General features: G+C 56.6%; 171 protein-coding genes and 2 non-coding genes across 173 annotated transcripts; 80 read left to right on the top strand and 93 right to left on the bottom strand.

Moving 5' to 3' along the window:
* Window positions 1–3,291: 3,291 nt before the first annotated feature.
* SPSK_10336 (protein kinase) lies at window positions 3,292–6,002 on the bottom strand (the record flags this gene model as incomplete). Its single annotated transcript, XM_016736795.1, has 2 exons — window positions 3,292–5,863; window positions 5,956–6,002. 2 exons carry the CDS (start codon window positions 6,000–6,002, stop codon window positions 3,292–3,294), a joined length of 2,619 nt encoding a protein of 872 aa, XP_016584553.1.
* A 696-nt stretch (window positions 6,003–6,698) lies between these two features.
* SPSK_00855 (ribonuclease HI) lies at window positions 6,699–7,704 on the bottom strand (the record flags this gene model as incomplete). The annotated part of the gene is made up of 2 exons (XM_016727801.1): window positions 6,699–7,245; window positions 7,307–7,704. 2 exons carry the CDS (start codon window positions 7,702–7,704, stop codon window positions 6,699–6,701), a joined length of 945 nt encoding a protein of 314 aa, XP_016584552.1.
* Window positions 7,705–8,100: 396 nt separating this feature from the next.
* Window positions 8,101–9,315, bottom strand: SPSK_00819 (inositol phospholipid biosynthesis protein Scs3; the record flags this gene model as incomplete). Its single annotated transcript, XM_016727766.1, has 1 exon — window positions 8,101–9,315. The coding sequence occupies one exon, from the start codon at window positions 9,313–9,315 to the stop codon at window positions 8,101–8,103; it is 1,215 nt and encodes a 404-aa protein (XP_016584551.1).
* An 893-nt stretch (window positions 9,316–10,208) lies between these two features.
* On the bottom strand, window positions 10,209–12,575 carry SPSK_00711 (uncharacterized protein; the record flags this gene model as incomplete). Its single annotated transcript, XM_016727660.1, has 1 exon — window positions 10,209–12,575. One exon carries the CDS (start codon window positions 12,573–12,575, stop codon window positions 10,209–10,211), a length of 2,367 nt encoding a protein of 788 aa, XP_016584550.1.
* A 5,608-nt stretch (window positions 12,576–18,183) lies between these two features.
* Window positions 18,184–20,730, bottom strand: SPSK_00700 (F-box and WD-40 domain protein 1/11; the record flags this gene model as incomplete). Its single annotated transcript, XM_016727649.1, has 2 exons — window positions 18,184–19,279; window positions 19,349–20,730. 2 exons carry the CDS (start codon window positions 20,728–20,730, stop codon window positions 18,184–18,186), a joined length of 2,478 nt encoding a protein of 825 aa, XP_016584549.1.
* Window positions 20,731–22,270: 1,540 nt separating this feature from the next.
* Window positions 22,271–22,723, bottom strand: SPSK_00923 (uncharacterized protein; the record flags this gene model as incomplete). Its single annotated transcript, XM_016727865.1, has 1 exon — window positions 22,271–22,723. One exon carries the CDS (start codon window positions 22,721–22,723, stop codon window positions 22,271–22,273), a length of 453 nt encoding a protein of 150 aa, XP_016584548.1.
* Window positions 22,724–25,795: 3,072 nt separating this feature from the next.
* SPSK_00712 (uncharacterized protein) lies at window positions 25,796–28,128 on the top strand (the record flags this gene model as incomplete). Its single annotated transcript, XM_016727661.1, has 2 exons — window positions 25,796–25,866; window positions 25,926–28,128. 2 exons carry the CDS (start codon window positions 25,796–25,798, stop codon window positions 28,126–28,128), a joined length of 2,274 nt encoding a protein of 757 aa, XP_016584547.1.
* A 517-nt stretch (window positions 28,129–28,645) lies between these two features.
* SPSK_00936 (uncharacterized protein) lies at window positions 28,646–29,017 on the bottom strand (the record flags this gene model as incomplete). Its single annotated transcript, XM_016727878.1, has 2 exons — window positions 28,646–28,917; window positions 28,990–29,017. The coding sequence occupies 2 exons, from the start codon at window positions 29,015–29,017 to the stop codon at window positions 28,646–28,648; spliced, it is 300 nt and encodes a 99-aa protein (XP_016584546.1).
* A 2,087-nt stretch (window positions 29,018–31,104) lies between these two features.
* Window positions 31,105–31,632, top strand: SPSK_00916 (uncharacterized protein; the record flags this gene model as incomplete). The annotated part of the gene is made up of 1 exon (XM_016727858.1): window positions 31,105–31,632. One exon carries the CDS (start codon window positions 31,105–31,107, stop codon window positions 31,630–31,632), a length of 528 nt encoding a protein of 175 aa, XP_016584545.1.
* Window positions 31,633–32,452: 820 nt separating this feature from the next.
* Window positions 32,453–33,678, top strand: SPSK_00817 (cation-dependent mannose-6-phosphate receptor; the record flags this gene model as incomplete). Its single annotated transcript, XM_016727764.1, has 2 exons — window positions 32,453–32,856; window positions 32,985–33,678. The coding sequence occupies 2 exons, from the start codon at window positions 32,453–32,455 to the stop codon at window positions 33,676–33,678; spliced, it is 1,098 nt and encodes a 365-aa protein (XP_016584544.1).
* Window positions 33,679–34,776: 1,098 nt separating this feature from the next.
* SPSK_00927 (uncharacterized protein) lies at window positions 34,777–35,194 on the bottom strand (the record flags this gene model as incomplete). The annotated part of the gene is made up of 3 exons (XM_016727869.1): window positions 34,777–34,908; window positions 34,943–35,083; window positions 35,150–35,194. The coding sequence occupies 3 exons, from the start codon at window positions 35,192–35,194 to the stop codon at window positions 34,777–34,779; spliced, it is 318 nt and encodes a 105-aa protein (XP_016584543.1).
* A 2,141-nt stretch (window positions 35,195–37,335) lies between these two features.
* Window positions 37,336–37,746, bottom strand: SPSK_00930 (uncharacterized protein; the record flags this gene model as incomplete). Its single annotated transcript, XM_016727872.1, has 2 exons — window positions 37,336–37,538; window positions 37,578–37,746. The coding sequence occupies 2 exons, from the start codon at window positions 37,744–37,746 to the stop codon at window positions 37,336–37,338; spliced, it is 372 nt and encodes a 123-aa protein (XP_016584542.1).
* A 6,396-nt stretch (window positions 37,747–44,142) lies between these two features.
* On the top strand, window positions 44,143–45,248 carry SPSK_00836 (uncharacterized protein; the record flags this gene model as incomplete). Its single annotated transcript, XM_016727783.1, has 2 exons — window positions 44,143–44,924; window positions 44,996–45,248. The coding sequence occupies 2 exons, from the start codon at window positions 44,143–44,145 to the stop codon at window positions 45,246–45,248; spliced, it is 1,035 nt and encodes a 344-aa protein (XP_016584541.1).
* Window positions 45,249–46,468: 1,220 nt separating this feature from the next.
* SPSK_00730 (uncharacterized protein) lies at window positions 46,469–48,538 on the bottom strand (the record flags this gene model as incomplete). The annotated part of the gene is made up of 1 exon (XM_016727678.1): window positions 46,469–48,538. The coding sequence occupies one exon, from the start codon at window positions 48,536–48,538 to the stop codon at window positions 46,469–46,471; it is 2,070 nt and encodes a 689-aa protein (XP_016584540.1).
* A 944-nt stretch (window positions 48,539–49,482) lies between these two features.
* Window positions 49,483–52,862, bottom strand: SPSK_00675 (oxysterol binding protein (Osh3); the record flags this gene model as incomplete). The annotated part of the gene is made up of 3 exons (XM_016727625.1): window positions 49,483–52,600; window positions 52,688–52,764; window positions 52,827–52,862. The coding sequence occupies 3 exons, from the start codon at window positions 52,860–52,862 to the stop codon at window positions 49,483–49,485; spliced, it is 3,231 nt and encodes a 1,076-aa protein (XP_016584539.1).
* Window positions 52,863–53,150: 288 nt separating this feature from the next.
* Window positions 53,151–53,381, bottom strand: SPSK_00961 (uncharacterized protein; the record flags this gene model as incomplete). The annotated part of the gene is made up of 1 exon (XM_016727900.1): window positions 53,151–53,381. One exon carries the CDS (start codon window positions 53,379–53,381, stop codon window positions 53,151–53,153), a length of 231 nt encoding a protein of 76 aa, XP_016584538.1.
* A 1,102-nt stretch (window positions 53,382–54,483) lies between these two features.
* SPSK_10334 (DNA polymerase epsilon subunit 2) lies at window positions 54,484–57,406 on the bottom strand (the record flags this gene model as incomplete). The annotated part of the gene is made up of 2 exons (XM_016736793.1): window positions 54,484–56,299; window positions 56,376–57,406. The coding sequence occupies 2 exons, from the start codon at window positions 57,404–57,406 to the stop codon at window positions 54,484–54,486; spliced, it is 2,847 nt and encodes a 948-aa protein (XP_016584537.1).
* A 485-nt stretch (window positions 57,407–57,891) lies between these two features.
* On the top strand, window positions 57,892–58,767 carry SPSK_00868 (uncharacterized protein; the record flags this gene model as incomplete). Its single annotated transcript, XM_016727814.1, has 4 exons — window positions 57,892–57,990; window positions 58,068–58,403; window positions 58,473–58,609; window positions 58,671–58,767. The coding sequence occupies 4 exons, from the start codon at window positions 57,892–57,894 to the stop codon at window positions 58,765–58,767; spliced, it is 669 nt and encodes a 222-aa protein (XP_016584536.1).
* Window positions 58,768–76,804: 18,037 nt separating this feature from the next.
* SPSK_00677 (uncharacterized protein) lies at window positions 76,805–80,163 on the top strand (the record flags this gene model as incomplete). Its single annotated transcript, XM_016727627.1, has 2 exons — window positions 76,805–78,718; window positions 78,781–80,163. 2 exons carry the CDS (start codon window positions 76,805–76,807, stop codon window positions 80,161–80,163), a joined length of 3,297 nt encoding a protein of 1,098 aa, XP_016584535.1.
* A 3,708-nt stretch (window positions 80,164–83,871) lies between these two features.
* On the top strand, window positions 83,872–84,744 carry SPSK_00871 (3-oxoacyl-[acyl-carrier protein] reductase; the record flags this gene model as incomplete). Its single annotated transcript, XM_016727817.1, has 2 exons — window positions 83,872–84,640; window positions 84,707–84,744. 2 exons carry the CDS (start codon window positions 83,872–83,874, stop codon window positions 84,742–84,744), a joined length of 807 nt encoding a protein of 268 aa, XP_016584534.1.
* Window positions 84,745–86,335: 1,591 nt separating this feature from the next.
* Window positions 86,336–88,006, bottom strand: SPSK_00766 (transcription factor; the record flags this gene model as incomplete). The annotated part of the gene is made up of 1 exon (XM_016727714.1): window positions 86,336–88,006. The coding sequence occupies one exon, from the start codon at window positions 88,004–88,006 to the stop codon at window positions 86,336–86,338; it is 1,671 nt and encodes a 556-aa protein (XP_016584533.1).
* Window positions 88,007–91,779: 3,773 nt separating this feature from the next.
* On the bottom strand, window positions 91,780–98,618 carry SPSK_00653 (uncharacterized protein; the record flags this gene model as incomplete). The annotated part of the gene is made up of 5 exons (XM_016727603.1): window positions 91,780–91,824; window positions 91,892–92,804; window positions 92,857–97,901; window positions 97,977–98,268; window positions 98,326–98,618. The coding sequence occupies 5 exons, from the start codon at window positions 98,616–98,618 to the stop codon at window positions 91,780–91,782; spliced, it is 6,588 nt and encodes a 2,195-aa protein (XP_016584532.1).
* An 11,041-nt stretch (window positions 98,619–109,659) lies between these two features.
* Window positions 109,660–111,107, bottom strand: SPSK_00789 (uncharacterized protein; the record flags this gene model as incomplete). The annotated part of the gene is made up of 3 exons (XM_016727737.1): window positions 109,660–109,753; window positions 109,794–110,939; window positions 111,001–111,107. The coding sequence occupies 3 exons, from the start codon at window positions 111,105–111,107 to the stop codon at window positions 109,660–109,662; spliced, it is 1,347 nt and encodes a 448-aa protein (XP_016584531.1).
* Window positions 111,108–111,251: 144 nt separating this feature from the next.
* SPSK_00932 (uncharacterized protein) lies at window positions 111,252–111,653 on the bottom strand (the record flags this gene model as incomplete). Its single annotated transcript, XM_016727874.1, has 1 exon — window positions 111,252–111,653. The coding sequence occupies one exon, from the start codon at window positions 111,651–111,653 to the stop codon at window positions 111,252–111,254; it is 402 nt and encodes a 133-aa protein (XP_016584530.1).
* Window positions 111,654–117,138: 5,485 nt separating this feature from the next.
* Window positions 117,139–121,150, bottom strand: SPSK_00665 (60S ribosomal protein l19; the record flags this gene model as incomplete). The annotated part of the gene is made up of 2 exons (XM_016727615.1): window positions 117,139–120,861; window positions 121,073–121,150. The coding sequence occupies 2 exons, from the start codon at window positions 121,148–121,150 to the stop codon at window positions 117,139–117,141; spliced, it is 3,801 nt and encodes a 1,266-aa protein (XP_016584529.1).
* Window positions 121,151–122,027: 877 nt separating this feature from the next.
* Window positions 122,028–122,973, top strand: SPSK_10344 (uncharacterized protein; the record flags this gene model as incomplete). Its single annotated transcript, XM_016736800.1, has 2 exons — window positions 122,028–122,171; window positions 122,281–122,973. 2 exons carry the CDS (start codon window positions 122,028–122,030, stop codon window positions 122,971–122,973), a joined length of 837 nt encoding a protein of 278 aa, XP_016584528.1.
* A 559-nt stretch (window positions 122,974–123,532) lies between these two features.
* Window positions 123,533–125,580, bottom strand: SPSK_00731 (mitogen-activated protein kinase kinase; the record flags this gene model as incomplete). The annotated part of the gene is made up of 3 exons (XM_016727679.1): window positions 123,533–124,345; window positions 124,517–125,206; window positions 125,311–125,580. The coding sequence occupies 3 exons, from the start codon at window positions 125,578–125,580 to the stop codon at window positions 123,533–123,535; spliced, it is 1,773 nt and encodes a 590-aa protein (XP_016584527.1).
* A 474-nt stretch (window positions 125,581–126,054) lies between these two features.
* Window positions 126,055–126,309, bottom strand: SPSK_00954 (uncharacterized protein; the record flags this gene model as incomplete). Its single annotated transcript, XM_016727895.1, has 1 exon — window positions 126,055–126,309. One exon carries the CDS (start codon window positions 126,307–126,309, stop codon window positions 126,055–126,057), a length of 255 nt encoding a protein of 84 aa, XP_016584526.1.
* A 418-nt stretch (window positions 126,310–126,727) lies between these two features.
* SPSK_00903 (uncharacterized protein) lies at window positions 126,728–127,344 on the bottom strand (the record flags this gene model as incomplete). Its single annotated transcript, XM_016727846.1, has 3 exons — window positions 126,728–126,844; window positions 126,866–127,128; window positions 127,275–127,344. 3 exons carry the CDS (start codon window positions 127,342–127,344, stop codon window positions 126,728–126,730), a joined length of 450 nt encoding a protein of 149 aa, XP_016584525.1.
* A 262-nt stretch (window positions 127,345–127,606) lies between these two features.
* On the bottom strand, window positions 127,607–128,908 carry SPSK_00811 (acetyl-CoA C-acetyltransferase; the record flags this gene model as incomplete). The annotated part of the gene is made up of 1 exon (XM_016727758.1): window positions 127,607–128,908. One exon carries the CDS (start codon window positions 128,906–128,908, stop codon window positions 127,607–127,609), a length of 1,302 nt encoding a protein of 433 aa, XP_016584524.1.
* A 769-nt stretch (window positions 128,909–129,677) lies between these two features.
* SPSK_00941 (uncharacterized protein) lies at window positions 129,678–130,004 on the bottom strand (the record flags this gene model as incomplete). The annotated part of the gene is made up of 1 exon (XM_016727882.1): window positions 129,678–130,004. The coding sequence occupies one exon, from the start codon at window positions 130,002–130,004 to the stop codon at window positions 129,678–129,680; it is 327 nt and encodes a 108-aa protein (XP_016584523.1).
* Window positions 130,005–130,072: 68 nt separating this feature from the next.
* SPSK_00906 (ubiquitin-conjugating enzyme E2 A) lies at window positions 130,073–130,680 on the top strand (the record flags this gene model as incomplete). Its single annotated transcript, XM_016727849.1, has 2 exons — window positions 130,073–130,114; window positions 130,204–130,680. 2 exons carry the CDS (start codon window positions 130,073–130,075, stop codon window positions 130,678–130,680), a joined length of 519 nt encoding a protein of 172 aa, XP_016584522.1.
* A 1,564-nt stretch (window positions 130,681–132,244) lies between these two features.
* On the top strand, window positions 132,245–135,189 carry SPSK_00689 (kinesin heavy chain; the record flags this gene model as incomplete). Its single annotated transcript, XM_016727639.1, has 2 exons — window positions 132,245–134,895; window positions 134,961–135,189. The coding sequence occupies 2 exons, from the start codon at window positions 132,245–132,247 to the stop codon at window positions 135,187–135,189; spliced, it is 2,880 nt and encodes a 959-aa protein (XP_016584521.1).
* A 518-nt stretch (window positions 135,190–135,707) lies between these two features.
* SPSK_00797 (uncharacterized protein) lies at window positions 135,708–137,110 on the bottom strand (the record flags this gene model as incomplete). The annotated part of the gene is made up of 3 exons (XM_016727745.1): window positions 135,708–136,534; window positions 136,616–136,997; window positions 137,042–137,110. The coding sequence occupies 3 exons, from the start codon at window positions 137,108–137,110 to the stop codon at window positions 135,708–135,710; spliced, it is 1,278 nt and encodes a 425-aa protein (XP_016584520.1).
* A 673-nt stretch (window positions 137,111–137,783) lies between these two features.
* Window positions 137,784–138,383, top strand: SPSK_00908 (RNA polymerase II transcriptional coactivator; the record flags this gene model as incomplete). Its single annotated transcript, XM_016727850.1, has 2 exons — window positions 137,784–137,951; window positions 138,036–138,383. 2 exons carry the CDS (start codon window positions 137,784–137,786, stop codon window positions 138,381–138,383), a joined length of 516 nt encoding a protein of 171 aa, XP_016584519.1.
* A 904-nt stretch (window positions 138,384–139,287) lies between these two features.
* SPSK_00856 (caffeoyl-CoA O-methyltransferase) lies at window positions 139,288–140,289 on the top strand (the record flags this gene model as incomplete). Its single annotated transcript, XM_016727802.1, has 4 exons — window positions 139,288–139,495; window positions 139,578–139,620; window positions 139,696–139,830; window positions 139,920–140,289. 4 exons carry the CDS (start codon window positions 139,288–139,290, stop codon window positions 140,287–140,289), a joined length of 756 nt encoding a protein of 251 aa, XP_016584518.1.
* Window positions 140,290–143,340: 3,051 nt separating this feature from the next.
* SPSK_00931 (uncharacterized protein) lies at window positions 143,341–143,747 on the bottom strand (the record flags this gene model as incomplete). Its single annotated transcript, XM_016727873.1, has 2 exons — window positions 143,341–143,480; window positions 143,510–143,747. The coding sequence occupies 2 exons, from the start codon at window positions 143,745–143,747 to the stop codon at window positions 143,341–143,343; spliced, it is 378 nt and encodes a 125-aa protein (XP_016584517.1).
* A 4,906-nt stretch (window positions 143,748–148,653) lies between these two features.
* SPSK_00660 (uncharacterized protein) lies at window positions 148,654–153,208 on the top strand (the record flags this gene model as incomplete). Its single annotated transcript, XM_016727610.1, has 2 exons — window positions 148,654–151,638; window positions 151,706–153,208. 2 exons carry the CDS (start codon window positions 148,654–148,656, stop codon window positions 153,206–153,208), a joined length of 4,488 nt encoding a protein of 1,495 aa, XP_016584516.1.
* Window positions 153,209–154,116: 908 nt separating this feature from the next.
* On the bottom strand, window positions 154,117–154,854 carry SPSK_10348 (uncharacterized protein; the record flags this gene model as incomplete). Its single annotated transcript, XM_016736801.1, has 2 exons — window positions 154,117–154,512; window positions 154,660–154,854. 2 exons carry the CDS (start codon window positions 154,852–154,854, stop codon window positions 154,117–154,119), a joined length of 591 nt encoding a protein of 196 aa, XP_016584515.1.
* Window positions 154,855–155,121: 267 nt separating this feature from the next.
* SPSK_00877 (short chain dehydrogenase/reductase family oxidoreductase) lies at window positions 155,122–155,950 on the bottom strand (the record flags this gene model as incomplete). The annotated part of the gene is made up of 2 exons (XM_016727823.1): window positions 155,122–155,314; window positions 155,400–155,950. 2 exons carry the CDS (start codon window positions 155,948–155,950, stop codon window positions 155,122–155,124), a joined length of 744 nt encoding a protein of 247 aa, XP_016584514.1.
* Window positions 155,951–156,363: 413 nt separating this feature from the next.
* SPSK_00899 (uncharacterized protein) lies at window positions 156,364–157,019 on the bottom strand (the record flags this gene model as incomplete). Its single annotated transcript, XM_016727842.1, has 2 exons — window positions 156,364–156,858; window positions 156,930–157,019. The coding sequence occupies 2 exons, from the start codon at window positions 157,017–157,019 to the stop codon at window positions 156,364–156,366; spliced, it is 585 nt and encodes a 194-aa protein (XP_016584513.1).
* Window positions 157,020–158,090: 1,071 nt separating this feature from the next.
* SPSK_00858 (uncharacterized protein) lies at window positions 158,091–159,080 on the bottom strand (the record flags this gene model as incomplete). The annotated part of the gene is made up of 3 exons (XM_016727804.1): window positions 158,091–158,739; window positions 158,823–158,895; window positions 158,999–159,080. 3 exons carry the CDS (start codon window positions 159,078–159,080, stop codon window positions 158,091–158,093), a joined length of 804 nt encoding a protein of 267 aa, XP_016584512.1.
* Window positions 159,081–160,424: 1,344 nt separating this feature from the next.
* Window positions 160,425–161,013, top strand: SPSK_00910 (uncharacterized protein; the record flags this gene model as incomplete). Its single annotated transcript, XM_016727852.1, has 2 exons — window positions 160,425–160,469; window positions 160,549–161,013. 2 exons carry the CDS (start codon window positions 160,425–160,427, stop codon window positions 161,011–161,013), a joined length of 510 nt encoding a protein of 169 aa, XP_016584511.1.
* Window positions 161,014–163,940: 2,927 nt separating this feature from the next.
* Window positions 163,941–164,982, top strand: SPSK_00848 (uncharacterized protein; the record flags this gene model as incomplete). The annotated part of the gene is made up of 2 exons (XM_016727794.1): window positions 163,941–164,698; window positions 164,823–164,982. The coding sequence occupies 2 exons, from the start codon at window positions 163,941–163,943 to the stop codon at window positions 164,980–164,982; spliced, it is 918 nt and encodes a 305-aa protein (XP_016584510.1).
* Window positions 164,983–165,590: 608 nt separating this feature from the next.
* On the top strand, window positions 165,591–166,725 carry SPSK_00829 (uncharacterized protein; the record flags this gene model as incomplete). The annotated part of the gene is made up of 2 exons (XM_016727776.1): window positions 165,591–166,443; window positions 166,535–166,725. 2 exons carry the CDS (start codon window positions 165,591–165,593, stop codon window positions 166,723–166,725), a joined length of 1,044 nt encoding a protein of 347 aa, XP_016584509.1.
* Window positions 166,726–167,448: 723 nt separating this feature from the next.
* SPSK_00654 (uncharacterized protein) lies at window positions 167,449–173,079 on the bottom strand (the record flags this gene model as incomplete). Its single annotated transcript, XM_016727604.1, has 1 exon — window positions 167,449–173,079. The coding sequence occupies one exon, from the start codon at window positions 173,077–173,079 to the stop codon at window positions 167,449–167,451; it is 5,631 nt and encodes a 1,876-aa protein (XP_016584508.1).
* Window positions 173,080–173,896: 817 nt separating this feature from the next.
* On the top strand, window positions 173,897–174,517 carry SPSK_00902 (uncharacterized protein; the record flags this gene model as incomplete). The annotated part of the gene is made up of 2 exons (XM_016727845.1): window positions 173,897–173,956; window positions 173,993–174,517. The coding sequence occupies 2 exons, from the start codon at window positions 173,897–173,899 to the stop codon at window positions 174,515–174,517; spliced, it is 585 nt and encodes a 194-aa protein (XP_016584507.1).
* Window positions 174,518–178,108: 3,591 nt separating this feature from the next.
* SPSK_00918 (uncharacterized protein) lies at window positions 178,109–178,630 on the bottom strand (the record flags this gene model as incomplete). Its single annotated transcript, XM_016727860.1, has 1 exon — window positions 178,109–178,630. One exon carries the CDS (start codon window positions 178,628–178,630, stop codon window positions 178,109–178,111), a length of 522 nt encoding a protein of 173 aa, XP_016584506.1.
* A 3,792-nt stretch (window positions 178,631–182,422) lies between these two features.
* SPSK_00896 (uncharacterized protein) lies at window positions 182,423–183,097 on the top strand (the record flags this gene model as incomplete). The annotated part of the gene is made up of 1 exon (XM_016727839.1): window positions 182,423–183,097. The coding sequence occupies one exon, from the start codon at window positions 182,423–182,425 to the stop codon at window positions 183,095–183,097; it is 675 nt and encodes a 224-aa protein (XP_016584505.1).
* Window positions 183,098–183,165: 68 nt separating this feature from the next.
* Window positions 183,166–183,393, top strand: SPSK_00963 (uncharacterized protein; the record flags this gene model as incomplete). Its single annotated transcript, XM_016727902.1, has 1 exon — window positions 183,166–183,393. One exon carries the CDS (start codon window positions 183,166–183,168, stop codon window positions 183,391–183,393), a length of 228 nt encoding a protein of 75 aa, XP_016584504.1.
* Window positions 183,394–183,914: 521 nt separating this feature from the next.
* On the bottom strand, window positions 183,915–184,752 carry SPSK_00876 (uncharacterized protein; the record flags this gene model as incomplete). The annotated part of the gene is made up of 2 exons (XM_016727822.1): window positions 183,915–184,474; window positions 184,566–184,752. 2 exons carry the CDS (start codon window positions 184,750–184,752, stop codon window positions 183,915–183,917), a joined length of 747 nt encoding a protein of 248 aa, XP_016584503.1.
* A 438-nt stretch (window positions 184,753–185,190) lies between these two features.
* On the top strand, window positions 185,191–187,093 carry SPSK_00744 (DNA excision repair protein ERCC-8; the record flags this gene model as incomplete). Its single annotated transcript, XM_016727692.1, has 3 exons — window positions 185,191–185,441; window positions 185,501–186,943; window positions 187,003–187,093. 3 exons carry the CDS (start codon window positions 185,191–185,193, stop codon window positions 187,091–187,093), a joined length of 1,785 nt encoding a protein of 594 aa, XP_016584502.1.
* Window positions 187,094–187,633: 540 nt separating this feature from the next.
* On the top strand, window positions 187,634–187,705 carry SPSK_11294. The gene has a single exon. It is a non-coding gene; the product is annotated as a tRNA-Glu (tRNA).
* A 1,248-nt stretch (window positions 187,706–188,953) lies between these two features.
* Window positions 188,954–191,221, top strand: SPSK_00716 (uncharacterized protein; the record flags this gene model as incomplete). Its single annotated transcript, XM_016727664.1, has 1 exon — window positions 188,954–191,221. One exon carries the CDS (start codon window positions 188,954–188,956, stop codon window positions 191,219–191,221), a length of 2,268 nt encoding a protein of 755 aa, XP_016584501.1.
* Window positions 191,222–194,792: 3,571 nt separating this feature from the next.
* SPSK_00667 (mitosis inhibitor protein kinase SWE1) lies at window positions 194,793–198,623 on the top strand (the record flags this gene model as incomplete). Its single annotated transcript, XM_016727617.1, has 2 exons — window positions 194,793–197,759; window positions 197,835–198,623. 2 exons carry the CDS (start codon window positions 194,793–194,795, stop codon window positions 198,621–198,623), a joined length of 3,756 nt encoding a protein of 1,251 aa, XP_016584500.1.
* A 972-nt stretch (window positions 198,624–199,595) lies between these two features.
* On the bottom strand, window positions 199,596–202,684 carry SPSK_00683 (uncharacterized protein; the record flags this gene model as incomplete). Its single annotated transcript, XM_016727633.1, has 2 exons — window positions 199,596–202,407; window positions 202,485–202,684. 2 exons carry the CDS (start codon window positions 202,682–202,684, stop codon window positions 199,596–199,598), a joined length of 3,012 nt encoding a protein of 1,003 aa, XP_016584499.1.
* Window positions 202,685–203,188: 504 nt separating this feature from the next.
* On the bottom strand, window positions 203,189–203,458 carry SPSK_00951 (uncharacterized protein; the record flags this gene model as incomplete). Its single annotated transcript, XM_016727892.1, has 1 exon — window positions 203,189–203,458. One exon carries the CDS (start codon window positions 203,456–203,458, stop codon window positions 203,189–203,191), a length of 270 nt encoding a protein of 89 aa, XP_016584498.1.
* A 97-nt stretch (window positions 203,459–203,555) lies between these two features.
* Window positions 203,556–205,249, top strand: SPSK_00763 (transcriptional coactivator HFI1/ADA1; the record flags this gene model as incomplete). The annotated part of the gene is made up of 3 exons (XM_016727711.1): window positions 203,556–203,781; window positions 203,863–204,152; window positions 204,227–205,249. 3 exons carry the CDS (start codon window positions 203,556–203,558, stop codon window positions 205,247–205,249), a joined length of 1,539 nt encoding a protein of 512 aa, XP_016584497.1.
* A 98-nt stretch (window positions 205,250–205,347) lies between these two features.
* Window positions 205,348–205,581, top strand: SPSK_00960 (uncharacterized protein; the record flags this gene model as incomplete). Its single annotated transcript, XM_016727899.1, has 1 exon — window positions 205,348–205,581. The coding sequence occupies one exon, from the start codon at window positions 205,348–205,350 to the stop codon at window positions 205,579–205,581; it is 234 nt and encodes a 77-aa protein (XP_016584496.1).
* A 976-nt stretch (window positions 205,582–206,557) lies between these two features.
* SPSK_00656 (mediator of replication checkpoint protein 1) lies at window positions 206,558–211,467 on the top strand (the record flags this gene model as incomplete). The annotated part of the gene is made up of 2 exons (XM_016727606.1): window positions 206,558–210,192; window positions 210,267–211,467. The coding sequence occupies 2 exons, from the start codon at window positions 206,558–206,560 to the stop codon at window positions 211,465–211,467; spliced, it is 4,836 nt and encodes a 1,611-aa protein (XP_016584495.1).
* A 4,387-nt stretch (window positions 211,468–215,854) lies between these two features.
* SPSK_00783 (uncharacterized protein) lies at window positions 215,855–217,378 on the top strand (the record flags this gene model as incomplete). Its single annotated transcript, XM_016727731.1, has 1 exon — window positions 215,855–217,378. One exon carries the CDS (start codon window positions 215,855–215,857, stop codon window positions 217,376–217,378), a length of 1,524 nt encoding a protein of 507 aa, XP_016584494.1.
* A 952-nt stretch (window positions 217,379–218,330) lies between these two features.
* Window positions 218,331–219,455, top strand: SPSK_00831 (pyridoxamine 5'-phosphate oxidase; the record flags this gene model as incomplete). Its single annotated transcript, XM_016727778.1, has 2 exons — window positions 218,331–218,508; window positions 218,578–219,455. 2 exons carry the CDS (start codon window positions 218,331–218,333, stop codon window positions 219,453–219,455), a joined length of 1,056 nt encoding a protein of 351 aa, XP_016584493.1.
* A 581-nt stretch (window positions 219,456–220,036) lies between these two features.
* Window positions 220,037–227,553, bottom strand: SPSK_00652 (carbamoyl-phosphate synthase; the record flags this gene model as incomplete). Its single annotated transcript, XM_016727602.1, has 3 exons — window positions 220,037–220,093; window positions 220,165–223,908; window positions 224,269–227,553. The coding sequence occupies 3 exons, from the start codon at window positions 227,551–227,553 to the stop codon at window positions 220,037–220,039; spliced, it is 7,086 nt and encodes a 2,361-aa protein (XP_016584492.1).
* Window positions 227,554–231,156: 3,603 nt separating this feature from the next.
* Window positions 231,157–235,926, top strand: SPSK_00657 (integral membrane channel protein; the record flags this gene model as incomplete). Its single annotated transcript, XM_016727607.1, has 1 exon — window positions 231,157–235,926. The coding sequence occupies one exon, from the start codon at window positions 231,157–231,159 to the stop codon at window positions 235,924–235,926; it is 4,770 nt and encodes a 1,589-aa protein (XP_016584491.1).
* A 1,150-nt stretch (window positions 235,927–237,076) lies between these two features.
* SPSK_00939 (uncharacterized protein) lies at window positions 237,077–237,413 on the bottom strand (the record flags this gene model as incomplete). Its single annotated transcript, XM_016727880.1, has 2 exons — window positions 237,077–237,272; window positions 237,394–237,413. The coding sequence occupies 2 exons, from the start codon at window positions 237,411–237,413 to the stop codon at window positions 237,077–237,079; spliced, it is 216 nt and encodes a 71-aa protein (XP_016584490.1).
* Window positions 237,414–237,943: 530 nt separating this feature from the next.
* SPSK_10356 (uncharacterized protein) lies at window positions 237,944–238,201 on the bottom strand (the record flags this gene model as incomplete). The annotated part of the gene is made up of 1 exon (XM_016736809.1): window positions 237,944–238,201. One exon carries the CDS (start codon window positions 238,199–238,201, stop codon window positions 237,944–237,946), a length of 258 nt encoding a protein of 85 aa, XP_016584489.1.
* A 1,546-nt stretch (window positions 238,202–239,747) lies between these two features.
* On the top strand, window positions 239,748–242,966 carry SPSK_00679 (uncharacterized protein; the record flags this gene model as incomplete). The annotated part of the gene is made up of 1 exon (XM_016727629.1): window positions 239,748–242,966. One exon carries the CDS (start codon window positions 239,748–239,750, stop codon window positions 242,964–242,966), a length of 3,219 nt encoding a protein of 1,072 aa, XP_016584488.1.
* Window positions 242,967–244,596: 1,630 nt separating this feature from the next.
* SPSK_00915 (uncharacterized protein) lies at window positions 244,597–245,126 on the bottom strand (the record flags this gene model as incomplete). The annotated part of the gene is made up of 2 exons (XM_016727857.1): window positions 244,597–244,616; window positions 244,682–245,126. 2 exons carry the CDS (start codon window positions 245,124–245,126, stop codon window positions 244,597–244,599), a joined length of 465 nt encoding a protein of 154 aa, XP_016584487.1.
* Window positions 245,127–249,388: 4,262 nt separating this feature from the next.
* SPSK_00842 (uncharacterized protein) lies at window positions 249,389–250,459 on the bottom strand (the record flags this gene model as incomplete). The annotated part of the gene is made up of 1 exon (XM_016727788.1): window positions 249,389–250,459. The coding sequence occupies one exon, from the start codon at window positions 250,457–250,459 to the stop codon at window positions 249,389–249,391; it is 1,071 nt and encodes a 356-aa protein (XP_016584486.1).
* Window positions 250,460–252,753: 2,294 nt separating this feature from the next.
* On the bottom strand, window positions 252,754–253,311 carry SPSK_00912 (uncharacterized protein; the record flags this gene model as incomplete). Its single annotated transcript, XM_016727854.1, has 1 exon — window positions 252,754–253,311. The coding sequence occupies one exon, from the start codon at window positions 253,309–253,311 to the stop codon at window positions 252,754–252,756; it is 558 nt and encodes a 185-aa protein (XP_016584485.1).
* Window positions 253,312–253,492: 181 nt separating this feature from the next.
* On the top strand, window positions 253,493–255,348 carry SPSK_00746 (protein phosphatase; the record flags this gene model as incomplete). The annotated part of the gene is made up of 2 exons (XM_016727694.1): window positions 253,493–253,710; window positions 253,785–255,348. 2 exons carry the CDS (start codon window positions 253,493–253,495, stop codon window positions 255,346–255,348), a joined length of 1,782 nt encoding a protein of 593 aa, XP_016584484.1.
* A 587-nt stretch (window positions 255,349–255,935) lies between these two features.
* Window positions 255,936–257,120, bottom strand: SPSK_00823 (uncharacterized protein; the record flags this gene model as incomplete). Its single annotated transcript, XM_016727770.1, has 2 exons — window positions 255,936–257,012; window positions 257,106–257,120. The coding sequence occupies 2 exons, from the start codon at window positions 257,118–257,120 to the stop codon at window positions 255,936–255,938; spliced, it is 1,092 nt and encodes a 363-aa protein (XP_016584483.1).
* A 3,168-nt stretch (window positions 257,121–260,288) lies between these two features.
* Window positions 260,289–260,687, bottom strand: SPSK_10353 (uncharacterized protein; the record flags this gene model as incomplete). Its single annotated transcript, XM_016736806.1, has 2 exons — window positions 260,289–260,576; window positions 260,604–260,687. The coding sequence occupies 2 exons, from the start codon at window positions 260,685–260,687 to the stop codon at window positions 260,289–260,291; spliced, it is 372 nt and encodes a 123-aa protein (XP_016584482.1).
* A 1,998-nt stretch (window positions 260,688–262,685) lies between these two features.
* SPSK_00911 (uncharacterized protein) lies at window positions 262,686–263,245 on the bottom strand (the record flags this gene model as incomplete). Its single annotated transcript, XM_016727853.1, has 4 exons — window positions 262,686–262,758; window positions 262,820–263,002; window positions 263,151–263,170; window positions 263,243–263,245. The coding sequence occupies 4 exons, from the start codon at window positions 263,243–263,245 to the stop codon at window positions 262,686–262,688; spliced, it is 279 nt and encodes a 92-aa protein (XP_016584481.1).
* A 273-nt stretch (window positions 263,246–263,518) lies between these two features.
* Window positions 263,519–265,157, top strand: SPSK_00769 (mitochondrial 54S ribosomal protein YmL3; the record flags this gene model as incomplete). The annotated part of the gene is made up of 2 exons (XM_016727717.1): window positions 263,519–263,582; window positions 263,677–265,157. 2 exons carry the CDS (start codon window positions 263,519–263,521, stop codon window positions 265,155–265,157), a joined length of 1,545 nt encoding a protein of 514 aa, XP_016584480.1.
* A 189-nt stretch (window positions 265,158–265,346) lies between these two features.
* Window positions 265,347–267,971, bottom strand: SPSK_00697 (phospholipase A2; the record flags this gene model as incomplete). The annotated part of the gene is made up of 1 exon (XM_016727646.1): window positions 265,347–267,971. The coding sequence occupies one exon, from the start codon at window positions 267,969–267,971 to the stop codon at window positions 265,347–265,349; it is 2,625 nt and encodes an 874-aa protein (XP_016584479.1).
* Window positions 267,972–268,685: 714 nt separating this feature from the next.
* Window positions 268,686–269,686, bottom strand: SPSK_00857 (3-hydroxyacid dehydrogenase/reductase; the record flags this gene model as incomplete). Its single annotated transcript, XM_016727803.1, has 2 exons — window positions 268,686–269,612; window positions 269,642–269,686. 2 exons carry the CDS (start codon window positions 269,684–269,686, stop codon window positions 268,686–268,688), a joined length of 972 nt encoding a protein of 323 aa, XP_016584478.1.
* Window positions 269,687–270,773: 1,087 nt separating this feature from the next.
* On the top strand, window positions 270,774–273,171 carry SPSK_00710 (amino-acid N-acetyltransferase; the record flags this gene model as incomplete). Its single annotated transcript, XM_016727659.1, has 3 exons — window positions 270,774–270,839; window positions 270,917–271,126; window positions 271,204–273,171. The coding sequence occupies 3 exons, from the start codon at window positions 270,774–270,776 to the stop codon at window positions 273,169–273,171; spliced, it is 2,244 nt and encodes a 747-aa protein (XP_016584477.1).
* A 2,885-nt stretch (window positions 273,172–276,056) lies between these two features.
* On the top strand, window positions 276,057–276,959 carry SPSK_00864 (transcription initiation factor TFIID subunit 9B; the record flags this gene model as incomplete). Its single annotated transcript, XM_016727810.1, has 1 exon — window positions 276,057–276,959. The coding sequence occupies one exon, from the start codon at window positions 276,057–276,059 to the stop codon at window positions 276,957–276,959; it is 903 nt and encodes a 300-aa protein (XP_016584476.1).
* Window positions 276,960–277,317: 358 nt separating this feature from the next.
* On the bottom strand, window positions 277,318–277,557 carry SPSK_00959 (uncharacterized protein; the record flags this gene model as incomplete). The annotated part of the gene is made up of 1 exon (XM_016727898.1): window positions 277,318–277,557. One exon carries the CDS (start codon window positions 277,555–277,557, stop codon window positions 277,318–277,320), a length of 240 nt encoding a protein of 79 aa, XP_016584475.1.
* Window positions 277,558–278,078: 521 nt separating this feature from the next.
* SPSK_00786 (uncharacterized protein) lies at window positions 278,079–279,582 on the bottom strand (the record flags this gene model as incomplete). The annotated part of the gene is made up of 3 exons (XM_016727734.1): window positions 278,079–279,121; window positions 279,218–279,351; window positions 279,482–279,582. The coding sequence occupies 3 exons, from the start codon at window positions 279,580–279,582 to the stop codon at window positions 278,079–278,081; spliced, it is 1,278 nt and encodes a 425-aa protein (XP_016584474.1).
* A 3,158-nt stretch (window positions 279,583–282,740) lies between these two features.
* On the top strand, window positions 282,741–284,576 carry SPSK_00747 (uncharacterized protein; the record flags this gene model as incomplete). The annotated part of the gene is made up of 4 exons (XM_016727695.1): window positions 282,741–282,794; window positions 282,854–283,476; window positions 283,565–284,300; window positions 284,385–284,576. The coding sequence occupies 4 exons, from the start codon at window positions 282,741–282,743 to the stop codon at window positions 284,574–284,576; spliced, it is 1,605 nt and encodes a 534-aa protein (XP_016584473.1).
* Window positions 284,577–285,242: 666 nt separating this feature from the next.
* Window positions 285,243–286,873, bottom strand: SPSK_00770 (Xaa-Pro aminopeptidase; the record flags this gene model as incomplete). Its single annotated transcript, XM_016727718.1, has 2 exons — window positions 285,243–286,558; window positions 286,627–286,873. 2 exons carry the CDS (start codon window positions 286,871–286,873, stop codon window positions 285,243–285,245), a joined length of 1,563 nt encoding a protein of 520 aa, XP_016584472.1.
* A 1,218-nt stretch (window positions 286,874–288,091) lies between these two features.
* On the top strand, window positions 288,092–290,598 carry SPSK_00704 (regulatory subunit for Cdc7p protein kinase; the record flags this gene model as incomplete). Its single annotated transcript, XM_016727653.1, has 3 exons — window positions 288,092–288,679; window positions 288,763–290,436; window positions 290,497–290,598. The coding sequence occupies 3 exons, from the start codon at window positions 288,092–288,094 to the stop codon at window positions 290,596–290,598; spliced, it is 2,364 nt and encodes a 787-aa protein (XP_016584471.1).
* A 3,399-nt stretch (window positions 290,599–293,997) lies between these two features.
* SPSK_00727 (NAD-dependent histone deacetylase SIR2) lies at window positions 293,998–296,091 on the top strand (the record flags this gene model as incomplete). Its single annotated transcript, XM_016727675.1, has 1 exon — window positions 293,998–296,091. The coding sequence occupies one exon, from the start codon at window positions 293,998–294,000 to the stop codon at window positions 296,089–296,091; it is 2,094 nt and encodes a 697-aa protein (XP_016584470.1).
* A 736-nt stretch (window positions 296,092–296,827) lies between these two features.
* On the bottom strand, window positions 296,828–299,590 carry SPSK_10335 (3-amino-3-carboxypropyl transferase; the record flags this gene model as incomplete). Its single annotated transcript, XM_016736794.1, has 1 exon — window positions 296,828–299,590. The coding sequence occupies one exon, from the start codon at window positions 299,588–299,590 to the stop codon at window positions 296,828–296,830; it is 2,763 nt and encodes a 920-aa protein (XP_016584469.1).
* An 80-nt stretch (window positions 299,591–299,670) lies between these two features.
* Window positions 299,671–299,973, top strand: SPSK_00947 (uncharacterized protein; the record flags this gene model as incomplete). The annotated part of the gene is made up of 1 exon (XM_016727888.1): window positions 299,671–299,973. The coding sequence occupies one exon, from the start codon at window positions 299,671–299,673 to the stop codon at window positions 299,971–299,973; it is 303 nt and encodes a 100-aa protein (XP_016584468.1).
* A 1,137-nt stretch (window positions 299,974–301,110) lies between these two features.
* SPSK_10354 (uncharacterized protein) lies at window positions 301,111–301,437 on the bottom strand (the record flags this gene model as incomplete). Its single annotated transcript, XM_016736807.1, has 1 exon — window positions 301,111–301,437. One exon carries the CDS (start codon window positions 301,435–301,437, stop codon window positions 301,111–301,113), a length of 327 nt encoding a protein of 108 aa, XP_016584467.1.
* Window positions 301,438–301,940: 503 nt separating this feature from the next.
* Window positions 301,941–302,153, bottom strand: SPSK_10357 (uncharacterized protein; the record flags this gene model as incomplete). Its single annotated transcript, XM_016736810.1, has 1 exon — window positions 301,941–302,153. The coding sequence occupies one exon, from the start codon at window positions 302,151–302,153 to the stop codon at window positions 301,941–301,943; it is 213 nt and encodes a 70-aa protein (XP_016584466.1).
* Window positions 302,154–302,704: 551 nt separating this feature from the next.
* Window positions 302,705–304,909, top strand: SPSK_00720 (transcriptional adapter 3; the record flags this gene model as incomplete). The annotated part of the gene is made up of 1 exon (XM_016727668.1): window positions 302,705–304,909. One exon carries the CDS (start codon window positions 302,705–302,707, stop codon window positions 304,907–304,909), a length of 2,205 nt encoding a protein of 734 aa, XP_016584465.1.
* Window positions 304,910–305,784: 875 nt separating this feature from the next.
* SPSK_00753 (RING finger domain protein) lies at window positions 305,785–307,601 on the bottom strand (the record flags this gene model as incomplete). The annotated part of the gene is made up of 2 exons (XM_016727701.1): window positions 305,785–307,537; window positions 307,597–307,601. The coding sequence occupies 2 exons, from the start codon at window positions 307,599–307,601 to the stop codon at window positions 305,785–305,787; spliced, it is 1,758 nt and encodes a 585-aa protein (XP_016584464.1).
* Window positions 307,602–310,169: 2,568 nt separating this feature from the next.
* Window positions 310,170–310,490, top strand: SPSK_00942 (uncharacterized protein; the record flags this gene model as incomplete). Its single annotated transcript, XM_016727883.1, has 1 exon — window positions 310,170–310,490. One exon carries the CDS (start codon window positions 310,170–310,172, stop codon window positions 310,488–310,490), a length of 321 nt encoding a protein of 106 aa, XP_016584463.1.
* A 1,698-nt stretch (window positions 310,491–312,188) lies between these two features.
* SPSK_00893 (uncharacterized protein) lies at window positions 312,189–312,887 on the bottom strand (the record flags this gene model as incomplete). Its single annotated transcript, XM_016727837.1, has 1 exon — window positions 312,189–312,887. One exon carries the CDS (start codon window positions 312,885–312,887, stop codon window positions 312,189–312,191), a length of 699 nt encoding a protein of 232 aa, XP_016584462.1.
* Window positions 312,888–314,690: 1,803 nt separating this feature from the next.
* Window positions 314,691–317,512, bottom strand: SPSK_00693 (uncharacterized protein; the record flags this gene model as incomplete). The annotated part of the gene is made up of 2 exons (XM_016727643.1): window positions 314,691–317,314; window positions 317,389–317,512. 2 exons carry the CDS (start codon window positions 317,510–317,512, stop codon window positions 314,691–314,693), a joined length of 2,748 nt encoding a protein of 915 aa, XP_016584461.1.
* Window positions 317,513–317,814: 302 nt separating this feature from the next.
* SPSK_10351 (uncharacterized protein) lies at window positions 317,815–318,366 on the bottom strand (the record flags this gene model as incomplete). The annotated part of the gene is made up of 1 exon (XM_016736804.1): window positions 317,815–318,366. The coding sequence occupies one exon, from the start codon at window positions 318,364–318,366 to the stop codon at window positions 317,815–317,817; it is 552 nt and encodes a 183-aa protein (XP_016584460.1).
* Window positions 318,367–320,311: 1,945 nt separating this feature from the next.
* Window positions 320,312–320,524, top strand: SPSK_00966 (uncharacterized protein; the record flags this gene model as incomplete). The annotated part of the gene is made up of 1 exon (XM_016727905.1): window positions 320,312–320,524. One exon carries the CDS (start codon window positions 320,312–320,314, stop codon window positions 320,522–320,524), a length of 213 nt encoding a protein of 70 aa, XP_016584459.1.
* A 2,502-nt stretch (window positions 320,525–323,026) lies between these two features.
* On the top strand, window positions 323,027–324,704 carry SPSK_00765 (high mobility group protein; the record flags this gene model as incomplete). Its single annotated transcript, XM_016727713.1, has 3 exons — window positions 323,027–323,122; window positions 323,871–324,257; window positions 324,342–324,704. 3 exons carry the CDS (start codon window positions 323,027–323,029, stop codon window positions 324,702–324,704), a joined length of 846 nt encoding a protein of 281 aa, XP_016584458.1.
* Window positions 324,705–326,805: 2,101 nt separating this feature from the next.
* Window positions 326,806–329,539, bottom strand: SPSK_00695 (urease; the record flags this gene model as incomplete). The annotated part of the gene is made up of 2 exons (XM_016727644.1): window positions 326,806–329,310; window positions 329,519–329,539. 2 exons carry the CDS (start codon window positions 329,537–329,539, stop codon window positions 326,806–326,808), a joined length of 2,526 nt encoding a protein of 841 aa, XP_016584457.1.
* Window positions 329,540–330,584: 1,045 nt separating this feature from the next.
* SPSK_00722 (uncharacterized protein) lies at window positions 330,585–332,756 on the bottom strand (the record flags this gene model as incomplete). Its single annotated transcript, XM_016727670.1, has 1 exon — window positions 330,585–332,756. One exon carries the CDS (start codon window positions 332,754–332,756, stop codon window positions 330,585–330,587), a length of 2,172 nt encoding a protein of 723 aa, XP_016584456.1.
* An 851-nt stretch (window positions 332,757–333,607) lies between these two features.
* On the top strand, window positions 333,608–335,299 carry SPSK_00764 (threonyl-tRNA synthetase; the record flags this gene model as incomplete). The annotated part of the gene is made up of 1 exon (XM_016727712.1): window positions 333,608–335,299. One exon carries the CDS (start codon window positions 333,608–333,610, stop codon window positions 335,297–335,299), a length of 1,692 nt encoding a protein of 563 aa, XP_016584455.1.
* Window positions 335,300–335,741: 442 nt separating this feature from the next.
* Window positions 335,742–336,139, bottom strand: SPSK_00933 (helix-loop-helix DNA-binding protein domain protein; the record flags this gene model as incomplete). Its single annotated transcript, XM_016727875.1, has 2 exons — window positions 335,742–335,944; window positions 336,013–336,139. The coding sequence occupies 2 exons, from the start codon at window positions 336,137–336,139 to the stop codon at window positions 335,742–335,744; spliced, it is 330 nt and encodes a 109-aa protein (XP_016584454.1).
* An 836-nt stretch (window positions 336,140–336,975) lies between these two features.
* On the top strand, window positions 336,976–337,902 carry SPSK_00862 (septum formation protein; the record flags this gene model as incomplete). The annotated part of the gene is made up of 1 exon (XM_016727808.1): window positions 336,976–337,902. The coding sequence occupies one exon, from the start codon at window positions 336,976–336,978 to the stop codon at window positions 337,900–337,902; it is 927 nt and encodes a 308-aa protein (XP_016584453.1).
* Window positions 337,903–340,085: 2,183 nt separating this feature from the next.
* Window positions 340,086–342,401, top strand: SPSK_00713 (acetylserotonin methytransferase-like protein; the record flags this gene model as incomplete). The annotated part of the gene is made up of 1 exon (XM_016727662.1): window positions 340,086–342,401. One exon carries the CDS (start codon window positions 340,086–340,088, stop codon window positions 342,399–342,401), a length of 2,316 nt encoding a protein of 771 aa, XP_016584452.1.
* A 452-nt stretch (window positions 342,402–342,853) lies between these two features.
* On the bottom strand, window positions 342,854–343,726 carry SPSK_00870 (U3 small nucleolar RNA-associated protein 11; the record flags this gene model as incomplete). The annotated part of the gene is made up of 1 exon (XM_016727816.1): window positions 342,854–343,726. The coding sequence occupies one exon, from the start codon at window positions 343,724–343,726 to the stop codon at window positions 342,854–342,856; it is 873 nt and encodes a 290-aa protein (XP_016584451.1).
* Window positions 343,727–343,841: 115 nt separating this feature from the next.
* On the bottom strand, window positions 343,842–344,341 carry SPSK_10352 (uncharacterized protein; the record flags this gene model as incomplete). The annotated part of the gene is made up of 2 exons (XM_016736805.1): window positions 343,842–343,898; window positions 344,069–344,341. The coding sequence occupies 2 exons, from the start codon at window positions 344,339–344,341 to the stop codon at window positions 343,842–343,844; spliced, it is 330 nt and encodes a 109-aa protein (XP_016584450.1).
* A 567-nt stretch (window positions 344,342–344,908) lies between these two features.
* On the top strand, window positions 344,909–346,879 carry SPSK_00737 (mannosyl-oligosaccharide alpha-1,2-mannosidase; the record flags this gene model as incomplete). The annotated part of the gene is made up of 1 exon (XM_016727685.1): window positions 344,909–346,879. The coding sequence occupies one exon, from the start codon at window positions 344,909–344,911 to the stop codon at window positions 346,877–346,879; it is 1,971 nt and encodes a 656-aa protein (XP_016584449.1).
* Window positions 346,880–347,114: 235 nt separating this feature from the next.
* Window positions 347,115–347,342, top strand: SPSK_00962 (uncharacterized protein; the record flags this gene model as incomplete). Its single annotated transcript, XM_016727901.1, has 1 exon — window positions 347,115–347,342. One exon carries the CDS (start codon window positions 347,115–347,117, stop codon window positions 347,340–347,342), a length of 228 nt encoding a protein of 75 aa, XP_016584448.1.
* A 1,053-nt stretch (window positions 347,343–348,395) lies between these two features.
* Window positions 348,396–349,698, top strand: SPSK_00810 (D-amino-acid oxidase; the record flags this gene model as incomplete). Its single annotated transcript, XM_016727757.1, has 2 exons — window positions 348,396–348,421; window positions 348,483–349,698. 2 exons carry the CDS (start codon window positions 348,396–348,398, stop codon window positions 349,696–349,698), a joined length of 1,242 nt encoding a protein of 413 aa, XP_016584447.1.
* Window positions 349,699–350,156: 458 nt separating this feature from the next.
* Window positions 350,157–350,835, bottom strand: SPSK_10349 (Cytochrome c oxidase biogenesis protein Cmc1; the record flags this gene model as incomplete). Its single annotated transcript, XM_016736802.1, has 2 exons — window positions 350,157–350,542; window positions 350,619–350,835. 2 exons carry the CDS (start codon window positions 350,833–350,835, stop codon window positions 350,157–350,159), a joined length of 603 nt encoding a protein of 200 aa, XP_016584446.1.
* A 727-nt stretch (window positions 350,836–351,562) lies between these two features.
* On the bottom strand, window positions 351,563–355,906 carry SPSK_00663 (fibronectin type 3 domain containing protein; the record flags this gene model as incomplete). The annotated part of the gene is made up of 3 exons (XM_016727613.1): window positions 351,563–355,173; window positions 355,252–355,445; window positions 355,629–355,906. The coding sequence occupies 3 exons, from the start codon at window positions 355,904–355,906 to the stop codon at window positions 351,563–351,565; spliced, it is 4,083 nt and encodes a 1,360-aa protein (XP_016584445.1).
* Window positions 355,907–362,210: 6,304 nt separating this feature from the next.
* Window positions 362,211–364,749, top strand: SPSK_00701 (phosphatidate phosphatase LPIN; the record flags this gene model as incomplete). The annotated part of the gene is made up of 2 exons (XM_016727650.1): window positions 362,211–363,346; window positions 363,372–364,749. The coding sequence occupies 2 exons, from the start codon at window positions 362,211–362,213 to the stop codon at window positions 364,747–364,749; spliced, it is 2,514 nt and encodes an 837-aa protein (XP_016584444.1).
* Window positions 364,750–365,356: 607 nt separating this feature from the next.
* Window positions 365,357–366,415, top strand: SPSK_00845 (uncharacterized protein; the record flags this gene model as incomplete). Its single annotated transcript, XM_016727791.1, has 1 exon — window positions 365,357–366,415. One exon carries the CDS (start codon window positions 365,357–365,359, stop codon window positions 366,413–366,415), a length of 1,059 nt encoding a protein of 352 aa, XP_016584443.1.
* A 618-nt stretch (window positions 366,416–367,033) lies between these two features.
* SPSK_00881 (DOPA 4,5-dioxygenase) lies at window positions 367,034–367,842 on the top strand (the record flags this gene model as incomplete). The annotated part of the gene is made up of 3 exons (XM_016727827.1): window positions 367,034–367,224; window positions 367,298–367,378; window positions 367,455–367,842. 3 exons carry the CDS (start codon window positions 367,034–367,036, stop codon window positions 367,840–367,842), a joined length of 660 nt encoding a protein of 219 aa, XP_016584442.1.
* Window positions 367,843–369,113: 1,271 nt separating this feature from the next.
* On the bottom strand, window positions 369,114–369,425 carry SPSK_00944 (uncharacterized protein; the record flags this gene model as incomplete). Its single annotated transcript, XM_016727885.1, has 1 exon — window positions 369,114–369,425. The coding sequence occupies one exon, from the start codon at window positions 369,423–369,425 to the stop codon at window positions 369,114–369,116; it is 312 nt and encodes a 103-aa protein (XP_016584441.1).
* Window positions 369,426–369,567: 142 nt separating this feature from the next.
* On the top strand, window positions 369,568–371,556 carry SPSK_00736 (uncharacterized protein; the record flags this gene model as incomplete). Its single annotated transcript, XM_016727684.1, has 1 exon — window positions 369,568–371,556. One exon carries the CDS (start codon window positions 369,568–369,570, stop codon window positions 371,554–371,556), a length of 1,989 nt encoding a protein of 662 aa, XP_016584440.1.
* Window positions 371,557–371,904: 348 nt separating this feature from the next.
* On the bottom strand, window positions 371,905–372,621 carry SPSK_00891 (dynactin 6; the record flags this gene model as incomplete). The annotated part of the gene is made up of 2 exons (XM_016727836.1): window positions 371,905–372,099; window positions 372,184–372,621. The coding sequence occupies 2 exons, from the start codon at window positions 372,619–372,621 to the stop codon at window positions 371,905–371,907; spliced, it is 633 nt and encodes a 210-aa protein (XP_016584439.1).
* Window positions 372,622–373,411: 790 nt separating this feature from the next.
* SPSK_00756 (NADH dehydrogenase (ubiquinone) flavoprotein 1) lies at window positions 373,412–375,169 on the top strand (the record flags this gene model as incomplete). Its single annotated transcript, XM_016727704.1, has 3 exons — window positions 373,412–373,831; window positions 373,911–374,898; window positions 375,000–375,169. The coding sequence occupies 3 exons, from the start codon at window positions 373,412–373,414 to the stop codon at window positions 375,167–375,169; spliced, it is 1,578 nt and encodes a 525-aa protein (XP_016584438.1).
* A 646-nt stretch (window positions 375,170–375,815) lies between these two features.
* Window positions 375,816–376,951, top strand: SPSK_00828 (uncharacterized protein; the record flags this gene model as incomplete). Its single annotated transcript, XM_016727775.1, has 2 exons — window positions 375,816–375,855; window positions 375,918–376,951. 2 exons carry the CDS (start codon window positions 375,816–375,818, stop codon window positions 376,949–376,951), a joined length of 1,074 nt encoding a protein of 357 aa, XP_016584437.1.
* Window positions 376,952–377,159: 208 nt separating this feature from the next.
* SPSK_00749 (c3hc zinc finger protein) lies at window positions 377,160–378,989 on the bottom strand (the record flags this gene model as incomplete). The annotated part of the gene is made up of 1 exon (XM_016727697.1): window positions 377,160–378,989. One exon carries the CDS (start codon window positions 378,987–378,989, stop codon window positions 377,160–377,162), a length of 1,830 nt encoding a protein of 609 aa, XP_016584436.1.
* Window positions 378,990–379,877: 888 nt separating this feature from the next.
* On the top strand, window positions 379,878–381,242 carry SPSK_00802 (3'(2'), 5'-bisphosphate nucleotidase; the record flags this gene model as incomplete). The annotated part of the gene is made up of 1 exon (XM_016727749.1): window positions 379,878–381,242. The coding sequence occupies one exon, from the start codon at window positions 379,878–379,880 to the stop codon at window positions 381,240–381,242; it is 1,365 nt and encodes a 454-aa protein (XP_016584435.1).
* Window positions 381,243–381,541: 299 nt separating this feature from the next.
* On the bottom strand, window positions 381,542–382,406 carry SPSK_00873 (60S ribosomal protein L6; the record flags this gene model as incomplete). The annotated part of the gene is made up of 2 exons (XM_016727819.1): window positions 381,542–381,909; window positions 381,989–382,406. The coding sequence occupies 2 exons, from the start codon at window positions 382,404–382,406 to the stop codon at window positions 381,542–381,544; spliced, it is 786 nt and encodes a 261-aa protein (XP_016584434.1).
* Window positions 382,407–383,151: 745 nt separating this feature from the next.
* On the top strand, window positions 383,152–384,890 carry SPSK_00757 (uncharacterized protein; the record flags this gene model as incomplete). The annotated part of the gene is made up of 5 exons (XM_016727705.1): window positions 383,152–383,251; window positions 383,307–383,798; window positions 383,871–384,310; window positions 384,368–384,424; window positions 384,495–384,890. 5 exons carry the CDS (start codon window positions 383,152–383,154, stop codon window positions 384,888–384,890), a joined length of 1,485 nt encoding a protein of 494 aa, XP_016584433.1.
* A 640-nt stretch (window positions 384,891–385,530) lies between these two features.
* Window positions 385,531–388,614, top strand: SPSK_00685 (uncharacterized protein; the record flags this gene model as incomplete). The annotated part of the gene is made up of 1 exon (XM_016727635.1): window positions 385,531–388,614. The coding sequence occupies one exon, from the start codon at window positions 385,531–385,533 to the stop codon at window positions 388,612–388,614; it is 3,084 nt and encodes a 1,027-aa protein (XP_016584432.1).
* Window positions 388,615–389,783: 1,169 nt separating this feature from the next.
* SPSK_00940 (uncharacterized protein) lies at window positions 389,784–390,116 on the bottom strand (the record flags this gene model as incomplete). Its single annotated transcript, XM_016727881.1, has 1 exon — window positions 389,784–390,116. The coding sequence occupies one exon, from the start codon at window positions 390,114–390,116 to the stop codon at window positions 389,784–389,786; it is 333 nt and encodes a 110-aa protein (XP_016584431.1).
* Window positions 390,117–390,941: 825 nt separating this feature from the next.
* Window positions 390,942–394,699, top strand: SPSK_00669 (uncharacterized protein; the record flags this gene model as incomplete). Its single annotated transcript, XM_016727619.1, has 4 exons — window positions 390,942–394,238; window positions 394,303–394,449; window positions 394,518–394,588; window positions 394,654–394,699. The coding sequence occupies 4 exons, from the start codon at window positions 390,942–390,944 to the stop codon at window positions 394,697–394,699; spliced, it is 3,561 nt and encodes a 1,186-aa protein (XP_016584430.1).
* Window positions 394,700–395,934: 1,235 nt separating this feature from the next.
* SPSK_00728 (peroxin-5) lies at window positions 395,935–398,024 on the top strand (the record flags this gene model as incomplete). Its single annotated transcript, XM_016727676.1, has 2 exons — window positions 395,935–396,102; window positions 396,204–398,024. The coding sequence occupies 2 exons, from the start codon at window positions 395,935–395,937 to the stop codon at window positions 398,022–398,024; spliced, it is 1,989 nt and encodes a 662-aa protein (XP_016584429.1).
* A 472-nt stretch (window positions 398,025–398,496) lies between these two features.
* Window positions 398,497–400,920, bottom strand: SPSK_00707 (RNA exonuclease 1; the record flags this gene model as incomplete). The annotated part of the gene is made up of 1 exon (XM_016727656.1): window positions 398,497–400,920. One exon carries the CDS (start codon window positions 400,918–400,920, stop codon window positions 398,497–398,499), a length of 2,424 nt encoding a protein of 807 aa, XP_016584428.1.
* A 554-nt stretch (window positions 400,921–401,474) lies between these two features.
* Window positions 401,475–403,298, bottom strand: SPSK_00752 (SET and MYND domain-containing protein; the record flags this gene model as incomplete). The annotated part of the gene is made up of 1 exon (XM_016727700.1): window positions 401,475–403,298. The coding sequence occupies one exon, from the start codon at window positions 403,296–403,298 to the stop codon at window positions 401,475–401,477; it is 1,824 nt and encodes a 607-aa protein (XP_016584427.1).
* Window positions 403,299–404,010: 712 nt separating this feature from the next.
* On the bottom strand, window positions 404,011–405,414 carry SPSK_00796 (nucleotide exchange factor SIL1; the record flags this gene model as incomplete). The annotated part of the gene is made up of 1 exon (XM_016727744.1): window positions 404,011–405,414. The coding sequence occupies one exon, from the start codon at window positions 405,412–405,414 to the stop codon at window positions 404,011–404,013; it is 1,404 nt and encodes a 467-aa protein (XP_016584426.1).
* Window positions 405,415–406,083: 669 nt separating this feature from the next.
* SPSK_00897 (NADH:ubiquinone oxidoreductase 17.8kD subunit) lies at window positions 406,084–406,756 on the top strand (the record flags this gene model as incomplete). The annotated part of the gene is made up of 3 exons (XM_016727840.1): window positions 406,084–406,245; window positions 406,321–406,562; window positions 406,615–406,756. The coding sequence occupies 3 exons, from the start codon at window positions 406,084–406,086 to the stop codon at window positions 406,754–406,756; spliced, it is 546 nt and encodes a 181-aa protein (XP_016584425.1).
* Window positions 406,757–407,633: 877 nt separating this feature from the next.
* Window positions 407,634–408,644, top strand: SPSK_00853 (uncharacterized protein; the record flags this gene model as incomplete). Its single annotated transcript, XM_016727799.1, has 1 exon — window positions 407,634–408,644. The coding sequence occupies one exon, from the start codon at window positions 407,634–407,636 to the stop codon at window positions 408,642–408,644; it is 1,011 nt and encodes a 336-aa protein (XP_016584424.1).
* Window positions 408,645–409,482: 838 nt separating this feature from the next.
* On the bottom strand, window positions 409,483–410,200 carry SPSK_00890 (small subunit ribosomal protein S15e; the record flags this gene model as incomplete). Its single annotated transcript, XM_016727835.1, has 2 exons — window positions 409,483–409,926; window positions 410,183–410,200. 2 exons carry the CDS (start codon window positions 410,198–410,200, stop codon window positions 409,483–409,485), a joined length of 462 nt encoding a protein of 153 aa, XP_016584423.1.
* Window positions 410,201–410,694: 494 nt separating this feature from the next.
* On the bottom strand, window positions 410,695–411,804 carry SPSK_00834 (arabinogalactan endo-1,4-beta-galactosidase; the record flags this gene model as incomplete). Its single annotated transcript, XM_016727781.1, has 1 exon — window positions 410,695–411,804. The coding sequence occupies one exon, from the start codon at window positions 411,802–411,804 to the stop codon at window positions 410,695–410,697; it is 1,110 nt and encodes a 369-aa protein (XP_016584422.1).
* Window positions 411,805–412,867: 1,063 nt separating this feature from the next.
* SPSK_00943 (uncharacterized protein) lies at window positions 412,868–413,182 on the bottom strand (the record flags this gene model as incomplete). The annotated part of the gene is made up of 1 exon (XM_016727884.1): window positions 412,868–413,182. One exon carries the CDS (start codon window positions 413,180–413,182, stop codon window positions 412,868–412,870), a length of 315 nt encoding a protein of 104 aa, XP_016584421.1.
* A 5,223-nt stretch (window positions 413,183–418,405) lies between these two features.
* Window positions 418,406–419,287, bottom strand: SPSK_00866 (glutaredoxin domain containing protein; the record flags this gene model as incomplete). Its single annotated transcript, XM_016727812.1, has 1 exon — window positions 418,406–419,287. One exon carries the CDS (start codon window positions 419,285–419,287, stop codon window positions 418,406–418,408), a length of 882 nt encoding a protein of 293 aa, XP_016584420.1.
* Window positions 419,288–423,978: 4,691 nt separating this feature from the next.
* SPSK_10350 (uncharacterized protein) lies at window positions 423,979–424,544 on the bottom strand (the record flags this gene model as incomplete). Its single annotated transcript, XM_016736803.1, has 2 exons — window positions 423,979–424,339; window positions 424,471–424,544. The coding sequence occupies 2 exons, from the start codon at window positions 424,542–424,544 to the stop codon at window positions 423,979–423,981; spliced, it is 435 nt and encodes a 144-aa protein (XP_016584419.1).
* Window positions 424,545–427,478: 2,934 nt separating this feature from the next.
* On the bottom strand, window positions 427,479–427,746 carry SPSK_10355 (uncharacterized protein; the record flags this gene model as incomplete). The annotated part of the gene is made up of 2 exons (XM_016736808.1): window positions 427,479–427,668; window positions 427,712–427,746. 2 exons carry the CDS (start codon window positions 427,744–427,746, stop codon window positions 427,479–427,481), a joined length of 225 nt encoding a protein of 74 aa, XP_016584418.1.
* A 131-nt stretch (window positions 427,747–427,877) lies between these two features.
* Window positions 427,878–433,079, top strand: SPSK_00655 (uncharacterized protein; the record flags this gene model as incomplete). The annotated part of the gene is made up of 1 exon (XM_016727605.1): window positions 427,878–433,079. The coding sequence occupies one exon, from the start codon at window positions 427,878–427,880 to the stop codon at window positions 433,077–433,079; it is 5,202 nt and encodes a 1,733-aa protein (XP_016584417.1).
* An 808-nt stretch (window positions 433,080–433,887) lies between these two features.
* On the bottom strand, window positions 433,888–435,300 carry SPSK_00793 (cystathionine gamma-lyase; the record flags this gene model as incomplete). Its single annotated transcript, XM_016727741.1, has 1 exon — window positions 433,888–435,300. The coding sequence occupies one exon, from the start codon at window positions 435,298–435,300 to the stop codon at window positions 433,888–433,890; it is 1,413 nt and encodes a 470-aa protein (XP_016584416.1).
* A 3,028-nt stretch (window positions 435,301–438,328) lies between these two features.
* SPSK_00734 (c6 zinc finger domain containing protein) lies at window positions 438,329–440,329 on the top strand (the record flags this gene model as incomplete). Its single annotated transcript, XM_016727682.1, has 2 exons — window positions 438,329–438,397; window positions 438,470–440,329. The coding sequence occupies 2 exons, from the start codon at window positions 438,329–438,331 to the stop codon at window positions 440,327–440,329; spliced, it is 1,929 nt and encodes a 642-aa protein (XP_016584415.1).
* A 661-nt stretch (window positions 440,330–440,990) lies between these two features.
* On the bottom strand, window positions 440,991–442,160 carry SPSK_00825 (ribosome production factor 2; the record flags this gene model as incomplete). The annotated part of the gene is made up of 1 exon (XM_016727772.1): window positions 440,991–442,160. The coding sequence occupies one exon, from the start codon at window positions 442,158–442,160 to the stop codon at window positions 440,991–440,993; it is 1,170 nt and encodes a 389-aa protein (XP_016584414.1).
* A 648-nt stretch (window positions 442,161–442,808) lies between these two features.
* Window positions 442,809–444,329, bottom strand: SPSK_00784 (mitochondrial chaperone BCS1; the record flags this gene model as incomplete). Its single annotated transcript, XM_016727732.1, has 1 exon — window positions 442,809–444,329. One exon carries the CDS (start codon window positions 444,327–444,329, stop codon window positions 442,809–442,811), a length of 1,521 nt encoding a protein of 506 aa, XP_016584413.1.
* A 352-nt stretch (window positions 444,330–444,681) lies between these two features.
* On the bottom strand, window positions 444,682–445,500 carry SPSK_00880 (37S ribosomal protein S11; the record flags this gene model as incomplete). The annotated part of the gene is made up of 1 exon (XM_016727826.1): window positions 444,682–445,500. One exon carries the CDS (start codon window positions 445,498–445,500, stop codon window positions 444,682–444,684), a length of 819 nt encoding a protein of 272 aa, XP_016584412.1.
* A 669-nt stretch (window positions 445,501–446,169) lies between these two features.
* SPSK_00768 (Tim44-like domain containing protein) lies at window positions 446,170–447,810 on the top strand (the record flags this gene model as incomplete). Its single annotated transcript, XM_016727716.1, has 1 exon — window positions 446,170–447,810. One exon carries the CDS (start codon window positions 446,170–446,172, stop codon window positions 447,808–447,810), a length of 1,641 nt encoding a protein of 546 aa, XP_016584411.1.
* Window positions 447,811–448,664: 854 nt separating this feature from the next.
* Window positions 448,665–448,736, bottom strand: SPSK_11293. The gene has a single exon. It is a non-coding gene; the product is annotated as a tRNA-Ala (tRNA).
* A 314-nt stretch (window positions 448,737–449,050) lies between these two features.
* SPSK_00850 (uncharacterized protein) lies at window positions 449,051–450,088 on the top strand (the record flags this gene model as incomplete). The annotated part of the gene is made up of 1 exon (XM_016727796.1): window positions 449,051–450,088. One exon carries the CDS (start codon window positions 449,051–449,053, stop codon window positions 450,086–450,088), a length of 1,038 nt encoding a protein of 345 aa, XP_016584410.1.
* A 424-nt stretch (window positions 450,089–450,512) lies between these two features.
* SPSK_00905 (uncharacterized protein) lies at window positions 450,513–451,127 on the top strand (the record flags this gene model as incomplete). The annotated part of the gene is made up of 1 exon (XM_016727848.1): window positions 450,513–451,127. One exon carries the CDS (start codon window positions 450,513–450,515, stop codon window positions 451,125–451,127), a length of 615 nt encoding a protein of 204 aa, XP_016584409.1.
* Window positions 451,128–451,982: 855 nt separating this feature from the next.
* On the top strand, window positions 451,983–455,429 carry SPSK_00674 (cell cycle checkpoint protein; the record flags this gene model as incomplete). Its single annotated transcript, XM_016727624.1, has 1 exon — window positions 451,983–455,429. The coding sequence occupies one exon, from the start codon at window positions 451,983–451,985 to the stop codon at window positions 455,427–455,429; it is 3,447 nt and encodes a 1,148-aa protein (XP_016584408.1).
* Window positions 455,430–456,676: 1,247 nt separating this feature from the next.
* SPSK_00816 (uncharacterized protein) lies at window positions 456,677–457,911 on the top strand (the record flags this gene model as incomplete). Its single annotated transcript, XM_016727763.1, has 2 exons — window positions 456,677–456,775; window positions 456,856–457,911. The coding sequence occupies 2 exons, from the start codon at window positions 456,677–456,679 to the stop codon at window positions 457,909–457,911; spliced, it is 1,155 nt and encodes a 384-aa protein (XP_016584407.1).
* An 800-nt stretch (window positions 457,912–458,711) lies between these two features.
* On the bottom strand, window positions 458,712–461,285 carry SPSK_00698 (uncharacterized protein; the record flags this gene model as incomplete). Its single annotated transcript, XM_016727647.1, has 1 exon — window positions 458,712–461,285. One exon carries the CDS (start codon window positions 461,283–461,285, stop codon window positions 458,712–458,714), a length of 2,574 nt encoding a protein of 857 aa, XP_016584406.1.
* A 2,658-nt stretch (window positions 461,286–463,943) lies between these two features.
* On the bottom strand, window positions 463,944–464,312 carry SPSK_00937 (uncharacterized protein; the record flags this gene model as incomplete). Its single annotated transcript, XM_016727879.1, has 1 exon — window positions 463,944–464,312. One exon carries the CDS (start codon window positions 464,310–464,312, stop codon window positions 463,944–463,946), a length of 369 nt encoding a protein of 122 aa, XP_016584405.1.
* Window positions 464,313–467,408: 3,096 nt separating this feature from the next.
* Window positions 467,409–467,834, bottom strand: SPSK_00926 (uncharacterized protein; the record flags this gene model as incomplete). The annotated part of the gene is made up of 1 exon (XM_016727868.1): window positions 467,409–467,834. The coding sequence occupies one exon, from the start codon at window positions 467,832–467,834 to the stop codon at window positions 467,409–467,411; it is 426 nt and encodes a 141-aa protein (XP_016584404.1).
* A 1,321-nt stretch (window positions 467,835–469,155) lies between these two features.
* On the top strand, window positions 469,156–472,158 carry SPSK_00688 (receptor-activated Ca2+-permeable cation channel; the record flags this gene model as incomplete). The annotated part of the gene is made up of 1 exon (XM_016727638.1): window positions 469,156–472,158. One exon carries the CDS (start codon window positions 469,156–469,158, stop codon window positions 472,156–472,158), a length of 3,003 nt encoding a protein of 1,000 aa, XP_016584403.1.
* Window positions 472,159–472,444: 286 nt separating this feature from the next.
* SPSK_00934 (uncharacterized protein) lies at window positions 472,445–472,834 on the top strand (the record flags this gene model as incomplete). The annotated part of the gene is made up of 1 exon (XM_016727876.1): window positions 472,445–472,834. One exon carries the CDS (start codon window positions 472,445–472,447, stop codon window positions 472,832–472,834), a length of 390 nt encoding a protein of 129 aa, XP_016584402.1.
* Window positions 472,835–473,295: 461 nt separating this feature from the next.
* SPSK_00886 (methyltransferase) lies at window positions 473,296–474,057 on the top strand (the record flags this gene model as incomplete). The annotated part of the gene is made up of 1 exon (XM_016727832.1): window positions 473,296–474,057. The coding sequence occupies one exon, from the start codon at window positions 473,296–473,298 to the stop codon at window positions 474,055–474,057; it is 762 nt and encodes a 253-aa protein (XP_016584401.1).
* Window positions 474,058–474,562: 505 nt separating this feature from the next.
* Window positions 474,563–475,042, bottom strand: SPSK_00921 (small nuclear ribonucleoprotein D1; the record flags this gene model as incomplete). The annotated part of the gene is made up of 2 exons (XM_016727863.1): window positions 474,563–474,959; window positions 475,029–475,042. The coding sequence occupies 2 exons, from the start codon at window positions 475,040–475,042 to the stop codon at window positions 474,563–474,565; spliced, it is 411 nt and encodes a 136-aa protein (XP_016584400.1).
* A 713-nt stretch (window positions 475,043–475,755) lies between these two features.
* Window positions 475,756–476,379, bottom strand: SPSK_00901 (uncharacterized protein; the record flags this gene model as incomplete). The annotated part of the gene is made up of 1 exon (XM_016727844.1): window positions 475,756–476,379. One exon carries the CDS (start codon window positions 476,377–476,379, stop codon window positions 475,756–475,758), a length of 624 nt encoding a protein of 207 aa, XP_016584399.1.
* A 2,105-nt stretch (window positions 476,380–478,484) lies between these two features.
* On the top strand, window positions 478,485–481,994 carry SPSK_00673 (F-box domain protein; the record flags this gene model as incomplete). Its single annotated transcript, XM_016727623.1, has 2 exons — window positions 478,485–479,240; window positions 479,301–481,994. 2 exons carry the CDS (start codon window positions 478,485–478,487, stop codon window positions 481,992–481,994), a joined length of 3,450 nt encoding a protein of 1,149 aa, XP_016584398.1.
* A 3,714-nt stretch (window positions 481,995–485,708) lies between these two features.
* SPSK_00798 (uncharacterized protein) lies at window positions 485,709–487,103 on the top strand (the record flags this gene model as incomplete). Its single annotated transcript, XM_016727746.1, has 1 exon — window positions 485,709–487,103. One exon carries the CDS (start codon window positions 485,709–485,711, stop codon window positions 487,101–487,103), a length of 1,395 nt encoding a protein of 464 aa, XP_016584397.1.
* An 816-nt stretch (window positions 487,104–487,919) lies between these two features.
* On the top strand, window positions 487,920–489,045 carry SPSK_00830 (DNA repair protein RAD51; the record flags this gene model as incomplete). Its single annotated transcript, XM_016727777.1, has 2 exons — window positions 487,920–488,009; window positions 488,074–489,045. The coding sequence occupies 2 exons, from the start codon at window positions 487,920–487,922 to the stop codon at window positions 489,043–489,045; spliced, it is 1,062 nt and encodes a 353-aa protein (XP_016584396.1).
* Window positions 489,046–489,756: 711 nt separating this feature from the next.
* On the top strand, window positions 489,757–494,190 carry SPSK_00662 (nuclear pore complex protein Nup160; the record flags this gene model as incomplete). Its single annotated transcript, XM_016727612.1, has 1 exon — window positions 489,757–494,190. The coding sequence occupies one exon, from the start codon at window positions 489,757–489,759 to the stop codon at window positions 494,188–494,190; it is 4,434 nt and encodes a 1,477-aa protein (XP_016584395.1).
* Window positions 494,191–494,720: 530 nt separating this feature from the next.
* On the bottom strand, window positions 494,721–495,843 carry SPSK_00832 (vacuolar protein sorting 26; the record flags this gene model as incomplete). The annotated part of the gene is made up of 3 exons (XM_016727779.1): window positions 494,721–495,008; window positions 495,078–495,550; window positions 495,627–495,843. The coding sequence occupies 3 exons, from the start codon at window positions 495,841–495,843 to the stop codon at window positions 494,721–494,723; spliced, it is 978 nt and encodes a 325-aa protein (XP_016584394.1).
* A 1,323-nt stretch (window positions 495,844–497,166) lies between these two features.
* Window positions 497,167–497,973, top strand: SPSK_10343 (60S ribosomal protein L9; the record flags this gene model as incomplete). Its single annotated transcript, XM_016736799.1, has 1 exon — window positions 497,167–497,973. The coding sequence occupies one exon, from the start codon at window positions 497,167–497,169 to the stop codon at window positions 497,971–497,973; it is 807 nt and encodes a 268-aa protein (XP_016584393.1).
* An 891-nt stretch (window positions 497,974–498,864) lies between these two features.
* Window positions 498,865–500,034, bottom strand: SPSK_00824 (uncharacterized protein; the record flags this gene model as incomplete). Its single annotated transcript, XM_016727771.1, has 1 exon — window positions 498,865–500,034. The coding sequence occupies one exon, from the start codon at window positions 500,032–500,034 to the stop codon at window positions 498,865–498,867; it is 1,170 nt and encodes a 389-aa protein (XP_016584392.1).
* Window positions 500,035–502,264: 2,230 nt separating this feature from the next.
* On the top strand, window positions 502,265–503,889 carry SPSK_00772 (V-type H+-transporting ATPase 54 kD subunit; the record flags this gene model as incomplete). Its single annotated transcript, XM_016727720.1, has 2 exons — window positions 502,265–503,196; window positions 503,274–503,889. The coding sequence occupies 2 exons, from the start codon at window positions 502,265–502,267 to the stop codon at window positions 503,887–503,889; spliced, it is 1,548 nt and encodes a 515-aa protein (XP_016584391.1).
* A 361-nt stretch (window positions 503,890–504,250) lies between these two features.
* SPSK_00741 (uncharacterized protein) lies at window positions 504,251–506,164 on the bottom strand (the record flags this gene model as incomplete). The annotated part of the gene is made up of 1 exon (XM_016727689.1): window positions 504,251–506,164. The coding sequence occupies one exon, from the start codon at window positions 506,162–506,164 to the stop codon at window positions 504,251–504,253; it is 1,914 nt and encodes a 637-aa protein (XP_016584390.1).
* A 1,126-nt stretch (window positions 506,165–507,290) lies between these two features.
* On the bottom strand, window positions 507,291–508,311 carry SPSK_00851 (uncharacterized protein; the record flags this gene model as incomplete). Its single annotated transcript, XM_016727797.1, has 2 exons — window positions 507,291–508,042; window positions 508,110–508,311. 2 exons carry the CDS (start codon window positions 508,309–508,311, stop codon window positions 507,291–507,293), a joined length of 954 nt encoding a protein of 317 aa, XP_016584389.1.
* Window positions 508,312–510,134: 1,823 nt separating this feature from the next.
* On the top strand, window positions 510,135–512,242 carry SPSK_10978 (oxidoreductase; the record flags this gene model as incomplete). Its single annotated transcript, XM_016737199.1, has 2 exons — window positions 510,135–510,204; window positions 510,273–512,242. 2 exons carry the CDS (start codon window positions 510,135–510,137, stop codon window positions 512,240–512,242), a joined length of 2,040 nt encoding a protein of 679 aa, XP_016584388.1.
* A 370-nt stretch (window positions 512,243–512,612) lies between these two features.
* SPSK_00803 (aminomethyltransferase) lies at window positions 512,613–513,971 on the bottom strand (the record flags this gene model as incomplete). The annotated part of the gene is made up of 1 exon (XM_016727750.1): window positions 512,613–513,971. The coding sequence occupies one exon, from the start codon at window positions 513,969–513,971 to the stop codon at window positions 512,613–512,615; it is 1,359 nt and encodes a 452-aa protein (XP_016584387.1).
* An 832-nt stretch (window positions 513,972–514,803) lies between these two features.
* SPSK_00874 (uncharacterized protein) lies at window positions 514,804–515,664 on the bottom strand (the record flags this gene model as incomplete). Its single annotated transcript, XM_016727820.1, has 1 exon — window positions 514,804–515,664. One exon carries the CDS (start codon window positions 515,662–515,664, stop codon window positions 514,804–514,806), a length of 861 nt encoding a protein of 286 aa, XP_016584386.1.
* A 1,004-nt stretch (window positions 515,665–516,668) lies between these two features.
* SPSK_00729 (gamma-glutamyltranspeptidase) lies at window positions 516,669–518,750 on the top strand (the record flags this gene model as incomplete). The annotated part of the gene is made up of 1 exon (XM_016727677.1): window positions 516,669–518,750. One exon carries the CDS (start codon window positions 516,669–516,671, stop codon window positions 518,748–518,750), a length of 2,082 nt encoding a protein of 693 aa, XP_016584385.1.
* An 8,248-nt stretch (window positions 518,751–526,998) lies between these two features.
* On the bottom strand, window positions 526,999–527,289 carry SPSK_00949 (uncharacterized protein; the record flags this gene model as incomplete). The annotated part of the gene is made up of 1 exon (XM_016727890.1): window positions 526,999–527,289. One exon carries the CDS (start codon window positions 527,287–527,289, stop codon window positions 526,999–527,001), a length of 291 nt encoding a protein of 96 aa, XP_016584384.1.
* A 5,291-nt stretch (window positions 527,290–532,580) lies between these two features.
* SPSK_00965 (uncharacterized protein) lies at window positions 532,581–532,793 on the top strand (the record flags this gene model as incomplete). The annotated part of the gene is made up of 1 exon (XM_016727904.1): window positions 532,581–532,793. One exon carries the CDS (start codon window positions 532,581–532,583, stop codon window positions 532,791–532,793), a length of 213 nt encoding a protein of 70 aa, XP_016584383.1.
* Between the last annotated feature and the right edge of the window lie 1,575 nt (window positions 532,794–534,368).

The raw sequence follows: 534,368 nt of genomic DNA, 5'->3' as shown, positions 1-534,368 counted from the left end.
ATCTCAACACTGACCTACGAAATGGCGATGTAGATTTATCGTTAAGGTTAAAGTATCCTGTTATTTTTTATAAGGATGAAATCACTTGTGAATGGAGGGACTCGATGCTGTCGGTAAGATTTCCGGACGGAAACTCTTATTAATCTACTGGTTCTTTTCTTTATATGAAAGTTTTTGAACTTTGTCTTTTTATTTGGTTTTTGTTTTGTTATTTTATACAGTTTATGTTTGTAAGGGCCGTATTTTAAGAAAAAAATGCGGTTAAATTTAAGTATCGTGTTATAATAGATTATATTACATTTATGTAAGTTTTTAAGGAAGTTTTGTTTTACGTGATTTAGGTAATCCTTAGTTATTTATATATATGCTTTAAGCTTTTCATGCTTTGTAGGGATATGTTCTCGGTTCATAGTATTGTAGGCCGTGATTTCGTGTTTTTCTTGGTAGTAATTCATCGCTCGATGCTTAGAGTAATATACCGGAGAAGGGTACGTTGAAGTAAAGAGAGTAGGTTGTATCTTGTTGGTGTTTGTTTTAGAAGTGCCCGTAAAACATGCAGGATGGAGTGACGCAAGTGTACTTGTTAGTGACAACGGCCAGATCGTATACCGATTTGCACTCAACGTTGTCACAGATTTCTAGGAGTTCTGTAATAGGATGACCACACCGGTGATGAATAAAAATCTTGCGGGTGCACATTGTGGTGGTTTGGTCGATGTGTGCGTAGTGGGATTTGAGGACCCAGAGGAATCAAAGTATGAATGTGGAAGAGACGTGAGATTATTTGAGGTGCCGTGTACTTGCGTGTGAAATGGACTCCTGTAATTCGAATATCTGAGAATATGTAGTAAGGGTTTAAAGAGTGTCCTAGATGTCTCTTACCTTCCTAAGGGTGCCTTTATATTTATATCCCGGGACATTTGCGAGCTCAAAGAAGAGGACGGGATTTCGTATCCTGTTGTCAATCTAGTGTATGCTTTCAAGTCAAGTTGGACCTTACAGATTTATTATATTCGGCTCCTTAATAGAGGTAGTACGATTTCAGGATATGATGGTGAGCCGGCCATGCTTGCACAGGTGCAGTATTTTGGAACCACACTATTATAATAGTGAAAGGGTGCTTGCCCCCCATCTACCCCGTGAACATTTGAAAGAAGAGGTAATGTGACCAAAAAAGAGGGTGAGAGTGGGAAAGTCGGGCGCATAGCTATTATAGGAGGTTGACCTTTACAACTCATTCAGATATGACATATCCACTCGAACTCTGTTCATCAATATGCAATAAATGAGGTACCCAGATGGCCTCAATACTGTGTGGTAGTAAGGGACTTAGCAACACGCAACACGCGAATGGACATAATATCATGAAGGAAATTAATGGATCGTAGGTATCGATAAGGCAGAGGGGAAGACAGATCGGAATCAGAGGGTGGACATCAATTCTAACCGACCTCATAAGTAACACAACAGGCCAAAGCCCACATGTAAGACTATGCCATTATTGTCTCATCGTTATGGGTATCTTCGTATCGACCTCTGTCTTACCCTCCCTAACCGAGATTCAAATAATGTTTTAGTCTTCAGTAAGCCGTTTATTCGTCTCGATTAAACCCTATCTTTACTAATAAAAACTAGGTCCTTTTCCTATTTCACTATTGTCAAGTCACTTTTACATTCCAGATTCGCCGCTTTCGACTACTCTTTAGACACTATCCAATATGTGGCATTTATTCACTACTCCAGTGATTTTACATCATAGAGATAAACTCGCATTGCAGCCAGACACTGTTGCAAACATGCGAAGCACCATTCGGAATACTCGTAGGGAAGGTATCGTAGCTTCCATTTTGAATTACTCGCCGCCTTTATCCTTATCTAAGTTCTGGACTTATTGGCAAGCCTCCACAGTTGGTTATAGCTAGCAAACGCATGACCAGTGCGTATAAGGGTCACCGTTGATACGTCGCCGTCTTATGGTCTGTTATATGTACGGCCTATTCTTGCTGTATTGGTTTTTCAACTGAGAATAAAACGGTTCATGCGATAAAGAAGAATCAAGCAAATAAGAACAAATGGATGACAAGGTCTGCGATGTATATATTTGCAGAGCTATAAAGACCTGAGTTAAAGAGGGGTGGAGGTCGCGTTGTCTCTAGGTTCCAATAGCATTTATTTGTATTATCCTTCTAGTCCTGAGCGTCATGAACGGCGCCTGGAAGTTGACGTCAAATGTGAAGATCGACAAGAAAGGCAAAGAGAAACACCGGTGTATTGTAACAGTGGACTGATGGGATGAGCCGAATGTAACTTGTATCCGCAACGTAGACCATCTTTTTTAATGGTTGGGAACTTGTCGTGGCACGTGTGAAGGCAGACGCAACCACCCGAGCCGCTTCCTGCCTCGGGATATCCTCTTTTGGGTGTCCGCCAGAGATCATCGAGCAAGCATCAAAGGACAACGGATGATGAAGGGACGAAATATGAAAACGATACCAAAGCGAATACTAATGCAGAAAATGGAATCTAATTTAAGAACAGGAGCGAGGACAGACAAAAACCGGCCGACGAACCACGGCACGCTTGAGTTGTAAGAACGAGAGGGGGACGGCACAGAAAAGCTCTCTTGAAACGGGACATAATAATACGACCGCATGTATATGTGGCATGTCCTTTCAAAGGGCTTCTTCGTCCCCTCCTTACTTTTTGAGGGCATGTCATTTTCAGTTTGTCGTCAATATGATACACAACCCCGGCCGCAGAGATGTGCATGCCGCTTCTCCCGCGTCTATATGAGCTTCTCTCCTTATTCCTTCTTTGTATTATCCCACGTTGACGCCATGAGACGAACCAGTGCAATTGGTCACATGGCGAGATGCCACAGATAAGAGAATGCATTAATTTACTGCATTGGCATTTTTCATCAAACGCTCGTAAACGAAATCAAGATGATCTGACTGCGAGATAATTGCGCGATAATACAAAATGCCTAGGTATATGCGATTACAACAAACAGCCCCTCTTCATCATTGCATCATAATTATTTTTGTTTGCGACCTGGACCTCCACATACCATATTCATTATTAGGTCTTTATGGGCACCTCTCTCCTTTCCCCTCTTTCAGTCATTGTTCTTTCATACTGAGGCACACACTTGTCTACGGTATTCAAAAGTGCCTTCACCATATTGTATTATTCTTTTTAGTCAAGGTTCGCCTAAAGAACAAAAAGAGACAAGGAGGCCTCCGTGCGTGGTTGGATATGGTTACAAGAGCGGTGTTGTGGACGTTTCATTTAACGGTCGCCCTCCCACGTGTCCCACACCTCTTGGCTACCGCCACTGACTGCACTGCATAGCACCTCGGCGTGGGAAGCAAGCGCAAGCACGACAAAGTGTAGCACGAACAACAAGGCACTGACGCGCCAGTCCCAGCGCCACTGGGGTTGGGGACGTGTGTGGGTTGGGTAGCTAATAAATGTTCGGGTACTGTTGGTGCTGTCGGCGCGGGGGACGCCGAGGTCGAGGGCGGCTAGAAGCAACAGCGATGCGCCGACACCAAAACGGGTAGTATAGGGCCAGCATGGTCTGGTGAGGCTGGCCATCTTGACGAGAAATAGGACGGTACGAAGCGCAAAGTCGACGGTGGCGGCGTGACGTTGCAGGAAGAATGCGGTGCGGTGGCGCGCCTCCACAAAGGGAGACTGAGGCGGTGGCATCAAGAGATACGGGGGCACCGCGGCGCTGTCAGATTGCCGTCCCAGTAGAGGCGTGGCCATGTGTGGCCGTGGATCTCGGTCGCTTTCATTGGCTCTCTCGTCAAAATCGTCGCCGTCTGGATGGAGTTGCCGCTGTGGCCGCCGCCGAGGCGAGAGTGCTACGGGAGTTGTTTGTGCGGACGCGCGTTGTTGGCCTACGTCGGCACTCCTGGTGATCATCGGGTGGCCGCCTCGATCGGGCGACCGACCGGCATGACTACCGTGGCTACCATGGCTGCGTGTAAGTGTGAGTGATGTTGAGGAACTGTGGCTGTTCGAATGTGCCAAACCGTTGCGCGCCGAAGACTGTACGAATGGCGAGGGCAGGTCGTCCGAGTCATCAATAACAGCCTCGTCCAAGTCCTTGACACGCTGAGTCGTCTCTCCCTCGAGAGGGTTAGTTGTTTTGGAGGGATCAGGTACGGGCGTGGATGAGAGGGGTGAATCAAGATTCTGTATGCGACGGCCACTGATCCCGACGGTTGGTGATATGGTGGCCGACGAGGATGAGCCGCTCCGGGGAATCCCAAAGCCGACCCCGTCGAGGCCGTTTGAATCAGTGCGCATCGCCAAGAGCACCTCGTTGGCGCTGGGTCGCTCGGCAGGGTTGACAGACAGCATCCGCATCAGCAGCTGGTACAGCTTGGACGGCAGGTCAGGCCGCTCACGACGCTCGTAATGAAAGCCCTTCCAGCCCGATATCTCGGCACGCAGCTCATCGACGTCCTCGAGCTCTTCGTTGACGGCATTGGCGCTGCGATACGGCAGGCGGCCAAAGCACATAAAGTACAAGATCATGCCGAGCGAGAAGACGTCCGACTTGGTCGTGAAGTTGCCGTAGAGCCCAGTGACAGTATCCTGCCGCAACACTTCGGGTGCACAGTACGATATAGTGCCCGTCGTGCCCGTCGATTTGCGTGCAACATTTTCAGCCTGCACCTCGCCAAAGTCACTGATCAGACAGGTGATGATGCGGCCTTCGCGGTGCAATAGGCAGTTGCTAGGCTTGAGGTCGCGGTGGATGTAGTTGGCGGCATGCAGATAGGCCAGGCCGGATGTGATGTCTTTGAAAAGTGAGTAGATCTCGTCAAAGGCCAGGTGTCGGTACGATCCAAAAAGATCCCGCGGCCGCTCAGCCTGGCCTTTAGATACACGGCGCATACGGGCCTTGAGCTCCTCTTTGGTGGCTTCTTTAGGCTGGTCTCCAATGATGTAACGGTGCAGGTCGCCGCCGTTGCAGTACTGCTGCAATATGAACGCGCAGGCCACGCTGGGGCCGAAGCGGTTGAGCGTGACGTTCTCGAGCCATACATGGCGATACGACACGAGATTCGGGTGCGACAGCTTGGCCAGCAGCTCGACCTCGACAAGGACCTTCTCAAGCCAGGCATGGTCGTCGCCAACAGGCACACGTTTGCATGCAAAGTAGCCCAGCTGGCAGCCGTCGATTTCGTGCCGAACCAGCAACACAACACCCTTGCCGCCGCGTCCGAGCTCGCGTTCCTCGACGAAAAAAGTCTGGAAGTAGTTGGGACTGAACGCCTCCTTGTTAATGGGATTCGCCGCGTCGTTGGGCACGTAAGGAGTGCTGGAGACGAACTCGGCGTCGTTGGGCATGTCGCGGGGTACGGAGGAAGATGCAGAGGCGGCTGCAGGTGCTGCACTGCCGCCGTCGGGGTCGAACGCGTCACCGTTGCCGTCGACCGAGGAGACACTGTCCGCATCGGTGTCGGTGTCGGCCTCCGCACGTCCGACGAGAGGTTGGAACAGCCGTCGAAGCGGACTACTTCGTCCTGCGCGAGGTGTTGTGCCCGACGATCGGACTCCCGAGACCGAAGGCGGCGACGAGAGCGACGGCGCGGCGCGCAGCTGCCCGACATGGTGGCCGGCGCGTAGCATGCGGAAGTAGTTTGGATCGACGTAGCCCTCGTGCCGACCGTAGCCATGGTGGCCCGTTGAGGAGCTGTTGCGGAGACTGTCGTCACCATAGTGAGGCCGCTCGGGCGAAGCCGATCGTAGTGGACGGTGACATGTCGGGCACTCGGCAACGCCGCGGATCTCGAGTCGTTGCGATGTCGGATCGTGCACAACAATCGCGTTGCGGTGGCGCCTAGGAGGTCAATTCAATTGTCCTTGTCCTCTAGCAGAGGTGAAGCTCAATCCCTAAAGCGGAGCTCCACATGACGTAGTCGGGGTTCTTACAGCATGATTTCTCGCCCTTCCTGCGGGTGGTAGGGAATCAGGGACATGGTTGGTCGTTCGCTGTTCTCGAGTGAGCGAGACGACAGGGAGTGAATGCATTTCTGGCTGTGTGCGGAAGAGAGTTGTCGATAGATTCTTCTCTCCGTTTTGGCAAAAGCCAAACGAGAGTCGACAAAACAAGTTCTTTGTGTGGTTCGTTGTTTCCGTAAATGGACAGGGCCAGGTCGTACCCATTGGTACGACAAAGGGAAAGAGCGTCGTAATTGTAAACCGCAGGAAAACTGCAAGTGTGGCTGGCACGAGCACTGCTAGCGCGACGACCTTCTGCGGGGAACGCACTTGCCCTGGCCACACGACCCGCAATTTAGCGCGCCAGAGCCAACCTGGAGGTTTAGCTTCAGCTACCAAAGAACGTCTTCCAATAATCGCCAAAAAAAAAAAAAAAAAAAAAAATCATGAATTATATGTGTATGGACTAATCCCCAATTGAGTGGAGTGATACACGTCGTGCCACTTCGACTTCTCGGTATCCCTGGTGAATGTTTTTCTTCTCTTTTTTTCATTTTCATATCGACTTTCAGAAAGAACAATAGGTATAAACTATATGATCCCGCGGCTACCCTAACCGGTCTTTGCAATCTTGTATCTTAGAGCAGTCCGACTCGTTACAGCATATCGAGTGAACGATTATTTTGTTGTCGACCCCAACCAATTTTGCCCTCGCGCCTTCAAGCTATATCCCATCAAAAATTCAGGCCGTAGACGTCACCCCATTCTTCAGGTGCATCTGGCTCCCCTGCACCGCTCTTTGCAGCTGCATCAGCAACCATATTCGCCTCTCTTGGAATTCTCCAGAACTTAACAGCCATCCCGTTGTGGTCGAAACGCTCAACCTCCCCCAGTAGAGCCTCCCACATATCCTTATTCTTGACGGGCCCCAACCGCGTCCTCCAGCCGTTCCGGATCCATGTCCGAGCCCAGGTGGTGCATCCCTCGACCGCATATTCAGAATCTGTGGCAATGACGAGCGTGTGGAAACCCTCTCCGGGCCAATACCGAAAGCGCAAGGCTGCAATGACGGCACGGAGTTCTGCCCGGTTGCTGGTCTGTTCATGGGGATCGCCGAAGGGGCCTTGTTTCTCTAAACGGAACGATACAGTGTGCTGGTCACCCGACGGACCAAGTCCGTCCCAGAAACCGCAGCCGGCGGTTGGGTTTCGTTGGCCGTTGTTCAGGCAAGCACCGTCTGTGCGGATCAGGCCGGTACCAGTGTCATTTCGGAGAGTGATTCTGGGGAAGACATATGAGCAAAATGCCATCTCTCGTTACTTGTGCGTGTACATATACCTACCTTGTCACAGCCATATTGGCTTTGCGGCCAGAGAACAGCTCCAGAGGAGCAAGTGGAGCTGCTGGGGTGAATTTGGTAGGAAAGACTTGCCCGGTTCCTCGAATCAGTTCTAGGCCAACGGTCGGGGGTGCCAAAGGAATGTTGTCGTTTGTGAAGTCATCCTCATCTTCATCCTCATCTTCATCCTCATCTTCCGCGTCGGTATCCTCAACATCGGAGCTTCCACTAAGAACATCATCCATGAAGCTGTAATCCGAGCAGCACCGGGGGCAGACAACCAGACCATGAGGGCCACAGACCACGCGACCATTAGGGAGCTCACAGGGCCCCTCCTCGTCGTCGCTACTGCTTTCACCGAGTGGGATCAGCCCTTGGGCTAGGTACCAGCCGCGAGGCATAGCTGTAGGTTAAGATGGTGGACGCCGACTAAGCTTGGAGACAATTGTACATGATGTTTGAAAACACATTAGGGTTACTGGGTTAACGTTGCACGGCATTCTAAAGGAATGGCTGGCGAGGCCTCTCTGGGACAGGACAACCATCTAGGGGCCTGCACGTGACCTTCAGGGCCGGTGGGTCCGACAAGTAAGGTCACGAAGACGAAGCACGTAATCTACGTCATCATGCCGTAGTATCTGTTCCCAAATCGACAAATACGAAGTCTAAATGAGCTCGTTTACATGAATGTCCTAGCTAACTATGTGTTAAAGAAAACAGTCCAAGCCGTGCACAGGGTGCAACAATGAGCTCTTCGAACAAAGCTTCTCGGCCTGCCTGCTACCGTTTCATATCGATTACAACCCGGGCAACCCGACGACGCGCCGCAGGGCCGGTACCCACCGCGGCAGCACGTACACACTGTAAAAGGCCACCAGCGCAACGAGAAGACCAGTAAGCTTTTCGAACCACGTGTGGAAGTAGATTGCTGTCATCAACAGCATCCACAAACTGAGGCCAATCGCGGCTGCAGTCACGCGCAGGGCAACGCGCGACAATAGGGCCGCGTTGGCACTGCGGGTATCAGGCTGCATGAGACCGGCACGGGCTGCACTGCTGTTCTGCTCGCCGGTTCTGCCGGTGGCTAGGCCGGCCTCGACTTCGGCCGACTTGACAGCGCCGTCGTCCATGACCAGCAATCGTGTGTCGACGACACGCGCTGCGCTGCTGCTGTGGCTCGTGCTGCCAGACACGCCACCCGAGATGGCCGCTCGCCGCTGCGCCTGGCGCCACAGCACCCAGCCAACCTCCTGCGCCAAAAACGTCGTGCCCAGCACCAAGAGGAAAACGTGCCCGCTAATGTCGTGACCGCCGCGCCACTGGCCGCCGGCGTGCTTGCAGGCCGAAGCCGTGGCGGCCTCTAGAAACTGGTATGTCGCTTCGGCGTGCTTGCCACCCTCGCCCGACGAAGCAGCCGCACCCGCCTCGTCGGTCAAAGCCTGCAGGGCCTGGCAGCCGCCGCCCGTGAGGCGGTAGTTGCGGTCGATGAGGGCGGGACCAAAGAACCACTGCGTGACGAGGAACCACCAGCCGGTGACAAGGCCCCATCGGAGGACAGCGGCAGAACGACGGCCCAGAACGTGTTTTCGGGGTGCGCTGGGCTCAGCATAGTACGGGTGGGTGCCGACAAAAAATGCAAACGTGACCGTGATCCAGAACCAGCCGCGCTTGACGAAGAAGACGTTGAGTAGGTTGTCCTTGCGCGCAAAGTAGCTCGGCGCGAGGCTCGGTGTCTGCGGGTAGTGCGCTGTTCCTGAGCCAGGCCCGCTGCCTGTCGAAGCTGCTCCGGCGGCGGCGGCCGCGCGCGTCTGCGGGGACAGCAGGCTAAAGAGGGTGCCGAAGAGGAGGAGAACCGGGAAGACGGCGAGAAGGAGGGACTCGCGCGAGGTCGGCAGGAATGGCGAGCCACGGCGCGCTGCAGGAGCGGGGGTAGAGGATGCAGACGCAGGCGTATCGGCCATCTTGGGCTTCTGTCGCAGCTGAGGTTCGGCCGGTCGAGGCGATGAGGCCATAACGGAAGTCGAGGTTGAAGGGGAGGAAGGGGAATCAAAGAATCAAAGCTGTCGGCCAAATTGTATGTAACTGCTACCTTGCGAGGAAGCAAATTGATAGATCAGAAAGAAAGAAAGCCAATGGGCCGTGGAGAAGCGAGGAAGAGGCCACGGTGCCGTAGGCCGTCGCTGGCATTCGAGGCAGCAATGGGACATCAATGAATCGAGGCGCTGGGAACTTGGGGCCAAAATAGCGTCGTTTGGCTTTTGCTACCAGAGCTTGTTCAGCAACCGAGCAAAAACCGATGACGTCTGGATATCGATCACGTGCCAGACGCGAAACCAGACCCACTTCAGGTCTCCATCAAGCCAACGATACAACACACTTACACCTGGTCGTATCATACATTGACAAACTTTTCGCAGCAGATGACTTCTCGTTTGCATTGTATCACAATACAATTTTAACTTATTATTTTTGAAATTTTGTTTTATTACGGTCAAGGTTTCTACCCGACAACTTTTCAAAAAGAGGCCGTGCTCTCTTTGAACTTTTAATCTTCGACAATGAAAATGAAATGGTCTGTCCACCGACGCCAATGCACATGCATTTTCCAGCTGCCCGAAGACAGCCAGACATGATGAAAAACGAATAGAAGGGGTGAAATGGAGGGTTATGAAACGGGGCAGTGAAGCGAGTGTGACGAATCGAAAGGAGGTTGGTTTGTGGTTTATGAGTGAGGGATGGTGGTGATGAAAGGAAAAAGAAAAAAAGAAGAAAAAAGAAAAAAAAAAAGAAACGAGAAGAAAAAAATGTTCAAGTGAAGATCCCAAATGGCAAGATGGCAGACGTCCTGACCCGTTGATCGTAATCGTATCATGGTCATGGGTTCATGTTCATTGAGGTAGTGACACTACGCCTTCACCGAGACGAGCGCCAGCGTCGCGCAGAAGTTGTTGCGGTTGTTGGCGTCCTTAGCCACCGACACTCCGTTAACGTTGACCATGTTGACCGAGGCCTTCGTGCTGAGGCCGTAAAGGAACGCCTGGGACGACTCCACGCTGACAATGTTGTCTTGGCAACTTTCCGTGTCCAGGCACGTCTGGTCGTAGTTGTCAAAGAAGGAGTAGAGACCAGCACCATACACGAACACGTCAGTCGAGTTGATGATGCGCAGACCCCAGGCACGAGCGCAGGTCGCGTCAGTGCACGATTCAAAGCTGGGGTCCGACAGTGCAGTTTGGCTGGCATACGGCGTCCGCGCGTCGGGGTTGCCCTGGTAGTAGGGGGTCTCCGTCTGGATCAGGCCCATGTACACATTGCTGGCCGAGGTGAGCTGGTAGTTGTACAGGACGCTGTGCTCCGAGGCGGTGCCGACCATCCAAACGGGGCCCCGAGACTCGATCAGAACACCGCGACCGTTGAAGACGTTGATCTGCTGCGATTTGGCCGACGGCTCGAGGTCGTGATCAGCAGTCCAGAACCAGGCGTTCTCCACGTAGAGCGACGAGGCACCCGAAGTGACGTGCAGCATGAGGCCAGCACCCAGACAGTTGGGGTCGGCAGGCGCAGTGACGGTCGGGTTCTTTGCGCACTGGGCCAGCTGCAGGTTCGTGCCGGCAGCACCACCGATACGGACGTGCGCGTCCCATATGCCAGCAGCGCCAGCAGACGAGCCCTTGAGGTTCCACTCGACCATGACGGCACCGGGCTGGGGGCCGACCGTGGCAAACAGAATGTCAGAGATCTCGACAGCACCCGAGTCGCCGGTCTGGCCTACCTGGAAGACTGGCTTCGTGTTACCAGCGTCCGAGAAATAGCCGTTGCCACCGGCCATGATGACGGGCCAGATCTCGCCAGTGATACGGACGTTGGGGGGGACCTTGATGGTACTGGTGACGAGGTAGTTGCCGTGGTCAAAGTACACAATCTGGCCCGAGGTGATGCTGTTGAAGACAGCCTGGATGGTGGTCGTGTCATCGGTCACGCCATCGCCCTTGGCACCAGCAGCCTTGACAGAGACAAAGCTACTGGCGGGGACAGTCTCGTACTGGGGACGGCTGCGCGCAAAGATCTTGCCAGTGGAGTCGAGGAGGACCGATGGCTTGTTGACGGCCGTCTGCGAGCCCTGAACCGCGCTGCTAGCGCCGCCAGAGCTGGGAACATTGCCCTGAATCCACGAAGTGATCTTGGTGTTGCCGGGCAGGATGGTGGACGAGCTAGTCGAGTCGGAAACGGCAACGGGCACGTTGTTGGTCATGTCAACATTGTCAATGACGAGCGTGCCGTTGGTGGACGACGACACTGGGTGGTAGGCGGTCTTCACACCAATAGGCGTGTTAGTGACGGTGCTGTCGAGGAAGAGGACCGAGCCAACGGTCTGGACGGAGCCGCCGTTGCTCATATCAACGCCGACACCGCAGTTGTTGATGGTGACGTCCTGCAGCGTCCAGGCCCAGTTCCAGTTCATGAAGATGGCAGTCTGGCAGTTGTTGAAGGTGAGGTTGCGGGTGGTAAACTGCTGGTTGCCAAAGAAAGCGCCGTACTCGCCGCCGTTGAAGACCAGGTCAGCCATGAAGCCACCAGAGCCGTTGTCCATGAAAATGCCGAGCTGCTTGTTGGCAGTGCCGCCGTCGGTGCGCATGTTGAAGACGATGTTCTGCAGGCTGGTTGCCTGGGCGACCTGCCAATGAATACCGGCGCCTGCAGTGAAGGGCATCTGCGTGAGGTCGATGACGAAGTTGCGGACCTGGCGGAAGAAGTTGTTCTGGTTGGTCCACCAGTTGTTGCCGGTGTTGTCATAGGGATCCGAGTCAACCACGGCTATGCCGGTAAAGCTAGCACTGGCAAGCAGGGTGGGCGGGTTGATGGCGTCACCGACGAGCTGGGTGTAGTAGTACTGGATGATGGGCGCGCTGACGAGGTACTTGCCGGGCGGGAAATACACAAGAGCAGGCGACGTCGTGCTCGAGTCACAGCCTTGGCCACAGCGGCCGCCAGAGGAGATGGCGTTGTTGATGGCAGCGGTGTCGTCGGTCACACCGTCACCCTTGGCACCGAAGTCCATGACATTGCGAAAGACCTGGTAGTCAGAGGCACCGAACGGCACAGTGCCTCTGCGTTCAATGTTGGCAACCCAGTAGCTCGAAGCAGCCGCGGCAGAGGCGGTAGCCCCGTCGCGCTCGGCGATGGGGTACTCGACGGCAGGTGCCGCGACAATGGGAGTAATGAGGCTTGCAGCCAGCGCGAGCGCGGCTGTAAGGCGAGTAGAAAAGCCCATCTTGCGAGATTAGAGCCAGCTAATGCTTGATGTCTTGTTCTAGTGCGAGGAGGAAATTCCTGTTCTTGCTTTTGATATTAGTTTTTGAACCGAAACGGAAGGTAACCCCAAGGGCAAAAAAGGTTTGCTAAAAACGAATTAAAAAAAGTGTGGCAGAAGGGCAAGAGGAAACAAGAATGGAAATGGAAAGTGTCTTTTGGTTATGTACGGAAGCATGGCAAGCTGTCCAAGTGAACGGCCATCGTGTTCATCCCCCTGAACAGTGAAGTGGCATGTCTGACGGCTCATGTTATATGTGAGGTAGTAGGGATCTGGCATCAAAGGAAAGATCTTGCGCGCAGGTCTTTGTTCTTTGAATGGCCACGAGGTTAAAGAGCAGTGCAGCAAGGGGCCAAAGCAGACTCGCAGGCAACAGAGAATCGACAAGGGAAGCAAGTCCAAAACAAAGGCTCCGTTATTTTGGTGCGGGATATGACGAGGTGACAAGGCGACAAAGCGACAACGACAAAAAGGAACAGCATCGTATTTTGTTGGAAAGGCAAGGAGAATAGTGGCCAACTTACACGAGAGGGCAACGTCGTCCGATGGCGAGTCCACAGTGACAAAGAGGGAAGTGTTGACAGATGAACGAAAGGTTCCCGCTCGAAGAGTAGGATCGTCGACTTTATATATGCAAAAAGAAGAAAGCGAAACTGGGGACGAAGAAGACAAACAAAGGATAGAGGGCGACTTGCGCAGTTGGGGTCGTCGAGACCAAGACTTGGAAATTGGTATTTTTTTTCAGAGACGTAGGAAACGAGCAGAGAAAAGAATGCAGAGGAAAGGTGGGAAAAGGACAATAGCTATAGCCAAGCGACGGTAGGGCTCTGAAGGACCGAGATGCTTCCGGATCGGTTTGTGGAAGGTAAGGAAGGAGACAAAAGAGGAAGGAGCGACCGGCGTCGTGATAGCTGGTTGTGGTGCGACAGAGGGGAAGAACGATGGGTGCAGCCGATGAAGAGGGAGAGAATCAGGCCGCGGTGGTGATCAACGAGAGTAAGGGTAAAAGAAAGCTAAAATAAAAGACCCGGAAAGAAAAGAAAGAAAAGGAGGTAAAGATAGTCTGGGGGACGACGATGGATGTAGGTCAGAAGGAGGTCGACGAAAATGGAAAGCAGCGAAGATGCGGATATGCACGTCAAGTTATATAATACAATGGGAAGGGGCTCTGCAGACGCAACGCGCCGAGAGGAAGGTGCGTACAGTGAGGGAAAACCTTGACAAGAAAAATACTCAAGGGAGACGCCCAATGAGAAAAATTAAAAAGGAAAGTGAGATGGAAGAGTGAATAAGAGGGCAAGGCGCAGGGGGCCACCAAAGGAACAACGACAGGGGAAAGGGGACGGCGAGTGTGAAGTTTATTGTGCAAACGTGGGACCGTGTGAACCGGTACGAAATAGAGATGAAGACAAGGAGACGATGAAGAGAACGACCAGGGAAGGGAAAACACAGTCAGTGCACTCCCGGTCGCATCGTTTTTATCCTCCGGCCCATGTTGCATGGTCGTGTTAATTCGTACTCCTGTCCTCGATATTCGCCAGGCAGGGTCCGTGGCCACAGCTCCCGGCCGCGCCTTTTTTGCTTGCTCTCGTACATCGTATGCTACGGACATGGCCAGCCTCTTGTCGTCGCGTAGCTGGGCTTTTCATCCACCTCCTGCGCGCGGCTTCACGGTCGCATGCTGGACCAAATGCCACAAGATGGCTTCGGGCGATCCTTGGCCGTGGGCCTTGGATTGGTTACAGGACGTACAAATGGGGCCAAGAGCTACAGGAGAGGTCGGCGGCAAGAACGACGGTCTCGCCAAGTGAGAAAAGCGACTGGGTCGCGGCCTGGGTGGAAGACAAGAGAGCCATTCGAGACATTGCGAAGCCGAAGAACCAGAAACGCATGGCAAAGGGACGCTGATGAGCTGGCCGAGCCCGGTTTGCACATCACTCACCACCGTCTGGGACGGACCTTTGGGCGATCAATTAGTAGTGGTGGCGCTGGTCACACACCGTGACATGATATACGCCTGGTAAGTACCTGACAACGACCCCAATAGTTTTTTTTTTTTGAGCGGGCAGGATGGACATTCTTTCCTCTGATTCTTCGTATAGAGGAATTTTAGACACGTTTTTGCCGTCGTTGGGCAACAGTTGCACGATTGGGCAAAAGCCCTGGGATGCATGAAACGGTGCTTTTCTTTTGGCAGGCGGTTGTGGCGAGTATTAATCACGGGTGGAATGCAGAGCCTGAGCCTCTCCGTACTTACACCTCGATGGCCGTCATAACAGGGTGGTTGCCGTCCAAGGGATTCGCTGTCGTGCGTCCAGGAGATTGGGGAGGGCCAGAAGTGGTGGGCGCATCGGCAGATCCCTGAGTGGGGCGTTGCTGCAAAGTCACGCAGCGCGTAAATTGGGTGCTGGGATACATGGAAGGGAATGATGAGGATCGCCCACTCTTGCCTAAATAGGACAACGGGGCGACGATCGGAGTCCTTTTTTGGAGGGAAAGAGCGCGGAGTGGCATGCACTGTCGCGCTTTCCCAGCTTGCACTGCTTTGCGGAGGCAAGAACGGAGGAGGCAAGAGGCCAGCCAGTTAAAGGAGCAGTGACGATGTTGAATTCCGATTACAAGCCATTGTTGTCTCTTTGGAAGCTTGTGATGCCTCGCCAAGCGCACCCTATTACAGTTACCATTGAGGCCTGAATCGCACGTCAGGTCATTTCCAGGCACAGCTCTTGGCCGCAGCCCATGTGGCTGGGCCACCTCCAACCACCAATCAGGTATTCTGCCGTTTGCCTCCATTGCCTCCATTCCGCATTCCCCTTGTTTTGGAAAAAAAGCAAACGGCCACGGCCCCCAACGACTGGTAGTCACCTTCTTTCAGAGCATTCTACCCATTAACAGACGCACAGATCACAAAGTAGACGTGTTTCAAAACGGCCCCGTTGCCACCAGTTGATTGGCAGCACACCATCTGATCTGTTGTCCCATGTTTCGACCATGTTCTTTTTTTGTGGCCTTCAGCTATTGGGCCTTTCTGACGTATGAATTCTTCTGTTTTTAGGAGTCTTCGCACGTTTTGTTGGCCATCGTGAGCCTTTACCCCTTGCTGTGAATCCACGACAACTGTCTCATCACAGCGGAAAAGCGGCAAGCAGGACTTTCCTCTCGTCACGCTTCTCAGCGAAATACCAAGAAACGAGACAGAAGTGTGGTCATCTGCTCCGAAAATGTGGCCGGACGATGGCAGCCATCATGTGCCTCTCGTCGATCTCGGGGCATCACACCCTGGAAAATGGCGAAGAAAAGAGAATCAGTAGAATCAGAAAGGGACAAAATGAAGCTGCGATTGCCTGCAAGGTTAAGGCGAACACAGCCAATCCAGAGAAGAGACATCCGACAAGTCCCAAAACAGACTTGACGATGCACAACGTTGCATCTTGCACCGTTGTTGCACTGCTACGTCTGTGTGCGTTTTCCTGCATCGACCGCTGCCAGCGGCATGCAATCCAATCCTCCTTGCACAACCTCAAGATCTTGGGCTCCATGTCCCGAGATGCGCATTTGTTTGGCTGCGCACAAGTCAAGTTGTTTCTGCGCCACATCCGATCAGATTCCCGGCATCGAGCCCCTGTCCGTCAACAAAAGAGTAAGCCTCCGTGCGACGTAATTACAGCCTCCGGAAATCGCCAGGCCCCCCAGGCCACTAACGACGAATATTGCCGGACCATGCCCTCTAGCTCTGCGTTCGTGAAACATCGTGCGGCGGCTGCCCATGACCTATTGTTCGGCGCCTTCCAGGGCATTCCCCTCCCTGGCGTGTTTACGCTCTCCTCATTTGATGATCTGTGTCGTAGATTGCCTGTGTATCTCGACAATGCGCTCCTTGCAATCCCCGTCACTTATCCTTGTGCCGGTCCCCTATGCTTGTCCCATCTCTTCTCCTCTCCCATGATTTCTCGGCGAGATCCCATCGCAGCTTGTGCTTGGATTGGCTGGCTGTGGCTGTGACTACGAAGCATGGCCGTTGCGGTTCTTTCCTAGGGCCTCGATTGGTAAATTATCGTCGGTTGTCCTTGTTTCGAAACCATACTGCGTCCCCTTGATTTTGGTCAATAAAGTATGTCGTACAATAATAGTACATTGGATGGCAATGCAGATTGTCTCCCCACTGTGCTCATGCATAGGCTCTCCAGGCCCCTACGCTTGTCTAAGTGAAAACGTGTGACATCGAGGGCCTTCGCATCGACGGCAACTTCATTCATCATGCATCCGCTTCGAATTTGGTTTCTCTTCCATAGACGCCTTTCAACTATATGTCACAAGCCCAGTGTAATTCCTCCTATTTCCACTCCGTAATTGAACAATACGCCACCGTAAGGCCGCACGTCTGCGCGTCACTGCCCTTTTCTCCAGCATCATGGCCATCCGATATCCGTTCAGATCCACGCGTTAGGAGAGATGAGGCCCTACGAGGTAGACTAAGATATGCAGCCCCCTTTGAGCCTCCTCTTGTCCTGTGGAGAAGACCGGACCAGGTGTGGCTTTACGGTTAGCCAGGCGGCGATCGTCCGACTGCAACTCTGGTAATAACGCCGCATCGCGCCGGGGAGTATCGCCAACTCACCATTGATCTCCGGGGTATTCAAAATTGTCTGCATGTGTTCTCCACTTTCTGCTCTTCCCAAGATCTTCGCATGGCATCTGCCACCGGCTTCCCCAGGCTTCCTGCTGGATGAGTATCGTCATATCCACAGTCCACCCGGCGCGTCGTGCGGAGAAATAGGTTATTTGCACCCTTCTTCCCATTTCGTGGTCCCCATCCCGCTCCGAGATAGGCCCGGACAAGTGCTACACGATGCCTGTCATCGATCTGCCATGAACAGGAGGGTGCCATGAACAGGAGGGCAACGTTTCGTCACCATGGCCCAATGTACGGTGGGACATCATGCCTCCTTTATTCACATGTTCTCTGACGAGGGTGATTGGCATTTTCAAGTCGACCGGAAATCCGCGGTGTAGTATCGCGGACTAAAGGACCGGTCGAGTGCGACTATAGGTTTTTTTAAACTCATATGGCTGATCTCGAAAAGTGAAGATCAGATCTAGTGTGAGTTAGGAGATTTGCCCAAAAGTGTAATGCAAAACAGGTCAATTATTCTATCGTTGGGTGCCAAGAAGTAAGAAGCCAAGATGAAGACGCAAAAAAGACAAACACCAGCCCGTCTAGTTTTATGAACGCCGTTGGCAATGCTTGCAGGGGAAATAACTCAACAAAAAAAACGTCAGTAAGAAAATGACAGGAAAGCAGCCGACAGTAAACCCAAGAGTTCCATCAGAGCAATCCAGCACTATGTGATCGATCCAAGGGTGCAAAAGTGTGGACGACTGGTACGTAGACCAAACGGTCGCCCAACTTCTATGTGTAAACGCAAAAAAAAAAACCCCCCAAAAAAACCAAGTTCTAACACCACCTCAAAATGTATGCCATGTAATGTCCTATATGTATCCAAAACGAGAAATTATAAAGAGTCAGAGGAAAAGAAGTAAACAGCGCAGTCGTCACAAAGGAAATTCGTTAAAAGGCAGTCGCAGCTTCGTGTGCTGCCTGTGGAGGAGGGGCATCCAGCACGGTCGGCATCCAGTTCATGTGTTCGTTAGTTGCGACTGTCGTGTCACCCGTCGCGCAAGTGGAAGCGCATATGGCCGCGTTCGCATCGGCCGTCTCCAGCATGTCAATGCCGTCAATGCCAGCGCCAAAGTCCATCACCAGAATCTTGGGATCCTGACCCGTGCTGATGATGCGGCGGTAGTCGCTCTTGGCGCTCAGCACCCAGCTCTGGTGCCACTGCGGGAAGTCCAGAAGCTGCTGGCCAGTTTCCATGTCAAAAACCTTGATGTCGCGGTCGTAGCTGGCGCTGACGAGACGGCCCGACACCGAGTCGATGTGCAGGCTGCGGACGAGGCTTTCGTGCGCCTTCATCTCGCGCACACACTCGCCGGTGTTCGCGTCCCAGATGCGGATGACGCGGTCGTTACCCGCCGACGCCACAAAACGCCCGTCCTCGGAGAATTGGCTGCATGCCAGGCCCTTGGTGTGGCCCGTGAACTCGCGAATGGCCTTGCCAGTCTCGATGTTCCACAGCTTGACGCGGAAATCACCCGAGCACGACACGATTGTGTTGCCACGCATCTGGACTGCGTTGACGGGACCGGAGTGGCCTCGCAGCTGCTTGAGCATGGCACCGGTCTCCCGATCCCAGACGCAAATGGTGACGTCCTTGCTGCAGGTGATGATGTAGCGGTCGTCGAAGCAAAGGTCGAGAACAGCCGCCGTGTGGTGGAGGAGGCGACGAATCGGGCGATAGCCCGACTTGACCGAATAGACGATGCACGACGAGTCCGAGCTGCCAGTCACGAGGATACGGTCATCGTACTGCAGGCAGAGAATGGAGGCCGAGTGGTGCATAGGGAAGCTGACCGCTGCGGGCATACTGTTCGAGCTACGGGTATGATAAGCCGTTGTGATATAGTGAGCGGGCTGGCCGTCGTCGTCGTAGAGGAGCTTGGGGTCGCGCACGACCTCGGGAGGGCCAATGACAAGACGGCATGCGAGGGTGTTCATGTCCCAGATACGGATAGTCTTGTCACGAGAGCCCGTAATAATTTTTTGTCTAGAGGTAATTGGTTAGCATGACGGCGCTTGTATTTTCGTTGGAGAAAACATAGGGCTGTGGACGTACTCGTCGAATTGCAAACAGTAGATGCTATCAGAATGGCCGTTGAGGTAGACAGGGCGTGTCTTCCCCTCCTGCCAGCGACGGTCGAGTTCCTGCTTCACGCGATAGATCTGACGCCAATCGCACGAAGGGCGAATGGGCGGCACACCAAGGCCGACACCCGGCTGGACAGGTCCGCTGGTAGCGTAGGTGGTGGTCTTCTCGCGAAGAAAAGACTCGCGCCAGATGTGTTGATTCCGGACAGCATCGAACCACGCACGCGACACGCGCGATGCGGCAGAAAGGCCCGCCGCATCCAGTTCCGACAGAATCATGATGGCCAGCTCCATTGGCAGGTTACCAACAAAGTCAACCTTGGCCACATCAAGCTGAGGTGCCACCCCAGAAGCGCAACTCAAGGCGCTGTACGACTCCTGTCCATTGGCCTCGTCGGCGCTGTCCGATTCTGTGGATGTAATGGCAATACCAATGCCGGATTCACGGTCGTTGCCGACTTCGTCCTGCTGAAGCCACTTGGGCTGCAACACCTGGAGGATGTCCGTCTGAATGGCGGCAGCAGCAGCCGCGCGAGCGGCACCCCCTGTATTAGGCGGGATGATAGGCGGGCGTGACCGGAAAACAGGCGGGCCATGCATCGACGACAGCCCGCCAGGCAGGGGCGCTGACGAAGACAACGTCGGTGCGAGGCGGTGGTAGTCGCCATCCAAGTCGCAAGACTCGCGAATGGCATAGTCCATGGATTCGGGGGCCATGGTCTCGCCATAGGCATTTGCCGAGCCAGACTCTGAGACGCCCGCAGCCGAGGACGACTCGCTGTCAAAGACACGCGAGTGCCGGAAGCTGGCAGCCTGGCGAACACGACGCCAACTGGAGAAGTTGTGTGACGTCGTCGGCCGAGCGTCTGTGTTGGCAGGCTGCAAACGAACAGGCAGCTTGCCCTGCGCGTGGGACTGGGACTGCGAGTGGGCATGAGAGGAGCGAAGGATGCGGTTGGGAAGGAAGTGGGAGCCGGGATTGGCGGCGTCGTCGGCAGTCGAAGCGGTCTTGCCGCCAGCGAAGGAGGCGCGACGCTGGATGAAGTCGTGCAGAGAGACCGAAGCACGGCGGATCATGCCCTTGATGGCCTTCTTTCCTGGTGCCGACGAGGAGCCGGAGGCATGATGGCCCGCCTCAGCCTCAGCATCGTCGTCGTGGTCGTCATCGCCATCCTCGACCGCGCAGCCGCCCATGTGCATTGCCAGACTCTGAGACCGATTGAAGCGCTCGGAACTCGCGCCGGCCTCGCCAACGCCAACGCCACGAACGCCATGAGCCGGGTGGTGGAAATCATCCATGCTCAGCCGGGCAAACTTCCGCGTCCTGTTGCCAGAACCAAGGCCAGCCATACCGAGTGTCGTTGGAATGGTGAAATGGATCGAAGATTCGGTCGGGGGGGAGGGCGGGATTTAAAGGGCCGAAACAGAGGCGAAAGCGGAAAACATGCAAGGCGTTGTCGCGATGTCGAAGAACGAAAGAACAGCGAGTCGCGACGGTCGCGGGATGGGAGGACAACGAGCGTGTTGGGCACGGGACGGGCTTTTGTTTTGGTCGTTCCCTTTTGGTTGTCGTGGTGTTTTGGTGTTTTGGGTTTGGGCGAAATTAGCAGGGGTCGGGTTTGGTCCAGTGCGACTTGCGCTGAGCAGTGGCCAATTTGGACGAGGAGAGTAATGCCGCAACGACGGCCAAAAATTATAAAATACGTCGAAAGGAAAAGACAGAAACGAGAGAAAAGAATCAATTGCGCGGGCGTGCAAAAGTTCGTGATACTAAAAAGAAAAGAAAAGGAGGCAAAGACGGAGAAAAACAGCGTCAAGAACGCGGGTGAAGCGAAAAGTCTGGAGAAACAGAAGGGGCTCCACGAACCAGGTGGGTTCCACGGAAGTGGACACGGGTTTTTGGTCTTGGAAAGAGGGCCCCCTTGATTTGCCGCACCTTAAATTCGGAAAGAGCCACCGGGGTTCCCTCTCCCCTATTCTCCTTGTGCTCCTGCTGTCTTTGTCTATTCGCCCTTGCAAGCAGACTTTTTCGCACTAAAATAGGAGTCGCGACCAACCAGCGCCGCCACGCCGCCATGAAATGCAACGGCCGCGCCTTCTATTGCTGGATTGGCAATTGGGGGCGCTAGAAAAACTAGAACTTCTCACAGTTTTTCTTTTCTTTGAGCGAGAGGCGAAATTTTTCTGTCTAGGCGAATGGGAACCCCCAGTTCCGGTTCAGTCGGGCACAGGCAAGAATCGTGCGAGCGTGTCGATCAACCGAGAACCAGCCACTATATGAAGTTGGCCGTGGAAGAAAAAAGGAAACTGCGCCAGGCCGAGGCCAGCAGCCGGTCAGCGGACTCGGCCACGCCGTCTACAGAAGCAGAAGGAGCGAAGAGGCGGGCATGTCAACACGAGCGAATAGCAGATCTGAGTAAGAAAGGACGAGAATGCGGTGGACTTTGAAGGTACATGCGAGGCAGTCTCTCAACCGATGCATGTGTGCTGCACCTTCCCGTCATGAGCCAATCAGCACCTGCCACGGCCAAAGTCAAGCAGGACTGGCGAGATGGCAGGAACGACTGCCCATGACTGGCAAATCTGACAACACAGAAAAGGGGGCGAACGTGGATATCTGAAAAGGGCGAGGGCAGAGCGAGGACCGTCAAACTAAAATTGAGAACATATGAAAACATGGCAACGAAAGAATCAGAACGCACCCATATGCACCAGCCGTGAAGCCAACAATGCGTCGTTCGTTGGTCTGAATCATTGTAGTGGAGGTTGACAGCCGTGTCTGTCTTCAGCTCATCCAAACCTGCAACGAGGCCATTGGCGATGCATCTGCCTCGTCTTTTTGTCTTCTTCTGTTTTGCTTGATACTCCTGGCTCTTTCTTCAACTTCCCCTCATTTTCCCGTCTTGCAGAACGCACTGAACATTCCATCCTTCTCGCTGTTGCATCGCATGGACTTGCCTGCATGTGCGAACAGACCCAGACTGTCAACGCATTGGCACGAATCGCCACAGACGGCCACAAAGAACATCTTCAACGTGGCCAGGCCGCCGACAACGGGGTGTTGGTGAAGGAGGCCAGAGCTCGACGAACCAACATCTGCGTGTATCATTGGGGTCGCGAAGCAGGACGACGAGTTGCCCCTCGCATACAACATGCATCTTGTGGCTTTTTGAGAGAATGCACGGAACTCTGCAGCGGGGGCTGTTTCATACGCAAGGCCGGCAACCAGGTGACTTGAGCGGCTTGTGCTCGCCATGCGACGCCGCGGTGATCGATGTCCCAACCTTTTCCAGCCAGCAACCGGGCGTGCAGTCTTGTGCAAGGAGAGACCATGAGCAGCCATGCCTTGGTAAGGACAGCGTCGATGTCGGCGACGACAAAATCGTTCCCTCTTTTATGGTTAACCGCGCCAACCACACAAATTGACACCACGGTCGAGCGCCGGCCGACAGATGATGACATGTGGTGGATTGCATCGCAGCTCACAACACATGTCAATACATGTGTACAGCCACATGGAGCATCGTTTCCCCACCGCATCATTGTTTGTCTCGACGAGTCCTTCAAGTCGGACAATCTGTGAACGGACATGAACGACATCAACGGCTTTGGGAGGTGCGTCTGGAGCAACCGCTTCTGTACTTACCACTGCACTCTGCTGTCTCTATTGATTGTCTCTATCGATGTCTTGTCTCGGGCCGGGTTGTGACCTTACTCCATTTCGACTTCTTCGCACGCCGATTGCACGCCCCTCCAAGCTCACTTAGATGCTCCACGTCAGCGTGGGCAGTAACACTAGAGGGCCCTAAGGACTGGGCCCATGTCTTGCTTCTATTTTTTGCCTTGCGCTTGTCTCAACTTGCATGTCTCACGCTGGTCGTGGCGGATGTCTTGCTTTGATTTGGACCTTCAAAAGCCATCTCCCTTAACCTTAGTTAAAAGCAGGGTCTGCATGTCCTGACTATCATCTCAGGAAATAAGGGCAACCTTGTGATTGAGAACTAAAACTCGACACAGTTGAGACGAAAGCTACAAGGACATATTTCAAAGATGGAGAGTGCAGCAAACGAATGAACCGAGCTTGTTTGGCGATCGATATGCGTGGCCAACACTCTTTTTGCTGTGCCTTATTTGACGAGTTATGACGCGGCGTTTCGGCTCCGATGTCACTTACACGCTCAATGCAAGCCCAAGACGGAGACGGCGACACGAGCGCGATCTGACCGCAAAACCCTTTCTCGCCCACTCCCGCCTCCTTGCGCCAAACTGCTTTGGCGAGGGAAAATAAAGAGAAACCGAGAGGGAAGACGGGGTATCGCTCCAGTATCGGAGAAGGGCACATTGTTGAGGACGAGAAAATGCACTCAGAATGCACACCAGCCAGAAAAGGGAGGCCTTGATGTGATGCACCTTGCATACTGCATGTTGGGGTCAGAGCCAAAGGAGGCCCAAGCAAACAGAAGGGACACCAACACAGGCAGCAGAAAAGGCTGGTACACACATGAACAACACTTGTCATCGCCTTTTTGTTCACCTTGGTTTTCTCTGCATGTTCCTTCTTCCCCCCCTTTTGGCTGTCTCCTTGTCTTTCCCCCTGTTCTCACCTGTGCACGTCACCATTCTGTTTGTTTTTTGCGACCAGCTGTCGCCCTTTCGCCGCCACCAAAATTCCCGAATTCAACAAAACTCAACCTCTCCGCCAAACGCACCCCTGTCTGATGATCCATGTTTCCCGCCTCCTTGCTGAGTTTGTTCTAGCTTTTTGCTTGTGTTCTCGCTCCCTTCCAATACTATCTATTTTCATATTGTCATTTTTTTTGTTTTTCTCGCCCACGATTTCCTGCCTTCCGGGCATGTCACCAACAATTGTCAGCCTATTTCGTTTGTAATTTCCAAACAATTCTTTCTTTCCTCATTTTGCGTCTAGTCCTTTCCGCCTTTCGTGCAAGTGCGTAACGCAATAGCCTCCGGTTTTGCCCATTCGCTGATCTCTTGCATTTCGTGAGGTTTCCCAGGCAGGCTCCTCTCCCTTGCAGCCTTGCTCCATCCGCCGTTTTTTTGTGCTCACACATGCACGATTGCCCACAAAACTTGCTGCCCTGTGCTCATACCTTGTATGGAGTGCACTCTGCTCGCCGTTCTCGCTGCTGTCTGTTCGCCCCACAGCCCACTTGTCTTTTTCGAGCCACCGCGCAGGGTCCGTCTGCCTTTTTTGCGTGATGTTTGCTGCTTGGTCCACCACCCGACCACGAGCTTGGCCCGTCATGCAAGGTGTGAACATCCCCCCTCCTGGTCCCCTCGCAGGGTCGACATGTGAGGGAGGATCGCACGAGAAAACGCACAATGGAATTCATGACATGGGTGTCCAATGAAGCGGGCAGCAATGCGCGAACATAAAAGGATGTGCGAAGCGGGCACGAACAAAATATACCGACCAGCGAAAGCCAAAAAGTCGGGAGCCGCTCTCACAAAAGGGAGAGGCGGGGCCACATGAGGGTATCGACGACAGGGGCCAAGGGAGGGCATTGGGTAAAGCCGCATGTAAATCTCATGTAAGTCCCAGGATAGCTTGGAAGCTAGGACGCATCTGTCACATTCGAAAGTTGTTTGCAGCCAGCACCCTGCATGCACAGAGCATATAAAACGACAAAAACGTGTACTCCGTACTCCGTACGCAGCCGCTCATCCAAGAAGAGATGGCGTGAACAGAAAATAGAAAATAAAAGAAAACCGACAGACGCAGGGAGACTTTCTCAAGCGCATCATTTCCCCCTTCTTTCTTTCCTTTTTTGGTTTGTTTTTTCCGCCAATGCTAAGAGGGTGTAAGACACGCGTCGGAGGTTTAATTCGGTCTCCATCAGCTATTTTCTGTTGCCCTGCTTTTTCACTCTGCTTTCTTTTCATATTTCTTTTGTTTCGTTCTCGTCATTGTGTAGGTACGTTCCATCTCACCTAGCTCCTTGCTTGGGCCAACGCGCGACTCTCAATCAGCAAGCATCCCGGGCAAAACAAATCAACCAAAAGGGCGGCAAGTTCACATTCAGACCCAGGCAAGCGGACGAAGAAAGCAAACCGCCACCACAGCGAAGAAGAACAGACACGCAAATGCAAACGGGGCCGACGTGGAGGACTCACCAAACGACAGATGGCAAACGGCATCCAAACGGGGGACGACAAATAGCTACAACAACATATGATACAGCCTCAGTAAAGGGAGACGGCGCTTACGACTGCTGAAGGGGCCCTTTTTACGCCCATTGAGCATATATTAAAGCTCAAGGGTGTCGTCGAGACCAGCATCGCCGCGGGGAGTTGTTGCCTTGGTTGTACCATCTACATCTCATCTGTTGTCAATTTCACCACGAAGGCACCGGCAGCACGCAAGACTTCCGCCATTTTTTTCACAGATCTTGCCATGGCGTGTTGCGACTCCAGCCCCAATGTGGCCTATTGGTCACTGTTCAGCCACCGCGATGATGGCAAGAGGTGAGTTTGTTTCTCATTCTTCGCGATCGATTTTCGAGTAGCCTCTCTAACGCTGTAAGAAAACTGTCTGTGCGGCCGGTCTTCCCGCGGTGGAAACGGCCTGGAAAGAGACGCGAAATCCTTGACACAGACGGCCTCTTGGATGGCCGTCAAAGTGTTGCGGAAACTGCCCGGTCCGTATCCCGGAGTACGTGCTACGCAGAATCGTCGCAGGAAGCCGCCTACTCTGTCAACTCCTCGTACCCTGTGAGCATCTCCAAGAAGATCTCGCAACCAGTCCTCCGGGCCATCCGCAGTATCCGTCACATTGAGCTGCTGCACAGCACCTCGGACATGGATTTGCGCAGCAGCTCATCTCTGTCCAACCGCTTCAATCGTGGAAACAGTCGTGGTTATAAGTATGATCATGAATATGAGGACAAATATGAGAGCAAATATGAGAACAGATACGAGAATGGGACCGCGCGCGGTAGTCCGACCATGGTTGACGTCGGCCAGTCCTATCCCAACAGCCGCCACCCACAGCACCAATCCATGGTCACAACACATCCCAAGCCAACACGCGCCTTTGGCCAGTGCCAGACAAGTCGCCTCTTGACTCTGCCCCAGGAAATTCGCGACGAGATTTACGCCTATGTCTTTTACTCGACACGCCTCACCATGGGCCGACGCGTCACATGTGCACCGCCTACGGACTCCCCGTGCTCGGGATCTGCGTCGTCGTCCAGGACATTGTCGCCGGAGCCTGACGAGGCCGACGAAGTCCAGCACAGCCAGTGCCGGATGACGCCTGGTCGAGTCACTACCCACGTCAAGCCCGCGCGCCACTCGATGGCGCTCTTTCTCGTCTGTCGCCAGATCACGCGCGAGCTCATCAGCGACAACGCTTGGATCGGCCAGGTCCTGTTCAACTTTGAAGACGCCGCGACGATGCTGGACGTTTTGGGTGGCGTCTTTGCAACGCCAGCCCAGCGCAGCCTGGTGCGCGAGGTGCGTGTGCGCGAGGGCGGCCTGTTTGTCCACCAGAGACTGCCATCTCTGCTGCCCCTACCAACCGTCCCGGAAGACAACTCGACGCCTTTGTCGTCTGCCAGCTCCTCCACACAACAGCAGCAGCAGCAGCAGCAGCCGCAGCAACAGTTTCGACAGCGATTTCTACTTCTCGGTGGTCTTATGCGCTTGCTTCCGGGCCTCTGCCTCGACCGCCTCACCGTCCTGCCCGCACTGCCGTGCCGCGTTCACAAGTCTACGCGCTGCCACAACCTCCCGAGCGTCAACATGTACAACATGAGTGTCACCAGTCACCCTCCGCCGCCCGTTAGCCTGGCCGCTCCACACGAGATGCTCACCGAGCTGCTGCATGCAGGAAGTGGCTGGAAGGAGCTGTGCTACGTGCACCACGACACGAACATGCTCGCCGCAGACAAGCACCGCCCCAGCTCGGTCGAGGCGATGATGGTCAACATGGGTTTCTGGGATGCCGACATGGATACGTACGACGACGTGTTTGCGGCCGCCGAGCGTGCTGAGCGGTTGGCACAGGCGGAGCGGGCCGACCTCGAGGAAGCAGAGGCCGCACGGCTCCTGTTCTTGGAGGAGGACGAGGAGCTTCAAGAAGGCGAGGGGACGCTGTTTATGCCGCAGCACCGTCGCCACCGCCGTCTCGGCAGCCTGTTTGCGTCCTACTCGGCCCGCAAAGAGTACCGCCTTCCGCGCTGGCGGCACCTGCTGACCGAGCGCGACGGCCTCATCCCGGCCAACAACAACAACAACGACACGACCAGAGACGCAGTCAACTCGTCCGTTGCCGCTGGTTGGAGCGTCAGTATCGACGCAGTGATTGACGAAGGCTTCTACGAGGGCGACACGCCGCGCAGCACCATTTCCGTGTATGGTGTGCGCGGCGGCCAGGCCCTGTGGCCCATGGAGACGCTGGAGGATGTGCACGACAGCCGGATCCGGGGCGAGGACTTTATGGTCATCGTGAGACGGGGCGACGGCGAGGAGAGTGGGGAGGCGGGCGGCCCCAAGACCGTCCAGAAAAAGAAGGCCGATCCTAGCAAAGCCGTCTGGGCTGAGTCCGTTGGTAACCCGTACCCCTTCAAGGAGGGCGACCCACGCGCGCTGGGCTACGGTACACGCTGGGAGACATTACGGCCCGTCCTGTTTCCTTGGGACCACCTGGCGGCCACCCGCATCCGGCACGACCGGTACCGTCACAGAGATGAGTACGTGGTGCGGTCGCAACGACGACGGTCTTGACGAAGAATGGCCGCTCGCTTTACGAGCGCGGTAAACGTCTTTTTGTTATTTGTTTGATGATACCCGGCGAGTTGGTATGCTTTACGCAAGCTACCATTTAGGAAAACACGAGAAAAATGAAAAGGGCAAACGTCTTTGGCGCACGATGCTCATGATGGACGGCGGCCAGGATTGGGCTTTCTTATCGTTTTTTTGTATCTTGGCGCAACATCCGTTTTCTGTTGTTTTTTTCATTCATAATGGCTTTATCTTTCCCGGCTGCTGTTTTGCGGTTTGCTTCCTTAGCTATGCAAGAGCCAGCTCTCTTTTATGGTCTTATGTTTACGAGCATCCGACAAATGGGTCGACACCTTCTTGGTTATCGTTTTATTGATTTTCGTTCTTTTTTTCTCTAATCTCGTCATGAGAGCAATGCTATCGTTGGCCGTACTCCCGACGGTCCAAAGTGCCAAAACTAAACCCAAACGCCGCCTTACGAAACCTTAACCTTTCCAAGTTGTTGCGTCTCTGAAACACCTTAGAAGCCCTGCTTAGCCACCTGCGCCTTGGCGGCAGCAATCGTCGCGGTTGCGTTGGGGTCGGCAAACCCGCAGCCCTGCTTGCCATTCTGCAGCGCGGCGGCCTCGGCCGAGCACACGCCGGCACCCTGGCCGTTGTTGGCGCAGCAGGCAGAGCCGCAGTCGGCGTTGTTGACGCAGCCGCCGGTGATGAACTGGGCACCGTTGCCGGCACCGACGTTCTTGGCGCCCGCATTGTTGGGGGTGACGAGGGCGAGGGCCGAGACGGCGACTGGAAGACGAGGGTTAGCAGAGAAAATAAAAGAAGTATTGCAGGAGGGGCTAGGTAGATATGGATGCGTACAGGAAAGGACGACAGCGATGCGAACCATGTTGGCGGTTTGAAGAAAAGTACACAGTACTGTAGTAGACGAGATTAAATAGTGTAATAAAACTGACGACACCGGGTCGTGTAAAAGTGAATGAATGCAAGAGAAGAAGAGAAAAGAATTTTGGACGTTGAGTTGCTGGATGAGGATCAAAACAGGATGGGAATGACGCTTGATGGACGAGTCTGTTCTATTTGTACCTCTCGCGGTCTGTCATGGACAGGCCGCAAGGAGTAAACAATCGCACGGGCGGTAACCTGCGCTTCTTTTTTTCGGATCTCCTTACACATCACCATTCATCCTCTAACGACCGCCATGTGTCGTCTTGCCATCTTTCTATCCCCTGACGAGGATCACGACTACACAGGCGGAGTGGACACGAGGCACAAAAAAAGCCTGGACGAGGTATATGACGAAGCGAGTTATGCTGGTCTACGCGGTTGAATCGTCATCCAGAAACACGCAGGCAGCAAAGCCTGGGCATGGCCAAGAGGTCGTCGCATGTCAGAGTCATGTACCAGACAGGTGCACAGAGTGAGCAGGGGGTGAGTTTGTCGCGTCAACTTGCATTTACGCCCTGTCAATCCGGCCAAGGAAAGTTACGACGAGTTTGAGACGATGTCTGAAATTGACGAGCTTGACGAGTCATGCTCAGAGGGCAGGCGGTTACGAGAGCGGTTGCGGTTTTCTTGTTTTCCCTAGGGAAGAGCCTGTTCTGACACGGTTTGATCGGCGCAAAACCGCATTTTGCCGTGTCCAGGTTGCGCACAAGGCAAACAGGTGGCGCAACTCGGCAAAGATGCAAGCAAAAGACAGCGTGAGAAATCGACACGCCCTAGAATACGAATAATATACATAAATGAAAATGAAAATGGTATCTTGTTACAATGAACATGATTGTGCCTTGGCCACAGATTTTCTACACTGCTACGTACACAGTCCGTTTTCGTATCCTAGACTTTACAAGCACATTTAAAATATCAAATCAGTTCAATTGGATCCGCTACAAAGATTGAATACGGGGCATGTGGTCGTCATCGTACACATCGGACTTGCAGCACGGATCGATCGGAGTGAAATCAGACGTTAGGTTTGTTTGTCCTCAAAAGTGAAGGTCTGCACGTCGTCAGGGGATTCCCGGAAACAGGAAAGAAAATGATTGGCAAAAAGATGAGGACACCCTCAAAAGCCCATGCTTCTCAGGCTGGGGGCTTGAGTGGCTGTACACGGTCATGTTGAAACGGTGCTCGGCGCTTTGATCGTTGTTGTCGTCGCCGCCCATCGCGGGCCCAAAGCATCCGAATGCTCTCTGTATACACTTTGAGATTGCTTCTGTCTACGATGTACACTTTGTCTTCTTATTAGTTATAGAATTTTTTGGGGTCCTTTTTTCATCCCGTTATTCTGAGAAGATCAACTTCCCTTATAATTTCATTTCATATATTTAATTATTATTGTTCGCCTTTCTTAGCCACTCCTCTAGTTTATATCTCACTCTAAAACAAACATGCTCTCGTTCATGATGATCAGAGAGTGACCGCAACGAAACAACGATCGATGGTGATTTAAAACCTCAGTCTTGGCGTCGTATTTTTCTACTGACTTTCATTTTCTTGACTTCCTGTAACCATCCTATTATTTGGCTGCTCATCAGACCAGTTTCAGCAGGGTAGATATTTGATATGGAACACAGACGAGTCATGGCGAAGTGCATGAGAGCAGGGACAGTCTAAAAAGCGGTTTGGCGAGTGCCAATGTTTTCAAATACGATCTGGGCGACCATTCATCTCTGTTCGGACTATGTTGTACGTGGTACACAGATTTTACATTTACAAACTGCTTACGTATGACGCTCTGACGAGGATATGTTGCATGCGTGTCTCATCCGTGGATACGATTTGTAGTGCATGTTGGGATTTTAGGGTGGTTCGCAGCGGGCCTGACTTAGCTCAGTGCGTCACCGCATTTTAGTTCCGCCTCCAGTTTTCTTGCACATCTCACCTTTCACCTCAATCGCAAATTCCGACACTCTCGCCAGCCTCGACCCTACCACCTCTCTAGCGACGCCTCCTGCCCACAGCTGCACCGCCATGTCCGACGCAAAGAAGCCCGAAGCCAAGAAAAGGCCGACGCCGGTCACGGCCTCCGTCCCGCTGCCGGCCCTCTACCGGCTCTTTTTTCTCACGATCGAGCCCATTGCGGCCCTCGCCGGCGCTTTTTATGCGCACTTTCGCCAACACGATTACCTGGCCATGACGCATGCGGCGTCAACCACGACTGACGCCGCCGGCAACGTCCCCATTGTGACGTCTGTCGTGCTCTCGCAGCTGGCCAACCTGTACCTGCTTTTCACGCTCAACGAGGCCCTCGTCCTGCGCACCACCGCCGACCGCCGCGTGTGGCGCACGTTGCTGTTTGGCCTGCTGGTGGCCGACCTGGGCCACCTGTACTCGCTGCGGCCGCTCGGAGGTGACATTTACTGGCGCGCAGACCAGTGGAACGCCATGGGTTGGGGCAACGTGCCGTTTGTGTACGTCGGCGCGTCGATGCGGCTCGCGTTTCTGCTGGGTGTTGGCCTGAATGGGCCGCAGCTGGTGACCAAAGGCAAGCGGATATGATGAAGAGCAGTCTTTGGAGATGGACAGATGAGATATAGGAAGATGGAGAAGACAAGCAACTCTTTGCACAAAACTCATGAATTGCCCTGCGTGTCTGTTGTCCTGTTTCACAACTTCACATGTCTCGAGCTGTGTGAGCAGTGTCGGTTAGTCACTGCCGGGTGGCTTCCTGCCGCTCGCAGCCAAGTAGAGGGACGATCTCTTCGCCAAACACGCTAAATGTAGAAAGTGCGAACGAATCACAGCGAAAGAGAATTTTACGTAATCACATAATTATGTCTTCTTACGCTGATTGGCCAAAAGGAGGCTGCGTGCCGCCAGTGAGCCAATGAGGTGTCTTTGGCGACGTTGCGCGGCCTCGCTTCTCCTATTTCGAAGATTCGTCAACACTCCCACTTTCATCAGCTGCCATCTCGTCTTTATCTCATCACCCTACTCGTCGACTATCGCCGACCACTGCCGCTCTTCACGATATCCTCAGTTTGCTGTTCCTCTGGAAAGGAAGCATCCGTCTCCCGACTCTTCACACTGCATTGTTACCCAACCTGCGTCAGCCCTACGCCTTGCTGACACGACCCGCCGCCGAGTCTAATTTATCCCGGCCGACAGGTGGTTGCTTGCACGGGCGTGTATTCTACGCTCCAGAGCCCTTTGCATCCGATAACCCCTTCGCACCCAAGAGCGACAACGACCGACGTCCAGCGTGCGAGCGCTGTTGTTCAATTTCTCTCTCTCTCTCTCTCTCTCTCTCTCTCTCTCTCTCTCTCTCTCTCTCCATACCCTCGTCGACTCTCGTCATCATCCTCCGCCTTCTCGCACAATGCAGCTCCCTCGGTCACCATTAATATTCTCGGCCCTGGCCGCAGTGGTCTCGCTGCCGTCCGCCGCCAACGCCGCCGCCACACCTATCGCTGCGCCCACTGACACGACCTCGCCTGCCAAGACAACAAGCACCATTCCCTGCACTGCTTCCTCGACCAGTGGTGCTTTCTACGACCTGCGCCATGACATTGCGCTGCCGCCCGCCGAGAGCGGAAAGAAGCCCAAGGCCGGCGTGCTGACGACGGATTATGTCGCCCGCGGCCACGACTACGGTGCCAACTTTACGCTCAACATATGTGCCGCCGTCGTGAAGCCTGTCAAGGACGTCAAGGGCGTCGACCGCGACCTGTGGGCCAACGTGAGCGCCTACTACAAACTGGATGGCGACACGTTCTCGTTGGGGTATGACCGGAGGCACAGACTGGACCTCTTCCTTTTCCTTCTGTTTTCCTTTGTTTTCCATTTCCTCCCCGTTACCCTCCTATTTCCCTGCCTTCCTCCTCCGCATCGTCACAAGCTAACAAAGCCAGCCAAGAATCGTCCGTGCTCGTGTCCCGCGGCCGCGAGCTTGTCCTGCAGTACACCGGCGGCTCACCGTGTCCAGACCTCAGCAACAAGTCCGGCAGCAGCCGTTCGAACAAGTACAACGACAAAGTGAAGCGCGAGATTGACAGTGAGCCCATGTTCTCGACACAGTCATCGCCGTCCTCTACGCTGTCGACGACCCGCCGGAAGTCCGCCACGTTCGCCTTCCTCTGTGATCGCGACCCCGTCGATACGACTGCCCATGTCTCGTTTGTTGGCACGCCCGACCAGTGCGCCTACTTCTTCAAGATCCGCTCCCCCCACGCCTGCGCCGGCGTCGAGCCCCACAAGCCGGGCAGTGTCGGCCCCGGTGGCGTCTTCGCCATCATCCTGGGCGTCGCCCTGCTCGTCTACTTTATCGGCGGTGTCGCCTACAACCGCACCGTCGCCCACGCGCGTGGCTGGCGGCAGCTGCCGAACCACACCATCTGGCTGGGCATCTGGAGTTTTGTCAGGGTGCGTATCCTCTGCGGACGCCGTTTTGGCAGTGGCGGCGGTAGAGGCGCTTTCGGGACGGGCAGCAGTGACGACGACGACGAGCAAGACCGCATGCTGCCTGGCTCCGGTGGTGACGACCTGTTCTGGGGTTCTGCCGCCGCCAAGCTGGCCCAACCCCAACAACACGGACGCTACGACTAACTTTGTTTCTCTGTGCTTTTTTTTCGCTCTTCTGGTGTTCCCCTGGATACAGGACTTTGTCATCATCTTGACGTCAACGTGCACGCGGTACCTGCCCCAGCGGGACGGCTACCGAACCCTGTCTACCTCGCCAAACGGCCGCAACCGCGAAGACGAAAACCGTCTGATCGACCAGCTCGATGAGGAATGGGAGGATTAGACAAACGCCGCAACGTCGGGCGAACGCACCAACGCGCGAACGCGACCAACGCGACCAACGCAGCAGACGTCGACACCACGACGAGCGGACAGAGGCGAAAAAAAATGAATATATCCTTTCCCGATAGGATTGTATTGAGTATTGTTTGGGTTATGTTTATTACTTTTTCACCGATATTTGGTTTCGGGGCGTCTTTTGTCTATTTTAGTCCATTTCTTTTCTTCTTTTCTTCCTTCTTCGCCTTGCTTTCTCAACTGGCTGTGCTTCTTTTTGTTGGTTAATGGGCATGAGTTGAAAGTCGACGGTTTTCTGCTCCCTCACCGAGTTGACAGAGCCCCCCCCCCCCCTTTTTTTTTTTTTTTTGTTCCCTTCACACCTTGGGTTAGCCCTTCGGCTTGTTGTATTTTGTTTCGTTTGTTATTTATGTTTCTACCCGGCGTTCAAGGTTGCGGCATTGTGTGCTCCTGCGCTAGAGCATCAACAAAGATAAGAATTTTTGGATATATCATATCCCTAGAGAGGCTGAGCTGCTTTGGAGCAGTATAATTATTGTCATTTCATCCCATCTTACACACCTGACGCGCCGTCCCTGCAACACAAGCTCGGCAGCACAAACCCGCCATCTGACCGCACCTGTCGACGACGATTCACATCGTCCTCCCGTTCATGTTTGCCGAATTGGTTGTCCATGCCCTTTCTCATTCTCTGGACTTATTCGACTTTGCTCGGGCTTGGACCGGAAGAAACCTGCTTTCCGAACCTGGGCCATTTTAGCAAGCGGTGCAAACCCCATGAGTTACTTTGAACTGGTTATTGGCATAGTCTACGGTAGTCGCCTAGTATGCCTAGCTTACACATACACACCGTCGACACCGAAACAGGGAAATGCCGCCGGCCTGCTAATCCTTACGTTGCACCTGGGTTATCTTTTTCGGCTTCATGACCCAGTTTAGCTCGTGCTCTGCCCAGTATGCCTTCGTAACGGTAAGGTGTGCGAACCCCTGCTGTGTAAAAACGGCCAATCGCCTGAACTGCCAGAGTTTCCAGGGTTGAAACCAGACTTACAGTGCCAACAACTCCCGTTAGCTTGGAGAGATCCTGCACAAATATTCGGTGTGGAGCCCCCGACTCATGGTCCAGAGGCCCCAGGACGTCAGATGCAAGGGAGCAAAGCACAGGGGGGTTTAGTATCAGGGCCTTCTTCCCCTGGAAAGAGCAGTAAGAATGAGTCGAGTGAAAGGGATCGTCTCCTGCCTGGAGACAAAAACGTACAATATTAATGAAAGGAGACAAGCTGTTGGAGAGAAAAGGATTCATTCTGCGCAGGTACGACGAGCGTCGAACTATTTGACCCTGGCTTTGTTGGACACCACACTCCGTCTTTCAACATAATGCTACGTTCAAATCTATGAATGGCACCTTTTTCAACCGGTGAGACAAAGTGAGAACAGCAAAAATCTCCTGTGAGAGTGGTCCGTGGTGAGCGGAAGATTGGCAAAAGGGGTAACCGGACGGGTGGAGAGGATGCGACGGGAGAGCGACAAAACAAGTGTAAGTGAACAGATTGGTTACCATCCTTGTGCAGATTTCAGCTAAAATGAGGAGGAGGAATGGCCCACTGTGTGAATCAAGCCACGAGAAGGTCAAATTTCATTAGGTGATCTTCGGGTTCGGAGTACTCGCATACATTTTTATCGCTGCCCAGCAGAAGCTTTGCACGATTGTTTGTCAAATGATGCTCGAAGAACTGGAGGGCCTCTAATTATTCCTATGGTTCGCAGCCCACGATCGCCAGTCACTCTTCTCTTACCTTTCGTGTGCCTCGTCTCTTCCCATCTCGCCGGTTGTCTCCCTCGTCCGAACCAGCAGAGAACCGATAATGCAGATCGTGTGGCAACACAACACGAGGGCCAGAGCATGCAACACTGGCTGCTTTCAGGCTCTTTGCTTCAGTGGTTATTCTATCACAATGTGTGTATTCTGTCTTGTTCACTCCTTCCTTTCTTACAGCATCCGCCTGAAAACGGGCTCTTGCCGCATCGGGACACAACTAGAGCTCTAGACCCCACTTTTGCGCTCCGCCCCAGGCCGTCCGAGCTAACCGGAGCACTAAAAACAACGTCCTCAGGGTCCACTTTGGAGGTGGTGACTCGCCACCCTGTCTATCATCTGGCCCTCTATTGATTCCGGTCGAGAGCGCTAAAGGAAAAGGAGGAACAGATGGGTCGCAAAAACATGAAAAGAAAAGGTGCGAGTGGATCGATGCAGACACAATGCGCTCTTTGATGCCCTTTCGCCTTTGCAAAGTTGTCCAGTGTGACTCGGTCGATGGAGGGCCTCCCAGACATCCAAACGCATACGAATACGCGGCAATTGACTTTCCTTGGGGAGGCCGGTGACGAGGGTGGTTCGTATGTCAGAAGTTTTTATGGGGAGATGCATGGTCCGTTGTAGAAAACGGATGTGTTGTTGAGATATGACAGATCACAGCGACAGAAAAGGGTGCAGCTCGACCCGTTCAACGCCCATCTCAATGGTGTCGTACGGTGAATGCCGACCTCAGTCACAAAAGAAAATATGGAATGAGGTGGATGGAAGTGGGCACGTATTGGGGGCCGTGATCACCTTTCGCTCGCCCATCCCTCCTCTCCGCCCACTACGGAATACGCTCCGGCCCGTGTAGCAGTAAAATAGGAAGATAAGATCGAAAAGTGGACAGGGTCCAGGGCTTTTCGAATGGGGGCGAGCATTCACGACTTGAAAATAATCTTACCAACAAAGCAGACCAACTGGGCTGTTTCGTCATTTTTTGTGCCAGTTGGTCCCAGATTTCGGGGTGTTGGGGGCCTGATATGGCCATCCCCTTTTCTTGTTTTCACGGCGTATTTCTCATCCATTTGAACCCACCCCGGCTGGCCGTTGTTTGTTTTGGTCAATAGCAGCTGTTTGCCAACGTGCCTTACACAGTTTGCTTGTTTTCGGCGCTGTTGGTTCTTTAAGCCTTCCTAATCAACTCCGAGCAAAATCCACTTCCCTTCTCCACCAGCAGTTCCTTTCCATTTTTGCTATCCTGTTGTGATCCTCTGGTCGAGCGTCTAACTGAACAGCGTAATTGTCCGCCGTGATGGCACCCCTCCCTTGGGCACACCCGCGTAGTCTATTTCCCGTTTGTCAACATTCTTTCGCAATATATTCTTTCTGGACAACGTCGAGTACCGGCTCCTTTTCGGAGAGGTTGTACTCCGTCTGGCTCCAAATGCAACTTTGCTCCGTATCGGAATCTCTCTGTTCACTTCTGCCAATCGCCATCCTCCCCCGTCCCTGTCTTGGTAGGTTATAAGGGCGACGCGGCATACCCATGCGCGGGGGGGCTGGCTTGCCATGAAAAACGTACATGCTCCCGTGTTGATTTTGATTCGTTCTTCGCCTCGTCTATGTGTGAAAGAGAGGCAGACGGATCACTTCACACCACCTTTGCTGTTCTTAATATTGCCCCGCTGGACCGTCGCTGCAGTCATATTGTATTGTATGTACTGTATGATTTTCCTCATATGCAGCGCGGCATGTCGTGGTTGAATTTTCTTTCCTTTGCCACTTTTCTCTTCGGTCCTGGTTTTCTTTCTTGTTATGATGTATCCAACGTTCCGTCGCGTCATGTGTCCTGCGCATGTAGAGGACTGTTATTGGGAACCGTACTTACCTGTTGCCAATGTGAGGGAGGCGAAGAGGCGTAAGATTATCTTGGCAAAATATTGCCTTAAAAAAGAAAGGCCGCTTTGCGTCTCGCTCCATTTGATACGACGTGCTGTGACAAGCGACGTCGTATTGCGTGGTATCCTGCCATTGACGTAGTCTCTTTTCTGCTTCATTTTGCGCCAATTAGTTTTCTTTTTCTCTCTGTACAAAGTACAACGAAAGCGTCTGTAGCTCTGTCAGCTTTGGTCAGCTTTGCTTTTTTAAGGCATTGTGCTTGGTCGGTCAAGAGATCGAATTGATTGAAAATGACCCGAGCGAAGGAGAGTTTTCCAAAAGTTGCGTTCGTTTTTTATCCCTCACGGTCCCTTTTCTTGCTCCCGTTTCCCTATTTGGCCGGATAGGATATACATGTGTTGCCAGACAAATGGCGATTGGGTGTCGCAGACTTGAAGGAACAGAGACAGAGGGTGCTTAGAATCTTGTTTGAAAGAGTCAAAGTTATAAGAAAGTAGAATAAATATGCGACACTGTCATAACGCATGTTACTTGTACCAAACAGACCATGTAACTCCGGACAATGGAGCGTGACGAACCCAAAATTATGCAGAGCACACGTACTTCATACTTTGCACATGTTCTCTCACAGAAATCCCACTCAACATGTTTTGTCGAATGACAATGAATCGTAAAAGAACGGTAACACGGCTGGGAATGACCGACAAGGAACAAAAGCAACAAATATACGGAGTACACTGGACGAGCGCCACTAATGTCAACCAGAGCAGAGTGAACGGAGACATAGTCAAGTTTTATCGAAGCTTAGACAAGCGGCACTCTTAGCAATCCGCCATGCATCTCCAAAGCCAAAACATAGGCGAGCAGCAAGTACATGTTAAAGCCCGTAAGTCGTACAACACTGTTGACGACCTGTTTGCGCAAGGGCCATTGTCAGGGTTGATTCGATCGCTCGGACCCGGATGAGCGCACAAACATAAATAACGTGTCGGATCTTTGCGGGCGGAGGGCGCCACAGCGGCGGTTCAGTTTTAATATGGGTAAATGAGGAACAAGTGCAAAAGATTGCTTGGACGTTCCGTGCGCTAATCCGTCGAAAAAAGTTTGGCGTGATGTGTGATTGTGTGCTGTGTGTGTGATGAAATTGGAAACATTACCCGCTGTCGCGTGGCAGGCGGGCTGTTGGTGGTTGGATGGGGGATGGGGGCAGAAAAGAAAAACAAAAAGAAGCACGTAAAACAATATCCATTTAGGAGTGTGGGCCTCATTTGGTTATGTTTTATGCTCATGGTGGTCATGGCTCAGTGTTTGCCACTGACGTTTCTTTTGTGCCCCTTTCGAGCGTATGTTGGTCCGAACAGGAAGTCTCAACGAGTGATGGTGTGGAAGATGCCTGGACACATTTGCTCTGCAGAGGCTGGAGGAAAAGCCGACAGCAAGATCTTGCACTGTAATTACGGCATAGATTGTGCCACAGGTTAACTTTGTCGGTGTATACCACTGGCACAGAGTCGCATTGGCGCAAAGATCAAGCTGTGCACAACAACATTCAATATTTTGTACTACTCTCTATTTTGCTCTCCCTACGGAGTATTTATCCGCTCATCCTGGAGTTTGTCTCCTCTTCTGCTCGCCCCCGGCATCCCGTCCTGGGTAACGCGATGGGGAAACGACGCGGGAACCTCTTCCAGCACAAGGGTGGCACTGACACTGGCCCTGCTGCTTTCTCTCGTCTTTTCTGACTGCATGCATCATCTCCTTGTCTGCTGGATTCGAACTGGCGCTACTGCAGTCCCCTGTAATTTCGTTTTCCTGTTGTTCCTTTTTTTCTCATGCACGGAGTTTTCCGTCGTTTTTTTATTTGCTCCGTATGTCCACTCTGTATTTTTACCTTCTGTCAGCTGAGAGAAAGCACCCTGTAACAAAGGAGTTTTGTTGTGAGTGGAGGATTGCGTACGGGGCACAGAGTATTATTCTCTATACATCTCGCGATATTTATTTTCGCATCGTTCACGAGTCCCTCACAACGTTTTGCTTTTTCCTATTTTCTCACTTATTGCTTTCTTTCGGCCTCACTCCGGATGAGCTCGAACCGCACTCTCGACTTTGCCTTCTTTCGACTCTGGCGGTGTAGAATACTCGTCGCGAAATATATAGGCAGTAGGCCAAATGTGAAACCCGCGACCGTAATCCTTTCGCTCGAGGGCTCCCACCTGAATGATTTTAATACGCCCCTGCGAAAGCGTAAAAAGGAGGATTGCCTATCCCAGATATGATTTACTCTTTTACCTTCTTTTTGTTTTCGCCACAGTGGAACCGTGCTTCCTTTTTTTCTGACCGTCGTTGTTTGATACTGTGTATCCGTCCCGACAGCTTGGGCGAAGGAATGACGAGCCTCGCAAGTGAGCTCTTGTGTTGGTCAAAGGGGCGAGCTGAATGATCCGCGTATTTTCTCACTGAAAAAAGAGAGGCTGGGAAGTGAGAGTAATCCCAGGGCACTGGGTCGGGCGTTGCCTAAAAGCTTTCCCCCCAGGCAGCTCTTACCAGCTGCACGGGAACACCAAACACTCCAGCAGAGTACAGTGCATAATAAACAGAAGAATACAGTGCAAGCAGCGCGCTCTCATTTGATGTCCAGAAATTGTTGCCCGGTAGGAGATCAATTAAACTGGCGAATCAGATCCAAAGGTTGGATGCAGTTCTCTGCTCGCCTGAACAGTGGTTTATAATCCAGTTGCAATTACGGCGTAGGAAATAAGTGAGCTGGAGACAGTCGGTATACGTTTCAGAGGAGATATAAGGCAGAGGACCTGGGCGGGCTCATCACACCAGGCCAACCTCTATTCACAGCGCCAGTTTTAATGTTGTTTTGACGCGGCCGTTGCGTCTGTCCCTTTTTCGTCTACTTCCTAACTTTCTGGCTGCCCTCCTTCACTCATTTCTGCAACGGTTTTTAGAGCGGGACCAGCATGCCTCCGCCAAAACGCGTGGACAAAATTGACCTGTCATGTTGAGAGTCGACAGGTGGAATGCGGTGGTGCGGAGACCACCAGGTGCATACCCGGCATTGTGAGCTGTTATTCTTTTCTCTGCGTCGTAATACTTGTCGTTTCTGTCTCTCATCTTTTGCATTTTGACACGTATTCCAACGAGAATGTCTCAGTCCCTTCCCGGTACTCTTGGGTCCTTGGGGCTTCTGGACTGGATGATGGGCCCCTTCGTCCCACCAATGTCCTAGTTTCCCGCCTTCCCTGCCAGCGTCACATTGTGCTGCCCAGAACGGACAAAATGCCGTCCTCTCAGAAACGTTGAGGACTAGGGGTGAGATATGAGAAGGCCAGGGCCACGCCTGAACGGCTAGAGCGGCTGTAAATAACTAAAAGGACGACAGGCATTAGTATGTATGCAATATTGGGGCACGCTGCGGCGTGACGAGTAATTTCCAACTGGCAGCGCGCAATGGTTCTCATAGGATTGATTCTTATTTTGGCGCATCGTCTTAGGCTTAGGAGTCCAGATAGAAAGCTACTACCAACACGAGTCCCACTCGGTGTTAATACCAAAGGAGACAAGGCGATCCGCCTCTTGCTGGGGCTGCGCCCCTGTGGTCATTAGCCCTCTGGCCCTCAAGCCGCTGACCCCCAGCAACGAAGCGAGGAAAGGAGCTTGGCTCCCAGGCTCCGTAGTCAAGGATGGCTTGTCCTTGTCCGGCTTGTGTCCGCACAATGGATTGGCTGTCTTCCCACTCTTACCGTGGTGCGGTCGCTTCCTTCACTTCCCGAGTCCCTCTTTTTCTGGGGCAGAGAAACAAATCGCTGGGCTCACTGGCGCGTCCTGGGTGCAGATATGTCTCTCTTCGCTTCCATCATTGTCCCATTTCATCGTCTAAAAAGAGCTTAGGCAGATGACGATCTCGGCCATCTCCCCTGATTCGCGTCTTGTATTAGAATTGCCTTTGTAACATCGAACATCTCCCTTTCAGCTGAAAAGCACGAAAGCATCACGACGCTGTCGTGCGGGCATTCTATTTTTCTGTTTCGTTGCGGAAGATGTTTTCTTTTGTGTGTTTTCGCCCATCTTGGTTGAGCCTAGACAACCTATCGTCTGTCGCCAGCTATGTAAACAGCATTCTGCTTATTGGTTGGCATTGAGACCCTGAGTCGAAATCATTGGAGCGTCCTGTATGCAGTATGCGTTAGCCCGTTGTTTGCACAGCTGTTGTCAACGGTTGTCAACGAAAGTCGCGAAACAGCTCACTAAACTAGCTCGCCAAACTGGCAGTTCAAGTCCTAATTTGGGCTGCACAGTGTTCTTTCCAAGGAGGATCTTTGCAGCGGTCTGCTCCCGATCCCGTCCCACGGATTCGGTGCAAAGTAGTGGGAGAGAACAGAGAGAAACGACAGAAAACAAAAAGAAAAGAGAAAAAGTCAACAAATTAAAACAAAGCAGAGAGCGACGGGGGCCGGGATTTTCCCTTTTTGGCTAGTGCGGTCTGCAGCACCTAGACAAGTCGCACCCAGACGAGTAAGGAACGACCTGCAGCGCACGCTAGTGTTCAGGCAGCATGCAGTCTTGCGGTAGCGGTCACTCATTCTTGCCGAACTGGGAAGAATACCTGCTGACCTGGTCTCTGATCCCACTATTCCTGCTCGGTGGTCGGGCCACCGCATTGAGCTCTAGACCCGTAGGTTGGGCTGCTGAACTACAAGCCTGCAAGCCAGCAAGTCACCAAGCGAGCTGTCGCGCATTGCCCTCACAATCAAGGACATTCTGCGATGCAGGTCTCTTCCAACGACTCACATCGGAGCCTGATGGCTGAACAAGGTCGCTCCTTCCTCTCGCGGATTAAACATTCACACCAAAAATACGCTCACAAGGCTGTCATGGGCAAAACAAGCAGGTGCGCATCGCAGCACCGTGTGCACCCACTCACGCACGGAGTACTTGGCGGGCCGGTCGTTCCTTCTCCTCACTACCCTTCAGTGCCCAGCCCAGGACCCCAAAAGCCACTTCTCTCTTTTACGTATTACCCCATCTGGACTAGCCCTCTGCAGTTTCCTCTTTTCCTACTTTCCGCTCTCGTTGTCAGGTGCTGGGACAGTCCTGGCTGCAACCCCTGTTTTGTTCCTTCTTTTTCTGCACGTCTTGGCTTGAGCCTTTGGGACGCTCCTGCACCTTTTCTCGCCTGGTCGCGGCGTATCGTACGCATGGCGGCGCGAGCATGCCATCGCTCTTTCCTCGGTTCCCTTCCCCGGTCGCCTCGCCTCGTCCTCACTCCACCCAACACCGCAGCCAATCCACACCCCTCCTCCGCTGCTCCTGCCTTCTTTTCCCTCCCACACTAGGCCCACCAAACCCGGACTAACGTCCTTTCCTGCATTCTTTGGACTTGTTCGCGCCCGCCCTTTCTTCTCCTCTTCTATGTCGTCGTCCCCAGATCAACTTCTTCCCTGTTTTTCTCGCTCACTTTTCTTGCATCTTGTCCTAAGGATCGCTCCGTCGACAACAAAAAGACCGACATCTGCCAGCTCCGGGCGTGTCGACGACGACGACGACGACGACGACGACAACAACAACAACAACTGGCTCGTTTTTGCATATACATGTGCATCGGATTTGGACAACTCAATTTACTACGAGAGCAATCTACCCAACCGATAAATACAAAAAGAACACGCCTAGACTCTAGTAGATGTCGAACTGATACCGAAATTGGAGCTGCGGATCTTCGACTGACGACTGCAAATTTGCTTGGACATTGACCAACTCCGGCACATCGCATCAGTCACTCGGCTTTTGTCGCACCTGGGGAGCTTTGCGGACGGATAGACAGTACAGACGAACTGCTGGCTGGGAAGGACACCACGCATACTTCATTGACTCGTCTCACCAAGTCAACACAATTGACCTGACCCGTTGATCCACATCGACGTGGTCTTCTGTCGACGCTTCTACCTCGCTTCTGTTCGCCTTCGAATTACACCTCCACCACTTTAAATATTAATATCGTGCCGCCTCGTCTCCTTTCTCCTCGAACCCGACAACCACAGTCGCTTGCTTACGAAACAGGATTGTCGTCCCCAAACCCCAAACCCAAAACCCAAAACCCAGTTTTGGCTGTCCCCGAGACCGAAACACCAAGACAATATCTTTCTTATTTTACCTGTCGTCCGCTGGTACACTCTGCTTTCTCGTCATTGAGCTTTTACTTTTATCCTTTCCCCCCACACCCCCCTTCCTCCTTGTCGTCCTTTCGGCTCAATTATCCAACACGTTGGACCGGCTTTATTCGTCTCGTGTCTTTCCCAGGAAACATAACTTCGGGTCCATAAATACCGGTTGGTTCCTTATTTTGGTCTTGAGCGCACCCGTCCGAGATCGTTTCGCAACCAGACTGGACGGATCCCATGTCGACCTGAGTCTTTCTGAATATCCTCAACCTGGCCTGAGCATCTTTTGAATCCCAGTCCGAATCACTCGGAGCAAAAGTACTGGAGAAACACACACAATATAGCCACCACCAAGAAAACACATCAACAACTCACCGACTCGCCATGAGCTCTCCAGCGCAGGGTGGCCCGTCGGCCGCCCCCAAGGAGAAGAAAAGCGGCGTGAGCAGCCGTGTGTTGACTCGCATGAAGACGATCATGAAGAAGGCTGAAAAGCGCATGTCCATTTCGGGCCCCAGCAAGCCCGGCCCTTCTGTCGCCAAGCCTGCAGCCGAGCCGGTTCCCGTTGTTGCCCTGGCCCCTGCCGCTGCACACGATGCGGCACCGGCGGACAAAGGAAAGAAGCCGGCTGCTGAATACCCCGACGCCGTCAAGGTCCCCCGCATGCAACTGCACGAGGAGCGCGCCCGTCGCCTCGGCGAGCGTTTCGGCCTCGAGATCAAGCCCAGCGAGTGGCACTCGACCGAGGGCGATGCCTTGCGTGTTAACAAGCCCATCCGCATGCGTGTGCACCGCACCTGCCACCAATGCAACACCGACTTCGGCGCTGCCAAGGAATGCACCAGCTGCAAGCACGTCCGCTGCAAGAAGTGCACACGGTACCCGACCAAGCGCACCGACGCCGAGAAGCAGGCCGCCCGCGAGCGCCGTGCGGCTGTCCTGAAGGAGCAGAAGGAGAACGCGCCTATCATTGCCGACTGGGACACGGCCCCAAAGTCGATGCAGCTCACCAAGCCGTCCAAGACAGGCGGACAAGACCTCGTCTACAAGAAGCCTCGCCAGCGCCTGCGCCGCAACTGCTGCCAATGCACCGCGCTCTTTGTTTCAGGCAGCAAGACCTGCCCAGGATGCAGTCACCTCCGTTGCACCGACTGTCCGAGAGACCCGTACGTTGCTGACATTTTTTTCTTGTTACCATGCCTTGGCTTTTGTATATCTGCATACTAACAACCTGTAGACCCAAAAAGGACAAGTACCCATACGGCTACCCCGGCGACGAGTTCGGCACACGCTCCACCCCGCGCTTCCGCTGCCACCAGTGCAAGACACGATACCCCGCCGACGCCGTCGAGGGGACGGAGTGCACCAAGTGTGCCCACCCCCGTTGTGCCGATTGTCCTCGTCTGAAACCACAGCGTGTCGAACCCGAACCCGATCCGGAGATATTGAAGGCCATAGAAGCCCGACTGTCGAAACTGAAAGTGGGCTGATCTGGGCGGAAACCGCCTACTTTTGTTCCACCAACGCACCTTACGCAACTCACGACCAGCGCACCATTTTTTTTTATTGTCATTTTCTCCGAACGTCTCTTTGGATCCTTCCACGTACTTCTTTTCTTTCGCTCAATCCCCCAAACCGCCTATTACGTCCTCGATATGACCTTTCAAAGAGATGCAACACGACATTATAACCACTAGCAACTGCATGCCGTTGTAGTTTTCCGGATACAAACATGGAAGTGGGCTTGGGCTTGATGTGTTTATTCCAACACTTTCCCGTTTTCCTACTTGGGCCCTGGGAACAACGGAGAAAGGCATCGCGTATTTGACGATGCCTGTTGCCCATGTTTCGGATACCATTGGACGTGAACGTTTTTGCAGCATATATATTGAGGATATTTCTAGCATTACCTATACCTATTTCCTTGAGTCGCACTTTCAATATCATCTCATAATTCTATGCTCCGTCCTCGTATGTCTGGTTTCATGTTCGAGCTCGCTCGCTGGCTCGTTCATGGCGGCGTTTGAATTGTAAAAAGCATTGTGACATTGGGTAACTGTGGAGCAGAGTAAACTACATGTGTGAAGGGTTCGCTCCAAATTCGCACTCGCAACCAATTCCCTTTCTTGACTGCCAAGTTTACCTTGTCAAGGGCTATGTTCTTCATGCGACCTGCCCGCCACGTCCTTCACTACATCGCGAAAGAACTTGTGTTGTCGTTTGTCGGCACACACATTCGAAAGGGGATTTGACCGAACCAGACGGACGGGAATACTGGTTTTGCTGGATCTTATAGTTTCATTTGGGTGCCAAAGATGACGAAGAAACGCGAGTGGACCATGTCAAGCGCGTACCATGGGACAGGGCCGACGGTACTTCATCTGAGAGGCAGAAAGGGTCGCGACTGGGATCTAACATGAAACAGCCGGGTCCGAACCAATCCCAGCGCCATGCAAAGACAAATGACGATACCGCGGAAGGCCGCGTTCGTTACCAGGAACGGAAGACATCCAAAGACAAGAAACAAGAGTCGGGACAGAAGATTTGAAATTCTTATATTGGTTAGTTGGTTGGTATTTGGAGAAACAGACGAGACTCGAAACAAATGCAAACTGTACGAACCGCCGACGCCGAGTCGTCCTCTTGGTAGTGAAAACACAAAAGCACTTGCTGTTTTAAAAATCCCTGCCCCCTGTCCTGATCGGTCCGCTTAGTACTGTTCCGTCACACCGGCGACCGGCGGCAGCGTCACACTGATCGCCTGCCCAATCGTGGCCGCCCGGTTGGTCCGCTCGCCCTGATACATAAACCCGCCGACCTGCTGCCGCCGGTTCAGTGCCGACGCCATCATGCTAGAATCGTCGCCGGCCACCGGACCCGTGGGCTGCTGCTGTGCGACGCGCTGCAGGAATTCGCTGTTTTGCAGGTTGGCCGCCAGGCGCGTCGACGCGTAGAAGCGGCCGTGCACCTCGTTCTCATTGCGGCGGCTCTGGCGCTCGCGGAGTTGCCAGTACCACGTCAGGCCCGTGTTGGACGCGTGGGCCGTGCGGTTGTGGTTGTGGTTGTTGCGCTCGGCCAGTTCTTCGGCGAACACGGGCTCCGTAGGAAGGATTTGGCCCGTGGGGCTGTAGACCGGCGGCGGCGGCGGCGGCAGGCCGGGTCCGGTCACGGCCAGGCGGTAGACGTCGCCGATGAAATGCACGTCGCCGTTGTTCTGAACAATCGCGTTCACGCGCATAATCTCCACGGACACCTTGCCGCTGTCCGCGGGTGCACCGGCCAAGGGCTTCACGCTGACGCGCAGCGCATCGCCAATGACGATTTGCTCCGCGCCCAGAAACATGCCGCCAAAGGGCTGCTCCGTCGGCGAGACACTGGACAGGGGATTGAACAGGGAGAAGCACGCGTTGATCTGGTTGGCCGCGGACTTGGAGGCTTCCAGTGCGAGAATCGCCGTGTCGTAGTGGCCGTGCTGTGGCGGCGGCTGCTGCTGCTGCTGCTGCTGAGCTTCCCAGGCCAGCTTCTGCCAATCAATCTGGTCGTAGGACAGACCCTGCAGCCCCTCCCGCATGCCCGGCACGCTGAAAGACAAAAAGGGGCGCAGCACGCTCGTTTCCAGGGTCAGCTCCGGCGGGTGGAGGCCGCGAATGCCGAGCGGCGCCACGCGCACCTTGCCCGCAGGGCCGGGCATGGTCGACGGCGGGGGGTCTGTGCCATCGCCTGCCGGGAAGAGCTGCAGTACTATGCCCAGACGCCAGGCGCCGCGAGACTGCTGCGTAAAGTGCTGGTACCACACCAGCTCCCAGGGGCGGAAGAGGCCGGAGCCGCCACCCACTGGACCGGGCAAGCGGGCAGGCTGTGCAGGCGCAGGTGCAGTTGCAGGTGCAGTTGCGAGTGCCGCTGCGGGTGCGATGGTCGGTGGCGGAACGGGTGTGACGGGCGTTGTCGAGGCTTGCGTGGCGGGCGCTGTTGTTGCTGGGCCCGTAGCAACAGCTGGCGACGCTGTCGGGATGACGGGGACGGGGACGGGGGTTTCGATGGGCGGCCGTGGTGACGGTTTAGCGGGTTGGGGTGCTGCGGCACCAGGAGCCGCTGCAGAAGCAGCCGTTGAGGCAGCCGTCGATGCAGCCGTCGAGGCAGCCGTCGAGGCCGCGGCTTCGCTCACCATTCGCACACACAGCCGACACGAGCAGTCGGCGCGCTCGTTGGAATCACTGAGCAGCCACAGCAAGTGCAGAGCCAACTCGGCCGGACTGCGAAACGCGGCCAGGGGGCCGAGTGGATGGCCAAACACAAAAGGCCCGTCGCGGTCTTTGGTCTTGCCGGGCCGCACGTGCAGCGAGTAGCCCGAGGGGAAGCGTACGAGGTAGTTGTTGGGGTCTGCGCCGGACGACGACGACGAGGCGCCTCCTAGGTTGTACTTGATGGCCTTGCCCAGCTTCACAGTCCACGATCGCATAAATTCGTGGCTGTCGTCGAGGGCGTCACTGACGGGCTGTGCCGAGCGGCTGGCGTCGTTGATCTGCTGCGTCGAGTAGCCCACGCCGTCTGAGCGGGCGAGTAGAATTTCGCGATACGGCTGGAGCGGGTGGCTGCTGCCGTTGCTCGTGCCGTGGGTGGATGATGACGCTGTCGATGCGGACGTGGCAGCTGCTGCTTTTGATTTGGCTCCCGAAGCGGATGAAGAGGAGGCTGACTTGGCCATGGGAGTTGAGCCCAGTGTCGTGCCTTTTGTCGCAGGCCGGCCGACCCCCACTTTGGTTGCGGGTTTTGATGACATTGTGGGCGTAGGTATGCTGAAGCGATGATGAGGTGAGGTGAAAGTGACGTGGAGGTGATGTACAGGTGACGAGAATATGAGGATGCCCAGTTGGCTCTGTGACCTAGACGGCCCACGCCACAACTCAACAGCGCCTGCACGTCACACTTCTGTTCAAAATTGAGCTAATATTGGGCTGGCTTGAGAGTCACGTCCGTTCGCGATGAATTGTCGCGACAAACAGCCACGATGAAGTCGACGCGATGAGCTGCTCTGAGCTAATGGCAGGCGGCGAGGCGCGCTGTGGCCAGCAGGGCTGCACGCTGTGGCGTTTGGTACAAGTGCAGGCGTAGGTGCATGAGACCCAACGTAAACTCGTCCTGTCTTTTGTGGCTTGTGGCGTCGTCTGTTGTGAGGTCTGTACGTCGTAGGTGCCTTCATTTAAGAAGTGTTGGTCCAAAATTGACTAGATCTTTAATGGAACGATCGCGATGATTAGTCATCCATCCAAGTGCAGCATTACCCAAAATCAGCTCAAACCCCGTACCTTTCACAGTGCTTTCAATACTAGGCGACAAAGGACAAAACAGAAAATCCCCACGAGTGCATAGCCATGTAAAATTTAACATGTAGTTCATTTCTCCGTAGTACTCTCAACTGTACTTCATTCCGCGTTTCGTCAACTGCTAAAAGCTAAGGTATCTATTCGTTGTAGGGGGAAGGCATAATTAGTTGATATCGTTGTGGGCTCAAAGCAGGCTCCATCGGTCAGAGAACGTAAATGAAAACATCAAAATGAAAACAAAATAATGGGACGACAGACGTCGGCGTTCGTCTAGGCATTGTGGCTCCCTCTTCCCAGACGCCCAAGGAAACGTAAATTGGAATCGAAGAAAAACGGGGACAAACGAGAACAACGACAAAAAGCAAGTGCCAAAGAGGCAAACGCGCCGCGCAGGACGCGCTCACGGCTCCTCGCCCACGTCACCCGAGAAGATGTCCTCCACGCCCGTCCACGTGCCCTTGGCCCGCTCCTCCCAGTAACCGTCCTTGCCGCCCTTGAGCCGCCACACCTCGTCGCCGTCGGGTCCCGTGGCCACCTTGACGAACCACCGCGGCTTGTGCTGCTCCCCGCGTTCCTCCAGCTGCCGCCGCCGCGTCCGCTGCGCCTCCTCTAGCTTCGTCTTCCACGCTTCGGCGTCGTCCAGCTTGCCCTCCTCGGCCAGCCGCTGGTCCGGCCGCAGCCGGCAGTCGGTCGGCGCCAGCTTGCCCTTCTCTAGTGACGTGACCTCGTTGAGCGACGCAGCAAACTGCGTCAGACCATAGACGCGCGCAGCGTCGTCCACCAAGGCACCCGCACGCCAGATCTCGAGCCCGCCCGCTTTGTTGCGCGGGTCCACGACCCGCAGGCCCGACGTCCACGTACCCGTGAGCGCCAGCCCCGTGTGCGCGCCCGCCGGGTCGTACGTCTCGATCTGGACGTCTTCGCTGCGCCCGCCAAACATGCCCTTGGAGCGGAACTCCACGGCGGCGCGCGCGCCGGTCGTATCGTTGACGACGTTCATGGTGCCCACAGGCTCGACGTACTTTTCGCCCATGACGACGTTGCGCAAGAACACCGTGGCCAGCGCCCACGAGTAGTGTTCTTCGCCGCCGCCGTCCGGCAGCCGCAGCACGACACGGACGCGGCCTTCTGTAATGATCTCGGCGCTCTTGCCCCAGAACTTTTGCGAGGGCGCGGCGGCCTGCGAAAAGGACCAGGCCGGGGCGTCCGCTTGCATCGCGAGGCGCACGGGCCGGTGGCTGACCTTTTCGACCAGGACGCGCATGCCGCCGCCGGGCAGCTCGCGTTCGGTGCGCAGCAGCTCAAAGGTCTCGCCGAGCAGCGGGTTGAACGGTTTGCGGATGGCGCGCTCCTTTGCGCGGCCGCCCGAGAACTGCGACACGGCAAAGGCAGCCACGTACAGCAGGCGCTCTTCGGGCCGCGACTTGGCGGCCGCCTCATTGAGCAGCTGCGCGTACTCGACCTGCTCGGCAATGCGCTGCAGCAGGGACGTCGGTTCGTTAGCAGACGCTGGCATCGAAATGGTCGACAAGTCTTTGCCGACGTTCTTGCGCACAAAGGCGATCAGACTCGGCGGCAACACGGTCGACGGCGGTATCGTTTTGCGGCGTTGCACCGCTTCGGTCAGGGGCAGTGGTGCGAGCGACTTGGGCTTGGGCGGGAACAGGTTCTTGCCGTCGCTGCCGGTGCCGTTACCCTCGCCCAGCCCGGTGTACTCTTCCTCGTCCTCGACCGAGGAAACCGACGACTCGTCGCCGTCGCCGTGGGCCGACGCGTGCTCCTCGTCCATCTCAGAGCCGGGCGTGTCCTCGGCCTCGCTGTGGTTGTCGATGCGCAGCAACTGCGAGCGGTCTGCAGAGGTCGCGGCCTCGGCGGCATCAAAGAACTCGTCCGTGGTCGAGGTGGAGTCAAGGCTATTGCGCGGTGCAGCAATGTTGGCCGCAACAGCCGATGTGGTGCGGCGGTGCTTGCTGTTGGCGAGCAGCTTCGTGAACTCGGACACGACCGAGTCCAGATCACCCAACAGCGCCTGGCAGTGGTCTTCCATGTTGTGGCCCTCGTGCTTGGCGCCGTGCTTGGCGTTGTGGTGTGCTGGGGCGTTCGAGGTGGCGGACGGTGCCGGCACGGCCAGCGAGGACGCGACGGAAGAGCGGAAGTTTTGCGGGGCGAGCGGCGAGGCTGAGGACCGTCGCCGCCAGAACGGCCTACGCTCTGCGGCCCCTCCGGCGGGCGTGGACTGCTGAGACGACAGATAGTCGTCGGGCTCTTCGGAGACGGGCGGCGTACTGGGCGAAAGGAAATGCGACTTTTGCGCGGCGTGTACGGGTGGCTGGTGGCCCGCGGCGGCCATGTCCTTGACAAGTCGCCGGAGAGCGTCCCGCGTACCAACAACGCGGCTAACAAGCGCCTCGACCTGCTGCCACTCGCGCGTTTCCTCCTGGTACATGACCTTGGGGGCAACGTCGGCTGGCGGTTCGGAGCGGAGGTTGTGCGACGACACGGAGGCACCAGGAAGGCCCTGGACCTTCTCGAGGCCGCGGGCGATGCGACTCGAGCGCTCCAATGCGCGTGCCCACTCGGTAAACTCCTTATCGTTGGAAGCCTTGAGATGCCACACCTCGGCGCCCGAGTCGATTGTAATCTCGCGTCGGCGCTCGTCGGCAGCAATGGCCGCCAGGCTCAGAGGAATAGCGCCACGCAGGGCCGAGGAGTTGCGGTTGTGGTAGTAGGAGAACGTGCAGGTGGCGTAGTCGAGTGAGAAGAAGCGGCGCGCATAGCCTTGGCCCTTTTTCCGGCGGCGCTTCAACAGGGTGCCGACGTGGTAGTTGGCGGAGGAGCCAGACGAGGCGGTCGACAGGCCTGGACGCGCACTGTTGGTGCCACTCCCACTCTTACTGCCGCCGCCGCCGCCGCCGCCGCCACCACCACCACCACCACCGCTTCCGCGGCTGCCATTCGCAGCTTCGCCGCCTGAGCCTGGCGTCGATACCGCCGACGCAGCACCTGCTGCACTCCCGGTTGTAGCGGCCGAACCGTTGATCGCGTGATGGCTGCCAATGCTGTCCATGGACGGGGTCGGAATGGCGCCGAGGCGCGGACTGTTGTTCTTGCCGAGACTCGACCGGCTGATGCTGGCAGCGGACCCGGCCTGGAGGTTGGGAAGATTGCGGGCACCCTGAGGCGGGGCGCCGACGGGGTAGGTCAGGAGGACAAACGTCGCGTTCTTGGAGGTCTGGCGCGAGAAGGTGTTGTCAAAGACGAGGCCAAACATGCCCCCGTTGCCGGCCTCGACGTCGTAGGTGCCCATGGAGACCTTGTCGGCGTCGCACTTGCCGTGCCAGTTGATGAGTTTGAAGCCCTTTTTGCGCAGCTGCTCGGGCGCGGTGCCGGCGTCCTTTCTGTTAAAAAGGCCTTGCTTCGCATCGGAGGTGCCATCGGGCAGGCTGTCGTCGAGGTCGGACTGGAAGGTGGTGAGGTTGGTGCCGCCAGTACCGGGATGCTTGACAATGCCAAAGTTTCTGCAAGAAGACAAAGGGACGGTCAGCAGTTGCACAAGTGGACAAACATGCTTTGCCCGGGCAGGGACGTATGACAGTATGACGTACATGGACTTCTTGTGCGGCTGTACACTCCAGGAGATGGTGTGACCTTCGTCGACCTTCACCCATCGCACAATGTAAGACTGCAGAGACACATGTGTTAGCAGCTGCCAAGAGGGGTCGCACCGCTATGGTTGCGCCGTACCTTGCTGTGGATTTCGAGCTGCTCAATGCCGGCCATGGTGTAGAAGTTGGGCGAGAGCAGAGGCTCTCAGGAAGGCCGTGGATGTTACCGACAGAAAACAGGCTCAAAAAAAAGGACAAAAAAAAGAAGAAAGTTTGGGAGACGAGAAACACGTCGCGCTCCGTCGTGATGTCGGCAAGGCGGGCAGGCGGGAAGAACGGGTAGAAAACGAAACGCAAAGCTTTCTCTAGCTGCGGTCCATCACGAACAGTCGCCAATCCAGTGGAACCTTGTGTCTGTGTTTGACGTTGCTGTTGGCGTCTTTTGTCGGAAGAGGTCGGCGACTCAGTGGCGTTCGATGCCAAGCCTCGGCGGAACGTGGCCGGAAGGCGCGGAGTCGGGTGCCACAGGGTGAGACGCTGCCCGCAGATTGACGTTTGGCGTCGGCCTGTCGTCGTCGGTCGTGAGCGGAGGGAGGAGGAGCTTTGAGGGGACGTCTGGTGGTGCCGGCGATGTTGGTGATGTTGGAGAGTTTGGATGTTTAAGTGGAATCGAGTTAGGGGGCTCCCTTCCCATGGTGGACACAGCCGGACTGGACAAGTGGACTAGAAAGGCAACAGCGAATACAGACACGTCTTGGCTGCGCGTGTTTGCGACAAGGAAGGAGGCAGGGGGACTGACTGCCGGGCGAGTTTAGCGGCGAGTGGTTGATTCGGGCTTCGACGGGCAAGTCCTTTTAGGGGTTTTGGGTTCGTCTGTAGGGGCTGGGAGAAGCTTGGTGGCCGTTAGTGCGGGGCTATCAGCGGCAGAATGCGCTACCGTAAGCCTAGAAATACGAACGGACGAGGGGCACGGAGACCACTTGCCAGCGCTGGACCAATGACAGGGCGCTGCTGGTCTTGTGTCTCTCTGCTGACGTTGTGCCTGACAAGGGCTTTCGCCCAGCCACAGCGTATTTTGGGCAGCGCTAGGCATCCAGGGTTCACTCCATCAGGAGCCATCGCAAAACTTTGTTTGGCGTTCAGGAGAAAGTCGAGAAGACAAAGGACAACAAAAGTGCCTTTCGGCCCCGGCAGTTTCGGGAGGGAGGCATGTGGTCTCGTGGCCAAATGCCATTCCGGGACGTCATATGTCGCGGTCCTGTAGGATTTGGTCGGTTACACTGAGTGGCCCCAAAAATAGAAATGAAAAAGGACAAAAGAGAAGAAGAAAAGAAAGATCCGGCCACAAGGCTGCAGATTCTCTGTGGCGAATGGAAATACGAGCCGTACGACATACGGCCTCGGCATCATCGGTCGAACCAAATCAAGGGATATAGAACGGAATAGAAGGTTGTGGAGTGAAGGCTCACGGCATCACCATAAACAGGGCACTTTGCTCCCTTACCGACGGTATTGGGCCTTCCAACAGGTAACATCGGATCTGTAACATTTTGGTCTACGGCGAGAGACAAAGTTCAATGGTGTAGCACCAAGCGGCATATTTGGGTGTGTCGTTATTCATGGCCGGCATGGCACAGTACATCTCGGCATCGGGAGGAATCTTCATGTGCGACAATTCAGTTCAGTACTTCGACCTCGTGCATTTCCCATCTTAGCTAACAAAACATGTCGTGGTCGTAACTTCGTACAAAATACAGCGTCGTCTTCCCGTCATCCCCGCTCGCCTGCTACCGCCCTTAAAACGTGCATTCCCGCAACTTGCCCGTCCGCCCGATCTCGTACTCGATCCACCGCGCCGCCCCCCGCCGGCCAGCCACCAGCAGGCTGCTCGGGTTCATGACATGGCAGCCCTCGTATGTTACGCAAAACGGCGGCGCCGTGGTGTCGACCAGCACGAGCGCCGTGGGCAGCGGGTAGAGGTGCAGTGCGCTCGCAAAGTCCCAGTGCACGGGGCGCAGTGACTGCTTGAACGGCGCAAGGTAGCCCTGGTCGAGAATGGTCTTGACGAGCTTCCGTGCCGTCTGGACGTCGTAGGGGATACCAGAGGCGGAGACGGGCTTGCTTTGCGCCTGGGCCTGCGCCTCTGCTGTGCCATCCACATCCATGTCGTCCTGGCTAGCCACTGCGGGCGCTGCTTCTGGTGCCTCTGGGACCTCAGGAGCAGCTGGCTTGGCCAACCGCACGGCCGTGCGCCGCAGCCGACTTGACGTGTCGTCGCGGAACAGCACAATCTCGTGGTTGGGCCCAAACAGCGACAGCCGACTTGGGTTGGTGGTCCACACGGCCTCGCCGCTGACCCGGTTGCTGCTCGCACCGACCACCTCAGCATTGGCCGTCGCAAACGCACGCCGGACGCGCGACGTGAACAGCTCCGGCACGGGCTTGCGCGGCAACGGCACGGCGGCACCGCCGCTAAAGGCCGACACCCAGCCGTCGTTGTCGCCGGGCACAAACACAAAGGATGACGACTGCAGGAGCGTTGGGTAGTCGGAGAGAGCAGACGCCAGCGCGTCAAAGTACTCCTTGTACTCGATGCTGCCGCCGCTGCCGCCGCCGGCCATGACCGCGTGCTCCACGAAATTGCCCGTCAGCACAAACGCCACCGGCGTAGCGCCCTCGGGTTCGGCGGCATACAAGCCCAGCACCTTACGCAAGGCCTGCAGCGTGCGCGGCTGATCGAGGTTGAGCTCGCCCAGGAGGACGACGCGTTGGCGACTGGGTGGACGGGGACCGAGGTCTTCGTCGTCGCTGTCAAGTCCTGCTTCTTCGTCGTGGTTCGTCTGAGTTGCTTCGGGCTCGTCAGCCTCACCGTCTTGCGAATCAGTTAATAAGCGCTGTTGTCGCAGTTGCAGTTGATTTTGCTGCTGCTGTTGCTGCTGCTGACGCCGAAGACGAAGCTTCTGCTGCCGGTGTTGCTGGAGCTGGCGCTGCAAAAACCGCTGCTCGAGTTTGCGCATACGCGCCCCGACCGCACGGTGGCTGCCAACACCCATAAAGTCGATCCAGCCAAACCCGCCGCCGATGGTGTGGTCCGTGCCGTTGGCACCGTCGACGCCATCGGGGCCACTGATGCCCAGGGCATCTCGCCGCGTCTCGCTGGGAGGCTGGCCAATGAGGAATGCCTGGAAGCGCCCGCCTATCGTACCGCCCACGCCCGTGGCACCATTAAGACCACGGCCCGCAGCCTCCTCCTCTTCTTCGTAAACACCGTCCACGAGCACAATCATGCCGGGCGTGAACCACGCCGAGTCCTCGGGAATGGCCACTGCGCTGGAGACGTCGAGTGTTATGGACGCCGTCAAATCACAGATGGACAGGTTGCCCGTCGGCAGAACGACAAGCATGCCGAGAAGCATGTGGTGCGTGCCGTGGCGACCCAAAAGGTTGGCCACGGGCGTAATTTTATGCGTAGCTCCAGAAACAGAGGAGCCTGACAGCTGCAGTGTAGACACCGCGCGGGCCTCGGCAACCGCCGAGCTCTGGAACATCTCGTTGCGGAGAAGGCGCTGGTGGATGACGTTGAAGCGGTTGCGGAATAGGCCGGTCTTGTGGCTGGTACTTGGAAGGAGGGACGGCTTTGATGTTTCTCTGCAGCATGGTTAGAAGCTGTTGCCTGCTCGTCGTGTACAAAGGAATGGTCACCTGCCTTTCAAAGTGCTTCTTTGCAACGTTGTAGACCATTCGTGGTTGGTCATAGGCGCCCACAACCTTGAGCCACCGCCGTGGGTCGAGCAGGCCGTCGTCGTCGGCGTCCTCTTCATCGTCCTCCACATCGAGCCTGCTCATGCCCAGGCTGGCTTGGCTGTCTTCTCTCGTCAAGAGCGGTTTGCCACCGCCGCCGACACCGCCTACTGACGACACAGTGGGCCTAAGACCGAGTCGTGTGTTGGTAATGTCGGACTCGCGGGTTGAGTCGAGCAGGAGGCTGTTCTGCCGCGGAATACCGCCACGCTGCGGACCATTGTTGCCGCCCTCCCGCACGCGGCTCATCGCGCTGCCGTTTCTCCCGGCAGCATCGACTGCACCTGCCCTGGCACCGGCCCCGCCTCCTGGGCCCCCAACCATAATCCGCCCGCCGCTCATGTTACCTTCCAGCGTCTTCAGGATGTCCTTCAGCTCTGCACTGGCGCCGTCGACAATGAATCCACAGTTTCGGTTCTTCCAGCTCTTGGCCGTCTCTTCCAGAACACGCTCGGCCAGCCCTTCCTCGCGCCAGCCGGAGCCGCAATGCCGCCCGATAAAGTTGGCCAGCTCTTGCAGCGCCGATGAGGTGAGTGTAAGGCTGTGCTTCTTGGTAAATGTCCGGAACGCCAGGGGCCGCAGGGTTGTCGGCGGCAAGAGGATAGGCAAGATGGTTGGACGGGCAGAGGCAGCCGGAACGCTCGTGGCCAACACGGCCGCCGCGGTCGACCGTGCCTCGCCGGGCACAAAGGGTCGCATGGGATGCAGGGGCGTGGCGAAGGCGGGGGATGACGAGAACGGGGCTTGTGACGAAGACAGCATGGCGGGCGCCGACGGCGTGCTGGTCACGTCGCCCGAGCCACTGCCGGCACCTCCCCGGCCGGCAAAGAAGGTGTCAGCCAGAGGCTTGGACTGTCGCTGCTTGCGAGGGCTCAGCTTGGCGGCGGTCGCCTCGGAGGACACGGCGTCGGCCGTCATACCGGGCGCTGCGTGTGAGTACCTGTACTGAAGAGGGTGGGGATTTCGGTTGGGTAGAGAGGGTGTATTGTGTATGTCGTATGTATCGTGCGTGTCATTTGATTGTTGTGAACGCAAGTAGACGACAATGGAGTCGAAGTGGGTTCATCGGCGTCAAAATACCATCGTGGTGACCAGCCGTTGTCTTTTGCTCCTTCCTTGCCCTTCGCCAGTGTGCCTCCTGCTCCTGCCACTTAACGGTAGTTTTGGTGGGACGCGTCAAAACACGCGTTTTTGGTGGGCAGAATGGCGCGTCGCTCTTTCCCTTGTCCGCTGCTTCAACGCAAACAGCTACTGTGGGGCTTCACCGCCTGGCAGCCCCACCAATCAACAGAAGCCTCTCTTTCCACGCCAGTGATTTTCATGACGACATAAACTCGTTTTGGGTGGACAGGTGCAGTTCGACGACAGCATTTTGTGAGTTTCTGAGCACGGCAACACGTACAATGTTTGCACAAAGGATAATGCAGAGGCAACAGCCTGCGGCCATTGGCCGGCTTTTCCGGCGCTCGTTCGGCAGCACCTTGTCGATCAATCCTCACATTGTAAGCGATACCAACGACTACAGAGCAAGGATCGATCAATTGATACACGACGCAAGCTAAAGCCAACACCTCACCAGAAAGCCTTCCGGCTGGCCACTCTGCCGCCGTCGTATCTCCTCACCTACCTGGACACTCCTAGGCCGTCAGCGGCCACGGCCGTCGGCACGACCAGTGTGCTGCCTCCGACGCCGCGTTCATTTGTCGCCAGTGACCGGTTCATGGACATTCTCAACGACGTGCTCCGCGAGAATGCAGCCCAGGACGATGGGCTCAGAGCACAGGCCGTTGCATTTGCAGCCCCAGGCGGCACCATTTTCAGCAATGCCGGCGCGAGCCACACCGGATCCAGCACCACCGTGCAGCAGGGCGGATCTGGCGGCGGCGGCGTTGGTGGCTGGGTGCACCTCAGCGATGTATGTTGTCTGAGATCTGTCCTCTAATAGGTGCCATTTGCTATCTTGTCTGACCACAGCTGCTTCTAGCTCCGTAATCCGCCAGACTTTGGCCGGATTGCATGGCCCGAAGACATATTTGGCAGCATCGAGGTGGACAGCACGGGTACACTGCTCGACAACTTCCAGCCGTCGGGCAGCTACCGTATTCTCACGAACGAGGGCATGTAAGTCATCCTTATTGACCTATTGCTTAGTGACCGTGCGCGCCGCTAAAACCAGTGACAGGCTCGGCCTCAGTGACTTCTTGAGGGAAAAGCTTGTCCAGCGCCTCAAGGAGGAAGACGAGAACGACACCAGCGACCGCCCGCAGATCTTAGACTGAGAATAAAACTAAATGAAATGGCCGACCGGCCAAGGCCCATTCCGCTCACAGCCTCGCTGCGTCATATCTGCAGGGTGATGTACATTAATAAAGTGCATGCGTGGTATTTGTCAAGAGCTATCCGAAATACGCCGTCGTCGCCCTTTACCCCTCCTCCGCCGCGACTTCTCGCTTCAATTCTCTGTTTTGGGCAATAGTCCGCTTGCCTATTCTCTCCCCACTCTATCCTTGTTTGTCCTGTTCATATTTTCTGTCTCGTATGCTGGGAATGCTGGGACCGGGTTAACCGTGCTGGGGCGACTGCGTTGATAGGCTTTTGCGCACATCTCCCCACCACTCCAAGGCCTTTCTCGCTCCGATAGCCGTCTACGGAGGGCGTGTTCTGCAGATGACTTGCATGAGCGACGAATGGTATGCGAGAGACGGGGAGGGTGTGCTGCGCTGTAACAAAACAGCAGTGGGCACGATGACACAATGCACGCAATTCGGATACGCTCGGACAACGATGCAAATGCATACGATAGCATGCTCGCCGACCAGATGCCTGGGTAAATACAATACGACAGCCCCTGAGGAGAAAATCGTATAGAGCGTCTCGGAGACGATACAAAGCGAATACAAGACGGCTCGCGTTAGAAGGGGCTGTTGCTATTTTGGCGAAAGAGAGCAGGAACAGATGAAAGTTCCCATGGAGCACACTTTCGTGGACTTTTGGTAGATGGAATATTATGATATCCGAGATAACTGCCGGACGATAAAAATGTGCAAATAAAGATGAGCGACCACAAATGTCAAGACTCTCTTGGCATCTTCATATCCTGTCGAAGCTGTATGGAGCCAGAGAACAGGGAGATGCAGTGGGAAGATGCATATCAGCCGACGGGAAGGCTCCCAATAGCCATGCTTCGTCGTGGTATCATGTTAAAACAAATCAAGCATATCCTCTGTCTCGTCATTCGAAGTTGGAGGGGAGTGTGCATGGAGATGGAATGTAGGCGAGTCGAAAATGTTTATTTTTGTTTCAATAAACATGTATTGCAAGCCTATTGCTTCACTCTGTCGTTTTCTTATTAGAATTTGATTAGCTCCACACCCTTAGAACGTCTTTTGTCTCCCTCCGGTACAGATATCTTTCTCTTTCTGCCTCGCTATTTCCCCAATATTCCAAACACTCTATTCCTCCAACCCCTTGGCTCCCTTGTCTTTGCTGTTTGCACATATCGTGAGCGGATAGAGTGCCGGGATATTTCCTTTTAGTTTCCCATTCTGCTTCCTTCCCGTGTTTACGACTGCTCTGGTAATAAACGTGCGTCATCCTTCAATCTCTCGTAGATGAAAACACATATTCCACTCTGTACTATTTCAAATTCAGATGAACATCCAACTAGACCAACCAACCACCTCCACACTTTTTTTATCCCGATACTAAGACTCTACCAGACCGGGTAACAAGAAATCCGAGTCTCGATTGTAAGTACATGCGCGTGCATACGTGTTTGCGTACGCCGATACTTTCTGGATCGAGCACGTATTGTGAAACTGACGATGAACTATCCCCTCCCGCGGAAAAGTAGATTTCGAATAATTATTGCGAGCAGTGTTATTTCTCTATTTTATTACTTTATTTTGAATCCCCTGCCTTTTCTTCTCTTTTTTTTTTTTTGTACGAGCCCGTATTGTAAATTGTTTGTTCATAGCTAGAGGTAAGTACAGAGCCCCATACCTGTTTATGTACGCCCACTTATCTCTACGTATTGTATATGGTTCTTGCCTTCAAAACGCCAACGCGACAAAGCATGAGAACTTGAGAGTAGTTAAAATCTCTGAGAAACAAAACTAAGTGAAATAAAAATAAAACGAGGGTGTCGTATCTGCTCACGGCGACTGATTTCCTTTTGTCTAAATTTATTTTGTGCCCACTCTATTTGCTTTAGCCGGAAGCAATATGGCCAAGGTTCGATCTCTTCCGTTTCCATCCTCATCTTGCTCTCTTACTCCTCATACTATGGTATATTTCGGGATTTTGTTTCCTCAACAAGCGAGGAATCGGCAAGAAATGAAAGAGAAAGGTGAAATACCATGATTAAATCTCGTTGTTCCGGGAACACGGGGCAACAGGGACTCCGAACTTGGGATACACAAGTCGACGAAGTACGGAACGCAATAAAAACAAATGGAAATACTACTATTTTGAAGTTTAGCCAAACTTCGTTTCGAGGTCCCGCTACGTTCAAGGAGACTTGTATAGATCAACAGTAGTCTAGATCGAAGCCTGGCTAACAAAGAGTCGGTCGTCGTATATACACGAAATGAAAAAGAGAATAATAGAGTTCTTAGACCGATTTAATACGTCGTCGTAGAAGGGGCTGCGAAAAATAGCCTGCCGTGATTTCGCTGGTTTGGGCAAGCTGTGCTTCGCTTACCAGGGCCGCCGGCCTCGGATAGACTTAAGTTGCCTGCGTATATTTTCGAGCAGGACGGCTCAACTTGGTTGCGTTGTCTATTGTCTGCCAAGACAATTCCAAATAACTATTCACCAAAAATGAACTCTTGAATTGTCTGATTTTCACTGTTGTAACGGTTCATTTGAACAAGCTTCACAGTGATAAACGACATGAAGACATGAGATGAAATGAAGGAACAGGGGAAACGCGAGACAGGAAGATGCAGGTGGAGGTCCAGGGAAATGATGAGTTTATTGTATGTCCAAGAAACGACGATGACTCACAAATTACTTGTAGCCTCGTGGGTATCAATATATGTCTGACAACTCATTGGCAAGCAGTGATAGTTTTCTCTTGCTTCGCTTTGAATTCAGTAGGAGTCTCTTAAAAGGAAAAATCCTCCTTATAAAGAAGCGGCGGCAAAGATCAGTAAGGTCACGACCATTGAGTTTACTCAAACTCTAAATCGTAAGAACCAAGATCTAACAAAGACTGGACGAGATCTTGGTGTCGGGTGGAAGCGTGGATGGCCTACACCTTCCCCTCGAAAGATCGTGTCGATCTTCAATCAACAGTCTTGCTATTGAGGGTTGAAGATAACATTGCGCTTGCATCGGCCCGAAAAAGTATTCAGTCGGCACCTTTTTCGTGAGGCTTTATTGAATCCAGACACTTCTCGGAGAACATCTTCTCATAGTTCCTGTTGGTTTAGACTTCTAAAATACGGAACCATGGAGTTTCCTGTCCCCCATATTTCCCAGGAAGTGAATTGTGGGAGGAAAACATCATCGTATGGGTGGCAGTGTTTTGATTTTATCCGGCCAGCCGTTATCTTGTTTTCGCGCAGAAGATCCTCAGCGCGGGAGACTGTAGTTGAATGGTGTATCGACTGCCGGCAGTGAAGGGCATCAACTGTGATTACTTCGGCGTCGGCAATTGAAACTCTCACGATAGGGATGTGTGCTGGAATGAAAGCCCACTTCGGCAAAGGTTAATAGGCTTTCTTGTGTTTGGAGTTGGAGGCTATTGATCGTATGAGTTGTGGCTGTGTGGCGGTGCCGTATCCACTTCTTTCTAGTTTTGGTATATCGTGGTCGTAACATCGGTCGTTTATACGCTGTTTGCTCCAGCCATGAGCTTCTGACGATATACCGAAGTAATGCGATAGACGTTGGTAATAGCTGGCCGTTGTTCTCTCTTGCTTCGATGTGGAGCTCATGTCACAGCTCTCTTGCGGTCGTCTTGGCATACGACCCCCCTTATTTGATCCTCCTTTCCTTCCTTTTATCACTGGTCGTAGGCTGATGCTGGGCTGACATGTTGACAGTTGCCGGGAAGACGCTTCGGTGAGCTACAGGTGGTGACGTTGTGTCGTGGTGGTGTGTGTCGTTGGGTGTTGCTCTTGTAAAATTATACATGACCAACTAGTCGTTGTATGAGTGCTCATTGTTCATTCCTTGTTCTTTAGTGGAGTGATGGTGTGATATTGGCCGAGGGAAGTCGTTGATCAATTGAACAATTTGGAAAGGAAGGACAGGCACCAGATTCTTATATCTTGCTGCTGGAATGTCGCTTCGGACTCGACGGAGAGTATCTTTGTGGACGTTATTTATTGCGGTCGCGAACGAATACTTGTTCTCGGAGGTCGGGATTATGGAGACTTGGCAGGCACACTCTTTTCGATATGTCTCCGTTGTCGAGGAGGAGCATTTGCGGTTAAGGTGCACGTTGCAGGCTCACAACAGACCCATATAGAAACAACAAAGCAGAAAAAAAAGAACAAAGAATTTTGTGCCTCTGAAATAGCCGTCGAAAGACGGACGAAGGCCCTTGTTTAAATGTTTTCTGTTGTCCTCACAAGTCGACGGACTGCGGACATCGTTTCCAAACATATTTGAGCAAAAAAGAAGCAAATTGAAGTCCGCCATCGTTCGGATCTAGTGGTACGGTGCAACCAACAAACAAAGAAGCGATAGCTATAGGTTGATACCGTCTCTATAACCATGTCAACTCAGCATTTACCGCGAATGTTCGGGGCCAGGAGCGATTTCTTCGGTGCCGAACAATACTGTGGACGGTTTGGAGGCTGCAACAAGGACCGGGTCCAGGCCATTCTATACCAACGGGTTCCGAGCGTCATAATAAAGTGGACGAAGAAGGACTGACGTGGTTGGTGAAGACTTTTACAAAATTTAGTGTTAGATATGGACTGCTGAAGACATCGGTTGGCGATATTGTTCCACGGATGTTGGCTTCTTGCTTAACGAGTCTATGTGTACGATGTGTATCGAGCAGTGCATCTTATATTGTGACGACTCCGTTGCGTGTGTCGGCCTTTGTTAACCGCACTTACCCTAGATTTATCTATTCATGTTTCGATGCAGAGAACGAATGACAGGAGCAGTGATGACCTAGACGAAGTGTGAAAGAATTTATTGCTTTGGATTTCGGTGCCGAAAGAAAGAAGGTGATGGAGAAGTGCGGTGTCGTAGTCCGGATGTGCAACCAACAACCTGGCACCGAGTCGAAGGGGCAACAATTATCTGAAGAGAGTATAAGAAGACCTGATGTAGTTCACTTCAATTTTACGCCCAGCTGTACCTGTTGTTAGAAAGCGTCCGTATTATGGGTTATTAAGCCATTCTAGTCGATTTCGAGATGCTTTGCATCTTTCCTATCAAGATCATTGTGCCGTCAGTCGGCCATGGTCCATTTGTGCCCGTCCGATGTTGACATTGGCATGCAACTGAATGTCCGGTAACGGTTGCCATTTCTCGGCTGTAACGTGGCAGAGGTCTTGGCAAGTGCCATTTGAATAACGTGGTGCCATCGACAAGTGACAAAATGAGAGAGAACAGGGAAAGCGAAATAAACAGTTTCGTATCTGAAGAATAGACTCGGCCATAAACTCATCCCCGTGCAGTTGTCCACAGCTTGGAGCAGCGGTGTGTAAATTAAGTCCTTATAAAGACGGAGAAAGCCCACCAATCGTATTCTTATGCCCGAGATGGAATGGAATCTCAAGGATGTCAGAATATCATTGATGGTATAAGTTCAAAGAATATTCTGCTCATGCCGTCGGCCAACTCTAGTTTTCTCGAGTTTCATTTCAAACATGGAATAAAAAATACGAGTGGAACTAAGCGACTTTATACAGGGAATAAAACCTGTCGAAATCAAAGCATGGGAAAGTACATCTGGAATTGACAAAAAAATGCAAAGAACACTTATTTCATAATGTGCCACGTAAAAGAAATAGCTGTCGGAGTAATGTCAAACGCTGCGACCGTGACAGAGATGTCTGATGTAAAGAGACAATCCGACAACTGCATGTCAGGTGGCCGTTTAATGGCTAGTCTCGGCTGCCACGCGACCATGATGCAACGCATAAATTCCAATGGGTGGATTGTTGACTTGATAATTGCATGAGTAGCTTTGCCATTGCCTTCGTTCATAATTTAGGCACGAATATTAGCCTAAATTGCAAGCATTGTGATAGTTTTAGCCAATATCTTCTGCGGCAATGGTCAAATTCACTGACGATACGAGAATCTGCCAAATGTCGAACGACGCGAGAATGAGAGACACTCGTTAAAAAGCGGCCACAAGGTAAACTGGACAAAACTATTCGCTCTTCAAACGGGCTGCAGGGTCATTGATTTTAAAAGACGAAGGTCGGTTCGAGGAGGGCGATCATATCAGAAGCTGCTAACGCATTAGTGGGCTCATTCGCCTGATGAACGAGGACGATTGAGGCATAATATTTCGGCCGCCGAAGATTTCACATAAATTGATTACCAGACCACGCTTTGTGCCGTCCATGAGCGATTCTTCCCAGCCGGTCGACGGTTGTCCTGAAAAGAACGGTACGCCCGTGACAAGTACTACTTTAAATTGTCCTCGATAATGTTAGTAACGACTTGACTGGAATTCTGATAAGTTGGAATTATGTACTGCTACCAGATTAAAGCGTGTAGGAAAACATTGGCCTTTAAGACGTAGAAAATCCAAAATCCAAATATGTCTCATACGAAGCGCTGCTTTTATAACACGTTTTATGTAAGCAGCATATAACGTGTCAACTGTGTCTACTTTGAATACGAGAGCTTTTCTATTTGATAAAAAAGTACGGCAAGTTCCGTAACGGACAAGACACATCTCACTACAGGTATTTGAAAACAAATTATTTCGAGTCGTCTTGACCTTTGAATTTGGCCCCGCTTCAGTCATTTTCAGCACTTCCACTGTCTTTCGAACTCGGCAGGATCCGTTGTCCCAAAACATTGATGTGCGTGGGTACGATTACCGTTGCAGTCGGCAGAGCAAGCACCATGTGTCAAAGGGTTGCAGTCCGAGAAACTTGGATTTGAATCCCAGACCTTGACCAGGACCCAACCAAGATCCAGCAGCACTTGCCGGGCTGTCAGTCTCGGTTTGCTGCCGAACCAGATGCGACAGATCGCCGGGTCTCCCCGGCAGTTACTCTACAGAGGATGGATAGATGCAGTAAGACAAAAACTAATGATGTGATACAAATAAAGGGACCAGTATGGGTGAAAAGAGATAGCTGATCCCCGTGGGCCATTCTTTGCGGATTTTTGGTTTCAAGATTATCAACAAAAGAACAGGCAGACTATTAAGGGTGATCTTGCAGAATATCACTACTGCTGCCACTTTACAGTGCAAGCCCTCACGAGTTGCATTATACAGAACCTACGAAAATAATCCCAGCAAGACTCGGGTTGAGTTTGGTCGTGTGGTGTGAAGATCCTGGTGAAAATGGCGTCTCTGTTAAACGTAGAGCTTCTGTGAAGCGAGATGAAACTTGGTTCACAGTAGAATCAGACGTTCAAGATCCAATAGGATGCCCTCCATGCACACGCAGAGAAGGGGGGACCTTTGGCTGTAGCGCCACGGCGCCACTGCACTACAAGGAGAACCATCGGCCTGCACGTCTCGGCCACCTGCACCTTGGGGGAACTAGTAGCACGAAGAGAAGGAGAGAGAGGAGATGGACAAGCGTTTGTGGATGTTGTTTCTACCACTTTTGCTTTTCTGTCGACGTTTTATTGGCGGCTGTAGACCAGGGGTATTGTTTTAAGGGCTTCGAGTCTGATGCTTGTCTTTTGATCTTGAAATTTCGTGCCTGTGGTCTTTTTTTTTTTTTTTTTTTTTGGATATCTGCAACGTAGCCAAGCACCTGCTGGGTATGACTTTGAAAGAAAAATCAAAATTGCCTGGCTAAACGCCCGCCATCGAACACTTTAGTAGGAGTGTGGTGGCACAAATTTAGTATTGAATGTGGGTTGTGTCTTGTATTGTCTGCTCTCGTCCAATATAGCATTGTTTTCTAGGAACGACAGCAGAATTTCGAGATCCATTGCTACATATGGCACTATGTATTGTGCCTCTTCCTTTCCAGTACGCATAGTTTCTTTACCGTGCTTTAGGACCTGGGAGACTTGGTACTTTTTTAAACTACAAATATGGCACGAACCCGGAATTCATCAGCAAGTACGCGGTAGCTATAAAAGGAAAAAAAATAATACTGGGTAAGGACTGTAGGAGTCGAATCAAGACACCGCCACGCAGCAAGTGCACGACATTCTATGTTCTGACGAAAATAGTGGCTTCCTTTCTCGGGATGTTTATTTTCTGCTCCATTGTTTTCGACCTGTGCCCAACTGAGATACGGTTCGACCATTCACCTTGGCCCAATACGACATCTCACGCAATACAAGCAGGACACAGGGGTCGTATTCCATCTTCAATCATCTATGTACTTGTGCTGAGAGAAGCAAAGACCCAAAATATGGACGCAGTGCGACCACATCCTCGCCTCCGCACACCTTTTATTCTCTTCCTTGATGCTGGTGGTGTCAACAAGGACAATGGGACCAACAAGGAGACCGACCGTCTATAAGTTCTTCTAAGACAGGAAGCAACACCACAAGTACGGCAGGATGACGATTGCTGGTTATCAGACGGGGCTTAACCGCCATGTCCTGGGCTGGATGCCTTGTGCAACCACTTCCCTGGGAAAATGTTCTACTGTCCTTTCGTTGCATCTTCCATATTACAATCTACCAGGCTGTCTCTTTCACCGTTTTTTGTCTTTTCTTTTTTGTTTTCCCTCGTCTTCTTTGCCTGCCCTTTATTGTTCTCCTCAACTCAAGCATACCCTGCATGGGTTGGGGCGGCAAGGCGTTCTGGCGTGGATCGTATCCGTGCTTGAATAAGACCTTTGTAAGCCAGGAGCTGGGCGTGCGATTCGAAAAGGCGTTTTTGGGTATTCTGACAAAGTGATTCTGCTCGTTCACGGTCCACGGAATTCGCAGATGTCAGCCCAGGCACTGTGACGGGCGAGAATCAACGGTCGAGGCGAGAACGGGAGACACAAGTTCCCGAGATCGATAAGCTGACCGCAGCTTCAGCCGTTGCGTTTGAAATGGTCAAATGATTTTGCTACTTTTAGTACACACGGGCTATGCATCGCTCTTCATGTCTTCCTTCTTGGCACTTCATTGTCGTGATACTTTGTCGGACAAGCAAAGGCATTGGACAAAAAATAGACAAGACCGGAATCAGAAAACACGACATTTTGGACGCAGTTGCCCGTCAAAGCTTCAATACGCTGTCGTATCCGAGAGAGCGTCCGTGCGTGGATTCGCCATATCATGTACGACGCACTCAAAGGTCCTCTGGGATCTTGCGCACGGAACTCTCGGGCGTTGTCTGCACTGACGTGCTTTGCTGTTCCCTCGACGAGAACAACAAAGTGTCGCCAAATTGACGTTTTTTTTTTTTTTTTTCTTTAATGTTTTTATTAATCGACAACTCCTACGACATACATCTTTGTGCTTTCGCCGTATATGTGTTCTGTTGCACAGCATAGGCTACAAGAGAAATATCGCGAGGCGGGACCTGTGCTGCGTGCCACGTGCGAGAGCAAAGGAGTGTAGAGTATGGAGAAGGGACAAAGGAAAGGAGTAATTGTATGAGAACGCTGTTGGTGGGTGGGATTTGTTGTCTTATTATTTCAGTGGCGACATATTGGACAGGCCTCTGGCGAACCAAGAGTGGAGATGGCGACTGAACGGAAAAGGAAAACAAAACTGTCGGTCATGAGTAGATGGCTTTGTAGGCGAGGTGAGAATATGAAACTTGGCTGTGGATGGCATTTGTTTTAGGCGCCGACTTCCCAATCTCGATTGTGCTGGGCGTGAGGTTTTGGGAAGACTAGGATGCATTGTCGCAGAGACCCATTCTTTTCTATTCTATTCTTTTCTTTTTCGTTTATTTTTAATTTTATTTTATTTTTCACCGCTACTGTTCTCGTGTGTTGCCGGGCCATATGTTTGGTGAGATATGCGAAAGACCAATCTCGCAGGCTGAGACGAGTTCCTGATGGCCAATTTTTTCTTCTGTGCACCGTTTCCCTTCAATTGCACAGAGCCTCTGGAACCATGTGCCCTTGTCTTATATATCTTTTGGTGACTTGCCATTCGTTGGTCAACTGCGTGCCTTCTACTCCGGAGTTTCCACAGACCCGACTCCTCACCTGTATCCTTTGTTTCGTCCCCGACTCAGCCAATGGGAACGAACAAGACCGATTCGACGAGAATTCGAAGTGTGCATTTGGAAACCATTCGCCGTGGGCTTGCAGCATGTTGCGGCACACACAGCAGCTTGCAGAGCAACTGCTGTTATCACATTTTGTATGGTTGGGAGTAGATCGGCTTCCGATAAAACGCCAGGAGAGGCCCGGCCGGGTAAGCCAAGAAAGCGACCTCACTCTCAGACGTGCAGTCCCTTTCGGAAAAGCACAAGGAAACGGCTTTGTATGGTATTAAGGAAAGCTACAGCAGCAGCCCTGAGTAGAAAGAGGCGATTTCCATGAAAGCTTACGCTTGTGACGTGTGCGATGAGAAAAAGTTGACCTTTTATTTTTATTTTTATCTTTATCCTTCTTTTTATTTTTAGTATTATTAAACTCTCGCCGTAATTGACGATACCCATAGGTCGTCCATTTTCGTTTGTGGCCCAAACAGGAGAGCCACTTCGCCGTTCGATACACCTTTGTTGTCTTGTGTGCATCTCACACACGATGACTCGCAGAAAATACGGCTGTCCTACTGGCATCCTGCATCCTTTTTCGTGTTTCCTTCTTCCTCAACGTTTTCTCCACCCACATCCGTTTCATGACATCCTCCTGTCCCTCTGCCTCACCGTCTTATCAATCCACGTACCGGAATTTCCTTGCTTTTGGAATTGTATACCACGCAGATGCAGTTCTTTCCTGCACAATGTCGTGATCTGCGTGTTGGTCGGCACTCATTTTGGATACCAATTTTTCTAATTTTTCTTATTTTTCTACTTGTCGGCCCCAATTGCCGCGCCCTTGTCAGCACTGAGCCACGTTGCTTCCCGACGAACATAGCCACACACAATTATCCAGTCGAGCCAGGCATTGTTTTAGTGTCGAGGGAATGGTTTGGTGCACAAAATGGCCGACAATACGACCAAGAGTAGCATCGCTAAAAAAAGCTTGTTTTCACCTCAGTCGAATGTTGACGTTTGCTTCATTTAACGTTGACCCTTTCCAATTTCCAATTCTCTAATCTACACTCTTTCGTCAGATACAGTACCGTCGTCTGAAGCGGACTGTTCCTAATGTCCGCTCCTCCATTTTGCCGACGTTGCCGATCGCTGTTGGAAAAGGTGCCGTTTCGGCCAACGGCTATACCTTGTTCGCCTGAACTATGACTGCCAGAAATCAGAACAGGCACAAGGGTGACGGGAGGCAGAGAGATGCTTCGCGCAGTGTCCCGAGGGCCAACGGCGACGCATGCACAATAGCAAATGACATCGAAGCTGTCTTTAGACAGCAGGCAAAGTGCTTGCGCACAGCTGTCGTCATCGGGTTTGATAGTTGCCGACAGGTTAGTAATGTAAGCGCAAAAAAGGAGCAGGGGTGCATTTTTCGAGGCAAGAAACAAAGTGAGCTTGCGCGTTGTCTTCGTCCTAATTGTATTGGGTCCCCTACTGATAGCTCGGCTCTGCTCAGCTCGTTTATTTCGCGTGCTTTGAATGACAGTTTTCGCGATAAAAATGGTTTTGCAATTTGGACTCGCGCGGTTCCAAAGGGGACATGTCGTCATAGGATGCAAAATGTAGCGGAACACACCTGTGCGTATATCCATTATAAGTGATGACTTGACTATATGCACTGTACTGCCATATTCACTGCACACTTCGCAGCGAGTGACGGACGGCAGGATCGGAGTATTTTCCCGTTTCGTGGTCGTTTTATTGTATCCACGGGGACTTGGATGGACCCTGGGTCTCCGGCTTTCTTCAGTGGCCAATCTTGGCTCCCCAAACGAATACTCTAGTTTGTTGTCTCTACCCCTTCCAATCAAAAAGTCCGCGCGGCCTACCCAGCTGCCCATATCGCAAGGTAGTTTATCACGAACAAATACAAATATCGACGACTGTATGCGGGGTAGGAAACGGTGCGTTAGCGGGAGCGGGCCCGGCTACGGCTTCGGCCACGGCCAAGAGGAGAATGGAAAGTCAGATGAGAGACGAACTGCACCCAACAAACTCGTGAAAAGGGAGACACGGCAGAGAATTAGCATCACTCTCTTCCCACAGGCCAGTATGGCGTATCAAGACGTGGTGACTTTATGGATATTTGGTTCTGGTTTTCTTATCATTCTGCAAAAACTGCTCCTCGACGATATTCGGCAATCCTGGGCAGTGCAAGACCCTTCATTTGCATTCGCTACTCGCACATTCTCGCTCTCGGGCAGTAATGGATTTTCCTCTCCAGAGACGTATGTTCTCTTCGCTTCTATTCATTGCCGACAACGCACTGCTCAACACAGTGTATTTTCTTATTTTACCACTCCTACCGCGTCTATATTAAGCACACGAACGAATATGTCTAGTGACGCAATGCCATGGTCAGGCACGTCTGTTGGCAATATGCCAGTATACGATAACCGATCGGGAAACCGTCCCTCGTACATTTCGAGTCTCTTTTTTTAGTTGCCGACACGGCCGGTCGAGAAAAAGTCAGTGTTCGATGTCGGGTGGCGGCCGTATGCGTCTGTTGGTCTCTTGTGTGCTGTCTTGTCATGCCCAACGGAGGACTGAAACATCTGGCACTCACCCATTTCATTGTAATATACATTTTTGCTTCTGGCGCCCCCAAAAGTAGGCTGGCCGGGGTCTTGGGTCGGCGACCATATGCGGGTACTGCTGGCATACTTTGGGTTTGTACATTGTGTCTGTGCCGTCGTGCGTCGTGGTGCTTCGTCACTCAAGACATACAAATGTACACAACTGGCTGCGGTCGTCGTCTCCAGTGCGTCTTAATAGGTTTCCATTATCTGCTCTTATTGGGCTGTATACCACGAAAACGTACAACACAAATGCGGAGTGGCGTTAATGCAGAAAACGCGAGAAAAAAAATGGAGCTTGGATAAAGGGAACTTGACTTCGGAACGAAAAACCAAAAGTGACCGTTTTCCTACATTCCCAACAAAACAAGAAAAGAAAAGAACAGAGCAGAAAAGAAAACCACTGCATAGCACTGCAACAAAGCAATCAGACTCTTTTCCCCAGTCGCGGCGTGCTGTCGCCCGTATCGTTTGTGTTGCCTTGAACGATCTGTGCCGTTGTTACAGGCGTCTTCGTGAGACGTAAGGCCCCCCATGCTTAAGAAGACCAACAGTGCAACACGGAGCCTTCTTGAAGGACTTCCTATCTGGGACTCATTTTCTTGTCTCGGGCTAGATTTCGCGTGCTCCATGCTGCAGAGCTAAAAGAATATGGAGGGTATATGTGATCTCGTATACACAGTATGACGCTTTTGGTTGGCTCTTTTCCGTTGTTGTTCCTGCTTGTTTGTCTGAGTCGTTGTCCATCTTCATGGGCAGCATAATAAACACGGACTCTAGCCGTAATATGGAACAGTCATAAAAAGGCACACATATGGATATTCAGGTCGTTTTCCTTATTCGGCGTTTTATTAGCAAATAACACATATGCTGAAAATGGGATCATAGCAAAGTGCCAAGTCAACGCACGCTTCACGTCGCCGGCAAGCGCAGCACGAAAAACACTTGTTGATGGATGAAAGACAAGAAATACTGGAGCAAGGCGCAGGGATGACAGCCTTATCATTGGGTTGCAGAGGGGACAAAGAACGACGTTGGCTAGAAGTTTGGTTGTGGAAGGACAGAAGAACTTGAACGAACACGAAATAGTGGGTAAGCCGCGAGAAGGAGCGAGGAGTGTGCTGCCATGTTCAGCGGCGCAGCGTTTGCGTGGGGCAGGAATCCACGGAACGGCTAAAGAGGTTCCCGCTGCGAGAGAAGGAGCCAACGACGCACCGCAGCAGTTGCTCAAATGCTAAAAAAAGGTGCGATGCTCTCTTGGGCAGGTGCGAACTTGGCATTTGCGGTTGCATTTGCAAGAACGAACGACTTCGTGGAAGGTCTAACTGAGAAATACAGCAACGAAGAAGAGAAAGGGGGCAGGAGGCAGCTGTTAATGCGGCACGACGGCGCCTGCTATTGGGGTGTGGCTGCAAAACTGGAAGGAGGGGCGGGTGCGATTGCATTGTCGTTAGTGGCCTTGGAAAGAGCGATGCACGCAAACGACGGCCAACCTACCGGCGGGACGAAGCAAGAAGCCGCTGGCGCGGGATTGGTTCGTGCGTGGCATGTCCTTTTCTTCTCGATCTGTTTTATTTTATTACATTTTTATTGCTCCCCCTCTTGTTGTAAGAAAGACACACGGCCGAGCATCTCTTTGTCTATGTTATCCCGAAACGTGCGTCAACTTAGTTGCGTCGTTGCCATCTTTCTCGCTCTTGTCAGACCAATGAGGGGCAGGAGCGACTGGGATTCGTGTGTGTGGGTGTCACCTGCTCTTCTCCTCCATTTCCGTTTTGGGCAGTGTTATTTGGCTGCTCCTTCCTATTCGTCCCTGCCCGCCCTGCTAGATTCTTCAGCACTTGTATCTTCATTCCTTGCCTGCCTCGGCCACCCACCCCTTCTCCCTTCTCCCTTCTCTCATCTCCCATCTCCCATTCTGTCGCCGCGTTGCACCTCTTTGCCACCAGCACGCAAATAACGGTCTCAGTCGGTGAGCTTTCCTGCAACGGTGGTTCCAGCCTCGCCCACGCCGTGCCCACGCCGCGCTTCCCCGTCCCTCCTTCACCCACTCTTTTCCGTGCCTCGCATTGTCTTTGCAGATCTGTGCCTGGCTATAGGCTTGCATGTTATTGGCAACGTTGGATCCCGTCGACAGCGGAGCATCAGCAGTGAGACTGGAGCGGGCCTCGATCTGTCGAATGAAGCCATTCCAAGTATCCAAGCATCCAAGAGTCGAGGTAAGCAAATAATGGGCATCCTCTCACGGTCGCGCCGAGGAGGTCCCGGAGGTCATGGCCCCAAAATATCCCCCTGCTTTACATGTGGTTACCAGTGGCTCGTTGCCTATAAGGCTATTTTCTTGGCCCACTCTCCATGTGGCAGGCGGGTCGCCCGTTGCTGGGGACTCACGCGGCTCTCCGTTTATGTCTTGCCGTATTGTCTCATTGTCGCGCTTTCTGAAAGGAGTCATAGTCTGTCTTCCGCTGTTGTTGTTTCCCAAGGTTATGAATCGCCGCTTGCATAATCACTCTATTTCCTTCGCTTGCCAGTTCATGCCATCATGCTCTATGTTTTTCTCGTTCCCTTTTCTTCCCTATGATCTCCCTGTGGCGGCCGTCGTCGCGGCCTCGTCGCTCGCCCGTTCACGTTGACCCGCCATCAATTTAATTCCGACGCCCTTGCATCGCCCATTGCGTAGTCGACGGCCGCATGCTCCAACCTGTCTCTTTTTCGTCGCCCTGCTTTCCCACAGTGCATGCGCTTCGCCTTGAGCCAATTCGTATACATCTCGTATACGATAACCACTGCAGGTTTTCGCACGACAGTCAAGAGACGGAAAGGTCAAACGAGCTACATATTGCGACACAATCGACAGGGAGACTTAGAATTCACGCCCAGCAGACGAGTTGGTCGCCCCGATCGCCCCGTGTGGCTTGCGTCGTGCATGGAAATTGAGCAAGTACAGGACAGAACGGCCTGCCTGAGTGGCCCGAGGCTTTGGACGTGCTTTTGCATTATGCCCTCACCTTTTGGCTTTTAGTCTTTCTCTTTTTACGTGTTTTTCCCATCGTCCTTTTATTTTAATTTCGTTCTCTTTTCCGCTCTTGCTTCCTCCTCACACTTTATCCGCTCGTTACGACGAACCTGCTCCAGCTTAACCATTTTCTTTCGTGCTCACTCTTCCGTCGTGTCTGCTTATCTTCGCCTCGACGCCTTGGCACTTTCCATTCTATTTTGCGTACCCGATTAATTTATTATTGTCGGTGTCGTCGTCGTCTGGCTCTCAGGCCGTCTGGATTGATTGCCGTCCTGGGCCATCTAGAATTTTGTCCAGCATTGTCCAGCAAGTCCTGTCGAGGTCAAACAACCCGGGTCTGGTAGCCGATGATTTCGACTCGTCCATGCCTTTCCAGGACGGAAACGAAACTGGCTGCCAAGAGAGCCCTTTGTGTTTACTGTCCTATGCACACGAACAAGATGAGTTGCAAAAACGCGATGGACTACGAATAGAAAGTTGGTGAAAGATGAGGCCCTTGCAGCGCAACAAACAATTCTGCCACAATGCAGCAGACACGGCCTAGCCAATAATAGTGTTCGCCTATTTTCAGAGAACAACATCTCGATCAACAGCAGACGCATCTTTGGGATACACAGTCTCTGCACTTCCATCAGCACTTGCTCTCCGCCGCCCTCTTCTTCGCCTTCCAAGTGTGTCTCATCGTCATGCTTCCGTTACAGCGGGCCTGTACACCATTTCTTCACAGGTATGTACAACAGAGCGCCTCTGACCTACCTGTGGTCTTGACGAGCTATCTTTGGACCAAGATGGGTCTTACACGCTGATTCATTCTCCAACTTGTCCTATTTCTTCTGCTCCCCGCCGCCATATAACCATCTTTAATAATTACAACGAGAAGCCAGAGGGCCACGAGCAAGCCAAGAGTGGTACTCTTCCCTTTGGATACAAAGCCAGTGGCGGCTGAACATTGACAACAACCTGGTCGGGAACATTTTCCTCTTTTCCATGCCTTGGATACAGCCGCTACCTAAGCCGTCCATCTACCCCTGTCCTTGTCTTACTGGCCCGCCTCTTGTCCTCGCCTTGTCTCTGTGCACTCGTCTTATTCTCTTTCATTCCTTTGCCCTGTTTGTCATTTGTGCACTTTGCTTTGTCTTTCTTTCCATTTTTGTCTTGCATGGAGCTCAAACTCATGAGCTTAGCTGATGTACCTTGTCAATATCCCAGCACGCCCAGCACTCCCAGCACTCCCAATACACCCAGTACAACCAGCACACCCCTCTCTCCATACACCAGCGCCTCACAACACCCGCACGTTATTACCTGGCTCCAATGTGGTCCTCGTCACTGTGTCGTAAAGTAGGCTGCGTTACCATGATCAATTATCTCTATGCAAACACTAAGCTGAAACTGCCTGCATCCGGTGTACTTCGTTCTATTTATTTTCTTTCGTTCTTGTTGATTTTGTTTCCAGCCTTCGTACCTCTCTATTCTCTCGTCTTCCCTTTTCTATTCTTATTTATCTTGGCCCTTCCTTTACGTATATAATATTTCCCGACCGTCATATGAAGCGAAAAACCGACCCTTCGTTTCCATACACCGTATGCCGGGACACTGTTAATCGTGTTCGTTATTGCTGCCCCTGCACCCTGGGAAAGCTTTGTCCTTGTCCCGAACAGTTCCTTTTTGCGGGTATCTAACGTCAATAGCTAGGAGCCCTCGCTTTTTTCCTTGCCTTATTTTTGTTTAAAACTATTTTACCTTCTTTTCATCTCTCCATCTTTCCATTTCGAACAAACACATGTCATACTTGTTGCTTACCTTGTCATCACTTTTGTCTTTATCAACCTTTCCTTACCCCAGCCTCCATTCTTCCAGCATCTTTGTCATCGTCCGGTTTGTTGACATTCAAAGTTTTGCTCTTTTCTCGAGCATCGTACCTCCCAAGCGCCTGCACCGCACGCCAGCACCATACACGACTCCATAACGTACCATCGCCCTCTCGCTTACATTCGGTACGCAATAGTGCCAGCAATAAGTCAAGCTGGCGTCACAATCGAAACCGCAGCTTTCGGGCACAACGGCCAAAGCTCCCGCCATGGTCTTCTGCGCGTACTGTGGGAAGAGCTTCACCCGCAAGGAGCATCTGGAGAGACATATTCCCAGTCGTACGTCTTCCATTCGGCCCCAAATACTCCACTCTATTTGCGCGAGCTAACAGATACGCAACCTACAGATACAAATGTCAAGCCTCATCGTTGCAGCGCGTGCCAATTGTCTTTTGCTAGAAGGTAAAGACCTTTACGAACGAGCTGAACAAGTTCTCGGTCTGAGAAAACCACTAACTCTGTCGCAGGGACTTGCTACAAAGGCACCACTCGACCTATCATGAGGCCAGAGATCCTATGGAACCACTGCCTGGAGGTGTTCCTACGGTTGCGGGCCGTACGCCCATTGCTTGCCAAAATTGCGCCAACGCCAAAACCGGTTGTGATAAACGGGTGCCCTGCTCGCGCTGCGCAGAGAAGAACCTACCTTGCGCTGCCCGTTTTGCCCGCCGCTCGTCCAAAGCTGCCGTACGCGCGGCCCAAGCCAGTGCTGCTGCCGCCGCTGCCGCTGCAGCATTCACAGCGCAGATGGCGACATCGCCAACGCACTCTGTCGGGCCCCAACCTTTGACACCGGCAGCATTTATTGACTTGGAACACCAACAACAGCAGCAGCATCATTCTTCAATGGTTGTGGCCGGAACAAGCGGTATGAAGCTTGACTCGCCTCCGTTGCGGACGCCGTTGGGATTAGAGCAAATGGTTGTTGGTGACGCAACAGGTCTAAATATGTGTCTTTCCGATCCGAGTGTGGGACTCGCACCTTCTCAGCTTCACCATCAACACCGCCACCATTCGCACCAGCAGCAGCAGCAGCAGCAGCAGCAGCAGCAACCGCACCATCTGCATCAGCACGCCCACATGCAACATGTCCAGCTCCAGGATGCGGCACACCCATTTGGCCAATCCAAAAAGTCTCCGCTGCAAATGAACAACCACTTGAGCCCCGACAACTTCAACTCCCCGCAAGGCGTCCGTGGCGTGGACGGCCTAGATGAGTTTATGGGCTTTGGGGGCAGTGACGATTTCGTGGGACCGGAAACGAGCTACCAGGATCTCATCTGGGCCGATTACCCCATGGATATGGACATTTACGCCAATCCACTGCAGCTGGGCCGGCCATCGGACATGGCTGCTGCCGCCGCTGCTGGTCTGATCCCGCCATTCACGGCGACGACAGAGCTGAGCGACATTTCTTCGAGCTCGGAGCCGATGACCGTGTCTTCATCGCAGGGCTCGGTACACACACGTGGCACCAGCATCCTGTCTTCGACCGGCACGGGCGAGTATGAAGGGCGTAAAAACAGCACGGCCAGCACCGGCCATGGTTTGAACAGCATGAGCGATCTTGGCCGCGTTGCTAGCAGCATCCACGTAAACGGGAAAAGCTTTGTCCAGCAGCAGCAGCAGCAGCAGTACTTGCAGCAGCCGTTGACCATGTTCGATATGGCGGCCATGGCGCCATGCAGTGAAGGCAGCATCCCCGAGTTTGAGGTCGTGGTCGCATCCGAGGCAGCCTGGCCGTTGGCCCGCTGTACGCCGCCCATCTACTCGGGCGCTTGTCCTCGGACAGCCATCGTGCACCTGGAGTGTCTGGAGCAGAAGTCCAAACAGGATGGAACGTGGACAGCGCTCGAGCAATTCCTCGACAGTCACCAGGCGGAAACAATAAACGCGCCCCAAGTTGTGCCGTTGACATCCCGGTCCCGCGACAAAATGCTCGCCATCACACAGAGCTTCCTTCACAAGGCTCTGGATATTCATCGGTCTGGTATGTATCCAAAGAACGGGGCTACGAGCCCTGGGTCAGCAGACTTCAACTTCAACTTCATCGTTCTGCCCCCATCGCGTATTCTGGAGTATTTCCTCAAGAGCTACGTGCACAGCCTGGCTATTTACTACCCCCTGATTGTGGGCGGCGTTGTGGATCCGAACGAGATGCTCGACAACAGCCAAGCGTCGACGCTTCTGGTGCTGCTCATGATTGCACAAGGTGCCGCAACAGTGCCTATGGCAGAGGCACGCTACCTGTCTGCCGGCCTCTCTGAGACGTGCCGCATCTCTTTGTTCGACATTATTGAGAAGAATGTCGAGCTGTCTGCCGACCCGACAGCACTGCGGTGCGCGCTTCTGTTCACGCTCCTGGGTGCATGGAGTGGTGACAAGTGGCAGATGGATATTGCAATGGGCCAGCGCAGCATGTATCTTTCGGTAAGGTTTTTATCTTCACAGAATTGGGGCCTAGTTCCAATTGTTTACTAACCAAGTGGTAGATGCTAAAACATGCCGGTATGCTCGAGCCACAGCCATCGATGGTCCCCAGCCTGGGCAGCCCTATGAACGCAGAGCTTCGATGGCGCTCGTGGCTGCACCGGGAGTCGCAGAACCGGCTCGTTTATAACTGGGTCATGGTCGACCAGGAATTGAGTCTGTTCCACGACACTGCGCCTGTTCTGTCCATCAGCGATCTTCAGTGCCCTCTGCCGAGCTCGGAGGCACTGTGGCTTGCCCCCACGGCCGAACGTTGGGCCGCCATCGCCCAGAGCACCTACAGCACAAGCTCCAATGCGAGTAGCAGCAACAGCGCCTCGGCATCGTCAGTCACCCCATCGCTTTGCGAGCTCTTCCAGGATTTCTTGCACGACAACCTCGCTCGCCGCAAGACCACGCTGTCGCCACAGCAGCTGCGCCTTCTTCTGCACCCGCTTCAGGGCCTTCTCTGCCATTTGCGCCAGATGCTGTCTTGCCTGCCCGAGGTGCCCCCGGTACGCCGCACCACAAACCGCACAGTCACCAAGGCTTCGACTATGCAGCGTCTCGAAGAGGTTCAGGCACAGCTGCAGCACTGGTACGAGCTGTCCATGGCTTATTACAAGGCAAATCCGGGCTGCGCCGTCACAAAGTGCAATTTGGTACTTTACCATCTAATCTCGCTCAATGCCGTCACCAATTTCCCAGAGATCGAGCGCCTTGCCCGCCGCGATGGATTCTCCAACTCCACCGAGCCCTCCGTGCGGCACAAGCGCTGCATCTTTCTACGCGAAGAGGCTATTTTCCATTGTGGCCAGGTTCTACGTGTCCTGCGGCAGATGCCCTCTGACCGTCGCCCCAGTTGGTGGAGCGCTGCGCTGTATCGGGCCGTCTTGATTCTCTGGGCCGAGAGCGTCTGTCACTTGGACAGCAACGCGGCGGAGCAGCAGCAGACGGGCAATGAGCCGAGTAATATCGCTGCTTCTGCTGCCGGGTCGCGGTCAGCGGTTGCAGGTACTGCATCACCGACATTGATAGGATCGCCTCTAAAGACGGGCCCGACACTGTCCCCAGGCCTGAGCCCCCGGAGCCAGGGTGGTCACCCGAGCGGGAATGGCGTGAGCGATGGTGCCAATGCGCCATCCTCGAGTGCCACGTCCCTCGTCGCCATTGACAGCGTGACCCCGGAGGACCAAGCAGTCATTGCCTACCTCTGGGGAGGCGACGGTGTCACAGCCGTTCTGACCCACAGCGATGGCAGGCACTTTACGCTCGACACGCCCTCGGAGATTCTGGCGTACGGCGTCAAGCGCATTGACGAGGCTTCCAGCACGCGCATCAGCGACGGCATCCGCCGCAAGCTTCTTTCACTGGCAAGCAACTGGGCTGGTCAAGTACTAGTTTGAAATGTTCCCCAGTTCTGTTCTTTTTAATCGTAGTGTTTTGTACATGATTTGGTTTCATCCTGCTTTACTTTTTGGGTTGGCATTGCATTTGATGGGAATTTTATTGAACTGGCAAACACAAGAAAAGGAATTTACGGAGATGGGACACAAACTTGGGAGGGGTTTTTGTTTTTTGTCACCTAGGCACACCTGGCTTCCGGGAATTTGGTTTTCTCCTTTTGCTTTCTTTCTTTTCTAATGTTTGTTGTCCTGTTTGGTGAACTTTGTTGAGTTTTTTACGTTTTTCAAGTTATATCAATTTTCTTGGAAATTGATCGCAAGTTTTTATTTGTTGTCGAATATAAATGTTAATACTGACAATAGTTTTACACTGAATTCAAGATGTACTCTCTAATGAAACACTGTTTTTTATCTACCACTTTCAATGAATCCCGTTTATGGTCTCCTGTTCATGAGCCTAATGACCTCTCGAAGAAGTGACTACGATGCTAGCGCCCAGTTACGTATTCCAAAATTCAAAAAAATAAAATGAAAAAGCTTACAGCACAATCCCAGCAGTGACAAGTCCACATGGCGAGACTGAATTAAGTTTGCCAGAAGCGGCCCGGATGTATATTAGACTGGCTTGTAGAGGTATCAACAATATACAAAATAAGCGTACGGAACCGTCTTGGCTCGTTCTAAGCTGCGGAAAAGACTGCCAAAATCCCAGATTCCTGGTGGCGTATTTGCCACACCATTTGAGTGTGCTTAAATTAATTAGAATGGTGCTGCTATTATTGTCGCTAGGCCGGGATTTTATGTGTATATTGCTTCCAATCAGTGATGCACCAGAAAAGTCAGCGTATGGCAAAGTAGGCTTTACGACGCGGCTGATGTATCCAAGACCAAATATAAAAAGAAAAACCTCCGCGACAGGGGGGTGAGATACGACTTGGTGAAGGATTTTGGGTTCTGATCAATTGGAAAAGCTAGATGATTGGCTCGTTAGATTGTACTCAGCAAACGTTTATTGCGGAAAGCGTGAGATTGATATCCGTGCCACTCCAAATCACCTCTGCCCATCATTCCGAGGTGTAAATAGAGCAGACAACGTCAGATTTTCTTTTTCCATCTTGTTAGAACAGAACGGTTGACTTTGTTTCCACTTTATAATTTGGAAATGAGGTTGCCTGCCTACAGCCATTGTCCTTTGATATGATGAGGTGCTGGTTTGACCAGGTCATCTATATCACGTTGCATTATTATACTATACCCTTTGATATTACCCCTCCCTTTTCTAAACGGAACGAATATATTGAGGGGCGTACGAATAGCACCATATCATGCCGCGCCGTAGCAGACACATTTTGATATGCTGGCTCTATACTTGCAATTTTGTATGCCACAAACGGGCCATTCATGGCCCCCATCTAGCCCTCCAGGATCAGCCTCCTCATGAACAGAACGGCCTACGCTGCGGCAGAGTACGTGTTGTTCCTGGATGCCGACGCCTGCCAGCCGCAGCATGGATTTTGTGTGGTTTTTGCTACCTGCTTCCCCGCGTTCCGCCTTTTCCGTCCAGCGGGAGAAAGAACTGTTGAAGTGCACAGATGTATGTAGCGACGAAGAAGTAGGCAGGCCCGGGAGAAAGAGACCCTGGCCCTTGTTCCATTTGAAATAATAAAGAACACTTGGCCAAGGCGGCGCGAGAGGCAAGACGTTCCGCTGTCATCCAAAGCCGGTCGTTTTCCCGATTTGGTACAGTAGTCGGATGTTAGCTGTGCTCGATTGTATGTATATACGGGCAGAAAGAATAGGATTGTGTTCTCAGTCAGACTTGGTGGACAGCAGGAACCGCTACGCTGTCGGTCCGTCAGCCAATTTTGCGTGACATCTGAAGTACAGGGTGATTACACCGTCGAGGGTCTGAATTGCGATTTCAGAGGGCCGCATCAGTTTATGGAGGCGTAAAGAATCGGTATTTACCGTGGGGACGATACTAATCACAAGAGTTGGAAGGAAGCCGATCACGGCTCCGAAGGCGAAGGTACAGTGAGAAATCGTACGTCAAGTGTATATATACTGTAAGGATGGGGTCAACTGAGAGCCCATTGAGATATACAATTGAAATTCCAGCGACAGAGCAACCCAATATGCCGCGAACCCGCGTGTCAGGAGTATATAGCAGGACTGCGATGCGTTTCAGGCTAAAGGAAAAACAAAAAAAATCAAGCGATGGTCTGCCCTGATAATGACAGACCTATTATCTTTGGCAAAACAAAATAACTATCAGACACCTGTGGCGCCTCTAGCTGTTCCTCTACAGACGCTGCCTCCGAGGCCGTTCTTTTGTCGATATTTTGTGTCGTCCTTTCATGCTGTCATTCGTCCACTTCTCCGCGGGTTAGAGGTTGCACCGCACCGGCTCGTTGCGGCCCACTGGCACATACTTTGCATCCGGCGGTGCAATATAAATCAAACTACTGCTTTGAAAGCCTGTTTCTCTACTTGGGCCTCACTTTGGCGATAGAAGTGCAAGGCAAGTCGTGCATTTTCACACGTATTCTTGCGATGTCGTCGATATGGAGCATCCGTATTAGGCTTAGCGCCTCTGAGTCGTGTAAGTGCGGCCAATCAAATACGACAGCGCACCATGCTCCACTTTTTTTTCTTGCGTGTTGAATGGACATGTTGACCGCATCTCACGATCTTGGTGAAGAGCTGCAGTTGTTCGAAAATATCTCCAGGCCTAGCAAAACATCGGCCTGGCATTCGAGGCACGCATTTTCTGATGCTGGTGAGAATCTTGTGTATTGGTGATGGGTCGTGTTCCTCCCGCTTTCGTCCGCATTTTGATGGCACGGACATCCGTTGGGGAAACAATCAACACGCGGCGAGGCAGATGAGACACGAAATGGTCAGGAGACGACTGCAAACTCAGCGCTCAATTTACGCCGTCTACGCATCCGGAACTCCTCCACAATGTCCTTGTCCCTGCGACAGTCCTTCAGGACAGTCTTTGCTATATGTTGTCCAAAAACGGCGGGGCAGATGAACGAAGAGAAGAGATGTAGCATGCCCATTTCCTTTGAGAGGCAAGAGAGTTGGCCTATACAGACTGTTGCGGCGACAAAGGCAACTGCGGTTCGGACCTCTGTCCAGACAGTCGTTTATTCAAAGCGGACAGAATATTCTATTGAGGCCAACTTGAGCCTTATACGCCACTACGGTACTCATTTCTGCTATACCGGAGTGCCAAATACAGACGCTTCAGTGTCGGGTGTTCCCTCTTAGTTAAATGCTAGGCAGGCATCTCGCTGTTCAGAAGAGGCCCCTGTATGCCGGAATTTGCTGTCGGCTTCTGCATTAGCCTATCAGCCTTCCTTGTCAATAGCTGGGCTGTCAAAGCTTCGCTGCCCCCTTGCCAACTTGCCAACTTCCCCAACTATGTGTCGGCCTCCAGGACGGATGTTCCTTTCGGACTTCAAGCGTCGAGGCCGCTGTTGGGGAAGTGCTCGTTCTCAGATTCGGTTTGCCAATCGTTGCTACGTATAAGAGACGCGGTGTGCTGGGTGTGCAATAGGGCAGATGCACCTTTTGTTGTCCAGAAACCCAACGACGACGATCCCCCATTCCAATCCAGCAAGCCCAGACTCCATCTGCCCAGTATTCCCTTTTCTCCGGACTGCCCCCACTTTGACACCACACCCACCACAAAGCATCAACATGACTCACACTGTTGCCGATGCCGCCCGCCCCTTTGTCGGCAAGGTGGCCGTGATTACTGGCGCCGGCCGCGGTATTGGCCGGGGCATTGCCATTGAGCTCGGCCGCCGCGGCGCCAGCGTTGTCGTCAACTACGGCAGCAGCAGCGCGGCCGCCGAGGAGGTTGTCGCGGAGCTGCAGTCGCTCGGCACCGAGGCCGTGGCGCTGCAGGCAGACATTAGCAAGCCGGCTGAGGTCGTGTCGCTGTTTGACCGCGCCGTGGCGCACTTTGGCGGCATCGACATTGTCGTGTCCAACTCGGGCATGGAGGTGTGGTCGTCGGAGCTGGACGTGACCCAGGAGCTCTTTGACAAGGTGTTCAACCTCAACTGCCGCGGCCAGTTCTTTGTGGCGCAGCAGGGGCTCAAGCATTGCCGCCCCGGCGGCAGCATCATCCTGACGTCGTCGGTGGCGGCGTCGCTGACGGGCATCCCGAACCACGCGCTGTACGCCGGGTCCAAGGCCGCTGTCGAGGGCTTCACGCGCGCCTTTTCGGTCGACTGCGGCGAGAAGGGCGTCACCGTCAACGCGATTGCCCCCGGCGGCGTCAAGACGGACATGTACGACGAGAACTCGTGGCACTACGTGCCGGGCGGCTACAAGGGCATGTCGCAGGACATTATCGACGCGGGCATCACCAAGGCCTGTCCGCTGAAGCGCGTGGGCACGCCGGCCGACATTGGCAAGGCTGTGGCGCTTCTGGTCAGCCCGGAGGGCGAGTGGATCAACGGTAAGTTGCCTGTCTCTGCGTCAGCTGTACGTATTGCTCAAAAACTAATCTGCCCAATCAATGTAGGCCAAGTCATTAAGCTGTCGGGTGGTTCTGCTGTGTAGACCGGAACAAGCACACAGCATGCCTGCAGGTAACCGAGCACTTGGACAGAGGTCTGGGAAAAGGTGGGAAAAGGTGGGAAACGGTATGGCTGAAAGTAGGTAGTGATTCCGTAGATCAAAATGGGAATTCGAAATAGGAATAAATTACTTTTTCTGCCACCTCTCACACGCAGGCAGGAAATGACATTCCTAGACGATGAGTGCTGTAGGGAGTACATTTATCAGGTGTGCAGAGCAAACCAAGTCCGTCACATAAGTACACTTTTACTTGCCACTTCCATCCGTCCATCCGTCCATGGTAAATTGAAAGACCTCGTATTTGTTTGGATGTTATGGCGTGCATCCGTCTTGCTTCCGTGGACAGAAGGCACGCTCTCAATAGCATTTCCAGCATCCCGTTTTCCGTTGACCCAAGGACTGCAACGGCAGCCCGACATCTGCATTGGCCGCCATGTCCTCATTATCTGTACAGAGACGGTGGAATATATTGGGTACAAATTAAGCACAATATCGCAGCGCATCGATGGGTGCAGACAGATCAGTGCGCAGATAACAAAATAAAGCCAAAACTGCATACTGTGGGGGAGACAATGAAGTCGACTTTTTCCGGTAACCTGGATCATTGTTTTGTTCTGGCTGTTCGCGTCTGTTCCTCTCGCAGCTGTCGCATGTCATAAATGCAGCAAAGGAGCACGGTCCCAGCGGCTTGATATGAGCTATCTACTTTATTCGCAAGAAAGGCGTCCGGGCTCACGCCAAGCACATATATCTGGACATGCCAAAAGCAGCCCCCAGCACGGAACCTCCAAACGGGCACTTGAACGCTTAGGTTCTCGTGGGGAAGCAGTGGTGGGCAACGTAAAGCTCAGGCCCGGCCCTGTATATCCTGGCGACCCTCCCTAATGTGCTTCTGTTATATGTTGTGAACGGCAAGTGGGTACGATGGGAGAGGCCAGGCTCTAAAGGAATCGGGCTTTTTCTTCATTTTATTTTATTTTATTTTATTTTCAGTACACCATTCTACCTTGGCGTAGCCGCATCCTCTGCAACGGTATATCTGCAACCATTACAACTTATGTCTGTGATTCCAACGAACAGCACGTTTCCGGACATCTCCACCCACGGTTGTGTTGAACAGCAGCAGGACTGTGTTCCCACGATGCTTGGTGTAGCACTTTCAATGTCTGATGTTGGCTTGTTGGCTTACGTATCGTCACCCGCTTGTCCGAGGTGACGGACTGTGGAAATGCACATCATATCCATGTAAGGGTAGAGTACGGTAAGTAGTAGGAAAGTATAGAGGCCATTTGCAATGAAATGTACAGCTAATGTGCAATGCTATTAGAATTTGCTGGTTGTGTAATGAAGAGAAGGTACCAGGTAAACCGTACTCAACGCCGAGCCATATGCTATGATGATAAATGTATGACCAAATGAAACAAAACAGATGGAAGAAATTCCAAACTGAGACAATGTCCCGTAAATAAGAGAAGAATTAGGTCTTAGAATCGAGTAAAAGAAAAGAACAAGAAAAAAACGTAGAGAACAACGTCATAGTGAGTGTGGGATATGACTATTGCCTGTTCCACGTCTACGCAAACGGCAGGCTGTCTTTGCGGTGGTTCACCAGCTCCAGGGCCGCGCCCAGGTTTTGGCCCAGGTAACCGAACATGGCCTTGGACACGGCCACGTCTTCAAAGAGCAAGTCGCCGCACACCTCGTGGAACCGCGTGTAGACTTCTTCGAGCTTCTTAAGCTCGCGGTTGAGTATCTCGAGCTCCAGCCAGCGACCGTCTTCGCCCTGGAGCTGGTATGCTCCTAGACTGACGCCGAGGCCAAGGCCATGACTATGACCATAACCGGCAGCAGGAAACGGAATACCGGCGGTGTTGCTCGTGGGCGAAGAGTGGTCGGCGTGGACAGGCAGTGCAGACACCGACGACGCTGTGGTATCGTCCACAGCGCCCGCGGCCAAAGAATCGACGGCGTCAACGCTGTGATTTTGATTGTTTTGATGTCTGTCGCCCATGCCTGCGGCGGCTACTGTTGCTGCTGCTGTCGCTGATGCTGCTGCTGCTGCTTCTGTTGAATGTGGCCGAAAGTGCGACGGCGACGCCGTCTTGTAAAACGACGTAATCTTCCCCAGCAGCGTCGCCAGCAGCATGGCGGCCGTGTGCGTGCCGGACCGGCGCATGCAGTGGGCACAGGCCAGCAGGGCGGCACAGCCCTCGACGGCGTTGCGGTTGAGCGCCAAGACGACATCAAAGGGCGGTGCTGTGGGCGTCGAGGCGTTGTGCAAGGCCTGGAGGGCGTACAGGCAGGCCGTAAAGCAGACACAGGGGGGAGAGGCGGCAGAGGCGGGCGAGTTGCCGAGGTAGCCGACGCCACTGATCCCACTGCCGCTACCGCTGCCAGGGAGAGACACAGACCTGTGGCCGGCCGCTGGACTCTGGTGTAGGCTGGGTGTCGTGGACGGGCTCGGAAAGTAGTTGTTGGCCGACGACGAGGCGATGCTGCCCGGTGTAGGCACCTGCTGTTGCTGCTGTTGCTGCTGTTGCAGGTGAGAGTGCGATGGCGGCAGCGGCTGTGGTCGTGCATGCTGTACATGCTGTACATGTTGTGAGTATGGTTGGGGCGGGCCCTGAAACATGTCCATCACGGCCGGGTCCATCCACGACATGCCACTGGCCGCCGCGGACGGGGCCACGGCCATGTCGGCATGGACGGCCGCGTGCATCGGCACGCCGCTGATGGGCGAGCCAGAAAACTGTGCGAACTGGAAGTCTGTCGGCGGCGTGGACCAAGGCACCGCCCCGCCCGCTGCTGCGGCCATGGCAGTAGCAGACGCATTCTCGTCCATGGCGAGCAAGGCCAGCTCGGACGAGATGGAAGGATGACGCGCGATGCCATGTCCTGCGGCGATGTCCATCCCGGCCGTTGGCGGCCAGCCCGTATTGAGTCGGTAGGACGGTGAGAAGCCGGCAGCGACGGCCAACATGTCGTGCGGGATCGGCGCGGTGTGGTGGTGGTGATTGCTGCTGTTGGGATTCCTGATATTGCTGCTGCTGTTGCTGCTGTGGTTGTTGGAGTGGTCCGCCTTGGGTTTGCCGGCCCGGCTCGACGGCGAGTAGCGGCACTCGATGCCGCAGGCAAGACAGCGCGAGCAGATCGGCCGTGCCTTGGAGCATTTGACCTTGGCGAGGAAGCAGCCATCGCACGATGCCCGCAGCCGGGGCTGGCGATGTTTGGATACGGCGGACATGAGAATGGTAGCGTGGTAATGGGAACAATGCCAATAATACAAGATGAGAGGCTACTCGGAACAAGCTTTTCATTTGCCAATTTATTCATTCGCCGCTCGTTGCGTGGGTACTGACAGGGGGCAGAAGGGAAGGAATGAACTTTTAAAGGGAAAGAGAGATAAAACGAGCGAGAGGAGGGCCAGGGGGCCAACGACGAAGCATACGATAGCACGGACAGGGGATATATGGAGTTTGAAAGTGGGGGAAACGAGCGGACTGCAGGGTAAAGATCATATGGGTAAACGGTGAAGGACGAATTCAAAATCTGGTGTGCCTGGTACTGGGGACGGCTATGAGGCTCGGTGTTTGATGGCAACAACTGTCGTGGGGCAAGATAGAGCCTTGGGGACGGAAAGACGTAGGGCCAGAAGGCGTACATACGAGCTTCTATCAGTCGTTGCCACACATGGACGATAACAGCAAGAAACGAAGTAGAAAGGAGGCTTGTGGATGGATGCATTTCATGGTCGAGAAACGTGGCACATAATTTTCTTGGTCGGAGGGGATCAGCAAAGAGACAGAGAGGCGCAGAATTAAGGCGCAAAGCAAAAGCATGCGTAACGCGCAAAACTTGGCCATTAAACAGGATACAGGAGCGTAGGCAGCCTACGTTGTCTTCTGTTCTCGCACTCTCCATCCATCCCTGAGAAGCAGTTCTGTTTCGTCATGGCCTCTTTGTATGCAACTCACATCCGACATCCGAAACGGCTCGTCATGGCTGATCCCGAGAGCAATGGTCATTTCGCCGCCTACGACAGCAGCAGGGATAACAGGATTCTGCAGTTATCGATGCATGCGCGAGGCGTGCTTGTGCTTACTTGTGCGCAGCTTTTGGACAGCTGTGCTGCTATTTTTTTTTTTTTTTTTTTCAGTTTCAAAGAATCTTGGAGTGGTCTGCTGGGATGCCCCCAAGCTTCTGCTCGTACTTTGCGTCGTGACACGCTTTTCCGCCAAAACTGGAAATCGTCGTAAGCCAGCGCATTTCGTTTAGCAATCCACTGCTTGGATGTGTACGTGTGCATCTTTGGTAGGAGTCTGCTTTGCATGCGTGGCGGTAGGCTTTGGCTTACACAATTATCGTTTGCATTTCTCGTGGCGTTCATTATCAAGACTTTCTCAATCTTGACGAAGAGGTACATGAGTACATCATACTGTGGAGAGAATATGATGTGTTGCCGTATGACGACCATCAATACCAGAGTCTTTCCTGGTACGGCACTGCAGATCTCCCCTGTGTAACCATGGTACGGTGCTTGGGCTATTTGGCCTCTGGTCAGCCTCACCCGCCTTCTTTTCCTCCGAGTGTCGTAGTCGATTCGGAGGCTTCCGTAGTAGTGACAGTCCTTGTGAGGACACAGAGATAAGGTGAGCGTTCTTGACGAATGAGATAGCTTCCGTCATACCACAGTAATGCTACAAGTATGCCATGAACTGGTTCAACCGAGCCTGGATAGTCAAGCCAGGATTTAAAAAAATTCTTCAATAATTTTGGAGCATAGTCTGTCTATTTCCTAGGCGTTTGATTTAACACGACACTAAACGGCCATATTCCTTCATCTCAAGTACATATTTCTTTTCTGCTGCGCTGTACAAACAAAGTGAACGAAGAGTCTAGAAAGTGGGCAGAACAAGTAAAACACGTGGGGTCGGTGAGAAATATGGATGCAAATCCTTACCGAAATGAGCAAAATAGGCAAACTGGGTCATGCTGCGGCAGTATGTTTTGTTTGGCAATAACTTGCGCACAACCCGTACTCGAATTACGACCAGTCACATGGCACAATGATAGCCTGGTCTATGGTGAATATAAAACAGTTCCGTCGAGTCGGGCAAGATGGCTTGTGAGTAGGGACGGGAAACAAAGATTGTACATGGGACGCGTATGCGCCGACATTTTGCATATACAAGGCGCCATGATGTTTGTGAAGAGAGGCACATCCAGGCTGGTCGGGAGGTGGGACGGGGAGAATGGCAAGTGGGCGGGTGGCCACGCGAGAGACAGGGCAGCAGTTCTTTGACAGTCAAGTACATCTTCTATTTCAATGTTCATTTTCCGTTTCCATTGATAGTCGACAGTGCTCTGCTGCCGTTGGCCATATTGTGCAAGCAGATTGTGTCGGACTTTCCCCAGAGTTTCAATGCTGGTGCCCTCGGGAGGCCGCAGATGACGCCGGTAGACAGGGGTGACCTCACACTGTCGAGCATCGACGAGGGCAACTTTGACAGTTGGACACGATTAAAAGGGACGATGTGGTGGCGTGCGGTGATGACCAGTCCCGCTATAATTACACCACGATGACAAAGATATGACATGCGAGAGCTCGATTCTTCCAAATAAGGGCATCCAAACTTGGGGGCTTTCTGGGAATTGCTTTTTTTTAGATGAATAAAGACTTGCTAAAAGGCGCCACTTGACGCGTGCTTTTATTTTGCCCACTTTATATTTCCTTGCGAAATCTCCCGATACAGCCGTCTCCCAACCATTGGCCGAGAAAAAACTGGACAGCGCCAACTGAACAAATGGAAGGGAATAAAGGTGAGACGAGAACAGTGGGTGGGCGAGTTTGAAACTAGTATTAAGGTTCATGGGAAATATGTCTGGTAAAAACGACGAAGATGACTGGGCTCGATTGTTTGGTTAAAGTGGTTGACCGTCTCGGCAGCGAGTCGGCGAAATCGTAAAGGCTGAAAAGCTGGGCGTTGACAACCGTGACAAAACCATAGACGAAACTCACAAATCGAGGAGTGGTCTCAGTATACTGTAATTGGTCAATGATGAGAATGCGTGAGGTAGTTTTTTTTTTTTTTTCGCCCTCCGACTTGCACTCCTGCTCGAGCCGCATTTACTCTGGACACTGCAGGCTACAATACGGGCGGTTGTATCCAGAATATGCACATGCAGCGGATTCTCGCAAAAGATAAGGTCGATGAAAGCACGGACTTCCGTTGTTTCTTCTTCTTTCTGTTGTCCTTGCATGAGGGAGGAAATGTGTTAAAGAGAATGTCCGTCAAATCTACTATTTTCATGTTTCGGCCCCATAACACGTCTTCACTCCATCGTAGGATGTACGTTTCTGCTTTCGTCACGTAGAAACGCGGACAAAAAGTATGTAGCTCAGATGACAGTGTAGGGTGTATGTGCTTCCACCCTCTTTGTAAAGAATAAAATAAAATAAAATAATAAAATAAAATAAAATAAAGAAAGAAACGAACCCATGTACAGTTTTGCAACGACCGCGGTCCAGGTTTACAGCCTTACTTATCTCCTCTCAGTAACGTTATTTTAAAGCTTTTTATTCATGTTTCTGCATTCTGTGTATCAATCTTTGAGCTCTACTAAACAAACAAAAATTTGAATGATGGTAACGAAGACGTGAAACGTAGACAAAACGAAATATTAGAAAAATATAATGAATGTAACAAAGGTGCTGTCAGAGGCGACGGCTTGACGATGAGCCAAATGCAAATACAAAAAAAAGCAGAAGACAAAACGAAATACAAGTCTGTATGCGGAAATGAAGATCAAAACGGGAGAAAATCAATGAACAAGCGAAACTCCAAATCCAGATGAAAGAGAGAACAGTTCCTCCACGATTGTACCAATACGAAAAATAAAAGAAAACAAAACCAAAAAAAAAAAAAGAACAGTAAACAGTAAAACAATCAAAAAACGAGGGACTAAACATACGAGATACCATGCTTTCTCTCCAAGTGTCGCAATGTATGCCCATTCTTACACACCAAGGCCCTCGCGCATAAATGCACCCAGCTGCTTTGCCTGTGATGGTTGGTTAGTGACGGGGAATCAAGACCACGAGGGGACAGAACAAGGACACTGCACTTACTTGGTCGCCGTGGATAATGGAAAAGTGGTGGCCCGGCATGTGGCGGATGAGCATCTTGCGCGGATCCAGGTAGGCATCCCAGAGGTTGGGGCCAAAGTCCGTGCGGTTCTCCAGCAGGAACAGGGCGTGGCCCGAGGGGTACGGCTGCGGGCGCGGGTCCGTCGGCAGGTGGCACACGCCGTCCTCGCACCAGATGATGGTGACCTTGGGGCAGTGGGCTGCGGGCAGCGGCTCGGCCGTGTAGTTGGACAGCGCCGTGACGGTCGCGGCAAAGTGCGGGAGCAGCCACGCGGGGACCGAGCTCGGGTCGCCGTCGCCCAGCAGCCCGATGGACGCGAACCACGCGTGCAGGCCCTTGGGCAGCGGCTCAATGGTGTCGGGGGACGGCGAGTCGATGAGGACTAGGTTGTCGACGGCCTCGCCCGCCTTGATCAGCTGGTTGGCCATCTCAAAGGCAATGATGCCGCCGGCCGACCAGCCGGCCAGGTTGTAGGGCCCGGCCGGCTGGCGGCGCTTCATCTCCGTGATGAACTTGGTCGCCACGCCGTAGACGCCGCACTTATACTCCTCGGGCGTCTTCAAAAACGGCGAGAAGAGGCCCCAGACGGCCCAGTCGGGGCCAATGTCCGAGATCTCCGTGTAGGACGTGGCGCTGCCGCTGCCGTCGGGGATCATGAACATGTTGTGCGTCGCCGTGCGGTGGCTGCCCTGGAGCAGGACGGACGTGGCTTTGCGGTGCGGGTAGTGGTCGACAATCGTGGCGGGCCGCGGCAGCTTCTCAATGGGATCGGCCGGCTCCAAGCGGACCTCTTGGCCAGTGGCAACGGGAACAGGCGCGGGCGCGGCAGGGAGCGGAGCACGCGCCGCCACGACGGGCTTGGACGCCCGTGGCGGCGGCGGCGGGCGGGGGGGCCTTGATGCCCAGGGAGCGCTCAATGGACTTGAGCGACGGGTTCGACACAAACAGGTCGGAGGGGATGTTTAGCCCCGTCCTCTCGCGCAGCGTGCCCAGGATCTGGAGGCTCATCAGCGAGTCCATGCCCAAGTTGGCCAGGTCCGGCGCGGCAATGATTTCGTCGACGTCGACCTGCATCTCCTCGGCAATGGTCTCGCGCACGGCCTTTTGCAGCGCCGAGACGTCGCTTCCTGCCGCCGCACACTCGCCGGCGTCCTTGACGGAGCCGCTCTCGCTCTCCTCCATGGGCGTCGTGACCTCCGAGTCCGACTTCATGCCGTCCGTCTCGGAGTCGGAGCTCGAAATGCCCGAGTCCTCGAGCGAGGAGGCGCCGGGCGTGGTGGCGTTCGTGTGGGCCGTCTCAAACTGCGCCAGATACGTCTTGAAGGCGCCAATGGTCGGGTAGTCGACAAAGGCGTTGGAGTGCAGGTCGACGTCCAGCTCCTCGCGGATGCGGCCGCTGACGGTCAGAGACATGAGCGAGTCGACGCCCAGGTCGCCAAAGGCCACGTTGTCGACCAGCTCGTCGTGGGACACGCCAATCTCCTTGGCCAGAATGTCAAACACCTTGGTGACGACCGACGTGAGCTTCTGGTTGACCTTGCCAATGTTGGCGTGCGTGACCACCTTGGTGTTCTTGGCCTTGGCCGGAGCGGTGGCGGTAGCAGCGGCAGTCGGTGCCGTAGCCGGTGCCGCAGCCAGGGCCTTGCGAGCAGGAGCAGCAGCAGCAGCACCAGCACCGGCACCAGCAACACCCCGCGGCGGCAGCACCAGGTTGAGCACCTTGCGCGGAATCGCCGCAAAGCGCACGTCGCCGCAGACGCCAATGATGCGGTCGCCGTCAAAGACGTAGGCGTCGCCCGAGAACATGGTGGTGCCCTTGACGGGCTGCATGCGGATGTAGCTGCGGTACGTCTTGGCCGCGTCGGGCGTCTCCACGAAGCGCAGCGAGCCCCAGCCGTGCGAGATGTAGACCTGCTCACGCGAGTCCACGGCGTCGGTGGCATTGACAATGAAGCCCGAGATGTGGCACATGCTGTCGATCCAGAAGGGGTTGAAAAAGTAGCGGCCGTCCGCCTCGGACGTCTGGAAGCGCACCGTCGCCGTGGCCTCGCATGTGGCGCTGTCCAGGATCACCTCGTCCATGCCGCGGTAGCGCGGCGCGTAGTCGACGAGCGCCGTGAACAGCTTGTAGGCGATGCCGCGGCCGATCTTGCTGGCCGTGCCCGCCTCCTCGGCGCGCTGGAGCGCGTCGATGCGCCCGCGGATCAGGTAGTTGACCCGCTCAAACTCGTTGGACCATTGCGTCGCGTCGCCGTAGAGCACCTTGCACGTGGCGTGCTCTGTCGTCTTGGCGCCCTCGCCCGTGTGGAAGCGGAGCGTCGCATAGCCCTTGTCGACGTGCGCCGTCGCCGACACGCGCAGGATGTGGCTGCCGGTGCTGTCGTCAAAGATGAGCGTCTTGCTCACCTCCATGTCGGCAATGTTGGTCGGCACGCGGTCCTTGGCGTCGCGCTCCGGCTTGGCCAGCCGGTACATGTAGTCGCCAATGGTCATGGCCATATCGGCGTACAGCGTCGACGGGCACAGCGGCGTGTTGTTGACCAGATGGCCCTCGAGCGCCAGGCGCATGTCGGCGCGGCACATGTCCGACTCCGTCTCGAGCGTCACCGTGCTGCCGTCGACCTCTTCGCGCACCACCTTGTGCACGCTGGACGTTGACAGCGTGGGCTTGGGCGGCTCGACGGCCGCGGTGGACGTCCCCGGCAGCATCGTCGCAAAGCGGTTCTTGATGAGCGACCAGTCACCCTCGTACTGCAGCCAGTAGTTCTTGTTGTCAAAGGCGTACGAGGGCAGGTCCAGCAGCCGCGTCGACGCGCGGAAGTCGCCGTGCATCTCGTTCCAGTCGAGGTTGAGGCCTGCCGAGTGCAGCGTGCACAGGCTCGCGCTCAGCGTCTTGTACGTCGCCTCGTTGCGGCGCAGCGTCGGCACCGCAATCGTGGTCGCGCCAAACGCCGCCTTGACCATGTTGGCGCACACCGGGTGCGGGCCCACCTCGAGCCACACAGTCTTCTCGTCAATAGCGCCAGACTGCTGCGCCGACACAAGGCCGCCCAGGAAGTTGACGGCCTCGCGGGCATGGTTGCGAAGGTAGGCCGCGTCCACCGGCGGCACGCCGTCGCGGTCGCCCGCCGCGATCAGGCGGCCGAGCAGCGGCGACACGATGGGCACCGTGGGCCGCTGGAAGGTGACGGCGCGCGCCAGCGTCTCAAAGTCGTCCAGGATCGGGTCGACCTGCGCCGAGTGGAACGCAAAGGGCACCTTCAGCTGCGTGCACTTGAACCCGCCCGTCGCGCCCAGGTGCTGCGCGCACTCGGCCATCTCGGCGGCGTCGCCGCTCAGCACCGTCTCGCGGGGGCCGTTGATGCAGGCCACGTTCACCGCAGCCGCACGCGCTTCGCCGAGCGCGTCCATCACCGTCGACAGAGAGCCCTGCACCGCCAGCATCGTATGCGTGCCGGCCGTGCACTTGTCCACGAGCAGGCGCGCGCGCGCGCCGACCAGGTAGATAGTGTCGCTGGCCGAGAGCACGCCGGCCACGTTGAGCGCGGCGTACTCGCCGAGGCTGTGGCCCAGAACGGCCGCGGGCTGGATGCCCCACGAGATCCAGAGACGCGCCAGGGCCATTTCGAAGCACGCCAGGCCCAGCTGCACCACAACGGGGCTCAGCGTCGTGACGTCCGACGCGCTGCCGTCGATGAGCGGCAAGAACGAGGGGAAGCCGTGGATCTTGGCAATCTGGTCGAACTCGTCGATGCTGTCGCGGAACACGGCGGCGTGCGCATACAGCTCCTGGCCGAGGCCGGCGTAGTGCGAGCCCTGCCCGGTGAACATGAAGGCCACCTTGGGCGGCTCGGGCAGCACGGGCACGAAGCTGCCCTGCAGGCGCGCCTGGAGCGCCTGCTTGGCCTCGGGCAGGTCGGCCGCCGTCACGTTCATGCGCCAGTAGTGCTGGATGCGGCGCGCCGTCGTGGTGTAGGCGACGTCGGCCACCGGCGTGTCCGGGTGCGCATCGATCCAGGCGACAAGACGCTCTGCGTTGTGGATCATGGCCGACTTGGACTTGCCCGTCACGGTGATGACGTGCATGCTGCGCGGGTCGGCCGTTGCTGGTGCGCGGCGCGGCGCGTCTTCGAGCAGAAGGCCCGTGTTGCCCCCGGCGGCGCTGAAGTTGTTGATGAACACGCGGCGGGGCTTGCCGTCGGTGCGGCGGAAGGGCGTCATGTGGAAGGCAATGTTAACGTTGCGCTCGGACAGGTCCTTGGGGAAGCCCTTGTTGATTTCCTGCTTGATGCCGACGTGCGGCGGAATCTGGTTCTTCTGCAGCATCAGCAGCACCTTGACCAGCGCCGTCACGCCCGAGGCCGCCTCGCCGTGGCCCACGTTGGCCTTGACGGCGCCCAAGTAGAGCGGCCGGTCGGCCGGTCGCTTGCGGTGCGCCGGGGCAAAGACGTTGGTGACCGACAGCATCTCGGTACCGTCGCCGGCCTGCGTGCCCGTGCCGTGCATCTCGACGTAGTCCACGTCGAGCGGGTCGACGCCGGCCTCGTCGAGGATCGCCGACGACAGAATCGACTGCGTGGGGCCGTGCGGGTGCGTGATGGAAATGGCGTCGGCCGAGTGGTTGGTCGCCGTGCCCAGGATGACGGCCAGGATGTTGTCGCCGTCGGCCTCGGCGTCCTCGAGGCGCTTGACAATGACCGACGCGCAGCCGTCACCGCGGCAGTAGCCGTCGGCGCCGTCGTCAAAGGTGGCGCAAGGGCCCTTCTTGGACAGGAACTGGCCCCGGCTCAGCCCGGCAAAAATGTCCGAGTTGGTCATGCACGACAGCCCGCCGACAATGGCCGTGTCGCAGTCGCGCGACCACAGCGCCGTGCACGCCACATTCATCGCGGCGGCACTGGACGAGCACGCCGTGTCAATGTTGAGGCTGGGGCCGCTGAACCCGAAGTGGTAGTTGATGCGGCCCGGCCCGAAAGCCCGCACGCCGCCCGTGATAAAGTACGTGTCGACCTCCTGCGCCGCATTGATTTCGCGCCAGTCGTCCGATGTCTGGCCGTAAAAGGTGCCGATGCGGTCGAGGCGCGTGGAGGGCGTGCGGTTGGGCACGTAGCCCGACATTTCCAGCGCTTCAAACGCCGTGGCGATGGCCATGCGCTGCATGGGGTCTGTCTGCAGAGCCTCGCGGGGCGACATGTTGAAGAAGCGCGGGTCGAAGAAGCCCGGGTTCTCGATCCAGCAGCCGTACGGCGTATGGCTCGTGTTGATGGCTTTGCCGGTGGGGTCCACATGCGTGGCCGCGGGGAAGCGGTCGGCGGGCACGACGCGGTGCACGTCGAGGCCCTTGGCCAGCAGCTCCCACAGCTTCTCGTGACTGGCGGCGTCGGGGAAGCGGCCGGCCATGCCCACAATGGCCAGCTTGCCTCGGCCGGAGGGGCCGTGGTTGCCGATCTGGGACGGCTGGGTCGTGATGCCGTTGGCACTGGATGAAAACTCGGGCGACGGACGGAGCGTCACCGTGAGCTCTGTCTTGGCGCGCAGCAGGCTGGCAAGCGTTTTCGCGCTCTGCGTGGGGCCGAAGGGAATCACGACACAGTCGCCGCGGGGGTAGTCGCGGGCCAGGTCGAGACAGCCATCCAGGACACGGTGGAACCGCAGCGGCTCGTTCAGGATCTCGTACACGACGGACTCGAACAGCGCCTCTGTGGTAGTTTCGCGGAGCCATGTGCCCGTCGCACACGACATGACGGCGGACCGCGGCTTCGTCTTGAAAAGCGCGTCCGCCACGCTGGCGTCGTCCAGACGGAGGATCTTCCGGGCGTCTGCGTCCGCGTGAAGATGTGACGCGTGATACGGCCCGTGCACGGGGATGGGCGCCGAGCGGCCCAGCTGTCCGGAGGCAGTCAGTGCCTTCAGCGTCGTCGGTGGCCCTGACACGGCCACGTTGCCGGAGGAAACGGCGCTAATGTAGCCAGTGGCTGCCGGGGGAATGGACTGGAAGAGCTTAGTACAATGGCATTTTTCACAATCGTGCATTCCATGCAGACGAGGAGGCACCGGTATACTCACGTTCGAACGGCAAAACTCGGAGAGAACACGGCGAATGTCTTCTTCTTGCTGGTTCGGGTAGACGTACGTCCAGCTCTCGGACTTCTCCGAGGGCGGGCAGAGCCGGTCCGCAAGGGTGGCGACGTACAAACCTGTGCGGAACGACATCAGGACGGCCTGCACGGCGACGGGGACCAGGGCAGAGAGTGATGGCGTAGAGGCGATGGCGGCCGCCGCAAAAAGGCCGGAGCACAGGCCGACTAGGTAGGTGTGCTCGTGCTGGGTGACATCTTCCCAATGTTTCTCGGCATGGCTGTTTTGTTAGTCGACGACCGGACGTAGACAAAATCATGAACGTGGCAGGACATACTCAATGTAGTGCACCAGCTGTGTAATGCACAGCAGGGCGCCGTCCACGGCCGGGTGCTTCAGGTCTTGGGCATGGTATCGCTCGTTCAGCTGCTGTAGTGTCCTAAACAGCGGCAGCTTGGCACGCTCGAGCCGGCCGAGACCCTCGATTTCACGCCAGAGAGCCTCGCCGGCTTGGTTGAGAAAGGCAGTGGCAAGAATGCCTTGATGGCCCTCGCGGTAGAAGCCCGAGAGAAAGTCGTAGGTGTCGAGGGACTGGTCTCCAAAGAGGAGAAATGCCAGCCTGTCAGCCATGGTTGTTTGTGGAAAGCTCTCAGCGCGTCGACATGTGCTTCTGGTCCTGCAAGATGTGTGTGCAGTGAAGGTCGAGCTCGTTGCTGGAAATCGATTGAAGTTCGCACAAATGACAGACTGGAGTGAAGACGCAAAGGGAAGCAACGAAAGACTGCAAACGAATGCACACGCTCTCTCTCTCTCTCTCGTACTCTTGGCCAACAACAAAAAGAGTCAAGACAAGTCTAGGCTGTACGGAAGAAAAGAAGGGAAGGGTTGAGGTCTAGATAAAGGAAAAAGAAAATAAGAGTTCATAACAATCTTTATGAGAGACGGCGAGCCATCCTGGCGGTCTTATATATGAAATTGCTCGAGCGCAGGGAAGGCGATATTGGGAAGCCGAATGTAAAGCGGTTCCCTCCTGGTGGAGAACGCACGAAATACCAGGCCAGCCACCCTCGACAAGGATGGCCATAGTTGCTTGCTGTATTTTTGCTATTTTCCCTTCTTTCCCTTTGTTATTTTTATTTCGTCTCTCCTGTCGCTTCCTGAATTCACTCAAGTTGTCTCTCGGGTCAGTAAGCAAGGCGCCTCGGCCGCCTGTCTGGGATACCTCTCTCTCCTCTTTCGTTTTCTAGCTTTTTGCGGTCTATGGATGCGTCTTTCCTGTGCTCGGCTCGTATTTTCAACTATACCCCCCCTCCGTATGTGCGAGTAAATAATCTCAATAACACGGAATCTGGGATCCATCCCTGCTCGTCTGCCCGCATAGTACACTGCACCAGTGCGGGTGGGTGAGGGCAAGGGGTGTGAATAAAGGTGAATGGGGGCGTGTTTACAAAGACACAAGGCGTTCAGAAAACACTGATCCTCCTCAGACAGACATCACACATCCCACAAAACCATTTTGCCGGTTGATCGCAGTCCGGGCCAGGTGTTTTTTTTTTCTTCGGTGACCGAAGCTCATGAATGATGTCCTCATGCTTGCCGCATTAGGCGAGGGCCTGTGTTAGCGAAGCATGGAGACAGGCGCAACATCAAATACATAAAATGGCACTGAAATAAAACTGGTGCAGCAAACGACCAAATAGAGATACAGCCGCCACTTGGGATTTTCGTTGAAGAAGTGGCAATTTAACCAGGTAAATGTAGACTGTTTCCTTTTTCCTGACGGATTGTATCCTTGGGCCCGTGGTACACCAGGAGGACATGGCATTTCTTCCCTTGAAAGCGTTTGCCTTTTGCATTCGGGGCGTGTAGCTTGCAAATGGTACGGTTTGTCCTGAATAAAACGAGATAAATTTCTTTAGGATCTAGAAAAATCTTCAGACACAAAAGGATGAAAGCAAAGGGTGTCTGTGTCTCCAATGTCAACGGCTGTACCATACAACCCATGATGTGACCCGTGATGTGAACCATGCTGTATGGCATGTATGCTCTGCAGTTATTTTTGCGGTCATCCCGGCTTTCAATTCCACGGGAATGATCGATGTTTCGCAACAAAATCGACGATAAGTCGATACACAGTGCCCTTTGCTGTATCTTCCCATCTTTCACTCACTTCCTTTACGAGCACGTAACACTTGTTGCCATCTTTGGCGACAATTATTGGAACTGTGCTCAGAAGGGCCGAGGAAGTCTGCAAGCCAAGACTGGCTTAGAATTGCAGCCACCAGAGAGACGGAAACGAAGAGAAAGGGTATAAAAAGAAACAGCACCTAAAAAGGACAACGAAAATAAATAGAAAGGCAAAGAGTGGGTGGCATACGAGATCACGGAGTCTGTGTTCCGCAGGCTTCAACGCGTGGAATTGCCTCGCAACTATGCACTAGCACGGAGGACAAACGACCAGTGTAAACCATACACCTGAAGACGAGCAGTCGATGGGGTATTGAAGATTGAAGTCAGAGTTTTTTGTCCTGGCATATAAGCGACGGTGTAAGAGGTCCGCTCAAACGATCGAAAACCACTTACAGAAGTGTCAGCATCAGCAGGATCTCGACAACAATGTGGGACTTGCAGAGAACGTAAAATTGTGGACCAGTACCCAAACTTGTGATGAGCGAGATATCGGGAACGAGTTCGAAAACAGATACGACACAGGGAAGGAAGACAAGTGCAAAAGTGGAAAGAATTGCAGGGATACGCTTTTGTGCCTTCGTGTCATACAACATGTACGGAATAGGAAAACAAAGATTGGTAATAAAAAGACAGCAAACGGAGAAGACGTGAACAAAGGGGTACGAAGTACGACGTGCGGCAGAACAAAACTCAAAAGAGTGAACATAAAAAAAACACCCATATCCGACAAGCCGATACAGGCAGGAGAGGGAACTGCTCCGCGTGCGGATGGGGGGAGGGGTGCGGGAGATCTCTTTGTCCGTAGGCACCGGAGTTCCCCATATGTAGCGAAATGAGCTCCCACAGCGCAAGACAATGGCTTCAGAGTAGACAAGATGAGGCGACCACCATAATAGCCAATGGCAGCACTTTAGCCGCCGATATGCCAGGCTTTCTGATTCCACGGCCTGTTCCTGCGCACGTTTTGGTGTGAGTGTTCTTTTATCTGTCTTTTCTTGCTGAGGTCTTATTGACTCTTCTTTATGCTCTCTGGCGCTCTTGTCTTGGATGCGAGCCACATGGCCTGCCGCGGCCGGTATTTCTTGCAACGAAAACGGTCCCAAATGGGTGATTCGCCTGCCGCCGGACTCCAAACGAAAATTTCCAAATAAAGGGTCGCCGGCGACGCATTCAGCGAACTGATGATGCCTCACACGACGCGGCCGGGAGAGAAGCGAATCCGTCACCACAAGTGACTGTGACATGATAGGTCGATTAATCACGCCTTTGCTGACAAGGAGGAACTGTTCTGCCGTTCCTCCCTGTCACTTGTCGCCTTGTATGTGTGAGCAATTGGCCGTCGAGTTGAGGCGTCCTTTCAACCGAAAGTCGAGCCCTCCATTCTGGGACAGGTGAGCGTTTGCTCCACTTTTCGGTACATTTACCATCATCTGTTTTTTTCTTCATATGGAGGAAAGATATGTCGACTTTTCACATTGAAACGTTGGCCTGTTGATAAGCTCGGTTGAGCTTTCCTTTGAAATCGGAATGTAAATGGACTGGGCAGGTCGTGGGCTTCTGGTCGGTTTGTCTGAGCCGTGGAATTTTGCCCCCCGTATCGTAGATCTCCGTCGTCTTTGCGCGCTGAATCACTTCGACAGGTGAGCACGTACATTCCAAAATCTATATTCGAATGTCGTACGCAAACGAAAACACAGAACATGCACTTACCAAAGCAAAGGGCGTGCATCAAAGTGAAGATTATGGAGCAAGAAAAAAAAACATAACATGTAAAAGAAAAAGAGTTCAAAGAACCCGAAGCTTATGTCCTCACTTACATATGCCGTCAGCAAAGGCAATGCCTGCCGAGATGCATGCGGGAAACCATTACCGCACCCAAGACAGCGACGGTTTTGGTGACCAGGGGAAATAATTCTCGGGGCAAAGGGATCGGCAAGCGGTCTACAATTGCGACCGTGTTCTGAGGCATCGTTTTCTTTCCTCGAGTGGTGTGAAGCTCGAAGAATGGACGGGAGCCAAACCTGGGTGTATGGTCCAGGCCACAGGATGTAAAAGAGCAAAGTGCAACGACGGATGGAACAAGGGGCGCAGCCATCAGCCCATCGATTGTCCGCTTCTTGTGTTATGGACTGTCGAACAGGCACAGCCTCGAGGACGGACTCGGGCAGCCGGTTGGGCTTAGCATCTTGCGTGAAGCGCGCAGAAGTGACAAGAATAGCAGCTGGTGCCGTGCAGTCAAAAAACGGTGTGCATCTCCAAGATGTTCTCGTTCTCTCGTCGTTAGATATCGCGGCACTCTCACACCGTCTATCTAGCTCGCGTCAGCTTCTAGCCAGTCCTGTGGCTTGTGCCTTGGTGTCGTTCTTGAGCTTCTACCTATGGCTGCACTTCTTACTCGGAATGTGGGTTCCCGAGGTGTGTGAGAAGAGACCGCCACCGAAACCGCTTTAGACGTCTGGCCCCTCTATGTTTTGGGTCTTCCTAGCCCATTATTCCAATCTTTCTCCATATGTCATTTTTCTTTGTCGTTTTTAAGTTGCCTTATAGCGACATCTGTGTGTCCACCTGTCGTCATAGAGAACTCTCCTCAACTGTCAAGTACACTCTGTTGCGTCGACTATCCGTGTCCCAAAGAGTGGCAAGCGTATGGGTGGGCGTGCAGCGCATAGCATCGGTAACCTACCGCTGTCACGGAGGATTGTTGATGTGCAGAAGTGCAGCACGCCAGATGATAACGCTTGTAAGCGAATGCACAATCACAACCGCAGGATTCTTTCAAGCTGTCGGTCCCGTATAGCGTAGCTGAGTAAATATGATACCGTTATCTCGTAATGCTTCGTCGATATTTTGCTCTTTTGCTTCCTTCGTTTGGCGTTTGCGGGGCTTATTTCATCGGGACTCCGTGAGCTGAGAAACGCCCATTTTTTGATGTTCGTCTGTGCAGCAGTTGTATATTGAAGCCCAGGACAATAATTCGTACACTTCGCCGATTACCCAGTAACTGAGGACGAACACGTTGCACTGCTTCATCTCACAAATTTGTGGGCCGGCCACCTCCCAAGAGTCCGGGCATCCCGAATGGGAGACGAAAGGCAGGCCAGAAAATGCCGTTTTTCATGTCTTGTCGTGGTCTGCTCCGTATATTGGACCCTTGGTGGGCGGTGTCGGTGCTGGCGATGGTCGTTGACGCTCTCTCTGTCGTCCTGTCTTCTCTGCTTACCGTCGATCAGGGTAGGCATTTGCGCCAGGGTTCGCCCCGTTTTTTAGTTTGCACGGTTTCTCCACGCCAGGTGGTGCAGTGTTGATCGACCGGCCCATGGTGGACGCGCGGGAACATTGGCTCTTGGTTAAAGCGCGTAAATGCGCAGTGGTGTTGGCGGCAGCAGCCGGAGCTTATGCCAAAGCACCCGTTGGTGGCCCTAGAGCCGTTTAGCCCTGATTGTCCCCAAAGGTCCCCATGTGCATGTCACATGCTTCGCCGAAAAGCATATGGGATAGAACTGACCTTTTGTCACCGTCTTTGTTGCTTCCCACAACTGTACGTGGCTGCTGCTCCTTACCCAGTGTGTGAGCAAGCGCACTGCCGAGGACGAGACATGCTCAAAAGCGACGAGAGATAGATGACCGAACCGATGAGCCAGCAAGCACAACCTCCGTGCTCCACGGCCTTCCTTTGTTTGCTTGCCAAGCCGCACGGACTTATCGTAATAGAGTTTTCGTTCGCATGGTGGGCAAGTCTTCGTTTTCGGCCAAATTGTACGACGTATTATGTTGTATCCCACCCGACGATCGCAAGCAAGGAGAACTCCATGGGCTTACGCAGTATGGACTCTGCCTTGGCGCCATTCTGTGGGCTAAGCGGCCGACGGCTCACCCCAGTCCAGTGCAGAGCGTAGTGATCGACGGTAGCGATTCGCGCCGGTGTGGTCGACATGTCGACGATGGACGGGTTGGGTTGACTGTTGTTGCTTGCACTCGTATATTGCTTCGGATCGAGTAGAAAGAAAAGCTGAGGCCGCAGCGGGGCGATTAAGGGGGCGATTAAGGGGGCCGTGAGAAAAGGTCAGAAAGTGACAGAAAGTGACAGCAGAGAAACCTGCATACGTCATCTCGGATAGAGCAATGGGTATTCGGCTTGGATTGGGAAAGCGCAACCGTGCTTTGCCATCACGCTTCAGGAAAGCGGCAAGAGCGATGGTACGAGAACTCGCCAATAAGGAAGTCACCAACGGTTGAATGCAACAGAGGAATGAACGACCGGTCATGGTAGGGAAGGAGAGAACCAGCGCCGCTCACACACCACAAAATGGGGGAAGGCACGGGAGAGCTACTGTAAGGTACGGCTACCAAAGGACCAGAGCAGGGCAAGGACATGCGGTCCAATAACGCAGCATTCTCTTTGGATGCTACGGCTTCGGGAGACATTAATAAGACGGGATAATAATAAAACAGGATAGCGCCCTACGTATTACCCCGGACGCCTACAATAGCACGTCGTATTCAGGTGTCCATTCCGAGCTTGTTCTTTCCTGCGTTGCGGATGAGAGACACGCTAACGCAATTAGGCAATTACGGAGGAAGGCAGGCACGATTGAGAAGGACACCACAAGAACCAATTGGCTTGCACAGTCAACGTCTGTTGTACTTGACCGCCAGAATTGTCCTTCTTGTTCGCTTTTACAATTGTTTAAATTTCTACGTCTCTTACTTTTATCTACTTTTTTCTAGCATTTTACTTTATGTCCCATTGTCTCTGTCGTAGCTACTTCTCCATGGTATGTTTGGTGACTCGCGCCGCAGTATTTACGTGAGACAAAAGCACATCAAGGAGGGCAAATAAAATATTATATTGCAAACGTGCTATTCACTATAACACAATACTATTTGCGCCTGCATTTCCCACGAGTCCGGTAAACTCGCCATGGACTTGCGTCATTTCGTAAAGGTAAAGCAGAGCGTCGTGGACCTCCGGTCACGCGGTGCGGAGGCAATATAGGCCATATTTGCGTTTCTGGCCTGTGCCGTCGAAGTGACAGTTTGTGAAAAGCAGAGGCCACAACAAACCAAACTAGCCGTGGAGTTTATCGTAGAGTGTGCAGAAGCAGTCGAACTCCAAGTCGTGCAAAATACATAGAGCCAGAATATCGATTTTGTTGCGGTGAGGCCTCTAGGCCACAGTTCAGATCTCTGTTGCAAAGCTGACAATTACGAAATCATTATTCCATTCTTTTCTTTTCTTTTTTTGTGAAAAACTTGATCGAAAAGTATAATCAAGAGTACCAAAATCTGAAACACTCCAACATCTTGAACTGATTGGAAATCCCATTGGTCGTCGAAGCCGCGGATGCTTACCCATCCGACATCGCTGCATGTACAAAGGGAGGCAAAAGCACATCGGTGCCGATGGGAAGCACGGATCATCGGACAGCTGCGGCCAGCCTTATGCTCCGTATCTCGGTCTAGACCGCTGATGTCTGACTACTACATCCCGCTGTGCTTTCCAATCCATCGTACTTTGACCTGCCGGGACCCGAAATACGTCATTGGAAAAGAGACGGGCAATGGGTGATTGGAACGACAAGACACACACATCAGACATCTGAGAGTCAGCATAACTAAGAAAAATAAATAAAAATAAACAAACATAGGTGATGAGTGATGGGACCGGTCTGCACATCTGCGGCCGCCTGCAAAAGATAAAGGAGCACGGAGTAAGCGGTGGCGCGATGGGCGCAATCCTTTTGTCACAAAGTGCACTGCAACATACGGCGCCACGGCGCTCTCTCTGCTCCTGAACTTCTTTCTTAGATTACCGCATCGTTATTTTTCAGAATATCATTCGGGGTGGCTGAATTGCATGCTCGTGTTCCGGTTCCGGCGTCCTTCTATCCGCTCTGCACAGCCTGGGAACCCGTTTTGTGGCTGTCCTTGTGTTTTTTTTTTTTTGCTGCTGTCTCCCATCCACCGGCAGACGGCTCTTCCGGGTGCCAGCTCCTGAGGCGGCTGGCATCCTCACGCTGTCTTACGTCCTTCTCAGATCGTCCACGGTGGGCAAAAATTAATTTTCTTTTTATTGCCTAACATCCACTTCCCACTTCTCTTACTTCCCAAATTTTTGCATTCCTCGCCATCTTGGGGGGGTGTTCTTGTACAAAAGACCGGCCGTTCCAGTTCGTGGCTGATGGTGTTTGCAGGAGCGTCTAGAAGGACAAAAGGAAGGCTCGCAGGCGTGAGCCATGCCCCTCCCTCCCCCCGGACCTCCGGCTCTGACACACCTACATCGTCTCAGATGCATGCTGCATGCAGATTCACAAGGCACAGAGAAATCGAAGACAGGTTTAACGTGCGAGGGCAGCAAAGACCAGCGAGGGCTGAGAAGGGGCGAAAAAGACATGCATGAGACTCACTGCTCGAGCAAGCCAGCGACGATGCACACGCCCACCCATTTCCTTGTTTACCCGGTACCAGCGCGATCACCAAGTACAGTAGTTACCCGCACGTCTGGTTTCAGCTCTGGACAGTGGGGGGCTTGGTGGTTGTTTTATTTTACTTAAACAACTTCATCTCGGAGATCTAAAGACACACGAAAGACACAGAGACACAAGAGACACGGCCGTTTATCTGCGTACGGCCTGCATGTGGCACTCATAATGTGGTCTTGGGGCCATGCTGTGTGCGTGGATTCTGACTGAACGCAGAGTTGACTGCCAGTACATTGATGGGCCTTCTCTGGAACGGCCTCTATGCAGCGTTTGTCTGACGCTGGCGGCGTCGTGATCGACGCTGCAAGCCACTACGAAAACGCCTCCTGATGAAGACGGTGACTGACACATAGTACGCAGTGGATGACCGAAACATATGGAGCTTATCTACTTCTCACCGTGCAGATGCTGGACTTGTCTCGGTGTGCAGACGCTCTCAGAGTCTCTCCTGCGTATCTAGCAGCAGTGTTGAGGATGAATAGAGGAGAGAGGATAGGCTAGAGACACGACTGGCTGCAGATTAGTGGGAATAAACGAATGCACGGAATAAGCCACCCTGTACATTGGAGTGCAATACGAGCAAAACGTCGCAAACGTATGACTAGATGGAATCCGAGAGAGCAACGTGCACACAAGCATCTGCGCCTGAGAGCTTGTTTTGCACTGGCATACCAGGACGCTGATCCAGTCTTCAGTCGTCTTTGGCCTCTCTGCTTCTTGTCGTCGTGCCTGTTTGTGTCTGTTTCTGCAACCGGTTGGTTTCCCCGGAAATTACACAAACTATCGCAGTGTCTCTGTGCTGGCCGAGTTTGTGCCGGTCCCAGCAAGTCTATTGGCTCTCCCGGGAAGCTGGTTGAAGGGCAGTGGCCCTCTTTCCGATCGTGTGCTGTTGCATGTTTTCTAAGTTTGCTGCTGTTGTTATTTTGGCCTTCTTTTGCTACAAAAGTCGATGCTGTTGTGCAACAGTGCGTGTTGGACAATACAATACTTCTTACATTCGTATGGCTGGAGCCACTTACATGTGGACATTGGCTGTGTGCCAGCTTCTTGTCGTCTTTATCGTCTAGAATAATGGCTTGCAGTTTGCGTGTAACGGCAGACGGTGGTCGTTCTAGCCGCCAACGTGCAATGCGACAGGTCCAATACGAGAACGCGGCCTGCACCTGACCTGACCTGACTTGTGCAACCACCCACGGTGAAAAGGGGAGGGAGTGTCGAGCCTTTCCTGCCCCTGGCCTTGCTGGAAACCTCCGGCGATGTAACGTAGAAGCTGTCAAACGAGGTACGGAGCACACGGTAAGACAACACGACAGCAAAACAGCAAGACAGCAAGACAGCAAGCGTAGCAAGCGTGCACAATCTGGATGGGCAGCCTGCCCTGGTCGGACGTGGAGATGTGGCCGGCGTTTTGTGTCTTTGTAGACATGGGGGAGGGAAATCAATAATAATAGAAAAGTAGACGAATAAATCAGAAGCAGCACGGCAAGGCCGTTTCAGCCAGCCTCGTGTTCCGCCACTGTCTCTGCGTCTTATCTGCTTGTGCGTCTGCGTCTACTTGTGTCTGTGGGCATCGCCATCGTGTCGATGTCTGCAGTTGCTCCGCAAGGATAGCATGACTGGCTCGGAGGACCTTGACCTGCAGAGTCGGGGCCAAGTCGGTGCAACTTGTGTCTGCAAATGTGCTACTCGGGGCTTGACAGAGGTGTGGCGAGACAGCAGGCGAACTGTGAACGGTTGGCTCTTTCTCGGATGGTTTGGACCAAGTTTGTTGTCGATTTTGGCTGTTGTCGTGCCGCTCGTACACCGCAAAGGATGCTCGCAAAACACACAATCCACGTATGCGGCGACAGTTTGCCTCGAAATGGTGCCTGTGCGCCGTCGCCAGCTGGCCATTTATGCGCCTGGACTGCATCTGTTATTCTCCTCGTGCCCATCCCGAATCCTTTCTCTTCGACCAGCCGCCACGATATCGTGTCAAAAAAAAAAAAGAAAAGAAAAGAAAAGAAAAGAAAAAAAAGAGAGAAAGACAAAACAGGATCGCGATGCCAGAATGCCACGTTGTCGACAATGCACGCAGCGGCAGGAGCTGCACGTACAGATGGCGCCCACGGGTCGTTCTTCTTTGGGAATCTGCGCTCGTGTTGTGGTCACATACGTCTGCGTGTTTCCTCGCCATGCTACTCTCTGCCCGAAATAAGTCCCGGACACCAGTCGCATCTCCGAGGATTTATACACGAGAACTCTGTCTGTGTCCGGCCATTGAGGCTCTTTACTCCGAACGTGGATGTGGATGAGACTCCGGTGGTCCGGAGGCCGCCTTTGTGATAGTTCAAGGCCCTTTGTCTAACTTGCGAGTAGTCCGGTCGCTTGTCCGACGCCCCTGCGTAGTTACGACGACGCTGTGCTATCACTCATCATTAAGTACCTTCAGTGATCCGTGGTTGTCCACGTATCACCGTCCCCGTGTCATCCGCTTGATTGGAGGCCGTTGCAACTTGGGAGGTCTTGTGGTTTAGAGGGGAGCCCATGACAGCAATGCTCGATATATCAGCGCAACGCGGAGTGCCGCATATTACTGGGATACAAAGAACAACGAGACACACCCTTTGCATGGTTGCTCCAAGACTTGGGCGTCGTCGACCAGGTGAGCATTAAATTGTAGTAATAAAGAAGAACAAATGTAGAGAAGAATAAAACAAAACCCAAAACATCCAAGAAATTCACAAATTCACAAATCCATAAATCCCCAAATCCACACATACACAAATACACGAAAACAAATCTTTGTAAAACTCCTTGTAGCGAAACTCCCCAAACATATAATTATAGCCAGCAGCCTCGGTTTTCCCCGTGGTCGTAAAAGTATCGTTTTTCGGTCAAACACAAGGCAGGACGGGATCCCTGGAGCATGGCTTTGAAAAGAATCGAATGGCAATATGCCAAAATGGGCCAAAAATTAGAAGACGACGTGGAAGCACATCAAAGCCCATCTGTCCACCTCAGTCCAGACGGCGTCTCACGCGACGTGCGCGGAGAGGAGCCGGACAGTCCGTGGGAGCCGAATACAAAGCACTGGCGGTGTTAGCGGGAAGTCTGGCGAACAAAAAAAAGAAAAGAAAAGATACAGACATACCCAGTGTACGTCGTTGGTGGCACGGTCACAAAGTCGCTCGTGTCGAGCACGTCCTGCGTGTTGCCGGCGGCGTTGCCCTGGTACGGGATGCCCTGCTTGATGCAGTTGTCAATGTGGTCCTGCGGAAACGAGGCGTTGCGCAGCAGCTCGGGGCTCTGGATCAGGGTCGCCGTCAGGCCCATCTCGACGTGCCACTCAATGTGGCAGTGGAACAAGAAGACGCCCGGGTTCGTGATCTGGATGCGCAGCACGGCGTACGAGTTGGGGTTGATGGAGATGGTGTCGCGGCGCATGGGGCTGGCCGGGAACGTGCGGTTGTGGCCGCCCCAGACGCCCGCGTTGCTGGCGGGGCGGTCGAGCACCTGGAACTGGTGGCCGTGCATGTGGAACGGGTGGATGGCCGTGTCCAGGTTGTTGACGACGACAGTGACAACGGAGCCCGTCGCCAGGATGAACGGGTTGACGTCGCCGTAGACGGCCGGGTTCGTGTTGTTGGCGCCCGTCGTGGCCACCGAGTAGAGCGTGGGCACCTTTTGCGCAATGTACGGCTGGCCGTTGAAGCAGGCGCGCGGCAGGCCGTTGGCGTCAATGCAAAAGTCAAAGTTGAGCGTAATGGTCTGCGCCACCGGGCCGTACGCCGCCGCGCCGTCGAGCGCCCGCAAGGACAGGTCGTCGAGCGGCTGCCAGAGGCTGACGACGTCCTGCGGGAACGCGCCGCTGGGGTCCATGACCAGGTAGCCGGTGGCGTTGTGCGGCCAGACGACGGCCTGGGGCGGGTCGTTGGCAAAGTCGCGGTTGATGTCGAGGGATAGCAGGAAGGGGTAGTTGCGGTGGTCGCGCGCGATGCCGGAAATCAGAACGTCGTAGCGCTGGGCGGGCGCGATGCGCAGCTGGTACGCCTGGGCCTGCGTGACGTACGAGGCGTCGGCCATGATGACCTGCATGGTGTGCGAGTCAAAGTGCAGCAGGGTGGACGCAAACGCGGCGAAGCTGATGATGCGGACGCGGTACGTCTTGTTGCCGGCAAAGGAAATGTTGGCGCCGCGACCCTCGTTAACGACGATGCCGTCGGGGAACGGCGGCAGGAACTGCGTGTTGCTGGACTCGAGCATGTTCCGGACGAGCGTGAGGGACTGGTCATGGTACCTAGGCGGTCAGCCAGGAAGGAAGAATGGCCGTAGAAAATCAGACATCGGCCGTGACGTACCAGTCCGAGACGGTCAGGACGATCTCCTCGTCATACTTGCCGGCATACGGGTCGTTGGGATCGTGCACGATGAAGGGGCCGCGCAGGCCGTCGGGGTACTGCCCCATGTTGTGGGAGTGGTCTGCAGGCGAGTCAGCATTTCCTCTGCATTTGATCACATCGTCCCATCGTCACATCGTCACATTAATCGTCCTCAGGCTGCGGGCCAGTACGTACACCAATACGTTCCCGGGGCATTGGCCTACAGCAGGTTAGAAAATGTCGTGCTCCGCGAAACCGCCGTCACCGGATAGAAAGGGGCAGAGACCGACCACAAACGTATACGTAATCGACGAGCCGGGCGGGACGGGGCATTGCGTTACGCCGCTGGGGCCGTCCATCCACGGCGTCTGCACCTGGTCGATGCCGTGGAAGTGGAGGCCCGTCGTCTCGTTGCCCAGCTGGTTGTTGATGGTGAGCTGAATGATGTCGCCGGCGGTGGCCTCGAGCGTGGGGCACGGCCAGGCGCCGTTGATGCCGATGACGGGCCGGGAAAAGCCGTCGGGCGCGGCATTGACCCACGTGATGTCCCAGTTGACCGTCACGGTAGCTGCCAGCGTCCGCGAGGCCAGAAGCACGGAGGCCAGGGCTGGCAGGAGGCTGAATCGCGCCATTTTCACACGGCAGAGATGGGAATGGTTAGTACACGTTGTAATGATGTAAATAATCGATGTTGGTGAGTGATGTGTCGAGTAGGATCCAAATGAAACACGACAACAAAAGAATAATAACGCCAAGAACGAATAGAAGCAGCAAAGAAAGACGGGGGGCGTTGAATCAAGACAAGATGAAGGCGTAAAGTGAACGGACAGGCCCAAAGACGAGTTCCGCCAGCGAGAGAAGACGGCGTCGACCACGGAAAACACAACACGGAACGAAAGATGAAAGAGAAAGAAGGACAAGAAAGGGAATGGAGCGAGGAAACAAACGGGACGAGCGTGGACGATGGTGGGATTATAAAAAGAAAACCAAACAAAGAGAGTAGGAAGATGATGAGTAGGCAGACCAGGGAAAAGCGTCAGATCAGAGGGACAAAACAATACAAAACAAAAAACAAAAACAAGAAAAATTAGAAAAGAATAAAGAGACTTAAGAAAGGAGACAAGGGAGTGAACAAGGATCGACCAGCCGCCCCAGAAGCAGAAGCAGAAGCGTCTGCGTTCATCACGGGCACCCGAGGGAGACTGCAAAACAAAACGAATAAAGTGGGACGTGCGCAGCCTGGTATTCTTCATTAACTCTCGGAAGGTAGACCAGAAAAGAGGACAAGGAAGGGGACATCTGAGGACAAGGAAGGGGATATTAGAGGACAAGTAAGGGACATCAACAGGGGCCATGGTGGCGTGGTCCTGTGCAAATGTGCAAGCTGCAGGAGCGTCGAGAGAACGCTGGATGCGGGCTCGGCCTGCAGTTGAGTCTGGAGGCGTTGGCTGTCTGGGAGGGTTTGGTTATGTCTATTTATTTTATTTCTATTCTTTTCTTTCATGCAGCTTCCTCCCTACGTCAGATCCAGGCCATGAGAAAACACACAATCGGGAGAGTGCATCTCAAGGAATGATGTTGGCACAAACAGGGCTCGGCCACTTGGCTGAGCCACTCATCGGGGCCATCAGAGTGTTCCTCGTCCATGTCAATCAGCTGCATCCCAGAAAGACATAAGAAGCCAGGATGCGGTTCAGCCTTGACGCCCGGACGCAGAGACACCTGAACGCCATAGTACCGAGAGCTGAACGACGCAGGAATCAGGAAATCAGGAGGGGGAGCTGCGTGTAGACACGACACTTGGAGGAGCAGAATAAGAGCAGAAGAGAACAGCAGCCGACCTCTCCAGCGCACAGCCCGATCGATCGAAATGGCACGTTCCCTCTCCTCGTCACCGCCTTTGAGGCGTCTTTCATATTTGTTGATAGTCGCATCCCTCGGTGCTGCGTGGGCAAGACCGGCTCTGCGGAGTGCAAGCCATCGAGCCCTAGCAGCCGCTGTGCAACGCGGTAGTGTGTGGAGAGAAGAGAGGGAATTGTTGGAAAGCGAGAGGAAGTGCCAGGTATGGAGTCATGACGAGAGAAGAACGGTTTGCAGAACGCGAGTCACATAATTTTGCGCCAAAGTGCTCCAAATGTCGTTTTCCATGAAAACAGGTTGTTGAAAACAGATTGTTGAAAACAGGTTGTCGAAAACATCTGCTGTCAGCCTCGGGGCGAAAGTCCGTCGACGTCAAAGAGCGTGAGGCCCGCTCTGGACAGCACCCGACACGCTGGACAGTGCTGCCGGCTTATACGTACCTTAGACACTGTTTTTCCGCGCCTTTGACACTACGTAGACATTTCAGACAAAACTCGGAGCCCCGGTGCTCGTGTCCTCGACGCAAGCCGTCACTGTCCTAATGGAATTGCTAGCAAGCCCCGTGTTGTTCGTTTTCAGAGCTTGCACAGAGTACTGCTACGTTTTGCTTCTTCTGCTTCCCGTCTGCTTGCCTCGATGTCTTGTGTCGCCTCAATCATCAAGGTTGAACAAGGCTTTGTCAAGTGCTCATAATGTGACCTCCTTCTCATATTCATAGATATGACCTTAGAAGCAGGAAAGCGGGCTTTTGCTTACCCCCGGCTGTCCGTATTTCGATTGCATCTGTGGGTGGTAGGAAAGGCTCGCCATTCGTTTTTGTTGGACGCCACGCTGCTTACTTCGGTCAGCCTTGGACGTGATGCAGCACAGACACGACAGAAAGCTGCAGACGAGAAAATAAAAGGCGTTCGCTGTATCATCGGAACGGTTTGGATGTAGAAGATGGAGAATTGTTTGTTTTACTCGTTTCGTTTCTTCAAAGAGTCCGCATGTCAACGTTGACAGAGATATCAAGTTGGCATTTGTTTTCTTAACGTGGCATCCTCCTTTGCTCCTGGGGACTCGTTTGTTTCCATTCATATCGCAGCATCAAAGCAACCCGAGGATCGAAGGGTGTCTCGGCCCAGACCACCCACTCTTCAGGCTGGCAAATCATGAGACTGCGCGTGTTGAAATTGCGCGTGTGACAGGGAGAGAGAGAGAGAGAGAGAAACAGATAAGAGACTGCTTGTGTCCGTGCGCCTTGATCGTTTTCATGGCTCGGGGAGGACAAGACGCATGCAGGTGGGCATTGGCAATGTACGACCTTGGTGTGACTTGTGACTGTCCTTTCTTTCTTTCTTTCTTTTTTTTTTCAAATTTTACAAAAATAAATTAAAAAATAAAAACGAAAGTAAACTCTGCGCGGGCTACTAAAGCAAGTAAACGTATATGATTAAGAGGCGTGGTGACAAAAGATGCCAAATGATGAAATCAAGTGGATGTACCATCATTGTCAAGTTTTGTAAATAAGAGCAAGACGGACGATAATTTAGACATGGTAACTACATTCAACCACAGTCACATAGGCCTCATGAAACTACCGACCGCCACGTCGGAAATTTCATCATCTACCTACGGTGATCTGCCTGGCTGATTACACGTCCAGCTGCAAGGCGAGTTATCTTGACGGTGGGCTGCGCCCATGAAAAGTAATAAAAAGTATGTCAGCTGTGGTTGGTGGCTTATCACCCTTACTTCCCTTGACTGCCAAATCTGTAACGATGCTATATATATCTGTTTGCCAATACAATGTCCATGAATAGATGGAGAGACGGCCAAGCCAAATGCCAAAAGCAAAATAAACTCCCATGTTGGAGTAGAAAGCCGAGACTGTTGTTTGAGATACGACGTTCTGAAATATTGACAGGCGGATCAAGATGTTGAGGAGAAAACCCTTGGGGGAAAAAGCAAAGAAAACGTAAGAACGAAGGGGGAAGGACCTACAAGAATCCAGTTCGGAAGAAGTAAGAAGTTGTAGATCAAGCGAATTCTCATCCAGCAATTCGTCGCAAGTCTACATTCCGTATTCCGTAGTCGTCCGTATTCTGTATCTGCTTCCGTACTCTATCTTTGTGTATTCTCTTCTCCACGATGTTCGCGGCTGCACTTACGCCGATCCTTGAAAAAGCCTACATTGGCTGTTTTCTACACTCTCGATCCGGGCCATTTGTGATGCAATGTTTCCGCCCATTGAGCTGCGGATCGGAAGAGGAGCAAGAGCATAAACGACACTCATCGCTGGCCAATGAGGCCAAAAGACAAAAGACCAAAAGAGGCCGTCTGTCACCAGTCGCCACACACGGTGCAGGTACCCATTGCCTTTCTGTCCTCGTCGTATTCGGTCCCGCGTCCGTGACAAGGCAAACGGCAATCATGAGATGATAGGAGAGAAAGAAAAGAGACAAGGTGGCAGACCGGGGGATTGGCTCCGGACTATGGATAGGAATAGAAAGAAGACAGCAGAAGCGAAGTAGCCGACAGCAAAATGCGAATCATCGTCGAGAAACAGGGACTGAGCATAAGGAGTGCATGGATCCGTGGATTCGACGGTGGCAGCGCAGTTGGTCCAAAATAAGCACGAAAAGGGACGAAAAGGAACACAAAGGGGAGAGTGTAGGAGCACAATGGAACAAGCGGTCGATGTGTGCAGCCAGACCAAGACATGGGCATGCGGTCAGACCACATGTTCACACTCTCCTGCTCGGGGGGGCGTCTCGGGAAGAAAATGAAAACAAAAAAGTTTACGAGAAACGAGACAAGGTTCAGATGCAAGGCTAACGACGGAATCGGAATCGGGAGCAGTGCAGGGAAATGACCCGGCAGGAGGCCGAGTGCAGCAACCACAGCCGTTGATTGCATTCGGCGCAGTCGATAAATCTACAGAAGACAAGATCGGGTGCCTGGGTTAGAGTGTGCACCCGGCAAGTTCCTCGAGTTGCGTCTTGATGGAAGCATAAGCTCTTTTCTGCTTCTTCTTTTTTTTTTTAATGCTCAGGCCGTACTTACAATGTTTTGACTCAGCAGGCAATCTCGCTAATAAAATTGGCGTAATTGCCGTAGTTTATGAGAGACAATATTCTGTACAGAGTGTCAGCTCATCCGACAGAATGTGATAAGCCATGTTGGGTGGCCGGAACAAGAACCCGTCTTACTTTGTAGTTTGTTGCTTTTGTCCGTATCCAATTGTTTGAAACATTTCACGTCATGCTTATTCGCAAGACTCTGCCATGTCTGGCAACTTCAAGAATCAAGAACCGCCTCCGGACGAAAACACCCTCATGGGCGTTTTCTCACGCAGCCGCCACATCTTTTCTGTAGTGGTGGCCAGGTACCAGGTCGGGCTGAAGGCGAAAATAATCAATAACCCCGCACGTCTCATAACAACGGCAACCCAAAAATAAAAGATGCAAACGAAAGCAAAAATAAAAATAAAAATGAAGACAGAAACAAAACAAATGAGACCAAGGGCGAGAACGAGTGGGGAGAGCAACTGCAACCAGACAGACAGAGAATGAATGCCCGGAATGCATCTCGTGCGCAAACAGACGTGGGAGAACGTGTTCGGCTGGAAGGATCATCTGGGCGGAAGCATCCTACAGGAAAGGAAAAGGCCGTACGGAGCGCACAAAAGGCAAAAGAAGGGAAGCGATGTGGCGTGTTGTACCCTAGTAGGCGGACCGGGCGGACCTGGTCACACAAGCTTCCTCGAGTGGTATGTTCCCGCGCAGCTGAAGGAGTCTGTGACACCCACCAAAATAGAAACCAGGCCATTTGGGCATGGAAGACGGACGAGCAACGGGGCAGCCAGCAAAACACGAGAACCAAAACACAGCTGCCCGCATCGGGAACCCGCCAAGGGAAACGACGTAAAAAAACGGCATATGCCGTGCATCGTGTCCACGAGTCGAAAGAAGGCGAAGCAAACGAGCAAACGACGGAGAGCCTGTTGGCAAAGTGATGTATTAAAAATGAAAGTGCGAGGCACGACCCGTACCGAAAACAAGCCCAGCAGACGGCGATGCAAAGCGGTATAGGAAATAGAAGAAAACAGAAAAAGGGCCAAAACAAACCCAAAAAGAACCTAAAAAGGAAACCCAAGACGATAGTACGTAGTACCATGCAATAGAAACCCCTGATGCAAGGACACGAGAAACAAGAATCCAAAGAAGAAGAAAAAAACGTCCAAGCGCCCGTCGACAGAGAACCACCAGCGCCTTACTGAAGCAGCGTCGACTCTTCGTCGAGGACGCCAAAGAGGCCCTCAATCTCCTTTTCAATGTTGCGCAGCTCCTCGGCCACCTGGCCCGTCACCAGTGCATAGGCGTACAGCAGCGCATAGTCGCGCTCCTCGACGTTGACAATCGCAGCCGCATCGGGTGGTGGCGGTGCCGCTGCTGCGCCCGCGATGCCGATGCCGATGCCGCGACCACGGCGGCTACCATGCTGCGCAATGTCTGCCTCCTCGTTGTTGTTGTCTATGTCGTTGTTCTCGTTGTCGCTACCGTCTTCGTCCTCTTCGAGGAGGCTGTTCAGCTGCTCCTGCTGCTGCTGCTGCTTCACGGCCGCGGCGTGCTCTTTGCGGAACTGGAAGATCTTGGCCAGCAGCCGGTCGCGCACAATGGCGACACCCGGCAGCGCATCCGTCAGCGGGTACTCGAGCATAAACGAGCTCGCGAGCACCTGGAAGACATGGCAGACGCGGTCGCAGAGCATGGCCCGCTCCGCCGCCGTGTAGTACAGCAGCGCGCGCTCGCCCTCGGTGAGGCGGCCGCGGCGCTGTGTCACGAGGCTCATGGCGTAGAAGCCGTCGAGGGCGCGGTTGGTGGCGGCCATCATGCGGCCGGCCGCCGCAAAGGGAAACGGCCCGCGCAGCTCAAACTCGGACGCGGCGCCCTGCCGCAGCGTTTCGAGGCGGCCCGCGTACCGCTGCAGCGCCGCCTGCTCGCCCGACTTGAGGTACGACCGCGTGCAGTCGCTGCGCAGCAGCATGGCCAGCGGGCCGCGCTTCCAGATGAGGCCCATCTGCAGGTACAGGACCGAGACGCCCTCCTTGAAGCGGCGGCGCGCCGAGATGGGCCACACGACACGACAGACGACCAGGCCCCACAGAATGCCCGCCGTCACGGCCAGGAACCGGTGCTTGGCAATTTCCATGATAAACGGGTGGATGCCGCCCTCGTCGTCGTCGTCGTCGTCGACCCGCTGCGAGAGCGAGTACGCGTACAGCGAAATGACGTTGTAGGCCAGCAGCGTCGTGCGGCCCAGCGGCGCCTTGCCGCGGTCGATCATGACAAAGAAGCTCGAAAAGGCCACGACCCCGCCCAGGACCAGGAGCGGCAACGCGTAGCCCCGGCTGATGTTCCAGTTGATGACGGCACAGGCAGAGCCGGCCAGCGTGGCCAGGAACCGCGCCAGGCCGGTCGTGTTGGAGGCGCCCACGGTCATGGAACAGACAATCATAAACGACAGCAGGCCCCACTCGCCGCGCCAGTGCACGTACATGTCCCGGGTCTGCGGGATGAAGGCCATGGACGCCCACAGCATGGCGCCGATGCCGACCTTGATGCCAAAGCGAATGTCGTCGCGCATGAGCACGCGGAAGAAGCGCAGCACGTTCTGGGCCATCTGCCGGACGACCTTGTTCGAGTGCGGTGCCGCCTGCCAGCTGAACGTGTCGCGTTGCTTGATCATCTCGTCGGGGATGCCGCGGGGGAGCTGCGACTTGCGGATCGGGCGGACCCCGCTGCTGTTGCTGTTGCTGTTGCTGTTGCTGCCGCTGCCGGACGCGACACCGCGCGCGTTGCCGTTGGAGGCCGCAGTGTTGTTGGCGAGGCTGTCGTACGTGCCGTCGGTGTCGCCGACACGGTCGGGCACGGCTGCTTCAAAGGGCAGCACGGAGGGATAGCGCAACTGCGGGGCCTTCCAGAAGAGCAGCCAGCGCCAGCTGCGGCGGTTGTGGTCGTGAATCAGCTTGAGGTCGTCGAGGACGTCCAGGTACTTTGTCATCTCCTCGCCAAACGCCTGCAGGCTGAAACTGAAGTGGCCACAGGCAGCGGCGACTTCTTCGTAGTCGGCCTTGATTTTTTCGGAGCGCGGGCGGCCCAGCTCGATCGTCTTGTACAGTTCCTCGAGCGCGTCGGCACGGGCCGTGTTGAACAGAGCAAGCGCATCCGTGAGGCTCTGCCGGTAGTGGTCGTTGATGAAGATCTCGAACCGGGGCGGGCCGCCAAACGGCGAGTCGCGCAGCACAGTGGCCAGGGTGAAGGCCAGCGACTTCATCGAGGGGCCAAGCATGCCGATGAACAGCTCAAAAATCTCCGAGGACGTGCGCAGCGTAGCCGTGCTGTCGCGGCGCGACTTGCCGCTGCGGATGGACGGCGCGCGATCGCCAATGTCGATCAACGGCATGTGGTCGGCGACCGGGCGCGAGCTCAAAGGCGTGTTCATCAAGCCACCCGTGTCGTTGTCGCTGTACTGGGTGATGAGCGGCGCATCCGGCCGGTCCTCGCTGCTCTCGTCCGAGGCCTCGTCGATGGCAGACAGAACGGCCAGGCGGCCGCTGCGCTGGAAACTCGAACTGGCGCGGGACAACTGGGGTCTGGCAGAAGAGGAGGCAGAGGAAGCCGCGGAGGGGCCAGAGGAGGACGAGGCTGCGGCGCCAAGTGCAAGAGAGGGCGACGAAGAGGGCGAGAAAGTGGCGGAGAGGGGCGATCCGAGAAGCTGGTCGAGAGACATCGCTGGCGCTGCCGAGCCCGTGGGCATGCCTGTGCCTGGCGTAGCAGTTGCAGAGCCGGCGGTTGGCGCGCCTGCGGCGGCGGCTGCCGTTGCAGCGGCGGACTCGCGCATCAGTTCGAACTGTGTGTTGGCCGCGCTGCGCAGCCCGCCAATGGACAGTGCCAGCGTCTCCATGGACTTGTACACAAGCTTCTCAAACTGGTAGAGGCTCGCATGGCCGACCGCAAAATGTTCGTACTTGGCCTCCTTCAGGTTCTTGGTCATCTGTGCGTGGGCGGTCGTCCAGTTGCTGACCGCCGTGCGATACTCGGCGGATACGGTCAGCTCGTCCTCGGCGCCGCTCAAGAAGCCGTGCGTAATCATCGCAAGCATGTCGCCGAGCGACTTGGACGCCTCCGTAAAGGACTCACGCAGCAACGCGCGCGCCGACACACGCCACAGGAGGAGACTGACGGCGGCCGTGGTGCTGATGCCAAAGACCAGCGTCTTGAGCACCTGCGCGACCTTGTCATTGGAGAAGACGCTGCTGTAGGTGGCGTTCTCCTTGGTGACGACGGTAATGATGGCCAGCGAGGCCAGCGTGCAGCCGACGTTGACGGACGGGTTGTTGAGGCGCTGCTTGACCCAGCCGATGAAGCCAAAGGCGACGCAGATGAAGAAGACCAGCACGACCAGGTAGGCAAACGTGACCCAGCCGAGAACCGACCCGAACAGCACCGACGTGGCCATGGACAGGATGGAGATGATCTCGGCATACGCAACGGCCACGACGCCAATGGCCGTGGCCTCGATCATCGAGCCCGCGGTGCGCGCGGGGTGGAAATAGACGGTGATGGTGGCCACGAGGTGTTTGCCGTCGAGCCGGCCGAGCAGGTTCGAGAGCGGCGGCCAGAATGTCCACAGGCTGGCGATCATGTAGGCGACCGTGCACTTGATGACGCCGCGGCCTTTGGGCGAGTCCATCCAGGACCGGAAGCGGCCGAGGCCATCGCGCGCGGCGCGACCGGCGGCCTCGAAGCGAGCAATGAAACCGGGCGCGGAAAAGAAGGAGAGGTCGTTCTCGTCGTCGCTAAGCAGGGAGCCGGGAGAGGACATGTTTCCGGGTCGAGGAGAGGAGGAGGAGGCGATGCCGTTTCGGAGCGTAAACTGACGTCGAGAGCGTTCGCCGGTGGAGGGAATGATGAACGTGCCATTGCGGAGTTTCTGGAAGGCAGAAGAGAGAGAGAATTAGACAAGACACAGGATGACGGAGTGACAAGCAAGCGGGTGATGATGAGACGGGGTGAAATGGGGATGCACCGTCGACTGTCCCGCGTTGTCCTTCATTTGCAGCTGCAGGAGCCAGGAAACAGGGAACGAAGGACGTAGTAAGCCGTAGGCAGTAAGCAGGGCGGGCAGAAAGACCAAAACTCACACTTCGCCTGGCTCCCCGAGGCGGCGGCCATTGGCCGTTGGCGGCCGGGCCGCCTGTGTTCGTGACGTTGTCGCCCATCGCCGGGCGTCGATGGTCGTCGTCAATGTGGTTGAGGAGAGAAGTGAGAAAAGAGCAACTGCGACGCGAGGCTTTGGACTCAAGAGCTTGGCCGATAAGAAAGGCAACTGCGCAGGCCGCTAAAGCGTATCGCCCGTCGTGGAGACACTAACTGCGGGTACCTCTGCAATGTCCATCCAATCAGGCACGTTTATTTCATGTATTTCACTTGACGTCGACCACTATTGGAAAGTGCTCGTTGTTGCTGCTGGTCAGGCTGACAACTGGCAGGAACGAACATAACCAAAGAAAGATGGAAGTTGATGCCGTGAATGGGAGTGGCGTGCCAGAGACGTTCCTTCCCTTTTGGAAGAGCTCCTCGCCGCGCTATCGTCACATGACGCGGCTGGACAGGCCGAGCCTTGCGGCAGGCACCATGAATTGCTGTTTTGGGACAGGACAAAGCTAGCGAAACGACGAGCGGCCGGCCTTCCCCCCGCGGCCCTAAAGCCGCCGGCCAGGCCAAGTCCACTAGCCCCGCTGTCTCCTGTTCGGTAGCGCTGTAGCAGGTACACTTCCGGGAATCGTGCAGTGGACAACCGAAGAGTCACAGACGCAACCCCCCACGACGAAGCAATACGTCCTGTACATCTCCTCATAAACCGTCAACCTTGCAGACAGAGCTGCACCTGGGCTCCAGTCCCATGCGTACGGTGCAGACCCTCTCTGCATCCGCCTCCCGGACCCTTCTACCGCCTGCCCGGGCCGTGTGTCCTCGACGAACACCGAATTCGCTTCACAGCTGCGTCGCGACATCTTTACACCGGCTCCTCTTGTGCTGCGTCTTTTTACTCCTTCCACGTACACGACCTCGTCCGCTCTCGCCTTCGCCACCGCTATGGCTCCACCGGCTCCCACACAGGCGGCGTCTCCGCATCGGAGACAGTTCGCACCGCTCGCCGGCCGTACCCCTGAAAGCTCCATACCATCGACACCATCCGCCGCGGGACAGCCAAAAGTGCTGCGGGGTGTTGTCTTTGACGTCGATGGGACACTCTGGTGAGTTGCCGAGTTTCTCCCGGACTGTGCTCACCATCACCGTGTGCACGCCCAACTGACTCTACCGTCTCCGCCGACCCAGCGTCCCGCAGACCTACATGTTCGGCCAGATGCGTGCCGCCCTCGGCATCACAAAGGGCATCGACATCCTCGACCACATCTACGCCCTGCCCACGCCCGAGGCACGGCACGAGGCCATGGAGAGCATCCGCAACATTGAACGTGCCGCCATGGCCTCGCAAGAAGCCCAGCCCGGCCTGGCCCCGCTCATGGACTATCTCGCCGCCCGCGGCGTGCCCAAGGCCATTTGCACCCGCAACTTTGAGCAGCCGGTGCTGCACCTGCTGGGCAAGTTCCTCGACGGCCACGTGTTCGCGCCCATTGTGACGCGCGACTTCCGCCCGCCCAAGCCCGACCCGGCCGGCATCCTGCACATTGCGCGAAGCTGGGGCTTCCTGCGGTCGGCGACAGGCCCGAGTGCCGACGACGAAGACACTGCCGACCGTGCCGCGGTCGCTGCCGAGCAAAAAGAAGAGGAGGCGGAGGCTGAGACGGTCGCCGCGGTGCCCGAAGCCGACGCGTCGGGGTTGATCATGGTGGGCGACTCCATTGACGACATGACCGCCGGCCGCAAAGCGGGCGCAGCGACTGTCCTGCTCGTCAACGACGTCAACGCGCACTTGGCTGAGCACGAGCACACGGACCTTGTCATCTCACGACTGGATGAGCTAATTGATGTCCTGGAGAAGGGCTTTGTCGGACGGGAGATTACGCAAGTATTGTGACTGAGCGCAAAACATTAAGCGAGAACGAGTTTAGATGATAATATAAACAGACACGTCATAAATAAATATAAAGGCACATACATAGAATAAAACAACGTGGCATTTGAGACACAGATAAGGAGAATGCATGAACAATGCCAGTTTTACGTCAAGTTGCGCGCAGTATAAATGAGGTAACAGTAAAAGAAATTGTTTGGCATGATGTAACCAAAAAAATAAGATACATACGCAGTGAAATGATAAGATGAGATGGGACATTCAGAAATGAGAATGGTGACAAATGAAATACAAATGAAAAAGAAAATAAAGTATAGTAAGGGAGCATGTGAAGGAAGACGAACGAGTGGAAGAACAGCTGGCCATCGCTAAATCACTTGTATACAGATATATTTTCGTGTCCCTTCACATCGTCTGCCTTTCCATAAGAAACACAACACCCGAAACGAAAAAAAAAAAAAAAAAAAAAAGAAAGAAAGAAAGGAAAAGAAAAAAGAAATCCCAAACATCGCAGGCATGCTCGTCATCTTCGTCTTTTTTTGTTGTCATCTCTTCCATGGTCTCATTTCGTTGGGTATCCGAGGGGGTACGTGTCGCTTGTCGAAGTATAAACAGTTTGCGGCTGGTATGGCGGCTGCTGGCTCTGGTGCTGTTGTTGTTGGTAATGGTACTGCTGCGCGTGCTGGTGCTGGTGCTGGTGCGAGTGATGCGAATGCGAATTCGAGTGCTGCTGCTGGTGGGGTGGCTGCTGCTGCAGCTGTCGGCGCCGCAGCTCATCGGGCGTCTCTTTCTTCGGAGGCGGGGGCGGTGGTGGCCCACTCGGCTGTGGTGCCAGACGGACAGGGAGGGAGAACGTCGCTGGGCTCGTACCGGCGCTGGTGGGGCCGCCGGAGAGGCCGTTGCCGAGGCCCGTTGCGATCGGCACAGGCACGCGGGGGATCGATTCGGCGGTGGCTACTCGTGCTCCCAGTCCCGGATGTACAGCCTGTCCACTTGCGCGGCCAAGGCTGCCGAGTCCGGCACTGCTGCTACCCCCAGCGCCGCCGCCGATCCCGGCACTGCCGAGGCCGTTGCCAGATCCAACGGCAGCCCGCGTTGGGGACCGATTCGGAAGGCTGATGCCATGTTGGTCATGTGGTGACAAAATATCGCCCACAATGGGGATCTCACCTGAAGTTGGTGTCTGTAGCGTACGGTCACGGTCATCACCGTGGTACGTCGTCGGGGAATCGGTGCCGCGGAGGAGCTCCTGCGTGGCAGGCGACAGCTGGGGGGCGAGGTGGGACTTGCGGTTGTCGCGCTCCATCATGCCGACAGCCCACTCGCGCAGGTCGACAGGCGTTCTCTTGGCGGCTTGCACGAACGGATCCCGGTCCTGCATGTGTTAGCAAGGCGCACAGCAAAATAGCAGACAGCGTATAGAAGAAGGGGAAAGAATCAAAAGAGTAACAAAAGGAAAAAAAAAAGGAAAGAACAAAAGGAAGATAGCATGGGCACGCGGCTGTGCTGCGAATACAGCCGCTGTTGCTCCCATCCGTGGACTCACAAACAGCTCCTGCGGCGTGGGCCGCTCGTCGGGGTTTTTGAAGAGACACTTTTGAATCATGTCTTCGAGAATGCTTGGGAAGGCGTCGCTCTTGGGCAGGCGTGGTGCGGGCTCGTGGACGATTTGCTGGAGGAGGTCGAGAATACCGGCCGGGGCGCTCTCCGCATCCGACAGCTGCTCGCTGGCGGCAAAGGGGAACTTGCCAATGGCCAACTCCATGATGGACAGGCCGAAGCTCCACACGTCCGACTTGACCGTGTACCGTTCGCCCTGGATGCGCTCGGGCGCCATGTACGTGGAGGTGCCCACAAAGGTGTCGGCGATGGAGTTGATGAGCTCGCCGGAGACGCCAAAGTCGCACAATTTGATGTTGCCGCGGGAGTTGAGCAGGATGTTGGAGGGCTTGATGTCGCGGTGCATAATGTGGTGCTTCACATAGAGGTACGTCAGGCCGCCGAGGGTGGCTTCGGCGATCTTGCCGAGGACGTCGACGCGGACGGGGCCGAAGACGCGCGACACGCGGTCGAGGGAGCCGACGTCCATGTACTCCATGCACATAATCACGTCGTTGTTGTCGTTGAGGAACGAGCCGTAAAAGGTCACAATGTACTCGGAGTGGCAGCCGCGCATGATCTGCAGCTCGCGCACGATCCGCTTGCGCATTTCCCGCTTCGCCTCGACATGGATGACCTGTGCAAAAGTTAGTCTGCGAACGGCGCGGGCGCGGCACAAGAGATGCGTAAACAGGGAACACAAGGAACACAGCATCGAAAGCCAAATCAGAGGCAACGCACCTTGCGGGCAATCGTTGTGTTGGTCGGGATGTGCCGGACTTTGCTGACGGTGCCGCCGTTGCCGGAGCCCAGCTCCTTGATGAACTCAATGTCTTCGGGCCGCAGATCCAGGTTGTATTCGATGCCGATCTCAAGATGGGCAGACTCGTCGTTGGGGTCGCCACCGTTGTTGGCGGTCTCGGCGGTCGGCGGCGGCTTGGGCGCGGCCGGCGTCAGGGCGAGGCCCTTGACGTTCTTCCGCTTCATCGACCGGGGCGCAAAGTCGGCCATGCTGGGCGAATGTGGGCGGAGAGAGGAGGGCGAGATAGGAGGGGGAGATAGGAGGAAATCAAGATGAGCCCGTGATTGCTGCTGCTGTTTGAACAACGATCGACGCCGGGCAGGCGGTTGTTGGTGGGCGGTGAGCGAGGCAGGAGCGGTCGACAAGGGGTCGAGGGGGGGCCGAGAGGACGGAGCGGCTGCCAGGAAAGGAGACGGACGGGTGGCGAGGACGGAGACAAACAGGAGGAAAGAGCAAACAAGGGGAGAGGGCACGAGGATGCAGATACCCAAAAGGAAGCTCGAGGGAAAATGTCGTGAAAGGAGGAAAGAGCAACGCAGCTCACGGGTCGGGCGGGTGGGCGTTGTTTCTGTCTGGCGGCAAGCGGGACAGAGACAGAGAGGGTTGTCACATTCTAGGAAGGAGGGGCCGTTGAGTGAGTTGACTGGCGGGAAGGAGAGACCGTCTCCAGTGGCTGCGAGGCTTTAGGGGCCTGGGCCGCCCTGGGCGTTAGAGCCGTTTGGCGCTGGCGAATCTGGAAGCAGAACAGGCAGGGTTCCCCTCGTGGCCCCCACTTTTCGTCTCTTGTCGCCAGGAACAGCACTGCGTCGCTGTGTGTTGGTCCGCCCGTATTGTATTCGTAGGCGGAAGGGGGGCGGCAGCGGCAGGATGGCTCGAGAAAGGAACTGGGAAATGCGCCGAGTGCTTCTGCTCGGGCCGTTGCTCGTAGTGAAAGTCATCTTATCAATCTACAGCTTCTCATCTGGCTCCCCAAGGGCGACACATTCGGGGCAACGCATCTCTGAGCTGATGTCTCACCAGCGCCGTCTACGGAGCACGTATGCAGACAAAACTGCCCGTCCCTTGCTTCTGCTGCTGTGCATCTCGGGTACCTGTCGCGGTGCTGGCATCCGACCGGCATGTGCGGTAGCACCACCGAGACGTTGTGTTGCTGGAGGGGCCACGACGCCTAGATGAAGCAGACAGGCGCGGCCCTTTTTACTACGTATACGTGAACGTGAACACGGTAGGGGCTGGCAGAGCTCGCAGAAACAGCTTTACTGTCCGTTGTGTTCTGGGTCTGCTGCCCCTGCGCGTTCCTCCCGCCAGGCCAGACCTGACGATCACATCCCTTGCCTGAGCCCGTCAAGGGCCGGCCTAGTCGCCGTTGGCGTGTAAGAGAGGCGCTTCGTCAGGGACCGCAGTGTCTCCCCTGAGCTCCCTTGCTTTCCGGCCAACTAGCGCTCCTTCGCAGGTCTTTTGTACGACAGAACTCTGTCAGATACGAATATGTACCTCTGCCTCGCACGGCACAGTGACAGGCCTGGGGCCAACCAGGTCTTGCCTCGTGCCAAGCCTTTTGCACCCCTGTTCAAATACCCCGTCGTCAGCCATTGGAGCCTCTCGGCCAGGCCCATGGCACTTCATAACGCATCTTTCCAGCGGTTTCGACATGTGTGATGAGAGGTGAGTGCACAGGTCAGCGAGCAGCATTAGCGACTGCTGTTGGTGGGACGCTGATGGAAGGTCCTCGTTCCGCGTTTCAGAGGCCGACGAACCTGGACTGGTAAAACGGCAAAACAGGGTTCAAACAAGAACGACGACTTTGTCAGGGCCTATGCAGAGAAAGAAACGAAATGAAAACAAAAAGGCAGGGCGACCACGGCGATGTCCGAAAAGTATAGCAAACGTCTGCAATTCGCACGCGTAGGCCAGCTCGCCACGAGGTATGGGCCGTACGTAAGCGCCTCGTCCAGTTCGACTACATCGGACATGTTTCGTGGATATACGCTTTTGATGGCGTATACGATGCAGCAGAAGACCACCGGTTACCGTGTGTCGATGTTTTCTCTGTTTTATATTTATATTTTTATATATTATTGTACATTCGCCTGATTGACTGCCCCTGCCCAGCCAGTGTCTAATTTATGTTTGGATGGGCCGCCATTTTGGTGTTTGTTCTTTGCTCGTTTTGCCCTAGGCAATTGCTCGTTTCGTTCGTGTCCGTCGTCTTCTCGGAGCGGGTATTCATCTCTTCTACACAGACTCGACACGCTGCACTACCATGGCCGTGGCCGCGCCGCCGCCGTTGCAGATGGCCGCCACGCCGTACTCGCCTGGCTTGAGCTGGTGCAGCAGCGTCACCAGGATGCGCGAGCCGGAGCTGCCCAGCGCGTGGCCCAGCGCGATGGCGCCGCCCAGCGCATTGACGCGGGCGCCCGCGTCCAGGCCCAGGATCTTCTCGTTGGCCTTGATGACGGCCGCAAACGCCTCGTTGAACTCCCACACGGCCACGTCCTTCTGGGTGATGCCGGCGCGCTGCAGCGCAATGGGCACGGCCTTGGCCGGCGCCACGGGAAAGTCGATGGGCTCGACGGCCGCGTCCGCGTAGCTGCAGATCCTGGCCAGCACGCGCGACGTGCCGCCGTTGGCATACGCGCGGGCGACGGCGGCGCTGCCGAGCACGAGCGCGGAGGCGCCGTCGTTGAGGCTCGACGCATTGGCGGCCGTGACGGTGCCGGAGCCGTCGCGCAGAAACGCGGGCTTGAGCTTGGGCACCTTGGCCACGTCGACGTCCAGGAAGCCCTCGTCGGTGTCGACGACCGTCTCCGTCTTCTTGCGCTTGTCCGTCACGGTGACGGGTGCAATCTCGTCGGCAAACGCCCCGGCGTCCCAGGCGGCCTTGGCGCGCTCGTACGAGCGGATGGCGTAGCCGTCCTGGTCCTCGCGCGTGATGCCGTGCTTCTTGGCCGTCGTCTCGGCGCAGATGCCCATGTGGTGGTGGTCGTAGGCGTCGGTCAGGCCGTCCTTGATCAGGCTGTCCTCGAGCGTGACGTTGCCAAAGGCCGGCAGGCCGCTCGCGCGCGGGATGTAGTACGGCGCCTGCGACATGCTCTCCATGCCGCCGGCCACCTGCACCTCGCTGTGGCCCAGCTCAATGTCCTGCGCCGCGAGGGCCACCGCCTTGAGGCCGGACGCACACACCTTGTTCACCGTCGTCGCCTCGGTCGACGTCGGCAGCCCGGCAAAGATGGCCGCCTGGCGGGCGGGCGACTGCCCGACGTTGCCCTGCAGGACGTTGCCAAAGTACACGTTCTCAATCTTGTCGACGGGGATGCCGGACTTTTCGACGGCCGACTTGATGGCGACGGCGCCCAGCCGCGGCGCCGGCACGCTGACGAACGCGCCGTTGAACTTGGCCGTCGGTGTCCGCGACGCACTCAGAATGTAGGCATCCTGGGTCGCGCGGCGCAGGACCGACTGGGCGGAGAACGGCCGGGCAGCCGCCGCAGTCCGAAGGTGGCGGACAACCGACGGGCGGATGCTCTGTAACGTCATTGTGGTGTATTTGTGTGGGGTGTCGTGGGGGTGGAGCAGGATGGCACGGTTGCGACAGAAAGAGGAGGGACGAGGAAAGAAAACGCGAGTCGGGGAAAAGCCAAAGTCGTGAGAAAAATGAACAGCGAGACCTTTGTCTTTTATTTGAAGAGACCGCGGCCTCTCGACGTATGGTAGTGGGCGTCTATCCGAAGAGAAGAGGAATGTGGGTGTAGCTGCCGACCTCCAAGCACATGCTTGGCCGCTAGTAGCCGAGAAATGCCAGGTGTATTAGTGCACGTCACTGATTGGTACCGGGAATTGCCCCCCATTACAGTGTACGAAGTAGTTGCGGTTGACACGAACTAAATGTGCCTTGGTGCCCTGTCCTATTGCTCTATTCTCGCGCTCAAAGACCGAACGAGTCCTCACATATGCCGAGCATACATCGAATCATGTTTCTATTCCGTAAGAGTGCGGTAGAGCTTTATTTTCCTTTGCGCGTGGAATACGAATCTTTGCGAGTCGCTGATGGGCAGCGTTCAGGCGGGGCGTTCCAGCGCATCCAGGGCAGCCCCAGCGCATTTGCTTTGCCGAGCTCCAACACAGAATGGACTCCACAGCACGGTGTGGGCTGTGGCAGTGGTGGCGACCTGTGTACCGTGGGCCGGCCATAGCGGACCCCACTGTCATGAGAGGGCGATAGCGCGATAGCGATGGCAGTCACGCCTAGAGTGGATAAGAGTCACGTGCTCTGGCGGCGACGATGTGCTGCAAAGTGCATTGCAAATCATCCAGCGGATGCGAAGACGGACTCTAGCGCCGCTCTATGCAAGACGCCACCGCCAACCAATCCCATTCTCGCCGCCTCGCCGCGTTTGCCTTTGCCTTTGTGCCCATCCACGATCAAGTCATTGCCAACCCATGTCGTCGGCAAAGTGCCTCGTTTGTGGTCTCTCTTGTCTCCTCTGCTCAACCTGACATTATAAATTGCATCCCATCGCATCACATCGGAACTCTGACGACATCCGACGCTTCCTCCCGTCTGCTTGTTCATCTTCTGATCCTCGCCGACGCCGCCGAGCGTGCTTCGATTGCCCAGACCACTACGACGCATCACGACGACCTCGTGACTACGACCAGACGGCCATCAACTCCGTACACCGTCCCGTGCCGACCGTCACCATGTCGACCGCTGCTCGCCGCCGCTTAATGCGCGATTTCAAGGTACGTTCTCACTCGCCTCGGCTGTCGTTCTGCCTCGCCGATACGCCGGCATACAGGGCACTCCAGAGCCGGGCTAACAACCATCGCAGCGCATGCAGACAGATCCGCCCGCCGGCGTCTCCGCCTCGCCCATCCCCGACAATGTCATGACGTGGAACGCCGTCATCATCGGCCCAGCCGACACGCCGTTCGAGGACGGCACGTTCCGGCTCGTCATGACGTTTGACGAGCAATACCCCAACAAGCCGCCGTCGGTCAAGTTTCTGAGCACCATGTTCCACCCCAACGTGTACGGGACGGGCGAGCTGTGTCTCGACATCCTGCAGAACCGGTGGAGCCCGACCTACGACGTGGCCGCCGTCCTGACAAGCATCCAGAGGTGGGCAGCACGAAAACAATGGCACCACCTGCCAAGGCGGGGATATTTTACTAACGTCGCCAGTCTCTTGAACGATCCCAACACCAGCTCGCCGGCCAATGTCGAAGCGTCGAACCTGTACAAGGACAGCCGCAAGGAGTACCACAAGCGAGTCCGAGAGACGGTGGAGAAGAGCTGGGAGGACTGAAGGACTGAAGGACTGAGCCGACCGTCCGAAGAGAAGACGGTGCGGAGGAGGGCGAACGGAGCGGCTGCAGCAACGCATGCATCGATACCACATGGCGCATTACAGGACGGGGCGGCTACGCCCTACATTGTTCTTTATGCTTTTTCGTCTTGGTTTTGTTTTCTTTCTCTGTTTTTTTTTTGTGGTTTGGCTTCTGCTTTTGTTTTCTACATGTACATTTGTTTTCTGCAGTTGCATCTGTGCCGCCTGGTCTCCGACGTCAACTTCGCCTGCACAACCATCCCGTCGATTCTTTGATCTTTGACGATAGCGATGCTCTCGACTGCCGACAGACTCGCCGATGCCATTCCGGGCGGACCAAGTCAGGCTTCGCATTCTGCTCTTGGGCTTCGGACGACGGACACACACAAAAACGCGGACCATGGCCGCGTTGTCTCCCCTGTTTCACGGACCATCTCTCGGGCTACGGGTGTGCGCGGGCGATGAAATACGAAGCAGCCAGATTAATGAGATTTGTATTCACTTTATATTGGACGTAGGTCGGCCAGTTGTTTGCTGTCTGCGACATATACGCCATTATGCCGGGAAATATATGGCAGCGCCCTCCCGGAAAGCTTGCACCACTTTGCCCATGTAGGCCGCTGTCCCTCTGTCTGTAGCCCTCTGAAGCCACTGGGAATCCCTTCTTTACCAGCACGCTGGCACTAGTGCGCTAGCGCGGTTTTGCCAGGGGGAACACGCTGGTTGGACCCTGGCACAACATGCGCTAAAAAGTAAATAAATAAGCAGCCAGTGAGGCCAGGCCCGTCTCCAGCGTCTCTCGCCAGTAAGATGTGTTGCACACCGCCTGAGCGCCCGCCCAGACGCGACACCTTCAGGAACCCCCCCCCTCCACTAATGTTGTTATTATCTTCATCCCACAATCGCGACGTCTCGTCTCCCCTTTCCGACCGACCTCCACGCCGCCAATCCCCCCCCTCCCTCTCCGCCACCCCATGCCAGTCGCTTTTTATTTGTTGTTGCGTCAATAGAGCCACATAGCCTTTCTAGCTTGCGTCACGCCTTGCTGCTTGTTTCTCTTTGTCGATTCGCAGACGCCGCAAAGCGACTTGGGCCTCGACACCGCTTTTCGCCTTTCCGACGACCTTGTGCCTTGTTTTGCCATTTTCCCAACCCATTCTCCCTCCCCCCTTGTTTCTATTTTGCCTGGTTGGCCGTCCTCACCACTCTCGTTTCAGAAACGGCACCAACCCCGTTTTCCACCGCGATCCTCGTGCCCCAGCACACCCCTCGCGTGCGACACTTTCTTTTCTTTGGACACTGTTGTTCACGTGAATTTCGAATCGATCGAGAGGTACCTACGACGTCAACGGGAACGCCTCTCGATCCCTGCCCTCTGGGATATTCTCTCCTTTCGTGTCCGGATCGGCATCTCGTCTACGACAACGAGCGGCCTGGGCCCCGCGACGCTCCCCCCTGTGGATGACCGGTGCGGCATCTACCATCACGACACTCTCCTCCACAACCCGACGGTGACAAGACGACCGCCTCTTCCTCCGTCACCATGTCGTCCAACAGCATCAAGGTCGTCGCCCGCTTCCGGCCGCAAAACAAGTCCGAGCTCGCGGCGGGCGGTCAGCCGATCGTGCGGTTCGATGGCGACGACACCCTCACCGTCGACTCGCGGGAAGCCCAGGGCTCCTTCACGTTTGACCGCGTCTTCGACATGAACAGCGCGCAGTCCGACATCTTCGACTACTCCATCAAGTCCACCGTCGACGACATCCTCAACGGCTACAACGGCACCGTCTTCGCCTACGGCCAGACCGGCGCCGGCAAGTCCTACACCATGATGGGCACCAGCATCGACGACAGCGAGGGCCGCGGCGTCATTCCCCGCATCGTCGAGCAGATCTTTGCCAGCATCCTCGCCAGTCCCGCCACCATCGAGTACACCGTGCGCGTCAGCTACATGGAGATCTACATGGAACGCATCCGCGACCTCATGGCCCCGCAGAACGACAACCTGCCCGTCCACGAGGAGAAGAACCGCGGCGTCTACGTCAAGGGCCTGCTCGAAATCTACGTCTCCAGCGTCCAGGAGGTCTACGAGGTCATGCGCCGGGGCGGCAACGCCCGCGCCGTCGCCGCCACCAACATGAACCAGGAGTCGTCGCGCTCGCACTCCATCTTTGTTGTCACCGTCACCCAGAAGAACGTCGAGACCGGCTCGGCCAAGAGCGGCCAGCTGTTCCTCGTCGATCTGGCCGGCTCCGAGAAGGTCGGCAAGACGGGTGCCAGCGGCCAGACGCTCGAGGAGGCCAAGAAGATCAACAAGAGCCTGAGCGCCCTCGGCATGGTCATCAACTCGCTCACCGACGGCAAGTCGTCCCACATCCCCTACCGCGACTCCAAACTCACCCGCATCCTGCAAGAATCCCTCGGCGGCAACAGCCGCACGACGCTCATCATCAACTGCTCGCCCAGCTCCTACAACGACGCCGAGACCCTGAGCACCCTGCGCTTCGGCATGCGCGCCAAGTCCATCAAGAACAAGGCCAAAGTCAACGCCGAGCTCAGCCCGGCCGAGCTCAAGCTGCTGCTCGGCAAGGCCAAGACCCAGATCACCACCTTTGAGTCGTACATGGGCAGCCTCGAGGGCGAGATCCAGCTGTGGCGGGCCGGCGAGACCGTGCCCAAGGACAAGTGGGTGGCGTTCCTTTCGCGCGACGGCAGTGGCGGCCCTGCCGCCTCCTCGTCCTCGTCCTCGTCCGCCCCGGCTGCTGCCGCCGCCCGCAGCGCCGCCGCCACCCCGGCGCGGCCGTCCACACCGTCGCGCCTTGTGCCCGAGAGTCGGTCAGAGACGCCGGCGATCTCGGAGCGCGCCGGCACGCCCTCGCTGCCCATGGACAAGGACGAGCGCGAAGAGTTTCTGCGGCGCGAGAACGAGCTGCAGGACCAGATTGCCGACAAGGAGAACCAGGCGGCGCTGAGCGAGAAGCAGCTCGCCGAGGCCAAGGAAGAGCTGCAGCTGGTCAAGGAGCACGACAGCAAGCTGGGCAAGGACAACGAGCGCCTGACGAGCGACGTCAACGAGTTCAAGATGCAGCTGGAGCGCCTGATGTTCGAGGGCAAGGAGGCGCAGATCACCATGGACGGGCTCAAGGAGGCCAACGCGGAGCTGACCACGGAGCTCGACGAGCTGAAGCAGCAGCTGCTCGACGTCAAGATGAGCGCCAAGGAGACGACGGCCGTGCTGGACGAGAAGGAGAAGAAGAAGGCCGAGAAGATGGCCAAGATGATGGCGGGCTTCGACCTGGGCGCCGACGTGTTCAGCGACCAGGAAAAGACCGTTGCCGACGCCATTGCCAGCGTCGACGCCCTGCACGCGCTCAGCAGCACGGGCGACCCGGTGCCGCCCGACGACCTCCAGGCGCTGCGCGCGAAGCTGGTCGAGACGCAGGGCGTCGTGCGCCAGGCCGAGCTGTCGGCGTACAGCGCCCAGTCGAGCGAGGCCGAGTCGCGGCGGCGCGCCGAGCTAGAGGCCCGCCTGGTGGCGCTGCAGCAGGAGTACGACGACCTGCTGACGCGCCACCTGGGCCCCGAGGACGCCGACGAGCTGCGCGCGCGGCTCGAGGCGTCGCTGTCCGACCGCCAAGAGGTGCAGCAGAACCTGCTCGAGGACCTGCGGGTCGACGTCAACCGCAAGGCGAGCGAGAACGAGCGCATGCGCGTCGTCATCGAGGACCTGCAGCGGCAGCTGAAGGCGGGCGGCAGCGGCAGCGCGGCGAACGGTGCCGGCGGCGCCAACGGCGGCAGCAGCACGAATTCGACGGCCGCAACCATGGCCAACGGCAAGACGGTGGCGCAGCAGATGGCCGAGTTCGACACGATGAAAAAGAGCCTGATGCGCGACCTGCAGAACCGGTGCGAGCGCGTGGTGGAGCTCGAGATCTCGCTCGACGAGACGCGCGAGCAGTACAACAACGTGCTGCGGTCGAGCAACAGCCGCGCGCAGCAGAAGAAGATGGCCTTCCTCGAGCGCAACCTCGAGCAGCTGACGCACGTGCAGCGCCAGCTCGTCGAGCAAAACTCGGCGCTCAAGAAGGAGGTGGCTATTGCGGAGCGCAAGCTGATTGCCCGCAACGAGCGCATCCAGAGCCTCGAGAGCCTGCTGCAGGACAGCCAAGAGAACATGGCCCAGGCCAACCACAAGTACGTCGTCTGTCCCAATGTACACACCTTGTACCCCCTCCACATGCTAACCCCCTCCCTCGCAGATTCGAGGTCCAACTGGCCGCCGTCAAGGAGCGCCTCGAGGCCGCCAAGGCCGGCAGCACACGCGGCCTGGGCTCGCCGACCAATGCCGTCGGCGGCTTCAGCTTCTCCGGCAGCCGCATTGCCAAGCCGCTGCGTGGCGGCGGAGGCGACAGCGCACCGGGCAACCCGACCGTGGCGAACCTGCAGGCCAGCGAGAATAAGAGATCGAGCTGGTTCTTCCAGAAGTAGTCGACGTGCGCCGGTGTGCTGCGTGTCTCTTTTTGTACTTGAATACCCTCCGCTTCTCCGCTCGCCTCCCCTCTCTCCGCTTGCTTTACCTTTGACGTGTCGTTTCTACTGGAGTTTTATTTCGTTATGTCGCCGTCCCTTCCACGACCATGTAATAGTCGCTTCCCTCCCCGGCCTGGATGCATTCACTTCTTGTTGCTGCTTTTTCTGTTTTCTTCTTCTTTTCTTGTCAGTATATAACGAGAGACGGGGTAAAATTTTGTGGGTTTCGGCATGGTGCTTTCTTTCGTTTACATAGAGGGTATTTTTCTATACCATGGCCACGAATGCACTTCCAAATAGTACAACAAAAAAATACATCAAAGATTGATAATTCTGTTTGCGTATGCGAAATAAACGGTTATATGTTTTTGTATTTTATTATTTTAAAATCTCAACGCGCCACCGGTGAAAGTACCTCCCAATAGTCTAAATTAAAAAAGTTGCGCATCGTCCTGTCCTTCGCCAGCGTGGAGCGCTTACGGCTGGATGATGCTGCTCAGCGGCACGCCCCAGTACCAGCCGGCCACTGCCATGGCGCTGACGCTCATGATGACGGCCATCAAAAAGTTCACGTCGTTGTTGTCCAGCAGGTCCCAGCCGTTCTCGACCACACGGCTCGGCTGCCGCGGCTTGTCCGCATCCGTCTTGCTGTGTCCATGTTGCGGGCCGGCGTCCTCGGAGACCAGCACGCGGATGCCGCCCTCACCCTCCAAAATCTTGCCGGTCCGCGTGTCCCGCACGGACCGCTGCAGCAGGCCGCCCAGCACCGAGTCCACGACGCTGCCCAGCAGGCCCCACAGCACCAGGAAGCCCATGAGCGCGCGGCGGTCGGCGCCCGACCAGGCCGCCGACGCCGACGCGGCCGCCGTGCCAAACAGCAGCGGGTCGCGCGTGGTGTCGCTCGTGCAGAGCGGCAAGAAGAGCATGGCGGCCGTGACAATGACGACGGAGCCGAGCAGGCCCGCGGCCAGGCCGCCGAGGGTGACGCCGCCATTGGTGCCGCGGGGGACCTTGCGCAGCGTGGGGGACGTGATGAGGCGCGGGGTGGCGCGCGACAGAATGCCGAGCTCGCTCGAGAAGGTGTCGGCGGCGACGGCGGCGTAGTTGGCCACGATGCCGATGACGAGCAGGTCGCCCCGCCAGGCATAGCAGAGGCTGCCGAGGGTCGCGAGGTCGGTGTGGGCGGCCGCGGCGGCCGCGGCATCGCCGCCCGCGTGGAGGTCCAGCAGGACCTGCTTACGCTGGTGCAGCTGGTAGGCGTGCAGCAGGGTAAGCACCGATGCGACGAGCGAGTTGGCGAAAACTGACAAAAGGTTAACGAATGTGCAATTGAAGACATGGAAGCACATCAGAAGCATGCATCTATCTATTTCTCAAAACGCACCCTGGACATGCGTCCGCGGCCCCTCGCCGCCCCCGACGTTGGGCCCTCCTCTCGCCGGCAGGGTCAGCGTGGCCTTGACATTCTCCTTGACATGGGTCACGCGCGAGCCGGCGAGGAAGAAGACGGCCAGCAGGACAAAAGGCAGGTTCCACGGATGGACAGCATGGGCAATGGCGGTCAGCGTGGCGGCGAAGATGCCGGAGGGGGTGAGGCTCTTCTTGCTGTAGGCGCGGTAGACGAGCGCCAGCGTCGCGGGGATGGCGATGACCGGCTTCATGGCGGCGATGACGACAAGGCTGTCGATGGAAGAAGTGGTGATGGATGTGGGAGTAGTAGATATAACGCGAGGGTGGGATGCCGTGGAATGGGACGTGGGCTTGGGCTGGTGGCTGTCAGGGAAGAGAAAAAGAAAGAGAAAAAAATGACATGGTCCTTCTCGTTTGCGGTGAAGGAAGACGCCTGCTGTTGTAACCTCTGCTGATGCTGCGTCAGCATTTATTTGCTTAGGTGAGGTTGGGAACGGGTAATACAGTAGTACTTTATGTGGATGCCACTATATATCCAATGACGCTGGTTCGGCATGCGCTAAAAGTGAGCTCCCTTACAGCGATTGCAGCTCCTTATAGTGGGGAGGCAGAGCTCGAAACGCCCCACCATGTACTGCTTGTAGCACCATTTGGGGGACGAATTAGGGCGAATTAGGGCGCTGAACAAGTCTTGGCAAGCACTGTAATTACTCCGTACACAGGTGCCTCCTCATCGCGTGTTGAGACGCGCGCGAGCTCTCCACGCGGCACACGGGGTGCTCGACATTTGTTGTATTCTGATCGCTTGTCTTCCTATCGTCGATTGTCGTTCCCTAGGCTCGGATTCCGCTGTCTCTGTTTCGCTCACATTCAGCTGCGATCTTTCGTGTCCCAGTCGTGCTAATCGCTCCTTCCCTTTGCATTTCCCGTAAAACCAGCAAGGCACAAGCCGCTCCTTCCTTAACTGCCACGCAGGTCACGTTGGACGAATCCGCGCATTCACAGTCACATATTCACGATCTCCGATCCAATCCAATCTCCTCCACGCCTCCTATCATACGAACAAGGCACGTCCGCGCGGTCGACCGCAGCACTTGCATCCAACACGCGAATACAACTCGTTCCAGACAGCATCCACTACAATGGCCGACCGGAAGCGGGCGTATCCCGACGCAGACGAGGGCGCCGGCAAGCTGGCCAAGAAGACCAGCGGCAGCGACGTGGCGGCATCCAAGGCAAAGAAGAAGAGCAGCAGTGCAGGCGGCGTGCCGCCCAAGGGCCAGGACCAGGAGGGCAATGTGTACTGGGAGGTGTGTCCAACGGGCTGAGGAAAATGCTTGGGGGAATACGTTGTGCGTGGACGACAACACAACGGGGCACTAACACGCACACAGCTCTCCAAGATGCGACGCATTGGCATCGCGCACTTCCGGAGCGCGACGCTGATTAACATTCGCGAGTACTACGAGAGCGGCGGCCAGATGCGGCCGGGCAAGAAGGGCATCTCGCTCTCGCTCGACCAGTACAAGGCCCTGATCCGGGCGATCCCCGACATTAACGCCGAGCTGCAGAGGGACGGCGTGGCGGTCAGCGACGTGGAAAACGACGACGACGCGGCCGGCGGGGCGGGCAAGGGCGAGGGCGCGTCTGTGTCGCTGTCGGTGGCGGCACCGAGGAAGGACAAGGCCAAGGCGCCCAAGAAGGCAAACATCGAGGCGACCTCGGACGAAGACTCCAGCTGAACGGACTGCTTTGCGAGGGCGCAAAAGGCCACGCAGAAATGCCTCAATGTTGTGATGGGCGGGAGGTTGGTTGGGCGTCAGGGCAGGCCTCGGTGGTCGGAGCTGGCATCCGCCATGAGGTCGGTCCTATGCGAGCAGCGCGCGTTTTGCCAGGTCGCGGCGAGGTGGTTGCACTGATGCAGCCAACTGAGCACATTATTTGCTTTGTGTGTTTTTTTGCGTTCATTTGCACTGGTGTATTCTACTCAAGGCAGGCAGGCAACGGCAGCCTACACAGCGGGCATTGTCTACCATGCTCAGCATCGTGGTGTCAATCGAGTCCATGTATACGTCTACTGGTGGGAACCACACAGCAAGTCCACGCGTCCTAGACACTTATGCAGATGCACGATGCAACTCCCAAGAGCGGAAATACGAGCATAGGGTCGGTCATGTGTTGGTTTGGAGCATTAGCAACGACTAGCGGAAATGGCACAAACAGCTCGAGGGCGTCGGAACGCCGACGGCGGAGATCATCGGCGGAATGACGACAGACAACGCTGCAACCAGCAAGCGAACGGGCATTCGGTATTCACGAGCATCGTAATCCAGCTCGTGCCTTGGAATTGGGTCTGCTTCTCAAACCTCATCAATATACTGCGTGTGTATTGACTTTGTGCTCTGGCTCCCCTCGTCTTCATATGCATCCCACCTTGCCAGCGCAACATTACACAAGCCACCTCGGCCAGCTATAAAAGACTCACCACAAGCCGAATCCAGCAGGGGACTCGCGCGACTTTGTCTGGCCAAAATAAACTACTAGAGCCATCGCGGCGCACAAAATTACAGTCTTCCAGATTCAGAGCGCTCAGTACCCTTTCGCATCGCCAAACAATCACCAAATTCGACATTCGACGATTTCATTATGAAGGCCAACGCCCCCACGCTTTTCTCCAACGTCAAGGTGGCCACGCGCGTCATCGAGTACGCTGCCGCCAAGTCCAGCGTGCTGCCCGAGCCGCTGCTCGAGTACCATGCGCAGATCCTCCAGCTCGAGCGCGCCAACTTGACCATCTCGACCTACCAGGCCCAAGCCCTGAGCTTCCTGGCCCAGTTGGCCGGTGCACGCCGCGGTCTGTTCTGAAAGAATGAAAGACCGTTTTGGGACTATTTGTTTTTTGCCCATCGCGCCAGTCTGCTAACATGTTCTTGTAGTCCTCGAGATTGGCGTGTTCCGCGGCTTTTCGTCCATGGTCTGGTGAGTCATCCCCATCCGCCAAACAGTGAGAAATTCCTGTATTGTATTCTGTGGCCGTCTGCTAACCCGGACGAGGTCGCATGCCGTCGGACCGAGTGGCAAGGTGACGGGTCTGGAGTTCGTCCCGGAGTACGCCGAGGCCGCTCTCAAGGGCTTTGCCCAGGTCGGCATCGAGAATGCCGAAGTCATTGTCGGCGATGCCATTGAGACGTGAGTAGACCGCTGCGTATCCACCGTCCTGGTCTTGCAAGGCGATTGTCTGTCGGTCGGTCGCGGTCCTCCTAACATACGCCGCGCAGACTCGACGCCCTCGACCCCGAGGAACCGTACGACCTCATATTCATCGATGCCCAGAAGTCAGGCTACCCAACCTACCTGCAGACGATCCTCAAAAAGTCGGCCCCGGGTGCGGCCCGCCGTCTCCTTCGGCCCGGCGGCCTGATTGTCGCCGACAACGTCCTGCGCCGCGGCCTGGTGGCCGACGAAAGCGACGACAACCCCGAGGTCGCCGTGGAGGCGGAGCTGATGAAAGAAGCCGGCGGCTACCGGTCCACCAAGGACCTGGACGCCCTGCGCGAGTTCAACACGGCGCTGGCCGAGGACAGGCGCATTGACACCTGGCTGGTGCCACTGTACGATGGTGTCGGCTTGGGCCGTCTGCTGGACTAGGGTGAGCAGTTACATGGCCTATTGAAGAAAGGAGTCGGACAGGGAGGAGTTCCAAGGAAACCAAACGTCACGAGTATGTCGTCTATCCCAAAGGCCCAATTACCTATGCCTCTACGAGGCTCTGTGATGTTGTTATTGTTTTACAACATTTAACGTCTTGCCAGGCCTTGTTTAAATCCTTCGTGTTGTGTAGACGTTTCCTCATAAATGGCGCAGCTCGGCGTATTACGGCCTGCCAACAACCGTTTGCTTCTGTGAAATCCATGCAAGAGCAGGAGCAGAGAGCACTGCTTCCACGCTGTGTTGATGCAGCCCTTTGCGTCTGCTTGTTTGTAAACAATGGCTGCACATAGCCACCTTCTGACAATCTGACGGTCAAGGCCCGAAGCAACGACACGCGAGAACCTGCACCTGGACCGGTATATCCAGGTCGGCTCCGTCCTCCAGTCGTCCTCGCCGCGTGCACCATGTGGTAGACAAAAGCAACATTGCCCCGCGTACAGCCGTTGCATACTTGTGTACCCAGCAACAAGGTTGGGCGGGGAGTCCTCAAGCCAGGACCACAGTCGATGGTCATCGAGGCATTGGCTCCCCAGGACTCCCGTGGATGAAACGCTGTCTTTTGTCTACATCGCTGCTTTCCCGTCTGCTGTTTGTTCGTTTGGGTTGCAGGCAACATATCCGTGACGCCCAACGGACAGGAGACAAAAGACAAGAGAACGCATCTATGCACTGAAGAACGCCTTGTTTGGTGTCTTTGCGGTCTTGCTTCCTTCTCGGTTTTCTTTCTCTCGCTGTGCCAGGCGGTAAAGTATGCAAGTATGCAGGACGCTGCAAGTCGTAAAGTCACAGTACAACGGCAGACTACTGCTCATTCCACTGCGTCTCGCGACCTGGAATCAGAACGCGGTAGGGGGCAGGAGGACAAGACGGAGAAGAAAACAACGAGAAAAGAAAAGACAAAGCCAGTCACAACAAGACTCGGGTATGTGCAGAGGGGTCATGCGTTGTCAATATGTCGCCGGGGACAAACAAGGAGCACAGCCGTAGGGTCCTCTCACGTCGTACGACGTATAATTAGCCATGTTGCAATGCATGGCGTTTTTCTTATATTTGTTGTCCGTTTTTTTTTTTTTTTTTTTTTGAACCTAAAAAAACCATCTTCCCAAATACATAGTAAATTTTAAAATATAAGTAAATACCAACGGTAAATCTTGTATTCTTCTAATATCTCTGTTGCACTGCGTAATCAAATGACTAGACGAAGCTTACGTCGAGACTTCCGAAAAAGGCAAATGAAAGCAAAGAGGAGCTGACATGATAGGACAAGATTGCGATGTGCGTTCCACCCAAGGCCCAAAGACGTTCAGCTACCCGGCTGCCACCTTCATCGATAGCTGGGACAATTACAAATTGCTGGGAATGCCTACGTGCCCAGCGTATGTGTAGACACAAAAGAGCACAAAAAAAAAAGACAATCACAACATCAAGACGTCCCGAACCACAACGGACCAACATCGAGCACGGGCCCTGTCTCCGCAGCCCACTAGGAAAAGAGAACCTAGACGCTTTTCCGCCAATACGGTTACAAGCATTGGGGGACGGTTCACGCCAAGGACGGCTCGAACCAGTCTGTGCCCAATGGTGTTGTTTTTCGGACTCTGGTCAGAAGTGCGCAGTTGTACAGAGTAAGATACATCCGTACGTCGTAATGCATCATGGGCCGGGCGATAATATGGCTTCTGTTCCCAGGTCAAAAGGTGGACCCGTATGTGTATATTGTAGAGTTAGGATCGTCCCTACGGCGCTGTTGGACGTAAAGCCTTAACAATACGACATACATGGTACCTACGTTGTACGTGGACGACACTTCCTTGCAGGATTTTCTGCTACACTCGGGGGACATGTCCGTTTTCCCTTGCAAACACATGGAGCGCCCTTTCCTATGGCTGCTTTTTTATGGAGAAACGGGGCCGACAAGGACATATTTCATTCCTCACCATATCCTTATCCTTTCTTTACTTTTTTCGTTTTTTTTCTTTTTTTTTTAAAAAAAAAATGCAGAAAAGAGTGAGAAAGGGACGAATGGTACTTCGTACATGGGGGTTACATTTCATATGGGGACATTGTGTGTTTGCTCCATCCTCACGTTTTCTGTGTGTCTCTCCTTGGTCTCTCTCTATTTGAACTTTCAGTTTTGCCGGACGCGCGATGCTACACTGGCTAGTCGCCCCATCTTGTCCCTGCAGGACAGGGGAAAGGAAGGGTAAAACCGTGGGCGCTGAAGAGAGGAGACGTACGCGGGTGGCGATGCTGTTTAGGAATGGCCCTGAAGTTGAAGTAGAGAATCCTCTGAACGTCCGCCGGCACTGGCATCTCGAAGCCGAGAAGGATGTGAAACAATGGTCTCTCAAGGCGAAAAGGGAGTGCGTTTGAGAACGAGGATTGGGGTTTGGCCAAGAATAGAAGGCACAATGCTTTCAAAAAAAAAAAAAAAAAGAAACAAATCTCATAATAGAAAGAAACAAATCAGTTCAATATGCTGCAGGTGGAAGAGCTGCGAGTGTATCTTACGATGTCGCGCGCTCTGGTGAAGCAGATTTGGCGATCAATCAATAACCTCGTGGCTAAATCGCGACGGTTTGACGACAGCACGCACCGTTTCCTGTATCTAAATCTCTCTGGCCACCCGTCATTTCATCCGAACTGCCTCGTTTCATATTGATAGCCGTTGCCTCAACGTCCTTTGTCCTTCTAGATTGTGCTTTTTCGCTGCATGTCTGACACTTTCTTTTGGTCGTTTGTGGAATTGTATTCTACAAAGACAGCATGCTGATCATGTCTGTCTCACCTCTTCTATCTCTCTCTCATCTTGTCATTTTGTCACTCTCACCCATGATTGCGGGATGGAGGGCCGGGTAAGCTGCATGCTGCGAAGGATTGGATGCCCGAGTGGCGACGGCGCGAATTGGTGCCCTTTCCTAACAATTTGAAAGTGAGACCTGCAGGAGACGGACCCTTTTCTGCATCCTCATTTTCATTCTTTTCCTTCTATTCCTTCCACACAATCGTTTTGGCATATCCATTGACAAGCCGATCTTGGCATGCAGCTTCTTTCTGCGGAGTGTGTCGTCTGTCGCATGCCGTGCTTGAAATTTTGAATGCGTTTTCCAGCTGCACAAAAGAATGCCCTAATTACTGCGTAAAGACGTCCACATACAAGGTTGACGAGGCTGGACCATGAGCTCCGGCACCACCAGCTGATCGTCGTGACCGAGGCTGCTTTTATTGTGACTGGACGTGGCTCGAGCAGTTTTGGACTGGACGAGGGCTGATGTGGTGGCCTGGCCGTCACGCTTGGGCCCTGACACGGTCCTCATTGGAGGCGACATATTCCTTCTTTGTATCTTACCTCCGCACTCGGTCAGATACGTTTTCTGGTCAAAACCCTCCCCCATTTTGTTTTTGATCGTCGCTGCCCGCATGCCCACTGACCCTTCAGCGGCACGCTTCCCAATACAGGAAAACACGCACAGCAGCTTGCACTGCACCTCGACGTGAGATGGTCGGTTGGTTTGGCACCAACGGTCTGAGCGGACGGCATGTGCAGCAAGTACTGCGTCTGTGCAGAAGTCAACGCAACGTGATACCCAACACAGCACGGGGCGCTACGTTCGGAGCGACTATGAGTAAAGGCATGATATCGTGCAGAGTGATACAGAGAGATACATCGCCGGTCACACGACCAAGAGTCGGTTGCCTTTCTTTCTCTTTTTTTTTTTTTTTTTTTTTTTTTTCTATTTTCTTTCCAGGCCACGAGCACCAGAGACAGGGCCACAAAGCTATTGGAAAAGATTGGTATAATGAAGAATAAAAAAGCGAACAAAAAGGTAAACTCCAAGAATTAAGGGCGTATGGACAGAACAGACATATTGGGCCACGGCCCGTCTGCAAAGAGGACCCCGTGCTACGACGACGACAGGGAACACCCTTCCAGAAGCAGAAGCAAAAGGTCCAAAGCGCGCGACGAATGTGACTGGTCCCGTCAGACAGACAAGCCATGGCGGCTTGGCCCAAATGGAAGAGGTTCCCAGGTTCCAGCGCCACGAACGCCTTGCCCGGCCCGCACGGCGACCATCCAGCCGTCTTATTTCGGTGTGAATTTGTTTGATGTATTTTGTCTGCGGGACTTGACATCCACCGCGATCAACAGATAACAGCGTCACAACATGTTGCTGGAGAACGAGCGAGAGACGTGCTGCTGTCAAATCGACGAGACTCGCGATGCTATTCTAGATTTGATAGCAAGATTTGATAGCATGACCTTACACCCCTGATCTTGGGACCGTGGGCCTTGCTTTGTGCGACGTACGCCGTAATTACCCAGTATACCGAGACAAGGCCTGCTGGGACGTCAACATCGAACCCTCGTTCTGTCTTTGCTCGTCCTTGCTCACTGTCTGTGCTGTCACGATGCCATGTTGGGCTGCCCCCCAGATTGTTGACACCAGCACCCAGCTTATTTAGCAAGGTGAGCACATTACCTCTGTACGACACACTCCAATGAGCCGTGTGCCGAGTACAAATTCGTGTCGCCCAGAACACGGCCGCGGCTGAATTACCTTTTTCGAGAAAGATTGTCTAGCATGTCCCGCTGGATCCGCTGGCAGAATTGCCCAAATCGGTCGCCATGGGGAGCTGAGTCCACCCAGCCGCAGACATATCTTACATTCTACGAATTATCTTACACAGTACTCCGTACGAAAAAGCAACAATTGCCTCGCCGTCTTCGATCGAGGGTTGACGTGCTTCACACAGCTGAACCGGTCCGGCCTTCTCATGGCTGACCCCTGGACGACGGCGTGTCGTGCCAAAAGAAGGAAAGTCGACAGGCAATCGTCTGGTCCACCCGGCGCTGGGACGTTGGGAAATCCCAGAATGCGCATAGCGCGTGCGCCATCTTCTTTTTTTTTTTGTCGTCGTCGTCCCACGTCTCTTCGATGTCGGCCATTTATCGCCCATGTGCGCCTTCCATACCCACTGCCCCTGTTTTTAGTCCGATTCTAGCACGTCTGTTGCCTCTAGCTATTTGAGTTAGTGCTGTCCCTTAGCGGCCCTGCGCCCGCTAGCCCTGCTAGCCTTAGCTGGAACCCTTGCCATCGCGGCCGTCCATTCGGTGGACATATCCACGTCCCCTGCATCCGTTGCTTTCTGTTCGACTTCGCGCAGGACTGAGTACATCGAAGTCGTTTTTCTAAGTGGCCTTCTTCCAAGTGGCCTTCTTCAAGCCCCGTCTATGGCCATGGCCGGCACGCGCTGGTGTTCTTTCCATCTTTGTAAAACCTGCCTTCAGGCCTCACCATTCGTACTTGCCGCATCAGGCCCGTCCTTGGTGCCACAACACGCCGGAGCCCTTTCCTTCCCCGGTCGAGTACTGTGTAGACTCCCTTCTCCAGGCCCTCTTATCGCGGGTCGCGCTTCCCGCTTATGGAGGACAGAAGCACATCCGGACCGTTTCTGGGCAGGTGCCGAGCGTGTGATTTGTGTTTCCCGTCACGACGAAGTCGATCGCACCTGTGTTTTCAGTTCGAGTTCACTTTCACCCGAGTCTCTCCTCAGCTTCCATCCTCGTGTCTGTCTCTCAGCCCCCGTGGCTTCGGGCCCCCCTTTTCAGTCGCTCTTTCCATTTTGGTATCCAAGTGTCTAAGGTGGCTGTTTCCTAGTCCATCCTTTTGCGACTAGTGCCCTGAACGCTGGGCCCCACTTGGCACTCCATCTCCTTTTTCCCCGAGCCATCTTGACCATTGACCCAACCTTTTTCCCTTCCCCTATTCTTCGCTCCCCATTTTTCTTGGCCTCACGTTGCATGCTAGCCCAGGTCCCCCTTTCCCATGCCACCTCTCGAAACAGCCGTGTTGATACGTCGTAGAGGAGAGGGGAAGCACTGTCGCATTTTGTTTCCTGTCTTGTTATCCTCTTCACCGTTGAGGCAGCGCTAGATTTCGGTCGTTTTGTCCCTGTGGACTGTCTGTTGACGTTTCTTGAATTTTGTTGATTCGTTATTTTCTCGACTTTCTTCTCGTCTTGTTTCTCCTCTACCTATCCCCGTCTTCCTCTTCTGATCATCTTTTCCCATATTGTCCTCTCTCCTTTCTCTTTCTGGCGAACGGGAGGCAAGCGTGCTGTCTCACCTGCGCCTGTTGTCTCACTTTTTCTCTTTCTCCGCCTCGACCATTCTTCACACTGCACGCTGTCTGTCCGTTGCTCTCCTTTTTCGACCTTTTTACGTCTTCTTCGACCGTTCTTGTCTCGCCGTATCTTCGCCGCCCTCCTTTTTCACGTTCGCCTACGATAGGCTCGCCCGCTTATTCTCTTCGTCGAATCGCCGCTTTCGTCTGCCATCTCGTTTGTCGGCCGAGTCCCTTCTCTGTCTGTCCCCAGTTCATCATCCACACAAACAAGAGGCCCTAGCTCGCGCCCACCTACCGAACGCAGCAACGATCGCCCAGTCCCCTTCAACTCCCCCCAGTCGCAAAATCGGTCCATCTACATACACAAACGGAAAAGGGAAAATTAAACGGGAAGACGACATCAAAACTTCCTTCCTTCCCGCCACCCCCGTCTATCGAGATCGATATTTTCCTTGTTCTTTGGTTTTCTCCCATTTCCATTTCCTCTCCACGACGTGTCCTCGCGCTTCCCTGGAGACTCACATTCGCATTTTCGACATCGTCACTCCTTGCTTCGATTGTTTGCTGGTCAACAATGCGCCTGGCGTCACGATAGCCCCAGACCAATCCGGTACGTAACGCAGCCTCTTTTCTTTGCTATTGTATTTGCTATTGTATTTGCTATTATCCTTTGCTATTGTTGTTTGCTTTCCATTTGCGGTTGCGATTCAATGCGTTGTTGTTCTTTGTTCTGCTCTGGCACCGGCTCCGCCAATATACACACGCCCACTACATACGTACGCGTACCCGCGTGCATCCTTTCGACTGCCGTTTGTCAAAACGATCTGGACGCCCTGTGCGCCGTTTGCCGCTCTGTTGGTTTGCTGCCGACGCCCTCCTGCCCTGCCCCGTCGGCATTCTTCGTTGGACGCGGCTGATGTTGGCACGACACACACGGATCCTGGGCGCTGGACAATGCTGTGAACCCTCAAAGGCAAAACACGTACACTCTTTTTCTGAGCCGGGGAGCATCGAAACAAGGCAGGACGGCACCGGAAGAAAGTGCTTTGGAGGCACAAACAGCCATTTCCAACCGCTTTCGGTGACTTGCTACCTTCCAATACCATTCAAACCCTGTTCATGACGACACGACACTGGGTTGGGACAATCCTAGCCTAGCCCACGTCTCGTAAGAAGCAACCTGCACACGACCAGACCGATTTCGTTCTGAATTTGTCGACGCACACGCCTTTTGTGCTTTATCGTTTTGCCATTTGATCGCCTTCTCTTTGCTGCGCGACCCATGGGACCAAGCTTTTCCAGGTCGATTTTACCTGGCGATCATAAAGTCTCCGCGTCAATGTCCCCTGGATAGGCTCTTTCTCCCCTCGCCCTCCCCGCATAAACATTGTCTTGCAAGTGCTGTCCGTTCCTGGCGGATCAGACAGGACGGCTTATTTTGCCTTACTTTGCTTTCTAGAACATGCCGTTTCAGCATTTCAATTTTTTTTCTTTTCTTTCTGGTGTTCCTTGTCCCTGACGGCCGACCTTGTCCATTTTAATTTTATATTGCAGCTACTAATTGTGTGTGAGAGTGTGCAGCCTGCAGCCTGCCGATTGCCTTGTTCGCCTTTCAGTTCAGCCAGAACGAACAGAGCAGGAACAGACATTCGAAAACAGGCACACGACTATTCTAATTGACACTTGATTGCTGTCCTAATTTCGTACCGCCATTCTCTCCTTTTTTCGGATTTCTTTTTATTAGCTTTGCTTTCGTGCGACCAACACTTCCCCTCTTTTTCTCGCTCTCTCGTTTTCTACACCAATCTCTCCTATCCGAGCCGCAAGCCATCGCCCACCATAGACACCACCCTCACTACCTGTTGTCCTACCATCTGCCACTGTCTTGCACGCAGCGGAGCTGACTGGTCCAAGGCAGCGAAAAAAGGAACACGAACACAGTCCACCCTGCCTCGCACGAGAAACGAACACAAACGAAAGCGGAAAGCGGAAAGTGGCTAAGGAGGGCCTGCAGTCTAATCGAGGAGACGACAGCACGCGCGCGGAGCTGAAAGGGCCACGAAGTAATACTGCATTTCTGGTTGTGTTCACTCCTTGCTTCGTTGAATATTGCCTTCTCCTCACACCTCCTACCCTTACTTTCGGGACGGGTGCTTTTTCATAAAACGACACAATGGCCTACCCGCCTTCTGAGTCCGGGAGTGCCTCCCGACCTGCGTCTGGCACTACGTCCACCTCGCAGAGACCAAGATCGCGAGCACCGAGCATTTCGAGCGACCGCCCGTCCACGACCACCGTCGGCCTCGGCCTGATGTCGCCGCCCTTGTCCATCTCGCCCGACGCGGCTTTTATTGCTGCATCTGCCGCTTCACAAATTGTCACCAGCGACCATGACAATCACGCCAACACGTGGTATGACCAGCACGGCATCGAGCCGTCGGGTGAGACGGCCCTCGTGTCCAACGCCGCCCTGCTGCTCGTCAACAACTTCTTGGACCAGCTGCTTTTCAACTTCTTGTCGATCGCCCGCTCGACATCGCTTACGGCGCTTCGCCCAGCTGTGACCGAGGTTCTGAAGCCCAAGCTTGCCAAGGATGCCATCAACCAGGCCGACGAAGAGCTCAGGGAGTACCTTGGCGGCGGTGACGACGAAGATATGCTCCAGTCACAGACCCCCGACTCACCAAAGGATTGGGATCTGGAACTGGTATGGAAGCGCACACGCCTTCGCTGCATGGTGTACTCGTCGCTTGGCGACATGGAAGAGGAAGACGAAGACTTTTACATGGAGCAGGAGCACCTCGACGGGGGCGACGAATCCCTCGGCGAGACCGTGTCGCCGGCCGTTGCTATTTTCCTCACGTCCATCCTCGAGTTCATGGGCGAGCAGGCTCTGACCTCGGCTGGTCAGGCCGCGTACCACCGCATGCGCTTCATCTTTGAGAAGGAACAAAAGACTGCCGGTGCCGCCAGCGGCCGTGCCCCTGTCGCCGAACGCATAACAGTCGAAGAGGTTGACATGGACCGCGTGGCCTTTGACCGCACGATTGGCCGGCTCTGGAGAGCTTGGAAGAAGCGGATACGGTCCCCCTTCACTGATGTCCATACCTTCCAGCAGCGATCCATTCAGCATGAGCTGGGTCGCCCGAGCACCCATGCTCGCCAACCCAGCCAAGATGGTTCTGTCGTTGCAGGTGCGATCTCCGAGGCGGGCGAACACGGCGACGATGCCTCTGTGCAGAATGATCGGAGCGAGAGCACAGAAGAGACTGCCGAGAAATCTGCCCAGGAGGAGGAGGAGGAGGAGCAGGACGACAGTGACAAGCCAGAGGGTGAGCCCGGCGTCGAGCGGGACGAACAGGAGTGGCTCAGCCTGGCTCTTTCTGTCCCTCTTCCTCTCAACGAGAGAGATGTTACTGAGATCCTACTTCCCGGCCTGGGCTACTACAGTGACGACGAAGAGCTTGACGACGCTGACGAGCACGATGCGTTTGGCCGGAGGCAGAAGAAGGCGATTGATGATCCGAGCCGGCCGAAGAGTCTGATGGTCTTTTCCCATGCCGTCATGGCTGGCCTCCCTACTCCAACACTGTCAGAACCTCGCACACCTGAAATGCCCTACTCTCGCAAGCGAGCCAACTCTCTCCCCACGCCTTCCACATCGCCATTTGCCTCGCCCTCTGCCAAACGTGTCAAGCCGTCAGAGGCTGATGAGGAAGTCCAGCCTGAAGGGGAAGGAGAGACCGAGGAGGAATATACTTCCGCTCCCGAAGCCGCTGACCATGAGGCCGAGTCTGATGATTCACTGGTTGAGACTGTCGATGGTGAGGAGACCAATACCGCGGTCGCGCCCAAGGCAGTTGTTGCCAAGCAAAAGAAGAGACCCTCCTTCCCTCCCCCTCTCCAGACGACAATCATTGGTGCAGCCATTACCACATCCACTGCGCGCGCTGTCCCCGTGTCGTCGATGGCCACCGAGAATGGCTCCGGCCGCGACGATGGCGAGGAGGAGTTTGACGAGTTCACTGAAGAGCCGGAGATTCTGACCTCGTCTCGCGTTTCCATTTCCGGCCGCAGCAACTCACCGTCGACTTCGGAGCATGGCCGCCCCGTGTCCATGAGCCCGAGCCTGCCCGCCCGCTCCCCGAGCGTGCACTCGCCCCGTGTTATCGATGTTGCTGGCCCTCGCAGCCCTGTTACGCGGTCGCGCAACGGATCGATTGACATTGTTAATGACACTGTCGCTCCGTCTCGCGCCAGCAACACGTCTCGGACCAGCAGCATTTCGGTGCGCGCTATTGCCGAGGAGGGCAACGTGCGCTCCGTTGAGCAGGCAACGTCGCACCCCAGAGTATCTTTGACGAGCGCAAAGATGGCCCGAACCCACACGAGCGAGTCCATCTCTGAGGCAGAGGAAATGGTGGCAACGAATGGCCAAAGCACTTCCCGTCCAAGTGAGCCCAAGCCCGTACCGACGAAGGCGTCGGTCCCCTCCCCTCAGTCTTCCGCTCGCCTCACCGCGTCCACATCTCCTTCCCAGCAATCGATGCGCCCGCCCCCGCCGCCGACAACGACTGCGCCTACCAAGGTCACCATACTCAGCTCCACTGCCTCGCCCGGGACTTTCTACGTGGACGACAAGCCGGAGGTGCCTGCTAAGACGCAGCCAGCCGAGCTTGCGCTTCCTGAACGTAGCGCAAAGCGTCAGGGCATGTCCAACATTTCGGCAATGGCCGGCGCGGCTGCGGCCGCTGTTGCTGCCGGTGCTGTTACGGGTGCTGCTGCCTCTTCCAGCCACGCTCGCAGCCCTCTGCGGGAACAGCCTCCTTCGCCATCCCGTGGCGTCAACCAGTCTTCGCCCAGCACCAGTCGTGAGCAACAGGCGCAGTCCCAAACCCAGGGTCAAGCGCAGGCTCAAGCACAGGCACCTACTCGTGCGGACGCCCAACTGCGTGCAGAGGCAGAGGCCGCTGGCCGGAAGCAGAGTGTCGCGTCGTCCATCTCATCATCGACGAGCAAGTTTAAGCAGCCGAAGAGATCATCGGAGGAGAGCACCGTCATGCGCCCCGAGGATGTTGCGCGCAACTTTGAGCAACTTATCCAGAGCGACCAGACGATCCAGTACACCCTGACACCCGAGAACATGCGTGACATGGATGTAGGTTTTAGATACCAGGAGCCATGCAGTAAAGCCAATTTCATGCTAATTGTTTCAATCTCCATAGTCTACTCGGTCAATCCACGACGGCAGCTCCATCGTGGTGAAGAGCCGGAAGAGCGAAGATGCTCGCCAGACAAGCGACCGCTCGCGCTCGTCATCACTCAACAACCGGGGCGAGGACAAGCGTTCAGCATCCATTTCTCGCGCCAGCACCTTTGATACGACTCGATCTATCGACACCACCGCAACAGTCAAGCTGTCTGGCCCCGTTCCGCGGTCCCCGCGTAGCATCGCACCTTCGGGCGGCTCGATGCCATTTAAGGCCCGTGGCCCTGGTCCGCAAGCCCGCGAGGCACGCGTTCCCCGAGAATCGCTTGCTGATTTCGCCGAGTTCATTCGTGGCACTGGCCCTGCTGGCGGATCGGTTGTCACTCCTCCGTCGCGCAGCAGCACTATGAATGGCTCCGTGTCCAATGCCACGCGAGCCCTCCACAGTACTGCAGGCATGTCCAAGACGAGCATCGAGTCCGGTAGGGCCTCCACGGTTAGCAACCGCCCACGGTATCAGGCACGCGAGGCAGTTGTCGACAAGGATGATAACTCCGACCTAATCGACTTTATCCGGCGCGGCCCGCCCAGTGCAATGGGAGGAAGCAACAACCCGCGCATCCCTAGAACGGTGGCGCCCTTCCGCACCACCATGGACTCCGACCAAATGTCCGGTGCTGTTGGTGGCCGCGCGATCGACGCGAACCTTCCCAACCTTCGTTACAGTGCGGCATCGACGAGTGTGACGGAGAGCTCGATGGGTTCGTCTGCTGGCCTGCTGAAGAAGGACAAGCAGCCGTCGCCGAGAATCGGCGCAAGCCAGAGCGCCAACAACATCTTTGATGGGCCTGACGCCATGCCCATGCCGAAGCGCAAGACGCGCCGTGTCAAGGACCCTTACGCAATCGACCTCAGCGACGAGGACGACGAATTCGACGCGGTGCTCCCGGCATCCGGTAGCGGCCGGCGGCCGGCCCCTGCCGCCAAGGAGGAAAGCCTTTTGGACTTTTTGAACAGCGTTCCGCCTCCGGCTGATGCAGAACCTGTTTTGTTTGACATTCCGCAGACGCGAAGCCGGCAGCCGCCGCCTGTCCCGAAAAAGAAGGCGAGCGCGCCGAGCTTGATGTCGCGGTTCGTACGCAACAACAGCGTCAGCGGCAATTCGAGCTCTCGTGGCCCGGGGAGCAGCAGCGGGTCCTACAGCGGATTTGGCGGCTTTGATTCTCGGTCGCTCATCAGCCGTGCTGGCTCCACCATGACCGGCCGCAGTCGCAACCATATCCCGATCCAGGTCAACATCCCCCCTGGCCTCGACAAGTACGGTACGACGTCGTCGGCGGCGGCGCCGCAGTCGGGCATGAACGGCGGCAGTCACCCGGCTGCTGCTTCGAGTGGCAGCGGCCGTGTGCCCATGAAGAAGTTTGAGCCTCGAGAAGCCCAACCGACTGCCTCGCGGGCCACCCAGGACCTGGCTGACTTTTTCCGCAACTCGGGGCCGCCGCAGTCGTTCCGGGGGTAAGGTCCCGATGACGAGAGAACGAGAGAACGGCTGAGACCCAAGGTGGATTTGGGTTGTTGATTGATGATATGATAATTCTACGATTAATTTGCTGTTTTTATGTCTTGCTTTGTTTCTGTACCTCTCTCAGTTGGCAGAGAGGGTGCTGCTTCTTGGTTCTTTGTTTTGTTCTCTGGATTTTTTGCAAGATACCAAACACGGAAAGAGTTGGACCGAAAAGAGATGTTTTCTTGATGTTTGTTTTTTCCATCTGTCGTTACTACGCTTTTCAGTTTCTTTTTCGCCTAACAGAGGCCTGCTTTCTTTTCGTTTTTACATTTTTGACGTTTTCTACGCTTCGTGTTTCCTACAATATACCTTTGTAGTATACGGCTTATTTGACGTATATATAATTTTTGGCCATTCCTATTTTCATTTGCGACCAGGAAGCTGGATGCCACCACGCTCTATTGCCACGTGCGCCTCTCATCCGTAAATGGCATCGTCGTATCGGACATGGGATCCTTGTTGCTTGCTGCAAGTCACTGACATGCCAATATTTCCATATTTGGCCTAACCCAGCTTGACCGACTCATACCGCTGCGCTGTGACTCGCTAGACTTTGCCATGTCGAGGGGATGCGGTGCAATACTACAATATTGATACCAAAAGAGAAAATCGTGTTGCAGGGGGCCATGTCCCTTTTCCTAACCGGCCGCGCGCAGGATGGAGTACGCCGTACGTCAATTTCCTTGCTCCCAATACGCTTATATAGATGGGTGTTTTGGCGCGGCCGTCGTTGGCTTTTTTCTGTCGTTTGTGCGACTGTGTACCTTCAACACAGCCCTTTCTTGGGAGTGGCATCGAGAACGACAGAACCTTGCTGGGCAACGCACATCATCCCGGTCCCTCAACACGATTTCTCTTTTTTATACCATGCGGTTCTCCTTTATTGTCGGCTTGAGCAGCCTCCTCGGCGCAGGTGCCGCCACAGCGGCGCGTTGCAGGCCGTCCCGCGTGTCCGTGTCGTCTTCTACGCCGTCCTCGTCAGCATCCTCGTCAGTGTCCTCGTCGGTGTCTTCGTCGGCGCCTTCTTCGGTGTCCTCGTTGTCCTCGTCATCATTGTCGTCATTGTCCTCGTCGGTTTCGTCGCTGACATCCTCCATTTCGTCCTCCATTTCGTCCTCGGCTTCCGCTTCGTCGTCCGCCGCCCCATCGCATCTGCCCTGCGGCACCAACCTTCTCCCCGACGGCGCCCACTTCAACCCGGGCACGTCCGCTGTCGTCGAGACCACTGGTGCGATGACGGCCGCATACCCGCCTACCTGCTACGGCCAGCTTCTTCCCAACACGTGTGTCCGGTTTGCCGCCGTAAACGGCGGAAGCGGCACCTTCGCCGTCAGCGTCACGGTGCCGACGGTCGCTGGTCGCTTTTACCTCTTTCAGATAACAGCGGAAGCCGACCACCTAACCCCCGAGCTGGTGAGGTGCTTGGCCAACAACTCCCTGTTTTGGGTCTTTGGGGTGGACATCTTGACCGTCGATGGTACCTGGAGTGTGCTGTCGGCGGAGTTCGCGGGCGGCTCGGGCGTCACCACCACGACCATCACGTGTTCGAGCACCCTCAGCCAGCCCAACTTTGATTTTTCGATGGGCGGATTTTCCATTACAGAACTGTGTTAATAATTTAAATAACGTGAAGAGCGTGAAGAAAAGGCTCGAGGTAGGACGTGAAAAGGGGAAAACATGGCGTGGCAACTATACGTTCCGGCTCTCTTTTGTTTATCAGCGTTACTGTTTGCGTCATTATTCTTATCCAACATTCTTAGCCACTCCCGGCGATTGGTGACTCGCTGTACGGAGATTCTCCCATAACGTTTCCTGTGTTCCGTTTATGAACAGCTCCATCTTCGATTGACGCGCCGTTCTCGACATTAACACACCCAGCCGCCATCAATGTTCTGGACAGTGCCGGTGATAAATGACGAGCCGTCCGACAGCAGCCACTCCACCAGGTTTGCGACCTCGCTGGGCTGGCCCTTGCGGCCCAGCGCAATGTGGCTGAGGTCCATCTCGCTACCGCGGATGCCAGCCGACTGGCGGAACATGGGGGTATCGATAGGGCCACTGGTCGGTGCATGTCAATGTCGGTACGAAGGCCATGTCATTGGAATTACAGACAAAGGGATGACAACGAGGGAGGGGGGCTCACGGGCAGAAACAGTTGCAACGAATCTGGCGCTTGCCGAGCTCCTTGGCGGCGACACGCGTCAGTCCGACGACGGCGTGCTTGGACGCCACATACGACGCGTTGCGGGGAAAGCCAATGATGCCGGCGACGCTGGCGGCGTTGACAATCGAGCCGCCGTCGTTGAAGTGCGGGATCTGGGCGCGCAGGCAGTTGAGTAGGCCCTTTTGGTTAACGCCCACCACAAAGTCCCAGTCGTCGTCATCAATGTCTTGCAGCGGCGTGATGTTGATGTGCTTACCAATGACGCCCGCCAGATTGGCCGCGCCATCCAGCTTGCCAAACGCCTCGACCGTCGCCTTGATCCAGTCCTCCACGTGCTGCCTGTTGCGCACGTCCACCACGCGGCCCAGGGCCAGGCCGCCAGCAGCTGTAATGTCCTTGACGGCCTGATCGAGGGCCGCCTCCTGCACGTCTGCCAGCGAGACCTTGGCGCCCTTGGACGCAAGCAGCTTGGCCGTCTCGAGGCCCATGCCGGACGCGGCGCCAGTGATAGCAATGACTTTGCCTTCCATGGTAGATTTCTTGCGTGTGTTGTAGGATGTGAGAAAGATGGACAGGAACGGAAACGAGAGCTAAGGTGGGGAGGAACGTGTTGAGAGACAGAGAAAGAGATGGGGAGAGGTAGATACTTCGTCCATTGTATTTGTATCTTTGCCTTCCCCAAGGGAAAACGTCAGACGTCAGTCCTCCAAATGAACACCCGCGAAATGACGCCAGCCACCACAGGGTCTCCCGGTCCATTTGGCTCTTCCTCTGTTTTTTCTTGCTTTGGTGTCTTTTGCCTTTGCCGTCGTTCTTCCCATCACTTCCATCGTGCGTCCCCCGCCATGTCCCCGCCATGGCCGGATGCGGAGTGAAGGGGAGGTGGAGGTTGAGGGCATGAGCGGTTCATACCAAAACTAGGATAGTTTAAAGCCGGCCGACGTTAGGTCCGGGGTGTCGGATGCTCGCAACACGTAAATCGGAGCAAAAGCGTGTTCCACAGGGCTAGCAAAACGGGGGATGTTGAACATCCGGGGGTGGTGCAGGCGAGTGGATCGGCCAAACTCTCCCTGCTGGAGATAGCGTAGATGCGTGTTGGTGGCCACGCTAACCCTTGCCAGAGACATGCACCGTACAGTGCGAGCAAACTGGCACCGCGGCATCCCAGCTCCTGTACGAGATCCAGGGCCCTCTGTACGACGGTTCGGACGTCACGGCGTGCCTCGAGAGCGTGGTGATGACGTAGGTCGGGCCAGTCCGCGTGCAAGCCACCGGTGTCAGGGGGCGGTCTCGTTGCCCAACGGCCGATAAGATCAAGTACATTGCTGACGAGGAGCACAAGGGCGGCGTGGTTGAGCGGTTTGAGAGTTTCGGAATCCGTGCAGGCATCGTATCGAAACATACATATGGCCAAAGGTTGTGCATTTTCAATTTTCAACTACCAGTTTGCCATTCGATGTCAGGTGACATGTCCAACGTAAACCAGATGTATACATACGTAGAACACACGAACCAGGAAGGGACGACACAGTGTAGAGCGCCTTCCGTATCCAGGTCTGCCAATCCATGGCCCAGTACTTCCATGCATCGTGGCTCCATGGTTCTTTCCTCATTCGCCGCGGCAGCACGTGTCAACTGCAACGACAACGAGAGCCGCTTTGATGCCAAAGACGGCCGACAAGAGTAGGTTCTTGGCTCTTCCTTTGCGCCTTCCCGATCCAACGATACTACACTTGAACCCCTTTTCCCCTTTTCCCTTGTCTTATCCCTTTCCGCCTTCCTGTGTAGTATCTCGTTCTAAACACCTACACCCAACCGTCTCCAGCTCAAGGGCCACTCAAACAACATAGACGCGTCGGCTAACGCAGTCACCGAGTCCCCCACGAAGCGTGTTCGCCAGCCGGAGGAGCCCACCGGCCGACCACAGCCGAGACAACTGACAACTGCATTGGTGGCCTAGGATCGACCGGCGATGCACTCTCTACACCAGACAGTCGGAACAGCGCCTGGGTATCTGTGCTCATGGTCATGTCCCGGCCTTTACCTTGCTGCAGTTGAAGGACCTGATCAGAACCACTGTGCGATCGCTCGACGCTGGCCAGACCATCACGGATTACGGAGCTCAGTGCTCGACGACATCAACCTCAACGGCCAGCTACAAGGAGACCTTTACTACCAGGTAAGCCAACACGGCTGCAATAGTGATTATATTGCGCTGAAGAGCTCATAGAGACAGCAACTGCAGCAACAACAATAGCGGACCGTGTTGTCTTTTCGGAAATAGCAGGGTATGCTGACGACGGTTTCGAGTGGAACCTGGCAGGTATGAATTCGATCTGATCTGAATGAGATACGGACGACGATCAATCATTAATACCCCTTTTGGTCTTGTTTTCGCTAGCACACAGGCCACGACAATATTTGACATGTGCAAAAAATGCAGCCCCCCTTCCATACGTCACGAAACGAACCAGGAAACGAACCAGTGAGACGCTCCAAGAAATTGGACGGCAAAAGTGGCATATCCGATTTTCCCGTTCTTCAGTCTTACTTCCCACTGTTGACGTGTGCGCTACAACGTGGACTTGATGCTTCGCATCGAGGAATCCATCTTGGTCGCCTCCATCTTCTGTTTTGCATTCTAGGAATCCCGCAAGCTCCGATTCTTCCCTACGGCGTCACCGTCACGGTCTCTGTCAGCGTACCGCCCGTCACCGTCTGTACATCCACGGTCGCTGTGGTGGTCGTGTCCGTAAACGTCGTGAACGTCCTGCCCGGCGCGATCGAAATGCGGCCGACCAGCTGGGTCGCTGTCTCGGTCGTCGTGACCGTGAGCCCTGTGGTCGTGTCGGTTGCAGACACGTGCACCGTCTCCGTCACGGTGGGTGTCACGGTGGTCGTGACCGTTGTGGTCGTTGTGGCGGCCAGAGACGGTGAGCATGTTGTCGAGCCGACCGTGGCACCGGCACAGAGACAGGCACACTTGTACGCGGCGGCATTGGGACACTCGGCGGCGTAAGCAGGGACGGTGGTCGGCCACACAGACGGCACAGTTGTCGTGGGAGCCACGCGCCGCGTCTTGTCGCCGCCAGAGAGGCGCGTGACGGTCACGAGCGTTGTCGTCTGGTACGCGAAATCCGTGGCGTCGACTGTCGTCGTCGCCGTCGCAACAGCCTCTATGTAGGGCGTCGTGATGATGGTTGTCGTCTCGGTCTCTGTCGTCCGGACCACGTCCGTTGCGGCAGCAGAAAGGTAGGAGGTGTCGGTCACCGTGCGCGACACCGTCGTGGGGCTTGCCGTCCAAGTGACAGTCTGAGTGCTGCCAATGTGTTGTTCTCAGCACCCTTTCATTTTCTTCTTCTCTTACAACTTTTGCACGGCAGGATCAGGAAATCGACGTACGCGGTTGGCTCAGGATAGGCCACCTCCAAATACGCCTCGCAGTCGGCGATGCCTGTGGCCTCCGCAACGATGCCTAAGGCTCGCAGAATAGAACGCCCCGGTCAGTCCGGAATCGAGAAAATCGAGGAGAGGGGCACCACCACAGTGTCATGGCGCAATTAAGGGCGAAGACGTACCTTGGTAACAGCCATCGTGCGAACACGATGCCGATACAATGCCAACGAGGCTTGCCAGAAGGACTGTGGATTTCCAAATCATCGTGAAGATATTTGGAGGCAGGGTGAAGATGTCGAAGCGACGAGCTCGTCCCTCTTGGATTCACTCGTATCCTGAGGTCAACGGAAATGAACACATTATGCACGTTTTCGTCTCGGCGGCCGGGATGCCAAGAACAACAGGACTTATATACGACGACACCCAGACGGATAGCAAACTAACAAACTGACTCTTGGCCTTCACTCGGGCTCGGAGCTGTCTCGAATTATGCTTCTTCCTTGTACTCGCTCGCTTATCCTCGCCAGTCAGCTGGCGTTACCATACGCTTCTTGCGGCCGTACTTTTGCGTACACCTTGTGTTTTCTATTTAAAAGTCCGCTTGGACTTGGTATTCAACAAATCATCTCAACACGTTTGGCCGGAATCCCTCGATTTCAGTCCGGAGTGAGATTTAAACAGCGATCGACGCTGCTGACGACCGAATTATACGAGACGGCGCCATGGTTACGGGGCGCCCTATCGGACTCGGACCAGAGAAAATGCGTCCGAATCTCCGTATCGGCCAAGCCACACAGCCTTGGCCTCCAACATGGCGTCTTCCAAGTGTGGTGTTATTCTGCGGTCCGTTGCCAAGCCCGAAAACAATGGGAGTTCACGCAGGCCAGAAGGCCAGCTGCCAGCAATTGGCCGTTAGTACTCGACGGGCTGGCGGAACGGCGCGCATTCCTTCTCCACCGTCCAAACTAAAAGCAAACGGCGCATCCACGTCATAAGTATGTGATAAACGTCTACTCAAAGTCGCAGTCTTCGGCTTGACGATTCACTGCAAGAAATACGACCTGTGTCGCAAAAGTCTGCGGGGCCAACCTCGCACATTCCCTATTGGCACAGGGTGACATCGCTGGCGACGCGAAAACAGTGGTGACGTCATTTGTGCTTCTCTGGAGCATAAGGAGCAAGCTACAAGGCCAGAACATCCTCAGGACAACAAGACGTGAATCATGTGCGCCAACGTCGAATGGACGTCAGGCGGCACAAAATCCTGCTTTTTTTCTGTCAACCGGAGGCGTCGCCATGTTACCATTGGTGACTCCTCGCGACTGGCAAACCGTTGTTTCCTTGAATTTGTACATTGTTTTCTATGACGCTTATCGTCGGTGCACACAATGACGCGATCACGATGTGCAACCACCTTGTGCCATTGGGAGGAACTATAAGTACATGTTCTCATCCACGTTCTCATCGTCGAGCCTGCCGACTGTCTTTTTCTTTCACTTCACGACCACAAGAAGAGAACCTACAGCCATCTGCACCGCTATTCGAAACACATCCTCGCGTCAAACTTTGCGTTTCCCTTTTAGAAAACGGTCGCAACAATAAGCCACGATGTTGCTTGTTGACCTCTTTAGCATGATTCTGCGCCTTGCAGAGGTACGTCACTGGCATTCGAGACGGCATGTAAGAACACGAGATAATCCAGCAGGACATACGTACTAACATGGCCACCCAGCTTGCTTTCGCCGCCATCGTCGCCGGCCTCACGGGCGTCTATCTTCACGCCGTCCGCGGCTCGTCGACGTGGGACCAGTCCCGGTTTATCTACACAGAGGTCGTTGCCGGCCTCGCGATCCTGCTGGCCATCGTCTGGCTGTTCCCCTTCTCCGGCAGCTTCATCCACTGGCCGACGGATCTGCTCATTTCAATTCTCTGGTTTGTCGCCTTCGGCCTGATTGTGAACTGGCTGCACGGCTCGTGCGGCAACATCTTCAACTGGACCGGCATCACCATCAACTCGGGCAACTCGTGCCCGGAGTGGAAGGCAAACATTGCCTTTAGCTTCTTGTCGGCCATCTGCTGGCTCGTCTCGGCACTGCTGGGCATTTACTGGGTGCACCGTCATCGCACCGTGCCCGCAACGGCGGCACCGCCGGCGACAGGGTACCGTCGTCGCCGCTGGTACCGGTCGCGGGTTTAAAGATACGCGGCTCATAGGAGGAGGAGGGTGTGGAGGGTGCTGGGTAGAGGGACAATGTAACATATTCGCCTTCTTCTCACAACGCTCTGATTTGCATGTCCTGGTTCCCTTGTTTTGTCCATTTCGGCTTTTCCTTTTTCTGTCCGGTTTCTTCCTTTGTTCAGCGTCTTAACGAACCATTATGAGAATGAATAATATGCACGCCTTATACTCTTATTTTCGTTTTCCGCCGTCCTGCTGTGTTTCCCCCATACTGCAGACTTTGTTATCCGCTCTGCTTATAAGTACCTCATAGCCTCTCGACTATACTCTTACATCGTCTTCGCTACTACGATTCCGACATCCGACCGCTTACCTAACTTGGTCCATGGCAAGAGGAGGTCCTCAGCTTCTGCTTTGTATGTTGTACGATGCAGTCGTTGACTAGGTCCAGTCACGTGCTCTCTAGGACTGTGTAATATGCAATGAAACTTTACGTGGTTCACCTGTCATCCTGTATCTCGTGCTCTTGCATTACCTTTTTTGTCATCTGTCACCATCCGTCGACTCACTTGTTACATGTGCGTCGTCCTCTTGACTACTCGACAAGAAAAGATGTCACTTTGTTGCATACACTAAAAAATACAGCGGAGTGAGTCTCGGCTTAGTAAGGTGGGGCTGCCTGTACAAACCGCGACCTGCACTGTAATACGACTTACATTCAGCCCTAACATGGAATAACATGCCGCTAAAACAGGCCAGGCACCCCCCCCGAGCCGACAACAGAGTGACACAGTCAGGACAGGGACAGCGGTGATATGTTGCGTATAGACACAACTAACATCTCAACACAACCATATGGCTACGTTTCGTTCATTACGAGCCACTTTATGGCTTTCATTTGTACAGCAGTGTCAAGAAGCGCGTAGGGGCGGCCCTTTCTGATTTTCATTCTTTTGTCTTTGCTGTTAAGGACCTATCTGTTTATGGCAGCGCCATTGTATGGGTTTAGTTTATAACATGGACGGCGTGTCAAGTCAGTCAGACAAAGCCTTGGAAAGGGATAGTATAAAACGCAAACACGGTGCAACTGGTCTCTTTGTCTCGTGGACGGACTTCTGACAGGTCAATGGGCCCAACCAATAGCCATCATCTAGGACTGTTCCTCTCCGGAAGGTCGAAATGGTCGAGAAAGTTACAAGACGTTACAAGACGTATTCTTGTCGAGCTCGAACAAATGTAAATTACGGCATCCAAGCGATCGACGACATGTCCACCGCATCGATGATTGGCGCGATTTCGTGCTTTGCCTTTGATGCACGTCTCCACATGACATCATCGATCGATTGTTCCGCGATTGTTCTGCGATGGTTTGCGCTGGTCTGCCACGGCCTGGGCGCTCACTGTGCGACAGCCAGGGATGCAATGTTGGCGGCGCTTGCTTGTTCGACTCTATGAAACTCATGGACGAGCTTCGAGAGCGACAACTACAGGTACAGAACTATGTGCCAAGGTCCGCTTGCACGTGAAGTTGCGTATTTGCCACTTGTCTCCCTTTCTTCAGTTGATAGCTTTGGTCGACAGCTTCGGTCGACAGCTAGCTTGGCTGTAAGTATTAACACGGATCCATTGGCACCGTCAACATCGAAAACCAAGCGAGCAAGCTCAGCATGGAGGAATGTTGCGGGTTGCCTCACTTCAATCGAAGAAGCTGACATCATTCGGCGTGCGTCTGGCAAATGTCGATTCAAAAGCTCCACAAGTTGACTTGTAGATGACGTGCATGCTTGCAGCTCGAAGCTTGAGCTCTGAAGCTTCGAAGCTCCACTCCACTGGGTCCAGATACGACGACAACGACGACGAAGACGACGACAGCCGACAGACGAAAGAAAAGTATCCCCAGGTATCTAGAAATTCAACATGCCCAGTACGACAGACAAGCCAGGAGCTACAAAGTACGTCAGTAAGAGACAATAATACTATTACCAAGACATGTACAATCACCCGTAGTCCTGGTTTGTCGTCTTTCCGTCTTTCCGTCTTGTCGTCTTGTCACTACTTCGTACAGCTACGAGCCCATATGTCCATTGACGCAGTGGGTATCCCTGTCGCGGTCGTGCTTCTCGCCTTCTGCCCAGCTTACCTGCTGAACTGCCTACTTTTCTTTCTTTTTGCATTCCTCCCCACTTTTCTCTCCCAATGTATCTCACTAAAAATAGAGAAACAATCTACCGGCCTCGTCGGTTCGACCTGTTTTCCAACGGAGTCGAGAGCGTACGTACTCCTTCTGTCTTCTGTCTCAGGCTCGTTTGGGGTTGGTTCTGGAGGTGAAAAGAGGGGGGGCGGAGGTGGCGCTTATTGCATCCAGCTCTCACCGGAGGGGCAACAACGCTTGTTCTGTTCCCGATCGATGACGACGGATGAGATCAGAACGCGTCGCTAAGGATACTAACGAATGCTCGCCAATCAAGAGGTTGGATGGCGCCATGTCCATGTCCTCGTCCTTTGACGTCCATCGACATCCATTGACATCCATTGACATCCTTTGCTATACGTTGACCGTCACAGACGGCCCTTTGTCGCTCTTTGTCACCCCGGGGGGCGTGTGCAACCGGCATCGCTCCGGTGTTCATCGAGCCATCAACCCATCGAGCGAGCCAGCGGCTTCCAACAGTCAGAGCTAGGATGGCGTGTGCGCAAGAAAACGATGTGCCATCGATCTGCATTCTCCGCTTGACATGACGACATGCGAGCAGCTCCCTCCCCTCGTCATGGCCCTTGGTTCTCGTCGTTCTTGTCTCTTGTCATTCTTGTCATCCCTTGTCGTCCATAAATATAGGACGTTCCCGCATTGTTTGAAGTGATTCTTTCCGTCTTCTTTATTTCACACCATACATCATAAAACACATACACATTTCATACACATTTTTTAAACACTACATTTCACCATGTCTTCCATCGTCAACAAGATCAAGGACGCTGTCCAGGACAAGACCCACAGCGGCAGCAGCAACGAGACCGGCAGCGGCAACAACTACGGCGGCAACAACACGGGCGACAACACCTACGACTCCTCCAACCCGCGCTCCCAGCAGGCTGGTACCGGCCGCACGACCCGCAGCTCCGGCGCTGCCGGCGGCTACGGCGATGATTCGTACGGCGCCGGTGCCGGTGCCGCTGGTGCCGGTGCTGGCGTTGCTGGTGTTGGCGCCGGCGCCGTCGGTGGCCGCACTGCAGGCGGCAACGACCTGAGCAGCTCTGGCGTCGGCGGCAGCGACCCCACCTACGGCTCTACCGGCGCTGGCGGCGCTGGCCGCACGGCCGGCGGCGTCTCCGGCGGTGATCCCACCTACGGCTCGACTGGTTCTGGCGGCGCTGGCCGCACGGCCGGTGGTGTCTCTGGCGGTGATCCCACCTACGGCTCGACTGGCACGGCCGGCCGCACGGCCGGCGGTGATGAGTTCGGCACCATTGGCGGCCAGAGCGGCGGCGCTGCGGGCGCCACCCGCAACCTCGAGGGCACCGGCCGCGGCGGCTACACCGGCGGCGACACGGGCCTCTACGAGGGCAGCAACACGAGCGGCCTCGGCAGCGGTGCGGGCCAGAACCTGCGGCAGCAGGGCGGCGCCGCCGCCCAGAACCTGCAGGGCGCCGGCCGTGGCGGCTACACCGGCGGCGATACCGGCTTCTCCGGCGGCAACTTCTCGTAAGTGTGGTGAGTTTCTTTTCTTCCCTTGGCCCAAGAGCCACGTTGCTGTTTTCAATGTGACGTAATACAATTGTATTATTTACCATATTATTTACCTTAACGCCCACTAACCCCATTGCAGTGCGGGTGCAACACGCGACCCTACAGATGCAGCCCAAGTGCCGCCATCTGTGCTCGCCAAGCGCCTCGGCGACCCGGTCGCGCACCACGGTGACGAGGGCCACGACCGCGTGCGCCGAAACAGCGCAGCAACGCACCAGGAGTCGTTCCGGGGAATTTAAACGTCTAGGGAAGGACGTGGCGTTAATTGATTTTTCATTTTTCACTCAGATATCACCATATATCAAATGAAATAAATTCAAAGTGAAGCTCATACGACGTCGATAATGACGATATCCAAGTACGATCATGACGCGTGAACATGGTGCCGTTGACATCGTAACCGTCGACGTGCCTTTGATTATGACGTCATTTTCAATTGATAGAGATGATGTCATAGGCCATAATGTGCCTCACGTGATATATCATGTCAATAGATGACTAATATATCGAAAAGTGAATCACGTGATAGTCTGCCAATGTCGACAATCCTTATCTTATCAGCCCCGCGGGCCGCCAAATGCACCTGCCTCCCTCACAGGCAGCATGGCACCATTAAGGTGCATCCATTGAACGATTCACGAGAGTTTACGACCGAACACTCATCGACCGGGGCCTCGACCGTGTTGCCATCATGTTTTCTGCCGCCCGTGGCGCTGCACACACCTGAGCCCACGACAACGAAACAGTACGAGCCATCCATCGACAGACAAACGTGAGACGGGGGACAAGGAGGCAGGACAGAAGGGAAAGGGGACAAGGGGACGGCATCGCACAATCGCAAAGGGATATGGCTGCGCAGTCCATACGCGGGCTTGGGCGCAGCGGCTCATCGGGCACGCGCCCCACAGACTCGTCGGCAGCGCCGTCGACGCTGCTCGCCCGTGCTCTGTGGCAGCGGCGGGTGCCATTGATCATCACCCACGCCGCGTTGGGCAGCCCTGACGATGACGTTGACGGGGCGGCCGCAGCGACAGGCGTGTTTAGCGGCGACGGCGGCGACGGGGGCGCCGGTGGTGCTCAGAAGCTGCCACCGTTCTATGCCACGTCCGTGCCCCGGTTCGGATACCTGGCCCAGCTGCTGCCGCGACTGTCGGCCTTCTTCGGCCGGCCTTGTTCTAGCTTCCACTACGAGGACGTGCCGCTGCGCAACCTGCCCGTCGGCTTGCTGCTGGACCTGTATCGACCGGTCGCGCTGCCGCCTGGAGCCGGTGGTGGCGGTACCGGTGGTGCCGCTGCACAGGACGGGCGGCCTGACGCGGGACACATGACACCCTGGCGCCTCGTCGTGGCCGATGGCGAGGCCTGGCACCTGGGCGACACGTTTCTGAACGGCGCCAAGGAGGCCGACTACGTGCGCTACGGCAGCGCGAAGCAGATCATGAGCCTGTCCAAGGCCAACACCGAAGCCCTGTGGCACGCCGTGCAGGACAACGACTATGCCGCCTTTGCCCGCGTCAACAACCTGCTGCTCAACGCACCGACGCCGCTGCGCCACATCCCGCTGCGCCTCTACATCCCGACCACGGCACCGCCCGCCCAGACGACCGACAATGCCGCCGCCGCCACCTCGGCCTCGCCAGCCACCACCCCGGGCACCTACAAAGTCATGCAGGCGCTCGTGCAGCCACGGACCAGCAATCGTGAGTTTTGTTTCCACCACCACCACCTCACCAACGCTCTGCATAAAAAGCATCGGCCACGCCCGTCTCTAACCTGTCTGCACACACCTAGGTCAGCAACAGACTCTCGGCCCGGCGCTGCGCAGTCTTCTGCCGCTGCTGTTTCCGAGCAGCCGCGATCCCGTGCTGGCCAACGTCATTCTGCACGGCGCCCCGGTGCCATTCCACGCGCCACTGGAGGACCTCATGCGTGAGGCCGCATACCCAGATGGATGGCTGTGCCTTATTGTTGTCCTTTTGTAGCTGGACTCTCCGTCCTCGAGCCTTCTCATTGAGCTTTCATACCCAAATTCACAGCGTTTCCGTTTTGGTTATTTGTAGTCCAGAGCACGTCGTTTAATGCAAAGAGGGATCAAAAGTGCAGCAGACGTGGTAAGTAATGCTTTGAAGCGAGCGAGGCCGCTGTGCCTCGCTGATGTGATGACATTTGGACTAAGAACTTAGATAAGCCATTTCCAGTCAACTGTGGTATTTCTTCCGTGAGGTGTACAAAACATGTGATGCAACGGGGAGTATAAAACGAGACAGACAAATGCAGCCAAAGGGCAAAAAAAGAGAATCGACTAGAAATATTAGAAATGACCCAACAGAGCAGAGGCAGAAAAAAAAAGAAGCGGTCCACGCTCGCTCAGTCCGCCGAGGACAAGTTTTGTTGTGCTGCTTGCTAAATGCAAATGGTACTTGGCACGGCTGTTCAGGCCGGCGGAGAATCAATAAAACCAAATAAGCCAAATAAACCAAATAAACCAAATAAAACCAGAAAAAAAAATATTAAAGTAAACCAAAAAGAAGAAGGTGATGATACTGAAACAGAAAAAGTCATAAGACAAGTGAAATCCAGGCAAGAATGATATAGTCAAAATTGACGAGGTAGGAAGAAAATGCATAGAACAACAGAAACGACACAAATTACTCCCCACAAAACTATTAAAACAAATGCACAAACATCGGCTCGCCCCTGTGCTCTCACTCATACGGCCGTCGCTCGTACGGCGGCAGGTGGTGCGGGAAGCCCGGTTCGTTTGGCGTTGTCGGTGCCTTGACGGCCGGCGGCGGGCCAAATTGCATTCCGGGCAGGCGAGCTTGCGTGGGGCTGGGTATGTTGCTGCTGCTGGCACCACCACCACCACCACCACCACGACCAACACCGCCGCTGAAACCATCAGCCAAGGCTGCGGCCGGCGGCGACACGTAGGTCTGCGTGTGCCGCTGGAGCGACCCTGGCGGCGATGTGTACTGCGCGGGCGACCCGCCCATGGGGGATATCTGCATGGGCGAGCCGTCGGGGTACTTGCTGGGGTACTGCGGCGGACCCGTCGTCGGTACTGCCGCTGCCGCTGCCGTTGGTGCAGCTGTGGTAGCAGCGGCTGGAATCGGCGGGGGTGGCGGGCCGAGCGGCGACACGCGGGGCGGCGGATAGCTCGACGAGGGTTGGGATGACACTGTCGGCATCGTTGCCTCTGTCGCCGGGGGCACCTCTGCAACAGACGGGTAGAGCTCCTGCATCTGGTTCATGTTGTCGCCGAGCATCGTCAAGTGCGGATCGCTGGACATGTAGGCCTTGGCGTCTTGCAAGGGCAAGCCGTAGGCCACAGGCAGGCTCGGGGCCTGCTCAATGTAGACGGGGTTGGCCATGCGCATAGCGTACAGGCCCTTGAGGATGCGCAGGTCGTAGCCCAGCGAGCTCGACGGCTGTGCGACGACCTCGAAGAAGGCAATCGTCTTGCGGAACAGGTCGTTGACGAGGTCTTCCGTGATGTACTGGCCGAGCACGGGGTCGCGCTGGATCGAGTCGAGGATGAGCAGGTTGCCCCACTGCGCGTGCGCCGTGCCAAACACATTCGTGATAATAAAGCGACGGTCCGGCAGGCCGTGGAACGCCCGTGTGCTCTCGACAAGCGCCTGGATGCCGCGCCGCGCCAGCGCCATGCTCTTGGGCGAGAAGGGGCTGTCGACGCCCCCAGGGTGGGTGGTCGACGTCTGCGCGGGCGTGTCGCCCCCAGCCGTCGCCTCGTTCGCGTCCCGATGAGCCGATGGCGATGTCTCGTCGGCAGCATACGACGCAGGCCCGGCGGCCGTCTTCGTGTCATTGTCATCGTCGCCATAAAGCAGCTCGTCCTTCTCGACGTCGCCGTTCACGTTCAAGCGCCGGTGCTTGCCCGCCTTCTCCTCGCGCTTGATCCGCTTCGCGTAGTTGATCTCGAGGATGCGGCGTATGTAAAACCGGTGCACGATCACCTGCGCGCCCCAGTACTTGGCCCGCAGGCGCGCGTGCAGAATCTCATTCGGCGGCGGGTCGGTGTCGTCGAACGCGTAGCACTTGGGCACCCACGTGTGCGTCGCCAGCAGGCCCGAGTACATCTCGATGGACTTGAAGTTGGGCTCGCCGTTGAAGTCGCCGTGGTACAGAGTCTTGTGGATGTCATTGAGCTGGTTGCGTAGGTAGAGCTGGGCGGTGTAGCTTTCCAAGACGCGCTGCTCGACGCCGTGCTTGGCGAGGAAGGAGATGCGCGGATAGGGGAAGTGCTTCTCGTACTGGAGAATACCTGACGGCGGCAGGTGCAGCTCGGCCAGAATATCGCTCTCCAGCTGTAGACACGACCAGAACGCGAGGAGAAATGGATTGTCGCGGTGCTGCACATTCTTCTCGTCAGGGGGCTGGAGGGGTTTGCCAAACTCATCCATCTTGCCGGCGTATTCCTCGAGTTTTGTGAGAATCGACTTGAAGCGATGCATGCTCGGCCGCACAATGCCCAGCAAAAGGCGACCGGCCGTGGCCACCGCCTCGAGGCTCTCAATGGGCCGGCCCAGCTGGCCATAGTACAAGCAGGCCACGATGTACACCCATACGTGCTTGAGCTCGCGGCCGGCGCCATGGCAGCCGATGATTTCCATGGCCGCCGCGAAGTAGTCCAACCCTGGGATTTCGTCCACGTTGCGCCGCATCGACGCGGCGCTCGGCAGGCCGCCGCTGTTGCCGCTGTTGCCGCCCTTGGCCGATCCGGTGCCGCTCGAGCTGGGGGGCAAAAAGTTGCCGCTCCCTGCTGACGCACCGCCGCCAGAGACGGGGGCCCACGGCACCGTCCCACTGCTGCCAAACGACTGACTGCCGCCACCACCCTGCACAGACGTGCGACGGCTCGGCGTGTGACCCGGACCCACGGCAGGCGACGCGGATGGCGAGTCATGCACAGACGGCGCGGGTGAGTAGCCGTTGTTGGGTTGGGCATTGTACGTGTGGATATGCGCTTCGGCAAACACAGGCGACGCCTGCGACGACTGCGCGCCGGTAGGCAGCGGCGACTCGGGATCAAGGTTCTCCGGCACGACATCGGGAAGATGGCCCTGTTTGTGCAGGCAGATCTTGCCGAGGGCCAAAATGGCAAGCACCAGGGCACTTTCCGCGTTGCGGAACGGCACACCCGGACGCAGCGGCAGTCTGGGCGCGACGGGGGCGCCGCCTGTGCCCGTGCCTGTGCCGGTGCCTATGCCGCTACCACTCGGTCCAGAGTAGCCCTCGGGGAACGGCGACCGCTTCCGTTTGAGACTGCCCTCGGCGGTGGGCGATTGTGCCTGGGGTTCGTCGGGGGTGCCCGCAAACGCGGCGACGGGCGCGCGCGGCACGGCGCCCCACGCGGACCTGCCTGCCTGGGACGACGAGGACGATGAACGGGGAAGCGTTTCGAGGAAGAGAGTGACCATGGCATACAGCGGCTTGGGGTTGATGATGGGATGCATGTTCTGAATGTTCGCCTCGTAGCTCTTGACATATGCCCACACCGTCTTGGGGTCGAGGTCGAGCTCAATGTTGCTGGAGGCACCGTACGGCCCGACCTGGCCCCAGCCGCCAAGCTGGCCCCACATCTCGCCGGGGAAGCGCACGGATTCCTTGCCGTCCTCGTAACTGCCGCCGCTGCTGTTGTTGCTGACGGTGCTGGGGCCGCGTTCCATCGCAACGCTTGTCTCTGGGAGGGAGCTGCCGGCTTCGTTCTCGCTAACACGGATGGTCATCTTCTGGTCAAACCCTTCGCCGCGGCCCATGAAGCGGATGGTGCCGCGCTGCTCTTCTTGGCGGATGGGGTATTCTGGCAAGTGTTGGATGCCCTGCTCGACCAGGAGGTGGTGGACGCGCTCGCGAATGGAGGGCCACGTGAGCAGCAGGCCAGCGAGCGTGGTGTGGTTGGAGGGGATGGCCGACTCGTTTGGTTTGACGACGGGACCCGTGAAATCGCTCACGGCGTTCAGCTCGCCTTGTGTCTCGCGCGTGATGCGCTCGGCCTCGTTGGATGACAGGGGCGCCGGCGCCGCCGGCGCCGCGGCCATGGCATTGGCATTGGCCGGGTCAATGGGCAGGATGCTGGCGCCAGCAGCAGCGGCCTGCATGGCATCAGCCGAGGAAGCAATGCCTGCACCGCGCAGGTTGACGCCGACACCAGCCGCTTCCAGAGCAGACGCGGTAGCAGCCGCTGCAGCAGCCGCCGCCGCGGTCGCTTGAGCATTGTCAGCAGCTGACTTGGCCAACTGCTGGACAGCGGCCATGATATCTTGGATGTCGTTGCGCATGACGCCGATGCTGTCGATGAGGTCCGCCGTGGCCTTGTCCTGCTGTTTGGGGATGGGATCGCGGTACTTGCACTCGATGTTTTTCTCACGGCAATTTTTGCAGGGCTTGGTCTCGTCACACTTGGCTTTGAGCGAGCGGCAACTGTCACACGCCTGCGATGCGCGCTGGGCCTTCTTTTTGCCGGCGGCGGCATAGGCCAGCGGGTACAGGATGTCGGCGGAAGGCGGAGGGCCGGACGCGTGGCTAAACATGGGGGTCTGTTGCTGTGCTGGTGGTGGTGGCTGTTGCTCATAATGCGGCTGCAGTTGGGGCGGCTGCTGCTGCTGTGCTGCTGGTGGTGCTGATGGTGGTGCTGGTGGTGCTGGATGGGACATTTGCTGTTGCTGTTGTGGCGATTGCCGGGGATGCTGTAAAGGGTGCGGTTGCGGTGGCGGCGGTTGTTGTGTCGGTGATGGCTGTTGCGGCTGCAGCGGTGGTGGGCCGTGCGGGTGGTGTTGCAACGGCATCAGCGGCTGTTGCTGTATCGGTGGAGGAGGTGGTTGCGCATGGCTCATGGATGCCGGTGTCGTCGCCGGCGGGTAGCTGGACGGTCGGTACTGAGGGCTGTGGTCTTGCTGCGAGCCCTGTGGTGGTCCAGACGGCGATTGCTGCTGTGACGGCGCGGCTGATTGCATGTGGCCAGGCGGGTGGTGAGCAGGCAGCGGAGGAGGCGCTGGTTGTTGTGAATACGGCTGATAATGTGCATGCTGTGGTGGCGGGTGTTGCTGGTGCTGTGGAGGGAGGTGGTGCACCTGCGGTTGTGTTGGTGGCGGCGGTTGTTGTTGTTGTTGTTGCTGGGCCGGGTAGGGAGGAGGATACGACTGCGGAGGCTGCCCGGGGCCACCCATATTGGGGTGGGAGAGGTTATCGAAGCTCATTGAGCGAGCGCCGTCGTCCGACTGTCGCATGGGGGGCATTGGAGGTTGCTGTTGTTGCTGTTGCTGTTGCAGTCTGCCTGTGCCGGTAGTAGACGCGGCCGAACCGGGTCGGTTGCGAGCCGGGTCGTCGTCTACCAACTGCGGGTGCTGCAGGTGCTGTGGCTTGTCGGCGCGGTCGTAGGACGGCGCGTTGTGCGGAGGCGGCGGTAGACCGGGAGCAGCGCTCGCGGGCGAGCGGGAAGGAAACCGGTAGTCGGGCGGCTGCTGTAGGTACTGCTGCTGATGCTGCTGCTGCTGTTGCTGCTGAGGATAAAAGTCTTGCGGGCGATGATCCTGTCCAAGCGCGTACGTGTCCTGCTCATTGTGCCGGCGGTCGTCCAGGTGGGGCGAGTAGGTGCGCGGCTGGGAGAGCGAGTGTGAATGCGACGGCTTGTGTTGCAGCAGCCGGCCGTTGGTGTTTGTGCCGTTGTGTTGGTTGTGTGGCGCCGGGAGCGGCGGCGGCAAGGTCGTCGAGTTCGTGAAGGAGTGCGCTGACACGGGTGTCGCGGGTGCCGGCGACGATGCGATGGAAGGGCGCTGGTCGAGGGCAGCGGAGGCGGAGGCGGAGGCAGGAGCAGAGGCAGAAGCAGACGCAGAGGTAGAGGCAGAGGCGACGGAACCGTTGGTGTGAAAGGGACCAGGACCTGGACCAGGACCAGCGGGAGCGCTCGAGGCGGAGGGATAGGCGGACTGATATGGGCTGGCAGAGGAGTGGACGGGATGGAGCTGCGAAGGAGGTTGTGGCGGCGGCTGCGGATGCTGCAAGGTATAGCGCGGCGAGTGGCGAGGGGAGGGCAAGCGCGGTGAGAGCGTGCGTGGCGAGGGGAGCCGCGGAGGATGTGGTTGGTGGTATGGGTGATGAGGAGGAGGAGCAGCAGCCGCCGCGTAGGCGTTGGGATGGGAGCTGTGCGCCGCGGCGCCGGGTGGGTAGGGATGCTGGTGATGCTGGTAGAGGTGGGAGGAGGGAGAGGAGGAGGACGGCGGAAGGGCGTTCAAGGAGGACGGTCCGGAGGAAGAAGCCCAGGAGGAACCTGCGGTCGAGAGACGTACCTTCTTGGTCTCGGGGCCGTGGTCCATAGCTCAGATATGCAGGCCGGTGGAGGAAGACGAGAAGAGGGAAGGGGAAGGGGAAGAGGAAGAGAGAGAGGGAGAGGGAGAGCAGGGAGGCAGCGGCCGAGGAGGACGGGGCAGGCGGGCAAGGGGAGGAGGACACGGCTGCGACGGCGAAGGCCGAGAAGGAGGAGCGCAACACAGAGCGTGAAGCAGAGGCAGAGGCAGAGGCAGAGGCAGAGAGAGGAGCACAAGGCGACCTCCACGGCCACAAGCAGCAACAAAGGGGACAGAGACAGAACAGGCGCGCCCATTAGGCACGAGGGGGGGTGGACGGACGGCGGAGAGACGGTCGAGAAAGGTCGGTGGCACGTTGAAGCGTGTCTCTCAGTTTAGCTTCCTTTTGGCTATTTTCTTCTTTTGTTTTGCGTCCGTTGCTTTCCGTTGCTTGCAGTTGCTTGCAGTACCGTTCCTGCTGGCGAGATCCTGGGGCTGCCACAGACAGGAACAACGGTCTGGGCAGGGGGGTAGAGGTGTGACGGAGAGGGGGGTGTGGACAAGGAGAGCAGAAAAGAGCCAGGCCACGATGGGTGAGAAGAGGAGACCAGACGGCGTGCGACCAAGTTGGACGAGGAAAAGCAGACGGTGTGGTGAGAGGGTGGAATCGCAACGGGCCAGGGCCAAAAAATAAATAATATACACAGTTTAATAAATAAAATAAACTAGAGAAAAACCAAACGAATCGAAAAGGTTCTGCTAGGGCCGGCTGGGGACAGCCGACAAGGCGTGCGTGCGAGCAGAACGTGGTATGAACGATGTAAGCTTAGCAGGTGCAGGACTCAGTATGGGGCGCTCTGTAGGAGCCGAGACGAAGGGCCAGACGCCAGGCCAGGGTGGTACCGGGGTGTGAGAGCGACGGCAGGGCGGTAATACAGCTCAGAATACAGCTCAGAAGCTCGGATGGACACAGACGACACCGCGGTGGACGAGAGATGGCAGCGCGGAATTGGACAAGCAAAAGTCGTGGGAAACTGAGGAAAGGAAATCGTCGAGGAGGAGACGGAGGGGGGGGACGAGGCGAGCGACCGGCGGAGATGAGAGGGAGGTGGGCTGGGGCAGCGAGCCAGGCACAGAAAACGGAAGAGATGCGACAGTCGGTGCGCGTGGTCGAGAGAAGTGCGCGCGAGTGCGAGAGTGCGAAACTGAGGCTCGGCGAAAGGAGAGAGAGAACGGGGAGACAAGAAAAAAGGTTGGGACGTGGATAACGGTGGACAGGACAGGGAAACAGGGGGCAGGGGGCAGGGGGGCAGGGTGGAGAAGAGAGAAGGTGCGGAGCAAGGTGTGCGCTGGTGCCCAAGTGCAAGGAAGGAGCAAAGGGCGACGGGAGAGGGCAAGAACGGGCGCAAACGGGCAGGCAAGAACGACGAACAGAAAGGAAAGAGTTGGGCAGGAGCGACCGCCGTAATTACTGGCAGACGGTCATTGGAATACGGCTGTTGGTCATACGAAATACTACGTCGTGCTACACCGTATCTTACCACGCCATCCGATTCATAGAGATCGACCAGACGGAGCACGTTCGAGATACAGTAGTCACAGGTCATAGTGCACTTCCAACCGGCGCCGTCGTCAGGGGTTGACGGGTCGTTTGAGCAAACGTTGCGACACCAGTCAAGAGCACCAAAAAGAGCACCAAGGACGGAACGGAGCGGTGTCGCCCTTTCCTTAACGAGAGAATTAGCGACGCGGCCAGCCACCATCAAAAGCGATGGAGGCGCTAGTCCAGTAGCTCTTTCCTGTTGCGCGCGGTGCCCGGTACTATGTTACGGGACGGAAGGCGCACCAGCGCGCAGTGTGATTAGGAAACTGAGAGTGGGGCAGCTTCAGAACTGAGCAAAGAAGGTAAAATACATGTATCTTACTGCGGACGATCTACGACGGTGCAAAGTAATACTTTGTACTCTGCAAAATCGAGGGAGGTCCATTGGCTCGTGAGGCTGCAGCAAGGATGCCAGAGTTGCACTGGAGGGGACTGTTGCACTTTTGGGCTATGATTGTCGGGTTGTGGGAGGAAGAGAATAAGATTTCTCAACTTTCTTTTCTTTTTTTACAAAGTATGTTGTATTTCAGTCTGACACCGTTCTGCCTCTCTTTGTTTCATTGCTTCATAAAAAGCCCCAGACCAAGAACCGCCACAACCAGGGTTCAGGGCTGCTGTGGGGTGATGGTTAGCCCAGTACGAAATACATTACAGACCGTCTCACAATACCTGACATAGCGACGCCTTGGTCCAAAACGAGGCGGCCGCGTGAGACTGGCAAAGAGGGCCGAAAGAGGGGAAGCTCAGGGAGCTCAGGGAGCTCAAGGAGCTCAAGGAGCTGTCTAGAATTGGTGTGTGGGCGGCGGCTGCTGCAGGCCAGCAAACCTTGTGTGCGAACGCGACCGTGGGAATACAAACAGACTCCATTTGGTTCCAGGCCAGCTTCTCAGGACACACATTCAGCGTACAAGGAAAGTGCCTTGCCTTTTATTGCCTCCTTGGCCCGACCGCCACGCGGACAACCATGCCCATCACGGTAGAGCCAAGCACCCGTTATGTGCTTCCGTCGTACAGGCACACAAAGGGTGACGGGGCATCTCATTGTCGTGACAAATGACATGTGCATTTAGGGGCAGGTGACACGGCAGGCGGCAGGCAGGAGGTAATAAGACACGGCCAAAGTGCGTTCCGTTGGACGAGATGACCCAAAATGTAAGCTGCAAAGGGAAGACGCGAGCTGTAACAGTAATGCTGGCTTCCCGGACTCGCAAGCATGGGAGCTAGCAAGACCCGCCAGACCGCTGGAACCGACAGCGTGGGTATTTGGTGCTAGGTACATTCGTAAAGTGTGGGTGGATTCTGCTTGTCGGCACGACGCGGCCACGAACATACAGAGAAGTCAAAAAGCTCAAACGACATCCTACCAAAGAGAAGAAGCGGAAAGGAACAAAAAAAGAAATTGTGACAGTGACAAACGAGCGATCAGAGAACACATCCGGGCCAATCTTTAAAGACAATACGACATACGAACATGCAGTATCCCGACTATTTAAGGAAATACATCCGAAGGGATGGAGGTGACAAAGGTCTAGATGTGCAAATGGAGACGTCGACCGTTATCCGCGGCAGTGCCGATCCGTCAATGCCAGCAACAAAAAGAAAACGTGATGAGCGGGAAGCGAAACATGGAGAGGTTTATCTGTCGTAGTGAACTCTTCACGTCTTACAGGTACTACGTGGTGCATCCTTACTCAATACGGAGTGCGTCAGGCCCCATCTGGCTCTGTATCGCCAAAACTCATCAGTAACAGCCTTAAGGAGAAGTGGTGATACGGCTCTTTAAAACGAGGTAAGAATTTAAATCGTTGAGGAATTCGTCTTGGGCTTGCTTTGCTATTCCAATCGTTTAAGAAAATAAAAGGGACCAGTCTATACTTCGGACCTGATTTTGCGCCAGTCTCGGACTGGCACTGTGGCCTGAAACGGTTCTGTTTACATATCCCAACGGCGTAGTGGGAACGTTCTGGCTTGGCTTTTCTTCTTTTGTCAAATAGGTCGTACTATAATTCGTACCCTGCCCGCCTTCATTGGACAGCGTTCACCAATGCAAGACAGAGAAAGACAAGACAGCGAGACAAGGAATGTGACTGTGATCAGTGTCACCAGTCCTGAAAAACAAATGAGAAATATGAGGCAATCCTTTGCATCCTTTGGGCATCAGACGAGACCAAAAGGGTTGAGGGGAAGCATAATGTCCATTCTCGCTGAGAAGTACGGGGAAGAGAGCCCACTTTGTCCGTAACACCCGAATAAAAGGCCAAAAAAGGAGACGTGAAGAGGAAGAGCCTCACAGAGCTACAAGCACATGTTGGGCGCGGGAAGCACAGCATGCAGGAGCAGATATCCCGCTGTGTAACCGCATGGTTTTCGTTTTTTATCCGTTCAGTCGTTTGTCATCGGAAATGCAAGCACAATTGGCCTTCAGATGCAGGACATCCCAAGTGTCTGTGCCATGTGTAAACAAAGTGCCTGCATTTGTTTGCAAGCGACCAAGAAAAAAAAACTGGAAGAAAACAAAAAGAGATCATGTGGGAAACAACAGAAACAGGTCATCCTGTGAGAAATTAGCGTACCGTCACATCGCCTGTTGGCTCGGGCCCTGTTATGAAAAGAAGGGAAAAAAGAAACGGCAAAAGGGAACGAACCAGCCGTCCGTCGATAACCCAGATCTGCCATGGATCTTCATTTCTCCTCGGCCCAGCATGGACACGGCCAGACCAAAGTTTGGGCAACGTCCTGCTTCTGCTACCCGGTACCAATCCCTACGGGGTATCCAGATACAGAATATTTCGTATAGCACGGCTCATATTTCGTATGCATAGGCGGTGGTCATGTGGCTATGCCTTTGAAGATTTGTCGAGGCCTTTTGGTGACGTTTGCTTCATTCAAAAAAAAAAAAAAAAAAAAAAAAAAGAAAACCGTCACCGCCATTTCATATGGTTGTGAAGCTGCTCTTTCGTCCCATGCACGTCACAATCATAACAGGTGTATGAAGTCGCACGTCGGAGCGGCTGACAAGACACGCGGGCGTGTGACGCACATTAAAAAATGCCCGTTTGTTCATCTCGTTTGTTCGATTCATGCATCGTGCGTCAAATGGGTAAAAAGTGGCTCTCACCGCCTCCATGGTAAGATACCAGCGATGGGCCCTTCATGCAGCCCAGACAAAGACAATGCAGACTTGCCGTGCCTTTCTTGTCGTCCTCTCTTCTTCTCGCAACTTATGCACCTCTCGCACCGCTTTGCATCGCTTTGCATCGCTTCCCTTGCATGCTGGTGAGACACGCAGGCTTCCAGAAAACATCGACCAGTGCATACGGTGTGCGTGCCATGGCCTCTCACCGTTCTTTCATGGGACTGTCCATTTGTCCATTTGTCGCTGTGTTCTTTTGGCAAGTTCTCCGTATATATCACAGCTTAGGCACACATGAAATAGGGTCTTTGTACTTTGTACCTTCAATGCCCAAACGTGGTGCTGAAAACGATGGCTCCAGGGAAGTCACGCCGTCTTTGACTCCGTTTTTCATCCCAATTCGTCGTAGGGCTGTTTGCATGCGTCGGGATAGGGAGGCTGAGGAGGGCGTAATACTTTGTATCTTTCAAGATTCCAAGAGGCTGGCCCTTGTCTCGCATGCCAAGGATGCTGGAGGCCACATGTAGTCCACTTGCCACTTGGTCGACCACAGGGGCCGTTTTAAAAAGTGGCCGAGCGGCGAAGGATAAAAACGAAGCGAAGAAGAAGGAGCGGAAACGCGAGAGGCCGTGGGAGACCGTCAGGTAAAAAAAGCGTGCTCTACCCCTCCCCAACATCCCGGCGGCCACCCACCCAACGCTCGTTAGGGTAGCTTTGCGCGCACCAGGAGCGTGGATTTGGGAGTCCAAAATATGACACGTCTGTTTTCGTGTCCCTTCTGGAACGGACTTGATCTCTCCTGCCTTCTTCCCACATTCCAAGTCCATTCCTGTAGTTTCTTCCATTGTCTCGCCTCGTTTTCCCACTTCAAATCCGGAGCATGAAAAGCAGGCTCGGCAGGTACCTACTCGCGTACTATGCAAAGCGTTCCAAAAGGGATACAACACTAAAGCCTTGTCCTGTCTCGCCGCCGTGCGTTGTAGGTCGTAATTACTTTAGAGGCACAGATCAGAGGCACAGTGACCTACCCCTGCCAGTCGGTTCTCATCTCCTTCCAACCTATGCTTTATTGTCACTGGCCACCGAGTGGCAGATCACCGCAGTTTGAGGTCAAGATACGGGGTCTTTGTAGAAAGGTACATGTTACCAGTGAGGGTCATGATGCCCAAGATACACGACAAAGTGTCTATTTTCTTCAAATTCCGCAGTTCCATCGGATACGAGCAGGTGCACGCTGTAATATGTAAAGCTGCGTAGAAACCCAGGACGTGCGGCAGGCAATGTCCGGAACGCCCTTGCACCAAGAATTGTCCAAAGACTCCAATAAGGAAGCAGACACGTGTGATTGCCACCCGATCTTAGAAACTGGCGCAGACGCCTGTCTCTGCCCTTGTATGTCGTGCCTTGAAAGCGGCATGGCCGGTGTATGTTTCTTCGTCTGCGCATGCTTTTGTGCGTAAACTACAGTGGCAGGAGTGTACGACTTATACCGCAGTCCAACGAACGTCTTGTGGGCCAGGCAAAGGTAAGACCATCCTTTTTGAGAACGGAGTACGGGGTAATACGGGCACAAAGCAGAATCGTGGCCAAGGGGGGACAGGTGCAAGGCAAGTCGATCTTGAAGGAATGAGAAGCGGAGTACGATTTATGGAGGAAGCAAAACGCAGACCGGAGTAATTACGGCGGTATGTGTACGATGTCGGAGTAGCCTGGAACTGGAATCGTGTGTGCACCCGTACCCATGTCAACTCTTGCAGGGATTCAAAACAGGTTGGGACAAAAAGACACCAAAAATGAGTCTCACCGCTCACCGAGGGTCACAGGCCAACCAGTGCGAGGTGTCTCGAGGTCAGAGACCGATGGTCGACGACTACTGGACAGGGTTTCTCGGTCTGAGTCGGCCCCTCGGGCGAGAAAAGAGAAGAGGGCGAAGGGGGAGGGGGGTGGAGGAACGCACGCAGCCTCTGAGGCGAGACCTTTGCTTGGACGGTGAGGCGAGGTCAAGGATGAAACTGTCGTGCGTGTGTTTGTGCGTCGGATCCCACTCGCAAGTACGAACTATTCCGTGGTGAGTTTTTATGGTGACTGACGGTAGATGTGGGAAAACGTAGAGAACACGGACATACAAAGTACTCCTTACATGATGTACACATTGCTCCTTGGCACAAACACATTACCTCGTGTACATCGACGCGCCGCGTCTTACTTTTGGTTCATGTTGAATCTTGTTTAATGGCCTGCCAACGGCTGCCAGGCTTTGTCGGAAAGATTTAGCATCCAGCCTTTGTCTAGCATCGATGATACCAGGGATCGAGGGTCTTGCCAAGTCAAGCCCGAGCCAAACCTTAGTAGCTGCTTGTCCCGGTGAATATTATCCCGATGGATATCGGGGGTTGTGAAAGGCAGATTGGCGAGTTTGGAAAACGAGATGGAAGCAGGGGAGAACATGACAATTATTTGATACAGTCCTAGTTGCTGGCTGCCTCTGGGACGACAACACATCATTGGTTGATCGTGCGCCTCCAGCATATGTATGTCGCAGCTAGTCTTTCGTGCGGAGGAGGCTCGTTGCAATGACAGCTGAAAACAACACGACGCTTTGGCTTCTGTGCGTCCGGTGCATCTGCATCAAGAGTACCGGTATTCTGGAAGCGAGAGGGACGACAGGAGAAAAGGTAGAAAAAGAAAAAAGGGACTTGCAAAGAGAGCTAAAAAGGGCCTTGTTGCAGTAGCGGACAACCGCATGGCGAATCAGCATCTGGTCCGAGGGACCAACTCCCCCTTGGAGGCAATTCCTCTGCTTTCAACTCCACAGCCCCCCGTCAGAATAGTCAACCTGCGAGAAGAGGCTCGAAAACTTGCATCGTCGCAAGCCGGCGCCGGCGCGGGCCAGCCCATTAGAGTGTTCATAGCCAAATCAGGGGTCAAAGGCATTCCAGACGATGTTTGTACACGCAGAGTACAGAGTAGAAGTTGAAAATACGTAGAGAGGAGCCAGAGAAGAGCACTCTACGTACCACCATTCACCTCCCGAGTCTATTCACACAGCAACGCAGATGCAGACCCTGTCGTGCATATGGAAAAAGTCACTCCGACGATGGCTCGCCTGCAAGTTTCAGCTGGTGTCCTCGCTTAGGAGGACGCTGTCGTTCTTACTATTCCTCTTTTCCTCTTTTCCTCTTTCTTCATTTCTCTCAACTCAATCTTCCCGCCTGCCCGGACCCAGTCACAGTTGCAATCGATGTTGCCGCCCGCTCCCTTGGGCCCGACGGCCCCAAAATCCCTCCCTCTGCGAAAGCCAACGTAGCTGCAGGAACAGGGATCGATCTTGGCAAAAGAAAGAGGCGAGGGACGGTGGAGACGGCGAAAACGACGAAACAAAACAAGCGGCACGAATCAGTGGTTGCCAATCGTTTGTCCCGTCCCATGTCGATGCACGATACATGATGCGATTCGATGAGATGAGATGACCACGCTGCATGCCATGCAGTGGCAATTGTGGCAAACTGGCAAATGCAGCCTCGGCTGTCTCACATTGCGACTGTTCTGTACGATTTACATGCATCGTACATACATCGTATTATATACACCGCACTCCGGTACAACATCGATTGACGGACCCGCATGCTTGATGGGGCCGTTGACGTACACTGTATGAAACGATTCTGGCACTTGACGTATCAAACGCCGAGTCTCCCTGTCCGCTGGCGTTCACCTCGTTTAGTCTCGACGCCTCCAGCTCCATTGGTCCTTTCGCCCTTTCGTCCTTTTGTTCTTCCATATGTCAATTGTGTCTAGCTATTCCCTGACCTCGGTCAACCCCTTGATATCCCTGTCCACCAAAAAACTTGCCATAGAGTGGCAATACACATGTCCAATGCCATCACTCACAGCCAATAATGTCTGTCGACTTACAGCATCGACCTATTTAGGAAAGTTGGCCGAGCGTGCGAGCGGAAACGGGATATTAAAATACAAATAAATACAAACAAAAAAAAGACGACGGGGAAAGGGAGAATGCTCAACGGAAAAGCAGCAAAACGAGTCAACGGAAGCTGAAAACCAGTCTTTCAAAACATCCCATCACTCAACCCTCCAGTCGATCTCGAGAACGGAGACCCAACCCCATCGCCATCCTTACAGAGTAAAGCCTCACATGTCAATCATGTCATATCAATCCGATATCCTCACGCCCCGTCTCCTCATGCGAGTGTTGCAAGTTGCCACCTGGGACGATGCACATGTCCATGTCTGAGAAAAACAATGCCATGTGCATTTTGACAGGCGGTACATTTCCGCTCTTTGTGTAACGATACGTCAAGCAGCCATAACTCCATTTACCCCGTACTCTGAAATTGGATTGTCGTAGAACACCAGCAATATTGCGGGGAGTGACGGACGAGCCGCCTCACTTTTAATATCCCCGTTGTGGCGCCTTTCACCTGTGTACGACATAAAGTAGAAGGTAAGAAAGGAAAAGTACACAATAGAAAAAGAAAGCAAAACAAATGAACAGAGCGAACAGACGACGGAGCTGAAAGCCACAAACATGCCTTCTCCGCGGACCCTTGCTTTCTCCTCCCCTCTTTCTGCCATGCTTTGATAACGTCCGTGTACATCGTTACAACGAAACAACAATGACCAGATGGCAAGGTGAAAGGAGAGGACGTTGGCGGTTGAACCAGACGCGACAATCCTCTGGTTCTGGTGCGCATGTTTTTTGTTCTCAACCTAGGAAGGCAACGCAGATGAGTGGCGGTACCACGCCTCGTACCGCGTCTCTGTGCCCGAGCTTGGACTGCCTTCCTACGAAGTTCTTTCCACAACGGGTCGCTGGACGAATCAATGGCGTCCCAGAAACGGCGTTTGGACCAGGATTGTTCGCAATCCCTGGCAGTGCCAGCAACGAGTGGGTGTCGTATTATGTCCAGACTGGAAGCATGGAAGTTGTCCTGGGATTGGGAGGTGGCCATGCAGTCGAGGCGGTTTCGTATTTTTCCGAGCGCTTGGGCGCTGGGACAGCCAAGAAACACGCGGACGTTTTTCGTTTCTGCTTTCAGACTTGGAAAGGGAACGCTATTGGAGGCTGCGGAGGGAGAAAGACGGACTACACAGTATTGTCGGACACCTTGCCAGGTGGCCAGGGGTGGAGAGAGGGTCGGGTGACCCGTCCGATGCTCAGCAACTCGTTCGCGCTGCGCGAAATGAGGACGAAGAGAGACAAAAGGACCACGGAACATGTCCGTTCACAGACGGTTGGGCCTCTTGATTCTGAAAAGGGCGATGCAATTACGACATACGGCATACAGTGACACCAGCTCCCAGGTCCAGACAGCAAGGGTACAATGGATCCAAGCGTCCAGCAGGGTCGTCGGTGGAAATGGCAACGCCCGAGCGAGACGAGACGGTTGGGAAACGGCAAGGGTTACGCGAGGAGCAGGCGTCGTCGAGAACAAATAGGACGCCGAGGATGAACGCCTCAATGCCTCGACGTACAGACAGGCGGGGCCATGGTTCGATGATTTCCAGAGACCAAGGCGATCAGCGACGCGCACACGACCAGAACAGAAGACCAGCAGACCAGCAGACCAGCAGACTAGCAGACTAGCAGATCGCCAGACGGCGCATAGGTGCTACTGCCTGCCTCTCTTGCTACGCACTGTGCCCTGAATTGTCCGTTGTAGAGACTCCGTAGTCTTACCTTCGTGGCACGCTCCATGGTCCCTGTTTTTTCGAATGTGTATTCCATGGTCCACCGTCAGCGTCAACCGTCTTCGTTGGTCGTCTGATATAACTAGTAGGAACAGCTATTACATAGTAATACAGGTCACATGTACGGACGACTCCGTACAGAGCACTGCCGTACGATGCAAGTTACATCATACAGCACTGTCGTGGATGCTGCGTCTCCGTTACACCCCTCCCTTGTCTCTCCGCGCTCACCGAATCCTGCCTGACCTTGCCTCTGTCAATGAGATCGCCGTATCCGAGCCAACTCAATATTTCTTGACTGAGACCTGCAGCAGCGTCTACGATGCAGGTTACTACACAGATATACGCCCCGTCTTCTGACACGCAGTGGCTGGCAGTTTCAAGGTTCTCACCGTTTTGTTGACTCGCTCTCCAGCCTCAGCTTGCCTCAGCTTGCCTTCTCTTCGTAGCTCTCTTCCTTCGTGTCCGTTTCTGTACCGACTCTTCCACCCTACGCACCTCGTACTCGCCATCCGCCTCCCCGTCGGCGGCCGCCTCCGTCAGCACCATCGCGCCATCGCGGCCCAGCACCGCCCGCCCCGCTTCCTCCAACAGGATCCCAAACGCCAGCAGCGCTGTCTCGTCCATGCTGCGTTCATCAATCAGCCGGCGGTTCACGGGTGCGCCGCCCACACTCCTTGCGGCGGCCTCCTCGTTCGGGTCTCGCCGTTGTACGGTATCGGTTCGTCCCCGCCCCTCCGGCGCAAGAACCTCGTAGTAGTGGCTCGCGTAGTGGTGCACTGCTTTGACCAGCTCGCTCGCCGGCAGCGCGTGCGCCGGCAGGCCCGCGTGCGCAAAGTACGTGTCCGTCTCTTCGTAGCGCGGTGGCGCCCCCGCGCTGCGGAACAGCGCCTCTTCGGGCGCGAGCTGGGCGTGCCGGAACCGCGTGGGCTGGCCGGGCCACTTGGGCGGTCGGGGTTCGCGCACGCGCGTGCGCCCTACGGGTGTTAGCAGGAACACAATATTCCATTCGAGTGGCACCGTTTGTTGTTTTGTTGTTTGTTTCGTCTTTTTTTCAACAGCGCATACCTGCTACAGCGTCAAAGACGCCTTTGCGTCGGTGGCTGTACCGACGGCCAGTGCGCGTCCGGCCGGAACGACCACCCTCGGCGCCGCTCTCGGACAGCGCGTCGCTGTGAACACTGCGACTTCGGCCGCGGTTGCGGTTGGATGCCGGCCCTGAGGCGTCTTGCATTTCCGTGTCAATGCCGGCCATGGCTATCGTGAATAGAGTTTCGCGAGACTGTAAAATGCGGAATTGCCTTTTCGCCCGCTCGCCTCCTCCTATCTCGGGCACAGTGCGTCGGCAAAGGATCGTGGCGGGCGGTAGAACGGAGGCATCGCGTGTTGCGAGAATTGGCTGTGGTGAAGAAGAGAAGAAGAGAAAAAGACGTGAAATACTCTGGTGCTTGAGAGGATTGGTGAAGGTAGTGCAGTTCGCACCTTCCAGTTTTGCTGGTAAAATAAAAGTGGGTCATTGCATCCACTGTATTGAGACCTGCGCTCACGTGTGCACGACTCCACTGATGCACTGAACGCAGCCTCGCCATCGCAACTACGACGACCACACATTCACAGAGCACAATCCAATCTGCACAGCACGCTGCATCGCCATAACTCCCCCCCCTTCCCCCACTCTGACACCCTCAGATGCATGAATGAACTCGTGAATGCGCGGGCGGCGGGCCGCCTCGGCCAGAACGCCTTTGCACGTCGTGTCTGCGCCGACCTTCTTCACACCTTCCGGCCAGCGCCGCGACTGCGGTTCGACGGCGGCGAGCTGGGCACCAACATTGATGTGGACGAGACGGGCGGCCCGTCTCGCGATGGCCGTGGCGGTCGTGATATGTGGGCGCACCAGGCGGGCGTCAACGCTCTAGCCCTCGAGCGGTTTGACGGGCGTATGTGAGTTGACATCTCCCCCCCCCTCCCCCCATATTGTGGCTGGCGTCTGACATCCGCAGCATGGTCTCTGGTGGCTCCGACGCTACGATCCGCATCTGGGACCTGGAGCAGGCCGACTTGGCCGACCCGTCGAGCCACACGTTCCGCCCCGTGGCCGAAATAGCGCGCGCAGGCGCCGTCGGCAGCCCCAACACGCGCGGCCCTTTCCGTGCACAACAGCAACAGCAGCAGCAGGCGACCCATCTCCAGAGCAGCCACACGCCCGCCCCCACGAGCCAGGGCCACCGCTTTGGCGTGACGCACCTCTCCTTTTATCCGTTTGACAACGCCGCGTTCTTGTCGTCGTCCTTTGACCAGACGCTCAAACTGTGGGCCACTGACAGTGCGCGCCTCTCGGGCTCCTTTGGCCTTGGCTCCAAGGTCTACAGCCACGCCGTCTCGCCCGTCGCCGACCACCTGCTTGTCGCCTGCGCCACGCAGCATCCGGCCGTGCGCCTGGTCGACTTGCGGTCCGGCGCGGCCGTGCAGTCCCTCGTGGCCGCCGGCCAGGTCGCCGGCGCCGTCTTGTCGGTCGCCTGGTCGCCACGCCACGAGCACGTTCTGGCCAGCGGCGCCGTGGACGGCACGGTGCGCATCTGGGACGTGCGGCGGGCGAGCGGGCTGCTGGCGCTGCTGGACCAGGAAGACTCGCTTGGTCCGGCCGGTTCGTCGTCCGGTTCGTCTGGATCGACTTCGGCGGCTGCTGCCCGCCCGCCCCGCGCGTCGGCCAAGGCCCATGCCGGCCCCGTCAACGGCCTCGCCTGGACCGACGACGGCGCCTTTCTCGTGTCGGCCGGGCACGACCGCCGCATCCGCGTGTGGGACATGGCCACGGGCGCCAACACGCTCGTGAGCTTCGGGCCGTCCGTGCGCAACAGCGGTCTCAGCAGCGTGCCCATGGTCGTCACCCCGAGCGGCCTCACCGCGCCGCGCCAGGAACTGCTCGTGTGGCCCAACGAGTCCGAGGTCCTGGTGTTCCGCCTGCACGACGGCAGCATTGTCACGCGTCTCCGCGGCACGGGCGCCACGCAGGCCGCTGTGCGTCTGCCCCAGGCGCCGCCGCCGCCGCCGCGGGCACCTCAATCCTTGCCACCGTCCTCATCTGCGTCGTCCTCGTCCTCGTCCGCCCGCCCCCGACCGTCGGTGGCGCCGACAACGGTCGACCGCTCGTCGGCACGGCGCAACCGCGTGACGTCGCTGGTCTGGCGTGGCGCTGGCGGTCTTGGCAGCGAAACGGGCGGCACGGCCATGGGCGGCCGGGACGCCGTGGGCGGACTCTACAGTGGCCACTTGGATGGCCAGATCCGGGCGTGGGCGCCCTCGGCATCCACGGCCATGGACAACGAAGACGTTGTCGAGGACGACGCCGACGCGACGCCACAGGCCTTGGAGGAGCGCGACCGCAAGCGGCGCGCACTGGACCAGGCGTACCGCAGCCTGATGGGCACGCAGATTACGTTTCGGTAGGAGTGTGTTTTAGCAGGCCCTTCTCTCCAAGCAAGGTCAACATGCACCAGTACAGAGCGCTGGAATTGGGCGCTGTCCTGTTGCACGCAGCATGCGTGTTTGTCACCGTTTCGCTCACCTTCACCCTGCTCACCATGGCCAGGTAGTCCACACCGTCCCGTTTATGCCGGACACGGTTGGCCAGCATCGGTCGCACGTGGATGTTGCATATCCATAAAATAAGTTGAATACGACGTACATCTAGCCAACAGGCAGAAGACTGATAGCCGCCGGCCCCTTGCTCGTTTGGAGGATGTGACAGCATACCGGAGAGCGGAGAGTTGCCTTTCTTGGCAGCACCATGCCTCTCCGTAATTTACCTTGGGCGGTCGTGGGGGTCATGCTGTTGGTATGTTGGTGGGTGAGACGTTACCTAGACGAGATGAGCTTCGGTCATCATACATATCACAGTAGCAACCACAGGAAACGTATATCCGGACGTGTTGTACGACATGGTAGTTTTGAGTTGTCCCGAATGCCATTTCACAAAACGAACACCTCCTGTGATCTCCGTATTGACAACGGGCGTCTGGAGACCGTTTGGCCGTCGTCCGTTCGTGGTTGGATTTTCTTTTGCTTGCAGCGCTAGTGCGTACGCCAACTGTTATCTACGCAGCTAACGGGGCGGATCTCCAGCGAACCATCCATCCGATATGGTGTAATGGTCAACATCCGACGCTCTCACCGTCGAGCTCGGGGTTCGATTCCCCGTATCGGAGCACAAGTGAAGTCCTATTTTTTGCCAGTTTTGGAGAGGCCATCACGAGTCATCGTTTACTTTTTCGGTTGCTCTTCGAGCCAGCACCTCGCCTCGTACGGGCTCCAGCTCCGCAGCGACGCTTGAGCTTATGTCCCTCTATTGTCCCAGCTTCAATCCTTGTCTTTCGTAACGGACTTGCAGATTGCGAGTATGATATCTCTTGACAGTCAACCAGCATTCGTTCCTAGCTACTATTGAGGAAGTATACAGGATATCCTCGACTTGTCAATGCCTGCGAGTATATACAGAAGAATAGTTACTATGCTTCAGGTTTGCAGCGCTCGTTTTGTTGTGGCTGTGTATTTATTTTTATTTATTTTTGTTACATATATTTTAAACAATGTCTTATTTTTTTTCACTCAATATGGTTTTATAATTTTCGCCGACAAAATTAATAAAATTCCTATACACACCACGAACTCACGAAGACCGCTCTGCCCCAAAATCGACGAATACTACAAGAAGAAATAAGAGAAGAAAACACCATTTAAACAAAGAAAATGCGTTTCTTTGCCCAGGCACTGTATTCGCTCAGGCTGCGTTGTACGTGTCAGGACTTTAAGGTCCTTTTTGCTGTGCGACAGGTGCGACCGACCGCAAGTGGGGCTACCCGCGCCTCCCATTGTCGCTATGGATCCCTGTCCTACCACAGCATTAGCTTTCCTCAGTTGATTCGCAACACTTCACAACTCAACAAACACGACAGCTGTCGACAACCATCCAGCGGCGCGTGTCGACCCGAGTGCATCCCTCGCACCTTTCCACATCTTTCACATCGCGGTACGGCACACACGACATTGTTCGATATACTAATTGACTGCTCCTGGCTGGTCTTTGTGACGCCGCCGCGCTTGCGCCGCAACTGCGAAAGGCCTCGATCACGGCCTTCAGCAACCCACAGTTGGCTATGACCAGTGTGCCGACGTGCGCGGTGCCCGACGCTTAACAGCCAGTCGGCCTGCGATACGACAAACGTCGGCACCTGCTGCTCTTCTCTCTGCATTGAGGCGTCTTGCTGGACTTTTTCTGGATACTGCGCTCCAACACGATACCCTCTCTCGCGAAATTCTCTGATTCGACTCTCTTTCCATCGCGAATTCGACGTCTCCCACTCCCGCCTGTGACAGTTGTACGACGCTGTCGTTGTCGATCGCCTCTATTAGATAATTCTTCTCGAAATATCCTCTCCGCCCCCCGTCACACCACAATGGCAACCCCGACGGCCATGAAGCTGGCGCCCTCGCAACAGGGCCGGACCCCTGCGGCAGCCACGCCTCCCGTCTCGACTCCCTTTAGCTCACAACACCAGCACACGGCGTTCTCGCCTCTCGGGCCCCGGTCATCACCACAGAACGTGAAGAAGTCGCCCGCAAACTCGGCCACGCTCATGGGCCTCAGTGCCAGTAGTAGCGGCATCCCAGGAGGCAGCGCCGGTCCCGGCAGCAACGCTGCCGTGAACTACGACAGCCCTGCCGCCGCCGCCATGGGCACCCTAGGCGTGGACCTCGGCGGGCTGGACAATGTCAGCGTCGTCGGCGGACTGGCCCACCTGGGCAGCGTGCTCGGCCGCAGCGACGACGACGACCGCGCGCGGCGACTGCAGACGGTTCTGCAGCTGCTTCAGGCGAGCAAGGGCCACGTCAGCGAGGCCGGTCTCGAGCGTCTGGCCAAGTCCATGGGGCTCGAGTGCCTGTGGGAGGAGGCCATGGGGGGCGGCGGCGGCGGTGGCAACGACGCCCGCACGCTGGTTGTGGCCGGTTCGGCGCTGGCCCTCGAGATTGCCGTGGCCAACAACATTGTCGAGTCGGTGTCCGTGACCTTCCCCGAGTCGCGCAGCATCGTGCTGCGGCACGTCGAGCGCGCCGACAAGATCTTGCTGCACAACCTGCAGCTGCAGCCCGGCGAGAGCCCGCTCACCAAAACGCTGGACCGCTTTGCCGCGAACCTGGAGACGCTGGCTGTGCTGGACAAGCTGAGCGTCGAGCCGGGGCTGAACCTGTACGAGGCGGTGGCCGGCATCTATGAGACGCTGGACCGGCTCTTCCAGTGGGACCTGCAGCAGCTGCGCAACGACCCGACCCTCTCGACCCACACCCAGAGCACGGCCCGCGACGAGGACGCGCTGGTCACGACAGTGCAGTGTGCGCGCCACGGCCGGCCGACCATGCACGAGGGCGGCCATTTGGGCCTGGGCGTTGACTACTGGAAGCAAATGCGTCATGTGCGGCCGGTGCGGGCAGCAGCAGCAGCTGCTGCTGCTGACAATGTGGGCGTGGTCGCTGGCACGGGGGCTGGACCGGACGACACAACCTGGCGCATCTTGATCGGCTGCGCCCCGACAAGCAGTGCGCTCATGTACCCACCCGTGCGCGTCTCCGACAAGTGGCTGTCGGACGCCATCGAGAAGTCTGACAATATGTTGCTGGGCGGCAACAGCAACCCGGCCCAGCCAGATTTGGACTGGCTCGAGCCGGAGAACACCATCTTGCCATCGACACAGCAGCCCGACGGCGCGAGCAAAACCGAAGGCGACGAGGAGGCACCCACGACGCTGGCCGGCGCCAAACTGCCAGATGTGCGCTTCCATGCCGTGTTCCATCCGCCTGTTGTCTTGCCGCTGGCGCTGTGGCATCAGATCAACGAGCTTGTCGGCCTTGTGCCCGAGACCGACGCCCAGCCGCCGGCTACGTTTGACGCGCTGCTCTTCCCCGTGCCGCCGGGCACGCAGCACGACCCGAGCGAGCCGCGGACGATCCGGCGCGACAAGGCGGTCGCGTCTCGATCCGATGCAGGCGGCACGATCGCCACCACGAAGCACCACCACGCCCTCTTCATCTACAAGCCCGTCTACGGGCATCTGTTGTCGGAGCTGCCGTTCTCCCACCCAAGCCAGGTGGTGCGGATGCTGCCGACGCTGCGACAGTATGCCTTTCTTGCGACGGTGCTGCAGAATGCATTCGGCGCCGATCCGGAGGCGGCAGCCCAAAACGCCAACGCCCCGCAAGCACCTGCCGCAACAGCACCGTCCAAGACATTCAAGGTCCCCATCAGCGGCCGGACAAAGACGTCGACACTCGCCACGGCCGACGACGAGTTTGAGCGCTATGCGGCCGGCGGCGGGTCCACCCGATCCGCGCCACGGCCCTCTCGTGCTCTGAACATGGACGTCGTGCTCACAGCGCATCCGGTGCCGCGCCTGCAGGTTGTGTTTCCCTTCCGCGCGGCTACGGCAGACGTCGTCCTCGAGATTGGTCCCAATGCGCAGGTACACGTGGTCTCGCAGAACCTCTTGGACGACGAGGACGGCAGCATCAATAGCAGCAACGTCGTCGATGGCGTCGAGGGAGCCGACACGGCCAAGGGCAAGGGCAAGGGCAAGAACCGGCGTCTCTACCCGCAGGACCTGGGACGGATCCTCGAGGTGTGCGAGGACCTGGGGGTGTGGTGTGAGTGGATCCGGAGCCGGTGCTCGTGACGGACCTACGATGTATGGGGGGTGGGAAGACGGGCACGTGCCGAGGGAGAGAAACGAAACAACGAAGCCAATGTACGTACGACCATACACTTACACAATGTCGGCACATGGGCATTGTACTTTCCTGTACATAGGAGCTTGTAAAGACAATAGACATACGAGAGCACATGTTTTCTTTTCTTTTTTTCTTTTCTTTTCACCTCTCTCACTCGTGTTTATTTCCTTTTGTTTTGTTTGTCCCTGGGAGCCCCCGTCATGATGACGGCTTTGTTTTGACCAAGGAAAAAAATCCCAGGCAGAGTCCCTCGTCAAGGTTGCAGTCATTTCCCGTGGTTCATGCATGGAAGCTTTCGTCGAAGGGGACTGCTCGTGTTCCTTGGGAACTGGGCCTAGGGGGTAGCCGGGATCCCATTGCCGGTGGCCTGTCTTGTCCACCTTGGCCTGGGCCCTGGTCCCTCTTCGCCTGCCTTGGCTGCTCCCTACCTCGTTTTTCTCTGTTCGCCATGTTTATCCTCATGTTTATCCTTTTGCTTTCATTTCCACCCCATTATTTCTCTTGGAGCCGTTTCCCCACGAGTAGAAAAATAGGAATTACAATAATACGTAAGATGAAATTGGACTATTTTCATGTGCGACGAAAGCGGTCAAAAGGAACAAACAACGACGGGGCCATAAGGAGCAACACCTACGAAAAGAGCGGCGTGCTTTTGTACCCAATGAGATGCTAATTTTAACCACGCACAGCGCCGAGCAAGTGCACGAGGCACAATTTTAAAAAACGGGCCATTGCGCATATCATATTTTATGCAAAGGAAATAGGGGTGAGGCAAAAGACGATGGTCGAAAAGAAAGAGAGAAGCGAGAGAAAGAGCAAGCGAAGAAGAGAATAGAATCGGCAAACGCGGGTTGTTTGTTTTGATATGTCCAAGGAGGGAAAATAAAATTGAAATAGGATGTAGGCGCTGACGCTGGCAGAGACGGATGAAATGGCATGTTCCGTACCCCGTAGAGGATCATTTGTCTCGACACTGAACTACGACAAATAATACGTAGCTGATATACGCCGTATACATGTCGTACGGAGCTTCGAAATAGACTGTGAAGACAAAGCACGCAGCACGCCGCACGCAGACATACCGGAAGCAGTAATGCCCCTCAAGCCTGGATCAAGACGAACGGGAGGCGCGGTTGGAATGCACCCATATGTAATGGATGCCCACGCAGCCACGTTGTGCCCCCATTGTGTGTGATGAATAACAAACGACGTTCCTAGTCATAGCTGTGTTTGGGAAGGTTGCACCCCCAACGGTTTCCAGCAGGCACTGGCCACTCTGCAGTCTTTGTGAGGGGGGCAGACGGGTAGAGGGGCGAGAATGGTGATGGATCATAGAAAATAAACAATGCAAACAGACAAGAGGGAGGCGACATTGTGACGCAAAGCGTCGGGTGTCAACCCGGAAGCAGATCGTTTAGGAGGCGAAAGTGGGCGACGAGGTGAGCAACAGCAGACATGTCGTGACTTCACGACGCAATAAACAGCCCCAGCCTACAGCGTCCGGGTGTCTGGCGGAGGCGACAGGACCCTGTGAGCTCCACTTGGTCGCGGCATCGCGGTGGAGGATGCTGGTGTCAGGCGAGAAAGAAAAAGGACCAAACGGTGAAGAACGTCAGAGCAAGCCCACAGGACCCAACCACGCCAATACACTTGCTTCCGCCCGGGGCCCTCTGAAAAGGCCTGTTCCTGGGTTGGGCGGCGATCGCTCGCCGGCAAGGCCAGTGTCGATCCGAGCATCTGGAGGTCCTTGAACGTCCCCAGGTCCCTTCGTCTCTTCTCGCTCGTTTCCTGTCAGCCTAGCCCCAACGGCTGGCTCAACGGCGACTGGAATGGGGAGTGGTGCGTTGAAACACTCAAGAAACAGCCGGCTTGTTAAAAAGTGGACAACGACAGGTTATCGACATCCAAAGGAAGAAAAAAACAAAAGAAACACAAAAGAAACCTGTCTTTTCTTTTCCAAACAGGCCACATCTATTTCTGGACGTTGCACGCCGCATCGTATCGCAATTCCCCGTTGCAGGCCCCATACAGGAGTGCAGGAGAGACGACAATCGAGACAAAACAACAGCTCGACGCTCGACGCTCGACAGATCAAAGACGCGGTCAGGTCGTTGGCCGCGTTTGGCCTCGCTGGCCCCTTCTGACTATTGTTGTGGTACGGATGCAAGTGCTGGGACTGGTGCCTTCCATTCCGTAGCGGCCTTGTCGGGAAGGAAGGGAAAAGTGGAGACGCAGTGGGCCCCAACTCACTTATTAACGGCCACACAATGGCAGAGTGGGGCGCCCTTGCCCCCAGACGCGTCCAACACGTCCTTCTTTCCTATTGTAGAAGCTAAAGTAAACAACACGCGTGTCGTCACCGCACATTTTTGCACATTTTCGCACATTTTCGCACACTTTCACCGTTCGCACCTTCTGCGCGCGCACTCACCACACACGCGCTAACACTCCCCAGACCACTGCGCCAGTGCTCTGTGGCTCTTGCCACCCCTGGTCATTCTGTTCTCTCTACCGTCATCCCAAGCCATCTTTCCTACCCGAATCGCTCTTCGCTCCTCCCCTGCTGCCTCTTCGCGACCAACGATACACCCCCTTCCTTCCTAGATTGCCCATTAGTTGCCCGTTATTGCCTGTATTTTCCCAAAATTGTGTGTTTTCGTGCGCGGAGGGAAGGAAGTCACGACCGACTGCTACATGACCATATCACTTCCACTCTTTCTGTCCTCTCCCCCATTTCCGTCCCCCTTTACCCCCTCCCTCCCTCTTCATTGCCTCATACACGATTCTGCATTGTTCCTCTTACCAGCTTTGTTTTCTTCTTAGACGCGCCGCTCGACATCGTCTATCGACCGAACTGCTTGCCTCTGCGCTTGATTCGCACCAACAATGATCGACCTGCTGCCTTGCCAGCTCTCCGGATAGGCCTTACAAGATCGCCCCCAGTCGCATCATCGCCAGTTTCCGCCACCGGTGCCAGCATTCTTTGTTGTTTTTTGCCCCTTTTGGTAAACCAAGATCACCTGCCACGACCTCTTCGTCTCGCTCTGTTGTCATCTTGCCGCCGCGATCGCGCTTCTCTTCTTCGTCTCGGTTCACGGGACTACTGAATCAACTGCTTCCCCAACATCCCGCCTCGGAATGTCCTGAAGAATTCGCTGCGCCCCTTTGCGCTTCTTCTCTCGTCATCGTACATCGTTTCCTCCTTATCAAAACGCCTGCTGTCCAGCATCCCCCCAGGTGCATACAGCGGCGCATCCTCTCCGCTTGCTCAAAAGCTTAACCGGTCCCGGACAATGTTGTTGCCTACTCGCAGTTCCTGATCGCAAACTTCACTGTCGCAACAATATCACACTGCGGCCGACATACAAGTTGCCTGCCTGACCGAGGAGCAAATCCATTTTCACGTCACCTCCTCTTCTCTGGATTTTTCGTTCTTTTCGTCATACCTGTTTGTTTTCGTCATTATTTACTACCGGATTGAACACACACGACAACAACGCGTTACAGCCGCTGGCCATGTCTTTCTCCAACGGCGGTGGAGGGACGCTTGCCCTTCCTTCGCCGACTGGACTTCACGGAGATTCTGGTCCTTCGTCTGTGCGCACTCTGCGCCGCTCACTGTCGCGCTCGCCGTCCCGTTTTCACCTGGCGCGCGCCGAGTCGCACAACTCGCAACACTCGGACAGCTCCAGCAGCTCTGCTCTGCCGTCGCCTTGCCCGCAACCCCAGACAACAACACCGGCCCACGCGCTGCCAGCATCCCTATCCGCCTCCTCCTCAGCATCGTCCATCAGCAGCGATTACAACTTTACTTCTTCAGCACCACTGGCCGGTGTCGCAAACACACCCGCCGCACCTCATTCTGCGCATCCGGCCCAGACGGGCCTCTTCTCTACTCCTCTCCGCTCCGGCGTCAAGCTGTCCCTGCGCTCTGTGCGCCCCAAGACGGCTTCCGCCAAGTCTGTGTCGCGCCTTCGGTCGTCGCCCAAGAGCCCGCTAAAGCGTGCCCTGAGCATCAACTCGGATATGGGCAACGCCACACAGTCCGCTACACCTCAGTCCGCTGGCCCATCGACAGCCCTCTCCGAGCCGCTTCTTGGCCAAGAAAATAGCAGCGCTGGCAGCAAGTTTAGCAGCCTGCTGCTCGCGCTCGGCTCATCACCGCGTAACAAACTGGATAAGCCCTCGCGACACAGCATGCACCTTGATCTGTCAGGGGACTCCCGCCTCGACTCTCTGGCATCGACTATTTCGAGCCCGCTCAAGCGCAGCGACGCCATCATGAACCTCGATCAGGTCAACCCCGGCAGTCCAGTGGCCAAGCGCCGCAGTCTGCACGGCATTGCTAGCCTGGGTGGTGATTTCAGCGTCTTTGACTTTGGCTCGCCTGCCGCAGCACCGCCTGCGCGTACTTCCTTTGAAATTCACGACGACTCCAACAACTGCGACCAGCAAACCACATCCGCTGGTGCTGGTGCTGCCACCGCCAATGCTGCGTTTCCTGCTGCTGGCGGCCCTACGTCCACTTCCATCTCTTCTCCTACTCCTACTACCGATCTCAACTCATGCACCTCCTCCGTCATGGCCAAGCGTACCTCTTCGCTGCGCAAATCAACCCTGCAGCAGCGTCATGATCCCCGCTCCTCTTGGGGCCGTCGGCAAGGCGAGAAGTATCTGGCTCAACAGCAACTGCAACACCAACAGCAGCAGCAGCAGCAGCAGCAACAGCAGCAACAAGCGGCACCAACATCACCACATCTGCAGCAGCCAAAGAGAGCACCAACCGAGTGGCTTTTCTCAGCAACCAATGTTCGTAACAAGCCTCGCGCCTCTTTGGATCAGCTTCTGAAACCCGAGCCGCGCGACAGCCCGTTCAAAGCGAAAGGCCCGCTTCCGAACCCGTCTGTCCATCCCATCGACCGTCCCGCTAGCCTAGCAGGCGCCACTCACACCCACCAACCCCATCCGCTCTCTCGCACTCTTACTACGTCGTCCTCTGGCTCGAGCCTACCGGATGATTCTCCTACGCATTTCCCTGTGCAGCAACCTCCGGACCGCCCGAGACCGACGTCAATTTTTGCCCGGTCCTTGCCTCTAAACGCCCATCGCCCGAGGCCTGACCCCATTGCCACACCCCAGTACAAGGCGGCGCGTCCGCTGCAATCTGTTTTTGCCTCCGCTGGTCTCGTCTCGAAGATGAACCACAACGGCGAGGACGATGCACTCCAGCAGGCCAACAGTCGCCCCATGATCATGCCCGACACCCCGTGCAAGAAACAGGTCTATCCGTCCAACACTTACCCGCCGTCGTCTGGTAGCGGCCGCAAGCAGCAGCAGCAGCGTCGCTTCTTCTTCTCCGCAGCACCGGAGACACCATTTAACACGGGCTCAGGGCCTGCACAGCCGCGTGGCTCTCCCGCCAACAATACCAGCGAGAGCGTCGCCAATTTCTTCAAGCGGAGATCCGCTCATACTAGGAAGGGGAGCATTCTCAGCCTGGATGGCGACATTGGCGACAGCCAGGGTGCTGCTGACGGCTTTGACCTGCCTCCCACGCCCACCAAGTCAGTCCTGGCCAAAAACCTGTTTGGCAGCGCCAGCAAGGGCAGCTCTACACCCATCGCAATTCGGGACGTTGCTGTCACCGGTCCTCTCAGCTTTACACCTGATGCTGCTGTGCCTAGAGAAGCCTCAATGCCTCTGTCAAGCCCTGTTGAGAGCTCAAGCTCCGAGAAAGTGTCCCCCAAGACGCCCCGCGAGTGCAGCATTCTGCACCATAGCGACTTTGCGAACAGCATGGCCCCACCGGATGCCAGCCGCCTGTCCATCTCTGGCGGCCCATCTCAGCACAGCGCACCAAAGATGTCGGTCGCGCTGCCCACGAACAAGTCAAGCTCCATGATCTTCCCGCCCGCCACGCCCACAACCGACCGGGAAGCCTATGCCAACTTTGTGGATCGCCGCGTTAGTATCACACCCGTCCACGGTGCTGCTCCCAATGATACAGATGTTGTCCTGGCTTCCATGTTTGGCAAGGTCGAGTGCGTCGGCCGCGGCGAGTTCTCACAGGTCTTCCGCGTCAACACTCGTGACTCGTCCGTGAACGGTGGCGGGCCTCTGGACTACTTCAGCGCTACGCCGAGCAAGCGCGTTTCAACCCGTGCAGGAAACAACACGCCCTCGCTCGCAAGGTCGCATTCGCATTCTTCGGCCCCGCATGTCTTTGCCGTCAAGAAGGTGCGCCTACCGTACTTTGGGCAGAAGGAACGTGCGGCCAAACTGAGAGAGGTGGCCGTGCTCGAGGCCGTCCGCGATCGCGAGAATGTGCTGCAGATCTTTGACCACTGGGAGCAAAATGGGCACCTCTACATTCAGACCGAGTACTGTGACGAGGGTGGTATGGACAGCTTCCTTAAGAAGGTGGGCGAGCACGGCCGGCTGGATGACTTCCGCATCTGGAAGATTCTTTTGGAAGTATCTCAGGTAAGCTTTGGCCCCGAACCAAACACAAGTACTGGACTTTTTTGTCTGTTTTCTTAATCGCTAACGCAATCACAGGGACTGCGGTACGTGCATGACGCCGGCTTCATCCATCTGGATTTGAAGCCCGCCAACATCTTCGTGACGTACGAGGGCCATCTCAAGATCGGCGACTTTGGCATGGCGACGTCATGGCCTGCGCCCAAGGGTATCGAGGGCGAGGGCGACCGCGAGTATATGGGCCCAGAGATTCTCCAGGGCCGTTACGACAAGCCTGCCGATGTCTTTGCCCTTGGCCTGATTGTTCTTGAGATTGCCTGCAACGTGTTCTTGCCCGACAACGGCCCCATCTGGGTCGCTTTGCGTGAAGGTGACATGTCTGTTGTGCCCAGCCTCACTGCTGGCGAGGCCAACGCGCTCGTCCGCGACTCAGCCGGTATGCCGGTCGTTAATGATTTCGACAACTCGTCCCAGGACGGCCACAGTCTGACGGCCAGTCTTGACTTGGCTTCGACCACTCCCGGTCGGAACCCACCTGTCGACTTTACGTACCCCATCCATCCCGCCGGCAACCTTTTTGGCGCTCTGTCGCCAAAGAAGCCCATTGGCCTTGAGCGCCCGCCACCCTTCATGGTCGACGCGAACCATCCGGGCTCACTTGACTCGGTCGTCGCCCACCTCATCAACCCCGACCCGGCCAGACGCCCAACCGTGCACGAGATCCTCGAGATCGACTCGCTGCAGTGGGTGTTTGGTCGCCGCCGGGCGCCTGCCACAATTTTCGAGGGCAACTGGGGCCCCGAGTACGACGAGGACGCCACGCAGGCCTCCTTTGTGGAGTATGACACGGAGATGACAGACGTTTGATTCTTGTTCGTCTCTTGTTCTCCTATTTGTCTCTTAAAATGAGTCCACGTCTTGTTCTTCTTATTTTCTTGCTTTTGCTTTCTAGATTTTAGGGTTTTGGTCAGCATTGTCAACAGCATTTGCACCCGAGGACTTGTTTTTGTTTTGCTTTTATATGTTTGTTTAGGGAACTGTCTTCTTTTTTTCTTCTTCGTCTCGGGCACGAAGCGGGCAGAGGGTACACAAAACATTTTGGCACGCATCTGGAGTAACGAAATTATTTTTTGAGCATTTTATGCGCACTGTTGAGGAAGTGCCAGGAAGGATTATGGAAACTGGGCGTTCTTGTTAATTTTTTTCCGTTTTGTTTCTTTCTTTTCATCCAACCTTGTCGTGATTGGAGAGCGAAGGGACCAGCAGAGCATATTGTCCATGTTATATGGGAGGAGGTGTGTATTTGTTCTTGGAGTGTGGAGAAGCAAAGTTCAATTCAGATTTCGTTCTGACAGGGTATTGGTAGGACTTGAGAAGGGAGGAGAACATGAATGGACATTCGCTTTCTGGGCTGGCCAGAAGGGAGCTGGCAGGAGAGCAACTTCTTCGGATGGCTGCTTTTTTGGTCCATGTTCTCTATTTACGGAGGTTTCGTGTTTCATACGGAGGAGACTCATGATGTTTTATGACTGGTCCCATGTTATGTACGACCTCTAGATAGTACTTTGAGTGCCAATATGAGCAGGAGTTGTTTAAAAATTATCCTACGTGATATGTGACAGAAGTACGACGTAAAAAAGTCATGTAATTGTCGTGACATGTTATTTCTCGTAAGGTAGAAGGCGAGAAGGTGAGAAAAAAAAACAACACAAAAAAAACAATATAGCAAGCAGACCTGACACATGCGTAGCTTTTCTAGCTACGTCCATTTTAGGATATGAAAAAGGACAACGACAACAGGCAACCGGCCAGTCCCCCAAAATTCAGAATTTCAAAACCCTAAGGCCCTTTCACCCGGTCGCTTCGAGCTTGCCGTAGCCGGCCCTGCGGCATCGCATACACATCGTTGAAGTTCATCGACACGCCCAGGAACCGCAGGTCGGTGTCCTTTTGGTAGGCCAGGTCTGCCAACAGGTACACCACCCGCCGGTTGAAGCTCTTGCCCAGCGTTTGTAGTCGCGCCTGGAGGGCTGGCCATTCCGACTCAATGGCCGCGGCGCCCGCACCGGCGCCCGGCCCCGCGGCACCGTCCGCCTCATCGTCGGCGGCGGCCGTCGCTTTGGCTGCTGCCGCCGCGGCCATGCGCGGATTCCGCAGCACGTCCGCCTCCTGGCGGCGCGTAAAGTCGGAGACGGCCCAGCTGTACAGGCCGTCGACGCAGTCGCGGAAGTTGAGCATGGTGCGCAACAGGTCCTTGAGCTGCACAGGGAAGCCGTTACTGTCCTCGGCAGGCACCTCGGACAGGTGGCTGTGGCTGCTCGGGTCGGCGCCACCAGGTCCCGCGGGGCCTTTGCCCGCGGCGGCGGCCGCCAGCGCCTGGGCCTGGGCCTGGGCCTGCGCAGCGGCCTGCTTCATCTCGGCGTACGTACGGCGACTCACGCCAAGCAGGCCCTTACTCGTGATGGACGTGAGATACTGTCTGTGTGCGGAGATGAGATCGTCGAGGGTGCAGTCGTCGCGGTGGATCTCCTTTTGCAGCGTGGCCCAGCTGGCCTCGATGACTTCAAACAGAATGTAGTACTGCAGCTGGCCGACAAAGTGGACCATTTCCGCCAGCGTGCCGCGCGTCGTCTTCCAGGCCTGCAGCACGGCCGGGTCGTCGGTCTGCAGGACGCCGCGCGAGCCGGTCATGCACTTGTGCCAGGTGGAGGACAGGGCGAACTCGACGCGCTTGACGTACCACAAAAAGTTGAAGACCTTGAGGTACTGCTTGTTGGCCCACTCGGTGACAACGCAGTCGACGGGCGCGCCAATCTTGTACTCGAGCGTGAAACAGTCCCAGCCGGTGTCGCCGTGGGACTGCTGCAGCATGCGGGCATCGAGGCGGCGCAGGATTTCGGGCGGCTCAAACTGCGCGTTGGAGGCGCGGATAGCGTGGTCAAGCTGCGACGTCAATGTGTGGCGGTACTGTGCGGTGGCCGGGCGGTCGAGGTCGGGCGCGAGCGACTCCATGAGCAGCGCAACGAAGTCGCCCTGGCCCAGCAGGACGTACTTTTTGAGGGCGGCCAGGTGGTCAAAGAGGTGGAACTTGTCCGTCATGAGGTGCATGAGGCGGCGCATGGTCGTCTTGTACGCCTCGTCGATCCAGGCCTCGAGCGTCTCGGTATCGCCGTACCGGAGCTCCTTGGACGCGCCCTTGCTGTAGTTCTCGACCCACTCGGAGTCGCCACAGCTGTGGCGGATAAAGTTGAGCGACTTGCCAATGAGGAACACCTTTTCGGCAAAGTCGGTGCGCATGATGGATGGGATCATGGCCGGGTCGATGTCGTACTTGTCGTTCCACACGGAGCTGTGGCCCTTAGCCCTGGCAGCTTCTTGCCGTTTGGCATCGTCTGCACCTGTTCCTTGCCCGCGCACAAAGAACTCGCGGTACGGATCGGCGAGCTCGCCGTCGTAAATCCAGCGCCGAAGAATATCGTAAAACGGCCGCGCAACCGGAGCCAGCAGCCGCTCGGCAAATGCGCCGACCACAGGGTCGCCGTGGGAGATAAAGAAGCTGTGGATCAGCGAGATCAGCTGCCCGCCACGCTTGTTCGCAGACTCCTCGGCGATCAAGGCCATCAGCCGCAGGCCCATGGTGGCCTCCCGCGTCCACACGACGCACCGCTTCAGGGTCACGCCCGCGCGCCCGATGCCGCTCCGAGGCGCTGTGCCATCCAGCGCCGCCAAGGCACGTCGAATCTGGCTCTCGAGCGTGGCTACTAGGCTGAGATAGGCCCGCAGCTCGCTGCTGATGGCGGCACGCAGACTCTGGCCGAGCAGTCCCTTGGCGGGCGAACGCACAAAGTTGTCGAGCCGGCGGTAGAGCAGTGCCGGCTCGGCAAGAGTGTGCAGGAGTGAGACAATGGGTGCTGGTAATGTCGCGGGGAGAACGAGCACTGTGTCTTTTGTGAAGACCATGGTCTCTGAGTTGAGACCCTGGAGGGTGTAGGGAATGTCGCGGAGCAAGGTTGTCTCGCTCGGATTTGTCTCGACATAGCTGTCGGCGAGATGTGTTGATTTGAGCGCCACATCTCGCAATGGGGCCGCTGCTGTTGCTGCCGGATCCCGACTGGCTGCGGCTGCGGCTTCTTCTGGTCCCCGGCGTGCCTTCTCAGGCGGAAATTTCTTGAGGCCGTCCCGGGCAAAGGCCTCGTCAAAGGCTTCCTGTTCCTGCCGTGTAGTAGTCGATGCCCGCTTCTGGGCCGGCTGTGGTTCTCGTGCATTAGAACCCGCACCGGCGGCGGAGGATTTGGAGCTTCTGCCTGCGGTGCCCGGCCGCTCTGTTTGTGCACGGCCGGACGGCTCGGCTAGCACGTCGTCGTCTCTTTCCGCCCCGCCCTCGACGCCGTCCTGGCTCTCCTCTGACTCCTCTTCAGGGACTTCGGGCAATACAGGTATCGAAGCGTTCGGGTCGTTTGGGTCGGGCGAGTCGGACAGCTGGTAGAGCAGGTACAATATAGCCCACTTCTGGTTGAGCACCGGCAGGGCCAAGAGGCGTGAGTACAGCTGGGAGAAGCGCCAGGCGTCGTTGGGCCGGTCTACCGTCAGCTTCTTGCGGATTAGATCCATTGTGTGGTTGACGTCCGTGGCCATGTCCGGCGATGTTGGTCTGGCGAGGAAGGAGGTTAGCAGCAGACAAGGTCACATGGCAGAAAAGCAGAAAGGTGAAGGGAAGGGCCAACTCACGACTCGAGGACGGTGCGCACCATGTTGAAGCAGTACTGCTGGCGTCTCTGGGCTGCATCTTCGTCTTCGTTTGGATCTTCAGGCACAAAATGGTGGATGAGGCCATTGATGGCCGTGTTGATACGGTCCGACATCACCGGGGCCGCTTTGCGCGCCGGAGGGGCGGCTGCTGGAGCGGGCTTCCGCGGCTTGCGGTCCATGGCCGGCGCGTCGAGGTGGCAGGATGGGCTTTCGACGGTGTTGTTTGAGGATTGCTGGAGAACTATTGGGGACTGGGAAGATCACCAGATGCCGTCCTGCTCAATTCGGCAGGTTTGGCGTGGTGCTGGGCGCGGACGTTCCTTCCTGATGGGGTCTGCATACGTGCGTCGTGCAGTTATTTACTTTACGCGACAACAGCAAGAGCGACCGACGCGTGCCGTCCTGACAATAGTGAGGGGCCGCTATCGATCATCTGGTTTTACAGTGCCGTTAGTGGACCGCTAGGCCCAGGCACAGTACATCACAGGGGGTCTGACCGCCGTCTGTGGAGGGGTCACATCTGTATGTGGTACTTAACCCAGGTGCTAAATAGCGTGTCGCGACAAGTATCGAGGGCGGAGACAAGCCCCTTTGTGCTCATTCTTCCCGCTACTGGCGGCTTAGGCGCACCACGACCATCGCAAACCGGGAATACAGCCAAAATCCAATCTTACACTTCGTCTTCAAAACTCACCACCAGCCTCCAGCCGCACGCCTCGCAAACCATCGATTTCACCGCCACACGATGCCAAATTCATCCATCTAGCATCGATTTCTACTGCGCGCACGCTTACTCTTTGCGCCAGTGCGCGCATAACTGCCGATTCCAGCCGGCGCAGTGCTTTTTCGTCGCACGCGACAACGTCCCTCCGAATTCTCTTCCTCCGGCCTCCGATCCTCCGGCGGCCATCCGCCGTGCCCCCGGCATCGCCCCGGAAGCGCCCAATCGCCATCGCTGACAGCCCCCAGTCGTTCTCCTGGGCTCCTTGAGCCTGCGCCCGCTTTGTTTACGGCAGCGACTGCGGCCCTGCCCGCACACAGCCGCCCATCATGCCGGACATCAACCCCGCGGATCTCAGCCGGCCGGCCGTGAGCCTGTCAACACCCATTCTCTCCAACAAATCCATCACGGTGTCATCATCGCTCAAGCCTTCCAAGGCAGGACAGTCGATCCCGCCGCGCATTGAGCTCGAGCAGGCCTACACGTCGCTGCGGATGGCCGTTGGTAACGAACAATGGAAAATCTATAAGACAGCAACGACCCAGTTCCTTATCGGTACGTCGATGCTTCCGTCGTCCGTATGGTCTACGCTCCGCTGTTCGATGATTTTGTGTCTAACCGTTGTTCCAATTGCAGGCCGCCTCAACCAAGCGGAGTACTCCAACATCGTCGACCCCATCCTCTACTCACAAAACGGCGAGCGCGAACATCTCCACAATCAGTTGATCTCGGCCATCTACGGCAATGTCACGCGCGACCTGCCCGACCCGGGCCTGGCACCGTGGGTCAGTGCTAACGACAAGCCCTCGTCCGGGCTCGGGAGCAAAGCGAGCGGCAACGACGCCAACGAGCGCCGGATCAAGGGCGAGGTCATGCTGCTGCCGAGCAAAGACCGGAGGCGCATTAAAGACGTTGTCAACAACGAGGTATGTCGTTGGAGCAGCCGTGCCATACTGTGCCCTACTACGGCGCGCCCAACGTTGCTAACCGTACGTTTCAGAAATTCGACCCGTACGACGCATTGGCGAGCGTCTTCACCGACCAGCAGCGCATGAAGTTCCCCCGGCCCATGGACGCCGCCCCAGCGAGCGCCAGCGGCGGCATCAACCGCATGAACCTCGACCTGGAAATCCGCAAGCGGTTTGCGCAGCCGCTGGCCGTCGAGTCGGGCGAGTTCCCCGACACCAGCAACATCGAGTCGCGCATGCTGCCCTTTTGCTACGAGGCCGGCCTGGTCTCGGGCCACGCCTCGGACGCCGCGCAGTTCATGTCCATTGCCACCGAGACCTTTGTCAAAGAGGTGCTGTCGTCCGTCTTCAGCCGCACACGCAGCGACGGCCCCGGCGAGTACGGCAGCGCCGGGTTTGGCGGCAGCAACTGGGTGCAGACGCGCAAGTACCGTCGCCAGCTCGCCCGCGAAGAAGAGCGCTCCCTGCTCGGCGAGATCCAGCGCGACAAAATGGGCCTGCTGCCGATCGAGGCCAAGAAGGCGAGCGAGCGCGGGCCGCTGGGCGTGGCCGAGTTCCGCCTGGCGCTCGAGATGGGCGACTGTGGCCTGACGCAGTTCCCCATCGTCGGCCACTCCCTCATGGCCAGTTACCGCGAGGGCGAACTGGAGAACTGGGACGACTTTACGTGGATCGACGGCATGGACCCGACGCCCTACGTCAACAGCCTCGAGTCGTCTTTGCCGTCGCTGCTGCCCGCGGCCAACGTGAACGGCGCGGTGTCTGCCGCGGCCGGTGCCGGCGAGGCAGCAGGCGGTGCGACAGCAGGCGGCGCAGGCGGCGCAGGCGGCGCAGGCGGCGCAGGCGGCGGTGCCGCCATGGTCAAGACGGGCTCGTCCGCTGGCGCAGCCGCGGCCGTCGACGGCATACACCTCAAGACGGGCCAGCCGAACGGCGTCGACTACGCGGAGCTCATGGAGCTCGACGACAACGACGACATTCCCTGGGATAGTGCAGACCTGGGCGAGAGTGACTTGCTTGGGGGCGTCCTCGATTCCGTCCTCGCTGTGGGCTAATCTGCCTTTGCCCTCTCTTTCTATCATTTTCTTCTTCTCCCACCATGCTATATCCCACTCTCCGCCTTTTTCGACTGTTATCTCTTTTTTCATACTCCATGCCTTATTTATGGCTATCCAGCAAAAAAATCTCGGGACTCGCATCGGACGACGAGGACGGTTATCACGATATCCCAGCAGGGGCTTTGGATGGCCATGTACGGTTTTACAACGCGACGACTGGTGTGGGCGAACAACTGGGCGGCGGTGCGCGGCGTTTCTTGTTTTTCTTTTTCTTTTTGTCCGATGACGGCACTCTGCAACCTCCTATGCGTGCTCGCCGTTTCGGATGATCGGTGGGCTTTCCTTCCCCTTCATCCTCTTCTCCCGACTCTCCTTTGTCTTCATATGGTGGCTTGGGCATCTTTCTCGGCGTTTCTCATTTCCAAGCTGCCTTCTTGTTGTCTGGACGGCTTCTGTTGTTTTGCTTTCTGTTTTGTCTTTGGCCTGCTTGGTATTGTATTCTTGAGCACAAAAAAGTGTTTCCTTGCTTTGTTACCTCGTCACTTATCTCATTTCTCGTTTCTCGATTTTCCTGTTATGCACTTCGACACTTCTTGTACACTACTTACGCACTCTGGCTACATCTCGGGAACGCGCTTTTCCCTAACCCCCAAACATATTCTTCCTAGACAGCAATTGTTAATGCAAAGAGATACCATTCAAACCTGCATTTTGCGAATCATGTTTCTCTTTACGTGACAAGCGGACTGGTGTGTGAGATTTAGACGTACCTGAATTACATAAGCACTCCAAAACCGCCTAAATTGGCCAGGGCGCCTTCCTGCACAGGCGCGCCGCGTTTTTGGTGTCGTAGGGCAGGTGCGGCCGGTCGCTCTCCACTAAAAAATAGAGGGCCAACGCGTCGGAAAGCGCGTCTCTCCACGTCCAACACGTTAAACATGTTAATGAGGAAAGAGCTCCCCTCGCCCTGCGTCTTGCCGCATTTGTGTTTCTGCTCTATTTCTCGCGACCATTTTCAATATTGGCAACAATTCCTAGCTTCACACTTTACACCACTTTGTATTGAAGCCAGGCGTGCCAATTCTTACTTTTGTTCCGTTACATCTCTCTTATTTTTGCTTGTATTGTTTCTGCAGCTTTTGCCGTTCTCCATACCAACATGCTTTCGTCTTAATACTGCATTGACACGCGTTGCTCACCGCTTTCGACTCTACGCATAACACAAAATACACAAAAAGTACACGACAGCTCGAGGGCAACAAACAACCAGCTTCGCCTCTGCCATCACGCACACACATCCACACTATGGATGCCCCCTCCCGGACACCTTCCCCAGCTGCTGGCTCGGGCTCCGACTCCGACTCGGTCGTTGCCACGCCAATGACGCCCCGGACCAAGCTCCGCGAGCTGTTCGCTACCATTGATGGCGGCAACGCTGGCAGCAGCGGCTCTGACCACGAGCGTGAGAGCAACGAGGAGAACAAGACCCCAAGCCGCAAGGCCAGGAAGACCAGCGCGCAGCTGTCAGCCAGAAAGTCGCCACGGTTCGCAGACGCGTCCACATTCGCCCGCGTCCGAGCGGCATCTACGCCTACCACATCTCCCCAGAAAACGAGACAGTCCAGCCGATCACCACGGGCCATGTCGCCTCTTGTTCGTGCTGGAGCACTGGCTGCCAGCAGCGATGAGGACAGCGACATGGAAGTCCGGCCACGCGGCCGATTTGCGGCCCGCATGCAAGCTGCGGTGGCAACTGACAGCACAACGGCAACGGCCGAGCCACCCGCCGACAATGCCCGTGAACGCGTCAAGCGGATGCTGCAGCAGGCTGCTGACGCCGGCAAGCAACAGGGAGAAGACGAGACCGCGGCCAAGAGCCATGAGGATACGACCAACGATGCCGAGGATGAGGAAGACCTCCCGGTGGCAGCGCGGCCCCGCAAGCGACTGACCAACCTGCGCACGGCCCGGCGCAGCGCGTCCGCCTCGTCTCGCCAATCCGTCTCGCCCTCTCGGTCAAAGCGCGAGGACTCACCGCCCATGTTCATGACGCCGAGCAAGCAGGCGGATAGGGAAGACTCTCCTGACATGTTCGTGACGCCCGAGAAGGGTGGCGACGACGTCAGCGGCGCTGCCGATTCTGCTGCCCCTGGCCGTAATGCACGTTTCCAGGCACTTGTGGCCCGCAAACGCAAAGAAGCACGCGCCCTCGAGGAGGCCGAGGAGCGCAAGCTGGCAGCACGCATGGCTGCCATGGCCGACAACAGCGACAATGACGATGACGACGAGGCCATGGATGGTCTGGACGAGGACGACGATATTCTGATGCGCGATGCCGAGGGCGCCGATGATAACCCGTCGGACATTACAGACGACGAGGGCGGCCGGCGTCTGACACAAAAGATGGCTGGTGCGCGCCCCGAGCGTAAAGCCAGCAAGAAGGCCATCGAGGAGATGCACCGCGAGACACAGCGCATGGCCCGCAACCTGCAGCTGGCCCACGAAGCCAAGACCCGCAAGAGGGTCACGAAAGCGTCTCTGTTTGAGCGCTTCAACTACCACCCGACCGGCGTTGCTGCTGCATCGGCTGCGCCCGCTGCCAAGGAGCCAACCAGCTCCAGCCGGCCGACATCGCCCACCTCACCCCATAACAATACGGACTCGGAGATGCGTGCCGGTGCAGACACGCCGCCCAGCTCGCCACCAGTGCCGGTGGTGCCTGGTGTGGCTTTCGACAAGGCCAAGGAGGCGGCAGTGACGACGGCGACGACGACCGCGTCGGCTGAGTCGGCCGATGCCGCCCTCGCCGTTCCCAAGCTTGACAAGGGCAAGGGCAAGGCCGTTGAAGCGTTTATTGGTGATGAGCAGCCCAAGCCCGAGCTGAAGCGCAACATCCGCGTGCGCATGCCCGCCGTGCAGACCAATTTAGTCATGATCGACTCGGACGACGATGGCGAACTGGAGATTGTGCAGACTGCTAAGAACAAGCTCGACATCCTCTTCGACAACGTGCCTCTCAAGCGCAACCGAGAGCCGCGCTCTATGTACGCGCTGCGCCGCCTCGCTCAGATTGGCTCCCCCGGCAAGAAACCGCGCGCCCGACCCTCCGCCCACAGTGCGAAGAATGCGTCCGGCGCTGGTGACCTGACCCTGAGTGAGCTGCAGCAGTCCCTGCAGGACCGTGCCCGCTTGCAGGCCAAGCTGGAACGCGAAGAGCGCCTGGATATGCTGCGCGCCAAGGGTGTGCGTATCCAGACCGATGAGGAACGCGAGCGCGAGCTGGAGGAAGTCGACGACATTGTTGCGCGCGCGCGCCAGGAAGCCGAGGAGCTGATGCAGCGCGAGCGCGACGAGGCCAAAAAGGAGAAGAGGGGCGACGGTGCGGATGCCGTGCCTGATGTTTTGGACTGGGACGAGAGCGAGGATGAGGACGACTACGATCCTGATGCGGAAGAGGAGGAAGAGGAAGTGGAGGAGCGGGAGATTGAGCTGTCTGGTTCCGAGGACGAGGACGAGGAGAAGGAGGGCGACGAAGAGGTCCTGGCTGGCACACTTATCGACGGTGAAGCCGAGTCTACAGACAACGACTCCGAGGACGGCAAAGACGACGCGGAGGAGAAAGAGGACGACGAGGTGGACGCGGCCAATGCTGCCGGCGTGCTTCCTACACCGACACGGCCCCGTCCTCGCTCCACCAAGCGGCGTGCTGCGCTTATTGTCTCAGACGACGAGGACACAGCTGACGATCACAACAATACTCCTGCCGCTGCCAAGTCTGTGTTGCTTCCGTTTGAGGCAAAGACGCCCGGCCCCAAGACCGCATTCGTCAAGTCGCCGTCTGGTCTTGCGTCCAACAACGACTCGCCGCAGGTGCCCACGTCGGTCCTGCGCTCTGCCACGAAAACATTCATTCCCGGTCTGCCTGTCGCCGTGGGTGGTCCTGCGGGCCTGGGCCTGACCCAGATTTTTGCCGGCACCATGTCTGACAACAGCCAGATGCCCGGCTCGCCCGGTGGTGTCGGGTCGCCGCCGCAATTCATGCCCACCCTCGGCAATTTGGTCGACGCCAACTTTTCGCAAGCGGCTGCCAGCGGTGAGAAGGCGAACGAGACGAACGCGGCTGACGTGCTCGACAGCCAGCAGACACAGGAATGGATCAAGCGCATGCAAGGTGGAAGCAGCAACAATGCTGCTGGCAGTAACGCCAACGACGCCAACAACGACAACAACGGCAACAACAGCAACGAGAGCAACGGCGCCACCGGCCCGAGCCAGATGGTGCAGTTCAACTTCTCGCAGTCCCAGGTGCACGGTCTCGACAGCCTGCTGCGCGAGCCGGACGTGAGCCAAATGTCCCTGCTCGGCCCCAGCCAGGACAACGGGCCGCAGGAATACACGCCCCTCAAGGTCCGCTTCATCGAGCACCAGCCGTCGACCATGGAGACGGTTGTCCTGGGCGAAGCGACGCAGCAGACACAACCACTCACGCAGTCGCAGGCCGAGTCCCAGCCCGTTGTACCGTCGCCGTCGCCTGTTGTGCAGCGTCGGCCGCGCGGCAGACTGTTCCGCAAGACGGATGTTGTCAAGATTGTCGAAGAAGACGAGGAGGAGGAGGAGGAACAGGAACAGGCTGCAGATGCCGCGGACGAGGATGATGAAGAAGAAGAGGCCGTGCCCACCGACAATCAGTCCATGGAGGCTGCAACGGCCTTTGCCAAGATGCGCCAGGCAGCCCTCCAAAAGCAGTTTGACCGCAAGAAGAGCAAGGCCAAGGAGATGGTCGAGGAGCAGGCCGAAGAGTCGGAGGATGAGTACGCCGGTCTCGGTGGCGCGGACGGCGAGGACAGCGACAACGAGTCCATGGCGTCTGTCAAGGACATTATCGACGACGACCAGAAGGTCTCGTCCACCGACAATGCCAAGTTGGCGGCATTCTATGCGTACGTTCTACGGTGGGGATTTGACGGGTTGCAATGTTTGCCATAACGGGATGTCCTGCTAACAAAATATCCAGTGACCGCGAGCGTGAAAACGACGAGAAGCAGGTCGAGAAGCTGTTCCGCGACGTGACCACGGGTATGCTGCGGCGTAAGCGCGGCGCAGGCGGCGCGGGCGACTACGACCTGTCGGACTCGGACGATGGCGGCGAGGCGCGCCGGCGCATGAAGCGGCGGCAGTTTGCGCGCATGCAGCAGGCGCTCTTTGCCGACGAGCGCGTGTCCAAGGTCGCCGAGAACCCGCGCAACCAGGCGTTCCTGCGCACCATTGAGGATCGTGGCAGCGACGACGAGATGGACTTTATCTTTGACGGTGCGGCCGAGCATCCCGCTGCTGCGTCTACGTCTACGTCTACGACGGCGACCGCATCTACCGCGTCGCCTGCTGTTCCTGGCGTAGACACGACTACGTCGATCCCGGATAGCCAGCCGTCTGGTCCACCTGCGCCGACCGCAGCCACTGTGCAGAAGCAGCAGCAGAATCACCCTCGGCGGCGCCGCCTGTCGGCCAACCCCGGTAAGAAGCCGGCCAACCTGGGCGAGATCCGCGAGTCGCTGTCCAGCCTGCTCGAGGACTACCACAACGATGGCAGCAACCTGTCGATTGTGGCGGATTCGGAGTTTGGATCCGACGGCGAAGAGCAGGAGGACGATGGCAACAAGGAGAATGAGCCCCTGGCGGCAGCTGTGGCGACTGGCGCCTCCGCTGTCGTCCGCCGCCGCCCAGGCCGTAGCCACAATGTCCAGGTTGTTGACCGCATCAGCCTCAAGCGCAACAACAGCAACATGTCGTCGGCGTCGGCGTCCTCGGCGGCATCGACGTCGTCTTCGTCGGCATCGAGCACGACGATGGGCGGCGGCGGTGTTTCTCTGGGCCTGGGCCCGACAGGCTTCCGCGTGCCGGCTCTGTTGCGCCGGGCCACGACCAACTCGTTGGTATCGAATGGGAGCGCCAGCAGCAGCAGCTCGAGCAACAACAGCACAAGCAGCGACAAGAACAACAGCTACAACAGTGCCGGCAAGCTGGGCGACAAGGACGACGGCAAGATCAAGAAGAACGCGAGCAAAATGTCGGGCATCCACTACTTTGCACGGGAGAATGAGCGGCGGGCAGCCATTGCGGCGAGCGACAAGCGGCGCCAGGCCAAGAAGGCCAAGAACGCCGAGGGCCGTGCCCGGGCGGTGGGCGGCCTGTTTGGCGCGGGCAAGTTTGAGTAAGAAGTAAGAAATGGGAGATGTGGGTATCTACGCGGCGCTTTACACGGCGTTCCTGTTGTTATTTTTGTGTACGACATGCTGGGAACGGGCAGGACAATTTGGTACGGCGTTGGCATGGATTTGGTTTTCTTCTATACCTTTTGTGCTTCTGTGGCATCTTATTAAAATGCTGCATACACAGAGAAACAAAAGTGAAATATGAGCAGTGAAAGAGCCATTGGCAATCAAATAAGCATATGCGCATACGGGCATATGGCCAGAAGGGCATATGTGCATATTGACAAGACGACCGCGTCTGGACCGCTCGGGCCAAAGGCAAAGGGTGAGCAGAAAGGAGAAGGAGAACATACAGTCGAAACGAGATGCCGTGCTGGACGCGTCGTCATCGCACTTTATCAGACATGCATTGGATATTGGATACCCTCCATCTCCTTCCGTGGCTGTCCCGCGTAGCATGCCGTCTGCTTCCCACCCCACGCTGTCTCTGTTTGGCCATGCCAGCGGCGAGCGAATGTTTGTATGCCTATTTGTGATGTTTGGCACTGTCACGTAAGTAGGAATGTCACGTGTATTTCGGTAGATTAGCTAAGCAAGGCTAGACATGCGTGCGCCCAGGACTCCGCCATGTTCGTAAAGAGCCTGGAAAACCTAGAAACACGAGTGGCATACGACAATTTCGCCCATCTGCTCGTCTTGCTCTTTTTACGTTTTCGTTTATGTCGTACGTGTTTGGGTGGTCCATGTCGATCGCGTTTTGCCTCCGAATGTGGCCAAGTCCAGGTACGAACCATCTATATTACAGGGTATTCCGGGGTGTTACAGGGGGCAGGAAAGGGCAAAAGGCAAATGGGTAAAAGTGCTAAAGTGAAAAAGTGCAAAGCACAACATACTCAAGCACGACCAATACTCGCCCGTCTTTGTTTACAAAGTAGACGTCGTACTCCATCGACGCCCCGGGGCCATAAATAAACAGGAACCAGGGACAGGAATACGAAGCCGGCCGACGCCGATCGGATCTTGCATATTGACATTCTGAATATGTGACGTACAATTTGTATGCGGACAATGGACGACGGACGAGGACCAAATACAAAGTACAGACCACACGTCGGCCCGATGGCTCTCTGGTGCTGTGCTTTGGTGTTGAAGAACGTGCCCACCAGCTCCATCTACACAGGAGAAACTAGAAACCGACAACGCCACAAATGCCAACGCGTTCCCAAGTTCCCAATGACGCCCGCCGAGGCTACACCTACATCCCTGTCGCCACGGTCCACCTCGAGCAACTATTCTTAGTAGTCCTCGTTGTTCTTGTTGTTGTGCGACGTCCGTCCTGCAAGAACGCCGGACAGCACGGAGACTAAATCAGGGGCTCTCCACAGAAATCGACGCCATCGGATGGTGGGCCGATTTGCTCAGCTGGTTTGCTTCTTGAGGGGCGTTTTGCGTCCTTGCGTTTCTTTTTGATATCTTACGTTCTTTTCTGACCGCCGTGGACTACTGTGTATTTACACGTTGGCTGCCACACTGGCTCTGCCAAACGCACAGCCTATTTCAACCGCCAAAGTACGTGCGTATTCCAGATCCGTACATCGTATAGTCCAGGTACACCCGACTCAACGTGCTGTCTGTCGTGTCTTGCGTGCCTTTTCATTTGTCTGCCGGCTGTAACTGCGGGTGTAAAAATATGGCAAAGGTCGGCAAAAACCAGGCTTACGTATACCGAGTATAATGCCAAATCGGAATACAAGAAGAATGTTGAAATACGACTGAGACTATATTCCCTCAGTATTAGCCAAGCCTGGAGCAGCCGGCATACAGTACTGCCGTAGCCGTATTGGCTGCTGTACGACGTGCAGTATGCGGTGTCAGTCACAACGCCAAATCGGAGTATTACTCGTATTGTTCGTGAAACGCCCGTCGAACAAACTACTGTGTACGCCGTAAATATGAGAACAGCCACCCAACAGACCCCGCTGGACCATTCATTTCGTTTTTGCCCTTTGGGCGTCTTTGCTTGCCGATGTGCCTTGGCTGGGTTTAGGGAACAGTTTGTGCCAACACCATCCTCTTTTCGTCCTGGCGTTTCGTCCCTTTTCTGCGCAACCGCACGAACCACCAATTTCCTTTCTGGGTGTCATTGTCCAGGCATGCGCGGATTGCCTTTTGGGTCCTCACTGCGAATCCTTCATGGTTCCAGGCCTACGGACTCTCTTTTGGTGAGGCTGAAGGACCGTGTTGAGGCTATCAACCAGTCTCAGTCAGCCTCGGCCAACCGTTTTGCTCTCAGCAGAAACAAGACAAAATCAAATGAAAGCCAGCAAATCCAGCAAATCCAACAAATCCAACAAACGCAAATGTCCACCCTTGTCGTCCAGAGAACCTGTGAGCCTACCCCCGCTGCAGCTGCACACATTCTGCATGCATCCTCATCCTCATCCCCGTCGTACCCTGTAGGTCTCCTGTGCTTCATCTCAGCCGCAGAGAACACGACATTGTCCGTCAGCCAGAAACGCCCATGCTTCTTTTCTCTTCTTGCTCCTCAACTCTCACCAAGACTCTCTGCGTCCCTCTCATTGGCATTCTCCTCTCGTCTCATCTCATCCCGTCTCATTTTGTCTTACCTCTGTTGATTCTTACTTGCTTCTATTGATCCTTACTTCTTCCTTTTCTTCCCGTCTCCTACTGCACTGTACATCTGTCATCTGTCATCCGCATCTGCATCCTTTCGTGTCTTTAACCTTGTTCGTCGTAAATCCCACGCAACCCTGTCACGGCACCCCACTCATCTGCACTCCGCCCCCCCTCGTCACGCTCGCCTCATTGTTTGCTGTGGCCTGGTTGCTGCTTGCCACTCCGCACGTCTTCGCACGTCTTTTGCGCTCCCGTGCCGACCTGTCCACAGATTTTTTTGTGCTACGTACGTCGCAATACCGTAATACCCGGCTCGGCCAAAAAGCCAGAAGCCAAAAAGCCAAAAAGCCATGCACTGCTCCATATGAAACCCAATTTTCGCTCGGTTTGACCTGCCGAACCTGCGGAGGACGTCGTAAATTGGGTTTTATTGTCGTCGTTATGAACAAGTTTGAGATTTCTGCGTTTTGGCCAACGCTTTATCGATAATGCCCCAGGTGCAACGTGCGACGTAGACGGGACGCCATATTTGGACGCCGTATTTGGACGCCATCGTTGAAAGCCATAATATAATTGTTGTTCACGTCACGTCTTCCGTATATACACAATCTTGGCGACACTTCACCTTTTTTTCTTTTTCTTTTTGCTCCTTCTTTCTCATCTCGCGACGTCTATATAACATCGGTGTGGATCTCCCGGCTTCATCTCGTAACCCTCTCCCTCTCGCATCTCCTCGTTTCCCACACTCTTGGTTCGTTTACCTCCTTTGCGTCCATCCCTGACGAGCCTGTTTCTTGCTCCACCTCGTCATCTCCCGTCGTCCATCACACCACCAAGTCGGCCCTCGATCGTTTTAGTAACAAAACGGCTTTACAACATTCCAGTCAGCCTTCCAAGATCCAACGGCCAAGGCAAACAAGAGGGGTCCTCCTTTTTTGGCGCTGGATCGACTATCAACTAGACAGGACAGGGACGCCTGCAGTAGGCTGAAAACGAGCGGCCTAGTCACGAATACGTAGTTACTACGAAGCCCGAAACCAGTCTACACCAAACAAGCCAAGCACACCCAAATTCACTACAGCAGGAGAGGGAGAGTCCAAACAGACCCAGACAGACCGAACAGACCAAACAGACCAAACAGACCAAACAGACCAAACAGCGTCTCACCGCTCTCCGGTCGCGTGCTCGTATTTTGCAGTGCAGCCCTTGAGCAGCCCTGCAAAGCACGTTTTCGTTTTCGTTTCGATTCGGCCTTGCTTGGCCTGCTTCTTTTTCTGTTCTTTCTTTTCTGCTGCAGCTCACTCTCCTCTCTCTTCTTTTTCACTTTTTTCTTTTTTACTTTCTCAACTTCGACCCGTGTTCTCTTTTATTACTCTCCTCCCAACGCTCTCCTTGATGCTTTTGCTTGCTCACCCTTCTTCCCCGCATGACGATGATCAATTCCCCTTGGGCAGCCGTTTGTTGCATTTCTTTGGTTTCAGCGGCTGTTGTCCGGTAAAAAGGAAGCACAAAACTACGACATATATTCAAGAGGAACTCCAAAGCAGAGCAAAACCACCAACGCACGTCAACAACGACACTTGGTCCTCAGCCGTAGACACCCAACATCACACGACACTGAGAAGTCGAGCCCAACAAGAGGATATCTTTTTGTGCCACGCAACCAAGCGGGACACTCCACGTCACGTTCTCTTCCACCTAAACCCCGGCCCGCTGAGACTTCACTCTGCCCCCGCACGGCCCCCCACGCCTCATGGAGTTTGCAGACGCCGCCGTCCTGGCGGGCCATGGCTACCCAGGACCGGCCCCGGTGACGACAGGAGACAACGCCGCAGTCGATCCAACAGCACCACGGACAACAGCAAGCAAGCTTGCCGACACACCAGCCATTGACGACGAAGACCTCTTTCTGGGCGACGAGGGCGACCATGATAACGACAATGACGACAACGACAACCATGTTGAGGCCGATGACGAGGAAGACGAAGACGAAGACGATGACGATGGCGACGATGACTTTGACGAGGACTACTTTAGCTCCACCTACCGCCCGCTCTCCAACCTGCCCACGCCACCGCCTTCGAGCCACACCTCGTCGCTCGCTCAGAGTCCCTATGCGGGGGCGCACGCCCATGGACATGCCCATGGATATGCCCACGGATATGCCCACGGACACGCCCACGGTCCATCGACAGCCCCCGACGCGTCAGATAGCCCCCTGCTCGGCCCTGCCGTCCACCTCGTCAACTTGCTCCCGCCCGCCGCGTCACTGGCCACGCCCTCGGTCGCCCTCGTCCAGGCCATGCTGGCCCGCGCAGCGCTGCCGCTGGACACCGTCGCCCTGGCCGTGTGTATTTTGGATTCGCTCGACAGCCGTTTTGCCCGCGCCTGGCGGCTGACGTGTCCGCTGACGCCGCCGGCGGCGCCCCCAACGGCGCCCCCGACGGCGTTGTCGTCCTCCACGCGGTCCCCGCCGCCGTCGCTGGCCGTCCTCGAAAAAACGGCACACCCTGCCCTCCCCGCTGACGCCGACCTTTCCCACGTCCACACCAACGCCCGCCTCGCCCACTTCGCCCGCTTTGCTCACCTCGGACGGTGTCCGCGGCGGCCTCCACATCGACGCCGTCTTCCCCGAAGTGATTGTCCTGGCCGCACTCGTGATTGCCGCCAAGTTTACCGACGACGGCTTTGTCAGCCAGCAGCCGGCGCAGGCCTACTGCACGGCGTGGGGCGCGACGCCGCCGCCTCGACCATCGTCGATGTCGTCGTCATTGTCGCCGTCATCGTCGCCGTCGCCCGGGGGCGCATCGTCGTCGTCCCCGCCTGGCCCCTGCCTGTGGACCGGCGCGCAGCTCGCCGCGACCGAGCGCTGCATCATGCAGAACCTCGGCTACCGGATCCTGCCGCTGCTCGACGCAGACCTGCTGGCGGACGCCAAGGCGGACATGCGGCGCGCGGGCGCGCACGCCGTGCGGGCCAGGCGGGCGTCGGCTGTGCCGCTGTCGTCGGCCGCGGGCTCGCCATCGTCCGCCAAGCGGGGAACGCCCACCAAAAAGATGGAGATGGCCCTCATGACACCCCCCGCAGAGGCAGGGGCAGAGGCAGGGGTGGACGCGAAGCACGGCGCCGCGAACGAGACCGCGAACGAGACCGACAGAGACGAGAGCCGAGATGCGGTCGTGGACACGAGCAAGGTCATCTCGCTCAACTTCCCGAGCAACATGCGGCGGCATGTCTCGTCGCGGTCCGAGACTCTGGGGCGGTACTCTGGCTATGAGCACTGAGTTGAAAAAAGCGATGGGACTTCCACGTCCCAATGATTACATCCTGGCGTTGTTCCCTTTTCTCACCCAATACTGCAGTAGTTCTTCTGATTTCGGGTTGTTTCCTGTTTGGCGGCATTTCGGCGTTTCTCACTCAGCCACTCACCTGTTTTCCTTGTCCCCTTTACCCGTAACCTTCATATCACCTTTTGCAAGCGACCATGGGTGGTTCTGGCGTTTGTGTTTTGTGTTTTGTGTTTCCTTGATTTGTTTCGTCTAGTCTGGCCATCTTGTCGTATCGTCATTGCCGTACGATAATACCCCCGTTCGCATGTATGCTTTTCCATCTGAGAGGAATGATATTGTTTACTGGTTCGTTCGTAATGACCTTGTTCGATCTCTGTCGATGTCTGTGAGTCTTGTACCGATGCCATGTGCGTCTCGCGAGGAACGTCGTGATAGTTAAGGTGAGGTCAAAGCGGCACGACACCCGTACATAGACTCTCGCGATCTCGTAGGGACGACACACATCGTTCATACAAGGTCAGTGGTGTCCGCGGTACCCAGAAGAGGGGGCAGATTTGTGCAGGTCGACTGACCAAGACGAAGACGAAGATTCTGAAAAATAAAATCCTAAAAGACAAAAGTCCGCGTGATTGTCCAGATTAGGAGATATGTGCAGTCACGTGCTCCGTACCGTTTTGGGCGAACCTTCTGTAAACGGCAATTGGCGATTCAGTCGGCTATCAAAGGAAAGAGCGGGCTTTACGTTTTGTAACACAAAGGGCAGTCCAACGGGCATGTTGACTCACCACCACTTTTAGCTGCCATATTGGCTTTACAGTCGTCGTTCGTTGCGACAATTTCCACTCCTTTGCCTTTTACGTCCAACATCCCACGCAACGCACAGCACCCCACGGCATCGGTCCAATCGGCCACTAGTTAACGTCCGGGCGCTTGTCCCGCATGCGACACCACCTCTCGCCACCCTCGCCTGGTTTGCAAAAGAGTATCACGAGCGCCGTTCTTCGAGTTGCTCAAACATTTGCGCGGTCACTGCATACGACGAGAAACACAATGGCTCTCTATCCACCGTCGCCAGCCCCGCCTGTGGCCGGCTCGTCCAAGAACGAGAAACTGATCTGTACGTGCCGTTCCCGCGAGCCTCGCCGCGGGGCCTCACCCGACTTGGTCACGTCCATGTACTAAACAGCTCCTGTAGTCGCCCCCTCGCCCGACACGCCGCTGTCCTCCCCGGCCGGCCAGGCAGCCATTGCCGCCCGCGCCGCCGCCCACACGGCCAAGGTGGCCGCCGGCGTCCCCACCACCGGTGACTCGTCGGGCACGTCGACGCCCGGCCGCGCGGGCCAGTTCTTGCAGCACGAGCACCGCGGCGGCCTGCGGCAGCGCGACCTCGACGCCGCGTCGCCCATTGCGCAGTTCCACGCGTGGTTTGCCGAGGCCAAGGCGCTCGGCGGCATTGCGCACCCCGAGACGTGCACGCTGTCGACGGCGCGCTTCCCGTCGGGCCGCGTGAGCGCGCGCATGGTCTACCTCAAGGAGCTGGACCACCAGGGCTTTGTCCTGTACAGCAACTTTGGCACGTCGCGCAAGGCCGACGACCTCGCGAGCAACCCATGGGCCTCGCTCACGTTTTGGTGGGAGGCACAGGAGCGGCAGGTGCGCGTCGAGGGCCGCGCGAACCGACTGTCCGCCGCCGAGTCGCAGGTCTACTTTGACACGCGCGTGCGGGGGTCGCGCATTGGCGCGTGGGCGTCGCGGCAGTCGGCGACGCTGGTGCCCAAGGGCGAGGCAGACCCGGAGGACGACGGGCGCGCGCAGCTGGAAGAGTGGGTGGCTGAGGCGGAGCAGCGGTTCGGCAAGGGCGACGCTGAAAACGAAGACAACGAAGACAACGACCCGCCGATCCCAGTCCCCGAGTTCTGGGGCGGCCTGCGCATTGTGCCGGAGCGGGTCGAGTTCTGGCAGGGCCGGCAGAACCGGCTGCACGACCGGTTCGTGTATGACCGGCAAGTGGGCAGCGAGGCGGACGGAACGGAAGCGTGGACGATCAAGCGGCTGAGTCCATAGACCAAGGGGGTAGACCAGGGGGAAACATTCAACAACGCATTAGACATGGCAGCATGATTGACAGAGGATTACAGAGAACAGAGCATAGAACACAGAGCACACCACAAACAAATCACAGAACACATTACTATTATACATGAGCACATAATCTATAAATACACGTCGTGAATCCACCCAAATACATAAAACACAATACACGCCCAAACGCCAAACACACGCAACGTACGCAACGTACGGAGTGCAGAACCCATAGAACACACGACAGATATAGAACGCCCCAGTCATGAAATCCATGGCACGCATGCCATGACGAAAACACCGTTCACCCAATGCAGAGGCTCCGAGCCCGTGTAAGTCTACGCTCCTGTTTGCGTAATTTATGTAGCTAGGAGATGAAGTGACGCAACATGCAGCAGAAAGCAGAAGCAGAAAGCAGAAAGCAAAAAAAGAAAACACACGGCCGACCAATCTCGAGAAATGCAAAGAAGCAAAGAAATAAAAAACTTTTTAACTTTCTTCTCACTCTTTTCCACGTCGACACAGAAGCAGCCTTGTCTCTCCGAAACGTCTGTTCTCCCACCTTACGTCGACATGACCAAGGCAAGCAGGGCCATGCGGCAGTACAGACCATAGCGCATCTAAAACAGTTAGTGACAGTTCTCGTTTTATTAGTCTCTTCCACCTCCCCCCCAACAAGGGAAGCACTCACCTGCCGGAAGTAGGCCGCCCGCTGGTCAAAGTCGACCTCCTCGGCAATCTCCTCGTTGCGCGGCAGCGGGTGCAGCACAATCATGTTGCTCTTGGCGTGCTTGAGCGTCGCATTGTCCACGCGGTACGCGTTCTTGACCTGCTCGTAGGCCGCCTCGCTCGGGAACCGCTCCTTTTGCACGCGCGTGCAGTACAGCACGTCGCTGCGCGCCACAATCTCCGGCGTCAGCGCCTGCGCCTCGCGCAGCAGCTGGCCGCGCGCCTTGAGCTCGTCGCGCAGCACCGCCGGCAGCTCCAGGCCGGCCGGGCTGACCAGCTGCACCTGCACGTGGTAGTGCCGCAGCAGGTGCACCAGCGAGTGCACGGGGCGGCCGTAGCGCAGGTCGCCCAGGAACGTAATCGTCAGGCCCTGCACGGTGCCGAGCTCCTCGCGGATCGTAAACAGGTCCAGGAACGCCTGCGTCGGGTGCTCGCGGCTGCCGTTGCCGCCGTTGATGACGGGCACGGGGCTGAACCGCCGCGCCACGTCGACGCTGCGCTCGTCGGGGTGCCGCAGCACCACGGCGTCGCCGTACTGGCCCAGCGTGCGCAGCGTGTCCTGCAGCGACTCGCCCTTTTGCACCGACGAGTGCGACGTCGCCACGGCCACCGTGCGGCCGCCGAGCCGCTGCATGGCCGCGTCAAACGACGCCGACGTGCGCGTCGACGGCTCGTAGAAGAGCGTGCACAGCACCCGGCCCCGCAGCACGTCCAGCACGCCCTCGCGCTGCACGCCGAGGCGCATCTCCTGCGCCACCGTGAAGAGCAGGTGCAGGTCCGCGCGCTCGTAGTCGAGCACCGACAGCACCGGCTTGTTCTTGAACGACGACGGCTGCGACAGCAGCGACGGCAGCGCGGAGCGCACGGCCAGTGACGTCGTCGCGGGTGCGGGAAGCAGCGCGTAGGCCGCGTCCTCGTTCACGGCGGCCAGGGCGCCCGCCGAGGGCGTGACCGCGGCGCTGCCAAGCAGCCCGCCCGACGCCGCCGACGACAGAGTGCCACCACCCGCCGAGGTGTCGAGGCCGACGCGCGTGCGCAGCGCACTGGAGAGCAGCGCCGACTGGCGACGGCCACTGCCATGCGGGCTGTCGGGGGTCGTCTCGGTCTGCTGCTGCTGCTGCTGCGCCTTGATCTGGGGCGACACGGGCGTCTGCGGCACCACCGGCATGGCGTTGTGCGTCGACATGTCCTTGCCGTAGCCCGGCAGCGGCAGCACCTCGCCGTCGAGGCAGACGGCCACGTCCTGGAACGTCACGCGCTGCACGGCGCTGCGCATGGTGCGGCCGGCAAACGGCGACGCGCTGGTGGCGGGGACCGTGTAGGGGCGGTTGAGCTCGATCTCGACGGCCGTGCCGACCTGGTCGTGCAGCTCAAAGATGCGCACCGGGTTGTCGTGCAGGCGCGCACGCAGGTCGTCGAGCGTCAGGCGGCCCTCGGCGACGGACGTGAACAGCAGCGGCAGGGCGTCGGCGATGCCGGCTGCGACGTCGACTTGGACGTCGTCACCACCACCACCACCACCACCAGCCGACGGGCTCTGCAGCCAGTGCGCCAGCTGGTACGGCAGGCTGCCGACCGAAAACACGTCAATCACGGCAATGTGCTCCCACAGCGCCGCCTGGTCGTCGGCCGTCGGCAGCAGCGTGCAGCCCGGGTAGTCGGTCTGCGACAGGTACAGCGCGTAGATGGACACGTCGCACGTCACCTGCAGGCCCTTCTCCTTGCTGAGCGCAATGAGGCGCACGTCGTCGCGCGACGTCACGTTGGTCACGTGGATCCGGCGGTTGTGCAGGCTGGCCAGCAGCAGCAGCGACGCCAGGTCCGTCGTCTTGGCGTCCGTCACAATCGGCTTGTGCGTCGGCCACGCCTCAAAGTGCGCCGTCACCGCCGCCACCTTGCTGATGTTGTCCGACAGGTGGTTGAAGGGGATGAAGAGCGAGCCCACCTCCGACACCACCTGGCTGATCTGGCTGGCGTTGGTCGACGTCGCCGTCACCGACAGGTTGAAGTCGCAGTACGCGCTGGCGCGCCGCCCGTTCTGCTGTGCCAGCTTGAGCGTGCGCACGTCCGTGATCGCGCCGTCCACGCCCAGCGGCATCACGCGCACCATGCTGAAGCCGGCGGCAATCGACGCCTTCGTCACCGCCTGCAGGTCGGTGCTGCCGCCGGCGGCCACGAGACCGGGCACGAACGCGGCGACATTGACGAGGCCAGGCAGCACGACGGTGCGGTGGCTGGTGGTGTAGTCGCGGATGTTGACCTCGAGGTCGTAGTGGCGAGCCATGGCCTCGATGAGGATCTTGGCGTTCTTGACGTTGGTCACGAGCGGGATCTGGTAGTCGACGGCCATGCGCCGCGTGCGGTAGCCCTTGCTCATAAAGTTGGCTGGCCGGCGGTACTTGTTGTTCGACGGCAGGTTGATGTAGAGGTCGATCATGTTCTTGGCCAGGTGCTGCGTCAGCGAGAACTCGCCCTTCTGGGCCTTGGACGACGACGTCTCGTCGCCGCTGTTGTCGTCCTCCTTGCCAAACGCCTCGAGGTACTGCACCGGGATGCCGTGCTCCTGCAGGTAGTCCGCGGTGCCGGCCGTCGCAAACAGCTTGTAGCCCAGCTGCTGCAGCTTGGCCACCGACGGCAGCATCTCCTTCTTGTCCTTGTATGAGCCGATGGACAGCAGCACGTTGTTGCGCGGCATCTTGAAGCCCGTCGACACCAGCGCCTTGAGGTACGCCTCGTACTTGTCCGCGCCAAAGCACGCCACCTCGCCCGTCGACGCCATCTCGACGCCCAGGATCGGGTCCGCGCCCGACAGCCGCGAGAAGGAGAACTGCGGCACCTTGACACCCACGGTGCCGGGCGCCAGCTCGAGCGGCGGGTACTCCTCGAACGGCAGGTTCATGATGGCGCGCGTGGCCATCTCGATCAGGTCGACGCCCGTCACCTTGGACACGAAGGGGAAGGAGCGCGACGCGCGCACATTGCACTCAATGACCTTGATGTCGTTGTCCTTGGCAATGAACTGGATGTTGAAGGGGCCCGTGATGTTGAGCGCGGCGCCAATCTTGCGCGTGGCCTCCTCGATGCGCTTGATGGTCGTGCGCTCCAGGTCCTGCGGCGGCTGGATCAGCGTCGCGTCGCCCGAGTGCACGCCGGCGTTCTCGACGTGCTCCGAGATGAAGTGGCCCACCAGCACGCCGTCCTTGGCCACGGCGTCCATTTCAATCTCTTTGGCGTTCTCAATGTACTTGGTGATCACCACCGGGTGCTCGCGCGACACTTCGGCTGCCTGCTGGAGGTACGACGCCAGGTCCGCCTCCGAGTACACCGTGTTCATCGCCGCGCCCGACAGCACGTACGAGGGCCGCACCAGCACCGGGTACGACACCTTGTCGCAGAAGGCCTTGGCGTCCTCAAACGACGTCAGCTCCTTCCACGTCGGCTGGTCCACGTCGATGCGGTCCAGCATGCGCGAGAACTTGTACCGGTTCTCGGCCGTGTCGATCATCTCGGGGGACGTGCCCAGCACCTTGGCACCGGCGCGGAGCAGGGGCAGGGCGATCATGTTGGGTGTCTGGCCACTCATGGCACCGAGAATGCCGGCCGACTGCTCCAGCTCGTAGATGTCCATGACCGTCTCGAGGTCGATGTTTGTAAAGTAGAGTCGGTCCGCTTCATCGTAATCGGTGGACAGAGTTTCCGGGTTCGTCTTGAGGGCGTGTCAGCAATTTCATTCGTACAAAGAGAGGCCGTAGACGTGTGTAACTGTGTAAAGAGACAAGACAAAAGCCAAAAGTGAAGTTGGTGATGTGGGTTGATGGTCCTACTGTCCAGGTCGCGAGGCTGTAAATGGCAACCAGGGCCGAGGACAGGTGGGATGTTGCCGAATTGGGACGGATACAACTGGTGTTTACCAAAGTTGCATAAAGAGAAGGAGCGTTCAGGCACTACCCAAACAATGCAAGAGAACGGCAGGTGGCGTGACGGAGGAAAGAACGATGCATGTGTGAAAGGAAAGGGCGACAAGGGGGAGAGAGAAAGCAGCAAGCTGCCCTGCCTCCATACTCACATTCACCATGATGGTCTTCAAACCAGCAGCACGCAGCGTGCGAATGGCGCGCACCGAGCACCAATCGAACTCGACGGACGAGCCGATGCGGTAGACACCGGAGCCCAGGACCATGACGCCCTTGTCGTCAAAGGCCAGGTCGTGCGTGGAGGCGCTGTACGTCAGGTACAGGTAGTTGGTAAAGGCGGGGAACTCGGCGGCGACGGTGTCGATCTGCTTGACCCAGGGGTGGATGCCGGCCTCGAGGCGGAGGCGGCGGACGGCAATCTCGTTGGAGCTCCAGAAGAGGGCGAGCTGGCGGTCGGAGAAGCCGAGGCGCTTGGCGTGGAGCAGCAGGTCGGGGCGCTTGACAATGTCGCCGGTGGTCAGGGCGGTCATGCGGCGGGCAAAGTCGGAGAGGCCCTTGAGCTTGTTGAGGAACCAGCGGTCGATCTTGGTGAGCTCCCAGATCTTGTCGACGGAGTAGCCGGCGGCCATGGCGTTGGCAATGGCAAAGAGGCGCTGGTCCGAGGGCGTCTGCAGCTCGTCGTCGATGGCGATGAGGGCGCCCTTGGTCTCGGCGAAGCCGAGGTTGTGGAAGTCGATGGCGCGGATGGCGGTCTGGATGGCCTCCTCGAACGTGCGGCCAATGGACATGACCTCGCCAATGGACTTCATGGACGAGCCGAGCTGCGTGGACACGCGCGTAAACTTCTTGAGGTCCCAGCGGGGCATCTTGACGACGACATAGTCGAGCGAGGGCTCGAAGCAGGCGCAGGTGACCTGGGTGACGGAGTTCTTGATGTCCTTGAGCGGGATGCCCAGGCCGAGCTTGGCGGCGACAAAGGCGAGCGGGTAGCCGGTGGCCTTGGAGGCGAGGGCGGACGAGCGCGACAGGCGGGCGTTGACCTCGATGATGCAGTACTCGCGCGAGAAGGGGTTGAGGGCGTACTGGATGTTGCACTCGCCGACGACGCCGAGGTGGCGGATGACGTTGACGGCGGTGGTGCGCAGCATGTTGTAGTCCTCGTCGCTGAGGGTCTGCGAGGGGGCGACGACAATGGAGTCGCCGGTGTGGATGCCGAGAGGGTCAAAGTTCTCCATGTTGCAGACGGTGATGCAGTTGTCCTGGGCGTCGCGCACGACCTCGTACTCAATCTCCTTCCAGCCCTTCATGGAGCGCTCGATGAGCACCTGGGGCGAGGCGGCAAAGGCCTTGTGGCAGAGCGCGAGCAGCTCGTCCTCGTTGTTGGCGAAGCCGCTGCCGAGGCCGCCGAGGGCGTAGGCGGCGCGGACGATGACGGGGAAGCCAATGTCCTTGACGACGTGCAGGGCCTCCTCGACGGTGTTGGCCGAGGCGGACTTGGCGCACTTCTCGCCAATGGACTCCATGCTGCGGGCAAACAGCTCGCGGTCCTCGGTGGTGATGATGGTGTCGATGGGCGTGCCGAGGACCTGGACGCCGAGGCCGGCCAGCTCGTCCTTGAGCTGGATGCCGACCTGCAGGGCGGTCTGGCCGCCAAAGGTGCAGTAGATGGCGTCGGGGCGCTCGTACACAATGACCTTGCGCACAAACTCGGCGTTGACGGGCAAGAAGAAGACCTTGTCGGCCAGGCCCTTGGAGGTCTGGATGGTGGCGATGTTGGGGTTGATGAGGACGGTGTAGATGCCCTCCTCCTTGAGGGCCTTGATGGCCTGCGAGCCGGAGTAGTCAAACTCGCCGGCCTGGCCGATGCTCAGGCCGCCGGAGCCGAGCACGAGGACCTTTTTGACGTGCACGCGCGGGTGCAGGCGGTCGTTCTCGGCGGCGGTGCCGCCGGGGAAGCGGACGGGCCGCGCCAGGTGGGCGGGGTCGACGGCGCAGGTCTGGACGGCACCCAGGAACACGTCGAACAAGAACTCAGTGTCGCGCGGGCCGGGCGTGCTCTCGGGGTGGAACTGGACGGAGAAGTAGGGGCGGCTGGTGTGCATGATGCCCTCGTTGGAGCCGTCGTTGGCGTTGACAAACAGCTCCTGCCAGCCGTCGGCGAGGCTGGCGGCGTCGACGGCGTAGCCGTGGTTCTGGGAGGTGATGTGGCAGCGGCCGGTGACGAGGGAGGTGCAGGGGATGTTCTGGCCGCGGTTGCCAAACTTCATCTTGGTGGTGGTGGCGCCGGTGGCGCGGGCGAGCAGCTGGTGGCCGAGGCAGATGCCGAAGACGGGGGTCTGGTTCGTGGCGAGGACACTGGCAATGTTGCGGACGGTGGCGTCGAGGGTGGCGGGATCGCCGGGGCCGTTGGACAAAAAGAGGCCGTCGTACTCGTGGGCGGCGGCGGCGCGGGCGACGTCGTAGTCGTACGGGACGACGAGGACCTCGACGCCGCGCTTGAGGAAGCAGCGCAGCTGATTGTACTTCATGCCGACGTCGAGACACAGGATGCGCAGGGTGCGGCCGGAGGGGTGCTTGAGGGCCTTGTCGGCGGGGGGCCGGAACAGCTTCGGCGCGCGGATGGAGACGTCGGCGACCAGGTTCTTTGCGTTGGGGTTGAGCCAGTCGACGGCCTCAAAGTGGGGGCGCCAGTTGGCGGCGGTGTACGGCGCGAGGAGGGAGCGGTCGATGACGACGTCGTCGTCGGCGGGCGTCGTCGCGGTGGTGGTGGTGGTGGTGCCGGTGGTGCCGTTGGTGGCGCCGTTGGTGGTGCCGACCGCGGGCGAGGAGACAATCGACGAGAGGGTCGACGAGATGGCCGACGAGAGGGCCGAGGTCGCCCCATTGGCCCCATTGGCCCCGGTGGCTCCGGCCGCGCTGGACAGACCGCCGTCCTTCTCAAGAAGCATGCGGCCCAGCATGCTGCCGGACTCGCGAATGTGCTTGGTCAGCTCGCGGGTGTCGACGGCGTGCATGGCGGGCACGCCCTGCTCCTTGAGCCAGGCGCCGAGGGACGACTCGGCCAGAAAGTGGGAAAAGTCCTCGCCGGCGTACGAGGCGGTGACGAGGCCGGCGACGTGGATCTGCGACGACTCAAAGTGGGCGGGCAGCAGGTCGGCCAGCAGGGCGTCGAGGACGGCACGCGAGGGCACGCCGTAGTTGCCAATGAGGGGGAAGGTCAGGACCAGGATCTGGCCGCGGTACGAGGGGTCGGTCAGCGACTCGGGGTAGCCGACCATGCCGGTCTGGAAGACCAGCTCGCCGGCGATGCTCTTGTCGGCGCCGAAGCTGTAGCCCTGGTACACGGAGCTGTCCTGGAGCTCGAGGCTGACCATTTTCTCGGCGGCCTCGCTGTCGAAGACGCGGCCCGAGGCCGGGGGGAAGAATGGAGGGGCCATGTCGGCTGGGGAGAAGACGAAAAGGAAGAAACAAAACACGAGGGAAGAAGCGAGTTGAGAACAACGACGACGACGACGGCGACGGCGAGAGATGACTCTTCGTCCGGCCGACAGCCCTTTGCAACGACACAGGCGGCAGAACAGTCGAGTGAACGGGTTCGGTCGAGGTGTCGGGACAGGCGAGAGAAGGGCAGCAGAGCGGCAGGCGTGTTCGAGCGGAGTGTCTCTGTCTCGCAGTTCTACCAATTGCTTCTTCGCCAGACGGCTGTGTCTTGAGATTGTACACAGGTGAGTCCTTTGAAGAAGAGATGGTATAACAGGGGAGGAGGGGAAGAGAGGGAGGAAGAGAGGAAGAGAGACAGAGAGGAAGCAAAAGAGACGCGAGAAAAGCTTTCTCGCAAAGAAAATCTCTGACTAGTCCCCGAGTCGCCCTCTTTTTTTTTTTTTTTTGCCAGCCTTGGTTGCTCTTACAACTTTTTCTGCGTATATGCATCCGACCAATCAACTAACAGTATAGTGCCACTCTAGTCCCACCGTGCGAACAGTGGATGACTGACACCGCGAAACGCGTGGGGCATCCTCTATGAACGCTCTTTGTCCAGTGAGTGTCTCTGAAAGAGCCGAGTCTCGGATAGCCTCACCGTACGAATTACAGACGACCCACCTCCCACGTCCCAGCGGGTGCATCGCGACAGGGCGCTGTGGTTGGCCAATTGGTACGCTGCGCGGGGTCCGAGAAAACAAACAGGGCCTAGAGGGACTCGACTCGCTGACCGCCTTGACGCTGTTGGAAGGCGGTGGGCGAAGTGGGCGCCCGTTGTGTTGGGTGGGAGTGATCCAGGAGAGCGCGACCATAAAGGCTGTTGTCAGGATGCTCGTTGACTCTAGTCTGGCCCTACTGGACGCTAACAGGTGTTTACACGGAGTATCTTACATTGTTTACAGGAACACGCGTCTCAAGGCCGAGTCATTAACGCGAGATTGCGATGGTTCAAAACGCAGGCCAAATTGGTCAAGAGCTGTCGAGTCGATGGCAAGGCTCACTGTGTCAGCTCCGACGACGGCAGCGGGAAGACCTGGCAAACAGGGACTTTTATGTTGAAAGAGAGAGTTGATACAGTTCTGAAGCAATTCAAGAAGCCCACGAGACCGCTCAGAGTTGATGCATGCTCGACTGCCGACTTGACTGCGCTCTACGATGTATGGACAAGACGTGATGCGAGTAGGAGATTGCCAGATAAAACAGCACAAAAGCAAGACATGACGAGCAAGCGGCACAAACAAGGAAAGGAAGCACATCACGCAGACGTCCTCCCGCAGCGGTCTCACCCCTGTTCGAGTCGTTCCTCATTCTACGCGCAACCCACGCAGGAAGGATTCGATGGCACTCGACCACCCACACAGAAACGCAGACCACTGATTGTCTTGCCGCTTTCAGCGTGGCGTTGCGTTTGCAGGACTTGCTGCATGTGGAGCACCACGCCCACCATTTTGCCTCACCGACAATTGCGAGCTGCACGGGAGACAGGCAAAGTGTCGTCGACGGGTTCTGTCTTAGAGTTCTTGTCAGCCTCGACAATTCTGTCTAATTGTACACAAAACGACACAACCTGGAAGAGTACGACTACAGAAGCAAGCCGGTGAGTGTCAAGAGGACAGACGTCTGCTCGAGGAGTCGCCCACTCCAGAGAAGGCTGTCGGAGGCTGGCCCGGCTGCGTCTTGTGAACCCTGCTCCACCTGCAAGCTCTTACACTCCTGCACCCTCTTTCCTACGAGCCCGACAAGCTACCAATCAGCGCGTCTGGTGCGCTCTGTGCAGTCGTCCACTGCACCACCAGACCATGCCTGGAGACGATCTCAGCTTGGCGGCGGCCACTGCACTAATCGACCCAATAAGCGACGAGTCCAGCCTGCATGTGTCACTCCAGCTTGTGGCCAGTGATGTCCCGTTGTCTTGTCCCCAGACATGGAGGGATTGTCGACACCAGACATTTAATATACCCGACATGCAGCCTAGTTGGGGTTTGTCTCTCAGAGCAGACGGCATCTGATGGCATCCGTTATCGTGCATACGACGTAGTGGCATGGTCCCTTATACATGTGCCTTGCTTGCCAGGAGGACACTGCGAGACAGACAGAGGCTTTCCAAGCAAGGGAGAAATTCTCCGCAAAAGGTCGCTCAAGGTCACTCGAGCTGTTCAAGGGCCGTTCAAGCGTTGCTGCAGGACGCTCGAGGATCGTGCTCGTGTCTCAGGCGGACATTTAGCATGTAGCATCAGCATGAGCATGCGACCCGTCAGGCTGTGTCCAAACTGAGCTGCTCCAACGATGCTGCTCGCTGCAGTGCAACGCCACACCACAGGACCAGACATGACAGACCAGACGTGCCGGCGTCCACTCACAGTCTGTGCTTGTGCCTGTGATTGTGTCGCCAGTCTCGTTGACGATCCTGCTCTGCGACCGTCACTGGGGTTCGTTTGCACTTGTTTTTCTATTTCCTTTCTTTTTTTGTTACTTTTGCATTCTCGTTTCATAGTCACATTTGGCACAGCTTCACTCCGCTCCCCCCGTCTCGCTTCTTCGCTACTTCACACCCTTACCCTCCCGTCTCGACCATTTATCTTGCCTTTGGTCCGCCTCGCCAAAACATAAACGGCACATCGTCCTTTGCCCTTTGCCCGCTCCAGCTGCCGAAACAAGAAACAGCCTGCTCAACGACTCGTATCTTACCAGGGTTCAGGACACCACAACACCCGGCCGTCTCGCTTTTACAGTCTCATGCGTTCACACACTCAAACACTCACACACTCACATTGATGCTGTCTCCATCTGCAACCTCCACAGCTCCGCAAAATGGTCTCGGCGTGCTTGCGCTAACCACTTGCGCCCCTGTTTTTCTCGACTTTCTTCACCTTATCGGGCTCTCCTTAATTTTGATAGCGCGCAGCCGCTCCAAATTTACAGAGGCAATACGACGAACGGACGACACTGCATCGCGCTTCTCGCGCGTCACTTGCAGACAGAAAGCAGCTGAAAGGTGTGTGGGCTCGGCCTCACGGGCACTGACACTGGCAATCGCACGGCACTCGCACGGCACTCGAACGCACATTTCTATTTTATTTCACCCGTGTTCTTCCATTTTGTTCGTCTCGACTGTCCCACATCCTTTCGTCTGTTCCTTGTTTCCTGGACTCCTTGTTTCTTGTTTGTATAGTTTTTTTTTTTACGTTTTGCTCTGTTTCATTACAGCGGCTACGCAGCCTCGCCCGCGCCTCCTTTTTTCTCTTTCCTCCCCCGTCTCCCTTTCTGTCCTCTCTCCCCTCCTCCTTTTCTTCCCCTTCCGCTTCTTCTTTCTTCCTCCCCTCTCCCTCTCTTTCTTTCCCCCTTGGACCCCGTTGGAGATGTGCCTTTGAGTTTTGTTGACGACCGGCGCCGGCGAGGGAATGCGCCAGGACGCCAGGGAGGGACTTTTCTGCGGCCGCGACTTGACGGCGTACGACAACACAGACGACAACGGCATACGACATACGACATATGCCCCATGTTCCGTTGGTTGAGCCTCCCCTCCTCGGTCCCCCCGCAGCACAACACCCACATGCAACATGTTTTCCATGATGTTGCGCGCCGTCCACGGCAAGAAACGGCCCGCCGGAAACGAGCTGCTTTCCCCCATGGACGCCAACCCAGACCTGGCCATGGACCCTGACTTGCACCCTGGCTTGGATCCTCACTTGGATCCTCACTTGGATCCTCACTTGGACCCTCACCTGGGCGCGGACACGCGCACCTTTCCTCGGATGTCGGTAGAAGTGGACGACGAGCATCTAGACAGTCAGGGACCATCGCCAGGCTCGGCCTATGCTCACCTCCGGCATGCCACCGCCGATTTCACAGAAGCTGATGACGACGACGACGAAGACGATGACGACGATGACGACGGCATACATGGCGGGCGTCGTCGCGGCGATCTGCCACCCGACGAAGACGGCCGCCGCGCCTCACACGTGCTCCCGCTCTTCTCCGCCTCGCACCTCGACGCCCTTCCCGTCTACAGCATCGTCCATGCCATGCGCATCATCGTCCAGGCACGCACCGAGACCACCCTCACCTGGGAACAGCTGCGGTCCCCGCAAGTCTCCCAGTTCCTGGTCAAGCCCATGCAGCAGCAGATCCGCGCCCAGCACTTCTCCCGGGCCACCCTCTACGCCCTCATGGCCAACTGCCTGCAGTTCGCCAAGGAGGCCCAGTTCTTCCCGGGCAACGCCGGCACCAGCAACACCCGCGCCAAGGTCTGCGAGCTGCTCGCCATCAAGCTGCTCAAGGAGTACACCACCCGCGAGCTCATCGATGCCTTGTCCTACGATTTCAACCCGCTGCAAGGCATCCCGGGCGCCGGTGCTGCTGCTGCCGCTGCTGCTGCCGCCACCGGCCCCGGCGTCGCCGCCCGCCCGCTCTCCCCGCACCACACGTCGTCGGTCGGCCTGTCCTCGGCCCGGCCCGGCTCCGCACCCGCCGCGCGCATCTCGACGCTCGAGGTCGCCATCCGCGCGTCGGCCAAGCATTTCTTGGCCCACCCACTCGTCGTGCAGCATCTCGAGGCCATCTGGAACGGCGCCATCAGCTTCTACTCGTCGGCCGACCAGCTGCACCGCAGCAACAGCCACAACGGCAAGGCCCCGGCGGTGGCGGTCGCGGCCGCGTCACATCGGCACAACGCACAGCGCAGCGGCCACTACAGCAACTACAACTACGGCAACTACAGCAACGCTGGCCGCCGCAACAGCGCCAATGACCAGCGGACGCCGCTCCTCGGCCGTAGCCACCCGGTCAAAGAGGAGCCAACACGGCCACAGCATGCCCGGCCCACACCACCCCCGCTCCACCGCCGCACGGTCACGCTCTACGACCCGCGCAACGCCTCGCTGTTCAAGCTGTCGCGCCTGCGCGTGCCCCGCTACCGCCAGTTTCTGTCGACGTGCTCGCTCGCCATCCTGATCGGCCTGTTCTTGTCCGTCCTCGCGCAGCACTCGAGCCGCATCACCACCCTCGAGCTGGTCTTTTGGTTCTGGAGCGCCGGTTTCATGCTCGACGAGCTCGTCGGCTTCAACGAGCAGGGCTTCTCGCTCTACATGATGAGCTTCTGGAACATCTTTGATCTGGGCATTCTGCTGCTGCTCATCTTTTACTACTCGCTGCGCATCTGCGGCGTCTTCCTCGCCGACGCTCAGCGCTGGAACAACAGCGCCTACGACATCCTGGCGGCCAACGCCATCCTGCTGCTGCCGCGCATCTTCAGCGTCCTCGACCACTCCCGGTACTTTTCGCAGCTGCTCATCGCCTTCCGCCTCATGGCCGTCGACCTGGCCGCCGTCTTTGTGCTGATCCTCGTGTCGTGCTCCGGCTTCTTTGTCTTTTTTACGCTGTCCGACACCGAGAACGCGCCGGCCGACGTCGCCTACATGATCTTCCAGCTGCTCATGGGCTTCACGCCGGCCGCCTGGGACGCCTGGCCGACGTACAACGTGCTGGGCAAGACGCTGCTCGTGCTCTTCCTCATCATCTGCCACTTTGTCGTCGTGACCATCCTCATCACCGTCCTGACCAACTCGTTCATGGCCATTGCGTCCAATGCCAACGAAGAGCACCAGTTCTTGTTTGCCATCAACACCATCTCCATGGTCAAGAACGACGCCCTCTTCTCCTACGTTGCGCCCACCAACATCTTTGCCTGGATGCTCATGCCCCTGCGCTACTGCATGCCCCTGCACCACTTTGTCGCCCTCAACCGCCTCGTCATCAAGGCCACCCACTTCCCGCTGCTCTTCAGCATCTTTGTCTACGAAACATTCTTTCTTGCCCCCTATGTGTACGAGCCGACGGACCTCATCGACAACCACGGCCACGGCCGCCGCCCCGCGCGCCACCGCGGCATTTCGTTTGCGGACCCCCACGGCCGCCCCGTTCTCTTCAGCCCCAGCATCCGGCTCCGGGAAGAGTCGGTGGCGGGCTACCAAAAAGACCGCGCCCTCGACGAGGTCTTCCGCCGCACCCCGGACATTGCCACCCTGCGCACGCAGCGCCGCAACGAGCGCCGCAAGACCCAGACGGCCATCCGCCACTGGATGGACCAGCACGACGGCACGCCGTACTCGACCCTGGACAAGCGCGGCGGTGGCGGCGGCGACGGCGGCGGTGCTGCTGGCGGCGGGGCCGGCACCGACCACGAGTGGCAGCGGCGCATGAGCATCCACCACTTTGGCACCGCCGCCTCGCGGTTCCGGCACATGTCCGAGGTGCGGTCGACCGCCAGCGACCCGGCCGACCTGATGTCGGTGTCGGCCATGCCCGGCCTGGCGCGGGACGTGCGGGACGTGCGCACGTTCGGCATGCTCGGCATGCACCCCTACCCGCCGCAACGGAGCCCCTTTGAGGCGGCCTTCAAGGACCACACAGACGCCGAGGGCGACGACGAGCTGGTCACCAACGACGACGACGACGAAGACGAGGTGACCAACACGGGCGGCCAGGGCCTGACGCCGACGCACTCGCGGGCGGCGATGCTGTCGCGACAGAGTGGACGCGATGGCGAAGACGATGTGGGCAACGAAGTGGACAACGACGACGACGATGACAACGACGACGACGATGGTGACGACAATCCGACAAACGACGAGGCGGGGGACGGCAACGAGGACGACGACGGTGGCGACTTTTTTGCGACGCCCGTGGCGTCGCGGTTCCTCCACGTTGCGGCACGGTCGCCCGAGTCGTCCAAGGCGATGGACGAGGACGACAACGAAAACGACGGCGACGAGGTGGACGCGGGCGGGGGCGCAGGCCCAGGCCCCGGCGCGACCGGGCCGTCTCCGGCCAGCCCCCGCCGCATCGGCAACATTTCTAGCGCCACGAGCCCGCCCAAGCCCCGGCCCAGCTCGCCACGCCGCGCGATGCACTCCCGCGCCCTCTCGAGCAACACCATTCTATACAACCCGCCCAATGCAGACCCGGTCCCCGTCCCCGGCAGCAACGACGTGGGGAGCGATGCCAGCGACGTCATCCTAGGCCTGCGCCAGTCACCCGGGGGACTCTTCTTTTCACCGTCGCCCACACCTGGCCACCACCATCAACAAAAACAGCACCAGCACCAGCACCAGCAGCAACAGCAGCAGTCGTCGTCGTCGTCTCGGCCACGGCCACGCTCGAGCCGCCACAACACATCGGCCGTGGCGCCGCCGGGTACGCCCCCGACCACTGCCGGCCAGCGCTCGCCGCGCAAACCCAACCAGGGAGTCCCGCAGGCCACCCATCCGACAACGTCCGGCACCCGCCCCCGCCCCATCCTGCCGCCCCGCGCACCCACCCAGCCGTCCTCGGCCGCCAGTCGCGCCGTCGCCGCCCTCATTGACAGCCCCGCCCGCCGTCTGCAGCAGCGCCGCTTGTCGTCGCTGGACATGGGCTCGGACGATGTCGATGCCGGTGTGTCGGCCTCGGGTCTGCTCTCCGAGTCCGCCGTCGGCCCGCCCCTCGGCGCCCCCGACGTCGTCCTGCCGGGCAGCTTCGCCTCCCAGCTCGCCCTCGCCACCGCCATGAACAACGCCCGCGCCGTGGGCGAGACCGACCGCGACCGCGACCGCGACCGCATGAGCCGCCTGGTGCTGGCGCGCATGAAGACGCTCGAGGAGAGCTTTACCGACGTCGTTCACGAGCTGCGGTCGCTCCAGAAGCAGCAGCAGCAGACGCTGGTGAGCGCCAGCGGACGCACCAGCGCCGCCGTGAGCGGGCACGCCAGTGCCGTCGTGTCGAGCTCCGAGGGCGAGACGGGCCAAGAACGGCACGGTGCCTCGCAGGCCCCACACGCCCGGCACGAGACGCTGCGAGCGGGCCCGCCCCTGTCGCGCATGCCCACGGTCCTCGGCCCGTCGGTGCCGTCGGTGCCGTCGGCGCCATCAACGGCCGTGCATCCCCCAACACCAACACCCCAGACAACCGGTCCCGCCGCCGGCAGCGGCAGCGGCAGCGGCAACAACACTCCCAAGAGCCCCACCGGCAGCCGCATCCCTGTGTCGGCCACACTGTCCAGCCTCGGCATGTCGTCGCCGCCCGGTCCCGGTCCCAGTAGCCAGCTGCCCCGTGTGGCCAGTTCGGGCATCATTCGGCAGATCCCACGCCCTATTAGTGGTGCCGGAACCGGAGGTGGCGGCGGACGGGGAGGCGGTGTAGGCGGCGACAGCAACGAAGCGAGCGAGAGCCCCGGCGGTGGTCAGGACCAAAACCAGAGCCACGTGCCGCGGCCGGCCAAGGGCAAAGAAGTCGACCGGCGGGCTGCCGTCGTCTCGGACGATGACGACAGCGAGAGCGTCTACCGGCTATAGAAGGCGTGCAGGAGGCACGGCTGCGCAAGAAAGCCTATTCTATTGTTCTGAGCGTCGCAATTTATAATACCGTGGCATGCGTGGCGGACTGGATCCGCTGCTGTCGACGAGTCGAGCATTGCTTGTTCTTTTAGTTTTGCTACTTTGCTATTCATACTGGGTGGCTTTTTTGTCTTTTGTTTAATTTTGCCCATTTTCTCTTTCTTGTCTGCATTGTTTGCTTGGCATTCATGGTGTTGTTTGCATTTTGTGTCCTCGTTTCTGTCTGGCCTGATCCTGTTTTCATGTTATATTCGCGTCATGTCGTGTTCCTGTGCACGTAAGAGCACCTCTTCCGAGTCTAGTTCTGGGTTTGCATATATAATAATCACCTTTTGTCGTTTGTGATCGTTTTTCATATAATTCGCCGTCTTGTTTCTCCTCGATATTGTGACATGAATCCAGCGTCATTGATATTCTCTTTTTAAAATCCCGGAATTAATTAAACTAAAAATCGAAGTGAAAATCAGACAATGAAAGTATAAGTATCTATATGCAATAAAACAGGGAAACAAACTCTGAATAGGTCTGGGTAGGTTATCTTGTCATGGCCGGGTAGTTGTAACACAGTTGACAACACTTTCCCCTCTCTGCAGCTTGCCCGCCGCCCCCATTTCCAGGAGCCTCCGCTTCCGTCTCTGCGCCGGCAATGCTTCTCCCGATTCTCCAGGTTCCCATTCCCAGGTTCATAGACCATGCCCATGGACTCGTTTGCCTATTCACCAAAAATCCTCCGATTGCAGTCTGGACCGTGTCGTGTCTTTTGTTTCACCGCCAATGACCAATTTGTACTCGAAAAGGAGATCCTAGTCCGTGAACCGTCTAAAAGCAGCGTAGCAATCGTACAGCAGAAACAGTGTGAGGAGATGTCTCGAAATAAAAGCTGCCATATCGTTGGTCAAACAAAGAAATGCCGTGAAAATGAATGTCCGACTGTCGTAGTCCTAGCAGAGAATCCAATCCCTTCAATTACGCATCGACTTTGGTACAACGGCAGCTGATTGACGTTCTTGTGTCGTGTGACGAGATCGTATAGTTTGGAGGCACGTGGTGGCGGGTGGGATAGCCTCGGAGCCACATCAGTCGTCGTCGTCCATGCGCCTCCATTTGCTCAAATCCCGCCGCCGCTCCGGTCGACACTGACGTACAGGTTCGGCGGGTTCGTCGCCGTGACGGGCGTCGCGGTGCCGGTCCGCGCACGCTGCTGGACAAGCTCGTTGTCACGGAGGCGGTTGGAGTTGCGGCGGACGGTGTAGCCGATCCCGAGGGCGGCAGCGACGGCAATGGCAGCCGCGGTACGGAAGCGGCTAGAAGGGCTACAGTATTAGTCAATAAGACTCCCGACCATCAGACAATGACAAATCAGGAAGAACAGGACGAAGATCAAGGCTTGTGTTCAAGCGGGCCAAGAACCAAGAAAAGACATACTTTCGGGGTGCGACGGCCATGGTTGCTGTGTCTCGCGGTGGACGCTTTGGATGATGCCGGTATTCTGTATAGGGGGATGTCTGTCTGCCACTGATTTTGCGATGCTTCACCTAACGGCTGTCGAGATGTCTGTGTTTCGATGAAGATGCACGAGTTGGCTTGTTGGAGAGAGAAACGAAGGCAGCTCTGTGAACGATGTCCAGAGGGGAAAGAGGGGAATTTAGACGACCAGAATAAGAAGCTGCGGAGGAACCAAGCTAGACCGACGGAGAAAAACAGGAAGGCGCAAGAACAGGGGAGATCGGCACGTTCTGTCCTTTTCAGATCGGTTCGTCATCGGTACCTTTCACTTCGAGATACGTTTGTTTCTTCGAGTCTACGTCTCGTCTCTCCTTCACATCTTCACTAACGAATTGCTCTGAATAACTCCCTTCACGCCAAGTAACTTATGCCTTATGCTGTCGGATACGCAGAAGAAGAGGTATCTAGATGCACAGTCTTGCGGCACCGCGTTCTTTCACCCTTGCCCTCTTACCCTCTTTCATCCTCACTAACGATCATCTACTGCAAGGCCGCTCTCCTGGTGGAGACATCCCCGCTTCGTTTGGGGCGCTGGGGTAGTGTTGTGTGGTTCACCTGCCAGTTCGCCCCATTCAGGTCGCGTGCTCCATTTCGCCCCTCCCCAACGCATGCAAGACACGCCTGGGCGTTGGGCCGCGCCCGGGTTGGTGTTGCTGGCCTGGATGTTCCCGGTTCTCGTCCTGGTCGCGTTTTCCACATTGTCCTGAATTGTGTTTTGTAGATACATCGAATATGTATAGAGCGCTGTGTCTTATCTGAGATAAGAAGCTGTCGTTTCTTGGCGTCAGCTGTTCCTTCCTAATTCACCTACTTCCAGTTTTAACCTCGTCAATGCTCCGCACCTTCCCCAATTCCAACGGAGCTGTTTGAAGTCCTTCTCGCCTACAAGTTATCTTCTTCCAACGAACCGATGGCCTGCACACGGCTGGCCGCAGGGCAATCAGGCCCAGGTTATCATTTCGCCAATCAGATATGATGTAAGCCATATCGACCGACGTCCGAGTTGCGTTTCCTTTCTTTGAGCCTAGCAGCACTTGCAATTTGAAAATTATCTAAGCCAGTGAGATGCAACTGCCCGTTTGCCCCGCCTTCCTGTTCTGTCTCTAAGGCGTCGAATGTGGCACCTGCCCCAGAAAGAGGACAGAGCCCCATATGCCGATAAGACTTGGGACGGAAAGCGCGAGGGCGCTATCCCATAGTTGACAACTGAGCCATTCTGACACAAGATTGGTGACAGGCCTTAGCGTCCGCGTCCACGCCCTCGAAACGGCTGTGAGTCAAGACGACGGTAAACAATCCAATCGCGGTAGATGCACGTTCACAATGACTGTGCCATGATGTGGCCGCTGTTGAAGGATGTTTCCGCATTTCAAGGCGGTCGAGCTCCTGCCGTTTATTATTCCGCTGATCTGCTCCTTCCCAGCGGTAACCGCTGGCCCGCTCTCATGGAAAGAACGACTCATCCTTCAGCCGCATGCCGTTTGGTTGCCCCGCTTTAATCCTGTAAGTTGCAGAATCTCGACCATCATCAGGATTGGAAGCCTATGAGAACGAGCAAGCTTGCGCAACGGTCGTACAGCTTGGGTAGCAGCCTGTGGCCTGTGGTGGTGGATGCCTAGAACACGTGAAGATCGCTCCTTCCCTCAATCATTCACTCCGTCACAGCTGGCAAGTTGTGCCGCCATTTGCTGTTTCTCGTTTTGTTTCTCTTGTTCTTGCCTCTTGCCTCTTGCCTCCGTCATTCAATTGTCTGTCGCTCTTTCCCCAGTCGCCGTCTTGAATTTGCGCTGGTGCCTGGCGTCTGACTCTCTCTCTCTCTCTGTCTCTCTCTCTCTCCCCTTACCCAACGCATCGCGATCGAATGGCAATCTTCGACTAGTGACATGCGAAAGGCACTTCATCGCGATATCGACAAGGCACCAGCAAGTACCGTCGTCCTGTCACCCTGACCCCGCTGGGCCCGGTCTCGTCTTGGAACAGCCTCTGAGCGACCCGCAGAGTCTGTTTTATAGACAGTTTCTGACGCTCGATGCTTTGATCCGTTTTTACAAGTTGCACGGCTTTTCGCTTCCTCCGTCTCTTCGCCCGCCTTTGTCTCGTCCTCTTAGAACAGACGTCCTCTTACCCAAACCACAAGCGACTCGGCCCTTTGCTGACAAGTCTCCTTCATTGTGTTTGCGTGCGCGGTTTCCATCCGAGTTCTTTCAGAAACGTTTAGAAGAGGCCATCAAAATGGTGAGTTCGTCTTTTCTTGGTCTATTTTTCGAGTAAAAATGAGAGACAGCAGCATCGCTAACATTTTCCCTCTCTCCCTCATACAGAGCGACCTGCACGTATCACTTCACAGCCCGCTGGACGTCCAGCGGGAGCAGACCAACCGGCTGCACGACCAAGATGTCACTCACATCATTGCCGCCGAGGCCGAGTTTGCCAATTTGTTCCCCGAAGCCCAGATCGACACCCTCGTCTGGCTCCAGATCCCGCCCTCGTCGGCCGCTGCCATCAAGATGACCTGCATGGGCACAGCCTACCCCACCAGCTGGCTGCTCTGCTACAACTCGGCCGTTCTCCGTGAAAGTGGCTTCGCCAAATTCGCCCAGCTGCTCGACGACGAGCGCTACCAAAAACGACAAGCGAGCAAGCTGCTGCTCAGCGGCTTACTGGGGGACAATGCAGCCACAGTCATGCAGAAGATCCGCTTTGTGCTCGACCTGGGACCCTCGATCGACTTTGACCTGCGGTCCGAGCACCTCGAGGCCCTGACCTTACCCAAAGGCATTGTGCAGTACAGCATGATGACCCGCCTCGATCCAGCCCGACGTGTGGCCATCTCCACCGCCGGCGGCCACGACGATGCATGTCACTGCTTCGACATGAAAATCCGGGGTGCCAAGATTGACGAGCCGGGCTACTGGATCAACGGCCAGCACAAACCACTGACTGTCCAAGGCGATGCTGTCCCGGAGCCAACGACTTCGCCATCCGACGGAGTCGCACAAACATCCGTCGAGTCCAATTCAGACACCGGAGCCACAGACAGAGAGGCCACCGATCTTGAAGACGTTGGTTCGGACGAGGCCCCTGTGCCACCGCCCTCGTCACCACAAGGGCCCGAGATCACACACGCACCCGCCGATCCCGCCATCCTGCAGGACGGCTGGCTAACTGGCTCCATCTGGGACCTCCCGCTGGCACCCGAGTTCCGCATCGACGACTACTGTGAGGTCCGTCACATTGCCAACGTCATCCGGCTGTTGCTGGCCATGGCCGGCAAGCCGCTCCACCTCAACTCCGCCGCCCGTGTGTTCACGATTGCCGGCCTCGCGAAGCTGTTCCACCTCAAGAGCAGCGATGTCTACCACATCAACGCTGCCTCGGCGGCGGGAAGCCAGAACCAGCCCGGGCCGCTTACCGGTTTCGCCTTTGCCAACCGCCTTCGCTCAATCGTTTCCGACTGGTTCTTCAGGTTGAACAACGTCAACATCGTCGACATCTTACCGGAGGAGTGCTTTATTATTGCATGGAACATCAAACTGCCTGTCGTTGCCCGTGTTGCGTATCGCATCCTTGTCGCTGAGCGCGCCCTGCAAGAGGCCGGCACCACCGACGCTCAGCCGCGCAAGTACCAGAGCCGTCAAAAGTCTGTCTTTGGTCGCGAGCTGTCGGGCCTGCTCGACGAGGACATGGAGACCATGATCGACCACTCCAGCGAGGCCTTTGTCCAGCGCATCTTGCAAAACCGGGACACAGAGGTTGCCGAGACCAAGTCTCGCATCCAAGAGTTTTCCGCCTCAGAGGACCTGACAGCGACGGGGACCTCCATCGTGACCCCTGATGTTGTGCACAAGTACGAGTACGAATCGCTGACGACCATGTTCCGGACATACAGTGGACCCATTCGCAAGCTACAACAGATCGCCGACGTTCTCACCAAGTTTGTCAAGGTCGAGGAAAGCATTGCCCAGGTCGACACGCGTCATCTCCTTGGGCCCCATGACTATCCCATCGCGAATGCGCTGGCCGCCGTTCGCCGGCTCCTGGACCACCTTACCCACATTGTCCGCGTCTGCTTCCCCCGCAGTCTGGCCGACTCCGACTTGTTGAACAATACGTATACCGAGGAGGTCCAAAAGAGCCTCAGCTTCTACGTGCGCCAGAATGTGCTGCACAAGAACTGGTTTGTCCACATCTACAACGACCTGCCCGACGACAAGAAAGCCATGACGGCCGTGTACTGGCGCCTGCTCGGCCGGTCTGTGGAGGATAAGCTGTCGAAGCAGTTTGATCGCACCCACTTTATGGATCTCGTCGCCGCCGTCAACGCCGCCCTCTTCAAGTCCCTGATCTATGGCGTTCCCATCGGCACCGGGGACATTCGTGACAAGCTGCGCTTAGACCTGCTGGATCATCTAAAGCCCATGATCGGACAAGATGTGACTCTGTACTCCATCCAGTCAATGGGCGAGCTGGATGCATTTACGGCTGTCGATTTTCGCTATGCCCTCTACAACCACGCGTCCCGCCTGTACAAGAAGATTTACGACCGCGATTGTTTTTTCCCCGAATTTGAGCTGGAGCTGGTTCGCGCCTCGCCGCATCTGTTGCTGGGCCTGTCCAACGAGGAGTTCCGGTTTCTTCCCTTGTGGGCAGGCGGCGACAACGACGGGACAGGCGCCGTCTTTGAGCCAGCTCTCCCCACGGCCCATCTCGGACCCATCTCGCCCGGACCAGAGTACCACACCGGCACGACCGAAACGAGCATGAGCACACCGAGCATCGACGACACGCTGAGCATGGCCGGCCCACCTTCCATCAGCGACGCCGGAAATACGGAGCGGTATGGAGATGCGGCGATGAGCGACGCAGTTACGGCGCGTGGAGCTGGTGACGGCGGCAACCACGAGGACGATGATGCCCAGAGCGTGTCCAGCAGCTTCATCATGGTCCGCAACTTTGACGGACTCAACCTGACGCCCGCCCAAGCTGCCGCCGCTGCCGCCACTGCCACTGCCTCAGCCACCTCTGCCACGTACTCCCTACCGAGCGCGGCATCGGTGAACAGCTCCTCGCTGCCCAGCAACATCAGCCGCGCCGTCCAGGACGGCTACTCGACCCTACCCGGCACGAGCGCCTCCGCCAGTCTGGCGACGCCGAGCAGCTCGTCGGTGGCGTCTTTGTCGTCGTCGTCGCCGTCGGTGGCGCTGACGACAAGCTCGTCTGACGATATTGTCGTCGTACGGCCGGCGGGGACAGCGGCCAACGCGGCCACGGCCACGGCCAGTACGTCCACGGACGTCGATTTTGGCTTCGAGTACGACGAAAACGAGGATGGCATCTACAATTACGAGGACGACGACGACGTCGAGGACCAGGAGTATTACGATGACGACGACGACGACGCCAAGTCAGATGACACCGTGATGCCCGACCGAGACGACGTTGAGCAGGCCATGCGGCAGGACGTGCAGCTGCCGCAGGCCGCGTCCAACTAGGGGACGGGCCGGGCAAACGGCGTGGTTTGGGACGTTGCCACGCTACTAATGAAAAGCAAAAGTTACGTCACTTCTGCCTGCATTCGGTATTCTTGGTATTTGTTTTCGCATTTGTCTATTTATTTTTGTTCATACGCTGCTTCAGGAATATCCTAGATGATGTACGAGCCTATTAAAATGTGTGCATGTGTAATGTTAAAATGAAGGTACAATATATTCTTACTGTCACCCATCCAATATTTTGCTTGCAAAAGTATGTTTTACAATGGATGTGTTTTGACAAGAATATGCCCAATTAAGCTTAATCAGAGTGGGATAAGGTCGGATAATGACGTTGTGATTATAATGGGACAAACCGCACTACAACATATAGAAAACGAGCATCAAACCTGCCAAGACGGGCGGTTGCATGCCGCATAGAAGTAAGTTAGAAAGACGCTCACCTCACTCACCTCACAACCACCCCTGACGGACCGGGATGGTTTCAGTCTCAGGTAGCAACGCCGCACATCAGACACTACCTATGCCTGCCTTTTTTATTCCTTTTTTTAACGTCCTGTCTGCGTGGCATCAGATGACAGACGCATGGCAAAGCAGACGACGAAATACAAAAAGACGAGCAGAAACTGGAGAGGCGGCCACACCCTTGTCATGCCGGTTTCTACATCGGATAGACTACCACCCGATGTGTACCGTTTATGCTTTCTTTTTTTAGGTCGCGTAAGGATTGTTAAGCGTTCAAGCTTTCAGGGTTTCCAGGGCCCCCCCCCCGGATGGTTGTCTTTGCTCCCAACTCTTTTTTTCTGTTTGCGTTCGTGGTGTAGTAACTGACTTGAGAGTGTCACAGAAAATAGCTAGGCTACAAAAATGTTTTTTTTTTTTGTAAGATTGACTTGATTAAGAAAGTTGGAGAGAGAAAATGGAACGAACAGAGTGACTTGGCTTTCTCTCTCTCTCACACATTCGCCTCTCGCCGTCATCCACTTCCACGGCTCATCCCCTCTCCGTCTATTCCTCCTCACGCACCAATTTGCTGTAGTCTACCGAAACACCGTAGCAAGAAGGGAAAATCAAAGAAAGCAAAGAAATCAAAGAAAACAGAAACAAATTTGTAGCAGTCAAAAGGGTAAAAACAAAACCAGACATTTGTATCGAGAGCGAGGAAAAACCGAGATAGTTGAAGAGAAAAAAAAAAAGAAGATAGAACCTAGAAGCTAAGGAAATGAAGTGAAAGTCAAGCAAACAAGAAAAAAGAGATTACTGTCTCGCGTTTTTCCTCATTACGTTCAGTCCCCGAGGCGAGGGAGAATTTGGAGCCGCGGGCCGACAGGAAAACAGACAAGACAGGTAGGGCAAGAGAGACAGCGCGAGAGAGTCGAGATGCTAGCTTTGTCCATATTTTTTCCCTTTTCCACCCTTGCATTGAATAAAAAAAGGAGTTTTTGTCCAACCAAGAGGGCGAGCACACAAGAAAAAAATATCAGACAAAAAAGTTTGCCAGGCTCCCCTCTCTCTCTCTCACGTTTTCCATTCCCCCCCCGTCCGACGCCTTCCTGCGCCCCGGGGCCTCAAGCCTCGGGGACCTCTCTCTCGTGGGGTTGTCGATGTCGAGAAGTCTGGAGGATCATCCTTACTCCTTGGCAATGACGGCTGAGGGGTGGTTAGCAAGGTAAACTCATGTCTTCCGACGGAGTAGCAAAGAGAGGGGGACTCACCAGTCTGGATCACTTGTGTGATCTGGGGCACAAGGGACTGGTCAATCAGGCTGTTGATGTCAAAGCTGCTGACGCCGTTGATCAGGCCAAAGTTGAGGTTGCCAAAGTTGAGCGACGACAGGTCAAAGCCGTTGAACAGGCCGAGCTGCGCCAGCTGCAGGACCATCTGCAGCTGCTGGAACTCCAGGAGCGACTGCAGGTTGAACTGGTTCTGCTGGAACAGGTTCTGGAAGCTCAGAATGTTGAAGTTGTTGACCGAGCCGAGCTGCGACAGAAGCTGCAGATCCAGGCTGTTGATCACATTGAGGTACTGGAAGTTCTGGTTCTGGAAGTTGAGGTTGTTGAGCTGCGACAGGTCGAACGAGGAGCGGGCCGAGACGTCCGAGGCCGGGGCGGCAGCGGCAACAGCGGCGAAAGCGCCGACGAGGATGCTGGTGGTCTTCATTTTGAGGGAAAAAAAGGGAGGGGTGGGTTTTTCAAAATCGAAAAGAAGTTTATGGAATATTAAAAGAGTAGGGTATAAACAAAAGAGCACAGCTAAGGGAGGACGTGGTTAGTTTTCTTGTTTGGTGTGTTAGGGCTTATTTAGATATTGTTGTTTTCGTACCTCGAAATGTTCTGAAAGAATGGAATGAGTGAAGCGAGCACAGCTGCAATTGTTCTTGTTAGTGAGAGTCGTGGAGAGAGGAGAGAGGAGAGATGGAGACGAGATGATCACGATGTGGGGTCGGGATGTATTTATAGAGAAGACGTGGAAGGAAAAGCAGTGGAGAAGAACTCACCTCTGAAGAAAGAATGACTGAAGATGGGCAAACTGAAACCGAAAGATGCTTGGGTGGATGAAGAAAAGAGAAACGAAAAGAAGACGGAGAAGGGACGACGGGAGAGAGTCTTATATACAGGATGGGAGGCAAAGAGACAAGATGGCGGCAGAGTAGAGACGCACATCCCACGATATGCGGCACAACCCACACAAGCGCAAAGGCATGAACCAAGGCAATGGTGCCAAGACTGACAAAAAGCCACAAGAAAAAGGTCTCCTGCCTTGTGACACGGTCCGGATCCAGTCTTGTCAACACATCCGAAGGAAATGAGGGAGGGTGGAGAGGCGAGGAAAGGGGAGAGAAGGGGGGGGGGGGTATCAGGCGTTGCCGGACGGAAACGAAGATGGCTAAAACGGGGGCACAGAAGAGGCAAGGCAAAACATAGGACAGAGGAGAGGGGAGGACATGGAGGGAGATCTTGGTCTGGAACCCTTGCCAGAAAATTAGAGTATGGTGGGAGCATGAGCAGGCGGAACAACAAGACAAAACGGGGATGGGGGGGGGGGGTGATGCACGAAGGAAGGGACGAGAAGTCGAGAAACAAACACAGATGCTTGGTAGGAAAAGAGGGTATCAGGGCTCGTGGAAGAAACAGATGCCGGACAGGGGGACGAAGCTTGATTGAGCAGGCGACAGAGGCAAAAAAAGAAAAAGACAGCATAAGCAAGGACCAACGCGGTCGAGGATCGAGGCCAACAGCGAGAGCTCCGGAAGACCAGCTGGCCGAGGGCGTGGAGCCAGTCCTTTACTTGATGCCAAAATAAGCATTGCATAGAGCTTCCGATGTTCTATATGGAGTTGACGGGGGGGGGGGGGGGGATACAGTCACCACACACTGACCACACACTGAAGGGGTCGTCGCCAAGCTGGGTCGTGAGGTTTCCGCGACCAGGGACAGGTGACGTCGACGGATGTATCGAGACAGACGACACAGTCCGAGGCACAAAATTAACCTTACTACGAGGCTGGAAGCGACAGAGCCCACAGCCCTCTTGCTCCCAATGCAATCATGAATGCGACGCTGGACACTGTGCATAGGGCATGCCAAGCCAGATTGGAACGAGAAGGAGACGGCACGTCGACGTTCAACACAGCAACGGTCGACTTGGACACGGGGTACGGGTATGGAGTACAGAATACGGGGCTGTGGTGCGTGTTTTGCCTCGCCGGTAGGTAGCATTGACCCAGGAACGAGAGGACGCTGCGTACCGCAAAGAGCGTGCAACTGCAGATGCGGATGGAGGCACACCGCCTGCCTCCCTGATCGACGTTTAGCTGGCCAGCTCTCTGTTTCGCAGAGTTTCGGCCGTCTTTTGCCAAGATTAGAGGAGATGGAGACAAAAAGCACGGGAGAGCATTCAAGTAATTGTCATGATATTGTGTATACTGTTGGCGTGACTCTGGGGCTCTGTTTGCAAGTCGCTGGTGGGCAGGAAAGCATCAAATTGTCAGCATAGGCTTGCTTCATACAAGCAATGTCATTTTATTGAGGCATGACCATGAGCATTGTCACTGCAGTCATCGTTTTTGAAAAAAGAAAAAAGAATAAGGACTCAAAGTCGCCCTCCAAAAATGAAGTGTCCCCAAAAACACAAACGCCAAGACTCTGTTGCGTGAGATCATGGTCTGCGTCCCATTGTTCCTTAAGGCTGGGCTGCACGGAGTTGAAGTAGTCCGTGGACGAGGACACGCCGAATTGACTGCCTGCTGCTAGCAGCAGTGGTTAAATGCAAACAGCGTCTGAACCAAGAAAAGCCCCTGTCCCATTGTCGTCGTAAGATACTCCGTACGCAAAATAAACGTCTGTGCAGGGTGCCTCTGTTCTCTGGAGTACTACATCATAGACTCGGACGAGACCGTTCTTTGGTTGACCCGTCTGCCCGTGTTTGAAAAAATGCAGTCAATGGTGTGTATTGGCGTATGTTTAGACGTACCTCTCAATTGAAGCCAGACGCTGCATGTCCTCTTGCAGCCAATTGGTGATACAGAGCGCCACCCAGCATCTGAAGTTTGGTTGCAACGGGGGATTTCCGTCCAAAAAGGCACCGCGCCGCGTCACAGAATGGCAGTGGCAAGGGTTTCAGATTGTTCGACTTGACGCAGCCCTGAACACATCCGGCGAATGCATTGGGATGCAACGTACGGAGTCTTTCAAAGCGTCATACGGCGTACTCCGTACATTTGGCCAGTATTACTGCGTACAAAAATACCCACAGCACTCTCCTCATGCATTGACGGGAGTCGTGCGGCCGATGGGCGTGTGACGAGGCGACAGAAATAGAAGCGAGGGTCATCATCATCTTGCAATGCAAGGCGAGCGATGGCGATGGGAGCTGCAGGTCGACCAAGGACAGTGCGCAGGCCATCGCTGCTGTGTGGTGGCGATCGACTGCTTTGTCGTGTACGACATGCAATCGTCTGTTCGATCTGATCTTTTATCCCCTTCTCCCGTTTCCTGTTTGACACAGATAGCCATGGCTCCGCCAGAGTCTGGACGCCCGATTGCTAGAATATGTATTGAAAGAGCAAAAGAACAAACAATTGCCGTGCTAAGGCGTCTCGGATGGTTCCTCTGGCATTCTTCTTTGTGGTCGCTTGATGCATCGGAGATTTTTATGAGCATGTCTAATAGATTTCCAAGGTATTGTCTGTTATGCTTACCTTTTGCAAGATTTTCGACGTTTCTTTACTTTGCTCCTGGTTTCACACTCTTTTCCAAGCCAAAGGCGGAGTCCCAGCTGCTGAATTGTGCTGAACATGACAATGCAGCCGTTATCATCGTAGTGTCGACTCGCAGCACAGCACACTTTGTCCTCGTTCTCAATGCTGCTACCGTAAGCACTGCTTCCATCAAAAATTCTAAATTTCGGATCGCCAGGCATATCCACCCTCGATGGCCCTCGTCTTTCCTCACATTTCCTTTGTTTTCAATGAAACATAGACGCTCCTGAAAAAACTGTCATCGCATCAAATAAGGTTTTGAGTGTTTTGGGTGTTTTGCAGGTCAACCGAAGAACCCGAGAGAAGACGACAGAGACTCAAGACACAAAGGTCTGGAATGGTCTGACGCAGTCTCAAAGTCTAAAAATAAAGACACAAAGCCTAATAAGAGAGCAACGATCTGTCGGTTCCGGTTTCCGTGTTGCGATGCCAATGCTGAGCAAAGTGTGCCGGAAAGAAAGGCAAAGTAGGCCAAAACCGCCCAGGAGACAAGCATTGTCAAGACTAGGAGGCGGACAGCATCCGCCAAGATCGTACATGTTGGGAACGAAGAGAGTATGCAAAGGCAAAGGCACGAAGAAGGCATCCGAGACCCGAAGACAGGCACCGGGCTGCTGGAGATGAATCAGGGACAAGGAGTGGGCGACGTATAAATGATGACATTTCCTCTTGATGGTGCCAAAACGATGCAGGCAAGACGACGGCGTTCTGCGTTCTCGCCGTGATCAAAGAGACGCTGGCGTCTTTCACGATCGCAGCCGGAAATATCTGGAAGCTTATACAAGCAAAGGAAAACAATGAAAGCAGATTGTGACTATGAGTCACAAAGTGCCATGCCATGTAGCAATCTCTTGTCGTTCAGAAAACATCTTGATACAGATTCCACTTTTATTCCTTCCACGATCGTCGTGCCACCTTTGTTCGTTTTTTTAATTTTATATTTTCAGCCATCCTGGGCATATATTTTGTGCGTATCCTATCTAAATTTGGTGTACCAAGTGTGTCCTGTTTCCTCGTCCGTTGCAGCCGTGCATACAGACATGGAACAGGGAAAGTAAACAAAAGGAACAAAAGAGAATAATGAACAGAAAACCAAATCCATCCAAGCCTTGTTGTGCAATCCCCCAAACCCAAGCCCCGAATTCTCCTTTTATTTGCCTGCTCAGGTGAATTGGGCCAGGCCGGTATCAGCCGAGGCGGGCGCGGCAGCGGCCGGTGCCGGTGCCGCAGCAACACTACCGGATGCGGCAACAGCGGCGGTCGCTGCCGCCTGGGACGTCGCCGCCGTCGCACCTGCCGCCGTCGCTGCAGAGGCTGTCGCAACAGCAGTAGCAACCGACGCAGCCGTGTTTGCCACGTTGACGGTAGCCGTGTCCAAGCCACCCGAAAGCGAGGCAAATGCACCCGCCTGGCCGCTGATGGCGGCGCAGTTGGCGGCGTTCAGGTTGCCGCTCTGGCGCTTGGCGCGCATGCGACGCACCGCCTTGGAGCGGACGCTGACCGTCGTCTTCTTGTGGTCGGCCAGGGCGCGCTTGAACACGCCGAGGTTGATGGCCGACACGCCGCCGAAGCCAAACTGGGAGCCGCCGCCGAACAGGGCCTGGATCTCGGCCAGGTTGGACAGGCCCGACTGCTCGAGCTCCATGAGCTCCAGCAGCTCCAAGAACATCTCGACCTGGCCCTGCTGGCCGAGCGAGCTGAGGCTGTTGACGCTGATGAGGTTGTTGAGGCAGAGGGCGCCGGACATGAGCTGAATGGCGTTGAGCAGGTCGTTCTGGTTGTTGAGGTTGACGCTGGCCAGATTGATGCCGCCCAAGTTGAGGCCGCTCAGGAGAGACGAGGAGGAACTGCCGAGCAGCGAGTTGAGACTCAAGACGGACGACGACGACGAACTGCCAAGACCGCCGAACAACTCGGAGAGCAGCTGCGACGAGGACAGCGAGGAACCACTGAGAAGGCTGCTGAGGTCGAGGCCATTGCCGTTGGAGGAGCCACTAAGAAGGCTACCGAGGTCGAGGCCGTTCTGGCCGTTGTTGTTGTTGTTGTTGTTGCTGTTGTTGTTCTGGCCGTTGACAGAGGCCGACGACGTGGCGGACACGGCCGACGACGAAACGGCCGTGGTACCGCTCACGTTCACAGCTGCCGCTGCACCATTGGCGACGACCGGCGTGGGTGGCGTGGCGGCCGACACCAGGCCGGCACCGAGAAGAACGAAGGAGTGGACAGACTTCATGGTATAGAAAAGAAGGACGAAATAAAAATAAAAATTGACCAGCAAGTTAAAAGAAGGAGAAAGAGCTCAGCTGCAAACTGTTAGATTGCGCAGAGAGGCGAACCCTCACAACGAGAATAGTATCGTATACGTACCTCTTATTTATAAAATCAAAAAAGAGAATGGCGAATGATCTCTCAAACAGGAAACGACAAGACGATTAGAAGGGGGGAACAGAGAGAGGAAGAGAAAAGAGAAATCCAAAAAAGGAGAAGATCTAGAAACGTAAGAGAGAGAAGTGGAAGTGCTGCCTGATATATCCAGTATCCCACGGGCGTGGATTCTGGGGACGGTGTGCGCAGAAAGCAGGGAAATCTAGAACAAGAGAGCAAGACAGAAACGGGCAATCACTCATGCAACGGTCACAGCTGTAACTAGTCCCGAGGCTTGCGTGCGTGTGTGTGAGCGTATTCAGATGGAAAAACAAGCACACAGAAGCACCAAAAACTGCTGATGAAACGCCTTGTGCCAAGGAATGGCGATTGCACGGCAAAAGTCGAGAGTAAAGAAACAGGGCGATCAACGACACCAAAGCACAGAGTAGAGAATACTTGGTTTGACTGCCGTTCTGGGTACGACCAAGAGTCAACCGTACATCCAAGAGCCGAGATCGTGTAGAGTTGCAGTTCTTTTCTTGCCTCGTACGTCTCGTTATCGTTGTCTTTTTTTACAAGTGCAGTCTATTCTTTCCCGGGACCCTTTACGGTATCATGATGTCCTGATCGTCTAAGATGTGCAAAGAGAGGGAATAATACAGTGCCACGAATGGAAGACAGAAGGGGAAAAAAATGAGAAGAAAAAAGAGAAAAAGAGAAAAAAAAGAAGAGAAAAAAGATAAGACGTCGTCTGTGGTCTCATGTCTTGAGGTTAAGATGGCTAACAGGGACGACTTTCGGTTTACGGTGTTCCAGGCCGCTCGTGCTACATTCGGATGACTGCCAGCCAGACGAGTCGTGTTGGAGAGGACAGACCGTCGACGTCTAGACACTGAACGACGTTCACAGAGGAATAATCAAAGCAACTCAATTGGGACACAATCAGCACTCCGCAGAAACGCCCCGATGCATTCTCTCCCAAACCCTGGGCGACGATGAAATGATGGCTGTGCCAAGACGAGCGATGCCGTGGAGTCAACTCGCAGCCTCCTGTAGTCCGTCTGCCGTTGACGTGCGCAGCAGCTGTTTCGGGGCGTGTTAAAAAGTCCAAAAGTCCAAAAGAGTGGCGCCAGAACGGGACGAAATGCAAATACAGCCAGAGCTCGACGCACGCTGAACTGGGCGGCGGTCTCTCTAACAAGCGATCTGCGGGCCGGAACACGGGAAGGATGGTTTGCCAATGCCAAGGCGAAACAAGCACAGAGCTATGCGGGCAGGAAGAGGAGCAGGCCGAGCGACCTACAATGTATGGGGAGGAAAAAGCCGTAAACTCAAATCCTGGCTGATGGCTTCACACCTCGTTTCTTGCAATCCACCCCGGGCGATCGCAAAGAGAGCGCTGACGAGATCTGGAAGAGAGTCTAGATTCTGTGTGAAATGCGACGAACAAACGATGCGATGTTCGCGAAGAAATTCAACAAAAAGCGGTGTTTTGTATTGTCCGCATGCTCTCTAACACTATTTGGTAAGCATGTATTTACAGTGTACTTTCTCCTTTCCTATTACCAGAAAGGGCAACAAAGAATCCCGTCAATTTTATCGACAACCGGAGTCCATATATTTGTGTCCCTGGCCATGGCTGTGCTGCGCATCGTTCATGCCTGCCAATGAAGACACAATTCGTGATGAGAACCAGAGGAAAACACAAATCAACAGCAAATGAAGTGCTCCATCAAAAAGACAAAAACAGCCGACAAGAATGGGATGTGAACTCTCGCTCCCAAAGGACGGGCATAGCCGACCCGCGTTCATCACTCCGCCCTCTTGTTTTTTTTTGCGCTCGTGGCTGGGAGGACGCAGCGAAGGGATGGCGGCATGAGAGGCGCTCTTCAAGACAGCTCAGATGGGTGTTAAGTCGTTCATTTCCCACCTCGTTCACTCTATCATTTCACTCACGAACAGCCTCGACGATATTCCATAGGACAGGTGTTCATCATACTTTTTTTGATTGTATTTCAGCAATCATCGAATTGCTTATGCTTATCATCCCGGACAGTCGTGTCCTTTTGTCTACCGTAAATTCCAAATGTATAAACGCCGTACAGTAAAGGCTTCCCTCAGCCAGTATATGCAATGTGTGTGTGTATATGAAACCCTCTGCTATTTTTCCAACGATGGCTGATGTGGTAGTGATTGTCGTTGTGTCTGGCGTTGTGACTGCAACAGGTGCTGCTGCTGCTGCTGCTGCTGCTGCTGCTGCTGCTGTTGTGGTTGTTGACTGGCATTGCCGCTCGTAAAGCCCAGCAGCTCGCCCACAATCCCGCCTGGTTTCGGCACCGGACACGCGCGGGTGGTCCGCCGTGGACTCGGCGAGGGGGAGGCTTCGCTGTCGCTCGTCACCCGCTGGCCCGTCACCCGCTGGCCCGACTCCATGGCAAACCGCGCCATACCATCGGCGTCGCGCTCGACCTGCACGGGCACGGGTGCCGCGGTCTCCATCACCTCGTCTTGCATCCGTCTCCGCCGCCGTCTGCGCTGCTGCGGGACCACGGTACCGTCGGCCGCCACCTCGGCCATCTGCCCGTCGGCCAATGCGACGCGTGGCGCCGGGCACGGCAGGACGTGCGGCAGGACCACGACAAAGAAGCTGGCAAAGACGGTGGTCGCAAAGAGCGACGAGGTCATGCGCGACCGCGGGTGGAGGTGCGGCGGTGGCATGTCGGGGGACGGTGCACCCGGTCAAAGAATTGCGCGTGGGGTGTGGCTCTCGAAAGGTTCTTTGGTTCTTCGGTTCTTCGGTTCGTCGGCTGGAGGGGTCATCCGAGGGTTATGCGGCCAATTGGGTCGGAGCGGGCTGGTAGGAATAATTTCTGTGTCGGCAATTGTCTGCCGACGACGGATGATGCTCGTTACGGCGCGCGTGTTGTCGTCGTCCGTCGGGGGCGTTGTGTGCGCTGGGTCTGCGTTCGTCCGCAACGTACACGAAGCTCTGAATTTTAGCATTTTCGCCGGTGCCGTTAATAACAGCCGCGATTTGGTTGGCTGGTGGGCCAGCTTCGGCTCAGCACCACTTTCTCTCAGGTCGCTTTTCAAAAGACGCTGGTACAAAATAGGCTAGTATGTAAATGTGATCTGTCACGTGTGATACTGACCCTGAGAATCGTTCTTTCCCATGCACTATCTTTTACTAGCGCCTTCCATGCGGCCGCAACCTCCACACGCGAGCGGCCGTTGAAGCTCATAAAACGGAAGGAACGACACGGCGACAACCTCCCAGGACAACACCCGACAAAAGTCACGACAGCCACAGCAGCGACGACAGCCATGTCCGACCTCGACCAGGCCATTGCGCAGCTGCGCGCGTGCCGGCTGATTCCTGAGGAGCAGGTGCGCGAGCTGTGCCACAAGGCGCGCGAGCTGCTGATTGAGGAGGGCAACGTCGTGCAGGTGACGGCGCCGGTGACCATCTGCGGCGACATCCACGGGCAGTTCCACGACCTGATGGAGCTGTTCCGCGTGGGGGGCGACGTGCCGGACACCAACTACCTGTTCCTGGGCGACTTTGTCGACCGCGGCTTCTACTCCATCGAGACGTTTCTGCTGCTGCTGTGCCTCAAGGTCCGCTACCCGGACCGCATGACGCTGATCCGCGGCAACCACGAGTCGCGCCAGATCACGACCGTCTACGGCTTCTATGACGAGTGCCTGCGCAAGTACGGCAGCGCCAACGTCTGGCGCTACTGCTGCGACGTGTTTGACTACCTGGCGCTGGCCGCCATTGTCATGGGCGTGTCCAACACGCTGGGCCCGGCCAACGCCTCCGTGACCGAACAGGAGTACATTGACGAGGAGGTTGAGATTGAGGTGTGCAACTCGGACGGCGACATTGTCAGCCGCTTCCAGCGGCGCGAGCGCGCGGGCGGCGCGTCGGCGCAGCTGCAGCAGCACCAGCAGCAGATGCTGCACCAGCAGCTCGTGGCGGCCGCGAACCAGAACGTGCCCCTGAACGGGCCCAACGGCCTGCCCATGGGCAACTACGTGCCGGCCACGACCGCGGCCGCGCCCCAGCCGGCGCCGCTGCCATTGGCGTCGTCGTCGACCAACGGCGCGGCGGCGAAAAGCGCCTACGGCAAGACGGGCCCGCCGGGGTCGGGCGCGTCCGGCGCGAGCACGGGCTCCGTGGGCAACCCGGCCGGCGCCGTGCTGTGCGTGCACGGCGGCCTCAGCCCGCTCGTGGACACCATCGACAAGATCCGCGTGCTCGACCGCAAGCAGGAGGTGCCGCACGAGGGCGCCATGTGCGACCTGCTGTGGTCCGACCCGGACGAGATCGACGGCTGGGGCCTGAGCCCGCGCGGCGCCGGCTTTTTGTTCGGCTCCAACATCGTCAAGGCCTTCAACCACCGCAACGACATCTCGCTCGTGGCGCGCGCGCACCAGCTCGTCATGGAAGGGTTCAAGGAGATGTTTGACGGCACGATTGTCACCGTCTGGTCCGCGCCCAACTACTGCTACCGCTGCGGCAACATTGCCGCGCTCCTCGAGCTGTCCGAGGACGCGTCCGGACTGGGCTCGTTTGGCCGCAGCAACGGCGACGCCATGCGCAGCGCCGAGGCCACGCAGCGGGGCACCCTCGAAGAGGCCGAGCTGTGGCAGGGCAACGGCCCCGGCCGGCGGTACCGCGTGTTTGCGGCGGCGCCGCAGGACTCGCGCGGCATGCCGGCGAAGAAGCCGGTGGCTGACTACTTTTTGTAAGCGAGCAGAGGGGTCAAGGTTGCCGGCAGGCACAACCGAAACGGCGTTGGTATCATTTTGGGTGCGCGTCATGTATGAATGGGATTCCCGGCGTTTTCGTTTTGTCTCGTTTTCGTCTTCATCTTCGTTTTTTATTTTCTTTGTATCTGTGCCGTGCTTTATTCCCTTCACTAGCTCACGTCATATGCCAGAGAAGCGAGCCTTATTCTGTGTTGTACATTCTACCATCTGCTGTTGTTTCACGGAGTCGTATGTCACTGGCTCAAAGAACTTGGACCCGGCGCATATCCGCGTCTGTAAAGAGTATTTTCTATCCGTACCCAGTATCCAAAACGTGCCTGCAATGTGAGTGTATCGGAGTAAAGTGTGTATCCCATGATCCGCAGTCCGAGGGAGGAGTTGTGCCAGCACGCATCGTCCCATCCTGTCCCTTTTCCTTTTCCCTTTTCCCTTGTCCTGAATGTCCCAATCCTCAACCCAAGTAAGTCATACCAGGCCAGCCCAAACAGTCCTGCCCAAGTTAAAAAAATCCATTATTTCCAAGCAAACAGCTTGCAAATCCTCGCGCTTCTCGTTGCTCGCTCGTCCTACTCCTCAAAGAACCCGCCGTGCACCTGGCATCCCATGCCAGACATACACGCCGGGCACGTCCGCACATACGATCCAGTCGTGTTTCCACCGCCACCGCCTCCGGCACTGCCGCTGCCCATCATGCCATAGTATGGTGCCGGGGCAGGCGGCTGTGAGACGCCAGAGACCGAACCCGTTGCAAACGTAGTGCTGCCGCCGCCCTCTCCCAAATACTGCGGCGAGACGCTGTAGTCAAACAGAATAGGCTCGGCACCGGTGCCAACACCAACACCGCCGCCACCTCCTGCTTCTGTACCGCCACCACCGGAACTGCTGCCGTAGTGCAAGTCCTCTGCACTGGTCACGTCGAGACCGTAAAAGGCGGTGGACAAGCCGTAGCCGGGGGACAGGTAGCGACCGTAGTCGGCGGTGGATGGGCCCGTGGTTGTCGTTGTGCCGGCCGCAGAGGTCGACGAAGCCCGCTTTCCCTTGTCCCGGTGGCCATGGCCATGGCTGTGACTGTGGCCGTGACTGTGGCCGTGACTGTGGCTGTGGCCATGGCTGTGGCTCTTCTCGCCCTTCCCGTGCACACTGCTGCCGCCACTGCCCCGGTGCGCGCTGGACCCGGCGGCCGACGTCGTCGTCGTCTCGTCAACGCCACCGCCGCCCGACGGGCTGCTCGGTCCGACCGACCCGGCCGCCGAGAGGCTGCCACCACTGAGCAGGGGCGATGCGTACTGCAGCGGGAACCGCGGGACCATAAGATGCTCGAGCGTCGCCACGTTGGCCCCGGGTGGCCCGCTGTCCCCGGTGTCCCCAGTGTCCCCAGTGTCCCCAGTGTCCCCGATATCGTCGACGTCGCCGTGAAGGTACGCCTCCACGGCCGCGTGGCTCACGCCGCTCTGCTGCAGCAGCCGCCGCAGCTTCTTGTTCTCGTCGGCCACGCGCCGAGCGGCGTGCTGCACCTCGGTCGACGCCTCGACGCCTTGCTCTTCAAAGGCGCGGACGCGCTGCTCGAGCTCCTGCTGGTACTCCTTGCGGCGGGCCCGGGAGCGGCGCTGGTTGTCGCGGATGCGGGCGAGGTTGGCTTCGTCCTAGACGGGAGGGAAGAGAGGGGGAGCCGTTCGTTAGCGGTCGTCGTTCACTAGGAATACAGGGAGTGGTGTGGGATGTGATACAATACCTACACTTTGAGGTGCCATATTGTTGAGCTAGTGGCCGCCTGATGATGGAGGGGATGTGAGAGAGAGAACAGTGTTGGTGATGAGGATGAAGACGAGGCGAATGGCAAGGTAAAGTCTGTCTGCCGAGTGATGATGTCTGTGTTCATCTCGAGGGCGGCAATGTTTGCAGTTATATAGTTGCCAGTCGCGAGCGAGGGCCGTGAGACGTGGACGACGACAAATTGGCGATATCGTCTTGCACAGTTGATGCTCGCAGGCGTTGAAGAACAGGGCTGTGTAAAGAATGTCGTCGCCAAGCGTAGAGGATGGGGCTGTAGATGGTTTGGAGAGTAGAACGTGTGGCTGCAGAATGTGAAGTGAGGTCCAGCTCTCTCCAAATAAAATAGTAAAAAAAGACTAATCAATAATCAAATGGGAATGTCAACAACAAGAGGGACGGCGCAGGATGTCTGAAAGTAGACGCCAAGGATGAGACAGCCGGCGCTGGAACGGAACAGACCTGGGAATATGACGTGTGATGGGCCTTTTTAATGCCTTCGAGCTGTGTTGTACGCAGTATGTAGGAACAGAGGGAAATAATGTTGTTGTTGGCGACAAGACTCAAGATGACAGGGCTTAGGGCTTACAGCTCAAAATATTTTGTGACATTCGATATATGTAGGAGGGCATAAAGGGACATGTAGGCAACGAGGTTCCGCAGGAGACTGGTACGGCCGCGTTTCCTTTTTTTTCTTTTATTCTTCTTGATGACTCTCTCACTGTTTTCAGCCGGCCATTGGGAGGGGGGATTGAAAAAGACGAGGCAGGGTTGGAGGGCGGGACGCGGGAGCCATGACAGTGCTTGACTGACAAAGAGGCCAATGACGTTGGGAGGGCGGTGGCGTTGATGATCGGGAAGGGCTTCGAGGTAAAGGGTTGACGGCAAGTGGCAGACTGTCGGTCAGTATCGGCCGGCAGTCCTGCATGGCGAGCCAAAGCGTGATTCATTCTGCTTAAATGCTTGAATGCTTGAATGCTTGCATGTACTCATGTGTCCAGCATCGACACATGTACATGCATGCAAGCAAGGTCCAGCTGGACGGTAAGGAATACGAAGCAGAAAAGGGAGGGAGGGGCGTGTGCAGGAACGGATGGATCAACGACAGATTGGGGAGGGCGAGTGGAGGCTTGTCAAGAGACTGGATGGCGTTATAGGTGGATGGGTCCGAGCCGGACAACAGGGAGGGATATAAAATATAGATATATATATAAAAAAAAGAAAGTGACCAGAAAAGAAGAAGAAAGACAATAGTAACCAAAAGGGGAAGGTAGGGCGAAGAGGGTTCGCGATTCGCAAAGAAGCGCACATGCCCGCCGTTGACGCCGTTGACGTCGTTGGCGGGTATAGACGCCTCTACCGGCGGAAGTGATGTGTAATGTCCCAGTAGTGCATGTACATATAAGACGCAGACATGCAGACGTGGAAGAACGTGGCTGCAAAGGGTTATTTCTTCTACTATCACAGAGTCACACTATCTGCTTGTAAATCGGGTCCATAACAAAGCGTCTGTTGTCTTCCTGAGCGAGCTACGAGGATCTCGGCAAAGTTCGTTGCCAGAGAGTTTTCCGGCTGGCAACATTCGGTGTGGATTCGTTTCTTGTTTCTGTTTACAAGGCAGATGGCGGCCGTTGGTTTCTTATGTGTTTATTTCTGTCCGTCTTTCCTCGATATCATTCACATCCCGGCCCTCCCTCCAATCCAACCCTCCAATTAGCAACTGGAGCCGCGCAGGACAAGGCCAGCGGACCAGGGGTGGGCACTAACACGAACATAATGCGGGAGGCGCCCTGACCGACACGAGGAGCTGTCCGAGGTGTGGAGAAGAGTGGAAAAAAGGTACGTACCAGTCGATAAACGAAGAAACAGAAGAATTAGAAGAAAATAGACCTAAACCAGGGTCGACAACTCTGTTAAAGTAAGACAGAAACACTCGAGGGGATCTGCCATGTTGGCATTGTCGTTATGAGGGCCGTGCAGGCTTGAGCAACGACAGACGGAAAGGTACACAGGGCTGATCTGACGTGCAGCCGCCAGGAACCAGCAGATGTGACGGGCATAATGTAACAAAGACAATGAGGCAGAAAACGAATAATAAAACAGCTACCCAAGAGATATCAGAGGAGGGTGACCTTCACGAAGAAAGACTCCGTGAGAGAGGCTGTGCTGGCCGACTGGAGAGGGTAGAAAACGAGAGTGGGCATTATTCTGTGGAGAGAAGAAAGCTCGTAATAAGGGATCTGCTACGTCCCAAAACGAACTGTACTTATGTGTCTGTATCGCTGCGCTTCTTAGGGCTGAACCAGGTGATGAGAGAAAGCCAATAGAACAAAAATGTGGCTTGATCAGCAATACGGCCAATGGCTCTGGCGAGGTCACCCACAACAAATAACTTACAGAGCAGGCAAAGACACCTTCTGATTCGATGGGTGTCGACTACGGCTGTAGGCTTTGCCGGATCGGGATGCATTGGCCAGAGAATGGGAGGCTACGAAATGGCGGGATTGGACGTGCGGATAAGCTTTGAGAGATGCCGAGTTCCGTACTGTTTTCTGCTCTCGATATTTTGTGCATGTTCGTATGTGCCTCTTCCCTTTCCAGACCGGCAAAACCACACCATTCGGCCGCCATTGGTTGCTTGCATGTCGGTCAAGTGAGGCTGTGGCAGGACAAAACGAGGGCGCTGAACAAGCACTGGACGGTGAGCAGAGCAAAATGATGCGCCGGATTATGATGCGTAACTGTAGAAGGAAATATCAAACGACATGGCAAACGGACTTGCCGATACGGCTGGACGAGGCCGTGAGACGCAAGGTAACAATACTGCGCGGCAATAGAAAATACGATTTGGACGGACAAGAAACGAATGCCAATAAGCATAACACAGCTACGGAAATGCGGTTAGCAGACGTCATTGCAAGTGCATATGCTATACGGCGTACTCCGTTCATACGTCGTGATTGCGTCGTGCCGAGATTGGGATTATGGCAGACTCGGACCCGTCTGTCGTGCTCCAACTCCTCGTAGACAACTCGAGTTCAGCCTCGACAACACGAGCAGAGCATTATGGCATAAACATGTCCAGGGACTATGAAGGGACGTCCATACGAGTACATTGTTTGTTTTATAAGAACAAGAGCACGTGGTGCTTAGTACAAGTGATCCGTACTTGCGACAGGCGCGATGGATGCGACCCAGTAAAGCAACTTCGTATCGAAAATCAAAAGGCTGGGGAAGCGGATCCAGTGGAACTTGTCGCGCGCGAAGACGACAAAAGGGGAAAGATGGGAAACCAGAGGGACCAACAGGGGACTGCGACGGCAGAGGACAGCAACGACGGCAAACGGCACGACATTTTTGCAGGCCGTAAACAAGGGAGCTGTGTCAATACGAGCAGAGGGATCGTCAGGCACTACAATGTATGGTGTACTCGACCGCTGGACGGGAGGCGCACACAAACGTACCTCCCCCAGTATGTCGTACGTCCTCCGTGCAGTCGACGTGTGCTCGGTCATTGTTGGACGTGCTGGACTAGTGCCACTGGCCATGTCGAAAACGAGAAACAAACAACGGCTTTACGAACTTTTGGGGGCTATTTTTAGACAAGGGAGTGGGCCCTTTGCTCTCGTTCTGTTCTGCTCTCCAACTTTATGATGCGGACCGCCAACCTCGTCAGTCTGTTCAATCGTGTTTCTTCTCGTCTTTTGTTGTGATGGCCTTCTCTCGTCGTTTGTATTTTGACTCTCTTCAATATCGGCGTTGTCTGCTCAGGTTTCATGTCTGCGCCTCAGGTGTCCTGTGTCCTGTTGTAGTATAGTCTACGTCGTAATTGCTTCGCATATAATCGTCTGACTCCTTCAGACGTACCATTCGCCTGCCACACAATTCCCTTGACCATTGTTCTCCTCCAAACGACGCATGCTGCACCGCAAAGGAGGCTGTACTCTGAAAACTGTCCTGGTGTTTAGCTCATACCATCGGTGTCAAATTCTGCAATTCTCTGCTTTTGTTTCTGCAGGGCAACTCGTTTCAGCTGCATTTCGGCCAATCACAACTGCAGAGAGACATATTGGCACGCGAGGCAACAGGCGACGACGAGAAAGGCAGAGAATTGGTTGGATCCCAGCAATAAACTCTGCCGCAGCATACCAACTCCGGACGAAAAAGAAAAGCACTGCGGCTCGTGCTGACAGGGGAAGATGCAATAGATGCAGCCCTGAGCAACACCAAGCTGGAAAAGAGAAAAGAGGCTGACGCACATACATCGTACACACACACACGACGTGCAAATACACAAACACTTTGATGACTACAAATGCTGACAGCACCGTCCGCCACAGCGTGTGCGGCTGAACTTAAATTTCGCAACGGTGAGGACGCCATGATTACCTCTATCGTTTTGCCTTTCTAGGACACATGTCGCACGCACTTCGTCCACAAGGTGACCCCCTCCTCGGCCACTGCCGAAAGTATTGGATCACGGACGAGGCTTGGCTTCTTGGTGAGCTTGTCTTGTGGTGGCTTGTAGCCTCTCTTGTGGCCTCATGATGCAGTCTCTTGCCGGTAGCCAGTAGATTTGTTCCGATGAGCTTCCGGTAGGGCTGATGGCTGTGATCTTTCCCGGTGGAATTGTCTGCATTGTGCGCATGTTTGTATTGTTTTCAGATATATTTCAAAATATGGTAAGAAATTGTTGTAAGATGCACAATTATAAAAATGTTCTCAAAACAAAAGTTCAATAATGCGACCTAACACTTCGTAGCGGCTGCTCCTGAATCCCGACTTGTCTCCGTGTCCTCGCTATTGGACGCCGCTCATAAAGACGGAGAGAGCGCGAAATGCGATGTGCGTAGTCATGGGAATCCATACTTGTCAGCAGTTGGTTGAGATGTTGACGTAGACTCATTTCGTGTCCAGTCCTCCATTTCATTCCAATTGGTTCCTGGCCCGATTTTGGCACTTGTCAGCTCTGAGTTGAGGCCGTTCCTAAAACCTATTTCAATAGTTATTGTATAACCAAAATTTACATCAAAACGGCCATTTCTCAAATACGCGGGACGATGTTTGCTGACGCACCTCTTGCCATCTGCAGCCTTATATTTGCAGTTGCTGAAAGTAACGTCACGATGGACCGTTCCATGTGGCGAACTCCATGAAGACTTACGACGCAATTTGTAAAAAGTCTGACTACCAGCATGAGAGAAACATACTGTGAGAGTCGCCAGGTTGACAGATTGAGGGCTGGCAAGGGCTGGCAACATGGTGATCCGGCGGAAACAGGAGAAAAAATAGTCACAGGCGGCCTTCACTGATGACTCAAGACTGCTGAGAAACCGCGGAAATAAAGGATCTGGCGTAACAAACACAAATTTGCGCTGTCCCAGGAGTCGCCGTCATATCGTTTCGAATAGTTTTGTCATTTCTGCTATATTGCTTTTGTGGTTATTATATGCACACCGGCGTGCTGCCGGTCCTGGCCCCTGCTGGCAAAGCGCGATCGCAGAGGCCATCCTCGTCGCTTTCCATCACAAGGGTCGCTTTACTTGCTACTTGCTCTCTGCCGCACCCTCTCCCTTGGCCTTTTGCTCCTTTTCGTACTCGATGATCTGCCTGCTCCAACTGCGATTTGTTAGTTGACGGACAGCCACCGATCGTATTGTAAGAAAGGGTGGCGACGCACTATCTGCTCGGGAAGAAGCGCCCTGGCTCGGGCATCTTGTGACGGTACTCCAGCTCCGAGTCGATCTTCCACACAATGGCAATGATGCCGAAGATGGTCAGGCCGGCGATGGCCGTGTTCTTCTTCCAGTTGTTGGGTTGGCCGTACCAGCCGCCCGCTGGCGACCAGACGTGCTTGGGGTATCTGCTGACGTATTAGTATATGTCGGCGTGGAGTGCGTCTGTCGGTGGTGCTGCGCCGTTGCCGCTGCCGCTGCCGCGTCTGCTCGCTCGTCCGACGGCACACGGTCGGCCTGCAACGCAGCACCGGTCGAGGAATTCGGAAGTCTTACGGAATCTTCGGTCCGCCACCCTGCGCGCACAACGAGTCAGTATCGCCAATTGGGTTGCAAACGCATCAGAGAACAGCACACCAACAACATACCATTGTGATTGTAGAGGGACGAGGTGTGTGGGATGATGGAGAGAGGTTGTCGTGGACGGAGGCCGAGACTGCGTTGACAAGACGCTTTTGCAAGTTGCATTTCCCTCTCGCCCAGGGCCCACCAGCATTGGCCCCACTCTCAAGAATCAGCAGCCTTCTATTGGCTGGGCGGCAGGCCTTACATAATCGGATCTGGACCCATAATTATAGGCCAGCAAAAACCCCTCTTATTGGCTAGAAGGTCCGGGAAGCATTGTGCTGGGGCTGCATTTGGCGATGAAAAAAAAATCGCCAGAGCTTCACTCGAAACCGCTCCTTTTCTCGCGTGACGACGAACCCTGTGCCCATTCCCCGCAACCACGCCCGCACGCCGTCCCTAATTCGCCCTCCGCGCTGAAAGGAGACATCCGACAGCCGGCTTCCGCACAATGAAGCGAGTGCGGGTGCAGAGACTCGCAGGGCAATTGCTGCCGCCAGTGGCTGCCCGGCCTCTGCCCTCGTGCGCATTCCACTCTTCCGCCTCGGCCGTGCCACCACGCGCTGCCGGTCCCACGACCACATCCACGCCCTCGCCGTTATCCACGTCTACCTCCCCCTTTCCCCCCGCAACCTATCCGCCGCCTCGAGCCGCCCAGCAGCAAGGCAACACTCCACATCCTCCGCCGCCGCCTCCTCAGCAGAAAATGCCGGCGGCTTCACATCACCCTATGGCGCCTTTGGCGGCGGCTCGGCCGCTACCTTTATGACCACAGATGCCGCCAGCGAGACGATCACACCCGGGCTCGGCCCCAGCGCCAACCCCCGCTTCCCCGAACTGTCCCCGGACGCTGCCACGGCGCCCGCCTATCCCTCGCCCCTCCCGGCGCGCGCGCGCCAGTCAGCCAAGCTGGCCGCCCTGCACGCGCGTCTGGGCTTGTCGCAGCGCCTGCCGCTCGAGACGCTCGCCCGCGCCCTCGTCGACGCCTCCGCGGACCCCAGCCCGCGCTTCAACAACTCCAACCTCGCCTACCTGGGAACCACGTTGATGCATTACCACGTCAGCGAGTGGCTACTGGTCAAGTACCCGCGCCTGCCCATGGTCATCCTGTACGGCGCCCTCAAGGCCTTTGCCGGCCCGCAGGCGCTGGCCGACATTGCGCGGCAGTGGGGCATTGAGCAGGCGGCGGCGCCGGGCGCCGAGGTCGACCCGGGCCTGCTGCAGTACTCGCTGCTGGCGGACCGCCACGTCGTGGGCCGGTGGGGCTACGAGCGCAAGGAGGCCCAGAACGTCAAGAAGTACAAGTGGCGCCACGGCATCAGCAGCCGCGTCGTGCTGGACGACGACTTTGGCGACATGGTCCAGCGGGGCCCGGCCGATGCTTCGGTGGACGGCGACGTCGTCCCCGCCGACGTCCCCGCCGACTACGACGCGTCGGCAGCCACCCTCGGCGGCAGCATGGACCCCGCCACAAAGACGCGCTTGGCCGACGACGCGCACGCCAACGCCGTGCGCGCCGTCGTCGGCGCCGTCTACGCCCACGGTGGCCGCGAGACGGTGCGCTCGTTTGTGCGCGCGCACGTGCTGTCGCGCCAGCTCCACCTCGAGCGCCTGTTCCGCTTCAAGCTGCCCACGCGCGAGCTGACGTACCTGTGCGCGCGCGAGAACTTTGAGCCGCCGGTCGCGCGCCTCGAGTCCGAGACCGGCCGCCTGTCGCGCACGCCCGTCTTTGTCGTCGGCATCTACAGCGGCGCCGACAAGCTGGGCGATGGCGCCGGCGCCAGCCTCGACCAGGCCCGCCAAAAGGCCGCGATGAACGCCCTCAAGGCCTGGTACCTCTACAGCCCCGGCGAGAACGTGCGCGTGCCCAGCGACACGCTGCTGGAGGGCGCGCTGCCGTGGGAGCCGGCCTACATTGACATTGGCGAGATTTTGTAAGGGGAAGGGGCCATGGAGACGGTGTGCTGTATAAACATGACAACGTAAAAGATGCAAAAAGGAAAAGGAGCATACACCATCTATTCATCTGTACTATTACCAAAAGACTACTATGAATTACATTACATTACAATTTTTTTTTCTTCTTTTTTTATTCGTATTGCATTGGCATGCTGTGTCGCCCCCAACTTAATTAAAATGGTTGCCCTCCTGCTTGACCAGCCGCCGCAGCCGCTCCCTCTTGTGCCGCTCCTCGGCCGCCAGCCGCATCTGCTTCTTGCGCTCGTAGACAGCCCGCACGGTCGCCCGGATCTGGTCCGCGCCCTCGTTGAAATTGGCCCGGGCCAGCGCCACCGCCTTGTCCACTTCCTCGGGCTGGTACACAAAGTTCCACGTGCTCATGAAATCGCTCGTCGCCGGGTCGACGCCCGGTACCTTGGCCTCGTTGGCCAGGTACGGCAAGTACACGAGCGTCAGGCCCGCATCGGGCGCTGTCAGCCGCCACTGCGTCGACTCGTCAATGGGCGGTGCCATTTCGACCTGTTTCGTGCCTTTCTTGTCCTCCTTGTCGCCACTCTGCGCCGCCTCGGTCTCGGCCGCCTCTTGCGCCGTGGACACCTTCTCGGCCGTCGAGCCAACCCACACCGTGCAGTAGCCGAGCTCCTTGGCCGCCGCCTTGGCATTCTCGGCTTCACGTGAGCCCTGTTTGCCAATGGCACCACCCATCCTCTTATCCTTCTTCGTCGTCGTCGTCGTTGAGCCGGTTTCGTTTTGCCGTTGGTGCGCGGCCTGGTCGGCTTTGGCCTGTTCAATCTTGTCGTCCGGCGTCGCCTCGGCGCTCGCGCCCGCGTCCTTGAGCTGCTGCGCCGTCTTCTCCGGTGGGTCGTCGGCCGGCGGCCAGCCCACACCCACCGGCCAGCCCTTGATGCCGCGACGCCGGGCATAGCCGTCCGCGACGCACAGCCAGTTGTCCTTGCGGATGTCGGCCGACGCGTCAAAGACGACCACCACCTCGACACCGCGGCCGGGCCGCAGGAACGGGTACAGCGGCAGGTTGTTGGACATGCCGGCGTCCATGAGCTGGATGTGCTTGCGCGCAAACAGACCGGGCGGCACCGTCACGGGCAGCTGGCTGGGGTGCATGCCATACACCGGGTTGGGCAGCGTGGCCGGCTCGATCGGGTGCACCTTGCTCAAGTCGTCGTTGCGGCCCCAGATCATCTCGTCGAGGCCCGACATGCCGCTGATGCTCTGGACGATGGGGCGGATTTCCTTGTAGTAGTGGCTGAGCGTGGCGCAGAAGGCGCTGCCAAAGATGCCCAACATCAGCGGCGTGCGCACCTCGGGCAGGTGGTAGTCGCCCTGGCCGTTGGGCGCCGCCAGCGGCACGTCCCGGCCGCGGTGAAAGGTGCGGCCCATGGCCCACGTGGGGATGCCCGCCGAAAACTCTTCGCAGAAGAACTCGTAGGGCGTGATCTCAAACCACTGGAACCAGGCCTCTTTCTTGGCGTCGTCGCCCGACGCCGACGGGCCCACCGCGCCGTCCTTGATGCCGTCGTCGTCCTCGAGCCCAGGGATCTCGTGGCGCACGGCCGTGTAGATGGGCATCGGGTTCTGGCCCCGCGTCAGGTGCCGCCGCTGGCTCGAGATCTTGTAGTCGAGCGCGCTCACGTCCAGCTCGCCACGCGGCACCAGCAGGCGCGCAGCCAGCAGCGTGCCGTAGACGTCGACCAGCCCAAACTTGGTCGTCGGGTCGGCCTTGTAGCGCTCGACGGCCCCGCTCAGCAGGTACTTGTTCGTGGGTGCGCTCGTCAGCAGCGCAAACAGCTCCGGCGGGTGCGCAATGTGCACGCCCAGGCGGGCCTTGAGGTGGTCGGCCACGCGGCCAAAGTCCTGGTGCGTAAACGACGAAAAGTACAGCGTCTGCATCCAGCAGGAGCCGCTGACGCCGGCCATGTAGGTCACGCAGTCAAACAGCCCGGCCTTTTCGGCCGCCATCAGCGAGCCCGTGCCGGCCACGAGCGCGCGCAGCCCGCCGCCCGACCCGCACAACGCAATCACGGGCACGTCGTCGGGGTGCACGTCGTCGGCAGGGAGGTCGAGGTACTTGGCGAGGGCGGCCGCCGTCACGGGCTTGCGGTGCTGGCGAAAGGCCTTTTCGTCGCGGCACAGGTCGTCCGCCACGCGCACGCGGGCGCCGAACTGGACTTCGGGGTGGACGGTCGGGTCACGGGCCTCGCGCCAAATCTCGTCGGACAGGGATCCAGGCACGGCGTCGAGTTCGCGCTGCAACTTGCGCACAAAGCCAGGGACCATCTTGGACCACTCGGGCAGGATGAAGCCCGTGATGCGGTCGGGGATGGCGCTCCAGTCGACATTGGCGACGTCGCGGAACCACGTGCCAACGGCAGATATGGTGCTGACCTCCTTGTCCTTTTGCATGTCGCTCTCGCTCCCGGCCGAAAGAAGACTCGCCTCGTCGTCATCCTTCCCGTTTTGCGCCCACGACGGCTGTGTCTCTTTCGTCGTTCGCCGACGTTCTAGGGCCGGAGCAGCGTCAAGGCGCATGTGCTGGTCGCGCGGTGCGAGAGAGAAGACGAGGAGACTGCCAATGGCCAGCAGTGAGGCGGCAGTGGTGGCTGTCGTTCTGACTGCGCTGCTTGTCTTTGACGGCCCGCCGAGAGACGATGCAAAGCGACGGGCGTAAATTGGGAGGCGGTGCGCAGCCATCGGTGCTCGTGGCCGAGGCGATCTTGCACCGCCGTGCACCCGAGCGGCCGAGCAGCTGTGCCGGAGCGCCTGTCGTGACGACATGGTGGCGGAGGTGGTCGAGGTCGTTGAGGCCTTCAGTTTGCAGCTGTTGGGGGCAGTGCGTAAGGCTTACGCTGCCAATGCCGTGGTGCTATCTAAATCCAGGCCCCGAACCGCGACGCGCAGAGGCAAGGGAGAAACAATAGCGCGGATACACGATTCAATTGGGCTGCGTCATAGCTGGCGAAGTAGATCGAAGAGCCGTAGATCAGAGGGAAAAGTTTGAGATAAAAAAAGACAGCAAAAGAGGCAAATCCTGCTTGGTGTGGTCTGGTCAGAATCTGTGTAGCTCCTTCCCTCGTGCAACGAGGAAACTGCAAAGGCAGGCGCAAAAGCTTGGCCTTATCCTTGTGTGTTAGTGGGCGCAGGTGCGACCCGCACTGGTCTGGCCCTGAGCAGCACCCGCATTGGGACGCGATCTACGTCGACGACTGCAGGCAAGAGCAACAGGTAAGACTCTGTGCTGAGTGGGGACGACCATCGCGGCTTTTTCCTTTTTCCATGTGAATCTCGATCAAGACCCAAGGAAATACGCCGAAGACCGCACAGAACCGCACTGCTGATGTGCATATCTGTTTCTTTCTACACTTTATAGTTCCCGGGAAAATAAAACTTAATTTCGCCTCCAGGTTGTTTTCTGCAAGTGCTCATCGTCACATCTGCTAAGCGCCCCATTCGTGCCCTTCTTCGCATCTTGTCGGCACACACCCTTCACTTCTACTTCAGGTTCTCGTAGGGCAGGCCGGACTCCTGGCGCACGGCGCCGTAGATGCCCGCCACGTCGCCCGTCTCGCCGTCGTGCGCCTTGACCTCCACCAGGTGCGCGTCGGCCGTCCGCGCGTTCTGCAGCGTCACGCCCACCTTCTCGCCCAGCCTCAGCGCGAAGCCAATGTCCTTGCGCGCCAGGTCGACGGCAAACAGCGGCCGCTCCATCGTGTAGTACTGCCCCGACATCATGCGCTCCGAGTAGGCCACGTAGGAGCCCGGGAAGATGGCCTGCATCAGCTCGTGCATTGCGCCCGTGCCCAGCCCCGTCTTCTCGGCCAGCACGTGGCCCTCGGCCAGCTGCTCGACCATGTTGAGGATAAACGTGTTGCCAATGACTTTGAGGAGTGCCGCGTGCGACACGGGCGCGTCCTTAAGCAGGATGTCTTGGCGCGAGGTGACGCCCTTGAACAGAAACTGGGCGCGGTCGACGGCCGCGGCTGCGCCGGACAGCACGCCGACGAGAGCGCCCGCTTCGGCCATGGCGGGGGCACCAAAGACGGGCGCGGCCAAGAACAGAGCACCGCGCTTCTCGACCTTGGCGGCGAGGCGCTCGGTGGTGTCCGGGTGGATGGTGGCGCTCTGGATGAACAGCTTGCCCTCGATGTTGGCGTCGGACGACAGCACCTCGTCATAGACGCTCTCCACGATGGCGTCGGCGGAGAGCATCGTCCACACAATGTCCGCCTCCTTCGCGCCGGCGACCACGCTGTCGGCAATGGTCACCTTGCCCGGCGCGGCGAGCTCCTCGACCAGCGCCGTCGACCGGTCTTTGCTCCGGTTGTAGACGATGAGGGGCTTATCGAGGTTGGCCTTTTGCACAACGTTCTTGCACATGGCCTGGGCAGTGTTAGTGGATACAGCGGATGGTCGACGCATCTGCAAAAGGCGAACCGAATACTACTTACGGAGCCCATGTTTCCAAGACCGACGAAAAAGACCGAGGGTGCCATTGTAGCCAGGATGTACGAGTGTATTGCGTAGCGTGTTTGTTTTGATGCTGTATTCTGTATGGTCTTTTCTTTAAAGTGTGTTGTTGGCGCGAGTCGATGTCTTAAATATTGTTGAAACCGGTCGGTGACGACCCTCCTCGCGGCTACTCGGCATCTCGCCAAATTCGGGGTAGCATCGCACTTGAACTCGAGCTTACCCACCAGTAGCTCCAATATGCTGTGCGTTTTAAGTTGATCCTCAGATCGGCGAAAAGACATGACGAATTACAACGTACAGATGTCTACCGGCCTTGAGCACTCGTCCGCCTAAATGATCCGAGGCATCCGCCCAGCCTCAATCGTGAGAGACACTGAATACAATACTTCGTATGCTTCGTAAATGTCGGTTCTCTTTCATACAAATTCCTTGGTCACTTACGTAAAGATCGGCAGAATATGTTAGCCTTCCGCGTTGCTAACCAAACCACACTGATAAGAGACGGAGGGACAGAAACAACCTGAAGAATAGAGAACCGTCATGAACAGCTAACACTCGTGCATGTCGACGTAGAACTGCGAATTGAACATAACGATGGCATCTCCAGTTCGAGGCAGAGATAGATTAGAAATTGAAAAGACTTGGGCTATGCCCCTTTACGGTAACAAACGCAGAGCTTGACGTGCATTGCTCTTTCCTACCTGCACAGGTAGTGTACACTTTAGGAAAGACGCCAATCACCAAAAGCCATCCATTCAATTCAATTGAGGAAAGCACGACCAACACAGCAAATGGGCGGGGTCCTTGATTGCCCTGTCTGGTTCCCCGCAATTTGGAGCAGGCACGAGTTACCCTCGGGCATGGGTTGGAGAGCTCCTTCCCCTCTGGAGTATTACACGATAGACGTCAGTGAGGGGCGGCTTTATCTTATCGTGCGCCCTTTCCAGTACACGCTTGAGTCACCGGTTACGGCCATTTTTAACGTCAGGCGTGGAATTGAAAGCGATCCACGTTCAGAACATTTCCCCGTCGCTTGATACATATGCGGTCTTATTTCTCACGACTTCCACACTCTCCCTCTCCCATCGTACTCCCGTATACGATGCGTTTATGAGGCTCGCCAAGGGCGCCATGGTTTTGCGAGCTGCCGTATGGAAACAGGCCGTTTTTGCCCCAGTACGACGTCCTCTTGGACCCCGATGCCAATTGACCAGGATTGTGCGCCTTGGCCAGACAGTGTCTAACTCGACCAGATTCGTACCGGAAAGACATGCACGCGGTGGAAGAGCTCCGCCGCGGGGCCGGCTGCTTCGGCGCCTAAGCAGCCCGGAAACAGCAGCCGGCAGTCGACCACAGGGTCCGTGTCCTCGTCTTCTTCCTCGTCTGCGGAGAAGAAAGTCGACCTGACGTCGCTGTACACCTCAATATCCCGCAATGAGAAGCACAAGAAGTCCCAAGAAAGGGTAAGTACCTTCCCTTCTTCCCTTTCTGACTCACTAAACGGTCCATGTCTGACATGGGCTGGTCTCCTGGTGCTTAGGACTTCCTCGTCTCTGTCCTCTCCTCGTCTCCGACAAAACGTGATGCGAAAAAATACCTCCAGACGTTTGGCAACGGCACGTCCAAGGGTGCGCCTAAGAGCGCGGCCCGCGAATTCCAGAAAACCAAGCAAGATGTACCAACGCAAGCAAACCCACAGCCACCGGTACCCAATGGCGCATACTACGCTGCCGACAACATCCGGGCTGTCAGCCAGAGCCCGCAGTTCGTCCAGGGCCCCGGCAGCGAGAGAGTGAAACTGCCAATGGACGACCAGCCGCACGTCGCTATTGTCAAGCTCCAAGACGCCGACACCATCGACGATGTGACGCTCGAGGGACTGGCCAAGACGTTCGTTCAGCTGCGTGCGCTGGGTCTCGTTAGTGTTATTGTCGTTGGCCGCACACAGCCGACCAGCGGCGATGGACCCGGCTGGTTCGACTACGTGACCCACACAACATTGCGTGTTGCCGCGGCCATTGACAAGTACAACGAACCCGTCACATCCCTCGTCGACTCGGCCGTCGGTCTCAGCGACAGCCAACCAGCCCAACGCGACCAGCACGCTCGGCTCAGCAGATCGACTTTCACGCCCGGGCAGGTTTACATTGATGGCGAAGAGAATCTTTTACGGCCCCTGCGAAAGGGCGACATTGTCGTTATCCCGCCGTACGCCTTCTCGACGACCAAGTCCGAAGCGAAGCTGGTCAACACCGACGACATTGTTCTGGCTTTGACGCGGTACTTTGCCGGCATGCAGCAACAGACCGACATTGATTCTTCAGAAGCAACAACAAAACAGAGTGGAAGAACGGGCGCCATTGCATCGGTCGACCGCGTCATCGTGATCGACCCCATAGGCGGAACCCCGACAGCACTGCGGCCCAACGGTGCACACGTCTTCCTCAACCTCGAGGAAGAGTACCGGTCGGCTAAGAAGGCGGTCGATGCCATGGCCGACAAGTCGATGCTCAAGGTAGCAGACGGACAACCCCTCCACGTGGTCAGCGAGGGCCACAAGGCCAACCTGGACATTGTGCGCAACACGCTGGCCCTGCTGCCCTCGTCATCGTCTGCGCTGCTGACCACGCCGGCCGAAGCGGCCAACCTTGTTTCGCACGAGCGCAGCGCTGCCGACGACGCGGACGACGTGTTTGGCTACGTGGGCAGCGTTGGCACCCGCCGCAGCCAGAATCCGCTCATTCACAACCTCTTGACCGACCGGCCAGTCTACTCGTCGTCGCTACCGATTGGCCGCATCAAGCCACGGTCGAAGCGGAGCGCGACCACCATCACCACCTCGGCTACCGACGAGCCGCCCATGTCGCAGACCACCCTCCTCAAGAGGGGCATGCCCTTGACCATCTACCCAGACCCGTACAAAGCGCCCTGGACGCCGCCACAGCCGGGTGCGCCCCGCCTCCACCTCACCGACACCTGCATCGACCTGCCCCGCCTCGTCCACCTCATCGAAGACTCGTTCAACCGCAAGCTCGACGTTCAGGACTACCTGGACCGGGTCGAAAACTCCTTGGCCGGTGTCATCATTGCCGGCGAGTACGAGGGCGGCGCCATCCTGACGTGGGAGCGCCCCGCCGGGCTCGACGAAGAGACGGCCTACCGCACCGGCCGCCTTGTGCCGTACCTGGACAAATTTGCCGTGCTCAAAAAGAGCCAGGGCGCCGGCGGCGTCGCCGACATTGTCTTTACGGCCATGGTGCGCGACTGCTTCCCCGAGGGCGTGTGCTGGCGCAGCCGCAAGGACAACCCGGTGAACCGCTGGTACTTTGAGCGGTCGCGGGGCACGTGGAAGCTGGGCGGTGTGAACTGGACCATGTTCTGGACGACGCCCTGGGGGGCGCCACCGGGTGTGACGGCGGGTGTCGACGATCAGCGTATCTGGGACTATGCGAGCGTGTGTCGAGGTGTAGAGCCGTCGTGGGCGGACCAGAAGCACATTTTGGATTAGAGCAGCAGGAAACGGCAAGGACTGCATTTATGGCATGGCATTGGAAAAGCGTCGATTTTTAATTATTTAGAAAACATGTAAACAATTCATCTAAATAAAAAGGATGGCTAGTTCACATCCCATCTCACAGGTCTCGATCTCCTATGTAATTTCCATTGTCCATCAAGTTAAGCAGCACGCATATGTCGAATTCGAAACCTCACACTACTTTGTCCACCTGGTTTGCGAATGCAGAGTCAACGAGACTCTAGATCAAACTCTCCGCACACAAAGGGCCATCGACATATCCATCTACCGCAAATAAGTAAACGCTGCAACTTGAGTGGAAGATTCACAGCTTCTACTTCAAACACGGCTCTGCCGTGACAGGCAGCCCGTTCCTCAAGCCTCGCGTTACGGATTTCTCAGCATTCACTTATCGTTCTCGACCTCCCAGAGAGCTCTCCCGCCGCTTCTGCGTGAATGCTCCATGACATACGTCTTTCACGTCCACCGCTGGTCATTTTAAGTGGGGCCGGCAACTTTTCGTCCCGGGAATTCTGCCCTGCCACTTTTTGCACCCAAAATTTGGCGCCGTGCACCACGAACCACATCGTGACTTCCTAATCGGGACATACATCAACAACCTCACCATCGCTCCTTCCCTTCCGCGCGCTGCAACGATCGCACCTGCCTTCTACACCAGACAACCTGCACACGCACGGCACAACAAAAGGAAGGCGGTGGAAGCTGTCAGAAAGTGTGCAGAAACGGGCAGAATTTTTTTTGCAGGCTCGCATGGACCACCTTGGGGCACCCAGATTCTGGTATAAAAAGCGGCCTTTTCGCCCAGTTTGAGAAATTTCTTCTTCTCTCTTCCTTCTTCCTACCAAGTCTTCTCTCCAACAGACATTTGTGCCAACAGTCTATCTCTCTCTGGCCTCCTCACAGCCATTTGCCTTGGCCTCTTCTTCTTCTACTTCTTCTTCTACTTCTACTCAATACTTCTACTCAATACCTCTTATCTCTTCATCTCTACCTCTACTTCAACTTCAATCGACTCTTCTTCATCTCGCATCCAGCAACCACTTCTCCTACAGCAAGATGCATCACCACTCTACATCCAAGAGACCTCAATCAAGAACATGGACACGCTCCATCCTATACCCAAGAAGAATGCACAAGCCATCAACACACACGAACGGTTGACCAAGGCAAGTCCACTACACTAACATTCAATCACATCTTCTCTTGTTCCTGTTCTAACGTTTCTTGATTCTTCCAGGTCACCACTTCACCACACTTGCGCACTGCGCACACTCTCGACCAACCCCCTCTCCCCCCAAGGCAGCGCCCATCAAATCCTGTACCAACTCTCAAGTCTTGTCAACTTTATACTCCTGTCTCTCTCCTTCTGTCTTCCATTCTTCTCCTGTCTCTGTCTTCTTCTCTACTACTCATTGGCTACATCTGGCGCTGCCTCCTCATCCCTGACCAACCCGACTCCTTCTTGTATCACTTCTACTTCATGTATCCTCTTCTTATTCTTCAAGCACCCTCGTCCTTCAAACAAGTTGTTTGGAGTGAACGAAGCAGCCAAAGCAAGGTCTTTGAGCTTCGCAGATCAGGATCTAGTGATCCCATCAGGCGCAGCAGTCTACGCCTCGATCCTTCCACTTCCGACTTCCGACTCTCGACTTTCGCGGCCTTTTCAACATTTTCTATTTCCAACCTGTCTTCTCCTCTCCTCTCTTGTCTTGAGCCGTCTTCAACTGCAAAGTAAGTTCGCTCTCGTCCCTCTCTTCAGTTTGAAAACCATTTTCTCTAACTGGTTCAGCTTTCTACAGACTCGTATTGTTGCTGCTTCCACACACACATCTGTCCAACACTTTTCGACCTGCTGCCTCGACAAAAAACCACAACATAAAAAAGCCAAAAACCCCACAAAAAACAAACACAAAACCACAACACAAACAAACACATCAAACAAAAACTCAAAGGCACACGAGCAGCTTCGACACCCAATAAACAACACCTCACGGGACATACAGCGCGAGCAAAACAACAAACAGAATACCTCAAACAACTTCCACTTTTCGGCTTCACACCACAGACAATGGAGAGGGGGGATGGGAATTTCCACTGGGCACACTGGGCTGGGATTTCTTCTGGGATTTTATCATTTTATCACTGGGCATGTACTTTCTTCTTCACGGGCATTTCGGGCGCTGGGAAAGACACAATAAAACAGACTACAAACAAATCAATTTTCTCACCACAATTTTATTTTATCGTCTTCCTCTGTGACTTTCAAGATTTCAATTTAATAATTTTTGTGAGTTTACCACCAAAGGACAGTTTGTAGACATGCCGTACTGTTCGATGCCCTGCTGTTCTCGATGTAAGTGACGTAGTTATGTAATCCATCACGTGACTTTTCCAATAGCTTCTGGGCGATACGACATCCTGCGCGCCGCGCGACCTACCTCCAATTCAATGATGCGACCACGACAACCTCACCAGCCGGCAACCGAAAAAAACATATTTCGCAGCGTCCATCGCCTCTGCGGAAATCGGTACGCTTCACGTACGGCACAGTTTCTTTTCATTGCGGCCCCCGACGACGCCTGACAACTCTGTAGCCTTCTGCGTACACAACTTCAATTCAACTATCACGAGCACACTTGCAAAGCACCTCCAGTATCGCACAATCGGTGCCGGACTGCGGACTTCCCGTTAAGGCCAGCTGCCAGGTACCTTTAAACTGGGGTGGCAAGTTTTGCCCGCTGCGACAGTGGCCTTGACCGACGCCCTACTCGACAGGCTTTCCTAGCACAGCGCTGCAGTCTCACGTTTTCTCAGTCCCTCGCTTCCTCATCCCCCCCCCCTTCACCATACACAATACAATGGCGTCCGTCCAGACAAACGGCGTCGCGCCAACGGCCTCCACAAACGGCGCCGGTGCGCAAGACAACCAGAACACACAGACGGCCTCTGCCACATCACAACAGCCATCCACCCAGAGCGCGTCGCAACAGCCAACACAAGGCCCCGCCACGGCAGCACCGAATGCGGCCGCTTCCTCTTCACAATCCCAACCACAAACGTCACAACCCGCACCAAAGCCCCGCGATTCTCGCACCATGGAGCTGCTTCTGACCGCCCAGGGTGTCACCGCCTACGAGGCCCGCGTGCCCCAGCTCCTCCTCGACTTTGCCTACCGCCACACCTCGTCTGTCTTGTCGGACGCCATCCACCTCAGCGCCGATCCCTACACCTCCCACGCGGGATCCAAACCCAGCGCCGCCAGCGGTGCGGCCGCCATGGCCCCCGCCGGCGGTGACGCCTCCGTCAGCGCCAATGCCGTCCAGCTCGCCATCGCCAGCCGCCTCGCGTTCCAGTTCCGCGGCGGTGCCGGTGGCGCGGCGGCGGGTGGCGGCGCCAGCAAGGAGTGGCTGCTCGAGCTCGCGCGCGAGCGCAACAAGGTGGCGCTCCCCCGCGTGGGCGCGGTCGAGTGGGGCGCGCGGCTGCCGAGCGAGCGGTTCGTGCTGTCGGGCGTGAGCTGGGGTCTGCGGGACTCGTGGGCACCGGGTGTGGCGGCGGGCGACGACGAGGACGACGAGGACGAAGAGGATCTGCGGCCGGAGGCGCTGGGATCGTCCAAAACGGGCAAGGAGGGCGATGGCGACGTGACGATGGCGGACGGCGCCGCAGAGGACGTGGGCGGCGACGGCGTGGAGGGCGGCACGATGGACGACGTGTTTGCCGACGACGGCATGATGGAGGACGAGGACATGGGGATGGAGTAAGAAAGAAGCGCGAGAGACAAGAAAAAAAAGGAGGCTGAGGGACTTGGAATTCTGTTTTTATCTCCGTGCGGCTGGTTCCTGTCTTTTGTGCGGTCGGCGAAGTCTACGGGCAAGACCTTTGCAAAGGCGTTAAGATATAACATCGTACCTTGTTTTCGCGATACGATATAATTCATCGAACAGGATGAGTTTGATAGTAATGAAAAATGAGTAGACTAAACGTGAGGTCACAGTATGCGAATTGGCACACGATTTTAATAGAGGTGATTGAATTTACGTAGATGCGAGTTGCCAACGAAAAAACGAAAGCAAATACTCGACTCGGCTTCAAGAGCAGATGATGCGGTGCTGTGGCAGCTTACTTGCGCTTCTCGGCATGAGTGCCAACCCATTTCCGCTTCCGCCCCACTCCCGTCATGTTGTCTGTCAGCTCCGGCTTGCCGGCAAAATCGTGCGGCTTCTCCATGGAGAGTTCCTGCCACGGCTCTAGGACGTACGGGTCGAGCTTCTCCAGGTCTGGCATCTCCTTCAGCCACTGGAAGATCCGACGATCCTTGTCCAGGCTCTCCAGGCGCCGGGTTTCGACAAAGTGAGCCATTTTGGTGCCTTAAAGGAATTTTTTTTGGAAGTGGGAACGTACCGTGTCGTTCAGGTAAAAGCAGGTAGAGTGTTGGAGGAAGAGAGTAGATGATTGTTGCGGAAGGTTGTTGTTACAGTGATGCTAACAGATGGAAAACACGGAGACTGCATATATATATAACTACTTTAGGGGTAACCAATAAGACTCATCTGGTCAGCTTCAGCTATAAAGCTATATTTCGTTGTGCTGGTGAACAATGAAAACCCATTGTCAACGTGTAGACGTGCATTCTATGTTGTGTCGTGGACTGCATTGCCCCATTGTTCATGTAGCTTCGAGCAACACTGTTACATCCATAAAAAACAAAGAAAATCTAAAAGCAACATAAAACACTGTTCATTACGAGACCAAACTCAGACTTGCAACTAAGAAGTGACAAACATAAACCAATCTGAACATATCGCTGAGAGCGATACTGGATATACAAAAGCGAAAGATACGGACAAAAACGTGAACAAGGGTCATGCCCCTTCATGGGCCTACTCCGGCTGGTACTTGCTGCTGGGTCGCAGGGGCAGGTCCGTCTTCTTGTACGCCATGTCAATCATGCGTGCCTGCGCAATGCTGTCCTCGTGTTCCACCCACACACCGGAGCCCTCGCGCCCACGGATGCGGTCGACAAACTGCTCCAGCTGGTGCCGGAACGACAACCAGAAGGGCTCGCTCGGCTGGTCGATGCCCGCGTCCTGGAAGGTGTAGATCTTCTTGGCCGCCTTGACCGTCCAGCGCTTGGCCACGACGCTCGGGTCATCGATGCGCCGCACGACAAACTCGTCCTCCACGTCCAGCCGGTGCCACAAGTTGGTCCGCAGAAAGTTGTTCAGCTTCAGCGTCCGCGTCACCACGCGCTCGTGGCCCTCGGGGATCGCGGACGCCGTCTCGCCCGCCGCCAGCGGCGCCGGCACGGGCTTGTGCACCACGCGGATCCAGGGGGCCCCCAGTACGAAGTGGCCGCCACGCAGCGTGCTCTTCACCGTGCCGGTGCGTCCGCCGGGGAACTGGAAGGTGGCCTCGGACGCGTAGTCACAGAGTTCAAAGGGCGGGTCGCACTTGGTGACCTTGCAGTCGAGGCACGCCTCGGGCTCGGCCGCGAACACCTGGCGCAGCGTTGAGAAGCCGTACGTGCCGAGGTCCATCATTTGGCCGCCGGCGAGCTCGTAGCGGAAGCGGATGTCGTCCTTGCTAAAGAGGAACGAATTGATGATGGCCTCGCAGTGCACCGTGGCCAGGTTGGGGCGGTCGACCAGCGACAAAAAGGCCTGCCAGGCCGGCTGGAAGCGGTAGTGGAACGCTTCGAGTAGGACGGGCGGTCGGCCGCGGGCGCTGGCGTTGACCTCGGCGGCGACGGGCGTCGTCAGAAGCGGCGACGTGAAGAGCCGCTCGGCCTCGCCGGCGTTGGAGACAGCCGGCTTCTCCAGCAGGACGTGCTTGCCCTTGGCCAGTGCCTTGAGAGTCCATTCGTAGTGCAATCCATTGGGCAGAGGGATGTAGACGGCGTCAATGGTCGGGTCGTTGAGAATAGCTAGACCGTGTCAGTGGGTTGTGTCCGCGACCAAGGAGCGCAACAAAAACAAATGCAACTGCAAATGCAAATGAAAATGCAAAGCGCCGAGCTCACCATCGTAGCTGTCCAGCACCTGGGGAATGCCGTTGGCTTTCGCAAAGGCCGTCGCCCTGGCCTTGTCGCGCGCAGCAACAGCCTGAACAATCACTTCGGCGTGTGACTTGGCGGGCGTGATCAGCCCTATAGGTCTGCGTGCTCAAACAGGGAGTCAGCAAGCTGCTCGCTCGGTGCGATGACGTTCCGCAAGCACGACGCAGCCCCCATCGCGACACAACGCCGGATCGATATATCACGGAAGCGCTTCACCGCCTAGCTTACACGATTTTAGCGGCGCCAAGAACGCCGAAGCGGAGCGCGTCCGGCGTCTTGGGCAGCTCCGGCGGGTACACTATCTTCCAGTTGCGGCGCACAAACTCCATGACTGCGACGTGGTATACTCTGTACTCCGGGCTGTGTTTGCGAAGAGGCAGCCACGGCAGCTTGTCGAAGGAGTTCTGTTCGAAAACACAGCACACCGACAGTCCCGGACAGCGACAAGACCCGCTTTTTTCGTGCCTCCCATAAGCTGACTATGTGTTACAGTATGAGGTAAATTGTATACACTGTCTGTACACAGTCCGTGGACAGGAAGCCGTTGTGACTCCGGATGGCTGTGCACGATGCCTTTCACACTACGAAAGCAATCGACAGCCTCGTGTGGCCGATCGCGACAAAAGGCTGAACCGTTCATGCCGTAGTTCATCGTACATCGTACTTTGTCTGTCCCAGCACGTGGTTGTGCTTTGGGAAGGTGCTGCCGAACAGAACCTGTGGATGAACGGCTCTTGATTGGTCCAGGCTGTAAGTATCCACTTTTTCATGCAAAGCGATGCAAATCGCTTGATGATTGGGCTGCGATGTATGCATGTTCTCCGCGAGGACGGGCTGCCAACAGGAGACGCCGGGTCTAGGCCTTGGCCAGATCCAGCATTGGAACCGAGGCTGCTCTGCGACTTCTGTGCTGGTCTAGACGCCATGTTTACAGAGTTCATGTTCCTGTATGTCTTTGCGATCCATGCGAGAAAATAACAATGATTAGCGACCGCCTTGGCAGGTGGCAGCAGGCTGCAACGGCCAGCCGGGTACTTGTTTACATTGGGCTCGTCACAATCCCGGCCGGCATGCATTCGTTGCATTCTCCAGTCCTTCGCTACGATGTACTTGTCTAGCCCTTGCCGGGCGGAGCCGCTGCACCGCACGACGTCCAGTCGCGCTTGCATTACCGAAAATCGTCAGTGGAGCGTTCCCTTGCTTTTGCCACAAAGACGCTGACTATTGGAGACACACGGCCGGACGCCGAACTGAGCAGGTTCTTTGCCGAAACCAATGCATCTTGCGGCGTATCCCCAAAACGAAGCCATGCAACCTCCTTTAAACGAACGGCACAAAGAAGGGGCAGAGAGAAGAAGAAGAAACGACATAAAATCTACGACGCAAGAGGTAACGGAAAGGGAAGGGCCCAACTGTTAGAGCCCGGTTGCAGCTTCCTTCGCAAGTGTCCGTCGTTCCTTCTCGTTCTCAGCTCTCCGTTGCGTGCTGCCCAGCCCAATTCGCTGCGACCACGCAAGATGCGGTACCGCGCCTCACCACGGTCTTGTAGTACCCATTGAAGTACCGCTCGCCCTGGCCGTCCCAAGACTGCCATCCGCACTATCGCCGTTGGCGCCTGCCGCCGGCGGCTTATTGTACGATTTTCCTGTTCGAGTGGCCTGATTTTGCGTCCTACCACAGCAGTGCAACCACACCTGCGCCTGTCTTCCCCGGGCTCGGGTACAGAGTCAGGCCATCTTTTTGTCTTTCTGTCGATTGATTTTGTTTTCTTTTTTATCCCTCCATTTCGTCTTGGGCTTTGCCGTGCATCCTATACAGAACAACGCAGCGATTGCCCCTTCTCTGGTCTCGCCATTCCTTCCTTGTCCCAATAAATCGGGAACGGTTGCTCTTTCCGTTTCCATGTTCTCGTGACGCGAGCTGTATCTTTTTCGTGGATGCGTGCAATCGCTCCTTCCCCCAACACTCCCTGTCTCGCGTACTTTCCTATCTTCAGCAAATACGTCGTACTGTGTAATTACTCCGTCCACGTCTCTTTGTAGCTCGTCTCGTCTCTTTGTTTGGCCCAAATCCTCCTCATCTTCAATGTTTCGTTTTCGCTTTACCCTGTAGCTCTTCAAACGCGCTCACCAACGACATCCCTCTCCTGCCACTCCCCCAATACCAGCATCCGTCATGTCATCCTGCCTCTCATCTTCCACTTTTGTCGCCGTTTCCACCGTCTAGATTTCCCTTTCCGCCACGTTCTCAATAGTAGTGACAATCCTCCCATGTCGTCTTAAGCTCCTGTTACTTTGACGACTCCCGCGAAACATTTCTGCACCGAGAATTTATATCAACGACCATCAACGACCGCCACCTCATCCCCCCCGTTCCACTCCCCGCGTGGCTCTCCAACTCGGACACTCCCGTATCGTCCAAATCGATCTCTGCTCGTCTCCTCGACTGGTCGAATCGGCCGCCCATGCCTTTTTCCAGTTTTTCCTCTTTCGATTCGAATCGCCAGCAAAGGAGCTCCCGTCGGAGTGCCTGCCGCGTTTTGTGGGCTTCCGTGTCTTCTGTTTTCAGACAGTCTAACCTGAGGCTTCTCAAAGTACCTTAGTGTACCTTTTGGCCCTCCATTTTTCACCCTCCCATTGAACTCTTTCTCGATTTCTCTCTTGAATCCCTTCTTTCCCTTTTGTCTCACCTCCCTTTCAATCTCGTCCCGTTCTGCGGCGGATAGTTTCTACGTCTGTGTCTTCCCTCTCGTCTTTCCCTTCATCTTGGCAGGTCGTGAGGCTTAATTTTCGGTACTCAACTCATTTGCCGAGTCCTCACGAGACTTCTGCAAGCCACCCACACGTCTAGCTCTTGTCCTGCCTCCCCTGTCCTCGTTTCTGTATAGAACCCTCATAACGTTGGAGAATCTCCCAATCTTCCTGTCCCTTCTTCGATCTCGATCAATACTCAGCACCGACCAAAAGACTCTTGAGAAACCTCGGCCGTCCTTCCTGATCACCAGCCTCCACTTGGTACATCACTACCATACCTCTTAAACCTTTTCTCAGAAGAATCTCTGTTATCCTTTATCCAAATATATATATATATACATATATGTATACACAGATCTCTTGTCTTCTCACCGCTCGGACTTCAATTCAACAGCAAACAATCTTCACGATAGCAACGGCCCGCTAGTCCCACGTCAGGGGACAAAAACATCTACGGTCAAAGGAATCACAAATACGTCTTACATCTCACTATCGAAGTTTCCAGCTCTCGCGTCTAGCTAGCGTTGTGATTATTTCAAAGGCCTATGCCCGCTGTATCAGACAACGCCCTCACGATCTTTGTACTACCAAACCCATCGAACGCGAGACTTCATCTCAAAACAGAGGCGGACTCTCGAAATCACGCGTGTCGTTACAACCCCCATGAGCGACAAGGCATTGAGTAGCACCATTGCCATTGTTGCCTCTCGGGGTGCATAGCCAAGCGAGGCGACATGGATCAGAACTTGGTCAAAAATATTGGCTATTTTGCAGTACCAAACAACCAGGTAATACGACTGAAACTTATCAAGCGGCAGTGCTGTTCAATCACTAACATGTGGCACAGACACTCAATCCAGTCGACCAGTCCAACGAATCGCCAGGATTCAGCTCACAACTCCCCTCTTCCTCAATGTGGGATGAGCAAAATCTGGCGGCTGCCGGCTTTGGTCAGGCGAAAGACACTTCATCCGGGACACCGGATCTGACTCTCGAGTCCATAGCACCATCCACGGGCGCATCCAGCCTGGATCCCTACAGCACAATCATGTCCTCCTCACCTATGTTTGGTCAAAACCCTCGCTCCATCATCTCCCCAAAATCTCGCCGGTCAAGAGAGGGACATGACAAAAAAAGGTCGCGTTTAAATACAGACTCCACTTCCTTTGACTCGGTGGACTATTGGATGCAGTTTGATCAGGATCAGCAGCAGCAGCAAATGCAAAAACAACAGCAGCAGCAGCAGCAGCAACAACAGATATTGCTGCAGCAACAACAACTCCAGCAATTACAACAACAACAGCTACAACAGCTAAAATTGCAACATGTACAGCAGCTACGTCGGCAGCAGCAAAAGGCGAAGGAGGAACAGGAGCAGAAAACGAAAGAGAATCAGGGTCAAGAGACGTCCGCAACAGCAGACCCCAAGGCAGTCTCTGGCTCTCAAGACAGTGCCCCAACACCTCAGCTGTAAGTTATCATCGTTTTATTCACGCGGCTACTTTGAACGACATGGGATCGACATTTACTGACTCTGCACTCGATACGACGCGTGTAGATCAGCAGAAATGACAACTCAAACGCTCTCACCTGGACAACAGAAGCCTGATGGGGTGACACTTGACGACACGGCGTTGGAAAAGACTCTTTCAGAAGAGGGCGATGAAGGTTTCTCGTACGCGTCCATCAATCTCACCGACCAGCTCTCGAAAATCGACACGATGCCGCCAGCCGAAGTTCCGCAACGAGAAGGGCTGTACTCGACACCCCTAAGCTGGGAGCGGCCGCAGATGGGGTTGCGGCTCGATCCGATGTTGGGCCTCCAGACTCCGACACTGAGCGAGACGGAACAACGCCGCCTGATTGCAATTGCGATGAACACGGCGGCTCCAATCGGTGGCGGGCTGGGCAACAATACCATGGGAGCCAATTACAACACATTCTCCATGTTTGGGCCAGGGCTGGGCACGGCACCATTGGGCCAAATGGCAAACAACGATATGATGAGCGCCATGATGGCGCCTTCCTCGAGTTCCCCGGCAACAAAACCACAAGCGTCCTCTACTCCCCAGCCGTCAAAACAAACTAAGACCGACAAGGGCAAAGAGAAGCCCAAATCTGCAGATAGGGCCGCCCACAATGATATCGAGCGCAAATACCGTACAAATATAAAAGATCGCATCGCAGAACTCCGCGATTCCGTTCCCACACTGCGCGCCATCCCAGAGAACAGCGTTGATGATGGCGAGGGCGAGAGCTCCAACCAGCAGGGCCGTGCTCCCAAGGTATCAAAAGTGAGTTTTCGCCTTCCGTCTCGGTGACCCTACTTTTGCTTTTTGCCTTGTTTTTGTACGTAGGCCATGCTAACGAAATTTCAGGGCACGGTCTTGACAAAGGCTACCGACTACATCCACTATCTAGAAAAGCAGAACAAGGCCATCATGCAGCAACACCAAGAGCTATCCCGACGACTGCGAGCATTCGAGCAACTCCTCAACGCCACCGCCCGTCCCACATTTCCAATGCCCAACTACAGCAGGACACTCTTCGACCCCAGAGCTTTCTGTTGATCTTCGTCTGGCCCTCCATGCTGACCTTTTTGGTCATTCACTCACGTATACTGCGCCTTGTCCTTGCCAAAATTTTCTTTCGTTTCGTCCCATTTTACGAATATCACATAATAAGCCTTTATTTTTATTTTTATTTTTTATTCTCGAACGCAGACGTGGTTTTGAGGCTGTACGAAATTGTACACACGACTTTATTATTTTACGATCTTCAATGGAAAGGTACTAAAGGGTTTTTAATGGCGCGATATGTTGACCTCTCGGGCCGGATTTTGTATATCAGGTATACTCGGAAATTATAAAACCGGAACGGACATTTTCAGTGCCATATGGATAAGTTTTTGGAGAAAATTAAGCGTGATAGGCCACAATGTGATTTCAGGCGTATCATAAGAAGTGCTGTCAATTAATGATAAAATTATGCTCTCTCCGAGAAAAAAGTCTAAAGAAATAAAGAAAATGACCGAGATTTTTGTCGCCAAAATTGAATTTATCTAAGGAGTTTAAGAGTTGTTATCTTGTTCGTTTACCAGGTCAAGGATTTTTTTTTTTAAAAAAAAAGGTAATAAAACGTTACAAATGTACACATAAAATTCATCAACATAACCAAGTCGCATTTAACTTCCCGTTGAACAAGCATATGATTTCGAATATACTTTACATTGTTTTCTACACCTCTCGTAATGCCTCAATGTCCACGACTTCCTTGACGGCCTCTGTGGTGAGGATGTGCGGGTTCTCGTCACCGACGCAGATGCTGTCCTCAATACGTATAGCCATACCTCGGAAATGCTCCGGCCACCGCGCGTCATCCGGCACGTATACGCCCGGCTCGATAGTGACACAGTGGCCCACCTGAAGGGCGATGTGTCGCGGGACGCTCGGCGTGTCATGCACGTCGAGACCGACGTAGTGGCCAACGTGGTGCGGGAAGAGCTCCGACAGCCCGTCCGAGCTGCCGGAAAAATTGTACCCGAAGGAGAAGCCGAGCTTCGTCAGCTCCTTCCGCAAGCCGTCGCTCGTGATGCGGTGGATCTGGTCCAGCGACAAGCCCCCCGCCGCACGGCACAGCGACACGGAGGACCGCTGCACGCGCAGCACGGCCTCGTACAGGTCGCGCTGCGCCGCCGTAAACCGCCCACGGATGGGCCATGTGCGCGTAATGTCGGTAATGTACGTGCCGTACTCGCCACCGGCATCGACCAGCACCATCTCGTCCGCGTTCAGCGCCGCGTTGTTGAGAACGTAGTGCACCAGCCGGCCGCGGGGCCCGCCGGCCACAACGGGCACATAGGCGATGCCGTCGCCGCCGTCCTGGTGGAACGCGTAGTCCAAGAATGCGGCCAGGTCCTTTTCGCGCGTCCACGGTCGCCGCATGGCGTTCGTCAGGGCGCGGCCCGACAGCCGGCCGGCTTGGCGCATGTTGGCAATCTCGGCCGTGCTCTTGATGGCGCGCTGCTGGGCGACGACGGGCGCCAGGGGATGCACGCGCGCGACGCCCGCCTCGTCGAGGAGCGCCTTGATGGACCGGGCCGCGGCAAGCGCGGACGACGACGACGGCGGCGGCGGCACGTCCACCTCGGGATTTGTGTAGACGGTGCGGACACCCCGCAGCAACGACGGCAGCAGTGACCCAATCGAGGCAATGTCGCCCGCCTCGTCGGCGTTGAACACGTCGCGGGCCGCGTCGACGCCGCTCCATGGGCCGCTCCACTGCTCGGCGCGCGGGTCTTTGGGCCGCACGAGGAGCGCAAAGACGCAGTCACCCGGGTCGGGCCCCGTCTTGCGGAGGACGGCCACGGCCTCCGGCTCGTTGAAGCCCGTCAGGTAGAAGAAGTCGGATTCTTGACGGAAGGGAAAGAAAACGGCGCCGGAGCGGTACTTGACGTCGGAGGCACGAAGGACGGCGGCGGAGTCGGGAGGGAGGGCGGCGGCGAGCGCACAGCGCCGGTCGTAGTACTCTTGGGCTGTGATCCCGGGCGTGACTGTGGGTGTTAGCACCATGGCCAGCAAGGACGGTGGACGGCAAACGAAGAGGCGGATGTCGGCATACGTTCTCCTGCCTGGAGGATGTGCGGATGTGTCTCATGCACGGGCTGGCCGAAGAGCAGGTCAGCAGCCGGGACCGACGCATAGCCTCGCCGACCAGCACGAGGCCTTGACTGTATTGGCGGCGGCACTGAGAGTGGCCGTGCCGCTCGTCGTAGTAACTGAGGCCGTTGCACCGCAGGGCGGAAAGCGGCCGTCATAAGCCGGCCGGCCTGCTCAAGGCAGACTGTACGTGTTTGCCGAGATCTCATTGTGCGAGGGCGATCTTGTCCTGGTCAATTGACCGAGATAGGAGGGGTGGGATTGCCCTTGACAGCGTTCCACGGTCGTTTGTGGTGGCTCTCCTTCGAGTGTCGTCATGCAAAGCCTTCTCCATCGATGACATCTCGGCTTTAGGTGGGGAGAAACGCTAACTCGCTGTTCACCGGCAGCTGTGTGTTGGCCTTTCCCTTTCTAGAAGCCTTCTGTAGGGTTACCGTTTCGGGGAAGAACACGCCTGAGGAACGGCGTGGGGCTCTGTTGTTTTTCGCATTTTTTCTGCTATTTTATTTTAAAGCTTGGCGGGCCCCTGCTGCAGCGTTTTTCCTGGTTGCTGTGCTGCAACTGGCCCGCCCGCGTTCCTGGCCCGTGCACGCCAAACCTTTCCCTTAGCGGGCAATATTATTGTTGACGGCGGACCAATCCGGGCGCCGCCTAGGAAACGCCAATCGCCCTTGCCCCGAGGCGCGCTTTCCAGATGTGCACGGCGCGGCGGTCTTGTGTGAGCTTGTTTGGCAGGAGCAGGAACCACACCACTACCGTTCACGCCCAGCAGGCACGACTGACACCACCACACCACCACACAACCACACACGACTCGGTCTGTTTTGCTCCTTCCCTGGCCGGCTTTGCAACCGCACCTTAACGCCTCCTCACCTCCTTCCTCACATTGCTTGCTTCCCCTCCTTCCTGGTTGTTCGTGCCTTCCCTTGGACCTCGTGCACTTTTACTTTTTGGATCTGTTTTTGTTCGGACGACATTTATCTCCTATTTTCTTCTTCTTCGATTCCCTCTTCTCCTCTTGTGTTCTCCAGGCTCGCCCTCAGACACGAGCGCAATTGGACCAGCTTCGCGTGTTTATCCTCTCCACCGAGGCAGTCCTGTCATTCTTCCTTGTACTCGACACTCCCATGCCAATGCCACAGCGTGTTTAGGCTTTGTTTTCCTACGTGTTGTGCCTTGTTTCTTTCCTCTACCTTTTGCTCGCTCTTATTTTTTCTTCTTCTTCCTTTTCTGTTTTTGCCCTTCCTCGCGTCACTTGTCTTCGTCCACGCCGAATATCTTCTTTCTCCCTCTCTCCCTTCGCCTCCTCCTCGCCGCCGAGAGAAGCGTGTCGAGTCGCACTCGGCACCGCGTCGACGTCCGCTTTCGTTTGCTTCTTTTAGCATGCTTGGCTCCTCGGCTTGAGTTGACCTGTTCTCATCTTATCTATGGCAGCAGCATCTCTATCACCCACCCCCGTCCCCTTCTCTGCCGCCATGTCGTCGTCCATGCAGTCCAGAAGGGTGCCGCTCTCCGCAAACCCCAATGCGGCTAACTCGCCCTTGCGGGCCGGGTCCGGCAATGGCCTGAACGCCTCTGCCGCGGCCGCCGCGTTTGCGAAGCACCGGCGGTCACACGCGAGCGTGCAGCGGGAGGAAAATTACGGAGTAGCACCCCCGGCCAAGAAGCAGATGCTGGAAAAGGCCGAGACTATTCATCCTTCCATGGCTTCCGCGTCGACATCGACATCGCGACGTGTGCCGCAGGTTCAACGCGCGTCGACATCCCGTTCTTACCAGACGGAGCGTGGCATGTCGTCGCACCTCCAACAGCCGGCGCAGCCGTCCCACCACGGCCAGCACCAGCACCAGCACCAGCATCACCATCACGTCCAGGTCTCGGAGAAGGAGGCCGAGGAAGTGCGGCGGTGGCAACAGAGCCAGCGGTTGCGTTTCCCCAAGCTCGTCTTCTACTTTGATAACCTGCCAGAGGACCAGAGTGCTCGTTTGTCCAAGCAGGTCTCGTATCTGGGAGCCGTAAGTTGGATGGCGCTCTCTTACTATTTGTGGACAAAGCTCTCTTTGTTTACTCGGTTACTGACGCAGGTTTCAATCTACAGAGAGAGGACAAATTCTTTTCTATTGATATCACCCATGTCGTCACGACGCGTTCTATTCCCACAGACGACAAGATTGCCACCAAGCGCCGCATGCAAGATGCCCTCGACGCGAAAGATGCCGATGCCGACAGGGCGCCTGAAGCCAGCCACGAGCAGATGCAGACGATCAACCCCTCTCTTTTGAGTCGAACTCATGTCAACGAGCTGGGCATCTCAACCTCCTCTCTCCCCGTCAAGAGAAAGTTGTTCGACACCGGCCCGGGTCGCCGGATGCCGCCCTTTGGCGCCGCCGAAGAGGCAATTCGCAAACCGAAGCCGACACGGAGCACAGACATTCTACAGCGTGCCCGCGAGATGGGCAAGAAGATTTGGTCGTTGGAGAAGCTTCAAAAGGTGCTAGACATGTTGCTGGAGCCGGATCCGTACCGCAGCGCCGAGCTCGGCCAGCGGATGCGGAATGGCAGCACCACGAGTGCGACTGTCAGCCAGCAGGGCAACTCTCGACTTACGGGTGACCAGGCCTTGTTGCAGATGCTGGACAAGGAGAGGCACACCGGACCGTCCGATCGTGACCCGACCGTGGCGACACGCGAGTTGGTTTATTTCAAGGGCCCGTATATTTATGTCTACGACATCGAGGAGAAGCAGAAGCCGATCATGGTCCGCGAATACCTCAAGGTGGCCGACCGGGAAGAGGGTGACTGGCCGCAGTTGCGGCCCAGTGCCGGCACGCGCTGTCCCTTCATTGAGGATACGGACCAGTTGGAGCTACGCGCGGAGAAGAAGCGGGCCCGGGTGCGCACCACGGCCGGTACGGCCGCGCACGAGTCGACCCAGTCTGCCTCGGTTTCCACTGCCGGAAACACGGCTCCTGCAACGGGCACGTCGATGCAGAAGACGCTTCCCAGCCGATATGCCGCTGCTGCCTCTGCGTCGACTACCTCGAAGCAGGTGACGGGCAAGCGTACGCTGGCAGAGATGGAAGACGGGCACAACCGCCAGTCATCTGTGTCGCATGGATCCGCCTTGTCTGGCGCTCCGAAGCTGCGCCCGGCCGAAGGAACGCTTGGTAGCACCAATGCCGCTTCTGCTGGCTCTGTCTCGTCCACCGCTTCTGCTATGCCGCCGTCCAAGCTGGCGCGGCCGTCCACGGACTACCAGAACGCCTTTACCAGTCGTGCCAAGTCGGGTCGCTGCTTTGGTGGCGAGCCTGTGGCCTCCGGTCTGCAGGCTGCCGGCATCACGTCTGCGATTCGCTCGCAAATGATCTCATCGGCGACGGGCACGCTTGGCGCCCGTGCTGGCACCAGCAAGGAGATCCACGGCCTCCAACGCAAGGTTCTCCAGCGGTCCACCACGTCGACGTCGCAGCACGATCTCAGCTCGCGCCGTATGACGGACATGGGCATGGATGCCCAGCAGCAGCAACAGCAGCGGCAAGAGCCGCAGCAGCGCCCCAACTACAACCGTTCCACGAGCCTCAGTCGGTCAACAGTGGCTGCGCAGCTCAGCATGAAGCTCAACGTGGCCACGGAGGGCAGCAGGCCATCCAACGATGAGAGGCACAAGCGCACGATGAGTGCGCCGGTGGCGGTGCAGGTCCAGCGGCGGAAGCGCGACCCGAAGCCGGGGTACTGCGAGAACTGCCAGGACAAGTTTGACGATTTCGAAGATGTGTGTTCTTTTGCTCCCTTGCCTCTCCCGTTTGTATCCCGTATAACTAACATCGTACAGCACATTGTCTCGCACAAGCACCGCAAGTTTGCCGAAGACGAGAAGAACTGGACCGAGCTCGACGATCTTTTGGGCCAGCTGACGCGTTGCACAAAGTACTGATTGTAACGACGGCGTACAGAGCACGAACCTAGTGGCCATTCTCAATAGACCTCAACAGAATTGTTTCGTCTGCTGCTTCTTTTTCCACGGTTACCAAGTAGCGACTTTCCAGCATAGCATAGCCCTGGGCACGCTCGCCCAGACTCATCATTGCATCTATTGCGCATTGCATTGGTCCCATTTTCAGCCTTCCAGCCTTTCAGCCTTTCAGCCTTTCGTCATTTCATCACTTCACCACTTCATCACTTCATCATTTCATCTCTCCGCCTTGTTTTATTCGTCTATCCCATTATTTTCACTTCATCCTCCTTTTTTTTTCTCCATTCGGCATCAGATTCCCAACAAAGGCGGCGGCGGCGGCGGCGGGAGGATGGTTGTATCCTTTATTGTTCATTTTGAGCAGTGTTGCCAGTGATACCTCTGGGCGGCCTTTTTCTTTTTTCTGCTTCTCTTCACTTTCTTTTCTTTACTCTCCTTTCGGCATCGGTCCTCGCGGCATATCGGCATGGTAGCATGGTCGGATTCGGTTGCATATTTATACGCGCGCTTGTTTTTGGCGAGCCTTGTCGTACTTTTAACTTTTTTTTTGGCTGGGTCTGGTGTATGGCGTTTTTGTTTTCCTGCTTTACAGTGTCGTTTTGTTACATTGTTTGGCTTACTTTTCCGCGTGGACTTTTCACCGGTCTGCTTTCTCGTTTCATGTACATGCTGAATGACAAGAAGGATATACGAGAATGACTGAAAAAGGCACCAAAGACGCAAGGAGGAGAGATGTTAGCTCGGCGGCATTCGACCTCACTGAGAGTGACAGAAAGAGCTAGAGTGCTAGACCATGGCGCTCACTCACCTTTGTACAAAGCGGCTGGCGTACAGAGCTGTGACTATATCGCGTTACGTTCATATCGCGTATGGACAAGACAGAATAAGACGCAAGCACAAGTGATTTGATAAAACGCATGTCGCAGTTTGCATGGATGTGAATGTACGTCGTATAGGGGATGGCTGTATAGGCACGATACCATAATCTCGTCTTGGTCACGTGGTGGGGTGAAGAGAAAATACGAGGAGCAAACCAAGGCAACTGCTGCACGATCGAAAAGACGAATAGAGGAAATAATAACGTGTGTTTCTATTCTGTAATACAAGTCGACATATTCGTTTGCCTGTTAGCCGTGCGATGCCAGGCTTCTAGTAAGGAACTATATGCAAGGAGGTTGGCATTTGGTGCGTCGGAGCGGTGAGTGAGCACTGGCATCAGCCGTGTCAACGGAGCAGCCCTCTGTGCAGTTTGCAAATGAAATCAGCACCTTGTAACCAGCCTTGTTAACACAGATCCCTGATGGCTTTTTACCAGGCAACAAACTGTCAATGAGCCTTTCTTTTCTCCCAAAAGCGCGCCGATGAGACCATTGTTTAGGAGCGGCTTGTTTGCCGCCAAGGCACGTGTTTTTTCTGGAAGGTATTACCTATCTGTCTGAGCTGTGTCCCGTACTTGTGCCATAACTGTGGCTAGGCAATCACCTCTAGCCTTTTTCAAGGTTTGGCTTTCATGTACTTTTCTGCCTTAGTATCCCACGTAACGTACAATGCATGTTGCGGTGATATTTTGCTCTTGCCCTTTTGTTCCTTTCAAACCAGTGGCCATTTGCTCTTTCCTTGTCCAACTCCCCATCGTCCTTCCTTCCCCTTTCTTCCACTTCGTATCAATTAAATCGTACAGGGTAGCTCTTTCCTGCTTTGGTGACAATCGTCAACGCCTCGCGTCAACGTTTACTTCCTTCTGCCGTCGTTTCCTCGTCCTGACTCCTTTTCACTATTTTCTACCTTTTACCTACTTTTTGACGAGTGTATGCTTTCTGGCCACGCCGTCACAACGAGACACGAAAACCCTCCAAGCACACCGACACGAGACACATACCGTCCTGGCCAGCTCCTTATTGATGCTGGCGAATCCCGACGCAGTCTCAGCTCTCGGCAGACGACAAGACACCCAAATAACAATTCGAGAAAAAATTAAAAGAATCAGGACGCAAGAAAAACCAAAAGCCTTGACCGACTTAGCCAACCAAAAGGCGCTCACTACACCACAGAGGCATGCGTGATCAAAGACTTTCCCTGTGCCTCTCGTCGCGTCAACACAACCTTTATCGCTTTGGGCTCCCTATGCCAAGAGGCTGCCCTCATTTCTTCTTTCATGAGTCTGAGGCCGCTCTCTTCTGAATCCCATTTCTTTGCCATCATCTCATCGCCTTTTTCTTTTCGGAAACCCCATTTCCTTTACCTCTTTGCTCACTTTCGTCAAACCTCCTCGTCTTGCTACAACTGGCCCCTTTCTTCCCCGCTTATCCAAACAACCAACCGCAAGATCGTTTTCTCCTTCTGAGCTTTGGTTATTTTTGGGCAACTTCTTCGTTCTGTCATCAGTTTCCTCAACCTTGGACAAGGACAAGGGGCTTGGTTTATTTTGGTAACAAGAGGAAACCAGAAACCGCCGCCCTTTCATATTGGCTGCCGTATGCCCCGTTGCTTTCTTTTAGCTTCCCCCAAACCTGACGCCTTTTCACGGTTCATTTTGTCCCTCGTCCAAAAGCCTTTTGCGACTTTCTCTGATCGTGGCATGCCAGGCTCTTTGGCCACTCAGCCAAAACTCAAAGTCGCCCCAGACGTAACTACACCAACACACCAGCTATCAAAACCAGCGCATATTCCGGCCGATTTTTTTTTGCAACTGAGTGTTTTGCCTTTGCTTTGCGGACCAGGCTGGCACTACTGCAGCCTTTTCAATCGCCTCGTCCATTTTTCAACTCTTTTCAGCACTCTTGTCACGTTTTCCGTTTTGTCTTTCCTGTTTGTTGTCTTCAACTCCAACTTCGCATCCTGCCGACTCCCGCGCCCTCCTTCCAGGTTCTTTTGTCCTCCTTTTCCTCTCTAGCCTCATTTCGTTGTCTTATTTCTTTTCTTATTCACCCCAAGCCCTCCACTTTCTATTATTACGCATTTCTGTCTTGGTTTGTCCCGATCAGCCCGTTTTGTCCCAAAGCACAAACTCTTCACTCTTTTTTATCACAACAGCAGCAATACACGTAAATTGCTGTTTTGCCCTTAATTACGCGACACGACACGAGACGAACACCACCACCCTTTGCTCATTGTCTATCCCATTCGGCACTCTCCCTATTTTTCACTCACATCTTCGCTTTGCGTGCCACCAGCGCATGAGTTTAATACCCACATTGCATTTTGTCGTCATTATTTTCACACTGTTCGTCGGCCACAAATCGGGGGCTTGTCTTCGTGAAAGTCCTCAGCAGGCTTTCACGTCCTTTCCCTTGGTCCTCGAGGTAGTGGGAATGATCCCAACGCATTGCCCCCTCGCACATACTTCACAACACATCCGCCATGGCCGACGTGAATAACCCACCCGCCCGTGGCGGCATCGCAAAGAGAAAGCGTGGCAGGCCCCGCCGAATTCCTCTCGATGCCGCGCCCGCTGCCAGCACACCTGCTCAGGGCGGTGGCAGCCGCAGCAGTTCCGCAAGCGGCAGCAACCAAAATATGGTCGACCTCGAAGAACACATCAACGACCTCGGCGATTCCTGGGAGACCGAATCGCTGTTTGAAGACATTCTCGACGATCTGGCCGAGGACAACCACGAACCCGCGAAACGTGGTTCCGACGGTGAGGCGTGTACGCCTGAAGAGTCCGCTCGCTACCGCCAACAGCTACGCGCCATCGGCCCTGAAGAGCTCTGCCGTCGCACCGTGGATGCCGGCACCATCACCGCCAAACGACTGCTGACCGCCTTTGGCGTGCGGCCGCCCGATTTTCTCGAGGGCGAACCCGACGAATCGTACTTTGGCCTGCTCAGCCTGGCCCTGAGTCGCGAACTGCTCAAGCGCGCCAAGCTGACCGAGTACAACTCGGTTCAGGACGCCGTCCATTTGCTGCAAAAGAGCCGCAACATCATTGTGTTGACGGGCGCCGGCATTAGCACGTCTCTGGGCATCCCTGATTTCCGGTCCAAGGAAATCGGCCTCTACTCGCGCCTCGCGCACCTCGGTCTCAACGATCCGCAAGAAGTCTTTGACATTCATGTTTTTAAAGAAGACCCCCGGATTTTCTACTCTGTCGCGCGCGACATTTTGCCATCGACGGACCGCTATACGCCCACACACGCGTTTATTGCCATGCTGCAGCAACGGGGTAAGCTGCTCACAAACTACTCGCAAAACATTGACAACCTCGAAGCCAAGGCTGGCATCAGCCCCTCCAAGCTCATTCAGTGCCACGGATCGTTTGCGACGGCGACGTGTGTAACGTGCCGCTACCGCGTCGAGGGCGAGTCTCTGTACCCAACCATCAAGGCAGGGCAGATCCCGCGCTGCCCACGATGTGCTGCAGGCAACGGCAGGCGCGGCGGGTCTGCTGCTGGTGCTGCGGTTGCTGCTGCACGGAAACAGCGGAAGGCACTTGCGCGCGAGTCGAGCAGTGGCCGTGGCTCGCTCAGCCGCAGCAACAGCTTCGACAATGCGCCGTCGGGCGTCAGCACACCGTCAGGATCGTCTGCAGCGCGCGGGCGTGGCCGTCGTCGTGGTCGCCCACCCGGCAAAGTCGGACGGCCTAGGGGGCGTCCACGGCGCCAGAACCGGCGCGCCAGCAGCGACGACGACAACGATGACGACGACGCCGACGGCGAGTTCAACCCGAGCCGGGGCGGCGTCATGAAGCCCGACATTACATTCTTCGGGGAGGCCCTCCCCGACGAGTTTTCGCGCCGCCTCACCGAGCACGACCGTGACAAGGCCGACCTGGTTGTGGTCATTGGCACCTCCCTGAAAGTCGCCCCCGTTTCCGAGGTCGTCCCTTACATGCCGCCCAACGTACCCGCCATCTACATCTCGCGCACCCCTGTGAATCACATCAACTTTGACATTGACTTACTCGGCGACTGCGACGTCGTCGTCTCGGAGCTGTGCCGCGTTGCAGGTTGGAGCCTGGAGCACGAGATGATCCCTGCCAACCAGCAGATTTCCGTCGAGGCTGTTCCCGGCTTTACCAGCCGGCACGTGTTTACCGACGTGACGCCCGGGCTTGTCAAGGCGGAGACGGCCGCGACGGCGACGACCGCGATTGGCACCGAGCCGTTCGTGCCCAAGCTGGAGGAGGCGCTCGTCGTGGGCAACTTGGTGGACAATGCGGACGACAATGATACTGCGGAGGTCATGGACGCCACGGACGAAGAGGACACAATCGAGGTGGAGAATCCGGACGACGTCGACGTAGAGGACGCAGAGGATGATGTCGATGCCGAAGACGTGGACGATGCAGAGGATGCGACCCGACTGTCGGCGACCTCAACGTCGATCGCTGTCGCGGCTGCACCCGCCGTGAAGACGGACGTCGTGGTGGGCATCCGCGAGATCCCGGCCGCGCCGACATCTATGCCCGCACCACCACCGCCGACGCCATTGCACGAGAACGCGGCCCTTTAGGAAGACGGCACGAAAGGCAATGCAGACGACCGAAGCTGCACCGAGCACAGCCACAACCATGACAACGACCACAACCACGGCCACGGCCACAACTGCGTGGACCAAGTTCCCGCTGGTTTATATTATCGTTGACCAAGGTGTTGCTGTCCCTAGCAAAATGGCTTATTGGCCAGAATAGGCCCCTACGCGCGACGTGCATTCTGTCTATGGAGAAGGGTAGAGGGCGTCAGAAACGCCAGGAAACCAGGGCTAGATGCCCTGAGGGTTTGTTTAGATAACCACGATGCTCTCCAGCGCATCGTCACATATTTTGGTAGTAGGGGGGTGTGAATAATTTCATTCGGGCCCATATATGGCCCACTGGGTTGGGGTATATCCATCGCTTTCATGTTTTGGGGATCTTTGCTTGTCTGCCATTCTCAGCAACAAACAAGCGCCGTTTCTGCTTTCATTAGAAGATGAGAGGTATATATGCAATATACGAGAAAAAGTGTATGTGTCAATTTGAGAGTACTTGTTTGGATAGACGAACGAAACAACACAAAGGCGAAACCACGAAGCACAAGATTGAAAAACGAAGGTGAAAGGGGGAAAAGGCATGATGAAAAGTAGAGGCGCGTACCACCAAACGGGCCGTTTTCGTTTTACGAGGACACACACAACGGACTCCCGTGTGCCCCAACACCGCTACACCCAACACGGCCACCGCCGCCGCCACGACTCCGCCCAACGAGACCTAAATCACCAGCTTGTCAATCTCGCCGGCCGCGCCGCCCGCTTCGCTGCTGCCGCGGCGGCTCAGACCGTCGCCGTCCAGGCCGGGCGTCGGGGGCGGCAGGTGGGCCACCTTGGTGCAGATCCAGCACGACGCGTACATGTTGACGCGGTCAATGCAGACGCCGGGCGTGCGGTTGCCGTGCTGCTTGGCGGAAAAGCCCAGGCGCTCAAACACGGCAATGTACCAGGGCGTGCGGGCGCTGGAGCGCAGCAGGACGCGGCCGCCGAGGGCGAGGGCGCGGTTGAGCTTGGCAATCTGGCTGGCGGCGGCGGCGCCGCCGGTCTCGCTGCTGGGGCAGTTGGTCTTTTGCAGGGCGTTGTCCTCCGGGTCGAACCAGTCCATGCTGTCCATGACGACGGCGACGGTCAGGGACCCGGGCGTGAGGCGCGCAATGACCTCCTCGATCTCGTCGGTGTGGATGCGCAGGCCGTCAAAGGCGCCCGGGCGCGACAGGCGGGCGTGGGCCTGCGGGGCCAGGTAGTCGGGGTGGCAGCGGCGGGCGTACTGGCCGTCCATGCAGACGTAGTAGTAGGGGTTGTCGGCGGCCATGTGCACGGTCTCGACCATGGGGTCGAGCGTGTTGACCATGTACTCCCAGACGGCGCTGGACCGGCTGCTCGTCTTGTTGCTGGCGGCCTGGTCGCTGGCGTGGTCGGCCTCGATCATGGCCAGCTGGTTCTTGGGCACGCCCAGGGCGGCCCACAAGAAGGACTCCTGGCTGACGACGAGGTGCGACAGCGTGCGCGACAGCAGGGCCGGGCGGATCTTGGCGCGCCAGATCTCGCGCTGCTCGTTGAGCGTCTTGGCGGCGAGCATGGCGGCGACGGCGCGGCGCAGGCCAAAGGCGTAGCTGAGGTAGCGGAACAGGCGGATGGCGTTCTTGGAGCCGCCCGTGTCGTAGAGGCCGCGGCCGCCGGCCTTGGTGAAGACGCGCTCGTTGCGCAGCCAGTACTGGAAGCCGCGGCTGGACAGGTGCGGGGACAGCTTGGTGATGAGCAGCTCGCGGAAGCCGGGGTGCTTGCCGGCGCCAAACAGCAGCCAAAAGTCCTCGTAGGGGATCTGGGCGGTGTAGGCGGCGACCTTGAGCTCGAGCAGGTGGTTCTGGGCAGGGTTGAGGTCGACGGCGTGGATGCGGGCGGGGCTCTGCAGCGCGTAGGACAGAATGTTGTCGCCGGCACTGGTGATGGCGAGCACGACGTCCTTCTCGTTGAGCTTGAGCAGGCGCTCGTCGACGCGGGTGTCCTCCCACGTAAACGCGTAGATGTACTCGTCGCGGAACTGGGTGTGCTTGGGGAGCTGGTCGTCGTAGTAGATGCGCCAGTGGTGGTTCTGGTAGAAGAAGGCAGGCAGAGGCAGGTTGGCCGACAGGTTGGCAATGGCGGTCTGGAAGGCCTTGGAGCGGATCTCGGGCGCGGTGCGCTGGACAGCGCGCGACAGCGTGGTGGCCGGGCTGGGGGGCGGGATGGGGCGGCCGCCGGCCGAGCCGGTGCCGTAGGCGCCGCTGCGGCCGCCGCTGCTGGCCAGGGCCATGGTGTTGCCGTGCAGATAGGGGGACTCGGTGACCATGGCGTCGATGCGCTCGACGACCTCGTGGGGCAGGCTGGTGACGTGGAAGGGCTTCTTGTGGCAGCCGAGCCAGATGTAGTAGGGGATGGAGCCGAGCGAGTAGTTGCGCGAGTTGACGCTGAGGACGGTGCCGAAGCGGTACTCGAGGTAGTCGCGGCGGCTGGCGTCGAGGCTGACGCGGTCGAGCTCGAACCAGGAGCGCCAGAAGGTGCGGCCCAGGAAGCTGGTGTGGCGGTTGACGAGGCCGCCCGTGTAGTTGCGGAAGCTGAAGTCGGCCTTGCTCTGGACGTAAAAGTCAATGGCGCCCAGAATGCCGTTGGGCGCCAGCAGCGAGGACAGCGAGTCGACGACGGAGTAGTAGTCGGGGATCATGGACAGGCTGTAGGACATGGTGATCAGGTCGGCGCCGCCGTGGTCCGGGCGGTCAAACGAGAAGTAGCCTTGGCCGGGGAAGGCGGGCGAGGCGGCGGCGGCGACGACGCTGCTGCGACGGCTCGGAAGGCCACTTTCGTAGTCTTCGAGACGGAACTTGCGGGCGTCCTCGCAGATGACGTGCACGTTGGTCCAGCCGAGGCGCGCGAAGCGCTTCCGCGCAACGGCACACAGCGACGGCGAGAAGTCGACCAGGTACACGCTCGAGAAGAAGTTGGGCACATCGACGTGGGCGGCCATGGCCTCAATGTTCCAGCCGGTGCCGCCGCCGACGTCCACCCAGATGCGCTTGGGGCGCGCATCGGCGCTGTTGTTGCTGCCGCCGATCTTCTTGGCGGCAGCGTCCTCGACGGCCCAGCGGTGGGCCAGCTGGGCGGCCACGAGGGCCAGCATGTCCTCGCGGCCCTTGAGCAGGGTCTTGCGGGTCACGTCGTAGACGCCCGCCTGCGTCTCGTAGAAGCTCTCAAGGGCATCCTGCTGGGAGCCCTTGGCCGAGCTGCGGTGCGGCTTGATGAAGCACGAGTAGCAGAAGAGCAGGACCGAGCGCACGAGGCTCGGCTGGCTGTCGTCGGTCTTGGTCGAGGCTGCCGCTGGAGCAGACGACGACGACGACGATGAGTATTTGGTGATGCCAATGGCAGCCGATAGGAGGACTGCCAGCCCGGCAAAGATGAGTTTGCTGTCCACATCCGGGGGCGTTATGTTACCACCAAGAGAAGCCATGGTACTCTCTCATTGCTGGCGCGCGGGAGAGAGTGGGTTGGTTGTGTGCGTTGGGGCGACGGCGGTTTCTTTATACCGTCATGCACGATCGAGTGAGACAAGATGCAGGTCAGGGGTTGACGTTGACGAGGAAAGAGGAAGGAGGACAGAGGGAGGAGACCAAATGTCCGAAAATGGAAGTTGCAGGTGAGACCAGACAATGGGACAAGAGGAAGGAACAAACAAAGCAGAACAGGAAAGAGCGAGAGACGGGAGGAGAAAGGAGGAAGGAGAGAAGGACAAATAAAACGAACGTACAAAGGGAAGGAGGGACCTGGTCTCAGTATATACCCGGACCGCTTTGTCTCGAGAGCACGCGGACGATTGGGCCGGTGGTCGCTTGACCCTGCCGGAGGATATGGGCGACGTGGGCGTGTGTGCATTGTGTCTTGGACACAGGGGCACAGCGCCAACGCACAAGAACACGCGAGTACTTACTCGACAGAACAAGGACAGACGACAGACGACAGGAGGCACGTCCTCAGCCCACGCGACCGGCTGAGACGAGCTAGGGGCAACCAAGAATCAGGGTCGAGGGGTATGTTGGGATACCAAAGGACGCCGAGGACAAGAGGGGCATCGAGGGGAACAGCTACTCAGTAGGGGGGAGGACACAAGGAGCAAGGCACGGCGAGGGGTTGACGATCTCGGCCGGGAACAGACAGCAGGCGCCAGATGGACCCTCCGATACAACGCTTACAGCTCTCTAGGCGGCAATATACAGTGCCTTGCCTGTCCGCATGTCCTTTCTCGGCCATCCGCAGGGATGTTGACGACACGCAGGAGAAGGGCTGTTGGCTGTTGGCTGGTCGCTGGCAACGACCTAGCCAACCTGGCCTCGCGCAGAATGGTGCACTCACATGTCTGTATGTGGTGCCCGTTTTGTTGGGTCGTTTCTTCATTTGAGCCTGCCAGACAATTCTCCATTCCGCAGCATCGTATCATCCTATCACAGAGAACAGAGATGCCGAGTGATATGCGGCCCTTTAGCTCGCAGCCCAGTTGCGGCGTGGTGCATTGGCCAATGAAGGCACCGCGTGCTCGATCCATTTGGCGAGCTGGGCAGGGTGCCGCGCATCACTTTGCACTCGCCAAACTCGCCAGACTCGAGACTCTCCACACTTTTCGACGCTTTCCCCTTTGGGCCGTCCACTCTTGACACTCCCCACGTTGATGATTACGGGCCTAGCAACGAGACTTTGAGCCGTTGGGGTGGTGCAAGGTGTGTCTTGGAGCTTGTCTGAGAGTCGAGAAAACAGGAAACGAGACACGGGGGACAAGAGACGACAGCAAAGAGCGCGATTGTCGCCGCTAAATTAGCTGGATACTTTGGACACTTGCCAGTGTCAAGCCGTCCAGGCGTGCAAGGCTCAGCCGTGTTGGAGAGTTCCTGGTTTCTGTTCGACCAAAGAAGATGCTGTCCTGCATGGCATTAGCTGTCTGTACTGTCTGTATCCAAGTCTTTTCGTCGCCTGGGACTTTCAGACTCCCAAAATCTTTGTCACTGTCACGCGCATCGTGGCCTCCACCCAAGCTCGAATCTCGAACAAGGTCCGTCGTACTGCTCTCGTAGGGCAAACCTTCCAGGGTCTACAACTACTGGCTTCTTTAGTGCCGCCTGTTGTTGGGAATCGCCCAAGCCGTGAACAAGTGGGACCCTCTGGCGAGGTGCCAATCGCGGCCCTTGTTTCGCGCACATGCAGAATAGCCTGTTTGTGTCTTGCGAGCTGCACGACCACGACGACAAAACGTGGGATCTTCCTCTCGCCCTGGTCTTGTAAATCGTACGTCTTGTCTGTTTCGTTCATCTTGTTCTCTTGCTCGTCTCAAGATCCTCGCGGCCTGCTTCCTTGTTCTCCCGCGCGTGCCCAACCCAATTGCCGATCTGGGCCGCCTTAACGTGCGTTTCCTTTGTCGCTCTACGGAGTATTCTCTTGGTCTCTTGGATTGTCCTGTTGCCGTTCTCGTCTTGTGTCTCATGCGCCGGCTTGTCGTTCCGAATCGGAGCTGCGTGCACTCACTGTCTGGGGTGGAGGGTTTGTTGCAGTCTTGGATGCCCTCCTCACTGCGTCTACAGCCCAATTATCCGGCGGTAGTGTGTTGATTCCCTATAGTGTGTTGATTCCCTATTTTCTCTGTTCGTAAGACTGACTTCTTGTCTCGTTTCTTGCTGTATTCTGTACGTCAGCTTAATTTCCTCCTGCTGGTAACGCCCGAAGCGCAAGCTGCCTCGGCCAAGGCAGCCCAAGACATCTTCAGTGCAGATGCAATCAATTGGCCGATCCCCGGTTCCAGCGTCTGGCTCCTAACACTACAAGCCCTGTCTCCCTGTCTCCTGTCTTCCAGTCTTTGCGGCCGAAGTACGACGTCCGACAGGGGTGGGCGAGACAGGAAGAGAAAGAAACGAACAGAGACATGCAGGTGCTTTGCCGCGTCGAGTCTGCTGAGAAACACGCCCATCTGCAGCAGAGCGCAGTGCGTGATCTGGTCGGCAGTTGACGATACCCGAATGTCTGGTGGCCATTGTCATCAAGTGCGTAGAATAGGAGCTTCTGCAAGACACCATAATAGAAGCTCAGAGCTCAAGGCTCAAGACCCCTCCAACAAGGCTGCGCAGCCATTCTGGGACCCAGCAGGGACCCACTTGATCGCAATCCTTACATAATCACAATAGCCCACTGTAACCGAACCTCGGCCCTTTATTCTTCCGCCCGGCGCAGCCCCAGCTGTCCGCCGTGGGACCTCCCGCATACTGCGCTCAGCTCCACGCGGCGCGGTGCATCGACGTTTCGCCATTTCGGGGAGTCTCATCAACCACGCGGCGTACCACCCATTGTCCATCGAAATATCGGCGACGCTGCCCTCTTCTCGACGACGTTTGCTCTCATGCGCAACAATTAACCGCCTCGCCCCTGCGTACACGCGCCCTTGCGCGCCCCGCCTCGTCGCCGTCCATCGGCTTCGTCATTTCGATATTTCGATATTTCGATATTTCGACATTTCGTCATCGACCTGTGACAACCCTCACCTACCACTCACCGCGATCCTCAACCTCTCCCTCCCCACACGCGCACAATGCCGCCCGGCCAGGGCACCGGCAAAAAGGGTGGCAGCAACCTGTCGCGCCAGCGGTCGCGCAATACCACCCCGTCGAGCGTCGCCGCCCCGCCACCAGTCGCTGCCACGGCGAGCTTGCCCGAGATCACCACAATCGACCTGCAGTACCTCGACCTCAAGTTCGAAGTCTTTGACAACCTCACATACGATGACCTTGTCGACGCCGGCTCGGGCACGGGCTCGACGCTGCCCGACTCCAGGTCGCTGGACGGCATCATCTCACGCCTGAAGCGGCTGCAGGGCATTGCCGACGATCGCGGCAGCAGCTACGACCGGGGCATGCGGCTGCTGTCGCAGAGCCGCCGCGCGCGCATGGACCAGGTGGCTGCCGACCGCAGCCGCGAGGAGGAGCGCATCCAGCGCGAGGCCACCGACGAGGACCACCAGCGGCGCGCCAACAAGAAGAAGCGCAAGGCGCCCTCGGGCGACAGCCAGTCGCAAGACGCCGCATCCGCATCCGCATCCGCATCCCACGGCACGCCGGGCACCATGGACGTCGACGACAAGGACAAGGCCTCCAAAGACAAAGACGGCAAGTCGGCGCCGGGCGACGACAAGGACAAGGCCAACGCGAACGCGTCGGCGTCCGAGTCCGAATCGTCCGACGACGAGGGTGCGCCGCCGCCGCGACCCGTGCCCCAGAACCAGACGTTTGGCGAGGATCCCTCGACGTTCCCCGACCCGACCGTCTACGAGATTCGCCCCGTCACCCCCGGCATGTCCGTGGACGAGATCAAGGAGATTTACTCGGTCGCCTCGTATCCGCCGTCGGACCTCGCCGACCTGATTGCGGGCAACCCCCCCGACAAGGACTTTAGTAGCGCCAAGCCGTCGAACCAAATCAACTTTTCCACCTTCTCCACCTACATCGAGCCCTACTTCCGCCCCTTTACCGAAGAGGACCTGGCCTTTCTGCGCGAGCGCGGCAACCGCCTGTCGCCCTTTAGCATGCCCAAGCGGGGCAAGCGCCACTACACCGAGATCTGGGCCGAGGAGGACGGCGCCATGGCCATTGACTCGACGCCGCCCGCCTCCGCCAGCACACACGACAAGCAACTGCCGCCCAACCAGCCGCGCGGCTCCATCGAGACCATGACCGACGACATCGGGGAGACCGACAAGCTGTCCGTCGGCCCCCTGCTGGCGCGCCTGATGCAGGCCATGCGGCCCGAGCACCGCGCGCCCGACGCCGGCGGCGCCGGCGCCGGCGGCGACACGTCCATGAACGGCGACGTCAGCATGAATGGCGACCTCAACGACGGACCGGGCGGCGGCGCCGACGGCGACCGCTCGTGGCCGCCGGCCACCTTTATGCCCGAATCGTCGTCCGAGTCCTGGAAGAAGACGACCCACCCCAAGCTCGAGTACAGCCAGGTCGACGAGCGCATCAAGCAGGAGCTGCGCCACATTGGCTTCCTGCCCTTCCCCGACCCGTCGTCGTCGGCGTCCGCCGTCGCCGCCAACGGCGTCGCGCACGGGAGCAGTGCCAATGGCGCCGTGGGCGCGGCCGGCGCAACCGCCAATGGCACGTCGGCCAGCAACGGCGCGAACGGCAGCGCCGCCGGTGCGGCCAGCGGGAGCAACACCAATGGTGCTGCCGCCGCCACCACCACCACCACCACGGGTGGCGACGTCGACCCGTCCCTCGCTGCCGACTACAACGGCCACTTTGACGACGAAATCGCCGCCCGCCTGCGCCGCCTGCAGGCTGGTCTGCGCGAGCAGATGCTCATCAACGGCGCCCGCAAGGCCCGCTTGGCCGACCTCGTCAAGGAGCGCATGGCCTACCAGGAGTACCAGACCATCCTGGAAGACCTCGACGGCCAGGTCCAGGGCGCCTACCTGAAGCGCACGCGCACCATGGGCAAGTCCAAGAAGGGCAAGCGGCCGGGTGGCGGTGCCGCCGCCGGTGCAGGCGCCGCCGGCGCCGCCGGCGCCGGTGCGGCCGGCATGGCCCGGCCTGGCATTGGCGACATGACCCGGACGCTCATGGAGCGCCGCAAGCGGTGGATGGAGAACATTGGCACCGTTTTTGACGACGAGCGGCTGCAGCGCGTGCCGCGGTCCAAGGATCCCAACAGCAGCATCTTCCAGCCCAGCGAGATGGCCGGCCTGCTCAAGAGAGAAAAGGCGGCTTGGGACGAGGAGGTCGACGAAGAGTGAAAGGGCTGACCATAGGTTTTTTTTGTTTTTGCTGTTCTAGTATTGATTTTATGGGCTGGTCTCGGGTTTTCACCGGTACGATACAAAATCATTGGAGGGGACGGTTACCGTACTTGTCTTTCATATCACTAGCAAGGGGCGTTTTTCGGCGTACAACGACTACCATTCCATCCCCAGACAGTGGGAATGCGGTCATGAATCCTACTATCCATTTCTTCAAATGCATCTTTTCGTGTCTCATTTTCTCTGCCAAGCTCCAAAACGGAGCGAGTATTCATGCACAGCCACAATATAAACAGAGTATATACAAGAGTCGTACGGCAAATATATATACAAGTGAAAAGAAAAGGAAACAAGAGGGCTTCCTGAAGATGTCAAGATATATGGGTGCGGGATATACGCCCTTCTTTCCTGCGTTTTTCGGTCTACTTGGAAGCCAAGCCACCATACTGGTGGCCATAGATTGCTCTGGACAGATGGCATCCTAGGTATCGCCTGGAAATGCCGTTCCAAGACTTCAAACGATATGAAAAACGAAATATCCGGAAAAGACCAAACAGACGTAACCCGCCGTAAAAAACGCCTTCATGATCTAGGCCGTGCCTGGGAGAGAATGACAATTCCCTCCCGTACATAAAAATGCAAATGGGTATGATACTGGACAAAGTGATGATGTAATAAGGAGGCGGAGGATGATGCCGTTTTTGTTTGCTTTTTGCGCCTCTAGTCATAATGCGCGCTATGCTTTTTCATTTCCCGTTATGTTCGCTCGATCGTATGTCGTCCGCCGTATGCCGTGATAATTACCGGCTGATGGTGAAGTTAAAAAACTTTCGTCCACGCAGCCTTGATTCTTCCTTTCCCTATTCGGCGCGTTAGTATCTGTCATTGACGATATGCATACTCTGGTAACGGTGCACACAAGGCTTACACGTCTCGTCCTTTTGGGGCTCCAGGTCGCGCAACTGGATCCCAGCCAATCGTGCCATCCGCCGCCGTGTAGCCTCCGACGTATTCATCGCCGGCAACTGATGGATCGAATGCGTGCGCAGAATCGACTGGTTCTTGAGCTCGATGCCTGACTCGCGGTCGGCCGTGAGCGTGCCAAGACTGGGCGACACCGACAGCCGGTCCGTCGTGATGTGCAGGTGTTTCATGATCGACGAGCTCCAGCTGTGGATACGGCTGCGATCTCCAGGACTGTTCACATAATCCACGACGACCCGCTCGCGCAGTCGACGAATGGCCCGCTCACGGCGTACCATGGCATTGGTGATGCGTGGGCTGTACCCGCGCGGCAGCATGCTCGCCTTGCACAGCGGGCACAGCGAGCTGACATGGGCCAAAAACTCGTCGATGCACTCGGGATGGAAGATGTGGCCACAGGACAATTCGCGAATAATGGTCACGCGATTCTGGTGCGGCTCCAGGCAAATCTGGCACTTCGGCTGGTACTCCAAGTCGCCAACAATTGGGGCTTCGGAAATCGTTTCAGCCACCGGAGACGCTGGTACGGCCGTCGCCGTCGGCACGGCGGGTGCGCTGTAGTCAGACGCCGACTGACTTCGAGCGTCCGAAGTGGAGTTGGAGCTAGTGATAGCCTCGCTATCCAAAGCAGCGTCGAGGCTCTGGTGTGGCCTACTTTGGGATCGTCGGGAAAGTCGTCGTGATGCCAGGGAGGCAGAAGGGGGTGTGGATGACCGTGGCGAAACGGTGCTTACGGCTTCGGTGGTAGGCGAGACAGGCGGGCTCTGCGGTGGCGGTGGATCGTAGTTGTATGTGAAGAGCGGGAATTTCTGTATGTGGCTCGGTGGGACCGTCAGGCGCTTGATGCCCATCGCCTCGAGGTTGATCTCGCCCACTACCACGCGCCGTTGAAGCGATGCACGTCTTCGCCGCCACAAAAAGTGCATGAAGAGAGAGATGACGGTGATGACGGCGAGCAGCACGCCGATGACAGCCAGGATGAAGACCCAGACATTGGGCAGGCCGGTCGGTGTGCTGACGGTGAGCTCGGTCCATATGCGGACATAGTCGTCGGGGTCAGGGTTGTAGATCTCGCTAATATTTTCACCAAAGGGAATATCCGTGAGATTGCCTGAGTAAAGGCTTAGTTGGTACATCATCTCCTGGCCAAGGGCGCCAGAGACTGCAAAGATTGGGTAGTGGTTCTCGAGCCTCCATTCTCCATCGTCTTGCAGATCCCAGACGTCCGAGTCCTCGTCAGGCGGTTTTGACGTATCATTGGTGGGTAGGTAAAAGAGAAAGGCACGCAGGGGGTCGTAGCGTGCAGATGCAAGATAGGACTGGGTGCAGTTGACGCTGTACCAGGGTGCGAGAGCGATGAGATTGAAGTTGGTGGAAGGAAGGTTGCTTTGGCGGACAACGGAGTCGGGGACATAATCGCTCTCCGAGACGTAGCAGGGGTCATCAGGGTCAAGGTCAGGAACGTAAAGGAGACCTTGTAATATACCGTTCTGCGTCTCTGTGAACTTGGAGAGAAGGACGGTCAGGTTGTCGGTGACATGGTCTGAATATGCAATGTCGCCGCTCACAGCCGTTAGATTTCGAAGGATTCTACTTGGGACTGTTGTCTGCCCCTCGTAGATTGGGTCACTGAAAAGGAGCCTTGGAGAATGTTAGCAGATTGTTGAAGAGAAATGGAGTGTCCACTGCAGCAGCATGACGGCATGATGGCAACATGTGTGGGTGGTCTGGACCATGATATTGTGATGGAACAAGAATAAGGGAGACGCCAAGCAACAAGATACAAGAGATAGCTGGAGGGAAACATGACGAGGCTGTGCACAAACAATATAGCAAGTATTTATCAAACGGTAAATACAAAGCTGTCACAGATCTGAAAGCGAGTCTTTGTACCACCACTAATGTCCTATTCGCCATTGAAGCTTTCAAGGCCAGGGCGATCCACGGCGTGGTTGGTTGGTTCCACCGTTGTGGTTCAGCCAAGGAAAGCTTGGCTGGCTTGGCACTGCCTGTCATGCGGGGGAATGCGAATTCGGGTGAGGATTGGCGCGCGGTGGAGTGCTGAAAGTGTGCAGTGGTAGGAAAAGGGGAGCTGTGGCAAAACCCGCGACACAATCCGGAAAGCTCGCAAAAATTGCATTACTGAAAAAGAGGACAAAAAACAAAAACAACAAAGTTGCAGTTGATTCCAAGCCAATTCGATCAGCCAGACAGCAGCAAAATTTCGATATGCGCCCCAACTCTTGTCCGAAAAAAAAGGGCGACTCCATCTCCCCTGTGCCTCATTGGGGCTTGCTCCTGTGGGCTGCACTTGCACGTGAGAGGCCGCGCAATCAGCCTTGGCCGCCTCGGAATCGTGTGGAAAAGAAGCGCTGACCCACGAACCGTAGCAGCAAGGAAAATGGGATCCATGCCGGACCTCCGGATGCGCAGTCCAGCAGGGGGGCACTTGCAACGCGACACACTTGCGCGCTTTCCGGGTTGGCCGAGATGGAGCGGCGAGACGATGCACCCTCGACATTGACGGAAGGGGTAAGGGATAGGGACACAGGGTGTGCGTCAAAAAGAACGGACAACCAGACATGTCGGGGTATGGAATGACGGCTGGACCGAGGTCCCAGCATGGTGCAGGGAGGACGGAAGCAGAACGATGTGAAAATGAAAAGAAGGCCAATACGTACACAACATTTTGGACTCCATCAAGAGCTGTCAAACGTCAGTAAAATTCTGCAATTCTGCTTCTCGGAAACGCGCTCCTGTCTCTGCTTTGTGGCAGTCTTGGCGACCTCTTGGCAGTAACGTCTGCGGGGGGTGAAAGTGCAGGCCCATTTCATCCCTGCGTTCGTCGTCATTGTCGTGTGCGCCGTATGTCTCGTGCCTGTCATCGTTTGTGATTGTGTTGCTGCTCTGCTGTTGCGAATGGGTGAGAGACGCGTTGCAGCCGAGTCGTTTGGCGGGCGCTGTGCGAGGAGCCAGGATGGGGCGGCAAACTTGATCGTCACCGCATCGCAAACCGGATGCGATCGCAAAAAAAAAAAAAGGGAGAGGTATCGATAAAGCGGGAATCCCAGATCCTGAGATGAATGGCGAGACACAAAGACACACAACCCAGGGACAAGAGAGACGGGTCGTCGCGCGAGACAAGGCGACAAGCCAAGAGAAGCCCCGTTGCTCGGCGCCAAGACGATTGCCATCGGGAGAACAAATGACTGCACGAGGCCAAACCGAGCCTGCCACGACAGGAAAACCAGTGGAATTGGAAAAGGAATGAGACTTACACAAGCTCATGGTCAATCATGATGAGATGGTTTGGAGAAGCCCAAACCTTTGAGAAGGAAAGGGAAGAGAGAGGATGCGAGGAAAAGTCCAGGGTCAACTACAAGTCAAGGCCCTGGTTGCAAATTGTGACGCTGGTTTTCTTGGCTTTTTCTCTCGGCGGCAGACGGCGGAAGGATAAAAAAGAGCGAGGTCTCTTCCTATTAAGAAAGGACAAGAAGGAATCGGGGGGGCCTCGACGTGTGGCAGCCAGGGCCGGAGGGGCTGGCTTTCGTGGAGAATACTCCACAGAGTAAATGGCAGAGAGAGTTTGGTGGCGGAATCAGCGCGGATGTGGACGAACTGCGGCGAACCTACTCAGTGCAGTGGACAGGGACGAACTAGGACGAATGGGTGCGTCGTGGAGAGCCCAGGGTGGGTAAAGGGATTAACGCAGGGCCTGCAGAGGAGGCCAAAGACAAAGAATGAGGAATTAAGACAGACGGGTCAATCAAAAGGACTTTGCGTATGGGAAGTGTTTCGGGCTGCCAAGACCCTGACCCATCAACAACAGCCCTTTTCCGGGTAGCTGCTGCAAATGGAACCAAAATTGGGCAGCGTGACGAAAGCCGAAGATGTGATGTTGAGGGAAAAGGGGGAAAGACGACAGAAATGAGAAGTGGAAATTCAGGCCAAAATGAAAGTTGCAAAATTCACAGAGCGCAAACGAAATGGGGGGAAAGAGCGAAGGGGGGTAGCTAACAGATGAAATGAGGAAAGATGAGGAGATATTGGAATTGGGCGAATACGAATCGAGAAGGAGGCTGTACAGACGCATGCGCAACGATGGTTTCTGACTGCCACTTTTTACAGAGCTAGTTGTGGGCAGCGTCGACAAAGGACCTGAAGGTCACGAGAAGGCAAGAATGAACGCAAAACGAGAAGGAGCGTCCCGCCTCAGCGCGGGTTAGGGTTGAGGCAGGGACGGGATGCCACTCAAAGGGAAAGAGACATTGATATGCCCTTCCCCGTCTACTGGGTTGGAAAGGGCCGAGCGACAATTTCTGGCTTCATTGAAGCGGGACGACAAAAAAGAGGAAAGAAGGGAAATGAGGAACAGAGAGAAGGCACGCTCGGCACGGTCGACACAACAGCTGACGCACCAGGCAGGAGCGATCGCCAAAAAAGAGGAAAGTGTAAGAAGGTGCGACAGACACGTCCAGTCCAGAATCACACTGGAGAGGGGGTTGAAAGTGTACACAAACGGTATCTGTCTCGAGACGACAGTCCAATGGAGAGGTGGACAGAAGAGCAATTGGCGGCAGCCATTCACAGTTGAGTTACTTGCGCAAGTAGAATAAAATTGGCACTCGGATTCTACATCCTGTAACGTTATGGCAGTCGCGATCGATGCATGCCACAAGAGATACTTTGAGAAGGCGCGACCAACGCCACCATGACAGGTGCAACAGCCACGCGAGACGCATTCTGCAGATGGGAAGGAACAAGCTTTCCAAGCCCTCCAAGCTTTCTTCTTCCAGACCGGGGCGTGCGGAACAGGCACGCACTCTGGACTGGGCACGACTGGGCACGCCTGGGCACGACTGGGCACGGGGAGGGAAGGCGCCAAAAGGCATCAAATCTTGGAGAGCCGCACCGTACGGAGTAGAGTAGAAAAAGGAAGTAGACACGCCACAGCATCCTTTTTCCACTACAGCCGCTAGCGCTGCGCATCAGAGTCTCCACTAAAGTGCGAGGGAAATTGGGGCCTTGCTGAGGTAGGCAAGAACCCAAGTCACTGCTTTCTTTTTGGGCTTTCTACTGAGTAGGTGTCTTCGTGTCGGCTGGCCGGCGGGGAAGGTGCAGCCGTTGGTAAGGGGTAAGATACTGTTGTATTTCCGTATTTGCGACTGTAGACTGTCTGTCGCCCTTGCCAGCAATGTTTAAAAATTAAATAAAGAAAAGAAAAAAAGACCAAAACGACGAACCATATGTCATACGATGTACGACGTACAAACGCTCCTGCCGACTTGGGCCCCCTTCGCCGCGCGCTCCCTGCTACCATTAGGGGCAGTTACAACCGTATGGCAGGTCCGCTGCGTTCCCAAAGGTCTGGACCTGGACTAGTGGGCGGCGTTCCTTCTAACGGCGCGCCACAAGGCGTAATTCAGGTCAGCTTTGTCTGCATTTCGTTCCGCTCCAAGGGCGGTCTCGGTCGATCACATCGTTTTCCCGTTTGGGCGTTGATCCGGCTGCGCATTGTCTACGAGATAGTTGTCTGCAGGGCTCGTCGCGATCGTCGTTGCTCGACCTCGTTCCCTTCGGCAATTCGTCCAGGAGATGGAAAAAGGAGGGCAAGAAAAACGAACGGCAAAAGACGAGAGACAAGAGACGAGAGACGAGAGAAAAGAGAGATGAATAACGACAGGACTGAGGCTGAACCATGGCTGTGGGCGACTCCGAAACACAAATGACCACATCTCGCAGGCCGGTGTGAAACGCAGAGCCAAACGCGAGGTCCAGCGACGACGATCTGGAAGAGCTGGGCAGAGAAACCAGCAGGCGATGAGGAATACAAAATTCCAAACAGAGATGGACAGAGAGGCAGTCATCCGTGGCCAACAGGGACCAAGCCAGTCCCGATGTTGTGCAACGGTACACACAATGGAAAAAATGGGAATCCTGGGCCACACAGCCATGCATGGCCAAAAGAGTCGGCAGGGCCAGAGCATCGCGAGATCCGGACAGGCCGTCGATGGCGAGGGCAGATGGTGGCAAGGGAAACAAAAGGAGCTCTACCGAGCCAACGGTTTGTGTGTTTGTTTTCTTTTTTACGAAAATATGCTTTTTGTTCAGGATTTTGATCCTCGGGGCGTTTGTACAAATGATGAGCCTGTCCCTGCGTCACAATGTGTCTCCAGTCTCATCTCCTTGGCTTCTTTCCCCTTTGTTTTTGTCCTTTCCGTCCCTTTCTCGCCTCCTTGACCCATCCGCTAACCTCACGTCAAGCCACTCTGGCCATCGGCATCGGCATCGCCTAGTTGCGCTTGCAGCCCGACTTGGCCGTCAGCTCGGCCGGGCACGTCACCGGCTTGAAGGTCACGCTCGGGTTGTCGGCGCCCTTGAACCAGTCGAAGCGCCACTGGCAGCCCGCCTTGAGCGCCTGCGGGAAGCTCGCGCAGTCCGACGCCGAGTGGATGCCGCCGTACCGGTCGCCCCAGCCGTTGGGCGGCGCGCCGTACTGCTGCGTGCAGGCATTGAACGCACCCACGCCACCGCCCGGGATAGCCAGGTCAAAGTGGTTCGCGCCCAGGTCGCCGCCCGTGTTCGTCGCCTGCACCACCAGCTTCTTGCCCTGCACGGGCCCGCTCGTAAACGTCAGCTCGTAGCACGCGCAGCACCACGCGCTCTCGGTGCTGCCCGAAATGCGCACCGCCGCGTAGCCGTACGCGACCGTGTCGTTGACGGCCCAGGGCGCCTGCGACGAGCACATAAAGGCGCCGCCACCGTTGTCGCACCCCGACGCCGTGGCGCCGTTGTCGTTGAGCGGCTTGTCGTTCTTGTCGCAGGTGGCGACGGGGCCTTGGGCGAGACTGCCCTTGCCGGGCCAGGCGCACGACGGCTTGCAGCAGTCCCAGTAGCGCGTGGTGGTGCCGGTGCTGTCGGCGCCGGCCGACTGCGCAAACAGCAGGAGAGCCGCCGGCACGAGGGCGCTGAGAGCTTGTGTAGGAATCATTGTGAAGGGGGGCAGGAGTGGGATGGGGTGGAAGAGTGGATGAGTGGATGAGTGGACGAGTGGATGCAGGAGCGCTCTTTCACTGAAGACGACGGCGATGCTCGTGGGGACCGAGGGAGGATCACGGCTTGTATGACGAGGAAGAAAGCTGCTGGGAAGGCCACAAAAGCCACAAAAGCCAAATCCCCGGCTGTCCATGGCAGCTCCTCTCTTTATATCATGTACCCGTCTTTCCTACCTCACGGTTCCCCCTCAATCCTCTGCGCTGAGTTTTACCAGTCCCGCTATTAGCCCGCCTCTATCTGCCTCATTGTCGGCCGTATCGAGACGAAGCCCGCTCAAAACAGAGGCCCATTCTACAGGATGGCCCGGGTTCGAGCAAATGGGCCCCATGGACCACATGGGACGCCTTCCGCCATTGACCTCACCCATAGGGCCCAGAACCCCACAAAGCATCTCGGCGCTGCTCGTCGTATCGTCGATCAACAGAGGGGCCGTCTGACGCGCCCCCTCGAGTCATTCCCAGTTGAGTAACTGCGGACACGGCCCCCGGTTCGAGGATGCGCAACTGTACCTGCCTCGATCGTATTTGGCAAACCTCTGTCTGTTCCTGAATGGCTGTCCCTGAATGCGCCCACGTCCCCTGGTGAGACTGTGGAGATCGACGGCCTGGTCTGCCGGTGAGAGCCACATGCAGAGCACTCTTCGATCGAGTCGAGTCGATGGGTGGGTGGGACATGCCCAAAATGACTAGCCAGCGTTCGGGATCGAAACATATATATCCATATTGCGATTTGGTGGGCGAGTGCGCGTCGAGCGCATTAATATAAACACCGCTGGGCAATCAATACGACAGGGGGGCTACCCCACATACCAAGACGGCAATACTGTGCGAGGCGGAGTGGTCGGCGATGATATTGTGTGCTGTCGCAGTGGCAGAAGGCTAAACGGGGTTGGTTCGATTGGTGGACTATTCGAAAGACAGAAACCGACATTTCACTCTGAGGCCGAGTTTGTTTGGGCAGAGAGAGGAAGCCAGGAACACAGCAGTATTGCCATACTCGCCGGTCCAAGTGCGCCAATTTGGGGGGACAAAATTGCGGTACGCAAGAGTATGTGGTATTTGTTATACGTACGTAATATATGTCTATCAGGCTCCTGGGCAGCGAGCCGAGAACGGTTGAGCCGGTATTAATATACATGGGATGAGTAGACGTAAATATAGATCAAAACATAACTTATAGAGAAGTCGACGAGTGAGAAAACAGGGGGCAGAAGTGAGGAAACTTTCTAGAGCAGACACAGAAAGAACAGACACCGGAACAAGGACTGATGCTGCCGATCCCACGATGGCCATTGGTAACGAGAAATGGGGTGAATTGAAGGAGGCTGGTCCACGTCAGATCCAACGTCTGTTGTGTTCGTCTACCGCTGGGTGTGACTCCTCATCGCATGACTCGCTAGGGGTGGTCCTTTGCCTGCTCTGTGCACTGATGTCCCATTTTGTGAATTAGTGATAGGCCAAAAATTATTTTTATTTTATTTTATTTGTATTGCATTTATTTTATATTTTCGAAAACATAAAACATCGTTTATTTTGGAGTGTTTTTATAAAAAATCAAACATGAAAAAGAAAATCTTTTAGCATATCCTCATTACTTCCAGGATAACACATCAACTTTCATTTGCTTTTGGGAAACATCCCTTAAACCCCATCACAACCTTCGCGTTACTCCGCGAAATCAGGCCCAATTTGCACCACTCACCACCATCATCACACATCTCTCGTAAACCTCGTAGACCTTAGAAGCCCCAGCCACCCTCCTCGCGTCTCTCGTTGCGGCGACCCCCGTTCTCGTCCTCAAAGGCCTCCTGCGCATCCCGCACAATGCCGCTCACGAATCCGCCGAGGCCACCACCACCACCACTCTCGTCCTCGTAGCCCTGGCGGCCGCCGCCGCCTTCATACTCGCCGCGGCGCTCCTCGCGTCCGCCACCCCATCCACCGCCGCCGCCGCCACTGCCGCCATACTCCTCACGCTCCTCGCCGTAGCCACCGGGGCGACGACGGTCGCCCTCACCGCCCCATCCGCCGCTCTCTTCGCGACGCTCCTCGAAGCGCTCTTGGCGGCGCTCATTATACTCCTCGCGGCGCTCCTCTTGCCAGCGGCCGCCGCCATTGTCACCGCCGCCCTCCCACCGCCGCTCCTCGATGCGTTGTTCATAGCCGCCGCCGTACGTCGGCCGCGTGTCGGTGCGCTCCTCGTAGGCAAAACCCGTGGGGCGCTGGCCACGCCCGCCAAACTCGTCCTGCTCGTAGCGGCGGTAGTCGGTGCGCTCCTCGCCGTCGGGGTACTCGGTGCGCTTGAACTCGGCCTGGGCGTAGCGGTCACCCTCCTGGTTACGACCGTACTGCGTGTACGTCTGGCTGTAGCCGCCGTCGGCCTCGTACTGGGAACTGGTGACAGTGGGCCGCGTGGATTCCTGGAAGCCGGAGCCGAGGAGCGAGCCAGCCGCGCCGAGAAGACCGCCTAGGCCAGCTGCTCCGCCGCTGCCGAGGCCGCCTACACCACCACCACCACCTCCACCGCCGCCGCCGCCGCCGCCCATGAGGTTGCCAATCTCGCCTAAAAGATTGCCGCCGCCGCCCGAGCTGGTGTAGTTGTTGCCACCACCACCACCACCACCAGCAAAGCTGCTCGCCGCACCGCCGAACAGGGCACCGGCCGCTGCGCCCATGAGCTCGTTTGGCAGTCCGCCGCCGCCGCCAGACGGCCCGAAGCCAGTAATGTTCTTCTGCATCGTGAGCGGCTTGCCACAGCCGTGGCCGGTGTCGTGCACACCCTCCTTGTGATTGTCGCCGCGCTCGACGCCCTCGCGCGACAGCTTCTCGCGGTACTCGTCGCGCTGCTCGTCGGGCATGCTCTGCCACCACTCCTCGACGCTGCGGAACATGAGGGTGCGGCAGTCGCGGGCGCCGTCGTCGCCCATGCCGCGCTGGGCCGGGTGGTGCAGCACGCCGTAGATGATGCGGTTGAGCGTGCGGCCAATGTCGACACGGTCGTCGTCCCAGGCTTGCATGAGCTGCGGGACGACCCACGTGACCACCTTGCTGGCCGTGCGGCCGGCAATCTCGTTGAGGATGTTGCTAAAGTGGTCCTTGGACAGCATCGAGTGCGTCGGGTCGGTGCTCTCGTTGTCGTTGAACACAACCAGCTGCTCGTTCTTGCTGCTCTGGATAATCTCCGACGAGCCCGTGGCGAGCTCGGCTTGGATCTGCTGGATGACGGGCACGACAAACGGCGCAATGACCGAGAAGACAAAGATGGACAGCTGGTCCTCGAGCTGCTCCACCAGCTGCGGGAGCACGGGGATCTTCTCAATGGCCTCGGTGATCTGCTGGAGGATCTCGTCGTGGAACTGGATGGCGGGCATGATCTGCGCGAAAATGTTCTTAATGTACACCGTGTACTCCTCCGGCCGGCGCGGCGAGACGCTCATCTCCTGCATCTGCGCGGCCGCGGCGTTGGCCTGAATGTCGTGCATCTTGTCCTTCTTGTTGCCGCCGCCGAAGATGCCGTCCGGGATCATGTCCAGCACGCTGGCGAGCATGCTGGTGTCCGTGTTCTGGCTGCTCTGCAGGGTGCCCTCAAGCTCCTGAATCTCGTTCTGGGTCAGCTTGTCGGACACCTCGCCGGTCACGGAGTGCAGGAAATCCACGCCGCCAAAGGTGCCCGTCACGACGGGGTAGACGCTGTGGTCGGCGCCCCGGAGGCGGATGCGTGTGCTGCGGCCGACGTGCGGGAAGACGTTGGTCTCGCCCATCTCAATCAGCGCTAGTTCCGTGTAGTTGCTGTGCGCCAGGAAATCCTCGAGGCAGTGCAGGCCGGTGCCCATGAGGCGCAGAGCCTCGTACAGGTCCTCCTTGCGCTTGCTGTGGCGGTACGAGCGGCCGAGATCGATGCACTTGCCAAAGAGCTGACGGACGTGGTAGGCGCTGGTCATGATGCCAGCACGCTCGTTGGCAATGTAGTTCTTCATGCCCGAGTCGGGGTCGATGGCGAGCTCGACACGCTCGTCCACGGGGCCGCGGAGGCGCGGGTCGTAGCGGCGGGCGTCGAGGTTGTCGGCGTAGTTCTTGGGGTTGTCGATGTGGTCTTCGGGGCGGTAGGTGCCCAGGCGCTCGGCGGTGACCTCGAATTCGCGGGAGCCATAGCCAAACGTCAGGAAGCCCAGGACGCAGAGCAGCAGGCGAATGGCCTCGGCCGAGACGGACTTGACGGTACCGACGTCAATGGCCTGGCTGTAGTCGCGGAGCCAGTTGCCAAAGTACACGCGCATGACAGCGAGCTTGTCGAACTTCTTGCCGCCCACGGCACGGGCCATGAGCAGCTGCAGCAGGGCGTCCTCGATGTCGCCATGCCGCCCTAGACAGAGGGACAAGCGGTTAGCGAGCGGCCGGAGAGGGTTGTGGATCACGACGACACAGTTTTGCACGCACAGTTCTGGCCCTCGACCTTGGAGATGCTGGCAATGTTACCGGCACCAAAGGCGAGCACCCGGCGGGCAAAGAAGACGAGGACGAGAACGCCGACAAGCAGTGGAGGAGGTTTTAGTAACGACATCGTGGGTTGCTGATACGGTCGTATTGGCCCTGGATAGCGTCAGCGGGAGGGAAGCTTGCGGAGGGGCAGGATCGGAGCAAAAATCCAGTAGAAAAGCAAACGAAAGCCCAAGACAAGTCGAGCAGCAGGCCAAGAGCTCGTCTGCCAAGCTTCTTTGAGATTCTGTGGGTGGCATTCCTTACAGAGTAAAGTGAAGAGTTGGTGATGTTAGATGCAAGTGGTCAGAATCCCAGGATCCGAGATGCGGGTGAAGAAACTGGCGACCCAAGTATATAAGCCGAAAAAGAGGGAGCCGTCTTGATTTAAAGCAGGATCTTCACCGTGCCAGGAAGATGACGGACGACATAGAGACGCACATAAGCAAGAGATGCGGTACTGAGAAGCCGTTGCATTTTTCTATGCCTCAATGCCTCAATGCCAAGCTGCCAAGAGGAGGGCAACGACTGGGGTCCCCTCTTTCCTGTTGTGGTGACGAGCTGTTGTTTGGAAGGTGCGATGGGAGGGTCCTGACAGGGGCAAGAGCTCTTGTGAGATGAGCGAGGGGCAATCCGGCCGCTGTTTGTTACAGGGCTTGATTGGGCTGCCTGCGACACATGAGGACCCGCGTTGGGCTTGGCATTGTTGCACGACTGGGTGGCTGCCATGGCGAAGCAGGAGCGAAGCAGTCTGTGGGTGGGTTGCTCTTTCCGTGTTTGTGTCGACCTCACCGAATGCGAAGTGGCAGGAACGACTTGTGTGTGACGGAGACGTCTCTTGTGTGCACCCTGCGTTGTCAGAGGAGAGGAGAGACAGGTCGTTGTGACGGAGTCGGGGCAAGACGCCTTTGACTGCCCGCTGACAACCCCACTGCGCATCGTGGCGCGTTAACATGACCCTCTGCGGCGAGCGCTGCGCTTTGGTTGCTGGCAATACTCAGCAAGGCCGTGACTGCCGTTTCCAGGCGCGCGGGCAGTCGTTTTCGTCATGTCTCGTGAATCGTGGAAGGAGACAAAGGCGTGGTGCAAAGACAGGCTAGGCAGGTGCCATGGGTGCGTAAGTGCGGAAGGGTTGGGGATAGGAAGGAAGGAAGGAAAGAGCGATGCAGTGATACTGTATAGGGGCAGAAAAAACATCGCAATGAGATAGACTACAGTCCAGACACCAAATAGCTTCAAGAATAAGACGTGGAAAAAGGACAACAGACTCAACCGCGGTGGTGGGTGGCCCATACACATCCCCTCATCAGACCCTCTGCGCGTTCCTGGGCTAAGTGTCTCAAAAGGTGCCTTTGGTCCTCACGGCCCGTGCCAGCAGCTACGAGAGCGGACTACTGCATCTGGAACGAGACAAAAGGACCCGGCATCATAGTTCACAATGACAACCGCGGGAGCGGTTGATGACCGTTGCATTTTGGGCTCAGTGGCGACAGTCTAGCCCTTATCGGCGCGCGCGTTTGGTTTGTTGTGACTTTGCACAGTCGCATGCTGGAAAGAGCTTGGCTAGTCGGGCCAGGCAAGTTTCATTATCCAAAGAAGCAATAGCTGTCCTTAAAGCCCTCGAAAGGTCTGTATCGGCGGCCGACCTCGTATTCTGCAACCTTTGTTGTGTCGACGGGACCACCAACGGCGCATATATGATACGTGGCCGGCGGGGGTTCACCGAGATCTGGCAGCTGCATGGCATCGATGCTGCAGCGCCCCGTCAAGGTCAGGCGAGCACGCCAGCCGTTTGACGCAAAAGGCGTCAGCGCAGCACAGCATCAAAGCATCCAGCAGACACCATACGATGATCAGTGACGGACCGGGCATCGCTGGCGCGCTGTAATTACGAGGCGGATATGAAGGTCAGGATTGCCTGACTGAGCTTGGAAAGGAGTCTACGGGCGCGTTCCAGGCCTTCAGTGATGGGTAATTACGATATACGGGAGGCATACGAGCGTGGGATGTAAGAGTGAGGGCCGCCTAAACCAAAACTTCGGTTGTAATGACGTCGGTCGAGACCGGGCTCGCGCTGTCTATTACAACTGAACTGAGATCGAGCTCAGCCCAAAGCATCTCTGCCCGAGGAAGCACACAGACCAAGTACAATGTCCTTGGAGCTCCCTCGGTACCAACAAACGTCGCGCCCCGACGGCATGCAAGTTCGTAAAGCAGTACGGAGGGGAGGAAAAGAGGGCAACATAGCAGCCTTGTGGGTGACGCGTTCTGGGTCTCGACTTCGCTCGCGACAACGAGCACTGCTGATGGGCTAACAGAGCACGTCGTCTAGACCTCTGGGAGCTCTTTGAAGCTCAGGTTCCCGTCCGCGCTAGACCCGTTCTTGGTGAGGCCTTGGCAGCTCGAGCGAGCAGGAGCTGGTAAACCAGTGGACGTTGACCTGTCGCGTCAAGCTCTGCTATGTCTAGCATATTGCAGCTATCCAAGGCGCGTAAGCTCGAGTATGTAAGCCAAGGGGAGAGTCTTTGCACATATACTTCGTACATTTGAGCCAGATATGGTGACGATTTTACGATATCGGCGTACATTCGTGGCAGAGACTGACTGAGCTATCTGTCGAGCTTCTTCGAGTATATATCACGCGCATATGAAGTTGACCAACCCAGGAGAGCTTGACAGGAGAGCTCTGAGCTTGCCATGCGACCTGCGGCGAGGGTCATCGAGCGTGTCTTTGTTCGCCCTTGCCTCTTGTCTTGCGAAATATTACAACGGTGCTTGGCTAGATTCCATGGATAGAGAGATTGCACGACGTGACGCGTGGTAGTTGGCGCAGCTAAGACATCTGGCGGGGTTTGGGGGCTGGGAGGCGCTTTGGGGAGATACAATGAAACAAACGTTGGCGCTGGACGTGAGCAAGCTGGCGTTGGCATGGAAAGAGAGTTCGCTCTTCTGCAGCGTGGAAAAACAAGGATGGGGACAGAAAGCCGTGAACACTGCCAGAAAGCCAGAAAGCCAGAAGCCAGAAAGCCAGGAAGGCAAACAGCTGCGTGCGCCTGGCTCCGGGGCATGGAACCAGCCGTTGCAGCATGCCAGTTGAAAGCTGTGCGGGAACAGACAAGGTCGCTGTGGTTCGGCGATTGGCCTTTCTGGAGGTGACCTGATGCTTTGGATCTGGCGTTAAGAGGCAACAAGGGCAAACGTACAATCGTAAAAGCGCGCCCACCATCGTTGTTGCTGATTTGGCGTGATCTGAAGCAACACAAAGCCGCCAGAGCAGCTTCCCTGAAAGCGATAAAATCAGTAAAACGAGGAAAGAGCGGGGAGTGCCAAAGTATTAGGAAAATTGGCCTGGCGGAGAGGACGGCCAGACTCAGCAGAGGAAAGAGGGGCCAGCAGAAGGGCCTGGCCTTGGGGGGGGGGGGGGGTGTTTAGCGGCAAGGGAGGGGGGGTGCGATTCGGCCTCTGGACAGAGACAGCGTTACCTCCGCAATACGCGCAGATAAGAAGCGCAGGTCACAAGAGGCTTCAGAGGGCGCCTGCAGGTCCTGTCCAATTTGCTATTGTGACGCACTTTGGGGCTTTCAGGCGCGACCACTAAAAGGCGCTAGATGCAGTGAAGGAAACCACAGAGGACACTTCAACGATCAGTAAGCGATAGCGAGCAAGAGGGGCTTGTGCGATCTCATTTTCAGCAAATTGAGGCAAAGAGGCGAGTGAATTAGCGAATTAGCGAATTAGCGAATTGGCGGCACTTCAGGTTACGTACTGGAAATACAGCAGATCAGTACAAGGGGGCGGGGGGTTTCGCCTGATGGCTGGTGAGCTTCGGCTGTCTCGTTTCCTTCTGTTTTGAGCGCCGCGCGTGCTCCCCCCACCAACCCCGTTACCCTGTTATGGCCTGGCTGTTAACGAGTCTTTCATTGGACAATAGCGCCCATGCAGGGGCGTGCGCCCGTATCCATGAAAAGCGCTCGTAGCGCCTGTGACACAAATTTGCCTAAAAAAAAAAAATCAAAACATTCCAAAACAAGAAGCCGCTGCCCAGAAGGCCAAGAGGGGTCGCCTGAGGCATAGGGCGGTCTTCGCAGAACACGCCGCGATACTTTACGACGGTGCTCAGGGGCCGCCCAAATACTTCACTGAATCCCCCAAAGGATGTCCATTGAAAACAGCACGAAGCATTTCGCACCACGCGGCGCGCCCACCACGGGCCGAAAGAACAGAACACAACTGCATAATGTGTTCAAAAAACGCTGTAGAATACAAATTTGCATACGCTTCACCCGCTTGCTTAAGTAAATACCTAGTAATTCGAGAAACTGTAAAACGCGCCAGATAGTTTGATACATGGCTTGCAGTCGAATGCAAAGACACACGTGCGGCGCTGTCGAAGTATCTTTTTGAGAGGACAGGTCAGAGGGTGAGGAAGGCGTGCGCGTTTGCGGGCAGGTGTGGGTTGGCAGGCCGTGGGGAGCGGCGCAATCAAAAAGCGAGAGAAGGAGCGTGCTAGGTGAGATAGTGAAGTGCATGGAGCATGGGCGTACAGACCTGACCGTTGGGAGCCTTTGTGAAATCGCAGAGACTGCTGAAGACAGAAGATGGATGTGCTGCACGACAGTATCGTCGGGCGGTTTCTGGCAGAATCCCGGTTTGGACTGGCCAGCGGTGTTACGAGACAACTGGAGGATCTGTTGAGACAGCCGTCGGCACCTATGGCGCGAGACTATGGCGCGAGATAGCAGCTCCTGCCCCCATCTCAGCACCATCATCAAGTAAGATACTTAGAATGGCGGTTATGCGGAAACAGCGGTAGAATGGGAGGGCGGCCAGCGCGCATATGCAGCGGCCAGTGTTTCGAAGCGGCAACTGCGACGGAGAGGCATCTAGTGGCCTCAGCGAAGCAAGCTATCATTCGCAGAAGAGCAGGAGAGGTCAGAACGGACAGGGGTGCACGGCTCGCTGCGGATTCAGGCCAAGTCAGTTCGACCGTCCACCAGTTCAGGCTCTAAGATACCTGCCGAAGCCGCCCGAGTAGGAAAAAAGATATGGGGCGTGGCCGCCTGTATTACGAGCTTCTTGCTGAGCGTGCGCTGCCCAGCAAAGGTCAGATCGGGACAGCGCACGACTGTCGGGGGACCACCTTCCCCCAGCCCACCCCCCCTTTCCCTAGCGGACAAAGGGTGCGCCAAAAAAAGGAAGGAGCCACACCAACTAAAAAATAGGACAGCAATCCGATTCAGAAGGGGGGCAGAGCGACTGGCCCGAAAAAAGCAAAAGCGCCAAAATCAAATCAAAACAAATCAGCGCGTCGTCCCCCAACCCCCCAGCCGCCTATAAACTCGCGGGCACCCCCCCAACCTCGCGCGCCTGAAAGGACTTTTTCCTTTCCCCTCGTTCCTTCCCTTCTGATCCCTTCTGATCCCTTCTGTCCTCCCCCCCATCGCTGTAGCCTTTTTGTCTCCTTTCCAGCATCAAATAAACTAAAAATCCACATCGCCATTTCAACCTCTTCAGCGCATCGCCACTGAAGTCCCTGAAATCGCTCGCGCTCCAACAGCATCCATCCATCATCACCACTACACAGCTACAAATCAGCGCTATGGCTCGCCCGTCCAAGAAGCAGCTCGCTGAGGCCGCGAAGGCCGACGCGCCCAAGGTCATTGATGTCGAGAACTTCATTCGCGTCCGCGATTCGGTATGTTTTGCGTTCTCTTGTGTTCTCAACCTCTTCTTTCTGGTCTCTCTCTGGCCTTCCGGTGTCGTTTCTGTTTCCTTTCCGAGCCCGCTCACCTGCACTTGTTTGTCGCGCACCCTCTTTCTCTCGCCTGCTCATAGACGTGCGCTGTTGGCTTTTCCAGCCTCACATCTGGTTTGCCTTCTGCGCCTTTTTCTTCTCACCATTGTGCTGTCTCCGTTCCCATTCCTTGTCACACCTTCGGGCCTCTTTGTAAAGCCGGCTTCCTGCCACTGCACATATTCTGCCTCTCAACCCAACGCCCAAACGAAGTCTAGCCACGGCTGTCAACGCTGCACTGCCATTCATATTCACGCTGCCCAATCGCACCAACAATACTGCGCAGCGCACAACCCAAGCTTTTTTTCCGCGCACATGCAAGCGGCAACTGGATACTTCAATTGCAACAGTTAGTGCAAAGCAACCTGCATGGTTTTACAGCTGCGATCACTGCACAATACAGACATTCATTACAACCCCCATTTCCGAAAGTCAAGCGACAGGAAATTAGGACAAGAGAACTGGAAGGTCGCGCATAACACTTGCGCCTGGCCCAGCGGCCATGACCCACTCTTTTGTTTACATTCGCTCAATTTGGCGACGCGCGAAAGTCCACTCTCACAGCACGCGCCTCATTTTGAAAAAAAAAGACACCGGAGGACCAGATGCGCCAGATCGTTTATTGTGACCGATAATTAACACACTCTAGGTTTACGCTCGTCTGTCCACTATCCAGGAACTCCTGAAGAACTTCTCTGGCGAGTATCTCCGCCAGACAAACCTCCTGCTGGGTGAGGGAGCCGGCGTGGACGGCGTCGGCGAGCTCATTGGCTTTGATACTGGCCTGCTGCCCCCTGTCGGCGCTGTCCTGCCGCCTGTTGCGGTTGCCGTCGCCCCGGCTGCCGACGAGAAGAAGGAGCGCAAGAAGCGCACCCACGACCCCAATGCTCCCAAGCGTCCCCTCACGCCGTACTTCTTGTACATGCAGACTGCCCGTCCTATCATTGCCAATGACCTGGGCCCTGAGGCGCCCAAGGGTGCCGTTCAAGAGGAGGGCCAGCGCCGCTGGAGCACCATGAACGCCCATGACAAGGGTGTACGTAGTATACGCATTATTTTCTTTCCGTTCTTTCCAGAAACGGTTGCGAGCGTGAAAGTGTGGCTGACATGACTTATGTAGGGCTGGGACCGCGCTTACCAATACAACCTTCGCTTGTACAACGCTCGCGTGCACTCGTACAAGTCGGGCAACGCCAATGCTCGTCTGATGTCGGACGAGGAAGCGCTCCGTTACGCCGACGAGTTCCACATCCCCATGCCCACGAGCAAGGAGGCGGACACTGGCAACGACCAGGACGCCATTGCCGAGCAGCTGCAGCAGGGCCCCGCCGACGACTCGGCCAAGACCCCCAAGTCTGCCAAGAAGGACAACCGGAAGCGTAAGACCGCTACGCCGGGCGCTGAGGCCGAGCCGGTCAAGGGAGCCGCCCCTGCCAGCCCCGACAAGAAGCGCAAGCGGACATCAAAGGTAACTAGAGCATGAGCCCGAGAGTTGCAGAAGCAAGAAGGCTAAGAGGCGGTTAGGCGTTCTCCAATGCTCTGGTTACTGATAATATTGACCCTGCGCTCTTCAGAGCGTGAAATAGTGAGTCGATGAGAGTTCTTCCATAACCCTTGTCGATTTATCTGTTTCCCATCAATTCCCATCACTGGATGCTCCATTGCGACGATTTCTTTCCCGCCGCGCCCCGCGCGCGAGGCACTCTTGATTACGACGACGACTGCTACCACTCTTCGGACGACGATTTGCGACTCCTGCTTGCCCTTCCTTTCGGTATTGCATGGCATGGCAGAGCACAGTACGTATGGCGACGCTGACTTTTCCGGTTCTGCGTCTTTTCTGCGTCTTCCTGCGTATGAATCCTGTTTTTCGTCTCGTTCGTTCTTTCTCTTTCCCTCCCCCACCTCGCCCGCGCTGCTTCTTTTCCCTCTTCTTTCGACTCTGGCTTGTGACGATGGGTTGCTTGGTTTTTGTACGGTCTCGTCATGATTGGCTTCTTTTTCTGTGTTTGGTTTTGTGTGTGTATTTATGTCTGCGGTTTCTTTTCGGTTTCTTTACCCAGTCACTCCCTGCTGTGGAGGGGGACTATCGTTGCTTTGAGTTGCTGGTTTTTATTGTTTTATTGCTTGTTTTTATTTACAAGTACTTTTGACTACTATATCATGTGTTGGGAATGACAGGGGGCGGTGGAAAAATTGACGTATGGGGTCATAGGTCAAACGGTCTGGTCTTGTTACGGACTCGGAAGGGGGAAGCGCTGGAAGGGACGTCGGCAGTAGCCGAATTTGGCCCCAAAAAACCTGGACAATGCAGCGCACCCTGGGTATTACGCTAGAAGGCACTGAAGCTGGATGGCCCTTTCAATATACGACAAAGTTTATAACTTTTGCGCGTTGCAAATTATGGAGGCAGTGTTTTATTGTTGCGGTGCTTCTTGGCACACTCATAAAGCCGTGCAAAAGCTATTATTGCCATGTTATCGAGACGTGTTATTGTGAATGGCAGCGCAATAGACCCTCAGTACCTGGTGTACGGTACGCGACTGGATCCGTCCCAGGGACACGATGATTGAAGGTCAGTGAGCGGCTGATGGTGATGTTAGAATAGGGGAAGCAGAGAGGACTTGCTGTTTTGGGTTGTGTATGTCGTGCTCTGTATGTTGCACTGGCTCTGTATTTCGGCCGCTGTTATATCCACGGCCAAAGCAGACGGAGGTACCTGGCGACTTGACATAACTATCTTTCCGTAAAACGGCCCTGAAAGAATGGCAGCTTAGGAACAACGGCCAGGCAGTCTTGATCGCGGAACCCCAACCTGGGCAACAGCCAGTGGCATTACACGGATTGAGAAGGCTGAGCAGGGATGGCCGAAACGGTGGCCAGTTCAGTGTCGTTGAACAATGCCGTTTTCCATTGTGGGTTCGGGGGGGCCGCCTAGCAAGCAGCTGGATTGAACCACCGAGGGCGGAGCAGGACAGCGGCCTACCATGGCCGGTTTAGGCCTTTATTGGCCTTGCCTTGACAAGGCCTGTACGGGAAAGGAGCTGGCGAACGGCCTCTCTCGTTCCTTCGAATAGTGAATGTACTTTGGTATGGGCTTTGGTTAACTCTTTTCTCCTTTCCCTTTGTGTTCCTTCCCAGACGACCTCTCAACGCGCACTAATACTTCCTTCCGTCTTGACACCCTCTGGAGGGTCGTGCTTTCCCCCCGTCACTCTTTCTCTCCACATCGTTCCTTCCAGCACCAGCCCTAACGCTGTTTCTGTATTCTTCACCACCCATTCCCCGTGGCGTGGTAGGTTACAGCAACCTTATGCTCCAATAACCTCCTTTTGGAACCTGCCCCCTATTAGATACCAACCTCAACTGGCCTTGAAAATACAGCATCCTCAGACACATGCTCTACAGTACACTGCCACCAAGCACTCATAGTACGACCGCACTCGTTTTCTCTTTACTTCCAATAGATGTCCTGATTCGTTATATGACTGAATACTGAAAAGCGGCAAATCCAAACATACAATCTTGCTATAGATTTTATATACCGGTCAGATCCGCCGCCTCCTGGCCACGATGCTCCGTGCTCAGTACACAAAGAATTGCTGCGACAACGGCAGCCGTTCGCTGGGTTCGGCGGTGCACGGCGCCCCATCGGCCAGCACCGTGTACGCCTCTGGGTCGACCTGGACCGCGGGCGTCGCGTCGTTGAAGCGCATGTCCTTCTTGGAGACGCTGCGGCAGCCGCGCACGGCCTCGACGCGCTTGCGCAGGCCGTACGTCTGCACGACGCCCTGGGCAATGCTCGCCTCGCTCACAAACAGCACCGAGGTCGCGGGCACGAGGGGCGCAAACATGGGCCGCGCGATGATGGGCTGCACGGTCGGGATGGACGCGTTGGGGTCGCCCATTTGCGCGCACGCAATCATGCCGCTCTTGATGACGGAGGTGGGCTTGGTGCCGAACCACGCGGGGTCCCAGACGACCAGGTCGGCCAGCTTGCCGACCTCGATGCTGCCAATCAGGTGGGCCATGCCCTGCGCGAGCGCCGGGTTGATGGTGTACTTGGACACGTAGCGCTTGGCGCGGAAGTTGTCGGCGGGCGTGCCCTTGTCCTCGGGCAGCTTGCCGCGCTGCACCTTGTTCTTGTGCGCGGTGTTCCACGTGCGCAGCACGACCTCGCCGCAGCGGCCCATGGCCTGCGAGTCGGAGCTCAGCATGCTGATGGCGCCGAGGTCGTGCATGACGTCCTCGGCGGCAATGGTCTCGGCGCGGATGCGCGACTCCGCAAAGGCAATGTCCTCGGGGATGTCCTTGGACAGGTGGTGGCACACCATGAGCATGTCCAGGTGCTCGTCGAGCGTGTTGACCGTGTACGGCCGCGTCGGGTTCGTGCTCGACGGCAGCACGTTGCTCTCGCCCACCACCGAGATGATGTCGGGCGCGTGCCCGCCGCCGGCGCCCTCCGTGTGGTACGTGTGGATGGTGCGGCCCTTGAAGGCGGCAATGGTGCTCTCGACAAAGCCCGACTCGTTGAGCGTGTCCGTGTGGATCAGGCACTGCACGTCCAGCTCGTCGCACACGGTGAGGCAGGCGTCAATGGCCGCGGGCGTCGAGCCCCAGTCCTCGTGCAGCTTCAGGCCGCACGCACCGGCCACCACCTGCTCGCGCAGCGCCTTGGGATCGCTGTCGTTGCCCTTGCCCGTGACGCCTAGGTTGACGGGCAGCGCGTCGACCGCCTGCAGCATCTGCTTTATGTAGTGCGCACCCGGCGTGCACGTGGTGGCGGCTGTGCCGGCCGTGGGGCCCGTGCCGCCGCCCAGCAGGGTGGTGACGCCCGACGCGAGGGCCTCGTACGCCTGCTGCGGGCAGATGTAGTGAATGTGGGTGTCGATGCCGCCGGCCGTGATGATCTTGTTCTCGCCGGCCACGACCTCGGTGCAGCTGCCCACAATCATGTTGGCCGGGTGCACGCCGTCCATGACGTCCGGGTTGCCCGCCTTGCCGATGCCGACAATGATGCCCTCCTTGACGCCAATGTCGGCCTTGTAGATGCCCGTCCAGTCGAGCACCAGCGCATTGACAATCACCAGGTCCAGGCAGTCCTTGTCGGCCCGGCCCGACGCCTGGCCCATGCCCTCGCGCAGCGTCTTGCCGCCGCCAAACTTGCACTCGTCGCCGCGCACCGTGTAGTCCTTCTCGACTTCGATCCACAGGTCCGTCGCGCCCAGCCGCACCACGTCGCCCGTGGTCGGGCCGAACATGGTCTGGTACGCCTGGCGCGTCATTTCAAAGGCCGCCCGGTCCAAGGGCGCGTCGGCCAGCGGCTCGGGCGCATGCCCGAAGCCGGCCTTTTGCAGGCGCGCGAGGATGTCGTCGACGCGCGACAGGTCCACGGGGCCCGACGCCAGGTTGTTGCCGCCGCGGATGACGCGGTGGCCGCCGATCGCGACGAGCGGCACGGTCTTGGTGTCGCCGGGCTCGAAGCGAATGGATGTGCCGGCGGCGATGTCGAGGCGGAAGCCGTAGGCGCGCTTGCGGTCGAACAGCAGCTGCGGGTTCGTTTCGATAAAGTGGTAGTGGCTGCCGACCTGCACGGGGCGGTCGCCCTTGTTGGTGACGCTGAGGCGCGTGCGCTCGCGGCCCTCGTTGAGGCGAATCATGTTGTCTTTGGTCTGCTTCACGACGACTACAGCGCCCGGCTGCGCGGCCGCCTCGTAGGCCGCGGCGGCCTCGAGCGGGAACAGGCTGTTGTCGGGCACGGGCAAGAAGCTGCCGTACAGCGCGCGCGCCAGGTCGCCGTCGTCGGTCTTGACGGGCTCGTGCACAGTGACGAGGTACGTGCCGTTGGGGAAGGTGCCCTCGACCTGGATCTCGTGCAGCGTAGTGCAGACAGACGGCAGCACGTGGCGACGGCCCAGCATCGTCGAGCCGAGGGCCATGAGGTCGGCGACCTTGTGGTTTCCATCGCGGATGAGTTCCTGAATGTTGTGGGAGATGAGAGCGACGGCCTCGGAGTGGTTGAGCTTGACGCCACGGGCGAGGCGCCGCTGGGCTATGGTGCCAAGCTGCGATATCACGAGCTTGTCAAGCTTGAGAAACGTTGAGCGTCAGTGTCTGTTCTTTGTATTCTTTTGTACCTCGCAGCGTTGGGTACTTATGTCCCCCAATTTCAGTATATTTTGTATTTTTGTATTTTTGTAGCCCTGTGCATGCTGGACACGGCATGCGCAATTTGGCATTCCCCAAAAAGCCAAGCCTGTCGCACTGGTAGCAGCGTTTTCATGGCGTAAGACAAACCTCTTTTGGCACCAGATGCATGGTTAATTGGTGGTGGTGGTGGTTCTGTGTGATGGGATTGCCCTCTGACGGGACGGCAGCGCTGTGTGCGTACAGCAACAAGACGACAAACGGGGGGATGTTTGGAGTAAAAGGACTGGAAAAAGGATTAAAATGTAATGGTTAAGGGTGAATGAGAATGGCAAAAAATGAAGCAGAAACAAAAGATCACAAACTGTTGAGGATATGCCACAAAGTAATGCTCGCTCGCTCTTTCCCGAGATAAGAGCATCCGCCAAAAACACCAGCTAACGGGCGAAACTTTTTTGGGTGGTTCCTTCCGTGCTAAAAGAGCTCGAGCTCTGTTCTTGCAGCAAGAGCAACAGCGCCAGGCAAAAAGAGCAAGAACGACCAGGCCATCCAGAGGGGCCCAAATTCCGCATTTTGGTGCCGATCCATCGGTGGTTCTTTCTTTTTCTCTCTCTCTCCCGCCGCACCTACCCCGCAATTCCGTTGTGTCGTGCAGTCGAAGGCGCTGACTGGAAGCAACGACTAAAGATAAGGAAAGAGCCAATGCTGACGTCTCTCCATTGGCTAAGTTCGCCATTGCTGGCCGAGTCTGTTTTGGTTTGGGCGACACTGCCATCTTGGGACGAGCTCGGGAACGAATCGAAGGCAGGCGCCGCCCACCAGCAGCGTCCGGCACGTCTGATGTCATCCTGACTCTCCCGCCGCCGTTTCCCGAATCGCAGGCTAAGACGCCCCACGTTGGCTGATAACTGTGGCTACTGAACACGATGCTATCGTTACAGAACGGGGGATATGGGACATGGATTTGGTCGTATAAGACGGGGTTTGGTCACTTGCAGACTTCATATGGGAAGAAAAGCAAACTACAAAGGAAGACGTCGTATTGTCGCTAGAAACGCCAAAATCAAAATAACCCAGATCTCGTGTCCTGTCGAACGCCAGCCGTCATTAACCCAATCCTGCCTGGTATCTCGGTATAAGAAGAGTTGAAAAGAAAACACGTAACAATCATCCCATGAAACCATTCGCATCCCGTCAAATTCAAATCGTCCTGGCCTCACCGCCCCACCTTCTCTAGATCCTGGATCCCGGCATCGACAATGTCCATGTGCAGCCGCATGTCCACATCGCCGTCCTCGTTGTTGTTGGTGCCGTCGCGTCCGTCTTGGTTCAACTCCGTCTGCAACACACTCAGTGCGTCTCGCACGGCGGCGAGCTCGTCCAGCGCCTCCGCAGCACGGCCCACGGCGGCCTCGTGGTCCTCGTGTAGGCGCTGCACCTGGTCCGCGTATCCGGACCAAACCCGTGCCGCTTTGCTCATGGTTTTGGTCGACGACGACACGCCATCGTCCGGCTGGCGTTCAAAGACAATAGACCAGAGCCAGGAGAAGAGGCCTCCGGACGTGTCGAGCAGAGGGTCACCGCCCGGACCGCCGCCCGTACTGGCACGATCTGGCGCCTTCCTAACGTTGGCGCCGAGCAGCTCGAGTTTCTTGGCGACGACGTACTGTTGCACAGTCGCCAAGTGTGCGCCGGCCGCCTCGAGCGCATGAAACACGGCCTCGGCCTCGCCCACGCGCAGCTGTGTCTTTCTGAGCACGGCGTCTACATGGCGCCGGTAGGTATCGAGGAGCTGGGTGCGGCGGGTGTTGCTGGCAGGCGAAAAGACGCGGCTGAGCCAGCTTTCACGGCTGCCGCTGCCGTCGCTGCGGCGGTGTGCTTCGCTGGTCGTGGCCGCAATCCGCTTCAGGTGCGCCAGTGTCTGTTGGCTGCGGTAGGTGAGCGTGTCGGCGGCCGTGGCGACGGCGCCCGTCTGCAGGCGCGTGAGCGCCATGGATACGCGCTTGGCGGCGTCAAGGTAGGCGTCGAGCTCGATAGAAAGGAAAGGCAGCGTGGCCGTGTTCATCTGCGCAGCTCGCACAAGGTCCTTGGTCAGCGCGCGGGGCACGAGCCAGGCGTCCTGGGCGGGGGGCACGTTGTTCGAACGCCTGACAAGAACGCGCTCCTTGACAACGTCGGCGAGCTGCGTCTGCACGCGCATCAGCTGACCCGCGCTGCGCACGAGGCTGACGATGGGCGTGACGGGCGGCGACGCCGGCCCCTCGGATACGGCTTGCCGGCTTTCGTAGCTGAAGCGGTGGCGGATGGCCCAGTAGTTGCCATCCTGCAGAGCTGTGTCGGAGGCGGTGTCGGTGTCGGTGTTGATTCCGTCATTTTGTGCCGGTATTGTGGTTTTGTTGTTCGCTTCGGCTGTGTTGGGACAGAATGGCAGCCCGAGAAGAGGTACGCCTGGTAGCGAACAGGCCGTGTGGATGGCTGTCGAATAAAAGAGCGGCATGCCGCAAACGGCAATCAGGCCGATGATTGGTAGGACGACGAAGAGCAAGGCCCGGCTGGAGGGCACGGCCCGTCGCCAGGCAGCAGCAGCAGCTGCTGCAGTAGTGGTCGGACCATTTCCAGAGGATCCGGCGTCATGTGCGTCGTCTTTTGGTGTTTTTGCCGTGTTTGCCTTGCGCTGCCCAGTCAGTCGGCTGAGCAGGCCACCACCGGTCGACCGCCGCTGGACAGGGCTCCCGGTATCGCTGACGCGAAACGAAGAGGAAAGGCCCGCGACGCGCTGGTTCTGGGGGTGTATACGGCCATCGCCCGCGTGAAGGCTGCCGTCCATGTCGATTGTGGGCATGCGGAACTCGGGCTCGGGCGTTTGAAACGTGCGGTTGCTTCGGTCGAGCCGGCTGGCGCTCGCTGCCGTCTTTGCTTTGCCTGCACTGTTCGCGCTCAGCGGGCTCTGCCGCACCGACGGCGGCAGCGATGGCTGAAAGGGCGACCGGAGCAGCACGCGCTCGTCGTTCTCGGCTTTTCGCAAGAAGGAGTGAATGTCGTCGTCCTGCGAGCCAGGGATGGAGCCGCTGCCAAAGGAGTCGCCGCCGAGGCTGATGCGGTCTTCTTGGGACGAGGACGCACCGCCGCGACTGACACTGCTGATGCCGCTGGCACCGCTCACCGTTCGGCGTCCCAGGCCCCGCCCGGATCGCGCCGCCGCAGCCGGCCCTGCCCCCGAACCGGCCGACTGCTGGGACGGCGCACCGCTGCTGGACACAAACGGATCGTCGCCGTCGTCTCCATCGTCGCCGCTCAACCCAAAGGCGTGGGGCACAATCGACGTGTCGAAGCTGTCGTGCTCACCCTCGACCATGCGCCAGGAGCTCTCGACGGGGAGGGCGGTCATGTCGACAATATGACAATAGGTTGTAGAGCAAGTAGGTGGTGATGGGTGGGCGTAGAGAAGAAAGAAAGGGAGGAACCCATTAGGTGGCCATGAGTGAAGTAATACGCAAGGCAGCCGGCAGTGTCGTCCGTGGCCAGCACAGTCTGCAACGGCCTTGTCGTGGCAACAGGGGTGAGGGGTTCTGTATCCTTAAAGTAAACGTGACGGACGCGACGCGTAAAGTGCTTTTTGTGTATTCTTTGTATATTGTCGCTTTGACTGCTTGATCATCTAGCTTTCTTCCGGGAAAACACAAAAAAAGGCAATGTCACGACGGTGCCAATTGTTGGTGAGTCACATCGTTTGTCTAGACGTCGGAGAAAATAGTCGTGAAGAAGTGCACAGGCACTGTGGGAGCCTTGTGTGGGAACGTCGGCCTTTTGTCGCAATGTCGTTGACGTACGGACCGGGGGTGGTGGGACGCGCGCGAATCGTGGTCGAGGAATCAAAACGTTGCATGGAGAAATACGGAGCACATAAATACATCACCAGTGGGCGGGTGCCTGGCAGCCTGGTCAGCAGGGGCAAGGCTGTCCCTGGCGCGTAGGGAAGGCGCCCACTGGCGCCTTGCACAGCGCAGCACAGGGCGGGAAGGCGCCGCGTGATAGGGACCCACAGGGACACCCGCGTGGTCACCGGAGCATTTTGCGTTAGTCCGTATTGGGAAGGGGCCTTTCGGGCCCCACTAGAGATCTCGAATTTTAGTTTCAGCCTGACCTGACAGCTCGACCAGGTCGACGTGCCGCTTCATATATCGGCCGCAGCCCGTTCTTGACGCTCTCTTTCATGCCAATTGCGAAGCGGCTGCGCTCATGCTGTCTCCCAGGCACGCCTCTGCGGCGTTACGCGCCCCTGCCGTCCGGCTCGCCGTTCTGACGCCGCCGTTTCCGTCGTCCTCCTTGATTTCATCTTCTTCCGCCAGATTTGCTTCCGTCACATGCTCAATACGAGGGCGCCGGCACCGACACCCTCCACGGCCGCTCGTTTTGCTCTCTCGCCAGTACTGCTCCTCACACGGCTCGCCACAGACACCGCAGGCTGAGAAGGACCGCGTCCCGCCCGACCATCGCGACCTCGGCGTCCAGCAGGAGCTCTTCACCACGTCCGTCTACAGCCCCGGCTCGCCCATCTTTTTGCCCAATGGCGCACGCATTTTCAATCGCCTGGTCGATTTTCTGCGGAAGCAGTACGTGCGCTACGGCTTCCAAGAGGTCATCACGCCGACCATCTACAAAAAGGCCTTGTGGGCCAAATCGGGCCATCTCGACAACTACGCGGACGACATGTTTACCGTGACGAGTGCGTCCCTGAAGACGGGCGAGAAGAGGGTTGACGCAGGCGCGGCGTCCCCTGAAAACGAAAGCGTCGAGGACGAGTACGGGCTCAAGCCGATGAACTGTCCCGGCCACTGCCTCATCTTTGCCGCCCAGCGGCACAGCTACCGCGACCTGCCCATTCGCTACGCCGACTTTAGCCCGCTGCACCGCGACGAGATCTCGGGGGCCCTGAGCGGCCTGACCCGCGTGCGCCGCTTCCACCAGGACGACGGCCATGTATTCTGCCGCCCCTCGCAGGTCGAGGACGAGATCCGCGCCACTCTCGACTTTGTGCGCTTCACCTACGATGTCCTGGGTCTCGGCCCCTACCGCCTGGTACTGTCGACGCGGCCTACCGACGGGCACCTGATTGGGTCGGAGGCCGACTGGGACGCCGCCGAAGCGGCGCTGCGGCGCGCGCTCGACCACAGCGGGCAGGCGTGGACGCTGAACCCGGGCGACGGCGCCTTTTACGGGCCCAAGATTGACATTGTTCTGCAGGACTCGGACGGCAAAGAGCACCAGACGGCGACGGTGCAGCTGGACTTTCAGCTGCCGCGGCGCTTTGCGTTGTCGTACCAGGCACCGTCGCCCGAGCTGGAAAGGGCGGGCCGAGCGGGCGATGTTGCGGTGGCGGAAGCAGAGGGAGCAGAGGGAGCGGAAGGAGCAGAGGAAGCCGGCCCTGTGACACCTGTGCTGATCCACCGCGCGGTCCTGGGCTCCGTGGAGCGGCTGATGGCACTGCTGATTGAGCACTACAATGGCCGTTGGCCGTTTTGGCTGAACCCTCGCCAGGCGATCGTGCTGACGGTCAACGACAGCGACGCCGTCGTCGGCTTCGCCAAGGAGGTGCAGGCCGTTTTGGCCGGCACGTCGGTGGCTGCATCCGATCCACCGGCCATTGTATCGAGCCCCACGCTCCTGGCGGCCGTCGATGTCGATACGAGTGCGCGCACGCTGCCTTTGAAAGTGCGCGAGGCCAAGTCCAAGGGCTATGGCGCAATCGTGGTCGTTGGGCCCAAGGACGTTGCCAAGGGTACCGTTTCCGTCGATCTGTCGGCCATCCCCGTTAAGAATGGGAATGCCGAGGAGGGGGCAGCCCCATCCAAGGAAAAGAAGCGGAGCATCGAGATGACGCCCGAGGCGCTGCTGCGACTGCTCCAGGAAAAGGTAGCCGCCTACCAGTAGCCATTGACGGCGGTTGGACAAGGTTACGGCCACGGCCACGGCAACGGCCACTGCTATGTTACGGATAATGAACTGTAAATACTGTACAACATAATTGCCTATCCACCAAGTAACGTACAAGCTCTTTGCACTTTTGGGCACCTATCGCCTGGTAATCGTACAGGTACCGTTCCATGAAGGGGAACATGCTATAAATGATGATGAAACCCAGCCATCCTCGTCCGTGTATGTCCATCTAGAGAAGAAGAACGCAGTGGCAACAAAACGAAAGAAAATGACAATGAGAATGAACATGAACATAAGAATTCCACAAACAACCACGCCAACGCCAGTCGCCGTTCCCAATGCTTGTCGCTGTTCTGTTTCGACAAACGACAGCTGTCGCAGTTCGGGGCCACGCTAAATTGTGCACCCCGTCCGTCCGTCGGGCCGCTCTTGCAGCCTACAGCCGGTCTTTTTCATCGACCGTGCCGCCGCGGCTCTCAATGTCGCGGATGAGTTGTCTCCGTTTTTCGAGCTCCGCATTCATAAACTCGACCGTGCGCTGCAGCACAAGACCTTCGGAGCGGCCTTGGCCTTCGAGGCCGGGGACGAGCTCAGTCAACCGGTCGAAGCCTTCGCGGATGGCCTGGCGTCGTTTTTGTTCTGCAGAGAAATGTGTTAGCAGACGAATGGAACTCTCGCGCACCAACTACAGAGGCCCAAGGACGCACCCGACGCAATGTGGTTCTGTTTCTTCTCGCGCTCCGTCAGGCGCGGTTTCTCCTCCACCCCCGAGCCAGTCGCTGCGCCGGCCGTCTCGCCGCCCTGCGGCGTTGTTGCTGATTGCGGAGATGACATGGCGAGGCAGAGGAGAATTGGTCGATGTAGAGAGAGATTGTGGATGACGGGTGCTGTGCGGTCGACGGAGGTTTTTAATCAAAAGCAAAGGGCGAGCGATAAGAGGCGGCGTCGCAAATCAAGACATGGACCAAGGACACAGAGGTCGCCGTGGACGAGGCCGTGGGGACAGGCATATAAAATAGGTCGCGGGACTCGGCAGCCAAGGCATGTGAGGGGACGTCCAAGGGATAGCAGCAGCCGTCGGTTGTGTCTTGCGATGGATTCGAGTCCGTTCTGTGAATGCTGTCGTACTTTTGGCCTGTGGCTGCGGCTCTAAGGGTGCGGTCGGCAAGTGCGAACGACGTTCGGCATGGTGGAGAAGTTGGCATGTGACTGATCTGAGATGGATGGCTGACGGCCGATGCGAATAACAAAATTAAAGCGGGGCAAGGTCCTCCGATGCATGTTGGGGGTAATTCCTCCGTGATGACTAAGAAGGGTCCACAACAAATAGGCGCTAGTAGGTGCCCCATATTAATGACCCGATAAGATAAGCAGGAGCGCCTCAAATGAAACAGGGTCACTGGAATGCTATAGAGCTCTATTGGCAACGAGAACGCAATTACACCTGGGAATACGTCAGGTACGTCAACTTGCCTCTTTCCGGGCATCGAGTTTCATTGAGGCCGCTCTTCTCTCTCGTACTTGTCACTCGTTTCTTCACGACGACGTGTCTATTCGCATAGGTAGAATACGCATACGAGGCTCATTTCCGCCAATTGACTTGACCGCGGAGGCGCCGGGCTTCCTAACTCTCCTCGACAGCCAACCCATCCACACCGACCACCCTCACAATGTCCGACACCAAGGGCGCCGCGTCGGCCGACAGCTCCATTCCGTCCGATCCGCCGCCGGTCTACACCGCGGCGGCCGAGCACGAGCCTGCTGCTGCCCCTGATGGTTCTGCCGCCGCCGCGTCTGGCCGACCACGAATCGTGCCGCCGCCCCGCAAGCCGCCGCCGCCCATGGACCTCCCCATTCTCGCACACCTGCGCTCGCGCCGCGTCATCCTGGCCTCGGCTTCGCCGCGCCGGAAACAGCTGCTCGCGCAGGTCGGCCTCACCAAGCTCGAGATCTGGCCGTCCAGCAAGCCCGAGGACCTGTCCAAGACCATGTACGGGCCCTTTGAGTACGTGTCGGAAACCGCGCACCGCAAGTGCCTCGACGTCTACCAGGAGGTCTTGAAGTCGCAGGAGGAGGAGGCCGAGCTTGCCGCGGCCGAGCCCCAGCAGCACCACCCCGTCGCCGCCGACCCGGAGCTCGTGATTGCCGCCGACACGATCATTGTGACCCGCGCCGGCCAGATTCTCGAAAAACCGCGCTCCGCACAGGACCACGTGAAAATGCTGCGCCACCTGCGCGACACCGACGCCCACCGCGTGCTGACGGCGGTGTGTGTGCTGTCGCCGCGGCAGGACGCCGCGCACCCGGGCTACTCGATGGCGTCGCACACGGAGGAGACCAAGGTCGTTTTCGTCAAGCAGTCCGAGGGCCTGTCGGACGCCGTGATTGACAGCTACGTGCGGACCCGCGAGGGCGCGGACAAGGCCGGCGGGTACGCGGTGCAGGGCACGGGCGGGCTCCTCCTGGTGAGCCGCATTGAGGGCAACTTGGACAATGTGATTGGGCTGCCGGTGCGGCAGTGCCTGCGGCTGGCCGAGAAGGTGATTTTCAAGCAGAACGAGGAGGAGGAGGCGGACGAGGACAGCGAGGACGAGTGAGAGGAAGCAGCACGTTGGGGGGACGGGCGCTACGGACAGGCTGTCTTGCCTTGCGATACTGTGCATCTGCAAAGCATGCCTTCTTGTTCACTTTACCGTTTTTTCATTTGGCATGGCGTTTATTTGTCGGGCTCTTGTCGCTTGCGACAAAACCAAAATCATCTCATTCATAAACTCATACACAATATAGATGGATGGCTCAGCGAGGCGGATTTCTGCTCGGCGGCACCAGCCAGCGTCTGCAGATGAACACGGGGCTGTCACATCGTCTATATACGATCTTGGACACAAGTGTTTGTCCCCTACACAAATTAATAGATCTTGTTTTCTGGTACCGCAGCAGTTCTTCGTACCCGCCGCCACGGCGCCTGGTTACCGGGATCAGTGCCCGATGGAGCGTCGTACTCATTGTGTGCGGCGGCTGGCAAAGCTTCAATGATGCAAAACGACAACAAGCGTCATGGTTATCCACCATGTACCGAGCGCTCCACGTGATTCTCCCTGTCCACGTTTTACATGCTCTGTAGGCAGTTCATAACGTTGACACGCACCGTATGTACCTGCTTACGTGCATGTGTTTTTCATTTCTTTATCCACCCTATCAGGCCTTCGGGCTGCTTTGCCGCTGAGACGTCTTTCTGTGAGTGGAAATGGAGGTTTTCTTCTCGACAACATAGAATGGGCAAGCTGAACGACATGAATTGGAGTCGACGAGTCGACGAGTTGCAAATAAGACCAGAGGTGTGCTCGGCGTCTAAACGGACATGCTGCAGGGTGATGTGCGCTGTGATTGGCCCAGGCCCCACTACGCGGCTTGTTGTTTCTTTCTATATTTGGCAGCGCTTCCCGCAACCCGCCCATGGGGCGTCCCGGGCCCCAGCCAATGGCCGGTCGCGACTGCCATATTACCTAGTTCTTTGTGCCGACCGCCTTTCCTTTTCCCTCTCTTTTTGTTTGGCAGTCCCCAGTGCCGCACAAACCACCACGACGGGCCTTCTTCTGTGTCGTTACGGTCACCGACTCGATGCCCACCAACCACTTCTTTACAACGGTCACTGGCCCACTTTTGAGAGACCCTGGCTGCCTGGGCCAGCGCTTAAAGAGGAAATACTGAAAGACAGAGGGCACGCAAACACTTTCTTTCGTTTCGTTTACCAGTCGCTCTTCAGCAGACGCGCGCATCCGGGCGTTTCGATGTTGTTTAGAAACGTCGAAAATTGCAATAGGCAAGGAAGAGACGAGACGGACTGCGGGCGTCGACTGTCACATTGCTATTCTTGTCACCCATGTCCCTCCAACCTCTTCGTCTTTCCCCTCGTCTTCGTCCAAGGCCTGGCGGCCGTCAATGGCTGACAGTTCCAGTGGGAGCCATCACTGCTGTTAATGTGACTCCAGGAAGGTAGAAGCTTGAAAAAATACGGAAACAGGCGATGAACAAGACCAAAAGAGGGGAGATGCATGGCGGCAGATAGACAAGGGAGGTTGGTGAACCTCCCGCACTTGATCCTACACTCTCGACCGTTCTTGGGTCCGCGCCCGTCCATTCTTGTGGTTGTGGGTGGGACGCACGGAAGCACTTGCAGGGTGAGGCGGACTGGAGGAGGGATCGAGGAGTCAGGTATGTCGTAAAAGTAAAAATAACCGCTTTCTGTCCCTACATCACAAATCCAGCGAAACTTGGTCGGGCAGGGGTCCATGCTCTTTCTACGTTCTCTGGTCACCAGTCGCTGGCCGTTGCCCACAGCCATCAAGAGCAATATATGCATGTTGTCTGCTGTTTCCTTCCCGCCCGTGCAACTTGGAAAAGAAAAAAAGGGCAACCCTTTTTTGACTTTTTTGTATCTGTCGTCTGACCGTAACTGGACTTTTCTCGTCTTCTTTCCACCTTCGCTCTCCGCAACGTACTAGTTCGTGTCTCCTCTTCTCTGTTTACACGAACCTCTCATCCCACCAGTCGATCTCATACAAAGCAAACTCGCACAACCTCATGCAGGCCATCTACGCTGGGCATCCAAACATGCTTTGGTGACACTCGGTTCGCATCTCGTTTCTTTTGATTGACGTTTGACCTTGCTGCACGACAAGGCAGTCTGTTGACCGTGCCATCGCCAAGAGAGACAGGCTCTCTCCTTCTTCTCTTCCTAACTCTCTCTCATCACCACCACTTCTTTCCTCGCCACAAAATGTCCGCAACAACACCATCTGGAGGTTTCTCTCTCTTCCCAAACACCGGCCGTCCGCCATCCAGAACACAACTATCCCGGCCCCGCGCCGCCTCGCCCCAACAGCAACAACAACGACAGCGCGCCACACCTGAGCCAACAGCCCTTATCCCACAGACCATTGGCGAGGCCGTGACGGCCGAAGTGCAGATCCCCGCTCCCGCGGCAGTCGCTGATCGAACGTCCGTGCGGCGAACCGCAAGCAACGACGACAACGAGCCAGGCCGCAACAGCAGCGTGCGTTCCCGCAGCTCGATTGCCAAGGTCCGGCTGTCCATGTACGACGACGGCCCGCCGATGGACGACGACCCGCCACCGCCCATGCCGACGGGTGCGGCGACGCTGGCCGAGCAGCAATTGCAGCAGCAGAGCACGCAGGACGCACAACGGCACCGGCCACCTGCCCTGCGGTCCATCTTCCCGCAGTACAACCCGGACGTGTCGCTGGACGAGCAAAACTACTTTCCCACACAGACAAGCCCCACGCGCATTCCGCGGAGCGTCATCAGCCGGCCCCTGTACTCACCCGTATCGACGACGCAGCAGCAGTCACAGCAGCCACAACAGCCGTCCGACCAGAACGTGGATGCGGCCGCCCGGACCACCAGCCCGGCGCCCGGTTATGCACGCAGCGCCAGCGTCGCGAGTCCCGCACGGCAGCGGCCCACGGTGCACATCACACCACCAAACGACCCGGCCGTGCCGCCGCCCGTACAAGTCCACGTGCCCATGCACTCGGGTCCCGTGCCCGTGGGCCACCCCCGCGGCGACCCGCCATCGCTGCCCGTCCCGTCCACCTCGGACGACCTGCGCAGCCTGTGGAAGGTCGCCAACGGGTGGAAGGCGGGGCCCTCCGAGGGCCGCGTGTTCTGTCTGCGCATGTCGTGCGACCGCGACGCGCCCGTGTACCGCCTGTCGTCGGCGAATCACCAGCCGTTTTACCGCCTGCGCCTAGACCCGACGTCCATGTCGGCGTATGTGACGGTGTCCCGGCATGACCCGGCGCGGCCCTTTAAGCTGGAGTCGAAGGGCAACAACAACAACAACAACAATAGCAACAATGCAAACAGTACAGACGCCGATGCCGACGGTGCTGAGGGCGGCGGCGGCAGCAGCAGCCGCAACAGTGTACTGGACATGGGCGTTTCGGGCGGCAGCATTGCTGGTGGCGGCGGCGGCGGCGGTGTCGAAAGCAGCGCGGCGGTGGCGGCGGCGGCGCGCAATGCCCGCTTCGACGGCAGCAAGAACTGGCAGGTGGCCTTGACGACGACGCTCGAAGAGGAAGCGCGCCGCCACCAGCCCCAGGACGGCCTCGTCGCGCTGCTGTATCCGGCGGCGGCGACACGCATGGCCCTCGAGCGGCCACACGACGCCGCCATGGTCGCCACCGCCGAGCGCGAGTGCGCGCGCCTCGTCTGGGACGACGACACCAGCACGTACTTTCTGGTGCACCCGACCCTGGCCCTGCCGTTTGCCGTGACCATTGAGCGCAGCAGCACCTGGAGCCGCACCGCGTACACGCTCGAGCACCGCGAGTCGCCGCAGCACCTGGCGCGGCTGACGCGCGACGGCACCGGCGCGGGTTACCTGGAGGTGGACACGGGCATCGCCAGCAAGATTGACGCCGTGTACCTCGTGGACGTCGTGGTGACGGCGCTGCTGCTGGTGGCGCACAACGACGGCCAGTTTGCGGCCGTCGAGCAGTTTGCGCCGCCGCCCGACAGCCGGCTGGCGATGCACCAGCACGGCCTGGGGCACCACGACAGCGCCCACGCGTCTCTCGTCAATATGGTCCTGGGCGGCGCCATGGGCCGTGGCGGCACGAGCCGGCAGAGCATGCGTGACGGGGCCGGCGTCCAAGGCGGCGGAAAGCGAGGCTCTGCCAGCCGGAAGAGCAGCAGCCTTGGGTTCGGCTTCTTTAGCGGCAAGAAGAGCAAGTCGTCCAGGGGCCGTCCGCGCATGGACGATTTTGACCTCGACCTCGAGAGCCAGACGAGCATCGACCTGTCCGGCAAGATGTTTGAGATGGGCCCCGTGGGCGGTGGTGGCCGCAACGTCGGCATGATGGACAATGGCGGCACGGGCGGCGGCATGACGGCCAAGGCGAGCAAGAAGCGCCGCCGCAAGGAAAAAGACGAGGACAAGATGCCTGGCTGTCTGCGGCTGATCACGGTCTTGTTCAAGTGCTGCTTCTGGTGTGTGGCCATGGTTGTGCGGGCGATACTGGCGATTGTGGGCGGTCTCTTTAAATGCGTGACGTCGGAGAAGCTGTTGTAGGGAGTCGTCGTCTTTTTCGTGTTTTTTTTCCCCCCAATGCCTCGACGACTGATGATGACTGTATTCTTTTCTATGGTGTATGGCGTCCTTTCCTTGGCGCCTGCGTGTAATTTTAGTGCTGCTCTAGATATTCATGTTTGATGCTGGCGTATACATTCGGATAAGGCGTTTTGTTTCTTTCGTTTGCTGCTTTCTGTTGCTGCTTCCTGTTTTCCACTTTCTGCTTGATTAGCCATTCACAATATATTCATACACTCTGCGTTCGTCCCATCAACAAATCCAAGAAAAGTAAATGTGCTTTTGACCGTCCAACGCCTAAACTGAGAAAATAAAATGCCCCGTGGCCAAATGACCTGCCATAGCCATGCTGGAAAACAGTGCCAAAATATCAATACCAGTACCAATATTAACACCAATACCAATACCAATACCAAATCGTTCATCACACCCGCTCACCGCTTCCGTTCCCGGACCTTGATCTTCTTGCCGCTCTTCGTGACCATGTCCATCGTTGCCGTTTTGGCCATGCGCGCGCGTTGCAGGTCCAGCTCGTGCTCTGCCTGGTCCAGCACCTGCAGCCGCGCCCGGGCCTTGACGAGCCGTCTCTGCAGCCGCCGTGCGTTGTCCACCTTTTCTTGGCGCTCCTCGCTGTCGTCGTCCACAGCGGCCTGGGTGTCCCGTGCCATCACGTGTTGGACGTTGGTGTCGCGCTCGGCCGCGTTCTCGGCAAAGACGATGCGTGTGGGTTTGGCGAGCGGCCTCTGCGCCTGGGCCTTGGGTTTTGCTGCCGTGCTCTTGGGCGCGCTGTCCAGGTCGCTAAAGTCAAAGTCGTCCTCGTCCTCGCCCTCGCCCTCGTCCTCGTCCTCGTCCTCGTCCAGGTCGGTCACGCCCAGAAACGCCTTGGCGAGCGCCACCCGCTGCTCCAGCTGCGCCACCTCCTTGACCAGCACGCTCCGCACCGTCCGCAGATAGCCCGTGTCCTGCGTCTTGAGCAGCCGCACGGCGTCCACCGGCAGCGCGCGGTTGCCCCGGTCGCCGTCGACGGTGCCGGTCCAGTGGCGGTCGCGCTTCTGGTCGCTGCCGCGCGACAAGGCCGTGCCTGGACCGCGGCCGCGGCTGATCATCTTGTACGAGAACTCATCCTCGTTGCGCGCGGCCGCCTTCTCGCGCAGGCTCTGGAGGGTGGCCTTTTTCTTGTTCCAGTCCTTGGCACGCAGGCTGTAGTCCTTGTGCTTTTCGAGCAGGCCAAGCCGTTTGCGTTCCAGCGGCTGCGCACGCTCGCGGTGAGAGCGCCGCTGGATGGCGTTTCGCATTGATGACGACATTGTGTGTGGTGGGTGGTGGGTGAATGTCGAGGTAGAATGTCGTAGGATGTTACCAGTAGATTGTGCGTTTTGGTGGCAGAAAAAAAAGCGTTATCTTATCGGGAGACCCGCTTAGTCATCTGCAGGCGGTGGGCTTGGGCTCGCTGTAGACCGCTAAAGAGTGCTCCCGGCGCTATGGCTTGGCGCTGTATTTTAGTGTTTTAGTGCTCCAGGTAAAGAAGCATAATTCTGCTCGAGTTACGAGGTCGTGTTCAAGCCTCAACTGCTACAACAAGGTGTAAGTTGAAAAACGGGACCGAAGCCGTTATCTCTGTCATCCTCTTTCACAACTTATCCACTCACCGTCTTCTTGTCTCTCGAGCGGCTTTCTGGGCTGAAACTGCAGTGTTTCGCACTTTGACACTGGCTGCTTCTGTGGCGTTTTATTGGCGAGTTCAGGCGGTCCCTGAAGAGTGCCTGTGCCGAGAGTGCAGCCATACGGGGTACATCAACAGCGTCGACTACAACCCCGACATCGTACGGACGGCAGAAGCGATGATAGTCAACCTGAAGGCTGACTGAGCTGTGGTCGCTTCCCTCATACGCTCCTTCCCATCCTAGGGCATCCTTGGGCATCCTTGGGCATCCTTGGGCATTCTTGGCAGGCCTGTGCTCGTCGCTCCTTCCCCCCGCTGTCTCATTATCTCACAACTCACTGCCCTCTGCTCTTTCCCGTCTCGGACCTCGTGTTTCCGTCCCACCCACTGCACCTTCCCTCTGCATGGCTCACTAGCCCCTGCCCCAGGATCCTTTCGGCTTGGCTCCAACGTCGATCCACCTCCAAAGAAGCTCTACTTTATCAACAGCCACAGACCACATGGGAAAGGGAAGAGAAAAAGAAAACAAAGACCCTGTCTGATATTCGCACTTTAGCCTTTTCAACATCGGCTTCCGCCTTCCGCCTTCCGTCTCCCGTCGTCTGCTGTCCCACCCCATTGGAAACACATATGTTGCGCATCTCATCGTGAGCCTCTCGTGAGCTTCATCTTGCCTTCATATTTTGCCTCTTACCTTTTTGCCTTTGTCTTTTGTCTTTTCTGGCCCTTCAGTTTCCTTTTCTCTATTCCCAGACATACTATGTACCCTCGTGACTGTATCATGACTCTTTAGATCTGATAACGCAGCCGCCCCCGCTCACCCACCATGGCCATCCTCTTGTCGGCCATCTCACTGCGGCGCAAAACACGCCTCTTGGTGTCCGTCGCCGCCGCCTTTCTCCTCATCGTCTACGTCTTCCAGCCCCGCGCCGGCCGTGTGCACCTGCACAAGGTGCTGCAGCCCGCTCGCGAGTCCACGGACCCCATCTTCTACGTCAACAGCTCTGTGAACTGGGCGCTGCGCCAGCGCCTGCACCCCATCCCCGACGCCAGCCTCGTGCGCCTTCCGACTGGCACGCCCGCGCCCATGCCGGCCATCCAGTACAACTTCCGCGCCGACCCCGACTACAAGTCCGCCGACGTAAAGCTGCTGCGCGACACGCGCCGCGACGCCATCCGCAGCGCCTTTTTGCGCGCCTGGGAGAGCTACCGCCAGCACGCCTGGGGCTACGACGAGCTGCTGCCCATCAAGCTGAAAGGCAAGGACGGCTTCAGCGGCTGGGGCGCCACGCTGGTGGACGCGCTCGACACGCTGTGGATCATGGACCTGCGCAACGAGTTTGACGAGGCCGTGCGGGCCGTGGCCACCATCGACTGGGACGCCGCCACGGGCTTCGAGTGCAGCCTGTTTGAGACCAACATCCGCTACCTCGGCGGGCTGCTGTCGGCCTACGAGATGAGCGGCGCCACGCCTCTGCTGGACAAGGCCAAGGAGCTGGCACACATGCTGCTGGCCGCCTTCGACACGGCCTCGCACATGCCGGCGAACCGGTTCCACTTTGACCGCGCCTGGCAGGGCCTCTTGGTACCGGGCGACCACGAGGCCTCGGCCGCCGTTGGCACGCTGTCGCTCGAGTTCACCAAGCTGGCGCAGCTGACGGGCGACCACCGCTTCTACGACGCCATTGACCGCATCAAGCGCGCGCTCGCGCAGGTCCAGGACACTACGACGATCCCCGGCCTCTGGCCGACGTTCCTGGATCTGCAGAACGGCTTCAAGGCGAACGGCCAGATGTACACACTCGGCGGCATGGCCGACTCGCTCTACGAGTACCTGCCCAAGATGCACATGTTGCTGGGCGGCCAGGACGCCGCGTACCGCGACATGTACGTCAAGGCCGCCGACGCCGCGCGCCAGCACCTGCTGTTCCGTCCCATGATCCCGGACCCGGACGTGCGGGGCCACGACATTCTTGTGTCGGGCACCGTCCTGGCCGGCGGCCCCCGCAACGGCGTCAGTCTGATGCCGGAGGGCCAGCACCTGGCCTGCTTTGCCGGCGGCATGTTTGCGCTGGGCGGCAAGCTGTTTGACCGCCCGGCCGACGTCGAGGTCGGCACCAAGCTGACGCAGGGCTGCATCTGGGCCTACGACGCATTCCCGACGGGCGTCATGCCCGAGTCCTTTGACCTCGTGCCGTGCCCCAAGCCGAGCGGCTGGCTGGACAAGATGGCGCTGATCGCGACGAACAAGGCCGCGTCCGCCGCGTCCGCCGCGGAAAACACCACGGCCTGTCCCTGGGACGAGCCGGCGTGGCGCGCCGCCCAGTTCCCCAAGGACAAGACCGGCCGCTACCCGCCGGGGTTCGCGGCCATCCGCGACCCGCGCTACCTGCTGCGGCCCGAGGCCGTCGAGAGCGTCTTTTTGCTGTACCGCATCACGGGCGACCGGTCGCTGCAGGAAGCGGCGTGGCGCATGTACCTGAACATTGAGCGGTCGACGGCGACCAAGCACGCCAACTCGGCGATTGCCGACGTGACGGTGACGGGGCCCCCGCAGAAACTGGACTCCATGGAGAGCTTCTGGTTTGCCGAGACGCTCAAGTATCTGTACTTGACGTTTACGGAACCCGACTACTTTAGCCTGGACGACTATGTCTACAACACGGAGGCGCATCCCTTTAAGATTCCGAAACCCGCGGCAGCACCTCTGCCACCGATAACCAACGGCAGGGTCAAGGCCAAGACGCACCAGTCGACGGGCCAGAAAGCAGGCAAGACGACAAAAACGGGTGGTTGAATGGGTACTTGAGATGAGGATGAAACACACAAACACACACACACACACAGAGGCAAACCGCTTTAGGCCGTTTTCTTCGACATCCTCCCACGCTCGAGTCTGCCTCGTCGTTCCGATACGGTGTGACGAGAGAGGAGGTTATGATACCAAACCCGACGGCGGCAACAAGAATACCTGCCACATGCAGCCTAGACCATACGAGCACGTGAACACGCGGCCATGCCATGTCGCGACAATGCACGAAGGCCGACGAAAATGGCTGTGGACACTGTCGGTCAACGCGACACAGACAAGTCGCATGCATCCGATCGAGAGGACACAATCACTCCACGATGATCAGCCTGCTGCAATGGGATGCGATCCCCACACCACCGGAGGCGAGCTCGGAGACGACGACACATGCAAAGACGATGTCGGGCACGGCCTGGACGGATGTCGAGACAAACTAGTGCGCCCACTGTGATGAGAACGACGGTTGGCCTTAGGTTTTGTGGTGAAGTGGTGGCTGGACGTGCAGCGGAAGAGGGGAAGACACAACGGGACAAGCAGAGACAGCCTGCCGAGGTAGGACGCCCGACTACGGCATGGCATAAATAGTCGTTGAGTCGCGATAGTCATTCACGGAAATAAAAACAAAAGCGAAGACTGAACCGTCCAAGTCAAGTCTGACTTGCATCGGCGCAAGCCTATAAACGCCGTCGTAATTCCTTTTTTTCGTAGCGGGCCATTGTTTTTTTAATGCAGGGTATCGCCTGATAAGCCTTTGTGTGTATTGACAGCCTTGTCAGTTGTTCTACATTGGATTTTATTCTATTTTATTTTCTGTTTGTCAATTCTCCTCGTGTTTGGTGCTCCTTCCCTCGGTGCTCTATTCGCCATAGACGCTCTTTCCTAAGCTCCCCAGGAACAACCATCACCGTACCAGTGCCTCCGTAATTACTTGTTTAGGCCGCCCCGATGCTCGGCGACTAGCACAAAGGCACGTCCCGCCCGGTGCAGCAAGACGAAGACCGAGGAAGGAACAACGCACGAGTCGCTTTCCTCTTTGGCGCGCCATCGTTTGGCTGTCTCGCTTTTATTTACTCCGACTTTCAGCGCCACCTCTTCAAGCCACGTTCACGCACGTTTACACAAGGCGCATTCGGTTTTGTTCCGCACAAGTCGAGACCGCTCTGCGAATCGGCCAACGCACACGACCTCTTGGCCGCGAACGGCCCGTCTCCTCCACGACGCTCCTGATGTCCAGTCTTGTACACGACCTTGTCGCTTTTCGTTCTCTTTATACCGTTGATCGGTTTGCATTTTCAGTTTATTGATTTCCAGTCATTCTTGTACCTCGTACTATCTCTCGTCGTCGGTCGTCCTTGGCGCACATCTTCTCTTCTCCGAATATATAAATCAGCAAAGGCCAACTTACTACAAACTCTGATCTGGCAACCCAAACTCTGTCGCCGTCGCTGCACCATCACTCCCCAAGCGTCTGTCTTCCATGACTCTTCTTTACACAAACGTCACCATGCCTGCCAAGGTCGCTGTGATTGGGTATGTTGTCACCTTTCCACCCTTGCTCCTCCTTGCATTCCTCAAACTAACATGACTCCAGTGCCGGTGTTATTGGCCTCAGTGCCGCCCTCCGCCTCCTCGAAGAGCACCCCGACGGTTCCATCGAGGTCACCATTGTCGCCCGCGATTTCCCCGCGCCGGCCGAGACGTTCTTCCTCGACCCGGCGGCCCACATCAACTACACGTCGCCCTGGGCCGGCGCCCACAACCGCTGGGTGCCCTGGGTCGCTGACGGGTCGGAGGCGGCAGCGGCGGCCGAGCGCGAGCACAGGTTCGCCCTGGCCACGTTCCGCCACATGCAGAGCATCGTGGCCAGGTTCCCCGAGGCCGGTGTGACGTTCGTGCCGGGCATTGAGTACCTGGAGACGCCCGGACCCGACTACACGCAGCTGGCCGACGAGGCTCTCCAGAAGCAGCTGGGCCTGCACGACGCCGACCTCGACCTCGGGTTCCGCGTGTTGAGCAAAGACGGCGGCGCCAGCGGTGGTGGCAAGGCGGACAGCGCGGCCGACGCGCCGTTCCCGGCGGGCGTCACCTGGGGCTGTACCTACCGCACATGGTGCGTCAACCCCATGGTGTACTGCAGCTTCCTGCTGCGGCGCTTTGTCGCGGCCGGCGGGAAAGTCGCCCGGCGGGACCTGCGCGCGCCGCACGAGCTGTTTGCGCCGCCCCCCGCCGCCGCTGCTGCTGCTGCCGCTGCCGGCACACCACTACCACCACCACCGGACAAGACACTGGGGGCGCCTGCGGGCGGGTTTGATCTGGTTGTCAACTGCTCCGGCAACGGCTTCGGCGACGACCCGCACATGTTCATCACGCGCGGCCAGACGTGCCTCGTGCGGAACGCCTGCGACGCCACCGTGACGCGCCAAAACGCCGACGGCTCCTGGACGTTCTCGGTGCCGCGCAACTTTGACGGTGGCACCATCATTGGCGGCACCAAGGAACCCGACAACTGGGACGTGTCGCCGTCGCTGGCGAACCGAGAGAAGCTGCTGGCCGACTTTGCGGCGACGTACCCTAAGGTGCTGGAGGGCAGCAAGCGCGGGCAGTTTGAGGTGCTGGCGGACGTGGTGGGACGGCGGCCGACGCGGCGAGGGGGCATGCGGTTGGAGGCGGAGGAGGTGGCGGCGGCGTCGTCCGGCACGGCAAAGAAGGCCGTTATTGTGCACGCGTACGGCGTCGGCGGACGCGGCTACGAGATCTCATGGGGCGTGGCCGGTGCCGTGGCCGAACTGGTGAAGAAGAACCTGTAGGGGTGGATAGGCGCGCTTTTGAAGCAATATTTGCACGACGCGATGACACGGCGGCGATAGAAGATGCGTACATGTTTGGTATTGTAGAGTATGTGAGTGTTTTCTGTATCCTGCTGCCAGCCGACCAGGCTGTCCATGCAACATTTCCCCCCTTTTGGTGGTCATAATATACAACGGTATAGTCACTTGGATCCATGAGAAACCCAAGAACAAACATCGCGAGAGATATACATATCATGACGATGTGCGTCTGAAGTAAACTGCGAAAGAAAATGGAAAGAGAAACAAGAAAAATAAAGAAACGCCATGTATGAGAGGAAATTGTGCAAAGCAAAAAGAGACAAAAAAAACCTATAAAAAAGAACCAGATGCCCCCCTCCACCATCCCGAGCGCCAAAGAAAAAGACCAAAAAAACAAGAGACACAAAACCTGTACAGACAAGGCCCCGCGCAAACGGCTACCGCTTCGTCGCCTCGTCCGCGGTAGCATCGTCAAAACGCGGCCGGTCCTTGGCCGGCAACCCGCCAATCCGCTCCGGCCGGTGCCGCCGCGACTCTTCGTACCGCCGCCGCTTCGCCTGGATGTCTTCGCGCCCGGCCTGCGAGCCGTCCGCGCCCTCCAGGCCCCACCACTCCCGCATCAGCTTTTCTTGCTCGGCCTTGCGCGCGGCCTTGGCGGCGCGCTCGGCGGCGCGCTCTTGCCGCATGGCAAACCACTCTTCCCGGGCCTCGTCGAGCGCGCGCGGCGTGGCGTGGGACCGGAGGCAGGCGTTCATTTCGTTGTTCTTGTCGCGGCACTTGAAGACGACGGAAAAGGTGCGGCCCAGCGCACAGTCCGCAAAGGCTGGCATTGGGGTTAGCAAGGGCAACAAACAGAAAGAAAGAAAGGAGCAGCAGCAGGGGAGCAGCAGACAACACACCCTTAATCTCCTCTGAACACTGCTTGCGGACGCGCTCATAATAGAGGTCGCGGACCTGGGCTTCCTGGGACGCCGAGAGCGGCAGCGGGTTGGGCGAGGGCATGGGCAGGCCGGCGGACGGCGATTTTGCTGGCAGGGACGCCATTGTATGTGGGGACGCGGACGGCGAAGGAGAAGAAGAACGGCCGGTCGGCGGATCCATGGCCACCGCGGCCATACGAGGAAGCGCTCGCTCCGATGGAGGGCAGGCCGCGTGTTAGGAGGAGGGCCTGAGGGGTCGCGACGTGCCGTTTCGCAGCTGACCGTCGGCAATTGGCAATCGTCGCTCGTCAGTCGTCGGGGTTGTCGTTGGGACCGGCAGCCGAGCTCGTGGTGGCTTCGTTTTGTGGTCGTCGTTGGACGTTGTCGGAATCGAACGATTTGTGCAGAGGAGGGGACGTCTGCCGTAAAAGCTGAGCAAGAAAGCCGGGATTTAGGGCCCCGCTTTACCTGGGTGGTGACATTTGGTGGGCTACTGTGGGCAGAAAAAGATCGGCTCAGAATTGGCACAGGGCACTCAACGCCGAGCGGCAACCCCACAACGGTGCCTGGACTGCCCTGTCTCGCCTGTATTCGTACACCGCCCTACAGTAAACTTGCTCACTTACAGAGCATCTCATGCACATACTCATCTCATTCTCATTCTTATTTTCACGTCACCGTTGCACAACTGCATATAGACCCATTCTACAATGTTGTTCAATATTTGTATTGTTCAGCGTTTTCTCTCTTTTCCGTCCTTTCACACCTGCAGACGCCAAAACCAGCAAAGTAAGCATATCCAGCCTACCACCAGCAAAATGCGAAATCAGGGACAGCAAATGCATCCTGCAACCTGCAAACCTATGCCCATCTATACAGCCGTCAAAGGCCGTCCAGCACTGCTCAGCTCTGCCCATCATAGACTACGCCTTCCTATCGCTTTCGTCCGTGACGTTGGACGTTGTCGTGGCCAGCGACGAGACCGTCGAGTCGGGCTCGCCGAGGCCCAGGCCGTGGAGGCTGCGCTCGCGCTCGCGGTCAATGTCCAGGCTCTCCTTCTCGCGGTTCTTCTTTTTCATCGAGAACCATCCGGTGCCCTTGAGCTTGCCGCCCTCGCTCTTGCCGTTGCTGTTGCCGTCGCGCGACGACTTGGACGGGCCCAGCGACGGGCTGCTGGTGACACTATCCGCGCCGCCGCCGCTCGTGCTGACACTGCTGGCCGCCGCCAGAGGCACGCTCATGCCCGTGCGCCGGCTGCTCGCCGCCGACAGCACCGACTCGTCGCCCATGTCGTCAAAGTCGCCAAAGCTCGACCGCTGCTCCGAGACGCTCGCATTCTTGTCGGAGCCGGCCATGCTGCCCGCGCCGCCGCCCTTGGAGCGTCCGATGCGGCGCGGGAAGCTGAGCTTGCCCGTGCTGTCCTTTTTAAAGAGCTTGAGGAGCGCATTCTCGCTGCTGTCCTTGGACGACGACAGCATCCCGACGCTGTTGGGTTCGGACGTTGTGTTGGACACGACGTAGTCGAGCGAGTCGCGGGACTCGGACACCGACACCGACGCCTGAGTATGCACCGACAGCCCATCACGGGACATGCGCGAGACCGACGGCGAGTCCTCGACCACCAAGCTCGGCACGCTGGTGCCGGCCGTGACCTCCGTCGAGTCACGGTGTTCCTTGGAGGCGGTCCTCTCCTTGTCACGGCCCTTGGATTTGTCCTTGCCCTTGTCCTTGCCCTTTGGTTTGTCTTTGGCCTTGTCCTTGTGGTCCTTGTCCTTGTCGCCTTTGGGCCGGAAGATGTTGGCCATGAACGTCGGCGCCGCGGGGTTGAGCGTCTTGTTGACTTTAGGCACTGGTACAGGGGGGCGGCTGCCAATGACGCCGACCTGGCTGGGCGACGTTTCCGGGTTGAGCAGCTCCTCTTCGTCGAGTATCTCATCGTCCGCCGATGCGAGGTTGGTTTTGAGAGCCGAGGGTGATCCGTGAATCGACGGGCGTCGCGATGGGTTGCGGCTGGGCCATGCGTTGTCCGGAGGCCACAGGCGACTGGCCTTGCCAAGGCCCGCGCCCGCCGCACCGTTGTCAACGGGCGGACCCCAAATGGAGCCGCTGTCCGTCGACGGCCGAGGCATGTCGATCGACGCCATGGAGGCCGGTCTTGGGCTGCTGGTATCGCGATCCGCAAAGACATTGCCGCCGCGCGCGCCAAAGGGAAACAGGTTGCGCGCGGAGAATCCGCCCGCCTTGTTGATTGGCTGGCCATCCGGACCGAACTGATGCTCCATGATCTCAGGGCCTGCCGAGTTGCGATTGAACATGCTCCACGCCGACAGGCTGATTCGGCGATTCTTGCTGCCTTCGGCGTCTTCGCCCTGGCGCGGGAACGACTGGCTCTGACCATGCTTAAGGGTGCCGAGTGCTGGTCCTTCTTCGGCTGCCTTCGCTGCGCGGGAGCGTTGGAACGAGAAGAGATTGAATCGCGTACTGCTCGCGGGCTGGCCGGATACGGTAGCTGGGTCGGCAGTCGGCGAAGGGAGGGCGCTCGTCGGCGGCGGGCGCCCGTCGAAGCCCTCGATACCGTACGACGAGAATGGTAGGTTTTGCGACGATGCGTGTGGGCTCGAGAAGATGCTCTTGGACCGGTGCGACGAGGCTGGTGACTGGGGCCCGCTAACAGCACCGGCTGCAATCGATTCGGGGAACGTCCTGGGCGAGTCGGTGGAGGTGAAACCAGTGGTGTTGTTGAGTGGGTTGCTGCTATTGCTGCTGTTGTTGCTGTTGCTGTTTTCTTGGCTTCCGTGGCTACTGCTGCTATCGGTTGCCTTGTGGTTGTTGTTGTTGCCGTTGCTATTCGTGAAGCTGTTGAGGCTGCCGAGAATGTCGGGAGACTGCGCGTCCAAGGGAGTGAACGGACTCATGGTCCGGACATTCAAGGACGGGCTGGGCGGTTCGTCGTCTGCAAAAATGTTGGAGGGCAAAAGAGAGGTAGCCGACGGGCTCAGCGGAGCGCCCATGGTCAGCGCCTTAAACCCGGCGTCGGCATCCTCGGGGCCCGGATGATCTGCTGATGAGCCCATGAACGGACCTGTGAGAAAGCCACCCGATTGCGTGGGTGGCCGACCCGAGCTGACAAAGGGCGGCGTAGACGACGGCGGCAGTCCATTGAGGTCCGTGTGGGCAAAGACAGGCGCCGGCGTCGACACGGCACCGCTCGACAACGGGTTGCTCGCCCGGCGCTCTTGCTTGAGATGGGTCGGGTGGCTCGCCGCAGTCGGGTCGTAGTCGTAGATCATGCTCTGTGCCATGCTGGGCGGGCTCATCATATTCGGCATCATGGGCGGGCTGGCTGCAGGGTTGTAGGCGCCGTAGTTGGGCTGCGGGATCTGCTGCATCTGGGCTGACAAGACGAGGATATGGGCATCGAGGCCGTCCCGCCGGCGGTTCTCGTGGTTCAGACGGCCACGGTACTCGTTTTCCATCCGCTGCAGCTGGCGCTTGAGGGCCATGATCTCGTTTCGCATGCCCGGGTCCTCGCCGTGGCTTTCGAGTTTGGTGCGTTCGTCCTCGAGTTCCTTGACGAGACGACGCTTCTCCTTGAGCTCGGCCTCCAACTTCGCGCATTCTTCTTGCACATTTTTGTTGCTTTCGCGTAATTCGTTGACTTTCCGCTGGTACTCTTCGTCGAGCTCGGTTCGCTGTTTATTGTAGTCCTCCTGATTTTCGCGCATTTCCTGGATCGACTTCGTCCACTTTTCGATGCTGTTGCGGATGCGCTCGAGCTCGGCGGTTTTCTCCTTGAGCCGCTTTTCCTTCTGCGCCCGGCGCGATATGGCGTTGCGCATGGCGCGCTCGGTGGCGCCTTGCTCGCGTTTCAGCTTCTCCGTTTGCTCTTCTTTCCGCTTATGCTCCTTCCGCTTGGCCTGTTTTTCCGCCTCCAATTCGTCTATTGTTTTCTTCATCTCCTCTTCTTCCTTCGCACAGGCGGCCGTGGCCTCCTCGGTTTCTTTGCGGAGCGCCAGGTACCGCTGGTTGAGCTCTGCCATCTGTGCTTCCGTCACCCCCGTCTCGTCGTCGGCGGTGGGCGCCGCCGCCGCTCCATTGAACTGCTGCTGCTGCTCTAAGCTCGCCGTCGATGGCGAGTGTCGTCGATTGACCGTGTTGCGGCGCGAAGACGGTGCCAGCGAACCCAGAGATGTGCCTTCTCTCGAGAGCGCCTGCGGCGATTCCGACGGAAGTGGCTGGGCGACACCGAATGTTGACGTGACGAACTGCTTGATCGATCCATTCTCGTCCGTGCCTGTCGCGGCCTCGTGCTGTTTTGAGGCGGAGGCAGCATCGTCCTCGGTAAAGTCGGACGGGAGGCGCGAGGTGCCGAGGCGTGGGCGGCCATCGGAGCCAAAGGTGCGGAGACGGAGAACACGGCTGCCGGCTTGGAAATTGTTGGCGCCAACGGCAATGATGCGGACATTGTAAAAGTGATTCGGTTTGAGGCCAGAGACGGTGATGAAGGTATCGTGACTTGTCGCGGATTCGCCCACTACGAAAAAGAACGATTAGTAAGAGAACCAGAGAAGACGAAAGTCCATGTACATGGACGGGCCGAGCTTCCACATACCATTGACGCCGTTCACCTGGATCACGTATTTGTCGACATGGCGATTTGATGGTGGGCGCGTCCAGGTGATGGTGGCCTTGTCCACGCCAATGGCCGTCAGCGAAACGTCGGGGGGCGCAGGAACGTCGACGCCTAGAATATCGATGAGCTCGGGGACCGGTTTCCAGAGGGTTTGCAGACCCCGACGCAGCAGCCTAGAAAGAGGGAGAACAAAGAGAGTTAGCAAACGTGCTCAGCGATGGTGGGCCGTTTTTACGTCTGCCTGAAGGCGGTGCGCAGGTCGGCGCCAACGGCAGTAGGCAGACGTAAGAAGCGGCAGGTAGCCGCAAGGGGCAAGAATCCGAAAGACGGCAAGGGCAAAGACGGATAAGCCGTACCAGACAGCAGCCGCGCCGGTGAAGAGCATCCTAGCATTCGTGAAAAAGAGCCCGCCGAGGTGGTAGTCATTGATGAGGGCGGTGGCGATGCCGGGCAGCGCTTCGAAGACGGCGGCGGTGCGCTCGGGCGCGAGGGAGAAGAGGAGGGCGAGGCAGGCGAAGACGAAGAGCACGTTGAGCTGGATGATTTGCGGATCAACAGCCCAGATGAGGACGGCGAGGGAGCAGAGGACCAGCGAGGAGACCAGCGGCGTGTTCGTCCATGTAGCCCATAACATGTCGGGACGCACAAGAGGGGGCGTTCGGGGAGGAGCACATGGGGTAGAGGGGAGGAGGAAGAGGAAGGATAGGGAGGGGGAGGGGGAGGGGGGAGGGGGGAGGGGAGAGAGAAAAGAAAAGTGAAGAGCGAAGATGAGAGAATGCGAGAGCGGTGGTTGGAAACGGCGGCGACGAAAATCTGAAGCGACAAGGGGCTGTAGTGCGAAGAAAAGCCCGAAGAAACGGGCTGTGGGAGGGTGCGCCAGAGGGTGCCACAAGGTTGGGGGGTCGCAGCGGGACGGCGGGTCGTTTCTGGTTTTCAGGAGGTAAGGTGGGCAATCAATCGAGCTGCGATCGGGGAGGGCGGGAACGCGGCAGCCGACAATTGAAATGGTGTCGAGAGGAGAGCGATAAAGGTGAAGCTCGAAAGAGACAGAAGATGCGATGTCCGCAGTCGAAACAGGTGGCAATAGCGAAAGACGAAATGAAAAATACGTGCTATATTGATGACTCGTCTGTGCCAATCCAAATTAAAGACATACGAAAAATAAGCAGAAAAAAAAGACATAAAAGAGCCTCCTAAAGTTGACAGGGAGGAGACGAGAGGCAAAAAAAAGGCCTGAGCCAGTGCTCCAAAAAAAATTCAAGCTAAAAATGTTGGACAGGGTGGAGGCGGGCTTGGGCTCTAGTTTTGCGGCGCCTATGAAAAAATGGGCATAGGCCCAAAAGGACGGGATTGGGGGCCGTTTTTTGTGACTGTCGGAGAGCACTTGAAAGACGATGGAATTGGAGAAGTTGAATTTGCAAGACGCGATGCAGATGGTCAACAAAATATGGCACAAGTCGAAGAAAGGGCAGCCCGGAATAGGCGGAAAGAGCGTGCACCAAAAAAGAAGGATCAAGCAATGGCCTCACGCAGCAAGGGAAGGATTGACCGTTGTGCCCAAACGAGTTATTCCATGAGTTTGCAATCTTGCCCGTTTGGGCGAGATTCACTTGACTAAGTAAGGGGGGTAGGTGCGCGCTGACGGGTAGGGAAGGAGGTGCCGGGCGGCAGTCGTAGGATTAGGAAATACCGGACGACAAGGCGAAAGGCGATTAACTTCCGGGGAAGGCAAGAAGTAGGGGGGCGGTTGCCTGTGTCTAGAGGCCGGGCTTGGGCTTCCAGTCCTTAGTCCAACCTCCTTGTCTCGCCTTGAATCTGGCCGGCGTGGGTCTTACTAAAAATCCATTGAGGCGGCAGGTGGCCTGAAAGAAAGAATGCGAGGAGAGAGAGACGCGCGAGACCCATAAAAGATGGGAGAGCGATGGGAATAAGACAGGACAAGAGACTGGGCGCCGTCCGATGCCGGGCAGACGGTGGCAGAGCCGGCATGAGAATACGCGGAAGATGGGGAGTATCACGTCTTTGGGGCCGTTGCGGCTGATCCAAGCATGAAGGCTAGATATCTTGTGATGGAGCACGCGAGCAGTGTCCGTCACAAATAAAGGATCGCGAGAGGATCGAGAGAGGAGCGCGATGTGCGGCTGGCATGAAGCACATGAGTTGATGCGCTGGCCTTGGCTCGCTTGATCCCGTCCTGTTTCTGCGATTCGTTTCTCTCTACAATGTCTTGCAAAGGCACACTGGCTCAGCATGTATTTCCTTTCCGGGCACTTGGGCGCATAATATACAGCACGCCCTGTGGTAGCATGTGCCGTGTCAAACGACATGCACATGCACATACACGGCACACGTACAAATATTCCGTGCCAACGACACGCTGATATATATCTCCGCACACAGCAATACAGTGCATCTGTGCTCAGTACATAGGTGCTCAGTGGAGCGGTGTATTTGTAGTTGGAGAGTGTGGTCCACCAGCTCTGCACTTTGTCCAAATCCAATCTAAACTGCCAGCGATCTGCCCTACTCCTCGGCACTTAATATACAGGGCTCACGGTCTGGGCATGCAGCGTTCCAGCGAGACACAGGCTCTCCACTCCGCGTGCTTTTTTGCAGTTGGGGCATTTTGTTCGCCGTTTTGTGATGTAATTGCGCTTTTATGCTGTGTGGGCCATTGTTTCAAAAAGACGACCGCTGTAGGCTGCAGGACGAAGAATGGCAATTAACAGGCAAGGTACGAATTAGGATAGGTCGTATTACGACGGGAAGGAGAGGGCAATGGATCAACGGCTGAATCACACAGCGTCGTATTCACTCTCGCAGTGCAACTTTGGTACGGCATGCACGAGAAGAGAAAGTCGTAGCGTGGCAAATGAGATTCAGAGCAGAATTTCTGCCTCGCGCGGAGAAATAGGCGTGGAATAGGGAGAGGTAATTACTTCGAGCCACTCGCTGTCGGCAGAACAGCGGGTTCCAGATCGTGCAGACGGCTCTCGCCTTTTTTGGTTTATATTGAACAAAAGCTTGTCGAAAGCGCCATAGCGTAGCACGGTGCAATCTATTTGCGGCACAAGCACCGGCGCATTAACTATCTTCAGCAGGCGCAGCCTGTCGTGATTATCAAGAGTGCGCCGCGAACGTTCACGTAGCAATACAGAGTTGATTACATCACATGCCCGTGAAATAGAACAGACGCTGGCGGCTCCCAGTAGACCCGGCCACAGACTTGCCTCGGAAGCAACGTTGGTTTGTAATGGCGCGAGAGCAGACCGACGAGGAGAAACGGCGTCCAGGCGTCCTTCCGCACGCACGTTGCCATGTGTGCCGTCAAGTACCAGCTTGCCAACGCAGCATCCCCTCCTTTGCAACCACACTAAACCACTGAAAGTGTAGGCGATCGTATCAGAAATAAGAAACAATCGACAAAGTGCAGCGCATGGAGGGAAGGCGACAATGAATCGGAGAAATAAAAAATAAAAAATGGGGGGTTAGAGTTGCAGGATCGACAATGCAGCGCTGTTCGTCTAGAGCGCAAAAGCGTGAAACGTGTGAGTATGGCAAATGCCGTCGACCTATCAGGCGCTGATGCCCGCCCGTCGTTGCTGCACGTCGTCTAATCCGACCAGGGTTCTTATGTGTTCGAATTGGCGGTCAGCAACACAGGCAGAAATGGCAATTTGTGCAGGTCTGGTTTCTCGAGAGTCTGTTTTGTCAAGATCTACGAGCTTTAGTTAAGCAGACTTTATCTTATGGAATCGTATTTTTGTAGTCGATTACACTATGAGATCTGACATTGGATGAGAGGTTGTATGCTGGAGTTTTTGCTTTCGAACTAGTCCTTATGTTTCGTGGTTGTAGGTGAGCCTATGTTGTTACAAAGTTATGGTTGTCAACTCAATTAGTACAGACCCACATTTCAACAGTCAGTCTTTCGTGACACGAATCGAGTATTTTCGTGCTCACAAAGTAAGTAATTTCTTTAAAAAAAAAACCACTTCTTTGTAGTTGAAAAGCTTCAGCATCGACAAGCCGCCATAGCGGTTCCCGTCTGTGCAGTGGTGGCCAGAACATATACCGAGAAATGATACTACACAGCCACGAACAATTTACAGGACCTTCAATATCTTCAAATACCACGTGATCAAACTTTCCTTGTTGTGTTACACCGTTGTGCTCCGCAGTCGCCGCACGTTAAGCCTCTTCCCGTCCCAAAAGCCGATGTCGCCTACGGAAATACCCAACTGTTTCCGTACTCACCATTTTTGGTAGCTCATGGTATGTCGGGAGGGCGGCGATCAACACCCCCTCACTTGCCCATCCTGAGCGGCTGAGGAACTCTTGTTGAAGAGTGCGGCTCAGTGGTAGTCACACCTGCCCTGTATTTCGTCTAACTGCTCTGATCAGTCGGAGCAGATGCCAATGTAGTGAACCAATGAGACACACTGCAAAGCGACACGAACGGCCGGCTCTGCTGCTGTTCGTCCGTCTCGTCAAACTGCCGTAACATCCTTCTGAAAAAAAAGAAGCTTAATCTGGCACGAGGTTCTTTCAACCGTACTTTTCCGGCGTGGCTTGCCATAGGGATACAAACGGCAATGCGAGTATGCTATGAACAGCTTCCTGCCTGCGGTGCTTCGCCGTGTTTACAGTGAACCGTCGTCAATATCTGCGATCCACACTCGTCGTCTGTTGTATTCATTACAGCCACTTATTGCAGCACCACCTCACCTTCCGCTTGCAGCTGTGCCTTGCAGCCATGTCTCAGCCAGTTTCGTCTTGCGAGACATTTCCTTGTCCAGAGTCCTCTCCACAGGTACGGAGTACAGGCAGCGTCTCGTACCTGGAGAAAGCCGCAACGGTCCAATGGAACCAGTAGACCAGTTCGCCCCATGAAGAATCTCCGAATATGCAGCCACGAAATTACGCCGACGGAAAGGCGTGTCTTTGGTCTCTGTCACTCTGTCGTAAGTTTGTCTCCAAGGTGAGCCATTCCCGCAACGGCACGTTGGCGTGCAGCACACATTGCGGTGCAGAAGCGAGAAATTCTGTCTCGGAGCCAAAACATGTCGCCGTGTTCGTCTCGTTGAGCCGTCCGAGCCGTCTTCGTAACGATGGCATTGCCACTCAAGTCGACAGTAGACGACCTGTGTTGAGGTCGTTAAAAGTATTGTTGTTTGCTGCTTAGTACATCGTAACAACATGCCCATCTCTTGTCACCGCCGCCAGTCATGACGAAGCCGCGACAGGACGTTTCCCCGCGGCATCATCATCGTGTATGCCAAGCAAGGAACGGGTGCAGGTCAGAAAAGAAGCTACCAGGGCGCCTTTCGGCATTCGGGAAACAACCGGCAAGGCGGCTCTTTTGCCTTAAAAGGAGAGAGCCGCCAGGCTAGCTGGTGAAAAAGACCAGACCAAATACGACGTCCGTTTTAGGGCAGGTGATTGGGGGTGGAGAACGGCTTGACGCTGGCGGGAATGGTCATGGGGTGAAGGCATGATGACCAAAATATGGTGGCCCAGTCAAGAAGATGCGCAGCGCATGTCTTCGACGACGACCGGACTCTTCCTGTTGAGCAGAGCTCGAGTTGCGCATTGTAATAGCCTCGCGTGCAAGCTCTTTCTCTTTATGAAATACACCACGTGCACTTTCCCTTAAACTGTGGCCTGCTTTGTTCCCACCTGCCGTACCCCAGCGATGATTGAACGTGTTGAGGCAGGCGCGAGTGGTCCTATTTTGTTGGGGTCTGGCGCCCCAGCGATGTGCCCCAGCGCCCAATGTCATTCAAGCCCCCAAAACGCAACGGCGGTAGACCGGGGGACGGGCGACATGGTGAGCATGCCACCCATGCATCCCCGTGACTGTTTCTTGCTCCCTTTGACTCGACCATGAGGCCTGGTTTTGCGCGCCTGGCCCTTCCTTACCGTTGCAACGTATGCCGTATGCCCGAATGCTGATGTCACTACGTGACTACGGCAGGCACGGTGGATACCTAAGCAACTCGCGCCAAACTAAAGGCAGCAGGCAAGAGCGGCTCTCCGCATTTGGCGTCAACCCATCAAAATTTTTGTAGGGAAGCTGCAAGGCAGGAAACACGAGCCAAAATGAACCCCAAAGTCCGCCGCGCGACTCGCAGAAGGAGGAAGGCCCCACCGGCATGATTCGTCTTGCCTCCTGCTTGTCCCAGCCAAGGCCGGCCAGCCGCTTCTGACTTTCCACTTTCCCAATCCGATGTTGGCAGAGAAAAAGACCTCTGACCTCTGGAGAAAGAAAAAAGCAAAGCGTCATCCTTGTTTCCAATGCCACATGCCCAACCAATACGTCGTGCCACGCCCACCGGCCCTGTCCTTGTGCCTCGCTAATGTCCTGGATGTCCTCAACATCTTTTCCACTCCTCTCCCCTCTCCGTATTCCGCCCGGCTGAAGCTACTGCTTTTTATTTCTTTTTCTTTTTTCTTTTTCTTTTTCTTTTTCCTTTCCCCCAGTACTTTCTTCTGTCTCTGACTTCATTTCCTTCGAATTCTCAACGTCTCCCTCGCATTCTTGCAATCCATTCGCGGGCCAAATTTGTCCCTTGCTTCTCCTCATCCTCGGCATTGATCTTCATTACCTGTTGTCCAGCCTTGTTGTTTTCTCGCCTCTTCTCGCCGTCGCCTTCTCAACGCGGACCTCGGTATCGCAGCATTCTCTCCACCGACAGCGACGACATCACGGGCATGAGAGGACGAGGGCGTCTTTTCTAACTCTCGAGTGCCTTTGTCGGGTACCTTTGCAGAACATTGAACCTGGAAACATCAAACATCGAAACAGTACCGACAGCTCCTCTCGTCGACAACCGTCCCTCCGAGGCCGCGCTTCCTCGATTCGCCCCGGCGCCTCGCGTGCCTCTCGTCTCTCGTCTCTCCACCCTGCCCTGCGTTCTCCTCCCCCACACAACGCCATGCAGTACGTGCGCAACTTGAGCGACTCCGTGTCGACAGCATGGAACTCCATCAACCCGGCCACCCTCAGCGGTGCCATCGACGTCATCGTCGTTGAGCAGGAGGACGGCACTCTGATGTGCTCTCCCTTCCACGTGCGCTTCGGCAAGTTCTCGCTGCTGCGGCCCTACGAGAAAAAGGTCGAATTCAAGGTCAACGGCGCCCGCCAGGACTACTCCATGAAGCTCGGCGAGGGCGGCGAGGCCTTCTTCGTCTTCGAGACCACCGACGACATTCCCCAGAGCATGCAGACGTCGCCCATCTCCTCGCCCGTCAGCAGCCCGTCCCTCGGCCCCCAGACACCGCCCTCCAGTGCCACCGAGGCGTCTGCTCTGCCGTCGTTGCAGGAGCCCTCGCTGCTGGCTCTGGACATGGAGTCGGGCAAACCGCGCTCTGCCACCTTGACGTCCCGCACCGCCCCCAAGGGCATCGTGCACTCCTCTACCGCACAGCAGAAGAACGGCCTTCTCACCCCGCTCTCTGCCTCTCCCGAGATCTACGCCGGCCGTCCGCGGTCGGGCGACTGGGGGTCGCTTGCGCAGCGGTCACAGAGCGACGACATCCTGCGCCAGGCCGCCCGCCAGCCGTCCCTCACGGCCGGCGAGTCGACCCGCGCCGAGTCGGTCGAGCGCGAAACGAGCAACGGCAGCCCGAAGCTGTCGGAACGCTCGCACAGCCCGCCCCCGCTGGCCCCCGCCGAGGCCATTGAGCGCGCGATTGCGCTCTCCAAGGAGCTCGAGTCCGTCAACATTCCCAGCCGCGTCACCGACTCCGGCGACCTGATGCTCGACATGACCGGCTTCAAGAACAGCGAAGAGGAGGCCCTGCGCGCCGAGGTCCTGGCCCGCCGCGTGCTCGCCAACGAGCTGCAGGGCAACTACGACGTCGGCGCCCTCTTTGGTATGGACGAGCAGGGCAACCTGTGGATCTACAGCAGCGAGGAGGCCAAGGAGGCCGCCATGCGCCGCGTCATGGAGTCCTCGGGCATGAACCGCAATCCCGCCGTCGCCATCGACGCCGCCTCCGACCCGGGCTACCAGAGCGACGACAGCGCCAACTCCACGCCGCAGCTGAAACCCGCGCACCGCCGCTCCGAGTCCGACGTCGGCCAGATGGGCCAGACCACCCCCCCCCTCGTCCCCGGGCCCTGTGGCCGCCGTCGGCGACCCCAACCGCAACTACGCCAAGACGCTGCGCCTGACGAGCGACCAGCTCAAGGCGCTGCGCCTGCAGCCCGGCGAGAACACCATGAGCTTCACCGTCAACAAGGCCACCTGCTCGGCCTACATGTACCTGTGGAAGTACGGCGTGCCCGTCGTCATTTCCGACATTGACGGCACCATTACCAAGTCGGACGCCCTGGGCCACGTGCTGAATATGATTGGCCGCGACTGGACCCATGCCGGCGTCGCCAAGCTCTACAGCGACATTGCGGCCAACGGCTACAACATCATGTACCTAACCAGCCGCTCCGTCGGCCAGGCCGACTCCACCCGCACCTACCTGGCCGGCATCCTGCAGAACGGCTACCGCCTGCCGCGCGGCCCCACCATCTTGTCGCCCGACCGCACCATGGCCGCCCTGCGCCGCGAGATTTACCTGCGGAAGCCCGAGGTGTTCAAGATGGCCACGCTGCGCGACATCCGCAACCTATACGGCACCAACACGCACCCCTTCTACGCCGGCTTCGGCAACCGCCTGACGGACCAGATCTCGTACCGCACCGTCGACGTGCCGCGCAACCGCATCTTTACCATCAACGCCAATGCGGAGGTGTCCCTCGACTTGCTGAGCCTCAACATGCTCAAGCTGACCTACGTCAACATCACCGAGGTCGTCGACCACTACTTCCCGCCCATCAGCACGCTCGTCAAAGGCGGCGGCGAAGAGTTTACCGACTTCCGGTACTGGCGCGACGCGCCGCTGGAGATGGACGAGTTTTCCGACAGCGAGTCGGACGACGACGTGGACAACCACCGGCACCACCGCGGCCGCCCGCTGCCGAAGCGGCGGACCAGCCGGTACGACGAGGTGGAAGAGGAGGAGGAGGACGACGACGACGACGACGAAGAAGACGATGACGAGTACGACGACGAGGAGGAGTACGACGACGAAGACAATGGCGACATGGGCGACAGTTATATGTCGCGCAACTCCATGGACGACTATGGCGAGGGCAGCGTGCTCAGCGGCGACTTGGAAGGCGAGGGCGACGTGGAGGACGAGCGCATGGGCGGCGACCCGACCGTGCAAAACGTGCAGAACGTGTCCATTGCCTCCATCTCGCGCGACGAGCCTCTGCCGACGACAGAAGGCGACGACGACGACGACGAAAACAAAGCCGAAGGAAACGAGCCGCAGCCTGCGCACCAACCCGCGGCTGCGACCGACAACAAACTCTCCTCGTCCGCCTCGAGCTCGGCTGCCGAAGACGTCGACGCCGAAGCCATTACGGGCGTCAAGAATCTGGTCATTGACCGCCCGACGCCGAAAGAGTAAAACCGCACGCTGCCATCTTTCCGCACAAGTTTTGCACCTCTGGGCTTTTGCCTGCTTGCTCTTTTAGACAGCATTTGCGCACACGCATTTCTAGATACATTATTTGACAAGAGGTGAAGGAGGAGGATATCATTGGCGATGCACATGATCCACATCATTTTTCTGTTCTTGTCTAGTCTTTTTGGGGACTTGGACTGTCTTGGGACGATATGACATCGATTCTGAGGAACTGCATAGCGAGGCGTTTTTGTTTTTATGGGTTTTTTGGTTTTTTTTCTTATTGTGTCATTTCAAGACGCCTTACCTCACCTTTGTTAATTGAAATAAAAATAAAAATAAAAACAACCCAAAATGAAAACGCAAAGTTGCGAATGTAACGGGCCAATTGTCACTCGCGCCGCCAACGTTCCATTAGGCAGCCGAGCAGCCGTCCTGAGTCACGGCCGGCTGGGTTTGGCCGAGGATGTGATTGTGACGAAGAGGGGTTTAGAGCGTGTTGTGGCCGTTTTGCAGACTCAGCTCTTTCAAGTATAATTGATTCGATCAGGGGACAATCATCAAGCAAATTCGAGCTCGACTTCGAGCTCGAATTCAACAACCGTCCACAATGGCCACGTCGAAACCTACTTCTGACACGGCATCTGCCTCTACCGGCGAGGCTGTCCCCGCTACTGCTCCTCATGCCGCGGCTGCCAACGAGGCAACGGCCAGACCCCAGGCACCGCTCATAGCGGCCGACAGAGTAGAGCTGTGGAAGAAGCATTCGTACTTTGAAACGCTGCCCGAGGACATTGCGCCCATGCGCCAGCTGCTACGTGACTACAGCCTCATGCCGGCCGACGCCATCGATGCGCACTTGTACGCAGTCCGCGACAAGCTCTGGTCGGTCTACCAGTACCCGTGCATTGGCCGCTTTGCGTTTCTCAGCCTCGGCATAACCAAGTCGCCGTACTACCAGGAGGCCGTGACCCGACTGACGTTGGCGTCGGCCGCTCTCAACCATGAACGCCTGCTGGACCTTGGTTGCTGCGTCGGTCAGGTGCTGCGCCAGATGGCACACGACGGCGTCGATCCTCACAAGTTGTCCGGGGCCGATCTGCACCGCGAATTTATTGACCTGGGATACGAGATGTTTGGCGACGGCGCGGGCGAAAGCGGGGAGACAGGGGCCGATGGGTTCACGTTTGTCGCTGGCGACATTCTGGCCGACGGTCCGAGTCCCTTGGACGCGCTCACGCAGTCCGTCACCATGGTCCACGCCGCCAACTTTTTCCATCTCTTCAGCTGGAACGACCAGGTCAAGGCGGCTGTACGGGTTGTGCAGTTCTTGAGCGATGCCCACACGTCCAGCGACACGTCCACGGGCAGCGCGGACGACAAGGCCACGGGCATTTCTGTCTTTGGCGCCCAGCTCGCGCACCGCGTCCCTGGTGAGCACCGCATTGTACCGCACAGTCCACGAACGCGCTACCTGCACGACGCAACGACCTTCCAGAAGCTGTGGGACGAAGTGGGCGCGGCCACGGGCACACGGTGGCGCACGGCCATGGTACCGACCGCGAGCGGCATTGGGGAGGCGTTGACGGGCAGTCCAGACGTGATGTATGTGAGGTATGGCGTGTGGTGTGCCTCTGGCAAAGGATACAAAAGGGAGCAAAAAGAGTGAAGAGAAGAGGGGCGACGAGGGCGGGGATGAAGTCCAGGTTTAATTAGATTAGAAATACGACGTACTGTGGTTCAACATGGAAGGTACGATGAACAATATCTGACACTTTCGCCAGGCACGACCGAGATATGTGCCTGCCTCATTTGTTTTGTCCGGTGCTCGGCCGAGATGTCATGACCACCAGCCTTCCGCCCACTAAGACATACGTAATAAGGCGCTGTAAATTAACACACGACCACGTCGAACAGCGCATGTAGCTGGCAATACAGTTGTCCCGCAGTGACGTGCTTCTGCTAGACTGTGCCGATAGGAGCGGGGCTTTGTGCGACAAAGGGTCGAAAACAGCCTCATTACGACGAGCAAACATGAAACTGTGTCGCCGACTGCTCTCCGTCTGTTGTATGACCATCCACCGACCTCTGTCCTTGCTCTGCCATACATCGATGTCCGCTGAGCTCCAGCTCCCATCCCGCAACAACCCCGCAAAGAACGGCATATATAACGACACAATAGCCCCAACGGAAGCAATTTATATCGCGACAACTCTCCACTCAACTCAACATCCACCTCAAAACTTACCTCGACCTCCACTGCGACGTCACCTTGCCTCGCTTCACAATGGCTGCTCCTGACTTTTACAACCCCCCGATCTCTGCGTACCCCTCGCCGCTGACGGGCTACGAGGGCAAGGCACCACTCGGTGACGAGAAGAACGACGACGGCAAGAGCCTCAAGAACGAACCGGCCGCCCGCAGCCCAGCTTACGACGCCTTTGTCGATCCCCTGGATCGTGGACGGCGAGGCGGATTGTGCGTTCCTCGAGCGTCGAGCCTTTGACCTTTTCTTACTGTGATTCGCCGTGGATCCTAACGTGAACTGCAGTGACGTCCACATCTACTACTTCCAGGCCAACCCCCAGCAGCTGGAGTACGCCCGCGCCCTCCACGAGCGCATCCGGCGAGAGTGTGAGCCTTCCTGCGCCCAGTCCACTCTTTGTGTGTGTGAGAGAGAGTGTGTGTGTTCCCAGCTAATGCCCCAGCCTAGTCCCTGAGCTTCGCATCTACCGCTTCTGGGACCGCCCCATCGGCCCCCATCCCGTCGCCATGTTCGAAGTCAACCTTTTTACCCCGGCCCAGTTCGGCGCATTCGTCCCCTGGCTGGCCATCTGGCGCGGCCCCTTGTCGGCCCTCGTCCACCCCAACACCACCGAAGGCGGCGGGGCGGCCGACCCGGTCGGCGAGATCGCCACGGAGCGCCGCAACCACTCGCAGCGGGCCATGTGGCTGGGCGAGCGCGTGCCGCTGGACTTTACCATCTTTGACAAGATGGCCATCAACGCGGCGGCCGCAGTCGCGTCGGGCAACCCTGCCGGCTTCAGCGGGGACAGCGAAAAGGCGGCCGCTGTCGATGCCATTGGTCAGACCTGAGGGAGTGGTCAGATGTTTTTGTGTTTTGTCGTCCTTGTATTTATTGGGAGTTTTATTTTATTTTGTTGACACTCGTGCCATGCACTCACACATCTTGACATACTAATGATGAATAATATACCACGCAACGTTACGGCTCCGTGGTCTTGTTCCCTGCTCTGTGGGATGCGAAAGTGTGCTTCTCGTATGTCTTCTATGGCACTTCGTCTCTTCTCGCTCCTCGAGAATCCTCAGCCCTTGGCACGGTTGGCTTGCGTTACAACACCAAAAACCCACCAGATCACTCCCTACCAACGGCAAGAGAAACCGCTGTCATCGGCTCAGCCAAGGCTGGGCGATAGCTGGGCGAGGCTCGGTGCTGTGCGCAACAGCGGTTAGCCTCGGGCTGGAGTGATAGGTCGTTATGGCTTGTATCTCATACAACTGGAGCGACAAGGCTTTGGGGGTGCTAGTACTGTGAGTTGGGCCTAATTGGACCTGAACAGGCCTGTGCCACACCGCCGGAACAGACGGCTGCTGTGGCAATCGTCGCTGTTAGGTATCTGGAATCAGTCGAGCGGCAGGTGTGATGGAGCGTGACCGCCATTCATCGCGAGTCAGACAGTGTACTCCTTGTCCCGAGTACGTAATTTCTCGCACGCCTGCCTAAACGCTGCGAACGGGAGGTGAGGAATTGGGAAGGGGCGGCAGAGATCGAAAGCAAGACTTGCCAAAAGAGGGAGGCAAAGGAAAGCGCGACCCACTGAACTAGCCTCATCTCGCCTGCAAGCGGGGGTCGAAACAGATCTTCCTTCCTGTTCGACGTCAACGACCGTTCGGAGAGGAAAGGGCGACGCTAATTAGCGGGAAGCCCGTGCAAGGGCAAAAAATGGATGTGGGAAAGAGCGAGAGACGCCGTACGTTTCTGCACGAACCATCCAATGGCACCTGCCCCCAAAACCCCAGAGCGCACTGCAGTCTGCAGTCTGGCCACTTCAATCCATTTTTTGGCATCCAGCATTCGACTTTCTGCCTCATTGTCTCAAATGTGTGCATCCCTTTTGCTCACCGACTCTTGCAGCCACCGCACCCAGCACACGGCCCACAAGTTGACCGCCGACCCGCCCATCACACGCGTGCACGTATCAGACCGCTTTTGCATTTCTGCTCTGCGCTCTACCGATACAGGCCATCACTGGATGCGACGATTATCCGACCGTCTTTCGATACTGTCTTCGATACTGCCATACTTCGTACTGGACTGCACGTCAGCCGACGTCACCCTCGAACCTTCAGCTGTTGTGTGCGGAGCGCCCATGGTCACGGCCCGTCGCCCGTCTTAAACACCCCGATTCCAGCCAGCCGCGCCCTTCGTCTTCGTCTCGGACGCACTCGACCTGTTTCACTTGCTCTTTGCATGACAGCTGTTCGCCACACACAATACTCCAGCTTCTGGACTGCACACGCCTCGACCTACGTCTCTTTTCCTCTCGCCAGCCGCAGCTGCTCTTTTGTTCGCCGTGCGCATTGGACGCTTCTGCCTGCAGCTTTTTAGCTGTCACTTGGCTCTCGAACTGCACGTTGTGCGTCAGGCCAATCACCATTTTTTCCATCACAGAAAACACCTTTCGTGACTACCAAGTTGTGTGCTTTGTCGCTGCACCAACCAGCAGCCCTTGCCCTCCCGTCTGGCTCCCTTCGGGCTCTCGCTTGCTGCCCGGTCGATCCCCTCAACCTTCTGCCAAAATGGAGTCCTCGTCCACAGACGATCCTCCGCCTCCATTTATCAACTTCCTCCCCAAGACCCCGTCAGCCACCTCCTTTTACGAGATGCCGCGCGAGCGCCGCCTCAAGCTTCTTGTCGCCGCCAACGGCCCCAAGGAGGTCGCCTACGCCCAGACCATTGCCGTTCGCCTCTCCAAGGAGCCCAAGATAACCGTCAAGGTCGTTGTCGACGAGCTCACCCACCGCCTCGCCCAGGAGTTTCCTTGCTTTGCCAACCGCTCGCTGCACCCCCCGTCCCTATCCATCGAGACGGACTACTTCAATGGCGCTCCCAAGCGTGATGGTTCCACTGCAAAATCTACAGGTGCCGGCGGCCACAGCATACCCAACTGCCAGTCGAACCGCGAAATCGACTGCGCCCAGCGCCGCGCCTTTGAATTGGTCGACTGGGCCGATCTTCTCGTGCTCGCGCCCATTGACGCGGATAACCTCGGCCGCATGATGGCCGGCATCGCCGATACCCTCTTGCTCGAGGTGCTGCGCAGCTGGGACGCCTCCAAGCGCATCCTGCTCGTCCCCGGCATGTCCACCCACATGTGGGAAAACCCGGTAACCAAACGACAGATCAGCAAGCTGCACCGCAAATGGTACTGGGTGCGCGTCCTGCCGCCCATTCTGTGGCACTACAACGCACCCTCGCCTTCTGGTGACGCCGCCGGCAACAGCGCCGTGTCGACGCCCGAGAGTGCTATTCGCACACATTCGCAGCAGCAGGAGCAGCAGCAGCAGAGCAAGCGCGTCGTCCAGTGGTCTGGCTTTGCCGAGCTGATTGGCATTATTAAGAACCATGCCGACTTGCTGTCGCTCGGCCACGACGTCGACATTGCCGCGCTCAACGGCGGCCGCGCCTTTGCGCCCGACTCGGGCTTCTTGTCCGCGGGCTCCAAGAAACGCCTGCCGCCCGAGATTTGGTCCATGATCCTCGAGTACACGGGCGACTGGGAGCTGGCCGCGGCCCTGGACGTGTTTACCAAGCTGCCCATGCCCGCACACTATGGCTGGCGCCGGCAGCCGTCGCACCCGGACGACCCGCTGCAGGTCTTCATGCACGAGCTCGAGTGGACGCTGCTGACCGCCCAGACGGACAAGATCTGCCAGAAGCTGTCGGAGGCGCCCGCGACGATCCACGACCTGTCCGCGCTGGCGATCAAGCTCATCTTCAAGTTTTCGCTGACCGACGTCTTGACCTACGTCGAGGCCCACTGCCCGCTCGTCTTCCGCAACTTTGACGGCAAGACCGTGCCCACCAAGGCCTCGGCGTACTTTGGCAAGACGGAGATTCTCGACTGGTGGGTGCGCAGCCCCTCGTTTCTCGAGAAGCAGTACGACGCCGAGGCCCTCGACGGCGCCTCCAAGAACGGCTACGTGCACGTCCTCGAGTGGTGGCGCCGCTCGGGCCTGCCCCTCAAGTACACCGAGGCGGCGCTCGAGCAGGCCAGCGCCAAGGGCCACGTGCGCGTGCTCGAGTGGTGGCGCGAGGCGTCGCTCGCGAGCCCGCCGGGCGTCGTCCTCAAGCCGGGCCGCGCCCTCATCTGCGCCGCGCAGTACGGCCGCGTCGACGTCATCCGCTGGTGGGAGGAGAGCGGCGTCAACGGCGGGCACCAGGACGCCATCTGCAAGGTGGCCTCGCGCTGGGGCCAGGTCGAGGTGCTGGAGCTGTGGCGCGAGCTGCGGGGCGACGACAAGATGGTCTTCAACCACCAGGTGCTTGTGGAGGCCACCATGCACTCGCACCTGGCCGTGCTGGACTGGTGGAAGGGGTACGCGCACGGGACGCTGCCGCGGATGAACGGCCGGCGCGCCAAGCAGGTCGAGTACCGCACTATGGACATTGAGGAGGCCCTCGAGGACGCGCTGGGCGACCCGGCCGCCGTTCGACGCTGGTGGGCGACCAATGGCTTGAACCTGGGTCTCGGCACCAGCGAATGGATGAAGGCGAGATACCTGTAGCGCATTCTCCCCCTATTTACGACACACATTCACACACACACAACTATACCCCGAAATTGGCACGAAATTGAAAACGGGAACCGGAACGGGAACGGGCAATGGGACTTGGAACATAGGACACGGAGTTCATCTTGCAGCATTTACACGGACATAATGCTTTAAAGCTTCGAAAAATGGAAAATTGGGAAAATATAACAAAATTGGACTTTGCTTTCGGTCATTTCAAATAATGGAACGGACTGCAAACTATGATGGGTATCAATTGTAAATCAGTCATGAACGCTGCCCGGTTGCCAATAACGCGACTCTACGGCTTACTTGACCACCACCCTCTCTCCGCCTATCCCCCTATGCCGCCATGTACTTCTCTGGCACGCTAGGAATCAGCTTGCGCAGCACCTCGATCTTTCGTGCCTGCTGCTTGTGCCGTGCCTCGGCCGCGCCTACGCGTCCGTCCCGCCGCCGCTGCTGGCCGTACACCACTGTGAAGTCGGGCACCCGTTCTCCGGGCAAAATTCGACTCCGCGGGGCGAGTGTGCAGTACTACGAGGTCAGTTAGAAGACAAAGACGACAAAGACGACAATACAAGGATCATCACAGTTGTAGGGAAGAAAAAGGGAACGCACCCTCCCAATCACGGCTCCGCTGCCGATTTGGCTCCGGGGGCCCACGACGCTGCCCTGGCCCACCACGACACCCGCCTCGAGCGCCGACCCCGTCTCCACGGACACGTAGTCCCCGAGCGTCACGCTGCCCTCCGGTGACGGGAAGCTGCCCGGGACGGCCACGTTGCTGTTCGACGCCGAAAACGCCGCGCCGCCGCCCACCACAGCGCGCTCTTCCACAATGCAGCGCCGGCCAATGTTGACGGGTCCGCCCTTGGCGTCCAGCCGCGCACGTGGATGGATGACCGAGTCGCCGCTAATGGTCACGGGGAACGTGCCGACAACGTACACGGCGTCGGCCATGACAACGGGCCCGCCGCCGCCGCCGCCGGTGCGGTCCGTCACAAAGTGGACGGGCGTGGGCGGCGCCGCGGGCATCATAGACTGTCGTTTTGACATGGCGCATGCAGTAGAGGCGTGTATTATTAAATATAACTAAAGCCGAAAAGGAAGAAGCACCAAGGATGGCCGGAGTCTGTAAGCAGACACACGCGGTGGTGATCGTTGCGCTGTTGTCAAACGTCTGAGCTGTGGACCGCTTCAGGGTCAGTTCCGTCGGGGTGGGTCCTTAGATGCTCAGGGGGAATAGCCAATCAGCGCGCGGCTGCTCTCAACTCCTCAGAAAGTGTCAAGGTTGGCCCAACCGGACGACCCGGGCCCGTATAACGACGACGCCGACATCAATTGCATTCAAGACAACATTCGTTAAATCGACTGAAATTTAGTGAAAATTAATACATGGTTTATTTGTCTGCAACTGTTCCCTATGCTGTACATATGTGACATCCACGTATTAGCTTTCAAGCTGCGCTGATTGGCCTAGTAGGTCCCCACAGTTCCCTTCACGTGACCCGCAAGAGAGAAGTTTCCCGGCTCAAGTGGTGTTTCCCCCATTCCCATCACAGCATTTTTGCTCGCCTCTTCCCGAATCTCCACGATACGGACAACGGGGCGACTTCGAGCGCAGAAAAGTCCCTCTTTCACATCCGCCGTACGTCAGTCGCTCTTCCGGACACATTCTGTCCCCCTCCACCGACTTTCCGAGTGCAGGCCCATCCATTGGCTTGCTTGTCTACACTCTGCTCAATTGAGCAGCCGAGCGATTTTCCCGCCACTTTTCGTGACCACCGACACCACTGAAACCGCCGCCGCTTCCCCCCTCGACGACACGTCGGCCCGAACACCCATCATGCTCTCCCGCAGCGCATCCGCCGCTCCCAAGGCGGCGTCCGCCGCGTCGGCTGTCGCCCGCGTCGCCCCTGCCCTCTCCTCGACTGCCTCTACTACCTCTTCCTCGTCGACATCGTCGTCTTCATTACCGGCCCGGCGGCCGTTCTCTTCGTCGTCGCGCCGCTCGTTCGCCACGGTGCAGGATGCCGCGCCTGAGGCGCCCAAGAAGCGGGTGTACGGCGGTCTCAAGGACCAGGACCGTATCTTCCAGAACCTGTACGGCCGGTACCCGCCGGACCTGAAGCACGCAAAGAAGATGGGCGACTGGCACAAGACCAAGGAGATTATCCTCAAGGGCCACGACTGGATCATCAACGAGGTCAAGACGTCGGGTCTGCGCGGCCGCGGTGGCGCCGGTTTCCCGTCGGGTCTGAAATGGGTACGTCCGTTTGGGTTTTGACAACATGCATGTATTGCACAATGGAGAACCTGGAGCCACTCACAACTAACACGAAAAGTCGTTTATGAACTTCAAGGACTGGGACAAGGACAACAAGCCGCGGTACCTCGTGGTCAACGCCGACGAGGGCGAGCCGGGCACATGCAAGGACCGCGAGATTATGCGCAAGGACCCGCACAAGCTGGTCGAGGGCTGCCTGATCTCGGGCCGCGCCATGAACGCCACGGCCGCGTACATTTACATTCGCGGCGAGTTCATCTACGAGGCCGAGGTCCTGCAAAAGGCCATCAACGAGGCGTACGCCGACGGCCTCATTGGCAAGAACGCCTGCGGCTCCGGCTACGACTTTGACGTCTACATCCACCGCGGCGCCGGCGCCTACGTCTGCGGCGAAGAAACGTCGCTGATCGAGTCGCTCGAGGGCAAGCCCGGCAAGCCGCGCCTCAAGCCGCCCTTCCCCGCGGCCGTCGGCCTGTTCGGCTGCCCGTCGACCGTCACCAACGTCGAGACGGTCGCCGTTGCGCCGACCATTTGCCGCCGCGGCGGCAGCTGGTTCGCCAGCTTCGGCCGCGAGCGCAACCAGGGCACCAAGCTGTTCTGCATCAGCGGCCACGTCAACAACCCGTGCACGGTCGAGGAGGAGATGTCCATCTCGATGCGCGAGCTGATTGACCGGCACTGCGGCGGCGTGCGCGGCGGCTGGGACAACCTGCTGGCCGTGATCCCCGGCGGCTCGTCGACGCCCATCCTGCCCAAGGCCATGTGCGACGACCAGATCATGGACTTTGACGCGCTCAAGGACAGCCAGTCGGGCCTGGGCACCGCGGCCGTCATTGTCATGGACAAGAGCACCGACGTGGTCCGCGCCATCAGCCGCCTCAGCCACTTTTACCGCCACGAGTCGTGCGGCCAGTGCACGCCGTGCCGCGAGGGCAGCAAGTGGACGGAGCAGATCATGTCTCGGTTTGAAAAGGGCATGGGCCGCGAGCGCGAGATTGACATGCTGCAGGAGCTGACGAAGCAGGTCGAAGGCCACACCATTTGCGGTACGTCCCCCCGGTCTTTTCTCCCCCATTTACACATTTACACACGCCCCCCTTAAATTCACACGGACCGTTCATGGTACATCATACTGACCGTTTTATAGCCCTCGGCGAGGCTTTCGCGTGGCCCATCCAGGGCCTCATCCGCCACTTCCGGCCAGAGCTCGAGGCGCGGATGCAGCAGTTTGCGGCCGAGACCGGCGGCGAGGCGCTGGCCGGCGGCTGGACGCACGACGCACGCAAGCAGGGCCACCTCATTGCTCCGGGTCAGTAAATGTGCGTTGTGCGTGGAGGGTATAACGGAACAAGGAGCAGTCGACGCCGGCCAAAATCAACCTAAAAAAACAAAATAATCATAAAAGAAAAGAGACAGGGAGCGGAACGGACTCAAATATTTTGCAAAGTTTTTTGTTGCATTTTCTGTGTTTCTTTTTATCGCTCAGTTCTGATTTTTGACGCTTGTTTTCGCCTGCTTCGTCTCCAGCCTTTTTTTTACAAAGGGATAACACAAACCACCTGTATTTAAATCCGTGTTAGGAGCTGCTAGGTGGCGTCTTTATTTATTTACATTAAATTCTTCACGTCATCAAGAAACGGGTGTTAGATGTTGAGCTGTCAGTGGCCCATATATTTATTCAGGGGCCGATCGGGAAGGCGACAGCGAGCCACCACAGCGCCCCCAAAATTAGCGCAGACGTCTCCAGGGTCAACATTGCAACCACACACGCGGGAGCGGTCAGTCATCTCATTGCACGATATCGGCGGCGTCCTCACTTCACGGTACTTTGTACGCTGCAAGTGTTTGCGTTCCTCTTCGGTCATGATTACTGCGTTCCTGGACGTCCTCGTTTCGTACGAACACAAACATCGGCTGCTTCACCTTATCAACTAAAGACATCACAAGCCTCAACCTCTCGACCATGTTTATAGAACAGCTCATCGCCTTCACAACGGACTCCGGTAGGCCCTTCCATATACCATAACTTTACTTGCCATTGTCAAGACTAACCACCCCACTCCAGTCGGCCTAGAGCGCATCCTGCGCCTTGTCCACTCGCTGCTCCAAATCGTTGTCAGCGTGCCCATCCTGGTCGGCTATGCAGCCGCGCTTTTGCATACGGAAAAGTTCCGTGCGACAGCCGGCATGGCTGCCGTGCACGGGACGGCCGCTGCGATGCTGGCAGGTGCCCGTGACCGCGTCAACCTCGGCCGCCGCTTCTCGCGCATGTTTCGCTTCATCGAGAGCTTCCACGGCGCGCACCAGCTGTACATGCAGCTGATGGGCGGCGGCCTCGGGAACGACGCAACACGCGCGGTTGCCGGTCGGCCACACCCCAAAAAGCGGTTCCGAGCCGACCTCTGGCTGGACGTGTTTGCGCGCACGTTTGCTGGCATCTACCTGCTCCTCGAGACGGCCACCATTGTCGACGCGCTCGACGTGCCCGGCCTGGCCGTCTGGGGCCCCGAGCGCGCCGCCGTTTTACATGTCGAGGGCCAGCGCTACTGGTTCCTGTCGCTGAGCTGCAGCGTCGCCGCCACGCTCGTGCGCATGGCCCATGTGGCGCGCGACGTGCCGATGCCGCCGCCGACCGACGACGAGAAGCACGCCCACATGGGCAGCCCGTTGCGTGGCGACGACAACGGCAGCGACAACAACGACAACAACGACGAGACGCAAGGACAAGACAAGATCGAGATGCTCAATGAAGAACGCCTGCGCCTGCGCCGCATCATACAGAGCCGCATGGCGCAGCGGCGCAAGTGGCAGCGGGCGCTGCAGGCCCGCCTGGTGGTGCTGCTGCGGAAGGTCGTGGCCGACGGAGCGGACGTGCTGCTCCCCGGGGCAGTTGTCGGGTGGACGCCGCTGCGGCCGGTGACGGTGGGCGGTGTCATGCTCTTCACAACGCTGCTGACAAGCTACGATGTGTGGTTGCGGTGTGGCAGGGAAGTGGCCGCAGCCAAGGAGGCAGAGGCCGAGGCGGCGGCAGCCAAAGCGGCAGCAGCAGCCAAAGCGGCCGAAGAGAAGGCGGCAGCCGCTGAGAAGAAGGAGTCATAAAGACATTGGTGAAGAGGGATCTCACAAACGATTTATTTAGACATAGACATGGATACCCGTTTGGAGTTACGAGTGGGAGGAGATTTAGAGTCCCGCTTGAATACACCATTTTTGGAAAGAAATAATATGACTTCATTACGCTCCGCATGTTCGCTAGATATGATCGACAACATTCATGCACACGTTTTGTCGAAGATACCCAATCCCTTTAACCCTGACTTTCCGGCCGCAGCGACGACTGGGAGTGCCCCGTGTTCGGCCGGCTCGTGCTGCCCGTGCCTCCAACGCCCGCACGCTTCAACTTCTTGGCCATTGTGCCCTTGGCGTCAAACAAACTCTTGACCCGTCGCAGCCGCGCCCACCGCTCCTTGTCCTTGGCATCGCGTGCCGCCTCGTCCTCTTCACGTGCCTCGTGGTCGCCAAATATACCGCTGCCCGTACCCAGCGTGGCCGGTGTCGTCCCGAGCAGCGGGCCAGGTGTGCCATTGCTGGCATTGGCATCGCCGCCAGCAGTGGCCGGCCGGCGGCCAGGCGTCACAGGCGCCACACCCGGTGCACCTGCCGCGTCCTTGGACGGCGTGGGCGGAAGCCGGCTTGACGTCGGCCTGGCCGCCATGCGGTTGCGCAGATAGGCATCGTTCTTGAGCATCTGCACCAAAACATCCCAGCCCGGCGGCTGAGCCGTCGGTCCCGCGCCGCTCTTGCCGTTCCGGATGGGCCGCGCACCGCCCGGGTTGCGCTGCACGGCGCCGTTCTTCCACGGGCAAAAGAAGCGGTGTTCACGGACGGCGTCCAGATGGTCCATGGGCGCCGGCTCGAGCACCGTGTTCGTCTCAAGGTCGACCTGCTTGCTCTTGAACATCCACAGGCCGAGTCGACGCAGGCACGCATGGCACGATGCCGAGTTGGGCACCGCGCCGATGCGGCTGTTGGTCAGGCCCTGCCAGCCCATGACGGCCAGGGCGAGTGCGGTGCGGTTGGGGGAGGGCGTCGCCGCGGCCGTGGCCGCCGTCGTGGAAGGGGTGTCGAAAAAGGTCGGCGGGAGATTGGCCAGGACGGCGTCAATGTCGAGGCCCTCGGGCAGCCGCAGGTTGAACTCGTACGGCAGAAAGTCCTTGCGGGCGGACAGCTCGTCGTAGCGCTGACGGAGGTCGGCGAGTGCCTGGTGTGGGCTGGCCAGCGGCAGCCGCAGCAAGCTGTCGTCGCAACCCTTTTTGCGCCACAGACAGTCCTCCTCGTGCGCCGTTACCACCAAGTCAACGTACTTGTCGACCACGGCCGCCTCGGCCGCTTCAGCCGCTTCCGTCGACGCGGGCGTGCTTCTGTCGCTGTTGTCGGCCTCACTGCTCTTGGCGCGGCCCAGCTGCACCACCAGCTCCTTGCTGCACAGCGTGCACCGCAGCCGCTCCTTGCCCTGGCACACCCAGCCGCGCTTCGCCCACTCGATCTCATTGATGCGGTCCGGTTTGGGCGTCCAGTCCGTCAGCTCCTGGAACGTGGCCAAGCGCCGCAGGAGCTGCTCTCGGTCGCCCGGGCAGTAGCGTGGCTGGGGCGGTGCCGTCTGTGTATGTGTGCTTGTATGCGTCTGTTCTGGCCTAGTGGTGCTCCCGCGGGCTGTGCTCGTACCCCATTTGCGCAGGATGCTGCTTGATGGTGTTACGGCGGCATTGCCCGTCGTATCGCGCAACGTGGCACCGCCATTCGCGATGCGTCGCCGTTTGGCAAGAAACTCGAGGCTCGCCGCCGAGGGAGTCGTAGTCGCCGTCGCCGTCGCCGTCGCCGTTCGTGAAGGAGAGGAGAGTAACATGTCGCTCGGTTGGGTGGTCCCTGGTGTCACTGTTGTCGGTGTAGCTCCTAAAAGAGCTTCTCGTGAAGGCATCAAAGTCGAAAGTCGAGATGTGCTCTCACCAACACCCCGGCCGAGGTCTAATGACGATGGGCGCGTGGGATCGCTCTTTTCAGTTGATGAAACGGAACCGGTGGATCGCGTGCCGATCCCCTGAAGCAGGGCGTTGAATTTCCGCTTCGTCGCATTCATGTTTTCTGTGTTGCCTCTGTTTTCTGCCCTGTGTCTGTTGTTTGTCGAGCCCGGGGAGCACCCAGGAAAGGGTTCAATGCCGCGTCGCGTCTCGCAATGCGTTCTTGTCGATTATCAGCCTGTCAAGGATGTGCTATCTCTGCCGTATCTATGTCGTAGCCTTGAATACTCGTGGAGACGAGGCTGGCAAAAGAAAAATTGGGACGACTTCGACGAGACAAAGGGAGTCGGAAACACGCGAGGAGGCCGTGATGAGGGGGAGAAGGAAAGTATCCCTTCCGGTCGTCAACAATGCCGTTGCAGCGAGAGCGGAAATAAACAACGCTCGAAACAAAGAAACGTTGTTGTGTTTTTGGTGGAAAGATAGCTCTGAGAACACCAAAAAGAGACGGTTTATGTCAGGGGTCTGTTGGATCCAAAAAGGTGTTGCTGTGCCTGCCGCGTGCTAACAACTGTCTCGTTGCTGGGTCGCACCTTCCCTATTCCGCACAGCTGCAGCTTAACGCGTGATGAGGTACCCTTTGTATGGCACAACGTGGCAAAGGTACATGCCGTTGACGCTGGAACATATTCACACCAAACGTAAATACACACTTGCAAAATCACAAAACAAGTACAATGTTTATGAACAGGCACATTCAAGCAAAGTATGAGGACACAAACCATTAAAAACCTGACAACTGTCGTGCACATGCACATGTATATCGACTCACAGCAGCAACAGTGAGAACTTTGCACTGTGGGTGGAGCCTGGCTCCGTCAGCGCATCGAGACCAGCGGGGTAGTCGTTAGCTCTTGCCATTTACATCATTGCCTGTTGCGCAGCTCTGTGAAAATGCGAAAACCTGCAGGAGCTACCCACTGAACAACGACGACGGTATTTCCCTCATGCACGACGCCACGACACACAACAAGCATTCTCCCTCTCCCACCGACGACAACATCCATACAGACTCGCCTCGTCGGACCAGCGACCCCGCGACCACGTCGAGACGACAGCATCGTTATCCCCGCGACAGACAGTTCTTCTCCTTCCGCATACTCCTCGGCCTCGCACTCGTCGCCCTGGCCTTTGCGCTCCTCCTCGTCCGTCAAACGTGGGCTCTCCAGGCCCGTCACTATCTGCCTTTTCCCAGGTCCCGCCTCTTCACCGCTTGCACCGCAACCATGGCGAGCCAGGAGTACGTCAGAGAGCTGCAAGTGGCCCAGTTAGCCGTCCAGCGGGCTGCCATCCTCACCAAGCGCGTGTTCCACGAAAAGGCCAAGGGCACCGTGTCCAAGGACGACAAGTCGCCCGTCACCATTGGCGACTTTGGCGCCCAGGCCCTCATCATCTCCGCCCTGCGCTACCAGTTCCCCACCGACGAGATCGTGGCCGAGGAGGAGGCCGACCAGCTGCGCGCCGACGCCAACCTGCGGGACACCATCTGGAGCTTTGTGCAGAACACCCGGCTTGACGACCCTGCCGCGGAGGACGTGCTGGGCGGCCCCATTCCCTCCGTGGACACCATGCTCGACGTGCTCGACCAGGGCAAGAGCAAGGGCGGCTCCGTGGGCCGCATCTGGACCATCGACCCCATTGACGGCACCAAGGGCTTCTTGCGCGGTGGCCAGTACGCCGTCTGCGTCGGCCTGATTGTCGACGGCGACGTCAAGGTCGGCGTGCTGGGCTGCCCCAACCTGCCAACCGACGACGCCACCAAGCTGACCGTCGACGTCGGCGCCAACCAATCCGACGAGGGCAGCAACGTCGGCGTGCTCTTCTCAGCCGTCAAGGGCGACGGCGCCTACAGCCGCCCCCTGACGACGGGCAACGTGCTGGCGGGCCGTGCCATCCACATGAACGCGCTGTCCACCAAGGAAGACCTGCTGCAAGCGTCGTTTTGCGAGAGCGTCGAGGCCGGCCACTCCAACCAGGACGAGTCGGCGCAGATCACGCGCATCCTGGGCATCACAAAGCCGAGCGTGCGCATGGACTCGCAGGCCAAGTACGGCTCGATTGCGCGCGGCGCCGGCGACATTTACCTGCGCCTGCCCGTGTCCGCGACCTACCAGGAAAAGATCTGGGACCACGCGGCGGGCGACCTGATTGTGCGCGAGGCTGGTGGCCAGGTCACGGACACGCTGGGGCGGCGGCTCAACTTTGGCCACGGCCGCACGCTGGCCGAGAATAAGGGTGTCGTGGCAGCGCCGGCGGCGATCCACGACAGGGTGCTCAGTGTCGTACAGACGGTCCTCAAGATTTCGCCGTAGTTTGGAGAACTCGAGCTGCAGCTGCTGAAACAGCTGGCATTGATGCAATTCCGCGGAGGCTGTCCGAGCGCCTCTGTCTCGTTCTCCAAACGAAAGCTGTTCTCGTGTGGTCTGCTATCCCCAAAACATAAATGAACTGTGTACGCTAGACTCGTGCATGATAAAATAATATTACGGTTGGAAAAAAACAAGGGCGGTCCATGTGTAGTTTACAGCCGAGAAAATAGATGAATATAGTACATACAATGCGCAACAACTGCACCCTGGTTGTTCCCAAATATCCCCCTCGCGCGCATCGTCTATTTGATCTTCTTCTGCTTCAACCTGATCGTCTCTTCGTTGATAAAGATGCCCTTGCCCTTGTAGGGCTCTGGCTTCCGCCACCGCCGGATACTCGCTGCAAATGTCATGAGCTCCTCGCGGTTGATGCCCTCGAGCAGCACGCGCGTCGGCTGCGGCGTGCTGGCCGCAATGCCCTTGGGTACGCCCATCTCGACCGGGTGGTTGAAGCCCAGCTTGAGCACCACAAACTTCTGGCCCGGGTACGCCTCCTTCTCGGGCCGCTCCTCCACCGTCGCACGGTAACCAATACCAACCAGCCGCAGCACGGCCGTGTGGCCTTCCGACACACCGATAATGTACCGGTTCATATGTGCCCACATGGTTCCTACGGGTCGGTCAGGTCAGTGTCTGTATGTGTCAAATGGACCACGCGCAGGGAGCCCTTCCTTTCCCTCTTGACTCACCCCACATCTGCTTCTGCTCCGTGACCTGGCGGTCCTCAATGTTGAGTGTGATGCGCCGTGCCTCCACGTCGTGGTCGATTTGGATGAATGGCGGCATCGTGAGCTCCAGCTGGCCCAAGGGCCCTCGCACCGATATCGTCCTCCGCGGGATCTTGAGGTATGTGGTCGGGTCCTTCTTCACAATCGGCTCGCCAATCGTCAGCTCCACGCCCGGCGGGATCGAAATGGGCATCCGGCCGAGCTTGGAGTTGTGCACTGCCGTCGCCGAAAAGGCACGGGTGCACTGCTGGGATGCGGCCGCGGCAGCCGGCAGGGCCACGCGCCGTGCAGCCGTTGTTCTTGTCGCTGCGGAGCCTGCGGCCGCCACCGCGCTCTCGGCCGCTTTCGCGAGCGCCTGCCCCCGTCTCGGCGCAAACATTGCGGTTTGTGTCAGAGAAGGAGAACGTGTGTTCTGTCGTAGTTGGGGAGGGCCAATGGCGCGCCGTCGTCGCTTATTCGTCGTCCTGGCCGGTCTCACGATGTCGTTCGACAGACGTCAAGGAGACGCTCTCAAAAAAAATTGGCGGCCAATTGGAACAGTGCTGTAACCGATTTTTCTGGGCCTCAAATTTGCGGTAGGCCCCACGTGATCACAAGCCAGCCCCAAGGCACCGGTGCACACCTGCCGTGTAATTCGTCGCGCTTGTCCCCTCAAACCTTCCTCATTCGGAACTCAGAGCTGCTCCTTCCCTGGAGTCAACTCAAGTTCGTGTTAAGAAGACATGACATTCAGGGGCTCAATATATATAAACGTCTGCTCTTCTCACCCTCTGGCGATGATGTTGTAAAGCCTGTGCTCTGGTTGAACCCGCGTTATATTAGTCATCGACTGCAGGCAACTGTTCATGCCCTGCCATCCTGAGTGGCATTCGATGCTGGAGGAGCTTTTAGACGCTGCGATATACACTGCCAAATCGACGCCTTTTCGTCTCTTCTTTTTCTGCATTTTGTTCGTAATTGCTGGGTTTCACTTTGCTTCTTACTCTCCTCTATTTTTTCTCCTCCCAATCTATCTCCGGCTTTCAGATGAGCATATATATACGCTGCCTACCAAACCAAGCGACTGCCTTACGCATACTCACAACCTTGGCACCTCTTGAACCAGACCAACCAATGCGCCTATCATGTACTTCGTCAAGCTGCTGGCGACTTTGCTGGTCTCATGCAACCTTTTTCTATCCGTCACAGCTATCCCATGGATCTCTACTGAGCCAGGAACGCCGGGTAAGAACAACGGCGCTCAATTTCTTCCAACACGGCTCATACTAATCTAGAGTAGATCGCGATGCACATCCATCTTTAGCAAGGATAAGCCCGTCCGACCTCTTGCAAGCGGGCGCAACGCGCTCTGCGCTCTACCAGGCAGCCTTGACCGAGCTTCAAGAACTCGAAGCAGAGCCGCTATGCCACCGTGTTGCCGCGCGACTACTCGTCAACAACTGTCAGATTCTCGAGGGAAAAGACGATGCCACAGTCTTGACAGACAGCGGGCGCCGGGCGCGCGACTTTGTGGACTCGTACGCGGCCAGCCTCGCCATCTGTGACCTGGAGCGGGCCAGCTTCAGCATCCCGCCGGCGTGTGAGCCGTTCCGCGAGCCCACGCTGAGCCGAACTCCGCTGAGCGATACAGCGCAACTGCATGTACCCGAAGCGCAAATTCGGGCATGTCTGGCTGGACTGGGTGAGTCGCCGTCGGCATGGAACACGTGGGTCAGCTACAGTCACAAGGCCGTTCGGTTTTGTGAGGCCGCCCGAGCAGACTACGAGAAGAGTACGTGCCCGTCCGAAACGAAATGGAAAGAAAAACAAAACGAATGGAAGATAGGGTAGCTAACGTTTCCAGCGCAAAATATCCTCGTCTTCCAGAAGCTTACGCGTGTCATGGCCAAGCTGACCGACGACGTCGAGGCCGAGCTGCAGAGGCGCACGGAGGTTTGGGACGCGGAAGCTCAGGGTGCGGCAGATCGGCTTGGCCACGTCTTACCCGTGGCAGACGCCCTCTTGGACAAAATGGTAGTCATTGAGTCCCTCTTGCACAATGATCTCATGTCTTTGGTACGCGAGACTGCCACGCTGGTGGAGGACGGTTCGCAGTCAGCCCGGACACTACAGCAGGTGCTGCGTATTCTTGTAAAGACAGTGCTTGAGAGCAACTCGGAGTTGGCCTTTGAGCATGAGCGGTCGATCGCAAGGGTCAATCAGGTGACACAAGGTGAGATGGATGCGATCAATGCTGCAATGCAGGGAGTCTATGCGTCCGCATTGTCGTTACAACGAGAAATTGTGAGTACAAATGCAAAGTTCGTTTACATCTGTATTTCCACTGTTCTAACAGGATAGGAACTTTCCCAACTCCAAGCCTCGGATCTCACATCTCGCCAAGAAGCCCTTGGAAAGGTAAACTTAGTCTGTCCCTCCATTTTTTCTTATACATCGCGGCCGTTCGCTGAGATTGTTTTACTTGCAGGGCATGTTGCAGCTCGAGGGCATGACGCAAGCGTTCTTTTCCGACTTTGACGCCCACAGCCGCCTGCTGGTGCAGGCGAAGAATATGACAAACGACATGTTGGACACATTGGAGGCTACTGCGGCGGCCACTTGGACCATCCAAAACTCGTTTCGCGGGTACGGCGAGCTGGGCGGCTGGTGGCCGTTCATTGTATGTCCTGCCGTCTCTCTCATCATGGGGTCGTATGGCCTGCCGCCATCTATTTTGCGGAACATTGGCCTGTTTACATTGGGCGAGCTGGCTGGCGCAGTGATCTCATATCACAACCACATCCATAACCACCTCGGAACGGTGGCAGGGGTTTTATTTACGTTTGCGGGAATGGTGAGCAATACAACGGGTACGGTGATCTGATGGGATTTCGCTGGCGTTTGTGGGACGCGGTATTTGTTTTGCTTTAATTTTCGTTTATTCTCGGGTTACTGTTCTTTTTATTTCGGTCTCATGGTACCGGCATTCTTTTATTTTGTTCGTTCATTATCGGCAAGGTCCCTGTTAGACGGTGGACATACAATGGGTGGCAATTCGTTTACATATGCTAGGGGCCTCAGTGTCACGAGTCCAAGTCTAGTTTCAAGAAAAAGAAAATACATAAACCATTTAGAGGAGGTTGTGAAAGCGATCCTCAATTAGAGAGTGAAGCCGCCTCTGAACGCGCTAGAACGCGCCTGCCATGTTGACCGAAAACCATTGTCAACGGCACCTGCCGTGCTGTTAGGGGAGGAAAGTGGGGACGTTTCTTCGCCAATACGACAACCTGGTGAATTGGACGCGACGACTTCGGACGACAGCGCAACCTCGAAAACGTCGACATTTCATGGTCAACATCGACGATCCACCGCGCCCGTGACACCAACCTGTCTTTTTAGGTGCTTTGCGACGCGTTGATCCCTTTCTCTCCGAGGCTTTGCCGAATGGCGACGCGAACGTTGGCGGCATTCACGACGACACACAAAACCGCTGGCCGCATTCGCACTCGATACCGACGTTGACCATGGAGCGGAAGCGTGCGACGGCACCGTTTGCGACGGAGCCCGCGCGTCGGCCATCGAAAGATGCCGTCGACTCGGACGACGAGGCAAACGAGGGGCACAGCAGCGGCTCCCTCTTCCCGCCCCTTGATCTCTACGAAGAGGGCGAGGCAGAGCGTGGCCAGGAAAACATCCAGGCCCAGAGTCAGCTTGTGCAGGAGGAGGCAGAAAGCCAGCGACAACTGCGCGAAAAGCAGCAACAACAACAGCAGCAGCAACAGCAGCAGCAGCAGTCACGGCAAGAGGATGGGGAACTGCAATCGCCAGACAACCTGTGGAACTTGATGAGTGAAAGGGAGCGCAGGGGCGAAAGCGACGACGACGACCAGGAGAACGATGATAGCAACAAAAATAACAGCAACAACAACAACAAGATGGAGAGCACACAAGTCGCCCGCGCGAACAACAGCCCTCAAACGCCTCGAAAACGGCAACGCAAGGCGGTGGCACCGAATGCCCGACCGACAGCGGCTACGAACCGCAGCCGTCGGGGAAGGGTTGCGATGAGCGTGGCGAATGTGCTGGAACAGGTGACGGCGGCTATTGATAGGGCACAAACGGAGAGGCGTTCGTTACCAAAAAAGCGACAGTTGGGCGAAGAGGAGGGGCTGGTGGAGGGGCCGGTGGAGGGGGCGGCCGCGCAGCAGCAAGACGCTTCCAAAAAGCAACGACGAGAGACGGAGCAACAGCCTCCGGTCGGGCAATACGAGAAGGAGGGAGATACAGAACAGCATCTCCAGCAACAACAACAAAAACGTGCAGAGCGACGAGAGGACGATGTACCTGAAGTGCGGGTGGACCAGGCGAGCGGAACGGCACAAGCGACCTCAGGACGTTCGTCCAGACGATTGCAAGGCCTTCAACCAAGCGCGGAGCCAGAAGCGACGACAGCGACAGCGGGTGGCAATGCCGAATTCGATGCAAGCGGTGGCCAGCCCGTGACGCAAAGGACAGCCGAAACAATACAAGAAACACCACAAGAGACTGGCGACAGCGGCGAAGCACAAACTCATTCCCTGGGTGAGCTCCCAGATTATGGCAACACCAACGCCGATAACAACGAAAACGACGACGACAACGCTCACGACAACAACAACAACGATATTGACACGCAAGCTGTGCCACGAACATCTGCGTCGCAAGACCCCACAGCGATGCCTGTGACAGAGCTCATCACGTCCCAGCTGCTGAGTGCACTCATAGACCTGATGGGCACGAGTGGGTGGACCGGCAAGGTGATGTGGAAAATGGGATTGAGCTGGCAGCACACCGATCCCGGCCGGTTCGGCCCCGAGCCATTTACGGCAGAGGCTAAGAAGCTCCTGCGACAGCTCGCGGGCCTCAACGACGCGTATGTGCACGTACCGCGGCCCATGGCCCGGCCCTCCATGACCACGGAGACGCTCGACATGCGGGCCCAGAGGACGTACTTGCACGACCACCACGGCGAACATGGCGAGCGTCTTAGCATGATCGACGCCAGCATCCATAGGATCTGCCACAATGCGCTCCAGCCACTGACGACCTATGAGAGCGACGCGACCCCGGAAACGGTCCGCTTCCGCTGGCTGCTTGCGGAAGACCTTGTGGCGTTTGTCATCCCCAAGGCGGTGGAGGTTCTCGAAACCGTCTACGCCCTCGGTGGCAGCTTGCCCGGCGGGGAGCTGGGCGAGGCCAGCCTGTATGTGCCAGGCAATTGGGTGCAGATGATCCATGCAACGCTGTACTTGGCGCAGCGTGTCGTTGGCTGGATCACACGCCTCGAGAATGCGGTCGCCTGGGAGCTCGGGTACCGCGCCGACCGCCGTATGACGGGGGTCCCCTTTTCGTACCAGTACCTCGATGACGCTGACGAAGAGGCTGGTCAACGCCTGCAAAACTCGGCGCTGCCGCGACCCGAGTCGATTGCTGCCGTGCGACGAAATCGATGCCTGCTCAGGCCGCTTCTCAATGGGATCGAGGACGAGCTCAACCAAGCATGGCTGGCCCTCGAGCGCGCACAGACTGCACACGACGCTGGAGGGCGTCAAGCGACACAGGAAGGCCACGAGGGACAAGAGGTAGAGGTACGGGAGGACGCACACGGAGAAGCTGGTGGGGTGGGAAACCAAGACGAAAACGACAGCGACGGGGAACGGAGGCCCGTGGCGGTTGCTGCAAGCCCACCTGCTGCGCGGACACAACCGCCGGACATCAGTGCAATGGACGACGAATCATTTGCATTGGAGCTCGCACATGGTCGTGCCGCCGAGTCGTTGGAGATTGTCTTGACACAGCCGCCGGCCGCGTCCCTCGACCAGGGCATGCGGGATGGCCAAGTCGTGCGCGATGGTGATGACGACGGTGATGACGACGGTGTTGACGACGACGACAATAGCGACGGCAATGGCGACGGCAATGGCGAGAACGACGACAGCCCAGTCATGACAACGGCTATCACGACTGCTGTCGTCGCCCAGCCATCAAGCCCGCCGCCGGTCGCGAGTGTCGAGCAGGTCACCCAGGACATGGTTGTGGTCGAGCGGAACGGGGAAGCGGAGGATGAAGACGGCCTAGTGGTAAGCACTCTACAGGTGGCCGGCCCTGCCGAAGCCGAGGCTCCGGTCGAGGCTCTGGTCGAGGCTCCGGTCGACGTCCCGGTCGCGGTCCCGGTTGAAGTCCCGGTCGACGTCCCGGTCGAGGCTCCGGTCGAGGCTCCGGTCAAGGTCCCGGTCGAGGTCCCGGCTAATGTCCCGGCTACGCCCCCGGCTGATATACCGACCCCTGCCCCAACGCCAACACCAACGCCGGCACGCGAAGGTGCCGCAACAGCCAGTCTCGGCTCTCGCCCCTACGCCGACGCCGAGCTCAGGCAGATCCTGGCGCGTCTCCGCGCACTCAAGCGCACGGACCAGCTAGACCTTGCGCGGCTGGCGGCCGACCTGAACCGCGACATGTTTGACGTGGCAAACCGCGCCGAGAGCATCAAGAGCGTGGTCCGGGCCAAGCTGCTAAGAGACAAGAGGCCGGTGCCACACTGGGCGCAGGCAGGCTTTACGATTCGATAAGGGGGGACCCTGTGTGCATATTTCCTGCTTTTAGTACTTTTCCTGGGTTTTTAGTTGTATCTCTTTCTTGGCTTTTTCGACTCTCTAGTGATACCAACGGTGTTCTTCTATTTTTTGTTCGTATGAACTTGAATATATTATTCAAAGACATAATTTATTATAGTGGAAACCTTATGTTTTGACCTAAAGAAGCCACTGGTTGAAGACCCTGACATACCTGCATGCACCCCAGACGAAGCATGCAAGGTGCCGTCACCACAACTTCCTTTGTCGGCCTGACTTGTTTCGTTGTCCAATAAAGCAGAGGCCCGCCGATCATGGTGCATTGGACAGGCCGGTGGCGTTGTAGTCTTGTCACTTCCCCCTCACCAATATTGCATCGAGTGACTTGGCTTTTATTACGTCAAAAAGCGCCTTGGTGGACAAGTGAGTGTGTGGCTCGATTAAACGAGACTGCTTTCGGATGACAGCATTGCTGATGACACGACACAGGCCGTTTCGAAACGAGGAATGGCAAGCTCTTGTGTTAATGCCTGCTGCTCAATGCAAGGCCAAAACCTGATACGTCGGTCGTTCGGAGACGGCGGGAGACCTGACAACCCAAAAATGACAGGGAAGAGGAGAAAAGACAAAGACGAGAAATATGACTGCCGTCGTCCCGCTGTTTCACAAACAAAAGTCCCTGTCGACTCGACACTGCCGACGTTCCCTGCACGAAGCAATGCGACGTATGACTCGGTAGCGTCAGTGGGGAGGCCTGTCGGCGTGTCGACTTTGTCCATTCTCCCATTCTCTCACGTCGACGTGCGTTCTACATCGTAATTAAAGATGCCTCCTATTTGCAAATAGCGTCACTCGTTGAAAGCCGGCCCAGGGGGACCTGCCTGTTCGATCAACGCCTAGCTTCACGGCTCTTGCCCAAATTGCGTGTAACGCATGCCAGCCATACCATTTTCGTCCGGTCTCAATGCCCATCCCTCCTTCCTGCCCGGGATCAGACCGTTCGCTCTTTCCCTCTTGAAAAGACGGCGTATCACATTTGCTGTCGTTTGGCGTCGTACTACAGACAGAGTACGAAGTACAGTAGCTCAGCTCTGCCAATCTTAAATGTGACGGGACACACAGTCGGTACCTTTTGCGAAAGTAATTAAACCACTTCGTAGTGGTCTCTACGCGTCGGCAGCGCGCCCCTTCTGGTTCGATTGGCACAGACAGCGGCACCTGGGCAAAGTGAAGCGACATGGGGCCTGTGCTTCACTGCTCTTTCCCTTTTTGACTGACCCCCTTCCCTTTCCAGCAGATGTTGTACTTTGCTGCCTGCGCCGTTCCTTCCCTCTGTCGTTGGCCCCTGCTTCTCTCTGGACCAGGAAAGCTACCCACGCGCGCGCACTTTCCCACTTTAATTTCCTCTTGGTCTCGCGCACCCCCTGGCACTTTCCCAAAAGAGTTCCCAATTCTTCTGACGTTTTGGCCGTCTCCAGTCTCTCTCTCCCTCTCGACATTCTTCTCTCTCCTTACCTTCACCCCGTCTCCTTTTCTTTTGCGTTTTCCGTGATTCCGTACACAGCTCCACGATCCTGTCACGACCAATTCTTGGTTGGTCCTTTTCGTTCTCGTGCACCTCTGTCGCTCTCGCTCCGCGAGAGATTCGGTTCCCACCTGTCTGCTGATTTGTGGCGCCTTTCTACCTCAGGCCCGAATTACACCCCCAGTTTAATTTGCTGCCCTGTTTCGCCCAGCCTTTTTTCCTTTTATTTTTTTCATTTTTTTCTCGTTCTCATTTACTGAAAGCTGGTCATGATCCCCGGCAAGCTGTGTTCTCTTTAACATTTGGTCTTGTTTCTTCTCACGACATTGTGGTTGCTTCAGCCGTTCGGTTGATTCCCATCCCTCGCCTAAGACACGGCTCCTTTTCTATTCACGACCAATAAGTGAGGAACCAAGCAAAGGCTGCTATTGTCTCGAAGTGGTAGGTCTTCATATCCTTCGTCTAATTCTATGTTGGCAAAAATACCAAAATGACCCGGGCATGAGAGGCCGAGGTGACGCGCATTCACTTGAGTCTTTGGCTCGACGATGGACGATTTCCTGGTTGCGGGGTGTGACAAAGTCTCCCCCGATTTGGAACTTGTACCTTGTTGACGCGCGGTCGTCGCGGCGGCCCTATATTCCTATCTGTTGACAACCAACACGAGCTAACTGCTGGACCCTTGGTTCCCCTTTTCCTTAGCTTCGAGATAGTTGGACGCGCAAACTCATTATCCCGCGACGGCTTCCACGATCCGACTTTTTTCGGCCGGCTTTTAAAACAAACCGAGGCTTTCACAATGGCCGACGCTACCAGCTCCGACCCTGTCCCGCACGACAACGCTCCTGTTGCGCCGTCTGCGGATGTGCCCGCACCGGCCGCCGCCGAGGCTGCTCCTGACGCGGCCGGAGGGGCATCCGATGCGACCGCCTCGAGCCCCAAGAGCACGAAGACGACACCAAAGGTTGCTACGCGCGTCTCCGCTCCCAAGGCTGCTGCTGGAAAACCTGCTGCCGGCACCGCGACCACTGCTGCAAAGCGGACATCCACTGTCGGCACCACGCCTGCCACGACTGCGCGCCGCACTGGCCTAACCAGCAGCTCAGCTACGAAGCCCACCAGTACCTCGAGCGCGAGCCGCACGAGCACCGTCGGCACCGGACTGACCAAGCCCCCTCTGCGCCCGGCTGCCGGCGCCACGTCTACCCTGGCCAAGCGCCCGACAACCTCCTCGTCCACCGCCACGCATCGTTCGAACCCCTCCGCGTCTGAGGACGAGAAGAAGCGTACCGCTACCACCAGCACAGCCGCTCGTCGCACCTCGACCGCACCCTCGTCCACGACGCCCACGACGAAGCCCTCGGTGCGGTCCTCGACCTCCGCCACTCCGGCTGTCGGCACGGCGGCCGCCGCACGGAAGCCGACCGCCGCGTCTTCGACCTCTTCTCCCGCTGCTGCGCATAAACCGACAGCTAGCACATCGTCTACGAGCACCACCGCCACACGCTCCACCACCGCGCCGAGACCGTCTGCGACTGGCCTGGTCGCTGAGGCCAAGAAGCGCCTCTCCACTGTCGGCAGCTCTGCCGCGCCGTCCACCACTGCCCGCCATGCGTCCCGCCCGTCTCTCTCGTCGTCGACCGCCGGCGCTTCGGCTGCCGCAGCAGCTGAGGCTGCCAAGGTGACTGAGGAGCTCAAGGAGAAACTCGCGGCAAGCGAGAAGGAGGTTGCCGATCTCAAGGAGCAGATCGAGTCGTCCAAGGAAAAGATTGACGCGCTCAACGACCAGCTGAAGAAGGATGACGACGGCGAGCAACTGCACAGCGATCGTCTGGCGGAGCTCACGACCAAGCACGAAGAGACGGTCGCTGCACTCAACGCCCAGATTGAGGAGGTCCAGCAGAAGCTGCAGACGGCGGAGGCCAGCCTCGAGAAGCACCAGTCGGACCTCGCTGATGCTGCCGCGGCCAAGGGCACCTCGGATGACGAGGTCGCCTCGCTCAAGGCCTCTCTGGACGCCCTGCACGCGGAGCACGCCGCTCAGCTTGAGGAGAAGGAGGCTGGCCTGCGCAAGGCCACGGCTGACCATGCCTCTGCACTAGAGGCACTGAAGCAGAGCCTTGGACAGGACCACGAGGCGGCCATCGCCACCCTCGAGGCCACGCACGCCGAGCGGCTCAAGGATGGCGAAGCCGCTACGTCGGCATCTCACGAGAAGGCCATTGCCGATCTGAAGACCACCCACGAGAGCGCAGTCGCCGAACTGCAGGCAAAGATCGACAGCCTGACGGCCACCGAGGCTGAGCTGGAGTCGGCTAACAAAGAGAAGGCCGCCGCCCTCGAAGCGGAGGTTGCTGACCTCCAAGTTAAGCTCGCGGCCGCCGAGAAGGCCGCGGAGGATGCCAAGGCCGATACCTCTGCCGTCTCGGCTGTCGAGGCCCAGCTGCAGGCGGCCCAGGCCGAACTCGAGGCCAAGGATGCCAAACTTGCTTCTCTCGAGGCGGCTGTTGCCAAGCTGCAGGAGGAGCTCACCGCATCCCAAGCGGCAGTCGCTGCGGCCGAAGAGCAGCACGCGGCACTCCAGAAGTCCGTCGATACCGCTCTCGAGGACAGCTCCAGCAAGGACGCCAACATCGCGAAGCTGACCAGCGAGCACGAGGCCGCCCTCGAGAAGCACCGCAAGGAGCTCGAGCAGATTTCCAAGGACTACGAGACGGAAATTGAGAGCCTGCGCGGTGACGCCTTCTTCAAGCGCAAGTTCCAGGATCTGGAGGTGAAGCACACCGAACTCACCGAGGCGCACACGGCTGCCAAGGCAAGCCACGAGAAGGCCCTGGCCGACGCCAGCGCCGCGCACGCCGCCGCCTTGGAGGAGAAGACGGCCGCTCACCAGAAGGACCTGGACGCTCTCCGTGCTAGTCACGGCGAGGAGCTCGAGAGCGCCAAGCTGAGCACGAGCAGCTCCGAGAAGGAGGTGCACCTAGCCGAGCTCGAGAAGCTCAAGGCCAGCCACGCCGAGCAGATCGACGTCCTCAAGGCCGACGCCTCGTCCTCTCTGGAGAAGGAACTCGAGGACCTGCGCACCTCCCACTCCGCGGCACTGGCTGCTCTGGCGAAGGAGCATGCCTCTGAGAAGGAGTCGCTGCAGGCCAGCCACGCCGAGGCGATTGCTGCTGCGCAGTCGGCCAACTCGGATGCGTCGGCCTCTCAGATTGAGGAGCTCAAGGCCCAGCTGGCGAGCCACCACGCGGCTGAGCTCGAGAAAGTGCAGGCCGACCTGGCCGCGCGCCACGCGGACGAGCTGCAGAAGACGATTGACGCCCACACGGCCGCCCTCGAGGAGGCCAAGGCACAGTCGGGCGCGGGCCAGGCTGCGGCCATTGACGCGATCAAGGCCGACCTCGAGACCAAGCACAGTGCTGAGATTGAGAAGCTGATCGCGCTGCACTCGGAAGCCCTGGAAGGCGCGAAGAAGGACGGCGCTTCGGAGTCGTCCGCCCTCAAGGAGGCGCACGCCAAGGAAATTGGCGAGATCAACACGCAGGTCGCGTCTGCATCCGAGCGCACGGTGGCGCTCGAGACGCAGCTGGCCGCCGTGCAAGCCACCCTAGCCGAGACCCGCAACGAGCTGGCCAAGGCCAACGAGGAGACGGACGCCATCAGCGGCCAGCTGGCGCAGGCCAAGATGGAGAAGTTTGAGGCCGAGGCGGCGCTCGACGCCACGAAGAACCAGAAGCCCGACACGACGGAGCTCGACAGCCTGCGGGCCGAGCTCAAGGCGCTCAAGACGACGCATGAGAACGACCTGTACGCGGCCAAGACCAAGACGGCCGACGCGACCGACCGGCTGCGGTCGGTGCAGGAAGACCACGAGATGCTGCAAAAGGAGTTTGAGGCGCACCGGCTGGCGGCCGACGCCAAGCAGAAGTCGTCCGAGGTCGACTACTCGGACCTCAACGACTCGATGACGCAGCTGGTTGAGGAGGCGCAGCAGAAGACGGCGGAGGCCGAGCGCAAGGCGAAGGAAGCCGAGCGCAAGGTCGAGGAGCTGCTGGCGCAGCTCAACGTCAAGGAGGCCGAGCTGAAGGAGGCGAATGTACGTGAAGCCGCGGTGACGGATCGACTGGCGTGATCACCGAATGCTGACACCCCCCGTCTAGGCCAAGGCACAAGCACCCAAGGGCCTGGCGGCCAGCCGGTTTGCCCAAACCGACAACGATGATTCCTCGGATGCGGAGAACAAGGACCCTGCCGCGGCGGAAGGTGAGTCCGGCGAACCGGACCATTCATCGGCAGCCCTCGCTTCGGTGCGATTGCCACCGCCCTGCTTGGGGTGACGGTGCAGTATAGACTAACATGGCATGTTCTTGCACAGATCGCTAAAGCGCGGGTGACGGCGCGCGGGCTCGAGGAGCTCGACAACGAGCTGCGCGACCGCAATGCTCAGTACGTTTTGTGTCCCGCACGGGTGTTGACTCGAGTGTCGTTGTACTAACAAAATGTCGTTTCAGCCTGCTGCGAACGATTGCCGACAACAAGGTGCCTTCTCAGTCATAGCTGTGAAGCCCTCTTGCTCTTCGCTCAACCTTTTTTTACTTCACCTCCCATCAGCTCCATCACGCCCATCACCTCTCCTCTCATCTCACCTTCAACAAATCCACCCAATCTCGTTCTACATCTGATACCCCCCAGACTCGGCCCCCCCTTGTTGATTCCGTTTATATTTTGTTATACTACTTTCTACTCGTTCCTCTTTCCATCCAACGCTTTTTTTGTTGCCATTTTCGCATTTCGCTTCTCAAGTTGGACAGAGACGGAGAACACGACGGAAATCGAAGACGGGAAGATTGCAGACAACCCCCGGCATTGTATGCCGTAGGTACTCCCAGTTACATACGACCTTGTCCCCCATATTGTCACATGTATTGCCATCCTCCGTCACAGTCACATACCCTTCACATAGCGAGTTTGACCAACCCGCGCAATATTAATTCTTGGAAATTTACACGTATTATGCCTGTATTACGCAATGCTACGTCTGTTTACTTGATTATTGGTTGAGGCACACTTGTCAGGGCATCCGGCTTACCAGCTGCCTGGATTATGCCAAAGGTTGCTTGCAACAGTACAAACGCCGTCCACTGTGTAAAATGAGTAGCCGTCGGGGGTTTGGCGGGGACAGAGGGAAGAATGTCGCCTGTACGACAGGCTAGCGGGTACCTGTGCTGGCGCGTGACAGTGGAGTTGGGGCAGACGATCTGGGGTTTGGCTGCCGATGAAGAGTGACTTCAAAGTTGGTGTGTGGCGCACTGCAAATGCAAGTCACTCTTGTCACCTGCTCCCGAGCACAATGCCTCGGTAAGATAGTTTGCGGCAGCATTTTGGGGAAAGAGCGCGCTAGTGGGGTGGCGGATGGCGACCACCGAAGCAATGGGTTGGTCAGCGTAAATCCGCCGTTTGTCACTGCCCAACCAGAGACCGAAAGACCCCCCCAAGGGCCCTATAGTTGCCTACGGAAACGTTGGACAGGCGCTGTTTCCCCATGCTTCTGCAACAACGTCAGCGCTTTGCGAAAGTCTGTTTCCCCATTTTGTGTTTTCCGGTAGCACCTTCTCAAACATTGTATCTTTACTCCTTCCTGTTCTAGACAACACCTTTCGACGATATTGCTTCTTCGAGCCGGTGACAAATTACAGACCTCACTTTCCATCCGACCCCTATATCCTCACATCCTCCAACCTCACACCCGCCCCCGCGCCTCACTCCGACTACACTCCCTATACACAGACGCCATGTCGTTTATGGGCGGCGCCGAGTGCTCGACGGCGGGCAACCCGCTCAGCCAGTTCACCAAGCACGTCCAGGACGACCGGAGTCTGCAGCGCGACCGACTCGTCAATGCCGGACCGAATGGCGTCAACGGCTTCCGCAGTGCCAACCGGGGGCCTGCACAAGACGAGGTACGTATTAGTCGTGTGTTGTCACGAGCACGCGATGCTGCCCTGTTTTGTTAGTCCCCTCAGAAAACACAAACCACTAACCTTTGCCCCTTTGCCCTTAGATGGTCAATGGCTTCCTCCAAAACGGCCCCAACATGTCCGAGATGGCCATGGACCCCGCCCACCTCAACCAGCTGCAGATCGATCCCGCCTCGCGCGGCGTGCACCTGCGCGGCCAGTCCGCCTCCCCCGTCTGGTCCGACAGCTTCCGTGCCCAGACGCCGATGGACGCCGGCTTCAGCCCGGAAGAGTTTGCCAAGTTCCAGCACCAGCCGCAGCACCAGCACCCCGCACAGCAGCAGATGGGCGGCGCGTCCGCCTCGGCCGCCGCAGGGCCGTCACAGCACATGCAGCAGCCCATGATGGGCATGGGCTACGCCGGCGGCATGTCGCAGTACGACGCGGGCATGCAGTTCCCCATGTACCGCCCGCAGATGCAGAACAGCTGGGCCCAGCAGCCGTTCCACGCCGCGCCGCTGCAACGCCAGGAACCCAATGCCGTTGTCGAGGGCAAGGGCAAGGGCAAGATTGTCGAGCTCAACGACCACGAGTGGGAAGAGCAGTTTGCGCGCATGGAGATGCAGGACAGGCAGGCCAAGGAGGACGACGACCAAGACCAGGACCAAGCCGCCAACGACGCCATTGAGCGCGAGCTCAACAAGGTCGACGACCAGGTCCTCAACTCCGAGACCAACTTTGGCGACCTCGAGGCCGTCTGGAACGGCATCCAGGCGGAGAACGCCGCCATGCGCGAGGCCTTTGACGGCGGCGACTGGAAGGACGTGTCCGAAGACTTCCAGAACACCTGGGGCGACGACTGGGAGCCGATGGGCAACCGCATGGGCCTGGACCCGCGCATCGACCCGTACCAGTTTGAAGAAGAGAACCTGTTCAAGGAGCACGGCAACCCCTTTGAGGAGGGCGTGCGCATCATGAACGAGAACGGCAACCTGTCGCTGGCCGCCCTCGCCTTCGAGGCCGCCTGCCAGCGCGAGCCCGAGCGCGTTGAGGCCTGGGTGTACCTGGGCTCGGCCCAGGCCCAGAACGAGAAGGAGACCGCCGCCATCCGCGCCCTCGAGCACGCCCTCAAGCTCGACCCCACCAACCTGCCGGGCCTCATGGCCCTCGCCGTCTCCTACACCAACGAGGGCTACGACACCACCGCCTACCGCACCCTCGAGCGCTGGCTGTCCGCCAAGTACCCGCAGGTCCTGCCGCCCGCCGAGCTGTCCAACGCCGCCGAGATTGGCTTCACCGACCGCCAGCAGCTGCACGAGCGCATCACCGACAAGTTCATCCAGGCCGCCCAGCTGTCGCCCGACGGCGAGCACATGGACCCGGACGTCCAGGTCGGCCTGGGCGTGCTGTTTTACGGCGGCGAGGACTTTGACAAGGCCGTCGACTGCTTCCACGCCGCCCTCGCGTCAAGCGAGCAGGGCACCAGCAACCAGCGCTCCCAGGTGCACCTGCTGTGGAACCGCCTGGGCGCGACCCTGGCCAACTCGGGCCGCTCCGAAGAGGCCATTGCCGCCTACGAAAAGGCCCTGTCGCTGCACCCCAACTTTGTGCGGGCCCGCTACAACCTGGGCGTCAGCTGCATTAACATGGGCTGCTACGACGAGGCCGCGAGCCACCTGCTGGCCGCGCTGGCCATGCACAAAGACGTCGAGACGAGCGGCCGCGAACAGGCCCGCGAGATCCTGGGCGGCGCCGCCGCCGGCGTTACCGACGAGCACCTGGACCGCATGACGACGCAGAACCGCAGCACGACGCTGCACGACACGCTGCGGCGTGTGTTTGGCCTCATGGACCGCCGCGACTTGGCCGACCGCGTGTCCGTCGACATGGACCCCGACATTTTCCGTGGCGAGTTTGATTTCTAGACGGGCGGGGAAACAAAGGGAAACGAACAAGAAAGGAAAAGAAACAAAAAATAAAATAAAATAAAAATAAGACTTGACGCGGAGAAAGGAGGACGGCTCATTGTTCACCACCGATGAAGGGACGGGAAACTATTTACATTTTATGGACTTGCATTGATGGGACGGTTGCATTTTATCACGTTGCACTATGCACTATGCACTATTACACAGTTACATCTTTTTTTATTTGCTTTAGATTCTTACCAGGACGCAGTCCTCCCGTTTTGGGTTCTATAATGTTCATAGCTTCATTCATGCCTCTTGCATAGAGAGCAGCCTACCGGCATTCCCCCATATTTCGTATACCCTCACGAAATAAATCCTATCAATCAATCAAAATCATCCCTCCGTCGTACCCGGGAAATCCAGTGGCGTGAAAAAAACACGAGTCGTAAAGCCGATGGATTGCCTCCGATGCATCTCCACTGGGACCTTACTTCACGGCAAGAAATGCAATGCCGTCGCGCGCGCGCCGCACCGCCTGCTGCAGCTGTTGTGCCTCCGTGTCCGTCCACGGCACCGAGATCTGGTCCCACTTGATCCCCGGTGTGTGGTACTCTTTCTTGTGCTGTGCCCGCTGTGCCTGCAGCCGGCTCATCGCCCGCGGGTCGCCACTGCCGCTCAAGACCACCAGTGCCGTGCAGGGCGGCAGCTGGGCGTGGATGCGCCGCACACGGCGGGCCAGAATGCGCACGGCGCGCTCCAAGGGCGACGCTTCGCTCCCACCATCCCTACTACCACCATCGGGCTGTTCCTCGTCCGGATGCCTGTCCGCCTCGGCCGCCATCAGCACCTCCAGCATCTGCAGTGTAGGCGGCCCTTGGCCGTTTTGGGTTTGGCTTTGTGCAGCGGCGGCAGCAGTACCAGCAGTACCAGCAGCCGCTGGCTGGGGGTCGGCGCCACCCGGCAGCTTGTTGCGGTTCCACCACCCTTGCAGCGCCTCCAGCTCGCGCATCCGCGCCCACACAAAATCGACGCCGCCGCCAGGGACCACTTTGCCGTCCGGGTCGCCCTGGACCGCCCGCATCAGGTTGGCCTCGACATCGGCGTCGCTGCGGCACCCGCCCAACACGATGCCCGCCTCGCCACAGAGCGTTCGGCGCGCATCGCCCCAGTCGACGGCCGCCGTCGACTTGCCCGTGGCAATGCCACCCGTCGCCTGGGGTCCGCCCTGCGACCGGTAGGCGGTGCCCGCACGCGCCAGCCGGTGGAACAGGTTCTCGCCGGCACCCTCGCCGCCGGCCCACTCGGCGTTCTGGCCGCTAGCGCTGCCGCCCCAGGCCTTGCCCTTTTCGCACTTGCGCTTGATCAGGTCGAGGCAGGTGCGCGCGTCTTCGACGCTGTCGTGGCCGCGGGCGGTGCCGTGGCCCTTTTGGATCTCGCGGTTCAGATACTTGCTGGAGAGCCAGCGAAGGGCGTGCTTCTTGGCCGGGGCCATGGGGTGCGGGAAGACAATGGATGTGTCGACAATAAAGGGGTGGGTGAGCTGCATGGCGCGGACATCCGAGTCGAGCGAGTGGCCCACGAGGATGGCGCGCCGGTCGAGAATGGCGAGCAGCCGGCGCTGGATGTCGGCGAGGCGGGTCGTGACAGGCGCGAGCATGGCCTCGGTGATGCCCGAGAACTGCGTCAGGTAGTCGACAATGGGCTCGTCGGGCTTGACGAGCTCGTCCATGACGACCTCGCCGTCCCAGGCAACGACGCTGATGCGTGTCAGGACAAACTTGTCGTCCGCCGCCTTGCACATTTCACAGTCGACGGCAAACACCTTGCGGCCGGCCGTGATGCTGCCCTGCTCAATCTCCGCTTCGGGCACCTCACCGTCCGCCAGGTCGGCCACGTCGGTGTGCACCCAGCCGGGCTCATCCGCAAAGGCGCTGCGCTGGTCCGCCGACAGCAGGGCCGGGTGCAGGACAAACTCGTTGGCAATGTACTCTTGCGGGGTAGCGATGAACTCGGTGACGCGTGTGCGGACGTCCTTTGCGCCGTTGTCCGAACGGAAGCGTGGCCCAGAACCTTTGGGTTTGCTGTCTTCGGAGGCCGACTTGGGCAGCGGCGCCGTCAAGAAGGTGGCGACGGGCGAGAAGAGCGTGGCGTACTTTTCGTTGCCGCGTGCCCGCACGGGCCAGAGCTGCGGGAACACATCGGCAAGCGGCTGGACGGCTGCGGGGAGGCTGTCTTTGTTGAGGGCGCGCGGGTAGGCGTCGTCGTGGGGTGTCGCGACCTTCTTGGTCCAGCGCTCCAGCGCCTCGATGCTGCCATCCTCCTGCTGCATCCACTGGGCAAAGTCGACCCCGGTCTTGAACATGGCCTCCTCCAGACCCGGCACCAGAATGGTGACGATCTTGCGAAAGGATGGCCGGTGGTGCACACCGATCCACTGTGGCGCCGTGCCGTCGGCAAAAATGTACGTGACGAGGTTGCGCAGGTCCGAGACCTGGATCTTGCTCTGCAGGCGGGCGTTCTTGTTGAAGGTGAGGGCCGGGTAGTTGCCCGAGTCCTTCTTGGGCACCTTTTTTAACTTCTTCGTAGGACGCCCGCCACGGATCGTCTGCCACTCGCCACCGCCGTCCTCGCCATCGGCAGCGCCGTCTATCGCGGTGCCGTCACTTGGCTTGCCGTGCCTTTCCTTCTTGTCCCGCTTCTTGTCCTTCTTATGCAGAGTTTTGCTGTCGCCATTGTTGGAGAGCGAGAGTGCCTCGGTCGCAGCCAAATCCCCGAGCTCCATGTCGGAGCGCGACCGCTTGGTGCCGGCGACACTGACAGCGGAGTCGCTGGCGCTGTTCGAGGGCGACTCGTCGCCAGGGCTGGACGGCCTGGCCGTCGTCGAGTCCGCGGCGACGGACGCGGTGGACATGGTAAAAGGAAAAAGGGAGTGGAGGGTGAATCGGGAAATTGATGGTTGGTACGTCGGTCGTTGGCCGGAAAGGGGCTGCTCGTTTTTTGGAAGGAACGGCTCAGGTCGGTTTGGAAAGAATGACGTAGCGGGTGGACGAAAGGGAAATGGCAAGCTCGACCAAGAGTACAATTGTTGTTGTGACGAGGTAGCGGAATGCACTTGCCTTCCGGCGCGAAGGTCGTCATGCGATCCGAAAAAGGATAATTCTGCCGCGCAAAGAAGGAGCCTGGCAAGCTTGTGGGGGCCCACCGCCTTCCGTATTAGGCAACTCGGCTGTAAACCACAAGGTGCAACTGCGAGTCAGCAACAACTTAATACGGAAAGCTACAACAGGCTACAGTGAGTGACCACAGTATTATTAGCGACTCAGTGAACTTGAACGGTGTCTTACTGACACCTCACTTTATCATCGCAACTCATTCAACTCGGGATTCATTCCAATCTCTATTTCGTTATTGCCCCTATATGACATCACTCCCTTCATTTCGCATAACGTTTGTTTCTTACTTTAACTATCGAGAAGACAACACGCTTTCCAGCAACGCAATGGCTACGGCAGACACAGCGTCCAGTCTCTTGAGAACACGTTCGTCAAAGTAGCGCACACCAGAGGGGGACATGGGGTCGGCAAACCAGCGCTGGACCGCCTCTGTGGTCGCGCCAAGGTCCGGCTGGAAGTTCGAGGGCGTGTTTACTCTGGTGGCGGCCGGGGCGCCAGAAGCTTTCTGCTGGGCATTGGCCATGCCGCTAATGATCTCGCGGTTGTCCATGTTCTCGACCTGGTGCAAGAAGTCGCGCGCGTCGTCTAGGGGCGGCCACTGGTGCGAGTGGCCCTTGGGCCCCTGTTCGAGGACGATGCGCAGAAGGGCCTCGGTGGTGGCGCTGTCGACGAGGCCGTTGAGCTTGTCGCGCAGGATCGGCGAGACGTTGCGCGCCGGGTCGGACCTGCCCGAGTCGTCGAGGCCGTCCACGTCCGGAAACACGACTTTCAACACCTGCGGGAGCATGGTGACGACGCTGTTGAGGTTGCGGACGCGGCGCATGTCAAAAGGCGCCGGGTAGCGGTACGGATCGATGTGCTGGCAGATGAAGATCAAAAAGGCCAGCGCGTGGCAGTAGTTGCGCAGCTCCAAAAAGTGCATAAAGGCCAGGTGCATCAAGTGGGCGACGGGCTCGTCTGCCCAGCGCTTGGCATCGATGAGCGGCTTGCAGACCCGATAGAGGCGACGCATCTGCGGCAGGCGCTTACCAAAGTAGGGGTCCTCCTCGGTGTAGGAAACGTCCGACTCGTCAATGGCCTCGACGCCGCTTTCGGTATACATGGCCTCAATCTGTTCGGGCGTGATTAGGTGACCCTCGGCCTCGCGCAGGATAGGTGGGTTGCGCAGCAGATCGAGATGCGGCACGACCGTGAACCGATTGTTCAGCGGCAGCACGGGTGACTGCTGGCACACCTGGTAGACGTCCAGATTCTCGGTGCAGCGGCGGCACGTGCACGTAAAGTTGTAATGCACAAGCCCGCGCTGGCGAACCGTGCGCGGCTTGGTATAGTCAATGTACGAGACGGTAATCTCGTCGCCGGCCCTGATCGGCTCCGTAGCACGCAGCCAGGTCTTGGGCCCAAAGAAACCCACAACGGCGTTGGGCAGGCACGAGTGGTTGGCCATGGCCAGGGTCGCGTCCAAAAAGATGCCCGACTGCGTCAGGTTGTGGTCACGGCGGTCAAACGTGTTGGTGTGGATGCGACACATGATCTCGACCGCCGTGCGGATCTGGTCCTCGCCGAGCCAGCCAGTAAACTGGCACGCTGCGGCCGCTTGCAGCTTGAAGTCGTCCCACAAGTCGCGGTTGCTGATAAAGGCCGGCACATTGCCCTCGAGGGCCTCGACGGTCGCGCGGATGTCGGCCGAATCCACCCACTGCAGGATCACCAGCATCAACGCACGCACGGGCGCCGGCAGAGGCTGCACATAGCCACCGGGTGTGGCCGCGGCCTGCCGGGCAGCGCTCTCAAAGGCGTTCTTGAGCGGCCTGCACTCGAACTTGTGGACACGCTTCCAGTGCGCCCGCTGGCACTCTTTGCTGCAGTAGGCAACGGCCTGACACCCCTGGCACTTCTTGATTGAACCCGCGCGGCGGGCATCCAGGCAGTTGTTGCAGGTCTTGGTGGCATCAGGGCCGGACGGCAGCACAATCAGTGGTTTGCCAAAGACGGCAATCTCCTCACCAGGTGCATAGCTGCGCGTTGCAAAGAGGCCGCGACCACGTCTCGCGGGTGTCACGCCCGGAGGGGAGCGGTCGCCGCGGATCTCGAGACCTGCGGGGATGGAGACCATGGTGTGAATGTGCGAGGTGGATGGATAAGGATGAGGAGAGGGAGAAGAATAGAAGTCAGAAACAAAGAGGGAAAGGGAAGAAAGGGTGCCCCCAAATTGAAATGGGAGTGAATCGAGAGAGAAAGAGTGAGACCCTGGGTCTTCTGCCCACTGGAAGAAGGTGCGCTGCTCGCACTAAATCAGGTCTCACCCAAAAAGGCACTGTAACTCGGCCAATCAGGGCTCTTTCCAGGCCACCCTGCCCTGAAGTAGTTGAAACTTTGTGTGTAGCCTTGCGCTGGCGTGAAACCGACCGTTTCAGCCTTGCGAACGTCATTTTAACATACAAATGATGGAAAGCACTGTCATAACAGACGTCCTTCGAAGGTCAAGAACATTTTTTAATAAAGCCATGTAAGTCATCATTGCCTTTGTTTGAACTTCTACAGTATTTTACTGAGTTTTCTTTTCATAAATTGTGCCAGTTGCAGTTCGCAATAATTTTTTGTTTTCATGACCTTTTCATTGTCATATCCATACTAATTAATCCCCTACGAATATCCAAAGGTCACAGGGAATTTTGGGCTTCTGTATATCACAATGCATGACCTAGCACCATAACTACAATTATACTTTGATTGTGCAGGGTATATACAACATTAACATGGTCATGTCAACAAAGAATGTCCGTGGCAGCTATCTACTGCCCGTCGCATGCACCGCCTTCAAGCTTCTACAACTCCGACTTGCCACTGGAGCTCTTCGTAATGTCTTGAAGTCCCTTCCACAGCCCGTGCGACCAGTGGCTTTTGTCCTTTCTATGTGACTTGGCCAGCTGCTGGATGTGGTGGTCCCAACAATGCGCGTGCACCGTGCCGTCACTACACGAGGTCTCCGCCGCCGCCACCGCAAACGCCTTGACGGGCCACAGCGACAGGTCTGCACCCATGCTCACGTCCAAAAAGTTGTCGTTCACAAGGTTGGCCGCACGCTGGCGCACCGCGTCGTACGCGGCATCGCCCTCGCGCTCGACCAGCAGACGCAGCACCTCCGTCAGGCCGCCGCGCGCCAAAAAGTCTTGCATAATATCCTTGTCCCTGATGAGGCCGCTGATGGCCAAAAGCCGGGAGCGAATCCATGCCGGCCGGTTGGCGGTGGCGGCATCATCGTGCGCACCGTTGCCATTATCGTACGGCCCAAAGACGACGTCGCCCAGTGTCGCACGCTGGCGGTTGATCGTCGCGCACTCTCCACTCTTGTACGTGTCCCAGGAGGCGGCCACCTCACGGAGGGCCACGGGGTTGTTCTGCACAGCGGACGCAACGGCCAGGGCCGCCTTCTGTGCCGCCTCGACACCACGGTCACCGCCGACGCGGCCGCCGCTCATGAGACACAGCAGCTGCCGCGTGATGTCGCGGTCCTCGGCCAGCTTGAGGCCATAGTACATGTCGTGTGCGACGTCGTCAATCTCGACGAGCGCATCAAGGAAGCGGCTCTGCTCAGCAGCCGTCAGGTCGATCTGGCCATTGTTGCGGCCGCTGTTGCTGTCTCCCGAGGCCACCTGCCCGACAGCCACGCCCTTGACCAGGGCAATGGACTCGTGGAACGTAATGGCAGCGCGGCTGCCTTCGCCGTCAGCGTGGGCGCCCGGGTCCTTGACAACCCCGGCGGGATCGTAGGCCGGCGCGCCTTTGGGAATGCGGGGCGTGTCCACGTTGATGCCGTCTTCTGGCTGGTCGACAAGAACGACGCCACTGTCGACCGGCAGCCCCTGGAGTCCCGCCGGCAGCTCCTCGGACTCGTTGTTAATCTTGGCCTCACGCAGTCCCGTATTGATATTGAGGCGCACGTGTAGGCCCGGTGGCAGGTCCTGGTCTTCGTGCACGCGCTGGAACTCGTTGGTGGGCTGGAAGACACGTGGGTAGCAATCGGCGGCTACGTCCGTGTGGCAGATGAGATCGTCGCTGCCAGCAGCGCCGCCCGCAGCGCTGTCCTTGTTCGTTTGTTGTCTTGGTGACGGCGGAGCCGAAGAAGCGGCCGAGGCCACGGCAAGAAGACAGGCGACAACAAGAAAAACGGCCAATACTTTGCCTAAAAAGGACCGTGAGATCGTTGGCCGCGATCGTACGCGGGCCATGGTGCGAGTGTACAAGTGTGTGTGAGAGGAAAACTTGCAAGTTTATCACAACTCGCCGATGAGATGTCGATAAGAGGCGATACAATGACAGTCGCCTTCACGAAAAGAAGAGAAAAAGAAAAGAATCAAAAGAACCTTTATGCAAACAGACACCCGACACAAGACAGAGAAAGAAGACCATGGAACCTCGAAAGGCTTTGACTCAACGTCAAGTGCCAAAGTGTCCCTTTCGCAAGGCAGCCTCGCCACTCGCCAGTTGCGCGATGTAGTGGCCCCCGTGTTAGTGACGTGCGATGTGTCCTGAAAAAGAATTTAAAAACACGTCAAACTTTAGCGGATGTTAGGGGTTGGTGGCCTGGCCGTGGGTGAGTGGCACAATGCCACATTAGCGCCTAAAAAGATGGCACCAACTGCAGGTCTTCCTAATTCGTCGCTGCTGAGTGGCCGAACCCTGGCCCCTCTTAAGCTCGTTAGATGCATATCCTTATAATCAGCACGAATATCGCCATACCCACAAGCGCATCTCCTCTTCCCGGCCGTTCGGTCTCTGTTTTTCCCTCGTCTCCGGCAAGAACGACGAACCTCCACGCAACGGCCACCCACCCCGTCCGCGCTAATTGACTTTCTTTGCGGCTCCCCCGACGACAGATACACACACCACAAGTCACAATGCAGCCGATAAGACAACGGCTGGCGTGCATGGCGCGCCAGGCGCGTGCCCGGCCCGCCCGCCTCACGGCCGCGCCGGCTGTCCGCTTCGCCTCGACCGACAGCCACGGCGACCACCACGACCATCATGAGCACCACGGCCCTGTCGATGAACCCATGGGTGTATGATATCTCTATCTCTGTTTTCTCTGTGTTCTTTCTTCTCCCTCCAGCAAGCGAACCCCGCTAACCTGGCAGACCGCCTGGTACATTGCCGTCGGCGCGATCCCCCTTACCTATGCTCTGTACACCCTGTCCCGGCCCGGCAAGGACGGCGAGCCCACGGCCATTGAGGCCTACCTCAACAAGTTCTCCTACCTGCGCGAGCAGTGGGAGACCCGCGGTCACCTGCACACCGCTGCTGTGGAGCAGGCCGCGCACGACAAGAACCTGTTCTACACCGTCGAGCGCAGCTCCAACATTGACCTGCGGTATCCTGAGTGCGTCGATATTCATCCTACCGGCTTCCTACTGCCTATGCTAATCGTCTAGGGTCTTCCAATCGAGCTCGCCGTACAACATCCCCGCTGGCCACAACGTCAACCTCGACAAGGTGGTCGCCCACTACCGCGAACAGCACAACAAGGAGGTCGAGCGGCAACAAGCGGCCGCCGCTGCCCGGACGAAGGAGTAATGGAGGGTGCAAGCAGACGAATGGAGCAGAAATAAAGAAAATAATACCAAAAATACCAACCACGGCTAGTCAGGCGCCATGTTGGATTCCATATGAATTCTCGACGGCACAGAGTACATACAGCTGGGGCCGGCGGCTGACAAGAGGTCGTCAAGGAAAGACGCCGACAACGACCATGGACGATGGCAGCAGTGGAAAGGACTCATTTAGAGTAGAGTCTGTGAACACCGTCGGACCGGTTTGGCAAGCATTTGAGTTTTTAGCATCATTTATTTTACTTTGTCCCGTCGTCATGTACGACAATAAAGACCCGAACATTTCAAAAAATTGCACCCAGGCGGGAACTGCTTTGCACGTATGAACCCAAACACAGCATGGCAGCATGGCATCCTGAATTCGTCAATCTGCCACGTAAAGTCATCCTGGGAAGCGCCAGCGTTGCAACTCTAACCTTTTCCGAAGCAGCCAATCGTATGCTCTGCAGGCTTGCCCATTTTACGACTTTTTTGTGCAGACAACTTAATTCTTCATTTCACATTATCCGACATTTGGACGACTTGAAAAGGAAAACAAACTCATTGCCGTCTTTCAATACCCTTTTCAGTCGTCTTTGCGATGGCTTACACTAAATCCTGACCGATGCACAATGTCGTATAACCGTTCGTGCCTGCCATACTAAAATTTCCAGGCTAACAAGCTTCCTTCCTAAATCGAACACGCGACCCAAGTTTATAGCTCGGCATTCTCAAAAACAGACTCACTGCCCTTCTCGACTATGTGCACTCATATTTGGTCGACATAAACGACACCTCAAGTGCTTCACAGTTACGAATACACAAGCTCACACCCTGCCCCACCAACACCGGAGCACGTGTCAATGTCGAGAGACGTCGTCGACATAGTGGCTGCACGGCCAACCGGCGACAGCAAGCCCAAGAGAGCAGAAGAAGAGACGGAACAGACACAGACAGAGACAGAGGCAAAGAAAGAGAGAGAGACAGGTTCATCTCCGACACAGAATCTTGTCAACTCACAGTCTTCTGCTCTACCAGAATCGTCGCCACCCGCCGACCTTCAGATCCGCCTCAACGACGACCCGGCCCTCGGCTTCTGTGTCTACGCCCTCCGGCCCTATCGCCGTGGCGAACGCCTCTTTGAAGAGCGCACCGCCCTCGAGGCGACGCATGACGCCCACAAAGACGGGGTCCGTAACGTCTACGAGCGCTACTGCCAGCAAAGCCCGGAACGCCGCCGTGCCCTGCATGGCTCCTTCCCCTACCTCGCCTGGGCCAATGGCATCGACGCCCAGGAAGCAGCGGCGGCCCGCACGCTGGTCGGCTCGCTGCTGACGTCCAAGGGGCGCCAGCCAGTCATTGACAACCGGCTAACGGCGGAGGATCACATGCGCATGCGGCCGGACGGGGGCGTGCGCCCGACGGACGCCGCGTCGCCCACGGCGGAGAAGATGGACGGCCCGAGTACGCCGGTGGTGGCCGCCCTGCGGGCCAAGGCCGCGCTCCGGGGCCTCTTTAAACGCTCTGCGTCGCTCGCGTCCCTGGCCGACGCGGACGACGACGGTGTGGCGGACCCCGCGGACAAGCGGGCGCGCGCCGAGACGCTCGACTGGTTCAGCCGCTACGCCTTCCGGCTCAAGCCCAACGCCTCCTTTGCCAAGCCCGGCGGCAACCACCAGGCTGCCGTCTACCTGCTGACGGACTTGATCAACCACCGCTGCGGCGGGTTCCAAAACTGCCGCGTGTCGGCGGACGTGGGCACGATCGCGGTGCTGGCGCTGCGGGACATTGCGGCGGGCGAAGAGGTGACAATCAACTACAGCAAGGATGTCAAGGACTTCCAGTGCAAAGGAGAATGCTGTGTGAAAAAGTAACAGGGAGAGTGGACAATTTGTGTTTTTATTTTTTATTTTTGAGCGATCATGAGCGTTGTCTTTTACATGTTATCCCCAGTCTAGTCCCTTGGCATGCAGACGTTTCTCGGCATAGACCAAAGGACATTAAAAATCAGTGAAGGAAGAGAATCAGTGGGAAAAAAACAGGTGGACGAGAGACGGATGACAAAGTCTGACCACCATGCGACGTACACGAGCTTATGAATACCATGATGACTTCACTCTTGACCACGACGTCATTTTGATCATTTTTTTTATTCAAGCCAACTATCAAAACTTTCCGTGATAGCCACTCTAGTGGAGTTTTTAGTAAAAACAAAAGAACCCATTTGTTTGCCCTCCCACCCAGGGCATGCATGACGAAAGCCAGCAGAACCACAAGAGAGACGTAGAGAGAAGGACACCAGATATAAAGAGACAGCAGTGCCATCAACCCATACTTGTTGCCGTACAATCACGCTCAGCAAAGTAGATAGTCTGATGGTCGCATTCCCATCGTCTCCAATGCCTTCCACACGTCGTCTCATCCTCTGCTCTACCAGACTCTCCCTCCGGGAAAATTTGCTTTCCATTTTCCTATTGCGGTCGTCTTTTTAATGCAAGATAAAAAGTTTTGTATTTTTTTTTTCGTTAAACCCAGATTAACCCATGGCCCGAAAACAAATCGTAGCACAGCAACGCGGACAGGGTAGTGTATGTTGATGTTGAGGGAGAAGAAGAGTCGGAGGGGATGTCGTCGCTGCGAAAAAGGTTTGTCGTCGAATCGTCGCATCTGCTCGCGTCCGGTCGCCATCGAGATATAAAAAATCCGAGTCGTTTACTTGAGGGGAATGAAACGCGACGAGTGGGTGGCACCGATACCGGGGCGACCGTGCTTGACGGGCCGGTAGGAGATGGAGAACTCGGCCAGGTAGTGGCCGACCATCTCGGGCTTGATCTCGACCTGGTTGAACTCCTTGCCGGAGTAGATGCCAATGACGCTGCCAATCATCTCCGGGACGACAATCATGTCACGCAGGTGGGTCTTGACGACGTCGGGCTTCTCGTTGGGCTTGGCCTCCTGCTTGGCCTTGCGGAGCTTCTTGATGAGGCCCATCGGCTTGCGCTTCAGGCCACGGTTGATCCGGCGCCGGGCACGGGCGTGCACGACGTCGCGCAGCTCATCGGAGCCGAGGTCGAGCAGCTGCTCGAGGTCGACACCACGGTAGGAAAACTTGCGGAACGCTCTCTTGCGCTTGAGCTCAGCGGCCTCCTCGGCGTTCTGCGGAAGACGAGTTAGTTTTCAGGATCGATCGTTGTATCCAATCAACAGTCCCCCCCTTCCCCTTCCATCAATGATCCCGTCGTCGTGCCCTGTCGTCGTCGCTTCCTTGCCGTTGCCATCCAAGTTCTTCCGTGTTCCCTTTTCCGGCGCAGCGACGCGATCGAGACGAGACGTCGATGGTCCGACGGGTTCCTCCTCTTTTCTTCGTCTTTTCCGATCCCCTCTTTCTCTCTCAACGTGGTGATGAACGTACGTATTCGGAATCCGCCATGATTGCTGTCGTTTGTGATGTGCAAAGAGAAAAAACTGATGTTTTTCTCTTTCCGGGAGGTTGTTTGTCGAAGTCGAGTGGTTGAATGTCGATTCGTAACTTCGTAGGGGAGAGGGAAAAAGAATGAGAGGTTCGATTTCTTTCAGCAGGGCTCGTTAGTCTCACACACACAAAAACTATGGGTCTCCTCCCTATTTCGCTGAAAAAAAAAACCCGTGCAAAAAATTTGGGCTGTTCCCCCCCAAAACTGGCACTAGCGAGCAAAGGGCGGATAAAATTTTGGCCCTTGACTGGCGGGTAACACGCCATCTGTAGGGTTCACTTGCCCTCTGGGGAGATGCGGCAGGCCAATGAGAGCTAGAGCATCTAGCGTTCAAATTTATGACTACATTCACGTGACTGTAATTGATGACGGCGCACGTGCCGATAAGATTGAATCCTTTGGCTACTGCATATCGCTCTAGCCGAGTTAAAGCCTCCCTTCATCTTCCACCTCAAATAGTTGAGAACACTGCCAAACTCGACAGCGCCTGTCCAGTCTGCGACACCATGAGGCTGTCGGCGCACGATGAGCCCAGGTTGGCATTATGGACCCAAGCGGGCTCCCAATAAAACAAGCCCCGGCCGCCGGCCACGCCCGCGACAACGTTTGCGACGGCCTGCACCCAGGCGGTCTGCCCGGCCGCCGTATATGGAATGCTCTTGGCGTCCGCGGGGAAACTGTACTTGGGCCGCGGACACGAGGTCGGCCAGTCCGTCTCGGCGACGACGAGCTCCTTGCCCCAGGCGGCGGCCATGTTCTGGAGCGACGTTTTCAGGCTGGCGAGGGTGGCAGCGGCGTTGTAAAAGGGGTAGTACGAGACGCCCATGATGTCCAGGTCGGACGCCACCAACGGTGAGCCGGATGCCAGCACCTTGGTATAAAACGAATGCTGGGCGGACCAGGACCAGCCGTTGTCGAGGTGGACCATGATTTTGGGCGGCGGGGCGTCACGGACGGTGGCGAGCTTGGAGGCTTTGACGCCGGCGGACGCGGCGTGCAAGAGGGCCGCAATGTTGCTGTACGACTTGGTGCTGCCGACCGGCCAGAGCAGGCCGTTTGTGATTTCGTTGCCAATGGAGATGATGGAGAGGGGCGGCAGGGAGGAGGTGGCGGCCGCCCCGGGGACGGCGTCGGCTGCAAACGCGTCGCACACGTCCCGGGTGTAGTTGAAGATTTGTGTGGTCAGTTCTTCCAGCGTCTTCGGCCAGCCCGCTGGGATGGTCTGGTGGCCCGGGTCCGCCCATGTGTCCGAGTAGTGCAGGTCCAGGTAGACGCCGAGCCCCGCCGCCCGCGCGCGGCGTGCCAGCTTCAGGTTGTAGGCCAGGTTGTAGGCGCCATTGTCGGGTTTGGGGTTGACCCAGAGACGCTGGCGGACCATGTTGACGCCGCTGGCGGCCAGGATGCTCTCCAGTGGCGCCGCTTGGTTGGTGGTCGCGGACTTGTAGTTGACGCCAGCGGCTTCTTCGACGGCGACGGAGGACCAGTCGACACCGCGGTAGGCGAGAGCCGCCGCAGCGACGGAGGCTGTGCCAAGGCCGCCGAGGAGGGAAACGGGTCTCATTGCGTCAGATTATCGTGCCCTGAAAAGTAGAGGGCATGGACGGTGTGCGACGATCATGACCATGACATTGTTGCCTATAACGTATCCATACGCAGCGACTGGGTTTTCAATCGCGTTATATTGTTTGCGGGAAGCGGATGCAGCGTCCACCGTGGTCGCATCGTGTAAATTGAGCCATATATTCCGGTATAAATTTGCGGATGGAGTCACGGCTGTGCCGTCTCGATTGGCCGGGTAGATGATTCGTGCCAGTAGAAAACTATTTCATACTTCTGCCAAGCACAATCCGCCTGGGCACTCACAATGTTTGTCATTTGTCCGCCAATGAAGCATTTGAATTATTCGTATTAGATCTGTCTATCTTTTCCCTATTCGCTCGACAGCGACCTCAGGAGTCCTTTTGTCCCCCTCTCCCATCTTCTTCCCTTTTCGTGACGCGTCGTGTCGTCCCTTTTTCCTCCGGGACACTGACACTTGGGCTTTGAGATTTTAGTAGCAGAGGATCGAAGACAAGTTGTGTGTTCGCGAGGAACAAACCCGCAGTCTCTCCCCCCTACGAAACTCTCAAAGCCCAAGAATCAGTGTTCGGGAGGAAAGCGAGGGAAGTGACGCGGGGGGGAACAAATGGGAAATGTGAAGAAAGAGAGGGGAGGACAGAAGGGCTTCTGCGGTCGCAAGAAGAAACGGAAAGGACGGGAGCAAAGGTAAAACGCAGTAAATGCAGATTAACAATTAAGTAGAAAGTAATGCAACGAAGCATATTTTGTCGGCAAACGACGTAGAAAACAGCACAGACAAAAACAACAAAAAAACAGAAGAAGAAACATCTATTAAACAATCAAAAGAAACCGTAAACCGTAGACCATATATCATAAAATCAAAAGGATACTGCAGTCGAAGAAATGCACTGGCAATGCAAATGGTATCGCAGAAAAAGGGACCGGGACAACATGCTAGCTAAAACAAAGAAGAACGCAAGAATGTAGAAGACGTGCTGTGGTGAGAGTGATTAAGAGTGCTGGTTGGAGGGACTTGGTTCTCTCCTCGCATCAGGAGTCACTCCTCACATCTTTGTTGGCCGGTTGTCGACGCTGTACGGCGCACCGGCCGCTTTGGTCGACTGCGGCGACTTGCCAATGTCCGAGACCAGGTTCTTGGTCCAGGTCTTGAGCGAGCTGGACTTGGACTGGGGCGCCGCGGCGTAGTCGTCCTTGACCGGGTAGTAGGAGGAGGTGTCGCTGTAGACGGAGGCGGCCGACGACGCGGTGTTGGCGCTGGGCTTTGCGGTGGTGTACGAAGACGAGTTGGCCGCCTTGTTGGCGGCCATGGTGGCCTTGGCATGCGCGTAGGCATGAACAGAGTCGCTGTAGGCAGACATTGTGGAAGTGGTGATGAGATTGCGGGAGATGTGGTTGTAGTAGTAGCAGTAGTGAGTAGGAGCTGGTAGGAAGAGGACAGACGTTTATTTGTAAAGTTGTTTGTAAAGTTGTTTGTAGAGTTGTTATAAAGGTGACGGGTGTAAGTGGAAGTGTGAGTTCAACTATTGTTGAGTGTTTGTTTGCGTTTGATGATCGAAAAGGAAAATATCTTGACCAGGAGCGAGGGGATGCCTCTTTACTTATACATAATTCGAGATAAAAAAGCAATCAACGATCAAAGCCACGCGTCACACGAAGGGCGTCAAAGGCGAACATGAAAGGAGGTTCCCAACATGGTCAATCGTCTTGCGTTGGTCCCATCTGATCTAGCGTTATGACAAGATACGACAGAATAGCGAGGCAATCAAGGAGAGGACCCAGTAAAAAGGGACATCGGCAGGCCGCAGCGGCCCAGTCGTGTCATCTTGTCATCTCGTCGCCGCTTTTCTTATTTTCTTTTTTTTTCTTTCTTTTTTTCTCTGATGCCTCGACAACTTTCCGTTGATTTCCTCGGTCTCACAACCTTAACCTCGAGCAATGCCACGAGCTGTCGTCCCCGTCTAGTCATCTCCACCCACCTACATCACCCCTGCCCCCCCTGCTCCACACCAACTAACACACGCCAGTGCAAACCATGCCGACTCAAAAAAAAAAAAACGGAGGGCCTGGCCGAAGGGGTGCTGGCAGCCTTACTTTTCGGGTCATCGTATCCTCATTTCGTCGTCTCTGCCTGAGGTGCGTCGTGTGTCCCGCGCGTCGTAGCACCATTGCTTTGTAAGTTGATATTGTGAAATTGAGGGGGTTCCCAACATCCATTGCGCGTAAATGGTCATCTGCTGCAGCGTCTCTCCATGTCGACGCCAGCGAGTCTCCGTATTTCGTGCTTTCAAGCTTACGAAGACTCACGGACTATTCTCCGTGTCCGGTTTCCTGCTGCCTTACTTGGCTACGTACTCATTGCGTCTGCTGTCGCGGCCTTGTTTCTAGATGTTTCTGTTTATGCTTGTTTTTCGTGTATGCTTGTTTCCTTGTGTTTCTTGTAATGCTTGTGATGCTAGGTTTTGCTGGCCAGCGTCACTTTGACATGCACTGCTGCCTTGGCGATTAGGCCTACATCGGCCATGTCTGGATCCCATCTCTCACGACCCCCTCAGTCGGGTCATCTTTGCCAAAACACAGTTAAATCCACCCTAGTTTGTAAGCTAAACAAACCGGCGGCCATCACCGATGACTCCTGTTGCGGAGCGAGGCCGTGCAAAGAAAGTCAAAGCTTTCCAACCTCCAGCCTCTTTCCTTCAGCCTCAACAAGACAAGGTCTGGACCCTATTACGTCGACGCTCCGTTCTACTCCACAAAGGTTAATGCCTTCTTTAGTAGATTAGCACAGTCTTCCCTACAATGCAGGCTCTACGCCAGACGACAAACGACAGATTGCCATTTCGTGCACCTTTGGCGGCTCACTTTGGCAAGTCTATCTTCCTTTGTAAACAGCGGCAAAAATATAGAAACCTGTTGTTTGGTTCGCTATGTTGAAGCCTCTCGTCGAGCTGAATAAGAGGCTAACGAGGAAGAGGCAAATCCAATCGCATCGGATAGAGGTGGTACACTCGATGTTACGGTTTACGACGGATGAAAATGGAGGCTTGCAAAATTCTCCTGTGCAGCTTTGTGCCACAATGGAGATCGAAAGCACGTACATCATGTACGAAGACGTAAGAAGAACAAAATTTTCAGGCAATCTCCGCTGCACATGCAATACGATCGTATCTCCATTGTCCAGTCAGTTTTGCTTGCGGCGCAGCAGCCTCTGGTAGTTGTCGGTCGAGATGGGTCTGGATGTGCAAAACTTTGCATGCGATCCATAGCCGGTGCCTGAGAGACGGTAATGCACGTCTTGCGACGGTTGGACACGGTCTGTTCTGGTGCGAAGAGGAGTGGAGTATCGATGAAATTTTCAGTTGGCGTAGACATCGTGGCTGGCAGCGCGCGTTGCCGTGTAAGTCGTCCCATGTTCCTAGATGCGAATGTCGTTTCTTGTGTCTTCTTGTTTCATTCCCTTGTGTTTTCATTCTGTCTTGCCGACCGTTCGAGTCACCCATCGTAACAAAGACGCCCAGACGTCCAATAGTGTGGGACGGTGTGCACCGCCAGAGAGGCTGTGCCAGTAACTGGCATCAAACGGGGCGTCGTAGAGGAGACGAGCTATTAGTGACTGCCACAGTTTAACCTTATTTGGGGTGGGAAAGGGGCTGGCGAGAGGTTGAAAGATGCCAAACGATAGGTTGGATTACTATGCTAGACTCATAACGCTGCCGCCCATTTCGCTATGTGAGTCACAGGGGCGGCGACGGCGTCGTTCCTGCCCTTTGACGGCTCCGTTTGGTGGTTTTGGCGCGGTTAGTGCTGGTCCCAACCCCAAATAGGCAAGACAACTGTTAGTTGCGCTTTCCTGTAATTGCCTGTGAGTCCGTGCAGAGCAACGCCGGCGATGTCGCACCTTCCCACTCGGAACGGTCTATATCTTTTGTAATGGTCGGGCTACCGATCCGATCGCACGGAAGGCGCCTCCACAAAGCAGACGACAGACGACGACAAGAGACGGCGAGAATACGACGACACAACGAGACGTCGAAACAACGAGATAAGGTGCTAACGAGACGGCGCAGTCTGATGCTCCGGTATTCTGACCGTTCTCACTTCCAGTGGCTGGCCGTGTTTTCTTTCACCTTGTGCTCCAGCTGACAGCTTGACGTGATTGTCTCCTCGTCATCCTCACCATTTTTTTTTCATGGACCCGTCACTCTCATTGATTTGGTAAGCTCACAGAATGACGACTTCTCAGCGCCGTTTCCACATGACGTAGCTGGCACGACGGTTGCGACGTCTTACAACACCTCCCATTTTGAGTGCAAGCGCCGGCTAGTGTATCTTCCCCCCAGCTGCTTGACCGCAACAATAAAATTCTCTGTGAATAAGATGGAACAACTACCGCCCGTTTCTTCACGGGTCTCGTCACATTTTTCGCGAAGATTGGACAACCACCGCCCTCCCCCCGTCTGTTCGTCACCAATCAACAACCAGGGCCCAACTCCGCTGTGACTCCAAAGCAAAGAAATCGTAAACGGCGCGGAAGAGCACAACCGTTTTCTCCGTAAGCAGCATCGCTGAGAGAGACAGCAAACAAGGAGTACTTCACCAGCCTTGTCTTGATGTCGATGTGGGCAGGACATACGCCAGAAAAGTACGAAATACATCTACGGCAATGGCCTTCCCGAGGTGAGACGGAGAACATGTGGCAGACGGAACCTCAAGGCATCAGCTGTACCTCTACACTTATAACAGTACACGCGCAAAGTGGAATAGGACAAGGTTCGGAGCGAGGCTCGGCGGCCACAAGAGACTAGCTTGGCGAGACCGGCCTCGATGTCGGGTCAAAAGGGGAAAAGGATTCGGACATTGGCTCGCCAACGCCGGAGCATGTTGTACCTTGCCTCAACTCTCTCAAAGTTTGGCTCGACGCAAAACTTGGAAACACACACCGGATATACGACTGTTTATCGGATAGTCAAAACCGATGTCGGAAACAGCGTGTTACACGTCCAATGCATGTACTTCTTGCGAGTGCTCTTCCTTCCTGGGGAAACGCTAAACAAGGCAGCGAAATACAACAAAGTCGCCAAGCAGTTCTACTACGTAATATGACGCAGAACTCGCCGAGCAGCAGGTTGGTTTTCTTCTTCTCTTTTACGTGTCCTTGGCGAAGCGCAAGGCTGCAATCGACGCCGGGGGTTGGGTTGACGTACCCGGCCCCCAGCAACAAAGGAATCAACATGCATCACATCACTTCCTTGGCGTTCACGCGCACGCCACCGGTCCACGGCCCGATCACAGCTCCGCTTTTCCCCTCCGAATGCGGTTGCGTTTTTATCGGCGCGCGCACGTGTGTTGGTGTATGTGCCATCGTTCGTACCGGTTCCCGTGCTGTCGTGTCTTCTTGTCTGGACAGTCGACCGATGGCTATGAGACTGGCCCATGGATCAACACTGGACACGGAGTAAGATGATGCCGATGGTGCACTCTGACGTCTGGAAGGAAGGACACGCATGCGCCCATGACGGGTGGAGACTCTGACATGTTTTGAGGGAAATCAAGAACAGGAGAAAGTAAAAAGAAACTACAAAAAAAGAAAGTCTAGATCAAAATTGTGAGTCGCCATCGTAAAAATGCTGAGGATCCCGCTCTTTGCTGATGGCAACGGACCGACTTTGCAGCAGAAGAGGCGGTCGATGTTGGCCGACGAGCGGTTGTTGAGATCTTGTCTGACCAGCAATGCAATGGCCATCACAGGCCGCGTAACCAAACCGAGCGACGCACAACGAACAAACGAATCCTGGTGCCTCGGAGAACCGACGTAGACGGAGAGTACTGTGTTTTGTTGGGGGGGGGGGGCTGGATGTTCTCATCAATTGTCGATGCCACATACCACAACCCCCATACTATTCGTATGTCGCTTGTCGACACCAGCGTCAGACTTTAGACTTGAAAATCAGCCGGGGCTGTTCACGGCGAACATGGTGTCAGCCTCCGATGACCCGCGTGTGCTGATGACGACAATCATCTCCCGACTCGATGATAACAGGCCGTCATCTTGGCGCAAGTGTACGCAGACTCTGTTTGGGACCTTCTTACTATCGACTAGACTGTCGATGAGATCGACGACATTTCAACTCTTACCCGTGATGTCTTAAAATGAGCGGACAACATACCCTCAACACTGGCGGCACGAAGACCATAGCTGAATAAAACTGACAATTTAAGATCTAGGAGCAAGAAATACTCGATATACAAACTTTGCCAGACGGCCAGACGGCCAGACGGCCAGCCAGCCGCTCTTCCATAACCGTCTAACCACTGCTTTCCCGGAACGCCGACAAAAAAAAAGAAGAAGTAGAAAGAAAAGGGGGAAAGAAAAGGGGAAAGAAACAGAGAACCGCCCATAAACCTCAGAGAACCAAGTATTAACTAATGGAGAAGAAAACAGGATGGAAAAGAGACCGTACGAAACCGTATCAGTCCACAGGAACAGTCGCCGAACGCCTGCACGGAAGGTAAACGAAAGGACAACGAGAAAAAAAAGGAAATTAGAAAACGGTGAAACGGTGTTGAGGGCGCCCGCGGACCAATTAACCCAACCGCTCCTTCATGAGCACGCCGGACTTGGCGCCCAGCGTCGTCACCTTGTCCAGCAGCTGCTTGCTCGCGTCGAGCGCGGCCACGTCGTCGCCGCCGCCAATGCTGGTGCCGTCCACCAGAATGTTGGGCACCGTCCGCCGGCCGGTCCGCTCGGCGAGGTGCGCCTGCAGCTGCGGGCCCAGCGGGTGCGTGTCGAGCTCCACGACCACGGGCGCTGGCTCGATGACGTACTTGTCGAGGAGCACGCCCTTGGCGCGTTTGGAGAAGGGGCAGTAGGTTTTGGAGAAGATGACGACGGGGGCGCGGCGGAGGATGGACGCGAGCTCGGTGGCGGCTTCGTCGGCGCCGGGGGCCGCGCCGGAGGCCGCACCGGGGGCCGCACCGGGGGCCGCGGCCGCGCCCGCTGCGGCAGGGGCAGGGGCGCCACCTGCTCCTTGTGCTGGGGCACCCGCACCCGCACCCGCACCCGCGCCGGCGGCCCCGCCAGCCGCCTTCTGCCCATTCGCCGAACTGCCCACCCCAATCACGCTGCCCGGCGCATCCGGCCGGTTCGGCGCCTTGGCGTTTGCATTGTCCTTGGCCTGCTGCTCGGCCGCCTTGAGCCGGCTCTGCATCTCCCGCGCCAGGCGCGCATCGTCCTCGTCCACGTCGCCGTCGTTGTCCATGTCAATCACTTTGGCCGCAGCAGCCTTGTCGGCGGCGCCGCCCACGCCGCCCGAGCCTGGCGTCAGAGCCCCTTTTGTTTTGTGGTAAAAGTCTTGGATTGTACGCTGGTCGGGGGTGCGCGCGTCGCGCAGTCGGGACGTGTAGAGCATCGTGGCAATGGTAAATGCCAGGGCGGCGAGGAGGACGAGCTTGAAGCGGCGGGCCATTGTGTGGACGGAACGCCGAAAAGGCGTGTGTGTCTGTGTCCGCAGGTAGGTACTTTTTGAGGATCGGTGCGATGGCGGTGCGCCGATGATTAGAGTCGACGCGAAAAGTAATTGGAGGCGACGACCGTGTGCGACGACAAAGAAAGATTGCAAGACAAATAAATGAAGACAAACAAGGAAATGAAGGACGAGCGATCAAAGAAGATGCTGGCGGACAGTCGTCTTCTGTGCTCCCTCGCAATATTCACCGTAGTCGTCGTATCTTTTGACTTTTTACGCTGACAAAAGGAGAGGAGTCAGACAGCAACGTCGCGTTGAAATGGACTGGACATTTGTTGAAATTCGAGCTTTGCGCGCTGCCGTGTTCTCCGAAACGAGAACAACGAAGAACAGAATGCCGTGTCAGCACTCAGCACCGTCAATTGTCCGCTGTCGGGGGGCGAAAGATGAAAGGTCCCCAGTTTTTCTGTTCGGCCACTGTATCCTGAAATTAATACTCCGTAAACTTGCCTGCGGCTCCTCCTTGGCGCGTTTCCCCGCGCGTGAAGCTTGTGAATGCCCCTAAACAATGTTGTGAAGCAGGTGAAAACGCACCGATGGCTACGGTATGCCTGAATTCGCTGTAGGCTAGCGTGCAGCTACCCCTATTTCCAGACTTAAGCATCGCCGCAGTGTTGCATTGGGTAATCCTGGTGGGTGACCTTAGCTAACTTGGTGTCGACACCTTCCAACAGCCTTACCAGTATGACATTCCAAGTACGGAAAACTGTCACAAAACAACCGCTGGCTCTTGTCCGTTCAATCTCCAAAGCACAACACGGAGGTTGCATTTATTCTATTTTTCTAATACTCCTACAGTAGATACGTCTTCTAGAAGCTACCGAATAGGCGTAGTCGGAAGGTTCATTGTGAAGAAATCGTGTATTTTGGATCTGAAGCATAGCCTCGTCTTTGGCCATCACATTGCGGTATGTAATGATTGTCCTGGCATTCATCTGAACTGTACGCCGTACGTTTTTTACATGACGCGCCGTAGCCAGAACGCAGACAACGAAATAACATGTATCGTTGTAAAGGCGGTACAGCTACCGTAGTGGTGAGTTCTGAAAGGTGTGGCCAGACGCCTGCAGAAAACCGTTAGTACCTGTGTCCTATTTGTTGCGTCATTGAAACTTTGTGTCTGTCATCGACAGGAAATGGTCTTTGTCCCCATGATGATATTTGGGAATTAAATATTTTAACTAATTTAATGATTGTAGTTTGCTTTGTTATCTAGGCTCGACGATTACTTGATTACTACTTCGACTTTTTTTTTTTTTTGACAAAAACAAAATCAATATAATATACAGCTCTTGTATATAATGGAAATGGGAAAAGAAAAGAGCCAAGTCATAAAATGACGAATATATATAGACAGAAAAACCTATAAACCCAGAGATATCCCCAAAGTCAGCATGTACACTTGACATTCGAGTAAATGACATTTATTGTCATACTTGTTGGTCACTAAATATTCACCAATTTTGGCATTCAGACGAAAACAGACCAAACACAAAGAAAAACAAGTGCGAACGTCACCACACAAAAACTGTCAAAAGTAACAACTGCTGGAGGATGGACCTGTAACCACAAGAGCCAGTTTTCTATAATATAGCACAACGCTTGTTGAGGGCTTATATACGACGCAGCCCAGAACGTTTATCATCAAACCTCCAAGGCAGGTCGCCTACCTCTGCGCTTAACGCACCAGGTTATTCCTTACCTACCTTTGATATCTCGACCCATTCTGGGTTTCTTGAATCATTTTCCATTGATGCAGACCATGTCTCGGATTTTACCGTACAGGAACGCCACAAAACAACCACCAAGCAAAGAACAGTCACTTTGACTTATGGCCGTAAACAAGTATGTAAGCAGGGCTGCATTTCCAAAACATACCCTCTGTCTCTGATTCACGACGAACAGCCGAACCCCCCTCCCCGCGTTCCAACAGCCACTTTAGGGTTGGGAGCGGAAAGAATGTAACATCGAGGGTCCGAGAGCCGTGTTTGGTCGGGCATTTTTTTCTTCTGTTGTGTTTCTTCCCGTGCCGTGTTGCGTTCCGCATTCCATTTTACTTGCTGCTACAAGTACTAAGGGGGATTCGGAACCGCGCCCGGGTCCGTCGATCAACCTCATGATTCCGTCTTATACGGCGTATCGAACACATCGTATTGTGCTAGGGGTTGGCATGAGGCGATAGGGCTGGCAAGGACCAGGGTTGGCATTGGCATTGCATCAGTCCGGTGAGACGGAAGCTGGATTAGATTGTGATATTTTTGGTAGCAATAAACATATCCGACAGCGTGCAAGAGTAAAATCGACTTTGACGACAGGATTGTGGCGTGTTTCAAGACAGAGCCGCTTCCTCGCATTTCGGAAGACACCTGCGTCCAAAACCGCCCAAAACGGGATGAAGCGACTCGAGACGGAGGCGTGGACAAGGAAAGCAACCTGCACTGTGTTTCCTGTCTGGCTCGTCCTCTTTCTCGGCTTCGGAGGCCGCGCTGAGCCAACCCACTGGGTATCGGGTATCGTCGCCCCATCCAAGTCATCTCACAACAGGCCCTGTCTCAGAAAGCGAGGGGCCTCGTCTGAAGAAGGGCTTGGCGTGACTCTGGGCTGGGCGTGAATCCGTACTGGACCGACGTGGCTGTCCATTAAAAAAATATTTGGTATTGAGACCCAGAGCGCGCATGCTGGTGGTGACAGGAGACGAGACAAAATAAAATGAGCAGGCGGAGATGCCGGCGTCCCTCGGGCCACGCCGAGCGCGGAACAGGGGAAATACACAAATTAATGCAAGGCAGGTCAGCCTTGCGGACCTTGACTTTGTTGAAGAGACCGAGCCAAAGCTTTCTCCTCGGAGCATTAGTGCTGTTGATTCCCTCGTTTCGTTCAACGCCGCTACATTGACTTTCTCGTCTGTGGATTTTCAATATTCGCCTCGTCTGTGATGGCGTCTTTTGCTCACAATGTTGGTACGTTTGGTCTACATCGTCTGTACGACAGGACGTTCCCCATCCCCGTACGCGTCATTTTTTTTTTATCTCGCCGTCCATCCATCTTGCCCCATACTCGTCCAACGTGGCACAAGCCATGAGTGAGTTTTGGTCATCAGTCACAAAGCATCTTCCCTCCGCTTTATACGCCAACGTTGTTGTGTTACCACCGATTTTAACATGGGTTTGTGCACCGTAATACGCCGTACGACACACATAGCAATGTCTGTTAAGATGCCAGTAACCGCTGGTATGTGAGCTGCCGTAGCTTGGTGTAGCTCAGAGCACGAATACGGGAATGGTTCCCTGGGTCGTATTGCCGTGCAACATACTCCATATCGTCGAAATACTCGATCCAGTCCTAGTACTCCATACATTTTGACAGATCAACATGTCCAAAGATCGTATTCTCATGGTGGGATCCGTATTTCTCGTGACGGCCTGCATGAACTGCTCGCTTCTTTTCTTCATCTTTTCCCCTTGTCGTTCTCCCGCTGCCTGTTTACTTAATTCAAGAATCGGTCAAAAACATAAAAGGGAAAGGAAAGACACGCCACGTTGACTCAAGTGTAAAAACGCGAAAGGGAACAATAAGTAAAAAAAGGAAAAAAGGAAAGGAAAGGCATAGAAGCGCCACCCTCGAGAAATAACCGTGCTGCAGAAAATACGGGCGGCTGTTCTTTTCCTATTTTTGTTGGATGTTGTTCTTTTATGTTTTTTATTCGTATTGTGTTGTACTTTCATGGCCTCTCCTGCGTCCCGCATAAGCGAGGTAAGCGCTCTCATCTCGTACCCTCTCATTTTCATGTTCTTCTTTCTTCTTCTCGTCCCTCACCACGTTCAGGCCAGCGCCAAACGAACGGTTCTGTCCGCCACTTCTTCAACGGCAGGCTGTTTTTACATATTGGCAGCGGCCGCTGCCTCTCCTCGTTTTGTTTTGATTTTCCTTTTTTTATTTTAACGTTTATTTTTTTATTTTCAATGCAGCGATTTTTTTCCGATGGCCTTTTTCTCAATCTTGACCGCTTCTTCTCTGGTCTGCCTTGTACATAATTGTTTTACTCTCTTTGTGGATAGCTGCCTAGTGTCCACAACGTGCTACTTCGTAAAAGCATATTTATATTTCGTACAATGGGAATCGTACGGCATATGGAGTCTGAATTTGAATTCTGACTGCCTTCCGGGCACGATGCAACATGACTACTTTTCAGCTCGACAAGCTAGCTCGGGCTGTACATCGTGTGGTGCCTAATTTTGCCTTGTCAAAATCCGCCAAGAATTACGTCGTCCGTTTTTTACTTGGCTTCCACATCGTTCGCCAATTTGAAGGGTCCCCGTCAAGCCCCGCAAGGGTCCCTCCACCCCCTGGCCTAGTGCAGGCCGCTACACCGATCTTGAACGGTAGACCTTGAACCCATCTTGGCTCGCAATCCCTGCTGTACAAGGGTCGTCGGCGACCCGGCTGTGGTGGGAAACGAGGGTCGTGTGGGTTCTAACACATTTGGCGGATTTTGTTCTCCTGCTTCTCTGTCGTCTCTGCCTTTTCTGATCGTCTCTCTGTTCTCGTTTCTTCTTGTTTCTTTGATGTCTGCTGGCTGGCTGTGGTCGGCCCATCACGGCACACCCAGAACTTCGGCGTGCTCAAACAGACTAGGGGTCAGGCCGACCCAGTTGGCCTCCACCTCTTTGGGCCAGGCCACAACCGAAAACAGCACGGCCAAAGTACGGCAACAGGATAGGCTGCATACGAAGTATTGGCACAGGACGTTGTTGAAGCCTCAACCCGCATTGTTTACTCCTCCCGGTTTGGTCTTGTTTTGATTTGTTGTCCTCAGCCTCGGCAGCTTCGGCGCTCTTTGACGAGAGGCTGGTGGCCAACGATCTTCTGTCTGCATGCAAGGAAGGATACGGTGGCTGGCCTGCTTTGTGGTCTGAGTCGTTGGCTGAGAAGAACAATTGTCGAGGAGGTTTGCTTTTCTTGTGTGTTGTATTCCGTGGTCCATACTCGTGGCTGGTGTGGATCTCAGCTCATATTCCAGAATAGGATTGCAGACGCACAGAGATGAACGCTGCATGGAAGGGGACGGAACCTACGATGTTCGTAAAAGCAGCACATGTTCGTATTAACACTGTACGCCATACCCTGCCACGAATTCTCCAGTGATCCTTAGTCGAGCTGGCCCTATGACGGCGCCAAAGATGTCGCTTGGCGACATGTTTGTCATTTTTTTTTGCGGCCGGCTTCGTAGGATATTAAATTGATCTCGATTCCCATCCAGACCCTCTCAGCTGAACTTCTTTGGGAAAGGTCAGGTCTCAAGCGTTGGCAGCCCCTGACGTCGCTTTTTCGAGGAAGCGCTGTGCCCCCGGGCTGGGCCACGGACAGGCCAACCCCTGTGGCTTGGAACGAGGAACAATGCTGAGCACAGTCGCCGTGGCGGTTTTTGTCTCTTGCCTGTCTCTCTTTTTGCTCTTTTCCTCTTCGTGCGCCGCCTGCCCGGTTTCCTTTCCGAATGATCTCCTCCCACCCCTTCTGATGCCTGTCTGATGTTCCGTATGGAGTGCCAAGTCCCAGACAATAATGCCCAATGGATATATGTCGTGTGTCGTTTTGGAACGTTCGTATGGGGTATGGCAGTCGCCTGGATGTCGTACGTCTTTAAGTGGTTGCGGCTAGTTTTGCTGCAGTCAATATATCCCGTTCATACAGAATTGTCGTAGACTTTTGTTGGCCGTGCGGAAGATGCGATCAACACGATCGTCAACTTTTGTCAGAGACATCACCAAAAAGCGCCCGCCACAACGGTTCTGATCAAGGGAGACCAGCCCTTTCCCGATCTTGTGCAGAATGTCTCGCTTTTCTTGCTTTTCTCGCCTGTCCCGACCTCCTTCCGTACGTCGTAACTTCCTGCCGCCGCCTCCTTAGTGTGACTCTCCTGCTCTTTCTTAATTTCCACAACCGCCTCTCCGATGCGCCTTCCTTTTTGTCGTTTCTAATGCTTCTTGACAGCCAGCCCGTTCTTTCCATTACTCGTTCTCTGACGATATCATGTCGGTCCCTCCTGCCTCCCGTTGCCATCCTGCTGTCAATCTGCGTTGGCTCTTTCCTTTTTCTGTCTCTCTGTCTCGTTTCCATTTTTTGTCTCCTTTTATTTATTTGTTTTCTCCCCTGCTCCTGTTATTTGCAGACTAACCCGATCTTCCCATCTCCAAAAAAAATATATCATCGTAGAAATATCCGCGGCCCCATCGCGCCACGGCGACCCGCCCACCACACCAAAATAGCTGGCTAGGAAAAGAGAAAATAGGGGGACAAACTCTTTGACAACAAGGGAAGGGCACAGGGTCGCTCGCCTCAGCTCTTGCCTCTTTTTGTGTTGCTTTCGTGGCACTTTTTTTATGATTTCCCACCTGCGGTCGTGCTTTCCCTTTTCGCGTATCGTGTTGTAGCGTGCTTTCGCACGTCAGTAGCTGAGCTGGTCGTGCCTTCCTCCATCCCCCTCCGTCACATTCTCGGGGGTTCACACGAATATTCCGTAGTCTGCGAATGCAACTTCAACTCTCTTCTCCTCTCTTCGCACGTCTCAAGGAAGCTCACCAAGAACCCTTCCCGCATCGCCTCGCCGTACTCACCTCGCGCCAGCCCCGTCCCTCGTTTGAAGCGCCGCTTCTGCCACTCGTTCCCTTGTCGTATTGTCTTTCGGAGTTGTTCTGTCTTCTTTTTGTCTTACATTATTAGCACTGTTCTGTTCCTTTTCTCGATTATCTCGCCTGTCTCGCCTGCCTTCCGATCTTCTGTCCGCCTTTCTCAGCCTTTCCAAAGTCACTTCTTTGTGCAATCGTTTCTCCACACCACAATTCATTTCTCATGTGTCGATCTCTCTGCTCCTTGCCGTGCATTTCCCTCCCACCGTCCCTCCTTACGGAAACCCTCTCCTGAGTAATTTTGACACGAATATCGACATCTTTTCAATAAAGGTGGTCAGCCACCCATAACTGCATGTGAGTCGCTTCCAGCCTTCTCTTGTCCCTTTTGCTCTGTTGGGCCTCGTATGTTCTTCTGCAATCCTTCATTATAATTGTCACCACCTCAACCTCGTTTTCTTTCGATATTGCTTGGGCCAGGTCCTTACTTTTGTCTTTAACCGTCTGTCCCTTTCCCTGTTCCCTGTTGACGTTTCTAAAGTATTTTTATTTGATTTTTATTTTCACTGCCTATTTCTTTTCGCCGCCCCATTCTATCATCTTTCTTCTTGAAACACGCCGTGCCCTGTTGTACTACGGGAGCACACATTGTTGGACCAAGGAATGCGGAATGTTGTATTGACACCATTCTAGCAAAGCAACCAGCGACCAACGTGTGCGAGCCTTTCGCCATTCGAGCCCCTTGGTAATACCTCCGAACGAAACCACACACCCACGCCCACGTTTTCGTATCCGTTCCATACACCTACGGAAGAATAAATGCTACGCAACGACAAAAGCTTCGCCGCACATTCTTCGCTCGTAGCGACACACGCCTTATGATCCACGCCGTCTTCCTTTCAGCTTCGACTTCTACCGCCAAGACGCCTACACAAAAAGCAGGAATCTGACGACAACTACTTGTCAACCGCCTGCCGGCTCCTATAACAGAAAATACTACTGGCTTTTATAGGGTGCCTTCCGAGTACTGCATTGCTTCGTATACATACTCCGCACACCGCACCGCATACACGATCTTGTTTGTCCTTGTACTCTGTACGCCTTGGACGACTGAAAACAACGTCTCGGGATTAATATCGAGAGGCATGCAGTGAGACTGGAGCCGGGGCTGGATCGTTCTGGTTTTCTACGAGTCTACGGCGCATGTCTATGCCCATAGAGAGCCTCTTTCCGTTTCGGCTCTCCTGTTTTGGTCATTTTGCCACTTTCTTGCATCCGGCGCTGCCTTTGGTCTGTATCCTGTTTTGGGGAGCGTTCTTAAGCATTCTGACGCTTCCTTGAGCCTATTCCACTCGCTTTCCATTCCCTTTTTACCCGTGCCTTTACGTTCCCTATTATTCCCTCTCCCTCCCTCGCTTTACACACCTTTCTTTTCATTTATTCGTTTATTCGTTTTTTTTTAATATTTTTATATTTTATATTTTATTTCCCCTCCCCTTCCTTCCTCAATCCGCCTCACCTGGTGCAGCCTGGGGGCTCAGCCTGTCTTGCTGCGTCTCTAGTTCCCCTCGACGCTGATCTTGTGTGGTCTTGGCCTGTTGTATCCGCTGTTGTGCCTCCCAGTCTGCCCCGTCGGCCCTGTGCACACCCTGCTTCTGTCTGTCCTGCGGTTGGCCATCTTCCGTGCTTCGCAACCTATCTGACACCACTACTGGCCCGTGCCATTACGACAACATACCATTGAACAAGGCTCCAAAACACCGGACTGCGCATATTCGCCGTAGGTCTACGGAGTAACAAAACACACCAGACATACATTTTTGCCTTGGAACACCCCCCTGCGTGTGGTCATAACAGGCTCTCAGGCCTGCACCCTGCCCACTTCCATTCCGGCCAGCCATGAGATGAGCGGCCCTCCGCTGGCGATGGCTCCGGCTATCGAATCAACAAACACAAATGTGTTCCACCGGTCTCACTCGACACCGGATTTATTATTACTGCGCTCTTCGCTCCCTTCACTGCCTTCTTCTCCCGGCTTTACTCAGACAAGTATTACAAGCCATGTTGACCACCGTCGCACAGCGGGCACTACTTTAGCAGCGCCAACTTTGTTTACACCGAAGGCAGCAACACCTTCACTCCCCCCAGCCGCACTATCGAAGGCACCTTTAAGCGCATCTGTTGCCTTAATAGCGTCGGCGTCAACGCCAAACGTCTCGTCTCCTTCGAACCTCTCATCCTTTTCTTCTTTTTCGCCTTCCCCGTCTACACATTCTTCCTTCACCAATCTCTCCAAGGACCTCCCCAGCCTTCCTTCGCTTGATCTGCCCTCGTTTGACTTTGACATTGACCTCGACGCCGAGCTGGAACTCTCGTTTCAACGCAAACAAAAGTCACTCCCCAAAGCGAAGCAGCCGACCGAAACGCCCCGGCGAGTGTGGGAAGAATTTATTACGACTGGTACCAGCAATACCAACCACGGCACAAGCGAGAACGCCTCGGCCACCAACAGCCTCTCCTTTGCCAGTGAATTCGAGGCGGAACTCAACTCCACATTCGGAGCGTCGACCTCGTCTACAGGAATCGCCGATCTGAGCACTCGCACCCGCGACCTGCCTCATCTTCCTGGCCTCCTGGAATCTCTCGAACCCCCGCGGCCGTCTACCGCAGTGGCTCCTTCCGCGCGACAACAGGCTATTGACCAGGAACGAGCCCAGGCGACAGGCGGCGAACAACTCGGCCGACGCAAGACACTCGTAGACCGCCCGCGCTCCTGGCTCCCCGGCTCGCGCTCGGCGCCCAACTTTGACGAGCTACTGAACAAGGAACGGGAAAAGGAGGCTCGACGTGCCCGACTCGCAGCAGAGTCGGCCGCAGCAGCATCGGGCTCAGCTCTGCCAGACAAACATGAGAGGATAGCCAACACAGCTCACGACGCCCCTGCAGCATCGACAGAGGCCCCACCGACGTTGCTGGTGGACGGCGACAGAATGGTCGAGCGGCAACGAACGGTGTCCGCATCGTTTGTCGACTTTGCGCGACGGTCCTGGATTTCGCGATCGCCGTCCCCTTCGCCCCAATCGCCACGGAAATTACCAAGAGACGACAAGGAGAGTAAAGAAAACAAGGAAGCCAGCAGCCGATCAGGAGGGCGACTCACACGCAAGCGGCCCGTGTCCACCGTTTTGTTCGTGAACAACACCGTTGACAGCAATGGAAGTACGAGCACCAGTACCAACAATGACGACAAGCGCAGCCCTGATGCAGGGCATCAGCCCGAAGAGGGTTCCCTGAATACGAGCTTGAGCGGCAGTAGCAATGGCGCTAGCGGCGGTGTTGGTGGGAAGGGTCCCATTGGATCGGCGGAAAAGGCACTAAACGCACCAAAGGCACCTGAAGAGCCTGCTAAGGCGGCCACCACTGGCGCCACACCTGCAGAAGTACCCGCCGCTAATACGACCACCGCCGCATCCACCACATCCACCACATCCACCACAACCACCGCAAGTGCCGTTGCAGCCCCTGCGTCCACATCAAGGACTTTCAGCCGCGCCAGCACATATTTGAGCCGAATGAAGCAGCGCCCCCAGAGCATGTTTGTCAAGGTCACTTCTAGCAGTGCCAGCAACAGATCAACCCTTGCCAACGACGACAACAGCGACGACGAACGAGAAACGCCCGATGACACGGCCAAAGCCAACACCATTGCCGATGCTGATGCAAATGCTGACGGGCGGACTTCCAGCCGCATCGTGCCAGCTCCTCCATTGCTGTCTCTGTCGTTAGAGCTGCTGTCCGACAAGCGTGCCGAGGCATCCAGTGCTACTCAGTCCAACGGCAGCACGACGAACAGCAGCTCCAACAGCGACGACGGCAGCAGCGACGGCAGCGCCAACGAAAGCACGCTGCTGCCCGCCTCCGAGGCCGAGTCCCTAACCACTGCGGACACCAGCAACCACAACAGTCCCATGCCACATCCGACGTCGCGCGACCCTCTCTGGGTGGTCTTCAAGGATCTCGAGACCAACTTCTTCAAGTTCCTGTCCAAGACCACCACGGCCCAGCGCATGATTTTGGTTCGGGCCACGCTCATCCCGTTTCTCCGCCGCCACACGACCGACGGCACGACCGACAACAAGACCAACTCGCAGCTGTCCCCCGAAGATGTCGAGCGCCGTGCCTCCATCCTCAACCGCTGGTGGACAGGCCTCTTAGAGATGCTCGACAGCCCCAGCCAGCTGCAGGGCAATGCCAGCCAGGGTCAAGGAGGCCTGTTTGGTGGTGGCACCTTCTTTGGCACGTCGACGATTACCAACGGCAACTTTTATGCTGTATCGGGCGTCGACCGTCCCGTCGTCCTCGAGTGCATGTCCCTCATCATGTCACGGCCCGAATGGCGTCTTCTCACTACCGTCTTTCGCCCTCTCGCGGACCGGTCGCCCGGTGAGCGTGTGCGTGCCCGTGCCAACACGTCCGACTCCCGGCCCATGGACGACCCGGCGTTGCTGGTCGAAGAGTCCGCCGAACACAACGTGCGCACCATGTTCATCAACAACCTGCTGGCCCAGTTGATCCTTGTGGTCGACAAAATGGCTCTGCGCCAGGCACCGCTTTCGATTGTCAACTTTAGCGGCAAGGCCTGTGCCTATGCCTTTTTCTTTGTGCCCGGTGTGGCCGACATCCTCATCCGACTCTGGAGCTTGGACAAGAACATTGAGCTGGTCCGCCGTGTTGCCGACGCCTTTGGTCTACCCCGGCGCAGCAAGGGCGAGAGCGAGGACCTCGTGGCCCTGTTCCCGCCGTGCATCGGTCCCTTGGGCTGGTCGTCTGTCAGCGCGATGCAGGCGAAGCTGCGGCGTCCGCCTCGCATGAGCCTGCTGCCACCGGCTTATGTGTCTGCGTGCAGCCGTGTCTCGTGGTTTGCCCCTTGCTGGCTATCCCGCTGGCGCGGTGCCGACACTGATTTGCTGTTCATCTTCTGCAAATACTATCACGTGCTGGCCAACGAGTTCATGCCCATCAGCCTGCAGCTGCCCCTCGTGGAAAAGGCCCGCGCGCCTGGGTTTGTGCTGCTGCACGCCCAGCTGCTGCACATCTTTGACAACACCATCCACCGGCAGGCAGCCGTCGAGGCGGCCATGATGATGGCAGGTACGCCGATGACCGATGGTACCCCGTCGCTGTGGATGCAGCAGCAGATGCAGCAGCGCCAGCCGTTCCTGGTGGCCTCGTCGGACGACGCCTTTGTGCCCTCTTTTATGATGCAGCCCAACCACAATCTTTTCCGCGACATGGACGAGAACCGCATTATTGCTCTGCTGCGTGACCTGCTGACCGCAGACGAGTCGCTGGCTGGTGCGCGTGCCACGTTTTCCGGCTCGGCCATGGTGCTCCTTAAAGCAGCCACCCTGCGCACGTCGCAATACGACCACAATGCGTGCTACATTCTGTGCGACTTCTTGCACGAGATTTTGCAAACCTTTGACAACTACTATGGCTACGCCAACCGCGGTAGGGCAGCAGCGGATTCGACGTCGGACCACCGGGCCCCTGTTCCGGCCAACGAGCCCATTGATTTCATCGACTGGACGTTCTGGCTCGACGTCTGCAAGATGATGCTCAACTCCAACAACACCATGTCCGAGATCCGTGTCTTATCCTTTGTCTTTGCCACGTGGGACATTGTCGCAGCCGACCCCGCTCGTAAGGAGGCGCTGTGTGTCGATTGGCTGCTGACCGAGGAGGTCTTTGAGAAGTTCTTCAACAACTGGTGCCCTATGGTGCGTGCCTACTACATGCGTCTGCTCTGCTGGCGCATGTGCCGCGACGCAGGCAGTAGCAACGAGCTCGACGCCAAGATCTTCTTGCTTGTCTCCCAGCGCCTCAAGACAGTTTGGTCGCACTACCTCTGGCTGAAGCAAAAGGCCGACGCCGAGGGTGTCCTGCCGCCCTCGACCGCACCGTCCTTGCCACAACCTGGCAAGCGTTTCATGATTGTGCGCACCGAAGTCACTGGCCCCAATGTGGGCCTCCTCGCTAACGGCGCTGGTGGCTCTGGCAATGGTACCGGCGCTGGCCGCAACCGCCCCCCGACCACGTTCGACGCCCTCGCTGGCTCGGCCAGCGGTATCAGCACTGCCAATTTGGCCTCGTTCAGTGGCAACGAGTTTGGCGTGAGCAGCCCTACGCTGTCGCCTGCGTCTGACGACAGGAAGGCAGATGGCGGCTCCGCAAAGAAGAAGTGGTCACTCCTTGGCAAGGTCCTGAATCTCACCTCCAAGCCACCGTCGGAAGAAGACTTTGAGCAGATGCGCCGGGAGACGGCTGTGGCCATCGCCGCCTCTAAGCAAGGTGGACCTGCTCTGCCTCCCAAATCGTCATCTTCGTCGCTGCTGTCGTCCGGCGGCCGCGTGGGTTCACCATCATCGGATTCGGACTCGTCTACTGGATCGACGCCCGTCTTTGACGCTGCCCAATTCGTTTTTCGGTTCATGCTGCACAACATCCCCTGGCAAAACTTTGGTGGTGGGCAGGGCGAGATCGTGCTCCCGCCGGCCTACCGTGAGCGTGTCCTTACCTGCCCGCGGCTGCCGGCACCGGCCCAGGCCCGTGTCAGCGCCCGTACTGCCGCTTCAGGCAAACGCTCCGAGAGCCCACCACCACCCGCCGCGGGCCTGCCCCCTATCACGCGCCGCGTCTCCGGTTTTGCCACGGGCGGCCTGATCAACGAAGCCCGCAATGCCAACCCTGCCGAATCGGTTCCGGTTGACGATGACAGCAGCACGGCCTACCGCCGCAGCAGCTCATCGACTGGCACCAATGACGGAAGCGAGTGGCACGCGTCTGCGGCAGCGTCCGAGGACGATTTCTATGGTGAACGAGAGCGCGAGCGCGAGCGCGAACGCGTGGTCGTGCAACCTGTCGAGCCCAAGGGCCACGATGCGCAGATGCGTGCCAAGTATACGGGCCGTGCCCTGGCCGAGTGGAGCCTGGTGGTCAACGAGTGTAACTCGTTCATCGACCGACGCCGCGACGAAGGCATTTACGGCCTGCGGGACGTCGAGGTCCCGACACTGGGCGTGGAGGGCATGCGCCGTCTCGGTTAGCCTTGGTGCGCAGATCTCATCTTGTTCATGATCCCATTTACTCACAGCCTGCCATCTACGGCGTCTTGTTTTATGTCTCTCCATTTCTGCATTCCACTCATCATTATTTCCCCTTCCTTTTTAACGTCATTGTCTTGTACCCCTGAAGCTTCATGCTCAGCGCATCAACCCTGCTTACAACCAAACATTCATGGCACGGGAAAGCGAGGTTTTTTTTCGGCGGCGTTTTGTTGCATTGCTGTTTACAACTAATTTCGTTTTGCTCTCATATTTTCTTTCCACTCTTGCCACCTTCATATCATCTCACATTGGATTACGCTTGCTTCTTTTCGGGCATTTTCATTTTCCGTACGCGGTGCTTGTTCATACATTTCACTGTCATCCATCATTTTCCCTTTCTTTCCACGAACTCAGCCCCTCACAGAAAGAGGGTGAACGGCGTCTTAATTAGATACGGGTGGGAAGAAAAGCGGGGGACGATACCAAGGAGGAGCGCTCCTCTCTGCAGAATGAAAAGGTCAATTTATTACAATTCTAAACGAGTTCAATCACTTTGTCGCACAATAGCAATGCGTGATTCATATGTGAATGTCCTTTGTCTATTTTCATCGCCTTGGAGAAACACCCAATGCAGGGCAAAACGTAAAATGTAAAATTCTATCGCTATAATTCCAACAGTTGGATAGGTCCAATGCCAACAGTATTATGCATAGTAAAAACATGTAAACAATGCGCAAGAACAGGAAACTAAATGATAGCTTTTCCCAACAACGTCGAAAGTCGCAACCTCTCTCGACATCAAGCCTCCTTAGTGGGACGCGCCGTTGCCATTAGCAGCCGCCGCCTCGGCCAGCACCTCGGCCGTGGCGCGCTCGAGTGCCTGGATCGCATCCTCCAGCAGATCCTGCGACTCCTCAATGCCGCAGCTCACACGCACCAGGTCGTCGAACACGCCCACGGCCTCGCGCTGCTCGCGGGGAATGCCCGCATGCGTCATGCTGCTCGGGACCTCCACCAGGGACTCAATGCCGCCCAGCGACTCCGCCAGCGTAAACAGCCGCGTGTACTGGCAGAAGCGCTCGGCGGCCGCGCGGCCCGCCTTGACGCGGAACGACAGCATGCCACCGCCCATGCCCTCGCGGTGCTGGCGCCGCGCCACGTCGCGCTGCGGGTGCGAGTCCAGCCCCGGGTAGTTGACGGCGCGCACGAGGTCGGTGCGGCGCTCCAGCTCGGTGGCCACGGCCAGGGCGTTGCCGGAGGCGGCGCGCGCGCGCAGGTGCAGCGTCTTGAGGCCGCGGTGGGCGAGCCAGCTGTCAAAGGCCGAGGGGACGGCGCCGCCGGCGTTTTGCAAGAAGGCGAGGCGCTTGTGCAGGTCGTCGCGGTTGCAGGCGGCGACGCCCATGACGACGTCGCTGTGGCCGTTGATGTACTTGGTGACGCTGTGGACGACAATGTCGGCGCCGAGCTCGAGCGGGTTCTGCAGGTAGGGGCTCATAAAGGTGTTGTCGACGACGACCAGCACGCCGTGGGCGTGGGCCGTGCGGGCGACGGCGGCAATGTCGACGAGGCGCAGCGTCGGGTTGGAGGGGGTCTCGATCCACACGAGGCGGGTGGCGGGCGTGATGTGGTCGGCAATGTCGACCTCGATGGCGGGCGTAAAGGTGACGCGCACGCCGTGGGCCTTGGCGACCTGGGTAAAGTAGCGGTGCGTGCCGCCGTAGACATCGGACACGGAGATGACGTGCGAGGAGCCATGGGCCTTGTCGTCCGTCGCCGCCGTCGCGATGGACGCACGATCGCCGGCGGCGCTGTCGAGCGGCGGGCCAACCGAGGTCGACGAGGCCAGCGCCTGCAGGATGGTGGCCGTGGCGGCGCTGCCGGAGCCAAAGGCCAGCGCGTGGCGGGCCTTTTCGAGCGCGGCCACGGCGTTCTCAAAGTTGGTGCGGTTCGGGTTGCTGCTGCGGCTGTACTCGTACTCGCCGACGGGCTTGCCCACGGCCGACTGCGCAAACGTCGTGGACAGGCTGATGGCCTCAATGACGGCGCCCGTGGTCGGATCGTGGGGGCTGCCGGCGTGGACGGCCAGGGTGCCAAAGCCCCGTGGGGGTGCCTGCGCCTTGGCCTGCTTCTGGGCCGTGGGGGTGCCTGCAGATCCGTTGCTGGCGGCCACGCCGTTCTTGAGCCATGTGGACTGCTCAGGAGCCAGCTTGGAATCGGTCATGTTGGGCTGGTCTGCGATATAGAGTTTGTGGTGGTTTTCGTTCTGGGTGGAGGGCAGCCGTGTAGACGGTCCTTGGATCCGGCGCAAGCTGCCAATGAGATCCAAATGCACTATCGGTCTTGTCTTGTGTATGATTCGTTTATTCTTGTCTCGATCTGGATCTAACGATGACGTGGGAACTGTTTCCGTGCAATTTGCTGCGATTTCGACTGGGCGGCAGAATTGAAGGAGGGCAGATGCGTGGGGGTGTGTTGCTTTTGAAGAGGACCCGAAAGTGCTTTGTGTGAAGATATAAGGCAATGTTAGGAGCTCAGAGACTCAAGGCGTCTGCAGGGCTGTTGTCGATGCAAACGAGAGGCGAAGTTGCTCGAGTCGCAAGATGTCACGGCGATGGCGCAATGGCCGAGTCAGTGTGGGGTTCTTTCCGTCTTTAAAAGACCTTAGAGCTAGGAGGGCAGGAGGGGTTTTGGTGATTGGCGGTTTGCAAAACGATGGACGCCGTCCCCGTCCCGTTTTTTCCTTCTAAATTTTTTCTTTCAATCTCTTCACTTGCCGTATGCGGCTAATGCCTCTGGAGGCACGTCTTGAACACAGTTCTGAGGAATTGATGGGACTTGATGTAAAGTTTGTTGCAGCTGCAGCGAGGCCCAAAGTCTTGGATCGTTCCTTCTCTGGTCTGTATCTTTGTGGCTTCCTTGTTGGCTCTTTCCCGTTCAATGTGCTGCGTTTTGTTCCATGGTCGCTGTTTCCTTATATATCTTGCGCAAGCGGTCGTTCTTTCTTCGGGATTCGCTCTCATGACATGGCTTGCTTCTTTGGTGCTCCTTGCCGATTCTATTACTCACCACGGCAATTCCATAATTTCTAAGCTCAATGAACCAGCCCGCGAATTGCCGCCCGTTGAATACGAGCACTCACCACTACACTACACAGCCAAAGCCGCCCTGGGCCACTGGCATGACGGGAGTCGAAAAAAGCTGAAAAGGCCCCAGATTAAGATTTTTGACCCGTTTGCTTACACAAAAAAGGAAGTTGCATGCTTTCCGCGCTGTGCGTGTCCACCGCTCTTTCTGTTTCTGTGACGTACTCCCGCCGTAGCCAGCCGCGCCTGCCTTTTGCAGGTCGCCCTCCGAACCACGCGGAATGCTTAAATAATCACCATTGGTCATCCAGTTATGTGATGCTGCTCCGCGCACTTTCTTTTGCACGGCGATCACCTTGTCTGCGTCTTTCAGTGTCACCAAGCACAAAACCGGCACTTCGTGTCCGCTTACTGCGTGTTGGTGGCCCCTGCTGCATGTCGTCATAGCTGTCTGTTTATCGATAGAACGGCAACGGCTTTTTGCGAGATTTGCTGACTCGTTCCGATGGTGCTGATAGATCTGACACCCCAGATTGTTTGCCGCCCCGTTCTGTGCTTCTCTCTACGGACATACTTCCCTGCAACGTCAGCCATGAGCTGCCCCGCGAGCCGTGTCCATATCCTGTTAGCCTGTCACCTCTGTGCCATGTATCCAGGACCCTGAAAACGAAAAGACCGCACGGCTGATGCCATCCTCTGGGCCTGGTCGATCAACGTCCTAGAGCGTAGTACTGTTTACGGAGCACTGTTTACGGAGCACTGTTTTGCATCGCACTCTGCGTATTGGTATTGTAGAGCTGGTCACATTTGCTTGTCTCCACCTGGCCAAAAAAACGCGTACACACAAGCGCTTTTTGGTGGAGATGTCGGCACTGTTACAGTGCTAAATTAAAGATTTCTTGCACTGAAAGACTGCTAGAACATTTTGTGTGTACGCCTTTTTTTGTCCAGGGGGAGCTTGTGTTCTTTGGGGAGTATCTCATCGGATGACAACACACAGTACAACCGTCCGATCTGTCGCTCAGGTCCGTCTGTTCGTTGTCTCTGTCTCTGTCCTAACCCGGTCTCTCGGCTCCCGCAGCCTCAACGCATTGATCCTCTTATCTCGGATCTTAATTCTGCTCCTTGATTCCGCATTACCATTTCACTTCACAGGATTTAAGATCGTAGCTTCCCAAACCGATTATCCAAGTAATCTGCTTCCCGCAACGCTCTTTCCGTGATCATTTGTTTGCAATGCCTGACTCTTTGTCGTTCTTGCTTCTCGTGGGTCATCCGCACCTGCCTGTTGCCCGGGCGAGAGACACATTATCAGCTGCGCCTTCTTCGCGCCCTCGCACTATGCACAATGGCACGGAAAGTCCATGATCCGGCTGGGGTTCCTTCCTTTTCTCCTCTGCGCTGGATCAGTTGTGGCCAATCAGCGCCACTCTAGCACGAACGTACGCCTTTCAGCCCGCCAATGATCCAAATGGGAAAGCGCGCCAATGCAGCACCATCAATCACCAAAGGTCACTATTTTGCATTTTCGCCCTCGTCGCTTCATCCACAGTTGACCGTTCCTCCAGTTAGCAAAGACACTAGTGCTCGGGCACTCGGGTTCAGTCGCTCCCCGTCAGCGTTGCATGTTCTGGAAAACACGGCTGTTTCCTGTCATTTGCATCCCTACGCGGCTCCGCGGCTCGTGTCTCGACACAGACGACTGCCGCTTCCATTTCGACGTTTGCATTTTCGCATTTTCGATCTCCGCATTCTCGATTCTCTGCACGATCTATTCCCCTGTACCATCCGTCTGCATATCTCACGGCCGTCAGACACACCCCCAGTCCTGTCCGTTCGCCGTCCCGTTCTGCTGCCCCGTTTCCGCCCTTCCCTTCCTCACGTCTATCCTGGCCCGATCCGTGCAGCCTCAGGGGCACGCCCCGAAATTACGCCCGGAGACGGCCTCACTATCATGACCAGGCAGCCGCCTGAACCAATGGCTTGGTTGACGTCACGTCCCTGTGCATTTACCGACAACTCCGATCCTCCCGCCGCTCATTGACACGTGCCTAAGCGTGCCCTCCTTGTTCTACATTGACCGTCCCGACCGCCTTTTTATATTTTCTGCGCTCACAACCATTGTCGACGCCACTTGCACGTTCCATCCCCTTCTCCACAGTCACAATGCCTCCGCGGCGTTCACATAAAAAGTCTAGAGCGGGCTGCCGCCGCTGCAAGTCGCGCAAGATCAAGGTAAGCATGGCTGTCGTGCCTCCGGCATGTCTGCTCTCGCTGCGTTTGCCATCACTGTTCACCGTCTAACAGCCTCAGTGCGACGAGATCCGCCCCCGCTGCTACAACTGCGAGAAGCACGGCGTCCAGTGCGACTTTGAGTTCCCCAATGCCGCTTCCGACATTGCCCACACACCGCGCACTTCCTATGCCTCCACACCAGGCGCCACGCCGGCCGCAGCCACACCTGCTGGCTCCTTTGCCGTCCCGGCCACCCCCTCAATACCGTCGATCAAGGCCAATGCCGCCGCCATTGCACGACTCGGGCCCCCGCCGTCTGTTTCTCCGACCATTGCATCACCAACATCCTTGGCTCTCGCGCCGCCGGCGTCAGCCTCAGCCGCTGCCCGCCTGCTCGAGATGCGCCTGCTGCACCACTACACCACCGAGACAAGCAAGACCCTTTCGTGCCAGAACCCGTCGGCGGAGCAAATCTGGCGCGACAATGTACCCCGCGTGGCCTTTGCGGCCGCCAGCGGCTCCGTCAATGCCGCCTCCAACCATCTCACCGACGCTGTCCTGGCCGTGGCCGCTCTCCACCTGCGCAGCGAGTTCCCGCAGGACCGCGAGCTCATCCGCGCCTCGCACGCCTACATGGGCTCGTCCCTCAGCGAGTACAACCGCCTCCTACAGCAGGGCATCACAGCCTCCAATGCCGAGGCCCTCTTTCTCAACTCCACGCTCATCGCCTTCCAGTCCACCGCCACGCGCATCTTTAGCAAAGACGAACAGCCGTCCGCATCCGCCCATCATGCCAACGGCCAGCCGCCGGCACGCGACCCATATTCCCTGTCCCACATGTCCATTGGCGTGAGTAGTGGCAACTACGGCCTGCCCATGTCCTGGTTCCACGCGTTTCAGGGCGTCAAGGCCATCACAGCCGCCTCGTGGCCCTGGCTGCGCCGCAGCAACGTTGTGCTCCCCATCATCAATGCACAGCCGGCACTGCACCTCGACATTGCGTCAGCCAAGGACGGTTTTTTCGGTCACCTGCTGGACGGCGTGGACGAAGAGCTGGCGGCCGTCGCGAGCGCGTCCGGCGCCAACAAGTCGAACTCGTCGGCCGCGGCGAACGAGTGCCACGTCGCAAGTTCGGCGGCCAACGATCCGTCTTCGTCCCGTTCCGACCAGGGCGCGCACCGGCACCACAGCCCAAGCTGCGTCTGCACGAGCAACAGCGAGCGCGACGCCGAACTCGAGCATCAGCACCCACACCCGGCAGGCTCCCCGACCACCAACAGCCACCAGATCGCCAACATTCTGCGCGACAGCGTCCACGTCGCCGACGACCCAGACGAGAGCGCCCGCACCCGCCACGCCTACCAGCACGCCGTCGCCGTCCTCAACTGGGCCCACGGCATGCGCAACAATGGCGCTTGCCTGGCCTTCCCGGCCACCGTATCACGCCGCTTCGTCGAGCTGCTCAGCAGCCGCACGCCGCGCGCCCTGACCATCTTGGCCTGCTTCTTCGCCATGCTCAAGACCCTCGACAGCGTCTGGTGGCTGCACGGCATGGCCCGCCGCGAAGTGCTGGGGGTCGTGTCCATGTTCAACTCGGACGCCGTCCCCGTCGACGTCGAGCGCCGCTGGTGGCCGCACATGCAGTGGGCCGTCCGGGTCGCCCTGTACCACGACGACAACCACCCATCGGACTATGTCCCCACCGAGGTCTGGGGCGCCAGTTGGCACGACACGGAGGACGGCACCAACGGCGGCGGTGCCGATACGGACGATGCAGCCGGCCTGGTTTCCAGCGGCGCCGGTGCCGGCGCCGGTGCCGGTGCTGCAGCCGGGCCCGAAAGCTACGTGCACCACATCGACATGATCACGGAGACAATCAACAATGGCGGGGTGCCGTCAGAGTTGAACGAGTTCAACTTTGCCAGCTTATAGAGGCGGGTGAAGGCTGCTGGCCGTGTCTGCAGAAAGGAGAGACCCCAACAACGTTTCAGCGCATATGTAAGAAGGCGCGGAGTTTATTTTTTTTATTTTTTTGTGAGCGTTTTTAAACCATTTGTACTTGTATTTTACGTTTTGGGCCGGGATGAGTGTGGGAGGGGAGTTTCATAATTGGCCTTTCTTTACTGTCCGATTCTTGAAGGTGTTCTTTAAACACTTTTACGAGGAAAGAAAGCTAGGCGATGGGTAGCCATTCGTGTGCATTCAGGAGTGACACTTGGGGATGGGAACTGATTTCTGGCGTTTTATATTGGCCAGCGCGTTGTCTGACGGGGACCACATTCGCCGTCTTACTTGGTTCTCTCAGAGGTATTTAGTTGTCACTTGAAACGATTGAGATCCACATATTGAACAAATATATAAAACACACCATTCGAACTACTGTACCTTCTGATGCTACAGCCAACATATACTGCATGCTGTGCAAATTGTAAGAAAAAATGTGTTCCATGAAAACTAGAAAACAAAGCAGTATGCGTCCTAAAGACTGCCCGAATGACGCCGTGCTCCAGAAATAAAATAATCTAAAAAGAAGAAGTTGCTTTTTTTACAGACGATGATCGTGCTTCTTCCTCGTTCGTCTTTCACTCCTCTCCTATGACCGTCTCGCCTTCTTCTTGGAGAAGTCGTTCTTGAGCTCGACAACGCCCGTGACACCCGTGAACTCGCCGGCATCCTCAATCACAGCCCGGTCGGCATCGTCGTCATCGTCATCGCCCGCCGCACCCTCCGCCTCGCCGCGCTGCCGCTTCAGGCCCTTCATCTTGCGCGTCTGCAGCTCGCTCATGTCCTGCTTGCCCGGGTGCACACGGCCCACCTTGTCGCCCATGCCGTCGGTCTCAATGTTCTTCTTGGTGCGCGCCTCCGTCGTCTTGGGCTTGCGCATCGCCTGCTTCTGCATCTCCGTGTCCGGCTCCTTGAACCGGCCCAGACGCATGTCCAGCCGGGGACCAATCTCCTCGACCTCGATGCGCGGCAGCCGCTGGCCGCTGCGCTTGGTGCGCAGGGCATACACGCGCAGGTGCAGCAGGGGCAGGGCCACGGCGTCCGTGCCGGCAGCACCTTCCGCGCCTTGGGCGCCCTCTTTGCCCTCTTTGCCCTCGGGAGCGGTGCACACGATAATGTGCGACAAACCCTCGACGTCAATCTTGTCGGGCGAGCTGTCGCCGCGGAAAAAGTCCGTCAGTAGGCTCTTGGCCAGCGCGTACTTGCGGCCCGTGTCCGACGTCGCGCCCGCCACGTGCGGTGCCACGCCGCCCTGCCCGTCGCGGCGGCCGCCCTCGATGCCGTCGCCGCCCTCGTAAAAGGGCGTGCCCGCAAACAACAGCATCGGCCGCGCGCCCACGGGGAACGTCCGCTTCTTGCCGTCCTCGCCGGCAAACTGGCCGATGCGCGTCACCGTCGTTTCGTCCACGTACAGCTCCAACATGTCGAGCATCTGGTAGTCAAAGGTGCGGCACAGCGTCAGGCAGTGGCGGCGCTTCTTGCTGCTGCTGCCAAAGAGCAGCAGGCTGGCGTCGTTTTTGCGCGAGAAGAACTCGAGGCTGGCCGGGTCCTCAAACGGGTGCACGTCGTTCTTCTTGGTGAACTTCTTGGCGAGCGGTGCGCGCATGGCGTGCAGGTCCGTCAGGCAGTCCTGCACGATCTGGGAAGCTGACGTGCCGCGCAGGAACAGACAGGTCTTGGGGTTCTCGTCGTTCTTGGGTGCGCGCTTCTCGAGGGCACGCTTGGAGCGCGCATTGCGTGGGGTGATTTGTCTGAGCATCGTCGTATGTGAGGAGGAGGAAAAGCGGCGGAAAATTCGTAAGGAAGGGCAATTGTGGTTTGTGTGGTGGAAAGATCTGTCTTGCAAAATCGCCCGACGAGATGCCCTCGTTGCTGGTGGAAGAAGAGGCTGGCGGCGTTTCGGTCGTTTTATTTTTTCTGCCGACTTACAGCAGTTACTTTTTTGGGCGGTGTCCTCTGACAAAAATCCTTATCGATAAAAAGGTACCGAAAAATGGGTCGCAAGGTATTCGTTACTTCGTTTAGTGTGATATCTGCTTACATGCATATAAGCGACAACCTCCGGTTCGAAGTGAACTGACCATATCACGGAATAGGGTGGGAAGAGGTAGAAATAATGAAGGACTGACAAATGGAAGAAAGAAGGCGACAAGGGAGGATACACAAGGGATTGACTCAGCGACTGATAAATTACGGAAACCGGGATATGAATGGACATGGACGGGTGTGAATCTATATAGATCACGGCCATATGTCGCAGTTCAAGGAAACACTGGTTCTGACATAGTAAAGCTCTTGAAAAGGGTATCCTAATTTTGTCTATCGCCCGAGGTGTTTGTACATCAAATATAGTAGAGGGACAAAATGAAGTGCATATAGTACACAAAAGGGAGCATGCATGCCCTCCCTACGCCGGCGTCTTGATCGCGCCCCCGGGGTCGGTCGGCTCCGGCTCAAACTGCCGCGGAATGAGGCCTTCGGCCATGTTGATGGCACCCTCCATGTCGTTCTTGTTGAACAAAAATAGGCCCTGGATGGCCGCTGTGCTCGTGTGCCGCCTTGGCACGCTGTCCCCAGACCTCTCTGCAACCGCAGCCGCAGCACCGTTCGCATCAGCGTCGTCCTCCACCAGCCGCAGGTCACGCAGCCGCTGCAGGAAGCGCTCGCGCCCGGCACCATCCTTGTCAACGTCGCCGTAGAACCGATCCCACATTTGCGCCGCCTGGTACGACGTCGCCTCGCCGATGCGCACCATCATATCGACGCGGCCTGGCCGGATCAGCGCCGGGTCCAGTCGGTCAATATGGTTCGTCGTCAGGAACGCGATGCGCTCCTCGCCCGCTGCGACGCCATCCAGCGCGTTCAGCAGGCCCGAGAACGTCACCGTGGGTCCGCTGTAGCCGTCGGCGTCGCGTGCGGCCCGCCGGTTGACAAACGCGGCGTCGGCGTCTTCGAGGAGCAGAATGCTGCGTCGCGGCAGCTTCATCAGCAGCATCGCCAGCTTGTCGTCGGTCATGCCAATCTCGCTCAGGTTCACAACGGCCAGCCCAAAATCGAGCTCGCCCGCCAGCGCCTGGATGAAGGACGTCTTGCCGCTGCCGGGGGGGCCGTACAGCAAGTACCCGCGGCGGTAGGGGATGCCGCGGTCAACGTACCAGTGCTGCCGCTGCAGAAAGTCGCGCACGTCGGCGACAATGTGCTCCTTGACGTCGCGGTCCAGCACGACGGACGCCAGCGGCCGCTTAGTGCGCGGCTCGCCCAAGGTACCCCAGCCCATGCCCTGCACGCTGTACACGGGCGTCTTGCCCTCGGCGGCCTGGGCCGCGAGCGTGTGCGCCTGCGAGAACACTTCCTCAAACACGTGGCGGTGCGCATAGAGGGTCGTGAGCGTCACCGTCTCGTGCGGCTCGCCCGTCGACATGTTCGCCGTGCTCTGCTTCTCGCGGCTGACGGCAATAAACACGCCCGGGCGGTGCTGGATGATGTGGCGGCCGTAGCCCGGCTGCAGGAAAAAGGACGCCTGCACGGGCCCATTGCTGCCTTGGCTCGCGTCGCCGCCCGGGTTCATGGCTTTTGTCGCAGTGGCCACCGACAGGTTGTGGATGCGCGTGATGCGCTGCGCCAGGAACCCGCCTGGCGGCCGCGGCTCCGACAGCCATGCCAGCACCCAGGGGTACGACGGGTCACGCCGACTGATCTCGACATTGACGAGCAGCCGCCGCCGCAGCAGCTGGGCGCCCGCAATAAGGCCGCGTCGACCGGCAGCTGCAGCCGCTCCGAGGCCGGCGAGTCCGATACCACCAGCGAAAACGGGGTTCTCGAACAGCGTGTCGAGGTTGAAGAAGGACGAAGAAGTAGCGGGGGGTGGTGAGGCCGAGGAGACTGCGGAGACCGCAGAGGGCGGTGGTATTGAGTCTCGTGTGGACATGGTCACCTTGGAGCTGTGCCCATTGCCTTGTCGTTTTGACGTTTTGCAAGTGGAAAGATTGGTGTGATGTCACGGCCGCTAACGACTGTAGAATTTTAGTGGTCGTGGGTGGTGCGGAGCCCTGTAAAGCTACGTTCTCCAGTGGCCTGGTTTGGCAACCATAATGTCCAAGCCCCGCTACAAACATATGCCACAAAGCAATATTAAAACCACCTCGAACAATCTCGACAGCAAAACGGCACGAAACACAACAAAAGTAGATTTGATGTTGCATGTCTGTTCCTATATCTACAAGTACAAGCCTGTGTCCCAAATGCACAGCATCACACCCCCTCTCGTCGTCTGTCCGCGGCTAACCCAGGCGACGCGGCCGTGGCGACCGTGTGCCGCCAAACTTGAGCCGCGTTGTGTCGGCCACCCGCGTAATCTTGGTGCGCAGCAGCTTGCCCTCCTGGCCCAGCAGAACCTTGGTAATCGCCTCGCGACCGGGGCCAAACCCACGCAGCGTCACCCGCATCTTGTGCATGTTCTTGTGCCAGTTGCCCCGGTACATGCGGTCGCAGGTGGCGGCGCCCAGCTGGTACGCCGCATCGTACGTGCCGCGGTGCGACCGCTTGAAGCCAATGTTGCCCGTCGACATGGACATGATCACGTTGCCGTTGGGCTTCGAAAAGGTCACGTGTGTGTTGTGTTTGTGCGCGTAGATGGCCAGGTGGAACTCGCCCAACATGTCCTCAACGTCGTTCTTCATGCTGTCAATGTCGTCCATGCTCGCGGTCAGCGTCGAAGACGAGGCGGCAGACGCAGACAGTGCCGATGAGGTCGAGGCCTGGCCGGTCAGGGACGAGCCGGACGTGCCAGGGGTCGACGGCAGCAGGTCGGCCAGGCCCTCCATGAGGCTGGCGCTGCTTGGCCGCGGAGGTGTGGGTGCGGCAGTGCTGCTGCTGCTGTCGCTGGCTGGTGGCCGATCCGCATTGCGGGCAGTTGATGTGCTGGAGAACAGCCGTATCGGGTGTGCTGCTGCGCATGACCGCCGCAGGGCTGTGGAGGTGGAGGAATAGGAGGAGGGCGTCGACGACATAAATCGGAATGTTGGCCGCAGCGCTGGTGAGGTAATTGACTGTACCAGCGTGCGCGCCACACGCAGAGAGCCGGCCGACACCTTCTCCATGGCGGGGTGAGAACTCGAGGTCGGTGACGCGGGGTGTCGTGAGCGAATGGAGTTTGGTTGCGGTCGCTCGTCAGGGTGTGGTTTTCTTCGCACTCGGGCTATACTATTTTCTATGGTCAGATCCGATGCCCCCTTTGAAAAAGCTCGCCGCCCTACCAGCCAATCAGCGTCAAGCGCTTCCCGTCTGCTGCTAGCATTCTCCGTAGAAAACCACTGGCCAGTGCACCTTCCCTGCAAAACAAAGAAAATTCAGTCCGATTATGGCAGTTGCTTTTCCCTCTAGAGCCCGAAATGCCCCAAAGCCGCTCCGACAACCCACTGTCCGCTCTGTAGCCAATCCCTACCGCCCAAGAAAATCGTCATATTTCGATCTCGTTCCCTATTCCTCCCAGGCCAGGCCCGCTAGGAAGACGACCAAGACTGGTGAAAAAATTAAACCGAGAAAATTCAGTAAAAGCCGTTTTTGCCTCGCTTCTTTTCCCATTCCCAGCCCGCCACCGAGTTCCTTCCACCCCACAAGCAGACACACAAAACGCACCTTCCCTCGTCTGCCTCGCAACGATCAGCCTTTTTGTGCTCTTTCCTCAACCGACCGGGAGGGCACGAGGCTTTCACTTCCTCTTCCTGTTCGCACCTTCCACTGTCGTCACATACACCCCACAGCCCAAGATGAACGTCGCACGGCAGGCACACCCCGGCGCCCTCTCGCGGGCCTCTTCCTCTCTCCTCACAACCGGCCGCACACCGGCCTACCGCCGGTTATTGACGTCGCCGTCCCTCTTGCGCAGCCAAGATGCCGCATCGCGCACCCCTCTCTCTTCCACTCCCTCCACTTTCTCCTCCTCCTCCTCCGCATTAACCTCGCCCTTCCTCCCGACCTCCATCCGCCTCGCGATGCCGACGCAGGCGCGTGCCTTCCACGCCACCGTCCTCCGATCGCAACAACAGCCGCCGTCAGAAGAACAATCCAAAAAGGCCGAGGCGCAGGCAGGCGCCAAGGAGGGTGCCGCCGCCGAGGAGCAGCAGAAGACCGAGAAGGAGGCCAAGGACGGCCAGGAGGGTGAAGGCAAGGAGGGCGAGGGCAAGGGGGGTGAGGGCGAGGATGGCAAGGCCAAGGAGGACAATGAGGCCGCGCCGCCACCGCCGCCCCACGGCGACAAGACCCCGTGGCAGGTCTTTTTGGAGACCATGCAGTCCGAGTTCAAGCAGTCCAAGGAGTGGAACGACTCCACCAAGGCCCTGGCCGAGGGCGCCCACCAGTTCACCGAGAGCGAGTCTGTGCAGCGCGCACGCAAGGCCTACGAGGCGACCTCGGGCGCCGTCTCCTCGACCGCGTCCACGGTGATCAAGTCCACCGCCACCACCATCGGCAAAGGTGCCGCCTGGACCTGGGAGACGCCCGTCATGAAGGGCGTACGCGCCGGCGCCAACGCGACCGGCGAGGTGCTCGACAAGGCCACCAAGCCCATCCGCGAGACCGAGGCCTACAAGAACGTCAAGGACGTCATTGACGACGGCAGCAGCTCGCGCTACGGCGGCTGGGCCGACAAGGAGGAGCGCCGCCAGCGCCGCGAGAAGTGGCGCGCTGCGCAGGGCGCCAACGGGGCGCCCGAGGTCTTTGAGGAGAACCCGGATGCCGGCACCAACGTCACGGTGCACAAGGACGCCGCCTGGAAGGAGGCGTGGCGCGGCTTCAAGGACTCGAACAAGGTGGTCCAGGGCTTCTTCAGCATGAAGGACGTCTACAACGAGTCGGAGAACCCCCTGATCTCGACGGCCCGCAGCATCACGGACCGCGTGGCCGGCTTCTTTGCCGAGAACGAGACCGCCATGGTCATCAAGAAGCTGCGCCAGATGGACCCGGCCTTCCAGCTCGAGCCTTTTCTGCGCGAGCTGCGCGAGTACATCCTGCCCGAAGTGCTGGATGCCTACGTCAAGGGCGACGTCGAGACGCTCAAGCTGTGGCTGTCCGAGGCCCAGTACTCGGTCTACGAGGCCCTGACCAAGCAGTACCTGACGGCCGGCCTCAAGTCGGACGGCCGCATTCTTGACATCCGCCACGTCGATATTCTCAAGGCCCGCATGCTCGAGCCCGGCGAGATCCCCGTGTTCATCATCACCTGCCGCACGCAAGAGGTGCACGTCTACCGCCAGGTCAAGACGGACGAGCTAGCGGCCGGTATGGAGGACAAGGTGCAGCTGGTGACGTACGCCATTGGCATTACGCGCGTGCCCGAGGATGTCAGCAACCCCGAGACACGCGGCTGGCGGTTGATTGAGATGCAGAAGAGCGGCCGCGACTACATTTAAGGCGTGTCCATTTTCTCATCTCTTCCTCGCTCTGTCTTCTTCTCATGTCCAACTGGTTCCTTCAAGCACCTTTACCAACCACATCATCGCTCCATTCCCTTCGTCTCCATCTTTCCGCTTCGCCTTCACAAAGCCATCTTTTCGCCATATCGCATATTGTTTCAATAATCTCTTGTATCATACACCTTCGAGGAAGAGAGAACGTGACGGGCATACCGGAACCCGAAAATGAGGAGGCCGTCAGGAAACAAAAAAAAAAAAACCACTACAAACCCATATTTATGGACTGTCTCAACTATCGAACCAAGAATAGGAGTTCTTGTTGTTCTAGCATCTTTGCTGCATCTTCTTGGCACATCTCGTTTCATTCCCTTGTCATCTCGTTTTTTCTTTCATTGCCTGGGCAAACAAAAGGATGGGTCTTGGTCGTCTTGTCATTCATTTCCTTCATCTCACATAGACTGGTTCGCTTTTTGCATCCGTTTTTCCTTTTTTTCTTTCTGCACCAGTTGTCGGTGCGTGTACATATTTTTCGATGTGTCATTTGGGAGGTACTCTGCGTGGAACAGGGACAGCAACAGAACGAAAAAAAAACGAAAACGAAATGAACACCAACGACAATGCCAGCAGACTGGGGGGAAAGGGTCTCTGCTTGGCTTGATGGATTACACGCCACTCAAAGATATACTCCCGAAAGGGAAGAAAACTCAAATAAACATCTTAAAATGAAGATCAACAAATACAAGGCTCATGTGAATTAATAAGAATCAGAGTGAGTACGTTGGCAGAATGGGCGGAACGTCGTCTTGCGTCTAAAAAAAATAACCGTCGAAAAGTCAAAAAAGAAATCCAATTGGAGCAGTAGGGGATCGAACCCTAGGCTTCTCGCATGCAAAGCGAGCACTCTACCACTGAGTTACAGCCCCGTTAAAGTGGAATGGGGGTTTGCTTCTTATCTCCGTATGTATAGTCTGCGGAGTGGCCTAACCAACCGCACTAATACGTAATTCAAGCTTGGCCGAACTCGGCGCCAAACGGTGTTCTAATGTTCACAACGTTGACACAGAGAAACTTGGGTCTGTTCATTCTGGGGGCTGTTCTCATGCTCCTTCCCTTGTTGGCACGGCAGGCCTGGCAGACACTACCCTGGAGGCAGGCCATTTCGCCATTTTCGTGCAGTTGCAGAGACAGCTGCAGTGACAGTGCCGCCGCAACAAGACCGACAGCAACCGCCGCCGCCATGCACATCGTCCTCGACTTTGACGGCACCATTACCGTCCACGACACCATCGACCATCTTGCAGCATTTGCCGTCGAGTTCCAGGAGCAGCAGTCCCGGACGACCAGCGGTGACCCCGGCTGGGACGCCCGCTGGAAAGACATTGTCGACAAGTACTTGGCCGACCACCTCGACCACAAGGCGGCTTATGCCCTGCCCGAGGACGCGCGCACGACGCTCGAGCACGAGCTCGCCTTCCAGAGGAGCCTGCACAGCGTGGACTGCCGGTCCATCCAGCGGCTGCGCGAAGCGAGGCTGTTTGCCGGCATGGCACCGGCACACGAGCGGCTCTTTGCTGCGGGCCAAAAGGCGGTTGGGGCCGACAGCAGAGAAGACAAAGAAGACAAAGCCGACAGGCGCGTGCGTGTACGGCGCGGCTTCTCTAAGTTCCTGCGCGAGACGGCCACGCGGCGCCAGTGGCCCGTGTCGATTGTGTCGGTCAACTGGTCGGACGCATGGATCCAAGGTGTTTTGAGTGGAGGGATCCGCGAGGCAGAGGGCGACGAGGTTGGAAAAAGCGACATTCGCGTGTTTGCCAACAAGGTGACCGCATCCGGGGCCATCATCCCCAACTTCCGGCGAAAAGATGCGCCCACGGCCGTCGGCCAAGACCACGAGCACGACGACAATGTGCCGTTTGCGTCGTGCTCGGACAAGGTGGAGGCTCTCGAGGCGGCCGTGGCCGAAGCAACGGCCGACTCGGACGACGCCGTCGTGTACATGGGGGACTCGACCACAGACCTCGAGTGCCTGGTCCACGCGGGCAGCCAAAGCACGGGCGGCGGTCGTGGTGGCGGAATTGCCATGGCCAACGGCGACGGGCCGGCGACGAGCAAGCTGATCCAGACGCTGGTCCGGCTGGGCTACGAGGTGCCGCATGTTTCGGAGTCAAAACCATTTCAAAGACCACGGGGCGAAGAGGAAGGCGATGCACCAAGGCTGGCCTGGGCACGAGACTACGAGGAGATCCTGGCCTCCAAGATCTTGGATTGGGTTTGAGTGCATCTCATTGGTATAGTGGTGTCGTACAGCGTCTTTCCAGAAACAACAAGAAGCATTTGTCTTTGTTCTTTTTTGGATTATTGACTTCTTTGGCGATTTTGTGCTGTGTATTGAACGACACCAAATCCGACCACAAAGGTGTGCATGCTATGCGATGAACAATGCACAAAGACAGTGCTGCACAAAGCAGTCATCGCGACATTGTTTATCTGTTCATCCACCACCTTGGACAAACAATTTCATATAACAATGACCGTTCCTCAAAGACATTGACAGTGGTTCTCGTTTTCCCGTCATACCAGGAATTTTCTTCTCGTATACCATATCTCAATAAAAACTTACACAAGACTCCGACACGACCGTCCACACTCGACCGTACGGCATCACGACATCGCACCTTTTCCAGCGCCAGCCTTACATAATGGATACTCAGGACAAGATACCCAAGCGCACCACCATAACCACCTACTGGACCCGCCGGTACGTCTTTGCCTGCGACCATACCGCTGACCGCTACTACCCCGTCAAGGACATCTGCAGCAACAGCAACAGCCCAAGAGATCTGATAAACAACGTTCCCTTCTTGCTGCCCCTCCGTGTCGGCTGCGAGTGCAGCGCTTGTCTTCGACGCCATGTCTTTGACCGTGTGCAAGCCAAGGCAGCCGAGGTTCGCGCCAGCTTCAACATGCTGCGTGCCATGCTCGACCACCGCTCCATGGCATCGGACGATGGACTTGACACGCCGCTTCTCATCGACGACGATGCTGGCGCCGACGATGACGATGAGGTTTGGCCGGAGCAGCCGCCGACGCTAGAGAGCCTGTCTCGGTTATATGCCACAGTCGCCGAAACCCAAGCCACTGCTACCCCCAACATAAACAGCGATGGCACTACAAAGTCCTCCATTCCTGGCCGCCCCGGGACGTTGAGCGAACGCATCCGCAGTCTACGCGAGGATCTGGAGCGGCGTCGGCAGGTGTCGGAGACGTCGTCCAAATTGGCCAAGACAGGGTCAGTGGTTGAGACTTTAGCTTGATTTGTTCTCCTTGCAGCTCGGGTAAGTTTTATTTCGTTTTTGTCTTATTTTGTTTTATTTTTTACTTGTGCTTGTGTTTTCTTTGCGTCAGAACCATTAGTGAAGTCAACTTTTTCTATTTCGTTTCTTTTCCCGTATAATTTTTTTTAAAAAATTAAAAACAAAAATAAAATAAAAAAGCAAGCAGTTCAATTACATCAATAAGAGATAAGTTACCACTATCAGTATGTAAAAATTACAATATTTCGTGAATATGCCATTTTCAAGTGTGCCGCGTAAACCGCCCATCAACGAGGCTGTTCACGTAGAACAAGACGTTAGAAAGAGGCTGCTGTAAATACGTTGTAAGTCTGGATGCCTTCATTGGCTCGCAGCGAACAGCCTCGCTACAGTGGGTCCATCTCGAAGGAGCATTAGTGCCGCTGTTCGGGGAAAAAGGGGGGCAACAGAGCGACGCAGGTCCTGGCCTTCTGGGCTGTTTTGGGGGATCGCGCTGTCCCAGTGCACAGGCCCTTCTGTTTCCTCTTTATGTTTTTCAGCGGGTAACAACATCTCCACACAGATGGTGCTATCATTGCTCTTTCCCATTTTCAAAACCAGCCTTCCTTCCTCCTCGAAACAAAGACATCTGGCGATTCGACACGTAAATTGCCAATATGGAAGGCGCGACCCCATTGCATTGAGCAGAAACGCCCGCGGCAGCCACTCGTCTCCTGTTATCGCCTGCCCGCTCTCTTTCAGTTTGCCGGAATCGAATCTCCAACCTCTTCGACGATCAGCCATCACATCCACCGCCACCCATCGCCGTCTCCTTCATGACGACCGCTTTATGTGACATGCATGCGACGTTACTGAATGCACATTGATGTACACACGCCTCGTCTAGTGCCACCCACAACAGATGACCAGCACAACGTCACCGACGACCCTTTCCTCCCGCCCTCCTCCTCCTCCTCCTTCTTCACCTCCTCTTCCTGCGCCCTCTTCACCGCGATGCCACCCCGCAGGAAGCGGAACGTCCTAGACGATTCCGACAGCGAGGACGAAAAGGCCCGCGAACAACGGAAGACGAGCCTGCGGAACTTCTTTTCGCCTAACAAGACAATCTCGACTTCGACGGGCGCTGCGTCGGACGCATCTCCTGCAAAGTCGACAGCAGCAATACCAACAACGCCGACAGCCTCACCCACACCCACACGAAGAACACGAGTTGCTGCCGCCCATACAAAGACACCGACCAAGTCCCCATCGAAAAACTCCAAATCAGTAGCCGCCTCGTCTCCCGCACCCAGCTCTCCGTTCGGCCGCATTCTCTCCAGCCGTGTCAAGGACAGCAACAGCAAGAATGGCGCAGCGGGCACCAATGGAAATGCAAACGGCGGCGGATCGGCGAGCGCTGGTTCCAGTCCATGTCCGAGTCCCGAGAAGCGGCGTGGCAACAAAGCCCTCAAGGGCCAGGTCGACGAGCGCGGCAAGTCGGCTGACCTCGTGGCCCTCTTCACAAAGCAGGCTGAGAAGGCCCAGAACTCGCCGCCCAAGAAGACCGTCCGGCTGGCCCTCGATGTTGACATGGGCAGCGATCCCATTGCATCCGAAGACGATGACATAAAGGACGACGACGGCGGCATCGCGGAGAGCAGTGCCGTTGTGGCGAGCTATGTTGGCAGCCGCGCCCAGAAACGGTGGAAGAGCAGCACAAACGGGTCAGCAGCGAAGTCGAATCTGTCGAATCTGTCGAGCCAGCAACTGCCTTCTTCATTACCACTCTCCTCCTCCTCCGCACTTCCAATATCCACCCTTACCTCCAGCCAACGCTTCAAGCGACCAATACGACCCGGTGGCTCGAACGGCGCGGCTGCCGCGAATGACGATGACCTACGGCCCTGGTCGGAACGATTTGCACCCACAAACCTCGACGAGCTCGCTGTACACAAGAAGAAGGTGACCGATGTACGGCGATGGCTAGACGACGTGATGCATGGCCACCTACGACAGCGGCTGCTTGTTCTCAAAGGTGCCGCCGGCACAGGAAAGACGACGACCGTACGGCTGTTGGCCAAGGATATGAACCTGGATGTTCTGGAGTGGCGCAATCCGACCGGTGCCTACGCGTCTGGCGCCACACCCATGGGGTTTACGTCGGCGGCCGCCCAGTTCGACGAGTTTTTGAACCGCGGTTCCAAGTTTTCTCAGCTCGACCTGGAAGACACCAGTTCGGACAGCGACGACAGCACGTCGAGACAAACAGCAAGAACGAATGGCAGCAGTAACGGAAACGGAAACGACAAATCAAGCGATCTCTCGACACCTCGGCGGCGCAAGGTCATTGTCATTGAAGAGTTCCCAAACACTTTTATGCGCTCGTCGAGCGCGTTGACCGGTTTCCGCAATAGTGTACTGCAATATCTGGCGGCCAACACCCCATCGTTAGCGGCATACGCACAGCGGCGCGCATCATTTGACCCGGACACAATTGCGCCTGTAATTATGATTGTCTCCGAGACCCTGCTTACGACCACATCAGCCTCGGCCGACAGCTTCACGGCCCACCGCCTCCTCGGCCCCGAGATTCTCCGACACCCAGGCACTGGCCTCATCGAGTTTAACGCCATTGCGCCGTCGCTCCTCGCAAAGGCCCTGGAGCTGATTGTACAGAAAGAGGCCAGGAAGTCGGGCCGGCGACGAACGCCGGGCCCGCTGGTCCTCAAGCGTCTTGGCGAGGTCGGCGACGTGCGGAGCGCTGTGGCGTCGCTCGAGTTCCTTTGCGTCAAGGGCGATGACCAGGGCGACTGGGGCGCCAAGGTGGCGTTTACGAAAAGCCGCAAGGGACCCAAGGACGCGGCCCTCACCAAGGGCGAGCGTGAGACGCTTGAGATGGTCTCGCAGCGCGAAGCCAGCCTCGGTGTCTTCCATGCGGTTGGCAAGGTCGTCTACAACAAGCGGGAAGATCTGCCGCGGCCGCCCGACACTGAAGAAGCCCTGGCCGAGATGCTGCCAGACTATTTTGCGCACCACGCCCGGCCCAAGCGCACGCTCGTCGCCGCTGATACGCTTATCGACGAGATTGGCACCGATACCCACACCTTTATTTCCGCCCTGCACGAGAACTACGCCTTGTCGTGCGAGCAGACGGGGCCTCACGATCCCATGTCTTCCGTCGACTATTTAAATGGCTGCATCGAGTATTTATCTGAGAGCGACCTGCTGTGCCCGACGTGGGACATTTTCTTTGGCGGACGCGGCTCGAACCGGTCGAATTTTGGACGCGATTCGGGCAGCCACGTATTGCGGCAGGACGAGATGGCTTTCCAGGTGGCTGTCCGTGGCCTGCTCTTTTCGCTGCCGTCGCCCGTCAAGCGGTCGTCGGGCGGGCACTACCAACGAGGCGACGGCGGGAATGGTGGCGGCAGCGGCGTGGGCGTGGGCGCAGGCGGAGGCGGCAACCAGTTCAAGATGTTTTATCCGATGAGCCTCAAACTGTGGCGGAGCCGTGAAGAGATGGAGGCGTTGGTTGACGTCTGGTCGTCGAAACTGCTTCGGGGTGAGGTGGTTCAGCAAGGCGGTGGTCCACCGTCGACACAACAGAGCGGGGGCAACCGGGCGCTGTCGTTCCGCCGGTCTGCGCCGCGGTTTAGCAGCAACGGAAACAGCAGCAGCCAGGCATCGGGCTTTGCCCCGAGCCCGAGCCAAGCACGTGTGGCAACCACCAACGATGACGCCGACCGAAAGGGAATTGTCATCAAGAAGGAGGACTCGGACCACAGCGCGAGCAGTTTGGCCAATATTTCCGAGAAGACGGAGAAACCGTCACAAACCTCATCGTCACTGCCACCACCACCGCTCCTCTCGCTCGGCAGCTCGGCACGAAAAGAACTGCTGCTCGAACGCCTGCCCTACATGGCCCTCATCGCCCGCAGCAAGCGCTGCTCATTCGGGTCCATGGGCATGCGCGACCTCGAAAAAGTGGTCTCGTTCCACGGTATCGGGGCGGCCGCGGCGGCCACAGGCAACGACGATGCCGACGAAGACGCTGCTGACGCAAATTCTGGCATTGGCGCTGGCATGAGCATGGGCGACGACGCCTGGGCCACCGACCGGCCCACGGACGACTCGCAGTCGAGCCCCCGCAAGCCGCGGCGGCCGCTGCAGGCCTATGGGCGACAACCCGCACCTCCGCCACCGCCGGCGAATGGGCGCGCTAGCAAGATGCAGGCCAACGACGCCGACGACCTGGATGTGCTACCGGGGCTGCCCATGTACAACCTGTACCTCAGCGACGACGATATCGAAGAAGTCGACTAAGACAGGGGTGCGCATCCCTGAAGCACTTGATTCCCTTTAATACCCAATCTATGGGCTGTACAATATAGCAATGCGGCGATGTGCAATCAAAATGGAAAACGGTTTTTTTATTCATTTTTTTTTCAATGTAACAGGCTGGGCGATGTTTCTGTTTTTCTACCTCTCATTTTTTGTTTTTCTGTTGTCTAATGCGTCTTTCTTTCTCTGCATGCTAATATGCCGGGGCGTTTTGTTGCAACGGGAAAGGGTCGGGAAGAAGCACGGGATATGGGCAGGCATAATAGGACAACTGTGTAGAGCCGGCGTGTTGTCGATGCCGAATCAAGTACAAAAAAAGTTATGAGTAAAATAAAAAAATAGAATTGCATCCTATTAGATCAAGAAATGCATGAAGCAGGCCGTGACGAATTGGGAACAAGACAAGCAAATGACTACACAGTTGTGTCAAAAGAAGAACGTGTTCGGCCAGACGGCCAAGGCTAACTTACCAGCACAATGATTCGCCTTGTTCCCCGGCCCATGAGTCGTAGTTTCGTGAGGACGATTTTGAGCAGAGTTGTGCAGTGCGCGCCGGATATCGTAACCCGCTGTGGTGTACAAAATTATAGTGGGTGGATTGGGCGGCTTTGAACACTCAAACAGCTGCGAGAGAAATAAGTGGGCCAAGAGTCCCCAAAGATGTGGACAACCAGTCAAAGACGTCCCCGCTTTTCTTCCCGTACCGTGCTCACGCGCCTTCCTCCCGAAAGAGAATGGCCTTCTTTCCCCAAAAGATCAGAGATCCGATACCTCGGCTGGTTGCGGCGGGCCAGACGTAATATGCAGGGACGGCGGCCGCGCCTGCCATTGTAAGCCCATAGTTGTGAATTGAACCTCGTTATCCCAGAAAAACAGAAAAACAGAAGGAGCGACGAAACAGCACCCAAAACGAAGCTTGGACTCTTGTTTTTCTCTGTCTTTTCTAAACGTTTATGTCCTCGGCAATACCTAAACCCTTGCGCAGCCTTTTTGGTCCAAACTAAGACACATCTGGCGGATACGGACTGGTATTACAACACAAGGCAAGGGACGACGTGGTTGGGTCTCTTCCTGGGACGTTCCTGTCTTTTTTATTTCTTTTTGTTTTCTTCTCCTCCTTGCCTTTCCCTTGCATCTTGCACGCTCTCGTTCCTCTCTCTCCTCGCCGTCGTCCTCATCCTTTCTTGAGACGACTTCGCTCTTCTCTGTCGCCTTTCCGTATCACCACAATGGCCGGCCCCGTGCGGCATCCCATTGACCTCAAGAAGCTCGAGGACTACCTCCGGCAAAACGTGCCGGAGGTTGAGCTTCCTCTTGAGATCAAGCAGGTTTGTCTTTGTCGCTCCTCCGTGCGCCCTGATCACATTTGTTTGTGTCCTCCTCATCTCTAACCCCCCCGGTCGTCTAGTTCGGCTTTGGCCAGTCCAACCCGACCTACCAGCTGACCGCTCCCTCCGGTGCCCGCTATGTCTTGCGCAAGAAGCCCCCAGGCCAGCTCGTCTCCAAGACGGCCCACAAGGTCGAGCGCGAGTACCGCATTCTGGCCGCGCTCGGCGGCAGCCCCGAGCGCGCCAAGCAGACGGGCGTCCCCGTGCCCCGTACCTACTGCCTATGCGAGGACGCGAGCGTCATCGGCACGCCCTTTTACGTCATGAGCTTCCTCGACGGCCGCATCATCGAGGACCCGGCCATCCCCGACGACGAAATCCAGCACGACCCGGCCCGCCGCCGCGCCATGTGGGCCGCCGCCGTCAAGGCGCTGGCGCGCCTGCACCGCGTCGACCCGGCGGCCGTCGGCCTGGCCAACTACGGCAAGCCCGCGGGGTTCTACAACCGCCAGGTTGCCACGTGGCAGCAGATCTGCGCCGCCCAGGCCGGCACCAAGGACAAGGAGACGGGCGTCCCCGTCGGCGCGCTGCCGCACTTTGAGGCGACCATGGCCTTCTTCGGCGACCCCCGCTACCAGCCCCGGGACCGCTCCACGCTGATCCACGGCGACTACAAGATTGACAACATGGTGTTTGACAAGACGTTTCCCGACGTCATTGGCATCCTCGACTGGGAAATGTCCACCCGCGGCCACCCGCTGAGCGACCTGCTCAACCTCCTCACGCCCTTTCAGACCGCCCACCTGTCTGGCAAAATCCACAACGGCCACCCGCTGTTTGTCCCCGGCAAGCTGCCCGGCCTGCCGACCCCCGAGGAGATCACCGCCATGTACGCCGCCGAGGCCGGCTGGACGCCCACGCCGTCCGAGCTGCGCTGGGCCGCCGCCTTTAACATTTTCCGCCAGGCGGCCATTTGCCAGGGCATTGCGGCGCGTGTGGCCGGCCGCCAGGCGAGCTCGGAGATTGCGCTGTCGTACGCCAACGCGCGGCAACCGCTGGCCGAGCTGGCCTGGACGATGATTCAGGAGGCGCGGGAGCTGCACGGGGCCGACGACGACGAGAAGGCCAAGTTATAAGGGAGGAGGCTGTTGTGGGGGGGAGAGGGGAGGGGGTTGACGATGGACGTCTTGCGCCGATATGCTTTTGACTCTGCATCTCTGCCAACCATGTGTCATCATGTGTACCGAACCGTTGAATCGTTTGGTACCACCAACTTTTGTACATATAGCCAAATTGCATTGGACTAAAAAAATACACGCTTTTCATTGCCACACTATTGCTTACTTCATACTGTGTTCTGTTGGAATCGTAAAACAACTGATACCACAGCTGACACCACATGAGGGCCATTGGCTCAGTAAATAACAGCCGCTCGACTAAGCTTGTATATTGAATTGTCATCCAAACGCAACTTTATTATGCCCCTGATGCTTCTGGTAACAGATACAAACGAACAAAACTTAAGGGCCAGCAGAGTGAACAAGATGGGTAAAAGTCATCGGGCCGAGCAAAATTCACCAATGCAGACAAGTTCTTCGACGCAACCGAATGAATCCCAAAGCATGTGTCGTTATATCCAAACGCCGTTGACTGGTATGATGCCGCCTAGAGGCAAAAGAAAGAAAAAAAGAAAAGAGAGAGGTAAACAAATACGACAATAGTGCATGTAGACAACGCTATGCAACGACAAAGAATGCGGGTGTATGCAAATGCGAAACACAAAAGGTACTGACCAAAACGACAAAAAAGAAAAAAGTTAAAATGGCAAAGAAATAAAGATGAAAGCAGAAAAAACAAAACCATAAACATACAAAAACCCAATAAGGACAATTCTGAGTAGTCTATATGCCATTATGAAGGAGGTGACAGGTCTGTATTACGGTGCGGTGTGATTAGAAGATGTATTGGTTTCGGTGGCAAGATCCTGCAGCTGGGTCACCACCGGCGATGTTTGGGCCGAGACTGACGTGGCCGTCGATTGCTGAGTGTGCAACATGCCGGGGTTGGAGACAAAAGACGGCGTCGGCATCGGCTGCAGCGATAGCGGGAGCTGGTGGTTGAACGGGGTCGAAGAGACCGGCCGGCTGGCGTTGGCTGATAAACCAGCGGTCGACGACGACGTTGGCAAGGGGAGCACCGGCATGCCCCAGGCCGGCATGTTCGGCCCTCCGTTGTTGTTGCTGTTGCTATTGCTATTGGTGTTGGAAGAGGCGGCGTTTGTATGTAAGGTTTGTGCACTCTGCATGGGGTGGCTGGGACGACGCAACGGCATCGAGTAGTCGTTGGGCTGATCGGAGGCCGACAAAAATGGGTTTGGAGGCAGCTGACCCGGTGGTGACTGCATACCATTGAAAGGAACATGCCAAAAGGTTGGCATCGACGCGTGAGACGTGGGCGGCGGCTGGCTTTGCATTTGCAAGTTGCCATGGAAGTGGAGAGCATTGTGCGGATATGTGCCGACGGCAGCGGCCGAAGAGCGGGACGGGCCGTGGCGAGTTCGAGCACGCTGGCGGGGCGGCTGTTCCGAAGAATCCATGGACGAAGCCGGCCTCCGTTCTCCAACAGCTGTATGCCGAGAGCTGCTCATGCTCTCGTCCGTCCTGGCCGTACCCGTGCCAGTGCCCGCAACAGTCGATGTCGTCGGAGTCCGGATATCGGAGCTTGCAAAGAGTCCAGACCGGTGGTATGGAAATCGGCTACTTTGGGAGGGGGAACCGAAAGGCAGGTTTGAGTTGAATCGACGGAAGCTGCCTGATGCTGAACGGTGCCCGTCGGTTGTCGGATCTTCGATGCGACCGCGGCAGTACGGACAAGTGTTGTGTTGTACCAGCCACCGCCGGATGCAGTGGTGACCAAACACATGGTTGCATTTGGGCATCCGGAGAGGGTGCTCGACGATGCCCTCGGGCGCGCAAACACCAAAGTCGTTGTAGCAGATGATGCACATCCTGTCGTCTTCCTCCAGTTCATCGATCTTCACAGGCTTCATCAAACTAAACAGCGACTTGGAGCGAAACATGCCCCTGTTGTGAACGAAGTGGCGAGCGCGCTCGGTAGGCTCGTCACGCACACTGGCTTGAGCCTGTCGTACGGAGTTTTCCGCAAAGTCTGAATATGGGATCACCACGTACGGCGGAGGCAACACCTCCGAGTCAGAGCCTTCACTAGTCGAACCGTCATATGGGTGCGAGTCGCCGTAATTCGGGCTCACCATCCCATCTCGTCTCGAGAAGCGCCTGGCAGACGCCCGTCGTTCTTGAGACGGGCCAGCCGAAGCAGGAGCCTCAGCTGGCATCGGATTCGGCGCTGCTCCCATAGGCAATGCTGAAGACGATATCGACGCTGTTCCCGCAGCGGTTACGGGCGATTGATGCACCAAAGCCTCAGCCTGCGTGGCTTGCCTGCCTGAAGTTGCAGTCGTAGCTGTCATTCTTATTGTAGCCGTCACAGTCATGGTCGGTGCCCGTGCCGCTTGCTGCTGTGCCGAGCTTCGCTCGTCGTCACGGTGCCGTCTATGTTCGTGAATGTGTGTTTGGGGAAGTACCCGATAGCCAAAGTTGGCTGTGAACCCGGAGGGCTGGTGTGAGGCTGGTTGCTGGCCCGCAAGCCGGGGCCAGTGACCGGTCGCGAAAGAATTTGGTTGCGGATTGAGTGAAGGTTGCGATGGATGTGACGAAGATGCTGGTAGTGACCCCGGCGTCGTTGGCGATAAAAGATACGTTTCGGCACTTAACAGCTGGTGAATTCCTTGTACGATAGAAGGTTCCGAGGTTGTGGCGGCCCGTGGTGTTGAGGGCCCTGGGCCTGATGAGGCCGTTTCCGACGTTCTACTGCTATTATTTCTGGCGGCTATCGCACCAGAAGTCGTCGGTGCTTGTCGAAGAGAGTCACTTGGCGATGGCGGTAGGGAAGCTGGTGATACCGCCGTTGCTGCGAAGGAAGGCGTCAGTGGTTGCGATCTTCGCCGATCTGCTTCATGCTCCTGCTCCTGTTCCTCCTCCTCCTCCTGCTCCGTCTCCTGCTCCTGCCCTTGGTCTTGTGCTTGCTCTTGCTCTTGCTCTGGTTCAGGCTGTCGTTCGGCGTCTTGGTCGGGCAGGTGCTGTGGAAGCTGCGAATAGAGCGCTTCTTGTATCTGAAGCTGGCGATGGTGGAAATACTGGTGCTGTAACAAATATGCACGATGCTGCAACTGTTGTTGTCGCAACAAATGTTGGGCCATGGCGCCGTTGTTGAGGGGGACGTAAGGCTGCCCTTGATATTGCGGGTGTCCCCAAAGGTATGAATGCATCGGATCGAGGCCGTGGGACTGCTGAGCTGTAGGCATCGGATGCACGTGTGCGAAGAAGGGACACTGAAGTTGAAAAGCCGCACGCGGCGCATTGTCTGATGGGTGAAATTGCCCCATTTGCTCTGGCGAGTCTCTTTCGTTGGACATCTCTATGTCTTCCATGATGCAGGCGATCCAAGTTCGTCGCCAGTCAACTGGCAACTAGTCGTCGGATTTGAAGCGAAGTAATTCGGGCAGGAATGAAAGGTTAAGAAAAGAAAGGAAGATTCTGGCTGGAAAGGGCAATTAGGCGAAAAACAAGAGTTGTTCTATTGTTCTTTGAAATTCTTTGAGAGGTCTCGTTTCGTCGCTGCTACGAAACGAGACGGTATTGGGTTGGCGTTTCTGACACAATGTACCATTTGGGTCGTAATCGGATCGTGAGATGCCGTCGGTGCCGGGGAAAGGAGAAACAGCAAATGTCGTCGTCTCAGCTGAAAGCGAGACGATGATGAGCCGCAGGAACCAAGTTGTCGCAGCGAAAATACGACAATACCCTGAGTTCTTCGTATCAGGATGAAGCAGAGACAGAGAATAAAAAGGAGAAACCGAACAATTGGAGGGTATTGTCGTGCAAACTGTTCATACAAAAGCAAGCAAGGCAGCAGAGCCGTGGAGACGAAAGAGCGAGGTAATGTGCTTAAATAACAGACGGGCGACAAAACGAGCAGACTGCCAATAAAGGCAACCGACAAAGGGACTGGGGCAAAGGCGTGTGACTATTTGTCGGCAAGCGTGCTTGGTCAGGCAAACGAGCAGCAATAATGGTAGGCATGTATGCACGGATGCATGCACGAAGGCGACAGCGAGGGTGACAGAGCCCAAGTGTGAAATGAAGAAGCGGTCGCGGGACAGTCCTCGTTCCTCCTTTAGTGGTCCGCTTCACTGGAGACGATGCAGCTGGTTTGATGGTGGCTTGGTGTGAATGGGTGTGTGGCGGCTGCAAAGAACAAAACGAGGGTAATGAGGGCAAAGTAATATGAATCAAATGGAATGGGAATGGGGATGACAGAATGGGCCCCAGCGTTGTGAGATGGGAGGAAACCGTTCCAACAGAACAAAAGAAAAGATTACGGGACGACGCACACACAACGGAGCAATTCCCAATGAGGCCGAATGCCTGTCTTGCAAGGAATCCCTGAAAGGCCCTTCGGAAGCTTCATTCAGGCCACAGCTTTCTATCTTGTAACAAAGTTGTAGTTGTCTGCGCTTCAGTTGCTACAAACGAACAGGCCCGGAACCCCTCTTGTAAAAAAAAAGGTAAGGATGGGTAGAACTGGAGAGGAGGGGTTTCGGCGTCGGCGGTTGGAAGGGGTGTGCAGAGCTTGTGCGTCCGCTTGGAGCGTGTGCGTGTACCAGTGTGTCCGGTGTGATTGCACGCAGAATGCATACAGCTTTCCTGCGTGGTAGTGTATTTGTGCCGCGAGGTTTGACAATCGTCTGCACAGAGATGGCTAGATAGAGGCGCCGTTGTGCGTTGTGTTTGTGTGCGCAGTGTGTTATGCTTGCAACAGCGACGTAATGATACACTCTGGTTTGAGGTGTCGGCGATATCCTTTTGGAACAACGGAAACCCGAATGATATGGAGCAACTGCGCTGGCTGCCAGTAATACCCCGTTGTAAGAGTCGGTTTGCCGGCCAGTCGCGTGGTTCGCAACGATGTCCAGCTTTGGGCGAGCTGGTTGGTCTTCGGATGTTTGGTGTGAGCGGCGGGTAGCAGATGGGAAGCACACTGATAACGATCCGAGACGGATGTGAGGCTATGATGCCAGGGTGCTCGTTAGGGCAGCAGTGATAAGCAGGCCTGGGACGAGGAATAAAAAAAGTCGGCCGCCTCTTGTTAAAGAAAGGAAAGAAAAAATTGAACGACAAGAAAGAATGGAATCGAGAAAAGGGAGGCGGAACAACAGCAAGAAAAGAATGAGCAAGACAGGAAACCAACAAGCAGCATCGGACACCAGGTCAGTCTCAGAGCAAACTAGTCCGTTATCCAACGACGACCAGCTGATGCATGCGGCCAGACTCTGTTTGGTGTCCAAGGCTTGGCCTGCTCGTCCCGCTGCACCCGTTGTGGCAAAGAAGCAACGAACCAAAGGCGCAGGATGACGGCGAACCAAAAGGAGGGGAAGGATTTGAGCTGTGGCCGGACGGGGCTGGACTGGGCTGGATCTGGCCGCTTAACAACCTAAACAACCCTTTGTCCCAACGTACCCTGTACTTCGAACAAGGGAACTACAAAAACGGGCGTCTGAGTCGGGAAGCGGCGAGGCGGGTGCCGTACCTTGATCTCAGCCAGCCAGGACGGGGGGGGGGACCAGTCCTAGGCTGCGAATGGTAGTTTGTTACCAATCACCTTGCACCCTTGCCGAGTTTGTTTCCAGCTTTCAAGGACAAAACGCTGCCAAGCACGTTCGTGGCTGTCGAAGGTATCTGCAGTCGGCGCACTTGACAATTAGAGTGTGTTAATGGGACGGACAGACATCAGGACATCAGAGAGGCGGCCTACTGGGCTGAGGCTCAAACTGGCAATTATCTGGTGGCCTAGTGGCGCAACGCTTCTTTTTGTGCCTCAGCGACCTGGTTAATTCACCCACGGAAATGCATTTGCTGAATGGGCCTGTCCAGCATCAATATCGGCATAGGAGCACGCGGAGGTGCAGTAACGCTTCTCAAACCAGTGTGCTGAAAAACGACCAGTGCCAGCAGTAATGCAGTGTAGATTTGGCTGTAGTAATGCCACACGCGTTGGTGAATCCTGACGTCCTTCGATGACAATCGTGCTATTGATGTTCGTCGCTGACACCGCCGTAGTTCTCGTCTCTGAGATGGTGGAGCTTCGGCGGGTGTTCACAGGCTCGCTGAGCAACAAACTCGACGAAACACGCCACCGCAAATCGTCGCGTTGAGTAATAGCTGTTGTCACTAGGTGTTGAGAAGAGATGTGTATACATTGCAATATTTGGATGTTTATCTGCAGGATTCTTCTTCCACAGGGGGTAGATGCTGTTTACGGCAGCATCGTTCTTTCCCTGTCTGCGCTTTCCACCTGCGCTCTTTCTCCGAGCACCATCGGTCACAGTGCCTTCCGTATTGGGACAGACATTGAGTGGGTGGGTCTTGCCGTCCAGAGTCCGTCCTTCAGATGACATTGATACCAAACTATTTCCGTTTTGGGCAATGAGCAGACTTGGTTCGCCACTACAAAGTAGTACCACAGCACAGCGCATCGTCCAGTGCACGATGCCCAGGCATTTCGTTTGCAGTGTATACTGTTACATGTAAATGCGTTTCAGCGGCAACCAATAACCAATTTACAAGTTTCAAACGATTGAAGCGAAGGAGTCCCAGAGAATGGTCTGTAAAATACGGAGTAATCCAAGTCGCCATGCTCGGCAGGTTCGATGCCACCTTCTATGAACCCTCGGTTTGGTGGTGTTGGCGTAATTGTTTCCGATGCCGACGGAGTAAATCTCGACGGAGAGGTCAATACAAAAATGCCGGGCCAGTCCCTATAAATGTTGGAGGGCCGAGCTCAGTGTTTTCGAAATACAAGGTAAACGGGTAAATGTTTGGTGAGCCAGCCATGTGCCTTCTTAGGGAAAGAGTTGCCCTCGGCCATATTTCTTTTCTATGTATCTCAGGTAATGAACAGACAACAGACCGCCTTCCTGGCCCCCCGCAGGTCTGCATTTTAGCTTGCATTATATTTGTGTGACCGAGCGGCCTTGTCCTTTTCCTGCTCGTTGTCTTATGCACTTTCCCATTGCTTCTATGTGTTACGCCCCATTTCATTTACATGTTGGGAAATATTCGGGCCCTGGCTCGCCTGGGGATGTTTGCATTCACAACTGTGTGTCAACAAAAGTGGAAATTTACAAAGAAGAAATATCGGACCCCATGCACATTCACTGTTTAGACAGTTCTGTAAAATTTACGCCCATACACAAGGCGGACGGGGCGATGCACATTATAAAGCACACACGCCTTTCGACATACTGTGTAAGTGAGTAGCAGGATCGGCAGTGACAAAGGCGTACTGAACGGTACCGATTCATTAGGCGTGGTCCCACCAGCGAGGCTATAAAGATCATTGCTTTGAACATAAGGCCTTCCGTGGGATAGTCTCTGGACCAGGTCTGGGTCAAAGATGTCCGTGGCTTCCGCGTCTCATTTTACGTATTTACGTGGCGCTGTGCGGAGCGAGAAAACTATAAAAAAGTAAAAATATCTCATCACCCCAGCATGCCGCCTTACCAACTGCAGGGGGAAAATGCATGGGCCCAAAGGAAGGGAGAGGCGATAAGCATCCTGTGCAAGTGAGCTGACCATGGACGACCATGCAAGGACGAGGACGTGTAATAGGAGCCACCGATCACAGACTCTGTTGCACTCGTGTAAAGGGAGCAATAAAGAGCTCGTTTGCAAAAAGGCACAGCCAACGCAGAGACGACACGGATGGATGCAAGTGAGAATGTTGGAGCGCTGGACATAAAACCCCAACCTCCCTCACATCGGATAGAGCGGCCATTGTGCGGTGCACTTTTAGTGTTGGGATAAACGTCGCTAAAGGCGTCGTGAGAATAGCGTGTCAGGCAACGTACTCTTCTGGTGTAGTGTGGGCGCCAACACGCCCCAAACGTGCAGAAACGATTTGTGATGAGATCAGGAGCAAAATTGGGGCGACGGACTTCAGTGTGCTCGTCTGTTTGTCTATGCTGACCGTGCTTCCAATGACAGATACTTCTCGGCGGTTCTGACCAACCGGAACTGGGTCATGCCCAAGCTCGCTTCCCATAAAAGTGAAGAGATACACATTCGTACGTCGCATTGAAAGGGCTAGACGGTAACAGAAAGCGGGATAAAATGATGCATGGACGCAGACGACGGTAAAATTAGAACGAGCATTCGAACAAAACGAAAAAGAAAAAGCCATCGGTAGAGTTTAGCCCGGTTTGCTTCTTTATTCCTTTCTAGTGGTCATTGCGAATAGTCTCTTTGGTTGGGTTGCCTTCAGCCCCTTCCTGGGTAAATCAAACGCTGTTGAGTCCCAGAAGATGGTAAAATTAAATCGAAAAATAAATAAATCGAAACTCGCAAATCGAAATTTGCCAGTTCACAAACGCAAGAGAAGTAATGATTGTAAGGTAGAACCTCGAACCAGATGCGGGCTAACAGCTCATGTCATCAGTCAGAGGGTACAAGTGCGAACTCTAGCGCTGAATGCTATGGACAGCGATGGTGTCTGCGAGGCTGAGTTGTATTTACGCTCCGTTACGTACTCGCGAAATGCACCGTGCTGCCATACCTCTTTCGTAGACGTGGCCATGTTCTTCCCACTTTCTGGCCGACTTTGGACTCGAATAATTCACAGGCCCGTCGAAAATATTATGCAACTATATATATTACTATCATGATCTCTCATCCTTTTCCCAGCACACAGCCAGGGAGCATCTTCATCGGCCGTGGCCAAAGGTGGTTCATGTTCGACGTTCGTTTCTCTTAGTAGCCCAGCAACTCAATTCCTCTTCCATCATTATTATTTTATAACTGGAGGGCAAGTTACTCATTTGCACTTCCGTTTGTAGTGGCTTATTTGTTATGCCGGCTTAGCAGAGGGACACCCGTCATAAACGCAAAGTATCTTGCAAAAAACCTCCACAGTCACTAAGACCCCCTTTCTTACTGCACTTTACCTTTACGAATTGCCATAATTCTTTCGAAGCTACTCGAAGGTCGTAAGGGGCATTGTACTTATTCTGTTTCTTTTTCTTTCTTTTCCAGACCTCCCGTCGTATTCCCCCAATTAATTACGTTTGTGTTCCAGTATACGTTGCTGGAACTACAAAGTGCAGGGAGTAGACTTTGTGCTCCTTGTGATTTGTTCCGTTTTGTTCATCATTATCTGCTCAGCTTGTGTCGGGTGCGAGGAACATTACTCTACAAAACAACGACTTCTCATTGACAGCAATGTATCCATACGAGGCATCGTCATCAATGTCTTCGCACATGTTTGTATCTGATGTTGTATCTTGTTGGCCATCAACGACGGCAATAGAGACAACACATAGGTGGATTCACTCGTGACCCGTGTCCCACATGACAATGCGTCAGCAGTATTGTTTGTCCTTCCTGGTTGCCTTTTCGTTGACACGGCCCTGAGTCAAATCTCTCGCACCTTCGATGCTTTCCATTTCGTTTGTTTTCTCAAGCCACATTTTTCTCACCCCATCACACCGAGCCTGCGTCTAGCCGAAAACGAGCACACCGACACTCCTCGCTACGGCCTGCGTCTCTGCTTTGTTTACTGCCGTAAGGGTACTTGTTGACATATCCATGTATGTAAGCGTACACACGACAACGGCAAGTGCAACTAGTTTGTCTGATTGTTGTCGTTCGTTGTCGGCCTGTGCGGCGTCCTTTCTTCCCTTTCTGTCAGCTTCCAGGATTTCCACAAACAGGCAGCCGGTCTCCGCCTCGATTGCGATCTGACTTGTCTGTTTCGGACAACAATTCTTCTCCGCGGACACACGATAATTCCGGGCGGACCGCAGAAAGACCGGTGGCTGGACGTCTGCTTCGTATAGGAGCCTTTGGATACGGTGACCACTGTGATGGCGGGTCAGTACGGTTACTTGCATCTGCAGGAAGCCCGTTCGAGCAAGAAGTTGCATGTGAGTTTCGTTTCCACCCAGCTGCTCATGCTGCACTCTGCCCTCGAATTTTGTGACTGTTCTTCGTTCGCAGAGTATTGTTCGCCGAGGTAACACAACATGCAACAAATGCATGCAGCATGCCCAATTCAAGCCGCCGTTTCCCATTCACTTTATTCTCTTGCTATGTATGCACCGCGATTGCACAAATAGTCATCCTCCTGGACTGTGCCGCATGTTTTGAGGACTCTTGTATGACAAACTGACGCACTGGTTTCGGTTTGCATCGCTTTACATCGCCTCATCGTATTTTCATTCTTTTTTTGTATGTGTGTGCTTGCGGCTTTTACCCGTTTTTACACATGAAGAAAGAAAACACAACAGGCCGCCTTCGACTTTTCTTATGATTTCTGCGCCAAATCATTAAAGTACAAGCCACCAATCTGTTTTACCAAAGTGTTGGAAGTCTAATTATATCTGCTGATCTACAAATTAACATGTGAGAAGCTGTTAACTTCCGACGAGGCAATCGATGTATTGGATTTGGCTTCTAATACATCGGCAGGTTTTGTCTCAATTATTCCCAATATCCACGAAACTCGTCTGTTTACTTCGGATGGACATGTATGTTGTTGGTCGTGCCGATACTATTGTCGAAGCCATAGATGACCAACTGCCTTAGTGGGCATGCATCTCAGTGATACTGCCAGGCCTGCCAGGCCAAGCCTAGAGTCCAGACTGAGCCTCTGAAGTCCACCACGAGGCGCTGCTGCAGCTAAGCCAAGGCCTCTAGACTCTAGATGGTGCCGCTAGCCACACAACAGTTTTGTCTCGCCTTAGTGGCCAGTCCAGTCCACTTGCTCTTTCCTGTTGTAGCCTTTGCGTCACTGCCAAAGGCCGTTGCAATACAACGTTCAACGACAGGTGATAAGGGATCTCTGCATCCATTCAACGTCGAGTTTTGTCGCGTACATTTGTCTCCCATCTTGACCTGTCACCACAATTGACCACCACCACCGCGCCATCTGCTGCTACCGTCGTGCTCTGTCATCGTCTGTGTTGATTTCGACCGATCTGCGGCCTTTTCGCCGAGTCGTACGCCGTCGTTCTCGCCCTGTTTCGCTTATCGCCTCGTTCCTCTGTTTTGGTCTGCGTCATCGACTTTCTCTCTTGATTTCTCTTGACCTTGATCATGGCCAACGTTGTGGCCCCTCTCGCGTGACCCATTTCGACGTCGACGGCGGACGTGTACGCCCTCAGCGCGAGCTCTCAACGATTCCTTTCTTGTTTCGAGCCCACCCCCACCGAGTACCATCTACCACCGCCGCCTTCGTCCTCGACGATGCAGCCGTCGAAACGCGGATTGGCTGCAGCCTCACCGGCACCACACCACCCATCCCACCGACCACACCCTTTGCGCCGAAACGTGACGACCGAGAGTGTACACGACGGAATGGCGTCCGGGACGAGTACCGGCACGGCCGTCGGGTCTGGGTCCCGATCCGGATCTGGGACAGCATCGGGACCGCCGCCGCCACGATCGCCGAACACGACGGCTCGTACACCCCGGCCGGCCCGGACGCCGCCCCCGGCCAGCAGTCATGGCCGCTCACGGTCCGACACCGCGACGTCTACGGCGTCGTACGCCACCAACACCGACCACGACGAGCGGCAGCCGCTCTTGCATCCCATGCGGCGCACCTTCAACCACGACCTCGAGCCCGACCCCATCTACTCGTGCACCACCAATCCGCACACCCACCTGCCCGTCTACACCAACATCCACCGCATCCGCCGCGACATTGTGTCGGTTGTCGAGGACTACCTGTCGCCCGAGCAGCTGCACGACATGCGCATCAACCTGTCCGTGGTCCGCCCGCTCGTCGACAAGCTGTACGAGCTCGACGACATTTCCATTGTCTACTGTCTACTGGTCAACCGGGCACGCTTCCTGCACGAGCAGGCGCACCTCAGCAACCGCCAAAACGTCAATTTTACGCGGGCGACGCTGTGCGAGCTGATTGCCCACCGCATCCTGCGGCGCTTCAACGAGGACAACGAGGGGCTCGAGGGGCTGCTGGTGCTGTCGCACATCTTGGTGGCCGGCTTCGAGCCGTTCCAGAATGCGCCCGACGCCGTGCGGCCGAGCTATGCCGAGGACGCCGCGGACCCGGCAGGGCACGATGCGGCGTGGCTCTACCGGCGGTCGCTGCCCGCGCTCGAGGTGGCCATTCTCAGCGAGGCCAAGCTGTTTTTGTCGTCCACGGCCTGCCAGAAGGTCATCGAGGCCATCTACGTGGGGCGCGTCACGTACACGCCCTCGAGTCTTCTCAACCTCATCCCCGACCGCTACAAGCAGAAGCCCATTGCGCTCTACGACCCGCGCGGCGCGTCCCTCCTCAACCAGTACCGCCTCATTGTGCCGCGCACGCGCAACATCCTCGAGTCGCTGCAGTTTACCACGCTGCTGGTCCTGTACCTTTGCTTCATGGCCGAGCGGGACGCCGCGCGCTACAGCGGCCTCGAGCTTGCCTTCTCCATCTTTTCCTTTGGCTGGGTCCTCGACCAGTTTGCCACCATTCTGGAGCACGGCTGGCATGTCTATACGCAGAACCTGTGGTCGTTTTTGGATGTGGCCTATGCTGTCGTCTACTGGGTCTACCTCCTCCTGCGCATCCAGGGTTTCCGCACGGGCAACGCACCCGGCGGTGCCGGCCAGCAGGCTCTGGACGTCATGGCTCTGGCCGCGCCTGTGCTCATCCCGCGCATCGCGTTTACTGTACTGTCTGACAATCTGCTGTTCGTCTCGCTGCGCTCCATGGTGGCCGACTTTACCCTCTTAACGTTCCTGGCCGCGTGGTGCTTTGCCGGATTCCTGTTGTCGCTCTCTTGGCTTGGCGAGGGCCGGTTTTCCGTGGTCATGATTGGCAAGTGGATGGTGTACATCTGGTTCGGTCTCGACGGCACCGGCATCCACCGCTCGACCGAGTTCCACTGGCTGCTGGGTCCGTCGCTGATGGTGGCCTTTGCGTTCCTCGGCAACACGTTGTTCCTGACGATCCTCGTGTCCATGCTGTCCAACACGTTCAGCACCATCGTCTCCAACGCGACCGCCGAGATCCAGTACCGCCGCGCCGTCCTCACCCTCGAGGGCGTCAAGAGCGACGCCATCTTTGCCTACCAGCCGCCCTTTAACATCCTGGCCCTCTTTGTTCTTGTGCCCCTCAAGTTTCTCGTCAGTCCCCGCTGGTTCCACAAGATCCACGTCGCCTGCGTGCGGTCCATCAACCTGCCCATCTTGCTCGTCATTGCCATTGCCGAACGCCGCCTGCTGTGGCCCTCCTCGCCCTACTCGAAACACTACTCGGCCTACCGCTCCACCGAAGCCGGCCTCAACCGGCCGCCCACGTCCACCCGCGGCCGCCTGACCGCCCACCCCACGTCCCCCGCATACGCCGCCGCCCGTGCTCGCGCGGCCCGCGACTCGTTCTGGGGCCGGTGGCGCATCACGGCCCACTCGGACATCCAGGCTGTCTTTGACATGCCGCCGCCCGATTCCGTCGAGGAGGAGATTGCGGCGGATGACGACCTGACACGGCATTTGATCCGACGGCAGTTTACCCGCCAGCAGCCGACGGACGCCGTGCCGACACTGGCGAAGCTGCAAGCGCAGAGTCTGCAGGAACAGCAGACCCAGGCGCAGCCTGGGCAGACACAACACGGTGCGTCCACCGAGGCCCGCCCAGGATCCAATGCAGGCAGCACTGGCCCCGGTGGCCTGCAACGGAGCGGTTCGACCGTCAAGTTTGCCGAGGCCCCGACGGCGCAACCGCCACAAGCCGCATCACAGGGCGGTGCCCGTACGCCTCGTCCACCCAAAGCCACGGGTACCAGCCGACGGGACAGTATTGCCTTCCCCGGCCTGGATCCGGACAAGCTGAAGCGGTTGTTGCAGATGGAGGCCGACGAGAATGGGCACGGAAACGGCAGTGCTCCGACGACGGCCGTCGACGAGGACGTGCGCACGCGGTTGGACGGGCTGGAGGCATCGATGCAGCGCATTGAAGGAATGCTGGCACAGCTGTTGGGCACGCCGAGCGGAGCGCCGAGCGGAGCGCCAAGCGGAGCGCCAAGCGTGCGAGGCGGCCCCAAAGGGACCAACGTTGACGACGCCGACGAAAATGCAGTGGAGGACGGCAACGACATGGAAGGCGAGGATGTCGATGAAGAGGCCGTCGACGCTGCGCACGAGGCGGCCGACGAGGTGATTGACGAGGACGAGGCCGTGCTTGCCGAGCACACCGGGACCATGACGGACCTGGACGAGACAGCCGATGAGAGGTGATGGTCACACAAGTGTATATAGCTGGCAGATTGTGCTGGTATTGTTGATAGCCTGCGCCCTTTTTCTTTTCCTTTTTTTTTTTTTTTCCTTTCGAATACCCAATTTGCATTGTTCCTTGCGTCACCGAAGGCTCCTTCCGTTTCATCTCATTTTGCACAGTGACGCGTCTGCCTTTCTGGCAACGATATCTTTGTCGGTTTGTCTTCTTCTCTTCCCTTCCGTCGCCAACATCATTTTGCCCAGAGGTCTCTACGACAACATCAACAAACGCCACTCTGCCCCCGCAATGTGTCGCACAGCCTACTACGACCACCCTCTGTGCGGATGCCGCTGGCTGGCCATCGCCCAGCCCTGCGGCCCCGGCATGGGCTTCTCGACCTGTCCCTCCTTCTTTTCGGGGTACGCCACACGCGCCGGCTACGGCTCCGGGTCCTCTGGGTACGGCACATCGGCCCTCAAACCCAGTGTATGGGAGCTCTTTACCGGCCGCGACACCCACCGCGAACGCCAGGCCGAACACGCCTGGTCGGCCGTGCCGTGCCCCGTCCACACGCTCGGCGGCGTCTACGACCGCAACTACGTCAGGCGCATCCTGGACGTGCAGAACGGCATGCGGCTAGGGACGGGACCGGACCCGCAGGATTTCGGGCTGGAGTGCCGGTGCGATGTGATGTGAGGGGGAGGAGGGAGGACCAGCCACTGGAGATGCGGGGACGTGGACTCTGCTTGATGGTGCCTTGTGTCATTAGATTTATTGTATTGGATTCTGGAGTACGGGTTGTATTGTTGTTAAAAGTACGATGACGCTTCTCGCTTGGTGGTTTCAAATGGACTGTTTGGGCGTGAGGTTGGATAGAATAGCGCTGGTTATTATTGTTGAAAATGCTATTTGCAAGTAAAACTGCATCGCCCACTGGTTGAGTCGTTATTGTTATTTTATTTTTCTTTGAAATTTCACTGGAAAGTAAAGGTGCTGGGAACAGAATAAAGAGTGGTGATGTCTATCGTCCGGCGCGGTGTTAGTCTAACAGTATTTTGGTGGCGGCTCTCTAGTTTGAGATTTTCAACATCAAACCACTCCAAAGCGTTCAACCACACATTCTTCATCTACCCAACAACCACATCCACAGATCCACCATGCTACCCACACCAGACACCTCGCATGTCCCATACAGCCGCGTCTACGAGCCGGCCGAGGACTCGTTCCTCATGATGGACACGCTCGCCCTGCCCGCAGAGACGGCGTTTTTGCAGTCCAGGTTTGGGGACACGAGCTCGGGCCCAACAACAGCACCGCTGGTCGTTGAGATTGGCTCCGGCTCCGGTGTCGTGCTCGCCTTTGTTGTTGCACAGGCTGCCCACCTTTTCGGGGAGACCGCGCCTCGTCCGCTGGCCATGGCCGTCGACGTCAACACGTTTGCCTGCGCGGCCACAGCAGAGACAGTACGGCGCGCGGTCCAGGAGGCAGGCCCTTCTGTGTCTGGCACGCTTGTGGGCGCCCTCCGCGCCGACTTGGTCTCGGCCCTGCGCCCCGGCCAGGTGGACGTGCTGCTCTTCAACCCGCCGTACGTGCCGACGCCGACTTTGCCCCAGAACGAGTCGGACACGCGCGACGACTTTGCCCGCGACTCGCACCTGCTGGAGCTGGCCTACGCAGGCGGGCACGACGGCATGGAGACGACCGACCGGCTGCTCGAGGCGCTGCCCGACGTGCTGTCAGGGCGTGGATGTGCCTATATTTTGCTGTGCGCGCAGAACCGGCCCGACGCCGTCAAGGAGCGTATTCGGGCGTGGCCTTGCTTAGATGCGACGGTGTCCTGGCATGCAGAAACGGTGGGCTCCAGCGGCAAGCAGGCAGGCTGGGAGAAGCTGCAGATTGTGCGCATTTGGCGCGACTAACGGGGAAACTTGTTGCATGCAAAGGCGTCTGGCGTTCTTTCATGTTGTTTTGGGTTTTACATCTGCTGTGCAGAAAGCGTTGCGTTTCCTTACTGAAGCATTTACATCTATATATCGAACGTCATACAATTGAACGTCATAGAATTGCAATTGTACTCCTGTCTCCAGGTAATGTCTGTTTTTATCATATTCGTTTTTTTTCTATCTCGCGTAAATGATTTTTTGGCCCCTTCTTTTTTGGCCCTCACCGCTGCCCAGCGCACGTTCCGTAAACGCCCATGGAATCCAAAGAAACAAAAATAGTAAAGAAATCAAGGCAACATGCCAGGAGAGGCAAATGAAAGTACAAACCATGCCAGACTATCAATACACCAAAAACAGAGCCGGCAGAAATGAAACGAATGCAACGAGGTAAAACAAAGCCCCAAAGGCGGGTTCCCAACGCGCTGTCGAGGCACGACGGACAGCCTCGCCCCAAGTCTCGCTTCGCACACCTTGCCCGCGTCTACCCCCGCCCGCGGAACCCGCCCCGACCGCGTCCACCACCGCCAAAGCCGCGTCCACCGCCCCGACCACCCCGGCCACGGCCCCGTGGCCCACCCCGGCCGCCGCCTGCACCGCCCGTGCGGTCCGACTCCTTGCGCGCCTTGTTCTTGGGCTTGGGCGCGTCGTCCACCAGCAAGGTGTCCAACGGCAAGCTGTCGGGGAGGATAAAGTAGCGAATGGTGCTGCCGCGCAGGTTCATGGTGTCGAGGGGGATTGGGTCCTGGCCCTTGGGGGTCATTTTGACGTTGCGGAGGGCGGTGTTCATCTGGGGCGAGACGGAGGCGATGGTGCCATGGACAATGGTGCCATTTTTGAGCTCAATGGTGACCGTCTCGTTGGCACATTTCATCAAGAACCTACGAGGAAGGGGTTAGAGATGCCAGAGGTCAGAGGAAGGGTGGGTGAGGCGCAACAACGCGACGTACCGGACGAGCTTCATGATGGCGGCTGTCTGGTGACTTGTGGGAGGGAAAAGGGGAGGGACGATGGCGACGCCGGGTGACGAGAAGAAGGGGATGCCGATTATGTGAGCGTAAATTAGGCTCGCCTGCGTGCAGACGTGACGAGGTGGACGTCGTTGGTGGATGGAGCTGGTCGTGTGGTGGCAGCCTTGGATTGTTGCGACAAGCTAGACGGCCTACAATTTCGAAAATTGTTTACAAAGGCTCTTCAGAAAGGCTCCAAAAGGGCGTCACGTGCTGCTGCCAGCCAAAAAGCTGCGCTAAGGTTGGTACCTCTACGACACAAACTACAAGCCAAGCACCACCAAAAAGCTACCCCGCTAAAGTAACACCCAACAGGGACGCAACACAGGAAGACCTAAAGCTTGTCTTCTCCACGGCGGGAGAAGCTCTAAACAACACAACGGCCACATCGATGGGATACTCGTAGTAAGAGAGCATGCCGGAAGACACCCCGAGGTCGACATATATCTTCAATATGAGACTGGATGTAATTTGAAAATGCGACAAGTTGTCATTGTATGCCAAGCTGCGGGACATTGGCGCAAACATGGCCGCTGGCTGTTTGCGAAATTCGCTATGTACAGATGGATGGGGTGCAGACGATCTTGGTGCACAAAAGACAGCCTATACATATTGAGGCGGTCTAGAGTGGGCAGTTCGGTCACCGCGAGACAAGGCTCGCTCGCCCCTACTGTTCATTCTCCGACACCTTCTCCCACTCGTCCTCGGTGCTCACACCGGACCGGCTGCTCGACAAACGCTGGCTACCGCTGCCGGTGCTGGCATTGTTACTGTCCTGGCTCCCGGGCGCATCGCCTGTCGTTGTGGCCGCCGCCCCTGCCGCCGAGGCCAGTGCCGGCACCGCTCCGGCGCTGCCCTCTGCTGCCGCCTGTTTTGCCGTCGTGCGGTGCCGCACCTGTCCACGACTGCCACCGCTGCTCTGGCCTGTGGCCTTTTCTTTTGTCGTGCCCACATCGCTCTCTTCCACCTCCGTCTCGCTGTCCGTGGACACAGGTGACGCCGTCGCGGCCGCCACGGCCGCCCGGCGCCGCTGCTTGTGTTTTTGCTTCTCCTCCTCTTCGTCCTGCAAGGCGCGCGCCACTTGCAGTTCGCGCGCGAACCAGTTGATGGCCCACCAGAGGCCGGCCGACAGGACCGACAGAATGATAAAGTGGATCGAGTAGGTGGCAATCAGGAGGACGAACAGGACGACCTGCAGGACCGCAAAGGTGACATTGGTGGCAATCAGCAACGTGGGCGTGGGCCCCGGCGTGAAGATGGACTCCCAGAGCTCCTCGAAGAATTTGGACATGGCGGGTGGGATGTTGTGTGGTAAAGTGTGGGAGCGAGAGGCGTTCGTGGTTGCGAGTGGAGGAGTGCTGGTATATGGAATATTCGTACTCCAGAGGCTGTAGTTTGTTGATGTGCTCTCTCGACGGCGACGTTCGAGTATTAAGGCGCAAGTAAAGAACCGGACAGGTACGTAGTCAAAGTATCTCTATGAGTCTGGTCGAGTCCTTTCAGGGTCCTCTCTGGGCGCCGGCTGGGAGTGGCGGCGGCGGCACAAGCGGTTGATGCGTTGGATGCGGTTGATGCGCGGTAAATGCTCTAGACGGGTCGCGCACGGGAGCGACAATAAAGTGAAAGTTGGGGTACGGAGAAAGAGGAAAACAGAGAGAAAGCGAGAGGGCGGGGGATATCGTCAACCTCAATGCGGATGCGCTGTTCTTGTATTCGCCACGTCTTCTCCAGGGTCGCGAAATCAAATCGTGTTATTATCTCTTTGTCGCGAAAAAGATAAACCAGGCAGAAACAGGCGGTCGCAGCTGGTGGTCGCTTTTGCAGCCGCCCTTTGTTGGGAGAAGGACAAGGACAGAGAGAAAGGCCTCGGCCAAGTAGCGCGAGATTCAGGGCAGGCAGGGGTGGCAGACGACGGACAACACGGGCGCTAGTTTGGTTCAGGCGGTGAGTGTGTGAAGCTAGAGTCGACAACGAACGTGACAGGTAATGTGGCACTGTGACGAGTGGTCGCTTGTTTCGTGACTTGCTACAAAGCGGCGTCGTGATTCAATTGTGAAGGATATTGAAAAGCAGCTGTAAACTCCACCGGACACAGTTGCCATTTTATGGGCGCCTCAAAGGAAGTCGTTACTTTCAGACGAAGAAGGCAAGAACGTGTCGTGCGTGGCGGCTGCCCGTTTGGGCAAGTGACATCAACGGTGCATTCCTGTTAGAGTCGCGCCCTGAGCAAGTGTCCCGCGTGCTCCTTCCCTCCGAACCCAGCCCAAGTTCAGAGTCGAGACAAAAACACAAGAAGACGATATAACAACATATTCAGAGACGACGAATCGGTTGGCAGACACAAGCCCAGGACCCTGGACCCAGAAACCATTACACGCGCTCACACGGCCCAGTCCTGGTCAGAAACCAGGCCTTTTGCAGGTCCTTTGCCAACCACTCCTTGGGGTTACATTTCCAGCCCCCGACGCAGGGTTCATTTCTTTTTTTTTATATACATTCATATTCTCTTGAAAGTTATTTTCGCTGGGGATTCTTTGTTTTCGAATAGCTCATTTCATGTTAGAAATCGAGCTGCCATATTAATCCATTTTTGCACACCATGTTGTTTTGAAAAGACGTTTTGAGATAGGTGTAGTCTTACCTCGTCCGTACCTGAATGTCGCACTTATTCGCCTCACTGAGACAACACTCAGTAAGAAGAGACAGTCGCCTGGACGCAGGCACAGAATCTTCGTCGCTGATTGGCCCAAGTCCACTGCCTTACCCAAGGTACAACTGTATGGGTGCTGAGTGGGCCCCCACTGATGCCAGCCCCACCATTTGCCGGTCGCTCTTGCTCTTTGCTGGAGCTCAGGCTTGCAGCCTCCCCAGTGCGCCGTTGTATGCCCGCCTCCTGCCCCCATTAGCGCTACCTCCGCACCTGCGTATCCACCTCCTCCACAAACCATCTCTTGCCTATTTTTCTAACCTCAGACCTCTCAGCCCCAGCTTCTGCATCCTGTGACATCCTCCTCTTTACCTCTCGACGACGCAGACTGAGGCCGCCACGTTCGCTGCCTTGTCTCCTTCTTGTCACCCCGTCCGATCGTCACCTCGTCGTTGCTGCCTCCGCCTTTCGCCTTTCCCCGTATTCCTGCATCTATCTCTTATCGACACTCGCATACCGCCTCCTCCGCATCGCATCGCCTTGTCTTCCTCTCTCCAGCCTCTTTTTGGACCTCTATTCAACCCCAACTAAAGCGTCTTCGTCCGTCTCCTATACACGTCTGTTACGCAATTTCCGCCTCGTCTCTATCTTTTTTGGACTTTTGGTAACTGCTGGCGGGCCTCACCGCACCTGGCCTTCTTACCTTGGATTACTCTGCCGAGCCGTTTCAGGGCCGCCTTCCTCCAGCCATGTCCGGCGACACTTTTCCCGGAGCCGCCGCCACCTCCTCAACCATCCCTTCCGACAGCATGGCATCCGTGCCGCCGTCATCGGTACCGGCGTCTGATGCGACAGTCAAAACGGTACCAACATCTTCTGCTGTCGAAGTGGTGCCGCAAGTAAAGAAAGCATCCGAGGCTCTTCCACCAGCTGCAGAGTCCGAGCTCCCTGTAGATGGGCCTTTTCCCGAATGCACCGCTGAGACCTTTCCTGCCGCTCCCATAAAGACACCACCAACAGCCTCAAACACAGCCTTGCCCTTGCCCATCGGCTACGAGGCACTCCCACAGCCGCAAGCACCCCCCGTCGCACCGCCGACATATGAGTCGGAAGAAATCATCGTCTCTGCGATCGATCCTACGGACGTGAACGATGTGCAAAGCGTCACCGCCGCACACTCGCCCCCAACTATGACATCGGCACTGGCCGGTGTCCCAGTCAACCTCCCAGAGGCCACAACAGGAGCCACACCAACGCTTGCGGCGGCACCGACAATAGCAACAGCCTCACACACCACTCCACTAACCCTACACCCAATACGGAGCAGCAGCGCCAGTGGTCCGCCCCTCAGCTCGTCGAATCCTAAGCACACGAAGTTGCCGGCTAAGGCAGTGCCGAGCGAGAAGCCCGTCGCGGCGGCTGATGTCGACGACAGTCCGTCGGCGACGCCGCCGTTGACGCTGCTGGAGCTGCCAAACGACATTCTGCGGTTGATTGTCAAGGAGGTACGACAACCGCTCACTTACACGGAATTTGTGTATCCCGCTAACTGTGTACTCGTATAGATCACGCACACGAATGATTTAACGTCCCTGGCCCTGACCAACTCGACTCTGTACAACCTGGCCGTCCCACACATCTACTCCCGCTTCGACATTGTCTGGCCAGACCCTTCTGCACCCGTGTCCGAAGGCAAGAGCGTCGACGCCTTGACTTACGGCCTGTCCACTCTTTGTCTGGGCAGCGCGTTCGCTCGTACTGCTAACCGTTTGCGACGCGGCCGCCCCAACAGCACGGGCACCAAGTCGGCCACCAAGCCCGGCAGCGGCATCTTTAGCCATTACACCAAGTTCGGCAGCCCTGACTATGCCACGTTCACGCGTAAGTTCTCGCTTGGTAATGGGCCACGCGACTGGGTTGCCGAGTACATGATCACCAAGGAGAGCGGCAAGATGCTCGGCACACTTGTGGCCATGAGTGTTGCCAAGATGCGGAACCTCGAGAATTTCGTCTGGGATATGCCTACCGGCGTCGTCTCCGACGTCTTCATGGCCCTCGCCTCGCTGCCCGACTACGACCCGGAACAGGAGACCTGCAAGCTCGACCGGCTTTGGATCCGCTGGCACAACAACTCGCTCACCACGCCCCCCGCGTCGCGCTCCACAAGCCCCAGCATCGCGCCAGCGCCGCCACCCCCGCAGCTTTTTGTGCCTCAGGGCAGCAACGTGACGCCCACTGGCATTCTCCTGCCGCCTCACGGCGGCCACCCGCCGCCGCCGCCTGCCATTCCGTACTCGCTGAGTCCCGTCGAGTTCCCCACCTTCAGCGTCGTACCGCCGCTGCGCAGCCTGACCGTCCTCGACATTGACGAGCTGGCCTACCTCGACGAGCTAGCCGTGCTGATTGAGCGCTCACACAGCCGCCTGACAGAGCTGCGCATCGGCATTGCAGCCCACGCCATTGGCAAGGACTTTGTGCAGACCTGGGACGGTGTCAGCCTCCAGCAGGTCGACATGGACGCTAGCTGGCCCGGTGAGAGCACCATTGGCGAGCGTCGCCTTGGCGGTGTCCTGGGCGTTCTGGTGGGACGCATCTATGACATTCGCCGGAAGCCGGCACCGGAGCCGGCACCGAGGAGTAGCGTTACTGTAGAATTGATACCGGCGGCGGCGGCGGCAGCAGAAGCAACTACATCGACAGATGCCTCTGCTGGACACGAGACGAACGGAACGGCGTCCACTGTCGATGACGGTGAGACGACTCCAGTGGCATCCACGTCCACACAGAGCGACCTCGCATCTGCTAGCCCGCAACCGACACCCAGCTCATCCTCGTTGTCTTCGTCCGCTGCCGCCGCACCCCCTCCGCACAACCCCCACTCGCCACCACCCAACGACACCCCTACCCTCGAGGGCGTCGATGTGCCGCTCTCCCGCGCCAACCGTGACAACGACCGCGATCATGATCACGACGATGACGCGGACGATGTCGATGAACCCCATCGACTCGACAAGAAGCTAAAGCTTACTACGCTCGAGTTGGAACGTGTGCCGCTGTCGATGCAGGTGCTCGTGCGCGCCGTCGACTGGTCCACTCTCACCACGCTCACCATCCTCAACTGCCCGCAGCACGACTCGCTCTGGCGGCAGCTTAAGAAGCACTTTCGCCCCACCGCGTCGTACAGCGGGCACGGTTTCGGCATCGCGGCGCCTTCCAATCCGTCGTTGTCCTCCCCCTCCGCGGCGCCGCTGCGCTACCACATGGCCCTCAAGAGCATCCACACCGACATCGTGTCCAAGTCGTTGCTTTACTTTATCCGAGACACGCTCGCCCCCAACTCGCTCGAGGTGCTGTTCCTCCAGAACCGCCGCCACTCCGACGCCTCGAACCAGATCACCATCCATGACATTTTCAAGAGCGCCATCAAACCCCACCGCCAGAGCCTCCGGAAACTCCTGATTGACGGCAGCCTCCGTACCGAGGCCGACCACCTCGAGGGCTCCCGCCGGCGCCGCACCTGGGTGTTGCCCCACGACATCCTGCTGTACCTCACCAGTGGCCGCATGATCAACCTGCGCGAGCTAGCCGTGACCATGAGCTACGCGAGCTGGCACACCTTCTTGCAGCGTCTACCGCAGCTGCCGAAGCTGCGCTCGCTTCACGTCCAGCACATTGTCGACCACCTTGTCGATCCGTTGCAGCCCTACGATCTGGCCATGCAGATTGCCGACATTGTCACTCTGCGGCCCGACGTGCAGCTGTGCTTTGTCGGCATTGGTGCCAAGTGCTACGAGGTGGTCGAGCTGCACGGCTCGGAGCGGGACCAGGCCGATGGGGACGGGAGCACTGCTGGCGGCGCCGGCAACGGCGCCGCCACCGGCAGTGGCAATGTCAACGGCAGTAGTATCGACGGTTCCATCCACGACGGCTCCGACACGTCGTCGACGTCGTCGGAGGATGACGACGACGACGATGTCGACGACAGCGACGGCAGTGCCGACGACGAGGATGCTGCCGAGGACGACGACGACGACGACGACGATGACGACGCACCCCCCAATGCCTTTGCCGGCCCGCCGGGCGTGCCCTTCCACGACGGCGACGACGCCGACAATCTGAGCGACAGTGGCGACTCGGACGACTCGTTCTTGCAGGACGGCGACGCGGGCCTGCCGCGCCCGCCCCGGCTGCAGATGCGCGAGATTTTCTTTTACGACGACAAGGTGGCCATTTTCAAGGCGCGGCATGGACGGCTGTAGCCTACCCCGTAGACGCAGAACGGCCGTTGTCTACAGCACAGATCCGAAGAGAAGGGACTTTACGTTTGTCTATTTTTTTTCTTGGCCTATTTCTCGTTTCCGTCTTGTTTCGTTTCCCTCCTTTTCGTATGCCTACGATAGCACAGGAGAACATGGATGCTGGTGTATTTTTGGTACCTGGAAAGTACGTATTCCAGTTTTGGTCTATTTCGTTTTGCTCTCTATAAATTATACTCTCTCATCGGGCTGGAACCAGGATTATAGGATAGCTGGTATATATATCTTTAGGTGTTTTGGATTATTACCTGTATACGGCGACATCTAATGCCTTGTCTGCTTGGCAGTGACCACCCAAACAAATGTTATAAAAATGTATTGTGAATTGCTTTGACTCGGTACCTACTAGGTTAGTCACTAATTGAGTGTTGAACATGTACCATGGTCTGCATTTTGGTTTAGTATTTTCTTGTATGAGAAAATTTGTGTTGTATTTTCCGTTTTGGTTTCACTGACGATTATGTGTCTTTATTTTAAAGAAAATGGATACATATTTGTCTTTTGCGAATCTGCTGAACTTGTGTGAGAGACGGGGACAAATGTCAGCTGTTCAGGCGCACCTGTCGGCCTACGAATCAAAGAAATGCCACGAGACCAAGAGCGATCTCGCCACAAATCACAACAGTTGTACCTGGCGATATGCAGGAGTGGCACTAGAGTGCCAAGTTGGGGGCTGTCTACCAGGAGAAGTGAACTTACGTAGACAGCTGACGTGAGTTTGGGTCGGTGAATGCACAGGGACTCGAGACGGAATCGAGTAGACACCGAAAAGACCGGAGGAGACCATTGGGCCAGGCCATGTAAAGTGCGGCGAGAGAGAAAGAGAGAAGGGGAGAAAGAGGAACACCTAAATAACCTTATTCCCTGGTCGGGAGGCCATCCGACGCGTATGTTTCTGTGTGTCTCTGCTTGCGTTCGCGTTGAATAGCAGCCACCAAAGAGCCATGCGGCATCCGGGCTGCCTTTGCCAGATTAGACGGAGGGCGCAATGGCGGGCCAGGTAGCAAGCGAGATCGCCCAGACCCGTCCATTTGCTCCACGTTTTACTCTGCTGTTACGTCTCGTGCCGGCTTCTCGCCTCTATTTTTGAATTTAGCCTGAGAAACCGGACGCGTGCAGATTAAATATCCGGGGAGAAGGAATGAGCAAATAGGATTGGCCTTTTGGCGTACGTCGACGCCGTCACCGCGGAGGCTATATCGGGATGTATTAAGGGGAGAGGAGGAAGAAAAGGACAGACTCCAAGAAGAGACACCCAGAACCACCACACCAACTGCCGCTTTCGGATCGCCCTAGTCGACTTACACCGATGTGGCAAAGAACGACGAAGTGAACCTGGTTTACCTTTACCCCGTTGAGTGGCAAGCAGGAAGCACAGAATACAGGCTGTTTTTGATCCTTTTATTTTATTCCGTTTCCTCCATGTTCCTCCTTGGGTACACACCGGCTTATTGTTTGTCTCCTTTCTTTGTATGTGGCTTAAAACCTTTTTGTTCCTGTCGTTGACCCACTGTATTTATTCTTTGGTGTACTATCCGCTACTATCCAACATGTTTGCATTTGTCTCAACAGGCAGAAGTAAATAGATTGCAATACCCCTCGTACAGTGGCTGCATAGATGGTCTCTTCGTCCTCTGTTCCTCTCGTGTGCCTTTGTTCAACCCACGTTTCTTGCTTTCCAGTCCCAAGTATTGTTCCGAAGCCAGTCTCATCTTTTTCATTTTCTTGCGGTGTAGACGCAATCCTTGTCATGATGTGGCCCTCGCCGAACCAGTGGTATACGAGATGAAATCGCCAGCAGGCGTTCCTCTCTGGCAAAATCAGAGTGCGTGACTGCCGTCGTAAATAGCCTCATCCATCATAACCAATGGGGCCAGACCGTCGTTATTTTGCGCCGTCGGGCTGTGATTCGTTTTGTTTTACTTTCCTTGTTTGCCTTTATTCTCCGCCTTTTGTTTCAAATCTTGCTTCTTATTGCACTTACGACGTACTTTTGCGTGCTGCTTCTCCCGGGCCTGTCTTCCATCATTTCTTCCGAGACAACCCCCATCATCGCCACGGTCCTCCACCTTGGCTGCCTTTTGTTTCTCTTTACCACCCTCTGCACAAGTCCCCAGTCACTCGTTTTGTTTCGGTCTGCTTTATGGACTGTTTTATTTTTGACCCGAGTCCCAGTGAGGCGTCTTGCCTTCGTTGTCGTTGGTTTCTTCCCAAGTCGTCCAGCGCCTGCGGGTCTGTGTGACTTTGTGTCGGTGGTCTTGCTCTGAGGCTTTTATTCTCCATATCTTGCTTTCTAATTTTATTCCGGCTTTTTTGTGTGGCCCATCGCCCAGTACCTCCTCGTGTTAAGCCCAGTTCCAGCTGAGCCCATCGACACTTGCATCGCCTGTGCCACATCCGTTCCTTATTTTCCTTCCCTTGCGTTCTTTCTCCTTGAATAGTTTCTCTCTATTCTCTGAGCCCCTGTGTTTCTGCAGCTACCCGTTGCTAGCCACCATTCGACCAGCTCAGCGGCGATTCCTTTCCTTCTCTGTGTCTTCCGCCCAGTGTTCTTCTCTCCCTCGCCTCTCAGATTTCGTTTTTCATCACAGTCACCCCGTGTGTCGTTACGTCTCGGCTCGTATCCCATTTTAAGTTTCTGGGTCTTCACTCTCTGCTGCTGCACAACAGACTCGACACAGCTAAGGAGAACGGACAAAAACACGAAAAGAGAAGCACGAAAACAAATTCAAGGCCGAGACAGGCGACCCAACAGGGCGAATACGACCATAAAGGGAGGACGGGTGAGCGACAAAACGTGGACTAGGTCACGACCGTCGTGACCCCAGAACCTGGCTCGAAGAAAAGGGCGGCCTGCTTCTGTGACCATCGTTTCTGCACGGACAGGTCGGTCGTTGCAGCATTTGTCGTATTCTGTCTCACAGAGGACAGGTATCTCAGAAAACACCAGGAGAACCAGGCGCAGCTTCGAAAATAAAAAATCACACGACGACCACGACTACGACTAGCACAACGAACAAATCACAACTCCCCAAGCGCCCTACCCCTGCAGACACGATCCGCCGTGCTTCCATTCTCGTGTACAACGATCCGGCAAACGACAAGCCAAAGATAGAGGCACAGGCAGCGGCACATGCAGAGAGAGGCAAAAGTCGAAAAGTAAACGTACGGACATAAAGCAAGATCGCAGCAAACCAGTACACCGGCCGTGTCCGCTGCGCCGAGAAAGGCTTGCACTTTTCTTTCCTGCGACAAATTTACCCGCAACCCAGAGAAAAAGAAACGACAAATACAAGGTGCAGAAAAAATCGACAACGGTTTTCTTTACAACATCTGAGACGACAAAACCACCCAAAAAGTTGGGCGAGACGTTGACGAATTAAAACGGGGTCGGCCCGTTTACCTTTCATTCAAATCCAGACTTGGAAACGGCACCCAGACACCATTCTACCAGCTCCAACCTTCACCACGCACTGAGACTCGTCACCGTTCATCTTGTTTTGCAGTCCGCAGTAAAGAAAACGAAGAGGGTCTCCAATTGCACTCCCGCACTCTCTTCCTTCTCTTCTCGGCCTTTTGGCTCCTTCTTCCTCTCGTTTTTGCTCCGTTTGCTCCTTCCCTTTACCGGCCCGCCCCCGCAAACGCGTACCTTCCACAATGGGCGTCTTCTTTGTCAGCTGGGCACTCTGGGAGGAGATGACTTTTGTATGTCCCACTGCTCGATCTACCACTCAACGACTCAAAGGGATATATGTCTCCATCGATCGTCTTGCTAACCCGTCTCGCCAGGTCCTCGCTTGCGCCATTGCCGTCGTCTTCCTCATCGGCCTGTTCAAACTATGGCGCACCAGCCGCCAGGTCCGCCGCCAGGAGATCATTGACGAGGAGAAACGTGCCCGCCTCACCGAGATGCGCAAAGTCGGCATGTCCTCATCACCAACCGCTCGATCTGCCGCCGCCGCCCGCAAGCAGCGCACCAACAGCGACATTCCCTTTGGCATACGCGCCATCCAGACCGGTGTCGAGGTCGACGGTATTTGGATCTCACGTCCGACGACGCCAAGCCGGAGCTCATCAAAGACAAAAGCACCTGGGCAGACCGGGCGTTCTTCAGGTCAACAGACGGGCCTCGACACTCCGTCGAACGCGTCGACACCCTTGCCCCAAATTTCCGAAGACGACACGACATTGAGCACGCACTTGTTGACGGTGGCCCCCTCAAGCCCCACAAGAAACACAAGGCCGGTGGTGGCCAGCGGGCCCCTCAATGAAGAGGCCCTCCGACGGCTCGAAGGCGCTTACTCGCACAAGTCGGCCCACCGAAGCGTGCCGACCTCACCCGCCGGCACCGCCGCTGCAGCCCCTTTGTCCACGACCGCCGCACCCCAGCTCAACACCTACATTCCCAGCTCGCGCATGTCCAGCCCGAGCCCGAGCTCTAGCATCAACCGGCACCACGGCCCTACCCCAGCGGCAGCGGTTGGCAGACTGGCCAACTACCAATTGCCGCCGCCACCAGCTTCGCAACAGCAGCAGCAGCAGCAGCAGCAGCACCTTCAACACACATCCACGGCGTCGGCCGACTCGCTGTCATCCATGAGCGTCGGAGCAGCCGGCGGTAGCGGCCCCAGCAGCCATGCCGACCGCAGCATCCGTAGCAACCGCAGCAACCGCAGCAACCGTAGCACGAGCAGCCGCAGCAGCACCTCGTCCGCGTCACGGTATCCAGTGATCGCAACGCTACCAGCCGACAAGTCATATTACCACCGGGTCGCCGCCCAAGACACGACCGGCCATTTTAGAACGTCTGAGGCTGCGGCTGCGGCAGCATACACGCCCATGTTGATAGCCGCCCCCGGTACGGCCCTGGCCAACCGTCCCGCCCGCAAGGTCAACGCGGCTGTTGAGGTTTTGCCGGCCGGGACGTTTGGTCCTACGGTCACGCCCTATACCGATGAAGACAGGGAAGCTAACGAGACGATGCTGGACGGGCGTCATAGACTCGTACGGGACTCCGGACGGGCATCGCAGTCGACGTCCAGTTGGGCATGAAGAGAGCGGGAAGTGTGATATCAAAAAAGTCTTTGTTCTTTACATATATGTGTATGTGTTTCTTTTTTCTGTACATGTAAATCGTTAGGGGGGACGGGGGAGTGCTTGCCATAATGTCGTTGCACAGGACTGGTTTCATGATTCGTGTTTCGTTTCTTCTCTCTGTTTGATTTTGAATCATGGATGAGCGTAATAGACTGCACATAAATATTATTGTTTATTGACTCTCACTGTCTTCCGGTGAAAGTAGGACGAAGAAGTCATTAGAATAAAACGTGTATATCGGCACGACACTAACCGTGAAAACAATAGAATGCAGAAAGTCTGAGGTTGAAATAAGGTTGCAGGAGAAAGAACAACGAAAAGGGGAGAGAACAAAGTCTACATTTGTCGATCTGTTTGGAGTGAACCAAACGCTCAGCGGGCCACCAATGCAATGTTAGCGAACGTATGGCGCTGTATGTCGTTGATTAGCGTCTCACCCAAAGTTTCCCTCTTAAAATCACCTGACTTGGCGTGTTGGCCGGTTTGTCAGCTACCCGCACCAGTCGCGCTTTCCGTCCTGAGCGACGCGTCAACAAACGCCCCCATCAACAAGCGAAATCAAAAATAGACAGGAAGGAGTCAACGACGCCAACGAATAGAAGCCCTTTCCCGTTGCTGCCTTGTCTATACGCAAAAACCCCCGCATCCCACGAGGGCCCCTTTTTGAGCCTCTGTACCTTTTTCTTTCGTCGGCCTCCGCTTTCACACCTCTCCATCATCCTCTTGTGTGCCTCGAACTACCACACCACGCACCCACATCTACACACAAACATGACACAAGTCGAAGAGTACGAGGAGAACGTTGAGGAGACAGGTGCTGGTGCCAATGTCGGTGCACCGCTGTCCGTATCCGAGTTGGAGGTATGATGTCCCTTCTCTTTACTTCTCTCTTTTCTTCCTCTCCATACGGAACTAACACGCCCAGGGACTCGGTGGGCTCACCAAGCGCGACATCCAGCTGCTGCACGATGGCGGCTACTACACTGTTGAGTCCGTCGCCTACACGCCCCGCCGCGCACTTGAGCAAATCAAGGGTATCTCCGACCTCAAGGCCACCCGCATGATCACCGAGGCCTCCAAACTCGTCCCCATGGGCTTTACGACCGCCACCGAGATCCACATGCGCCGCAGCGACCTCATTTGCATCACGACCGGCTCCAAGAACCTGGACACCATGCTCGGCGGCGGCATCGAGACCGGGTCCATTACCGAAATCTTTGGCGAGTTCCGCACGGGCAAGTCCCAGCTCTGCCACACCCTGGCCGTCACCTGCCAGCTGCCCTTTGACTGCGGTGGCGGCGAGGGCAAGTGCTTGTACGTTGACACCGAGGGCACGTTCCGGCCGAGCCGTGTGCTTGCCGCCGCCAACCGCTATGGATTGGCGGGCGAAGAGGTCCTGGACAACATTGCCGTGGCCCGCGCCCACAACTCGGACCACCAGCTGGCGCTCCTGCGCGACGCCGCCCGCATGATGGCCGAGACCCGGTTCAGTCTACTGATCATCGACTCCGCCACTGCTCTGTACCGCACCGACTACATGGGCCGTGGCGAGCTCAACAGCCGGCAAATGCACCTGGGCCAGTTCTTGCGGCAGCTGCAGTCCATGACCGACACGTACGGCATTGCTGTCGTTATTACGAACCAGGTGGTGGCCCAGGTCGACGGCGGGCCCTCGGCCATGTTCAACCCGGACCCCAAGAAGCCCATTGGCGGCAACATCATTGCCCACGCCAGCACAACACGCATCAGCCTGAAAAAGGGCCGTGCCGAGACGCGCATTGCCAAGATTTACGACTCGCCGTGTCTGCCCGAGAGCGACTGCATGTTTGCCATTACAGCCGACGGCATCGGCGACCCGGCGCCCAAAGACGACAAAGACAAGGACAAGGACGAGTAGTGTTTAGAGGGCGGCTATTGGTTCTGTTGTCCTGCTTTTTGTCTCGTATTGTCTGGAGTCATGTTTTCTGCCGGGCTTCTGGTGTTTGGTGTCATTTGCAGTCTTGCCATGCAGCCGGCGTTTTACGGATTTGTGGTGTTTGATCTTTGCCGTTTCGTTTGTATTTCAGCGTGATAAATTAGAATGTCAGTGGACTATTTGAGAATGAGCTGTCAAGAATAATGAATAGACGAAGTTGACTCAATTCGAAAAACTTTCTGTAAAATATTCCGAGAGGACTGACATACTCCCTGGAATACAGCGCTAATTGTTGACAACAACAGGGGAAGAACCGTTGGCAACGCCCTAAAAGGCTAATTTAGGCCTCTGAGCGTCACGTGCATGCAATTCAACTACTATTGTTCTGGAGCTGATTTCCATTTTCGGTTAGCGCTCCAGCCTGTTCGCTCTTGCTTTGGCCGCCAGCCTGACGGACGCGTTTGGTGTGGACCTGAAAAAGACTGTTTTGCTCTTTCACTGTAAAGGCTCTAAAATTGAAGCATCACGACATACTACGATACATTAAGGAGAACATCACGACGCAACCACCGTGTCATCCATGCCTGCAACGGACAGCGAATTGACTCGAACTTATTAAGAAAGCCTTATCTCGCCCCCCCAACGACCAATTCAATCCCGGTGCGCCTCCGCGCGCTGGATGGAGAGGCCACGATGGGTTCCCGCGAGCTGTACTACGCCTACAAAGAAACGCGGGTGAGCCTCGAACCCGCGTCTCCCGCGACCGTTGTCCACGCACAGGTGCCCGCAGCCAATGGAGGTGGCGGTCGTCGGTTAACAAGCAGGCTGGTCGGCGGTGCCGGCAGCTCGGGTAGCCACTACGGCAACGGCAACGGCAGCAGCAGCCCGAGCTTGTCTGTGTCGTCCTTTGCGAGCCTTTCTGGAAGCAACAGCGGTGACAACAGCACGTTCACGGACGAGGAGCGGTTCTACCGTGCCAAGAACCTTGCTTCCGAGTCGGGCATCTACCACCGCCGCCATCACGATGCGCCGCGCAGTTTCCTGTGGCGTGTGCTCGAGGGCGGCTACGTCCTCAGCATCCGCGCCATCGACGTCGCCAAGCACCAGCCGGAGAGCCCCTCATCGGCACCAGACGCGCCCCTGATCTTGTATCTGCATTTCCCCAAACCCGTGCGGCCGGGCTGCATCGCCCTTGCCGACCCGCAGCAACACGACGCTCTGGCCGTGTTTGTGCTCGACGAGTCGTTTTATTTGCACCACCTGCTCCTGCGGCCCGATGTGTTCCGCAAACGGGCGTTTGCCAACGAAGCCGACCTCGGCGAAGCCTGGAAGCCGTACCTCTCCGCCACGTTCAACTTTAAGCAGCCGCGGTGTCTGGTGGCTGTCAGCGCCAACGAGTTTGTGGTAGCCCTGCATGACGGTGGCCTCATCAATTTCCGCCGCGACCCCAGTCACCAGAGCCCTGCAACAGCAGCGGCGGCATCTGTGTCTTGGAAAGAGTCGTTCCACAGCCCCGTCGGCCTCATCCAGGGCCTCCGCAGCATCCTGCCGTTCCAGGGCGGGCCAACTATCAAGTATGAGGGCACGAATCTCGAGATCACAGCAGCTGCCTCGGCCGTCACAGCGACGCTCAGCCTCGACAACGGCGATGGAACGTCTACTGGCACGAACGGAGCGGCCTTTTTCTTCACCGTCTGCCTCGACCACCGACTGCGCATTTGGAACATTGAGCGCGGCGAGATCTGCTACACGGGCGACATCCTCGGTCTGGCGCGCGAGCCGCACGAGCTGGGCAAGTGGACCATTGATCCTAGCCAGACCAACCTCTTGCGCGTTGTCCCGCTCGACAACCAACCGGGTGCCGCCATTATCGCCACGTACTCGCCTGTCGGCGCTGGCGGCTTCAAGTTCTGGAAGGCCACAGCCAACGCGGCCCTGGACGGTGCCAACCACGGCAGTGGCGCTGCACGTGTCGAGGTCGAGCCCCTGGACAGTGCACCAGACTCGCTACTGCCGCCAACACCATCGGCAGCCGACGTCTGGACGCTGGCCGACTTTGCCATCTCGTACACGGCACCGCGCAAGCTGAGCCTGTGGGTGCTCTGGAAGAACAACCTAATCTACCGCGTCATGCAGACCGAGGCCGACCTCGACGATCTGGCGTCCGACTGGCAGGAGACTTGGACGGCCGTGCACACCGAGAGCGGTGCACCTACAGCACAGACGTCCGGCCCCTGCGACCCGACCGACGCCGCCGAGAAGTGGCTTGATCTCATCTTCTTCCCCGGCCGCTTCTCGCGCGCGACGCTCGAGACTGCCCTGGCCATGTACGAGCGCGGTCTGGGTGCGACGAAAGACAAGACCTCCAAGCGGAGCGGCGCGCCTTCTAGTACGGCTGTGTCAACGACCGCGTCCGCGTCGAGTCTCATGGAGTCCATCTGCACGGTCCTGGGATCGACCGCTGCACTCGAGCGCGGCTCGTCCGGCGCCATGGACTACGATCTCTTCCGCAGCGCCAGCGAGATCCAGTGGCGCCGCTTCTACCGCCTCCTCATTGAGCTCGACAAACAGCGCAGCGAGGCCCTCGCGCTTGCCCTCGACCCGGACCTGGGCCTGGCCTGGGTTGTGTGCACCGACTGTTTGGCTGCCGCCCGTGAGTGCAGCGGCCTTGAGCTCGTCTACCACAACGCTCCATCGAGCCAGTCCTCATCCATCTTTGGTGGCCGGGGCAGCGGCAGCGGCGGCCTCCACCGCAGCAGAAGCGGAAGCGGAAGCAACAATGCCAACTCCGAAAAGGTCAGCCGTCTACTGTCTGCGGGTGCCTCGTTTGTGGATAGCTTCTCCGACGGCATGCTGCAGACATGCGAGGCTGCTCTGCGTGCGGAGCTGTTTGACGACGCCTCGTCCAAGACGGACGAGGAGCGCATCCAGTCGCTCGGCGACAAGGCCGGCTTCTGGCGGCATCTGACCGAGGACGAGTGCGCGCAGGTCATTGACATTCTCGGCGACAACTTTGAGCTCGTCGACGAGACCACCTACCGGACGCTCTTCTCTTTGTTCGACGATGTTGTCCAGCAGCAGTTGCAGGGCGGCCATGACGTGCGCTACCCTTTTACGCAGTTTGGCCTGAAGCTTGTCGTGCGTGGCATCCAGGACACCGCCGAGCTGTTCTGGCAGATCCTGTTCCGCCAGCTGATCCTGCTGGTGCACATGGAGTTTGAGCTCGAGGACGAACGCGTCGCGTTGCACAGCCGCATCGATGTGGGCCAGGTGTACTCGCGCCTGATCGACGCCCTTAAGCGCCTTGAGCTCGTCAAGTGGCTGTCGCGGACCGACTTCAGCGTCGCCCTGAAGCGCGCCGAGCGTGAGTCGCTGTCCGGTTCCTTTTCTGGCGGCTCGTTCTCGACGGCAGCAGGAGGCTCGTTCACTGCCGGCTCGGCAGCCGGGTCAACAGGCGGAGCGTCCAATGCAGTCGCCTCTGATGAGAACGCAACTCAAGTTATTACGGTGCTTGGCGGCAGCGTTGGCCATCTGCTGGGCCTCGGCGAGCAGGCCGGCAGTGTTCCACTGTCCTCGCTTCTGACCGACATTGTCGTCGACGTCTGCTCGGCCCGCAGCACGATTGAGCTCGATCCGGCCATGATCCAGTGCATGCTTCTCAAGCGCGGCCGCCCCGATCTCTCCCTGCAGCTCAGCGCTTTCGCCACCGACGACCCCTTCTCAACCTATGTGCAGGGCCGCACGTTCCTGGCGCTGCGCAACTACGACACTGCTGCGCTCTATTTCCAAAAGGCGGCCGTTGGCCTCAGCACCGTGGTCCGCCATCCGCTGCGCCACAGCGCCGGCCTGATCGACGACTCCGAGTGGAACCTGTTCTACAGCGGCCTGCCCAACTACTACGCCCACATCGTGTCCTTGTACGACCGGCAAAAGGCCTATGCCTACGTCATCGACTTTTCCCGCCTGTCGCTGCAGTTTGTGCGCAGCAAGGCCAACAGCCTCAGTGCCAGAATCATCAACACTGGAAGCAACGGCAGCAACGGCAGCCAGCAGGCCAAGGGCGGCAGTAAAGCCGACAGCCGACATGGAAGCTTCGGCGCCAACGACCCGGCCGCCGAGGCCGCCGTCTTGTCGTCCACGCGCACCGAGATGCTCAGCCGCCTGTTCACAGCGGCCACGGCCCTGTCGCGCTTCGACACCGCACACAGTGCGCTCCTGTCTATGGGCCAGCCTTTCTTACCACTGCCTTCCTCGTCCTCTTCCTCTTCTTCATCGCCAACGCCTTCAACCGGCACCGGCGCTGCCGCACTCCAGCGCTCCGGCCTGCGCTACCTTGTCGAAAAGATGTGCGAGACGGGCCAGGTTGCGGCCCTGCTGGCCCTCCCCTTCCCTGGTGGTCTGCGCGATACCGTCGACGATGTTCTCGAGCAAAAGTGCCGCGCCGCCATGGAGGTCATCCGCGGCACGCCGTGGCACCATGTGCTCTACAGCTGGCGCGTCGCGCACAACGACTACCGCGGCGCCGCCAGCGTGTTGCTCGACCAGCTGCACAAGCTGCAGCAAGCCGGCGAAGGCGACAAGTTCTTGGCGACGGCGTCTTCTGCTGCCGCTGACGCCGGCGGAAGCGACGACATCCTCGACACGCCCGTGACGCGCCAGTACCTCAAGCTGATCAACACGTTGAGCTGTGTCGACCCCAAACAGGCGTGGATCTACACAGAGGACCCGCTGGCCCAGGCGTCGTCCGCCGGCAACAATGCTAGTGCGCCGCATGACACGGCCATTCCCAGCGTGGAGACGTCCTCCAGCGACAACCTCGCGGGTACACAGGCGACGGAAGCCGAGACACAGTCCGCCTCGCAGGCATCAGCAGCAGCATCAGGACCTGCATCAGCGCCAGCATCCGCTGCAGCTAAGAAGAGCGACAGCAATCCCATGGCATCGTTCCTCCAAAAAGCCGCTGCCGCGCAACGGCCACCGTGGCGCAAGGTGGTCACACTGGCCGACCTGCGCAAGCAGTACCAGGCCGAGTTGGACCGCATCGCGGCGATCCAGAACAACCAGTTTGCTTTTGGAAGCGGCGGTGGTGGTGGCGACGGCGAAGACATCACCATGGACGACTCATAACGTAATCAAGTGCGTGCATGAGAGAAGGAGCGGGCTGAGCGTGCTTTGGGTTTACAAAGTATAAAAAGGGGGTCTCTAGGGCTCAGGATGGCGTTGGGATTTTTTCCTTTGATATAGTCTCTGTCTGTTTTTTTTTTTCTTTTCTTTCAATTCATTGTTTGATGTTCTGTTCTTGCCATACTTTGCAATACAGATGCTCTGCTTTTGTTTCTCTTCTGTTTGTTCATGTAATTGTATTACAATGACGGCATAGCGCACTGTTCTCAGAGATACATACGCACGCACGTCGCCGATGCCTACATATCACAACAAGTCCAAGTGTAAAAACTAGCGATTGTATTGTATACACTTGCGCTGAAGAACCTAAAGGCGACAAGATAAATGCTGTAGAAGAAAACGAAAGACCTAACAAAAGCTACAAAACACGGTCGCAGGTAGTAATTTCATGACATGTAAAAAGCGACTGGCCAGCTTTTCACACTCCCTCATCCTCAAAGCTACTTTCTCGTGGACACGCCGCCTCTTCGCAACTATGCAGGGGGCGGAAGCGCCACGGCGGCCTTGTTCTCTGGCGGCGGGGCATGTATTGCGGACGGCGCGGCCGCCTCGGCGATGGCGATCTCGGGCGCCTGCCGGTACAGAATGATCTCCGACTGCTTAAAGTATCTCCGGGCGTCTTCGTCGATAAGCACCAGACTCAGGTAGTACCGCGTCGAGAACTTCTTGTTGACGTCCCGGAACGTGGGTGTGAGGTCGAAGCCGCCGAGGAAGAGGCGGATGGGGATGGTCTCGCCACGCGAGGGCGAGCCGTCCATGATCTAGTCGGTCAGCGGTATATTCCCAAGCGTACAGTATCACGACAAACATATCAACGGCGATGGACGCACCTCGAAGCGCACAAGCGTCTCGCTCTCGTTGTACTGGTTCGGGGCAGCACCGGTTGTCTCGCGCCGGATGATCGACAGCTCCATGTGTTTGATCTTGAGCCGCACCAGCAAAAAGTAGATGCGGCCGACAATCACATCCTTAAGGTGGTACTTGGACTTGCTGTACTCAAATTCAATGTGCAAGCAGTCCTCAATACCGACATCCATCTTGATGGGCGAGTTCATCTCCGGCGGGATGCGGTAGCTGTACACCCATATGTCCTTTTCGCGGATCACGTCGGCCATGCGCCGCGAGACCGTCACGCGCACAAAGTACCGCAGCTTGACGTTGATGCCGTTGTACGACTCGTACTGCTTCTCGACGTTTTTGAAGTTGAAATCGAAGGTCTGCGGGTGCTGCAGTTCGCCCGGCGCCGCCAGCTCCTGCACGAGCGACAGGAACTCGTAGTGGTTGCCGCGATCAAAGAACATTTCTGACAATCAGCGGGGGGGTGTCCTTTCTTTATTCTCTAAAACAAGAGGCACGGGGACATGAGGCCTTGGACCTACCGATTGTGCCAATAAACTGCACCTTGATGCCCGTGTGCTCAAGACGCTTGCCGTCCTTTGGCCGCACAGTCACGGCACCCTTGACGGACTCGCCATCCATGTACAGCGGTGCCTTCTCGCGGCGGTTCTTTTCCAACCGCACGTCCACCATGGACCGATCATCGCTGTTCTCGAGGACAACGTCAATGTCCACAGGGGTCGAGAAGAAGTACGCCATTGTGGCAGTGGAGGAAGCAAAAAAGGGGGCCGCAGTCTGGCCTTGGTATCATTCAGAAAGAGACGTCGAACAGGAAAACGCCTGGATGCTTTGCCCGTGCCGTTGAGGCAATTCGTCGATGGTGACGTCGATGGTTTGTGTTTGGTGATTCTTCGTCGATGGTGGCGGGAAGCGTGAGGGACTTGTGACTGCCGGTGATGATTCGTCTCACCAATTGCTTCGCGAGCTTCGTGTTTGGGTCATAAATGCACGTTATCGAGTGGTCTGGCGTTGTTGCGTTGTGGCGCCGTCAAAGTCGTTCGTTTGTGGAATCAAGAAAACGTCGCCAAGGGGGACGGTGACGAACCGCTGCAGTCGGCTGTGAGGTCCGCCTGCATGGGCTGCTATGGCGCTAGTAAATGCAGCTGCCTTGTCCGCAAGCTGAGCTAGCCTTGCACATGACATATCAGGTGCTGGCAAAACACAAGGCTGGGGAGCACTGGTGGAGATTGGGTAGACCCGCTTCCCAACCACCTAAACCCCACCTTTTGAGCTGACCCTCATTTCTTATCGCCGATAATGGTCACGTGCAAATCGGCACCACAGCCCTAGTTGGTGAGGTTGGACTGCTCCTTGGACAGTGGGGCGTTAGTCTCTCGGAATAACTTTTTTCACGCTGCCCATATTCTGTACCCATATTGCGCACAGCGCAAAGAAGGGAGGGGACCCAGCAAAAAATTCGAAAATCTTAGTGGGAAAGTGTGCGAGGGCTACACCCGTTTCCGGCCAGCCCGTACCTGAAGAAAAAAATTAGAACCAAGGGAAAATCGCTTTGCAGGCTCACGACTTTTTCGCACGTCTCCCCCATCTTCCATCTTCATCACCCAACGTCACTTCACACCACACGCGGCCAACCCCCCGACCGACGATTCAAGATGAAGTACATTCACTCTGAGGAGACTCTGGAGATTCCGGAGGGAGGTACGATTTACCATGGGAGACAATCCTGTTTCTTTTGACGCCGGTGTCTTCTTTGAACAAATGACCGCTTCGGATGCGCAACCGCGACTCGACGGCCCGACCGACCGACAACGACAAGGGGAATAGCAAGGCAAAAGGCTTCGACAGCAAAGGACGGCTTCGACCGACTCAAAATCATGGACAACAACTTCTTGACGGCGTTGGTGGCTGCGTCCACCTCCAAATCGGACTCGGCTACAAAAGTGCGGACGGGCCACGGATTGAGAAGGGAAGGAAGGAAGTGCTCTTCGGATTCGTGGTCCAGGTAGCCTTTGCAGCGGCAGACGAGGCGGAGACGGGACGTCAACGCCGCTACGACCAATTATGTTTACCGGCAATACGTTCTTCGACGGGCAGAACGACAAGAGCTTCGTCAGACAAGGACGACGACTCGTCTCTGTCTGTTTGATGGGAACCTGCGACCGCAACGAGAACAACTACGACGACCAAATGCCTACCTTGCCTACCCTTTTCGTTGTCGATCAGCCCGGGATCGCGTGCGCCCGAAGCGATTGTTTTTTTGAGGACGACGCGAGGTGGAATGTTATTTCATTTTTTTCTCGCAACGTGCATGCTGACTATATTTGCGTTACAGTCAAGGTCCATATCAAGTCCAGACTCGTTACCGTTGAGGGCCCCAGAGGAAAGCTCACCAAGAACCTGAGCCACGTCGCCGTCAACTTCTCCCTGCCGAAGAAGAACGTCATCCAGATCGAGATCCACCACGGCAACCGCAAGAATGTCGCTACCCTGCGCACCGTCCGGACGCTGATCAACAACCTGATCATTGGTGTCACCAAGGGCTACAAGTACAAGATGCGCTACGTGTACGCCCATTTCCCCATCAACGTCAACGTGGACAAGAACAACGAGACGGGCCTGTTCGAGGTCGAGATCCGCAACTTCATCGGCGAGAAGATTGTGCGGCGGGTGGTGATGCAGGCGGGCGTCGATGTCGAGATCTCCAAGGCGCAGAAGGACGAGCTGATCCTGACGGGCAACTCCCTCGAGGCGGTCTCCCAGAGCGCAGCAGACATCCAGCAGATCTGCAAGGTCCGGAACAAGGACATCCGGAAGTTCCTGGACGGTCTGTACGTCTCGGAGAAGGGCAACATTGAGGAGGAGGCGTAACGAAATTTTGGTTGTTTCCTATATCGATCTATGATTTCAGTGACGTTGTACCAAACGGCTTCTTTTTCTCGGTTTGCGGTTTTGTTTTCACAGCACGGGACACATGGAAAAAAAAGGCGAATGGGTGGAGAGGGGGCAGTTGGCAGTGTGTGTGTGAGGTGAACAGAGCAGGCTCGATCTACATACAGATATGGGCTACTCGACCCTCTACGCATCATTTGACGGGTGGTTTTGCCCAGCACCAAAACAAAAACTACCCTCTCGACAAAAAATAAAAAAATGCTTCTTATTATTTTGCATCTATCACATGTGTCCGAGCACTCCTCGTCTGTAATTTACGTTTGAGATGAAATCAGAAAGATTATAACAATCTTGAGACCGGCGCCAAGCGGAACGTATCCATATCTAATACAATTCGATAAACATCAAGACCTACTTTTTTGCAATATGTGGACGGTATTTACGATAACCACGACGAGAAGAGCCTCGGAAGGGACTCAAATCAGTACAGGCAAGTACGCGACGCAGATCAAGTCCAGATAGTGGTCATTTTGATATTAGCTTTATTTATAATATGAATATACATCGTCGTAGATTGCCGTCGAAAAACTTCCAAGTCTGCATTGGTATCGATCGTGTTCGCCGCGTCCTTTTCGTTCTTTCATTTTCATACCCGTGTCTCTTCCCTTTCTTTCCCCTTCATCCCTTCTCATATCATGCTCGTTAATGCAACCGTCCAAAACGCCGTCGCAATGAAGAAAAATGCAAAGATTCAGACTTAAATACAAAATCGTCCCTTTTTGGACAATGTAAAATATGTTCAAGGAAAAATACAGTGGCGAGTGTCTGGTTCTCCGATTCCGTCTTCATTGGCTCGGAACAGAATTTCATCTACATCCGAGACGGTGCACGAGACGCACGCGGCGTCCGGGATGGACGGGACGACCGTGACACCCGCGTGGGATCACTACGCCGACTGGCTCGTGTGCCCCTTGACCGCCTTGAGTTTTGGCTGCTCGGAATGGTCGCCGTGTACGACGAGGCGCTGTAGTAGCCGCTGCGTATGTCACTGCGCGACCGCGCCGGGCGGCGGCGTTCCTCCTTCTTGTGGTCGTTGTGGCGCTTGAGGCCGAGGAGGAGCAGGAGCGTGCCAGCAGCAGCACCAAGGCCAAGCCAGCGGCGGTTGTGGCTCTTCTTCTCGCTCATGGGCGGCGGCGACGGACGTCCGCCACCACCGTACCAGCTGCTGTGCTGACGACCACCGCTGCCGTGACGCCCGTAGCGCTCCTCCTCGATGATGGTCACGTTCTCCTCGCGGTCGTGGCGCTTCGGACCAAGGCCCAGGAGGGCCATGAGGCCGTGCCAGAGACCGCGGACGAGCACGCACGCGCAGACGGCAATGAGCAGGGCAATGCCCGCCAGCGTGCCAATGACAATGCCGGCAATGGCGCCGCCAGACAAATGGTTCGACGAAGTGGTCGACGTAACGCCGTCACCGGTGCCGGCGGCACCGATCGCGGTGCCCGTGGTTGTGCCGGAACCCGACGTGGCCTTGTAGGGCGGATTGTAAGGCGTTGTGAAGGTCGCGCCATTGCTGGTGTAGGTCGTATAGTGCGTCGGTGTCGGAGTCGGGGCAGCAAAGTTGGTCGTCGTGCCGCCGGCACCGCCACCGCCGGAGCCCGGATTGTCCAGGCACTGGCCGTTATATGGGCAGTACTGCCAGCTGCCGCAGCACACGCTGCCACATGGAATTTGTCCAGAGCCAGCAACAGGGGTGCAGATACCGCCCGTGGCCATGGCTGGCGAGTCGGAGGTGTAGGTGCTCGTATACGTCTGCGTTTCGGTCCAGGTGGTGGTGTAGAGTTCGTAGGCGGCAACGATGATGTTTATCCGCTCTTTCTCAATTTCTTTCGAAAGATCTCGCCGGGGGTCTTGCGACACCTCGGGTATTGGCAGCGCAGACGTTGATGTGAGGAGGAGGAGGAGAGGTAGAAGTTTGGCGGCGGACGGTAGGCTTGCTGAAGCCCCCCGCCGGAGGTTGTTGTAAAGTTCACAGAACATTGTGACAAGTGTATGTAAGAGACACGAGACAAGAGGCAAAAGACTGCCGATCAGCTCCGCCGCTGAGCTGGGCAACTTGGGTGTGTTTTGTGTGAGCAGCAGGCGGCTTCGTGGTGACTGGAATGTGAAGGCGGTCGAGAAGTGGGGTGGAGAGCGAGCTGGTGACGGTGTAACTGGAGGGTCGAACCACGTTCCGGACGAGACAATCCTCTGGAATGCGGAAAGAAAGCTTAATTCGACAGAAGCCAGATCGGCGCGAAAGGTCTGCAATGTCGACACCTCGATTTCTCCAGAAGGGATTGGAGTATGTTGTATTCAAAAAAAAGTGAATTTGTCTCCAAATCGTCAGGCGGAAATGTCGTCAGCGGACCAGGGTCGGGTGTCGATGCGGAGGGGAAGTCGTGAAAGATGAGAATGCAACGACGGATACACAAGATGCACGATAAAAAGAGAGAGTGCGAGAAAAACAAAGAGGGAGGCAGAGAGTTGAAAGCAGATCAAAGAAAAGGAGAGAGGAAGCAAGTATTTTGGAATGCAAGTGGCATCCTGCGTCGACTTAAGAGGCAGGATGCATGCACTCTAACATGCGTGCCGCGCCGGCAGGCAGGTGCAAATCGGCCAAGACGAGTGAGCAAAAAAATATTAAAAATGGCTGGGAGGAAGGACCCGAAGGCGGGCAGTGGGTGTTGTAAGTGGTCACAGTGGAGAGAGGCCAGAAGCAAACATGGCAGACAGGGGAGTGGGTGCTGTTTAATGGTGGGCATTGGGCGACTTTGGCTCCATCGAACACGACACAGCGCTGCAAAATTACAGGGGTATGGCCTGGAAAAAGACGCCTCTCATTTCCCCCAACCTCCTTCCCGCTGCGCCAAAGCCAGCCAGCCAGCCTCTCGCATTTTTACAGGGGCAAAGAGGGGCGGCAGCCTCGTCATCGTGAGGAAGGTGCGATGCCGTTGCCATCCCGCCAGATCGTTGACAAGCATCGATCTTGGTAGTCGAAAAGAAGCCAGACGACCAGTATGGTTCTAAATTCTTTTGCACCCCTTCTCCTCTGCAGTGTCTCATCTATCGTGGATGAACTATCGTATGCTTGGTTCGCCGTTCTCGTCCCCAATGTCACAGCCAAGGCAGTGAATACGACGCCCAGACGTCCGTTCTCGGTCGGCGAGACTTTTGGGCCCCAACATACGGGCGTCTCGGGCACTGCCAACGCACAGTACGGTGATAACAGGCCAGACCAATCAGACAGACGCAGACGCCCAACTCGTCCGTGGTGGTGGTGCAGGCCATGCAAGTGCAGCCAGTGTTGTTTACTTGTTTTATGCCTCTTCGGGAAGCCCCGCTGCTAACGGGACGACAATCGATTAGTAGACGGGATCACGTGACTATGGACTGGCGGCAAATGCACTGTCAAAGCTCTCCAGCGTGAACCGTTTGGTCTTGGTTGCGGCTTTGGCATTTCTATCCGATAACCTACTTGTGCTTCGCATGTCCTCACGATTTCCACGTACGACCAAGGGCGCTGACACGCTCGGGATCTCGTCCGTTCCCCCCTCGGATTAGTAGTTGGGCCAGCGACGGCCAGCGAACGAGCGAACGCCCGGTGTAGTCCGTTTCCTTTTTTGGCTCTAGTTCAGTGTTGTATTTCTGTTTTACATATTTCGTATGTTGTATACATTCAAAAGCTTACGAAAGGAATCAACGAAAGCCTCCTATCAGGTTCCGTTGTCTTGATGTTTTTTACCTCGTTCGCTCTTTCAATCGCATCTTCTTATCTTATCGCACCAGCCTCTTTCCGTTTTGGTGGCGGTGTTGGACGCGGCATTTTGTGGCCCAAGCTTTGGGGGAGCTTAGCGGGGCGTGAAAGTCATTGGCGGTAGCGGAGCACCTAACCTTCTCTAGCGTGCAGTGCTGTACTTCAGTACCAAGGAAGCACTGCATTCGTAGCAGCAGACCTTCTTGACACCATCGTCACCAGGCACCGACTATCACCAGCCAGAAGCTCTCAGCGCCTCGACATCCCGACTACCACCAGACGCACAGGCCGTAACGAAGGCTCTTTTATTGCAGCATCGGCTGTTGGTCATTGGTGCATTGATTGCGACGACGCCGCCATCGAGCACCGGTCTCTCTCGGCTCGAAAAACGATCTCGATCTTGACTCTCGATTCTTCCCGGCACTCTTCCTCTCCTCCACGCCTCCATCTCCCTTCCACCCTCCTCTCGCCACAATGTCTGTCGACCCGCCGACCTACCTGACGGCGCTGCAGAACAACATCCGCACACGGCCAATCCCATGGGATGGCGCGGTGAGAGCCGGCACCGTGCTGGAGTGGCAGCTGACCAAGATCCGGGCCGTCGACAAGGTCAAGAAGGACGTCCGCAAGCAGGCCATCGAGAGCGACCTTGACGGCTACCGGATACTGTTTTCTGGCGGCGCTGGCAAGGACGAGCCCAGCGTCCTGCAGTCCGCGGCACGGCGCACCGACGTGGTGCAATACATCCTGGTGCTGCTCAACGATTTACTGGAAGCCATTCCGTCACTGGCCCGGGCCATTCTGGCGCCCGCACAGAGACAACGGGGCGCACAGGACACACAGTCGAGCAGAGCCGACGACCCATTTCGCCACATTCTGCCGCTGCTCGCCCACTCCAACAACGCCGACGACCCGATCCCGCTGCTGACGGCCACCGTGCTGACGACGCTGCTCGCCAACGCACGCGACGAGTCCCCGGCGACGCTGGAGCGCGCGCTGCCGGCGCTGCTGAGCTACCTGTCGACGCTGGCGCAGCAGAGCGCCGACGCGGGCCTGCAAGACATTGGCGTGCTCGAGTCGTCGTCGCTGCTGTATGGGCGGGCGACGCGCAAGCAGTTCTGGGCGCAGCGCAGCGAGACAGTCGCGCCGCTGATTACGATTTTGCGGACGGCAGCCGGGGTGAGCACGAGCGGCGGCGAGGACACGGCGGCGGGCCTGTGGCGTGCCACGGGCGGCGGCCCCAACGGCGGCGCGGCCGCCAGCAGCGACGCCGTGGCCAGCCGCTTTGGCGCGCTGCTCGAGGGCTCGATCGGCGGCGGTGTGGGCCTGCAGCTGCTGTACCATGTCCTGCTGGTGCTGTGGCAGCTGTCGTTTGACGCTGCCGACATTGGCGACGACCTGAACGAGTAGGTGCCGCCTGGCGACTTGTTCCTCTTTCTTTCCACTTTCTCTTTCTCTTTCCTACTTGTCACTAACCGTACAGGGAATACGACTTTGTGCTGCTGGCGACACAGCTGCTGCGGCTGTCGCCCAAGGAAAAGACGACGCGGCTGCTCGTGGCCACGCTGCTCAACCTGTTGTCGGCCAACCGCGCGACGCTGCTGCCGACGGCCGTGCTCGCGCGCCTGCCCGCCCTGCTCAAGAACGTGGCCGGCCGCCAGCACGCCGACACGGACCTGCAGGACGACCTGCAGCAGCTGCGCGACCTGCTCGACGAGTACACGGCCACCAAGACGACCTTTGACGAGTACGTCGCCGAGGTCAACACGGGCCACCTGCGCTGGTCGCCGCCGCACCGCAGCACCGTCTTCTGGGCCGAGAACGCGCGCCGCATCCTCGACGAGGACAACGGCGCCATCCCGCGCAAGCTGGCCGACATCATGGCCAAGCCGTGGGACAACGACAAGGCCGTGCTGGCGATTGCGTGCAACGACATTGGCGCGCTGGTGCGCGAGGTGCCGGAGCGGCGCAGCACGCTGGAGAAGCTGGGCCTGAAGACGCGCGTGATGCAGCTGATGGGCGAGGCGGACGAGTCGGTGCGCTGGGAGAGTCTGCAGGCGCTGGGCGGCTGGCTCAAGTACAGCTTCGAGACGAAGTAGGGCGGGTTGCCTGATGGCAAGGTCGGCTCACCGTCTTTGTGTTGTTATGGTTTGCTGTCTGGTCTCGTCTTGCTTGTCTCTCTTTTCTGCCTGTTTTCCTTTCTTGTTCGTCTACTATTGCATCCTGTAGTTTTGTTACTTCTTGGGCGACTTCCAGCAGTCGATACTGTGACGCCCTTTTCTGTTTTATTTTCTGAACTTCCTTCATTGTTGTTGCATCTCATAGAATCAGTCACACTACAGTTTTGCATCTTGGCATCTAATTCTTTTGGATTCTCTATATCCTTTCTCTATATTCTGTTTTCAAATTCGGTTCGGGACGAAAGCCCTTATGTACAGACAGGTCTCTCTTCGACCACGCCTACTTTGTGCTGCGAAGACCCTTGCCGTTGATAAACACCGACGCAACCACAGCAAGCAGGGCCACAATCGCCGACGCGGCAAACGAGTACTGCAGGCCCTCGTAGTAGACGTGCCGCGCCTTGAGCTGCAGGTCGGCCGGCAGCTCGAGCAGGTACGACACCGAGTGGCGCAGCTCGTCGACGACACGCGCCAGCTCGTCCCCGTCCTGGATCGTGTCCGCCAGCACCTGCGGCAGGCGCAGGCTCAGCGTCGTCTGCAGGACGGCCGACGTAATGGCCACGCCCCAGACCATGCCCAGCGACCGGACCAGGTACACCGACGACGCGACGACGGCGTGGTCGTTGTGCTCAAACGTCGCCAGCGACGTGAAGAGGATGCCCGGGAACACGATGCCCTGGCCGAGGTTGGCCGGGAAGATGTACACCAAATACTTCCAGGCAGCGACGCCCTCGAACCCGAGCGACGCCACGAGGCCGTTGCCGAGGACCATGAAGGCGGCGCCGACGCGGACGAGCGTGGTCAGGCGGCCCCAGCGCGACATGACGACGCCGGCCACGAGGCCGCCAATGGGCGAGGCCAGCGAGGGGATGGCAAGGCGGGCGCCGGCCTTGGTGGCGGAGTCGCGCAGGACGACCTGGAAGAAGAGCGGCAGCGTGAAGAGGTAGGCATAGGCGGCGAAGCCGACGCAGACGTTGGCGGTCTCGGTGGCCAGCGGCAGACGGCCGCGGAGCATGCGCAGCGGAATGATGGGCGCCACGGCGGGTCGGCCGTCGGCGTCGGCGTCGGCGTCGGCGTTGGCGTCGGTCGCGCGCTCGCGGCGGCCTTCCACGCGGAGGAACAGCGCCAGCAGCACGACGCTGCCGACGAGGCACAGCCAGACCCAGGGACTGCTCCAGGGCAGCTCGTTGCCGCCCAGGCTGAGACCGACAAGCTGCACGGACACGCCCACGATGAGCAGCAGCGCGCCCGTGACGTCGATGCGGGCCCACGTGCGACGGAACGAGCGGTCGCCCATCATCATGTGGGCCGGGTTCTGGACTACGCGCAGGCCCAGGACAAAGACGGCCAGCGACACGGGCACCTGCGCGGCAAAGCACCAGCGCCAGCCGATGGTGTCCGTGATGGAGCCGCCAAAGGACGCGCCGCAGATGGCGCCGAAGCCGTAGACGCCGTTCTGCATCGCCTGGTACATGCCGCGGCGCCGGAACGGGATCATGTCCGAGTTGACAATGGTCGCCATGGTCATGAGCCCGCCGCCGCCGAGACCGGCCAGGGCGCGCATGCTGTTGAGGACGACAATGCTGGGCGCCAGGGCGCAGCCGGCACAGCCCAGGGCAAAGGCGGCCGTCGACAGCAGGAAGCACACGCGGCGGCCCACGAGGTCGGACACGCGGCCGTACAGCGGCTGAAACGCAGTGCTGGTGACGAGGTACGACGTGGTCAGCCAGGAGGCGGCGTTGGCGGCGCCAAAGTCGGAGCTGATGACGGCGTAGGTGGAGGCGGTAATGGTGCCGTCGAAGCCGGAGAGAAAGACGTTGGCCATGATGGCGATCTGGATCCAGATGAAGCCCGGCGGTGGTGACCAGCTGTCGTCGGCGGAGGTTGTGGCGGTAGAGGGACCAAGCGGTACGGTGCCCAGCTCCGCCGCTATGTCGAGCTCGAGGTCGCTGTCATCGTCGCCGTCGTCGTCGTCGTTATTGTCTTTGCCCAGTAACCGTTCGTGTTCGACCGAGCCGGAACCGTGCCCTGGTCGATCGTCCCAGTAATGTAGTTGGTCTTCAGCACCGCCATCTCCTCCATTCGTCTCCGGAGTCAAGGTCTGCATCTTGGTGGTTGTTGGTGGTATGTCCACGTCGACTTGTGGAACAGCCGAATTTCGGCGCGGGCGCGGTGTCGTAATTAAGGACGCCATCGTGGGGGTAGGGGAGAGTGGGGAGGTCAACGAGGTTCCGGAGTATGTGGAAATGCGGGAGGGTATTGATTAAACAATAATGGGAATAAATGAGCAACATGAACTGTCCATGTTTTTTTGTATTTGTTTATTTAATTTTTATTTTTATTTTTTTAAAAGAAAACTGAAAACGAGAGACAAAATGTGTAAAATGAAGACAAAATAAATAAAATCGGAAAGGCGAGTCATACGGCGGCGGGATTGTCCTACATGACATATGTCTCGTCGAAATGCAACTCAAAAAACGGTGGCAACGAACATCATTTCTATTCGTAAATGAGTTGTATTGCAGAGAAAAAAATCTGGCAGCTAATTATCCAACCGACGCCGCTGTACGAATGTAGTGCCGTCTTGCTCAGTAACATGAACCCTGTAAACGCCGTTCATATGCTTGGCGTAAGAATCGAGATCCTTAGTTTAGTGACGGAATCTGTCATGGCTGCAGCCGTTAGAGAGACTGTTGGTGGACTTTGCTATAACTGTCGCTTGATGGGAGAATTGTTGCTGCAAATGGCATCATTTATGGCCGGCAATGTGGAGAGCAGAAATAGAGTCGGGACGAAACGTGGACGGGAAGTGGAATATCATTAGACTTTCGCAAGCCAAAAGACTGTCTTTTCATCTGGAGATCGGCCGAGATACACGACAAAAAACAGCAGTCGCCGGTGACAGTGTAGCCGCAGGAAACAAAACACAACGTTGAAGTATTTTTAATAATAAGCTTTATTTTATTAGGAACACACATATATTCTTTTGTCCCGGACATAATACATTACCATCCATACCCCCCAAACAATAATCATAGACACATCAAGGGATCAAGGCATGTCAGAGAAAAGACGGACCCATTCCCTTGCCAAAAGTCCAAACGCCAACTGCCGTGGAAACAATACAAGAAAAAACAAAAGTCCACAAGCTTCAGAGGTCGTGCTGTAGGACAATAAACAGAAATTAAAGTTGAAAAGACGCTATCCGGTAGACGCTCCCGAGATAGCATTATTAACGAAATGTAGTCGAAGCATGTGTATACAGGGAACATTAGACTCGTCGACGAAAGCAGCTGACGGGTGCCGTGGAGGACCGCCATCTATTGCGCCTCTTGTGGCTCGGCTGCGACGGCGGCCAACGGCCGGCTCGTGTTCCGGTCCATCGGTGTCAGCTCGGCGCCCTGGCCGCTCGGGGCCCGTTTCCGACCCAACGGGGCATTGCCGCCCTCGGCTGTGTGGTCGCTGCCAAACTTGGAAAAGAAGGCGCCCCGTTTGCGGATGAAGTTGGAGGCGACACTGCCCGCGGTCGTGGGTGTCGCGTGGCTGGCCGTCGTCTGGGCATGGGCCTGCCCTTGCCGGCCGTCGTCGAGGCCGACCTCCTCGAAGCCTTCGTCAGCGGGTGGGAAGCGATGGTCGTTGGCGAGGCGCGACGGCCGTGCGTAGGCGTTGGCGTTGGCGTTGGCAATGCCGACGCTGCCGGGGCTGAGGTTCCTGCGAAACGTCGACGAGTCCAGGCTTTGCCGTCCGGCGGCACTGCTGCCCCACTCGTTGGCCGCCACGACGGGCGACTTGGCCGAGATGTCAAAGGACCGGCGGTACGAGTCAAACGACTCGCGCGAGATGGAAAAGGGCTCAATGTCACCGAGGCTGCTGCGGCCGCCGGCTGTCGGGCTGTTTCCATTGTTGTTGTTGCTGCTGTGGTTGTCTGTAGACGACCGAGACAGCGACGACAGGGATGTGATGTAGGTGCGGCGGTGGCCGTTACCGTGGCCGTGTGCGCCCGATGTCGACCAAAAGGCGTCGCGCTCCGAGGTCGGCGACGGCGGTAGGTAGACGCCGCTGTCGTTGACGACTGGGCTTGTTAGTAGTCGGACTGCAAACAAGAGGATACGTCAAGAAGACCAGGTGGCGGGGCCTACCACTCATTTTGTAATCGCCTGTGTCTTGGCTGCGGCGGCTGCGCATGCTTGTCGACGACGAGGCCATGGACCCGACGGTGTCGACGCGCTCAAAGGACGGCTGCTTCGGGAGGTCGCCAACGGCGCTGACGTCGGCCGAGCCGGGACGCAGAGCCGGCTCGTCGGCGGCCGTGCGCCTTGCAAAGGGATTGCGGATCGGCATTGTGCGAAGATGCGAGGATGCGAGGATGCGAGGATGCAATGGTGCGGATGCGCGGATGTGATGATGTGATGATGTGATGATGTTCGACGCAAGACGGACCAAGAGATTGTAAATATGGGACGTCCGATCGGATGTTGAGGGAATTGAAGCTGGGGATGTACAGGACAAAGTCGAGGAATGGTAGAACGCTCGAACGTGCGAAAAAACGAGAATGAGACAGAAATAAAGAGAACAGAAAACCAAAACCAGATCTGCTCGCTCGTATGGTCTGGCGGCACACGATGCGGCCGTCAGTTTGCGGTAGCAAGAATTCCTCATACCTCACAAAGAGGGTACTTTCTCTCCGATGGGTCCACCGACGTCAGACGACAGGGACGGGGGAAGGAGCACAAAGAGGGGCACGCCTAGTTGCCGAAGACGGAAAGACCTGCAAGCCTCTACCCACTCAAAAGTACAACAGTATGTCGTATTGCAACACTTACATCGAGATTTCCGGGCTAAATTCATAGCAGGTCTTTTTACAGACGCTGTCAGGTTTTTTCTCAACTAACCAATGCACACAGCCTCACAGCCTCGGATTATCTGAACAGGGTGTGGAATCGGAAATTGTGCATTGTGAATCGTCTAGTCTCTCAACAGAGAAGGAACGGGTTTGAACTTGAACCCGTTCCTGTTTAAACCGGCAGCAGATGCAATCGAGGAAGGAGCCCGCCAGTCGCTGCCCCCGATCTCCCACCCTTTCCTCCTCAAGCGGGCCTCTTGAGGAAGCTGCTGCCCGCTGGACATGGCAGCGATCATCGTCGTTGCCACTCTGAACGCCCAATCTGGCCATTGCGTTGGCAGCGCCTGCCCGCCAACAACCACATTCCAGTCGGGAAACAGGAGACGGCCCACAATTACTAAGACGGCGCGGGCGGCACGTTACGTCAACAAGTCAATCTCGACGCCCATATCTCTGTGTCTTGCCACGCATTTCGACCTTACGAATATGCTCGAGGCATGCAGGTTGCGCAAACCGTAAAACACGGCTGCACATGCTCGTGCCTCCCGCGCTGTCTGCTTCTGTTCGTTCTGTTTCTGAGAGCTGGCTGAAACCCCGCCGAGTCAAACAATACGACGTGCTGTCAAGACACGACTTTCTATTGCCTCCCGTCCGGCGGTGCGTCCTCGTCCCGACCAATGGCTAGCCGGCGCTTTCGTGCATACAGCAAAAGCCCCCCAGGAGGTCGAATTGGTCGAATTGAGCCAATGTCTTGCTCAATGCCCTTGCTGTCCCCATCTCGACTGCATAACGAGATGAGATAACATGGGCGTTGTGGGAAGCCACTGGAAATAAGTCTCATTTTGGGCGTCTATTTGATGTCGATTGTCTGATAGCGCATGACGATATAGCTGTTGGGTCCAGGAACGGGAACGGGGACATCCACAGAAAGCCAACAAGATGCCGGGCACCCATCCAGTTGGCGCTTGCAGCCTCATGCGAACGACGGCGCCGTCATCGAGACAGCGCTGGCGCCAGGGAAAGCTGGGACGGGTGGGGCAAAGGCGGTGAGCCACCAAAGGCTGCAAATGCCGCTTAAAAAGAAAAGAAAAAAGGAAAGAACGAGAAAGGCGGCTGATACTGGAGAAGGCCCTCTTGTACTCCAAGCGCAACATACTTTCGCTGGTGTTGCTACTTGAGCTCCGATCAGCCGATTTTGCAGAATCATTTTTTTTCTTGTTTTCTGTCACCGGCGTTTTGGTCAGTCTCTCTCTTCCTCAACAACACTATCTTTGACTCGACATCGCCATCCCAAGTACTTCGACACTCCACTGGCGACCCAATGCCCGCCTCGACAAAGAGAAAGGCGGACGCCCCCTTGGGCAAGACGTCTGCCAAGCGCGTCAAGAAGGGTGAGTTTGCTGAGGAGACAACCGACAGAGCACGTCGTCTACCGTGCGTCGTTTATCTAACAGTGTAGCCATCTCTCCCGAGGTCGCCAAGGAGCGCTTTCGCAAGGGTCTCTTCGACTCGTCCGTCCTCGACCGCTACACCGCCGAGTACGCCGCCTCCGCGCCCTACAAGCATGCCGTCATCAACGGCCTCGTCGACGACGCGCTGCTCCGCTCCGTCCGCGACGAGATTCGCGAAAACGTCTCCTTCACCCCCAAGGAGACCGACATCTACAAGATCCACCAGTCCGGCGACCTCGCCAACCTCGACGGCCTCGACGACGAGGCCCTGGCCAAGCTGCCGTCCCTGCTCGCCCTGCGAGACGCGCTCTACTCCGAGTCCTTCCGCCACTACGTCTCCCACATCACCGGCTGCGGATCTTTGAGTGGCCGCAAAACGGACATGGCCATCAACGTCTACACCCCCGGCTGCTACCTGCTGTGCCACGACGACGTCATTGGCAGCCGCAAGGTCAGCTACATTCTGTACCTGACCGACCCGGACACGCCCTGGCAGAGCGAGTGGGGCGGCGCGCTGCGCCTGTTCCCCGTGTCCGAGAAGACGGGCGCGAACGGCGAGGTCGCCAAGACGCCCGGCCCCGACCCCGTCAAGACCATCCCGCCCGCATGGAACCAGCTCAGCTTCTTTGCCGTGCAGCCCGGCGAGAGCTTCCACGACGTCGAGGAGGTCTATCATGCGCCCACCCCCCAAGAGCTCGAGGCCAATGGCGGCCGCGTGCGCATGGCCATCAGCGGCTGGTTCCACATCCCGCAGCCCGGCGAGGACGGCTTCGTGCCGGGCGCCGAGGAGGCACAGGCCAAGAACAGTGGCCTCATGCAGCTGCAGGGCAACCCGGACCAGCACGACCGGCCGCAGCCCAAGACAGTCGAGGTTGGTGGTGGTGCGGGTGCGAATACAGAAAGCCAAGAGAGCCGTACCAGCCAAGAGTTTAACGAAGCGGACCTCGAGTTTTTGTTGCAATACCTTGCGCCGTCGTACCTGACACCAGACACGCTCACCGGCGTGGCCGAGCACTTTGACGAGCACTCGAGCATTACCCTGCCGTCCATTCTCAAGGCCAGCTTTGCCGAGCGCCTGCGCGAGGACATTGAGAAGCGCGAGAAGGACGCCAGCGAGAAGGGCGAAAAGGGCCACAAAGAAAAGGACGACTGGGAGGTGGCCCGTCCGCCGCACAAGCACCGCTTCCAATACCTGCAGCAGGGCGACGCACCCAAGGACTCCCCGTGGTACGAGCTGCTGGACGTGCTGCTGCCGAGCATGCAGTTCCGCACCTGGCTCGAGATGGCCACGAGCACGACCGTGTCGTCGTTTGACCTGACGGCCCGCCGCTTCCGCCGTGGCAAGGACTACACGCTGGCCACCGGCCACGACGGCGAGGCGCGGCTGGAGCTGAACCTGGGCCTGACGCCGACGACAGGCTGGGGCGACAATGATGGAGACGATGACGATGAGGAGGAGGAGGAAGAAAACGAAGAGGAAGAACAGGAGGAGGCGAGTGGCGAGGGCAAGGGCAAGGGCAAGGGCAAAGCAAAGGCCAGACCCGCAAAGGAGGGCAAGTCCACGACGTCCAATGGCCACAAAGAAGAGAATGGCGGTGCTGAGGACGGCGCTGAAGAGGCCGATGTCGGCGGCCACGAGGTGTACATGGCCGGCGACGACGATGCCAACGACGACGCCGCCATCTACCGGTCCAACAACGACGATGACAACATCCTCTTCTTCCAGGCGGCCGCCTGGAACAAAATGACCATTGTGCTGCGCGACAGCGGCACCCTGCGCTTCGTCAAGTACATCAGCCGCAAGGCACCGGGCGACCGCTGGGACGTGTCCGCCACGTTTGAGATTGAGGAGGAGGACGAGGGCGGCGACGACGACGACGACGATGCGGAACCCGGCCCGAGCGGGAAGCCGCTGGGCGAGTCGTCCGAGGAGGAGTTTAACGGCTTCTCGAGCAGCGACGACTCGGACTCGGACTAGGCTGAGGATGAGACCCTGTAACATAAAACAACAATAACAGATAGCCTTTGCATTACGTTGTGTTTGATCACGAGCCATGACCACTGTTTGAGTAGGATAATTATCATTTTGTTTAAAACATGCCTAAATGCATACATGCTTTCCAATGTGCCTGCAGTATACTCCAAAGGTTGAACTCATATCAAATCACACAAACCGTTAAAAAAACGCCATCTGAAGCCAATGCAAACATGATAGAAACCCATGCCTATCCGAAACATGAATCGTCGTTGAAGACATTTGCCTTGCATTCGTTTGCGTTGCAGTCCCATTTTTGCTTCCTATTTTAACCCCGTTTCGTTTTTTCGTAAACCCCCCCCCCCCTTTTCCATTACTCGCCCTTCCAGTACTTGGTCGGCACGAACGGCATCTTGGTCACAACAGCGCGCCGCGTCTTGCCGCGCACCACGACACCCACTTCCGTACCGGACTTGTGCAGCCCGTCCTTGATGTAGCCCATGGCAATGTTCTTGCCCAGCGTCGGGCTCGGGCAGCCGCTCGTGATACGACCAACCACGGCGCCCGAATCGCCCGCCTCGACAATCTCTGCGCCCTCGCGCGCGGGCGCACCGTCCACGACCAGGCCGACGCGCCGCCGCGTCACGCCCGCACCGCCCTGCGACTTGGGCCGCAGCTGCTCCAGGATGGTCTCGGCGCCGTTGAAGGAGTAATCGTTGCGGCGCGCCTTGGGAATGATCCACGACAGGCCGGCCTCGACGGGGCTCGTGGTGTCGTCCAGGTCGTGGCCGTAGAGGCACATGCCGGCCTCGAGGCGCAGGCTGTCGCGGGCGCCCAGGCCGGCAAACTGCAGGCGCTCGGGCGTGCCGGCGGCCAGCAGCGCCTCGGTCACGCCGACCGTCTCCTCCGGGGGGATGGAAATCTCAAAGCCGTCCTCGCCGGTGTAGCCGCCGCGGCTGATGAGCAGCGGGCTCGACAGCTCGCCGTCGGCCAGCGTCAGGCGCGCAAAAACGGAACTGCCAAAGAGCAGGCCGGGCAGGTCGGCGGCCGCGCCGTCGGCCAGGCGCGCGGCCAGAATGTCCTTGGCCAGGGGGCCCTGCAGCGCCACGAGGCCCCAGCCTGCCAGCTCTTCGTGCTGGACGGCGCCCGGCAGGCGGCTCTGGAGCGCCTCGTCGGCGAGCCAGTGCGCCAGGTAGGCGTCGTCCTTGTCGCGGCAGGCCGCGTTGGTGACCACGTAAAAGTGCTGCGGCCCGAGCCGCGTGATGACGGTGTCGTCGACGATGCCGCCGCTGGCGTTGGCCCACAAAAACGTGCTGAGCGTGCTGCGGTGGACCGCGAGCGCGTCAATGCCCGACGGGGTCAGGGCTTCCAGGAACGCAGCGGCGCCGGGCCCCGTAAAGTGGCGCTGGACCATGTGGCCGACGTCAAAGAGGGACGCCTTTTCGCGGGTGAAGTGGTGGGAGGCGCTGACGGAGAGGCCCGCGTACTGGACGGGCATGTGAAAGCCGCCAAAGGGGACCATCTTGCCGCCGTGCTGGATGTGCAGGTCGTAGAGGGCGGTCTTGCGGAGAGACGCGTCGTCGCTGCTGCTGGACGACGCAAACCGACGGACGGCAAAGGACGAAGAGGCCGTCAGGGCGGTAGGCTGACGAAAGGCAGCCGCCAGTTTGGCCGGGCCAGCGACCGAGCGGGTGGTCCGCAGAAAGGCGCGGGAGCCAACCAGGGCAGCCATTGTTGCGGGAGACGAGGGCTTCGGGGTAGAGAAAGGACGGTTTGTGTGTGTGTTTGTGTCTCGCGGGCGGACTGAGGCTCAATTGGGAGCTCGAAAAGGGGTCGTGAGGTCCGTCGAGATCGGTGGCGAGGAAGGAAGGCAGGAGCAAAGAGTGAGCTGGGGATCTCGAGGAAAGAACGATGAGCCAGTCTATGAATGGGCCGAAGTCGGTCGAAGGGCGACACACAATCAATGGAACGTCGCGCAGTCAATTCGGTTCCTCAAATTAGGGATGGAGACGAAGAAAGAAAGACTGTGTTAAACGTACGCTGAAAGAAACCTCGCCTATTCTTTTTCGTCGTCCTCGTCCTTTTCTGAGCGTCACGGTCGCTGGCACCTTCCCAATTGCTTTGGTTGTTTTGCGTCGTTCGAGCCCGTCGACCACTGAACCCCACATTACCCGCCAATAGCCGACCGCGCTTCTTCCTCCACCAGCTCCGCTAACAAGTTGCCTCATTGGGTACAATTGCCGGTTTGGGTTAACAAGACGATAACAGGCAGTGCAGTTTTGTGCCAACTGCACGATCATGTTTACCAGTTCTGCCATTGACGACAACGTTACTGAAAATACGGAATGAAACCTTCACGTATCGAATTCAAGTAAGCTGAGTTAATGAAATGCTTTTCAAAGCTCGAATAACCTCCCTGCAGCATTGGCCAAAAGCACGATTCGTGATCTTTCAAAAGGAAGTTCCCGACCCATCGTCGCACTCTATCAAATTCAGTAAGAGAACCTTGTGCAAAGTACAAAGCCAATGTTAAGACCTCTCCAACTTTCGTCCTTATACTCAGTCTAGCCAGAAATGGCCTCCATTTCTATCTCTTCATGAACGGGTGCGGCCGGTCCTTGTCGAGCAAAAACTGCGTTGAACCAGTTGCGTGGCGTTTCAACCACCGCATTCCGGGCTCTTCTGAACCGGTTCTTGTAATTTCTGAACCAGTTCGTTCCTATGGTGAACGCAGGCATTCTTCTGTTGAACATGTTATTTCCTTTTGCAATCATGCTCCTGCACCATGCGAGCTCGTTGGGGAAGCTGTAGGGAATGAGTTCTTTGACGAGGACGCGGTAGAAGAGGAAGTAGTAGAAGAGCAACTGGATGCCGAGAAGTAATGCAACTAGGACTGGCTGGACGATATACCGGATCAAAAACAGTGTCAAAAGCTCCCCGCGGGTCTTCAACAGCACGGCTGTGACGTAGACGTCGAAGCAGGCAAGAAAGAAAAGACCAAACATGGCGCTGCCTTCGACGCCATCGGCAAAGGGTTCGCAGCACTCTGGCAAGTCATACGGGCAGCGGTATCCCGCGTCGTGCGCACCAACAGGCTGCGGGAGAAATACGTCGTCGGAGCCACGCGACGGCGCAAAGCGGTCGAGGGGGTCGCCGGGATGGTCCATCGACATCCGCTCCGCGTAGAATTGGTTGGCGAGCTGATCTGGTTTGGCGGCGGGCCCGGCACTGTTTGGCTCAGGCCTGGCCACGCGGGCAACAAGTCGAAGGCCGCCCGAGGACAAGCTTCCGGGGGTGACAGTGACATCGGACGCATCGCTTTTATCGCTGCCACTGTTGTCGCCTCCATCAACACCGTTGGCGCCGGTGAACGGGATCACACTATCCATGCTATTGATGCCGTTGTGGTTGAGCTCGTCCGCCATGGCCGCGACGAGAGGCGGTTTGTAACAAGGGTGGTGTTGATGGTCAAGGTAAAGGCTGCTGAAGCGGAGGACCTTTCTCTTTTCCTTTCTTTTCGTTTTGCTAGTCCGTGTGTTATGACAGTTTGATGGAATGATATGATTTGTCCATCTCGCACGTATGTAAATTCGTTCTTTAAGGCTGTACGTGAGTGATGCCAAGTTGATGATCCAAGGTCGTGCTGCTGCGTAAGGATGGAACATGTACTGAAGAAATAAAGGAGAAGTTAAAAGTGATGCGGATGAGATTGAAAAGGGACATGAAAACAATGGCTGCGATCACAACGGGTCGCTCTTTCCTTGAGTCATTCTTGGCGAGACAACTTTATGTTTATGTGCAGCTGCCAACAGCGACAAATGAGGAAAGACAAAACAGCGACCTTCTTGCGAACGAGACGAGAGTCGCACTTTCTCATTTTGCAACTTTCATATTCATCAAAAGGAGCTCTTCTCCAAAATAGGAGTCATTTGTAAAATGATGACGAAAATACACCACATCCACAAATTACATCTTGTCTTGTTTGGAACGTTGCTCTGTTGCTCTGTATCGTGTCGATCGGCAACGCGCACATTGGGCAAATCTCTTGAATCTCACTGGCCAAACATCCTCTGCTCTCCTCACCTGCAGCCACAGCGAAAACCGGAGACAACCAGAGCAATTGACTCAAAAGTCATCGTGCGTGTGACCACATCACGCAACAACACGATTGGCAGCCGGCGATGCGCATCTGCCGGAACATTGTACGTAGCCCAATTGCACGCACGACCAACTGGCGTCCACCTCAACGGCGGTGTACAGCGGCCGAAAGACGGAGCGAGTCGACACCTGCGCAGGAGACATTCTCCAAACATAGTAGACCTGGCAAGGAGTCAAAAGGGATTCAAAGGAACGACCTCGTTCCCAACGTTGTGCCTCTTAGCCCAACGAACCCCCGTCCTTTCTCACAACTTTGACCGACGCGCCCACCATGGCCAACCCAACACCTACCACAGACACGGTGACACAACCTCCACCTCTGCCGACGCCAGCCGACGAGGACCCCGATCTCTTCTTTCGCTTCCAGAGTCGCCGCAGCGTGGTCCACAGTACACGGGGCATCGTGGCTTCTACGAGTCCGTTGGCGGGCCAGGCTGGTCTTGCAATTTTAGAGGCCGGAGGCAATGCCGCGGACGCAGCCGTGGCGGCCTCGGCCGTCCTCGCAGTCGTTGACCCACCCATGACAGGCATCGGCGGCGACTCGTTTTCTCTCTTCTACGACGCGCAGAGGACGCACAAAGTCCTCGGCCTGAATGCATCCGGGCGCACGCCACAGGCGGCCACGCGCAAGATGGCATGTGAATCGATCGGTCTCCCGTTGGGCCGCGACCGCGACAGTGAGGCCGACCAGAAGAAGAACGACGAGCAATTGGCCGCAGCTTTGTTGCCGCACAGCTCCGTGCACGCCGTGACGGTCCCCGCGGGCGCAGCCGGGTGGGTGGATGCGGTCGAGCAGTTTGGTTCGGGCCGCGTGACGCTGGCCGAGGTGCTGGCGCCGGCGATCCGGTTGGCCGAGAAGGGCTTTCCGGTCAGCAAGCTGTCTGCTCATTACTGGAAAGCGGCCGAAGAAGACCTGCGGACACGGTCACCACCGACACCGAACATCTCGAAAAACGAATCCCGGCCACACACGCTGCTCAAACCGGACTCCAGCAGCCCACACGGCGTCCGCGCACCGCGAGAAGGCGAGATCATTCACAATACGGACTTGGCCGAGACGATGCGGCGGCTGGCCACGCAGGGCAAAGCCGGCTTCTACGAGGGCCCCGTGGCCGAGGCGATTGTAGCGGTGTCCAAGGCGGCGGGCGGGATGATGACACTCGAGGATCTGAAATACCACGCGTCGCTGCCGCCGGACATCCATGAGGCCTTGTCGATACCGCTCGGGAGCATCCAAGCGGCGGCGTCTGGCACCACCGACAGGAGCACGGACGCATCCGGTCTCCGACTCTGGGAGCACCCACCCAACGGGCAGGGCATTGTGGCCTTGCTGACAATTGGCATTCTCGAAGAGCTTGAGCGGACTGGCAAGATCCCGCATCTACGATCGATGCAGCACAACTCGGCCGCGTACTTGCACGTCGTTGTCAGCGCGCTGCGCATTGCCTTTGCCGATGCGGGCTGGTTTGTAGCCGACCCAGACACCAAAGACGCGGCGTCGACCTTTGATCCGACGAGACTGCTGCGACCAGACTACCTAGCGGAGCGTGCGGACCTGTTCGACCCGGAGCGGGCCATCCCAACGCCACCCCTACATGGTGAGCCGGCAGCCGTTGGCCCGGAGGTTGTCGACGACATTGACTGCCTCGTGGCCAGCAAAGCCACCGCGGCCTCGCCCACCACCAGCGATACGGTTTACCTGGCCGTCACCGATGAACACGGCAACGGCTGCTCGTTTGTCAACAGCATGTCGGACCTGTTTGGGTCCTGTCTCGTGGTGCCAGGCTGCGGCTTTGCCCTGCCGAACCGCGGGCACATGTTCCGCCTCGGGCCGGCCAACCACCCCAATGTGTATGCCGGCGGCAAGCGGGCGTACAACACCATCATTCCCGGTATGGTCACACGTGATGGTGATGGTGATGGGGAGCAACCGCAGCAGCAGACACTGGACACCGTCTTCGGCGTCATGGGTGGCTACATGCAGCCCCAGGGCCACGTCCAAGTGCTGCTCAACATGCACGCCTTTGGAATGGACCCACAGACGGCGCTCGATGCGCCCCGTGTCTGTGTCGCGCCCAACTTCTTTTGGTCGCCGGACCGGGCGGCGGCGGCGGCGTCGATGGCCGGCGGCGAGGTGTCGGGCCAGGTCTACGCCGAGGAAGGGCTGCCCGAGGCGACCATAGACGAACTGCGGCGGCTCGGGTACACGGTGGTCGTGGTGCGGCGCTTTGCGCGGTCGCTGTTTGGGCGCGGACAGGTGATCCGGGCCACACACGACCCGGTGACGGGCGAGCGGGTGTACATGGCGGGCAGCGACGGACGCGGCGACGGACATGCCGTGCCACTGATCTAATTCATCTGGGAACGGAAGAGGGGAGCCCGTCGCGGCGAAGAATACAGACTCATGATCCCATGATCCCACGCAGTATTGCCTGAATAGAACACCGTGGCCCCCCACATAATAAAAGTTGCCCTGCGATAAGGAAGCATTTTTGTGCCACTCTCCTCTTCGCTACAATGAATTGATGGTTCGGTATCCTGGAGGCTGGATGCTCGGCGACTCCGCGATTCGGCGCGTTCGGTGCCTTTTCTCTGGCCTCGGAGGACACGGATAGGGATTCTGCTTGTCTATCAATATTGTCCTCATATTCCAATCCGCCATTCCACCGTCAGCAATCAAACCACAGGAACAATAGCCAAATGATCAAAGGAAAACGGCCTGCGATGTGGGGGTTATGGCTTGAAGGTTAGCAATGTCTAGCCTTAAAGCCTCCCATTCTCCCCATTTCTCCCTCTGCCGAGCCCGAGACCGCCGGAGCCGAGGCCGGGTTTTGACACCCGTCGTGGGCCGATTTCATTTCCGTTCCCGATGCTCTTGTGCATTGGGTCCACGTGGGCGTCGTAAATCCTCCATCACCTCCCGGTGTCGCTCGTCTCATCCTTTGTCTCGACTCCGTACACCACATCTCTGTTTTTTACCTTCCCTGAAGATAGATCGTCGTCCTGTACTACCCCTTCAACATTGTCTCGAATGTTATGCCCGAAAGGAGGCATTTCGGAGCGAGATACGATCAATACGTTCATACGTTCAAACACACAGTGAGGCTTAGCTTGGACCCAACATGTGCGGCACATTTGGTACAGCCCATCTGAAAAGGGGCCCAGGCGGGTGGCCAGTCAAGTCTGCGGCCCCCAAGGACAGCATCTCAGACGGAAGTTGCCGTCTATCCACCGGCCACGTACCCAGGTCGTCTTATTCTTGCATGGAGCTTGGACGACGGTGATAAAGGGGGACGGGAGGGGGACGGGGGGCGAGAGGAGAGGAAGGATCCAGTCCTCGTCAGCGGAATACCACCACAAGACATGGAGAGTCTGGAAAAGTGAAAGGTGCCAAGCATGCCCAGCGAGATGAGTTGGCCACCACGGAGCAAGTGTGACGAGACGCCAGCAGGCTTTCGTTTCTTGCAGCCTACCCTTCTTTGCTTCTGCCTGCATTCCTTCCGGAAGGACAATTCCTACCGGGTGGACGTTGTGCCTCGACCGCACGAGACGTTGTCTCATCACGTCGCATCGTCCCGGTCAGCTGGAAGGCGGAGGGATGGCATGGATGCAGAGAACCAGGATAAATTGTGGAAAATAAATTGTGGAAAATAAGTTGTTGACAATAAGCACGATACTATATCAAAGAATGATGAATGAGGACGCTGATCGGCGGCTGTTTCGGGACATCTGAGCATGCAAATCCGGTCATCGGTGGCAAACCGACGAGAGACATTCACATTCACATTCATTTTCCTTGCGGTGCTGCTTGCCATTGTAAGCATCGCACTTGCATCCTTGCCCCTGTTTCCATGTTTATGGAGGCTTATCTCCTCGTCGTTCCTGCGATGGATCGCGAAGTGCGGCAAAACATCACACTCGCCAGCCCACCCGCATCCGATGTCCAATTTACTTTTGAAGCACTTGCGATCGGTCGCATTGCACCTGGACGCGCCTGACTGCACTCCTTCCAGTTTTGTAGGGCTGACATACCTTTGTCTGTGCAGCTCCTCATCTCTTCCATCGGCTGCCCCCCTTTTTGGCTCCCATGGACTCTTGTTGGCGTCTGCCATGGTGCCGTTCCCTGGCTGCGTTACGGGTCTTCTGTCTGTACGATACCAGTCCCCGGCCATGTTCTATGATCCGTCTCCCCCCGTCTGTTGATCAACAAGCAGTGCCGGTCTCCGACCCTTGCGTTTGGGCCTCGCCTTTCGCGTCTGTCCCCCATGTCTGCCTCAGGGGCTGAGCCAGAGTGGTGAGGTGAAAATAAGAAAATAAGTCTAATTTCTCTGCATCCTCCGTACGTCATATGCAGTCCACCGTTGCTTTTTTTGTTATTTCGATTCGAGGAATCTCGGGTCGAGTGCCGTCGACGCCATCCTTTGCGACCGTCCGGTTCCCCGTATCAGGTGTCGTCGCTGGCCCTTCTCGACTGGCTTGGCCAACCCCAATCTGGCATCGTCAGGAGACGGTTTTGCCACGCCCCCATTGCACCGTACTCCCCTTGTTTCGGCCGGTTTTTGATTAGGCTATGCTGGGGCTCTCTGGATTCCAACCGTCATCCTGATCCTGTGTCGACGTCCAATACCACGGTGCGGCCCAGAGGACCCCCCCCCCCCTGCTTGTATGCCTACTGGCCCCCCCTCGCCGGCCGTTTTACGTGACACTTGGCACGCAAATCATGATTTTCCCGTGCATCAAGAGACAAGATGGAAGGTGGTATCAGCAAAAACTAGTGCCTGGCACATTCTCATCAAATGGGAACAGGTGCACAAAGCAATGAGCGGGGCGGGGCGTGTATGCAGGACCGTTTGAGAAGCTGTCGGTGGGTGCCTTCCTCGTTGATGTCGCTTGCTGGAGGATTTCCTGTTCCTCGAGCACGCTGACTGTACATGTCTAAAATTACCAGGACCGTCCTATTTTGTTTTGAATGCCCACAGTCCACGCTAAGCGCAGGATGGACGATGGACAGCACGAAACAAGGTCGCGATCGAGGCTATCGTCGTACTGGACTTGCTAGGCCCCGTTCTTGGAGGACGGGATGCTGTCGATCGTCAACGTTAGCTCACGCGGTGCGCCCCATACCGATACGCAGCGTCGTCCGTTCCGTGGCACAAGCACGATCCCGTGGTGTTTGTTCTGTGCATTCTGTGTTGCCATACGTACGTTCGGGTCGTTTGGCTCGGAGACGACTGCAGACGCAGTCGTTGAGGTCTCCATTTATTCAACGGTGTTGTTGACGGTCAAACATTCGAAACTTTGTGGCATCGAGACTTTGTGATATCGAGACATTGTGATCGAGACACTGTCGTCTTCTTTCCATCCACTCACGTTTCGGAGGATATCGCACAGAGGCTGCCCAAATTTAGAAAGCAAACGTACGTGAGATGCACTTACACAAGGGCACAAAAATAACGTCGTCAGCCACACTCCGTTGGAGACCTCGCCAACGACCGGACGCTGCGAAGAGCGACGTAGTCGTTCTGTTGTGTTCCTCGAAGCATGCACGTTTCTCACGTCTTCCTCGCATGACAAGGCTTGCTTGGCTTGCACGACCTCTAGAAAAAGGCATACTTGTGTGGCACGGCATCCTTGGCATGAGCCACAGAGCGTCTTGGAAAGGTAAATTGCTATTCATGTCTCCCCCCTCCCCCCCTTTTTTTTGGTCTCCGTCGATCGTGAATCCTTTCACTTGACAGAGTCGAACAGGACATGAGAACCCAAAGCTTAAAAAAAAGAACACCAAAGCAAACGCCGGACATCGTCAGCACTAGCATTCCTTTGCGCACTTTGCGCAGCTCACCGAGCAAACTCCGTTACAAGTAATTCTGTACGGAGCACAGTTCTCTTCCTGGCATGTTCTCAGCCACGTTTACCCTCATTTCATCGTACATGGATACGTCTATCGTCCGTCTGCCGTCAACTGCGCTTAAAAATACAGGGGACGCAGAGGCGGTCCACAATTCCCAGCCCTATGGGAGACAGACAGGGGGCCAAGGTCATTTCGTTTTCTTTTTCCTCTTTCTGCTTGCGTCCTGTATCTCATGTTCGCCGTCCTTGACGGTGGAATACCCGACCTCCGATTCTCACCTCCCGTCTATGGATTTACTTTGTCTGTCCTTAACTCCGGCACTGTCTCGCAAATCCGTCCTCTGTCAGAAACTTCAACGTGGTCCCCTGTCCATTTGCTCCGTACCTTGTTTGCTCCGTGTGCCATTTTGTAGATCCTCTTGCAAGAGTGGATCCTTTGGTAAGCATGTTTGTCAGCCAGTGTTCTATATTCAACACATCGTAAGGGCAAGACACCCAAAGTGAACATGCATTCACCAGGCCTCGTTCCTTTGCCAGAGAATCCTATACACGTGGTTGTTCATTTGAAAGTGTTCCTTCTGAATGGCATTTGTTTCGTCTTGATTTTCAAGGCGTCACACACCTGTACAACGAAAACCAGGAACATGGACGAGAGCCAACGTCCAGTAGAGAATGGAAACGTCAAACTGCAGCGTCCAAGGAAAAAAAAACTGTATACCTCCACAAATCAGACGATGCCGCTGTGTTGGCCCAGTCTGTTTTACGTAGATCAAGCTCAACGCCGTTGAAACATCGCCAGGTTAGTCACTTGTCGACCGTGTACGACACGCACGTTTTGAATGTGCAGTCCACGCGACCCAAGTCAAAGTCTGCCTCGTCTGTTTGCCTTCTGCAAGCGATCTACTCGAAACACGGTGGGTGAAGAGCATAAGCGTCACAGAAGAAGGCATATGACCCTGTCGTGGCTTTGCGGATGGCAGTGTGTGATGGGAATGTCAAAATAGATTGCCAGAAAAACGGAGACAACCCGTCGCAGACCGAGTTGCAGAATCTGTCGTGCAACCGCAACCTGTACGTGTTTTTTTTTCTGTCTTTGTTTTGCGGCCCTGTACATGTGGGCAGGTGTATGGCTGCACAGCGGTTTGTTGCGTCATCGTGAAGGAAGAAAATGGGAGCTGGCCAGACGCAATTTGGTAGACGACCGCGTCCACAACTGCCAAATGCCAGCTGCCGGTCCATGGAAGGTAGAGGAAGTCTCATGTTCTCCTATTATTCCTCCACTCGTTTGTTGTCGCGTCTTGACACAAAGCACCTCTATCAGAGACGACAGCATCTTCTGTAAAGTACCAGCCCAGCATCGTGACTATGAAACGATGTCAAGGCAAGACATTAGTTGCGTACCGTGTGTCCTCTTTACGTTAACGGCAATCAAGCAGTCTGTTGAGATACGTGCCAAAACCGGAGGCTGTGGCCGTTCTTCCAGTTTCTACCAGATATCAAGACACAATGCTGTTCTACTGCTCTTCATCACCACTCTCGTCTCCCCACCAGAGTTGAACACCACAACTCGACGACTCGGCAGAATACCGTCGCACAAAATTCGACTGGGTGCAGTAGGAGTGAGTGAGAGTGTTCACAGCCCTGTGAGGTTCACCGTTGTGTGGCCAGTGAGTTGTATATTTAGATATTCGGCCTGTTTGTTTGTTTGGTGTTATTTTTTCCGCCTGTTTTACCGACTCCTTCGCCTCTCCTCACCACTTGTCACAGGTAGATTTCAAACCATGCACGATCCTCTGGAAGCACGCACTCTCTTCTACCGATGCATGTTGCCGTCATGACGTCTCTGTATTACCATGACTTTTTTCTGTGCATCCCGGGTGTTGCACTGGACAAGGTCATCACTGAACGCATGCAGGCACTTTACAAACAATCAGAGCAGTGGAGTACGTCCAGCTAACGATGGACCATGCAAACTGACTGTCCTTGTTTTTTTTTTTTTTTTTTTTTAATATGGATTTTGTCTGTTTTGTTCCATTGCATTCTTGCTTAATCTTATTCCCAAAATAGCATCGATGATCGTCAAGCAATCGACAGTAAAGCAGCAAAATTCCCGCAAATGACGATGCCTACTCAATAATTACCATGTACGAAGGATCCTACTTAACTGCGGCAAAGACAGGGCATGCACTTGCGTCTACCACGCAAACAGTCGTACTAAGTGGAGACATCGCAGGTGCTGGGGAAGCGAAGTTTGATCACGGCATCCAAGGAACTGAAGAGAGCATCCGCAAACTAGAAGGTACGAAACGAAAAGGAACAGAATAAACATTGGCCTCGATTTGAATTCTGACGCGTCCGCCGACCCACAAAAGAGGAGACGAAACCACCAAAACAAATTAAGGTTATGAAAGATTAGAGAACCGAAAGAAAAAAGAAAAGGCAAAAATGGGAAGACAAAACGATGTGGTGCTGTGCAGTCATCACTTTCATGGGTTTTCTGCACGGCTCCAGCCAATCGCATTAAAGGTTCTTTCAGTGGTCTTGGCCTTTCCAGCATGGACTTTCTCGACGTAATTACAGAGGAGAACAAGCGTCACGACAGTGGACTGCGGGCAATGATCCGTGGAATCTCAAGACGTGACAACCTTAGTGCTGACAGGCTATGCCTGTCTTGGCCAGCCTGTCTCTCCACGTTACCACCTACGCCGCAACATGGTTCGTCGTCGTTCTCGTTTTGGTTTCAGTGGGATTGATGTTGCATTTTCACGCTCATTTTGGCGGAATTTTCCGTTCATGTACACTTTTTTGTCTGGCCTTGTGAGGCAGGCTTGCTTATGCTGACGCTCCTGGACAGAGGATGGCGAAAAGGGAAAACCGACAAGGGCACGGACATGGTAAACACACACGGCGTGAGACCAGGCCACGGACGCTCCTCTCCAGAACAAAAACGTATCGTACAGTTTTACGGAGCATGCTCTCTGGCCTTTCATGCTTGTTCCTCCAGACGCAGGGGACAGCAAGTCAGCGGGGGTGAGCAGCTTCTTGTCTGACGGGCTACACCAATCGTAGGGCTGAATTCACAAACCGACCAATCGATCTGCTACATCCCAGGACGGGTGCCTGCAGGTGACGGGGTGAAGCCAAAGGCAGGTGATGCAGAAGAAAAGTACCAGGGGGGATACGTCGTAAATAAACCAGAGAAAAAACAAACCTTGGAGGGACATGGATCGGGCAGCAGGACAACTTGAGAAAATGGCCTAAAGTGTCATGGCAGGAGATGGAGGGCGAGAAAAGGGGAGAGAAATAGGGGAGAAAACTATGTGCACGGTGAACGCAGGCCGTTTCGTAAAGTTGGACCTGATAGACGGAATAATCCGATGAGCCACACACGTATAGTACACAAAATGAAGGGAAATCAAGAGAATGGAGAAGAGTACGTCATGTGCGTGGATGCGAAGCCACACAAGGTCCTTATTACTGAATGAAGGGGTGGCTGTGTAGGCGACCGGTTTCCAGGAGTAGGCGCCAGGAACACCTGTTCTTCCCGGCGTAGATCTCCGCGCCACAGCACTACAGCAATGTATGCCGTACGCGACTCTCGACTCGATAGTGCTCCCTATGGAAGGACTGTTGCCCAGGAAACTTAATTGTGGCTGGGATAACTTAACGTTACTTCTCTGCAGTGGCCGAAGCTGTGACTGACGGTGGAGGACGTTTTTATTTATGCATATCCATAGAAGTTTTGCTCATTAGGACCGTACTCCTTTGCGTCTACAGGGTCGGCCATTGCCGTGTTGACTTTATTGTTTTACTTCAACAGTCATTGCAGTCTTGCCCTGCTCTTGGTCCTTGTGGTCTCCCCACGATGGTAAGAAGAAAGGGTGAACATGGAGATGGAGATGAAAAAGGACAGGGGACGGACAGCGGACAGAGTGCCTCTGCTGCAGGCATCGCCAAGACAAGGCAACAGTATCCCGCAGAGGCTGTGGTCGGGCTGGACACGGCCAGGCACGGCAGGTCAGGAAGTGGAGACGTCTTGCGAGCATGCTGTTAACGCGAGGACCAGACAAATCTCCGCCTTTTGGCAGTGCCATTCTCGTGTGTCCTTGTCACTTTTGCTGTCCCTTGTACAACAGGCAACGCCTCGTACGCTGTGGGACAGGCCGCCACTAGCAGGCGGGTAACGGAATTCGTGACTTTTGAAAAGGCGGAGCGGCACACAAGCCAGCACCAATGAATAAAAGCAAAAATCAATGAACTGCACCGTCGGCTATCCAAACAAAGAACAAAGCCAATGCAAGGAACGAGTGTCTCTATATATAGACAAGGACAACGTCTGGCAAGAGCAAGCAGGCACGAACACGACGAGCCGTCGGGACGACAGCAGATATAGATATGGCAATCCAGGCCGACATGTGGACGAAGCGATGCAAAACGACAGGACACGAGCCATGGGCCACGGCAACAGACGCGCTGGCAAACCGTTCCACGCTGTGGCTGAACAGGTGCCCTCGTAAGTACGGAGTAATACATATGCACAATCGGCCGTCTAGCACCTCCTCCCGCACTATGGACGTCCCACAGCCCTGTCTCGCACGGGCGATGAAATCAAAAGAAATCAAAAGGACGCAGTATGTGCTTGACCGGTAATTGTCCCCATATTGTCTGCGGCTGGCTGCGTTCCGATTCCAAATCCTTTATTCTGTACGAATGGACTTTGATTGACATCGGATCCACAATAGCAACGTACTTCAGCGTTTCTTCAACGTTTCCTCGCGTCCACGCCCATTATATTGCTCCCTTTCGTCCCGTGTGGCTGCTCCCAGGCCAGAAAGTTCTCCCCGTCCCCGGCACCGGCCCAGGCCCAGGCCCCAAGCCCAGATTGCCTCTCGCTTCCTTTCTACCTCATTCATGCTCTGCTCGTTGGCGCCGATGCCAGATCGGCCTTCCCTCATCCTCCCGATGCAAGGCACATGTGGCGGGAATGTCCCATCTAGCCATCGCATCCTCCCGGTGATTGCATTCTCTGCAGTTCTTTGCATCGCGAGATCTAGAGCCGCCGATGGCTGTTATCTCTGCTGGTATTGTTTATCGTCCATGGATCAAACTTTCCGAAAAAGGTGGCCATCGCAGCTCTGTGCGTAGATGAAGGCGATTAATGAACAAATAAAAGATGGTACTGACAGGGGTACAACAACAGACCAGTCATCAAAGGTGCCCCAGACAAACTCGCACCTGATTCGCCCGCTCGCACTTCGTCAGTGTGTCCACCCCACGCAAACGTAATTTTTTCACTCCACGCTTCTCACTGAAATCTGTGCATTGTCGTAGCCAGTAAATCGTATTCTATAGGTATGACATTTGTTGTACACTGCTGTCTCCCCTTCAGACAGTCGAGGCGGAGCGATGACGCTGTGTCCAAGAAATCAAATACATGGAGAAATATACACTGTATCTGAAAAGAACGCTCCGCCAAAACAGCCCATTTTGACTCGTTTCTTTTTTTTTCTTTTTTTTCTTTTCCATGCCGTCGCTACGCAAACCACAGCTGTCGCCCAAGCTCCAGTTCACGCCCACCTCATCACCGTCCTTTTTACCCGTCTTGCTCTATTCTTACCCACCGACAGACGTACCACCAACCGCAATACCACCGAGCCACCATGCGGGACAACTCTGTCTCCCCCCCCTTCCCCAATCCCTTCTCTCCCATCGCGTACCCCGACAAGTCACTTGCGGCACCGGTAAAATAGTACCGACATGTGTCGTAGATGTGTGTTATTCGTGCCCGGTTAGAGGCCAGTCTGCCGTTTTGGACCCCAACTTCTTGGCTCTTTGACTCTTTTATTTATTTTGTCCTGTGCAGTCCCGGATTTGCTTCCTTCTCGTGGTAATCAATATAATGGGATGCAGAGGCCATGTATTCGTGAGTGCCGACCGTAACGTGGTCGTCTAGTTTGGTGCCTCGTTGGGCATGTGTGCTCGGCGACGTTGTGTCCACGTTGGTGTGAAGGCCAAGTCAACGTCAACACTACTGTGCATGCGTGCTTTCGTTCTATTGTTCCTTGTCCGAACCAGCCGAATAGTGGCGGAAGGCGGTGCTATGCGGGATCTGGTGACTCGTTTTCTCTCGATGTTCGAGGCCTTTTGTATCAAGATCTAATTTGCTCTCTTGCGCATCTTGCAATCCTTGGTCTTTATTTTTGGCCCCCAAACGCGGCAATGTACAGACTGTTACGTCGTAAGGGGAGGCAATAATAATATGACTTCAAGAGGTTGTAGAGGGCATGGATATGTCAGTCCAAAAGAAAATAAAAAATAAGAATAAAAAAAGACATGTTGTTTATTCTCCTGGAACTGTCAATTTTCCACGATATTGTCCCGTTGACGTTGACCGCACGCCCCTCGATGTACGAATTGTTCATGTCATGTCTGTCGATAAACCGCCCTCCGTGACTGCATCGTACTTTGTAGATTCTGACAGCCCTCTTGTCCGCCAATCCTCTGCGAAGGAACCGAGAACGACCAGAGCCATCTCCATCTTTCCCATCACGCCAACCTATTTTTCACCTGCAGGGCGAAATCGACCCCCCCCCCCCAAAAAAAAAACCACGGTATGCAGCTGGGAGAGGGGCAAGAGCCCATCGGTCCTGGCTTGGCTGCAAGGTGCTGCATGCATGAAATCGAGTTCGAGCGACTCCAAATGCATTTTTCTCCTGTAGTATTTTATTCTTTTTATTTATTTATTTTTCAGTCACAAAATTTGGAGAGCTCTATGTGCCCCACTGCCCCGCTCTCTTCTTCGGGTTGGCGTCTGTTAACTTGACCGCAACTCTTTGTATGTGCTCTCGCCTGTTTCGCCTGGATTTGCATGTAGAGAAGTCGGGGAAGTTGCCTAACGGTTGGAGATCAGGGCCGTCAAATCAATGCAAAATAAAACAAACAAAAAAGGACGCACGCACAGGGCCAAGAACCGGAATCGATCCGGGCCAAATAAGATGCCCTGGAACTTTTTTGATGTTTTTCTTTGGTTGATTCTTACCAGTGTAGTTTTTTGTGTATTTTTTTTATCGATTTTCTACTTGCTCACTCTCACCTATTGTTTCCGTTCCGCAACGGATGTTATTTGCGGAAGCAAACCGAAAAAAAAGCGACTAGAAAATTGACGACAAAATACCGCGACCCTGCATATTGCATCGACAAAATGGGTATTGCGTCGCGCGCAGTCCGAGCCAGCTACTGAGCTCATGCTGTGTAGGAACCGCCGTGATTTTGTCTGACTGCCCTGTATGAGAAAATACAAAAACATTTCTCTTAAAAATAAAAATAAAAATAAAAATATATACTGAAAAAATGTCATCCTCTTTGATTTGTTCTTTGTCAGCGCCACAAACAAATACCTCGCATCAGCCACTGGCAGAAGCAGAAGTTCAGATGGTCCAAATTGACAAGAAAGCCTTGCCATCCAGGGCAGTGCCTCTGTTGGTAAAGCAAATTGGGGGGCCCAGGTCGCCCATGGGGAGGCCACATCCAGCGTGGCCACCCCCAGCGGCCATTGAACCTCGCATTTGGGGGCAGAGGGCCCGACCCAAGTGTGGCTGGAGAGGCCACAGCCCAGGGCCTGAGCGACCCTACGGAGCAGGACGTACAAGGTGAAGTAAAGGTGAAAGAAGGCAGACGGACCCAGACCCGACGCTTGACTGCATTTCGACAGGCTGCGATGGATTCTCCTTCCTTTGCAACGTTGCGGTGGAGCATGGCCGACAGGGCCGAGCATACGAAGGAGCCTGTCTTGGTACAGGTCGTGGCTTGGTAATCGGAATGTGCGTTGGTCAGACCTGTTCGGGATTTCCTTAATCAATGCTCGGCTTTTCCGCCTGTGGCTTCCATTGGACGGATTAGGCGCCGGTCAATGGCGGTCGTCTGCAACAAGAAGCCTGAAAATGCCTTGCTAGGAACAGAATACTTCGTAATTACAGGATCTGAGTGAAATCCCGCATGGGTTTGGTCAGCATTTTTTCTTGCTCGGTCTCGTCGGTGTACCTGGTTGTCGTGGGTATGGCTCCTTTCTTTTCACGTAGCTGGTCGGTACAGAATAGCTGGTCGGTAGCTAGCATAGCTAGCATAACTACAAAGTGCATAGTTTGTATGTCGTACCTGTCTGTCTGCCCTATTCCTTCGCGTCCGAGTCCCCATCTCCGTTCCCCATCCATTCCCGCATGATCTTCAACGCGCTGATTTCCTGATTCATACAGCTCGGACGAAGCTCACCCCAACGTGGAAAGTTTCGGACATGGACATGGCAGGCGGATATGAACGGGGCTTGAAACGGCTAGCCCTCCGATGCCCTTTCCTTATCGAGCCTCTGCCCCATTTCTTCTGGCCATGCTTAGAAAGTTCGCATCTACTGTATCGGTTGTGGGGGGTGTGAGCAGGATTGATGATTGTCAAGTGGTGAGATGAGGCCTTGGCGGGACGTCGGCAAAGAAAAGATAGCGTGGTTAGCCCACAAGCCGCACCCTGTTCAAATTCCAAGGGGAATAAGACGACGAAAGAGACCTCTGCCAGGGTCAAGGGAGAGAGAGAGGAGACATTACCGACCGTGATGGAGAACGACTTGGTTGTTCTAACGGTGCGCTAACCTCCTTGCTACTTCTGATGTTGCCGTCGCAAAGACGATCTACGACATTGGGGGCGTGGTATTACATTGTTAGTGCCACGGAGAAGTCCGTAGCGGTTTAAGAAAGCTGGGGAAAATCAGTCACAGGAGCAGCCAGGGGAGATTACCAGACAGCGAGACGAGGGACGAACGAAAAGAAAAACGAAAGAAAACGTGACTTCGCAGGGCAGTCGACATACGTAATCGGAGCGCAAGTTTATTTGACTTCGAGGGGAAACCGCGGTCGAGATGGTAGAATGTCGCGGTTGGATCAGATAGCAGATAGAAGAAACGGGAGAAACGTGGAAGTTGGTTTGATTGCAGGAGCAATAAACAACACAAACCAAACAAGTGCAAAAAAAAGGCCCCACGCTGCCTTTTTTGGGTTCACCCTTTCGCGACGCGAATTTGGAGATCGAGCGAGGAAGAGAAAAGAGGAAGGTCTGGAGAGAAATGCCGTGTTCCCGCCGAAGCATAGAGATAAACCAAAAAAAAAGACGAAAAAGAAGGAATATATAAAAATGCAGGGGAAGCTGTGGCTTGGGCAAAGGAGCCAGGAACAGCCACGCCGAAAACATATGCACATCTCATCGAACCAGGAACCGGTCAACGAACAAGGTCAAAGAAAATCGGCGGCGTGCTAATCGTGTCCGTGCTCATGTCGCAATGAACCTAGATTCTTAGATTCTGTTGTCTTTCACATTGGTTCTTCAGGGTTTGTCTTGTCCGGTCGCTTTTCTTTGTCACAATCGCCTCAAAGCGACGATCCCAGGTGAATAACTGGCTAAACAGCGTCCCATTGATAGCAGCCTACCGGCTCTGTCTATCCTAACCTTGTCACGCACGTGTGGTAATTACAGCACTGCTGTCAAACAAAACCCAGGCTATTTTATTCTCTGTTTTTCTCGGTTTCTCTCTTTCCACTCGATGTCTTGGCCTCAAAACTAACGACCTACCCGACGGTACAAAGTCGAAAAAGTAGAGTCCACCCACGGCAACAAGACAAGCGTTTTTAACAAGCTGACAGGGATAAGATGTAGCCCGATGGAGACACTCGTATCATAGAAGCTCTCATCCAATCTTTTTTTGTTCTTCATTTCTTATTCCCTTATTTCCCGGTTTCCCTTCATGCCCCCACCGCACGCCCCATTTTCCACGCGGCATACCTGGGGAGCAAGAAAAAAATACAGAAACAAGCAACAAGGTTTGGTGTTCACTATTGATAGCAACAATAATTCCCCATAACGGAGAAACGAGGACGGACGATGTACGGCGTACTGAGGAATCAAACCAGACGAGCGTGGAGAAGGGCACGAAGAATAACGAAAGGGGGAGAAAAAGAAGAAGAAGAGGAAAAGAAAAAAAAAACCAGAAAACCCGCGAAAGAAGACCCCGGGGCGATATCAAACATCGCCGTCCATAGTAAAGCAACAAGATGATCCCGGAGCCTTGCAAGACACCAGCCTGTTTTGGTCGTAAAGTCCCTCGTAAGGAGTAATTGCGACATTCGATGGAAAAAAGATAGACTCGAGAGTCATCGCCTCCCCTTCGGTAAGCAAAGGCCACGAGCAACCCTTGTACGTTGCCGCCCCTTAGACTGAACCCCACTGGAACCACGGTTAAGGATGTTTGCCTAGATGTGATGGGCTGGACTGACTAACTGGATTTGGGCAAACAATGGCGGTAATCACAGCGATTGGCCGCCGAGGTGCACTCGTTGGCGGCGACTTGGCACGAGGAGACGAGCTGGGGGGGACCTGGGCTCCTGGGGCTGTTGGGACAAGCGATCTGCGGCGAGACTGGCGCCTTATGGGACAGGGGGTGCAGCCCAAATCGTCTGGTGTGGGTGGCATTGAGCCGGTTTTTGCCCTGTTTGTCGACAGTGTCTGAATGGTCTGAGTGTGCTAAACAGCACAAAGGCAAGGCGGCAAAACGGTCCAGACGAGCAGGAAGGGCGAGCCGACACGTTCAAAAATGGAAGGCAGTTCGCCCGCTGCTCTCGACCGATGCCATCGCATGATGCAACCCCACGCACAGGTTGGGTGGTCGTTCTTTCTTGTGTACGGAGTAGCACGGAGAAGTACGGAGTAAGATGTACGGAGTAAGATGGTCGGAGTAATACGATGGACTTGGGCGGAAACTGCCAGATCGCTCGAGTCCCTTGACCCCGAAGCTCCCAACGCTCGGGGATTAGCGGACGAGCTGAAGCGGGCCACAGCCCGACGTTCTTGCCTGTTTCTGACCGTCTTGTGCGTTTTGCTTTCTTTTTGCGGACGGCGGCCGTTGCCGGTTGCTCCGAGGGCCGACCACTCAGCTTGACACACTCTTGTAATGTCCGAAACACTCAGCTGTGACTCGGACATACAGACAGGAGCGGATTTTACTGTGTGCCAAATGTTTATTCGTAGTTTTTTTTTTTTTTTTTTTCAAAAGTCGTAAACTGTTATCCACTTTTGATAGCTTTGATAGCAAGTCTTGTCCATTTTCACGTCTCCGCCGTCGTCGGGCACAAGTCGATGCTCTTGGCTTTTGTCGCCATATCCTTCCTTCATGAGCATTGGTTCACATTGTGACCGTTGTGACGCTTCCTACCTGCCCGATTTGTCCAACCGGGGGCTGCCTGGTGAATGTCGTGAGAGCGACCACAGCCTGTTAAGGCTGCGCGAATTTGGCCTGGCCCCGTTTTGATCGTATGGATTCTTAGTGACTTTCTTTTTGTACTTCTTCTCACCCACTGCTTCCTTTGCATTTATTATTTGCGGGCCCTGCCCTGTCCGTGGTAACAGAGGGTCCCAGCGGATATGGACTCTCGCCTCTCTTTTCCGGCCTGTCTACACCGTAGTGTCCATTCAGCCCTTTCTGACCAATTTATGAGGCTCTTTAGGAAAGTCCACTGACGAGGAAATTCGTCTACGAATAGCTTCTTTTTTTGTTCCGTTAGCTAGTGCTCCCTGCTTCGACTGATTTTCGACCGGCATAAATTCTGATTTTCATTCGACGAGTCAACCAGTCCCCGGCACAGTGCCAATGGGCGCTTTCCAAGCTTGAATAAATCGTGCCGTCGTTTTGATTCATCTCTTGGTTGACCCCTTCGTCCTGCAGCCCTTTCGCCAACGCTGTAACCACCCACCCACTCCCACAGAGTCATCGTCCTCCAAGCGCGTCTAAATCGTCTAATCGCTCTCTGGCTCCGGGCGAGCGGCTTATAACGGAGCCTAAAAGAATCCCAAAGGAATCCCAAAGGAATGCGGGAAAGGAACAGCAAACATCTACTGTGCGTTTGCTAGGTCGGGACGATCATCGGTCTCCTATTTGGTGGAGAGGTGGTATGGGACACGGTAAAAAGACACCCCCTAAATAATTTTATTTCATATTCTGTCACAGAAGAAACGAAAGGTTTTGCTTGCAACGGGGGATTTGTCTCATTGTAACGGCCATTTATTTGGCGAAACCGCACCGATTCCA

The sequence above is a fragment of the Sporothrix schenckii genome, assembly GCF_000961545.1.
Source record: "Sporothrix schenckii 1099-18 chromosome Unknown Cont48, whole genome shotgun sequence".
In the NCBI taxonomy this organism is placed as follows: domain Eukaryota; kingdom Fungi; phylum Ascomycota; class Sordariomycetes; order Ophiostomatales; family Ophiostomataceae; genus Sporothrix; species Sporothrix schenckii.
This window is presented reverse-complemented; position numbering and strand designations above follow the sequence as displayed.